At 38.5% G+C, this 576,716-nt stretch overlaps 1 pseudogene; it reads left to right on the top strand.

The window, feature by feature from the left end:
* The first annotated feature begins 576,612 nt into the window (after window positions 1-576,612).
* Window positions 576,613-576,716, top strand: part of LOC128053565 (60S ribosomal protein L29-like) — a 458-nt pseudogene continuing 354 nt past the window's right edge.

Below are 576,716 nucleotides of genomic sequence, written 5' to 3'. Positions count from 1 at the left end.
ATCACAACAGACAACACAGAAATACAAAGGATCATAAGAGACTACTATCAGCAATTATACACCAATAAAATGGACAACGTGGAAGAAATGGACAAATTCTTAGAAAAGTACAAGTTTCCAAAACTGAACCAGGAAGAAATAGAAAATCTTAACAGACCCATCACAAGCACAGAAATTGAAACTGTAATCAAAAATCTTCCAGCAAACAAAAGCCCAGGTCCAGAAGGCTTCACAGCTGAATTCTACCAAAAATTTCGAGAAGAGCTAACACCTATCCTACTCAAAATCTTCCAGAAAATTGCAGAGGAAGGTAAACTTCAAACTCATTCTATGAGGCCACCATCACCCTAATACCAAAACCTGACAAAGATACTACAAAAAAAGGAAACTACAGGCCAATATCACTGATGAATATAGATGCAAAAATCCTCAAAAAAATTCTAGCAGTCAGAATCCAACAACAAATTAAAAAGATCATACACCATGACCAAGTGGGCTTTATCCCAGGGATGCAAGGATTCTTCAATATCCACAAATCAATCAATGTAATACACCACATTAACAAATTGAAAAATAAAAGCCATATGATTATCTCAATAGATGCAGAGAAAGCCTCTGACAAAATTCAACATCCATTTATGAAAAACTCTCCAGGAAGCAGGAATAGAAAGAACATACCTCAACATAATAAAAGCTATATATGACAAACCCACAGCAAACATTATCCTCAATGGTGAAAAATTGAAAGCATTTCCCCATTTCCCCTAAAGTCAGGAACAAGACAAGGGTGCCCACTTTCACTGCTACTATTCAACATAGTTCTGGAAGTTTTGGCCACAGCAATCAGAGCAGAAAAAGAAGTAAAAGGAATCCAAATTGGAAAAGAAGAAGTAAAACTCTTGCTGTTTGCAGATGACATGATTCTCTACATAGAAAACCCTGAAGACACCACCTGAAAATTACTAGAGCTAATCAATGAATATAGTAAAGTTGCAGGATATAAAATCAACACACAGAAATCTCTTGCATTCCTATACACTAATAATGAGAAAGTAGAAAAAGAAATCAAGGAAACAATTCCATTCACCATTGCAACAAAAAGAATAAAATACTTAGGAATATATCTACCTAGAGAAACTAAAGACCTATATATAGAAAACTATAAAACACTGGTGAAAGAAATCAAAGAGGACACTAATAGATGGAGAAATATACCATGTTCATGGATCAGAAGAATCAATATTGTGAAAATGAGTATACTACCCAAAGCAATCTACAGATTCAATGCACTCCCTATCAAGCTACCAGCGGTATTTTTCACAGAGCTAGAACAAAAAATTTCACAATTTCTATAGAAATACAAAAAAAAAAAAAAAAGCCTTGAATAGCCAAAGCAATCTTAAGAAAGAAGAATGGAACTGGGGGAATCAACCTGCCTGACTTCAGTTCAGTTCAGTCGTGTGTGACTCTTTGGGACCCATGAATCGCAGCACGCCAGGCCTCCCTGTCCATCACCATCTCCCGGAGTTCACTCAGACTCACATCCATCCAGTCAGTGATGCCATCCAGCCATCTCATCCTCGTTCGTCCCTTTCTCCTCCTGCCCCCAATCCCTCCCAGCATCAGAGTCTTTTCCAATGAGTCAACTCTTCGCATGAGGTGGCCAAAGTACTGGAGTTTCAGCTTTAGCTACATTTCTTCCAACGAAATCCCAGGGTAGGTCTCCTTCAGAATGGACTGGTTGGATCTCCTTGCAGTCCAAGGGACTCTCAAGAGTCTTCTCCAACACCACAGTTCAAAAGCATCAAATCTTCGGTGCTCAGCCTTCTTCCTAGTCCAACTCTCACATCCATACATGACCACAGGAAAAACCATAGCCTTGACTAGACGGACCTTCATCAGCAAAGTAATGTCTCTGCTTTTGAATATACTATCTAGGTTGGTCATAACTTTTCTTCCAAGGAGTAAGCGTCTTTTAATTTCGTGGCTGCAGTCACCATCTGCAGTGATTTTGGAACCCAAAAAAATCAAGTCTGACACTGTTTCCACTGTTTCCCCATCTATTTCCCATGAAGTGATGGGACCAGATGCCATGATCTTCGTTTTCTGAATGTTGAGCTTTAAGCCAACTGTTTCGCTCTCCTCTTTCACTTTCATCAAGAGGCTTTTTAGCTCCTCTTCACTTTCTGCCGTAAGGGTGGTGTCATCTGCATATCTGAGGTTATGGATATTTCTCCCGGCAATCTTGATTCCAGCTTGTGTTTCTTCCAGCCCAGTGTTTCTCATGATGTACTCTGCATAGAAGTTAAATAAGCAGGGTGACAATATACAGCCTTGATGTACTCCTTTTCCTATTTGAAACCAGTCTGTTGTTCCATGTCCAGTTCTAACTGTTGCTTCCTGACTGGCATATCGATTTCTCAGGAGGCAATTTAGGTGGTCTGGTATTCCCATCTCTTTCAGAATTTTCCACAGTTTATTGTGATCCACACAGTCAAAGGCTTTGGCATAGTCAATAAAGTAGAAATAGATGTTTTTCTGGAACTCTCTTGCTTTTTCCATGATCCAGCAGATGTTGGCCATTTGATCTCTGGTTCCTCTGCCTTTTCTAAAACCAGCTTGAACATCAGGGAGTTCATGGTTCACGTATTGCTGAAGCCTGGCTTGGAGAATTTTGAGCATTACATTACTAGCATGTGAGATGAGTGCAATTGTGCAGTAGTTTGAGCATTCTTTGGCATTGCCTTTCTTTGGGATTGGAATGAAAACTGACCTTTTCCAGTCCTGTGGCCACTGCTGAGTTTTCCAAATTTGCTGGCATATTGAGTGCAGCACTTGAACAGCATCATCTTTGGATTTGAAACAGCTCAACTGGAATTCCATCACCTCCACTAGCTTTGTTCGTAGTGATGCTTTCTAAGGTCCACTTGACTTCACTTTCCAAGATGTCTGGCTCTAGATTAGTGATCACATCATCATGATTATCTGGGTTGTGAAGATCTTTTTTGTACAGTTTTTCCATGTATTCTTGCCACCTCTTCTTAATATCTTTTGCTTCTGTTAGGTCCATACCATTTCTGTCCTTTATGGAGCCCATCCTTGCATGAAATGTTCCCTTGGTATCTCTAATTTTCTTGAAGAGATCTCTAGTGTTTCCCATTCTGTTGTTTTCCTCTATTTCTTTGCACTGATCGCTGAAGAAGGCTTTCTTATCTCTTCTTGCTATTCTTTGGAACTCTGCATTCAGATGCTTATATCTTTCCTTTTCTCCTTTGCTTTTCACCTCTCTTTTTTTCATAGCTATTTGTAAGGCCTCCCCAGACAGCCATTTTACTTTTTTGCATTTCTTTTCCATGGGGATGGTCTTGATCCCTGTCTCCTGTACAACATCACGAACCTCATTCCATACTTCATCAGGCACTCTATCTATCAGATCTAGGCCCTTAAATCTATTTCTCACCTCCACTGTATATCATAAGGGATTTGATTAAGGTCATACCTGAATGGTCTAGCAGTTTTCCCTACTTTCTTCAATTTAAGTCTGAATTTGGTAATAAGGAGTACATGATCTTAGCCACAGTCAGCTCCTGGTCTTGTTTTTGTTGGCTGTGTAGAGCTTCTCCATCTTTGGCTGCATAGAATATAATCAATCTGATTTTGGTGTTGACCATCTGGTGATGTCCATGTGTAGAGTCTTCTCTTGTGTTGTTGGAAGAGGGTGTTTGCTATGACCAGTGCATTTTCTTGGCAAAACTCTATTAGTCTTTGCTCTGCTTCATTCCACATTCCAAGGCCAAATTTGCCTGTTACTCCAGGTGTTTCTTGACTTCCTACCTTTGCATTCTAGTCCCCTATAATGAAGAGGATATCTTTTTTGGGTGTTAGTTCTAAAAGGTCTTGTAGGTCTTCATAAAACCATTCCATTTCAGCTTCTTCAGCGTTACTGGTTGGGGCATAGACTTGGATAACTGTGATGTTGTATGATTTGCCTTGGAGACGAACAGAGATCATTCTGTCGTTTTTGAGATTGCATCCAAGTACTGCATTTCAGACTCTTTTGTTGACCATGATGCAAGAGGGCATCAGAGGGCAGACACATTGAAACCATACTCACAGAAAACTAGTCAATCTAATCACACTAGGACCACAGCCTTGTCTAACTCAATGAAACCAAGCCATGCACACGGGGCAACCCAAGACGGGCGGGTCATGGTGGAGAGGTCTGACAGAATGTGGTCCACTGGAGAAGGGAATGGCAAGCCACTTCAGTATTCTTGCCTTGAAAACACCATGAACAGTATGAAAAGGCAACATGATAGGATACCAAAAGAGGAACTCCCCAGGTCAGTAGGTGCCCAATATGCTACTGGAGATCAGTGGAGAAATAACTCCAGAAAGAATGAAGGGATGGAGCCAAAGCAAATACAATACCCAGTTGTGGATGTGACTGGTAATAGAAGCAAGATCCGATGCTGTAAAGAGCAGTATTGCATAGGAACCTGGAGTGTCAGGTCCATGAATCAAGGCAAATTGGAAGTGGTCAAATAAGAGATGGCAAGGGTGAATGTCGACATTCTAGGAATCAGTGAACTAAAATGGACTGGAATGGGTGAATTTAACTCAGATGACCATCATAACTACTACTGCGGGCAGGAATCCCTCAGAAGAAATATACAGCATAGTATCTATAATTAACAATACTGCACTAATATTTGAAATTTGCTAAGACAGTATATCTCAAAAATTCTCATCACAAGAAAAAAATGCAATTATGTGAGCTGATGGACGTTAACTAAAAATATTGTGGTGATCATTTTTCAATATATAAATATATCAAATCATTTTTGTTGTACACCTCAAATTTATACAGCATTATATGTCAGTAATATGCCAATAAAGTAAAAAAGAGGGAAAAAAAGGAAAGCACAAAATAGGTATTGAGATTGAAATTTTCAAGTCTTTTAAATGTGGATGACCCCAAAATCTACTAAGCTAGCTTAGAGGAAACAGAAATTTATTGGCCCATAAAATCCAAGAAAGAACTAAACATCCAAATACAAAAACAGGAAAATATGCAAGTAGGTCTTATGTGACACTTAAACTTAAAGATGTACCTTAAAAATGGTAAGGCAGAGTTTATTTAGGACCATCACAATAGGTATGGGGACCATTGCAATGGTATTTATCAGTGGAGGAGATACACTGCATTCATGTCTGAATATAGCACAGGCAAGTGGGAATGTCCTCAAGACCTCATATATCCTCAAGACCTTTGAGGATTCTGACAGGCAAACTCGGGTTATCAGACATCACCTGGGGAACTCTGCAGGATGAGGAACCATGCAGGATGAGGAACCTGATCAGACTTTGAGGGTGATTTGATATCAAAAGTGTGGACTGGGGTCGGGGTGAAAGTGAAACCTGCTCAGTTGTGTCTGACTCTTTGCAACCCCATGGGCTGGACAGTCCACAGAATTCTCCAGGCCAGAATACTGGAGTGGGTAACTATTCCCTTCTCCAGTGGATCTTCCCAACACAGGGATCGAAGCCAGGTCTCCCGCATTGCAGGTGGATTCTTTACCAGCTGAACCACCAGGGAAACCCAGGGTTGGGGTAAGATTACACTGACTTTGCAGGGTCTTGCTAAAACTAGATTTATAAGGAAGTGCTCAAATGAGCCTAGGAGGTGTTTTGGGAGCCTGATGAAAGTTTGGTTAAACAAGGACTCTCTTTCACACTATTTAATATTCACCAAAGGGCTCACCTCCCCATCTCTTCCATCACCATCTCTTTATTGTCTGTTTTGTTTCTCTGCAGCCTGGTTTTCTCACATGACATGAACATCTCACATCCTGTTTTCCAGCCACCAGGGAAACACTGATACTTTTCATCAGATTCTGTGTGTGTGTGTGTGTGTGTGTGTGTGTGTATAATCTTATAAAGACATTTGTTTGGCTTAAGATGGATCTGGTTTCTGCCTCTGAACCAATCAAATATGTCCTGAAATGCCCATTTCTATGGTTTTACAGGTGCAAGAACAGTTGAGGAGGTGAAGGGGTAGTATGTGTCTATTGACTAGAGGTGACATAGGTATTCAATGTTCTCTGTTGTGAGTTCTTTCTCATATGAGTAATTTCCCTATAGCCTTCATCTTTATCTTGTGTGCAACTGACCAGAGTATCTTCTGAAATCCCTAATTAATTTACTTGTCGTTTGAACCAGATATTTTTCTGTAGGAGCTATCTGGAAGCAATAACATGGTACAATAAACCAAAACTGATGACCCAGTGCATAACAGAAGGAAGAACCAATTCTAAATACTGATCAGTGCTTACATCTTTATCTTTTATAATAGTCTCACTAAAATATGATTTTAAAAAACACATATCTTTGACTTTTTGAAGTTTAGTCAATTGTCTGATGTTAAAAAAAAAAAAAAGCACACTCAGAATGCAATTATTTTGACACATTCTTCATTTATATTTGAGTCCCAGGCAAAAGTACTACATATCTAGACTTCCAGAAAGTTCTTTAATTCCTGAAATCCTGGGATTGAAAAGTTCAGGAAACAAAGTAAAAATTTGTTGAAAGGTCTTCATTATGTTTAAATTAAACAGAAGAAAGTGTTGGTTAGATGTAAAGAAGACCTAAATGAGCTGAGTCTATGACTGTGAAATAGACTCCCTAAGGGCAGCCTCTCAAAGGAGTCTTCCAAAACTACCTATGTGAAAATTCTTTTAGGCAAAGACTGCATATTTTTTTCATTACCTGACAACGTTGGAAAAGCAGAGCATGTGAATCAGAAATGAATTTTTCAAAACTGTATTGCATTATGATCCTGAGTTTCTATTCTCATCTAAGTAAATTTTCTAGTCCTTGACATAGAAATGTCTTTGCAAACTTGGCTGAGAATCCATAATGCAATACAAAGATGCAATCTAAAAAATGACAGAATGATCTCTGTTCTTTTCCAAGGCAAACCATTCAATATAACAGTAATCCAACTCTATGCCCTAACCAATAATGCTGAGAAAGCTGAAGTTGAACACCTACAAGATCTTCTAGAACTCACATCAAAAAAACATGTCCTTTTCATCATAGGGGACTGAAATGCAAAAGTAGGAAGTCAAGAAACCCCTGGAGTAGCAGGCAATTTTGGCCTTGGAGTACAGAATGAAGCAGGGCAAAAGCTAATAGAGTTTTGCCAAGACGATGCACTGGTCATAGCAAACACCCTCTTCCAACAACACAAGAGAAGACTCTACACATGGACATCACCAGATGGTCAACACCAAAATCAGGTTGATTATATTCTTTGCAGCCAAAGATGGAGAAGCTTTATACAGTCAGCAAAAAACAAGACTGGGAGCTGACTATGGCTCAGATCACGAACTCCTTATTGTCAAATTCAGACCTAAATTGACGAAAGTAGGGAAACGCACAAGAGCATTCAGGTATGGCCTAAATCAAATCCCTTATGATTATACAGTGAAAGTGAGAAATAGATTCAAGGGATTAGTTCTGATAGACAGAGTGCTTGAAGAACTATGGACGGACATTCCTAACTGTACAGGAGATAGGGATCAAGACCATCCCCAAGACAAACAAATGTAAAAAAGCAAAATGGCTGTCTGAGGATGGCTTGCCAAGAGCTGTGACAATAATAGAAGCCAAAAGCAAAGGAGAAAAGGAAAGATATATCCATTTGAATGCAGAGTTCCAATGAATAGCAAAGCCTTCCTTCAATGAATTCCTTCCTGAACGAATTCCTTCAATAAATAAGAAAGTCTTCCTCAGTGATCAGTGCAAAGAAATAGAGGAAAACAACAGAATGGAAAAGACTAGAAATCTTTTTGAGAAAATTAGAGATACCAAGGGAACATGTCATGCAAAGATGGTCTCAATAAAGGATAGAAATGGTATGGACCTAACAGAAGCAGAAGATATTAAGAAGAGGTGGCAAGAATACACAGAAGAACTGTACAAAAAAGATCTTCACGACCCGGATAATCACGATGGTATGATCACTCACCTACAGCCAGACATCCTGGAATGTGAAGTCAAGTGGGCCTTAGAAAGCATCACTACGAACAAAGCTAGTGGAGGTGATGGAATTCCAGTTGAGCTATTTCAAATCCTAAAAGATAATGCTGTGAAAGTGCTATATTCAATATGTCAGAAAATGTGGAACCTCAGCAGTGGCCACAAGACTGGAAAAGGTCAGTTTTCATTCCAATCCCAAAGAAAGGCAATCCCAAAGAATGCCCAAACTATCACACAATTGTACTCATCTCACATGCTAGCAAAGTGATGCTCAAAATTCTCCAACCAGGCTTCAACAGTACATGAACGGTGAACATCCAGGTGTTCAAGGGAGATTTAGAAAAGGCAGAGGAACCAGAGATCAAATTGCCAAAACATCCACTGGATCTTTGAAAAAGCAAGACAGTTCCAGAAAAACATCTACTTCTGCTTTATTGACTATGCCAAAGCCTTTGACTGTGTGATCACAATAAACTATGGCAAATTCTTAAAGAGATGGGAATACCAGACCACTTGACCTGCCTCTTGAGAAGTCTGTATGCAGGTGAGGAAGCAACGGTTAGAACTGGACATGGAATAACAGACTGGTTCCAGATTGGGAAAGGTGTAAGTCAAGCCTGTAATTGTCACCCTGTGTTTTTAACTTATAAGCAGAGTACATCATGAGAAATGCTGGACTGGATGAAGCACAAGCTGGAATCAAGATTGCCGGGAGAAATATCAACAACCTCAGATATAGAGATGACACCACCATTATGGCAGAAAGTGAAGAAGAACTAAAGAGCCTCTTGATGAAAGTGAAAGAGGAGAGTGAAAAAGTTGGCTTAAAGCTCAACATTCTGAAAATTAAGATCATGGCATCCATTCCCATCACTTCATGGCAAATAGATGAGGAAACAATGGAAACAGTGACAGTCTTTATTTTGAGGGGCTCCAAAATCACTCAAATGGTGACTCAGTTCAGTTCAGTTCAGTTCAGTTCAGTCGCTCAGTCATGTCCGACTCTTTGCGACCCCATGAATTGCAGTGCGCCAGGCCTCCCTGTCCATCACAGCCATGAAATTAAAAGACACTTACTCCTTGGAAGAAAAGTTTTGACCAACCTAGTCAGCATATTCAAAAGCAGAGACGTTACTTTGCCAACAAAGGTCCATCTAGACAAAGCTATGATTTTTCCAGTAGTCATGTATGGATGTGAGAGTTGGACTATAAAGAAGGCTGAGTGCTGAAAAATTGATGCTTTTGAACTGTGGTGTTGGATGAGACTCTTGAGAGTCCCTTGGACAGCAAGGAGACCCACCAGTCCATCCTAAATGAAATCAGTCCTGAATATTCATTGGAAGGACTGATGTTGAAGCTGAAACTCCAATACTTTGGCCACCTGATGCAATGAACTGACTCATTTGAAAAGACTCTGATGCTGAGATAGATTGAAGGCGGGAGGAGAAGGGGATGACAGAGGATGAGATTGTTCAATGGTGTTATTGACTCGATGGATCTGAGTTTGAGTAAACTCTGGGAGTTGGTGATGGACATGGAGGCCTGGTCTGGTGCAGTCCATGGGGTCTCAAATAGTCCAACATGACTGAATGACTGAACTGAACTGAACTGAACTGAAACTTGGTCATGCTGCCACTTCTCTACTAGCTCTTGCCAGGCTTAGCAAGCATGTGAAGAACGAAGACTTGGCTGGAAAATGCTCCCTAAGCAAATGTCCAGTGGCTTAAATTTAGGCCACATTCAGCATTCTAGACAAATTGCATTACCTCTTAACAACTGTTTAAAAAGTCTAGCTATTCCCTGCCTTTCTCTAATAGAGAACTATGGACTGTTTGCTCTTTTAGCCACAGTTTGTAGAATTTTTATCCTTAGATTTTCCTATGCCCGTGGTATCTCACAATTTTCTGAACACTCAAAATAGTTTATAGATTCTGGTCACAGATGTCTACTTATTTGTTTTCTGGCTTAACCTATTTAGACTTAAGGCTCCTATGTTTCTCTGAAGTGAAGTGAAAGTCGCTCAGTTGTATCTGACTCTTTGTGACTACAGTGACTGTAGCCTGCCACTCTCCTCTGTCCATGAAATTCTCCAGCTAAGAATACTGGAGTGGGTAGCCTTTCTCTTCTCTAGGGGATCTTCCCAACTCAGGGATAGAACCCTGGTCTCCTGCATTTCAGGCATATTCTTTACCATCTGAGCCACTAGGGAAGTGCCCTATGTTCTTCTCCAACTGGGTAACTGAATACACTTTATTCACTATCTCTCCTGGATCACAAAACTTAGGACTCTTGTTAATTTCTTGATTCATTTACTAGATATACTGTAACATCCCACTTACCTTGATTTCTGGGTTCACATACATGTTTGTGGGTTCCCCCTGTCCACCCCCATGACCTCTGTCTCGTCCTCAGTCTTTGTTTCAGAGTTATTTTAATCACATCTTCATGTAGATTATATAATGGGCCAACTGGAAAAAATGTATAAAGTGGCTAATGGAAGAATTAACAAATATTTACTGATAACCTACATATCTCTGCATTTCGCCACCTAAGAGATACATATTTCAGATCACACAACATGAAGAAACTGTTAAAGGCCCTTGGGCTAAGAATGCTGCAATGATAGAGTTGTTTTGTTGGTGTGAAGGAAATAAGTTGTTAACAGGAAGCTAGTGACCACAGAAAATAAGCAACAATTTCCCTTGGTAGTTTCTGATAAATTTTCTTTTAAAAAAGTACTAATAGAGGACCAAATTACATCATCTGTAAATATTTTAGGCTGTGGCCAGAGGAAGTTTGTTTTAACAGACAATATATTTAAACTGGGCTAAAGGGGAGACCCTTTTTTTTTTTTTTTTTGTATAGTTCTTCTATATATTCTTGCCACCTTTTCTTAATATCTTCTGCTTCTGTGAGGTCCATACCATTTCTGTCCTATAAAGAGCCCATTTTGCATGAAATGTTCCCTTGGCATCTCTAATTTTCTTGAAGAGATCTCTAGTCTTTCCCATTCTGTTGTTTTCCTCTATTTCTTTGCATTGATCGCTGAGGAAGGCATTCTTATCTCTCCTTGCTATTCTTTGGAACTCTGCATGCTTATATCTTTCCTTTTCTCCTTTGCTTTTCACTTCTCTTCTTTTCACAGCTATTTGTAAGGCCTCCCCAGACAGCCATTTTGCTTCCTTGCATTTCTTTTCCGTGGGGATGGTCTTGATCCCTGTCTCCTGTACAATGTCACAAACCTCCATCCATAGTTCATCAGGCACTCTATCAGATCTAGTCCCTTAAATCCATTTCTCATTTTCACTGTATAATCAAAAGGGATTTGATTAAGGTCATACCTGAATGGTCTAGTGCTTTTCCCTACCTTCTTCAATTTAAATCTGAATTTGGCAATAAGGAGTTCATGATCTGAGCCACAGTCAGCTTCCTGTCTTGTTTTTGCTGACTGTATAGAGCGTCTCCATCTTTGGCTGCAAAGACTATAATCAATCTGATTTCGGTGTTGACCATCTGGTGATGTCCATGTGTAGAGTCTTCTCTTGTGTTGTTGGAAGAGGATGTTTGCTATGACCAGTGCGTTCTCTTGGCAAAACTCTATTACCCTTTGCCCTACTTCATTCCGTACTCCAAGGCCAAATTTGCCTGTTACTCCAGGTGTTTCTTGACTTCCTACGTTTGCATTCCAGTCCCCTATGACAAAAAGGACATCTTTTTTGGGTGTTAGTTCTAAAAGGTTTTGTAGGTCTTCATAGAACCGTTCAACTTCAGCTTCTTTGGCATTACTGGTTGGGGCATAGGCTTGGATTACTGTGATATTGAATGGTTTGCCTTGGAAATAAAGATAATTCTGTCATTTTTGAGATTGCATCCAAGTACTGCATTTTGGACTCTTTTGTTGACCATGATGGCTACTCCATTTCTTCTAAGGGATTCCTGACCACAGCGGTAGATATAATGGTCATATGAGTTAAATTCACTCACTCCAGTCCATTTAGTTAGCTGATTACTATAATGTCAATGTTGTTCATTGGAAGGACTGATGCTGAAGCTGAAACTCCAATAGTTTGGCCGCCTCATGCAAAGAGTTGACTCATTGGAAAAGACTCTGATGCTGGGAGAGATTGGGGGCAGGAGGAGAAGGGGACGAGAGAGGATGAGATGGCTGGATGGTCACCGACTCGATGGACATGACTTTGAGTGAACTCCGGGAGTTGGTGACGGACAGGGAGGCCTGGTGTGCTGTGATTCATGGGGTCACAAAGAGTCAGACACGACTGAGCGACTGAACTGAACTGATCTGAAAGGGGAGATCCTAGTAGGGAGTAGAAAATGAGACTATTTCCAAATTTATGCTTGGGAGTATAATTTTGCCCTCCTAGACATAAAAAGAAACTTAGAGAGACCCTTTGGGAGAAACTATTTACATAATGTTTAATTCTAGGAAGCACACTCTTACACCATATTATAGCTAACCTATGGAACATAAGAAACAACTAAAACCAGCTGGGACTATAGTTCCAGTTATAGCCAACAACATAACTACCTTTGTCTCTAGTATAAAATAATGCTAAAAATCAGATCCTAAATATGATGAACTGTTTCTCCCGTCCAGTAAACTTTTATAGATTTCAAGTAATTCTACTTTTAAAATTTTAAATAAGATTTTTCTTATTGTAAAAGCTATATATAGTCACTGTAGAAAATTTTGAAAAACATAACTAAAAATATAAATTTTATTTCTTAAATGTAACTATCACTGTATCATCAAATCAATTTGATGATATAAAAGTACTATTATATCACCCAATTAACTTATATGTAAGTGTTTATCCTTCTGGTTATTTATATACAAATTAATTTGGTGATGTAGTCATCTAAATTTCCTGTTTACATTATATATGAAATAATATTTTCCAACATAATTAATGTTCTCTAAAATACAAGTATGATGATTATAAAATATCTATTCTATAGATATGTAATAATTTATTTTACCTTTCCCCAAATATTGGGCACTGAGGATATTTCCAGTTTCATAGTATAAATACTATGATGATTAGTATTTGGAAAATTAAATATGCATATACATTTGATTTATTCCTCAGGATAATTTTAGAAGTTTAGTTTAATCAAAAGATATAAATATTTCAGCAATTTTGTTTAATTGTCAAGCTTCCTTCCAGAAAAATTGTACTGATATAGTCTCCCAGCAGCTGTGGTTAGGATTGCCTTTTTCCCATTCTGCACACATTTAATGACCAGTTATCATTTTAATGCCTTATTTTGTAAAAAGAATATTGTATTGTTTAAATCTGTATTGTTTTGATTATTAGAGTTCTCTGGAATTTGGCCAGCAAAATTAAAAAAGCATAATAACAATGCTACTGATTTCAACCTGTTACTTAATGCTGTGTCTCATAGTATTATACCATTTTCACCTGCCATTGTATACTTATTAAAACCACATCTTAGTTATAATGCATCTATGGTCATACTCTGGGTATGCAACTATAATAATGAAATAATATTTTCAAAACATCTTAATTTAAAATGCTCAAGTTTAACTGAAATTACATGTTTATGGTACATAAAAATACAAAAAGTTTATATTTCTGGAAATATGGTTTTCCTAAGCATGGAAGATTTATTTTGAATGGACATACTGTACCTAAAACTATAAATGTATATACTAAAATAGCACAATGTACATTAAAACATATTAATACCATATATATAACTATAGAGTAGGTCCTGATATAACATAGTTCATAAAACACATTATATCTGCCTGCTTACATTAATCATTACAAAAGAAAAGTGTGAAAGTGTTAGTCACTCAGTTGTGTCCAACTCTTCATGACCCCATGGACTGTAGCCCACCAGGCTCCTCTGTCCATGGATTTTTCCAGGTAAGAATACTGGAGTGCTTTGCCTTTTCCTTCTCCAGGGGATCTTCCCCACCCCAGGACTGAACCTGAGAGTTCAGTCTCCATTTCATGCAGACATTTAACCAACTGAACCACCAGGAGAGCCCAATTACAAAGGAATTTCACTGCTTTTGTCAGTGACTTGATATATTACTAATAATACAGTCTGATACAACCCAAACCATGGATATTAGACATAATTTCATAGAAAGCATCGAAATAGGCTGTACAATGACACTAGAAAGAAAAACAAAAGCATGATTCTGCCCAACCATTGTACTGCACTACACAGAGCAATTTCTCTCTGGATTGCACACCTGCTCTCTGGCCCATTAAGTCCTGCTGTCCTTACAAGGAACTGAGGTTGTAATGTCTCTGTCAAATGCATATTTTTATGAGACCATGCATAACAATTACACATGAATCTACATGCTGCCAACCTCATTTTTATAGTGTTTAGTCTGACTAGAACAGGAAATGGTCATCTTAGAAGATAAATCTCTTAATTGTTTAAAGCTCCACAGTAATCATTTCCTGATAAGTGTTGCAAGAATTCCCTGTAGCTGTGATTTACTATTCTGTTCACTTATACATTCCTATAAATAGGATCTGATATCATTTTTCATAAAGAAGTGGTATTTGGGAATAATAATGTGCATGTCAGATTTGATTTTATTTTTATGCATGTCAAAATTTCACTGCTTCAAACCCCTGTAGTCACCTATCATTACAGTAATTCCAGTTGGCTACTTCCTCCCCTTTCACTGATGTGTACAGACCACTTCTCTATGATATTTTCATGGTTTGCAGAACATATCAAGAGTTAGCTAAGAAATCATTTCAACAGTAAATTTCCATTGGGAATGTCAATGAGCTGATGGCATCTTGGACATGCTATCTGCATTTCTGAGCTTTATTTTATTTGCAAGATGAAAAATGTTTGAAATAAAAGAAGCATGTGATCTACCTGATGGAACAGTTTTTTTTTTTTGGAACAATAGACTTTCATCAGGATGTATATGTGTTAAAAGACAAAGCAGCTGCTATGAGGAGATTATAAAATGGGGTTCTAGGGTTCTTTGACATGTAATTTGAAACCCAAGTTTGCACATTTCTTCTACCTTAAAGTATTCAATGCAAGGTTTTAGAAAAAGTATCACTACAATAATTCCTTTACTATGAATATATATGTAATTTTCTTTTCACTATCTGAATTTATTGTCAGCTAAAATTAAAGGTTTAAGTTGTCTTGGTGGGTTAATAAAGGTCAGAAGGGTCAACTAATTTTCCCCATGCAAATATGATAATCATTTAAATTTGCAGTTACTAAATGGCAATATTTCTTAAAATAGCATACACAAAGCTATTTTCTCTCAATGTTGAGAAAATATTGAACAGGGATAAAATATACACTATAAGTTTACTCTTCAAAAATCCTAGGAAAGAATAGTATTAAAAGAAATTGAATAAATGATGATTCTAACTTCTGATTCAACTGGAAAGAAGATAACTTTTTAAATATTAGTATTTCAAGTTTCTGTTTAATGATACTCATTTTAAAGAAATAACCAGAGATATCTCAGGAAATATAGATGCCACAATGACCAGATACTAATCTAAACATCATTTTAGTTTTGCTATATATTTTATTGTTTATTCCTTTCTCGTGTTTCCTAATAATATGTTCCTTCCATATTTTATGAACTTAAGATCATTATTACTAACAGGCAAGGAGAAAAGAAGGCAAGCTCTTCTCAAGGACACAGTCAAGGTACCAAAGGGAAAAATCAACGAAAGAAAGCAGCACAATCTGTTCTGTTTCCAACAAAAATGTAAAAACATGTTCTCTCTCTGTAAAGGAGATTTTAAAAATAGTCCTTAGAAAATCTAAATAGCAAATCCAGCTTCAATATTTAGTTACATTATTTTGTTTATTCTTTGTGAATTCAGTCTAGTATTGAATTAATTAAATCTACCAAGTCCTTCACATCTCTGTTACAACCAACACATGTAAAATATAATTGGTGAGAAGTTTCCAGTGAAGAAAAGGAATTACCTGCACTGCTTAACAAAAGTGAAATGAGTAACAAGGATGACTGATGTCTAAAGCCTGTATCACAGTGAGATTTTAAATTACATAATTACTTGGTTAGCACACTGACTCACAGTATTTCCAAACTGTATCAAAATGCTTTGTGATTTAGCTTTGGGGAAATATCTCAGGTATATATCAGGGTATGCGCCTATGTACAAAATCAGGTTTTCTGAAAATTGCTCGATGATACATTTCTGCATGTGTGCTAAGTCACTTCAGATGTGTCTGACTCTTTGCAATGCTATGGACTCGCACCAGGCTTCTCTGTCCATCAGATTCTCCAGGCAAGAATTCTGGAGTGGGTGGTGCCTTCCTCCAGGGGATCATCCTGACCTAAGGACTGAACCTGTGTCTCTTATGTCTCCTGCACTGACAAGTGGGTTCTTTACCACTAGAACCACCTAAGAAGTCCAATACATTTCTAAATGACATCAAACTACCTGAAAATTGAAAACTCTTAACCATGTAATTTATTGATCCAGTTGACATTAAATACTAATTTCTTTCTTTAACTGAATCTATCAAATATACTGTTTTTTCAAACCAATCTTTTCCAACCATTATTTTGTAATGGTTATAACGTGAAAGTGTCAGTCACTCAGTTGTGCCCAACTCTTTGTGACCCCCATGGACTGCAGCCATCAGGCTACTCTGTCCCTGGGTTTCTCCAGGCAAGGATACTGGAGTGGGTATCCATTTGCTTATCCAGAGAATCTTCCCAACCCAGCAATCAAACCCAGGTCTTCTGCACTGCAGGCAGATTCTTTTCTGACTGAGCTACCAATGGTCATAAATACCCATCTAAAATAATCAGAGAATTGTTCCACTGTATAGTATTTAAAATATAACATATGCTACTTTTGCAGGTAATAGCAGGCTAAAATGATCCAAACATTTGCTGGGAGGTAGAAGGGAAGTTGCTAATAGACATAAATGACTACAAAAAAAAAAAAAGCCTGCATATTTATCTTATTTAATCTTCTTGACAATCCTTTGAAATACTGTTGTTAAACTGTGCATTTTCTTAGATGCAGTGCTTAAGATTCAGAGAAGTTAAATAATTTACACACTATTCCACACCTCTGATTTGGAGTCAGATAATTTTGACCTGTATATCTGGCACCGCTGGTGAGCATATGGGCAACATCATGTGGTGAAGAAATGAAAGTGGATCTTAGTCTGAGTTACAAAGAAACCTTTGATAACTTCAGTAACAATTCTGATATCCATGTAGTTTCTACTTTATGTCAATTGTAGTAGTAGTGGTAGTGGTAATGACTCAGTGGTGTCTCACTCTTTGTAACCCCATGGTCTGTAGCTCACCCAGCTTCTCTGTCCATGGAATTTTCCAGACAAGAATACTGGAGTGGGTGGCCATTCTCCAGGGGATTTTTCTGACCCAGGGATCAAGCCTGGTCTCCTGCATTGCAAGCAGAATTTTTTACCATCTGAACCACCAGGGAAGCCCTATGTCAACCACATTAACTGAAAAAACTAAGCAAGTATCTGCTCATCACTTAACCAATAGGCATTCACATTCTCCTTTCCTTCAGAGGAAGACTCAATTTCTCTGGTCCAAGAAGCAGTGTAAGGATGAAAGAAATGAGTCAGCAGGCCTGGATACCAGTCCTGGCCCCTAGCTTACTGGTTGTTTTAAGCTGACTTGCTTTTAAAATATCTTAGTGACAATTCCCTCATTTAAAAGTAAGAGTAATAATCAGAGAGAATGCATGTGGAAATTAGAAGAAATAGATGGATCATGTTTCCAGTTAATAATAAATTCAGTTTTGCATCTCTAAACAAAGCTGCAAAAATTTAAACTCACATTGAAGAGATACCTATATAGTTTCATCTAGTTTTCCATATTAATTTCTAATATGATTATAAAAGAACAAAGCAGCAGTGAGCAAAACAAAGTATCTTCCAGCGTGATATCCATGGTTTATTGTTGTACAGTTTATCAAAAAAAAGGATCACCATTAATTTGGGAGATATTATTAAAAACACAATAGAAACCTCCAGGGAATGTCCGATTTTGTTTTGATTCACAGGGTAGCCCAGATTCCTTACTCATTCACAATACAGGCAACCTGTTTAGCGTTAAAATTGTCTTATGGTGAATGTGGTTAGTATGATTTGCCAAGATAATTCTACATGTATCTGCAATAGTTATGGGAAAACTAGTTTCTGATCATCAGGAGCCCATGATGTACATGCTCAACTACAATGTTAACCACTTTAAGTACCGTAATAACAATGTATTTTTATTGTTACATTAATTATATGGATTTAATAGTTAAAATTTCTCAGAGATGAGTGCTTCATTTCTACCTTATATAATTAAAATTTGAAATAAATGTATTCAAATGTAATATTAAAATAAACTAATCAAAGATTATAGTCTGGAAAAGGCAAAACTATGGACACAGTAAAAATATCATTGGTTGTCAGGGGCTGAAAGCAGGAGGATGAACAGGTGAAGCAGAGAAGGCTTTTTAAGGCAGTAAAACTATTCTGTATGATACTGTGATAGTACAAAAACAAGAATGAACCCTAATGTGCACTGTAGACTTCAGGTGATAATGATGTGTCAGTGTAGGTTTGCTGATTATCATAAATGCTACCACTCTGGTGTATGATGTTGATGGCAGGGGAAGCTGTACATGTATAGGGGCAGTGGGTTTATGGGAATACTATGTTCTGCTCAATTTAGCATTGAACCTCAAACTGCTCTTCTAAAAAAAATTTATTGTGTATAAAATTTAAAAATATAAATGGTCAATGAAAATCCAAACATACTCATTCATTAGTCATCTTGGAAATAAAAATTAATTTACAAAGAAATGTATCTAGAGATTAAAATAAAAGATAAATAGGTAATAAACTTGGGATGGATGTGAATAAACATAGTCATACTGTTTATGAGAGCATTAACTACTCTGGAAAATCATTTCACAGAAGCTACTAAAGTTATGAATATAGAGGTCCCTTGGCCCCCAAAAACATGACTGGATTGTGGCCACAGCAGCATTATTATAGTAGTCAAAATACTGAAGCAACCCAAATGTTCACCAACAGTGTGTATGTATATATATATATATATATATATATATATATATATATATATATACTCACACAGTAGAAATTATACAGCAATACAGTAAACAAATTTCAATGACATACAAGAGTATGAATGAATACCACCTATACAACTTCAAGAAAAAGAGTCCGCACTTTATCATACCATATCTATTATGCACAAAAACTGTATATATACCTTGTTTAAAGTTTGGCTAGCTGTTTCTCTTGGTAGGGGCAGTGAGTACAAAGAGACGAAGGGGAGCCTTGGGAGTTAGGCAATGTTCTATTTCTTGGTCTACATGCTGCTTCATGAAGTGTACAATATGTGAAAATTTCTCAAGTTGAGTATTAATGACACACTTTTCCCCCACATTAACTGAACAAGATAAAGGAGCAGGAGCACAGAAGTTGAGGTGAAGCCCATTTCAAACTAGAAATTATGACATTTTTGCAATAATTCTTGTGTTTCAATAGCTTAGAGTATGAAGTATTGTGAAATAATGGTTGTTATATGACACATTACCTTTGAGTGAATTCCAAAGCTGTCCATTTCTCTAACAATTATAAGAAGCTAATGATGGTCATAATGGAGAGTTTCTTTTGCAGAGATACCAAAACATGTAAGCACAAGATCTTTCTCTGAATGTTGTTCTCCACCAAATATTTTCACACATATAAAAATACACTTAAAGTGTTTCAAGAATTGTTAAGAGGAGTTAAAGGGGGGAAAGATAGCTCTTAAGAAAATTTGACTTCTCAAAAAAAGGACTATACATCAATAAAAATGAGTGTTGTATGATTAAGTGTTGTCCCTGTGTTAAGGTTAACAGTTTTAACTAGTCTTTTTGGAGCTATGTCAATTTTCCATGGTCATTGGTTAATGAGTCAATGTTATTAATTTTATACTTAATATAAATACTTCTAAAACTATTGGTAGATATCTTTTGTTGTCCAGAAGGAAGATGAAGATTTATGAAAACATAGTATATTAGGAAAAATCAGTCAGAGGATGGGTAAGTGGAATCAGGAAGAAATGGAGCCAGATAAGCCTAAGATCCCACAAGCAAAATCCCATGATGCTTAGCTCTGGGTATACTGTAGGGAACCCCTCAGAGTAGCCTTGATCAAAGCCAGAGACTTGGAGTATTTAAGCTCCCAGGTCTAAAATCTTTGGCTAAAGGCTAACTTCAAAGGAATATAACATTTTAAGCATTTTGGGCTCCCTGTGTGCATACACAAAGTCATGGCAGCCTGAGGTGGATTGCTGACAAAGATTCACAGGTTCTGGCTCAGGTGTGCTTAGTAGAGTGATCTGGAGGATTCAGACAGAGCTCCAATGGCATCTTTTACAGTAGGTTCACTTTCATTTAACATAAAAGACAAAATAGAATATTCTCTTATTAAAATGTTCCTTTGCAAAGCTTTTTTTCCATGAGGAATGTTTTTAAATAATGAGGATGAATTTATACATCCATTTGATGAGTATTTTAGGGATGTATTCATCCCCGAACTTCATTGTAAAAAAAAACTTAAAAAGGGATAAAAAGAGTTAATAGAGCACTGCCCCTTATTGGGTAAAAATATACACCAAGTGAGAGAAGAATAAATAAGCTGCAGAAATATAAAAGTACATTACACAGTGCCATAGAAGAAGCAAAGAGCACCTGTCTATCTACATGGTCAGGCTTCACAGAGGAAGCAACTTCTATTGTACTGATCTAGTGATGAGGATTTTCATTCAAGAATACAGAAAAAAAGGTACTTTAATGAGTACCCTGGCAAAAGAGTAGAGGATGTGATTATTCGAATGCATACTTTAATTGGTAGAAGTTAACTGACAGACTGAAATAAGAGACAAGTTTAACATATTAGAAATTTCAATGAGAAATTTTAAAGGATCACCATAAGAACAAAGGCATGAAAGAGTATTAAGACTACCAAAGCATCAAAACTAGAAATGCAACAATGAAGTGGGTAGTCTTAGTTTGTTTATATTGCTAAATACAATACCATAGACTGGGTAATTTATAAACAACAGAAATATGCTTCTCATAATTCTGAAGACTCAGAAGTCTAAGATCAAGGCATCACCAGATTGGATTTGGTGTCTGATGAGAGCCTGTTTCTGGTTCTTAGCCACTTGTTTTCTTGCTGTGTCCTCCAAAGACAAAAGGGGCAAAGGAACTCTCTGGGGTTTCTTTTGTAAGGGCACTAATCTCATTTATGATGGACCCACTTTCATGAAATAATCAACTTCCAAAGTCCCCATCCCCAAATATTATATCATTGGGGATTAGGACTCAACATATAAATTTTTCAGGGACACAAATATTCAATAGCAGAGGTACAAAAGTTCAAAACAATAATGGAAATATATGATTACAGATTGTAAATTGAGCTTGAATTTAGAAAAATCAAAATAAAATCAAGAAACTAAAGGTTTAAAATTTTTGAAAGATTTGAGTCAGGAGTAAAGATTAGAATAAGTTCTTGTAGTCTTAAAAGAAGTAAAAAAAATTACCTGTAGGTTAGAAGAGAAAGGAAAAAAGCTAAAGAGTGGTACAGCTAATCAAAAGAGAAAGAAAAAATACAGTGAGAAAAATGAAAATAGAAGTACAATACATCAGAACTATGGGATGCAGTGAAATCACTTCATAGTGACAAATACCTACATGAAGAAACAAGACAAATCTCAAATAATCTAACTTTATATCTCATGGAGCTAGAAAAAGTAGAACAAATGAAGCCCAAAGTTAGCAGAAGGAAGGAAATAAAGATCAGAGTAGAAATAAATGACATAGAAATGAAAAATACAATAAAAAGATCAATGAGGTTAAGACAAGTTTTGTGAAATAATAAGCAAAATTGACAAACCTTTAGACTCATAAAGTAAAAAAGAGAGAGGACTCAAATAAAATCAGAAATGAAAGAGGAGACATTACAACAGAAACACAAAGGATAGTAAGAGACTGCTACAAACAATCATACACCAACAGTTGGACAACCTAGAAGACATGGGCAAATTCCTGGAGACATAAAATTTCCCAAGACTAAATCAGAAAGAAAAACCTGAACTGATTGATTACCAGTAACGAAATTAAATCAGTAATCAAACAAAAGTTGGTCCCCAGGCAAAGTTGAGGACCAATTGCCTTCCCTGATGAATTCTACCAAATATTCAAAGAATAATACCAATTCCTCTCAAGCTCTTCTGGAAACAGAAAAAGAGGGAACATTTCCATATTCATTTATGAGACCAGTGCCAGGTAAGTAAGAACATCACAAAAAAATAAAACTACAAACCAATACCCTTCATGAATGTAGATGCAAAAATCCTCAGCAAAATATTAACAAACCAAAATAAACAATACCTTAAAAGGATCATACAACATGATCAAGTAGGATTTATCCCACAGATGAAAGGATATTTCAACATCTGCAAAGCAATACTATATATCACCTTTAAAAATGAATGAAAACTATATAATCAACTCAGTAGATGCAGAGAAAGCATTTGACAAAAAATTGTCTTCCATTCATGATAAAAAAAACTCATCAAAAAAGTGTGTATAGAGGGAATATACTTCAACATAATAAACACTGTATATGACAAACCTGCAGCTAACATCATTCTCAAGAATGAAAAGCTGAATTTCCTCTAAGACCAGAAGACAGGAATGTCTACTCTTAGCCACCTTCTTTCAACATAGTATTGGAAGTCCTAACCAGAGCAAATAGGCAACAAAAAGAAAGAAAAAAAGCATCCAAAACAAAAAGGAAGAAGTGAACCTGTCACTATTTGCAGATGTGTGTGTGTGTGTGCTCAGTCATGTCTGAATCTTGGTGACCCCATGGACTGTATAGCCTGCCAGGCTCCTCCTCCCAAATATCAAATGTAAGTCTCCTATGCCTCTTACATCTTGGGTCTCCTGCATTTGCAAGGGGATTCTTTACCACAGCACCACGTGGAAAACCCTATTTGCAGATGACAGGATATTATAGATAGAAAACCCTAAAGACTCCACCAAAAGAACTGTTATCTTCCCAGGTGGTACAGTGATAATGAATCCGCCTACCAAGGCAAGGGGCACAGAAATACGGGTTCAACCTCTGGGTCAGGAAGATCCCCTGGAGTAGGAAATGGCAACCTGCTTCAGTATTCTTGCTGGGAAAATCACCTAGTCAGAGGAGCCTGACGGGCTACAGTCCATGGGGTCTCAAAGAGTAGGACACAACTAAGCGACTGAGCACACAGATAGGCATTTACAGGTATTGGCTCATTCAGTCCAGTCCAGTCCACTAATATATGAATTGCAGGATACTAAATCAATGTACAAAACTCAGTTTCATCTACATACACTAACAGCAAACTATCTGTAAGAAAAATTAAAGAAACAAGCCCATTTTCAAATACATAAAAAAGAATAAATTTAACCAAGGAAGTGAAAGTGCTACAATGAAAACCACAAGACACTGATGAAAGAAATTAAATATGACAAAAATAAATAGAAAGATACTCTATACCTATGGATTGTAAGAGTTAATATTGTTAAAATGTTCTTACTACCCAAAGCAATCTACAGATTCAATGCAATCCCTGTCAAAATATCAATGGCATTTTTAATAGAAATAGAACAAATAATCCTAAAATTTGTATGGAACCACATACAAGACTGATGAACCAAAGCAGTTTTGAGAAAGAGAAAAGCCAGAGACCTCATGCTCCTTGATTTTAAACTATATTATAGAGCTAGAGTAATCAAAGGAGTGTGTTGGCATAAAAAGACACATAGATCAATTCAACAGAAAATGCCCAGAAATAAACCCACATGGTGTGGCAAAAACTGGACAGATGTATGCATAAGAATGAAACTAGACCACTATTTTGTAATATACACAAAAGTTAATGCAAAATAGATTGAGTACTTGAAACCTGAAACCATAAATTTCCTAGAAGAAAATAAAGGCAGCAAGCATTTTTACACTGGTCTTAGGGATGGTTTTTTGGATCTAACTCCAAAAGCAAAGGCAACGAAAGCAAAAATAAACAAGTGGGACTACATGAACTAAAAAGCTTCAGCATACCCAAGGACATTATCAACAAAATGAAAAGACCAATCCACAAAATTAGAGAAAATATTTGCTATTTTCTCATAAGAGGTTAATATCCAAAATATATTTTAAAATTCAACTATGAAAAACAAACAATTAAAAATAGATTTGAATAGATGTTTTCCAAAGAAAAGATACAGATGGCTAACAGACACATGACAAGGTGCTCAACATCACTAATCAGGGAAATGCAAACAAAAACCACAATGAGATATCAATTCACACCTGTCAGAATGGCTATTATCAAAAAAATATCAAACAAGAGTTGGAGAGGCTGTGGGGAAAGGAAACCCTTGCACACTATTGGTAGTAATAAATTAGTGCAGTCACTATAGAAAATAGTATGGAGGTTTCACAAAAAAAATCTAAAAATAGAACAACTATATACTCTAGAAATTCCAATTCTGGGTATTCATCTGAAGAAAATGAAAACACAAATTTGCAAAGATATAGCCATTCCCACGTTCACTACAGCATTTCACTGCAATACCCAAGACATGCAAACAACTTAAATATTCTTTAGAGATGAATGGATAAGTGATATGTGGTTTATATATACAATGAGGTATTATTTGGTCATAAAAAGAAGAGAATCCTGCCATTTGCAACAACACATATAGACACAAAAGGCATATGGTAAGCAAAAAAAGCCAACAAAGATGAAAACCATATGATCTCACTTTTCTGAGGAATTTTAAAAACAACACCCTTAAGCTTATTATAAATAGAACAGATTGGTAGTTGCCTGAGGTAGAGGTTAGAGTGTGAGCTGAATGGGTGAAAGGGGTCAAAAATAATAAACTTCTAGCTATTATAAATACCTCATGAGGATATATGCACAACATGATAACTACAGTTAATACTGCTCTATGTCTTATTGGAAAACTGCTAAGAAAGTGAATCTTAAAACGTCTAATAACAAGGAAAATGTAAGTATGTATGGTGATGAATGTTAACTGAACAAAATGTAATCATTTCAGAACACATACAAATAGCAAATCATGTGGTCATATGAAAATAACATGTCAGTTATACCACAACAGAATTTTTTTTTTGAAGAGTGATACAATCACTTAGCTTGAACTTCTCAGAAAAAAAAAAAAAGGGACTCTGCACAAGGGAATAAAAGCAGTAACTTTAAAGCAGCTGTGAAGATCCAGAAGAACACCAATGTCATCTTCCAGACCTTTGATCAGCCTCTACCGGTGTGACCTACAGGGTAAGGACAGCATCTGAGAAGTATAATCCTTCAGTGTGTGTGTGTGTGTATCTTCAATAAGGGCATGTGTGTGTGTGTGTAATGCTTCACTTCCCTTCAGGGAGTATGTGAACTTGATACTATGCAAAGAGAATTCCTGAGGCACCATGAAAATGTTACTGAGGGAGTAGGGCTAGATAAAAATGAGCCTTGGGGAGAGGACAGAGTCAATGAACAAGAATTTGAGAGAGGTTGGGTGACAAAAGGCTCACATTTGGGATGAAGGGCATGACGGAAATTAATTGTCTTTGGGGTTTTAACTAAAATCTTTATGTAGCAGAATCATTTGTATGTGAGAGTAGTGGTAACCAGGCCATAAGAGGTAGGTTGGGGTTGAGGAGTAAAGAGGAGGCATGGAAAAAAGGAATCATATCACAATATCACTCTCATGTTCAGATCATTGCACAGAAATCAAGGTTGACAGGGCACTTGATTACTATAATAGTTTCCATAAATTCAAATAGTTTTAACACGTTTTTGAGTTTACAAAACTAATCGCACTTACAATTATATGTTTTGTCAAATGTGGAGAGGTTACAATTTTTTTGTACAGCCTGAGAATAGGGGAGTTGTAGGGCTCTGAATTCTGAAACTGAGAAGGACCTAACAACAGCAGGGTAAGAGGTCACACATGGCCATACATTATGGCTTGGATAAAAAGTTGCTGTGATAGTAACTGCAGCCATGAAATTAAAAGACACTTGCTCTTTGGAAGAAAAGCTGTGACAAACCTAGACAGTGTATTAAAAAGCAGAGACATCACTTTGCCGACAAAGGTCCATATAGTCAAAGCTATGGATTTTCCAGTAGTCATGTATGGATGTGAGAGTTGGACCATAAAGAAGGCTGAGCGCTAAAGAACTGATGCTTTCAACCTGTGGTGTTGGAGAAGACTCTTGAGAGTCCCTTGGCTGCAAGGAGATCAAACCAGACAATCCTAAAGGAAATTAACTCTGAATATTCATTGGAAGGACAGATGCTGAAGCTTCAATACTTTGACCACCTGATGCAAAGAGCCAACTCATTAGAAAAGACCCTGATACTGGGAAAGAGTGAAGGCAGGAGAAGAAGGGATGACAGAGGATGGGATGGTTGGATGGCATCACAGACTCAATGGACATCAGTTCAAGCAAGCTCTGGGAGTTGGTGATGGACAGGGAAGCCTGGCGTGCTGCAGTCCATGGGTCACAAAGAGTCGGACATAACTGAGCAACTGAACAGCAACAAATGACACGAAATAGGATTTGGTGAAAGCTGGTTAACGTCAGTGGTGAAGGCTGGAATTTGAAAATTGTTTGGAAAAGGCATCCCTTTCTTTTTGATGCGTCGGAAGTGCTCTTAACAGTAAGGCAGAATATTTAAGGTATGTTTTAAGAGTTTAAAAAGAAATGTATAAAATTAAACTAAAAACAATAATAACAGCACAAAATTGGGTAGTGAAATCAGTTAAAATGCCAAAAAGATCTTAGAATGTATAGCCTGAAGTTTACCCTAATTTATTTACTAACTAGCAATTGCAAATGGTATGTTCAGCTTATTTATAATAATTGATTTTTTTAAGTATTTTTTCTCAGATTTGAGTGGTTTTTCTTATTCAATAATACCAAAAAAAAAAAAAAAAAAAAAAAGTTTACTAAGGCTTACCATGTGCCAGAGCCAATTTTGGTAATAGATCCTCAAAGATAAAGTCCTTACAGTCCCTTCATTCCCATCCCACACAGTGCAACCAGACTACCTCCAGTGACATATGGAAAAATCATTTAATTGGATAAATGAGTGAAAAAGGATCCAAGGGTAACTAAAGTATTAAGCTAAAATGTTTAATTTTGACAGCATTTTCAAATATATATATATATATTATATATAGACTTAAAAGTTCATAATGCATATTTAAAAGCTAAAGAGTTGTCATATTCCATCCCAGTCAAATTGCTAATAATTTTATACTAAACTCACATCAAAGATATTTTTTCTTCATGTCAATGCTAACATAAATTTTCTCTTTATCTCTAGACGGTGCTCACACTTTGCTGTGTAACCATGTTTTATTCCCTTATTTTTTATTTCTATGGTTTCCTCACAGTCATGAATCAATAAAAATCACTGCATAAAAAGTCCTGATTTCCTGACAGATGTGATTTTTATACTGGATAGAGAAGAGATAAACAGTATATTCCAGGGGAATAATTGCCAAAGTCAATTTAAAGGGGATGGGAGCACTGGTCTCCACTCTATCTGTTATTATCACATTCACAATATGGTAGCTAACAAAATGTACACTCATGTCAAACAAGCAAATCACTCCCAGGGCTCCATTCTTTTTTATTTGCAACTGCTATCATTGCATCCTATATGAAATCGGCCCTGCTTATATAAGAGAATTACAGTAATTTTTAAAGACAAATTCTGGCTTTGTGGAAATCGTTATAAAATGCCTAATGTAAAACATACTAACAATTATTTTAGAAGTGACGGGACATGTGCAAGTGTGCGTGCACACCTACCCCAGTCATGTCTGACTCTTTGCGGCTCTATGGACTGTAGCCCATAGGCTTCTCTGTCCTTGGATTCTCCAGGCAAGAGTACTGGAGTGGGATGCTATGCTGTCCTCCAGGGGACCTTCCCATCCTAGGGATGGAAATTCTGGCTCTTGTCTCCTGCATTGCCAGGTGGTTTCTTTACCACTAGCGCCACCCGGGAAGCCCTATGAGATGCATGCTATGCTATGCTAAGACGCTTCAGTCGTGTCCGACTCTGTGCGACCCCAGAGACAGCAGCCCACCAGGCTCCCCTGTCCCTGGGATTCTCCAGGCAAGAACACTGGAGTGGGTTGCCATTTCCTTCTCCAATGCATGAAAGTGAAAACTGAAAGTGAAGTTGTTGAGTCGTGTCCAATTCAGCGATCCCATGGACTGCAGCCTACCAGGCTCTTCCATCCATGGGATTCTCCAGGCAAGAGTACTGAAGTGGGGTGCCATTGGCTTCATCTTACTCTATATTTGCAGATTTTTTAAATCAAGTTTGAAAAACCCAAAGTATATACTAACAACAATGTCAAATTTTAAAGAGAAGAACTCAAAGAACAAAAAATCCTTGCTTGAACCCACAAGACTTTGTTTAGTAAATGTGCTTTGTAGCTACTGTTACTACACCTCATTTTGCATTTTTATCTCTTTAAAAGACAGTTGATGATACAGTAATTAATGAATTTATGTATAATAAATGAGAATTTCAGTATTCAATTTGAAAATGTCACACCTCCACATTTTGAGACTATTTCCCAAAGGTTACACTGGGAAAATATGATAATATTTTCCATTCATAGTACCACCAGTACTTGTAAGATGAACTTATTTACCAGAAGACTGAGTTTTCTGATTAAGAAATTTGTATTGATAAGTAACTGTTACGAATATTCACTTTTCTTAAATCTGTTGTGAGCCATAATCTGAAAAAGTAAATTGCACTTAAATTATGATGTTCAACAAAGGGAATTAAACAAATAAAAGGCAGCTCCCAAGGAATAAAGCACAATTTTCTATTTTATTGGATATCTGTTCAAAATCTATTAACTGATTTATGACTAGACCTGTCTCTGACTAATATCAAAAGTAACTGTCAATCTAGTCATTTTTAAAAAGTCAAACGAGTATAACTACTGGAAAAAAACAGGCTCCCTTTTCTTTATTAAAAATTGCCTTTTTTGAGGCAGATAGGACTCATAGTGTGATATTTCCAGTTTCATGATGGCAAGGAAACTTTAATTCAATTTTTCATTTTTGAGCTGTTTCTACTGGTAATCCATGCCTTATAGAGATTTATACCACATGGTTATTTGATATGCATATTCACACATTTGTGAAATTGTTATTACATAGGAGACTGAATGGATTCAGAGTTCTTATTTCAAACTCAACATGCTGCAGGATCTCTCAGAGCATGCATACATTTTAATCTCCAAACTGGATTTCTACAGAGAAACTGAAGTATGATTAAAAAATAGACTTTATCACTATATAACATAGCCATTATGAGCAAAATATAATTAAATCATAAGAATGGAATTTTTTAAAAAATTCTCGTGTTTTCACATTGGCTTTGAACAACAGTATATTCAAAACTGAATTGATTGCTTCATATATACTTTTATATGAATATTTCTAAATGTTTTAACTGGATCCCTGCTAAAGAATTAATAGAATTGAAAATAGATTGCTGTAGAAACAGCATTTTGTATAAGATCACTCTTCCTTTTATAACAGAACTCTGTCAAGACATGCTGCTCTTGTGTGTACAAATGCTTCACATTCTATAAAGACTACAAAGCAACTGCTAGGTCAGAATTGTGAGTATATTCAGCCATAGCTGTCAAGGTTTCCTGCAAAGTACAACTGGCAGCCACCTATACAACTTGCTCTATGAATGTGGGTATAGTTACTGTTTCAATAACAAGTTCTGTGATGTGAGTGAATGCAGTACACATATCAGTTTCCATTACTGGTGAAGTGGCATTTGATCCTCTAAATGACATCAAAATATAATTTACAAATATACAAAAAAGCATTCACTTATGTATAATAAAACAAGTACACACAGACATGGGGATGAGAACATGGCAATTATTCTGTATCATTTTATTTTCAGAATAGTCCTATGAGATATCCTGTATTATTACAATAATAATTATTTATTGATGCAGCTACTTTATGGTAGCTAACTTCCCAAGAGTTAAAATAATTTTGAGATGATATTGCACATTGAAATATAGAATCCTTTCTACAAAACTGATTTTCCAATTAAAGAAATCTTCCTGAATTTTACAAATTTGCTGTGACTTCATAAAGCAGAAACTATTTTATGGTTTCAAAAGGTTCTTTTGATAGATTTAGATACTGGGTGATGAGGAAGAGACAAGGAAAGGTGAGTTAGGCCAAAAGAGATATCTTCCTGATTATTCAACTTGACTAAAACATACACAGTCATCTAAGATACTTGGAGTGTCTAGCACACGATTTGCACGCCCTGAATGGGGATAGAAAAATAAACAATACAGTTGGGTTAATCAGTATCATTTCAAGTGTTTTCTAGGTTCTAATGAGGCTGCATCAAATTGTCCATATGAGATGTTTATCATCTGCTCACATATCCATCAACATGGTAACAGTTTGAGAGGAATGCGGTATTAGTACTTGAATATAAACTTCAGTTGGTCACTGGTAAAATGAAAAGCTGAGGCTATTAGGAGGCACAATTACAAAGCTAGAAGAATATCTATAGGATATAATTACCAAGCCTAGAGTTAGCAAAGGAATAAAGAATCTGGCAGAAAGCTGACCCTGAGGATCACAGAGATAGCATTTTTTAACTAGAATCAAATAGATTTTAAGAGTTGAAGACACAAGGTTACAGAAAGTGATATTGATGCCAGGGATATTTTGTGCTGAGAAAATCCTTGATTTCAACAAAGGAATTTCAATACACTTCCTATTTGGGGCAAGATAAAATATTCCAAGTATGATAAGATTCACCAGATGAGACAAAGTATATATAACAAGAGGATCAACAGACAATGACTGAACTCTCAGTGTGGAGAAACATGTTCTTTTTTTTTATATAACTAATCTATGTATATTTACATAAAACAAGAAATAATATTTGGCAAATTTATATATGTTCTCATGTCTTCCTTATAAAGAAATAAATCAATAATTCAGATAACATCTCATATTTGGTCTAGATAAAACTGTTTTGCTTTCTGTTCTGGGCTTTGATCTTAATACATATGCTCTTTTCCCTACACAGTTTTAAAGAAATAACTGTTTCTTTCTTGGTACTCTCTGTTTCTGAACTTAGTCAATACATATAGTCATTGCCACCCTGCTTATTTAACTTATATGCAGTGTACATCATGAGAAACGCTGGGCTGGAAGAAGCACAAGCTGGAATCAAGATTGTCGGGAAAAATATCAATAACCTCAGATATGGAGATGACACCACTCTTATGGCAGAAAGTGAAGAGGAACTCAAAAGCCTCTTGATGAAAGTGAAAGAGGAGAATGAAAAAGTTGGCTTAAAGCTCAACATTCAGAAAACGAAGATCATGGCATCCAGTCTCATCACTTCATGGGAAATAGATGGGGAAACAGTGGAAACAGTGTCAGACTTTATTTTGGGGGGCTCCAAAATCACTGCAGATGGTGATTGAAGCCATGAAATTAAAAGATGCTTACTCCTTGGAAGGAAAGTTATGACCAACCTAGATAGCATATTCAAAAGCAGAGACATTACTTTGCCAACAAAGGTCCATCTAATCAAGGCTATGGTTTTTCCAATAGTCATGTATGGATGTGAGAGTTGGGCTGTGAAGAAAGCTGAGCACCGAAGAATTAATGCTTTTGAACTGTGGTGTTGGAGAAGACGCTTGAGAGTCCCATGGCCTGCAAGGAGATCCAACCAGCCCATTCTAAAGGAGATCAGTCCTGGGTGTTCATTGGAAGGAATGATGCTAAAGCTGAAACTCCAGTACTTTGGCCACCTCATGCGAAGAGTTGACTCATTGGAAAGACTCTGATGCTGGGAGGGGTTGGGGGCAGGAGGAGAAGGGGATGACAGAGGACGAGATGGCTGGATGGCATCATTGACTCGATGGACGTGAGTTTGAGTGAACTCCGGGAGTTAGTGATGGACAGGGAGGCCTGGTGTGCTGCAATTCATGGGGTCGCAGAGAGTCGGACACGACTGAGCGGCTAAACTGACTGAAACTGAAGGAGGTTAGTTTTCCCAATATACTTATAGAATGCTGGATGTCTATTTAGCTCTACTTTTAGCCCACTCTTCTTGTTTCTTAACTAGAAAAGTAAGATATTTTCAGTTTCTTTTTGTAGGATAATTTTTTGATGGTTCTGAACTGAAATTGATGTTCTATTTGGAAGAAGAGCACAACTTAGTAATGCTTTTCATTCCCTATTACGACAACTGTTTGTAATCACCACATGCCTGACATCTTATAGGAAACACAAGCCTGAGTAATTAGTTGTTATTTGACAATGTTACTTAAAATTGGACCACAAACTACCTGCATTGACATCACCAGGAAGTCTTATTAAAGTTTTTGGAGACCCACCCAGGTATTTTGAACCTGAATATCTTGGGGCTTTCCAGAGATTCTGCTGTTTAGTATAATTCCAGAGTGACTTGATACAAAATAGCCTTGATAACAATTGTAAGGTGATGTTCTTTACAAATTCTAGATAAACAAGATGCCCTTTTCAAGAGAGATACTTTCCTCTATGCTTGTGATAGTGTGAAGTATCTGACTGGCAGAAGTTACAATGCCTAGAACACTGGCTTAAGCCAAGTACCGATTTGATGTTGAAAGAGGACAAGTATTTCAACTTTTCTAGGCTTTGATGCTTAATTTGAGCTGAACCCATCATGAGAGCAAAATTATGTATATTTAAAACAGAAGCTTAGCACATATGTAAAAACTATGATCAGATCCCAGGTAGCACTAACGGTAAAAAAAAAAACCTGCCTACCAAAGCAGGAGATAAGAGCCAAGGGTTCAATCCCTAGGTCAGTAGGATCCCCTGGAGGAGGGAATGACAACCCACTCCAGTATTCTTGCCTGGAGAATCCTATGGACCGGGGAGCCTAGAGGGCTACAGTCTATGTGGTCACAGAGTTGGACGTGACCGAAGCAACTTAGCACTGGTGCTCACACTCTACTATTGGGCTCCCTGGTGGCTCAGATGGTAAAGAATTCACCTGCAATGCAGGAGACCCAGGTTTGACCCCTGGGTTGGGAAGATCCCCTGGAGAAGGAAATGACAACCTACTTCAGTATTCTTGCCTGGGAAATTCTGTGGACAGCAGAGACTGACAGGCTTCATTCCATGGGGTTACACAGAGTTGGACGCAACTGAACAACATGATCAGATTAACAAAATGTGCTTACTGAGAAATCGGTATATGCGCTTAGTAGGAATACAATATACTGCTGATACTGGTGATTACCTGGAAAATGTAATAAACCTATGATCCTAAAATTGCTATTACCAATTATTTAAATTTAAAAAATCATTGTATGATTATAATTTTCCTTCAAAGTAAGTCATTGCAAATTTGCAAATGAATAAACTATTGTTTTTTAAATTTTTTTATACACTGAGGAAATAAAATGCCAGTATTCATATACTTTAAAATAATATTTTCATCATAAATTATTTCAAATACATGATGATTTATAAAATTCTATGTCACTTTATGATATGAGTACGCAGGAGACATAAGAGACTCGTGTTCTTTCCCTGAGTCACAAAGATTGCCTGGAGGAGGGCATGGCAACCCACTCCAATATTCTTGCCTAGAGAACCCCAAGGACAGAAGGGCTTGCCAGGCTACAGTCCATAGGGTATCAAAGAGTCAGACATGACTGAAGTGACCAAGCACACATGTATCAGGTATATAGCATACATGATTATGTTTAAAATATAAAATATTCTCACCCCAAATCAGACCTTATATTTAAGTTGTGGAGAAGTGAGTAAAATATATGAAATAATTGGAGAGCCATCAACAGCTGAACTGTAAGAAAGTAATAGGTTATTCTGAGGAGGAAATTTCTAACTTTTGCAATAGGTGATGAAGAGCATCAAGGCTAGTGAGACTTACCTGGCTATGAAGAGAAGGGGAATTATAAAGAGCAAAAAGCAAGGGAGAGAGATTCCAGAAGATGAAGAAAGTATGAGCAGAGACAGAAAGGCAGAAATGAGTGGGCACAATGCCAGGATAGAAATGAGTTTGACCTAAGTTAAATTTTAATATAAGAGAAGGGTAGCCAGAAATTCTCAATCATTTCACACTAGGGAAAGCAAGACAGAGATGAACTTCATACGGTAGGAAACAGCCATTGTCAGATCTTAAACATAAATGTGAAAAGATGAAGTCATTTTAATAATTTTAAAATATCAATCAGTTCAGTTCAGTTCAGTTCAGCACTCAGTCGTGTCTGACTCTTTACAATGGACTGCAGCAGGCCAGGCCTCCCTGTCCATCACCAACTCCTGGAGCTTACTCAGACTGATGTTTGAGTAAGCCATCCAAACATCTTATCCTCTGTTGTCCCCTTCTCCTCCCACCTTCAATCTTTCCCGGCATCAGTGTTTTTTCAAATGAGTCAGTTCTTTACATCAGGTGGACAAAGTATTGGAGTTTTGGCTTCAGCATCAGTTCTTCCAATGAATATTCAGGACTGATTTCCTTTGGGATAGACAGGTTGGAACTCCTTGCAGTCCAAGGGATGCTCAAGAGTCTTCTCCAAAACTACACTTCAAAAGCATCAATTCATCACCACTCAGCTTTCTTTATAGTCCAACTCTCACTTGCATACATGAATACTGGAAAAACTATAGCTTTGACTAGATGGATCTTTGTTGGCAATAATGTCTCTGCTTTTTAATATGCTCCCTAGGTTGGTCATAACTTTTCTTCCAAGAAAAAAGCATCCTTTAATTTCATGAATGCAGTCACCATCTGCAGTGATTTTGGAGACCAAAAAAATAAAGTCTGTTACTGTTTCCATTGTTTCTCCATTTATTTGCCATGAAGTGATGGGACCAGATGCCATGATCTTAGTTTTGTGACTGTTGAGTTTTAAGCCAACTTTTTCACTCTCCTCTTTCACTTTCACCAAGAGGCTCTTTAGTTCTTCACTTTCTGCCATAAGGGTGGTGTCATCTGCATATCTGAGGTTATTGATATTTCTCCCAGCAATCTTGATTCAAGCTTGTTCTTCATCCAGCCCAGCGTTTCTCATGATGTACTCTACATATAAGTTAAATAAGCAGGGTGACAATATACAGCCTTGACATACTCCGTTTCCTATTTGGAACCAGTCTGTTGTTCCATGTACAGTTCTAACTGTTGCTTCCTGACCTGCATACAGATTTCTCAGGAGGCAGATCAGGTGGTCTGTTATTCCCATCACTTTAAGAATTTCCCGTTGTTGTGATCCACACAGTCAAAGGCTTTGGCATAGTCAATAAAGCAGAAATAGATGTTTTTCTGGAACTCCCTTGCTTTTTTGATGATCCAGTGGATGTTGGTAATTTGATCTCTGGTTCCTCTGCCTTTTCTAAATCCACCTTGAACATCTGGAAGTTCACAGTTCAGATACTGTTTAAGCCTGGCTTGGAGAATTTTGAGCATTACTTTATAGCATGTGAGATGAGTGTAATTGTGTGGTAGTTTGAGCATTCTTTGGCATTGCCTTTCTTTGGGATTGGAAATGAAAATAGTCCTTTTCCAGTCTTGCGGCCACTGCTGAGTTTTCCAAATTTGCTGGCATACTGAGTGCAGCACTTTAACAGCATCGATAGTGTACAGAATTGGTCAACCATCAGATGACTGAGAAATAGGGACAACAGATATGACATCTTTGAAATACTTAGAAACATGAAGCATTGAAGGAGAACAAATAAATCAGATTGAAGAAATAATAAATATTTTTACACATTTAACCTAGTACATAAGGGAGAATGAAGACGTTAACATAGAAAGTTGCAGTCAACTTATATAATGGCATTACCAAGTGTATTAGTTCCTTACTGCTGCTGTAATAATTATCACAGACTTTATGCTTTAAAACACAAATTTATTTTTCCTTATGTAAGCATTCTTATGATTATATTAGGCCCATTTAAATAATCTAGGATAATGTTTCTATAGCAAGAGCTTTAACTTAATCTCTTTTTAAAAATCGCTTTTGCCATTTACGGTAACATAATAACAGTTACCGAAGATTAGGATATAGGCATCTTTGGATGGCCATTATTCTGGTTACTACACGAAATGAATGAGAATACATTTAATATGATTGAGGTCTTACTATGTGCCAGATATAGTTTCACATACCCAATCTCCTTTCTCTCCAAAACGTACAAAAATGGAAAACAGAAATAGTCCCTATAATCCTATAGCTTATAAAATGCAGAAAAGAGTTTGAACTCAGCTCTATTTGACTTCAGATACCATTTTGTTAATAGAAAAGTTGGGGATTATGTCTGTGGGTTATTTGACAAGAGTGGACTTTGAATTGTTTTAAACATACTCCTTTTGAACTAAGACAGCTGGAAATAAAAGACAAACAGAAGTGAAATATTAGGAATGCAAATTAAAAATTAGAAGTAATCAACTGAGAAATATCAATTAAAATTATTAGAATAGATAATTAAAGATTTTTTTTTTTAATCAATGATCTTGAGTGAGAGGGAGGAGAAGGATGACCAAAGAGGTAGAAAGAAAACCTGGAGAGTAAAGTATTGTGGAAGGCATAAAGGAGAGCATGTTGATGAGACAAAGATCAGGAATAGGAATATGAATGCTACCAAGAGGGTGAGGGGAAGTGAAGGAAGGGCTTAGCTCTTAGGTGACAATAATCTTTTGGATCATTAGAGTCTTTTGATTCAAATTATTTAGATAATAAGTTACTTGAATAAAAGAGTTGCCAATATTTTATGTTGTTACCCTATGATTATTTTATTACTAAAGTATTGTAGAAAAACATGTTTTGGCATGTCTGCTTTCATCTTGAAAAACTAGAACATAATGTTTTGTTTATACAATGGAAAAAGCAAACAATTCAAAACAATCTTAAAAAATAGTTACCGCCTTGTGCTCTACATTCTCTGAGAGCCTTCAGATGTGTGGGTGGACTCTCCCCTCCTGCCTGTTCCCTGTACACTCGCTGGGCTACCATACCCTTTCATTTCTAAGCTGCACAAACTCTCTCACACATAGTTCAGCTCTCCAAGGCAAAATTATCTTCATATTTCTTTCTTCGGAAAGAATTTTGTCTTCTACAACACTGTTTTCTGCTATCACCACAAGGTATTTGTATTTTTTCTAGCAAGAGAGTTACTCATAGATCAAACTGATTCTTTTCTCTTTGTGATGCAATTGTTAATATTTAGGCCCAAAATTTCATCAATGAAATGCTAAGAATCCTTCCAAGGTTTAGAGTCACAAATAACTTTATCCTGTGATGAAACTTGAAATGTTGTTCTCAAATTAAAAATTTTTTAATCATTTAAATTTTAAATGCAAAGTTAGTGTATGTAAGCAAAAATGTACAGTGTTTTTGAGCATGAGTATAAAGAACATACTATTCCTAAAAAGTTTTGCATGTTTCCATATATATATCCACATATAGCTTTTAACTATAAATTATATATATATCTGTATATATATATATATATATATATATATACACACACATTTTATACAAGACAGACTGTGAAGATGCGTGACCAAGAGGAGCTACGCCTCGCCCAAGGTCAGGGGCAGCGACTGAGAATGCCAGGCTGCAACGGCACAGGAGCAACCTAGAGGAGCTACACCACGTCCAAGGTCAGGGGCGGTGGCCAAAAGGAGCTACTTCATGCCTGAGGTCAGGGGAGGCGGGCCAGGGGAGCAACCCCAGGTCCAAGGAGTGGTGGCTGCAGGTGCAACAGGGCCGAGAGGAGCTACTCCACGTTCAAGGTCAGGAGGAGCAGCCATGAGGAGATATCTCTCATCCATGGTAAGGAGCAGCGGCAGCGCTTTGCTGGAGCAGCTGTGAAGAGATACCCCATGTCCAAGGTAAGAGAAACCCAAGTAAGACGGTAGGTGATGTGAAGGGCATCAGAGGGCAGACACACTTAAACCATAATCACAGAAAACTAGACAATACAATAACATGGATCATAGCCTTGTCTAACTCAATGAAACTAAGCCATGCTGTGTGGGGCCACCCAAGACGGGAGGATCCTGGTGGAGAGGTCTGACAGAATGTGGTCCACTGGAGAAGGGAATGGCAAACCACTTCAGTGTTCTAGCCTTGAGAGCCCCATGAACAGTATGAAAAGGCAAAATGATAGGATACTGAAAGAGGAACTCCCAGGGCGGTAGGTGCCCAATATGCTACTGGAGATCAGTGGAGAAATAACTCCAGAAATAATGAAAGGATGGAGCCAAAGCAAAAACAATACCCAGTTGTGGATATGACTGATGATAGAAGCAAGGTCCAATGCTGTAAAGAGCAATATTGCATAGGAACCTGGAATGTCAGGTCCATGAATCTAGGCAAAGTGGAAGAGGTCAAACAAGAGATGGCAAGAGTGAATGTCGATATTCTAGGAATCAGTGAACTAAAATGGACTAGAATGGGTGAATTTAACTCAGATGACCATTCTATCTACTACTACAGCCAGGAATCCCTCAGAAGAAATGGAGTAACCATCATGGTCAACAAAAGAGTCCAAAATGCAGTACTTGGATGTGATCTCAAAAATGACAGAATGATCTCTGTTCATTTCCAAGGCAAACCATTCTATGTCATGGTAATCCAAGTCTATGCCCCACCAGTAACACTGAAGAAAATGAAGTTGAACGGTTCTATGAAGACCTACAAGACCTTTTAGAACTAACACCCAAAAATGATGTCCTTTTCATCACAGGGGACTGGAATGCAAAAGTAGGAAGTCAAGAAACACCTGGAGTAACAGGCAAATTTGGTCTTGGAGTATAGAATGAAGCACAGCAAAAGCTAATAGAGTTTTGCCAAGAGAACTCACTGGCCATAGCAAACACCCTCTTCCAACAACACAAGAGAAGACTCTACACATGGATATCCCCAGATGGTCAACACTGAAATCAGATTGATTATATTCTTTGCAGCCAAAGATGGAGAAGCTCTATACAGTCAGCAAAAACAAGACTGGGAGCTGACTATGGCTCAGATCATGAACTCCTTATTGCCAAATTCAGACTCAAATTGAAGAAAGTAGGGAAAAGCACTAGACCATTCAGGTGTGACCTCGATCAAATCCCTTATGATTCTACAGTGGAAGTGAGAGATAGATTCAAGGGACTAGATCTGATAGACAGAGTACCTGATGAACTATGGATGGAGGTTCGTGACATTGTACGGGAGACAGGAATCAAGACCATGCCCATGGAAAAGAAATGCAAAAAAGAAAAATGGCTGTCTGGGGAGGCCTTACAAATAGCTGTGAAAAGAAGAGAAGCAAAAAGCAAAGGAGAAAAGGAAAGATATAAGCATCTGAATGCAGGGTCCAAAGAATATCAGAGAGAGATAAGAACGCCTTCTTCAGCAATCAGTTCAAAGAAATAGAGGAAAACAACAGAAAGGGAAAGACTACAGATCTCTTCAAGAAAATTAGAGATACCAAGGGAATATTTCATGCAAAGATGGGCTCCACAAAGGACAGAAATGGTATGGACCTAACAGAAGCAGAAGATATTAAGAAGAGGTGGCAAGCATACACAGGAGAACTGTACAAAAAAGAGCTTCAAGACATAGATAATCACAATGGTGTGGTCACTCATCTACAGCCAGACATCCTGGAATGTGAAGTCAAGTGGGCCTTAGAAAGCATCACTACAAACAAAGCTAGTGGAGATGATGGAATTCCAGTTGAGCTATTTCAAATCCTGAAAGATGATGCTGTGAAAGTGTTGCACTCAATATGCCAGCAAATTTTGAAAACTCAGCAGTGGCCACAGGTCTGGAAAAGGTCAGTTTTCATTCCAATCCTAAAGAAAGGCAATGCCAAAGAATGTTCAAACTACCACACAATTGCACTCATCTCACACGCTAGTAAAGTAATGCTCAAAATTCTCCAAGCCAGGCTTCAGCAATACGTGAACCGTGAACTTCCATCAATATATAGACCCTTACTATTTGACTCCCTTAGATAATATCCAGTCTCAAAGCAGTAAATTGTCCAGGTCTCCCTTCCTCTCTGTTCTTATTGATCTCTGAGAGAACTCTTTAATTCTAGATGCTGGCCCACAAAATCAATAACGCCACCAAAGGGTCAGTGCTGTAACCAAAACACACTTCCAATTTCTACTCTGAGAGGTAGAATACCACCTTTGAAATTCAACACAGTTCAATTGAATCTGTCAGTCCAACTTTGTCTCAATTTCCCCCAGCAAAATCCTCGTCATCTCTCTCTACCTCTGTATAATGTTACCACTATGCCTGAGAATGAAGGCTTCTCTATCCACCAACTTTATTGTTTATTTAGAGGTGTAGCCTCAAACAGATATATCTCCCTCTAGCCTTCTAATATCAGGTTTTCCATAATGTAGGTAACTGTCACTGAAACGTATCACATTAGTGAGCTAACACAGCAAGAGCAATTAAAACTTTTCTCACTTAGTATCATTTAAAATGGAATAATACTCTGAAGAAATGAACTAAAAGAAAGTTTTATGGACTAGCAGAAAAGGCGTCAATGGGGGGCACTAGGAATCTTCAGTGAGAAGATTCAGAAATATCCTAACATCATGTTTCAAATATTTTTTAAATATAATTTTAAATAGTATCATCTGAGTAAGATATATAATACATATAATATATATTTATTAAATATATTATATATAAATAAATAATAGAGTAGACTTTGACATAGATTTATAAATACAAATGGTAAAAAATCCAAAGATTGCTTTAATGAGGGGGTTTCAGTCTGAGTACAAATGTTATTTAACAGTGCATTTGGAGGGCAGTAAACTTGGATCTGAAATTTCAGAAAATTTACTAAAGGGAAATAAATCGTATTTTTCACTGTGTTCACATTTTTGTAACCAAAAGTTTATAAAAGACCATAAATATTGTCATTCAATTTAATTTAAACTCTATTCATTTTTCACACAGTTCTATTTTTTATGGTCTCATTGCCAGTCAACTTGTTTACTTGGAAGTTACCAGCAAGATCAGGAAATAATTTAAGGTTACTGATGCCACAAACCGTCAGCCAGTAAATTGCATCAGCAAAACACATCTGATGACAGCTTGCCTGTTCTTTTTTATGATGCAAGATACTTAATGCTCTTTAAATGTTTAGGGTTGAAATTCCTTTGAAAGAAAACAGTTAAATAAGGAAAAGGCTATAATGAATAGGTCCTAAGTCCTTAGAACAGGTAGAAGGACCAGCCTTAGATAAAGAGGTGGCAGAGTCAGGCAAGATGTAGAAATACATAGAGGAAGGTGTTCATATCTGGTTGTGTTCTGTATACAGGATATGAGGTCCCTGAAGAGTCTGTGTGATTTCTCAGATCTGACCACAGGAGATTACAAAGATTTTACTTGACATTCCTTATAGAGGAAGGCTGTCCCACCCACACCAAATTTGGTGATAACCATTGCACTGTGGTCTCTGAAGCGAGCTGCTGCCATGGATGCAAGCACCCCTGGCCAGTCAAGAGTTTCATATCTTTATTTCCTAGCTAGTCCATGTGCCTTCATTCCTAGGTCTTCATATGTAATTATATAATTTCGTATTATAATTATATGTAACATACATAATGGAGAAGGCAATGGCACACCACTCCAGTACTCTTGCCTGGAAAATTCCATGGACTGAGGCTCCTGGGGGGCTGCAGTCCATGGAGTCGCTAAGAGTTAGACACAACTAAGTGACTTCACTTTCACTTTTCACTTTCATGCATTGGAGAAGGAAATGGCAACCCACTCCAGTGTTCTTGCCTTGAGAATCCCACGGACGGGGGAGCCTGGTGGGCTGCCATCTATGGTGTCGCAGAGTCAGACACGACTGAAGTGACTTAGCAGCAGCAGCAACATACATAATACCATATATACACTCATGCATTTATATATATATATATATATATATATATATACATTTCTCAGTGCAAGATATATTTCTATTAGTGCAAGACTTGGAAGACAGCTCTCAAAACATATTAATTAAAGATTCAATTATTTAAGTAAATTTTAATACAGCTAATTTTATGTTCATACATTCTACTATCATAGGAAAACACACACACACACACACACACAGAAGGTTTGCAAGTATTTGCCACAGCAGAAAATGAGATTTTATTTACTTATAGAAAAACAAAACAAAAACCACCTAAGTATTTAAATATATAGAGCTGAATTTTTTAAATACATAAAAGTATAAAAATGGAAACCAACAAAAATTGTATATAATCCATGATTAGTCATTTTATTCAGAAATCCCTAACAATTCCAAACTCTTATTTTATCCATTGCTATCCACCTTTCCTCTCTGGTAACCATAAATTCATTCTCTATGTCTGTGAGTATGATTATATTTTGTAAATAAGTTCATTTGTATCATATTTTTAGATTCCACATATAAGTGATATCATACGATATTTGTCTTTCTCTTTCTGACATATTTCACTTTGATAATTTCTAGGTTCGTTCATGTTGCTGCAAATGGCATTATTGAACATATGCACAATACTATTTATAAAATATATAAGCAACAAAGACCTACTGTATGTGACATGGAACTCTAGTCGTTATTCTGTAGTAACCTATACAGGAAAAATATTTTAAAAAGAATGGATAAATGGATATGTGTAATTGAATCACTTCACTGTACACTTGAAATTAACACAACATTGCAAATCAATTATATCCAAACAAAATAAAAATTGGATGGAAAAAAGGACTTATAAAACATACTAGGTATAGAAGATATATGTGTTCAGGTGTATGTACAGTGAACACAGTTATACAAAACACTATAGTCTTTATACTTTGTCTCCCCTCCTCCCACTCCATTAAGAGATCTCTCTATACCATCCCATCTAAGGTGGTTTTCTGAGCTGCTGTTTGTAGTATCAAATGACTGATATCTGCATAGGTGCCAGTCGATTAGCGTGGATGCAGATGTAGGGCAAAGTGTGGTCTAGCTATGCCAGCCCCTAGTTCTCTAGCTGATAGATCTCAGAGCCACTCCAGGTTCTCAAAGAAGCAACTCTGGGGACCAGAGTGGAGGACTAGGACCATAGGAGCTTGAGTTGTTAGATGTTTACTAATCATCGCAAAAGTATTTTACCGTTTCAATAATCAGTATAGCTGCCAAGGTTAGAGAGGCTGAATTTCAACTCCATGTTTGCCTAGAAGTTTGTACACTGGTTGAGTAAATTATTAGTACTAAGTCCTGAAATTTTTGATTTAAAAAAGAACCAATGGAGGAGCTTAAAGTTACAGAGAAGGCAGAGAAGAAAAAAAATAAAGGCCCGGATACTGCAGTGATTCCCTTGGCAGAAGACCTGACTTTCTTTTTTCAACAAAAAAGCACTAGAACAGTGAAGACAAAAACATAACACCGGAGTAGATGATTGTATCAACAAATATCACTCATAATAATCACAACCAGATGGTGGAAAAGAGGTAAAAAGGTAAGGCATGCTAATTTATGCACATTATTTACACAGAGAAGTGACCACATGTCCTGCTTTGCTTAGTATGGACCCAGTCTACACATGCCACAAATCACAGGGGGTGTGTGTGTGGGGAGGCGGTGAAAAAGAGAGTGAGAGTGCTCAAGAGACAGAAGAGGCAGACACAGAGAGATATGCAGATATCATGAGGCTTTACCCCTAAAAATACTTCAGTTGGTTCTCTTAAACACAAAAAGGTTAACCAATATAATCATAACACAATACCTGCATCAGGAAATTTTACATGGATACAAGTTTTCTAACATACAGTCTATATTCAGATATCCACAGTATCTTTGTGGAATTTTATTTTCTTTAGAGATCTTCTTTTTTTTTTTTTTCTTTTCATCCAGGACACAATGAAGGATCTTGAGAAACATTTTTTCACCACTGTCTTCTTTCCCAGCAAGTCTGGCATTAGAGTACAAAATGAAGCAATGCAGAGGCTAACAGAGCTTTGTCAAGAAAATGTACTGGTCATAGCAAACGCTCTCTTCCAACAACACAAGAGATGACTCTACATATGAGCTTTGCCAAATGGTCAATACCAATTTCAGATTGATTATATTTTTTGCAGCCAAAGATGGAGGAAGCTCTGTACAGTCAGCGAAAACAAGATCGGGAGCAGACTGTGTTTCAGATCATGCCAAATTCAGACTTAAATTGAAAAGTAGGGAAAACCACTAGACCATTCAGGTATGACCTAAATCAAATCTCTTATGATTATACAGTGGAAGTGACAAATAGATTCAAGGGATTAGATCTGATAGATAGAGTGCCTGAAGAAATATGGACAGAGGTTCGGAACATTGTACAGGAGGCGGTGACCAAAACCATCCATAAGAAGAAATGCAAAAAGGCAAAATGGTTGTGTGAGGAGGCCTTACAAATAGCTGAGAAAAGAAGAGAAGCAAAGGGCAAAGGAGAAAAGGAAAGATATATCCATCTGAATTCAGAGTTCCAAAGAATAACAAGGAGAGATAAGAAAGCCTTTCTCAGTGATCAATGCAAACAAATACAGGAAAACAACAGAATGGGAAAGACTAGAGATCTCTTCAAGAAAATTAGAGATACCAAGGGAACATTTTCATGCAAAGATGGGCATAATAAAGGACAGAAATGGTATGGACTTTACAGAGGCAGAAGATAGTAACAAGAGGCGACAAGAATACACAAAAGTGAAAAGAAAGTGAAAGTTAAGTCGCTCAGTCATGTCCGACTCTTTGGGACCCCATGGACTGTAGCCTACCAGGCTTCTCCATCCATGGATTCTCCAGGCAAGAATACTGGAATGGGTTGCCATTTCCTCTCCAGGGGATCTTCCTGACCCAGGGATCAAACCCAGGTCTCCCACATTGCAGGCAGACGTGTTAACCTCTGAGCCACCAGGAAAACAGAGGCAGAAGATAGTAACAAGAGGTGGCAAGAATACACAAAAGAACTGTACAAAAAAAATCATGACCCCAGATAATTACGATGGTGTGATCACTAACCTAGAGCGAGACATCCTGGAATGCAAAGTCAAGTGGACGTTAGGAAGCATCACTACGACCAAAGCTAGTGGAGGTGATGGAATTCCAGCTAAGCTATTTCAAATCCTGAACAATGATGCTGTGAAAGTGCTGCACTCAATATGTCAGCAAATTTGGAAAACTCAGCAGTGGCCACAGGACTGGAAAACGTCAGTTTTCATTTCAATCCCAAAGAAAGGTGATGTCAAAGAATGCTCGAACTACCACACAACTGCACTCACCTCACACACTAGCCAAGTGATGTACAAAATTCTCCAAGCTAGGCTTCAACAGTACATGAACCGAACTTCCTGATTTTCAAACTGGATTTAGAAAAGGCAGAGGAACCAGAGATCAAATTGCCAATATCTGTTAGATCATAGAAAATGCAAGAGAATTCCAGAAAAACATCTGCTTCATTGACTATGCTAAAGCCTTTGACTGCAGGGATCATGACAAACTGTGAAAAATTCTTGGAGTGATGGGAATACCAGACCACTGCCTCCTGAGATATCTGTATGCAGGTCAGGAAGCAACAATTAGAACTTGACATGGAACAACAGACTGGTTCCAAATAGGAAAAGAAGTACGTCAAGACTGTCTATTACTATCCTGCTTATTTAACTTATATGCAGGGTACATCATGAGAAATGCTGGATGAAGCTCAAGCTGGAATAAAGCTTGCAGGGAGAAATATCAATAACCTCAGATATGCAGTTGACACCATCCTTATGGCAGAAAGTGAAGAGGAACTGAAGATCCTCTTTTTTGTTTTTTTCCTTTTACTTCTTTGTGTGGTCTCACTATGGTTACATCAAGTTTTTTGTTGTTGTTATATTTTTCTCCATTCCTTCACTATTTAAATTTCTGTAAACTCAGATTTCAAATGTTTCTTTGTGGCAGAAACTGAAAGTTGTTTCTAATTACTTTTTTTTTCCCTTCCTTAAAACTAAAACCCTTGACTTTTAGTTCAACATATTGTTGCCAAGTATAGAAAAGTAAATATTCCTGTCCCTTACAGTTAAATGTGACTAGATTGTGGCCAATGGGTCAAGTGAAAATGGTATGTAAGCAGAAGTGGCAGGTGAAGTTTCCAGGAAGAATTCTTAATGAGAAAATGTATTACTTTCTTCAAATCTTCCTCTTTGCTGACTGGAATGTAGAGGTAATAGCTGGAGCTTGAGTAACCCTCTTCGACCATGCTGTGGAAAAATAGGATGAACAAGATGGAAGAACCTAGTTCCATGATCATGGTGGAGTCAATATCCCTTCCTGACTGACTGGATTTATTATATTTAAAAATTTTATAAAGAAAAAATAACCCTCTATTTTATTTAATTTGCTTTCATTTTGTTGTTGCTAGTACTCATAACTAAACCACGAGGAATACCATATTATAAACAATCTAACGCTAGATAATTTTCCATCCAACAATATTTCTAGTTACTAAGCAAGTTTGGTTACTCTTTTAAAATAAATTTTTATATTTATTAAAAAAATGTTTCTGAGTAGTAATCCCTTCTATGACTACATACAAAGTTTTAATCTATTTTTTTGATGGATATTTAGGCTACATCTAGGTTTTGACTAATGTATAAACAGTTTTATCATTCTCTTTGGGTCACGTGTTTTCATTTCTTTTGGGTAAAAACCCAGGAGTAGAATTTTTACTATATGTTTTTATAAAAAACTGCATAAACACTCTTCAAAAAGCCTTTAATATTTTATATTCCTATCAATAATATATGGTTGACTCAGTTGCTATAATCTTCTCCATCAACTGATGTCAGTTTTCTAAAATTTTAATCAAATTATTGAAAGTAATATCACATTTCTTTGTGGTTTATTTTCATTTTCTTTATGACTAATTATTAGCACATTATCTTGTGCTAACTAGTGATAAAGAGAGAGGGAGAGAGATTTGTGAAGGGTCTTGTAAAATATTTTGCCTATTTTCAATGTTTAAGCAATTTATCTTTTTTTTTCTTATTTGTAAGTACTCTTTGTACATTCTGGATGCAACTTCTTCATCTGATATGTGCATTACAAATATTTTTCTCCCAGTCTGTGTATTTGATATGCCTTAAAGATGATTTGGAATAAACAAAAATTCTTATTTTTTATAAAATCCAAGTCATCAATTTCTTTTATAATGGTTGGTGATTTTTTAACGTTACGTATAAGGAATTTTTCTCTAAAATTAAGACTGAAGAAATAGTCACCATTTTTTTCCCTAGAAATTGTATTATTAGTATTTACATTTAGGTCTATACGTCTTCTACAATTATGTTATTATCATCATACATTCTTTTCATACACTAGCAATGTAATGCTCAAAATTCTCCAAGCTAGGCTTCAACAGTATGTGAACCAAGAACTTCCAGATGTTCAAGGCGGATTTAGAAAAGGCAGAGGAAACATGGATCAAATTGCCAACCTCCAATGGATCATAGAAAAAGCAAGAGAATAACAGAAAAACATTTACTTCTCCTTCATTGACTAATGCTTTTGACTCTGTGGATCACAACAAACTGGAAAACTCTAAAATATGGGAATATCAGACCATCTTACCTGCCTCCTGTAAAATCTGTATGCAGGTCAAGAAGCAACAGTTAGAACTGGACATGGACCAACAAACTGGTTCCAAATTGGAGAAGAAGTATGTTAAGACTGTCTATTGTTATCCTGCTTATTTATATGCAGAGTACATCATGAGAAATTCCAGGCTGGATGAAGCACAAACCAGAATTAAGATCGCCAGGAGGAATATCAATAACCTCAGATATTCAGATGGCACCACACTTATAGCAGAAAGTGAAGAAAGAGAGGAACAAATGGAAGGAAGGTACTTATTTTAAAATAACACAGAAAATGTATTCTAGCCTGAGGAAATATTTAACTCTGTATATTGAATGGCTTAATGTGGCCTTGTATAAATTAATTTTATAAGCTTGCAAGGCAGAATATTATTTCATTCTATGAAACAGGAAAATCTAAAGGTCCATTCAGAATGACCAGAGTCCCTGTCATAGCTTTCCCTACCCTCAAAGGAAATCCAATTAGCATCAAATTCACCAGCAGTGCTTCAAGCTATAAGCTAGAGTTAGGTGAGAAAGTCTGCCATTCCTGGGTGTTCACTTTATTCTTCCTCTCACATTAATTTATATCCCAGGATATAGCCAGTAGCAAAAATTAAAATAATAACTTCACTTGCCATACCATTGTTTTATATTTTTTCAAAACACTGGTAGGAAATCAGAGTGTTATTTAATAGGCACCCTTGAAAATGAAATAAATTTTAAATATGATTTTATACTTTAATAAATCTCTTAGAATTGTTTTACAGAAAAGCTAGATAGTACAGAGAGCTCTGTTTCTACCTTACACCTATTTTGTTCTGTTATTTTTTTCTTTCCCCCCCCCCTAGATTTATTGAGTTAAAATTGACATATAACATGGTGTAACTTTAAGGTATAGAATTAGAGGATTTCATATATATATATATATATATAGCAAATGGTTATCACATTAAGGTAAGTTAGCATATATTCATCACCTCACATAATTACATCTTTCTGTGGTGAGAAATTTCAAGATTTACTCTCTTAGCAAATTTCAAGTAACGAAAACATTGTTGACTGTAGTCAACATGCTATACATTATGCTGCCAGAACGTCATCTTGTAATTAGAATCTAACACTCGTTCACCACCTCTGCCGATTTACCCCGCCCTACTCTACCCCACACCACAGCTACCACCAGTCTGCTCTGTTTCTATGAGTTTGTGCTTTTTAGACTCTACATAGAAATACAATTACTATTTGTCTGTTTCTGACTTAATTTACTTAGCACAATGCCCTCAAGATACACCCAGGTTGTCTCATACATTATCCTGAAATATACACTTACCTATACATGTTTCTGGGCTTCCCTGGTGGCTCATATGGTAAAGAATCGGCCTGCGTTGTGGGAGACCTAGGTTCGATCCCTGATTCTGGAAGATCCCCTGGAGAAGGGAACGGATATCCACTCCAGTATTCTTATCTGGAGAATCCCATGAACAGAGGAACCTGGTGGGCTACAGTCCATGGGGTCACAAAGAGTCAGACATCACTGAATGGTTTTCACTTTTACTTTCATACCTGTTTCTATAACGTATTGATCTGGGTCTAAAAAAGATGAACATTATGCCATACTGATGTCTCCAACTCTAATTCATACCCCTATGGATCATTCTGGCCGCTGCCTGCTGATCTGCATTCTACCACTCTAACAGTGAGAAAAACTGCTGTCTACCCCTTCATGGCTAAATTCTAGAAGATCTGTCTAGTAGCTTCATAATTGTTCATATATACCCTCAATTTTATCCACTGGGTCTTGTGCTTATTGATAAAACACAGACTGTACTCATTTCTTACGCCAATTCACTTTTCTCACATCCTCTTCAGTGAAGCCAAATGATGGTATTGACTTACAATTTTTCAACTTTACCATGGTGGAAAAGTGATATGCACTCAATAAAAACTGTACTTCAGATTTTAAATATAGAGTTTTTTTTCAGGACTAGCCATATTTGGTAGAAGACTTTCCCATGAGGCTGGGCAGCAATAGCAGCCACAGCTCCTGGGCAAACACATGATCATGAGGGTAAACAACCAACACACTTATAACCATGCTGTACACAAACAACCATTCTGGTTTTCACTTTCAGTACAGTATTCAATAAATTACATGATATTCAACTTATTATAAAATAGGTTTTGTGTTTGATTATTTTTCCCAAGAATAGGCTAATATAAGTGTTCTGAGCTCATTTTAGGTAGACTAGTCTCAGCTAGGAAAAGGCAATGGCAACCCACTCCAGTACTCTTGCCTGGAAAATCCCAGGGGCAGAGGAGCCTGGTGGGCTGCCGTCTATGGGGTCACACAGAGTTGGACACGAAGCTGAAGCTACTTAGCAGCAGCAGCAGTCTAAACTATGATGTTCTGTAGGTTAGGTCTGCTAAATGCGTGTTAGGCATAAAACTTTGGATGGGTTTATTGGGATGTAATCCATCATAAATCAAGGAAGATGTGTAAATTACTCTGTCACAAATGAATTCAAATTCTTCTGCATTCCCCAATTCAGGGTGCCACAATATCCGAGGTGGCTTCTTTCCCCCACACATTAAGCTTCGTTCTTTGTTTTATAAAATTCTGGAGTTTAGACAATTGCAGAGGGCCACATATCCACCATGACAGTAACATACAGAATAATTTCACTCTTCTAAAGTATTGTTTTCCCATCACTGAATCCCTAGCAATCACTGATCTATTATCCCCTTTATCATGTTGTCTTTCTGAAAAGGATGAAATATTCCATAGATGTCAATTAGATCAAGTTGAGTGATACCGCTGTTCAAGTCTAAAATCAGGACTGATTTCCTGTCTGCTTGATTTATCAATTCCTGACAGAGGGGTGTTGAAATCTTGAACTTTAACTGTGGATTTATCTATTTCTCTTTGCAGTTAACAGATTTTGCTTCAAGTATCATTGCTCTGGTGTTAAGTTCATACACATTTAGGATAGTTATGGGTTCTTAGGGAATCAACCTGTTATGCCCCCTTTACCTCTAATAATATTTCTAGGATGTAAGACATGAATTTAAGACCCAAAATTACATGTACTATTGACTTCTAATATAATTGGGAGTGCCTCAAATGGCCTAAACACAAGTTTCCTTCCCCATTCTGCTCCCTCAGATGAGACTCTCCTGACCAAACAACCATTATCTTGGGGACCAGGCACAGTTTACCCTGAATATTAGGTTTCAGTTCTCTGCTAGTAGATGGAATTATACGAAGAAGCTAAACACACCCTCCCACAGGAACCAGGAAACACCCTTTTCTTTTAATGTTGCAAAGCCTGCCTCCCACAGGCCCTGTTCCTTCATTCCGTTCTCAAATGCAGTTCTCATTTGGTCCTGCCTGGTGTGCATGTCCTCCTCCCCTGGGGTGTGGGTATATGTGACTAATAAACCACTGTGACCATAAATTTGTTTTCAGTTTGCGAGTCTATTCTGTATAAACTAGGAGTTTGGGATTAACATATACACACTACTCTATATAAAGCAGATAATCAACAAGGACCCACTGTAAGCACAGGAAACTTGACTCAATACTCTGTAATTATCTAAATGGGAAAGAATCTGAAAAGGAATGGATATATGTACATATATAACTGAATCACTTTGCTGGATATCAACAGTATTATAAATCAACTATATTCCAAGATAAAATAAAAAATAAATTTAAGAAAAAAATAATAATAAACCACTGTGACTTCATCTGTTCAGTGTGGGGTGCTATGTGTTCACCATCTCTATAACTTCAGGGTAAGAATGTCTTCCTCATCAATGGGGTGAATAAAAGGTGACTAAAACACTGGCTTGTTCTGGAGCACGCTTTATCTGAAATTAATAGAGCTGCTCTATCATGGCAGCTGGTCCCATCACTTCATGGGAAATAGATGGGGAAACAGTGGAAACAGTGTCAGACTTCATTTTTGGGGGCTCTAAAATCACTGCAGATGGTGATTGCAGCCATGAAATTAAAAGACGCTTACTCCTTGGAAGAAAAGTTATGACCAACCTAGATAGCATATTCAAAAGCAGAGACATTACTGTGCAACAAAGGTCCGTCTAGTCAAGGCTATGGTTTTTCCTGTAGTCATGTATGGATGTGAGAGTTGGACTGTGAAGAAAGCTGAGGGCCGAAGAATTGATGCTTTTGAACTGTGGTGTTGGAGAAGACTCTTGAGAGTCCCTTGGACTGCAAGGAGATCTAACCTGTCCATTCTGAAGGAGATCAGTCCTGGGTGTTCTCTGGAAGGAATGATGCTAAAGCTGAAACTCCAGTAACTTTGGCCACCTCATGCGAAGAGTTGACTCATTGGAAAAGACTCTGATGCTGGTAGGGATTGGGGGCAGGAGGAGAAGGGGATGACAGAGGATAAGATGGCTGGATGGCATCACTGACTCGATGGACGTGAGTTTGAGCAAACTCCGAGAGTTGGTAATGGACAGGGAGGCCTGGCATGCTGCAATTCATGGGGTCACAAAGAGTCGGACACGACCGAGCGACTGAACTGAACTGAACTTTCTTTGGATTAGTGTTAGCATGATATACCCTTTGCCATCTCTTTTAATCTATCTGGTCTTTAAAGTAAATTCCTTTTAAATAATATATAGTTGGATCTGAAACACTTTATCGATTCTGACAATTTCCATCTTTTAATTGGCATATTTAGATCATTTGTGTTTTATATGATTGTAGATAGTTTAATTAAATATCTACCATATTTATAATTGCTTCCTATTCATTGCATTTCTTCTGTTTTTCTTTTTTTTCTGCCTTTTGATTTTCATTAAGGATTACATACCATTTTTATCCCAACTTAGTGTATATTATGCTTTTTAAAAAGTCATTTTAGTGGTTTCCCTAGCATTTATGATATACATTTTTAGCTAACGTAATTACTTTCAAATAATACTATACCACTGTGATTTCTAATCCTTCCTTCCCATTCCTTATGAAACTGCTGCCATTCATTTCACTTGTCCATATTCTATAATCACCAAATTCTACTGTATTACTACTGTTGCTTAAAAATACTGTAAATAAGTGTGGATAACAGTGCTAACTTCAGACAATATGAATGCAAGACTCAAAGCAATGAATGCAAGTAAGGGTCATTTTATTCCCATAAGAAGTGTATTGTAAACTTAAAATTTAACACAGAATTTTATGTGCAACATAGTGTAAAATATGAATATGTTATATAATAATCATGTCAGGAAGGAATTAAAGTTATTGTAGTCAACATTAACATATTTTTCAGTCTTTAAATGATGAAGGAAACAAAATTAAGCCATAGAATTCCTATTATTATGACAGAATCATTAAATGACCTACAAAGAGAGTATAGATTTAAGTACTTATAAAACATTTATAAAATTAATCATATATTAGACTACAAATATTTGTGGTATTTAGTGCCTTACCTAAATGTTCTCTAATTTGAAATTACTAATAAAATTTAAACAAAATGCCTGAAGACTGAGGTGTTTTAATTTACCTAACTACTGGGTAAAAGGTATAATCGAAGCATAACATATTTAGAATATGATGAAAACTGCCACCCAACTAATCAACAGATTACATGAATAGCCAAAGCAGTGTTGAGATCCAAAATCATTTTAACCACCTTATACGATTTCACTACTTAATAGAATATTTTACTCAGATGTATTTTTTAAAAATGTGAGAAGTACAAGTGTTAATTCATTCAGCTAACAATATACATTGCCACATAGTAGGTGCCAGGTATATTGTAGACACTGGGGATTCAATGCTGCTCCATGGACATTCTCCCTAGTCTCATGAAGCTCATATATACTAAAATTAAAAGTAGAAATTATTCAATAGTAAATAAGAAACAGAATTGATAAATAAATGTAAAAGATAATTGCAAAATACTGACCTGTTACATTATGGCAAGATATAATAGTTTTAAAGCAAATATGCTTTAAAATTATTTTTAAAAATAAAATTTAATTGTAACAATGTAGCATAGATTAAATTAAAAAATAAAATACTATACAAACATATTTGGGAAGTTTTGTGAAATTTTTGGTTTTCTCAGAAAATATAAAGAGTCAAATTTGGCTCGTGAAGTCTGTAAGTTTTTCTTTTTCATTATATGTTACATGAAAAAAGAGAAAAGAAGATGCTATTAGAATAAATCTGATATCCCAAGTCATAGTACCTGATCACACAGCATAGGACTTAAGAAAGCTCTAACATCATATTAAAAACTGTCTACTTTTAAACAATATGTTCAGCAGTAAAAGAATATTCACGTTAAAGTCGGGAACAGGAACAGAAACCCTGCAGCCAGCTTCTAGAGGCCACCTTCAGTCCTGAGCAAATGGCACCATCCATCATCAAATCTGGCAAGGCACAGAATCTTGTTTGTGCTTTCCACCTCTTTGATTTCCTGCTCTGCCAAAGAAAACCCTGTTCTTAAAGAGGGGCATGTGAATAGAATAGGATTGTCTTCCCATCTGAAGGTCAATTGCCATATACAAAACAAAGTCCCGGGCATGACACTTCCTCTCTTCACAGGTTCCAAAAATTGAGGCAGGGAGGCTTGGAGGGCCACTTTTAGCATTCTGCTTGCTACAGTCACATTATTTTTTACAGCAAATAATTAGAAAATGAGTTGGTTAGTAACAACATAATGCTTAAATAACTTATAATCTATCTCTATTTTAGACTATGAGGCAGCCAACAAAATTTATGCCTTCAAATAATAATTATAACCTGGAAAAAATACTTTAAGTATAATGTTAAATTGAAAGGAAGAAAAAACAGTTTCAAAAACATATGAGGCTACTATGCTATAACCAGAGATACACCAGTGCCTTGTTTTGACTTCTTGTTTTTAGAATCTAATAAGAAATATAAGTTTTTCCCAAACAGACAATATATGCATACATGAAATGTTGATTATAATGTAGCTTATCCACAGAGCCCCTGGAGATCCCAGATTAAGAACCCCTAAAAACACTAAGTGAAAGTGAAGTCGCTCAGTCGTGTCCAACTCTTTGCGACCCATGGACTCTAGCCCACCAAGCTCCTCTGTCCATGGGATTCTCCAGGCAAGAATACTGGAGTGGGTTGCCATTTCCTTCTCCAGGGGATCTTCCTGACAGGGATCAAACCCAGATCTCCCACATTGCAGGCAGATGCTTTAACCTCTGCACCACCAGGGAAGTCCAAAAACTCTAAACCCCTTTAGTATTTCTAAAGATAATACCAAAAACACTACACCTCGTTAGTATTTCTAAAGATAATACTAAAGGCAATCTGTTCTCCTCCTATCTTCAATTCAATAATCAACTACTATACAGAGCACCTGTTCTGTTTCTGCAGGCAGTCTTTCACTGTATTCTTATGACTCAGATTTTCTGAGAATCTCTAGGAAAGGCTTACATATTCCACAAATCTAGACTCATTGTCCCATTCCAGCTTCTGTTCTAGAACACTGCTCCTGGCTTCTTGGTGCCTGGCAACAAGTTCTTTGCACTGTTGAAGCCATCTTCAAATCTAATGAGCCAAAAACGTGAACACAGTTTCCTCGAGTTCCTGCAAAGTTCAGTTAACATAGGCCAGAAAGTTTAAGCAAATTTCGTGAAAGGCTAGATATTTCAGTATGCTGCTGCTGTTGTTCAGTCGCTCAGTTGTGTCTGACTCTTTGTGACCCCATGGACTGCAGCATGCCAGGCTTCCCTGTCCTTCACCATTTCCTGGAGCTTGCTCAAACTCCTGTCCATTGTTGGTGATACCATACAACCATCTTGTCCTCTGTTGTCCTCTTCTCCTCCTGACTTCAGTCTTTCCTAGCATCAGGGCCTTTTCTAATCAGTTGGCTCTCTGCATCAATTAGGTGGCCAAAGTACTGGAACTTCAGCTTCGGGATCAGTCCTTCCAAAGAACATTCAGCATTGATTTCCCTTAAGACTGACTGGTTTGATCTCCTTACAGTCCAAGGGACTCTCAAGAGTCTTATCCAATACTACAGTTCAAAGGCATCAGTTTTTTGGCTCTCAGGCTTCCCCAGTGGCTCAGCAGGCAAAGAATCTGCCTGCAATGCAGGAGACACAGAATACACAGGTTCGATCCCTGGGTTGGGAAGATCCCCTGGAGAAGGAAATGACAACCCACTCCAGTATTCTTGCCTGGAAAATCCCATGGACAGAGTCTAGCAGGCTACAGTCCATGGGGTCACAAAGGGTCAGACATGCCTGAGCGACTAACACACAAACAGCCTTCTTTATAGTCCAGCTCGCACATCCACAGATGACTAATGGTAAGCCCATAGTTCTGACCATACAGACTTTTGTTAGCAAATAACGTCTTTTCTTTTTAATATGATATCTAAATTTGTCATAGCTTTCCTTCCAAGGAGCAAACGTCTTTTAATTTCATAGTGGCAATCACCCATCTACAGTGATTTTGGAGCCCCCCAAAATGAACAGAAAACAGAAGCCCAAGACTAGATGTCAGATACCCTCTCCACAAGTCACAGGCCATGGCACCTGTTGAGGACATCCCCAACATGGCATCTCATGGGTCGTCTTGATATTGAGACTCGCCTGCAAATATATCCAAAGAACCCTCTCATTTCTCCGAAAAAAGTCTAGTCATGCCCTCCTTCTTCTAGGATTTGGCATGCTACTTGGCCCTCCTGAAGGCAGCTCCCTTCTCTTTCAATTCAAGACTCATTTCCTTCTATTCTGTTTCAAGTCAACACTTAAAAAAAAAATAAATAAATAACTAGGGTGAAAGCAAATAGCAATAAGCAGTAAATCCTCCACATTCTTGGTTATATACTAGTTTATATGTCCCATTCAGGGGACACTGCTCATCTAGGTGGTGTCATTCTATATACAACCTGGTTGAGTCCTTCCAGGTAGTCTCTAATCCTGACAAGGTAAGAGAAAGATAAGGTTGCTCTGCCTTCCTGGACAGATCAGGCTTATAATACTTTATGGGCACATCCCTCATAAAAACAGTATTTCTCAGAGACAGTCCAATATTAACCACTTTTAGAAAAACATTTATAGGCAAAGTCTCCTAAAAATATTCATTAAAAAAAAAAATAGGATGAAGCAATGTAATTTATGGCACAGTCTCAAATCTCCCATTTGGGTTTTGTAACTCAAGACATCCTCTAGGAATATGGAGGCCCGTCCAAGGAAAATCCGCCTACAATGATACTAAGAGGCTCCCCATAAAAGTTTCCTTTCAGAGCAAAGGCAGGACCTAAGCCAACATGAGCTTCCACTCACAGGTAATGCAACAGTTTTGGAAAATGGCAGGTTGCTAATGATAATGTTCAAGAAATTAAAATTCCATCTCCAGGGCCAGGAAAGACATTCTGACAATGTCTAGCAGCAGCTTATCTTTGATCCACACTGTAAATATACTAAAAGACAAGACACAAGAAATAGATACGATATTTTATAACTTTTAGTTTCTCTGTGTTTCTCTTATTTTATACCCTTTACATAATATGTATCCACTTAATATACTGTTAAAAATAGAAACGGGCACAGTGGATCTAGCTTAATCCTCTGTAGATACTTGTAAAAGGCTCGGTAGCAATTATTCTTTCTAGGTTAAATTATATTCTCACTATAAAGAGAAAAATGCTGATTTTTTAATATGAAAAAGAGCAACGAAAAAAATGAGAAGCTTGAGACCTGAGATTATGTAGTTTTAAATGAAAATATCTAATAATTAGTCAACTACCTATCAGTTTATTTCAGTCAGTCAGTCGTGTCCAACTCTGCAACCCCAGGAACTGCAGCACACAAAGCCTTCCTGTCCATCACCAACTCCCAGAGTCTACTCAAACCCAAATAGAATGGGGAAGACTAGAGAGCTCTTCAAGAAAATGAGAGATACCAAGGGAACATGTCATGCAAAGATGGGCTCAATAAAGGACAGAAATGTTATAGACCTAATAGAAGCAGAAGAAGAGGTGGCAACAATACACAGGAGAAACATACAAAAAAGATTTTCACAACCCAGATAACCACAATGGTGTAATCACTCACCTAGAACCAGACATCCTAGAATGTGAAGTCAAGTGGACCTAAGGAAGCATCACTACGAATAAAGCTAGTGGAGGCGATGGAATTCCAGTTGAGCTATTTCAAATCCTCAGTGATGCTGTGAAAGTGCTGCACTCAATATGTCAGCAAATTTGGAAGACTCAGCAAGGCCACAGGACTGGAAAAGGTCAGTTTTCATTTCAATCCCAAAGAAAGGCAATGCCAAAGAATGTTCAAACTACCGCACAAATGCACTCATCTCACATGCTAGTAAAGTAATGCTCAAAATTTTCCAAGCCAGGCTTCAACAATACGTGAACCGTGAACTTCTAGATGTTCAAGCTGGATTTAGAAAACACAGAGGAACCAGAGATTAAATTGCCAACATCCACTGGATCATCAAAAAAGCAAGACAGTTCCAGAAAAAACATCTGCTTCTGCTTTATTGACTATGCCAAAGCCTTTGACTATGTCGATCATAACAAACTGTGGAAAATTCTTAGAGATGGGAATACTAGACCACTTGACCTGCCTCCTGAGAAATCTGTATGCAGGTCAGGAAGAAACAGTTAGAACTGGACATGGAACAACCGACTGGTCCCAAATTGGGAAAGGAGTACATCAAGGCTCTATATTGTCACCCTGCTTATTTAACTTATATGCAGAGTACATCATGAGAAACGCTGGGCTGGATGAAGCACAACTACCTATAATAAGAAATAAAAGTGCCTCAACAGTTTACACAAACCTAGTGATCATTTATTAACTATATTTTGACATGCTGAATATATCTGCTCTGTGCTTTAACTAATGTGACATCAGGAAGATGTAAATTTTTATCCACTTCAGAAACCTGTTTTGAAGACAGAATTATTTAAATATAGGCTGTAAATAAACTGTTAAAATAACAAGAATATGAATAGGTTCAGCCAGCTGAGCAACAGAAAATGCAATCAGGAATGAGTGACTTACTGTTTACATGCTTACTCTTGATGATGGGCATTCAACAGAGTTAAATTTAACATGTCATGCAGTTTCTTAGCATGCTAGAGATAAGAAGCACTTTATTTTAAATGAGCTAACTACCTCACAGGGGAAACCACTGTAGAATCCATCTAAAACAGTGTCGTTGTTTAAAATTGCGATGTCATTTTGACACAGCAGACAAGAAAGAATATTCAATGTGGTTCAGGAAACTTTATATTTTAGGGAAAATGTAAGAATCCAATTGTAGCTTCTTTGGTAGCTTATCACTTTTTTCAAAATTTACACTCCCAAGGGACCAATTATTAAAGTCTGTTTTTTAAGTGTTCACCTTGGGTAAAGAACAAAGCAGGTAGAATGTTATCATAGCAAGCTCCACCTTCAGCATGCAAATTACGGCAAGTAAACTGAGGATGGTTGAATGGAATGCGGCAGGGGAATAATTGATGAAGGAACATTTAACACCAACTTTTAAGAATAACGAAAGTTGGAAAAAATAAGGCCTTGAATTTAAGTGATCTGTTTAGCTCCAATGAACCTATTTATTTCCATAACTTTATCATATTATAGCAATATTTTACTGTAACAGAACTGTTCATGAAAAAATAATATGGCCTGATTAATCATGGCCATATTATACACAGGGAACCATTCTTCTGGTTTGGGCTCAGTCCCTGACTTAAATAGAAGCCTAGTAACGAATCATTTCAACAACTTCTTGTGAGGTCACATCCCCAAACCGAACTGTGAATTGGCAGGTGGTCTCAGAACTGAGCATCTTAATATATTATTTCATCCTAATATGGCAGAAAGTGAAGAGGAACTAAAAAGCCTCTTGATGAAAGTGAAAGAGGAGAGTGAAAAAGTTAGCTGAAAGCTCAACATTCGGAAAACAAAGATCATGGCATCTGGTCCCATCACTTCATGGGAAATAGATGGGGAAACAGTAGAAACAGTGTCAGACTTTATTTTGGGGGGTTCCAAAATCACTGCAGATGGTGATTGCAGCCATGAAATTGAAAGGTGCTTACTCCTTGGAAGAAAAGTTATGACATATTGAAAAGCATATTGAAAAGCAGAGACATTACTTTGCCAACAAAGGTCCGTCTAGTCAAGGCTACGGTTTTTCCAGTGGTCATGTATGGATGTGAGAGTTGGACTGTGGAGAAAGCTGAGTGCTGAAGAATATATGCTTTTGAACTGTGGTGTTGGAGGACTCTTGAAAGTCCCTTAGACTGCCAGGAGATCCAACCAGTCCATCCTAAAGGAGACCAGTCCTGGGTGTTAATTGGAAGGACTGATGCTGAGGCTGAAACTCCAATACTTTGGCCACCTCATGCGAAAAGTTGACTCAATGGAAAAGACCCTGATGCTGGAAGGGATTGGGGGCAGGGGAGAAGGGGACAACAGAGGATGAGATGGCTGGATAGCATCACCGACCCGATGCACATGAGTTTGGGTGAACTCTGAGAGTTGGTGATGGACAGGGAGGCCTGGCGTGCTGCAATTCATGGGGTCGCAGGGTCGGACATGACTGAGTGACTGAACTGAACTGAACTGAATATATATAATTTTAGGGCTTCTCTGGTAGCTTAGAGTGCAAAGTATCTGCTTGCAAAGCGGGAGACCCGGTTCGATCCCTGGGTCGGGAAGATCCCCTGGAGAAGGAAATGGCAACCCACTCCAGTACTCTTGCCTGGAAAATCCCATGGATAGCGGAGCCTGGTAGCAGTCCGTGGGGTTGCAAAGAGTCGGACACAACTGAGCGACTTCTCTATCACTTTCACTTTCTTTCATATATATTTTATACTTGTTTATATATGTATATATGTGTGTATGCTTAATACATATGTGTGTGTATTTGGCTGTACCATGCAGCTTATGGGATCTTAGTTCCCCAAACAGGGATTGAACCTGGGCCTTCTGCAGTGGAAGCCTGGAGTCCTAACCACTGGACTGTCAGGGATTCCCCATCCTGATATATTTATACCCTAAATATATATCAGGCCAAGGACTGTATTTGAGGACTCTATATATAAAATTAATAGTTTCTAAACACATAACCTGTCAACTTTACAACAATAAAGAGCCCCTCGACAAGTTTGAGTTTGGGGCACTCTTCCTGGGTCAGGAAGATCCCCTGGAGAAGGATAGCCTACCCACTCCAGTACTCATGGGCTTCCCTGGTGGCCTCAGATGATACAGAATCCACCTGCACTGCAGGAGACCTCGGTTCAGTCGCTGGGTTGGGAAGATCCCCTGGAGGAGGGTATGGCAACCCTCTCCAGTATTCTTGCCTGGAGAATCCCAGGGACAAGGGAGCCTGGTGGGCTGCCGTCTATGGGGTCGCACAGAGTCAGATATGACTGAAGCTCTTAGCAGCAGCAGCAGTCAAGGCTATAGTTTTTCCTGTGGTCATGTATGGATGTGAGAGTTGGACTGTGAAGAAGGCTGAGCACTGAAGAATTGATGCTTTTGAACTGTGGTGTTGGAGAAGACTCTTGAGTGTCCCTTAGACTGCAAGGAGATCTAACCTGTCCATTCTGAAGGAGATCAGCCCTGGGATTTCTTTGGAAGTAATGATGTTAAAGCTGAAACTCCAGTACTTTGGCCACCTCATGCGAAGAGTTGACTCTTTGGAAAAGACTTTGATGCTGGGAGGGATTGGGGGCAGGAGGAGAAGGGGACGACAGAGGATGAGATGGCTGGATGGCATCACTAACTCAATGGACGTCAGTTTGAGTGAACTCTGGGAGATGGTGATGGACAGGGAGGCCTGGCATGCTGCAATTCGTGGGGTCACAAAGAGTTGGACACGACTGAGTGACTGAACTGAACTGAATGGCAGGAAGCGATGAGGAACTAAAGATTCTCTTGATGAGGATGGAAGAGGAGAGTGAAAAATCTGGCTTAAAACTCAACATTCAATAAACTAAATCATGGCTCCCATAACTTCATGGCAAATAGAATGGGTAAAGCTGGAAATAGATTTTATTTTCTTGGGCTCCAAAATCACTGCAGACAATGTCTGCAGCCACAAAATTAAAAGACATTCGCTCCTTAGAAGAAAAGCCATGACAAACCTAGACATTATATTCAACAGGAGAGACATCACTTTGTCAATAAAGGTCCATATACTCAAATCTATGGTTTTCCCAGTAATCATGTACAGATGTGAGAGATGGACCATAAAAAAGGTTGAGCACCTAAGAATTGATGCTTTTGAATTGTGGTGGTGGAGAAGACTCTTGAGAGTCCCTTGGACAACAAGATCAAATCAGGAAATCCTGAATGAAATCAAGCCTAAATATTCATTGGAAGGGCTGATGCTGAAGCAGAAGCTCTAATTTTTTGGCCACCTAATGTAAAGAGCTGACTTATTGGAAAAGACCCTGATGCTGGGAAAGATCGAGGGCAAGAGAAGACGGCAGCAGAGGATATGGTTGGATGGCCTCATTTATGGTCTCAGTTTGAGCAAACTTGGGGAACCAGTGAAGGACAAGGAAGCCTGGCATGCTGCAATGTATGGAGTCACAAAAAGTTAAACACAACCTTGCAACTGAACAACAACAACACAGGCTCAATAGTTTAACTCTCTCCTCCAACTGGCTGAGCTCCTGACAGTCCCTTCTGAGAGGGACATAAATACTCCTGAATTCAGAGTCTGGGTTTCTTCTTCCTAGCTGTGTGATCTTAAGCAATTTGCTCAATCTATATAAACCTCAGTCTTCTCTCCTGTAAAAAAAAATAGGGATTACAACGTATTTTTAAAGAGATATTGTGAGGATGACCAAAAATAAGGCATATAGAATACTCAGCACTGGAAAATTTTAAACACCAAGACAGCTGATTTGTACACTGCTAAGCAAATGCAGTTCATTTTATGTCAAATTTGAACAGGTAATAAAAGAACATGGTAAAACAAATTTTACAGAGGAAAAATATGTATATAACCTAAGGTAATCCTGTCTCCTCATTCTACTCCCTGCTAGTAATACATACAAGATATAATCATAAACTTCAGTGTTGTTAATACGTAGATAGAACTTTTAATTTCTCTAAAATGTAGATTTAGAAGTTTTTATCTAAACATGTTCTTTTTTAGTTCCTGATTCTTTCTTCACCAATTTTGTAATTAAATGTAAATGTTCACTATAATTCTGGAGTCTAAATATACTTTTCTATGTATTATACCTTGTTATAAGTTATATTAATCTTCTTGTGAAACAAATACCAGCCTTTCCTTTGATATATATTAATCTCTTTTATTTAACTAGAGCAATCTTTTATGTCCTTAGATAAGAAAGGCTTTTCTATTTAAACACAAAAAATTGTAAAGTTTATCAACTAATATGTTGTAAGAAAACTCCAGTACTTTGGCCACCTCATGCAAAGAGTTGACTCGTTGGAAAAGACCCTGATGCTGGGAGGGATTGGGGACAGGAGAAGAAGGGGACGACAGAGGATGAGATGGCTGGATGGCATCACTGACTCGATGGACATGAGTTTGAGTGAACTCCGGGAGTTGATGATGGACAGGGAGGCCTGGGGTGCTGTGATTCATGGGGTCACAAAGAGTCAGACATGACTGAGCGACGGAACTGAACTGAACTGAACTGAAGAAAAGGCTTTAGTTTCAATTCGTAAGGTCACAGGGATTCTTCATTAGTCATTATTATTGCTGCTGCTGCCAAGTCACTTCAGTTGTGTCCACACTGTGCAACCTATAGACAGCAGCCCACCAGGCTCCCTCATCCCTGGGATCTCCAGGCAAGAACACTGGAGTGGGTTGCCATTTCCTTCTTCAATGCATGAAAGTGAAAAGTGAAAGTGAAGTCACTCAGTCATATCCAACTCTTAGCGACCCCATGGACTGCAGCCTACCAGGCTCCTCCACCCATGGGATTTTCCAGGCAAGAGTACTGGAGTGGAGTTCCATTGCCTTCTCTGAGTCATTATTATTAGGATTTGGTGTTATTATTATCATCATTATTATCTATATGGTGTCTTAAGTACTTCTTGCTTTTGAGTATCCAGCAATATTCTTGTAATCAAAAGAGAAAGCAGTCATAATAAAAATTAAAGAAGTACATTAAGTTAGTCCATCCTCCATTCCTAAGCAGAATTGCTAAAAGAAACAGTAAATGCATTTAACATTCCTGCCTCCGTCTTGAGAAATCATGAAGGAGCTCATAAGCATGAAGTCAGTCTGTCCCAAGTCCAGCCTTCCCTGCTGGAGCCACATGGAAGTTCCAGAGTCTGCATGCTCCTGGCAAGACACCAAGTTGCTCTCTTCATTTTACTTATCTCATTATACCCCTTCCCCCTGTCTGTGTCACTCTTCACAAGAAACTCAAGTTGCCCTCTTCACATCTTATCTCATATTGTTCTGCATATCTCCTCTTCAACCTGCCATCCCTTCCCAACTCCCAAAATTCTTCCACTGGTCTTCTGAAATTCAGAGCTAATTGTTAGCTAAATCCCATAAATCCTCATGTCAAAGCACCTCTAATGTTTCTTTTGTCTCCTTCAGTTCAGTTTAGTCGCTCAGTTGTGTCTGACTCTTTGTGACCCCATGGACTGCAGCATGCCAGGCCCCCATGTCCTTAGTCTAATTGAAATTTCACTGTCCCCTGAGATACTGGAATATCAGTATCTCTTCCATAGCCCTCCTAACAGCAACAATAACAGTAGATAAAAGGAGATGGAAATTAAATGCAACACAAGATTCCAGATTTTATTTTGGGCCATCAAAAACACATGCATCAGATAAAAGTACTCTATCAATATTAATCTTGTTTCACTTTGACAATTATATTATCAAATAATTATATCACACTCATATTATGCCTAATTATACTCTGGTGATATACGATATCATCCTTGTTGTTAGACAGTACATTGGAAGTGTTTTGGAGCAAAGGGACATAGCTTAGTTTATACTATCATGTAAGAATAGAATCGCCAGTCTATGTCCGATGCAGGATACAGCATGCTTGGGGCTGGTGCACAGTGATGACCCAGAGAGATGTTATGGGGAGGGAGGTGGGAGGGGGGTACATGTTTGGGAATGCATGCACACCCGTGGTGGATTCATGTCAATGTATGGCAAAACCAAAGTAAAATAAAGTAAAAATAAAAATTTAAAAAAATTTAAAAAATTAAAAAAATAATAAATTGGCATAAAACTGAAAAAAATAAAAAAATAAAAAAATAATAAAATGTTTCCAGTTAGGTGTATTATCAAGAGAAAAAGAAAAAGAGAGAGAATAATAAAAATAATGAGGCAAAATTTGAAAAAGCCCTGAATCTGGACAACTGGCACAAAGGTGGTACTCTTTGAAGATGTTTTAAGAATTTGAAATTTTATCCAAAGTTACAATCAGTCAATCAGTCAATTATGTCTGACTCCAAAGTTTTAAGACTCAGTTCCTGAAAGATGAGGTATACCACCAAGAATGCCAGGGGAAAACAAGAGTGAAAGGGGAGGATAGGATCGAATTGTGAACAAGTGATTTTGAGGTATGACGCTTTTTGAATACAATTCAAAGGCAGCAGCCTAAACTTTATACCTGGAAAAAAGGACAGTAGCAGAAAGCCAGACGCACTATCATTATTAAGAAAGAGCTAACAAATACATCTCTGCTCTCCATAAAAGCGTTCGGAGTTGTTACATGCAATTTGTTTTAAAAGGCCAGCAAATTAATCAGAATTCCCATTGAATAAGAGAATTCAATGAAATGATATATATTCACAGTTCGAAAAACTACAGAAATTGATTTTAAATGAAAAACTTTGATTTAATTTAGGCTGATCACTGTCCTTTGCTTCTCTGTCTTATGATGACTCACAAATCTGGAAGACTGGACTGATGGTAGGTGTTACATTAATGATGTACAGATAATAAAAGGGACATTTCAAACTTTAGCGTTATTTTTGTTACTCCTAAAAGCACCAGAGAAAACACTCTCAGACATAAATCACAGCAGGATCCTCTATGATCCACCTCCCAGAATTCTGGAAATAAAAGCAAAAATAAACAAATGGGATCTAATTAAAATTAAAAGCTTCTGCACAACAAAGGAAAATATAAGCAAGGTGAAAAGACAGCCTTCTGAATGGGAGAAAATAATAGCAAATGAAGCAACTGACAAACAACTAATCTCAAAAATATGCAAGCAACTTATGCAACTCAATTCCAGAAAAATAAATGACCCAATCAAAAAATGGGCCAAAGAACTAAATAGACATTTCTCCAAAGAAGACATATGGATGGCTAACAAACACATGAAAAGATGCTCAACATCACTCATTATTAGAGAAATGCAAATCAAAACCACAATGAGGTACCACTTCACACCAGTCAGAATGGCTGTGATCCAAAAATCTGCAAGCAATAAATGCTGGAGAGGGTGTGGAGAAAAGGGAACCCTCCTACACTGTTGGTGGGAATGCAAACTAGTACAGCCACTATGGAGAACAGTGTGGAGATTCCTTAAAAAATTGCAAATAGAACTACCTTATGACCCAGCAATCCCACTGCTGGGCATACACACCGAGGAAACCAGAATTGAAACAGACACATGTACCCCAATGTTCATCGCAGCACTGTTTATAATAGCCAGGACATGGAAACAACCTAGATGTCCATCAGCAGATGAATGGATAAGCAAGCTGTGGTACATATACACAATGGAGTATTACTCAGCCATTAAAAAGAATTCATTTGAATCAGTTCTGATGAGATGGATGAAACTGGAGCCGATTATACAGAGTGAAGTAAGCCAGAAAGAAAAACACCAATACAGTATACTAACACATATATATGGAATTTAGAAAGATGACAATGATGACCCTGTATGCAAGACAGCAAAAAGGACACAGATGTGTATAGCGGACTTTTGGACTCAGAGGGAGAGGGAGAGGGTGGGATGATTTGGGAGAATGGCATTGAAACATGTATACTATCATGTAAGAATCGAATCGCCAGTCTATCTCTGACGCAAGATACAGCATGCTTGGGGCTGGTGCATGGGGATGACCCAGAGAGATGTTATGGGGAGGGAGGTGGGAGGGGGGTTCACGTTTGGGAACGCATGTAAGAATTAAAGATTTTAAAATTTAAAAAATAAATAAATAAATAAAAATAAATAAATAAAAGCACCAGAGACTATGTGGTCTTTAAATTATAGTTTAGAAGTAGCTCAAGACTGCAGACAGTGATGCATTTTAATAGACAAGCTTAATTGACTTCTGTTCTTGAATGACTGATGTGTGGTCTCTCTGGTAATGCTGAATGCCACCTGTTCTGTAATCATTTTAATCACTGAATTGCCACATGGCACCAGTTACGGATGCTAGCAGTCTGCAACATGACAGATATTTTAAGGGCCATTTGTTTTTCTATTTATATCATACTGATGAATTAAATTTGAGGAGATATTGATGGACCAGTAGGGGCTCATTTAGGGTAAGAATGCATCCTCCTGTCTTTAAAACAGTGTTTCCCTAACACCCAAGAATCACTGAGTCCCTTCATCCAATCAAGGAAAATGCATTTGTTTCTAGAATTGCACAGATAAATGTCAAATTGGCCTTAAACTTTTTTCTTTTTTTCTCCTAAAAAAATATGTTTTATTATATAACTGAAATGTTACTCACACAAACAACGATTTTAAGAAGTGGTTTCCATAAAGAATGTTGCATACTGGAGGGGATCTTTTCAGAAACTTCAGTCTCCAATGCAAATGCATTTCTTAGATCACACCACACAGCTGTGCAGTAAGTGTATGTGCTCTTGGCTATAGTTATGATACATTCTTTGAAGAAAATGCCCTCATAAGAACGTCATTCAAGAGGTACAGAAAACAGACCATGAATTCTGCTCCATTAGTTTTGTGCTTGCTGCTTTCACGTGCTGTGGTTTCACGCTTGTCTGGGAACTTTCAAAATCATATTTATTTCCAAAGAATTCACTTTATTCTATATCTAAAATGATACCAGAGCACATAAAACAAGTACCTGTGGGAAAAGGAAATTCTATTCTTATCATTTAAGCACTATGATGAAATGTACTCCCATTTTAAAGCAAAAATATTTATGGTAAACTATCTTGCTATTATCCTCCTTTGACGTGGTTGTTTTAGCACTAGTTTTGACCCTAAAGTACAATTCAGCTTATCTACTTTTCTAACAATTTGCTGCTAACTATAGAGGTTTTAGGAGAAGGCTATGGCAACCCACTCTAGTACTCTTGCCTGGAAAATCCCATGGGCAGAGGAGCCTGGTAGGCTGCCGTCCATGAGGTCATGAAGAGTCGGACATGACTGAGTGACTTCACTTTCATTTTTCACTGTCATGCATTGGAGAAGGAAATGGCACCCCACTCCAGTGTTCTTGCCTAGAGAATCCCAGGGACAGGAGAGCCTGGTGGGCTGCCGTCTGTGGGGTCGCACAGAGTAGGACACGACTGAAGTGACTTAGCAGATAGAGGTTTTAAGTAACAAGAGAAAAACTTAATCAAGATCATGTTCCCATTGCTTCGGTGTATATTGTACAATGGTGTTTTTAGTTTCATGGATCTACCCAGGCTGCAAGTAAATTAATTCTTTTAATCATCTTATACAATATTTACTAAAGCAAAACTGTTATATAAAGCATATTTTCTGCTTTGTGAACATAAAACTAGAGTAACTATATGGTGCATTTACTACACAAAAAGTGTGTTTGGTCAATTTAAAAGAAACTATTTATTATCTGTTTCAATGGCACTGTACATCTTTAATGGTCCTGGTTGTAAAATTTTATTTCCAGCTTGTTATACTAGAGTCTGTATGGTATTTTAGAATGGGAAATGACTGACAACCATTCAGACTACGGTGACAACATTACAGGAAGTTAAACTCTGTTTCAATAAGCAAACTGAAGTGTAGATGAAGAGAAAATATAAGAAAAGAGTGGGAAGCCTGCTCATGATGCCAACAGCTGGATGACTGAAATCTGAAAGCTAACAAGATGAGCGTATGTCAGAGGTCATCTAGGAAGAGCAGGGCCACTCCGCAGGGAGCCGCACAGCAGGGACACAGCTGGAAGGAGAGGAGAGGCCTTGGGGGGGGGGGGGGGTGAAGGGGGCCCAGAACTCCAGCTTCCTGCCTAAGTGCGCTAGGTACAACTGCATTGGCATTTTGTCGGGTTTTTTTACAAGTTTATCACATGATTCTTGAGCTAAATTCACAAGGTAAATTAGTATCTCTTCGATTTTAAAACAGGGTTCAATTTCTCAGGATGTCTCAGAAGAGGAGGGAGACGAAGGGAAGGCAGAGAGGGCGAAGGGGGGAAGCTGAGAGGGGAAAGGGGAGGAAGAAGGATGGAGAAGGGGAGCGGGGAAGAGGAGAAAAGCCGTGCCTGTGTTAGAAAATAAGTGAATAATCAACTGTTGGGGGGCCGGTGTTTTGTTTTTACAAATGTAAACAATAAAAAATAAAAAGAGCAGATACTTTACCACCAAGAATAATTGAAACTGAATTTACACGTATTTTACTAAACTGTCAGCCAGTTGTTTAGATATTGTGTAAAAAGAAACATCTTTTAAGAGTAAGGGTTATTTTTTATTCCTAATTGAAAATAATTTATTTATTATGAGGCAATTAAATCATAGTATACAGTCAGTTTCGATAACTAAGTTACATGAAAAGCAATTTTACTACAGAACAATCCTCATTTATCTTTAGTAAGACTTATTGAAGGTATATTAAGTACAAAACATTGGCATAGAAAGAGATTTATGGAAGATATAGTACTTGCCAAAGGGGGCTTAAAAGCTGGTTAAAATCAGCCACTGGAGTATTTATAAAGGTACACATGGTATCTATGATGTAAGCTTGCATATTGTAAGGTGTTAGAGGCAGGAACAGAGTTAGAAAATATTGTAAAGAAACAGAAGAGATGGATTTGGTGACTATGAGGAAAATGACAAAGAGCCATGGAACCAAAATGGAATAACTATGACTGTAAAGTACTGCATTTCGGACTTTTTTGTTGACCATAATGGCTACTCCATTTCTTCTGAGGGATTCCTGGCTGTAGTAGTAGATAGAATGGTCATCTGAGTTAAATTCACCCATTCTAGTCCATTTTAGTTTGCTGATTCCTAGAATGTCGACATTCACCCTTGCCCTCTCTTGTTTGGCCACTTCCAATTTGCCTTGATTCATGGACCTGACATTCCAGGTTCCTATGCAATATTGCTCTTTACAGCATTGGACCTTGCTTCTATCACCAGTCACATCCACAGCTGGCTATTGTTTTTGCTTTGGCTCCATCCTTTCATTCTTTCTGGAGTTATTTCTCCACTGATCTCCAGTTGCGTGTTGGGCACCTGCTGACCTGGGGAGTTCCTCTTTCAGTATCCTATCATTTTGTCTTTTCATACTGTTCATGGGGTTCTCAAGGCAAGAATACTGAAGTGGTTTGCCATTCCCTTCTCCAGTGGACCACATTCTGTCAGACCTCTCCACCATGACCCGCCCATCTTGGGTTGCCCTGAGGGCATGGCTTAGTTTCACTGAGTTAGACAAGGCTGTGGTCCTAGTGTGATTAGACTGACTAGTTTTCTGTGAGTATGGTTTCAGTGTGTCTGCCCTCTGATGCCCTCTTGCAACACCTACCATCTTATTTGGGTTTCTCTTACCTTGGACGTGGGGTATCTCTTCACGGCTACTCCAGCAAAGCGCAGCCGCTGCTCCTTACCTTGGACAAAGGGTATCTCCTCACCACTGCCCTTCCTGACCTTCAACATGGGATAGCACCTCTAGGCCCTCCTGCGCCGGCACAGCCACTGCTCCTTGGACATGGGGTTGCTCCTCCCAGCCACTGCCCCTGGCCTCAGATGCAGGGTAGCTCCTCTCAGCCGTTCCTACGCCATCACAGCCTGGCACTCTCAGCCGCTGCCCCTGACCTCGGACGAAGGGTAACTCCTCTTGGCCACCACCCTTCAGGCATGGGATCCTCCCGGCACCTGCCCCTGACCTCGGACATGGGGTAGCTCCCCTCGGCCGCGCTTAGCGTGCCGGTCACAGCCACCCGCACTTAGTGCCATCATATCTACTACCATGGGCAGGAATCCCTCAGAAGAAATGGAGTAGCCATCATGGTCAACAAAAGAGTCCAAAATGCAGTATTTGGACACAATCTCAAAAACGACAGAATGATCTCTGTTCGTTTCCAAGGCAAACCATTCAATATCATGGTAATCCAAGTCTATGCCCCAACTCGTAATGCTGAAGAAGCTGAAGTTGAACAGTTCTATGAAGACCTACAAGACCTTTTAGAACTAACACCCAAAAATGATGTCCTTTTCATTATAGGGGACTGGAATGCAAAAGTAGGAAGTCAAGAAACACCTGGAATAACAGGCAATTTTGTTCTTGGAATGCGGAATGAAGCAGGGCAAAGACTAATAGAATTTTGACAAGAAAGTGCACTGGTCATAGCAAACACCCTCTTCCAACAACACAAGAGAAGACTCTACACATGGACATCACCAGATGGTCAATACCGAAATCAGATTGATTATATTCTTTGCAGCCAAAGATGGAGAAGCTCTATACAGTCAACAAAAACAAGACCAGGAGCTGACTGTGGCTCAGATCATGAACTCCTTATTACCAAGTTCAGACTTAAATTGAATAAAGCAGGGAAAACTGCTAGATCATTCAGGTATGACCTAAATAAAATCCCTTATGATTATACAGTGGAACTGAGAAATAGATTTAAGGGCCTAGATCTGATAGATAGAGTGCCTGATGAACTATGGAATGAGGTTGATGACATTATACAGGAGACAGGGATCAAGACCATGCCCATAGAAAAGAAATGCAAAAAAGCAAAGCGGCTGTCTGGGGAGACCTTACAAATAGCTGTGAAAAGAAGAGAAGCGAAAAGCAAAGGAGAAAAGGAAAGATACAAGCATCTGAATGCAGAGTTCCAAAGAATATCAAGAAGAGATAAGAAAGTCTTCTTTAGTGATCAATGCAAAGAAATAGAGGAAAAGAACAGAATGGGAAAGACTAGAGATCCCTTCAAGAAAATTAGAGATACCGAGGGAACATTTCATGCAAAGATGGGCTCGATAAAGGACAGAAATGGTATGGACCTAACAGAAGCAGAAGATATTAAGAAGAGGTGTCAAGAATACACAGAACGGCGCAAAAAAGATCTTCATGACCCAGATACTCACGATGGTGTGATCACTCACCTAGAGCCAGACATCCTGGAATGTGAAGGCAAGTGACCTTAGAAAGCATCACTACGAACAAAGCTAGTGGCGGTGATGGAATTCCAGTTGAGCTATTTCAAATCCTGAAAAATGATGCTGTGAAAATGCTGCACTCAATATGCCAGCAAATTTTGAAAACTCAGCAGTGGCCCCAGGACTGGAAAAGGTCAGTTTTCATTTCAATTCCAAAGAAAGGCAATGCCAAAGAATGCTCAAACTATCACACAATTGCACTCATCTAACATGCTAGTAAAGTAATGCTCAAAATTCTCCAAGCCAGGCTTCAGCATTACGTGAACCGTGAACTCCCTGATGTTCAAGCTGGTTTTAGAAAAGGCAGAGGAACCAGAGATCAAATTGCCAACATCCTCTGGATCATGGAAAAAGCAAGAGAGTTTCAGTAAAACATCTATTTCTGCTTTATTGACTATGCCAAAGCCTTTGACTGTGTGGATCACAATACACTGTGGAAAATTCTGAAAAGAGATGGGAATACCAGACCACCTGACCTGCCTCTTGAGAAACCTATATGCAGGTCAGGAAGCAACAGTTAGAACTGGATATGGGACAACAGACTGGAGAGTACATCATGAGAAATGCTGGGCTGGAAGAAGCATAAACTGGAATCAAGATTGCCGGGAGAAATATCAATCACCTCAGATACGCGGATGACACCACCCTTATGGCAGAAAGTGAAGAGGAACTAAAAAGCCTCTTGATGAAAGTGAAAGAGGAGAGTGAAAAAGTTTGCTTAAAGCTCAGCATTCAGAAAATGAAGATCATGGCATCCGGTCCCATCACTTCATGGGAAATAGATGGGGAAACAGTGGAAGCAGTGGCTGACTTTATTTTGGGGGCTCCAAAATCACTGCAGATGGTGACTGCAGCCATGATGACCAACCTTACAGCATATTAAAAAGCAGAGACATTACTTTGCAAAACAAAGGTCCGTCTAGTCAAGGCTATGGTTTTTCCAGTTGTCATGTATGGAAATGAGAGCTCGACTATAAAGAAACCTGCGTGCTGAAGAATTGATGCTTTTGAACTGTGGTGTTGGAAAAGACTCTTTTGAGTCCTTTGGACTGCAATGATCAAACCAGTCAGTCCTAAAGGAAATCAGTCCTGAATATTCATTGGAAGGACTGATGCTGAAATTCCAATTCTTTGGCCCCCTAATGTGAAGAACTGACTCTTTGGAAGACTCTGATGCTGGAAAAGATTGAAGATGGGAGGAGAAGGTGCTGACAGAGGATGAGATGGTTGGGTTACATCACTAACTCAATGGACATGAGTTTGAGCAAGCTCTGGGTGTTTGGTGATGGACAGGGAAACCAGGCACGCTGCAGTCCATGTGGTTGCAAAGAGTAGGACATTACTGAGCAACTGAACTGAACAGAATTTGAAATCATCTATAGAGTGGTAGTAATTAAATTCATAAAAAGAAAAAAGAATCAGGGTTTTAAAAGAAAATACAGGGGCCTCTCTGGTGGCTCAGTGGTAAAGAATCTGCCTGTTAATGCAGAAGACAAAGTTTTGATCCCTGGCCCAGAAAGATCCCACATGCTTTGGGGCAACCAAGGCTGGGTGCCACAACAATTGAGCCTGTGCGCTAGAGCTCAGGAGCCACAGCTCGTGAGCCCCTATCCTGCAACTACTGAAGCCCATGCACTCTAGAGCCTGTGCTCGGCAACAAGAGAAGCTACTGCAGTGAGAAGGCTGCACACCACAACTAGAGAGCAGCCCCTACTCACTGCAGCTAGTGAAAGCCTGCATAGCAGCAAAGGCCCAGAGCAACCAAAAATAAATTTAAAATTATTTTAATAAAGAAAGAAGAAGTGAAAGGGCTTGAGAATGTATATGATAAGCAAAGAAAGGACTAGGAAGAGAAACATAGGCTTGGAAAGAGGAGCATGGCTGTGCAAGTTCACAAAGGTCAAATAGCAGGATTCGTACCATTGGGGGTGCTCTCTGGTAGCGTCTAATGTATAGGGGATACGTGACGCAAAGCTACTGCATTTGACACATAATTGTATAGTTTTAGTATCTGATTGAACAGGTGCCAGTTTTAAAAAAAAAAGAATAAGATATGTTTAATGTTGGGAAAAATCAAAGTATATTTTAAAACAAAAACAAAAGTTTAATGGAGAAGAGATGGAAAAATGTAAAAACTCAGTGAGGCTACAAAGCCAAGAAAGATTGACATGCAGGAGGAATAGCTCGAGTCCTCTGTCAAAGTGAAAAGAAAGTAAGTATAGGTGACTCTTGAACAACACAGAAGTTAGGGGTGCCGATGCCACAGACAGTTGAAAATCCCTGTACTGCTATCTCTACCTCAGAAACAAAGAAATTGAAAAATTTCTCACCCAAGGGAAGGAAGCTGAAACAGTTTAGACAGAATCAGGACTCAACCTCTAATCCTTCTGATTCTACATATTGTGATCTCTAATCAAACACAATCTTTTCCCCACATTTAGTCAATTTAGAAACATAGGAAACAAATTTATGGCTACCAAAAAGCAAAGAGAGGGGTGGGAAAGATAAATTGGAAGTTTGATATTAACATACACACTACTGTATATAAAATAGATAACCAACAAGGACTACTGTATAGCACAGTGAACTATACTCAATATTTTGTAATAACCAATAATGGAAAGGAATCTGAAAAAGAACATACAGAATGAATCAGTGTGCTGTACACATGGAACTAACACAACATTGCAAATCAACTATGTGTGTGTGTGTGCTCAGTCATGTCTGACTCTTTGCGACCCCATGGACTATAGCCTGCCAGGCTCCTCTATCCATGGAATTTTCCAAGCAGGAGTATTGGAACCAGTTGCCGTTTCCTATTCCAGGGACCCTGCTTGACCCTGGGACCAAACCCAAGTCTCTTGCATTTTCTGCATTGGCAGGTGGACTCTTTATTACTGTGCCACCTAGGAAGCCCAAAATCAACTGGTGCACTGGGATGACCCAGAGAGACGATATGCGGAGGGAGGTGGGAGGGGGATTCAAGATTGGGAACTCATGTACACCCGTGGTGGATTCATGTTGATATATGGCAAAACCAATACAGTATTATAAAGTAAAATAATAAAAAATAAAATAAAAAAGAACAAAATCTGTAAAAATTAAAATACAAGTACTATGCTGCTTAGTTGCTAAAGTCATGCCCGACTCTTTTGTGACCCTATGGACTGTAGCCTGCCAGCCTCCTTCCTCTGTCCTTGGAATTTCCCAGGCAAGGATACTGGAGTGGGTTGCCATTTCCTTCTCCAGGGGATCTTCCTGACCCAAGGATCAGACCCACATCTCCTGCATTGCAGGTGGATTCTTTATCATTGAGTCACTAGGAAAGCCCACAAGTACTATATTTATTGGAAAAAGGAAAAAACCTTTATATATAAATGGACTCAGGCAGTTCAAATCCATGTTTTCTAAGGGTCACTTGCAATTTATAAAGAAAGAAAGATACAGAAATATTTTGCTGTGAAGAGGAGGGTGTTCATTGGCTCTAGCTTCTGTGTTAATGCCTAGAGATACAGCAACAAAGGGAGCCAGCACAACCCTTACCCTTCCCAAACCTGTCCACCACGGTTGACTGCAGCACTGAATAGGAGGAGGATCGAGGCACGTTGTTTGAATAGTAGGATAGATATCTGAACTGATACAAGCAACGTGATGACTAGTTAACAAGGAATAAAGAACAGCCAAATGATAGTTCCTGAACAAATGACAAAGCTCAGAATATAATTGTATTAGACAAAATCTGTGGGGTTACATATTTTCTCCAGTTAATTTTTGATACCCTAGACACAGGAAAATTCAAAAATAGCAAAAGCTAATGAGCAGCATTTCTATGTGTTGATTTTTTTTTTTCTTTTACAGTGCATGTATTTTTCAATGATAAGCAGAACAATACTTTTTTTTTCAAGTCTTTCACAAAAGACAAGTACCAAAACTACTGCTTCCTATGAAATAAATAACTGGCTTAAAAAGTTAATCAATGAGCCAGAACATTTGTACTAGTTATAGGCTTCAAAGTCAAGGAGTCATGGTCTTCGAAGAGTTTGAAAAAGATGAAACTAACATCAGAGGAATGGGAAAGAAATATTAAAGGTCAAATCTTGCATTGTCTGAACTGGAAAAGAAAGTCAAATTCTACCATTTAAGGAAAATAGCATCAATACTGAGAAATCTCAAAGCATGAAGGTAAGCTATCAGAAAATTTAAATATCATATCTAGCTTTATTGTTAGGAAAGGGCTGGATTAAATACAGATTTCACTGATCAGTTGATTCTTTTCAAGTAAATAAGCATGAAGCAAAATACCTAGAAGCCTAGTGGATCATAGGTTAGAATAAAATTGAGCTTTTAATAACAAAACATGAAGTCCAAGAGAAGCATGCAGCTGAATGAGAATTAAATTTAAGAGTTATGATCACTTGATAACCTGAACAGTGATTAGCAAGAGCTAAAACCTCATAAGGCCAGATTGATAAAGGCATAGATTTTATGTTGATATTTTTTAATGGGCTGATGTTTATATTTTCTTAAAAGTTAAGTCTATATCAGTAAAGGTTGACTTGTTAGGATTTTCAGACAGCCAGTGAATAACACTTCCGCTTCTTCTACCCAAGACATGAACCAACTGAGACAAAGGAGTCAGGCAAAATGCTCATCAAAAATGTCAGCCATGTCACTGAAAGTTTGTAGAACAAGGCTTAGCTTAGGGAAGATATAGTCTTCCTAATAAGGAAGACTCCTAAATTAGGTTGATTTACAAAACCAGTCACAGCAAACTTGGAAATAGCAGAAATCTCTTGAAAGGTCAGGGATGTGGATATCATATATGCCACATGGCCAAGAGAAGTCAGAGCTATGTTCCCTGCGAGCAGCCAGATACCAAAAGATAGGAGAAATAAGGTGAGCCATGTATGCACATCCATCTCCCTCTCCCCACACAGCAAGGGAACCAGGGCAGGCAGAGGTCAAGAGTGATCAATAGTGGAGACCCCCTTGAGGGGTAAATGGGTAAAGAGGTTCGCCTGTAAAAATACAGAGCTCTATTTCAGAAGGAAAAAGATACTTTACTTTATAAGCTGAGTATTGTCTTTGGAAAGCTGCATATTCAGCCTCAGAAAGACTGACCTCAGAAAGCGAGATATGAAAGTGACAGGAAAGTCTGAGGCGTAAATGGCCTGGATAATTGCCACTTCTCACTGCCTCGCTTTGACACTGGGAGGCAATGAAATGGGTCATACCTGGTTAGACTGTCTTATATTACGAGGGGAAAAAAACAATCACGGCTAGGTTCTGCAAAGATGATTTTATCACATTCATAACATGAAGATGAACTCGGGAGAAATGTATTTTATAATCCAATGTTTAATTCTTTATGTAATATCATCCTCTCTCTGTAAACACAGCCAAGCCTAATCCCCAGAAATGCAGTTTTTAAAAAAGATAACCAAGGATGTCATACCAAATGAGTGCCAGTATTCACAGCATGTGAATCCAAGTTCAAAATTCTTATCTTTCAACAAGTCTGGGAAAATTCTGATGGGTAGCTAGACTATTTTTTAATCTTCTTCAGAATCTTTTTGAGCTTGAGTTCCAAGTATTAAAAAGACACCCAATTAAGTTCCAAAAAAGTCTAAGGCTTTGAAAAACCATCATTGTAATGGACATATTTTCATTCCTGTCAGTGATGAACAGTTTGATTATGGCAGGTTTTCGATCTTTGTTATGGTGTTTCCAGGGCCTGACAGGAGATACCTCATTAAATCTTCCCTCATTTCCTCCTGCTGTCCTCTTTTCCTCACTTTGTTTTCTCAAAATAATACCATGTCACTGGCATTTTCTTTGAGAATAAGGTGCTGCTTCATTCTGTTTTTATTAAGAACATTAGTATCATAAATGTCCCTACACTGTACAAAGAACTGTGAACTGTGTATGAAGAAAAAAATCCTACAATCTGACAACTTCCCTCAGGGTGTTTCTGCCATAAGTGGTATAAAAACAACAGTAAATGTGTAAAATGTGAGGTCTTAATCCATAATGTTAAAATTCATTCACATACATGCAGAACAAGACTCTAACACTACACTGTGTACTTCAAAATATTTGACACTTCTGATAGCCAGCTATTTTAACTAGTTTCAACTTGACATTTCTCAGAGCTTCAGATTTTGCTAAGTGACTTGAAATCTTGTGAGGTAACAAATTAAAATTAAAAACTTATTTTTAATTATCATTCCCTTCAATATAGTATTGTAAAGTAATATAAAGTAAAAAATAAAAATTTAAAAAAAAGATATGCATAACTAAATCATTAAGTAAGCTTCTTTAAATACACTTTAGCAATACTGCTTTTCTATTTGAATCTTCCTCTTCATGACTTAAATTATAAATTGAAGATGAACTCATTTTAAAAGTTAAAGGCTTTCCAGTGTTTCCATTGTGAATGTATTTCTTCTTTGATTTCACAATATGAAACTGACTATTTGAAAATAAGCACTTTTCAACATACACTAACTAGATAATTTCTGATAATGGAAATAGGTATAGAATACAAGAGTAACATTCAGAACTCACACTAGATACTTTTCACAAAATAAGTAGGAAAATCCATGATGTTCTCTTCTTATAAAGAAATAACTTTCTTGTCTAAGAATTGAGATGGCTAATACGAGGAGCATTATTATTCAAACAATAAGTTTAATAGACTAGCAAAGAAAGGTTGACAATTTTTTGGAGTGCAATATGCATGATAAAAATCGAAGAAATTATAGAACTATATTATATATATAATTAAACTGAATATAGTCATTTAGTGTCACAGAATGAGAGGAGAGAAAACAGGAAAGTAAAAAGAGACACATATTAATCTTGACACATATTTTTCACTTTAAACTTGTTGAGGAAATAAAGGATTCCATTAAATTAGAAATGTCTTAAAATAATCATATCACTTGTGGGGAAAGACAAAACACTATGTACCAGTTGTCAGGCTCAGAGAGGTAGAAAACATCCATGCCTTTGATCACTGAACTAGGGTGAGGGCAGTGATGATGGAAATTTGAAAACATAGGAACCCAAAGAGACAGAGGAGAATGAATTATCAAATTTTAGCTTTTTGAAGCCAGTTAGCTGAAATTTTCTACGAGCTTCAATAAACTTATCTACAATTTGATCTTATTCTATAAATATGAGAAAAAAACTCATGTTACCAAAAAAGTGTATTCTATATACATAATTCATGTAGAAAAGCATATATTAGAGGATTAAATGTATAAATATTAAGGTTGATGCAGTTAATGTTTTAGTGACTCGAACTGGTTTCTAAAGTAGTCTGCTTGGAAGGCTGCATAGTAACATAGATCTTTTATTAGATCTTTAAAAAGTGAAAGATTGCAATTTAAATGGTATTTTTTGTTTCTAATGGAAATTTCTACCTACTTTTACAGTAATATAATTAGAAGCTCTGGAGAGAGGTTAATGATATAAACAGTAAGCTTCTACGAAGTGTTTTACTAAAACTCAATCCGTTTTTTGGGACTTCCCTGATAGTTCAGTTGGTAAAGTATCTGCCTGCAATGCAGGAGACTGCGGTTCGATTCCTGGATCGGGAAGATCCACTGGAGAAGGGATAGGCTACCCACTCCGATATACTTGGGCTTCCCTGGTAGCTCAGCTGTTAAGTAAAGAATCTGCCTGTAATGCAGGAGACCTGTGTTCGAGCCCTGGGTTGGGAAGATCCCCCTTCAAGAAGGGAAAGGCTACCCACTCCAGTATTCTGGCCTGGAGAATTCCATGGACTGTATAGTACCTGGGGTAAAGAGTCAGACATGATTGAGTGAATTTCAGTCAGTCTTTTAAAATTTTGATTAGCCAATTACAGAAAAAGACATACCAAAAGAAATCTTGAAAATTAAATTGATCAGATTATCAACACAAATTGCTGATGATTATGAAAATTTAATGCAAGTAAAGCAAAAAGTTTCAAATATCTTAAGACATATTTTTTGAAGAAGAATTTCACATTATTGTTCTAAGCCAAATTTTGCTTTTATATTTTAGTGGACAGAAGTCTACAGTGCCCTCAAGGAAGTGTACTAACTTACCAGTAAATTACTTCTGCAAAAGTAAGCAACTGTAACTTCTGTAAGTTACATCTGCAAAAGGTATTAAATAGTATTTCTTAGCCAATTACTGCTTCTATATTTCATGATTTTAAAGAAAGCTAAGTAAATCTTTTGGTGCTGTTGTTTACAGCCTATCTTGAAATAGAGACAGCCATAATTTCTCATTGGTTTGACCTGGCAATTTAATCTATATTATTATTTGAACATTTCCTCTGAAGTTGGTTCTTTAGAGACACAATTATTTCCGTTATCTCCTTCCAGCTGATCAAAACATTCCCCTCAGATGACCTAAACTTTCTCAGTCAGGGTGACATACCTTCAGGCCCACCCCCTGCAATCATACTGAGAATGACATGTCTGTAACTTTATCACATTCAGTCTGTAGATAAGCATCCCAAAGGATGTCACTTGCTACTATCCAAGATTGAAAGCTTATTTTTAATTTGTTATCCAGCACCAACCATTATTCGTCTAGAAGGCTCTAATCATTACTGCTTTCTAAAATTTTTCCTCTCATTGAATTACTAGGATTTTCATCATAGTTTCCAGGATTCATTTGCATTTTTAAGAAATAAATCTCACTCTATAATGTATTGCCTATGTTTATAATATCAAGGTATTTGTATGGCATCAACTCATATTTGCATTTGTAGATTTTTTAATTCGTTTAAAACACAACTGACAACAAATTTTTATCAGTTGAGTCTCTCATATAAATGTTCAAACTATATAACTTAAAAGTTTAGAAGAATTTGCATTCTTGATGCTTTGCAGTCTCACCTTAAGTTTGATAGACCTTGGAGGTTTCAAAATGCCATGTCAAATTTTTAATTGGAAATACTAGTATGTTTCTCAGATATTGGGGGAGGAACAAAGAAAGGTCTAATTGTAAAGACTGGCGACAAATATTTCAAAATAATACGTAATATCAGCTTTGTCCCCAGGAAAAGATCAGGAAATTCCCTTGCATTACTTTATTCCTCTGCTTCCTTTTCCTCTTTGCAGGGTCCTATAGTTTCTGGACCAAGAGATCAGGCTAGTGCTATGCTATTTAGATCATTATCACAGACTGTTATGGTCTACCTACAAACATAACTTTAGTTGATTTATTCATCAGTTATTAAGCACCAACTGAATGCTATGTTATTGTTGTTGTTTAGTTGCATCCTACTCTTTGCAATACTATAGACTGTAGCCCATCAGGCTCTTCTGTCCCTGGGATTTCCAAAGCAAGAATACTGGAGTAAGTTGCCATTTCCTTCTCCATGGGATCTTCCCAAGCCAGGGATCAAAACCATGGTCTCCCCAAGAGGCAAATTCTGTACCGCTGAGTCACCTGTGAAGCAAATGCTGTGTGCAGCATCCTTAATGAATGAATAAGAACAGTTTTGCTAAGAAGATGTCAGATTCCCTCTGGTTGTCTCCTACCACCCTAGACATACTAACAGAGTTAGCAATACCCTATCCCTCCCTATATTAAAAAATGTGCTCACCAAGAAAAAAATGACATGATTACTGGCCTTCACTGACTCATTTTCCAAGGAAAGTCTGATATTTAAACCAGTGAATTCTAATGTAAAAGAGATATCTGCAAAATACATAGAGGAACTTAGTTCTACCTGATATCAGATCTGAACTTCAAATAGCTGATTTACAATGAATTTTTGGAAGCACAGTAACTCATGAGATAGGTACTTTGCCTATAAATATCTCACAATATCATACATGAACATTATTTTTGCAACCTAACTTGAAGGCTATAGGAATGCCCAAATCATTAAGTGAAGATTAATAAAAATGTCATTAAGTCTGTTTAATATCCTTCTTAGAAGACTGCTGGATAAATATGAAAAGCAATACTTTAATTGTTCACCTTTTTGTTTACCAAATATTAAAACAGTACATTGGGAGAAAAGGTTTTATTCAGAAGGTAAAGAGTTAAAAATCAGTATGTTATTGCTGAGGTAGACTAGTTTTTACTCCTCTGGTTCTCAGTCATCCATTCTGCACCATCCTTAAGGTTGCTTCTTATCTGATATGCATTCCCAGCCCTGACTAAGGATGTGAACTGTCATTATTTTTAAGCACTTTAGTGCAGTCAAAGATTTTTAGTTTCCCTGAGGCATCATGTTGTATCAACAGTTCAATAAACCTGCCAAATGCTTTACTTACTCTGAAGGAAAAACAAGTTTAGAAAATATTAAGCCCTTAATATTTTGTGGACTTATATGAAGTGACTCTCCAGTAGGAATCAATGTCAAAAATAGAATCTTTCGTCACGATGTCAAGCTCAGTCAAATACAGTATTTTAAGCTGCTCGAATGCAGGAATGTTTGTTATTATTAGTTAGATTATATTTTAGCACGAATGACCTTATTCTAATTTGTTGGTAAAACACAACAGGACTGAAATTAGTCTCAAACATGAATATCAGACAAGAGAAGTAATACATGGCAGATACATCTCTATATCCCAACTGAGGCACAATCACTATAAAGTCTTCTACTGATTTATTTAGAACTACCACTTTATTCATTTTGCTACAAAAAAAGTTATGTAAATCAAGATTACTCAAGGCCACTGAATGTAAACTACGTGTGAAGAGCCGGTCTTCGAAGATACACCAAAATATAAATTTAGCAAAAGATGCTTTCTCAAGAATTCTCTCCATTACTTACTTCAGCATGCTAAGGTGATTTAAATTAAGATCTGAGATAAATTCCAAAGTTGGAGTGGGTGTCATTTCTCTAACCTACTTAGGGAAAACATTAACTTATACTAAAAGATTGTCCCTAATACCGACTAAAAGCTCTACAATACACTTAAGGTTACTTAGAAACAATGCACAAACAAAATCAGAAGAAAATTATTAGTGTTCAAGGATAATCTTTCTCCTTCCTAGTCTATTTACACATTTAAAGCTACAGTTTGAAACATAGAATTTATGTCTTATATATTCATGCATTTATGAAAATTATAAAGGAAAATAAATAGCTTACGATTTATATGCTTGCCTATCTAGAATAGCAAATAAAATTCATTTCAAATTACCATACTGCATTTCAATAAACTATACTGATTATATTTCTTATTCCTTTCAGAGCGATAACAAGGCAGTGAAGAACTACAGGGAAAAATATAGAAGAAAAAGGCAGATCAGTGAAGGAAAGGTGGGCACTGCTTCTGTCCTAGAGGGGCCTGATCAGAACACCTGAGCAGGTATCCAGAAGAGGCAGGGAGAGGCTCAGAAGCTCAGTGGAACTTGTGACTGACTCTGAGCAAATTTCCACAGACTCAGAGGGCTAGATAAACAAAATGTCAAAATTCAAGCTGCAGATTTCAAAATGTGCCATGAACACCAAGAAGCAAAAATAAAATGACTCATTCCTAGGTACACCATGGCAAAATAACTGAAAAGCAAAAACCAAAAGATATCTTTAAAGCCAGAGAAGAAAAATTCATTAACTCCAAAGGAGAGTCAGTCAATCAGACTTATAGCTGACTTCAGAGCAGATAAAGTAGAAGCTAGAGCATGATGAATATGAAAAAATGGTAACTTCAAAGCACTAAAAGGAAGTAAATACAAGTTTCATTTTATACCAAAATAAGGCTTTCAAGAATGAAAAGGAAAAAATAAAAGATATTTCAAGCAAATTCCTATGTTTTTTTTTTTAATCAGTAGTCTACCCCAGATACTTCAGGAAAAAAGAAACATAGTATCAATTGAAACAGTTTTTAGTTGCTAAGTTGTGTCTAACTCGGATAGCTCCATGGACTGTAGCCCTTCAGGCTTCTCTGTTCATGAGATTCCCCAGGCAAAATACTGGAATATATTGCCATTTCCTTCTCTGAAAGATTTTCCCAACCCAGCAAATACAGCTATGCAAATGGAATGAAGAAGGAAGGAAAAGGTAAAAAGAATATGTGGTTAAATCTCAGTGTTATTTATGAAATGAAATAATAATGATCATATGTTGTGGTATTTAAACATGTATAGATAATTGCAACACTTGATGCAACACATGAGTTGAACAGGCAGTAAATGATGTTAAAGAATTTTAGAACTTTTGCACTTTCAAGGTAAAAGCACTCTTTATATCAGACTTTGACTAGGTCAAGGAGGTATTTTATAGTGGGACAATAACAATAATCGTCAAAATGCAGCATAAAAATACCAAGCTACTCAGGGAAGAAGAGGGAAATAAAATAACAAAAGATTGTTTACAAGACACATACTTAAAAATAGAATCTTTTATTTTCAATTTTTAAAATGTTTGGACAAATGATAGAGAAGGAATTGTTAAATGGCTTATAATGGACACTAACAATAATGGAAAGAACTGCTAAAATGCAGTACATTAAAATTAAGAACTTCTATTCATTAAAAGACACCATTAGGAGAGAAAAGGCAAACTGCAGAATAGGAAAAGCTATTTGTAAAACCTATCATTCATGAAAGGTTTGTATCTGGAATATTTAAACATTTTATCTACAAGTAAAAAAGATTAGCAAACAAATAAATGGCAAGATAATTCAACAAACACAACACAAAATACAATATCCATATGACCACTAGAAATGAAAATATGCTCATACTGTATTGTCTGTTATCAATTAAGCATCATCCCTATCCACATTTAATTTCTCTGCATCTCAAATGAGAGACCAACAACTACATTTTCTAGAATCTCCTTTTCCCCATGCACCTAGTTTAGCATTTGAGAATAAAAGGCACTTGAATTAGAATTGAAATGTGGATGACAAAGCAAAGCCAGAGACCAGAAGAGTGAGAGGAGATGGTTTGTACAAGACCTGCCTGGGTAGTTCTTACAAACACTTCTAGGCATATACCCAACCAGATTCCATGTATATGTGCACCCAAAACATGAATGCTTATAGCAGCACTGTACCTAATATCAGAATAAAGATGACCCATATGTCCATATATATACGGAAATGTATATGTGTATCTGGTGCACAGGCATGTCCAACTCTTTGCTACTGCATCAACTGTAGCCCTGAAGGCTCCTCTGTCCATGAGGTTTTTTAGGAAAGAAAATGAGTGGGTTGCCAATTCTTCTCCAGGGGATCTTCCTGACCCAGGGATCAAACCTGAGTCTCCTGTGTCTACCACATTGCAGGCCAATTCTTTACCTGCTGAGCCACTGAGAAAGTACCCAAATGCCCATCCACTCTACATACTGATTTATCCATAAAATGGAATTGCAACAGTAAAAATGAATGAACCATAGATGCATGCACCAACAAGTGGTGAATCCCACGATAAATGCATTTAAAACCAAGACCACCTCTTTTAACTTCTTTTTTTCTTCTGTCTGATTTAAGTATTTTTCTGGTATAAAGATGTAATGAAACAGCAACCAAGAGGATCAAATAAGAAACTCAAGGCTCTTTTTTATTCCTTTGTATTTTCATACTCCATGTCCAGTCTCCAAATACTACCCAGTCTAATAAAAATAGGTAAAATATATTAAATATATACTTAAGTGTCCATCTCTATATTAAGAACTCTGTGATAAAATCTCACTTGATCCTGACAATGTTTCTATATGGTTAAGAGCTGTTATTTCCTTTTTCTGATGTGGAAACTGAGGCACAGCAAATTTAAGTAACTTGTCAAATGCAATGGCTAGGAACTCCTGAAGCCAGAATTTAAACTGAACTGTCTGATCTGAGAGACTATGCTGTTAACTACCCCCACTAGGTCTGGAATACTCCTCAAAATCTACATTCCCACTCATCGCCCAATGCAATCTGCCTCCAAAAGCATTTTACCCCTTGTCTCCCTCACATTGTCTTCCTGTGCTTCCTGAGACTTCTCTCAATATTTTTACTAATTGTTATCTGTCCTATGGAGAAGGCAATGGCACCCCACTCCAGTACTCGTACCTGGAAAATCCCACGGATGGAGGAGCCTAGTGGGCTGCAGTCCATGGGGTCACTAAGAGTTGGACACGACTGAGAGACTTCACTTTCACTTTTCACTTTCATGCATTAGAAAAGGAAATGGCAACCCACTCCAGTGTTCTTGCCTGGAGAATCCCAGGGACGGAGGAGCCTGATGGGCTGCCGTGTATGGAGTCGACAGAGTCGGACACGACTGAAGCAACTTAGCAGCAACTGCAGCAGCAGCAGCATCTGTCCTACTGGTCTCTTCTAAACATTTAACGGGGGCAGTATTATTAGGAATTAATAAAAAGTGTGGTGCTTTGTTCAAAAATTATTTTTATTTGAACTATATAATTTCATCCATTCCGTTTAATTGTATTGGATGTAATAGGCGCTTGGGGAAAAAAAATCAGCTTTAGTAAATATATTTACCAGCATATTTGCCTTTTTAAAAATTGCTTTCTTATTTTTTCCTTGAAGGCTAAAAAACATCAACTGTGTGTCCTACTGGATTTTAAAAATTGACCATTATAATTATACTTTCTTCTTTATGTTTTTAACTCATTTACTTCTGAGAAGACTGGAGAGGATTGTCACATTAAAACCAGTTATGCAGTGGGACAGAGACCAGGAGAAAAGACTTTACTCTGCTTCTGCTGCAGCTGGTGCTGAGCATACTCTCAGCAGTGTAGCAGTCTAGACAAATAAAGTGTTGCATCAGTATTCTTTTAGTCCAGGAAGCATGAATGCACCAGGACTTCATGTCACAGACTCCATATTCCAAGGTGGGATTCCTCAGCTTACAGGTATGAATGTGCAGTGAAAACACTGCAGTCAAAAGCCCGTAGCGGCCTAACTTACTGTTCTCTTGGGCCAGGTGATTCTGCGTGCCTGCAGAAGTAGACCAGAGAATAAACCCTATTTGGCAACATTGCTGAAAAGGCCCTTTACCTTCTGGCCCCTAACCTGTCTCTGGGCACTTCCTCTACCCCACTTGCTGCACTGCCACCTCCTCTTCCGCCTGGAAGACAACAATAACATCCTAATTGGTCTCCCTGTTACCCATCTACAGTAGTTCTCCTTGAGATAGGCAGGTTTATCCTTCAAAAGCATAAACCTCATGCAAAAACACTGTTTTTGCATCAGATATTCTTATGACTTTCTCTCTTACTTCTCTCCAGAGAGGCCTCCCTTAGTTTGCACAGCTAATAAAACATCCCTCATTATTCCCCATGCCCTTGCCCCACACTATTTTACCATCTAGCACTTATCTCATCCAAGATTATATTATCTACCTGGAGATGTTTTTATAGCCTTCCTTCCTATTTAGAATCTTAGAAAGAACTCTGTTTCTATTCAGTATTTCTATTTAGTAATTCCAAGCCTCTAGGATGGTGCATGCCACAGAAAAGGTACACAATAAAGTAAATGAATGAACAGTAAATGTATGATGACAAAAATGACCCACTTAAAACTGATGCTATTGTCCTTTAGACAAAGAAATTCTAGGTCTTCATGAAGAAGCTTCACCTACTGTGTAAAGCCTGTACACAGCCTTCTTTCTTACAAGAAAGTAGTGGATTGTACTTGTAGATCTTACTTATAGATCCACAGGTACAGACAGAAATATCACTTAATAATAATACATTTTATTATTATCATACCATTCTACTACAAGGCTACACTAGATCACTTACTATTACTTAAGATACTTCAAAATGTTCTGTTCTTACACCTTTCTTCAGAATAAATTCTCTTCCTACAAACTCCTATACTCTTCACCACATCATGAAATTCTACTCATTCATTAAGATTCACCTCAAGTATTATCTCCTTTGTGAAGGTCCCACCAGAAAAAGTTTATCTTCAGTTAGGGATAAATATAATTTTAATAACTGGATACAAAAAAAAAAAAAAAACACCCTGTTACTTTATTTTCGAGTGATATTTAATTTGCTTCAAGTTCACCCTTGGCCAGGCTTGTATTATATTCATTCTTGAACATTAGCACAATCTTCTCAGGGTTCCAAACTAAAGACTTGGAATCTTATAAATAAAGGGAATTTGTGGAAATGTCCTGTAGTCTTCAGAACATGCTTATCTCTGCCAACATGCCCACTGTCTAAGCTGGATTTTTTCTGGAAGAAGGGCAGTCCTGGGGCTTCTGAGTCAAGCCCAGGCCCAAAATTGCAGTTCTGGTACACTTAGTGTTTGATGTCCCCCACTTGTGTAGAAATCACCCCTCTAAGATCTGGCATGTAAGTAGCCCTAGATATCTACTCTGTATAGATCTCCAACCCCAGGAACCCATCACTTCTGCCATTCCCATCCCTTCTCTTAGTCTCAAAGTTTCTTCAGATATTCTGCTTTCACTCAAGTCTGATCCTAAAATCTAATACTTTCCTCTATCCTTTCTTCTCTCTAGGACATTCTAATATATTCTCATTAATTAGGTAAATCAAAGCCAATAGAAAGAAAAGAACCACAAAAGGTCCAAGATACCATCTTGAGATTTGAGAGAAACAATAAAAAGCGGTATGAACAAAATAAAAATTAACATATCAAGAAATTATCCTTCCTACCCAGCATTAAATAAAAGTGAATTGAAAAATAAATTCAGCTACTTATAGATCCACAAACACAGACAGAAATAGTACTTAATAATAATAAATTTTATTATTGTCATACCATTTTACTTCAGTGCAAATATAAGGCAAGTGGGAAGTGCTCATTCCATGGGTAAAGAGTATAATATAGTTGTTGAAAGCTGTATTTCCCTATGACTTTGATATACATCCACAATCATCATCCTTGATAAAGGAATTAGTAAGAAAATCTACAGAAGAAACAAAAAAGCCTATTGGGAGGGGAGTGCCCGAGAACTCACTTACTCAGGAGAATCACAGCTCAGAAAATGTAGTTGCACAATGTGGTCCTGACTTATTTCTACTGCCAGGAAAATCTCCAGGGAAATAACCATGAGGGAAGAAGGAATCTGGGCTAATGACCAAGGTTCAATATAACAGACAAGCAATTCAGGGCAAAAAGCCAAAGTCAAGAACACACAGAGATGACCCAGTCAGCTGAGAAACAGAAGCTGAACTTGAGAAGAAGAGTGCTGTCATCTTGAGTCCCCAGGACGTTCACATCACTGAAATCCAGGTCAAGGACTCTCTCAATGAGACATCACCAGAACATGAACAAGTATTCATCAAACTCTGAAGGAATAATGATTAGCAATGAGACCGTGCTTTAGCAACCAAAGAAAGGTAACAACATTTCAGAGTTCAGATATATCCGCTTAGCCTACATGAACTTCAGGATACTTGAAATTCAGAAAGAATAAAGGCATGTAGAGAACTGTATAATCAGTTGGAAAAAAAAATTATTGGTGTGTGATCATATTTCTTTCCCCAAATGGTGAAGCAGATGATACTACTTAGACATGTTCAAATATCTCCAAGTAGACTGAATTGCTTATAGCTCTGGATTGCATTTTTTGTTTGTAATTCCAGTATGAAAAAATGTTCAGTAACAATTGAGAGATGGAATACCTGCATCACCTTATTTGGTCATGCTACCATTCGATGTTGAAAGTGTGCCAGTTGCTCCGTTGTGTCCGACTCTTTAAAACCCCATGGAATGCAGTTGGCTGGGTTCTTCTGTCCATGGAAATCTCCAGGCAAGAATACTGTAGTGGGTTGCTGTTCCCTTCTCCAGCGGATCTGCCGGACCCAAGGATCAAACCCAGGTCTCGTGCCTTGCAGGCAGATTCTTTAGTGTCGGAGTCACCAGGGAAGCCAATGTTGAGACTTTTAAAAACCTATTAATTCTAGTAAACAGACTCTAGATGCACTACGAATTTCTCATTCTCCCACCTTTTTAAATTTGACCTTTTTATTTCTAAAATTCTGGTTTGACTGAGCAAAAATATAGTAGTATATCCATTTTAGCTTATTCCCCCATCTATCAGTATATCATCTTTAAAACTTACATTACTAGGGTTTTAGGGGATCCTCCCTACCCAGGGATCACACCCAGGTCTCCCGCATTGTGAGCAGACGCTTTATCCTCTAAGCCACCAAGGAAGCCCCAAGGTATTAATATGTACAACTAATGGGGTTTTCTGCTGACTCTTTAGAAAAAGGTAGAATCTTTGCTTTGCCCAAATTGTGTTGGTAACTAAAGAAAAAACAGGTTGCTTTATCACAGCAGAGTCTTCTGTGTTATTCCCCGGTCCGGCTTTCCTCTGTCATGAGTTAGGGTAGATCCTGAGGCTCCATGTCCCCACAGACAGTGCCCATCCACACACTCCTGGATGCATTCATTCGTGTTCTGCTTTGACTGAGGTATCATTTATGAGCAGCCTTCTCAGAGTAAAGTTTCAGTATCCTCATTGCCTATGACCCACTGATTTTTGCAGAGAGTGACACAATAGTCAACACCAGTAAGCAGGCTCTTAAGGGGAAATACATCACCCCCGTGAAACACACAGAAATACCCAGGCACCATGTGGGAGCTCTACAAATCAAAAAGGAAATTCTTCACAAGTTCTTCTTACCTGTCAATATCTATCATCCAGAGGACCAGAAAAGCCTTAGGCAAGCAACAATTATTCAACACTTTAGACTCAGCAGGCTGGCAGATTCACTGACACCCACCATTGGAAATGATTCCACCCAAATATTTTGTATGTCTTCTTTCCAGGTTACCTGACATAAGTGTTTGTCTCACACCATCTCTCTGCTCAGATAGACACAGAGAGAAAAATGGTCAAAATGTGCACACTACTCTTTGGTAAAACTAAATCTGTTTAAGCACATTTCAAAGGAAGGACTGCCAAAGGCCCAGTAGTTTAGCCTGAGTTAGTTTCAGGAAAATCAAAAAAGTGACCCTGGGTTCACCAAATGATGAAGTGTTAGTTGCTCAGTAGTGTCTGACTCTTTGTGACCCTTGGACTGTAGCCTGCCAGGCTCCTCTGTCCATGGAATTCTCTAGGCAGGAATACTGGAGTGGTTTGTCATTCCCTTCTCCATGGTACCTTCCCAACCCAGGGATCGATCCTGGGTTGCCCACACTGCAGGCAGATTCTTGATGATCTGAGCCACCAGGGAAGCCCTAATTCACTTGCTAAATCCTGAAGTAAAATTTACCAGCATTTTTCCTTTAAGACTTGCAGTTTCCCAATTCCAGTGAATCTGTTGGCCATCATCAAACCCATGTCCACCCAATAATTCAGAAGATATCTGAGCTTATTACATCATCCGTAATGTTCTGTCTTTCAAGGGAATAGATTACAATTTTATTAATGTCACCTAATTTATAAATGAATGCACTTGCTTCATCATCTTTTTTACAGATATACCTCACATATTCTTACCTTGACTTTTATGTGACTTTCCCCTATGTGCAATGCCATTTCTCTTAAAGATGACTTCAGAACAAGACAGCCCATTTTGCTACAACACCAATTCCACATGCAGGCTTTGAGTAGAAGGAATAATTATCTCTTTCTCATATATACTATTTTCATATCAAGGCTTTTTCACTTCCATTAAAAACTATTCCTGATGCTTTCACCTACAAATACCACTTTTTCCTCTTCATCACCATTGTTTACTTGACCGATTATTATCCTGCTTTTACCAAGGACTTGAAGACTGAATCATAGTCATCTTCCCCATACCATAATTTTAGTAATAACCTATGTGCATAATTTTTTCAGTGCTTTAACAGTTCCTTGATCCCCTAAATTCTGATGAGATTTTTTTTATACTTCATCTTGCCAGAGCCTGCAAACCAAGGGCATTTTTCCTTATCCAAACCATTCTTCTGTTAAATCTTAAACTGAAATATTTCCTCTCCAACCATAAATGGGCAAAGGTTAAGACAAAAAGGGACAAGAACACTTCCTTTTCTGGGTGGGATATAGAGATAGGTAGTCAGAAGACATGATATCTAAAATTAGCTTTAAAGAAAAAGTAGGTAAAGTCTGCTCTGGCAGATGTTGAAGGAGATCAAATGAGATGAGAGATGATAGTAAGTGAGGAAGAAGGAATTTTATTCAATGCAGATTCATGAATAAATGGGAGGGAATGAGAAAGAAATTTGTCACAGATTAAATATATGATGATTTCTGGGAATGATAAGAAGCGACGGTCAAAGGAGACAGAGTAGGGATCTAATCATATGTCATGCTAAGGATTAACCTTATTTATGAGCAATGCAGCATTGAATAGCATTAAGCAGAAAACTGAAATGACCAGATATTGTGGGTATTAAATAGATTGAATCACGATATTCATGTCTTTCTGCAGTTCTGGGAAATAATGAGTCTTGATAACTTTGATTATTTTATTTCCCTTGGTCTACCTATTCTCTATTTCCTGGATTCCTACCAAACACATTTTAGAAATTGTTTTCGTTTGTGTCTCTTAATTTTTATTTTATATTTTTCACCTCCACATTCCCAAAGAAAGGCAATGCCAAAGAATGCTCAAACTACCACACAATTACACTCATCTCACAGACTAGTTAAGTAATGCTCAAAATTCTCCAGGCCAGGCTTCAGCATTATGTGAACCGTGAACTTCCAGATGTTCAAGCTGGATTTAGAAAAGGCAGAGGAACAAGAGATCAAATTGGCAACATCTGCTGGATCATCAAAAAAGCAAGAGAGCTCCAGAAAAACATCTATTTCTGCTTTATTGACTATGCCAAAGCCTTTGACTGTGTGGATCACAATAAACTGTGGAACATTCTGAAAGAGATGGAAATACCAAACCACCTGATCTGCCTCTTGAGAAACCTGTATACAGGTCAGGAAGCAACAGTTAGAACTGGACATGGAAAAACAGACTGGTTCCAAATAGGAAAAGGAGTACATCAAGGCTGTATATTGTCATCCTGCTTATTTAACTTTTATGCAGAGTACATCATGAGAAACACTCAGCTGGAAGAAGCACAAGCTGGAAACAAGATTGCCGGGAAAAATATCAATAACTCAGATATGCAAATGACACCACCCTTATGGCAGAAAGTGAAGAAGAACTAAAGAGCCTCTTGATGAAACTGAAAGAGAAGAGTGAAACAGTTGGCTTAAAGCTCAACATTCAGAAATCGAAGATCATGGCATCCAGTCCCATTACTGTATGGCAAATAGATGGGGAAACAGTGGCTGACTTTATTTTTGGGGCTCCAAAATCACAGTAGATGGTGACTTCAGTCATGAAATTAAAAGATGCTTGCTCTTTGGAAAGAAAGTTATGACCAACCTAGATAGCATATTAAAAGCAAAGACATTACTTTGCCAACAAAGGTCCGTCTAGTCAAGATTATGGTTTTTCCAATAGTCATGTATGGATGTGAGAGCTGGATTATAAAGAAAGCTGAGTGCTGAAGAATTGATGCTTTGAACTATGGTGTTGGAGAAGACTCTTGAGAGTCCCTTGGACTGCAAGGAGATCCAACCAGTCCATCCTAAAGGAGATCAGTCCTGGGTGTTCATTGGAAGGACTGATGTTGAAGCTGAAACTCCAATACTTTGGCCACCTGATTCGAAGAGCTGACTCATTGGAAAAGACCCTGATGCTGGGAAAATTGAAGGCAGGAGGAGAAAGGGATGACAGAGGATGAGATGGCTGGATGGCATCACCAACTCAATGGACCTGAGTTTGGGTAAACTCCGGGAGTTGGTGATGGACAGAGAGGCCTGGCATGCTGCAGTTCATGGGGTTGCAAAGAGTCAAACACAACTGAGTGACTGAACTGAGTCCTAACCTCCACATTTCTCTGGGCTGAGTGATTTCCTCAAATATACCTTCGAATTCCTTATTTTTCTCTTTGACTGTATTTAAACTGCTGCGTGATTATTTTTCACTATTACTATTATGTGAATTCTACTACTTCTTTTACTTCCTTAACAATCTAAACAGACTCATTTTGATTTTTCTGCTTTCTTCAGTTTCTAGAGTGTACAATCAGTTCAGTTCAGTTCAGTCACTCAGTAGTGCCCTACTCTTTGTGACCCTATGGACTGCAGCATACCAGGCTTCCCTGTCCTTCACCAACTCCTGGAACCTGCTCAAAGTCATATCCATTGAGTCAGTAATGCCATCCAACTATCTTATCCTCTGTCATCCCCTTCTCTTCCTGCCTTCAATCTTTCCCATCATCAGGGTCTTTTCCAATGAGTCAGTTCTTTGCATCAGATGGGCAAAGTATTGGAGTTTCAGCCTCAGCACCAGTCCTTCCAATGAATATTCAGGACTGATTTCCTTTAGGATTGACTGGTTTTATCTCCACAGTTCAAAAGCATCAGCTTTCTTTATAATCCAACTCTCACATCCATACATGACTATAGGAAAAACCATAGCTTTGACTAGATGGACTTTGTTGGCAAAGTAATGTCTCTGCTTTTTAATATGCTATTTAGATTGGACATAGCTTTTCTTCCAAGGAGCGCCTTTTAATTTCATGGCTGCAGTCACCATCTGCAGTGATTTTGGAGCCCCCCAAAATAAAGTCTCTCACTGTTTCCATTGTTTCCCCGTCTACTTGCCATGAAGTGATGGGACCAGATGCCATGATCTTAGTTTTAGTACAATCAGTAAACCTTCCATATGGGGAGATGAGGAACACACAGATACAGAGGGCCAACTCTTATATACCATTTTATATAAAGTACATTGAGCACACATTGATTTGGATGTGCATGAGGGTCCCAAGATCAATCCCTTGAGGATATAATTTTCTTGTCTTGTTTGTTTGTTTTGCTAATTCTTTCTCATGACATTAAACTTCTTTATGATCTTTGTAATTTTTTTCTCTGATCTCATTTTCAAAATATCTTTTGTGTGCTAAGCATGTGCATAGTCCTTCATGATATAAGTAGTTTAGACTTCACTGAGGGGTGATTTGCCTTGTAACTCTCACTAGAGTCTTTCGGAATTACATTTTTACTCTATTTTTCTGTCTTTGATATCTTCATCCTAAGAGTTATAGAAGAACTTAAGGCTCATAGCCACAAATGATGCTGATTAGAGAAATAAATTATAATTGAATCTCTTACAACCTGTATTAAGGATAGACAACCTTCACTGATGCGTTGACCTTAAGAAAGCTATACTTTTTTGGCTCTTAGAGATCAGTCTTAACTCTATCTCCTGTGTAACCTCTTTCTTCTTTATCTTCTAGTTTTCTATCATAAGTTGCATCAGTATAATTACCCAATTTTAAACATACTTGGAATTATAGTTTAAAAAGTTTAGGATCAATGTACACACATAATGTTTGTTTTATGTGTTAAATTAAAGATTACAGATGCATTTCTAACTGTAATTCTCCTTAAAGTATCATCATTGTTGTTTTAAAAAATTCATCTTCAGATTTGTTTTTGAAAAAACACCAGATAGTCTTAACACTTTCTACATGATTCATGACAATTATTTATTCTTGAATACTCTATAATGAGGCATAAAAATAACTCAGTTATATGTATTTATGTTCATAAAGTAACTTTTATTAGGATATCTTTCAAGGCAGTGACTCAAGGATTAAAAAGAAACTCATTAACTTGTATAGGATTCCATCATATTAAAATTTCAAAAGACATTCTCAGTTGTGCCATATTGTCCAATGTGTTCCCCAAATGAAACAGCTTAGACTTGTACTGGTTTCAATCTGATAGATAGACCTGATAGACTTAATGACAGTCATGTTGATATATTTCTTTTGATATATTTCACTAGAATTTCAACAAACCCTCAATATAAATATTCTACAACTATTCTGCATATGTTAACTTCTATCCATCTCAAAGAAAGTCTTTAGATATCTAGGTATCAATCAAGAAAGAATACAATAGCCCTATAGTATGTCTCTCTAGGGCTGTTATGACGGATAGATTTTAAAATATTCAAAGAAAACCATAGCTCAGACTCTCATTGGAATTTTATACAATAATATTTTAGCATTCAAAACTGTCCAATAAATCTTTCTCTAAAGCTTAGTCTTCATGTGAATACTCATCTACCTAGGCATCACTTTAGAAATGTATTTTTGCTCCCTTCATAAATCTCACACCTAGTCTATGTGATACTGTACATGAGAGGTAAGCAGATTAGAGAGACAATTGAACAACTGACCACTGTTCCTTGCTGTTACGCAAATTTCTAACATTAACAAAAGAAATTTTTATTGTGATTATAAATCTCTCAAAAGGGGAAACTTATTTAAAAAGCAGAATACAAACTAATAAATATTGAAGAAAGGATACAATTCGAAAATCACTATTTGTGACACCCAGTGAAATGATCTAACTAAGCAAGAGTCATCAACGGTTGCTAAAAACATTAGACAAAAGCTGTACAGGATATTCACAGGGTGCAAAAGTATCACGTTGCCAGTAATCTGCTAATTACGAAGAGAAGAACCTACCTAGAGAGGGAAGTGACCTGGTGGTCACTATCTTCCAGTGGTTAAATGTAGCATCACTAACAGTTAGGGAGCAGATGACATCAGCTCTCTTCTGATGTGATACAGAAGAAAAACATGCTCTGTCTTGGAAGCATTTCTACATGAAACATTTAAACTGAATTGAATTAGGCCATAGACTTGATTTTCAATATATAATAAACACAGTGAATAGAAGAACCCCATGGGGAAAAATAGGCAAATTCAGGAGGCAAAATGCAGCTGAACTTATTTCTTCAAAAAGCCAGTGTCTTTGGGGAAAGAAAAATTTAGAGGACTGTTCTAGAGTAAAAGAGACTAAGGAGGCATAAGCAAACACCTATGTGACCCTTGATTAGAAATTTGGTTTGTTAGAGGAAAGAGGTCTGTGCACGTGCAGAAGCTAAGGGAGTCTCTCTGTGCACCCTGACTCAGCATCTATTGCTGAGCCTGAAGTCACTACATGTCAGACAGTTTGGAAGGCAAGCTGGGTGTGGACAAGAACAAGGAGAATATATAAACTATGAGAATAAACTAGAATCGTATCTTCCTTGCAGTATCTCCCACCTCATGGAAAGCAGAAACTCGCAGTATTTAACCACAGAGCTGCATATGAATTTGCCCAGAGATGAGTAAGCTGAAGTAAGAGCTCCAGTAGGAGCTGGGAAAGGGGCTGGTCTAGATGCTGCCCCACTCTCTCAGTGCAAGCCCCATCAGCAGCAGCATGCCTGCCTCTTTGAATAAGGCTCAGAACATAAAAATTAAAGCTGGTGCTTCACATCTGCTTTCCAAAAATCTCCCACAAAATGCCTTTTTTTTTTTTTTTTTTTTTTCCTGGAGAAGGAAATAGCAACCCAGTCCAGTATTCTTGCCTGGAGAATCCAATGGACAAAAGAGTCTGGTGGGCTAGAGTCCATGGGGTCACACAGAGTCAGACATGACTTAACGACTAAACAACTATCAGAAACCAAAGTGATGAGAATTCTGGGAAATTAAAATAATACAATACAAAGACATCACAATTCATTTATGTTTGGTACTTACAGAAATTTTCATATCATGCCCCCCCAAATTTTTATATCAAATTTTAAATAAATATCTTATTATCATTTTATCATGCAGAAGAAATCCTTAAACACTGTTTACAATCTAAATACAACAATTATGTTTTCAAAATTTGCATCGACATGCTGTGGTTCATGGGGTTGCAAAGAGTCGGACACAACTGAGCAACTGCACTGAACTGAACTGAATCTTGATAAAAGGATAAAAACAGTCCTCTGACAAATGAAATTCCAACTTCATTACTGTAAGCTACGATTGTATCTTTCCTATCATAAATAAAAGCTTCAATATAAATATACTGACACAAAAATTACTTGGAAAAGATTTATACCTACCTGTCAAAGCTAATATTAATAACTAAATAATAACCTTTCTTCTCCCTGATGATATAAACTAGAAACTGCTAATAGTGAATATGGATCTTCATTTTAGAAAGACAGACTTAACATCACTTATCCAAAACAGTGAATTTGACCAATCTTCCTTATATGGTCAGTTACAAATCATCTCCTACAAACAAATTAAAATACTCAAATAAGTGGCTAAATTAACACAGGCAGTGGCTGAAAATCAGAGGCTCTACCAGGATGCTCAATCTTACATGCAGGTTCAAATTACCTGGGCGCTACCTCACGTGACCACCTGAACCAAAATATCGGGAGGCTGAGCCCTGGCATCTCGTACCAGGTTTGGAGAAGCACACTGGCTTCTGTAATGCCCCGGAAGGGTTAAGAATCATTAAAACCTTGGGTGGGGAGGTGACTAGATAAGACTCAAAAAGATAAAAACTATAATTAAATGTAGAAATAAATGGAGTTAGAGATGGAAGAAATTAATTGTAAATAGGTGACTCAGAGAATAATTTTTAGACAAGAGATAATTTAACTTAGACCTTGAAAAACAGATATACATTCATCAGAGGATTTTGATAGGGAAGGATATTTCTGGAAATAATAGGAGCCTAAGCAAAATATTGTGGGTAGGAAAGTGGAGGCAAGGTTGGAGAAAAGGCAAGGGAATCCTGTCTCTAGGAGAATTGGGGAGTGAGATGACAACACAAACAATCTAGGAGTTTCAAACTTGAGTGGGTACTGTGTTTACTTTTGAAAAAATAAAGTGAAAGTGTTGAGTCACTCAGTCATGTCCAACTCTTTGCAACCCCATGGACTGTAGCCTGCCAGGCTCCTCTGTCCATGGAATTCTCCAGGCAAGAATACTGGAGTGGATAGCCATTCCCTTCTCCAGGAGATCTTCCTGAACTAAGGCTCAAACCCGGGTCTCCATTGCAGATGGATTCTTTCCCATTTGAGCCACCAGGGAAGCCTCTACCAGAAAGCAATCTTTAAAGTGAGAAGAATATTAAGATAAAAGCAGAGGGCTTCCCTAGTTCTCAGTGGTAAAGAATCCACCTGACAATGCAGGGGACACAGGTTCAATTCCTGGCCTAGGAAGATTCCACTTGCTGTGGGACAGCTAAGCCCAGGTGTCACTACTATTAAGCCAGTGCTCTAGAGCCCATGAGCCATAACTACTGAGCCCATGTACTCCAGGTACTGAAACCCACACACCTGGAGCCCATGCTCCCCAACAAGAGAAACTATCGCAATGAGAAGCCGGCACATCACAGAGTAGTCTCCACTCACCACAACTAGGGAAAGCCCACGTGCAACAGCAAAGACCCAGCACAGCAGTAAATAAATAAATGTCTTTAACAAAAATTAAAGCAGAGATTATTTAATGTGTGAAGATAAGCAGAGCCTCTTTAAAGAATACAGCCTGTTGAATTCAAAGCTAGGGGGATATGGCTAGGCCCACAGGCTGGTTGCTTTATATGTGTATATCCCAGTATAAGTAGAGATAGTGTCACTCTGTAAGTGTGCCAGGACATGAGAAAGTTTTAGAAATACTGATCTACCCTACAACCATTTTGATTGATGTACAGACTGCCTGCCCTTGGATTTCTCATTCTACTAAACCTAAAAATTATATTTGTTTTTGTTGTTTAGTCGCCCGGTCATATCTGACTCTTTGTGACCCTATGGACAGCAAAAAAATATATATATATGGAGAGATAGAGGTAAACATTAAAATGTTAGTGAAAAAAACAAATATATTAAGAGAAAATAAAGAAAAAAAAAGTCATTCTAACAAAATATACCTCAACTCAGTGAGTTTTTTTAACCTTCCCTTTTTTCCAAGTATGTAACATATTCCCTGGTGATAAAAGTAAAAAGAATAGAAAAGGGTAAATGTTGAAGGGAGCAAATTTAATCAAATATCCTCTTGTCCTTTAGCCAGTCAACTATTCTTCCTGAAGAAGCCAAAATCACTGACTAAGTTTTATTATTTCAGAGAGAGTCTGCATAGAAGCTGTGCAGAAAATAGTTGACATAGCAGGCCTGTGACTTCTCTCCTAAGAGAGACTCCTTAGAAGGCTGGCCACTGGCTGGTGCTTGGAAATGACCAGTTCCCAATAAAAACCAGGGGCACTGAATCTCCACTGAGCTTCCCTGGAAGATTACACTCCACACCTGTTACCACAATTTGGAACTGGAGAAAGTAATGTCTCCTCCATGACTTCCTGGTGACAGGGCTCTTGAAAGTTTGCACTAACTTTCCTCCAGAGTTTACATCGTGTGCCTTTTTCCCTTTGCTGAATTTGCTTTATATCTTTTGCTGTAATAAATCATGTCCATGAATATGACTATACACTGAGCACTATGAGTCTTCCTCATAAGACACAGAACCTGGCAAGGCCTTGCATAGCCCCACACCTGATACACAAGCATATATGACAGTTTTACACAGTATATACATTGTGCTAAACCTTATCATTTGAATATACTGTATGTTAGCATTTTTCTGTTCAGGGTATTTAAGCCCTAAATCTCTAAAGGAGATCAGCCATGGGTGTTCTTTGGAAGGAATGATGCTAAAGCTGAAACTCCAGTACTTTGGCCACCTCATGCGAAGAGTTGACTCATTGGAAAAGACTCTGATGCTGGGAGGGATTGGGGGCAGGAGGAAAAGGGGACGACAGAGGATGAGATGGCCGGATGGCATCACCAACTCGATGGACATGAGTTTGAGTGAACTCCGGGAGCTGGTGATGGACAGGGAGGCCTGGCGTGCTGTGATTCATGGCGTTGCAATGAGTCGGACACAACTGAGTGACCGAACTGAACTGAACTGATACTTCTTAATGGCTAATAGTATTAACGTACATGAATGTAGCATAATTTAATTCAGCAGTCCTTTATTAGGGACATTTGGGTTATGTCCAGTTCAGTTCTTTGTATCAATTCTTTGGCACTCAGCTTTCTTTATAGTCCAACTCTCACATTCATACATGACTACTGGAAAAATCATAGCCTTGACTAGATGGACCTTTGTTGGCTAAGTAATATCTCTGCTTTTTAATATGCTTTATAGGTTGGTCATAACTTTTCTTCCAAGGAGTAAGCGTCTTTTAATTTCATGACTGCAGTCACCATCTGCAGTGATTTTGGAGCCCAAGAAAATAAAGTCTGCCACTGTTTCCACTATTTTCCCATCTATTTGCCATGAAGTGATGGGACTGGATGCCATGATCTTCATTTTCTGAATGTTGAGCTTTAAGCCAACTTTTTCACTCTCCTCTTTCACTTTCATCGAGAGATGCTTTAGTTCTTATTTGCTTTCTTCCATAAAGGTGGTGTCATCTGCATATCTGAGATTATTGGTATTTCTCCCAGCAAACTTGATTCCATCTTGTGCTTCATCCAGCCCAGCGTTTCTCATGATGTACTCTGTATATAATTTAAATAAGCAGGGTGACAATATACAGCCTTGACATACTCCTTTTCCTATTTGGAACCAGTCTGTTGTTCCATGTCCAGTTCTAACTGTTGCTTCCTGACCTGCATACAGATTTCTCAAGAGGCAGGTCAGGTGGTCTGGTGTCACCATCTTTTGGAGAATTTTCCACAGTTTATTATGATCCACACAGTCAAAGGCTTTGGCATAGTCAATAAAGCAGAAATAGATGTTTTTCTGGAACTCTCTTGCTTTTTCCATGATCCAGTGGATGTTGGCAATTTGATCTCTGATTCCTCTGCCTTTTCTAAAATCAGCTTGAATATCTGGAAGTTCATGGTTCATGTACTGCTGAAGCCTGGCTTGGAGAACTTTGAGCATTACTTTACTAACGCGTGAGATGAGTGCAATTGTGTGGTAGTTTGGGCATTCTTTGGCATTGCCTTTCTTTGGGATTGGAATGAAAACTGACCTTTTCCAGTCCTGTGGCCACTGCTGAGTTTTCCAAATTTGCTGGCATATTAAGCGTAGCACTTTTACAGTATCTACTATTAGGATTTGAAATAGCACAACTGGAATTCCATCACTTCCACTAGCTTTGTTCATAGTGATGCTTCCTAAGGCCCCTTGACTTCACATTCCAGGATGTCTGGCTCTAGGTGAGTTTTCACACTATCATGATTATCTGGGTCATGAAGATCTTTTTTGTATAGTTCTGTATATTCTTGCCACCTCTTCTTAATGTCATATGCTTCAGTTAGGTCCATACCATTTCTGTCCTTTATTAAGCCCATCTTTGCATGAAACGTTCTCTTGGTAACTCTGATTTTCTTAAAGAGATCTCTAGTCTTTCCCATTCTATTGTTTTCCTCTATTTCTTTGCACTGATCACTGAAGAAGGCTTTCTTATCCCTCCTTGTTATTCTTTGGAACTCTGCATTCAAATGGGTATATCTTTCCTTTTCTCCTTTGCTTTTGGCTTGCTTTCTTTTCACAGCTATCTGTAAGGCCTCCTCGGACAGCCATTTTGCCTTTTTGCATTTCTTTTTCTTGGGGATGGTTTGATCCCTGTCTCCTGTACAATGTCATGAACCTCCATCAATAGTTTATCAGTCACTCTGCCTATCAGATCTAGTCCCTTAAATCTATTTCTCACTTCCACTGTATAATCATAAGGGATTTGATTTAGGTCATACCTGAATACTCTTGTGGTTTTTCCCTACTTTCTTCAATTTAAGTCTGAATTTGGCAATAAAGAGTTCATGATCTGAGCCACAGTCGGCTCCAAGTCTTGTTTTTGCTAAATGTATAGAACTTTTCCATCTTTGGCTACAAAGAATATAATCTATCTGATTTCAGTGTTGATCATCTGGTGATGTCCATGTGTAGAGTCTTCTCTTGTGTTGTTAGAAGAGGGTATTTGCTATGACCAGTGTGCTCTCTTGGCAAAACTCTATTAGCCTTTGCTGAGCTTCTTTCTGTACTCCAAGGCCAAATTTGCCTGCTACTCCAGGTGTTTCTTGACTTCCTACTTTAGCATTCCAGTCCCCTATAATGAAAAGGACATCTTTTTTAGGTGTTAGTTTTAAAAGGTTTTGCAGTTCTTCATAGAGCCATTCAACTTAAGCTTCTTCAGCGTTGCTAGTCAGGTCATAGACTTGGATTTCCATGATATTGAATGTCCAGTCCTTTTCTATTACCAAAACTCTGCAGTGAGAATTGTTGTAAGTGGATCACTTGCTCTTTATGTCAGTAGATGTATTTCTTGGGGGGGAAAAAAGAAAAAACTAAGAGAAGCATGGCCAGGTCAAAGGTGATATATATGATTTCATTCTAAATGCTATTGACAGTTGTATTTCTTATAAACCAGCTTAATTTTGCTTTCATTTTACATTGTACGACAATATATGCTTTCCTTAGAATTTCCCAATACTGTAATTTATTATAAAGATTAATCCTTTGCTAATCTGGAAAGTAGGAAATGAAGCTGATAAATATCAGCTTCAACTGATATTACTCATATAAATGAAGCTACACATTTTAAAAATAAAAACCTTTTATATATTTTTTTGCTTACTAGCTTATGCTTGGTTCTTTTTATCTATTATAGTCCAAGAATTTTTCTCACTGATTTGCAGTTCTTTAAACATTGAGAAAATTAATATCCTTTTGTGATGTGAGCTGCAAATATTTCATCTCAAATTGCTGTTTACTTATTGCTTTGTTTATGGTAAACTTCAGTGGAGAAATATTTTGTGGTTATATAAATTTCTTGACTTGGATTTGTGTCAAACAGGTTTTCCTAAAACCCATAGTCCTTCAGTTCAGTCGCTCAGTCGTGTCCGACTCTTTGTGACCTCATGAATCACAGCATGCCAGGCCTCCCTGTCCGTCACCAACTCCCGGAGTTCACTCAGACTCATGTCCATCAAGTCTGTGATGCCATCCAGCCATCTCATCCTCTGTCGTCCGCTTTTCCTCCTGCCCCCAATCCCTCCCAGCATCAGAGTCTTTTCCAATGAGTCAACTCTTTGCATGAGGTGGCCAAAGTAACGACGTATATAAAACAATTCTAGATTTTCTGAATGAAATATAAAATATAAAAGCAAAAACGAAAAATACAAAAGCATATTTAAAAAGGAAAACTATAATTTTTCAAATTCTATTTCAAATAAAATGAGTTGGCAAGTTCACATTACATCTGCTTCACCCATTTCTGATCTAGCATTAATAACATTAACATCCCAAATGACACTTTCTAAGGACATTGTATTTCAACAGGTTTGGCACTAGTGCATAAATAAATCTTAATTTCAGTTTCTAGTTGACATCTCAACTGGCTAATATAAATTACTTGAATTCTTTTACAAGTGAATTTAATTTAAAAGCCTGTAAAAGAAGCTGATGGACAGGATACAACAGTGGCCAACCTCTATATTCACTAAATTTTAGACGTGCATATCTGAAATCTCTCAATATTTATTTGACTGTTGCCTTGCAAGAATTATATTTAAGAAAAGAATACTCAGTTCATATACCATCTACTTATTCAATGTATAACTTATCTCCAGAATATCAAAATTAGAAAACAAATTAAAATATAATAATTTTGCTCTAATAAATTATTTCCTCTCCTTCCCTAATTTATTTCCTTTTTTTCTTCCATCTTTTCCTCCCCTTATCTCCCCCTCCTTTCCTTCTTCTATTACCCATATATCCACCCATTTCTCTATCCATCTTATACCCTTTCTTTCCTTCCTTATATTTAATCAGTTATAATTAATGATGATCAGAGCTAATCTACATGCTGAGTTTATGTTGAGATCTGTGCCAAGTGGCTACACACATTCCAAGTGAGATGTGTTACTGATGAGGAAATTGAAGCTTGAAACTGTGAAATAATTTGACCAATATCACAAAAGTGAAAGGTTAGGGGCTGAAATTCAGCTGTTTCTAACTCCAGCCCAGCCTCAACCTATGCTTCCTGGCATATATAAGTATAAATATTTAGACCGTATTTCACCTTTCTATTTGTTTTGGTCACATACTTATATAATTCCCCATTCATTACTATATACAAGCAGAAACAAAATAACCTATAGAGTCATAAAAGGGAATATTATCACCATCACCCCAAAATACAATTCCTCATGGGAAATGAGCCCTTAACTTATACTATATTCTTCACACAACAGTCATAAATTAGTGAAATAATTTGGTCACAGGCAAATAATTTGCTGTCTCCCACACCATTATAATAAACAGCCTGGCTGCCTTAGGATTAGATCCTCATTAAAGGTTTTCAAAGTTGGGCTCGCTGGCAACAATTTCCAGGCATGACCACTTGAGCTTATAAAACCAACTCCATTATGTTGAATTTTTTTCTTAAGGACTTACAGTTTAGCACAGAGAACTATGCTCAATATTTCATAACTGATAAGGGAAAAGAATCTGAAATTATATATATATATATAAAGAATCAGACACAACTGAGTGACTAACACATAGAATTATGTGTGTGTATGTATATATATATGAATCACTTTGTTATACACCTAAAACTAACACAACACTCTAAATCAACTCCACTTCAATTGACTACACTAAAGCCTTTGACTTATGTATCACAGCAAAATGAGGAAAATTGTTACAGAGATGGGAATAGCAGACCACCTTACCTGCCTCCTGTGAAACCTGTAGACAGGGCAAGAAGCAACAGTTAGAACCAGACATGAAACAACAGACTGGTTCAAAATTGGGAAAGGAGTACATCAGGGCTGTATATTGTCACCCTGCTTATTTCACTTATATGCGGAGAACATCATGTTAAATGACAGGCTGGATGATTCACAAACTGGAGTTAAGATTGCTGGGAGAAATATCAACAGCCTCAGATATACAGATGAAACCACCCTAATGGCAGAGCATGAACAGGAACTAAGGAGCCTCTTTATGAGGTTCAAAGAGGAGAGGGAAAAAGCTGGGTTTAAAACTCAGTATTCAAAAAAACAGATCATGGCATCTGGTCCCATCACTTTGTGCCAAATAGATGGGGGAAAAGTGGAAACAGTGACAGATTTATTTCCTTGGGTTCCAAAATCACTGTGGATGGTGACTGCAGCCAAGAAATTAAAAGATACTTGCTCCTTGGAAGAAAAGCTATGACAAACCTAGACAGTGTATTCACTGTCTAGGAGGGACATTACTTTGCCAATAAAGGTTAGTATAATTGAAGCTATGATTTTTCCAGTAGTCATATATGGACCATAAAGAAGGCTGGACCATAAAGAAGGCTGAAGACCAAAGAACTGATGCTTTTAAATTGTGGCACTGGAAAGACACTTGAGAGTCCCTTGGACAGCAAGGAGATCAAACCAGTCAATCCTAAAGGAAATCAACCCTGAATATTCATTGGAAGAACTGATGCTGAAGCTGAGGTGCCAATACTTTGGCCACCTGATGCAAAGAGCCAACTCATTGAAAAAGACCCTGATGCTGGGAAAGATTGAGGGTGAGAGGAGAAGGGGGCAGCAGAGGATGATATGGTTAGATAGCATCACTGACTCAACGGAACATGAATTTGAGCAAACTCTCGGAGACAGTGAAGGACAGTGAACCCCTTGTGTGCTGGGGTTACAAAGAGTCAGGCACCACTGAGTGACTGAACAACAACAAATACTTCAATTAGAAAAATAAAATTAAAATATTTTTTCTCTTATGTTCGCTTCTTCACTTAGGAAAAATCCCTCCTTCCTGATCCTATCTCTTCTAACCTTCAGCCCTTATTACTCTAAATTGCTTTTTCTTTTGTCTCTAACCCTGATAAATTAACCAATTTCTTAGCCTGGTGGCTTAGGTGGTAAATAATGTGCTTGCATGGGGGAGACCAGGGTTCAAACCTTGGTCAGGAAGATCCCCTGCAGAAGGAAATAGCTACCTAATCTAGTATTCTTGCCTGGAGAATTCCATGGACCAGAGGAGCCCACAGTAGATGGGGTCACAAAGTGTCAAACAAGGCTGAGCAACTAACACTGGCTATAACTAAATGGTTTCCACAGCAGTCCTTGCCTCTTTCCCATCAGTCTCTTAATGTCAACCATTTTGCATAACGTTTTTGCAAAAATGTGATGCTTCATTGAATTTTTATTTACCTTATAGAGTGTGAATCCCAAGTTTCTTAAAACAAAGTGTGCCAGGTAATAACTCTCACATTCAGAGCTTATGGAGAAAGGAGATAACATAAAATGATACCCATTATGTGATGGTGGTTTAGTCACTAAGATGTGTCCAACTCTTGCAACCCCATGGACTGTAGCCCACCAGGCTCCTCTGACTATGGGATTTCCCATGCAAGAATACTGGAGTGGGTTGCCATTTCCTTCTCCAGGGGATCTTCCTGACCTAGGAACCAAATCCAGGTCTTCTGCATTGCAGGCAGATTTTTTTTTTTAACCAACCGAGTTATGATTATCTGTTAGACATTTTATATATATCACTACAACCTCCCTTATGATAAAGACCTAAAGCTGAAGTTTAGACATTTTAAGTAATGTATCTATCAATATTATTATACAGTTAAAACATGGCTGAACCAGGTTCTGAACCTGTACGTTGCTTCAAGTTATTTTCTTTTTATTACACCACCCAGATACACTGCTCCTTTTGTGAAATTCCAAATACTTTAATTTTTTTATAATCCGCAACTATACAAGCCCTTTGGTCACTTATTTGTATTGAGTCTTAGACTCCGAGAAACACAAAAATGCTTTCTTTTTACTGTTCTTTTTTTTTTCTTACTTGGATTTCCTGGTGGCTCAGGCCATAAAGAGTCTGCCTGCAATGCAGGAGACCGGGGTTCAATCCCTGGGTTGGGAAGATTCCCCTGGAGAAGGAAATGGCAACCCACTCCAGTATTCTTGCCTGGAAAATCCCAGGGATGGAGGAGCCTGGTAGGCTATAGTCTATGGGGTCACAAAGAGTCAGACACAAGTGAGTGACTTCATTTTCTTTCTTTTTACTTTTTCTTGCTTATCTTTGAAAATAGTATAGGATTTTAAAAATTGATATATTTATTAAACATTATCTTTCTAACTGATACAGGGTTTTCTTACATATTTCAGATTTATTAGAGGAATTTTTAGCTCCTTACGTTTGTAAAAACATGTATACACATACTAGACTTCCCATGTCCTAACTCTGTTTATCAAATGTACCCTCACTTAAGTTTCACTCTGAGTTTTATTAATGAAATGTCTCACTCATTTCCAGTTTTGCTATGTTATTAAACAACTTCACATTCTATAATTGATCCAAATAGGTTCAACAAGCAATGAGCTATGTTGAAATGTCATACTAAAGCAAATTTTGAATATGAAATTATTCCTATTCAAAAATTTGAATATAAATAATCACTGAAATTCTAGTGATCATAATTATTGTGATACTGTTAATTTGAAAAACAAATATACATTCATTTTAAAATGTTATGATTATTTTAAAATTGATCGTAAGATTAGAATCTTGGTGTTCATAAAATTAAAAATCTTTAATTTACAGGTAGATGGACTCATTATCCATATCTTCAAATTTCTTTAAGGTCATCATATAGATCCTGGTTAGTACAATTCAGATGCTTAATGCTAGTAACCATAGCATAGACCACAACTTAAGTTGTTAGAAATCAGTATGACTGGTGACTTAACCTGAATGGAAATCTTTTTGTTTGTTTGAGAAGTTGTTCCAGCCTCCTCCATAATACTTGGCATATGTCTATGCCATTACAATAAACTTGACCGTGGATAACATGATTTTTCTTTAAGTGACTGCAGCCTTCATTATATTTTTCCCCTTTTAATCCAAAGTACTATCACTGTATGAGTATTTTCTTTTCAGCTTGGTCTTATCCTCTAATAGCTACAGTAATATGAAACAACAAATTGAATCTTCTAACAAGTACCCTTGATTCATCTTCACACTTTTCATAATTTTTATTTTGACTCACTCATCTATAAAATGAATCTTGGACCAAATGATTTCCAAAATCCTTCCAGCTTGAACTTTCTATGTGCCTCAAATTGATGGAAAAGCAGTGTACTGCCCAAGCATAGAAAATAATTTTCAGGCTCAGATACATATTTCAAAAATTGCAAGTCCAACAGTTACTGCCATAGAATTTTGTCCCTTTTTTTACATTTTACTATCTGAGTAAAAGCACTTCCATATCAAAATGCTACAAATTATAATGCAAATGCCCATTTTACATGTATACAAGTAGGTACAGAGAAGTAAGCTATCAATGTCTTGTGCTATGCTATAGTACAGTCAAGAGTTAAAGTTAAGACAGTGTAAAAAGAGTTGAAGTTTGCCTCATATTCATCACACATCTGCCTTTCAATCTTCCTTGACAGCTTCCTTTCCTTCCCCTTACCTCACATCTTCCACTGAAGTAATGTGTCATTTATCACAAGGGAAAATTCCTATGGATGTTTCACGGAATTTCAGGGTTTACAGCTCACTCTTTTGTTTACTATATTCTTTAATGTATTCTTTGGCAGATGGTAAAAGCAAAGTAATTAAGGAATATAGCTTTATTACTGGTTAAGGATTTGATACTTATCACCAGAAGGTAATTTATAATCTTTGATTCTAAATACCACTGTCTAAAGCCAATCTCTTATTTGTACATTCACAAGATTTTAAGGTGTAATGAATGAAAACAAAAACACAGACTCGTAAAATTTTGACATATGTTCTTAAAACTATTTCTAATTTCTTAAATTGAAAAATTCAACATGAGACTTCTTTGTTTCAAGGCACTTTCAAGACAATTTTAAAAGAAGGAAAGCAGATGAATAACGGAGCTTCTGCATGACAAGGCAGTATGAGGGCAAGATCTAGGAAAGAAGTAAGAGTGAGATACAAACTTAGCTAGGAAAGCTCTCATGAGAATGACAAAGAGTCATGGTATTTTAAGACCAATGATTCAGATGGGAAAAAAAGAGAGGCAGGAAAACATAATTCACAGAAATATCAGCTAGTAAGTCAATTTTTCAAGAAGGAACCAGGCAAACTCAAGGTAATGAGGACTTGACTTTCTTTATAGGAAGGCTCTTAGTGGGCTATTATAAGGTAAAGGCAAGATACTAGTATGGTTAATGGGAATAACCCAGAAAATGTCCATGATTACTACAGTGATATCAAAACTATAGGGAACATTTAATGGCATTTTACATTATGTGGGTGCAAGTCTTTTCTCTATAATTTGTCATGTTATTTTTTTAAATGAACTTAAAAAAAATAAAATAAAATGGACTTTTTATAGTAGTTTTAGATCCATAGAAAAATTGAGAGGAAGATACAAAGATTTTCCACGTATACCCTGCTCACATGTACATATGCATAACTTCCTTCCTTATTAATATCCTTCACCATAGTACAATTGTGTTGACTGAAAGAAAAGTGAGTTTAGCTTTATTCAGGAAACCTACTGAAGGCTATAGCCTGGGAAATAGTTTCTCACAAGCTTTGAGGGGACTCTGAATAGGTAGGGGAAGAGCCAGTAGGTCTATAAATTTTGATACTGGGAAATACATGAAATCTAGCATACACCTTGGTAGAACATTCCTGCTAATCACAAAAACAGATATCTCAAGTTAATGATTTTATTACTTTCTAAGTATGGGAAGATGCAAGAATCTGGTGTCATTGAAATTCTTTCTTACATATGCATCTTAACTATCTAGGGGCTGTATATCCAAAAAACACAGAATGCTTCATCCTATTTTTTACCATCCTGAATTCCCCCCAGGTCACACTGCTGGTAGGCAACTGCAATGGGTTGTTACCTTACCCTTTGTCTACCTGGGTGATGAGCAAGACTCTGTCCTTTTTGTTTACAGCTTCAATTGATGGACCAACATTAACACATCATTATTACCCAGAAGTCATAGTTTATATTAGGTTTACTCTTGTTTTTGCACCCTCTGTAGGTGTGGACAAATGTATAATGACATGTATCCACCATTATAATACCATACAGAGTAATTTTACTGCCCTATAAATCTTCTGTTCTCCACTTTCCTCCCTCCCTAACTCACGAACAACTGATCATTATGCTGTCTCTATAGTTCTGCCTTTTCCAAAATGCCATATAATTGGAACTGTTTATGCAGAATGAAACTCTAGTACTTTGGCCACCTCATGAGAAGAGTTGACTCATTGGAAAAAACTCTGATGCTGGGAGGGATTGGGGGCAGGAGGAGAAGGGGACGACCGAGGACGAGATGGCTGGATGGCATCACGGACTCGATGGACGTGAGTCTGAGTGAACTCCGGGAGATGGTGATGGACAGGGAGGCCTGGCCTGCTGCAATTCATGGGGTCGCAAAGAGTCGGACATGACTGAGAGACTGAACTGAACTGAACTAATGCAGAATTTTCACCTTGACTTCTTTCACTTGAGATTATGGTGTTTAAGTTTCTTTCATGAATTTTCATGAAGGGTCAAAAACACAAGGATACCACTCAGAGGATCACAATAAAAACACAATGAGAAACATTAGGAAACTGAAGCTGCCTGAAGGAATAGTGGATTTCTCTCTCCCTTCAGGGTGAGTCCTACTGAGTAGAATGGCAGGTAAAATGATTCACATTCTTATTTTCCCTGAAAAGATTAACTCTGTTTACCTTTAAATATCTTGTTTTATTTTTGCTAAAACCTTTCATTTAAATTTTTTGTCAGTTTCATACAAAATAATATGAGTGCACTTTATGATTATGGATGGTTATTGTCTGAATAGAACTGTATGAAATGGCATCAGGAACAAAAAAAATAGGAGGGATTTGTGCAGGAATATTCTTCCTTTTGCATACTGTGCAGAAAAGAACATGCTGAGGTGAAGTCACCTTGAAAGATATCACCATTTTCTCCCTCCACTGGACAAGGCAAGCATGTCCAGTACCACATGGTAAAAGTTACAGCGGGTGTAAAAAATGGGTTTCCACGGGTGCTCATGCATACTTGTAATCTACAGCACCAGGATTTTTCATTTACCATGGTACAAGAGATAATTTCTTTTTCGTTCAAGCTTGATGATAAATCACAGGTGGTAAAGGGCCTCAGGATCACAGAGACATTGGGGAATGACTGGGTGTGTGACAGCTGGAGCGGGCAGTTGCACTGGTAGATTTTTGTTATGGGGATGATGCAGTTGGTGTTGTCAGATATGCAAAATAGCTGGGAAGTCATACTTTTAAGATTTCTGTAAATTTCACCAATCAATTTTTGCTGAAAAATTAGTCTGACCAAGATTACTCCAACCAAACAGAGCACATTTTTAGGCCAGAGACTGCCTAATTCAGTGGGGGATGGTGTAAGGTTGTGAGGCTAATCTAAGTGAAATAATTGAAGAGGAAACCCCAACTCAGAAGACACATCTGATCAAAGGTAGGTTTTCCTGAAGAAACACTACCATGGACAGGATCCCTCTGGAAAAAGCCATGCCCATAATCCCCTGGGGCTTCCTTGGTAGCTCAATTGCTAAAAAACCTGCCTGCAATCCAGGAGACCCCAGCTCAATTCCTGGGTCAGGAAAATCCTGTGGAGAAGGGCTAGGTTACCCACTCCAGTATTCTTGGGCTTCCCTGATGGCTTAGATGGTAAAGAATCCACCTGCAAAGTGGGATACCTGGGTTCAACCCCCGGGTTGGGAAGATCTGCTGCAGGAGGGCATGGCAATCCACTTCAGTACTCTTGCCTGGATAATCCCATGGGCAGAGGAGCCTGTCAAGCTATGGTCCATGGGGTTGCAAAGAGTTGGACATGACCAAGCACCTAAGCACAACAAATAATCCCCTGCACACTGAGCTGTACACATACAAATTGATAGTCTTCCTTTCCCTATCCAAGCCAAATATACAGAGTGACTCCCACATGCTGAACAATGGCATCTTCTGTTCCCCTGTCACTCTGTCCTACTAATATGTATGTCAGTCCAGACAGCAAAAGATAGAGGGAAAAGTAGCTTAGGAGGCAATGATATATACAGAGAATAAATCTAACAATTGCCTGGAAGGATGAAATCTTCTGACATGGTGAAATTAAGCACAAACAAGTTGAGGAAACTTAGTGGTTTTAAAAACAAGACACGAATATTTATTTAAAAAACTAGAGAAACTACTTAAAATTTCTTTTTGGTTGGTTAATTTAGTTTTGAGTAAGTTGTAAATTCTCCCTTTTTCTACTTGTTCCAGGAGATAGTGAAGGACAGAGAAGACTGGCGCTGCAGTCCATGGAGTCACAAAGAGTCAAACATGAACAAGTGACTGAACAACAACTCGCTCTATAGTGCTTCATGGTTTTAACTAATGACTCGCACAATACATTGCACATGGCAGATGTGCCAAGTTGCTGAATTGATTTGTCACTGCAAATACAGAAGAAATATATACTAAAAAACCTTTTATCTATCTCAGTGCAAATTTTCCTATATGAAGACTTACAATTCCCACAGAGATCTTGAAACATAATCAAAAATCTAAAGGGAAAAATATATGAATGGAAAATAGCAGTAAAAAAAAAAAAAAGATTTAGTCTAGATTTTTTTTATTTTTAAGTGAAGTTTTGAGTTCAAAAGTAGTTTAAAATTACAGGAGAATCAGTCCTACTTTGCCTCAAGACAGTGGGGGAGAACAGTGGGAAAGAGACAAGGATGAGCAAGGTCTAATCTTTAAATATGTATGTTTTCTCATGTATATAGAAGAGCTCCCAAAATATTACAGAGATTTATCTATATCCTTCATCTAGCATCCCCTAGTGTTAGCAGTTTGCATAAACATTGTACAGTTATGGAAACCAAGAAATTATTAGAGCCACAATTCTGTTAACTATAGAACATACTTGAATTTTGCCTTTTTTTGTAATATTCTTTTCCTGTTTCAGAAACAGGCCAGTGTCTCACACCGCATTTATGTCATACAATCTCATATCTGCAATCTTTAACATTTCCTCCCATCTTCCCTTGTCACTGACTGAGTTGTACTGCAAACGTATTTTGCACAATCTCCTTTGAATTATCTTATTTTTATGGTTAAATTGACTTTATGTATCATGCCAGGGGGTGGCTCATCTTTTTTAACAACTGCCATTATTATATTATTTGCAAGTCTATAGATAGGTACCTTCAATTGTCTATCCTTTCTATAAATATTAAGAATATTGGGCTCAGGTTGAGGGTCATGTGTATACCGATGGCCAGTTCATGTTGATGTATAGCAAACACCATCACAATATTTAAAGTAATTATCTTCCAACTAAAATAAATGAATTAATTTAAAATAAAGAATACTACTACATATATTTCTTGGAAAAATATATCTGTAAGACAAATTCCTAAAAGTGGGATTTCTGAATCAGGAAGAATTACTGGATATTTTGATAGGCATTGCTAAATTGCTCCCAAGTTGGTACTAATTTACACTGTCATCAGCAGTGCTCTCCCTACCAATTTTTCAGTAATCTATTTTTTCCCTATAATTTGAAATCATGGCTGTTTTTATTTTACATTTTTATTACAGTAATTTGTGTACAGTTCTTGTCTTCCCTAATATATAGTCAACCTATTGGGGACAGAATTTGTGCCTTTCACTGTTTCTGAAATGATGTATTACACATCGGAAGAATTTAGCAAATATTTATTAAATGATTGAATAAATAATGTCAGCATTTGTCAGGGGACGTTCAACTTTAAAGGATCCAATATGTTGTTTTCTTCCTTTGTGTGCCATTTCTCAAGGACTCTCTGTTCCTTATCAGTTCCTGGAAAACAGGAACACGCAGAGCTGCACGCAGTTCTCAGGACTGAGATCATGGGATGGAGCACCTGCTTGGATTCCCTTCAGTGACTCCCTTCAGTGACCTTTTAGGACTGTCCATTTTGTTGCAACTGGTGGAATTTCATTCTTTTTAATGGCCAAGGAATCATTTTATTGAAGATATATAAGCATGCATTTCTACAAATAAATGCAGTGAAACAAGTCTCTTGTTTCACTCGAGACTTGGATCCCCTGGGTCCTTCTTCTCTTCGACTCCAGTACCCAGGTCCCAGTCTCCAAAGACTGTGAGAAGGATTAGACTTTAATTCCAGGTTACTTGCCTCTAGGCTGCTGAAGCTAAGTCACTTCAGTCGTGTCCGACTCTGTGCGACCCCATAGATGGCAGCCCAACAGGCTCTGCCACCCTGGGGATTCTCCAGGCAAGAACACTGGAGTGGGTTGCCATTTCCTTCTCCAGTGCAGGAAAGTGAAAAGTGAAAGTGAAGTCACTCAGTCATGTCCAAATCTTAGCAACCCCATGGACTGCAGTCTACCAGGCTCCTCTGTCCATGGGATTTTCCAGGCAAGAGTACTGGAGTGGGGTGCCATTGCCTATAGGCACCAGGTCACAACTGGTGAACTACTATTTCTAAACAATGGTCCAAATATGCAATAAGGAGATATGTACCAGGTAGTCACCAAGCAATCATCAATATCAAGTAATTTTGGCATCAAGGTCTCTGGACTATAGAAATTAAACATAGCTTGCCTTACAGAATTGCTATATTCCAATAGTTAAGAGGCTCAAAATGGAGTCACTTTGCTAAAGCCACATCATGAAACCAAGACTTAACTACAGTTGCAGCTTCTCCTAGGAGTGAAGATTTAGTCTAGTTAGTCTGGAATTACCTGGTCAACCTTAGTGAGGAAATCGTCCCAGTAAATGCCTGACATCCCTTAAAGGAAGATGACTTTACCACAGCCCACTTTTTCCTCATTACTTCCTCATCCTACCCTCTCTAGAAAAGTCTTTCATTTTGTACAGATCCTCAGAGCTCCCTTCTGTCTGCTAGATGTGATGCTGCCTGATTCATGAGTCATTGAATAAAGCTAATAAGATCTTTAAAATTTACTTAGCTGAATTTTAGTTTTTAACATTATATAGGCAAGACTTTTATTTGGAGGAGGGAGTGGTTAGTCCCAGCAGCAAGAAATGCATTCTATGTATTTAGCTTGTCAATGAATACAGAAAGAAGATCTAATAAACTTCAGTGAAATTTCATATTAATAGAAAAGAAAAATGTGTAACTGATGACATTTCTAAATGATTTCGCTCTTACCAATAGTTAAGCGAATTATTCAAGCAGGTGAATTACTGTCTCTCAGAATTCTCTCTTGAGTGACCTACTCTTAGTAAAGAACTGTTTGAGTAAGATTTAATGTTCAGAACCACCTGCTATAGCAGAATTCTTTTTCAGCACAGTCTGTTCACTGCAAAGCTACTACACTGTAAAGGTTGTTTGAAAGGGCAGCAGTTTTCTCTTGGGTGTGTTCTTGGCCCCTTACATCAACTCAATAGTCCCTGAGAGGTGTTGGGCCAAACTTTTTCCTTCGGGCATGGATCAGAATTGTTATGGATGCCTAAGATCTTAAAAATCTCAGAGAAAAGGACTGGAAGAAACTTAATCAAAGGTTACATATTAAATACAGAACTACACATCAGAATTTTAATTTTCCTAGAAAGATTAAGTTTTAGTCCATGACTACAATGATAATATGAGTATCTATAAAAAAGTTATGACAAGAACTGTCAGCTCAAAAAAGAAAGGTATAGATTATTAATAATTTTCCCATGTATTCTGGAAGCTTATCTTAGAATCTTCAAAATTATAACTTTAAATGTCTTCAAATGAGTGTCTACTTTGCAATTAATGTTATCTTTTGTTATAGAAAAAAAAGAAAACTTTCTCAAATTATTCTTTCTCCTAATTATCTTTAAAAAAACAACCGGGAATGGCTCTTAGCAGTAGTTTTGACTTGATAAGGAACTTTTATAATATTTTGCTTTAGCTCTCAAAGGCTTTAATTTAGTTCAATTAAAACAATTTTTGCAAGTCTATCACTTCTATATTATTTTACCCCCTCTTAACAAAGGTTATCTGAGAAAATATGAATAGTGAGAGCAATTAAGCTGTTGTGATTAATACATATTTTCCCTTGAATACAGATACCTGAAAAGGAAAGAAGCCTCAGGTATTTAATTTTGATAATTCCACATTTCTGGCACTACATAGTCACAGACACAGAGATGTCCCTTCAGGGTAAAACCCAAAGTCTCACATTATTTCCCTCAAAAGTTATTTTAGCCTGAATGGTTCAGACTGAGGCTTCCACATTTTAACTCCACATTGACACTCTAGCCACTGACATTATAATTTAGGCAATGTCTCCTCTACTCCATGCCTGAAATTCATTCAATGATAGAAACTTACATATGAAAAGTATTTTCTTCCTGTCTAAACAAAATCATGAACCTGGAATAAACTAACGGTTTAGTTATTTAGGTTTTAAATATTTGAAAGCTTATAACCACCTCTCGAAGCAGTAAAGCTATTTAAACCTCTAAATATAGTAATGAGCAATAAACACACACAGTTTGATACTTAATAAGCCATATATATTCGCAATTAAAGTGATTGCATCATAATGAGTTTTGCCTCACAGTGGGGGAAACTTGTCTAAATACATGTCACTGGCATTTCAGGTTAAAGTCAATTTTGCATGAGAGTGCCACTGTAGACTGGAAACTCTATGGGTACACTTTGCTGTGGAAAATACTGTCATTATTAAATAATCTTCACTCAATTTGAGTTGTAGAGAGTAGGTCAAGAGGCTCCATTGCTTTTGTCCATTTTTTGCGTGTTTGAAGGCTGCCCAGTCAATGTGCCTGGAGCTCAGAAGCTGGAGAGTTCAAGCTAATTTTGAAAAATCTAACAAAGGCTGCAGACTCTCAATCTACAAAAGTGTAGAATACAGATTTCAGCAGACAATTCTATACCTTGGTTTTATGCAATTTTACACTCACAGAAATAAGCTCTTTCTCAAGCTAAGTTCCCTTAGAGGGGCAAGTATTCATTCCGTCTGAAGCATACCTGATAAAACAGCTTCACGGAGAAAGAGGTCACCCCTTGACCAAACCTGCTGCTGCTGCTGCTGCTAAGTCGCTTCAGTTATATCTGACTCTGCAACCGCATAGACAGCAGCCCACTAGGCTCCTCTGTCCCTGGGATTCTCCAGGCAAGAATACTGGAGTAGGTTGCCATTTCCTTCTCCAATGCATGAAAGTGAAACGTGAAAGTGAAGTCGCTCAGTGGTGCCCGACTCTTTAGCAACCCCATGGACTGCAGCCCACCAGGCTCCTTTGTCCATGGGATTTTCCAGGCAATGACCAAACCTAGACAGCATATTAAAAAGCAGAGACGTTACTTTGCTGACAAAGGTCTGTATAGTCAAAGCTATGGCTTTTTCAGTAGTCATGTATGGATGTGAGAACTGGACAATAAAAACATCTGTGCACCGAAGAGTTGATGACTTTGAACTGTGGTGCTGGAGAAGACTCTCGAGAGTCCCTTCGACTGCAAGGAGATCCAACCAGTCAATCCTAAGGGAAATCAACCCTGAATATTCATTGAAAGGGCTGATGCTGAAGATGAAGCTCCAATACTTTGGCCACCTGATGTGAAGAGCTAACTCTTTGGAAAAGACCCTGATGCTGGAAAAGATTGAAGGTGGGAGGAGGCGACGGCAGAGGGTGAGATGGCTGAATGGCATCACCAACTCAATGGACATGAGTTTGAACAAACTCTGGGAGATGGTGAGGGACAGGGAAGCCTGACTCCTACAGTCCATGGCGTGGTAAAGAATCAGACAAGACTGAGCAACTGAACAACAACAATCCCTTAACCACCAGTTAACATACGAACTCTCAGGGTGAAGAACAGCAAACCCACACACTGTAAAGGAAGCTCCTCTAAGGACAGAGACTGTCTGCTGAAAGTAGACCAATTCCATGTGCTCCCACTTGCTGCCTCACCTACAGCCTGATACAGAAACACACTATCATATCCCTGGTCATATGATACAGAGACACATTATCATGTCCCTCGTCATGTGTGCTGCCAACGGTCTTCTCTACTCAACTCCTAGCAGAACAACACAAGAGGTCCAAGTGCTGCCCGTGTAACAGAGGGCTTGGGGTGAATGAATGGGAAAACTCTGAGATATTTCAGCGATGGAAGACACTTGATGATTTTACAAAAGAAGGAGCAAAGCCTCTATGTTTCTCCCTACAGAGAAACTATTGTCAACTCCAGACCTTCTAGAAAATTCTTGAGAAAGAAACACTTAGGAATTCTGACAGAGCATCCTTTTTTGGAATAGACATTCTATAAACACCTCTAAAAGACACAAAGAGAGATAACACATGGTTTTGCTTTCAAGATCATAACCTAAAACACAATTTCACAAATATCCATAGAGAAATGGACAGAGGAGAATATTAAGCCAGCTTTTCACTAAAGTCTATAGACTATTTGAACTTTGCCCAAAAAAGACTTTTCATCTTCTGATCCTGAAACTTCCCAGCAGGAATATTAAAATATGATTTAAAATTAAACAGTATTATAAATAAGTTACCCTATACTTGTCTTATATACATGTACATGTATATAAAACAAGTTTGAAGCTGTATACTTCTCAAGTATATGTCCTTATTAGAGAGCTCAGTCTTCATAAAAGCTGTCAGTGTTCTCCACTACTTCACTGACTCTTCAAGCTCACTTCTGGGCACTGACTCACTGACACTGAACAGCTGCTTTCCAGACACTTGTCATGGAAGATAACCCTGGCCCACTGCAGCAAAACTAAGCCAAACTTGTTCAAGAGAAATAAAAATAAATGTCTGGGAGAATTTGCAATAGTTTTAACTCATTTAAGTTACAGAACCCTCCTTTTCATTCCTTAAAAGAAACAGAGATATCTCACAGAAGCCAACATCAGGGATGAAATCAGGCCTCAGAGGTGGATTCATATCTGTATCTTACATGTGTTTTCCTCTGAATACCTGATCTATGGCTCCCTCTATCTACTGGCCAACTTTTGCTACTTGAGTTCATAAGTCTGGCTGAAGATGTCTGCGTGCTAAGTCACTTCAGTCATGTCCAAGTCTTTGCGACCCCAGGCTCCTTTGTCCATGGGATTTCCCAGGCAAGAGTACTAGAGTGGGTTGTCATGCCCTCCTCCAGGGGATCCTCCTGAAAATCTTGGCTATACATGAGTTTATTTTATAATTTCAGCCTCAAGAAAAGAAACTATCACTATCACCTCCCTCTCCCTCTACCGTGCTCACTCCCCCTATCCCAATTACAATTAACAAGGGAAAGAACTATGATTACTCAAGTGGTAGCGTGACTTGTGCTGAACTAATAAATCACGGGCAAAGAATAGGGTCTAGAGTAAATACCAGCTTGGTCCATCTTGGAGCAGATTCTTATGCTTGATTCAGCTGAAAGGTTAGAACTATGCTTTATAAAATTGCTACTCAGTTCAGTTCAGTCACTCAGGCATGTCCAACTTTTCTGACCCCATGGACTGCAGCATGCCAGGCTTCCCTGTCCATCACCAACCCCCAGAGCTTACTCAAACTAACGACCATGGAGTCAGTGATACCATCCAACCATCTCATCCTCTGTCGTCCCCTTCTCCTCCCACCTTCAATCTATCCCAGCATCAGGGTCTTTTCAAATGAGTCAGTTCTTTGCATCAGGTGACCAACTCAGATAATGGAGTTTCAACTTCAGCATGAGTCCTTCCAATGAATATTAAGGGTTGATTTCCTTTAGGATTGACTGGTTGGATCTCCTTGCAGTCCAAGGGACTCTCAAGAGTCTTCTCCAACACCATAGTTCAAAAGCAGCAGTTCTTCAGTGTTCAGCTTTCTTTATAGTCCAGCTGTCACATCCATACATGACTACTGGAAAAATCACAACTTTGACTAGATAGACTTTGTTGGGAAAGCAATGTCTCTGCCTTTTAATATGCTTTCTAGGTTTGTCATAGCTTTTATTCCAAAGAGCAAGCATCTTTTAATTTCATGGCTGCAGTCACCATCTGCAGTGATTTTGGAACCCCAAATAATGAAGTCTCTCACTGTTTCCATTATTTCCCCATCTATTTGCCATGAAGTGATGGGACTGGATGCCATGATCTTAGTTTTTTGAATGTTGAGCTTTAAGCCAACTGTTTCACTCTCCTCTTTCACTTTCACCAAGAGGCTCTTTAGTTCTTCTTCACTTTCTGCCATAAAGGTGGTGTCATCTGCCTATCAGAGGTTAATGATATTTCTCCTGGCAGTCTTGATTCCAGCTTGTACTTCATCCAGCCCAGTATTGCACATGATGTACTCTGCATATAAGTTAAATATGCAGGGTGACAATATACAGCCTTGACGTACTCCTTTCCCAATTTGGAACCAGTCTGTTTTTCCACGTCCAGTTCTAATTGTTGCTTCCTGACCTGCATTTCTCAGGAGGCAGGTCACGTTGTCTGGTATTCCCATCTCTTTAAGAATTTATAGCACACATCATTGCTGCTATAAGCATAGTCTCTTTAAAGCACACGTTACTGCTGCTATAAACTTACTCTTTATGTAAATTACAGAGGGAAAAAAAGGGTGTGGGTGGGTGAAAACTGGGAAGGCAACACATTGGACCCCATAGTAGACATTTAGGGATTCCATTTCTATAGAAACTCTAAAATGTAATGTTTAATACTTGATAACATCAGCAGTAACTGCCCTGAGAGGCAGCTTGGTTGAGGCCTTTAGCAGATCAGAAGTGTCTATACAAAGACACCCTCAAGGCGTTCACTATGAGGATGTTGTTTAGGATCTTATTCATTATTTCATGGAGATATATAAGAAACTCATTACAGATCTCCATATTGAGACAAATATATTTTTGTTTTATGGATCCCAGGGTGTGTAACAAAACATGTTCTCTTCACATTTGCTTCTGGATATTCAGAAGTACTAAGTATATTTTTAGATGTCTTTTATATTTTATCCCCCTATCTTGATTCATCTTTTTTTTAAAAAAGAAACATTGTTTTTGCCTGTGATCCCTCAATTATTTTAAATCTTTTTCTTTGTGATTTTATGTACCCCTTCTATCTTACTGAATTGATTCTGGAATTTAAAAAAATCTCGAGTTTAGAAAAAATTATTTTCATATTCAGGTTTGTATCTCAGAAAAAATAATTTTTAAATGGAAATTTTTTTTTAATTTTTAATGGCAAAACTGAATGTTTTTTGATACTGTAAAATGCAGAAAATTTCCCAGGGCTTGCTCAGCAAGTTTCAAGTTATTTTTTCTGTTTTGGCACTCCTAGTTAGAAATCGTCCTCTTCCTTCTATTTACTCATGCTCTGTTGTAATTACTGCTTCTTGGTCCCATAAGTCTTCAAGTTTCATTCCAAAAGTAAAGATAACATTTTAAAAAATTCTCATATGGTTAGAAATTTCAAAACATATACCCAAAAGGTACAAAATGAAGAGTAATGCTGTGTTTCAAGCAGCTTTTCATGTGTCAAGAAAAGAATATCTGCCTGTGTTTCACTCCACAGGGAGACAGGCATATACGTGACCCTCCTCTGAAGTACTGACTCTATACAAACTCAGAATCTCTTTCACTCCACTTGCTATTGAAACACAAGTCATTCAGGTAAGTTTTCAGCATAGCCTGGATAGCCAGATTAGAAAGTCATCTATCTAGAAGTGCTGCCTTTATCAGAAGCACTGCAGTTAACTTGTCCGTCTCAGCTCTTAAAAGAGCTCTTTCTGTCTTTAACCCAGGAAAGGTGCTAGAGGCCCAGCCCTTCGGCATCTCTAACTCAGTTATGGCCTCACATCTAAGCATTCTGGCGTCTCATGGTCAAGTGCCTCGTAACTAGAAAACATCCTATCACAACTGGATAAATCATTTGCTTTCTAGCCAATATCTACATATGTTTGACCTGTTAGAACCCACAAAAAATGCTAAAATAGTGATGTATTCACAATTAAACTAATTAAATAAGCATGTTCTTTTGAACATTCTTTCAACTATACCTGTGTCTCTTGACTTCTTCCCCCTCAACCTTTATTTCCCAGAAACATACTAATTCTTGCAACTCCACTCTGTGGAGGATGATGTCATCTGTAGGTGGGGTGACTCCAAGGAAGGAGGCTGGAGTTGGGATGCCAACCACCAGGAGTCTCGTAACTCAGAAAACTTTCAAAGCTCTTACATCCCAGACGTTCCAGCATCCTTTGGGTTCAGTAGGTTTGGCTTGGCTGCAGGAGGACCTCCCCACACCCCCAGAGCTGGAGATTCTCCCAGTCCTTCAGTAGATGGCTCATTGCCAGGCACATCTTCCTAGCACCCTCAAATCCAAGACACTCCGGCCCTGGGATTAAAGTCTGCTCAGGTTCCAGGGATGTGACACCAGCCTAGGTCACCATGTCTGAGTGGACTTGAGTCAGCATTTTCTTTTCTTTTTTTCCTATTGTATCATTTGAATTGGGGCATATATGTGATTTACAATGTTGTGGATCTTTTTCCCCAATAAACAGCAGTTTTATTCACTTATTAGAGAAGGAAATGGCAACCCACTCCAGTATTCTTGCCTGGAGAATTCCATGGACAGAGGAGCCTGGCAGGCTGCAGTCCACGGGGTCGCAAAGAGTTGAACACAAATAAGCAACTTTCACTTCAACTACACTTAAATCCTCTCTTTTCAGAAATCTTCAGTGATGATACTTCAGATTGCTAGCAGGGGGGTACCAAGAGTTATCATTTACTGAAGTAAAAATGACTGACCTTTGACGGCACCTCACTGCTAGCCTTTAAAATACCAATCACATATTTTTACTCCATTCTCTCTCTAAACATGTTAAGCACCAAGCATTGCATTTGTAAAAGTTAACAAGACACATTTTCCTGATCCTTGAGCAGCCTGGAGCCCGGTACAGGAGACAGAAATGTAAAGAATTAAGTTCTGACTTAATGTGTATGAGGGAAAAAGCTGAAGCGATGATGAAATGCTCTTAGAGAATGTTAATAGGACAAAGGAACCAATTTGGGATAAATTTTAAAGATAATACTGTCCTTTGAGCTGAATTTTAAGATGGGTGATTAGAGGTTTGGAAAGAAAGGATGTCACAGCAGGTGCCTAAGACGCAATCTGGTTAAAGATCCACAGCAGGGCTTCTCAACTTGAGCACTCCTGGCACTTAGGGCTGGATAATTCTTTGTCGTGGAAGGTTTCCCTGTGCATTTTGGCATGTACCTGGCCTCTACTCACTACACATCTGTAGCAACTCCCACAAATGAAGTTATGACAAATAGAAATGCCTCCAAACATCACTAAATATTCCCTGAGATTGAAAGCAAAACTGACCCTAGTTGAGAACAACTGACCTACAGGAATTAAATCATCAAATATGGGCAGGGGCTGGTTAATGGTGACTGAGAGGGAGACTGGTGCCAGACTGAAGGGTCTTATGTTATTGCTGTTTAGTCACTATGCCATGTCTGACTCTTTTGCAGCCCCATGGACTGTAGCCTGCCAGGTTTCTCTGTCTGTGGGATTTCTCCGGCAAGAATACTAGAATGGGTTGCCATTTCCTTTCCTAGGGGATCTTCCCAATCCAGGGATCAATCTCAAATCTTCTGCATTGGCAGGCAGATTCTTTACCACTGAGACCCCAGGGAAGCCCAAAAGGTCTTAGACACCATGCTAAAATTATGTTGAATGATTTGGGACATTTAAACAGAGTCCTACATTTCATTCATACTAATTTGTACTGTCTCTCCAAATAAACCCTGAATACTTAGACTTTATAAGCAGTTTATGCTGCATATATCAGAGATATTAATCAATTCCTAAGTGTACCCTGAAAAAGGCTACTTCTTGTTTCCAGTACATATTTGACTGTGCAATTTCTCCTCCAAATGCTGTTTAATCCTATTTTTAGGAATTTCTTAGGTGTCACCATTGACATCACTCCATTCTGTTGCCTCAAAGCAAGAATGGCACTCAATAGCAGTTTTTAAAATAAGTCACTGAATGGATACATGCACAGGTGTATTATATATTTAAGTGAAGGAAGGGGAGAAATTAAGTAAAAGAGGGAAAAGAAGGATGCTAATGGCAGAAGGAGGAAATCTTTCAACACAATATTAAGCACACAGCTCTTGTGTAGTGAGAAAACTGGCTCTAAACAAAACTAAGCAAAGACATCCTTTTTGGAAAAGAAATAAAAGATATTTTCCAAAGGAGACTATTAAAGTTATTAATACTTGCTAGGCCATAAAAGGGCTGATATACTGCTGAAAAGTCAGTCTCACTGTTGTATAGTTAAATCTTGTATTCAATTCTCAAAAATAACTAACAAAAAAGCAACACTAAATTGAGAACAGCTAGCTATGATTTTAAGGCAAAGGGCAACTTGTGCATAAGTTTGAAAGACCTAAAATCATGCATCTGGGATGGGATCACACTTATGTGCTTTTAAGGCCATCGTTCAAGCCAGAGCTTTGAGAGTCTGGCACCGTGAAGTAGCTGCCCGATAAGGATCAGGGCATAGAAAGTACAGTGCAAACTAGTTTCCTGAATTTTAAAGGCAGGTTCGCCACGCACATCAGGGTGTAAAGGGAAGACACTGGTGCCACAGAGACACAGCTCAAGCGAGACTTTCTTTTTGTAAGTACGGTTTGCAACAATTTGATGCTGAATGCCTCTGCTCACCTCAGGAGATTTTGCAAGAAAAAAGAGAGAAACGAGAAGAGACATCTCTGGAGATAATTTTTCAAAAAGTTATCTTGTGGCCTTCAGTAACTCAGCATGTTGTGCTGAAAAAAGACTTTTTGAATCCTTTGATTCTAGTGAAAGGATGCTCTCACTTCCTATTTTCTCAGAGAGGTACGTAAGGAAATTATGAAGTTGAGAACTGTATATAGTACAATGTGTTATATATATATGTATATATACATATATAGTTATATTTAGTTTCACAAATAACTATATGTTATATATAGTTTCACAGAGGTTTTGTGCAGTTACTGTGCTTCTTGATTAATCTCTTTGCCCAATTTTTTTATTGTGGTAAAATATATTTACCATCTTAACCACTGGTTCAATGATGTTAAATAATTAAATAATGATATTAAATGATAACCAATGGTTCAATGATATTAAATACAGCCACAGTGATGTGAAACTATCACCACTATCCATCTCTAGAACTCTTTGTCTTGTAAAACTGAAACTCTATACCCATTAAACAATAACTCTCTATGCCCTTCTCTCCCCAGATCCTAAGAATCACAATCTAATTTCAGTCTCTATGTATTTGACTAATCGAAGCAACTCTTACAAGTGAAATTATACAGTTTTTGTCTTTTTGTGACTAGATTTTTTTTCACTTAGCATCATGTCTCCAAAGTTTATCCATACTGTAGTATATCTCAGAATTCTCTTCCTTTTAAAGGCTGAGTAATATTCCATTGTACAAATATACCCCACTTTCCCCAGCATCATTTGTTGAAAATACTGTCCTCTCCCCCTTGAACAGCCTGTATATCTCTGTCACAAACCATTTGACCATATATGTAAGGATTTATTTCTGGCATGCTATGTTATTCAATTTTCTATTTCTATCTTTATTGCCAGTACATATTGTTTCAGTTACTGCAGTTTTGTAGTAAGTTTTAAAATTAGAAAGTGTGAGTCCTCTAGCTTTGTTCATTTTCAAGATTATTTTGGCTATTTGAGGGATTCTATATGAATTTTATGATGGGTTTTTCTATTTCTGAAAAAAAAAGTCATTGGGATTTTGATAGCAATTGCACTGAAACTGTAAACCTGCTTGTATACCTGCCTTCAGTCACTACTACTGAAGGCAGTACTGACAGCTTAAAAATATTCTCTCATTCCGTCAACATGAGATGTGCTCCCATTTATTTACATCTTTAATTTCTTTTAACAATGCTTGGTAGTTTTCATTTCACCTCATTGGTAATCCTAATGCCAAAGTATTTTACCCTGTTTTAATGCTGCTGCTACTGCTAAGTTGCTTCAATCGTGTCTGACTCTTTGTGATCCCATGGACCGCAGCCTACCAGGCTCCTCCATCCATGGGATTCTCCAGGCAAGAGTACTGAAATGGGTTGCCATTTCCTGCTCCAAATTTAATGCTAGGATAAATAAATAGAATTTTTTAAATTTCCGTTTTCATATTGTTCTGTTGATCTATATAAGGGCAACTGATTTGCATGTTGACTTTATATACTATATCTTTCTGTGAGTTTAACGGAGAAGGAAATGGCAATCCACTCTAGTATTCTTGCCTAGAGAATCCTTCTCTGATGGGAAATTTGCTTATACTTTTACTGAGGATCCCTTATATGTGACAAGTCACTTCTCTCCTGCTACTTTCAAGATCCTCTCATTATTTTGTCTTTCGAAAGTCTGATTATAATGTGTCTTGTATGAGTCTCTGGGTTCATCTTACTTGCGGTTCACTGACCTTCTTGGATGCTTACATTCATCTCTTTCAACAAATTTGGGAAGTCCTCAGTTATTGTTCCAATATTTCCTCGGTCCCTCCCCCTGTATCTTCTTCTTCTAGGACTCCCACAATGTGTATTATTGTTCCATTTGATGGTATTCCGAAGGTCCCTTGCTCAGTTGCTAAATTGTTTTTGACTCTTTGCCTCCCCATGGACTGTAGCAAACCAGACTCCTCTGTCCTCCACTACCTCCAGGGGTTTTCTCAACTTCATGTTCCACTGAATCACTGGAACTAACCATCTCATCCTCTGTCACCCCCTTCTCCTGCCTTCAGTCTTTCCCAGCATCAGGGTCTTTTCCAGCGAGTCAGCTCTTGCCATCAGGTAGCCAAAGTATTGGAACTTCAGCTTCAGCATCAATTCTTCCAGTGAATATTCAGGGTAGATTTCCTTTAGGATTGACTTTTTGGATCTCCTTGCTGTCCAAGGGACTCTCAAGAGTCTTCTCCAGCACCACAATTTGAAAGCATGAATTCTTCAACACTCAGCCTTCTTTATGGTTCAACTTTCACATCCGTACATGACTACTGGAAAAACCAAAATTTTGACTGCATGGACCTTTGTTAGTAAAGTAAGATATCTATGCTTTTTAATATGCTGTCTAGGTTTCTCATAACTTTACCTCTAAGGAGCAAAAATCTTTTAATTTCATGGCTGAAGTTACCATCCACAGTGATTTTGGAGTCCAAGAAAACAAAGTCTGTCACTATTTCCACTTTTCCCTCATCTGTTTGCCATGAAGTGAAGGGACCAGATGCCATGATCTTAGCTTTTTGAATGTTGAGTTTCAAGCCAGCCTTTTCACTCTTTTCTTTCACCATCAATGGGTTCTTTAGTTCCTCTTCACTTTCTACCATTAGAGTGGTATAATCTGCTTATGAGGTTGTTGATATTTCTCCTGGCAATCTTGATTCCAGCTTACGTACATTCAGTTCAGTTCAGTTCAGTTGCTCAGTCGTGTCCAACTCTTTACAACCCCATGAATCGCAGCACACCAGGCCTCCCTGTCCATCACCAACTCCCGGAGTTGACTCAGACTCACGTCCATCGAGTCAGTGATGCCATCCAGCCATCTCATCCTCTGTCGTCCCCTTCTCCTCCTGCCCCCAATCCCTCCCAGCATCAGAGTCTTTTCCAATGAGTCAACTCTTCGCATGAGGTGGTCAAAGTATTGGAGTTTCAGCTTTAGCATCATTCCTTCCAAAGAAATCCCAGGACTGATCTCCTTCAGAATGGACTGGTTGGATCTCCTTGCAGTCCAAGGGACTCTCAAGAGTCTTCTCCAACACCACAGTTCAAAAGCATCAATTCTTCAGTGCTCAGCCTTCTTCACAGTCCAACTCTCACATCCATACATGACCACAGGAAAAACCATAGCCTTGACTGGATGGACCTTAGTCAGCAAAGTAATATCTCTGCTTCTGAATATGCTGTCTAGGTTGGTCATAACTTTTCTGCCAAGGAGTAAGTATCTTTTAATTTCATGGCTGCAGTCACCATCTGCAGTGATATATACATTAGGCTTTCTTCAATACTATTTTTTCTGCTCCTCAATCATTTTTATTTTCCTATTTTCAAGTTTGAAGATTTTTTTTCGTTCCGTCTACTCAAACCTGGCTTTGAAATCTCTAGTGATCTTTTTACTTCATCTCAGTTATTGTAACTTCAGCTCCAGAATTTTATTCTTTTTTTTAGGTTTTCTATCTCTCTACTGTTATTTCCATTTTATTCCCATATAGTTCTCTTCACTTTTTTCATATCTTCCTTTAGTTATTTGAATATCTTTAAAACAATTGTTTTTAAAACTTCATAGATCTACCATTAGGTCTTTTCAGCAATAGTTTGTTGATTTTGTTTCCTTTGAATAGATTTGACTTTCTTGTTTCTGTGAATGCCTTTTGATATATATTTTTACTGAAAACTAGACATCTGAACCTAACAATATGGTGAAGACCAGATTCACCCTATTCCCCAGGATTTGCTGTTTTTGTCATAGTTTCTTTGTTTGTTTGGGTTTTTTTGATTGTTATAGAAGATTGTCTCTGTGTCAAAGATAAGCCTAAAGTATAAATTTAAGGTTTTCTTAGGTCTTTTTTTTGAGCTGGCAACTTCCCCTTGGTATGTGCTGTCACTTAATTTTACTTATAATTGCTTTGGCATGGTTGCCTTTGAATGTCTGATTTTTTAATGTTTGCCTCTCCAATGGGGAAAAAGGGGAAAATAAGTGGAGAAAAGAGTCTCAGGCCTTGAAATCCCTCTGGAAGTCACTTCAGCCAGATAAGGAGGGGCTTGCAACATTGTGAGGAGCTACAAAACAAATGGCTGCTTGCCTCTTTGTCTGCATGTCTGTGGTCAAAGCATCAACTGGCGATACACACAGATTCCTGATATTTGAAGGACAACATCCATTTTTTCCCCAACTTGACTCCCTCAAACTCCTAGAACACACATGCACAGCTGCCTATCATGGGGCTAGGGTGGGAAAATGGGCTGCGTGAAGAGGTGATTGATCAAAATTAACAGCAATTTACTGTCCAACACTATACCTGAAGGTTGTAAACCTTAAGCAGACCCTACTGTCCCACAGTAGTTACATAAGACAGATGCTGGCAGCGCCACTGTCATCTAGCAGAGGACAGATTCCTGATACCTCCTTCTCTACCATCATAGAATCACTCTTGATTCTATACATATTAAATATTTCGTACATATTAAAATATTTTATTATTATTTCATGTAAGTGTGAATCATATTACACTTGGTTAAATATAGTGTCCATGAACTTGCAACAAAGTTTGTCAGTTCACTTCTTTGCTGGAAGCATGACTCCAGAGGGCTTTCTTTTTTTTTTTTTTTAAAGTATTATTTGTTGTTCAGTCACTCAGTTGTGTCTGACTCTTTGTGACCCCATGGACTGCAGCACACCAGGCTTTCCTGTCCTTCACTATCTCCCAGAGTTTGCTCAAACTCAAGTCCATTGACTCAATGATGCCATCTAACAATCTTATTCTGTTACCAACTTCTCCTCCTTCTTTCAGTCTTTCCAACCATCAGTCTTTTCCAAAGAGTCAGTTCTTTGCATCAAGTAGTCAAAGAACTGGAGCTTCTGTTTCATCATCAATCCTTCCAATGAATATTCAGGGATGATTAGCTTTAGGATTGATTGGTTGGATCTCCCTGCTGTTCAAGAGACACACAAGAGTCTTCTCCAGCACAACAGTTTGAAGGCATCAATTCTTCAGTGCTCAATATTTTATATGGTTCAACTCTCACATGCATATACGACTACTGGAGAAACCATAGCTTTGACTATATAGACCTTTGTTGGCAAAGTGATGTCTCTGCTTTTTAATATGCTGTCTAGGTTTGTCTTAGCTTTTTTCCAAGGAGCTAGTGTCTTTTAATTTCATGGCTGCAGTCACCATCCACAGTGATTTTGGAGCCCAAGAAAATAAAAATCTGTCATTGTACACATTGTTTCACCATCTATTGGCCATAAAGTGATGGGACTGGATGTCGTGATCTTAGTATTTTGAAAGTCATCAAGAGGCTCTTTAGTTCCTCTTCCCTTTTTTGCCATTAGGGTGGTGTCATCTGCATATCTCAGGTTATTATATTTCTCCCAGCAATCTTGATTCCAGCTTGTGCTTCATCCAGCCCAGCATTTCACATGATGTACTCTGAATATAAGTTAAATAAGCAGGGTGACAATTTTCAGCCTTGATGTACTCCTTTCCCAATTTTGAATCAGTCCATTTTTCCATGTCCAGTTCTAACTGTTGCTTCTTGACTTGCATACAGGTTTCTCAGGAGACAGGTAAGGTGTTCTGATATTCCTATCTCATTAAGAATTTCCCTCTGTTGTTTAGCCAATGAAGCAGAAATAGATGCTTTTTTTCTGGAATTCCCTTGCTTTTTCTATGATCCAGCAGATGTTGGCAATTTGATCTCTTGTTCCTTTGCCTTTTCTAAATCCAGATTGTACATCTGGAAGTTCTTGACTCACATACAAGTGATGCCCAGCTTGAAGGATTTTGAGCATTCCTTGCTAGCATATGAAATGAGCACAATTGTGTGGTATTTTGAACATTCTTTGACATTGCCCTTCTTTGGGATTGGAATGAAAACTGATCTTTTCATGTCCTGTGGCCACTGTTGAGTTTTCCAAATTTAGCACTTTAACAGCATCATCTTTCAGGATTTGAAATAGTTCAGCTGAAATTCCATCACCTCCACTAGCTTTGTTAGTAGTAATGGTTCTTAAGTCCCACTTGGCTTCACACTCCAGGACGTCTGGCTCTAAGTTACATCATTGTGGCTACCTGGGTCATTAAGTCCCTTTTTGTACAGTTCTGTGTATTCTTGCCACCTCTTTATAATATCTTATGCTTCTGTTAGGTCCATACCTTTTCTTTCCTTTATTGTGCCCATCTTTGCTTGAAATGTTCCCTTGGTATCTCTAATTATCTTGAAGCCATCTCTAGTCTTTCCAATTCTATTGCTTTCCTCTATTTTATTTTATTTTTGCATTGTTCATTTAAGAGACTTTTTAAATATTATATCAACAGGAAAATCATTCATGCAAACATGAAATAACTTAGTCAGAAAAATACCTATGATAATAACAAGATACTCCACCAGCTGTTACTTCATTTTACCAGTTTTTAAATAATAAAGTTTATATTTTAGAACCTAAAAGAAGCAATGCTTGATCTGTGAATACTTTAGAATGATGTAGATAGGAATTTATATGTATATATTTACTGTACAGTTGCACATCAAGTTGATGCACATAGTATAATATGTGGTCCTTTTGTGAAGCCTAGAACTCAGAGGATTGTTTTTTTTGTTTGTTTGTTTGTTTTCCTTTTGGACTATTCTGAGTAATTGCAAGTGCTTTCATATGGAAAAAACAGGGCAAAGCTATTTTTCTGTTGGCTTTTGGCTGTATTTGTGCACTAAATCTTTATTCTAAAAAATTAAATGAAATTTTAATTTTTAAAGTGAGAATTTTCATTTATACTACATTAAAACCTTAATGAGAAAAATTTTTTTAAAAGAGCAATGGATCCATCAGTCCAGATTTGACTTCCTGCTTCTTATCAAAGATCCTTGCCCCTTAGAAATTAAAGTCTGAAAGAGTTTAAAATCAAATGTATATAACAGGTTGAATGTAAGTCGTTTATTTGATAATAAATTATTTATTTTACCTTATGTTTCTGGATTTTCAAAGAAAAACCTGATCATCACAGAAAATTTGATAACAAAAAACTATTAAAGTTACAGAAAATTCTCTTCAGTACCACCACTCTTAACGTCTTGACACAGAAAACAGTCACCTTTGGTCATAGTACTAACATTTAAATGTAGTTTCTTTGCCCTTATTCTATTGCATTTTTTCTTTTTGCATTGTGGAGATGTTGCTTTATTTTACTCTGCTTTAAGGTTTGTTTGATACTGTATCATTATAACTTCAAGATCTTTTAAACTCCTCTGGAAAGTCCTCATTAATGGCTAAGTAGCACTCCTTATATGAGTATACAAGGTTTAAAATAAATAAAAAAGAATCTAACTTTTTAACATTTTAATAGTAATAAAATAGCAAGCATCTGTTAAAATTATTAACTTGGATCTAAATGTACTAATGAGAAAAATTCTGTAAGATTCTCAAATGAATAATATGTAAGATGATGCATTTGTGATTAAAGAATACATACAAGTGCATATGGAATGTGCATGCTAATATAAAGGCAAAGGAAAGGAAGGATCCACTGCAAATGCTAAGAGGATTTCCCTCATGAATAGAAGAGAAAATTTACTAGCAAAATGTATTATTATATTCAATTGAAAAAAAATTTAAGTATTTTAAAATAAAAGTACGTGTTCATGTTAAAAAATACTTAGGAAATATAAAAGGTTATGAAAATAACTCATTCCCAGAACTCAAAGAATCACTGCTATTTTTTAATTTATTTTTTAATTGAAAGATAAATGCTTTATAGAATTATGTTGGTCTCTGTCCAACATTAACGTGAATCAGCCATAGGTATCCATATGTCCTCTCCCTCTTGAACCTTCCTCCCACCTCCTTCCCCATCCTACCCTTCTAGGTTATTACAGAGCCCAGGTTTGAGTCTCTTGAGTCATACAGAAAATTCCCACTGGCAATCTATTTTACATATAGTAAAGTAAGTTTTCATGTTACTCTCTCCATACATCCCACCCTCTCCTTTCTCCTCCCACCCCATTGTCCATAAGTATGCTTAGGTTGCTCAGTCAGTAAACCATGTTAGACTCTGCAACTCCGTGGACTATAGCCCACCAGGCTCCTCTGTGCATAGGATTTTCCAGGCAAGAATACTGAGTGGGAGCTATTTCCTCCTGCAGGGGATCTTTCCAACTCAGAGACTGAACCTGCATCTCCTGCATTGGTAGGTGGATTCTCTACCATTGAGCCACCTGGGAAACCCAACTATTCTTATATGTAAACTTTTAAATATAAGGTTTTATATACATATTGCATGTCATTTCTTATAAAAATTATATCATAAACCCTACATTTATCACTTCCATCTATGTATATTTCTATATTAATCAATTTTATAGCTGAATGAAATCTACTTAAATTTTCCCTCTTTATGGTTACTTTGTTTTTTTGCCTTCTAAACAGTGATGTAGCACCATATACTTATACCAACAACTTTGCATTTGTGTACAGTCATTACCTATTATGAAAGTAATCTGTCTACCAGAATTTCTCTTAAAATGGTTTACATTACTTAGCTCCCATAAGGATAACTTCCTTTTACCTGCTGTTTTTCTCTGGAGATCCAGCTTAATTTGATTTCAGTCAGTAAAGTGTTTATTAGTTTTTTGTTTAGTTTTTTTGTCTTTTAACATATGTATTGCAAATAAAAATTCTTATTCAAAGTGGCTGGAATAGAGCTAATTTCCAAGGACTTCATTTTTAAGGCATCGTGTTTCATACTTTGCATAGGCTTTTTGAGTTTCCCTTTCTAATTATCATAAAATAATCTTAACTATAGGAAAATAATTTATTTCAGAATTCAGATTCATATGTTAGCTAACTGAAGGCCTGAAAATATTTTAGCATGATAAACACATAGATTAAAAGATAGCTCTTCTAAATAAAGAATGAGAAATACAGGTGGAGATTTAAAGTATAAAAATATGTCCTCTATCATATATTGTGAGCTTTGTCCTTTTGAGCAGATACAACAAGGATTAGAAAAACTTTAAAGTTCTTTCTAACATTCTATCATTTTATGATCAATATGCTTGTCTTTCAGTGTTTTTAAAACACACCCCCTGGGATATGCTTGTCTATTTATGTTAGAGATGGTATGATCTTGATATATTTATCTGTGTACAGGCATAATGTTTCATTTATCAGGAATGACAGGAAATAAACTTTGTGAACTAAATCATTAAAGCAACATTTTCAGGTCAGTACTTTTAATCCCTTTATGCACAGATATGTTTCTTCAGTTTTGTTACAAATTTTCTGTTGAAATTTTTCCATGTATATTAATTACCATGCATTGATGAAAGAACTTAATCTCATTAGGAACAATTTTTGCACTGTGGTAAATTATGGAAACTTAGTTTGGGGGGTTTCAGAGCTATTTGTCTCTTTAATATCTGACCCCACATTAATATAATAAAATATATTAATTAAATCATATGTAAGCTACATTTATTTATAAGAACTCATCCAATTTTCCAACATTTGTTTTATCCAGTTCCTCTGTTGATTTCTGTCACTTTTCCCTGGTGATTTATTGCTGGTAAATCTGCTTCTCAAGTTTATGTAAAATAATCTGGGTAATGGCACTAAGGTCCTCTGCTGTTTGTTTGCTGCTCAGGTATTATTTTCATTTATCTTTTGCTTTATTCTATATTTTAAAGTTTGATGTTACTGGGCAAAAGGAGATTTTAAAGTGTTCTTGAGGTTCCTCTGAAAAAAATGTCTCCCCAACGTTTTCAATTATGAATCTTTTTATGATGGTATTCTAAAAGCAAAGCTGTATTATCGACACAATTATAAGAAATTCCACCATATACTATGGTGGATGTACAAGAGAAAGGAGACAATTACAAGATCCCTTGTCATCTTGTGGCTTCCCTGGTAGCTCAGCTGGTAAAGAATATTCCTGCAAAGCAGGAGGCCCAAGTTTGATTCCTGAGTCAGGAAGATCCCCTGGAGAAGGAAATGGCAACCCATTCCAGTATTCTTTCCTAGACAATTCCATGCACAGAGCCTAGTGGGCTACAGTCCATGGGGTCGCAAAGAGTCAGACCCGACTGAGTGGCTAACACACTGGTAACTCAGTTGGTAAAGAATCCACCTGCAATGCGGGAGACCTGGGTTCAATCCCTGGGTTGAAAAGATCCCCTGGAGAAGGGAAAGGCTACCCACTCCAGTAGTCAGGCCTGGAGAGTTCCATGGGCTGTATAGTCCATGGGGTCGCAAAGGATCAGACACAACTGAGACTTTCACTTCACTTCACTTTGCCATCTTATCAATTCAAAAACATACTCGCAAATTCCACCCCCCCATCTCCAATTACAATGATCATTTTCTTTCTACTTAATCATTCCCTTGCACATATAAGAATTTTGTCATTCTACCATCTAAAAAAATTTTAATCCATATTTCTCCATCACCACTTTCCTATTTCTTAGTCTGTCTTCAAGCAAAAAGCATCAAAATTCTCTGTACTCAATGTTTCCCATTTTTTGTCTTATTCTTCGCTCATTTGGTCTGGCTTTTGGCCTCTACCTCTCCACTAAAACTATAACTTGTTAAGTTGTTCAATGATTTCCACATTGCAAATTCCTATGGTCAGTCTCAATCTTCATTCTACTCTGCATAGCATCAGCATTTGACACATTTAACCTCTCCTTCCCTCCATATACACTTTCTGAATTTGGATTCAAAAACATTTCCCTCATTGTTCCTTGCCAGTCTCTTTGCTTGTACTTTTATCACAAATCTCTTAGTTTTGGAATGCTGCAGGACTAAGATTATCATCCACACTTATACCACTATAAGTGGAATAGTATGCCATTTGTTAGCTATGCCATTTATTCTCCTGGTCTTAGATACTATTTCTATGAGGATGACTCCTCAATTCACAAATATAGTCCAGATATGGCTCCTAATTCTAGAATTGCAAATTCAACTGTCTATTCAACAAATCCTTTTAAAAGTCTAATTAACATGTCAAACCTCATCTATTCAAAACTAAACTTTTGCTTGTCCTTAAAACCTACCTCCTCCAGCCCTCCCAACCTGAGTTGACTGCGATGCCAACCATCAAATTCCAAAGGCCGGAAACTGTAGAGTCATCATTGACTCCTACACTCCACAGCCAATCTGTCATGGAACTATATTTGTTTTTGTGTTATTCTTCTTTCAAAAGACACAGAAAGAAAGTTTGTAATAAGAAGAAAAGTTAAAGATTAAAACTAATTTTTTAAAAATGATAAAGGTGTAAAGTCTTAGACTGGTTAAAAAAAGAAAGAGAAAGAAAGTGAGAGAAAACCCAAATTACCAACACAGAAATGGATTGGTACATATTCTATAGATGTTTAAATAAGAAAGACATTAGGCATGATTCTATGCCAAAATATTAGAAACTTTTTAAAAGGACAGATTATTTAGAAAAACATATCTTACTAAAACTAACAAGAAAAAACTAAAAAAAAAAAGCAAACAAACAACCTATCAAGAACCTTTCCACAAAGAAATCTTCAAGCACAGTTGACTCTGCCAGTGAATGCTTCTAAACAGTTGTTAGAAAATCTATTTTACACATATTACAATAAAAAGGAAAGAAATAATATCTACCAACTCTTTGTTTTCTTTCTGAGGCTAGCATTTTGAAGCCCAAATCTTTACAGATATCACAAAAAAAGGAAGTAAGCTAATCTCTCTCATAATCATTTCAAAAAAATTTTATAAGCTAAATCTAGTGATATCACTGGTTTATTTGAATTTCATATTGATGTTCTAGCTACTGCTATTAGTCAAGAAAAACACCTAGCTATAAGGATAGGAAAGGAAGAGAGAAATATACCATTCTTCACAGAAAACACAATCATGTCTATGAACAAACCAGTAGAAATAATTTTACAAAGACACTTGATTATAATGTCAATATAAAAAGTGTTTCTACATATCAATAAAAATAACACATTTTATAAAGATTCTATGTATAAAGGTCTCAAAAAATCAGATATCTAGGGAAAATTTTAATAAAGAGATGCAAGATCTGAAATTAAAAATTACAAAATTGGGAGAAATTAAAGAGGACCTAAATAGATAGGCACAAATCATAATAACTCAATACTCTAAAGATACCTTTCAAATCAGTTTTTAGGTTCAATGCAATTTACCAAAAATGCAAGCAATTTTCCTATGGAAACTTAGAGGCTAATTATAAAACTTATATAGAGATACGCAAAGGGCAAAGTTCAGGAGATCTTCAAAAAGAGGAAAAAAAAAAAAAAAGCTGAATGGCAAAATACCAGAAAAACATCAAGTATAATTATAAGTTAAAACTTAAGCTGCTGCTGCTAAGTCTCTTCAGTCATGTTTGACTCTGTGTGACCCCATAGATGGCAGCCCACCAGACTTCCCTGTCCCTGGGATTCTCCAGGCAAGAACACTGGAGTGGGTTGCCATTTCCTTCTCCAATGCGTAAAAGTGAAAAGTGAAAGAGAAGTCTTGTGTCCAACTCTTAGCGACCCCCTGGACTGCAGCCTATCAGGCTCCTCCATCCATGGGATTTTCCAGGCAAGAGTACTGGCGTGGGTTGCCGTTGCCCTCTCCTAAATCTTAAGACAGTGAGGTATTTGTGTTCATATAAACAAATGGACCAATGAACCAGAACAGAGAACCAAGAAATAGACTCACAAATATTATCTGATTCATGACAAAGATGCCAAAGAATAATATTCTCAAACAAATGGTATTGTATCAGTTAGATCAGTTTGAAAAAATAAACTTGATCTTTACTTCAGTCCAGAAGCAGAAATAAATTCCAAGTAGAGCATTAAGCAAATGTGGCTGTTAAAATAACACATATGTTAGAAGACAACATAGTATAATATTTTTGTGATCTTGAAGTAAGCAGAGATGTCTTAAGTAGAGTATAAGAAGGCACTAACTATAATCAAACATCTTAAAAACTAAGAACTTCTCCATTACAGCGTTACTTACAATGTCGAAAACATGGGAACAATTTAAGTATCTGTCAGTAGATGAATGGATAAAGAAAATGCAGTATATACACACAATGGAATACTATTCAGGCTTAAAAAGAAGGAAATTCTGCCATCTGTGATATCATGGTAAGCCTGGAGGGCATTATGCTAAGTGAAATTAAGTCAGACAAAGACAAATACCTTATGATTTCACTTTTATACGGAATCCAAGAGATAAACCTCATTGAAACAGAATGGACTGGTGGTTGCCAGAGGCAGAGACTAGAGTCAGGAGGGAAGGGGAATGGATGTAGGTAAGAAGGGGAATATATTTTACTTATGAGATGAATAACTTCTAGAGATCTAACGTACAGCATGGTGACTAGAGTTAACAATACTGCATTATATACTTAAAAGTTGCTTTAAAGTTCCCACCATACACACACACAAAAATGGTTACTGAAGTGATGGAGGTGTCAATTAAACTTATTGTGGTAATCATTTTATAATATATATGGATACCCAACTTGTTAAATACCTCCAACTTACGCATGTTATACATCAATTTTATCTCAGTGAAGCTGGTGGGGAAAAAAGAAACTAACACAGATTCTGACACTCAGGAAGTACATAATAAAACATATTAAGAACTTCCCTTAAAATTATAGCATTTAAACAGTGTAAAGGCAAGCCACAGAATAGGAGATGTTTACAATAAATATAACACAGTGGACTCTGCATTAGTTTTCTGTTATACTTTACCATAGTACTTTACCAAAAAGCTAACAGTTTAAACAACACAACTACTATCTTACAGTTCTATAAATCAGGATTAGGATATGGCTTTCACTGGGCTAAAATCAAGGTATTAGTGACTTGATACCTTGGCTGTTTTTCTTTCTAGACAGTCCAAGGGAGGATCTATTTTCTTGCTCATTGGAGTGGCGGTCATAGAATTAAGGTCCCTGTTTCCTTGCCTGGCTGTCAGATATAGAGCTGGGCCCAGTTTTGTAAACTTGACACATTCCTTGACTCAAGGCCCCCTTCTTCCAACTTCAATGCCAGCATTGATGGGTCAGGTCCTTCTATCATGTCCCTCTGATCCTCTCTTCTGCTTTCCTCTTGTACTTTGAACGACCCATGATTAGACTGGCCTCACCCAGATCACCCAGGTTCAGTTCAGTTCAGTCACTCAGACATGTCTGACTTTTTGCACCCCCATGGACTGCAGCACATCAGGCTTCCCTGTCTATCACCAACTCCTGGAGCTTGTTCAAACTCAAGTCATTTGAGTCGGTGATGCCATCCCACCATCTCAGCTTCTGTTGTCCACTTCTCCTCCTGCCTTCAATCTTTCCCAACCAAATTCAGGGTATTTTTCAAGGAGTCAGTTCTTGGTATCAGGTGGCCAAAGTAATGGAGTTTCAGCTTCAGCATTAGTCCTTCCAGTGAATATTCAGGATTGATTTCCTTTAGGATTGACTGGTTGGATCTCCTTGCAGTCCAAGGGACTCTCAAGAGTCTTCTCCAACACCACAGTTCAAAAGAGTCAGTTCTTCAGCACTCAACTTTATAGTCTAACTCCCACATCCATACATGACCACTGGAAAAACCATAGCTCTGACTAGATAGACTTTTGTCAACAAAGTAATGTCTCTGCTTTTTAGCATGCTGTCTAGGTTGGTCATAGCTTTCCTTCCAAGGAGCAAGTGTCTTTTAATTTCATGGCTGCAATCACCATCTGCACGGATTTTGGAGCTCAAAATAATAAAGTCTGTCACTGTTTCCACCATTTCCCCATCTATTTGCTGTGAAGTGATGGGACCAGATGTCATGATCTTAGTTTTCTGAATGTTCAGTTTTAAGCCAGCTTTTTCACTCTCCTCTTTCACTTTCATCAAGAGACTCTTCAGCTCTTCTTCACTTTGTGCCATAAGGGCAGTGTCATCTGCATATCTGAGGTTATTAATATTTCTCCCAGCAATCTTGATTCCAGCTTGTGCTTCATCCAGCCTGGCATTTTTCATGATATATTTCGCATATAAGTTAAATAAGCAGGGTGACAATACACAGCCTTGACATACTACTTTCCCTATTTGGAACCAGTCTGTTGTTCCATGTCCAGTTGTTACTGTTGCTTCTTGACCTGTATACAGATTTCTCAGGAGGCAGGTCAGGTGGTCTGGTATTCCCATCTTTTGAAGAATTTTCCACAGGTTGTTGTGATCCACATAGTCAAAGGCTTTGGCATAGTCAATAAAGCAGAAGTAAATTTTTTTTTTCTGGAACTCTCTTGCTTTTTTGATGATCCAACAGATGCTGGCAATTTGATCTCTGGTTTCTCTGCATTTTCTAAATCCAGCTTGAATATCTGGAAGTCCATGGTTCACGTACTGTTGAAGCCTCGCTTGGAGAACTTTGAGAATTACGTTGCTAGCATGTGAGTTGAATACAATTGTGCATAGTTTGAACATTCTTTGCCATTGCCTTTCTTTGGGATTGGAATGAAAACTGACCTTTTCCAGTCCTCTGGCCAATGGTGTGTTTTCCAAATTTGCTCTCATACTGAGTGCAGCACTTTCACAGCATCATCTTTTAGGATTTGAAATAGCTCAACTGGAATTCCATCACCTCCACTAGCTTTGTTCATAGTGATACTTCCAAAGGCCCACTTGACTTCACATTCCAGAATGTCTGGCTCCAGGTGAGTGATCATCCCATCGTAGTTATCTGGGTCATGAAGATCTTTTTTTGTATAGTTCTTTTGTGAATTCTTTCTACCTCTTTTAATATCTTCTGCTTCAGTTAGGTGCATACCATTTCTGTCCTTTATTGCACCCACCTTTGCATGAAATGTTCCCCTGGTATCTCTAATTTTCTTGAAAAGATCTCTAGTCTTTCCCATTCTATTATTCAGAACAGAATCTATTATTCAGAATTCTCCAGGTCAGAGTACTGGTGTGAGTAGCCTTTCCCTTCTCCTGGGGAATTTCCCAACCCAGGGATTGAACCCAGGTCTCCCGCATTGCAGGAGGATTCTTTACCACCTGAGCCACAAAGGAAGTCCCATCATCCAGGCTCCTCTTTTCAAACTCATTAACCAAATTTGAAGGTCCCTTTTGCCAGGAGAGGTAACATATTCACAGGCACCATGGATCTGAATGTGGGCACTCCTGAAGACCATTAATCGGCCTCCCACATATACAAATACAATATAAAGTAACTTTCATAAATCAATATGGAGAAAGACAAGCCAGTAGGAAAAAATGGACAAAAAAGATCTAAATGGTACTTTACAAAAGAAGATATCTAAGTAAATATTAAGCTTATGAAACATCTTCAAATTTCTAGCCAACAAGGAAATGACAATCACAATGGAATTCTTCTCCTCATGCTCCAGAATGTTCTATAATGTGAAGTAAATACAGTTCTAGTATTGTTGAGGATATGCAACAATTAGAAATCAATTCTTACTAATAGACATGGAAATTGGTAAAATCACTTTGGCAAACTCCTTGGCAGTATCCACTAAATTTGAACAAAAGCACATTCTATGACCCAGTAATTTCAGTATTAAGTGTGTGTGAAATTTTAAAATGCCTATATGCACTCATTGGAAGAAATAGAAAAATTTTCATAAGAAGCATGATTCATAATAGTCAGAAGTGGGAACAAATTGAATGTTTATCAAGTGGAGAATGTATAATAAACTATAGCATCATAGAATAGTAATCAGTAATGAGAATGTAGGAATTGCAAATACAATTCACAAATGTAATATTAAAGTATACCAGGTATAGAGTACAAAACTTTTTTTTTTTTTTTTTAACCACAAAGTTAATCAGGTTTTAGAAGTCAGGGCAGACATTTCCTTGGTAGGAAGCAGTGACTGGGAGATGGCAGATGGGAAGGGTTAGGTATTAATAATATGTTTCCTGATCTGAATGATGATTAAATTGGTGAACCAGGTTTGTGAAAATTCAGGAATTTATGCTCTTACAATTTGTGCATTTTCTGTACTTATTATACATCAAAAACCTTATCACTTCTTTGCCTAAAATTCTTCAATAGCTCCACATATTTTAATAGTAAAATCCTAAAGCCCTATAATGGATTAATGCCCTATATACTCGCCCTCTATTATCTTTTTTTTTTATTAATTGAGGTATAATTGATTTACAATATTAGTTTCAAGTGTACAGTACAGTGACACAATATTTTTATAGAATACCCTCCATTTAAAATTATTATAAATATTGGCAACCCTGTGTTATACAATATATCTTTGTAATTTATTTTATACATAGTAGTTTGTATCTCTTAATCCTCTTCCCCATTTTGCTCCTACTCTCCGCACTGGTAACCACTAGTTTGGTCTCTATATTTTTGAGTCTGTTTCTGTTTTGCAATACGCATTCATTTTATTTTTTAGATTCCACATACATGATAACATATGGTATTTGTCTTTCTGAGTTATTTCACTAAGCATAGTACCACATTTTTATAAATGACAGAATTTCCTTTTTTATGGTTGACTAATATCTTACTGTGTAAATATACCTAATCCTCTTTATCCATTCATCTGTTAATGGACACTCAGCAGCATTATTTATAATATTTAAAATATGGAGGCAGCCTATGAACATTTGGTCTTTTCAAATTCATGTTTTAATTTTCTTCAGCTGTATACCCAGCAGTGGAATTGTTAGATCATATGGTAGCTCTATTTTTAGTTTTTTGAGGAGCCTCCATATTGCTTTCCACTTTCCTCCATATTGTGGCTGTACTAATTCATATTCCAACCCTACAATGTACAAGGATTCCCTTTCCTCAACATACTCTCCAACATCTATTTTTGTGGTCTTTTTGATGATAGCCATTCTGACAGGTGTGAAGTAATATCTCATTATGGTTTTTGAATTGCATTTCTTTGATGATTAGCATATTGAGCATCTCTTCATTTGCCTATTTGCCTATATGTCTTCTTTGCAAAAATGTCTATTCAGATATTCTGTCCATTATTTTAATAGGGTTGAATTTTTTTTTTTTTTTATGTTGAGTTGTATGAGCTGTTTATATATTTTGGACATTAGTTTCTTAGTTATATCATTTGAAAATATTTCCTCTGGGTCTAGTGCCAGCACGTTGGTATGTGGAGTCAGGTCCTGAGCCCTCAAGTTGGCAACGCTGTGTCCAGGGGCAGGTCCAAGGCCTCTTTAGGTGGCCTGCCAGCTAGTAGGTGAAACTGTGTCTCCCCACTCTACCTCAACTATTTGCTTTGCCTGAGGAGGTCCAGTACTGGTGCCAACAGGCTGGTGGGTGGGGCTGGGTTCCAAGGCTAACAGTCTAGAGAGAGGATTCTAAAATAGTGCTTGAAAGCACCAGTGCTCATCAGAAAGAATGAGTTCCCAAAAGTTGCTGATGCTGGTGTCCACATCCTAAAGGTGAGTTCCAGCTTCCTCCTTGCCTCTCCAGGAGACTCTCTGAGATCAGAAAATTACTGCTCTCCTTTCAAATTACTTGTAGCTCAGTCAGTAAAGAATCTGCCTGCAATGAAGCAGACCTGGGTTCGAGCTCTGGGTTGGGAAGATCCCCTGGATAAGGGAATGGCAATCTACTTCAGTATTCTTGCCTGGAGAATCCCATGGACAGAGGAGCCTGGCAGCCCCCCAGTCCATGGGGTCACAAAGAGTAGGACAAGACTGAGCAATTAACACTTTCAAATTACTGCTTCTGCCCTGAGTCCCAAAGCACATGAAATTCTGTGTGCACTCTGTGAGAGTGGAGTCTCTACTTTCAAGAGCCATCTAGGCCTCCCAAAAGAAAGCCCTGTTGGTCTTCATAGCCAAATACTGTGGGATTCATCTTCCTGGTGCAAGATCCCTGGGCTAAGAAGCTTGATGTGGGGCTTAAAGCCCTTATTCCTTGGTAAGAGCATTTGCATTTGTGATTATTCTCCTATTTGTGGGTTACTCACCACTACAGTGACCCACAAATAGGACAATAATTACAAATGCAAGTGTTCTTACACTCACCACTACAGTGGAGAAGGCAATGGCACCCCACTCCAGTGCTCTTGCCTGGAGAATCTCATGGACAGAGGAACCTGGTGGGCTGCAGTCCATGGGGTCGCAAAGAGTTGGACACGACTGAGAGACTTCATTTTCACTTTTCACTTTCATGCATTGGAGAAGGAAATGGCAACCCACTCCAGTATTCTTGCCTGGAGAATCCCAGGGATGGGGGAGCCTGGGTGGGCTGCCGTCTATGGGGTCACACAGAGTCGGACACGACTGAAGCGACTTAGCAGCAGCAGCACCACCACTACAGTATGGGTCTTTACTATACCTTGACTCCACCCCTCTTACCTATCACTCTTGTAAAAGTTCATTTCTGATATCTGCCAGTCTTTCTAATGGGGGCTCTGTAAACAGTTGTGATTTGGTGTGGCTGGTGAGCGCAGGTGAGCTCAGGGTCTTCCTAATCTACCATCTTGCAGTCTGGCTTCCTTCTCATTACCTTTCTGGTCTCATTTCTTACTATTTCCCTAGCTTAACCTGTTCCAGCTGTGCTGGCCTTCTTGCTCTTTCATGTCATTTCCTCTCCCACCTGAGAGTTTCATTTATATCTTTTCAGTCTTCATGGAATTCTCTGCTTATATATCTAGCTCCCTATCTTGCTGAAGTCCTTCAAATCTTTGCTCAAATCTCATTCTCTCCAGAAGGCCTACCATTACCACTTGCACCCTCAACACAAGCATAAAAACTGACTGTCCTGATGTTTTTTACACTGTCCTATTTCCATGGCCTTATCTTCATATATATATATATATATATATATATATATATATATATATATATATAAATATATATAACTTATTAAGTCTTTTGTTTAATGTCTCTCTACTCACTTTAGAGTTAAGTGCCATTTCCACAAAAACAGAGATCTTGTATCCCAAGGACATTGTGCCCAATATAAGTTGGATGAATAAGTGAATGCATTAATCAAATAGCTCAGTCTGAGATGTAGTCCTCTGTTTAGTGCTTGGTGGATCTCTCAGAGACAAACAATAAAGTTTACCTCTAAATATTGTCCACAGCTAACTGTCTACTAAAGGACACATACTAGAATTCCTAACTGGATCATTTCTACCATTTAGTAAGGAACAAGTTGCCCAACAGTTTGGTATATGCTTGTAAGCAAAGAATAATCTAGGTGTCTCATTGCACAAAAGGATTAATATAGAAGCCCTGCGGGCTATCTTTAGAAGGGCCTGCCTTCAAGGTTGTTCCTTGACTGACATCTGGGAACTTGAACTTCAGGAGTATTTCCACGATTCTCTAGCTGATTGGTTTATGTATCTAGATTCTGCAAACAATGTAGATTTTGTTAATTGCTTGCTTTCCTGCTTGGAGTCCTTAATGTGGGTACACGCTAAGCAGAGGGTACTACAATCTCCCAAAATCCTGGGTGCCAAGTCTCTAATGAGCTTTCCTATACATAACATTCTATATGTGCTATCACAGTCCAATGCTGGAGGAATTAAGCAGGTCTGGTGTGACACAACAGAGAGAGGAGTCTTCAAGACTTGAGACCAGTTTCCTCCGATTTGTCTTATGTTCATTTTCCCTTTGCTAACTTTTCCCTTATCCTTTTTTGTAATAAATCTAAGCCATGTACATGACTATATGCTGAGTCCTCTGCATCTTTCCTGTATATCACCAAACCTGAGGAGGTTCTTGGAGACCCTTGACACACTCATCATACACAAATAAGATAGTAGAAAATGTATAGCACAATCTTCTCACTTTACACAGTAGCTCAGAAAACAAATGGAAAGGAATGCAGATACTGTGACTTATTCATTAAGAAGATGGTACAGTAACTAGGGCAGAACCTGTCTATTGCAGATATAAAGAATGTATACATGGTGTGAAGGTCCCAGTCCCAACACCTTTAAAAATAAAAAATAAGGAATGATTTTTATGAAGCTGAACAGATAATATCTGAGCTGCTTCTGATAATCTATAGCAAGTGCCCTCAGAGACCAGGAATATGCCATGCATAGTGAAGTCAGTCTGGAAGGAACTGAGGCAATGTGGAGTACCACTGTCCAGACCACATAAGACAGCAGCTGTCCAGGGGTGACTGATTGTAACCATGCAGAATTTGAAGGCTGATACTGCTACAAATTTGAATTCAAGTCAGAAAATCATATTTTAAGTAAAGGCCTCCAAAATTTAGTATGGCAACTAAATATTTCTAAAAGGCCAAAGCATACCCTATGTAGTCTACCTGTTCAGAATCCTGTCTGGCATATATGAATTTATAAAGCTATGTTGGTTTCTACCAAACATCAAGATGAATCAGCCATAGGTCTACCCATGGCCAATCCACTTGAAGAAGCCAACACAATACTATAAAGCAATTATCCTTCAATTAAAAATAAATAAATTAAAAGAATTATAAATATATATATTTAATTTATATCTTAAGCTTCAAACAAAAAGAGAAATATAAATCAAACTGCAATAAACCTGGAATCATTAGACAAAATAATCTTAGCTCTTGCTTGGTGGCAATTTGCTTTCAGGGAACAGAATTAGAGAAGTTCATGAACAACAGCAAATGACATCAAAGATGGATATCATTAGAGTTATTTGAATAAATTAACAGAGCCAAAGTGTCTATTATTTCATCCTCTAGAATGGAAAACTTTATTTTTCACAGATACCAAAATGATAATGTCTTTTTTTTTTAAGTCCAAAATACAAACATAAAAGTGACCACACCCTCCACAGAAGAGCTGATCTGTTATTAATCCAACTCACTTCATCCCCAGGATGAACAGTTCCAAAATTACCACTTGGCTCAAAATCCAGTCTCACCAGGACTGTGAAAATGAACACAACCAGTTTGAAGTCCTCAGGCACTTACACAATAGATTTAAGACAATCACTTCGACCTCTTGTCTTACTATTTGCCTTTTCTCTGAGTTATTGATTTGCTCTCCAGATCAATCCAAGAGAAATATGCCTTTGTAGAAATGTTTATTATCTTTTCAGTGGGTTCCTAGGAGAAGTTTGAATTCTCTAAGCTGGACTGCTGGTCCAAGCATGATTCAATCTTATCCATATTGAATGTGATGTGACTTTAAATGGACCATTTATCTGCTTGCCCAGAAATATCTGAGTTGGAGGTAGAAAAGTAACATATTCAGAAGTAAAAATGTTCATGTTATTATCCCAAATACAAATGTTGATGATAACTATTCTGGGCAGCTTATTTTGCTCTCCCTATTTTCAAGGTTGTAGCTCAATGACAGATCTCTCCTTACTAAAAATAAACCATTTGTCTTTCATAAAATTGACTAAATATGTCCCAGATATGTGTGAGACTATATTGCTCAAAGAATAAAATCTCTAAGAGTTGATTTATTCAGTTCTAGAGAAAACTAAAAATGCTCAAATGATTTATCTTATGTGTATGTCTGTGTATATATATATATTCAATATATTCTTCTTAATATATATTCTAATTTGAGAATAGGAGACATTTGTTTCATTACAAATAGCAATGTAAAGTATAATTTTTTTTTTAGTATTAAGTTTTTTATTTTTTTAATTTTAAAATCTTTAATTCTTACATGTGTTCCCAAACATGAACCCCCCTCCCACCTCCCTCCCCATAACATCTCTGTGGGTCATCCCCATGCACCAGCCCCAAGCATGCTGTATCCTGCGTCAGAGATAGACTGGCGATTCGATTCTTACATGATAGTATACATGATAGAATGCCATTCTCCCATATCATCCCACCCTCTCCCTCTCCCTCTGAGTCCAAAAGTCCGTTATACACAGCTACGTCTTTTTTCCTGTCTTGCATACAGGGTCGTCATTGCCATCTTTCTAAATTCCATATATATGTGTTAGTATACTGTATTGGTGTTTTTCTTTCTGGCTTACTTCACTCTGTATAATCGGCTCCAGTTTCATCCATCTCATCAGAACTGATTCAAATGAATTCTTTTTAACGGCTGAGTAATACTCCATTGTGTATATGTACCACAGCTTTCCTATCCATTCATCTGCTGATGGACATCTAGGTTGTTTCCATGTCCTGGCTATTATAAACAGTGCTGCGAGGAACATTGGGGTACATGTGTCTCTTTCAATTCTGGTTTCCTTGGTGTGTATGCCCAGCAGTGGGATTGCTGGGTCATAAGGGAGTTCTATTTGCAATTTTTTAAGGAATCTCCACACTGTTCTCCATAGTGGCTGTACTAGTTTGCATTCCCACCAACAGTGTAGGAGGGTTCCCTTTTCTCCACACCCTCTCCAGCATTTATTGCTTGCAGATTTTTGGATCACAGCCATTCTGACTGGTGTGAAGTGGTACCTCATTGTGGTTTTGATTTGCATTTCTCTGATAATGAGTGATGTTGAGCATCTTTTCATGTGTTTGTTAGCCATCTGTATGTCTTCTTTGGAGAAATGTCTATTTAGTTCTTTGGCCCATTTTTTGATTGGGTCGTTTATTTTTCTGGAATTGAGCTGCATAAGTTGCTTGTATATTTTTGAGATTAGTTGTTTGTCAGTTGCTTCATTTGCTATTATTTTCTCCCATTCAGAAGGCTGTCTTTTCACCTTGCTTATATTTTCCTTTGTTGTGCAGAAGCTTTTAATTTTAATTAGATCCCATTTGTTTATTTTTGCTTTTATTTCCAGAATTCTGGGAGGTGGATCATAGAGGATCCTGCTGGGATTTATGTCGGAGAGTGTTTTGCCTATGTTCTCCTCTAGGAGTTTTATAGTTTCTGGTCTTACATTTAGATCTTTAATCCATTTTGAGTTTATTTTTGTGTGCGGTGTTAGAAAGTGATCTAGTTTCATTCTTTTACAAGTGGTTGACCAGTTTTCCCAGCACCACTTGTTAAAGAGATTGTCTTTACTCCATTGTATATTCTTGCCTCCTTTGTCAAAGATAAGGTGTCCATATGTGTGTGGATTTATGTGTCCCTATTTTAAAACACAAATATCTCAGAAAGGTCATAAATTAAGTGCCTCACATCATTATATGAGGCTTCCCATGTGGTTCAGCAGTAAAGAATCTGCCTGCAGTGCAGAAGACCTGGGTTCAATCCCTGGGTCAGAAAGATCCCCTGGAGAAGTGCATGGCAACCCACTCCAGTATTCTTGCCTGGAGAATCCCACAGACAGAGAAACCTGGCAGGCTACAGTCTATGGGGTCACAAAGAGTTGGACGCGACTGAAGTGACTTTGCACACATGCACACCTCTATATAAACAGTGTGATCATTTTGCTTTTCTCTTCAAAAGAGGCCCTAAAAGCATTCTCTGATCTTTAGCCGCTCCTAGGAGGGTGATGGGGGCATGGGGAGGAGTTTGAAAAAACAGCTGAAAACAAACTTTACCTATTTCTTATATTCACCATCCTCACAACAGTGAAAACTCTGCCCTAAATTTAAATTATTGTTTATCAAATTTTCATTTGGATTATCTTAATGATAATGAAATTTTACTAATATTATATTTTTACTAACATAAATATAGCACCATTAAATTTTAAATATGATATTTGTTTTGTGCTATAAATAACTTCTATTTTTTGACTAAAGTAGTGCTGAAGGATTTTGTATAGGTCTCAGATGGAATAAGAATTGTGATGTTGCTGATCTCAGCACTTGCCTGGACTTAAACAGCACTGGCGAATCAGAGATGAAACTCAAGCTGTCCACTGCTTAGTGACTAGTGACCATATGGTACTAGATCTTCTCATTATCTACTTCAATTCCCTGCTTTTATAGTTTAATATTAGAACCTAAGTAGGGTTATAGAAGGAAACCAACAAAGTTCATTCTAAAAATTCCAACACCTGACATTAACATGACATTGTAAATCAATTATGCTTCAATTTAAAAGGAAAGTAGTAAATAATAGAAAATGCTTTAAAAGATTTTTCCAACTTTAGAATAGTTACTGGGCTATTTGCACCTATTCATAAATTATAACTTTGCCCGTGTAGCAAATAGTCTTTCAATCCAAGCCACACCCATGCAAGTTACTTGCCTGGAACACTAGTCATGTACATACTCTTCAGCCTACCCTGGAACTAATGGGGAATACCATATTGGGCTATGTCTCAGAAAGATGCTTGGCAGGTCCAGACACTAAACATGCATTGCCAAGCACTTCAGAGACATGAAGAAATAGTGGAGCCCCTTATCACCCACATGAAAAGATCAGACTATATGGCTCGCCTCTCAGTCTTTTAGCACAAAGACAGTATTCAAACTACTGACAACTTGCCCTGTATTCTAGTCTACTGATTAGCGCCTATTTCCCTTTTCATTCCCACTACCTTGCTACACAGAGGCTAGACTTTTTTTTCCATGCTCTGCCTCATTTTCCCCAGGATGCCTCAATGGGCTTGATGCTTCCATTATTACTTTGTATACCCCTTACTTTACCCAACACCCCTCCTCCCAGATATAACAGACACCTTTAGATGTCTATTTCAGTCTAATTTGAGTTTTCCATGCTCCCATCCAAACCTGATATATAATTTTTACTTCATTAATTCCAGTTCCCATCACTGACCTCTTTCCTGTGCAAATCTGCTTACCCCTCAACTAAGCACTTTTTCTCCCAGCATGTTACCCAGCTGCCAATGTTTCAAACCCTTCTGTAAGTTTATGTCACACTTCCCACTCAATCCCCCTTCTACTTAAAAATTCCTGACTTCCACTGCTAATTCCCCGCCTGCTCCTGCTTCTGCTACACCATGAGAAGCAGTTATTTCAAAGTGCTTTTCATAGCAGCCTTTATGGTCTATCTTTTTAAGGAAAAAAAAAAAAAAAAACACTGCACTGCCCTTCCTTTTACCTTTCATTGAACTCTACCAGGCCCAGTGAAAAGTTTAGTAAAGTTTGTGCTCGGAAGGTATTATGTTCTGCCAGAACTAGCCATCATTTTTCTGACAAACTGGTTTTTAGAGCTCATCAAGGCAACTAAATTGGTCTGTGCATTTCAGATTCATGCCTCCCCACCCCCTCACCATATTTCATGATCAGTGTGGTTCTGTTTGATTGTTCCTCACCCATCTCTGGCCCTCCTTCACTTTGGTCATCTCCATTTACACCTGTACTGGTAACTTACCCCATTTGATATTTCACCTTCTGCAAATATTTCCACGTCTGTGAGAAGTTTGGAGCAAGCAGCACAGGAGAAACGGGCGGGGAAAGGGTCAGCTGCCAATGAAACAGACCATGTAGAAAGGCAGATAAAAAGAGAGAAGCTAATGGCAAATCACCAACTTGTTATTCATGAGTATATCTGAACGTATCACTTAGATCATGTAAATAGTGTCCTTCTGCATAAATGAGAGTTCTCATGTAAATTATCTATAGACCTATAACCTCAAACTTCTGAGCGAAACACTTCAGGGTCACTTAGACATACTGCTAATGCTTAAAAATAAAAAGAACCATCAAACAAAATAACTCTGAAAAAAAATACTGTATGACTTGGGGAACTGTACGCACATATGTGAGCTTCCCTTGTGGCTCAACAGTAAAGAATCCACCTGCTAATACAGGAGTTGTGGGTTTGATCCCTGGGTTGGGAAGATCCCCTGGAGAAGGAAATGGCAACCCACTCCAGTATTCTTGCCTGGGGAATCCCATGGACAGAGGAGCCTGGTGGGCAACAGTCCATGGGCTTACAGAAGAGTCAGACAAGACTTAGTGGCTAAGCAACAGCAACACAACATGCACATAGGAAGAGGAAGTTTAGGTCAATAATATCACCACAAACAAAGAGCAATACCTCTTAGGTCAAGGGAAGTAAGGTTTACTGCTTTAGTAGAATGTTCTTTCCAATGTGTATGACAAAACAAATCATCACTAACAAATCATCAGGAAAAGTGTTGACTAGCTTATTATTCCTTCTTATTTAAAAATTTCCATTCCATCGTGTAAAAATCACTAACAAATCTGGGGTAGCAGAGTAGTCTAACTGCATTAATCATTCCCAAGAATAGGATAAAAAGCCTCAGTAACTACTTCAAAGACAGAGTTTGATCCACAGGTGAAGTTCAATTTAGAGATGTGACTTCAGTTTGAAGATCGTCTAAGGAAAGTAAAAAGCTTACTCTTGCAGTTTACCACTTTACCAAGAATGAAATGATGTTCACAGAGCCACACAAAGAATCAAATTACAATCACTTCAGTTCTTAACAGAAACTTCTGCAAATATAAGCTTTTTCTATACTCTTCTAAACAGATACTTGCAGGTATCAGTTCAGTTCAGCTGCTCAGTTGTTTCCAACTCTGCGACCCCATGAATTGCAGCATGCCAGGCCTCCCTGTCCACCACCAACTTCCGGAGTTCACTCAAACTCACGTCCGTCAAGTCGGTGATGCCATCCAGCCATCTCATCCTCTATCATCCCCTTCTCCTCCTGCCCCCAATCCCTCCCAGCATCAGAGTCTTTTCCAATGAGTCAACTCTTTGCATGAGGTGGCCAAAGAGAAACCCAAGTAAGATGGTAGGTGCTGCGAGAGGGCATTAGAGGGCAGATACACTGAAACCATAATCACAGAAAACTAGTCAATCTAATCACATGGACCACAGCCTTGTCTAACTCAGTGAAACTAAGCCATGCCCTGTGGGGCCAACCAAGATGGGTGGGTCATGGTGGAGAGGTCTGACAGAATGTGGTCCACTGGAGAAGGGAATGGCAAACCACTTCAGTATTCTTGCCTTGAGAATCCCATGAACTTGCAGGTATAATGCAAAGCTATTTTCCTGATCTAGTTGGACAACTGTGAAAAACTATTCACTGTAATGAAATCATTTCTCTTTACAAAATGTGCTTTCAGTGCCTCCTTCCCTGTTACTTAATGAAGTAGTTTGGTTAATAATAGGCAAAACACTTGGCTTACAGTCTTAAAATCATTCTTCTGACAAGAATTTATTCATCTGGAACTGTGTTTATTTTTATGCATGCATACATTATCCCAAAATGGATATGTAAAATGTAGTAATTACTGTTCTTGATAAACATGAATTAGAGAGCATTCATCCACTTGTCTTTTTGATTCATGAATACTTCTCAGGTAGTATCTTCCAGAAAGATGCTCCAGAAAAGACTTAACTGTTGTCATTACTACTGAGGTACTTGAGCCTTCCTGACCAGAAGAAATAACAGAACTCAAGGTGACCAAAATGCAAAAAATGTCTTGAACTCATAATTATGGCCACATCTCTTATTCTCTGCCCGTGTATATCAGAAATGAGTTGTATTTGATAAAAAATATGTAGTCACAAGGCTGGTACACTTGCCTGCTGGAGCATAAATGTAGCTCTGATAATATAAGCTCTCATGGAGAGGACAATACTTTTCTCAGTCTTTATTAACCTTTTCACAAAACGTGTGACCATGTCATTCTGTACAATTAATACCCTCTACACCATCATGTGAAACATTGTTTCCACAAATCACATCTCTTTATAGTAAGCAAAATAACTCTAACCCTGAATTAATTCAGAGAGAAGGTACCATCTGAAAGCAAAGGAGAAAATAACATTTAGGTCTATTGAGTTAAAAGGGTCTTATACCACTCTCTGTGACACCTTTAAAATTTTGACCCAAAGAATATTTTTGTATTATTGTTATTGGAGCTGAATTCTAGAATGCAAACTTGTTTTCAATGAGAGAACACTTCCAGTCCTACAAAACTTTGATCATAATTCAGAGCAAATCCCTATAATAACATTTAAGTTTAGCCACTAAAATGTGTACTTTCAAAACAGGAAAGGAAATAGGCAGCTCAGCCCATATTTACAAAAAAAAAAAAAGAATTTCCACAGTTTCCTGTGACTGTTAGCTGAATACACAAGTAAACCATTCCCCTGTCAAAAATAAAAACATATACTTTAAAATTAAAAAAAGCTTATTTGTAGTTATTTATAATAGATACAAGTTGGCTGTTAGATTTTAAATATTCCAGAGGTCTTAAGTTCTAACCTGACATCATGAAGGTTCTTACCTCTCTATAATCAATAGAGCAGATTGAATTAAAGTATATGACCTCTACTATGAAAAATGATTCCACAAGCAAATGGAAATGAAGAGACAATAGAAAGACATCAGAACCAAAACAGCAAATCATCTTGTCAGGGAATTATCTTGCAATCTCAGCAACCAGATGCATTAGCATCACTCTGTACATGTCTGCTACTCCACAAATATCTTGGGTAGCTTTAGCATCCACTCAAAATGTAGTCACCTGGGAGCTTGTTACAAGCACAACCTCAGACACATTCCAGCCCTACTGAATCAGACTCTGCATTTTAACAAGAGCTCTAGGTGATTTGGATGCATGATAAAACTTGAGAACCACTATTTCAGAAATTTTGAAACCCTATTTTTTTCTTAATTCAGGGCAATGATGCATCACAGTGATTAACTCACACAAGCCATCTTTTCAACGAAGACAGGGAATAGAGAAACCCTAGGGAGGTACAAGGAATTTTCTTCAAGGTATGGGGTAAAGAATCATGTCTGTATAGAAGGAGGGATTAAAGAGTTTCTCTAGAAGCATATATTTTTCATAAGGTTGAGAAAACAACCAATATCCATACAAAGAATGAGGAAGTAGACAGATGAGGACATTTGGAATATTCTTCTGCCCCGCCCCCCCCCCCCAAAATACCAGCAACTATTTTCACCACTGGGGCTTCCCAGGTGGCTCAGTGGTTTAAAATAAAAAAAAAAAAACCTGCCTGCCTAGCAGGAGATGCGGGTTCAATCTATGGGACGGGGAGATCCCCTCAGGAAGGAAATGGTAACCCACTGCAGTATTCTTGCCTGGGAAATCCTATGACAAAGGATCTTAGTGGGCTACAGTCCATGGGGTTGCAAAGAGTCAGACACAGCTGAGTGACTAAACAATAATCTTGTCACTTTTAGAAATTTTATTTTTATTGCTGAATTGTATCCTCAAGTATTCTCAAGAAAGGTAAACCAGTATCAGTAATTTTAGTCAGACATTATATTGAAGAAAAATTCTCTCTGCAAATCTGAATAGCAGTTGAGGAGAGCCCTAACTGCTCTTGATCTATTCCAGGTATTTTCAATTGTTGTTCTGAATTTGCATTTTTCTAATTGTGGCAAAGGGTATAGTTAAGTAAAAGGACTTGAAATGCATCTCAGCTATTCATTCATTCATTTATTCAAACACTTCTGGGACCATCTGGGACAGTCCCCAGATTGTGTATAGGTGCTAAGTGCTAGAAATACAATGAAAAAGACATAGCTTCTGCTCCCTCAAAGCACAGCCAGCCGAGACAGCATACAAAACAGTAATTACACTGAGATGTTTTTACTGCACAGAAGAAAACAGAAGTTGCTCAAATATAATAATAGAACCTTCTTGAAAGCATTCAGAGAAAGAAACACCTGGTCTGTGACTTTGACTTCACCACTGTATGTATGTCATTAAATTCCATTAGCCTCTGTATGTCATAATTATTTAAATGTGGCTTACAACTGCCTCAAGGCATGTTTTTAAAAGCATCCCATTATTGAGGGTGCTAAAAAGCAGCCACACATATTACTATCAATTACTACTGGGAACACCTAGAGCAGAACGTTTTGTAAACAGACCGAAGCATACAACTCCAAATAAATGCCATTCTTGCAAAATATGTCACCTTCAGTGGCTTACAGTTATTTAATCTGTGAGTTCTGAAGTACTGATTGATTTTTAAATTTATAACAACAAATTTAACAGCGATTGGATGTTATTTACAAATAAAATATCATAAATGTAAATATTTTATGGCAAAACTAACATTTGATAATGACAACTCTATAACAAAAGGTACTTAAATCATTTTTAATGACTCAGGGGAAAAAATCCTGAAAGAAATTATGTATAACCTTTTAAAAGCTGGTTTTATTAGGTTGGTGCAAAAGTATTTGCAGTTTTACACTGCTGAATTTTGCTCCTTGATATTTGGATCAGTTCAGTTCAGTCACTCAGTCGTCTCTGACTCTTTGTGATCCCATGGACCGCAGCAGACCAGGCTTCCCTGTCCATCACCAGCTTCTGGAGCTTGCTCAAACTCATGTCCATCGAATCAGTGATGCCATCCAACCATCTCATCTTCTGTCATCCCCTTCTCCTCCTACCTTCAATCTTATACATTCTTAAATAAATCTGGTTCTGTTGAACAGCATTCTAATATGCATATCTCACTTTATTATTTTTTGCTAATGACTTACTACTTACTGTTTATTTTATATTTATTTTACACTAACGAAATGATGTTAGGCAAAAAGCAAATTCGAGCAATTTTCTTATTCCAGTTCAAATTGGGTTGTAAATTAGTGGAGACAATTTGCAACATCAATGAAACATTTGGCCCAGGAACTGCAATGAACATACAATGCAGCAGTGGTTCAAGAAGTTATGCAAAGGCAGCAAGAGCCTTGAAGAAGAGGAGCACAGTGGCCAGCTATCAGAAGTTGACAACGACCAATTAAGAGCAATCATTGAAGCTGATCCCCTTACAACTTCATGAGAAGCTGATCCTCTTACAACTTCATGAGAAGCTGGTGATGATCTCAACATCAAGCATTCTATGGTCATTTGGCATTTGCAGCAAATTGCAAAGGTGAAAAAGATCGATAAATGAGTGCCTCATGAGCTGACAACAAATCAAAAAAAAAAAAATCATTGCTTTGAAGTGTTGTCTTCTCTTATTTTACACAACAATGAATCACTTCTCAATCAGACTGTGGGACGTGCGACACAAAGAGGACTGTATACCACAACCACTGACAAACAACTCAGTTGGACTGAGAGAAGCTCCAAAGCACTCCCCAAAGTCAAGTGAAAGCGAAAGTCGCTCAGTCATGTCTGACTCTTTGCAACGCCATGGATTATATGGTCCATGGAATTCTCAAGGCCAGAATATTGGAGTAGGTAGCCTTTCCCTTCTCCAGGGGATCTTCCCAAACTAGGGATCTAACCCAGGTCTCCTGCATCGCAGGCAGATTCTTTACCCCCTGAGCCACAAGGGAAGACAAATTTACACCTAAAAATGTCATGGTCATCGTTTGGTAGTCCACTGCCTGTCTGATCCACCATAGCTTTCTGAATCTGGCAAAACCATTACGTCTGTGAAGTAGGCTCAGCAAATCAATGAGATGCACCAACCACTGCAATGCCTGCAGCTGGCATTGGTCAGCAGAAAGGACCCAATTCTTCTCCATGACAGTGCCTGACTGCATGTTGCACAATCAATGCTTTCAAAGTTGAATTAATTGGGCTATGAAGTTTTGCCTCATCCTCCATATTCACCTGACCTCTCGCCATTTGACTACCACTTCTTCAAGCATCTCGACAACTTTTTACAGGGAAAATGCTTCCACAACCATTTGGCAGAAAATGCTTTCCAATAGTTCATCAACTCCCAAAGCACGGATTTTTACTCTACAGGAACAAACAAACTTATTTCTCATTGGCAAAAATATGTTGATTGTAATGGTTCCTGTTTTGATTAATAAAGATGTGCTTGAGCCTACTTATAATGATTTAAAATTCATGGTCCAAACCACAATTACATTTGCACCAACCTTATACATTAAATGCAGAATGAATGAACCTTATGATCACTAGGCTAAGACAGTTCTCAGCTCCCAATCTCTTCTGAGGTCAAAAATAATTTTATATCAATTGACAAAATGTATCAAAATCCTCCCAAGTTAAAACATACTCCAGCAGAATCATATGTGGGCTTTATAGAACAGATAATATTTAGGTAGACAAGTAGAGACTAGAGTATGCTCCTTGGTCTTTCTAAAATAATTGTGAAACTGAAACTTCCTTTGTAATGATATTCCTTTTAAAGTACACCTGAAGGTACCTCTAGCTTTAGGATGTTCAGATTTGGCCATTCTGTTGGGTTTCAAATGATGGTAGACTACTCTTTCAGAAAATGTGAGAGCAACATGTATGCATGTGTGCATATAGGTATTGGAGACTTTTCTCTTAGACTGCATTTTTAGAAATGGTATTGAGGTATGTCACATTGCCTAAAATATTTTGGAAGATTCTTTTCTAAGTTACCTCTTTATCACTTTAAATGAAGCAAATCATTTCTCCCTCTCTGGGTAAATTTGATTTTTAAAATAGCTAAGAGTCATTCAGATCCAAATCTGATGAATTACATATATAATCATGAGACTGTTTTTCTAAACATCAGGCTATGGGGGAAAAAGTCATGATTACAAAGATACTGATTTTCTTACAATGCTTATGAACCAATTACAAAAACTACTCTTAATTTCAAAAAATATAGTAATATTGGCATAAACGTAGGATACAAAGTTCACTAATAATTTTGTTCTAAAAAAAACTGATGAGTTATTTATGCATAACTAGACACAGTTTATCTGGGCTTCCCTGGTGGCTCAGACGGTGAAGAATTCACCTGCAAGGCAGAAGACCTGGGTTGGATCCCTAGGTCAGGAAGATCCCCTGAAGAAGGGAATGGCTACCCACTCCAGATTTCTTGCCTTTAGAATTCCATGAATAAAGGAGCCTGGAGGGCTACAGTTCATGGGGTCGCAAAGAGTCGGACATGACTAAGCAACTAAGCACACACACAAACATGGTTTATCTCTACCTTATTTTATATAAATAGGGTGATACAATGTAGGAAATGACTTATATGATGATACATTTCTCTAGATCAAGTTTTTTAACTGTGGGCATTATGACTTCAATTTTTATTTCCAGTTCCTAGGAAAGTCCCTTACACAGAACTGGCACTCAGTATGGAATAAATAAATAAATGAGAGTAATTATTGAGTACTTTGGCAGAATTCATATAATACTGTGAGCTATATCATGCATGAATATAACCATACTTCTATACTAGTCTAACTTAAAGAAATTCTAGATCAGCCCCAAAACACCTGAGGAGGCAATGAATAATAAGACCTTCTTATCTAGAAATCATCCAGGCAAAATATTTTTAAAGAGATGAAAATTTTAGAACAACACACTCAAATATTTATCAGCTTCCTCATACAGATAAACTATGACGTCAAACTAAGAATTCATACTCTGGCTAGAGTCCTCAATCTTTATACAATTATGAGAACAAATACACTTCACTCTCACCGTTCACTCCCACCAAACACCCACAAGCCCATTCTGGGTTCTTGACAATGTTGTTTTTCACAGAGTATACATGAATCTTCAAGGATTACAGCTAATAAATTTTCAAAAATTAACTATTAATTTAAATTTTTCTATAACTTTGTAGGTATATAGTGGAAATGTCATTCATATACAGAAATACATATTGAATAATATGTATATAATTCATATGCTTAGAGCAGATGTGTGTGTATGGTATAAACAAAGCTTTCCTTGTGGCTCAGATGAATCCACCTGCAATGCAAGGAGACACAGTTTCAATCCCTGGTTCAAGAAGAGCCCCTGGAGAAGGGCATGGCAATCTACTCCAGTATTCTTGCCTGGAGAATCCCATGGGCAGAGAAGCCTGGTGCCCACAGTACATAGGGTCACAGAGAGTTGGATACAACTGAGCGACTAACACACACACGGTATAAGCAAGCAAATTATGTCAAGACAGTTAAGAAAATATTGATAAGTGGAAAGAAAATGTCCCCAAAACAAATTGAGATTTAAATTCCTAAGAATGAATTACCCAGAAAACTCAGTAGATTTTGCTACTACATTGAGAAAAAAAAATGCATCATAGATCTTATAAAAATTTTTAAGTATGCAAAAACTTAGGGCCCAAAAATCTCTAGTCAAAGCTCCATGTCTCATCCTAAGCTTTATTTCCACATGTCAGAAAATGCTGTCATATATGAGTAGTTTTAACTATATATATATACATATATATAACCAATGTCAGTAAAAGTCTCATCCCAAAGGAAAAAAATTAAATTTGATTCATTTCACCCTGACTACTTCTAGCAAACAAAAGCATAAAAACAATCTATTTTATATGTAGTAAAATAGACTTTACAAGGAATAATGATCCAAGAAATATGAATACCATTTGATCATTTATTTTTTAAATGCTCTAAGAGCAGCAATAAAAGAAAATCTGCTCCAAGAGTTTGTGTTCACCCAAAGCAAAAGGCCTGGCAGAAATAATAAATATAAATATTAAAGGAAATTAAGCAATGGTAATAATTCATGATTCCAAACTCCAAAGACTTCTTTTAAAATAGTACAAGACTCTTCAATCCTGAAGCAAGAGAATAGACACATGGACACATTGAAACTTGATGCTCCTTCAAAGGAAGTGGAAAAGATAAAGGCATTCCACATAAGGGCAGTGGAAAAGATCTAAGAAACCAGTTACCCCAAGATAGGTAAGACTTTCACCTTCTAGAGATATCTTTCTTCCAAGACTGCAAATTCCACAGGGGGATATAAGAGCAACAGAAATCAGGAGAAATGAATTGCTCTTTTCTTTCCTCAGAACTTCCATGAGAAGTAGCTCAGACTTACAAGCACTCATCCTGAAAAAACTGGTTGAAGACCTGACTTCAAATCATTAAAACAGCCATCTATCTGTAGTAAGCCAAAAAGTGAAAAGGATAGAGAACTATCTTGTGTGTATGTCACCTCCAGTTTATTGTGGTAGGGTTTGAGTGTTTAAAATACATACAGTACACAGGCTCAGCATCAAACTATAATTTAGAAACAATTCCAATTACAATGGAGACAATCCTAAAGATATTAGGAAAATGGTCACAACTGTTGATTGAAGTCTGGACAAACCATTACAGACACTTGCTATCTTGCCTCCAACACAATCAGATGTTCAGTGGTATTAAAAATTAATAATTTGGGGAGGTCTCCTAAGGGTAAAAGCACAGCATGAGATTCTATCCTCTTAAGTAATCTTCATAATATACTGTGAGCTGCTAGCATGATATGTTCCTAACGAGAACCCAAAAAATCCCTTCACTAGCAATACTTTCAAGGTTAAAGAAAAAACATTTTTAATCTTTTTGTCTTAAAAAATTTGAGACCCAGAGAAGGACTATGGGATTAACAGATAAAAACCGCTGTACATAAAAAGAGATAAGCAACAAGGATTTACTATATAGCACAGGAAACCATATTCAATACCCTGTAATAACTTATATTGGAAAATAATCTGAAATATATATTATCTATATATACATTATGTCTACAACTAAATCAACTTGCTGTACACCTGAAACAAAATACTATAATTATACTTTAATAAAATATATTTTTATACATACATAGACTTCAAATTTAAGTTGAACAAAGTAGGGAAAACCAAGAGGCCATTAGAGTATGACCTAAGTCAAATTCGTTACAATTATACAGTGGAAGTGACAAATAGAGTCAAAGGATTGGATCTGATAGACAAAGTGCCTGAAGAACTATGGATGAAGGTTGGTGACACTGTATAGGAGACAGTGATCAAGACCATCCCCAAGAAAAAAAAATTCAAAAAGGCAAAATGGTTGCCTGAGGAGGCCTTACAAATAGCTGTGAAAAGAGGAGAAGAGAAAGCCAAAAGAGAAAAGGAAAGATATACCAATTTGAATGCAGAGTTCCAAAGAATAACAATCAGAGATAAGAAAGCCTTCCTCAGTGATCAATGCAAAGAAATAGAGGAAAACAATAGAATGGGAAAGACTAGAGATCTCTTCAAGAAAATTAGAGATACCAAGGGAACATTCCATGCAAAGATGGACACAATAAAGGACAGAAATGGTATGGACCTAACAGAAGCAGAAGATATTAAGAAGAGGAGGCAAGAATACACAGAACTGTACAAAAAAGGTCTTCATGAACCAGATAATCACGATGGTGTGATAACTCATCTAGAACCAGACATCCTGGAATGTGAAGTCAGGTGGGCCTTAGAAAGCATCACTACGAACAAAGCTAGTGGAGATGATGGAATTCCAGTTGAGCTATCTCAAATCCTAAAAGCTGATGCTGTGAAAGTGCTGCACTCAGTACAAGAGCAAATTTGGAAATTCAGCAGTGGCCACAAGACTGGAAAAGGTCAGTTTTCATTCCAATCCCTAAAAATCGCAATGCCAAAGAATGTTCAAACTACCACACAATTGCACTCATCTCACATGCTAGTAAAGTAATGCTCAAAATTCTCCAAGCCAGACTTCATCAGTATGTAAACCATGAACTTCCAGATGTTCAAGCTGGATTTAGAAAAGGCAGAGGAACCAGACATCAAATTGCCAACATCTGTTGGATCACCAAAAAAGCAACAGAGTTTCAGAAAAACATCTATTTCTGCTTTATTGACTATGCCAAAGCCTTTGACTGTGTGGATCACAACAAACTGTGGAAAATTCTTCAGGAGATAAGAATACCAGATCACCTTACCTGCCTCCTAAGAAATATGACGCAGGTCAAGAAGCAACAGTTAGAACTGGACGTGGAAAAACAGACTGGTTCCAAATCGGGAAAGGAGTATGTCAAGTCCATATATTGTCACCCTGCTTATTTAACTTGTATGAAGAGTATATCTTGAAGAATACTGGACTAGATGAAGCACAAGCTGGAATCAAGATTGCCAGGGGAAATATCAATAACCTCAGATATGTAGATGACACCACCTTTATGGCAGAAAGCAAAGAAGAAAACTAAAGAGCCTCTTGATGAAAGTGAAAGAGAAGAATGAAAAAGTTGGCTTAAAACTCAACATTCACAAAGCTAAGATCATGGCATTTGGTCCCACCACTTCATGGCAAATAGATGGGAAACTGGAAACAGTGATGGACTTTATTTTGTGGGGGCGGGGTGGGGGGGCTTCAAACTTATGCAGATGGTGACTGCAGCCATGAAATTAAAAGACACTAGCTCCTTGGAGAAAAGCTAAGACAAACCTAGACAGCATATTAAAAAGCAGAGACATCACTTTGCCAACAAAGGTCTATATAGACAAAGCTATGGTTTTTCCAGTGGTCATGTATGGATGTTGAGAGTTGGACCTTAAAGAAAGCTGAGTGCTGAAGAATTGATCCTTTTGAACTGTGTTGTTGGAGAACACTCTTTAGAGTCCCTTGGATGGCAAGGAGTTCAAAGCAGTCAATCCTAAAGGAAATTGGCCCTGAATATTCATTGGAAGGACTGATGCTGAAGTTGAAACTCCAATACTTTGGCCACCTGATGCAAAGACTAACTCATTTGAAAAGACCCTGATGCTGGGAAAGATTGGAGGCAGGAGGAGAAGGGGATGACAGAAGATGAGATGGTTGGATGGCATCACCAACTCAATGGATATGAGTTTGAATAAACCCCGGGAGTTGGTGATGGACAGGAGGCCTGGCATGCTACAATCCACGGGGTTTCAAAGAGTCCAACATGACTCAGCAACTGAACTGAACTGAGAATTCTACTGTGTTGTAAAATCTGGCTCAAATTACCTTCATCTCTTAGCAGTATTATTGAAATAGCCTAGTGGTCTTCAAAAGAAGTAGACAACAGAGGATGACATGGTTGGATGGCATCACTGACTCAATGGACATGAACTTGAGCAAACTCCCGGTGATATCGGAGGACAGAGAAGCTTTAGGGTACTGCAGTCTTTGGGGTTGCAAACAGCTGGACACAACTTGGGCATTGAACAAAAACAATAGTCTTCAAACACATTTGCTTACACACTCCTCTAAACATTTCTAAGTCAACAACTGAAAATTTCATTATGCATTTAAATTGCTGTAAAGGATGAACTCTTTTATTTTACATATACCTCATGGAATCATAAAGTCATATCAATTTAACCCCATCTGCCAATTAAAATTATGAATAAGCACTTTTTTAAAACAGGTTGAAATAGTCAACTCTTTTCTTTACTAATTAAACCTGTGTTTCCATTCTGTAACCACCCAGAAGTTTATATTACATATAATACTATATTATATATATTATATAAATATATTTTATATGGGTTTATATTGTTGTTTAGTCACTAAGTTGTATCCAACTCTTCTGTGACCCCATGGAATGGGCCTGCCAAGCTCGTCTATCTGTGGGATTTCACAGGCAAGATTACTAGAGTGGGTTGTCATTTCCTACTCCAGGGGATCTTCCTAAGCCTGGGATGGAACCCATGTCTCTTGCATCGTAGGCAAATTTTTTTGGCTGCTGAGCCGCCAAGGAAATTTAAAACTTAGAGGAGTGCTGTACAGCATGTTGTGATCACAAAAGAGTCAGACATGACTGAGCAGCTGAACAGCAACGTACAACATGTCGCCCAATAATCACTAGCCACTAGCAATGTATGTCTGCTGAGCACCTGAGATACAGCTAGTCCAGACTGAGAAGTGCTGTGGGGTAAAATGCACACCACTGACTTTCAAAAAATCAGTATAAAAACTGAGTATAAATTCTTTCAATAGTTTTTCTATTGATTACATGATGTTGAAATAACATTTTGATATATCGGACTAAAAGAAAGAAATTTAAATGAACACACTTATTTTAAATTTTTAAGTTACATTTAAAAATACATGGTTCACATTTGTAATTCTGTTAGAATTACATTTTTGCTTGTAGTGCTGGTTTAGAATGTTCTATTGATCACCTAACAATTTTCTGAAATAAAAATATAACTTTAATTTCTTTTCATTTCCTGGGCCTATAACATCCTCAATTCTTTTAAAAGAGATTTTTAATTATGTTATCTTTCCAGTTATCAGTGGAATATAGTTCATGGAGGCAATAAACTTTAAAGTAGTTCATAATTAACCAAACATAAAATTTTACTGGAATTGTACATCTTAATGAGATAGATGGGGCTTTTTTCCCCAAATTAGTTGGTATATCCATAGATGAAAATTTATTGTATAATAACATCTAACAGCAATTCACTTAATATTTTTTATTTTCATATTGAGACTCTCTAATCATACAAATGGGTAGGGATAGAAATTTAGGGTTTTTTTAATGTTACTAAACTATCTGAACTTCATCCAAGTTTCATTATAAAAATCCATCTAGCAATAAAGTTTTAATAATCAACTAATAATTTAAATATTTAATCTTGATGAACACAAGAAACTCAAACTCCAACCTGTTTTTCATTTGTTTGTTTGTTTTGTTTAATCATTGGAGTCACTTTGTTTCTAATTTATGGTGAGTATACTGCCAAAAAAAAAAAGAATTATTAATTACAGTATCTTGAAAAAAAAAAAAGAATCACCAAAAAACTACTCTGTGCATCTATTACTCTTTCAGTTAAAGGCTCTTTATTATACCAGATACAATTAAAAAGGGTAAAGACAAAATCAAAATTATATTCCTAATGATTTTGGTGAATTAATTTTTAGATAAAATATTTCATATCACAGGCTTTAAATATATTTTTGTCAAAGCCATAGAATTACAGATTTTGTTAATTCAAGGAAAATATGGAGTTAGGAAATCAATTCTCATTATCAAACCAGTTTGCCCACAATTAAATTTTTTTCTATCAGAAAAGTCTGATTTGATTTTTCAATTTAAATAATTGTTTTAATAAAGATCCATGTGGAAACAATCTTCTGAATCTAAATTCAGATAATCTGGGCTTGTATGATAATCTAAATTTCTATGATATAGCGATAAATAGACAAATGGATAAAGCAGAAGACAGAAATCTATAAATGATAAAATCAGGTATTTTTCTCAATCTTTTTTTTTTTTTTTTTTTTGCTCTCAAAGTGATCTCCCACAGGAGTGGTGGTTTTTCAGGCAATAGAAGGGGTGTGGAAGAGGTGAAGATGTCAAGTCCAAGTATTTGAGATTGTCCCTTCATTTGTCACTCTAGAAGTTTTTACACCCTGGGGAAATGCACCATGGTACAATCTGGAATGAATGGGAAAAAAAGCCTTTCTTTTGAAGCGAAAGGAGATGTCATATGGGAGATGGGAAGGATGAGCAAGCACAATGCCTTGACCTCAGATTCATTACCAGGGAGCTAAGTTTCAGGCAGTGAGCTGATCTGGAAATTCACTCCTTTAAAGACTATGTCCCTATAAAATTTTCAGGCAGCCTTGGCGGTTGTATATCTAGTTTGAACACTATCCATTAACCAATTCACTGTAGCCCTGCTTCCATCTCTGGCTTCTACAGCCTGAGGAGCACAGTGCCAGAATGATTCTTTCAGTTCCAAAATAGAAAATCAGTCCTCTGCTCAAAACTTTCCAGGAGTTTCCCAATCTCACACTCAGCAAAATCCAGCTATCTTGACAGCAGCCTACAGTGCTCTTAACAATTTCCCTTAAACCCCATCACTCCTCTGGCACAATGTCTTACTAAATTCCCTTGGCTCATTTTGCCGTGCCACACTGGGGTCTCTGATGGCCCTCAAATTCTCAAAAGGCTATCATTTCCTCCTCTAAAATGCTCTCTCCTTGACCCCCGTGACTTACAACCTCATTTTCACTAGATTGTTACTCAGATACCTTCCCAGTGAGGTTTTTCCTGGCCACCCTATTACTTCTTGCTCCTATTCCCCTTTTCCTGCTCTATTTTTTCCCCCAAAGTACCTGTTACCGTTCGACTCTATATTTTCCTGTTTATGATTTGCTTTTTAATCCTGTATAGAATGTAAGCTCATAAAAATAGGATTGTTTTAGTTCTATATTCCACTAAAATAGGAGACTTTCTAGGTGGTTCAGTGGTAAAGAATCTGCCTGCAATGCAAGAGACCCACATTCAATTCCTGGGTCAGGAAGATTTCTTGGAGAAGGAAATGGCAACCACTCCAGTATTCTTGCCTGGAAAATCCCATGGACAGAGGAGCCTGGTGGGCTACAGTCCAGGAGTTTACAAAGAATCAGACACAACTTAGCAATTAAACAGCAGCAGCAGCATCCAACAAATATTTCTCAAGTGAAAAAACATGTGACCCCTTTAATAAATGAGGCAAATTTCTATGTACACTGGAGAACAGTCTTACTTGTTTAAGCTTGTTTTTTTGTTTTTGTATATTGTGAAATTTGAAGAGTTATTAAGGCTTGAAAGAAAGTTCTAATATATAGCATCAGGTGGATCTCTAGAATGGACATCAACATTTATGCTGAATTCACCTGATTCTGTACATGTGATCCACATGTATGCATATTCCTTGGAAAGCAACATACTATTTGTATATATTCATCCACTATTTAGCCCAATAACATACACATTATTTTCAAATGGTTTCCTCCTTTTTTAATAAAATTGGTATATTTTTTGACTCCAAAGCAGTTTCCTTAGATTTATAAGCTATGATTAATGAAAATCTTAACTTTACCAATAGCAACATATTAATTGATTCTGTTTTCATATATTTTAATCTCATGTCTGAAAAAAATTAGGGGTGCTGCCCCTAAAATTAAATAACTTCTCTACATCAAAATGTCCAAAAAGAATGTAGCTAGAGTGTTAATCAATAGTAAATATATACGGTTGACAGCACATTGGAATTGGGTACCCTGAACTGTAGCCAGTTGTGGATGTTATCAATTTTGTCCCTAAAAGCATTTAAGGCAAGCTTGCCAGCTGTCACTATCAGACTATAACTTTCCCTCTTGTCTTTTCAGTCATTTAAAAATCCCATTGGATTTCATTTTATTAACAGGTTAATTGATCTATTACATTTCACTGGAGTACTATTGACTATGCTTAAAAAATTATCCACTTTGCCTTATGTCACTTGTATAGTACTTCTTTTCCAGATATTAAAGTATCAGAACCAGAAATGCAATCAGTCTTGAAGATTGTTTAATATAATTTGATGGACATTGAACATACTTCACAAAAACCATGAGCCATATGTGTGTGTTAGTCACTCAGTCGTGCCCGACTCTTTGCGACCCCATGGACTGCAATCCACCAGATTCCTCTGTCCATGAGATTTTCCAGGCAAGGATACTGGAGTGGGTTGCCATTTCCTTCTCCAGGGGCTCTTTCCCACCTAGGGATTGAACCTGGGTCTCCTGCACTGCAGGCAGATTCTTTACCAACTGAGTTACAAGGGAAGCCCGAGCCATATATATATATTATATAGAGAATCATAAATATACATTCATTCAAAAATATTTATAAAGAACTTACTATATGCTAGTTGTTATGAAGAGATACATACACAACACACACTTGATGATCAAAGATCTAAGCTAAAAGAACACTAATACCACAGAAAATGTATGAATTATGTAAGGTGACCCAAATGGAACTCGCAGAGGAAATTTAAAGAAGTCAAACCAAAAACAAAAGAATATTAATGATCTCAAAGATATTTATCCTATAAGCAAACAGTGATATAATCTTAGTTTAAAAGTCACTTCAATCGACACCTTTAGAAAAAAAATCATAAAATACTTAAATTATTCCTGTGTTCATGCTCTAGAGATGGTATCCAGAGGTCCACAGGGAACCACCTCAACAAAGTTAAGGCCAATAATGACCCTTAACATTCCTTTTTCCACAGAGAAATGTTCCACCTAACAGAAGATTTATACGTTTCAAAGAAATGTTAAGTCCTGATGCTGGGAAGGATTGAGGGCAGGAGAACAGGCCATCAGAAGATGAGATGGCTGGATGGCATCACCGATGCAAAGGACATGAACTTGGGCAAACTTCACGAGATAGTGAGGAACAGGGAGGCCTGGCAGGCTGCAGCCCATGGGCTCCCAGTCAGACATGACTGAGTGAGTGAACAACAACAAGCCTGATAAGTGATTCATTAAAATAAGTATTTTTAAGTATATTTTAAAAGTACCAAAAATGACCAGTATTTTCTTTCAAGAAAAATAGTGATAGTAGTCCCCTTTATCTTAGAAACTAAAAAATCTTTTCACAAATATTCCCATAAGGGGGAGGATTCACTCTTAATAGAGAATTTTCAGTGGATATACAAATGAACTATGATTTAGAATTAAAGTTCTAATGAGGTCCTTATGAAATAGTAGAGTAATAATATGATTTATTTTCTGGCCATCACCTGGACTTAAACTATGAAAGACATTCAGTAAAAATTGCTGAGTCTTTTATTCCTCACAAAAGGTAGCATAAAGAATAAATATACTTTCTAAATACTGCCAGCTTTTAAAACTCAGATTTCAAAAATATAGTTAATGCCCCCAAAGAGTAGCCTTTGTAGTCTGAAAATTCTGAGCACTTTTTCAAATAAACATTTTATGATTTTTATTTTGAAAAAGCCTCTGAAGTTTTAGCTTTCTTTGAAGCAATGTTTCATAGCATGCCACATTACATATCAGTTTGTACTTAGATATTTTAGAGCATTAGCTCTCCACCGTACAATTTAATAGTGTTTCACAGTAGAAATGAAATATAGTATGTGCATATTTTATATACATAGAGTATTCTCTGAAATAATTTGAGATATTTATCAACTTTTTTATAGCAAAAGTATACATTTTGGAAGATATATTATCACCAGTATTTTCCTCTGATTATAATATTTGAAGAAGAATAATCAATTTACACTTAATATAGATATAATACATAGATAAGGCATATAAAATAGTAAGAAAAATTACATTTTAAATGTGGTTGAATTAACCTGAGTTTTGTAAGGTTTGAAACTAAATATTAAATCATGTACAATTACACTAATTTTGCAGGATAAATCTATTACTTTAATTTTTAGATAATAGATCTTTAATTATAACGTCGAGTGAAATATATAATAAAATTCATACTATGTAAGCATCAGTTTGAAAAATGTATATTCAGCAAAAGTATGGAAAACTGAAGATAATATAAAACACCATAGCTTTATTCACAAAGTGAGTAATTTTTAGGCAAGTAATAAATGTTGGATTTAAAAGTGCCCCATTTTTGTCATTGCAAAGATAGCTGGCCCTGGATTATGATTATGTGTTCATAATGTCAAGCATGTTGATGGGACTAAGCATGTTAATTACCATTTTACCTGCAGGATAGCAAACATTTAATTATTTGCAAACTTCTCAATGATTAGTTGAATTGTATACAGCTTATCTGCAGTGTTCAGTGGCTCTAGAATAGAGAGATAGCTGTAATTAAAAACAGTCAACTCTTCTTGGCAGTCACCTCAATGAGATAAACAGGAAAGTCTCTTAATCAGTGCTTTCTTCTCATCTCTCTCTCCCAGGAATTCTTCAGCAAGCAACTATAATCAGTGTTAGTCAATTCCCCAAATATGACTGATCTACAAGGCATGACAACAAACAGTGGACCGCACTTTGAACAATTCTACTTGCCACTCTACCCTCTGTGTGCCATGTGGGAAGTAGATACACAAAAGCAAACTTGTTTGGTGGATGTCCCAAGTCAAACATATTTACTTAGGGCTGAAAGGAAACGTGGAAAGCTTACCACATTACAGCCACCTTTTGAAGACGACTGAATAAATGTATTTTCTGAAGCTAAAAATATACCCAGAATGTAAAAGGTTTATCAAACAATCCAAGTATCAGATAAAATAATCTATTAAAAACAAAATTCAGAGAATGAGAAAATGAAAGCAGACTAAAGGATCTGTTTTCCTTCTCTAGAAGACTGCTTTACATGAAACCTCTTACCTACTGCGGAGAACAAACAGCAACATAGCGGGGAACAGAATCAGCCACCAAGGACAGCTGGTTTCTTAGCCAAGTATATTCTCTAACCTTGATGCCTAGAGGAATAAATGGTTATGACTTTCCTGGAACATTTTAGGAAGGAAGTATATTCTACAGCATAAAAAGTTATTTTGTTAAAGCTCTTCAAATGCTCTGTAGAAAAAAAAAAAAATGCTCTATAGAATTTCTGTTTATTCCCTGTGGTCATCCTTTGCTTTACAGAGCTCATTCTCCTATGGGAAAACTCTTTTCATGGATAATATCCTAACACATAGTCCTTTTAAAGCTACAGCATCAAAACACTTTTCTTACTTACTGCTGAATTCTAGCATCCTAAAGGCACAGATGGAGCAATACGGCATAACTGAGCAGAGGTACTGTTGGTCACAGCATGCGAAACAACCTTAAATCAGAGCTCCTTTAACAGAGTTTGATGGCCAGACAACTTATATGTATTTATAATCTGAATTCAAATTAAGTTGATTGATTCCAAGGTAGCTTTTTTTTTTTTTCACTCTAAGAGTCAAAAAAACACTTTCATAACTTGTAGTAGTCCTGCTACTAAAGGGAAGTTCCTCATTTTCTGTTTTCAGTTGTAATTCTCTCAGTGTGCTTTATTTTGCAGACATGGGTTTATCTAGATAATGGGCTTATCCTCTATTGGAAAGAAAGTGTGTTTATTTCATTCTTTCACTAGATATGCTCACACATAGAATATTTGAGATTTTCACACACATAACTTTAGTGAAAAAGAAATACAGATTGCAATGTCTTTACTCTGTATTCTCAACTGGTGACCCTGGTCAGTTTCACTTCACCTAAACACCCACAACTTTCACTTCACCTCAGTTTCTCTGTATCTTCAGTGCTGAGTACAAGTCTCTGATGAAACATCCTTTTATCAATGAAGCCTTCCCTGCCACACCCTGTATAACAAAACTCATAGCCTTCCCCAGACACCTCTTCTGCTCTCCATTCTTACATGTACTTTTGCTGTCTTCAAAGCATTTAGATCTGCCTGACCTACTACATATTCATCAATATATTAGTGTCTTGATCTAAAAAATGGTTTGCTGTTCCCTTCTGTATATCCAAATCTTTAAGAGATCACTTGATTTACAGTACATATTCATTAAATAATTTGCTGAGAGGATGAATCAAAAGTTTAAATTCCATTTTGAAAATGAGCTCCATTCATTAGTTTATTTAAATGTCCTTAAATATTTAAACATCATTTGTTAATATGCATTTTCACTTTTTGTTACATATTTAAACACAAAAGATATTTTGTACATAGCACACATATAAAGAGCTGAGTTCTTTTAAATGTCTTTTAAAACTTCCAAATCAACATCAGTTGTTTAAAAGCAATTGAAAATCTCAAATTGAAAAATTAAGGTTTTACCCCCTCAATTGTTCCAATGAGAGTGAAATTTACTCCTAAATTTAGTGTAAAAGTAGGAATAGCAGAGACTTGATTTACTTTTTAAAATTTTATCTAAAATCTCTGGGTTTGAAAGACCCTTACTAAGGAAAGACACTTATTCCAGATGAAACAAGGTTAAAGTCATTCAAGGATACTGAATGAGAAATTTGCCCACCATACCCAATGTTGTGGGCCAGAGATTCATAACCATGAAGGTACTTTGAAGCTCTGTGTGCAGTGCAAATCCTCTTCAGTGGCACATGAGCATATGAGTCCTTCAGAGTCTCTGAGAATAAGAATCTGCCTGCCAATGCAGGGGTTCGATCCTGGTCTAGGAAGATTCCCCATGCCATGGAGCAACTAGGCCTGTGAGCCATAACTGCTGAGCCCACATTCTAGAAACTGCCAGCCACAACTGCTGAGCCTGCATGCCTAGAGTCCATGCTCTGGGAAAAGCCACAACACTGAGAAGCTCACACACCACTAGGAAGAGTAGCCCCTACCTCAGCAACTAGAGAAAGCTAGCACAATACAACAGAGACTCAGCGCAGTCAAAAAATTTAAAAAAATAAAATCACAGATTATGCCTTAAACTGCTTTTACCAAGTAAGTTTGTGGTTGTTATTAAGTAATTAAAGATAAGAAATATGTGCTTTGTGCATGTATGCCAAGTTGCTTCAACAGCAACTCAAAGACAAAGCCATTCAGATGGGGATGATATTGCCATTTAAACTCTAAAGAATAGCAGCTTTTTCTGGCTTACTACCTAATTTTGATAGTTGTATTTTTGTGACCTACTCCCCTTGGTTTCTTCACAACCTGAGTGTGTTCAACCCATCTGTTAACCAACTGAATTTGATCGTTAGCCAGAGCTTTAAGGTCATTATAATGGCAGAATTCATTTTCCTTGTAGTTATCTCCAGATATCGCTCCTTTCATTTTTAATCTTATTTTAAATAACTGAGGCATTCTTATGTAAGAGGTTCATAGATAATGTCAAGTACTTAAAACTCCAGCTGAATCAGTAGCCCCTAATTCTTTTCTTTCTACCCTCACCATTCATCCCAAATTTCCCAGCTCTTCTGAGGGCTATGATGTAAATTTCCCACTACTGCAACTATACAAAGCCAGTAAGGGAAGATTGCTTGCTTTATTAGTCTAAAAGAAAGCAAAGTCGCTCAGTCACGTCTGAGCATTTTCTTCCCTTACTGGCTTTGTATAGTTCCAGTAGTGAGAAATTTACATTATAGCCCTGAGAAGAGCTGGGAAATTTGGGATGAATGGTGAGAGTAGAAAGAAGAGAATTTAGTGCCTATTATATGTTATTCGGCTTCCCTGGTGGCTCAGATGGTAAAGCGTCTGCCCGCAGTGTGGGAGACCCAGGTTCAATCCCTAGATTGGGAAGATCCCCTGGAGAAAGAAATGGCAACCCACTCCAGTACTCTTGCCTGGAAAATTCCATGGACTGAGAGGGCTACAGTAGGCTACAGGTAGCTACAGTAGCTACAGGGCTCCTGGTGGGCTACAGTCCATGGGGTCGCAAAGAGTCGGAAATGACTGAGCGACTTCACTATGTGTTATTCATTTTATATGTGATGTTCCATTAATATTCACAGTGAAGTGAGTTATATTTTATGGATACAAAACTGAATTAGAGAAGGAAATTTCTCAAACACACACTGGCAGACCCTCAACACAAACTTGAGTATTCGTAACTCTTCCTTCAATATAGGGTGAGGTTACACATGTAAAATCCTAGAAATGTCCCAAAAGTTAGGTTTACAGAGCACAGAGGGGCTTCCCAGGTGGCACTAGTGGTAAAGAACCGACCTGCCAACGCAGGAGACGTAAGAGACATGGATTCAGTCACTGGGTTGGAAAGATTACCTGAAGGAGGAAATGGCAGCCCACTCCAGTAACTGTTCCTGGAGAATCTCAGGGACAAAAGAGCCTGGGCAGGCTGCAGTCCATAGGGTCACACAGAGTTGGACATGACTGAAGCGACTTAGTGTGCACACACAAAAACATATTTCTTATCTTTAATTACTTAGTTAAAACCACAAACTGACTTGGTAAAAGCAGTTTAAAGTAAAATCTGTGATTTTCTTTTTTTAAATTTTTTTTTGGCTGCGCTGAGTCTCTGTTGTATTGCACTAGCTTTCCTCTAATTGCTGAGAGTAGGGGCTACTCTTCCTTGTGGTGTGTGGGCTTCTCAGTGTTGTGGCTTCTCCCAGAGCATGGACTCTAGGCATGCAGGCTCAGTAGTTGGAGCTGGCAGTTTCGAGTGTGTGGACTCAGCAGTTATGGCTCACAGGCCTAGCTGCTCCATGGCATATGAAATGTTCCCAGATCAGGATCGAACCCCTGCATTGGCAGGCAGATTCTTATTCTCAGATTCTTATTCACTGTGCCCCCAGGGAACTCCCTGTGCTGGTTTCTGTTTGATGGGTAATTTTTACTCCATCAGTTCTGTTCAGTCAGTTCAGTCGCTCAGTTGTGTCCGACTCTTTGCAACCCCATGAACTGCAGCACGCCAGGCCTCCCTGTCCATCACCAACTCATGGAGTTCACTCAGACTCACGTCCATCGAGTCAGTGATGCCATCCAGCCATCTCATCCTCTGCCATCCCCTTCTCCTCCTGCCCCCAATCCCTCCCAGCATCAGAGTCCTTTCCAATGAGTCGACACTTTGCATGAGGTGGCCAAAGTACTGGAGCTTCAGCTTTAGCATCATTCCTTCCAAACAACACCCAGGACTTATCTCCTTTAGAATGGGCTGGTTGAATCTCCTTGCAGTCCAAGGGACTCTCAAGAGTCTTCTCCAACACCACGGCTCAAAAGCATCAATTCTTCGACTCTCAGCTTTCTTCACAATCCAACTCTCACATCCATACATGACTACTGGAAAAATCATAGCCTTGACTAGACAGACCTTTGTTGGCGAGGTAATGTCTCTGCTTTTCAATATGCTATCTAGGTTGGTCATAACTTTTCTTCCAAGGAGTAAGCGTCTTTTAATTTCATGGCTGCAATCACCATCTGCATGGATTTTGGAGCCCAAAAAAATAAAGTCTAACACTCTTTCCACTGTTTCCCCATCTATTTCCCATGAAGTGATGGGACCAGATGCCATGATCTTAGTTTTCTGAATATTGAGCTTCAAGCCAACTCTTTCACTCTCCTCTTTCACTTTCATTAAGAGGCTCTTTAGTTCCTCTTCACTATAAGAGTAGTGTCATAAGAGTGGTGTCATCTCCATATCTGAGGTTATTGATATTTCTCCTGGCAATCTTGATTCCAGCTTGTGCTTCTTCCAGCCCAGCATTTCTCACGATGTACTTTGCATATAAGTAAGCAGGGTGACAATATACAGCCTTGACGTACTCCTTTTCCTATTTGGAACCAGTCTGTTGTTCCATGTCCAGTTCTAATTGTTGCTTCCTGACCTGCATTGAAGGGAATGATGCTGAAGCTGAAACTCCAGTACTTTGGACACTGCATGCGAAGAGTTGACTCATTGGAAAAGACTCTGATGCTGGGAGGGATTGTGGGGGCAGGAGGAGAAGGGAACGACAGAGGATGAGATGGCTGGATGGCATCACTGACTCGATGGATGTGAGTCTGAGTGAACTCCGGGAGTTGGTGATAAACACGGAGGCCTGGCATGCTGCGATTCATGGGGTCGCAAAGAGTCAGACACAACTGAGCGACTGAACTGAACTGAACTGACCCGCCTATAGGTTCTCAAGAGGCAGGTCAGGTGGTCTGGTATTCCCATCTTTGCCAGAATTTTCCACAGTTTGTTGTGATCCACACAATCAAAGGCTTTGGCATAGTCAATAAAGCAAAAGTAGATGTTCTGGAACTCTCTTGCTTTTTCCATGATCCAGCAGATGTTGGGAATTTGATCTCTGGTTCCTCTGCCTTTTCTAAAACCAGCTTGAATGGATCCTGTCAAATGGGAGACTGGTCGAAACCACTCAAGCTGCTCATCCAAGAAAAATTTTGGCCCACAATATTTCAGCGCTTTCACTGAATGCAGACTTCGAGTCTTCCCCTCTGCATCTGCCGCCCTAAGGAATGGCCTAGGGAGTCAGATTCACTCACAACTCACGTGGCTTTGACAATAAGGTCAATAAGGGCCATCTTTCCCAAAAGACTCACAGCAATTTATCAGCTTTAATAGACAAAAATCATCATCAACGAGGCTTGGATATTTATGCTAAAGAACTATTGTCACAGAACTAGGCACTGTCATCTGAGAAAGTCCCTCTACTGGGGATAGAAGAAATTAAGAAAGTTAATGACTAAGAAAACTGACCTCAGGCCAATCAGCTAAAACTCAAGGAAAGCAGGCTGATTTTAAGGCAGTCTGACAGCAGGTGGCATGGAGCAATCACCAGGATGAATAGAGGGGATATATTAAAGTTTTAAGAAAGATTAATATGAGCAAGGAAAAAACAGCATGGTCAGGCATGGGGGTGCATAAAGGGATGACAGCAGGTCCCCTGATAAGGTCTCCAGTCCACTGTAGTAAAACCAGAATCTCAGGTACACAAACTGAAGTCAAAAGATAGAGACTTGGTCACAAAAACCAAGGCAGGCTGGAGCCCTTCTACCACAATAATGGTAGAAGATTTGTAACATCAACAGCAAGGTTAATTTCTTGCTGAGTTATAGCTCTTTAAATTCTTCCTGACAAAGACAAGAACCATCTCCAACACCTGGGGAATTCTAAATAGGCAGATTAAAGCAAAGCAAAGCCCTAACCTCCTAGACTATTTCAAAGACTGTGTATTCCTTTAACTAGGCATCAACAAACTTTGTCCATGAAGTATCAAATAGTAAACATTTTAGAGTTTGAGGGCCATACAATTCATTTCTTGTGGTGCAACTACTCATCTCTGCCACTGTACTGCTAATCAGCCACAGATAGTGTATAAAGAAATGACCATCACCATGATTCAGTAAAAATTTATTTTGGATGTTGAAATTTGAATTTCATACAATTTTCGTGAGTCATGGAATATTACTCTTTTATGAGTTTATTTTTTCCCTTGAATGATTTAAAAAGATAAAATCCATCCTAGTTTACAGGCCATGTCAAAATAGGTTACAGTTCAGATTTGGCCTGCAGCCCATAGGTCACCAACCTCTGCCTCAGATGACATAATGTCTGATAGCTTCCTATGCAAAGGGACTCTCTAGCTCTCCCATCATTTGTAAAATAGGGAGCCATGACAATTCCTCAGCTAAATGAATCACCACACCCTTGACACCTAAAGTGCTTCCAAATGTACATATTTATCTCTCATTATTAATGGGAGGTGCAGTATGAGTAATGTCCACACCACTTTTGCATGGTTCTTAAACCTTCATTCAAAATGCTGTACAATGGTGTGCAGTATCAAGAATGGCAGTATCGACATTTGGCAAACACATAAGTATACAGTCAATTCCAGGTTACCAGTACGTTCAAAACTCTCAAGTTTTTTATGATTTATTAAGTTATCCCTTCTTCTTCTTCTCCCTTAGAATGATCTTTGATAGCACAATATAAATCTACACTATCTCAACCACAGTCATATTTTCCAGGAAATAAAGAATAATTGTCCCTTTACACATGCTCATTTGTTGGTCCTTTCATAAAACAAGTCCAGTGTTTGAAGAAAACCACCTTAGTCTGAAATCAGATGATGAGTTGGTAAAGCCAGTGATCAAGCCACTAGGGTGGGGTGGGGGGACAAAGTTTAGCAACTGAAACTTTGAAATTGTCCCTGTGTTTTTCTGTAAATGAAAAATTGTAAGTTTTCTTTGCATGGTGTGTTTTTTTTTTCTTTTTTCATTCTAAAATCTTGCTTCCTGAGTATCAAAGTAATACTTGCTTATTTGTGTGTACAGTAATTTCAAGCCTCTCCCCTCCATTCTCATATCCTTTTGGATTCTTCCAAAATAATGTCTTTAAAAGGATTTGGGATTCTGCTTCATGTAGTTATTCTTTGCTACTGTCACACCTCTCACTGCCATAAAGTATGAAAAGGTTAGAGCACTCATTTCATCAACACTACCTAGAAATATACTTTTTCCAACCCAAGAGAATTAAAATCTAAATTTGGAAAGTGAGGGGTAGGAGAAAAAATAAAAGTAACTCTCTGCAAAAGATATGTAATATAAAAGGAAGTAGGTTTGAAATAAGAAGTGCCCCAAGATAAAAGAATTTTCTTGTTTGAAAATTTTGTATGGTTCATGCTTAATTTTTTATACTAATGAAGGACAAGAAATATACAAAAGTGAATAAACCAAAACCATTTATTATTCTATTGAAGGTCCAATAAGAGTTTTTTTCAAAGTCTGAGGTTTTGATCTTCTTTAAAATAATTTAACCATCTTATAACAACAAAACGCATGACTATACATTCAATCTATTTGTAAAGTGTTGGCAAAAAAAAAAAAATCTTCCCTAAAACACTGTAAAGATACCACTTGATTGCATTCCAAGCACAACAGTAGCTAAAACAAAACTAGAAATTAAATGAACATTATGCACAGATTATACACAATGAATAACAATAGCTACCATTTGTTGGTACTAAACATATGTCATGCACTACACTATGTGATTTAAAGATAATCTTCATTTAGTCCACTCAAAACCCTATCAAGGAAGCAATATTTTGGTTTCTATTTTACAGATGGTAACATGCTTAAATTGCAATGGCCCTTAAGCATGTTGAAGTCCAACTCTATACTTCTATACAAAGGGAGAAATTGGATTTCAGAAGGCTGTCATGCACCATGGGTCATCATCAACAAAGCTGTGGTTAGCAGAGCCTAGGCCTTCAGAGTCCACTTTCTTCCTGGCACAATTCTGTCTCCCAAAGATTTGCAAAATAGACTTTGTACAGATCCACAGTTGAGATCTGCATTGTGGTCATTTGTTTTAGACATCAGAGCCAAGTAAACTAAATATTCTTGCTTCATTCATTTAATATTTATTGTGCATATAACTGTGCATGGCTCTAAGAACCATGGAGTGAGCAATGAGCAAAATCTTGGCCTCCTTCTCATATGTTTCCTTGGTTTGTATTTTCCAGGTAGAACTTTTTACATACAAACTTCATGGAAGATATCTTATAATAAAATATATAGGAAAATTTTTTTCTAAAACTCAAATATAAGTTTTTCACAAAATGTGCATGAAGACTTTCAAATTATATCTACAAAAGCAACTGCAAAACATCCAAGTCACATGTTGACATTTTGACAATCAATGTCAACCCAGGGGATGTGTGTCCAAAACAGTGAGGTGTTCCCACATACAAAGCAACTGATTGTTAAAAATTAGATTATCTGACTGGAGTACAGAAAATGACTTTTTTCATGTGTTTTACATTCTTATATGGTGTGTTTTTTTTTTTTTTACTGTTATATAAATGTTTTAGTTACACATCAGGAAATTGGTTATGGGTCTTGGGTTGACATATAGTGATCACTTGAAGTAATGGGAAATAGGTAAATAGGTTTCCAGTTAACATTTTCACATGTTTTTCTGGAATGGATTATGAATATTAAGAGGGAGATGCCTAGCAGACAGAAATCTCTATTGTGGTGGAGTTTACTTTCTAAAGGGAAGAAAAAGACAGTTAATACAATAAATGAGTATACTACACGGTATGTTAGATTGTGATAAGTATTACAAAAGAACAATTAAACCAGGAGTGGGATGAGGGTATGCGTATGTGAGGCAGGGATGAATGTGATTTTGGTTAGGGGTTTATAAGAAAGACCTCACTCAGAAAGTGACAACTGAATAAAAAACCTGGGTGGGGTGAAAAAGCCCACTACAGATGTTAGTGAAGAACATTCCAGACAGAGACAAGCATAAAAAAATGTTTCTGGTGAATTTCAAGAATATCAGATTGGAACCTGGCTAGAAGAAATAACAAGGGACACAGTGAAAGATAATGACTTCAGAGAAGCAGTGGTGTGGGGTAAGGGGAGAGAGGAAGATATACAGAAATAATGATGGTGATAACAATGGAAAGCGACAGTTCTTTTTCTGGTATTGAACCACTGTCAGTCCACCAGGGTATTTTCATTTTCTTTTCATTTTACCTAAGATAGCAGCCTCGCACATAAATCTTCACCCATTTGCTTTCTTTGGAACTGTATGATAATAAGAAAGTTAATTACGGGAAAGGTCTGTTTCATGGTCACAGTTACTACAGAAACCAAACAAATTGCATGGTACACAGTCCCACTTGTGTGCCTTTTTATTCCTCATTTCCTAAACTTACATCGAGTACAAAATGGCACAGGAATGTGCCCTCCTTTGCTGAAGACCAACTTAACACAATACACTGAAGCATGTTGACAAGAAGCATTCTGGAAACTTCCTCCCCTAGAATTGTTTCAAAATGGACTCTCTCTCCAAGGACAGGAGTCCCACCAAAAGTCAGAAGGCAGGTGAACTTTGACGAGCCCTCTTAACACAGTGATTCCATTATCCATCTCTGAGGGTCATTTGTAGGGGTAAATGATTTAATGATTATAAAGAGATTTTATTTTCATCACAGGGAAATATGTGCTACATAAATCATATATGGATTTCTGTCAAGTTGAAATGTTGCTCAAAACTATATTCCTCCTAACCAGGTACTTTTTTTCTTTAAATACCAGAGGGCTGCTGTCATGAAATTTAATTTGATCATGAAATGCTTAACAAAGACCAAGACATGAGGGAAGCAGAGGTCAGACCCAGACACACGGGCTGGGAAAAAGAATGATGACACAGATTCTGGTGACAGCTCTGTGCTGACACAGAAGCAGATGAGGAGAAAGACACAAACTTTGAAGGTGAAAAGGAGGCTAAATCAAAGAGGGTAGGCTGAAAAAATGAAAAGCTTTTAAAATAGCATTTCCCAGGCAAGTGGTAGGTTGAATCATCTTTTGTGATGATATCAGGATGTTTCTTTCTACATAAGAGCACCTTGGGGTTAAAGAAAGATCACCATTCAAAGAGTTTAAACAAAGAGGGGCAGGAAAAGCAGAAAGCCAGTTGAAAACACAACTTGGAACAGAATTAAACACCACTGACTGTCTGATGACTTAGTAAAACAATAAAACAGCAGTGATAATAGTGCCATTGGGAAAATAAATTTCATTGTACCTTATCATTATACATATTTTATTCTTAACTTGGAGAGTCAAGATTCTTTAAACACTGCAAGTCAAAAATAACAAGTTATATAACCTCATCATTTTTTCAAGAGGAAAAATGGAAAACTTCAATATATGAAAAGGATGTAATTCTAATGTATACAGAAAAAATTTTAAACAGAAACATGTTTTCCAAGTGTGAATGGTGCAAGATGGGAAACAAAATTTTGGGGTGGGGAAGGGAGGAGAGTCAGTTCCAATTTGAAATTATGCCAAATTACTAATCACCACCCATTGCTTGGCTGATTCTAGAGTCTTAGCAGTTTTCAATGGATTCTGATGCTAAGGAAGTTGTGACTGAGTCTGGAATGCATCTTGTAACTACACTTTTTCTCTGGTGACTGGGAGTAAGAAGAAGAAAATTTCATTTATCAGGTTGCTCTCTATGAGGAGCGTTCCTTAAAAATAACTCAAGGATATTATTAAAGTGTTTCAGAATTTTGTAGAACTAGCAACTGTTTAAGTTAGAACATCCAGAGAGTTCTTAATCATGAGGTTACATAATGCAGAAAGAGATGAAAAATTATACTTTCCATATGGGAAGTTATTTTCTTGTTGACAAAAAGATTTGAATAAGAAACTGTACTTTGTGAAAAAAAAAAAAAAAAAGAAATGCCCAAGAGTGGAACAGACAAGCCAAAGGGCATCACTTCACTGCTCTGGTGAAGGGGTCTAAGAAATGGAGAAGGAATGAAAGGCAGAAATTGAGATCTAGAAGATGCTTACTCAGGCCAGATGGCACTTGTGCCTTTTACTCCAGCAAATAATACCGTAATGTTTGCTGCAGGAAATGGACAATTTTGTTACAATGGAAAATTCCGTTTTCACAGTAATTCTGACTACATCCCATCCAGTGTCCCCTTTCCTGAACTGTGACGGCTTTAGTCACTGAGCCCTAAGGCTGCCCACTTATGTCTTAGCACTGGGACTAGCCTTCAGCTCAAGAGACTGGCATAGCAGGCAATTCTCTGGGCTGTCTTATAAAAGAGGTGACAGTCTATTAAAATATATGAAGACAAGAAGAAAACATATTAATATATGCTAAAGTATGATGCAGATGTTCATAAAATCATGAACTCTTACTTCTGAAAACTACTTCAGAGGTGGTGGTAGTGGTTTACTTGCTGAATCATCTCCAACTCTTGCAACCCCATGGACTGTAGGCTATTACCAGGCCCCTCTGTCCATGAGATTTCCCAGGCAAAGACACTAGAGTGGCTTGCCATTTCTCTTTCCAGGCGACCTTCCTGACCCAGGGATCAAACCTGGGTCTCCTGCACTGAAGGTGGATTATGTATTGACCGAGCCAGCAGGGAAGAGGTAATGATTTCAGAAGTAATAACTTCAGAGATAATGAAGTTTAATCCTTTTATTTTCCTCTACATTCATAAAAAGAAACTGAAGCACTGAAAAATTCAAACACATTGCAAAATAAAGACTTGCCTACATTTTGATTAGTTCATGTTATGGGTTATGGTTAGAATATACAACCAAGATCTCTTCCTTTGTATGTGCTTTCTATCACATACAACACCTATGCCCTTCCCCCAAAATCCAAAGTGTCGTGAATAGGATTCCATCCTCAGGTATACCATTAATTGAAACTATAATTTAGGCAAGGATAATTTTCCTCCTATTTCAGAAGTATGTGTTAAACACCTCTTAAAATTAAGACGTGTATCCCCAACTTTAAAGCACCATCTTTCTGTTATTACAGCTAACTGGCAGGCAATACTAAACCATGAGTAATGAGTGCATGTTAGTGTTGCTTAAAAATAGTTAATTAGCAACAGATTATTTTCTCTTATAAATCCAAAAATTGCCAGATGATAGATCAGAATCCATTCTTTGAAGCTTCTGAGAAAAAGTAAGTTACTGTCTTTACCATTTTCTGAAATAGATGCAGAAAATTGAGCGCATGTGATGTGTACTTAGTCCACCAGCAGGCAGTTGCAGTCATTCCTTACATAGCCCAGCAGAGGAGCAGCCTCTGGGTAACTGATGGGGCAGGCCCACAACTGGTTTCACAACTAAAACTCTTCTATGCCAATTAGTATAGAAAATTTACCTCTGGGTATACTTCTGGGGTTTTCCTCTCATCTCAAAGGAAAGTAGGTTGACTAAGAAACAAGGGAATTTTTTTATCAATGACTTATTGATATTATCATCACAATCTTACCAAGCGATAAGCCATTAAAATTAAATTGTTGGAAACTACACACAGGTACGGAGAAGGCAATGGCACCCCACTCCAGTACTCTTGCCTGGAAAAATCCCATGGACGGAGGAGTCTGGTAGGCTGCAGTCCATGGGGTCGCTGATGGTTGGACATGACTGATTGACTTCACTTTCACTTTTCACTTTCATTCATTGGAGAAGGAAATGGCAACCCATTCCAGTGTTCTTGCCTGGAGAATCCCAGGGATGGGGAAGCCTGGTGGGCTACCATCTATGGGATTGCACAGAGTCGGACACAACTGAAGTGACTTAGCAGCACACACAGGTTTGCGCTCCTTGGGGGTTTCCCAGGTAGCTCAGTGGGTAAAGAATCCACCTGCAATGCAGGAGAGCAGGAATACAGGTTTGATCCCTGGGTTGGAAAGATCTCCTGGAGGATGGCATAGCAACCCACTCCAGTATTCTTGCCTAGAGAATCCCACGGAAAGAGGAGCCTGGCGGGCTCACAGTCCATAGGGTCACAAAGGGTGGGACATGACTGAAGAAACTCACCATGAACACATGCTTGTGCTTCGCCACACTGAACTTTAAGGTAAACAACGGAGAGTCTACTATTTGTATTATGCTTCGATTAACTCTGAAGCCACATATAATTCTTAAATTAAGGACTACTTATTTTAAATAAATAATATCCTTTACTTTTCCCCTTGATAAAAACACGGTTGTCTCCCTTCCCATTGCATATTTTAGTCTCTATTATCCTTAAGTTTGATGGCTTTTCCCGCTAGCTTAAAGCATTAATTTTGTGTGTGTGTGTTATATTTTCATTAAGTATTATGGAAAATCAGTTTTTCCAATGTTTAATCTAAATTAACCATGACATTCATATTGATCTTTCTCTTTAAATTCATAAGACAGCAGACAAAACCATTGCTATATATAGCTATATATTTAGTATTAAAACTTGAAGTAAACTAAGTCACTTTAAAGAAACTTTATTCAGTCATATTTGAGGGTATCTAATGTGCTGGCTCGTTTTCCTCTAATTAGAAACACTGGGAAAATCCTTAGGGGGGAATTACTATGGACTACAAGAAGTGATTTTGCTTTCGTTATCCAGGCCTTGTCCTCTCAATTAATTATAACCATGCTGGGGAAAGAATGACTCCTGAAGCGATTAACATACTCTTTGGACAAGAAGAGTCAAGAAATCTGCAAAATTATGAGGACTTGGTGACCTAACACAGAGCGGAACTACTTATTAGTCATTGTTCTGAAAACAAAATGTAATAAGTTGAGAGGAAATAACTCTGATTTATAGACAGTTACAGAATAAATCGCTATACCAATGTAAAAGTTTTATACATTTTATCAGAAAAATAATTTTTAATAAGAGAAGAATGTTGAGGAAAGGACAATAAGGGTTTACAGATTGTGTCTATATCCAAAGGAAGACATAATTCCTGCCCCTTAGATCACTTGCAATACAAGTAAGGTCAAAACATCGCGTATTCTAGGTCCTAATCCTGACTCCATCACTCACTAGCTATGTATATTTGAGAAAATCATTTAACCATTGTTCCTCCATTTCCTCATCTGTAAGATGAGAATAATATTAATTCTTGCCTTTAAGGACTGTTATGAGAATTAAATGAAATATCCTATATAAAGCATTTGTAACAATGTCTGGCCTACAGTCACTGCTATAGAAAAGTATTCACTACATTGACTGATTATAATTTCTGCAAAATTTTTCCATAATCCAACTCATGTCTTGCTCCTTCCTCCTTCTCACCTACTCTGTTTCCTTCACCTGGGTCTCCTCTCTGCCCCTGGATGTACTTTACTCTTCTATCTTTAAGTGTACTCATTTCCTAGGCCTACCATGATAAAGGACCACAAAATGGGTAGCTTAACAGAACAGAAGTTTATTGGCTCAGAGTTCTAGAGACCAGAAGCCTGAAGTGAAGGGATCAGCAGGGTTAGTCCCTTTTGAGGACATGAGGGAGAGTCTGCTCCATGCCTCTCTCCCAGCTTCTGACAGTTCCTATAATCCTTGGCTTGTAGGTATAGCACTGCAATCTCTGCCCTGGAAATCAAGTCATCACAGGGTATTCTGTGTCTAAATTCCCTTCTTCTTACAGGGACATTAGTCATTAGATTAAGACCTGCCCTAATCCATTATTAACCTTATTTTAGCTTGATTATATTTGCAAAGATGTTTTTTCCAAATAAGTTCACATTCACAGATATCAGTGGTTAGGACTCAAACATATAAAGATATGGGAAGACAAAATTCAACACTCAACACTAAGTGTTTTCTCAAAAGATTCCCATTCTTGAAATTCTCTCCTTCTCATCTGCACTTTGTATTTCTGTTCTTCCCACCCATTCTTCATAGCTAACTTCGTTTTAAAAGCATCCCCAACTACTATTACGATCTCTTCACGTGGCCATGCAGTTGAGAAGTTAATATTTCTTATCTCCGAGTTCTCCCTGCCCAGATGGACTCTGAGATATTTAACAGCAAGTGAATCTTAGGACACTTCCCGTTCCCCACAGTACCATCACACTTCTGGGCAGAGAGAGGACCTTATATAAATATTATTGACAGATTTATTACTTTGTTAGCTTAATAAATGTACTGACTTGTGGTGTGTTCCTCTATTTATGAAATAATTTGAGAGATGAAGCAACAACATATTCAAGCTGTATCTTACTTATATTTATTAGACCAAAGAAATTAACTTGAAAACACTTTTCTAAGCCATGTTAAAGAAAGCATATCATCTTTGGTCCTTATTCAAAAGCAGCTTAAAATCTAGTTGGGTAGAATAGAAAGAACAATTAGAGGGAAAGTTTTATGTGTGTTGCAACTATGTAACAATAGACTAAATTTATGCATTCTGACAAATTACTAGAAAATAAGGCAACATATGATAAGGAGCTAATGATGTTGGACAAACTACAAGGGTGAAATGTTAATAGAAAAGAATTTAAGGTTTTAACATAAAACTGTTTTTAGATATCTTGTGCATTTGAGTGGAGGTTAATTTCCTTTTCTCTCAGTTAACACACAAAACAATGTCTGATGTCATTTGGTTACTTGACAATTAGAATAATGCTTTACCATTTAAGGTGTTTGAAGTCTGGGTCTAATCCATTCACAGAGCAAGCAACAGAAAGCTGTTTACTAACCTAAGTCCTTGTGGGAAAGTAGTTCCTCTTCTCTCTGGCTATAGAACTTGAAATCTCAGGACCAAAAGAAATCTCCCAACTGTTACCTCATAGGAGTGCTCTGACTGAAGAATTTCAGCTCATATATTATAGCTGAAAGCTGTCTGTCCTCTGTTTACACTCATTGGTCCTCATTCTGTTGGATCAAACAAGACCAAATTTAATCCCTCTCCCACATGACAGCCCTTCAAAGAGCTGAAAGCAGTGATCAGCCTCACTGCATTTTTCCTCTCTTTCTATCTTAAGCTGTATGGTTTGTTATCAAGACTCTTTCCCCTCTGATCATGCTCGCCTGTGTGTGCCCCTCTTTGCCTATCACCCTGTTGCAGTGTGATGCCCAGAACTGAATAAACTGCAGGTGTCCACTGGCAGCCACAGCATATTTATAGCAATGAAGCCCCACAAACATCTTTGTATCTTATCTATCCCTCTCCAATGTGAGCCCAGTTCTTTACTGAAGTTATCTTAACAGCCTCCTTACTGAAACACTTACCACTATAATCCTCATGCTTTTCAATGTCCTTCATAATAAGATTGTGATATAGGATAGCAGCACCTCCAGTAAAGATTTCTGGGGGAACTCTATCTTATGTGTAAGCATTAATAAAATTCAATTCCTTAGGAAGACATGCAAGTCACAATAAGAATCAATTTGGCATCATTTTTGGCTCATCTTCATCCCCACTTGTTATGGAGTGAACTTTGCCTCCCCAATTCATATGCTGAAGTCCTAACCTCAGAATGTGACCTTATTTGGAAGGAAGGTTGTTGCACCTGTAACTAGTTAAGATGAGGTCACTAGAGTGGGCTCAAATCCAGTGTGCTTGGTGTTCTTACAAAGAAAGGAAATATAGACACAAATAGGCATACAGGGAGAATGCCATGTGAAGATGAAGGTAATTACCCAAAAGCCAAAGGTGACACCTGTAACAGATTCCTTCCTCACAGTTCTCAGAAGGAACCAACCCTGATGACACCTTGATTTTGGACATGCAGCCTCAAAACTTGTGAAACAATAAATTTCTTTGGTTTAAGCCATCTAGTTTATGTTACTTCATTATGGCAGTCCTGGCAAATTAATGCACCACTTCTTATCCACTCCACAAAAAAGTCTCAAGCTCCAATGAATGGAAGACGTGAAAAAACATTCACTTATTAGCTTTTGATATTTAAGATGCAATCATCCAAGTTAGTTTAAAACAGCACACATTCCTTTCACTCATGATTCTGTAGATTGGCAAATTGAGCTGGATCCAGTTACGCATCAAAGATCAGTTGGTGGTCATCTGGGGCTGGCTGGTCTCTAATGATTTTAGCTGGGACATTTGAAAATGATGGGATATCTCTCCATATGGTCTCCCATCCTCCAGCAGGCTGGCCTCAAGAGTTCCAAGAAATAAAAGAGTAGGTCCCAGTGTGAGGGAACATCTTGGACTCTTTCTGCATCCCATTTGCCACCATCCTATTAGTCAAAACAAATCATGAGACCAAGCCAAATTCACAGGGTGGGGAAATAGACCACCTCTTTATGGGAGGAATGCTAGGTCTCACTGTAAGGCTGTGGATACAGGGAAGGAAAGAACATGCAACTATTTTTGCAATTACCTTATTCGTTCACTCATTACCAGTTCTTATTGTAACCCCCATAGCAGGTATGAGGCACCGTGAGGACAGCAGTTAAAGCTGCATAAATTTTTTAAAAAGGAAAAAAGAAAGCAGCACACTTTTTGCCTTCATAACCCACATTATCTCAGATGACATTTAACACGAGAAATTTGTTAAATATTTAAGGTGAAGGTGTACATTGAGTGTATCCTATTGCAAGTAAATAGAATCAATATGCAGAAAGTAAAAGGCAGAGCCTAGAGGGGGGTTACATCTAGTTGAGTGGTTCTCAAACGAGTAATTTTGTCCCTCAGAAGACATTTGGCAACATCTGGAGATATTCTTTGTCACAACCCACTACTGGCAACTAGTAGGTAGAAGTCATGGATACTGCTAAACATCCTATAATGCCCAGGACAGGCCCACAGCAAAGAAATTCTCAAGTGCCAAATATCAACATTTCTGTGGTTTAAAAATCCTGCTTCAGTCTGCAGATTCTAACTAATGCCAGCAAGCCTGGGAATGGCAGCTTCTCCTCTCATTATCGCCACCCCCCTTTCAGTAGTCCCCTTTATTTTAAAGTATTAGAAGAAATAAAATAATTTCTTCAGCCCCTCTGGGCAGGCAGCCCCTCTCTGTCCTGATGTCCCTCTAAGGCACTAGGGACACAAACATAAAAATGACTCTGTGCTGCCTTCCAGGAGCCCAGAATCAGGGGGAACAGGTGCTCATCTGAACCTCTGGTTTATATCATGGCTGCTCAGTGATGTGTGTGCCTCTCATTAGGGTACATGCTTCTGCAAGAGAGACCTCTTCTTAGTCATCTCTGGATCTCCAGGTCTATAAATACTGTTAAAACATGTGAGGGGCAAATCATGATAAGGGCTTCACTGGAGTCACCAGGCTGTTAAATCAGTAAGGTATGTTTATGTTTGAACCCTCAGGGAAGCATGGAGGAGCACAGAGATGGGTTGCCAGCACCTACACTCATGCATCTCTGATCTGGAACCACCATATATTCCTAATAAAAAGGAAAAGCTGACATTTTTTCACATAGAATTAAAACTCAAGGAGGTATCTGTATGAATTACCAAATCTGTTTCTCCAGAAAAGCCTGGTCTTTGATGTGACTGCCCAGTGCCATTAAAGGAAATCATAATTTTTAGGTCACTAAATATGTATATAAAATATTAGATTTATGACTTTTATTGTTTGAAGTCTTTCTCTATTTTTCAATGGTTAATGTGCTTAAATATTTTTTAACTACTTGTTTGAATAAACAATCTTCTAACATTTTACTTCCACACAGTTTAATAGTCATCAAAAAGCTGTCATTTAAAAATACTTCCTCTCCTGTACAAGCATCTGGCCTACCCACTAAGCATCTGAAATAAGTAGTAATTATGTAGGTTATTTTGGTATAATATTGGGTGACAACTTAAAACCTCAGACTCTATTCCCAAACCTGGTTACTGAGCAAAATTTACTCTGGGAACACAAGAGTTTAATTTAGTCCTGGAACTTCTCACCTCCCAAAATTCATAATTAAGTGCTTGGCACTGCTTAGCCACATATTAAGTCAAATTAGAAAAACCAAAAATGGTTCTGGGTATTGGACATGGGAGAGGCAAGAAAGTGTTGTGATTTAGATTCTGAGACTGTGACATCCTAAAATTAAAAACTGTTTTAAAATGTGTCCATAAAGTGAGGAGAAGAACACTAAAGCTTTGCTGAAGACACTTTCATGAAGAATTTGTGCAGGTTCCCCAATGAGGTCATGTTTGGCATCACTTCCATTATCTCTTTGGGATGGAATCACATTGGAATAACACTTAGACAACACAGGCAAGCATTAATCTAGTAAGTTTCATAAATGAGATGTGCCCATTTATGACAGAGACTGGCTGTTTACCAAACCTTTTTCCTCTTCCTCTGGGACCCACAGAATGTCTGCGTTTCTCAGCTTCCCTGTTGGGGAAAGTTAAACCAGGTCCCAGCCAAAAACATATCACCTATGATGAAACAGCCCATGTGCCAAGATTCATGGTCTTTCCTCTCTGCTGTCTTGATGCAGGTATGCAGGCACCTCAGAAGCCCATGGTAAAGAAAGTGAAAGTGAAAATCACTTAGTTCTGTCAGACTGTTTGTGATCCCATGGACTATAGTCCATCAGGCTCCTCTGTCCATGGAATTCTCCAGGCAAGAATACTGGAGTGGGTTGCCATATCCTTCTCCAGGGGAACTTCTCAACCCAGGGATTGAACCCAGGTCTTCCTCATTGCAGGCAGACACTTTATTGACTGAGCCACCAGGGAAACCGTTGGTCAAGAGGGCAGAGCCAAACGACACAGACACAGCCTAGATTTCCAAATTACTGCTTGGAGCAGAGCTTCCAGATGACATGAACCCTCATTTTAGATGTCTTATGGAAGTTTTATAGAAATAAATTACTGTCCCAAGTTACTGAGATTAAGCAGTTTACCTGATACAGCAGCTACCACTAATCTTAATACATCATCTCTCTCATAATCTCTCAATAAAGAACCTAAGAGAAAAGGGCAATTTACAAAGGGGAAAAGAAACAGAATAAGCCTGATGGGATAGAGCAGTTGATAGGACTGTGACTAACTGATGAAGCCACGCCTAGTCTAGAGTCCACGTGACATGTAGCGCACTGCCTTACACATGGGAAAAAGCAGGGTGAAGATGACCCTCATGGTGGAGGACAGGCAGGGGTGGTTGTGAGCTCAGGCATGCCATGGGTGCACTGCAAGGTTAGCGGTGTGGCTGAACCAACCAGAGCTCCCAGGATCTACCTTTCCATTGGTCTTGTCTGAGAATACAGTGTTCTACAAGGATGTTTATATACTTAATAAGAAGGGGTGGGGGAGGAATGCATGCTTATATGGAGACCATATTTGCAAGCAGGAAAAGTGAAAAGAAGCTGAGAGAATTAAGTCTCCCTGAAATGTTTACCCACGAGTTTTTGCCCATCCACATGAAAGAGAGCTAAAAACTATATAGAACTGGAGGGTAAAATTTTTCAAAAGAAAATATAATTAGAATTCAGAACTACATTAAAAATAATAATACAGTTACAGTGACACATTTGTCACAGTTTCTACTGATTATAAGAGAAGAACTAAAGTCAGAAGCAAAAGAAGGAAATGATATTTAATATTCATCTACACCTTGCTTTAGGAAAACCAGATACATAAAACCCCAATCCAACAGATAACTTAGGGATTGATTTTAATGTCAAAAATAAAAGGACTTATTGCTCTAGAAGAGTTACTTTATGATTGACTTAAATACAGAATTAATTTTCAGTGGGTATCTATCCCAAATATATCAAAACTTGCCAAGCCAAGAACGTTTCTTAAAAAAATGGAATCCTTCTTAGTAAGAGGCATTTAACATAAGCATTTGAACAGAAACATGTTCCAGAACCATCCACACACATTTGTCTCACATAAAGATATTATACTTAGAAATATATTTTCTCAATTTTGCAGGTTGTGGATATTGTAAATATTCACAGAATATGGTGAGAGCTTTCCAGGTGGCACAGTGGTAAAGAATCCACCTGTCAATTCAGAAGATGCAGGAGAAATGGGTCAACCGCTGAGCTGGGAAGATTCCCTGGAGGAAGAAACGGCAACCCGCCCCCATACTCTTGGAGAGTCCCACGGAGAGAGGAGCCTGGCCAGCTAGGGTCTCAAAGAGTCAGACATAACTGAGCAGCAGAGCATGCATGCACACAAGCACATGGTGATGTGAATGTACTCAAACGATTTTAATAAACATGTACCACTTAAAATATGCACAACATTTCTCAACCATAAGAACAGTTACTGGAAACTACACTCGGGAAGAGCCATTATCATCCAATACTCCAACCAATAGGAACAAAGTCAAGTTAACTAAAGAATTGAGTGATGCCATGATTATAAATCAACTTGACACACTACAGAATAGAAATTTGTACCAGCTGTGAAGCCTACAGCTATGAATTGTAGTCGAAGATGAGGTAGGAAGAGAAATAAACTAAAAATTAAATTGTCAGTAGTTAATGATTAAAAAAAATACTAAAGCAATACCAATTGAAAATGTACACAAAGAGAAACACACAACTTCTGGAGCTTCACTTGGGGCCTGCCGTAATGCTAAAAGGAATGAGAGGAAGGGAGAAACCAGGCAGACCCCAACTCATGGCTGAACCCCTTCAACTACAGAATCTATATTAAGCCTATCATTGAAATTAGAATTCTGAATAAGTTTGAAAAATGGGTTTTCTGCTAAATTTGTTTTATGAATGCTTTTTTAAATTGTATAAAATAGTTATAATTTTATAATGAGTATGATTTGACTTTATTCATTTTCAGTTCAGTTCTGTTGCTCAGTTGTGTCTGACTCTTTATGACCACATGAATCGCAGCACACCAGGCCTCCCTGTCCATCACCAACTGCCAGAGTTCACTCAAACTCATGTCCATCGAGTTGGTGATGCCATCCAGCCAGCATATCCTCTCTTATCGCCTTCTCCTCCTGCCTCTAATCCCTCCCAGCTTCAGAGTCTTTTCCAATGAGTCAACTCTTCGCATGAGGTGGCCAAAGTAATGGAGTTTCAGCTTTAGCACCATTCCTTCCAAAGAAATCCCAGGGTTGATCTCCTTTAGAATGGACTGGTTGGATCTCCTTGCAGTCCAAGGGACCCTCAAGAGTCTTCTCCAACACCACAGTTCAAAAGCATCAATTCTTTAGCGCTCAGCTTTCTTCACAGTCCAACTCTCACATCCATACATGACTACTGGAAAAACCATAGCCTTGACTAGTCAGACCTTTGTTGGCAAAGTAGTGTCTCTGCTTTTGAATATGCTATCTCGGTTGGTCATAACTTTCCTTCCAAGGAGTAAGCATCTTTTAATTCATGGCTGCAATCACCATCGGCACGGATTTTGGAGCCCAAAAACATAAAGTCTGACACTGTTTTCACTGTTTCCCCATCTATTTCCCATGAAGTGATGGGACCAGACGCCATGATCTTCGTTTTCTGAAAGTTGAGCTTTAAGCCAACTTTTTCACTCTCCTCTTTCACTTTCATCAAGAGGCTTTTTATTTCCTCTTCACTTTCTGCCATAAGGGTGGTGTCATCTGCATATCTGAGGTTATTGATATTTCTCCCGGCAATCTTGATTCTAGCTTGTGCTTCTTCCAGCCAAGCGTTTCTCATGATGTACTCTGCATATAAGTTAAATAAGCAGGGTGACTATATATAGCCTTGATGTACTCCTTTTCCTATTTGGAACCAGTCTGTTTTTCCATGTCCAGTTCTAACTGTTGCTTCCTGACCTGCATATAGGTTTCTCAAGAGGCAGGTCGGGTGGTCTGGTATTTCCATCTCTTTCAGAATTTTCCACAGTTTATTGTGATCCACACAGTCAAAGGCTTTGGCATAGTCAATAAAGCAGAAATAGATGTTTTTCTGGAACTCTCTTACTTTTTCCTTGATCCAGCGGATATTGGCAATTTGATTTCTGGTTCCTCTGCCTTTTCTAAAACCAGCTTGAACAATGGGAAGTTCACGGTTCAGGTATTGTTGAGGGCTGGCCTAGAGAATTTTGAGCATTACTTTACTAGCATGTGAGATGGGTGCAGTTGTGTGGTAGTTTGAGCATTCTTTGGCATTGCCTTTCTTTGGGATTGGAATGAAAACTGACCTTTTCCAGTCCTGTGGCCACTGCTGAGTTTTCCAAATTTGCTGGCATATTGAGTGCAGCACTTTGACAGCATTATCTTTCAGGATTTGAAATAGTTCAACTGGAATTCCATCACCTCCACTAGCTTTGTTCATGTTACAGGAGAAAAAAATAATTCCAGAAAAATAAAGTGATTGTCCCAGGATTTCCCAGCTAATTAATGCTAAACCAAGTCTCCAGATTGCTAAATTTGCTACATTTCCAATTGACAGTGGTGCTCTCAGTCATAAATATTTTAAAATCTATGGAATATATTAGGAAAATATTACAAAAAATTACTATCATAGGAAAAAAATGAAAAATCATAGGATGCTTCTTGGCATTTACCCAAAGAGATGAAAATTTGTGTCCACATAAAAATTTGTACACAGAGGTTAATGGCAAGTTTATTCACAGCTTTCAAAATGTGGAAGCAACCCAAAATATCCTTCAATAGTTGAATGAATAAATAAATTATGGTACATCTAGACAATGAAATATTATTAAGTATTAAAAAATGAGCTATTGAGCCATGAAAAATATGAAGGAAACTTAAATGCATATTACTCAGTGAAATAAACCAATCTGATAAGGCCAGATACTGTATGATTCTAACTATGTTACCTAAAAAAGGCAAAACTATGGAAACAGTAAAAAAAATTCAGTGGTTGCCAGAGCTGTTGGAGTGTATGAGGGAGAAATGGACAGGCAGAGCAAAGAGGATTTACAGGACAGTAAAACTAGTCTGTATGATACTTTAATGATGGATATATGACATTATACATTTGTCCAAATCCACAGGGTATGCAAAACCAAGAGTGAACCGTAATATAAACTAGGGATTTTAGTGATTATGATGTGTCAATACAGATTCATCAGTTGTAACAGATGTTTCTCTCTGGGGGAAGATATTGATAGTGGAGAAAGCTATAAATTTGTGGAGTCAGGGAATATGTGGAAATCTCTATACCTTTCCCCTTGATTTTTCTATGAACTTAAAACTGCTCTAAAACATAAAATCTTGGTTTAAAAATTTCTCTCTCTAGGTAACTGCATATATATATGTGTGTTTGGGGGGGTGTATATATAAACACATACACGTATCTGTAGAGAGCGCTACATGTATAACTGTATTGTCTTTTTCCTACGTTCCAGACACAATTCCAAACATTGTACAATTATTATCTCATTTAACATTGGAAATAGGCACTATTAGTAGCCTGTTCTATATATTGGAAAATAAAACTCAGAAATTTAACTTGTTTTCCCAAGGTCACACAAAGGAGCCAACATATCTTAAATACAATGATTAACACCCCAGGCTCATAACCATCCCAAAATGATGCATCATGTAAAGATAATAACAGAGGTCAAACAAAATTGAAGTTTAGAAAGGACACCAATACAACTGTAATAAGACTGAAGTAAAAGTTCAGAAAGATCAAATACTGAAAATATCAAGGTTTTCAAGGACAGGCTTGTATTTGGTATCTGTTCATTTACTCCACAAATATTTATTCAATATTTACCATATGTCAGCACCATTCTAGTCAATGAGGAGTCAGAGGTAAGGATCATCTCTCTGCTTCCCATAGAGCTTATGTTTTAATGGGATGTGTAATAAACAAAAGAGATGTTCAATAAACAAAAAATGTATACATGCAAAAGAAAAACATCTGAGTTAGTAATTTAGATAATTCAAGTCTGGTGATATGACAGTGAGTGAGCCAATTTAAAAAAGAGATACAGATTAATGAGAACCTGGAGAGAGCTCTCTAAACTGATGACCTTTGAACTGGTATCTGAAGGACAAATATTAGCTACAAGAAGGTCAGTGGGAAATGTATGCCAGTCAGAGCAAACCAGTCAGTCCAGAGCCGGAAGACTGCGGCTAGCTGCAGTCATCATGATCAACTCCACAGAGAATAGCGTGAGATGATGCTAAACAGAAGAGAGCGAAGTCCTGAGCAGAAAATTCCTAAGTGCAGTGAGAAGACATTGGAGGATTTTACACCAGCCTAAACATGAAAAGCATCCCACAGCAGGGTGCTTATGTGGAGAAGTGTTTGTAGGTAGCAGGATGGAAGCAGGAAGAACAAAAAGAAAGTGATTACAAGCATGAAGTCCAGTTCAAAGATGACACTGGTATCCACAAAAGTGTTGGAGATGGAGGCAGAGAAGAGCAAATCTGGGAGAGATGTTTGAGAGAGAGACACAGCAGAGTTTGCTGACATGAGGAGTGATAAAGAATTTGAGGTAAGCCCTTGACATTGCACAGAGTTCAGATAGAATGAGAGATGAGAAAACATTCTTTGGGGAGAAACTCAAACCTGAAGCATTCCCAAATTATACAGAAAAAGAAATAATCATGGGAAAGACATATGTGGATATATTTCAAAGACAACATAATAACAGTCTGCAAAAAGCCATTATATGACTGCCACATTTGTCATTCAAATGATGTCTGGAGCCCGTTCAGGGAATTCAGATGAAAATGTTACAGGCAACACGAGAGATCCTTGATAAAATTTAGAGATGCAGAAATTAGATAACAGCATATTCACCTCAGTTCAGTTCAGTTCAGTCGCTCAGTTGTGTCCAACTCTTTGCGACCCCATGAATCGCAGCACACCAGGCCTCCCTGTCCATCACCAACTCCCAGAGTTCACTCAGACTCACATCCGTCGAGTCAGTGATGCCATCCAGCCATCTCATCCTGGGTCGTCCCCTTCTCCTCCTGCCCCCAATCCCTCCCAGCATCAGAGTCTTTTCCAATGAGTCAACTCTTCGCATGAGGTGGCCAAAGCACTGAAGCCTCAGCTTCAGCATCATTCCTTCCAAAGAAATCCCAGGGTTGATCTCCTTCAGAATGGACTGGTTGGATCTCCTTACAGTCCAAGGGACCCTCAAGAGTCTTCTCCAACACCACAGTTCAAAAGCATCAATTCTTCAGCGCTCAGCTTTCTTCACAGTCCAACTCTCACATCCATACATGACCACAGGAAAAACCATAGCCTTGACTAGACAGACCTTAGTCAGCAAAGTAATGTCTCTGCTTTTGAATATACTATCTACGTTGGTCATAACTTTCCTTCCAAGGAGTAAGCGTCTTTTAATTTCATGGCTGCAGTCACCATCTGCAGTGATTTTGGAGCCCCCAAAAATAAAGTCTGACACTGTTTTCATTGTTTCCCCATCTATTTCCCATGAAGTGATGGGACCAGATGCCATGATCTTCGTTTTCTGAATGTTGAGCTTTAAGCCAACTTTTTCACTCTCCTCTTTCACGTTCATCAAGAGGCTTTTTAGGTCCTCTTCACTTTTTGCCATAAGGGTGGTGTCATCTGCATATCTGAGGTTATGGGTATTTCTCCCCGCAATCTTGATTCCAGCTTGTGCTTTTTCCAGTCCAGCGTTTCTCATGATGTACTCTGCATATAAGTTAAATAAGCAGGGTGACAACATACAGCCTTGACGTACTCCTTTTCCTATTTGGAACCAGTCTGTTGTTCCATGTCCAGTTCTAACTATTCCTTCCTGACCGGCATACAGATTTCTCAAGAGGCAGGTTAGGTGGTCTGGTATTTCCATCTCTTTCAGAATTTTCCACAGTGTATTGTGATCCACACAGTCAAAGGCTTTGGCATAGTCAATAAAGCAGAAATAGATGTTTTTCTGGAACTCTCTTGCTTTTTCCATGATCCAGTGGATGTTGGCAATTTGATCTCTGGTTCCTCTGCCTTTTCTAAAAACAGCTTGAACATCTGGAAGTTCACAGTTCACGTATTGCTGAAGCCTAGCTTAGAGAATTTTGAGCGTTACTTTACTAGCATGTGAGATGAGTGCAATTGTGCGGTAGTTTGAGCATTCTTTGGCGTTGCCTTTCTTTGGGATTGGAATGAAAACTGACCTTTTCCAGTCCTGTGGTCACTGCTGAGTTTTCCAAATTTGCTGGTATATTGAGTGCAGAACTTTCACAGCATCATCTTTCAGGATTTGAAACAGCTCAACTGGAATTCCATCATCGCCACTAGCTTTGTTCGTAGTGATGCTTTCTAAGGCCCACTTGACTTCACTTTCCAAGATGTCTGGCTCTAGATTAGTGATCACATCAACATAATTATCTGGGTCGTGAAGATCTTTTTTGTACAGTTCTTCCGTGTATTCTTGCCACCTCTTCTTAATATCTTCTGCTTCTGTTAGGTCCCTACCATTTCTGTCCTTTATCGAGCCCATCTTTGCATGAAATATTGCCTTGGTATATCTGATTTTCTTGAAGAGATCTCTAGTCTTTCCCATTCTGTTGTTTTCCTCTATTTCTTTGCAGTGATCGCTGAAGAAGGCTTTCTTATCTCTTCTTGCTATTCTTTGGAACTCTGCCTGGTATACTCATTTTTATGAGGGTCTTTGAGTAAGACCTGAGGGTTTTCTTTCAGGAAACCCATCAGACACTATCCCCTTAAATGAGTATTGGCCCTTTCAAAATAACCTCTCTGGAAGAACATGAGCTTATTCTAATAATACTTAAATTACTCAATAAATTTTTAGAACCCCATGATGAGGTTTACTTTCAGAGCCCGCCATTCATTCTCAGCTAAAAATCTATGTCCTTTGAGGTTGGGCTTATTCAGAGAGCAGAGCAGCTGATAGAGTTGAGCTCTGTCATTGTCCTATGGTGTCTTCAGCAAAGACACAGCAGTGAACCTAAGCTCCATGTATGTAAGGCCGTCACATGCACAGAAGCACTTAGACACAACAGAATTCCTGTGTGATGTCTGAAGGACAGTTTAACCCTGTGAATTGAATTTTTCATGAGCAAAGCCATGGGTTGTCAAAGCAACAAACCCACTTTGTATCCAGAGGCAATATTTTGGTGTAGTCTTTTTTTACAGGTTGGGGCTGGTGGTGTGTTCTGCACCAATTTTGAGCTTCTCTTACATACAACTAGATATGACACATTTTAGCACTGATTTCTAGGTTTTAATATGTTATGTTCCCACCTCTTGACTGAGGGCAGGGGAATACAGGAGGGTCAAGCCTACTGCTTAATGTGTGGGATACTTTGTGCCTACTGTTCAGTGCAAGTATATGAACTTTTCTGAACTTGCCTTATTTCCGAGTTTTTTTTTTTTTTAAGAATACTTACATATCTTTTTCTAAAATATGTTCTTTAGCTTCCCTTCTAACAGTAAGTTTTTATTTGAATGCACGAAACATCTGACCTTCTCTGAGTCTGTGGACTGCAATGTAAATGGATGAGTGATCCCAATATTTTCAGGCACCTTTTTCCCCTCTCAGAATGGAAAAACTGATTGACATTGTTGTTGTTGTTTATAAACTCCTTTTGACATGTCTAATATCTCACTTGCATATTTGCTACACCACACATGGAGAAAAAGATCTGAACCATTTGCTCTCAAAAATTGCCACTAGTTTATATGTTGTCAAAAAGCAACATGCAATTTTGTGCACTGCCTTTGCTGACACAAGAATGACTGGTCAGATGTGACAGTATTGCTACTGTAGGTGGGATAGGAATTTTTATTACTGTTCCAACAGGACAGTCCCTGTATGGGTCTACTACCACAGTGACTCAAATTCTAGGGATAAATAGACTTAGAGATACAAGCAATGCACACTCGCTATAGATGCATGCAGGTTTTCACTACTGTGAAGAAAATTTTCCAAAAAAATAAAATGGCTTGATAACTCAGATTCCGTCATAGCAAAAGAGTTATCCATATGGATGAGACAAATAAGAATATTGATTTTAGCTCAGATCTATATACTTCTAGGTTGGAAGTCAACCAATACAGCTTTAGCAAATCACATAAAGACTAAATTTGCAGGGTTGTAAGTCCATTCCTGCAGAAGAATAATCACTTCCTCAGATCCAAGCCCCTCCTCCTGAATCACTAGTTCTCTACCCTACAGAACAGAACTTTTTAGGAGAAGTGACATTTGCAGATTTTTTCTTTGTGTTTTGTTCTACTGTTCCTTTTCATTACATCCCTATTGTTTAACATCTTTCTAACTCTCTCATTCTGGTTCACAATCATTTTATCATTGCTTTGTGTTGTTTTTTGATTGCTATCGTTCATCTGTTCCTAACTCTATTTTTCTATTGACTACCAGAAGATGCTGGGTAAAATGATTTAGTCCACTTTACCTAGGTTTTTAAATGAGATTTTGTTCTTTCTCGGTTGTCTCTCCTTTATTACACTCCTATTTCCTGGAGATACTCCTCTCAAAGTAGCTACCTGCACACAAGACCTTATTTCAGCCTCTACTTTCAAAAGAACTCAAATTAAGGCAGTTGGTCCTTGGAATGTCCTAGGAGGACAAGCCCTCGGGATGGAATTCTAGATCTAAATCATTCCCCAGACAAATAAGAAAATCTACTAACTACTAGTGGTAATAACCAGGTATGGGCTGTAGCATCGCAGTAATTAAGACTGTGATCACAGTGGAGGAAGAATCATGTGGTAGGAGAGTAGTGCTATACCTGAATGGTATGGGGCAACTGTATACTCTTAAGGATTGTAGAGCAGACTGGCTTTTGTTTCCTTAGAAGTCTTAAAGAAAGAGACCTATAGGAATGCAAAGACTTAAAATACTCATTCTCTCTTTCTTCTATTCACATGAATGACACAGAAAAGTCAAAACAGATTAGAGTGAATGTAAAAACTAGGAGCTGATTTCAGACTTTTTGGCACTTACAATATGGCCATTTATCTAACTGCATGGACTTCCTTGTGACTCACTGTGAGGCTGCAGAGGATGCACCAACCAAAGTAATGGACATAAAACCAACCATTCCAAAGTGATCAAGGAGAGTCTGCAAACGCAAGGAAGACTGTGTAGGGAGTGAAAATATCTCAACCAATGGTATGGCAGTGGCAGGGAAATTCCCAGACTTCCATTTTTTCACACAAACACCTTTTGCAAGTGTTCACTGCTTCACCAAGGTTCTGGTGAAATAAAAGTCTACCTTGCCTAAAACAGTGATATCCAGTTCCAGTTCAGTTGCTCAGTCATGTCTGACTCTTTGCAACCCCATGGACTGCAGCACATCAGGCTTCCCTGTCTATCACCAATTCCCAGAGCTTGCTCAAACTCATATCCATCAGGTCAGTGATGCCATCCAACTATTTCATCTTCTGTCATCCCCTTCTCCTTCTGTCTTCTATCTTTCAATGCACCAATTTTTCTTGTTATGCTCTACCCATTCTCTCCTTGCTACTTGTTGTCATCTCCCCCAAAAAGTCTATGTAACCAAGTCCTGGTTTCAGGCTTTGATTTCAAAGAAAACAAAACCAAGATAGAGTGGACCAGTGCCAGGTTCTGGTATTGTGAAAGCCTAATTGATCAGACAACCCTGGGGATACCCAAGCCTAAGAAACGGTGCCCAGGGAACATCAGACAAGCCCAGAGTTCTCTGTCAATACCTGCATTACTACGTACGATACTGACAGATAATGCCCAGCATGGAAAATGCTTTTGGATTTGCATGGTATGTCTGCCATCCTTCCTCAGCTCTAATGCTTTCACATGATTCTAGGTTTCTGAATCTCAAATTTAGCTACATAACCTAGTTAGTGGTTGATAAACTACTGTGAGAGCAAAATCAAAATAGTGCTCAATTGCTGGGGAAAAAAAAAAGATAGGGCTGATTGACCTAGAGATCTAAGCAAAGGGAATGATTACAGGGCTCCGAGTATTAGAACAGATACTAGATAGACATGTGGAAAAGGGAGCAGTCTGGAAACTTTATTAGAATCAGACCTCAACTTAGGAACCATGTTTACAGTAGTGTCACTCTGAGGCCTCATCCATGACAGTATCCATTCCAAACCCTGAAATGTGGTTGAACCCAGCCACAAAATCACTGGGAAGGGGGTACAGAATTGATGTGGTCCCATCAGCACCTGAGCTGACTTCACAACTTCAAAACTGTTGTGACATTCCTTAGAAGATTCTGCCCTCAAAGTGAGAATGAACCAGAGTATAACAACCCTGCACTATTTCTAGACACATTAAACATTTTCTATGAATTGTTTCAGAAATGTCTCCTTCTCTTCTCTCATTTGCAGGTTAGTGAATCCCTCGTTATCTAGAACTGATTTATCTTTATATGTTATCAAAAGATCTTAAGAATAGAATAAATATGTATTTTATAGATATTTATGACAACATTTATACCCATTGTTTTATCAATGTACTCTTCCATGTCTTGATCACAGTCAGTATTAGCCTAATTTTTTAAATGAGAAAAACTGTCTACTAAGTCAAGAAATCTACAAGCAATAAATGCTGGAGAGGGTGTGGAGGAAAGGGAACCCTCCTACACTGTTGTTGGGAATGTCACTTAGTACAACATCTACGGAGAATATTATGGAGATTCCTTAGAAGTTTAAAAAACGAGCTACCATATGATGTTGGAATCCCACTCCTGACCATATATCCTGAGAAAACCATAATTTGAAAGGGACAGTCATTACTTCTGACCTTCTACTTTGTCTTTCAGTCAGTTCAGTCGCTCAGTCATGAACGACTCTTTGCGATCCCACGAATTGCAGCACGCCAGGCCTCCCTGTCCATCACCATCTCCCGGAGTTCACTCAGACTCACGTCCATGGAGTCCGTGATGCCATCCAGCCATCTCATCCTGGGCCGTCCCCTTCTCCTCCTGCCCCCAATCTCTCCCAGCATCAGAGTCTTTTCCAATGAGTCAACTCTTCGCATGAGGTGGCCAAAGTACTGGAGCTTCAGCTTTAGCATCATTCCTTCCAAAGAAATCCCAGGGTTGATCTCCTTCAGAATGGACTGGTTGGATCTCCTTGCAGTCCAAGACACCCTCAAGAATCTTCTCCAATACCACAGTTCAAAAGCATCAATTTTTCGGCACTCAGCCTTCTTCACAGTCCAACTCTCACATCCATACATGATCACTGGAAAAACCATAGCCTTGACCAGGCGGACCTTAGTCGGCAAAGTAATGTCTCTGCTCTTGAATGTACTGTCTAGGTTGGTCATAACTTTCCTTCCAAGGAGTAAGCGTCTTTTAATTTCATGGCTGCAGTCACCATCTGCAGTGATTTTGGAGCCCCCAAAAATAAAGTCTGACACTGTTTTCATTGTTTCCCCATCTATTTCCCATGAAGTGATGGGACCAGATGCCATGATCTTCGTTTTCTGAATGTTGAGCTTTAAGCCAACTTTTTCACTCTCCTCTTTCACGTTCATCAAGAGGCTTTTTAGGTCCTCTTCACTTTTTGCCATAAGGGTGGTGTCATCTGCATATCTGAGGTTATGGGTATTTCTCCCCGCAATCTTGATTCCAGCTTGTGCTTTTTCCAGTCCAGCGTTTCTCATGATGTACTCTGCATATAAGTTAAATAAGCAGGGTGACAATATACAGCCTTGACGTACTCCTTTTCCTATTTGGAACCAGTCTGTTGTTCCATGTCCAGTTCTAACTATTCCTTCCTGACCGGCATACAGATTTCTCAAGAGGCAGGTTAGGTGGTCTGGTATTTCCATCTCTTTCAGAATTTTCCACAGTGTATTGTGATCCACACAGTCAAAGGCTTTGGCATAGTCAATAAAGCAGAAATAGATGTTTTTCTGGAACTCTCTTGCTTTTTCCATGATCCAGTGGATGTTGGCAATTTGATCTCTGGTTCCTCTGCCTTTTCTAAAACCAGCTTGAACATCAGGGAGTTCACAGTTCACGTATTGCTGAAGTCTGGCTTGGAGAATTTTGAGCATTACTTTACTAGCATGTGAGATGAGTGCAATTGTGCGATAGTTTGAGCATTCTTTTGCATTGCCTTTCTTTGGGATTGGAATGAAAACTGACCTTTTCCAGTCCTGTGGCCACTGCTGAGTTTTCCAAATTTGCTGGTATATTGAGTGCAGCACTTTCACAGCATCATCTTTCAGGATTTGAAACAGCTCAACTGGAATTCCATCACTGCCAGTAGCTTTGTTCATAGTGATACTTTCTAAGGCCTACTTGACTTCACTTTCCAAGATGTCTGGCTCTAGATTAGTGATCACATCATCATGATTATCTGGGTCGTGAAGATCTTTTTTGTACAGTTCTTCCATGTATTCTTGCCAGCTCTTCTTAATATCTTCTGCTTCTGTTAGGTCCCTACCATTTCTGTCCTTTATCGAGCCCATCTTTGCATGAAATATTCCCTTGGTATCTCTAATTTTCTTGAAGAGATCTCTAGTCTTTCCCATTCTGTTGTTTTCCTCTATTTCTTTGCATTGATCACTGAAGAAGGCTTTCTTATCTCTTCTTGCTATTCTTTGGAACTCTGCATTCAGATGCTTATATCTTTCCTTTTCTCCTTTGTTTTTCACCTCTCTTCTTTTCACAGCTATTTGTAAGGCCTCCCCAGACAGCCATTTTGCTTTTTTGCATTTCTTTTCCATGGGCATGGTCTTGATCCCTGTCTCCTGTTCAATGTCACGAACCTCAGTCCATAGTTCATCAGGTACTCTATCTATCAGATCTAGGCCCTTAAATCTATTTCTCACTTCCACTGTATAATCATAAGGGATTTGATTTAGGTCATACCTGAATGGTCTAGCAGTTTTCCCTACTTTCTTCAATTTAAATCTGAATTTGGTAATAAGGAGTTCATGATCTGAGCCACAGTCACCTCCCAGTCTTTAGCATATCCAAAGTTTCTTTCATAACTTCATCTGAACATCAGTATGCTAAATATTATTTCTGCTTTTATAATTTTAATTACACCATGATGAAACCCAGTTTTAAACACCTTTTCATATACATTGATTTTTTCATTTATATTCTTAAAAAAACTTAATAGTACTGCCTCACCCACATCTGGTTTCATTGCTCAGATTATAGCCCTACTACCCTTGTTCATTTAGTCACAACTTAATATCCTATGTCATACTCTCACTCACATTCTAATCATATGTCAAAACAATGGCATCAATGCTATGACCCCTTTCCTGGCAGATAAGTTTGTGGGTTCAATCACCTTTGAAATGTACCCATAAAAATAACTTCAAATATTAAAAAATGTATATTCACAAATGCACATAAATTATCCTTTGGTGATCCTGACACCTGTATGCAATGATTTAATGTAACATCTTTGGGAAACTGTCTCAATTATTCAGACACTGACCTGGCTATAATAATGCTAATGTTAATGCTGTCCTTGTAAACAATTCCAATATAGACAAGTCTCTTACAGAGATGGAGATAGAGCTTCACAGTAGTCATGATCATCTTTATTCAAACACATGTATAATGTTACTTTCTGATATTGTGTTGGAAACCAGATGAAGCCAGTTTTAGGCTTGCTAATACACCTGGAACAGGCTATTTTAGGAAATAATCATCTTTTGGAGCCAGGGAATAATAGGTAAAGTTGAGAAAAAAGACAAAAGTAAGGCTAAAGGAGGCTTATTCAAGAAAATGACAGATAAAGTATAAAGTTAGGTATTAAGGCCAAATGTGAGTTAATATGAGTCAAGAGCCATGGAAAAGATCATTATTATAGGGCCCTACAGAGGCGCCCATGTCATTAATAAAATGTGAGATGCACAAACTCAGAAAGCTGGCAAATTGGCTTTTAAGAGGACGGCAAACATATTTGAAAATAAAACAATTCAGGGACTGGAAGTAGAGTTAATACAGGAACTAGCAGAATACTCATATAAGAGAAAAAAATAGATCCCCAGCCACGGAGTGTGACTGAAGCAGCTGAAAGAAAACACATTCATACGCACTTAACTAGATTTTAAAACTAGGAGTAATATTCTCCAACCTTTTTTATTTTAAAATCTTGCTGATTATACTTAAACTACCATTTGGCTTGTTAAAATTCCTAGGTCACACATTCCCTCTCCTCCAACATTCTGCAGACAATTTATCTCCAATGTTCAGTTTTTCAGCAGGAAGTCTGAGGCCAGACTGATATATTTCCCTTATTAGGCAACTTGCTCTTTTGGCCAGCTCATACGCATCTTTCCGTTATTCAGCTAGTATCACTTTTTAAAAACAAATTTCTCATTTATATTTGTAACTTTAGAATGACTCTCCAGTTCTGCATGTTTAATTTTAAACTCCTGAAGATCTCCTGGAGAAGGAAATGGCAACCCACTCCAGTACTCTTGCCTGGAGAATCCCACAGACAGAGGAGCCTGGTAGGCTACAGTCCATAGGGTCGCAAAGAGTCGGACACGACTGAGCGACTTCACTTCACTTCAAAGATGCTCTACAATTATGTTTGAACAGGAGTTTGTTCCATTATCTTAGTTCTCTTGTTAGAGTCATCATTGTGGGTTATATTCACTCCTTTGGCCTATAATCCACATCCAAAATTCTCTCTAGCACTTGCTCTTCATAATAGTATCCTCCATGAAAATCAATATGTTTTTAGCTGTGAATTTTCTTCATTGTTATAATTTTAATTTCTGTAATTTATTTTTCTTTCATTTGTTTCCTAAAAGCTCCATACTCCATCTTCCATTGTTCACCATGTCTTCCCTGCGCTCTTATTTTTTCTTCATATTTTACATTGAAAACTGTCTCAAAATTGTTCCTTAAAATTCATCACAATGTTTGTTCAGAATTATCAACAATCATTATTTATAAATAGATAAGTCACTCAGTCATGTCCAACTGTTTGTAACCACATGGACTGTAGCCCTCCAGGCTCCTCTGTCCATAGAATTCTCCAAATAAGAATACTGGAGCGGGTAGCCATTCCCTTCTCTAGGGGATCTTCTCAACCCAGGAATCAAACCAGGGTGTCCTGCACTGCAGGCAGATTCTTTACCATCTGAGCCCCCAGGGATGCTTGTCATCATTTAGTTTATGGCAAAAATATTATTATGATGCTTTGCTATTTGTGTTTTTCCATTACTTTGCTCCTTTGCTTTATGTCATCATTATTTAGACATAGTATCAATTTCCCTTGTTCTTTGGGTATTATTCATGTTTTAAAGCAATTTTTTTCTGGACTAGATTTTTTTAGGAGGTTTATTTACTTAGGAAGGAGCTTCTGGTCTCTCTAGACTCTTGCTGTAAAGAGATGATGGTTTTGTACTTGAGGCAGACCCCTTAGCTCTGAGCTCTCCACTGCAGGCCTCCTCTCTCTGGATCTTCCCTCTACCTCATTTATACCCCAACTTTAAGCCACTCTTCTTCTGAGTTTAGAGTCTAAGTCCCATCTATTTCTTGTTCTCAGGAGAAAGAGATTACATGGTCATTTCTGGTTTTCCTATATACGTTTGGGTGATTCCCAAAATGAAAAGAAACACTGTCCTCACATTCCCAATTTGAAATCATAAATGTCCTCTTTGCCTACTTTTGTTGGGAAGGTTAAAGGACTTTTCTCTACCAGTATCACAATTGGCTAGAATCAGTTTAGTCTTGCTCCATTAACTATTTTCATGGCCTCTTGTGTTCTATTTTGTACCATCTTCATCCTCAAGAAACTTGAGATGTACACTTTGCTTTGAATCAAAGAAAAATCTAAGTGTTACTGTGACTTCTGGAAAGAATTTTTCATCAAACAGGGTTTTCCTACACCTGAGTTGAAAGACACTCTCATTTCTTTGAAATGTCAACTTTAGCAGGTTCTCTAAGAGGTTGGGAACAGCCTTCAACTCCTTCTAAGGAGGAATTCATTTGCTGTTGGTTGGATACCCAAATACTTGTTCCCTTTCCCCTGTATTCTCTTAAAGTGCACTTTGAGGAAACTTTTTTCCTCCGTTCCATTTAATTTATATAAAGTGATATTCCAGCAGAAAGTGACAAGAATATCCTTCCAAGAAGAAATAAGCCATTTGAAGTTTCCTGGCAATAACATCTTACAGGGACCCTGCCATCTGGTGTCAGTGGTTACTGTTGATCAATAGCATGTGATGTGTTTGTCAAGTGCAGCTGACATTTATTGTCTTCTATCCTTGTTTACTATATTAGCAGACAGCTGGCTACAAAAAAAGTCCAACAAGAGGAGATTCTCTCTGACATACCTGCAACTCCTCTCTCCAGGAGATGTCATCTTTTCATCATTTTTAGATCAAAATAAAGGCAAGCAGACACAAATAAAAGTTATCATATTTGGATTTCAAAACCTGCTAGTCAAGATTCAAACAAGTTAATTAACAAACTTTGTGCCAAAATCTTTTCCCAATATTTTCGTACATGTCCAGTGATCTAGTCAATCTGTATGATTACTGAATTTCCACATTCAACAGCTTTTCTTTCCCACATACTTTTTCATGCAGCTCCTTCTATCTAGAATGTTTACTATCTTTCAATTCTTGCTTTTATTTTTTGTTAATTTTCATCTAAACCTTCTTTCATGGTTCTGTTCAAACGGCACAACATCCATGAAGCCTTTTGACTGATATAAAATAGGTATGACTCTTTTTCCTCTACTAAACCACAGTAACATATTTTTCCCTATAGTTCTTGCCATTGCATCTATTTGTTTAGTTATCCATAAGCTTATTTCAAACCAGTCCTTGAAGGAAATATCCACAGCTTCCTATGTTTTAGACCCAGAGACCCTTGAAGATTACAAGTATACTACATGCTTAATAGGTTAAATTAAAAACTATAGGAAGAATGTCATAATGACTATTGGTTTCATTCTTGTCTCTTAAGTAACATGCATTTCCAAGATGAAGGAAATTATTGGAAAGAAAAGGCTTATTATTTCTATGTGCTAGTCACTATCCTAAGTGTAGAATTGGGGAAGAAATATCTCCAGGCATATAGTCACATCAAATCACAGAGGGTCAGTAACTTCTTTTTTTTTAATTTTACTTTACCCTGTATCTTAGCCATAGCTGACTGGCCAGAGGTAACAGAGAGCTAAGTTGGACTAATTGTATCGTGTCATGGGAACAACAGCTGGGACAGAGATGTTCCCCAATTCTGAACACAAAGAGTCAGAAAAGACCTGTCTGTGGTGAAGAAACATATACTTAAACTTCACTGGGCATCCCACCATCCACCTGTCCCTGCTGATTTACGGTTCTGCCATTTTTTCCAGTGCTCCCTACCCCTACCTTCTTCCCTTTAATTCTTCTTGCCAGCAACTAGAGGATTATTGAATTATTATGCTCAACAGTTTATCATCTCTTATTTCCCTGACTCCTTCCAAATTTGCCCTTGATTTTCCCTGTTAGGCAGAAATATTAGTATGTAATATACCTTCTTTGGTTTGTCTGAACAACCAGAAAGTTATTTTAAATAGATTTTTCTGACCTCTGAATAAAGTCCAGCCAGTAAAATGATACAGACTCCTGACATTCAGCTACAAGATTCATAGAACCACAGCTTCCTTGGTCTTATCTGTGTTCTTATTAGCTGCAGAGGGATGGCAGCAGATCTTAAAGACATTTTCAAAACCTTGAGAGTCAAAGTAAAGTGCTTCCTTTGACCAAAGCTACCAGGGTCTTCTAGGAAAGAAGAGGGTCCTGGGTCCTGGGAATGAAAAGGCCCTTGGTCTTAAAACACTAAAGTAAACTTAGTTTTATGACAGCAGGTGAATTGATCAGAACTAATGTAGAAATAGGAAGAACTGTTTTCTTGTTTTATTATAGCAACTGTGCGTGTGTGTGTGCTAACTCTCTTCAGCAGGCTTAGCACACATGCAGGAGGGTTTTCTACTACTAGCACCACATGGGAAGCCCATGTCTACTGTATGCTGTGGAAATATTTCTAGGTATATTATCTTGAGTATATCCTGCTCCTGCTGCTGCTGTTGCTGCTGCTAAGTCACTTTAGTCGTGTCCGTCTCTGTGAGACCCCATAGATGGCAGCCCACCAGGCTCCCCAGTCCCTGGGATTCTCCAGGCAAGAACACTGGAGTGGGTTGCCATTTCCTTCTCCAATGCATGAAAGTGAAAAGTGAAAGTGAAGTCACTCAGTCGTATCTGACTCTTTGCGACCCCATGGATGGCAGCCTACCAGGTTCCTCTGCCCATGGGATTTTCCAGGCAAGAGTACTGGAATGAGTTGCCACTGCCTTCTCCAAGTATATCCTAGATGGTATTTATATGTTATTCTAAGCCCTGTACATAAATTCTCACTCACTTAAAATGACTGTTAATTAGATATTATTCATCCCAGAAACATGTGAAAGAAGGCAACAAACATAACATGGTTACTGCTTTCTACTAGCTGTGCTATGGACTATGTGTTTCAGGACAGAGAAATGTCCCATAAAGAAACATTTCTAGCATTAGGATTTCAGTAGCAACTCCAGTGAGTGATACATGGATGGAACACAAAATTAAAATTAGGTTAGCCAGGTAAGAGGGGATGTGTTATAAGGGACATTCCAATTCAGTGGTAGTTCAGTTCAGTTCAGTCACTCAGTCGTGAACGACTCTTTGCGACCCCATGAATCGCAGCACGCCAGGCCTCCCTGTCCATCACCAACTCCCGGAGTTCACTCAGACTCACGTCCATCGAGTCAGTGATGCCATCCAGCCATCTCATCCTCTGTCGTCCCCTTCTCCTCCTGCCCCCAATCCCTCCCAGCATCAGAGTCTTTTCCAATGAGTCAACTCTTCACATGAGGTGGCCAAAGTACTGGAGTTTCAGCTTCAGCATCTTTCCCTCCAAAGAAATACCAGGGCTGATCTCCTTCAGAATGGACTGGTTGGATCTCCTTGCAGTCCAAGGGACTCTCAAGAGTCTTCTCCAACACCACAGTTCAAAAGCATCAATTCATTGGCGCTCAGCCTTCTTCACAGTCCAACTCTCACATCCATACATGACCACAGGAAAAACCACAGCCTTGACTAGATGGACCTTAGTCGGCAAAGTAATGTCTCTGCTTTTGAATATACTATCTAGGTTGGTCATAACTTTTCTTCCAAGGAGTAAGCATCTTAATTTCATGGCTGCAGTCACCATCTGCAGTGATTTTGGAGCCCAAAAAAATAAAGTCTGACACTGCTATTTGGGATTACTTTGTATGTTTAAGCAATTTAGGGTGGGGAAAGAAAATAGGTTTCATCATTAACCCACATTTATTTTGCAGAAAATGTGTTATTTGTTGCAGGCCTCTGTGTTCCTAGCTTTTTGCGTTATTGATCTTCAATATAGCTAAATCTACGTGCTATTATTGTTACTATTATTTAAACTGCAAACAGCAGTAATATTAAATAATTCCAGTCTGAACAACTTAAGTGACTTAATAGTCCTCACAAGGGGGTGGTTTCATGCTGGGAAAGTGTTAACAGATAAAAACTGTGCAATTTGCAGAAATTGGTATGATATCTTTATTATACCTTCTGAGCTCATTGGGCCAAATTTGACACTCTAAATTGCTATAATTTGGAGCTCTCTGGTTTTACTATTAAACAGAAGCCTAAATTTTTATATATTTGCAAAGATAAGTTTCCTAGTATTTTTAGTAATTAGTCATACTTATATATGGCACTGTAGTATCATTACATTATTTGGAGACTAGATACAGGTCGAATTTTCAGAAGTAGACAAAGCAGAAGGCACAGACAGATAAGGTGATAATAGCTAAGAAATGGAGAGGTCAGATTGTGCTCAGAGGAGTGGCAAAAATCACTTTACAGCAAGAACTTTAGACATGGGAGAAGCCAGACATAAAACTGGAAAGCCACGTTGGGTTCAAGTTGTGGACTTGGATGTCAGTCTAAAGAAATAATATTTTATTCTGTAATTGATGAAGAGATATTAAAAAATTAAACCAGATAGTTCTCAAATTCTGGAGAAAATTTGAGAAATCAGGAAGACAGAGGGACTAAGGTTGTAGAAATCACTTAGGAAGTATTTGCTGCTGCTGCTGCTGCTAAGTCACTTCAGTCGCGTCCGACTCTGTGTAACCCCATAGACAGAAGCCCACCACGCTCCCCTGTCCCTGGGATTCTCCAGGCAAGAACACTGGAGTGGGTTGCCATTTCCTTCTCCAATGCATGAAAGTGAAAAGCGAAAGTGAAGTCGCTCAGTCGTATCCAACTCTTAGCGACCCCATGGACTGCAGCCTACCAGGCTTCTCTATCCATGAGATTTTCCAGGCAAGAGTACTGGAGTGGGGTGCCATCACCTTCTCCATAGGAAGTATTTACATATCAGTAAATGTTATATAAATAGGATGCTCTAGAAATAAATACCTACAACCTTCATAGTGTTCTGAGGCCCCTGGTCACCCATGATTTAGGATATGGCACAATGCTGCTAAAGCTCCACTCAAGATACTCATGGGAACTAAAATATGTTTACGAGGCACCACTCTCTCCACTCCCATCTCCTTACAGATGGTGTCTAAGTTTATGGAATTATTTTAAAAAACCTAAACTTGAAGTCAGCTAATTGACAAAGATAGGCTCATTTTATTTATGATTGTCTACAGTTGTCTTCACACACACACAAAAAATGATAAAGCAGAATAGTTACAACAGAGGCTCTAAGGCCAAAAAGCCTAAAGTTTTTACTATCTGGCCCTTTACAGAAATAGTCCGCTAACCCCTGTGCTAGATTACTCTCTGCTCCTGGTCAATGCCTTCTTTGCTAACCTCTGAACAATCACTCCAGAACTGCTTCACAGTTTCTTCTGTTTCTGTCCTGCCCCTTTATGTCGCTGCTGCCTTTTTTTCATTTTTTTTATTTTCAGGGCAGTAGCTGAAAATAGACTGTTCCAGAGAAGACCTGCCATCGTGTCAGCCAAAATTGGCCAATGGATACTACAACTTCCATGATTACTTTGGTTACCTGGGAACATAAATCAAAATGTACAGATATGTCTGTCTAAGTGGAACAATGGCACACGCAGGGCAATGTGAAGGAATTAGAAGTAGATTGTCTCTGTGCTATTTCCACACAGCTCTCTTCCACTGCCCACTTCACACTGCTCCAGAAGAAACTTACTGCATAAAAACATACAATGGTATCAAGTCTTTGATGAAATTCCTAGAGGTGAATAGTGCTCGAAAATCATAATAATTAATCTTTCCAAATTTCTCATCTAATTGCAAAAAGAAAGCAGAAATGTGGTCAAATGACTTCCAATATTATTACTGGTAGTTAATAAATATCTTGATGAAATCAACAATTTATTATGGAGCCCTAGCAGCTACAGCTGCTCTTCTTCCCAGCAGAATGAAGAAACAAGCAGAATGTGCTTATCAAGGCTAAGCTGACAGGCAGGCTGTTCTTTATTGCCATAAAATAGGCAGGTTTTCCTGACAGCACACATTGATGAACTCATCATCTATTTCATAATTTTGTGCTAAAAAGGTCACCTTTATTCATTTCCCTGCACAATCAAAAAAGAAAGATATATGCAATGAAAATTCAACAATGTCAGATAGCTAGAGGGGAAAATATTTCTTTTAATGTCTACACACCATCAGTGTGGCACACTTCAGTTTGAAACTATAAACTGAATGAACAGCAATATACATAACATGGAGCAAACAGAATGACAGCTAAAATGTGGCAAAAATGTGGCACAACATTTTCAGCGTGCTCAGAATGCAGTGAAAATATGGAAAAGATTTGAATGACTATTTTAGTATATCTTTGAAAGTTCTTAGTGTCTTCTTTGTGATACAACAAAAGCAAAAGTTAAGCCAATGCATTTCACTGAACTCTTAAAGCAAACAGTCGACAGCTAGATTACCTTGATTTGCAGACAACTGTCACCTCTCACTTTTTATTGCATACTTCACTCTTTGTTCACAGTGCTATGGATCTGTGTGCAGGCTCAAGAGCAAATAGACTCCTGCTCCCACCAGGGTCTATAGCTAAAGATCCAAAAGAAAGGCTGCATAGCCAATGACAATGATATGAACATAGATTGTTAAAAAATAAAATGTTTTCACTCAAAAGGAAATAGCTCAGAAGGTTGTTGATTATGTCAGCTGTTTAGAGAGAACAATTAATCTGTTGGTTTTCTCTGGCATGTGACAGCCTTAATTCAAAGGAGGATGATAACAACTCCTACTCTGCTCCAGAATTTGTATAGCACATAACACTATTTTTTCCCCAGACACACATTGGTGAATCATCTTTTCACATTCAAAGGCATCCAGGTAGAAGGACGGAGCATAAGCACTAAAGGCAAGCCAGCAGGTTGGAAGTCTAGACGTTCCATACCCACCATTATTCCACATATGACCTTGGGGAAGTCATGTGGCCTTTCTCAGCCTGAGTTCTCTCATCTGAAATTACCAGTAACTTACAGAATCAATTTTAAAACTTGAATAGCATATTTAAATCAAGCAGGTGACTAATATTAAACTATTCAACTATTATCTGACCTTCTTAACAACTCAGTGAGGTGGGAAGGCAGGTATTCTCATTCTTTTCTTTCTTTCCTTCTGGGTATGTCATGCATCAGTTCAGCCAGCCATATATCAGAGCCAGAAAACCAACACAAGTCTTCCCCTGGCTTGCTCTAGATGCTCCCTGTTCTGACATTATGACAGCCATTAGAATGGCTGCCAAATGGATTGTATGTTAAGGATTCCCAATAGGCAAGTCTTCCCTGAGTGAGTCACAGGGTCACAAAGTGGTACTTTGGTGGTACAAAACTTATGATCCATAGATAAGCTGGAAAGCTTTCAGCCAAATATGAGCACCATCACTGAGAATATTAAAGGTGTAAGAAGACTATAGTTAAAGACCAGAAAGGCCAGAGTCAGATCACCAAGGTCTCAGGTGGCTAAAACAAATATAGGGGCAGTGGCAGTAGAACACACAATTAGGAAGTAGTATTTCAGAAAAGATAAGTAAAAGTAACATAGTCCAAGTGCATTTTGAGCAGAGGGCAGCAAGCGTTGATAAAGATGCAATAAAAAAGATAAGGAAGATTATTTTAAAAGTATGAAGATAAAATTTCTCAAAACACTCTGACAAACGTAAAACCTCCCCAGAAAGTTCATTCTTTCAAACCTAGACTATTGTCCATACTCATCAGAAAGGCAAACTAGTACAGCCACTATGGAGAACAGTGTGGAGATTCCTTAAAAAAACTGGAAATAGAACTGCCTTATGACCCAGCAATCCCATCGCTGGAAACCAGGAAACCACACCGAGGAAACCAGAATTGAAAGAGACACGTGTACCCCAATGTTCATCACAGCACTGTTTATAATAGCCAGGACATGGAAGCAACCTAGATGTCCATCAGCAGATGAATGGATAAGAAAGCTGTGGTACATATACACAATGGAGTATTACTCAGCCATTAAAAAGAATAGATTTGAATCAGTTCTAACGAGGTGGATGAAACTGGAGCCTATTATACAGAGTGAAGTAAGCCACAAAGAAAAACACCAATACAGTATATTAACACATATATATGGAATTTAGAAAGATGTTAATGATAACCCTGTATGCGAGACAGCAAAAGAGACACAGATGTATAGAACAGTCTTTTGGACTCTATGGGAGAGGCAGAGGTGGGGATGATTTGGGAGAATGGCATTGAAACATGTATAATATCATATAAGACATGAATCACCAGTCCAGGTTCAATGCAGGATACAGGATGCTTGGGGCTGGTGCACTGGGATGACCCAGAGGGATGGTACAGGGAGGGAGGTGGGAGAGGGATTCAGGATGGGGAGCACGTGTACACCCGTGGCAGATTCATGTTGATGTATGGCAAAACCAATACAGTATTGTAAAGTAATTAGCCTCCAATTAAAATAAATAAATTTTTTAAAAAATAAAAAAGCATTTGATAATACTAGTCACTACTCTAGGCATTTCAACAGAGGACATTTACTGAGAAATGAGTTAAGAAGTCAAACAGGAGATGGAGAGGCAACCCAAAGAAGAGCAATAGCAAAAAGACGATCATCCCCTCCAGCTGGAGACACAACAGGGGAGGTGGCATCACCAGAACACCCAGAGAAAACCACCGGCAAGGACTGGAGCCACACTGCATTTCACGTGGAAGCTGAGACCACAGTAGGGGCTGACGTGTAGCAGCCGGAGCCACAGAAGAGATCTAGCTGCTGCTAGAGACATCATCTAAGGCACAGTGTGGGCAAAGAAATAACCCCAGAATTCTCCCGCACCCCTTCCCCTGCCATTTCTGCCTGGTATCTCTCATTGCCCAAAGTCAACCAGAAACCCGAAGACCCAGGAGACCAGGAAACACAGCCTGCCCGAGTCCTCCTACTGAGTCAATATCTGTTAAGGAGTTAAGTATTCCCTATTCTATGCCTCTAAAATAACATTCTGTTGAAGTCCATTATCCCATTACACTAATTATTTGACTTGCTTTCCTTGGTAATGTGTGTATATGCTCAGTCATTGGGTTGCATCCAATTCTTTGTGGCCCCATGGACTGTAGCCTGCCAGTCTCCTGTGTCCATGGAATTTTCCAGGCAAGAATACTGGAGTGTGTTGCCATTTCCTATGCTAGGGGATCTTCCCAACCTATGGATCAAACCCACATCTCTTGTGTCCCCTTCATTGGTAGGCAGATCCTTTACCTCTAGTACCACTGGGGAAGCCCTTTCTTGGTGAATCAAAAGAACTGGAAAAACTCATCTTTGTCTAACTTACCTTTGAACACAGTATCTAGCACAGTGCCTGGGATTTAGCATGTTTGATGAGGGAACTTAAAGAGGTAAACTACGGTGTGTATGTGTATGTGGGCTTAGTTAGGTCTGCCTCTTTGCAACACTTCAGACTATAGCCTGCAAGGCTGCTCTGTCCATGGGATTTTTCAGGCAAGAATACTGGAGTGGATTGCCATTTGCTTCCTCCAGGGGATCTTCCCAATCCAGGGATTGAACACAAGCTTCCTGTGTCTCCTGCAATGCAGATGGATTCTTCATCCACTGGGCCATCGGGGAAGCCCTACACTACTGTACCTTTTGTTAAAGTTCCTGTGAGTAAATCCAACAAGTTTGCTCATAGTATGTCTAAGGATATTTAAAGTAGAAATTATGAACAAGGTGATATCATTCAAAAATGAAAGATTCAGAAAAAAAATCTCAACATCCAAATTAAAATTCAAAGTATATTTTATAATAGAGACAGAAGGTGATAAGAAAAAAACAAATTCATCTCTGGTCACACTAGACTTCTTACAGTTCCCCAAAAGTACCAAGCCATCTGAAACTTTGTTTCCACTCTGTCTTTTTTTTTTTTTTAGCTATCTTTTCTTTTCATTTCTGCTTCTTCAAATATTTCAGCACTGAGGTAGGAGTGGGGGTGCAGAGTGAGAAGGAAAAATGATTAGCTCTGTTGGAAGGACTATGAATAGCCTTCTAGCACACAGGTCAGCCCTGAAAAGAACCACTTTCTACTAGTTCCTATTCTCCTCTGGGCAGTGCGATCACCAGCCATCCTTTAAAAATCCCAAAAGGAGGAGACTAGAGAGTGCCTGACAAACATTCCAGATCATACAGTCTTCTCCAAGACGTGCCTCCTACAACTTCCTTGAGGTGTCTGTGGAAGGAGTAGGGGGGTGTATAAGAAGGTTTTACAACATTGGAAAATTAGTTCAACGGGGTAATAGAGGCTTTTTCTTCTCTCTTCCAGATTCCTGTGTGCCCAGTTATAGTCTCTAGTCCATAGCCATTCTATACATACTAGCTAGCTTTCTCTCTCAAAATTCTTATCACATGTGATATATTTGATATTCATCTTCTCCTACAAGAATGTCAACTCCCTAAGAACAAGGGCATGGTCTGTTTTGTTGACCTTGCAAAGATGTGCTCAGTGACTATTGTTAAACAAATACATTACAGAATACTATAGTATGGCTTCTAGGATAAACTTTCGTTTTTGGAAATTGCAAAAATATCTATTCATTCTGATCTGTCAACTGCCTGCTGATCTAGTCTCGATTTCTTACATAAGATTCAACACCCTACGTATTCTTACCCACTGCTCTTTTCTATAATATTGCTTTGTCCATTCAGAGCCCTTATCACTTTTTGTACAAAGCCATTAATTTCTGTATGTGTAGATGGTTACACTTAAAGATAGAAATAAGTTTAGTTCTATGAACACATCAATATGCTTTGAAATATTCTGGCTGCCTGCTTTCCTGGCTGACCATGAGCAGCTTATATCCCTGGCTAAATCCTACTGCACTCTCATTGTTCAGAGTTCTCATTGTCCAAGTTTGTGCTTTCTGCTAAAGACACCATTTGCTGCCTGGTACTTTCTCTCTGAGCTTCTTGGTAAAAGAGGATTATGTAGAGTTTCTCTATTAACCTCTTCTGCCCACCCCCAGACATGGCAAAACTTGGAGCTATGACATTTCCTTATAACAGAACATCCCTCCAAATACACTAACAAAGACAGGAGTCTAGCTTGAATATTTCACACAATTTCACCAAATCTTTTACAGATTATGATAGCATGTCATATAAAATTAGTTTTAATATTTTGATATAAACAAACCTATATAGAACTGACACTGATTTAATAGCAAAATGTGTGACTCTATAAAACAGGTCTTCATTGTGTTCAAAATTGTCTACAAACATTTACAAAATAGGGCATTTTTAAGCCACAAGTTTAATTTAACTCACTTTTATAATACAAAAAAATGACTTTCAAAAAATTATGTATATATAAATGAAATTGAATCCTTATATTATGTGAGGGACTGTCTCACACTACTGAATACTAAAAAAGGTTATCAGAGTCAAACACTAAAAACAGAAAAGAAAAAATTCAATGTATTGAAAGAGTTAAATAGTTCAAGCAGTGTTAAGTGAACATTCCATTAAGAACATCCACCTCTAAAAGTGAATTCATTTTTGGCCCTTTAATTGCACCTAATTCACTCTATGCATGAACAACCTTTGTTGTTCAGTCAATAAGTCATGTCTGACTCTGCAACCCCATGGACAGCAGCACGCCAAGCTCCACTAATCTCCTATTCAGTTCAGATGCTCAGTCATGTCCGACTCCGCGACCCCATGAATCGCAGCACGCCAGGCCTCCCTGTCCATCACCAACTCCCAGAGTTCACTCAGACTCACGTCCATCGAGTCCGTGATGCCATCCAGCCACCTCATCCTCTATCGTCCCCTTCTCCTCCTGCCCCCAATCCCTCCCAGCATCAGAGTCTTTTCCAATGAGTCAACCCTTCGCATGAGGTGGCCAAAGTACTGGAGCTTCAGCTTTAGCATCATTCCTTCCAAAGTAATCCCAGGGCTGATCTCCTTCAGAATGGACTGGTTGGATCTCCTCATAGCTGGCTCAAATTCACATCCACTGAGTTGCTAATGCTATCTAACCATCTCATCTTCTGCTACCCTCTTCACCTTTTGCCTTCAATCTAAACAACTAAGCACTTTTCCCCTGTGGCCTGTCCTTGTGAAAAAAAAATCCTCCCCAAAAGTCTTCCTCACACAGTCTAGAAAACACATGTCATCCAGCTAAAGCACTGGCTGCTGAAATGTACAAGTGACCTTTGCTATGAGTTCTGTCTTCTCTCAAAACACTAGCCTTGAGGAAGAAATGTCTGTTCCTCTGGCAAAGGCCTGTGTAGGGATCATGCTGCCCGTGTGACTGGGAGAGGACTGTGCAGCTGTGACTAGAGCCGAGGAGCCGCTCACATGTGGTGTCACCCCCAGGCCTCTGTTAGGCATGGTCTTTGTCACCTCCAAGTTAACCAGTTTTATTTTAATTTGGGAGACGGCAGACAGGAAGCAGGACCCCTAAATGTTTCGTTTTTGTTGTGGTTGATGGCAGAAGCATCTGGCTGTCAGGGGCATCAGAGAAAGTTTGGCTCAGTTGCCCAGTCATGTCCTACTCTTTGTGACACCATGGACTGCAGCATGCCAGGCTTCCCTGTCCATCACTAACACCTGGAGCTTGCTCAAACTCATGTCTATGGAATTGGTGATGCCATCCAACCATCTCATCCTCTCTTTTCTCCTTCTCTGCCTGCCTTCAATCTTTCCCAGCATCAGGGTCTTAACTAAGAAGTCAGTTCTTCACATCAGGTGGCCAGAGTATTGGAGCTTCAGCTTCAGCACCAGTCCTTCTAATGAATATTCAGGACTGATTTCCTTTCTAATTGAAACCCCATACCCACCAGAGACGCCCAGAGGGCTCAAACAAAACCTTGTACACACTAGGACCCAGAGACCCCACAGAGACTGAGCCAGACCTGACTTTGAGCATTTGAGTGTCTCCTGTGGAGACACAGGTCAGTAGTGGCCTGCCACGGAGACAGGGGCTCTGGCTGCAGCAGGCCTGGGAGGCTCGCCTTGTGACACACGTCCTCCTGGAGGAGATCACCATTAGCCCCACCATAGAGCCAGCAAGCAGGTGACTCGCAGACTGGAAAACATTTATCCCAAATAATTTCTTGCATTGTTATGAAAGTTTTAGAACCCACAACAGATTTCCCAACCTGGGGATCCCACAAAGGGACTGAGAACCCCCAGGGAATTTGACTTTGGATGCCAGTGGGATTTGATTACAAACCTTCCACAGGACTGGGGAAACAGACTCTTGGAGAGCACAAACAAAATGTTGTGCACACCAGGACCCAGGAGAAAAGAGCAGTGACCCCACAACAGACTGAACCAGACTTGCCTGTGAGTGTCCAGGAGTCTCTGGTGGAGGTGTGAGTTGACAGTGGACTGCTGCAGGGTCAGGGGCACTGAATACAACAGTGCTAGTATAAGTCATTTGAAGGAGGTCACCATTACAGCTATTACCCCTACCATAGTTTGGCCATAGGCAAAACAACAGGAAGGGAACATAGCCCCATCCATCAACAGAAAATTGGATTAAAGATTTATTGAGCATGGTCCCATCCATCAGAATGAGACCCCAGTTTCCCCACAGCCAGTCCCTCCCATCAGGGATCTTCCACAAGCCTCTTGTCCTTATCCATCAGAGGGCAGACAGAATGAAAACCACAGGCACAGGAAACTAACCAAACTGATCACACGGGTCACATCCTTGTCTAACTCAAGGAAACTATGAGCCATGCAATGTAGGGCCACCCAAGACAGACGGGTCATGGTGGAGAGCTCTGAGAATGTGGTCCACTGGAGAAGGGAATGGCAAACCATGCCAGCATTCTTGCCTTGAGAACCCCATGAACAGTATGAAAAGGCAAAAAGATATCAGAGACAGTTAACTCTGTCCTTTCATACCCAGCTTGAGTGTGTGTGCCCAGGCCCTAACACAGGAAGCATGGGGCTTCATTACTAAACTCCTCAGTGTGCCTGGAATATCTTTCCTTAGAGAGACAGTCTCCAAATCTGACTATCTCTCCTGGGGGTTCTGGGAGGTACTTAGCACCCAGTAAGAAAGTTCTTCTCTGCCTGATCCAACAGGAACGGGCTCTATTGAAACAGAGGCTCCCTCATGGTATACTCAGCTTCTCAACTTTCTTTTTCTTAGTATCCCCCTCTTTCCCACTTTATAAGCTACTACCTTCCCATTATAAGCTACTAGGACTTCCCTGGTGGCTCAGACAGTAAAGCGTCTGTCTACAATGAGGGAGACCCGGGTTTGAGCCCTGGGTTGGAAAGATCCCCTGGAGAAGGAAATGGCAGTCCACTCCAGTACTATTGCCTGGAAAATCCCATGGTCAGAGGAGCCTGGTAGGCTACAGTCTATGGGGTCGCAAAGAGTCAGACACAACTGAGTGACTTCACCTTCCAATTCAACTAGTTTCAAAAGCATACAAATTTGCTATAACACTCTCTGTTCCACAAAAACAATAAAGGAAAAGAAATCTTTCTCTTGACTTCAAGCCTATCCCAGCTAACATGCCTTTTGTTCCCTCCTTTGAGTATAATTCTTAAAAGAACCACCCTCACTTCTGAATGTATTTTCAGCCCACTCTCACCTGGCTGCCAACTCTGCACATCACTGGCACTGCTCTGTGTGAGGCTGCTTATGGTTTGGTGTTGAACTCAGTGAAAGGCCCTGACATTCAACTTCTCAAAACTGGATCCAGTTAGATCTTTTTTTTTTTTCCCCTTGAAATTCTCTGCTCTCTGGGCTTCTGTGACCACATTCTCCTGATTTCACACATCTTGTCTTCTCCTTGTCCCCTCGTCCTAAATGGCCTCCATCCATTCACATGGCATTAAATCCCACTTTTACATTGACAGTGCCCAGATTCCCATATTCTGATCTCAAATACAGTAGCCTAGGCAAGCCAAAACTTGTATCTAAAATAGATACTTGACTTTTCTCAGGTTATCAGTTACCTATCAAAACATACTTCGGCCAAGTCATTCCTCTGCTTAAAATCACTCATTTAACACAGGGTAAAGTTCAAACTTCCTGTGTGAGCCAGCACCTGCCTCTCTTTGGGGTTCACCTGTGTTCCTCCGTATCAGCATTCGCCAACCACGCAAGTTCCTTTCAGCTTTCTGGGCATGTCAGGATTTTTCATATTGAGGGTTGGTGAAAAAGTTCATTCAGGTTTTTCCATAACATCCTATGAAAAATCCAAACCAACTTTCTGGCCAGCCCAATACTTGCAACATTTACACAGGCTGTGGGTGGGCCAACAGGCTGTGGGTGGGCCTCCTGCTCTTTGAAGCACTTCTTTCTTGGCCAAATGGAAACATCAATTCTTCAAAGAGGTCATCCCTGATCGCATAAGATATTGTCTCATTGGAAGCACACCAAATAACTCACTTCCACTGCTTTGGTGAAATTGAAAAGTGAAAGTTACTCAGTCATATCCAACTCTTTGCAACCCCATGGACTATACAGTCCATGGAATTCTCCAGGCCAGAATACTGGAGTGGGTAGCCTTTCCCTTTTCCATGGGATCTTCCCAACCCAGGGATCAAACCCAAGTCTCCCACATTGCAGGAGGCTTCTTTACCAGCTGAGCTACCAGGGAAGCCGTACAGCTTTGGTACACAGCCTCTTTGGGAATTGAGAACTATTCCTTACTAAATATAGTCCCAAAGTTAATAAACATCTTTTTTTGTACCTGGCATTTCTTTCTCTCTCTTTCCTGGTATTTCTCTCTCCTCTCTACCTAGACTGCCTTGCTTACCAAAATCTGTTCTCAGAGCAAACACATATACTCAGTGTTATGGTCTTTCCTTTAAAAAAATGCTTAGAGCTTTTTCTCCAATTGTGTTATCAAACATGCCCTCCCATATAAGAGGAGCAGTAGGGAGGAGTACTGTTTAACCCCTAGGCCTTTCCTACCACCAAGGAAAGCACACTATTAGGATTTCTCTTACTTCCCTTCCCATTGTGCCACATAAAATGTCTAGATTTCTGTAAAGTAAGTCATATCATTTTCACCACGTTACCACAGTTTTCTGGAGCATTCAATGGAAATAAGTCTCGGGCATACTTTCTAAATCCATCCATGGGTCAAGAAGTTAGTGAATGTGCAAAAACATTATCTGCTCACAAGTATGAGAACGAACCCTGCCCACACTCACCTCCGGAGTACAGTGTAACATGTGAGCGGCATCTCACATAAGAAGCAGAAAAGCAGTTTGCACAAACCAAGCTAGGCACTAGGCAAGAGCAATATATCACTGGTGACCCAGAGAGTTTTCATTCATCTGACATAATGAGTTTTTTCCTTTTTGTCAGACAAGGAACCATCAAAAAGTAGTAGGCAACAATGAATGTAAAGTTTGATTATAATTTCATTAAATTAGAAAACCAATAATATTATTTTAAGTCTGAGTATCCAAGCAATAACCCAAGATCATAAATCAGTATGGAAAAGATTTAATTTATATAAACTGAAGCAACAGCCAACTTTTCAAACACATGAATACCAGTTGCCTGTTTTTAGTATAACGATACCTGAATGATTCCCATTGTCCTTAAAATGTGAATTTTATACATTGCCAACAAAATAGCAAACAATATTTATTTAAATCTATAAAAAGTCACTGTGAATGAATTCTTTCATATTATACCTTATTCCTGCCCCTGACAAGTGATTTGCACTACCAGTTAGCACAAAGCAACAATTCTCCGAAGACAGCAGTGCACTGGAATTGCATTCTGCAATAGCTTTAATTAAGCCATCAGAATCTACTTCAGGGCTACTTATATGCTATTTCTTGAGACCAGCTTTGCAGAGAAAATCCCATTTACTAGTAAAATGATTCTTTTGCTTAAAGAATGAGAAATTTTGTTTCAAAAGAGGCACACTGGACAATCAGAGTCCAGTAATGGGCTTAGCCACATGCCTACCCAGTTGTTGTGAAGAAATTTCTTCCCTGCTTGCTCTCTGCTGCTCCCCAAATCCCCCCACCCCACCTACCTCCTGAAGGAGCCCACTTAAGGCCAGCTTCCTACACCGTGCAGCCACACAGCTATGATGGCAGCAGCCTGCCACAGGGGACTGCACACAGTAGACACCAAGTCTTATGGCTTCTGCTACCAAATTATAGTAAACACTAGGAGTCACACAGTGAGCAGCAGAGAGACAATTTTAGAGATGTCATTCCAACCAGAGCCATGTCAAAGCTGTTGGATTCCAGGAGGCTTGCAGTGAAATTGGTTGTCCTCTAAGTGGTTTCTTCTAAAAACGTAATTGCTTTGTTCTGGGTTCAGAAAGGCACGGGAGAGAGAACACGATTTCCATCCCCTACTGCTGCCACAGACTCCAGTACAAGGCCAGTAAAACAATAGAGTCATCGTCTTTTATCTCAGTGCCAGATAGATTTTCTCTCCTTGGCTTCCAGACAGAATTCACTTATTATAATTATCTTCTGAGCTGGCAGTGGCCACTATCTAAAACTTTACACAAGTTCCAGTGAAAACCTATGGAGCTGCCGCCCACGTCAGGCTGGAGCGGGGCTGGCCCTCCCCTCCCTGCTGCCAAGCCATTTCACTCACACAGAGGCAAGTACACATGCGATGCATAAGCACAGTGGGAAAGGAATCGCTTTGGAAATGAGTATACTGCAAAGCACATGTGAAATTTCCCTTTGGCATGAAACCTAAGTTGACATATTAAACCTGAAGAAAGAATTGTATAGTAAGTCAATACTGTGTAACAAACCTGGGTCGTTACCCACAAATGTTATTGGCAACATATGGTTTAATTATTGTAGATTATTAACTATATGAAATTCATGGAAACTTAAATATTTATATTGAGAACCCTCTCACCATCTATAGTACCATCTGTAACAATTTGTTGCTTCCAGTAACATTTTTCCCTCCTTCTGCCTAAAGAGATTCATATTTCCTTCTTCCTTACTCTTTGATTAAAATCTTGAAGTAGTATTTAATTGTATTCTCAGATGTATTTAAAACAATATTGTTTTGAACGTAAGTTTTATAACAATAATTTTACAAGAAAAATAAAATGGGAGAGCCTTGAATTCACATATATACAGTTTTTGTGTTCAGGACATTAAAATTGAGCAAGTTTCACATATTTCTTTCAAAATGTGGAATTTCTCTGTGTATAAAGTACCTTCAGGAACTATGGAAACCCAGACTTTAAATGGTTTTGTCTTCATTTAACTTTTACCCACACACATTGTTTTAAACTAAACAGGAAAATGTCTTCTAAGGTCATGCATACTCCTCACAAAGTGATAATTTTATTAAACTACATCTTTTAATTGGCAAAGGTCATGCAACTAATAACTGGAGGATCCTGAACCCAAAGTATCTCTTAACCATAATCAATAATTCTTTCTTTCCCCAAAGTGTCCTGAATTAACAGTGGTTCATCATTTTTCACATACATTAAGAAAGGCAAACATGAATTTAAACCTCTCCCCTGACACACACCATCTTCTGGATTTTCTAACTGATGACCCAGTAGCTGAAATGGATGTCAAGATGTCTATGCTACGCAACAAAGGATAGAGAAATGGAGGTAGCAGAGAAATCATCACAGAGGCGTGTGGAGGGAAGAACACTCCAGTCCTGACGTGGTTACAAAGCCAGGACTTCAATACCTGTCACCTGCAACACTCTGCAACCCACCTGTGTTGGCCAGGAAGTAGCAGAAGAGCCACTGAAGGGAGCTGTGGTCAAACAGGGCAGCCAGTGCCCCACAGGAGTCATCCAAGGAGGCGGGAAGAGAATCTGGATTTCCTCTGCCAGTGAAGGACTGTGGAAGTTAGCTGAGAGAAAGAGGCTTACTAATAAGCAGGAAGACCCGATGGATCTTGTAGTTGCCACAAAGGTATGCCAAGGAAGAGGCAGCTAATGGTCCCTGTGAATAGGGAATGGGAGGGAACCCTGACTTCCCTGTGGATGCCAGCTATGGAGGACTGGCTATACTCCAGGCCCAAATATATCAATGTTCACATTAAAGATAAAACATGCACAAAATCCAGGGACCAGATAGTTTTGTAATATAAAGGTGGCATCAGGGAGGCTAATTTCAGGAAGGAGGACAGAGAAAACTCTGAACTGATAGAATATACCAGTAACATACTTTTTAATTTTTGTGGCCGTCAGGCAAAATAGAGAATAAAGTTGTGATAGATGAATAAATTTGCAAGAAGTACCCCTCAGTACATGAAATTTTGTAACAGCTACACAAGGGGGAAAGCAGTTAATTTCCTTTAAAAAAAATGAAAGAACATTTTCTCCTTTGAATTTTAAGTTGGAAGCATTTCATCTTGAATGTGAAGGATGACAATACTTATTCTTAAAGGAACCATAACTCAGAATTTTGTAAAACATACTATTTCCACATGCCTTCACTTAAATCATAATTTTTCACTCTGAGGAAATAGCCAGGTTTCTAACTTTCTTCTATAGAACAATTTTTAAGCAGTGCCTCATTTCAGTGCTCAGACCTCTAAGTCACGTGAAAACGTTCTTGTTCGTCAAGCTTCCCATGAAGATCAATGTTCTCCTGTTGGCATGTGAAAGCAGGAAGGAATATGCCACCCAATACTGCAACATGCCTCCCTCAGCCTTCAGTTCAGTTCAGTAGCTCAGTCATGTCCAACTCTTTGTGACCCTGTGGACTGCAGCACACCAGGCTTCCCTGTCCATCACCAACTCCCAGCTTACTCTTGTCCATCAAGTCCATGATGCCATCCAACCATCTCATCCTCTATCGTCCCCTTCTCCTCCTGCCTTCAATCTTTCCAAGCGTCAGGGAATTTTCCAATGAGTCAGTTGTTTGCATCAGGTAGCCAAAGTATCAGCCTTACAAACTAATATTTTAAAATAAATAAATATACATTTTTTTAAGTGAAGATGGAAGTTTGGGGAAATAGAACTCATCCATAGATAATAAAGTACAAAATATGACAGTGACGCATAAGTCATGGTTCTTTATTTTTTCCTGCCAAAGTGTAAACTCTATAGATATTTTCAAGAGAAAACAAAAATTGGCATCAACCCATGATTGCCATCTTGTGGAGAGTTCCAGCACTACTAATGTGTTAGGATTTCTTTCCCTCAGGTATTTTAATAAAAATGCCTCTGGAGATTCCTCAGGCACTCCTTCCATTATTTAATAATCTTTTCTGCAAATAAGCTCTGCCTCCTAGCTGACCTAAATCCCCAGGGTTATCTCCTGTAGATGCACTGGAGAGCTGCTGCCGTTGATTGAGCTGTAATGTTTTACATACTCGGTGAGGCTATTAAATCATGCCTGTGACTTGACTTTTCCAGGTTAAAAAGTTCCACATTAGTTGACATTTCCACCAAATTCCTATGTTCCATCTCTTACTAGGTTTTCGAAGTTATGAAAACTTGGTCTATGTGTTGTGGGTTTGGGTCACTTCTGTATTTCTTCACTCACTCTACATGCAGGTTTTAAAGAAGTTTAAAGCGGGGGCAGGACTGGGGCTCAGGGTTTACAGATGTCATCATTTCTGAAGGAACACTCAGAATCCCAGGGGAGCCATTAAACTCCAGCTTCAGATCGTCTACCAGGAACCACATCACAATGCCAATGCTTCAGAAGGGTGTGCATGCACACAGCACACAAAATTCACCAAATCACTCCACTCTACATGCATCACAAAAACTGACAATTTCCCCTTTCACTTGAACTGATCAGTTCAGTCGTGTCTAACTCTTTGCGACCCCATGGGCTGCAGCACACCAGGCTTCCCTGTCCATCACCAGCTCCTGGAGCTTACTGAAACTCATGTCCATTGAGTCAGTGTTGCCATCCAACCATCTCATCCTCTGTCGTCCGCTTCTCCTACTGCCTTCAATCTTTCCCAGCATCCAACAAGTCAGTTCTTTGCATCAGGTGGCCAAAGTATTGGAATTTCAGCTTCAACATCAGCCCTTCCAATGAATATTCAGGACTGATCTCCTTTAGGATGGACTGGTTGGATCTCTTTGCAGTCCAAGGGACTCCCAAGAGTTTACTCCACCACCACAGTTTAAAAGCATCAATTCTTCAGTGCTCAGCTTTCTTTATAATCCAACTCTCACATTCATACATGACTACTGGAAAAACCATAGCTTTGACTAGATGGACCTTTGTCCAACACATTCTATAATCTTGAGTTTGTCTTATGACCAGAGTTGTTAAAGAGTTTAATACATTAAAGAGTTTATTAAATCAGCGAACTCCAACCTCCAGGCCTCAGACCTGTAGCTCCTGTCAGATCTGCAGTGACATTAGATTAAAGTGCTCAATAAATGAAATGAGCTTGAATCATCCCAAAACCACCCCCACCTCAGTCCACAGAAAAATTGTCTTCCATAAAACTGGTCCCTGCTGCCAAAAAGGTTGGAGACCACGGTAATATTAATACATCCTTCACAGTCAGTCAGAGAAACCTATCAGCTGCAATTTAAAATTAAATATGACTATTTTTCACCAGTCCTTACTACCCAGAACTAAGTCCAAACCAACATCATCTCTTACTCAGTTACAGTAGCCTTCTAGCTGATACCCCTGGTTCTACCCCTACCTTCCTGCAGGGTGCACTCAACACAGAAGCCAGAGTAATTCTGCTAACACACAGGTCAAATCACAGCACCCTGTCCCTTCCTCAAAATGCTCTCATGATTCCTGCCACTTAGAATAAATGCCAGAGTCTTTGCTATGACCAGCATGGCACTCAGAAAGCAGCTGCCACACTGTCTACCTCATCCCCTCCACTCTTTCCTGAATTCACTCTGGCCAAACTATACCAGCCTCCCTGTGACTCCTCACACTCTCAAACCTGCTCCCAGCTCAGGGCTTCTCCTCCTACTGTTCCCGCTCCAGGAGATACTCTTTGCCCCCAGTAGCAGCTGCATGGCTCACTCCCTCAAGACCTTCAAGTCTTTCCTCAAAAAGCTACCTTCTCAGGAAAGCCTTCCCTTCCATTCAATATCTTCCTTTCTTGTTTTGTTTTACTCCTTAGCATTTCAGAATTTAGTAGCAAATATTTTGCTTGTTTTTCTTGTTTATTGTCTGCACTAGTTTTGAATTGTTAGCATAACAAATTACCACAAACTTAATAACTTAAAAACAACAGAAATTTACCTTACAGTTCTGTAGTCCAATAGGCCTCTTTGCTCCAGGTCTTGTGAGGCTGAAATCAAAGTGTTAGCTGACTGGGCTCTTAGCAAGAGACTCCAGAATTTGCTTCCAAATTCATTAAAGTTACTTGCAAAATTCAGTTCAATGTGGTTGTGAGACTGAAGCCCCCATTTCTATTTTTGACTGTCAGCCTCAGCTTCCAAAAGCTGTCTGCATTCTTAATCCTCTTCCTCACACCGAAAGGCTCAGGCAGAAGATCTAGTCCTTATCCTGCTTTAAATCTCTTTACCCTTCGGCCTCATCCCTCCTTAGGCCTTCTTCTTCCAAGCCTCTTCTCACTCCAGCTGAAGGAAATTCTCTGATTCTCAAGGCTCTAGTGATTAGATAAGGCTCAACTGGGTTATCTTGGAAAATAATCGGGAAACTCTCCCTATTTTAAGGGCTTTAGCCTTAATTAAGGGGCTTCCCTTAATTAGTGATAAAGAATCCATCTGCCAAGGCAGGAGAAGTAGGTTCAATCCTTGGTTTGGAAAGATCCCCTGGAGAAGGAAATGAAAATCCACTCCTGTATTTTTACCTGGGAAATCCCATGGACAGAGGACCCTGGTGGGCTACAGTCCATTGGGTCGTGAAAAGGTCAGGCACAACTGAGCAATTAAAACAACAACAACAACCCTTAATTACAATAGCAGAGTCCCTCCACAGCAGTATCTAAATTAGAGTTTGATTGCATTAGGTGATGGGAATCTTGGGGAACCATCTTTAAAATTCTTCCTACCACATAGTCAGACTACCCCCGTGTAATATAAATCATATGAAAGCAGGAACGTTTGAGTTTTGTGCAGTGCTGTATCTCCAGCATTTAAAAACAGTGCCTGGGACAAAGGAGACCCACAATAAAAATAATAAATGTTGGACAAATGTATCTGGTCCCAGGGATCTTAAAATGAAGAAGCGAATTCCATAAAGTGATCCATGTGAAACATGCAGTGTTCATGCATGAGCACTTTTTTTTTTTCTAACAAGTGGGCCCATCATTTTTATCAAATTCTTAAAATGGCTATACCTCCCAGTGTGGCTGGGATAATTCTCATTTATGCTGCCTCTTTGCTCAGAATAATTATTCATTATTCTCTGAAAGTGTTCAAGTTTATATGATAAATTATACGATTATCCTAGATTCTCAAAGGTGTTCATGGTCCAACCAAAGTTCAAGCTTTTATGCAGTGTACTGTTTAAACTGACAAACAGAAATCTTTTATTTTTTCTCATAAAATACACATTCGCTCCTTTGAAAACACATGTGAACAAGGACTTTTACAACTAAGACTGTCTCACCAAAAGACCATGCTGCCTCAGATTATAGATTTGAGATAAAGGCAGTGGGTATGAAAACAAATAAGTGACACTGAGAATTTGGCTGCACCGCCTTAGATGGGATCCTGTGTTCCATCCATTCAGTGACATAACATTCAGTGAGATAGAGCATTCTGTGCACCTAATGTTACTGAGAAATACTACACCAGAGAATTCTTGGTTTAGGAGAGATTTATACTATTAAGACTTCAATCATTTTAACTGTGTTTATGCCTTGGAGATAACAATCCTGATAAAAGTGCAGAATATTTAGTAACTATAATTGAAAGCTGAATACATGGAAAATATTTCAGTTGTCTCAAAGCCTTTCCTATATTTCTAAAACAGTTGTGTATTGGGGAATATTAACTTCATTGGAAAATCTGGTACGTATTCCTTTTTTACTCATTTTTCTTTATTTTCTACTTTTATAAAAAACTTGGAGTTTTATTTACTTACTCTTGGAGAAATTTGATCATGGCCTTACTGCCTGATCAACAACCCCATCTGTAAATTTAAGGGCAAAAGATGGCTTCTGTTGAGAAAATTGGTGATCTGACTAAATGATTAAGGAGTTAAGGGACTTTGAATGATTTTATAAATTTGCCTTCCCTCCACCACCACCACCACCACCATCCATCTCCTTCACACCCACCCCTGCCCGGGCATCCCAGGTGGCTCATCCACCTGTAATGCAGGAGACCCATGTTTGATCCATGGGTCTGGAAAATGCCCTGGAGAAGCGAATGGCTACCAGCCCCAGAGTTCTTGCCTGGAGAATTCCATGGACAGAGGAGCCTGGCAGGCTATAGTCCATGCGGTCGCAAAGAATCAGATACAACTAAGCAATTAACACTTCCACTTCATCTCACTTTCAAGCTCATCACCTGAACCTGGTCTAACCGGATCTTCTCTCCTTCTCTCTCACCTACACGTACCTGTTTTTTAAAATTGTGGTAAAATACACATAACACAGAAATCTACCATCATAAGCATCATTAAATATACAGTTCTGTGGCATTACGTACGTATGTACGTTATGTTGAGCTACCATCACCAACACTCAGCCACAGAATTATTTTCATCTTGTAGAAATAAAGCTCTGTGCCCATTTAACAACTGTTCCCCATTCCACCCCACCCACCCACACCTATCTTCTTAAATTTACTTACTTATTAAAAACCTCTGTTTCTAAAACTCGGAGAAGATTGGTGGATACTTCCCGGATATAGATCTTTTCCTTCTGAAATGGTCTTTTAAAATAAGCTTAATCTACCATAATCTATTACCATATCAATCAGGACTATTTTTTGTTTCCCAATGTTATAAGCTCAGCTCAAATTTTTAGGAGGGAAGAATGAAAAAAAAAAAAAAAACCTATGCCAACTGTTTAATGTAATAATGAAATACAGGAGGTCAGGAATACATCTGAGGCTTAAAGATAAGAAAAATAATTCAAAGTTCTCCAGACAATGTCTGTAAGAAACTCTCTGCCACCCGCAGTTTCTGTTTCTCCCCACGCGTTGCCTTTGTTTTCTACTCTAATGATTGTCCTTGGAGGCATAGGGTCATGTTGTTCCCCTTGGGTCATCAGGCATTTTTGGTTGTTAAAACTGTGGAATGCTACAGGAATCTAATGGGTAGATGTCAAGGAAGCTGTTAAATGTCCTATAATGCCCAGGATAGTCCCCACAAAAAATAATTTTCTGGCTCCAAGTATCAGCATCTCCCACAGTTGAGAAACCCTTAGCTACTCCATCCTACTCCTTCCATATATTCAGTAACAGAAAATCTTTCAAGCCACTTGTCTAGTGGTCTCACCATCAAGGAAAAAAATTTCTTCCTACTTTCAATTTTTATAGCTCTCAAGGATGGATTCTAAACAGACTTATTTGAGTCAGCTGCCAATCAACTGCAGCCAGGAAGGGAGAGGTTTCAGGGAGGGAGAGGCTGGGATGGCCTCTGGAGGCCCCCTTCTTTGTACGGATGCCGTTCTTGGAGTGGGAAAATGGCAATGATCTGGGTAGACATTCCAAATAGTGTGCACTACAAAGTTGAACTTTCTTAAAATAACTATACATTTTTAAAAACTTTGTTCTTTCTTTAGCACATAATCTAAAGTGGAAAAAAATCTGTAACTCGAGTAGTTACCATACTTAGGTGTTTTTCTATAACCAGCTAAAGTAGTTAATCATCTAGTTTTAATTAGAAATCATTTGCCTAAAACATAAATTAATTCAAGTCATGAGATATGCAAAACAGAGGGGAGAAGCATAGATATTTATAAGGTTCACTTTTGAAATTGGCAAAAATAATGAATCTTTATGTCTGCAGTGATAAAGTTGGACTGCTCTCCTCTTAGTACCTCCATCTTCTGTTAGATTGCTTGCAGATCCACTGAAATTAGATGTCAGTGTAAATTATGGTGCAGGCTGACTTACTAGCCAAGGCTATGAAGGGTAGACACATAAAAACAAGGTGCTATTGAATGTAATTGCTTCTGATCTTAAAATTCTTAACTGACAAAATTGATGCTGATGTGGTATTTGCATCAAGGAGTCCCTTTAATTGACACTGACTCACTTGGGGACATTTTTTTTTTTCTGAGTGGTTTTATTTTCTTCTTTCTAATTCTAAAATTCTAGAACAGAGAAGTCAGCAACTTACAACTTGGATAGACTAGAGAGGTGAACAATAGTATTCCATTGTAACCAGAGGAAGTGGAGGGCTTCAAACTTCTTCCATGGCCTGTAGCCTTGTAAAGTCTGAACAGAGAAAATGAATCTGTTCAAAGGGCATTTAGAGATAATACTTGGAAAGAAGTTAGCACTTTCTTGAACCTGGCTAAATTAGGAAGAAAGCCCCATTTGCAAACATTTCCTTCCTTGTCTATTTCAATAAGGAGAAAGATGAAAAAGCGTGACCCACGGGGCTCTTGAAGGAAGGAGATGCATGGTTCTGTCTGCTCATTTAAATACTTAACAAGCCACAGGGAAAAAAGAAGACATCCCATTCCACTGCCCATAACATATGTCAGTAAGTCATAAAAATAAATCATACTGTGGAAGACTTGTGAACACTGCTCAGCCTCCTGTGAGATATCATCGCTTGTTCTTGAGCCAAAAAAGCAAACAGTCCAACTGCCTGTCTAATATTTGTTCTTCCCCTGCCATGAGAAACTGTTTCCAGAAAACAGAGAGGATAATTGCTAATTCTTACACGGCCTTTATGGCAAAGTTATAATTGGTTCTCAAAGTAACAATTTTGTTATCTTATAGAACTTCTTTAAATGAAAGGGGAATATTTCAATATTATGTTTAGGTTTAGCAAAACTATAACTTCTGAAGGACAGGATAAGAAAGCTACCTTTATGCTTTATATGAATCAAATTAACAAGTTTTTCCTGGAGATGAAGGTCTCTAAGGAGTTTAATATTGAGTATTAGGACATTAACTGGATGAAAAAATAGTGAATGAGATTTTCTTCAGTCCTATTCTACTTACATTTGATTAAAAGAGCAGAGCAATGTGTTTTCAAATATTTTGAAAAATATATCTAACTGGTTATTTGGGGAAATAGTTATTTAGTCTGGAGTGTAGTTATCAAAGGCAGAAAATGATTTTATGTAAGAAATTTGAAATTTCAAAGCAGTTGTTTTACTTCTGGGTCTTTCGAATTCTGTAGCTAGGGATTTTGTACATGTTCCCACTCAAAATATAAGTAGTGCCAGGTGATAAATGTTTACATGATATGTTTCACTGGGTCTCTCCAGTCTGATGAAGGGTAGCGGTGAGAAGAGCAACAAAGAGGCAGGCAGGATAAAATCAAGTTACACTACAAAAAATACAATATTGTTTGGCTCTAGGACTTATCCATTATTGCCTGACGCTTATCACCCTAACTGCTGCCCCACTTCACTCCTACTTCCAATTATCCCAGCAAACCCAAGGAAAGATCCCATATGTTTAGAAACAAGCCCTCCAGACTATCAAGGGGCATCTGGTTTTCCCTCCTCCCCTGCTCTCACTCTGTTAATATGTTTAAGTTCTATGTTAGCCCAGTCTGGCGCCTGACATTTCTGACACAGAAGGCACTCCGCAGCATCCTAGCTCCGCAAGGTACTAAGCCAACAGTTAGATGGAATCTCCAGGCTGTTTCTTGGTCCGTCTTGTCACAACTGCTGCTGCACCATAACCCTCTAATGACGATGAGGGCCCTGACTTCTGTGCAAAGGTCATGCTTTCTGCAGCTTCAAAAGGTACCAGCGATATTCCTCACAGATGGAGGCAACTCCAGTGCTTGTTCTACTGGACCCAGGTACGGGTCTTGTCAGTCTGGGGACTGAATCAGTTTGGAAGTCTGGACCACCGATGTGCCATAGCTGCACTATGTTCTCCAGAACACATGCACACAGAACCACGCTGGGTTCTGCCCACAGGTGGAGTGATATCCCCGTGACTCCTGTGTGGTGCTATGTTATGTCTACACCAAAACAGAGATGTTTTGTGTTCCCAATATTCTACTTGCCAGTAAGGAAAGGAATGTAGCAGACTGACATCTCTTTACCCCTCACCACGGAGCCCTGAGCATTAACATTAGAACAAATTTTGAAGCACTGGCTCTCCACTGAGAAGTGGGTTTTTCCCATGAAGATCCTTTGTCCCCAGTGCAAGTTGACTTCTAGTGGTTTCTGTGCCAGAACATCAGGTTGAAACTCCATGGCAAATGTAACTTATGTTTCATCCATAAGACCTGAAGCAAATGCTCTCTGGTCCACCTTAAATTCCACATTTAAATTTTAAAAAATTATCCTCATTATTATAAGGGTGCAGAAAAACACTAACAGTGAAGGGCTCATAAGAAATGAACTGAAAAAAAAAGAAAAAAAAAAACTAAACAGAAAGGAAATCTGAAGAACTACATCTTAATACAGGATGAATGGAATTCTGCAATTCTTGAAACCAATTGTGTTTAAACCAATCTCATAAGCTCTATCTCTCTTTTACACACATACACACACATACAAGCAAACATGTACACACACATGCATTTGACTACACTTTTTCTAAGCATGCCTGGTATTTACTTCCTTATTTTTCTTTTTCATTCAAACCATGCTTTTTGTACCTCCAATGATAAGAAAAAAAAAAAGAAAAAAACAGCTATGGCTTTTTCCTATTTCTGCTAAGTCACTTCAGTCATGTCCGACTCTGTGCGACCCCAGAGACGGCAGCCCACCTGGCTCTACCGTCCCTGGGATTCTCCAGGCAAGAACACTGGAGTGGGTTGCCATTTCCTTCTCCAGTGCATGAAAGTGAAACATGAAAGTCAAGTCGCTCAGTTGTGTCCAACTCTTAGCAACCCCATGGACTGCAGCCTACCAGGCTCTTCTGTCCATGAGATTTTGCAGGCAAGAGTACTACCCCTTTTCCCATTCAAATTACACATTTCATTAGTCTGCTTGTAAGGTACAGATACCCTATTAATCTATTAGGGAATAAGATATAAAATTCAAAGTAACCTTCCAAGCCATAGAATAATCACAAGAAAAAATTAAAATGTTAAGCATCAGAAATTCCACAAACTGAATCACTAAAATTAAGGGAAAGGGGCTGACATCTATTCTGGAAGGGTAGGGGACCAAACAATGTGAAAATTCTCCTGCTTCAAGAATAACTGAAGATAAGCAATTATGTTTTAAAGAGCACGATGTAAATAGAATGATGTTTGTTTTTCTGGGAAGCTATTGTTTCCCGTGATATAGATGCAGGATTAAAGCCTGAAGAGCTGTGCACAGCTCCACATTCTTTCTCTAAAAACGCCTGCCTCTGTTTGAGTTGCTTAAATCAGGCATGCATTTTGCTACAGAGGATAGTTCAAGCAGGACTGGAAGAGCATTCAGTGACCTCAGATGGGTGCCCTCTTTCTGCAAGGTATAATACAGGTTCTTCAAACTGATAATTGTCACCAGAAGGAATTCATATTAAAACCTTAATCTTGCTCCAAAATCCTCTCAGTAAAAGCCTATAATTTGTGCAGTCTGATGTATCTGACAGTCAGGAACAGATATATTAGACTTGCCTGCTCCTGACACAGAGGACACTTGCCTGTTCCACAGTTTTTGTCTCTTACTTTAATGATTAGGACTATTTCCATCATCTCCTTCCACTCTTGCCTCAGCATCCTACTGCTGTCGTTTATCTAAAAGCTGAATACTAACAAGGAAACATGGTTCATGCTGAATTTTAGTTTCTTTGGGGATTTTCACCAACCACAAATGAATCTTTCTCCTTTCTCTCTTTCTCTTTTCCCATTTTTTTAATCTCACCACCTGAGTTACATTCAATTTTCCAACACAGCTTAGTGATTCAGTTATAAAAATGATACAGAAAGATAAATAGACAAAGCAATCCCAGGAAGTCCCAATGGCAGCAGATACCCAAGCTAAATACCAACTGAATTCCAATTGGAATAGTGGCCCCACTATGGAAATTTGAAACAAATCTATAGGGTAAAATCCACTCCCAATTACCAAACAGTCACTAAACTATCTTTTTTTTTTTCCATAGAGCAATTTGCTGTCTGTCATGGACCTTTGCCAAAGGCCAGACTAAACAAGACTAAACACAAAACTGAAAACATCCCCAATGGGCTTTATATTCAGGTTAGCCATAAGTAACAGAGGGTTACTCTGTGTTGTTACAGAGGAACCAAGGAATAAGGCTTCAGGGAGGAGGTAAGAAAGGAGAATGGCAGATGATAAAGAAAGAAAAATTGCCCATTTAACAAACACATGGCCACTGCCTGAAGAAAGTCAGACAGCTCTTTATTAAAAAGAAAGAAAAATTAAAGAAAAAACAGAAAAGATCCCGAGACAAGATTGAAAATAAAATTAAAGCATAAAAATTAAATCAATATTTAAAAAGAATCAACCTGAGATACTTAATTCTTCTAAAAACACTTCATTCACTATAAAAACTACAATTCCATTTCCATGAACATGTTCTTATACATATATATATACATGTATATATATATATTTGTTTGTTTACAGCTGTAAAAATTTTAAATCACTTTCTCACTATCACATTCAATCCTTTCATAATTCTAGGAAGCAAGTAAGATTAATTTCTAATATAAGTGACAATCAAAACTATAAAATATATTTGTTAATTATCAGTCACAAAGCAGGACACAAAGGTAGCTCAAAAAATACATTATTATATTGAAGCTTTCTGAAAAACTTTCTATATTTAAGATTTTAAACAGTACTGAAGAATTTGCTCTTTCAGGCAGCAAGTATAACTGGAGATATTTGGACAGAACCAGAAGTGGAGAGGACTGACTCCTCTCCTGGAAGAGATTAATTCTGTTCACATGGAAATAACTATAGTACCTAAATGTCACTCAACAGTATATAAGCTTCACTGGCCCATAAAAATATCACTTTCCTGTGAATGAAAAACAGGATTAAGATCAAAGAATAAAGGCTATATTTATAGAAGTTAGAGATAAATTATTTAAAAATATGTGAGTCAAATAAGATGAATCCAAAAGAATTCATCTATTATTTTCTTAGAATATGCATGTTTTATTATGTGCTCTATTTTTGCCATTACATTTAAAAATATTTATTTCTTTACTTTTAGCTATTTTGAATTTACTGAGGATTAGATACTTTTGATGTAATCTAATTTTTTGCTGATTCTCTGGGCTAGTTACCATATTTCTAGTAAATAAGAGTAGGACTTTAATAAATAGTCAAGGGGCTTCTGGTAAATGAATGAAATAAGATTCTATTGTAAAACATTCATTGATAATGTTATCATAAATCATGAAGAAGAGTAGCAACAGCTGATGAAGGCAAAGCTTTTGAAGTCAGCCCTGCTTTTAGCTCTCTGTACACCTCACTCACTAAGTGCATGGCATGACCAAGTCAGGTCTCCTTCCTGAGACCAGTTTTCCTCATCTGTGAAACTGAAATCATAACTCCTACCTTGCAGGATGTTTTAAGGATCAGGGATAATGTGTTAAGGGAACAGTCCTGGCACTGAGGTAGATTCTTGTGTGTGTGTGTGTGTGTGTGTGTTAGTCACTCCATCATGCCCATCTCTTTGCAACCCCATGGACCTTAGCTCTCCAGGCTCTTCTGTCCATGGAATTCTCCATGGAATTCTCCAGGGAAGAATACTGTACTGGATTGCCATTCCCTTCTGCAGAGTATGTTCCCAATCCAGGAATCGAATCCAGGTCTCCCGCATTGCAGGCAGATTCTTTACTGTCTAAACCACCAGGGACCCTAGGTAGATTCTTAAAGGATAATAAAGAATAGTTCTCCTAAGATTAGGAGTGTGTTCTACAAAAATAAAGTCAAATTCTGGTTGCTTAACTTGGTTGGTTAAACGCAAAATTAGAAAGATGTTGCCCTCATTAACTCTAAGAAAAATAAAGCAGGATTTGAAACCTTGTCATCACCAGATGATCTATTAGAACCATTAAAAATCAGCATTTATCAGCACTTCAGACACAAAGATTCCACTCTGCAAATCTGTTTAATACAGAAAGCCTCAAATAAATCATAGGATTAGTAAATCTCAAGGGGTTCACCAGTTTCCCCTGATCATTTAGGAGTTAAAACATTTAATTAAATCATTCATTTGGCGTAGACACATACATAGTAATGGGTTTCCCTGTTAGATAACATGTTAAAAGAATCCGCCTAAAGCGGGAGACCGGGGTTCGATAACCGGATTGGCAAGATCCCCTGGAGGAGGACATGGAAACCCACTCCAGTATTCCTGCCTGGAGAATAGCCATGGATAGAGGAGGCTGGCCGGCTACAATCCATGGAATCGCAATGATTTGGACATGACTGAAAGACTAAAAACAGCATAGCACATATATAGTAATTCTAAAGAATATCTATAATAATTCAGTTAAATTTTTGCTGTTGTTGAGTTGCTAAGCCCTGTCCAACTCTTTGGGACCCCATGAACTGCAGCACACCAGGCTTCCCTGTCCTTCACTATCTCCCAGAGTTTGCTTAAACTCATGTCCATTGAGTCGGTGATGCCACCCAACCATCTCATTCTCTGTCATCCCCTTCTCCTCTTGCCCTGAATCTTTGCCAGAATCAGGGTCTTTTCTAAATGAGTCAGTTCTTCGCATCAGATGACCAAAGTATTGGAGCTTCAGCTTCAGCATCGGCCCTTCCAAAACATATTTTGGGTTGATTTCCTTTGGGATTGACTTGTTTGATCCCCTTGCCGTCCAAGGGGCTGTCAAGAGGCTTCTACAGCACCCTAGTTCAAAAAGCATCAATTTTTCAGCACTCAGCTTTCTTTATGGTTCAATTCTCACATCCACACATGACTACTGAAAAAAATCATAGCTTTGACTATTTGGACCCTTGTTGGCAAGTTGATACCTCTGCTTTTTAATATGCTGTCGGAGAAGGAAATGGCAACTCACTCCAGTACTCTTGCCTTGAAAATCCCATGGACAGAAGAGCTTGGTAGGCGGCAGTCCATGGGGTCGCTAAGAGTTGGACACGACTGAGCATCTTTGCTTTCACTTCTCACTTTCATGCATTGGAGAAGGAAATTGCAACCCACTCCACTGTTCTTGCCTGGAGAATCTGAGGGACAGGGGAGCCTGGTGGGCTGCCGTCTATGGGGTCGCACAGAGTTGGACACGACTGAAGTGACTTAGCAGCAGCAGCAGCAGGTTCATCATATTAGCTTTTCTTCCAAGGAGCAAGAATCTTAATTTCATGGCTACAGTCACCATCCAGAGTGATGTTCAAGCCCAGGAAAATAAAATTTGTCACTGTTTCCACTTTTTATCCATCTATTTGCCATGGGAGTGGATGCCATGATCATAATTTTTTTTAATGTTGAGTTTTAAGCCAGCTTTTTCACTCTCTTTGATATTCATCAAGAGGCTCTTGAGTTCCTCTTTTGCTTCTGCTATTAAAGTGGTATCATCTGCATATCTGAGGTTGTTGATCTTTCTCCCAACAATCTTAATTCCAACTTTGGAGTCTGGCATTTCACATGAATCTACCTTGAATATAAGTTAAATAAGCAGGGTGATGATATACAGTCTTGATGTACTCTTTCCCCAATTTGAACCACTGTGTTGTTAAATGTCCAGTTCTAGTTGTTACTTCTTGTCCATTATACAGGCTTCTCAGGAGGCAGGTAAGGTGGTCTGGTATTCCCGTCTCTTTAACAATTTTCCACAGTTTGTTGTGATCCACACAGTCAAAGGCTTTAGCATAGACAATAAAGCAGAAGTAGACGCTTTTCTGGAATCCCCTTGGTTCTCCATGATCCAACAAATGTTGGCAATTTGATCTCTGATTCCTCTAGTTCCTCTTCACTTTTTGTCATAAGGCTGATGTCATCTGCATATTGACATTATTGATATTTCTCCCTGCAATCTTGATTCTAGCCAATGCTTCATCCTGTCCGGCATTTCACATCATGTACTCTGCATATAAGTTAAATAAGCAGGATGACTGTACACAGCCTTGACATACTCTTTACTTTATTTGGAACCAGTTCCCTTGTTTCATGTCAAGTCCTCACTGTTGCTTCTTGACCTGCATACAGATTTCTGAGGAGGGAGGTAAGGTGGTCTGGTATTCCCATCTCATGAAGAATTTTCCACGGTTTGTTGTGATCAACACAAAGGCTTTAGCATAGTCAATGAAGCAGAAGTAGATGTTTTTCTGGAACTCTTGCTTCTTTGATGATGCAACAGATGTTGACAATTTGATCCCTGGTTCCTCTGACTTTTCTAAATCCAGCTTGAACAACTGGAAGTTCACAGTTCACATACTGTTGAAATCTAGCTTGAAGAATTTTGAGAATTACTTTGCTAACATATGAGAAGAGTTCAATTGTGCAGTAGTTTGAACAGTCTTTGGCATTTCCTTTCTTGGGGAATGAAATGAAAATAGACATTTTCAAGTCCTGTGGTCACTGCTGAGCTTTCCAAATTTGCTGGCATTAGTCAATATGGCACTTGAATAGCATCATCTTTTAGGATTTGAAAGGGCTCAACTGGAAAACCACCTCGACTAGCTTTGCAGTGATGTTTCCTAAGGCCCACTTGACTTCGCACTCCAGGATGTCTGGCTCTAAGTGAGTGATCACACCTTTGTGGTAATCTGGGTCATGAAGACTTTTTTTTTTGTTCTTCTGTGTATTGTTGCCACCTCTTCTTAATACAGTCTGCTTCTGTTAGGTTCATACCATTTCTGTCCTTTATTGTGACCACCTTTGCATGAAATGTTCCCTTGGTATCTCTAATTTCCTTGAAGAGATCTCTAGTCTTTCCCATTCTATTGTTTCCCCCTATTTCTTTGCATTGATCATGAGGAAGGCTTTCTTATCTCTCCTTGGTATTCTTTGGAACCCTAAATTCAAATGAGTATATCTTTCCTTTTCTCCTTTAACTTTTGCATCTCTTCTTTTCACAGATATTTGTCCTAAGACAACCGTTTTACCTTTTGCATTTCTTCTTCTTGTGGATGGTTTTGATCACTGCCTCCTGTACAGTGTTACAAATATCCATCCATAGTTCTTCAGTCACTACATCTATCAGATCTAATCCCTTGAATCTATTTGTCACTTCTACTGTATAACTGTAAGGGATTTGATTTAGGTCATACCTGAATGGCCTAGTGGTTTTCCCTACTTTCTTCAATTTAAGTCTGAATTTGGCAATAATGAGTTTATGATCTGAGCCACACTCAGCTTCTGGTCTTGTTTTTGCTGACTGTATCAATCTTCCCCATCTTTCGCTGCAAACAATATAATCAACCTGATTTCAGTATTGACCATCTGGTGATGTCCATCTGTAGAGCTCTCTTGTGTTGCTGGAAGAGGGTATTTGCTATGACTAGTGCATTCTCTTGGCAAAACTCTGTTAGCCTTTGCCCTGTCCTGGAGTCCAGAGGCTCTGTAGTAGTGTGATTGATGACCTCCAAGAGAACTCACACCAAGGACCACTTCCCAGGACTGCTGCTGCCAGTGTCCTTATTCCCACAGCAAGCCACTGCTAACCCATGCCTCCACAGGGGACCCTCTAACACTAGCAGATTGGGACTATTTAGTGGACAGCTTTGGTGACCAACACAATAGGACCTAGAGCAGATTTCTTTCCTCCACCTGAACTCTATGAGAAACCAGAGCCATGGTACCAGCTGAGGCCGCCTGCACCCTTCTGCTTCCTGGGCAGTTTGGGCTGGAGTTGAGCCAGTTCACAAGATGGCAGGTAGAAGAACATGAGTTCATCTTGTCCTGCGAAAACTCCAAAATTGCAACTAGCCACTGGATAACCATCAACTGGAGATAGTTGGATCTGATAAAAAAAAAAAAATACCCCAAGTCCAAGGGCAAAGGAGAACTAGGTGCCAACTAGGTGGCAGCAGGAGCAAAATCACATTTAGAATCAAGCCCCACATGTGCCAGAGATGCTCGGGGGACTCAAACAAAACCTTGTGCACACCAGGACCCAGGGACCACACAAGAGAGCTAGACTTGTCTTTGGTTTTGAAGGCCAGTGGGATTTGATTACAGAAGTTTCACAGGACTGGGAAACAGACTCTTAGAGAACACAAACAAAACCTTGTTCACACCAGGACTCAGGAGAAGGGGAAGGTGACCTCACAGGAGACTGAGCAAGACTGTCCTGGGAGTGTCCATGGGTCTCTGGCAGAGGCGTGGGTTGACAGTGGCCTGCCGTAGTATAAGGGGTACTGAATACAACATTCCTAGCATAAGCCCTTTTGAAGGAGTTCACTATTACAGCTATTAGACCAACCATAGTTTGGCTACAGGCAAAAATATAGACAGGGAACACAGTCCCACTCATCAGCATAAATTGGATTAAAGATTTACTGAGCATGACCCTCATAAAACTTAAACTTCAGCTTTGAATGACTCTATGAAGACCTAAAGACCTTCTAGAACTAACATGCAAAAAAGATGTCCTTTTCATTATAGGGGACTGGAATTCAAAGAAGGAAGTCAAGAAATACCTGGAGTAACAGGTAAATTTGGCCTTGGAGCACAAAATGAAGCAAGGTAAAGGCTAACAGAGTTTTTCCAAGAGAACGCACTGGTCATAGCACATAACCTCTTCCAACAACACAAGAGAAGATTCTACAAATGGACATAATCAGATGGTCAATACCAAAATCAGATTTATTATATTCTTTGCAGCCAAAGATGGAGAAGCTCTATACAGTCAGCAAAAACAAGACTAGGAGCTGACTTTGGCTCAAATCATAAACTCATTATTGCCAAATTCAGACTTAAATTGAAGAAAGTAGGGAAAACCACTAGGCCATTTGGGTATGACCTAAATCCGATTATACGGTGGAAAGGAGATATAGATTCAGGGATTAGATCTGATAGACAGAGTGACTGAAGAACTATGGATAGAGGCTCATGACATTGCACAGGAGGCAGTGGTCAAGACTATTTCCAAGAAAAGGAAATGCAAAAAGGCAAAATGGTTGTCTGAGGAGGCCTTACAAATAGCTGTGAAAAGAAGAGAAGCAAAAGGCAAAGGAGCAAAGGAAAGATATACCCATTTGAATGCAGAGTTCCAAAGAAAACCAAGGAGAAATAAGAAAGTCTTTCTCCATGATCAGTGCAAAGAAATAGAGGAAAACAATAGAATGGAAAAGACTAGAGATCTCTTCAAGAAAATTAGAGATACCAATGGAACATTCCATGCAAAGATGGTCACAATAAAGGACAGAAATGGTATGGACCTAACAGAAGCAGAATATATTAAGAAGAGGTGGCAACAATACACAGAAAAACTATACAAAAAAGATCATCAAAACCCAGATAACCACAATGGTGTGATCACTCACCTAGAGCCAGACATCCTGGAATGTGAAGTCAAGTGGGCCTTAGGAAGCATCACTAAGAACAAAGCTACTGGAATTTTAGTAGAGCTATTTCAAATCCTAAAAGATGATGCTGTGAAAGTGCTGCACTCAGTATGAGAGCAAATTTGGAAAACTCAGCAGTGACCACAGGACTGGAAAATGTCAGTTTTCATTCCAATCATCAAGAAAGGCAATGCCAAAGGGTGTTCAAACTACTGCACTATTGTACTCATCCACATGCTACCAAAGTAATGCTCAAAATTCTCCAAGCCAGGCTTCAATGGTACATGAACCAAGAACTTCCAGATGTTCAAGTTGGATGTAGAAAAGGCAGAGGAACCAGAGGTCAAATTGCCAACATCTGTTGGATCATCAAAAAAGCAAGAGAAATCCAGAAAAACATCTACATCTGCTTTATTGACTAGGCCAAAGCTTTTGAGTGTGGTGTTGGAGAAGACTCATGACAGTCCCTTGGACAAAAAGGAGATCAAACCAGTCAATCCTAAAGCCCTTGACTGTGCAGTTCACAACAAACTGCAGAAAATTCTTCATGAAATGGGAATACCAGACCACTTTACCTGCCTCCTGAGAAATCTGTATGCAGATCAAGAAGCGACAATGAAAACCAGACATGAAACAACAGACTGATTCAGAATTGGGAAAGGAATCCATCAAGGCTGTATATTATTACCCTGCTTATTTAATTTATATGCAGAGTACATCATGCGAAATGCCAGGCTGGATGAAGCACAAGCTGGAATCAAGATTGCCAGGAGAAATATCAGTTACCTCAGATATTCAGATGACACCACCCTTATGGCAGAAAGCAAGGAGGAACTGAAGTGCCTTTTGATGAAAGTGAAAGAGAAGAATGGGAAAAGCTGACTTAAAGCTCAACAGTCAAAAAATTAAGATCATGGCATCTGGTCCCATGACTTCACGGCTAATAGATGGGGAAACAATGGAAACAGTGACAGACTTTATTTTCTTGGGCTCCAAAATCACTGCAGATAGTGACTGCTGCCATGAAATTAAAAGATGCTTGCTCCTTGGAAGAAAAGCTATGACCAACCTAGACAGCATATTAAAAAGCAGAGACATTACTTTGCCAACAAAGGTCCATCTAGTCAAAGCTATGGTTTTTCCACTAGTCATGTATGGATGTGAGATTTGGACCATAAAGAAAGCTGAGTGATGAAGAATTGATGCTTTTGAACTGTGGGATTGGAGAAGACTCTTTAGAGTCCCTTGGACAGCAAGGAGATCCAACCAGTCAATCCTAAAGGTAATCAGTCCTAAATATTCATTAGAAGGACTGATGCTAAAGCTGAAACTCCAATACTTTGGCCACCTTATAGGAAGAGCCAGTCCATTGGAAAAGACCCTGATGCTGGGAAAGATTGAAGTCAGGAGGAGAAGGGAATGACAGAGGACAAGATGGTTGGATGGCATCACTGACTCAATGGACATGAGTTTAAGCAAGATCTGGGATTTGGTGATAGACAGGGATATATATATATATATATATATATATATATATATATATATGTATGTATGTATATATATGTTTTGTTCACTAGTCATATATGAATGTGAGATTTGGACCATAAAGAAAGCTGAGTGCCAAAGAATGGATGCCTTTGAACTGTGGGGTGGAAGAAGACTCTTGAGAGTCACTTGGAAAGCAAGGAAATCAAACCAGTCAATCCTAAAGGAAATCAACCCTGAATATTCATTAGAAGGACTGATGAAACTCTGATACTTTGGCCACCTGATGCAAAGAAGTGACTCACTTGAAAAGACCTTGATGCTGGGAAAGACTGAAGGTGGGAGGAGAAGGGGACGACAGAGGATGAAATGTTTGGATGACATCACCAACTCAATGGACACAAGTTTAAGCAAGCTCTGGGATTTGGTGATGGACAGGGAAGCCTGGCGTGCTGGTGTCCATGGGGTCGCAAAGAGTTGGACATGACTGAGTGACTCAACTGAACTGATATATATTTGGGTTTTTTTAAGTTTTTATTTATTTATTTATCTCTTATTTGTATGAACTTGTGGCTCAGTGCAGGAGACCTGGATTTAATTCCTGGTTCAGGAAGATCACCTGGAGAGGAAGTGGCAACCCACTCAAGTATTCTTGCCTGAAGAATCCCATGGACAAAGAAGCCTAGGAGGTTACAGTCCATGGGGTCACAAGAGTCGGACACGACTTAGCAAGTAAACCACTACCACATATATATATATAATGGCACACATAAACACACCTAAAAACACACCTAAAAATCTTTAACATCTGACTCTACTACCCAGAAATCCACACACAAAAATCAAACTTTTGTCAAAGTATTTTTCACTTCATTTATTTTTTCTTCAAGCTGTGGGCTACTCATAAAAGAGCCTTTCAAATTAATGAAAACGTAGTTGCCGCCATCAAAGACCCTCCAACAGTAGTCAAACATCCTGTAAATTGGCAGCATTCTGCTCAAGCTGTTTAGTTCCCACAGAAGCAAGTCTTTGAAGTTGACAAGGTGTTCATAGACAAAGCAGTAGTTTGCTAAAAATCCATTACTTTTGTTTTACTCGAGACCTATTTAAGCCTGATTTGGAAAGAACAAAGCCTGAGTTTCCTAAACCACTGCTGGGCCACTGCAAAACAGACTCTTCCTACTGAGTGAGGGCCAAAGGCTCCCTGTGGAGCTGCTGAAGTCTGTCGATGCACGTTGCACATCTCTGCCCCTCATTGTCCTGCGTTAGGTGATTGAGTATAAGACAAAGCTACTCTATTGAATGATCACCAGCTAAACAGTGAAAACACACTCCCCTCCCATGAGAAGGCCTTGGAAAGCAATACAGGCTTAAGTGTGTGAGCTCAGGAGTCAGGGAAACCTGACTCCAAGACTGAACATCAGCTTCTATATTGATAATAATATTAATAGCCACCTTTTATTGTGTGCTTCCAAGTACCAGACACTGTACTAAGTGCTTTGTATTAATTATCTTACTGATATACTAGAAAGGATGCTAGTTTATTCCAATGGGTGGAAGATCTGCTTCATCACATAGCGGTTGGAGAAGACATTAGCTCTGCATTCTTGTTCTTTCCTTCCACCTGGAGGCATCTTTGTCCTCTGGATCTCATTATTGCCTTAGTTAACCCTGGAAAGGGATGGCTACCTGTTTGGAAAAGTGAGTTGGTAGAAGTGAGACTTGCATTTTTTTTTCTCTTTCCAGAATAGACCTACCAATGGAGAGCACAGCTTCTCTGCTCCATAATGCCCCACATCTTACAGACCACCACCCCATTTTTGAGAGGCCTACCTAGGTTAGCAGGGCTTTGCCTCAGCTTTGCTCTTAGCAAATTAGTTGTCCACAGAAATAAGCCACATTCTAATGTCAGTCATAAATGTGGTATTTTGATTTTCCACTATCTGACATTTTGGCTTCCTTTTCAACAGGTTCAGAATTTGGGGGGAAGCTGATACTTTAAAAGACAAAGTTTTCTAATTTTCCAGAGTGTTAATTTTATTTTCTGTAAAATGAGAACAATAGCAGCGATCTCGTAGACTAATTGTGACCATAAATAGGATAATACCTGTACAGTAAGTGAAAGGCATATAGTAAGCACATAATAAACATTAGCAATTACAATGACTGATCTTTTTGTCATTATTATTTTTATCATTTGACTAAATGGTCTGCCAGATCTAGTCCTCTCCTAATATTCTATAGACATCTGTATTATTAAAGTTACTTTATCTTTGAGCAAGTCACTTTTTGAGATTCAAAGGATATGATAATAATAATAGTATCTGGATGACAGGGTTTACCTGAGAATTATATTTGGAAAAAATACATGTTTAGTGTTTAGCACAGTATCTGACATATTGGTGCTCAATAAATGATTATTATTATTTTATTTTTATTATGAATCATCCCATTCTTCTCACTCTAATCTCAGCCAGGCCTACTATGTACCAGTAATTAATTTAATCTAGTTCCAAGTGACACATGCATTTTTTATTACACTCCTGGAATTTTACCTTTATCTATATCTCCTAAAGCTACTCTCCACTTGTCTAATTTTAATAAAGTACACTGCTGCTGCTAAGTCGCTTTAGTCATGTCCAACTCTGTGCAACCCCATGGACAGCAGCCCACAAGGCTCCTCTGTCCACAGGATTCTCCAGGCAAAAATACTGGAGTGGGTTGCCATTTCCTTATCCAATAAAGTACAGCATTGCCCTTTTTTCCAATAAAGAAATGTAGAAAGTTTGCTTCAAAACATAAAGATAATAATTATATACACATTAGTTTTAGAAACTTTAGCAGGGCAGGTCGCATACCAACCAGATGCATTTTACTAGATTATGGTCACCAACACCCCAAAAAATAATGAACAAAGAAAGAAAAATACATGTGAACCTCAGGTAGGAAAAAAAAGCAATGTAACCAGAAAGCTTTTTTCTCTCATTTCAGCAGAATAACTTCTCTGAGGTAATGACATTTTAAGCATTTCCTAAAATGAATTTTAACCCAGTGCTAAAGGCAGCCCAGATTTGTATTTCCTAGTGATAAGTAAAAAGGATGATGAAGTTTCGTTATGGTCGTTATGAGTTATGGAACAGACACAAACACATAGAGAAGGAAGCATCTTCTCCCTGAATTGAATTGAACTAAAAGATGTGTATTTTTAGCAGTTCTGTAGAAAATACTCTAAATCTTCAAAACACAGAGAGGGAAATAAATATCCTATTAAACCTGACTCTGAAAAAGTTTTGAATTTAACCTGAGGTTTTATTAAGATTTCAACACTATAGAATCTCATGCTGGTATTCAATGACACATGTTCAAATAGAGATGACTATCATCCAAGTTGACATCTTCACTTAAAAGTACAAAACTTTTAAGTAAATTGGAAGAGCTTCATCACCATGTAAACACATTCCCATGGCGACAATCACATTTTTTATCATTATGAATATTTTATGAGGGTTTGCTTCAAAGACTTGCTTTAAATATATACCTATTAACATATTTGATAAACTAAAACTCTGTGACAGTATATATTTCAGGAATTCTCTCACCACTGCCTGGTAAATTGTGCCAGACTCTAATCACATAGGTTCATTCTATTCTAATGACAAGAAAGTCTTTTGCTATAAAGTGAAAAATAACATGATACACAACTTAACACAACCATGGGCAGATATTTTGAAATAGACTGGTAAATCACCTTCATTTATTTACTCTTTCCCAGTCCTTGCTGTACTGTCAAAGAAAAGAGTAAACATATCTCTAACAGTCTATATAGAAATAACTTTGTGTAAGAGACCGTCTCTAAACTAGAGGAAGTAAGACCCTAGTTCCTCTCTAAACTCTAGAAGTAAAACAGGAATATTTTCTTTTTCCTCAAATTAATTCTGTCCATGAAGAGATATAACAAGAACAGTTTCCTTGTTATTTTAAACATGAAACAATATTATCTAAATGTCTGGGTTGAATTCTTTAATGTTATAAAATAGTTCTAAACCAAGAGAATGGCAGAAAGTGAAGAGGAACTAAAGAGCCTCTTGATGAGGGTGAAAGAGAAGAGTGAAAAAACTGGCTCAAAACTCAATATTAAACATTCAAAAAACCAAGCTCATGGCATCCAATACCATCATTTCATGGCAAGAAGGGGGAAAAGCAGAAGCAGCACTAGATTTTATTTTCTTGGGCTCCAAAATCACTGAGTGTGGTGACTGCAGTCATAAAATTAAAAGACGCTTGCTCCTTGGAAGGAAAGCTATGACAAATCTAGATGACATATTAAAAAGCAGACATCACTTTGCCAACAAGGTCCATATATAGTCAAAACTACGGTTTTTACAGTAGTCATGTACAGATGTGAGAGTTGGACCATAAAGAAGGCTGAGCACCTAAAAACGTTGATGCTTTTTAATTGTGGTGCATGAGAAGACGCAAGAAGACAGTCTTGGCAGGCAAGGAGATTAAATCAGTCAATCCTAAAGGAAATCAATGCTGAATATTTTTTGGAAGGACTGATGCTTAAGCTGATGCTCCAATACTTTGGCCACCTGACATCAATAGCCAAACATTGGAAAAGACCCTAATGCTGGGAAAGATGGAAGGCAAAAGGAGAAGGAGGTGGCAGATGATGACATAGTTAGATAGCATCATTGACTCAATGGACATGATAGTGGAGGACAGAGGAGCCTGGTGTGCTGCAGTCCATTGTGTCCCAAAAAGTCAGACATGATTAGTGACTGAACAACAACAAAATATTACTGAGATTTTACTTGTTGAATAATAATAGATTAACAGACATTAAATCTCTTATAAAGCAACAATAAATAAAACCATTAGATACCAGAGTAAAAGGAATCAAGATAATATGGCATATTATATATCTTCAGAACATAATATATAAAAAGTTAAATATACCACAAGTTAAACAACAAAAATCAGTAAGTATATTGACAGATTTTGTTCCATAAATTAAGGAAGAAATGTTCAGATTTTTACCTCACAACAGTGACCAAAAAAAAAAATTGCACTTGACTTAAATTTTTAAACATATAAAATAGGGCCAGAAGAAAATTAATGTAATATTTTCTAACCAAACTGCCTCCTGGCTATGCTGGAGTTATCAGTCTCAGACACACTTTCCTCCCGTAAATAGCTTATAACTTGGCAAAGTATATGAGGTAACTGTTTTTAGGCATTGGACATAATAAATACAAACCTATGATTCTGGAATGAAGGTAACATATGGTCTGAGCCTCAGACTGGCCTCAGCTTTCTGCCTGGGGGCAAATGACGGAGGTGGGGGCAAATGACGGAGGTGGGGCCAAGGCAGATGATTTGAGTTAAAGAAGCAGAGATGAGAGTGTGGATTCTGAAGAAGCTATAATTTGCAGGGCACGTTGCCAGAAAAATAGGAGCTAAGATAAGCTAGAATTTCTCCAGAATTCTGTGTAGGTTCTTTAGAGATCCTTAACTAAAGCTGGATCATGGCCCAGGGAGGGATTCTGAAAAGTCTAGAGATTGTGTGGGGCTGAGAGCTTAGTGGATATACCAGGGTTACACAATTCTAGTAGTTATGGGAGGTCTAACCCAGCCAGATTAGAGGGATCTTACTGAGACATCACTAATTCCTTGAGACCCCAGAAAGATGATTGCTTAGTAATAAGAATCAATTTTAAAGAAAAGAAAATGCCATAGGATTGAGGATAAAATGAAATAGCCAACTCTAACAAAAACTAAACCCTCACAGTATAGAAGGTATTCAACAATGATGTCACTCGAAGCCAGCAGGGGAGAAAAAAAAAAAAAAGGGTACTCTTTAAGGGAAGGTGACATAATGCCACTTGTCTACATTTTGGTTCAGTTGCTCAATTGTGTCTGAATCTTTGTGACCCTATGGACTGCAGCTCGCCAGGCTTCCCTGTCCATCACCAACTCCCAGAGCTTACTCAGACTCATGTTCATCGACTCAGTGATGCCATCCCAGCATCTCATCCTCTGTCGTCCCCTTCTCCTCCTGCCCCCAATCCCTCCCAGCATCAGGGTCTTTTCCAATGAGTCAGTTGTTCCCATCAGGTGGCCATAATATTGGAGTTTCAGCTTCAGCATCAGTCCTTCCAATGAATATTCAGGACTGATTTGCATCCTAATTTATATACCCAATTCTGAAAGGTATATGGTGATATTCATGGTTTTCATTTGCAATTTTCTAATGGCTAATGATGTTGAAATCTTTTCATGTGCTTATTTGTCATCTATATTCATCTTTCATCAAATGTCTCATCATGTCTCTCACATATTTTCTAATTAGACAGCTTGGTGTTTTATGTTGACTATTGAGAGTTCTTGATATATTCTAGATACTTTGTCAGATATGTGATTTGCAAACACTTTCTCCTTGTATGCAGTTTGTCTTTTATACTCTTACTAGAATACTTTGCAGAACAAAATATTTTTCGTTGTGATAAAGTCCAATTTATCATGTATTTCCTTTTATAAACCATACTTGTCAAGTCTAAGAAAACTTTGCTTCTCCCTAAATTCTGAAGATTTTCTACTCTATAAAGTTTCACATCTTGACATTTTACATATAAGTCCACACCCACTGAAGTTAGTATTTGTACAAACATACATCATTTTATTGTGCTATATTGCAGTGTGCTTTACAGATCCTACATTTTACAAACAGAAGGTTTGTGGCAACTCTGCCATTTTTCCAGGAGAATCTGCTGCCAAGCCATGAATCAGGTGTGAGGGTAGGAAAAAAGAATATTTTCAATCACGTAGATCTCTGGGTTGGGAAGATCCCCTGGAGAAGGAAATGGCAACCCACTCTAGTATTCTTGCCTGGAGAATCCCACAGACAGAGGAGCCTGGTGGGCTACAGTCCATGAGGTCACAAAGAGTCAGACAATAACAACAACAACAACAACAAAGTATTCAAAAACTTTACCTCCAATGGATCCTTTTTTGGGGAAAAATTACTTCTAGAAAATATGTTCCACCAAAAAGATGAACAAGGAATAAGAAGATAGTGGATCCAGAAAATGGAAGATCCAAAGGAGGAGGCATGTGAAAAGAATCCTCAGGATCACAGTAAAGGTGATACTAACATAATAGCTGAGACAGTTGTATGTGTGGTACAGTTGGGGATGAATTAAGGACATATATTGAGAAAGCAAATAAAGAAGCCAACTGAATATGAAAAACAAAAAGGTGTATAAGAATAACAATGTAATCAGAGAATGAATAATAAGTGATAACCATAATAATGTAAATACCAAACATTGACCTAGAAATATTTTTTATTTAGGATGATGGAAATTATATATGTGTTTGTTGGAATGGCTGTAAAAGAAAGCCAGGCTTTATCACTACAGATAGTGACAAAAAAATAAAAATCAATAAGTAGCATTATAATCATATTATTTAGAGTCTGAGAAGTAAAAGCTAAAAGAAATAGCTATAATAATTGCAATTTTTTTCTCGCTAGGAAAAATGAAGGGACAGGGAGGCATAAATTATTGTGATTAACCCTATAATCTGAAGAAAATATAAACTTTTATTTTCAAAGATTAAAAAATAAATTATCAATTATATTAAAAACAAGTAAAAAAAAAATAAAGCCAACAAATGAACAAAATAAATAAAAACAAACTCATATACATAGGGAACCAGTCAGTAGTTATCAGAGGGGAAAAGTGTTGGGGATTAGGTGAAATGGGTCAGTCAGATCAACTGTACGGTGAGGGGTGGTGGTGGTAATCAATCTGTAGTGTATACAGATGTTAAACTACAATGCTGCACACCTGAAAATTACATACTGTAAGTTTTTAATAAAGAACGATAGGGATATTAACAAACACAACTGAACATAAAAATGTTACTTCTATTCCTCGAGTTCCTATTAGAGAAGCAAATATGAGGCCTGAGGACTGACTCTTCCCCTTCTCATTCTCAGATTAGACATAATTGACCAATCACCAATCCCTTTCCAGAAGAACTTGGACATTTCATCAGAAACCTTCCTAACAGCACATGCCAATAATCACCACTAATCAGAGTCAACACGCCTTAGTCCATTAAAGTTCCAATACTCAAATGAAACTTTTGCATACTTAACCTTTACAAAATCTTGCAATATAAATGGTGTTCATTTGCAAATGATGAAACTGATGTTTAGTGTAGTAAGTACAGAAGCAAGACATAATCTCAGTTCTCAGACTGAATAGTTTACAGATACATACCCCTCCCCTCAAAATCCACTTTGCACAGTCTCATACCTGTTCTTGAAATGAAGCAGATAGCAGACTACACAACAAAGCCTTCTAAATACCTAGGAAGCTCTGAGACACTTCATGAAGATTTCTAGCAGGCAGTTTGACACATAGGTCTGTAGTTCAGGAACACTTCAGGAGCTCCAAAAGTGGACTTGGGAGTCATGAGCATGCAGGCGGGGGCTGAAGTTAGGCATAGATGAGACCGCCAAGGGATAGCTACAGAGTGAGCAGAGAGGGCAGGAGAGCAGAAGAGAGCAGAGTGAGAAGTAGCATGTGCACATGACATTTAAGTAGAGGGAACTCAAACTCTTATCTGAGAGCTGCTGGGAAAGATGTTCTCTTTCACTGAGCTATTACCAGGTGGAGTCTGGCAGGAGCCCAATCCCCTGTAAAGCACACCCAAAATGTGAAGAAATCAGTGCTCCAATCAGGCCTACCCCTGGATTTTGCAAGTATGTGAGATAACTTGTTTTGTGATATTGGGGTTTCATGTTTCTAATACTTACACCCAAAGATGCTGACCTTTTGTTACCAAGATGTTGAAAGTATCAGAAGACAAAACTTATGAAATAGAAGCTATACAAATTTCTGTCATATAGATTTTCCATCATCATTAAATAACTCCTCTTCACTGATCATTCAGTTGTGATTTCCAGACTTTCCACCCACTGTAACTCTATCTTAAACCATCTATGCAAGTGCTGCTTGGGGATGATTTGTCTTCCCTGTACAGATCATGCCCCATCTAGTTGGAAGATGCTTAAGATTACCCTGTTATCAGCCTTTGAACAGTCTGAAGAAAGAGCCCACCGTTTAAGCATTTTATTCACATTATTACTGAGTCTGTTACTACCGTATCCAGTACATCATTGAAGCACCATATATGTTTGTAGAGTGAATATAACATTAGAAGTTGCTCCTTATGTGCTTCACACATTATTCGTTTAAGATGAGATTTCTAGGCTGCGAAGAAAAGTCCTCTACTATTGCGGACTGACTTCCTGTGCTTCACATGGATGTGACTGATGCCATTTCATACATTATACTTAGGTTGTTTGACATAACTGCATACATAAGTCATTATCGAAGCTATAACTGAGGATTTGAAATACCCCAAGGATCTCAGTGTCTAAGATAAAACAGTGATGTATCTTGCCAGACCTGGTGATTTCCTTTTGCTCTTTTATATTGCTGCCAGTATGTGTGCTAAAGTCTTTTACAATATACAGCTTGCCAGGTGTAGCTGAATTAATTTTGTTCAAATCTCACAACTCACAATTGTGCTTTTCTCTCATTGGTATTCACTCTTAACAAAGTCCTACACTCTGTGTTAATTTTCAGTCCCCCAGGTAGAGGTTTTCACTGTTATGAGGTGAACCTAACTCCATGGTTGGCCATTAAAGACCTGTGCTTAAATCATGGGCTTCTTGCCTCTTCCCTTTGAAATAATTTCTGGATTAGCATACATTCTGAAAATTCTGAATTTTATGTAATATCTAACCTCATGATCTCAACCTTTACTAACCAAATAGGCAGACCTTGGCATTAAGATTGAAAAAAGCTGATAAGTAACAATGTCAACAGGTTTTATTCTTTTTGGTGACACAAAACTAAATTCACCTGTGCTCGCTAAGACACATTGTTTGATCAGGAAGAAAGCAAAATCACTCTTTCACCACAGTGCCCTTCAGAAACATCAGCGTGTGTGTGTGTACATATGCTGTTATCTTTTGAAACTAATAAAAATCAGTCACTGAGGAAATGTAGTAACACCCATTAAAGGCAGAGCTGTTGGCAGTCTGTGGAGCTCACCACAAGTAGAGGTGCAAAGTGAGGAAAAACTTGCCAAGCAGAACCCATGGGCTATATAATCTTCTTCATGAAAGCTGGAACAGCCAGTTTTTGCGCAGTGTGACATTTCACAGGACACATTCAGGTTAGTACTCTCATGAGGGGAAAAGCCCATAAACCAAAAGTTTCAAGCAGAGCATGATTTTGGAAAGGACAGAGAATAGTAAACTACATTCTATTGGATGCAGTAACGTTCCTACCAATGTGAAATTATAGGCCATTTCACTGAATGAACAATAATTCAAGTGAGATAACGCTTATTTGATTAAGACAATGGAAATGATTTTGTATCTTTCCCAATAAAATATGAATTATTCAAAACTCCATGAAGTTATTCATGTCTCATCTAAATGTCAAATGCTAAAAAAATCAGAGGCAATATTTTAAAAATAAATTTTACTCTTCTTGAAGTTTCACTTGGTGCAAATCAAATTTGGGTCTGTATCTTGCTTGTGATTCTTATACCGATGACCACACAATATGCTTCAGGTAAACATGGCACCTTTAAACAGATGTAATGATAATTGACCAATTAAAAGATGAAGTTCGGATGTAACCTCTGCCATGAAGTCCTCCCGCATTCCACTCTCCTCACTTTAAAGATTCTATTCTATGCTTCTCCCCTTGATCATTTTCTAGAACTGTGTCTTGGACAAGGACTCTACATTCAACCTCTTTGCATTACCACAATATTTTACACACCATAGGTGCAGACTCAGTACATGTAGGCAGAATGAAGCTATTGAAAAAATAACCATAACTCTCATCTGTTGGCTTTTTTTGAATGTCAACTTTCACTTTTCCATGAGTTGATACCCCAATGCTTCTGAAAGATATCTCTGGAAAAGGGAAACAACGTCAAGAGAAAAACAGTCTAAAGAGAACACTAGAGCAAGAATCCACTACAAGAATCATCATAACCTGCTACTCAGCAACTTTATTTTACAGAGAAACTGAAGACCTGATAAACTAAGTAGCTTGTTTCAAGCAGCTCAATGGGCAGAATTGGAACCCAATGCTCTGACTGTGCTATTGGGGCACTTTTGACCCTACTCTGCTGATGCTGAAACATGTAAATCTTATTAGGACTTGGAGTGTGTATTTTCTTTCATTTATTTTGTATCATTTGCATGCCATCCACATTTCATTCTTTGTATGGGCTTAATGTGTCTTTTCCCAAAACTCCCTACATAATAACCCTCTACGCGAGACAGCAAAAGAGACACAGATGTATAGAACAGACTTTTAGACTCTGTGGGAGAGGGAGAGGGTGGGAGGATTTGGAAGAATGGCATTGAAACATGTATACTATCAGGTAAGAAACAAATCGCCAGTCTATGTTTGATGCAGGATACAGGATGCTTGGGGCTGGTGCACTGGGATGACCCAGAGAGATGGTATGGGGTGGGAGGTGGGAGGGGGGTTCAGGATTGGGAACTCCTGTACACCCGTGGCTGATTCATGTCAATGTATGGCAAAACCAATACAGTATTGTAAAGCAAAATAAAGTAAAAATAAATTTTTTTAAATAGTACCAAAAAAATACAGAAACAGAAAATAAAAATAATAATGAACAGATGAGTGAAATGGAAACAGACGCTATTCAATAAGTAAGCTTTTCTTGGCATTCCCTTAAAATGTTCTTTTATTTTTAAGCTTTCCATCAAATGTGCATGCCCTGATACAGGGCACTCAAAGCCGCTGCACTGGGGTAACCCTGAGGGAGGGGGTTTCAGGATGGGGGACACATATACACCCATGGCTGATTCGTGTCAACGTATGGCAAAAACCACTACAATATGGTAAAGTAATTAGCCTCCAGTGAAAATAAATAAATTAATTGGTTTTAAAAATGTGCATGTCCCGTCTCTCGAGTTATTTGAAGGCAGTGGCAATGTCATAGACCTATTTCTATCACCGTGTCAGCTGGCACTGAAGTATGGCTCCAGGGCTGCAATAGGCACGGAGAGTCATAGACAAATTTCATAGCAGGCAAGTTAAGCACATATTGAATACATCAGTTGGGGGAGGGGGCAGGTTAAAATGAACTTTAACTAATTTGACTTACCATTATTTGATCCAAATAATATGTTAAAAAGGGACTTAATTTCAGTATTTTTGAAACTTTTTGCCTTTGAATTCGTTTACTTTTCTTTAAAAAATAAGAATTACATATATCAAAACATAGGAGATGAGACAGTGTAATCTTTCTCAGTGCTGAGGGTCTCTAAAACTTTTACTCTAGTTACGTTGAGGGAGAAAGGAGCAATGGTCAAGATGACCAAACAGGATATCACATGAATGAGCCATGAAACACAACTGGCACAAAGCAATTTCTCAGTAAGTGTTCACCATTATGATGAGAGACTGATGGAGAACAAGACGTACATGCATGCTCAGTTGTTTAGTCGTGTCCGATGCTTGCAACTCATGCACAGCAGGCTCTTCTGTCCATGGAATTTTCCAGGCAAGAAGACTGTAGTGGGTTGCCATTTCCTACTCCAGGGTATCTTTGCAACCCAGGGATGAACCCACATCTCTTGTGTCCCCTGCATTGGCAGGCAAATTCTTCTACCACTGCAGGGAACAAGGCAGGCACAGCTTTATGCCTCACAGAGTTTAAATGCTTCTGCCTGTTTTCCTAATTCTACCTTGGAAATTCAAGGTTAAACCAAATGTAGTAGTATTATTTACTTTATATTTAAAAACTAAAATGAGTTAAGAGGAAATAAAAACAGAGCAGGTGGATTATAATTTGTTTTTAAAAGAAAAGAAAAATGAGTTAACTTCCAATTTCTAATATTTAGATCCAAACATTTAACTACCTTTGAATTTCATCTGGGGGAAGAATCAATCTTGCAACCAATGAAAAAACAAATATTCCTAGTCTTACAGACTCTTTAGAAAAAAGCTTAAAACAAATCCTTGCAATTATATCTACTTAAAATTTTACCCACACAGACAAACACCTACAGAGGAATCTATAGATGACTTTAACTAAGACTGTTTCTATTAGATGTTGAAATTATTAGTTATTTCAGTATATTCATTGGCAAAATATATTCTGGAAAATAGTTAATCACAATATAACATTTAGTTATAGAAATTATTTAAACTATAGAAAGTATATAAATTCCTTGTAAACAATTGCTATCATAATTGGTTCTTTTCAAAATTGTATTCAGTTGTCTTTTTAACTTGCTATGGACTAACTAAGGCAGCAAGAAATATAGAAAAAATTGTATAGGTTTAGTGGTAGTTCATGTGTTTTTTTTTTTCTTTTCTTTAATTTCCTTTATAAGGCAGCTTTCCAACAAAGAAAAGTGAGCAAATAAAAATGCCCCACATGTTTTAACTTCAATTTGAAAATTTACTTTTTAAAAATTCAGAAATTGTAGCCAACTTTTTCTAAATCAAAGCACTCATCTTTCAAAGTAAACCAATTCTCTAGACAATCTAAAACCTAGTTGCCACTTTCCCTGTGAGCAAATGCTTCTACAGAAATGCTGTGAACATTTGTTAGAGCTATTTTTTTAAGCTATGAACTTGCTTAAGTGAAAGAGCATTTCAGTTTTGGGGTGAGTGTTCTCTAGGATTTAGTGGGTACAAACCATAGCCAAGATATCACTGTTTAGTACTCTAAATTGCAAACTTCCCCTTCCAGCACAAAAGACACATTTTTCTCACACATTAATGAATTTTTTAGAGTACCAATATGGCACCCCAGGTGGTGTGGTTATCTGTAAATATTCACTCCCCAGAGGATGCCTCCCCATCTCAGAGGTGATGATCGCCAGACCATCATGCCTTCCTACTTATGTGCATACTGATGGTAGCAACCAGAAACATTTGTAAGACCTGAGCTGCGTACAAAATTGATATATTTTGCCCATTTGTTAATTATAAGAGCCACTGACACTGCTGGCAAGGCTGTGCATACTTTTACACGGTCATCATAATTACCACGTTTTAGTATATGTTTTTGTGTTGTGACATCAATCAAAGTTCAGTTTCTGACATGTGTAGCAGAAGCAATATGTTCCACATAGGTTATTTTTGGAATTGCATGACTTACTGTAATAGAGTTCTGTCATGTAGCTCTATTGCACCAACTTTACCTGCCCTGCTGTGGCTGTCTGGGTTGTGTTACTTTTATGCCCTGTCCAGCATGCACAAAATAAGGTGATGGCATGGAGAAGAGAATATTTTTTTAGGAATTTATTTTAATGACTAATATTAACAAATTTAAATTTCTTTTCTGGAGATAAATACTAATGCTATGGTCTTCTAAACCTCTTGGTTTATTTCAAACATATACCTTATATAACTAGCCTTATAAAACCAAAACACTTTGTATATTTCCTTTTGCTATTTATTCAATAATTAAAATAGATGGACAATATCAAAATGTTTACTTTTTAAGAGAGAAGATTATCAACGTCCTATTGCTCACTGCTCTACAAAACATGCTTTGGGCAAGAGATCTTAATGAAAGGATAAAATTTTTTCTAAAAAAATAAAGGACAGAACATTGAAATAGTTTTTTCCTACATTTAATTCCACATTGAATTTGCACAAGTATTTCAAGGACAGAATTGGGATTGAAAACAGAAACCGACAAAATGATGTCAAAATTTGACAGAAAAATTAGAGTACCCTTGAAAGTGAGAGTGAAAGTCACTCAGTCGTGTTCGACTCTTTGCAACCCCATGGACTATACAGTCCATGGAATTCTCTAGGCAAGAATATGGGAGTGGATAGCCATTCTCTACTCCAGGGGATCTTCCCAACCCAGGGGTCAAACCCAGGTCTTCCATGTTGCAGGTGGATTCTTTATGATCTGAGCCACCAAGGAAGCCCAAGAGATGCTAATAGAAAGCAATGCACAAGGAGAGCCTTCTTTAATTGTTAGGAGAAGAAATTGGAACTATAAACAAATTTAATTTCTTTCCCAGAATTTAACTAACTTCCTAAGATTTGACATGCTACATCAGTGTATTATGAAAATCAGTCACAATTTCTATCAAATGTACAATGTTCTGTTCTAAAAAGTTTTTGAATTAGATCTATTTCAAAAAATAGCAAAGAAACTGACCTAGCACATGTTTATATCAAGGGACATATTGTTTGAAATAAATCTTTTTATTCTTAATACTTGGTGTGGGAAAATGAATGTGTAAATTCATTCATTTATTTAATCATCTTTAACACAATTGAAATCCCCAAATTAGCAAAAAAGGGCAAGAACAACTGGAATAACTAATACATGTAATTTTTATTTGATAAGATGGTTGAAATTATAATAATTCAGGGCAAAGGCTAGTAGAGTTTTGTCAAGAGAATGTACTGGTCATAGCAAACACCCTCTTCCAACAACACAAGAGGAGACTCTACACAAGGACGTCATCAGATGGTCAATACTGAAATCAGATTGATTATATTCTTTGCAGACAAAGATGAAGAAGCTCTATAGAGTCAGCAAAAACAAGACCTGGAGCTGACTGTGGCTCAGATCATGAACTTCTTATTGCAAAATTCAGACTTAAATTGACGAAAGTAGAGAAAACCACTAAACCATTCAGGTATGACCTAAATCAAATCCCTTACGATTATACAGTAGAACCGACACATAGATTCAAGGGATTACATCTGACAGACAGAGTGCCTGAAGAGCTATGGACAAAGTTTGTGACATTGTACAGGAGGCAGGGATCAAGACGATTCCCCAGAAAAGGAAATAAAAAAAGAATAAATAGTTGTCTGAGGAGGCCTTACAAATAGCTGTGAAAAGAAGAAAGTTAAGTTCAGTTCAGTCACTCAGACATGTCCGACTCTTTGTGACCCCATGAACTACAGCACGTCAGGCCTCCCTGTCCATCACCAACTCCCTGAGTCCACCCAAACCCATGTCCATTAAGTCGGTGATGCCGCCCAATCATCTCATTCTCTGTTTTCCCCGTCTCCTCCTGCCCTCGATCTTTCCCAGCATCAGGGTCTTTTCAAATGAGTCAGCTCTTTGCATCAGGTGGCCAAAGTATTGGAGTTTCAGCTTCAGCATCAGTCCTTCCAATGAATATTTAGGACTGATTTCCTTTTCAATGGACTGGTTGTATCTCCTTGCAGTCCTAGGGACTCTCAAGAGTCTTCTCCAACACCACAGTTCAAATGCATCAATTCTTCAGCACTCAGCTTTCTTTATAGTCCAACTTTCACATCCCTACATGACTACTGGAAAAACCATAGCTTTGAATACATGGACCTTTGTTGACAAAGTAATGTCTCTGCTTTTTAATATGCTGTCTATGTTGGTCATAACTTTCCTTCCAAGGACCAAATGTCTTTTAATTTCATGGCTGAAATCACCATCTGTAGTGATTTGGGAGCCCAGAAAAATAAAGTCAGCCACTGTTTCCACTGTTTCCCCATCTATTTGCCATGAAGTGATGGGAGTGGAGGATATGATCTTAGTTTTCTGAATTTTGAGTTTTAAGCCAACTTTTTCACTCTCCTCTTTCACTTTAATCAAGAGACTCTTTAGTTCTTCTTTACTTTCTGCCATAAGGGCTGTGTCATCTGCATATCTGAGGTTATTGATCTTTCTCCCTGCAATCTTGACTCAAGCTTGTGCTTCATACAGACCAGCGTTTTGCATGATGAACACTGCATATAAGTTAAATAGGCAGGGTGACAATATACAGCCTTGACGTACTCCTTTTCCTATTTGAAACCAGTCTGTTGTTCCATGTCCAGTTCTAACTGTTGTTTCCTGACCTTCATACAGGTTTCTCAAGAGGCAAATCAGGTGGTCCAGTATTCCCATCTCTTTCAGAATTTTCCACAGTTTATTGTGATCCACACAGTCAAAGGCTTTGGCATAGTCAATAAAGAAGAAATAGATGTTTTTCTGGAACTCTCTTGCTTTTTTGATGATCCAGCATATGTTGGCAATTTTCTCTGGTTCCTCTGCCTTTTCTAAAACCAGCTTGAACATCAGGAAGTTCACTGTTCATATATTGTAGAAACCTGGCTTGGAGAATTTTGAGCATTACTTTACTAGCATGTGAGATGAGTGCAATTGTGTAATAGTTTGAGCATTCTTTGGCATTGATTTCTTTGGGATTGGAATGAAAACTGACCTTTTCCAGTCCTGTGGCCACTGCTGAGTTTTCAAATTTGCTGACATATTGAGTGCAGCACTTTCACAGCATCATCATTCATGATTTGAAATAGCTTAACTGGAATTCCATCACCTCCACTAGCTTTGGTCGTAGTGATACGTCCTAAGGCCCACTTGACTTCACATTCCAGGATCTCTCGTTCTAGGTGAGTGATCACACCATTGTGATTATCTGGGTACTAAAGATTTTTTTTGTACAGTTCTTCTGTGTATTCTTGCCATCTCTTCTTAATATCTTCTGTTTCTGTTAGGTCCATACCATTTCTGTCTTTTATTGAGCCCATCTTTGCATGAATTGTTCCCTTGGTATCTCTAACTTTCTTGAAGAGATCTCTAGTCTTTCCAATTCTATTGTTTTCCTCTATTTCTTTGCACTGATTACTGAGGAAGGCTTTCTTATCTCTCCATGCTATTCTTTGGAACTCTGCATTCAAATGGGAATATCTTTCCTTTTCTCCTTTGCTTTTCACTTTTCTTTTCACAGCTATTTGTAAGGCCTTCCCAGACAGCCATTTTGCTTTTTTGCACTTCTTTTCCATGAGGATGGTCTTGATCCCTGTCTTCTGTACAGTGTCATGAACCTCCAACCATAGTTCATCAGGCCCTCTATCAGATCTAGTCCCTTAAATCTAGTTCTCATTTCCACTATATTGTCATAAGGGATTTGATTTAGGTCATACCTGAATGGTCTAGTGATTTTCCCCATTTTCTTCAATTTCAGTCTGAATTTGGCAATAAGGAGTTCATGATCTGAGCCACAGTCAGCTCCTGGTCTTGTTTTTGCTGACTGTATAGAGCTTCTCCATCTTTGGCTGCAAAGAATATAATCAGTCTGATTTCAGTGTTGACCATCTGGTGATGTCAATATGTAGAGTCTTCTCTTGTGTTATTGGAAGAAGGTGTTTGCTATGACCAGTGTGTTCTCTTGGCAGAACTCTATTAGCCTTTACCCTGCTTCATTCTGTACTCCAGGGCCAAATTTGCCTGTTACTCCAGGGGTTTCTTGACTTCCTACTTTTGCATTCCAATCCCCTATAATGAAAAGGACATCTTTTGGGGGTGTTATTTCTAGAAGGTCTTGTAGGTCTTCATAGAACCATTCAACTTCAGCTTGTTCAGCGTTATTGGTCAGGGCATAGACTTGGATACCATGATATTGAATGGTTTGTTTGCCTTGGAAATGAACAGAGATCATTCTGTCGTTTTTGAGATTGCATCCAAGAACTGCATTTCGGACTCTTTTGTTGACTATGATAGCTACTCCATTCCTTCTAAGGGATTTCTGCCCACGGTAGTAGATATAATGGTCATCTGAGTTAAATTCACCCATTCCAGTCCATCTTACTTCGCTGATTCCTAAAATGTCAGGGTTCACTCTTTCCATCTCCTGTTTGACCACTTCCAATTTGCCTTGATTCATGAACCTAACATTACAGGTCCTATGCAATATTGTTCTTTATAGCATCATATCTTGCTTCTAGCACCAGTCCTGTCCACAGCTGTTTTTGCTTTGGCTCCATCCCTTCATTCTTTCTGGAATTATTTCTCCACTGATCTCCAGTAGCATATTGGGCACCTACCAACCTGGGGAGTTCGTCTTTCATTGTTCTAGCAAGGTGGCTGTGACAGTGCAAGTGTGGCCGAGAGGAGCTACCCCTCGTCCAAGGTAAGGAGCAGTGGCTGCACTTTGCTGAAGCAGCTATGAAGAGATACCCCATGTCCAAGGTAAGATAAACCCCAGTAAGATGGGAGACACTGAGAGAGGGCATCAGAGGGCAGACATACTGAAACCACAATCTCAGACAATTAGCCAGTCTGATCACATGGACCACAGCCTTGTCTAACTCAATGAAACTAAGCGATGCCGTGTGGGGCCACCCAAGACAGATGGGTCATGGTGAAGAGGTCTGACAGAATGTGCTCCACTGGAGAAGGGAATGGCAAACCACTTCAGTATTCTTGCCTTAAGAACCCCATGAACAGTATGAAAAGAAGAGACGGACAAGGCAAAGGAGAGAAGGAAAGATATACCCAATTGAATGCAGAGTTCCAAAGAATAGCATGGAGAGATAAGAAAGCTTTTCTCCAAGATCAATGGAAAGAAATAGAAGAAAACAATAGAATGAGAAGGACTAGAGATCTCTTCAAGAAAATTAGAGATACCAAGGGAATATTTCATGCAAAGAAGGACACAATAAAAGACAGAAATGGTATAGACCTAACAGAAACAGAAGATATTAAGAAGAGGTGGCAACAATACACAGAAGAACTATACAAAAAATGTCTTCATTACCCAGATAATCATGATGGCGTGATCACTCACCTAGAGCCAGACATCCTGGAATGTGAAGTCAAGTGGACCTTAGGAAGCTTCACTACAAACAAAGCTAGTGGAGGTGATGGAATTCCAGTTGAGCTATTTCAAATCCTGAAAGATGATGCTGTGAAAGTGCTGTACTCAATATGTCAGCAAATTTGAAAACTCAGCAGTGGCCACAGGACTGGAAAAGGTCAGCTTTCATTCCAGTCCCAAAGAAAGGCGATGCCAACAAATGCCCAAACTACCACACAATTGCACTCATCTCACATGTTAACAAAGTAATGCTCAAAATTCTGCATACTTGGCTTCAGCAGTATGTGAACCATGAACTTTCAGATGTTCAAGTTGGATTCATGTTTCTCATGACTGAGAAACCAGAGATCAAATTGCTAACATCCGTTGGATCATCAAAAAAGCAAGAGAGTTCCATGAAAAACATTTACTTCTGCTTTTGGCTACACCAAACCATTTGACTGTGTGGACCACAACAAACTGTGGAAAATTCTTCAAGAGATGAGAATACCAGACCACCCGACCTGCCCCCTGAGAAATCTGTATGCAGGCCTGGAAGCTACAGTTAAAACTGGACATGGAACAACAGACTGGTCCCAAACTGGGGAAGGAGCACATCATGGCTATATTCCACCACCCTGCTTATTTAACATATATGCAGAGTATATCATCAGAAACGCTGGTCTGTATGAAGCACAAGCTGGAATCAAGATTGCCGGGAGAAATATCAATAACCTCAGATATGCAGATGACACCACCCTTATGGCAGAAAGTGAAGAAGAACTAAAGAGCCTCTTGATGAAAGTGAAAGAGGAGAGAGAAAGAGTTGGCTTATAACTCAACATTCAGAAAACTAAGATCATGGCTTCCAGCCCCCTCACTTCATGGGAAAAAGATGGAGAAACAATGGAAGCAGTGACAGACTTTATTTCTGGGTGTTCCAAAATCACTGCAGATGGTGATTGCAGCCATGAATCATGGTCCTTGGAAGAAAAGTTATGACCCACCTAGACAGCATACTAAAAGGCAAAGACATTACTTTGCCAACAAAGGTCCATGTATTCAAAGCTATGGTTTTTCCAATAGTCATGTACGGATGTGAGAGTTGGATTATAATGAAAGCTGAGCCCCAAAGAATTGATGCATTTGAACTGTGGTGCTGGAGAAGACTCTTGAGAGTCCCTTGGACTGCAAGGAGATCCAACCAGTTCATCCTAAAGGAAATCAGTCCCGAATATTCATTGGAAGGACTGATGCTGAAGCTGAAACTCCAATACTTTGTCCACCAGATGCGAGGAACTGACTCATTTGAAAAGACTGATGCTGGGAAAGATTGAAGGCAAGAGGAGAAGAGGATGACAGAGGATGAGATGGTTGGATGGCATCACTGACTCCATGGACTTGAGTTTGAGTAAACTCCAGGAATTCATGATGGACAGGAAAGCCTGGCATACTGCACCGTTGGGGTCGCAAAGAGTTGCACATGAGTGAATGACAAAACTGAACTGAACTAAAGTGATATGCAATGAATATTTTTTTTAAGCATGTTCAATAGTAACTATAACACTAGAAAATGGTACCTATGTATACATATTCAAAATTATCTATAATATATAGCATAAACAGATAGATGAGATAGAACATAGATAATTGATATAGCTATTGATAGATGCATAGTTAGATACATGATATTCCAATGGATATAGATAAACAGACTATGTTTCTCAAGGCAAAAAGGCCCAAAACTTAATTACAAATAGTGAAATGTAGATCAGGTCAGCAAGTCAAATATTTATATAGACGCATAAACTGTAGATAACTTTACACAGCATCTTTTTCTAAAATAAAATCATGTCCTCAATGACTTATGTTCTTTTCCTCAAGTCTAATTGAAACTATGTGATTTTATTACATATATTCTCACTCTGTTATCCCAAACTTTCTGTCTGTAATTAAAAGTTTCTAAAGTACTTGTTACTTCCTTGGGGAATGGGCCAGAGGTCCATTTTTTAACTAGAATGTTTCATCTGCCAAGAAGAGAAATGTGGAAAGTTCCAATCACTAAAAACATTATATCTAGAAATTAGAATACCTGTTATTCAAATTAATAGAATCACCAGCTCATACATGACTTTCAAGTCCACTATCATAGCATCTGAAGAGTTCACAATTCCAGGGAGGAAGCCAAATCTTAGAAATATACCTCCTGGAGAGTGCTTGACAATACAACCTTTGTGAAATAATAGAAGAAAGAATTACAATTTTTTCCAGAATGTCATGGTTCAAAAGAAAGATGTGACAGTGGGATAGATTGCTCCTGGGACTTGGAAGGTGACATTAACTCTCACATACATATCAGTTCATCAGAGAGCAAAAGGTATTCTTATCTGAAATTAGCTGCAGAGACCTTTTGCAATGAATTATTGGCTTTAGCCCATTCAGTGGTTTCCATCACATCATAAAATTTTACACTAATTAAAATATTCATTTTTAGACTGATCTGTGGACCTAAGGAATAAACACACATACATACAAACAAACACACACTGAACTATTTACCTTCTGTAGACACACTCTGAGCGAAGTGTTTACTACTGTAAACATGTCTGCTCTTATGTTGTCTTACATTCTATTTAAATCAGTATGTTTGTTACTTTATGTGGTCTCAGAGGACCAGGATCCTTTCTACATAGGCCTCTATAAAACATCAACAATATGTCACAAATGTTAGCTATTTAGAATATGAATTTTAATAGCAATGGGGGCTCTTTTAAGACAATCTTCCCTAACCCACTCAGCTTGGTTAAGGTGTTCCTTCTCTGTACTCCGACAATGGCTGGAGAATATATTAGTCACTCCTTTTAGAAAAGTCTTGTATGTTGAGATGCCTGCCTTTCTTTCTGGAATCTAACTACTTTGAAAACACAAATTATGTCTTATTCATTTCTAGCTTCCCAACATCTAGTGTACAGGCCTTCATTTGTGCTTAATACTTGTTGGTTTAATTAGCTATTTATTCCATCTGCCCCTCTTACAATGTTGCCTCCCCTAAAACCTCTCTAACTTCCTTTACAAAAATAAGTTAAAATGAATTCACATAGACACTTGAGTTTTGTGGATCTTCCTTTCTATTAGAAATAAACTTCAAATATGGCTCTCTTGCAAGGTCAGGAGCAGTTGAAAAAAGCAACGGAAGGAGAAAGTCTTTGGATCACCATCAATGCAGTGACTGTGGAGCTATAACCAAGAAGTTAGCGTGTGATTCCAAAAAAAGCCACACTTCCCATATAAACTCAGTAGCCAGCCACTAATGACACCCACAGAGTTACAGAAGGTCAGGCACCCTACTCTTCTGCCTTCTATTTTCCTTATCTTGAATTTTGGTTGATCTTCTGATCCTTCTACATTGATGGGCTAGTGGAACTGATGGTTACATCTGTTCTTCAAAATCATTACCGTTTTCTCCAGAGTTCAGAGATGAGGACTGCTGGCAAAGGCAAAAGGAACATCCACATATAATTCTGACATAGTCACTGACAATATTGTTGCTTCTTTTCATTAGGCATCCTAGGAGAAAGGATTGTTAAGTGGATATGAGTTTTATTTATAATAAGGTAAGCAGCTGTACCCTACATACATGGCTGAGGTCCTTCATTCTCTACCTCATTAGGATATAAAATTATAGCCTCAGAAAGTAAGAATGATTGGGGGGAGCAGTCTTTATAATTTTCCCTATCCCTAATATAGTACCCTACATGCCATGTACCCTGAGTCCAATAAATTCTTTCCAGATGTATTTATTATTACCTCACATTCCATTGGGGCAGACACAGAAGTATTTTTTATTTGGAAACCTTGCAACAGAAATGTGAAGGGACCCCTCCCAGCTTGATTGACCCCCATCCTTATGCTGCTGCCTAACTACAGACCATAAAACACATGAATGGATGGAACTGAAAGTTTCTTAACCTGAATTGGCTTCAGGGGATCCAGGAATGCACTGAAGTCATACAAAATCTTGCCCCTATGTGTATGTAGTTCTCTATTTTCTGACAAAAATTCTCAGTATTATCAGATTCTAAAAAGGCACTATGCCCGAAACACTAAGAACTAAGAAAATGGATACATTATAAAAGAGATTCTTCATTCAGTCCTACAGTCAAATATTTTCTAACAGTTTCTTCCATAAAAATATCTCCTTTATACCAAGGGGAATACATGGTGAATGTGACAGCTACAACGTCCCCAGAGGTTTACAGCCTCGTAGGAAAAAATGGAACACATAAAAATGACCAGAAACAAAGCAATAATAGGCTTTATGCGAGTGGCACAAATGTCCCATGAAATTTCAGAAAAGGGACATCCTTTTTGTTTGGGTGCTTAGTGTGCAAAATGGCATTCAAGCCAAGCCCTTGCACTCTATAAGATTTCTATAGACAGAGACAGGAATGAGGAAGAGGGAGATGACTGGCATTCACATTCAGAGACTCAAATAACCAAAGTCAGGAGGTTGGAAAGAAATAACTATGAAAATTCAAAAGATGTTGGAAGACATTAGTTTGATGACAGCTTTTGTGCAAAAGACAGTAGAAAATAAGTGTGGAAATACAGGTGGTGAATATGAGGGGGAAAATTTGGACTGCAACATGTAAAACAAAAGAAGTCATGAAAGGTCTTGGGGCCAGAAAGTGGCACTATCAAAGCAATACTTTAGGAATAATAATCCTTGGCAAGAAGGCAGAAGGCACTGCTGAGGAGAAGGTCAAGAGGATAAAAGATCAGTGAAAAATTGGAGCTATACCAGCATAAACTATTGCTGCTAATACCATTGACAGAAAGGTGGATAAGGGAGAATTTGTGATCGAATTAATAGGAAAGTATGATTGACTGGGTCTCTGTCCATAAAGTGAGGAATAACAATGAGTAGCTACTTCAAACTTAAATGAGATAATTCATGCAAAACTTAGAGCACTATCTGGTATATAGTAATAGTACTGTTACTGATGTCATTCATTTTAAGAAAAATAGGGAGAAATAAAATCCTACTAAAATTGAATCCTAGTTATATGATGTAAGAGTATTTAAAATATGGGGGGTGGTCAAAAGGAGAAGGGTTAGGGCAAATAGGAGAGAAGTACATGTGGAGATGAAAGATGGGTTACAGAAATACAGAGTTGAGGTGGAAAAACTAGTCAGAGGACAAATAAAAGCAAGACACTGTATAACAGGTCCTGGGAGAAAGTCCGAATTTCAGAATTATCCACCTAACAAAATTAACAAACTATGGAAGTGGATGAGATTTCTAAAGATACAATGTTGATGTGGAGAGATAGTGAAAAGATACAATGAAAGATACTCAGAACATTCAGAGTGCCCAAGTTTCGAGGAAAAAGGAAGGAGGGAACGTAGAGAGGACAAGAAAGAACCAGATTAATGCTGTTTTCAGAAAGCCACAGGAGGGGAACTCATGAACTGATGGTTACGGAGATACTTTCAAGACTTAAAAAAGAAGCATATGCCTGTGATCATACATAGGTAATTTAATATAGTCATTCTTCAGAATGCTGGCAGAGAGGGTGTCCCCAGCAGGCAGTAGAGGTCACACTGTATCTGGAGGAAGTAGGGTGGTTTAGGGATTAGGAAATGTGAAGCTAAGCTTGACATGAGACATGGCTCAGGTGCAAAACGGAAAGTCACGAAGACAGACCAGCCAAGGTAGCCAGCCCAAGAGGTTAGTCTAAGGCAGAATTCACAGAGATAATGCAGAGAAAAACTGAAGCAGCATAGAAACAGTACAGTTTAGTGGCTTGATTATTCTAAACTCCAGAGTCAGACTGACTGCCTTATATGTGAGCTTTGCAACCTCAGGGAAGTTCCATCCTTCTGGGTATTTAACTCTCATCATGAGGAAAATAAAACCTGCAGCATGGTGTTGTCATGATATGAGTTAAATGAGCTAAAAGAGATGAAGGAACTGATGCATTCAGTGGATTGATTGGCACTTAAAAATGTTAGCACTTACTATTAATGATGGGCAAGAAGTTCTCCGATAGGCTAGACACCACAATCGTTTTTTAGTAGAAACCCAAAGGTAAGACCAGGAGAGTCTACCTGGGGGATTAGATTCATCAGCCTGTTTGAGAAAGACCTTGCATAGCAATGTGCCACACAGTCATTGTCCTTTAGGAAACAGAGGGTCATTTAAACTGTTTTTACAAAATAGTGACGCAAAATACATTTAAGAGTTAATGTTGAAGTACTATTCAGAATGGTTTCGACAAAAGAATGTCTTCTTAAATTCATTTCCCATTGCTTTTTTTAACAGAGAGCAGTGTGGTTGTTTTAGTTGTCTCAGCATTTGGTTCTGAGTGTTCTCTCTCCATAGACTGTCCCTCTCCTGTAACATGTGTTGAGACCCCTTCCACTGGGTATATATTTAAGGGTTTTCTCCTATTCTGATGATTTCCAGCCTGAATGTGGAATAGGAAAGTATACTCTTCAATGCGACAGTGACAGGTATTTAAAATGGCTACGTTTTTGAATCATTGAAAAATGATTGAATGTTTGTAGAATTTTCAATTGTCACAGACATGTCCACTTAACTTCATTACATTTAAAACTGGTTTATTGTGCATAAATGGTTGGAACAAAACACACGTAAAACAATATTGCTTCCCAGAAATGACAAGAATATTCTACAAGTGAAAACCAGCCTGTGACCTCTCCCCCCATTTTCCTTTCCTGTGTGTGTTCTAGAGGCTTGGTGCATGCCAGCAATGCTGCAAACCAGTCTCACATTTGCTAAAAATAATTGCTTTTCTTCTGTGTCTGCTCAGGCATGATGCTCCAAAATAAAGTACAAAGCACAGCAGCTTCAATTAACAAATACAACTACAATATTCTTCAATTCTATGTAGATTCATTTTACCCCAAGGATATTAGAACACGTCAGAAAGTTGAATATTATTCCTCTAACATCTGTCATCAAAACCAAAATCTTACAGTGAAATTCACACAAATCACAGCAAACCTGCCATCCCACTGCAAGAGTCAAACATCCACCCTATGCTACAGCCTTCAAAATATTGAGATAATTGATGGATAGTCTTCTTTTCTTGTCTCATCACCAAGGTTTCACTTCAAAACAATACCACATGATGAGTCCACTTTTTTTTATGCTAACGTGTGAATACTGCTGTCATAATTTAGTATGCAGTGTGCTGGTCTGAATCGACATGTTTGTAAGGGATTCCATCATGTCAAACGGAGGAGAAGGGAAAATCTGACAGCAGGCATTTGTTGGATATGGCCAAATCTCTGCTGGATCCTGCTTTCACTGCACAGTCCCTGAAGCACTGAAAACTTATCCCACTTTTTAAAGCCATGCATGCATGAAACTGAGGGCAGAATTTCAAGCAGGAATTGATGACTTAGTAAAAATGTGCGTAATTTCCTCATATAAAAGAGAAATGGAAAGGCACACCAAGAAAACATTGTTCCTGAGTAAGGTGATTAAAAATTCAAGAGCCCCTTTTGAAGTCAAAACCTCATAAAGCTCATCAGATCTGTTTAAAGATAGACATCTGCAATAAAGAAAATTGCACAGAGAATTAAGGAGCAGTATTTTGCAGGTGCTGTTGTGCTCTATTTATCTACATTTAACACAGAAAAACTTCTAAAAAGCCAAGTGGAAATAGTAGATTTACTTGGTAGATTAGCAAATACATGTATTTTCAAAGAAGGGCAATAGTTTCTACCATTTTTATGGAAATGCTATCTTTAAAGAGAAGTTTTCAGTTTATTTTATACCCATAATTCAATGACTGGATAGCCAGACCTTCTTTTTTTGTAGTTAAAGTCCTATTTCTGAATAAGCTATGGCTGGACCCTATAAAAATACTGACATGTTTAAAACTGAAGCTAAGGCAGAAAAGTTTCAAACAAAAGAAATAAGATCAAGTTACAATGGGATGACCCGGAGGAGGGCATGACAATCCACTGCAGTATTCTTGCCTGGAGAATCCCATGGACAGAGGAGCCTGGTGGGTTATAGTCCATAGCTATGGTCGCAAAGATCAGACATGACTGAAGTGACTTAGCACACACGCACGATGGGACGAAGAAATTTTTCACAGATATCAGAAAGTAGCTTAATTAAAATATGACTTTAGCTATTTCAATAACTGGATAGCTTTCCAGGTCACACAATTTACATATTTACCAACAGTGTACAAGGGTTCCCTTTCTCCACACCCTTACAAGCATTTCGTATCTCTTTTTTGCTTCGTTCATGGTAGCTATTCTAACAAGTATAAGGTAATACCGTATTTTGGCTGTGATTTGCATTTCCTTGGTGATTAGTGATGTTGAGTATCTTTTTATGTTGACGTCTGTATGTCTACTTTAGAAAAATGTGTATTCAAATCTTCTGCCCATTTTTAAATCATATTGTTCTTTTGTTGTTGTTGTTGTTGATAGAGACTTGTATGAGGTCTTTATATCTATTTTCTTTTAAAAACCAGATGGTTGAAAAATTCAATAGTTTGATGATCACTTGATCATCTCAACTTTTCTTCATAGTAGAAGTTTCTATCAAGGCTATTAAAAACATTTAAGAAAGACGACCATAAACTGAGGGACTTTTGAAAGAAAAGGGAAGAGTCATTAGTAATTACTCCAGTGCAACAGACATAAACCCAAACTATGAGGCATTTGAGGCATGGGGTCACTTATACCAATGGCTAAGGTCATGTACACGCTGCTATATTTAAAATGGATAACCAACAATAACCCATTGTAGAGCACATGGAACTCTGCTCAATATTATGTGCCAACCTGGATGGGAGGGGCATTTGGGGGAGAATGGATACATGTACATGTATGGCTGAGTCCTTTCACTGTCCACCTGAAACTACCATAACATTGTTAAGCAGCTATACCCCAGTACAAAATGTCTTTGGTGTTAAAAAAAAAAAAAAATTAAACTAAAAAACAATGTAAAATTTAAAAAAAAAAATTTTTTTTTGAGGAGTACAAGTAGAAGGATGGTAGTAAAGAGTCCAGAAAAATGTGACATAAAACTCCAGGATAAATTCAGCTTCTTCACAATTTGTTTACCTCCAATTCTATGAGTAATTGTGTCTCACAGCAATAATTTTTAGCAAGTTAATATCTCTTGTGAGTTAAAATATTTCACTGTTATATGAAAATTAAGTTTCTTAATTAGCCATATTCTATACCTTATTTAAGCAAAAAATAGGTTGAACCAATTCAGACAAAAGAAACAGACTCCAATTATTCTCAGAAAATTCTAAAATGGAAAGAGACTATTTCTCTTGCTTTAAGGAAGGAAGTCGTGCAACATTAGAGGCTGCTGTGGCAGGAATTCATGGAAATGTTACCATCAGGTGACTTTGTTTCCACCATTTCTATCCTTCTTTGCCTTTCTCCAGCTCAGTTCCTCTATGAAGGAGATTCTGACCATCTCAGTTTGAGTCAGGCTTCTCCTGCTGTGGTCAAGGAAGCAGAGTCACTCACTGAAAGTTTACCAGAGCAATTGCTTAACAAATGAACCCATGAGAGTCACTGCATATGATTTAAATGATCCTTATTAAATAAGTAAATCCTGTAAATGGAATGCTGATTTTCACTTCCATCCTACAACCAATGAACAATACTGTCTCTGATTCAACATCTGGTCTACACTTCAGTCAGGATCTCTTTAATAGATAAGAACTGCATCAGTTCAGTTCACTTCAGTTCAGTCACTCAGTCATGTCCGACTCTTTGTGACCCCAGGAATTGCAGCATGCCAGGCCTCCCTGTCCATCACCAACTCCCAGAGTTCACTCAGACTCACATCTATCGAGTCGGTGATATCATCCAGCCATCTCATCCTCGGTTGTCCCCTTCTCCTCCTGCCCTCAATCCCTCCCAGCATCAGTCTTTTCCAATGAGTCAACTCTTCACATGAGGTGGCCAAAGTATTGGAGTTTCACCTTTAGCATCAGTCCTTCAAAAGAACACCCAGGACTGATCTCCTTTAGAATGGACTGGTTGGATCTCCTTGCAGTCCAAGGGACTCTCGAGAGTCTTCTCCAACACCACAGTTCAAAAGCATCAATTCTTCAGCTCTCAGCTTTCTTCACAGTCCAACTCTCACATCCATACATGACCACTGGAAAAACCATAGCCTTGACTAGATGGACCTTTGTTGGCAAAGTAATGTCTCTGCTTTTCAATATGCTATCTAGGTTGGTCATAACTTTCCTTCCAAGGAGTAAGCATCTTAATTTCATGGCTGCAGTCATCATCTGCAGTGATTTTGGAGCCCACCAAAATAAAGTCTGACACTGTTTCCACTATTTCCCCATCTATTTCCCATGAAGTGGTGGGACCAGATGCCATGATCTTCGTTTTCTGAATGTTAAGCTTTAAGCCAACATTTTCACTCTCCTCTTTCACTTTCATCAAGAGGCTCTTTAGTTCTTCTTTACTTTCTGCCATAAGGGCTGTGTCATCTGCATATCTGAGGTTATTGATTTTTCTCCTGGCAATTTTGATTCCAGCCTGTGCTTCTTCCAGCCCAGCGTTTCTCATGATGTACTCTGCATTTAAGTTAAATAAGCAGGGTGACAATATACAGCCTTGACGCACTCCTTTTCCTATTTGGAGCCAGTCTGTTGTTCCATGTCCAGTTCTAACTGTTGCTTCCTGACCTGCATCTAGGTTTCTCAAGAGGCAGGTCAGGTGGTCTGGTATTTCCATCTCTTTCAGAATTTTCCACAGTTGATTGTGATCCACACAGTCAAAGGCTTTGGCATAGTCAATAAAGCAGAAATAGATGTTTTTCTGGAACTCTCTTCCTTTTTCCATGATCCAGCGGATGTTGGCAATTTGACCTAAGAACTGCATCAAAATATGACTAATACATTTGGAGATTTCTGACCTTAGCCACTATAGACACCAGGATCCGATAGGTGCTCTGGAAACATATCTCCAAATGATCTTTCAGACTGATATACTCTTCTTTGGAAAAAAAAGATCCAATTCCTTTCAATCTTAATTTTCAAAAAAAACATAACTGCTAGATAAGCACAACAAAGAAACACTGCTGGGAGGAGCCAATGAGAAGGCTTGATTCACCAAAACATGAGTTAAACTCATCAGCTATACATTATTACAGCTGATCCATAAATACCTACTCTATTTCTGCTGTTAGCTGTAGACAACAATCAAACATACCTTTTTGTGTGATGGAGAACAACCAAAGCTGTTTCTATTTTATAAGGATTTCAATAAATCTATTTTTACTCCAAAATGATGATGATTTGCCAGTAATTAAAAGCAAAAAACTTCAAAATAAGAAACTGCACCTCCACTTTAGTTATTAAATACATTTGAAATTCAATTATCCATAGCATCCATTTGTAATCAGCCATTGATTTTTAACAAACTAAGATAAGGTCTCCACACCATTTATTTCAATGTATGTGCACACACCTAATTCCTATTGACTTATTGCTCATTTCTTGTACTATATTTTCTTTTACACGAGAAAAGAACTTCATGCTCACAACATAAGTCAGTTGGAGATCTGTTCAAGAAAGTGAAATAGTTTTAAAATGTACAATGCCCAGAAGCAAGGTTAAATAAGATTGGGCTGTGTGCTGGGAGATGTTAGTGTTATGACCTGAGGATTTCAGACTCCAGAGAAATACCCAGGTCCAATTTCTAGCTGGCTAAAGAGCAACATTAGCATTGATTGTAGCACTGGCCGCAAGCCTTCTGCCCTGCCTTGTGGCTAGAAATTGGGTCCTTGGTGGCAACACTAACTATAAAGAAAAAGATATGCAGAAATAATACAGAATGTTTGCTTAACCTTTTAAACAACTAAAAATACATCAAAGGCTTGAATATTTGTTTAGATGTGAAGCTTGAATAATTTTTACAGCCTTCAAAATCTATCCTAAAAACAGTCTCATAAAAATAGGACTTCTTATGTAATTTCTGGTACTCAATTTATTATTGTTCTAAAATATCACCAGAAGCTGTCTTCAAGTAACAGGTTATTTGTTCTATCTAAAACAGTAAGAAGCTTGAGAAAACCAAATGGGAAGCAAATGCTAAGGATATTTTAGAGCTCTGACAAGTTTTTGTACAGGGGACAATTTTGTGTCTGATATTCAAATTGAACACATGCATCCCTTAATATCAAAAAAAAATTCCCTTTTATACATGGTCCTTTTTTCTCTTATGTTTTCTCTTCTTTCTCCTCCCATAATCCTTCAAATGAAAACATCACTATAAAACTATTCTCAGTTTCCCTCTGCTCTTAAACTCTAAGGCAATAGAGGGTTTTCCTCTGAAATTTTCTCTCTGAATAACTTGGGAATATATGAAGTAAAATGATGTTTTTCAAACATTGTAAATAAAGTGCTTAGAGCCAAAGAGAGACGCTTGCTTGATACTAACAAAGACCCAGAAGAACTGGTTTCAAATTCCCAATTTGTGACTTCCACTTGTGTGACCTTGGACAAGTCAGTTTTCCTCTCTATTTCTCAGTATTTTCATTTGTAGGAATGTAATCACAATAATCTCATTAATTTTCTTTATTTGAGGGAAGTTGAATTTTAAAATGTATCTCTACATATTACATAAAATTTAAGTGCTATTAAAATAGCAACTATGATTTAATCATATTAATTATGATCAAAGCCAGGGAAGCACTATAGTGGGGCAAAGCCAGTGAGGCAAGTCAGAGGTGAACTGATGCTCTCTCATGCCATTATCATCAAATATGTTGAATGACAGTGCACATAGGAAAAGATGCTATTCTGAAGACCTCTCATTCAATTCTTTGTGCAATCACCATTCATGTGCCAGACAGCCTTTTAAATACAAAATCAGCAAAATATATGAACATAGCCCAGTCCACAAGCATCTTACAGTCCAATGGAAGAGTTCAACAGGTACTCTGATACCAACTATGAAATTCAGTGATGCTATTATGAGTGTTTGGAGAGACACAACAAGAGTACCAAAGAACAGACTCAAACCCAGTCTAGGGGAAAAAATGCTCCTTGAAAGTGATAGATCCTAGCTTACAAGAAGGAGAAGTAGACAGAGCAGTCAAGCAAATTCCAAAACGGGGTGAGAGTTCACGACATAAGCAGACACCTGCAGGTTTCAACACAGCTGGAAAGGAGAAAGGGTGGGAAGAGTAGCAGGAGCCAAATCAGAAAGGGTACTTTATGTCATATTAAGACCTTGATATTTTATTTCAGGAAGCAATAGGGAGCTATTAAAGAATTCTAAGAGGGATCAAGACATAATAAGTTTTGGTTTTTAGAAAGATGTGCAACACTGTGGAACACTTGAAGAACATATATCCTAGATGGAGACTTGATCCAGCCATGAAAGAAAGAGACATGAGAAGCTGATGCAGGGAATGTGGCATTTAGGAAAGAAAAAAGAAAGAAAGACTGAGGGGAGATTTATGAACAAGAACATCCATGCAGCATCTTTCTGTACCTCGAAAGAATATGTAGCTATTAACTGATTTAGTTCAAGGATGACAGACAGAAGGGTTCCCTGAAGCGACCTTTAACCTTCTGAAAAAGGTAACAATGTGGTTGATAAATGGTAAAGAAAGCCCTGTTGAAGGAGAGGGGAAAGAGAGATGTATGCAATGTTTCAATAATAATTCTATTTGTAAAAATTTAGAGGACATAAAAATGATGAACATAAAATTTCAAGTTTTCAACTATACATCATACTATATTCAGAATGACTTGTTATCCAAGGATTTCAGATTTGCAACTGTATCTAGATTTAGTGTAAAAGACCTCAAATAAAAACCAAACATTCAAAAAACAAGACCATCCATATTTGACAATGGTTCAAAATGGATGAAAAGCAAGAGAAAAGATTCAAGGGTGATTCCTCCAAAGCTTCTTTACCAATTTAATCAGTGCTTTGCTGACTTAATCATGCTGCCAGCCATGGTCCAAAAGATACAAGGAGAAGAATGGGCTTGTTAGAGGGAGATGCTGGGGTCAAGAACCTGGTAAAAGAACCTGGTTAAAAGAGGCGGGAGATGATAAGGTTAAGTTTGAAACATCTTCAGTTTGTATTGGACATCTGAGCACAAGTTCCTAAAAGGTAAGTCTAGAGTGCAAAAGGAAAATGCAGATTTAAGATACAGGTCCAGTAGTTAGCACAATAAAAATGGTAGACTAAATTATGGTCACAGATATATTACTATATGTTAGCACACAGAGTGAGAAAAGCAAAGGGCTAGGGACATTCAGTTCAGTTCAGTTCAGTCGCTCAGTCATGTCGGACTCTTTGCGACCCCATGAATCGCAGCACGCCAGGCCTCCCTGTCCATCACCACCTCCCAGAGTTCTTTCAGACTCACATCCATCGAGTCCGTGATGCCATCCAGCCATCTCATCCTCTGTCGTCCCCTTCTCCTCCTGTCCCCAATCCCTCCCAGCATCAGAGTCTTTTCCAATGAGTCAACTCTTCGCATGAGGTGGCCAAAGTACTGAAGCAAATAAAAAAAAAAAAAAAAAAAAAGGAAAGAAGAAAAAATGATGGGTATTTCAGCAAGACAAAGTCTGAGACAATCTAAACATCATATACATATTTATTGTACATTTCATTCTCAGCTCAATAAAAATTTATATGAATAGATTTTAACTGAAGTATAGAGACCTCAATAAAATTAAACTATCAGCAGCCAAAGCTCAGCATGATACATTAAAAAAAAACAATAGAATGAGGGTCTCAGGTACCAACAAATTAACAGAACTGTTTCTGACTCTAGCTCTTTAATGTAGAACCAGTTTCCTCAACTTCTTGAGTTTTAAGTTCTCAATATTCAATGTAAGGAAATTCAATTGGATCATTCAATTCCCTTTCAACTGCAAAAATTGGTGATTTTACAATGCCATGCTCTGCCTTCTCAGTATGTTCAGTCCCTCGACACATCAACTGTACAATCATTCAACACTTTCTTCACTCGTTACCTCCTTAAACAAATATTTATTGAGCATCTACTGGGGACTAGGCACTTTTCAAAGTACACAGAACAAAGCAGTGAACAAGACAGCCAAAGTTCTTGCTTTCAAGAACTAGTGGGGAGGAGAGATAATAAAGAAAAATAATATATGCAGGTGAGGAAAGGTGCTTTGAAGAAAAATAAAGCATGGGAAGTAAATGGACCAGATTTTATAGAGAGCTGACAGGAAGAGCTTTCTGATAATAACATATTTGAACAAAGATTTGAAGTAAAGGAAAAGTAAGCCATGCTTTTATGGAAGAAGACCAATTCTAGGCAAAAAAAAGAAAGTCCCTACTGCTGAAGCTGCTTGGCTTCCTCAAAGAGTCAAAAGAGATCTGATGTGGCTTGGGTGGGTGGAGAACATAGGCGTTTAAGGATACATAATAGGAGGCCAGGAACACACTTGGAGATGTCAAATGGCAGTTAAATATATGATTATGGACTAACCATATATATATATATATGTGTGTGTGTGTGTGTGTGTGTGTGTGTGTGTGTGTGTGTTATGGATTGAACGTTTGTGTACTACCAAAATTCACATATTAAAGCCCAAACTCCCAGTGTGAAAATATTAGAAGTCAAGGACTTGGGAGGGAATTAAGTTTAGATGAGGTCATAAAGGTGGAGTCACCAGGATAATATTAGTGTCTTTTCAAGACAAGGAAGACAGACCTCCTGCTCATCCATGTGGTGGTGGTGGTAGTTTAGTCACTCAATCATGTCCAACTCTTGTGACCCCATGGATTATAGACCTCCAGCCTCCTCTGTCTGTGGGACTTTTCAGGAAAGAATACTGGAGTGGGTTGCCATTTCCTTCTCCACTGATACATGTGAGATCCAGGAAGAGGGCTCCCACCAGAAACCAAATCTGCTGGCACCTTGATCTTGGACTTCCCAGCCTCCAGAACTGTGAGACATAAATATATATCGTTTAAGCCACTCAGTCTTGGGTATTTTGTTATAGCACTCCACTCAGACTCAGACAGGAGCCATGACTCTGAATAAGGCATTTGGGGGGTGAATGTTGCTAGAAGAGACAAGCGGACACATGACACAGCCTGAAGCGCTCTCACTAACTATGGCTGGGGAGAGAAGGACCCATAAGAGAGCTAGTCAAGGAAACAGAAAGTGAGAAAGAGCAAAACCTAGAAACCTAGTGCTGCTGCTGCTGCTGCTAAGTCTCTTCAGTCGTGTCCGACTCTGCACGACCCCATAGACGGCAGCCCACGAGGCTCCCCCGTCCCTGGGAGTCTCCAGGCAAGAACACTGGAGTGGGTTGCCATTTCCTTCTCCAATGCCTGAAAGTGAAAAGTGAAAGCGAAGTCGCTCAGTCATGTCTGACCCTCAGCGACCCCATGGACTGCAGCCTACCAGGCTCCTCCGTCCATGGGATTTTCCAGGCAAGAGTACTGGAGCGGGATGCCATTGCATTCTCCAACCTAGTGCTAAGAGTGCCTTAAGGAAAAAAGGATGATCAATTATGGAAAGTGTAACTGGTAAATCACACATGATGAGGACACTATTTAGTAGTTAGGGGTCACCTTGATAAGAGCTCTCTCAGTGGTGTGGTATTGACAGAAAGTTATGATATCTAAATGATATCTCATGATATCTAAATGTGAAAGTAATGAAATGCAGGCAGTGAGAAGACACAATATTTTCTATTAGGAAGAGCTTTGCTATCATGGGAACAGAAAAATGATGCAGTGGCTTGAGAAGAACGTGAAGAAAAGGAAGGTTTTTCTTCATGGAAGATGAAACATATTTGCATGCTAATGATAAAGTTTCAGTGCAGAGGGGAATACTGATGATATAGAGAAATAAATCACTTTCAGACCAAAACCCTTGACAGGAGAGGGTGAGATCCAGTGTTCAAGTTAGTATGGAGCTTCAAATAGCCCATCGATTGTGAAAGAAGCGAATGCATAGTAAACGGATACAGGTAATTTGGCATATTGTAAAAGGGCATATGCGGAAGTTCTCTTCTATGACTTCTATTTCCTCAGGGAAATAACAAGCAAGATTATAGTAGGATTCTTGAGCAGCACTAAAAGCCCCTCTGTGGTTTGTGGTCATAAAGTAGAGCCAATCATTATGGTTGTGTGATTTTCTCCAGTTTCATTAGCTGCTTGAATGCAGCCATGGAGTGTGGTGAGATTAGTCCCCATGTTGAGCACCCACTATTTTAAAAACTTCTAGGGATAAAAAATGATTAGAGCCTCATGATATCCACTATCTTCTGGAAATTAAGGAGAAATTATGTAAGCAAAAAAAATCAATACAAAACACAGAATAATAACTAGTCAGAGAATATACAGAGCAAGAAGATAACTGCATTCATGGCTGGGCAGGATCAAAGAGGGCTGCCTGGACAAGACGCAAATAACCTCCCTCTGACTCATGTACCAGGTGATTCACACCTTCTTGGGCCTCATAAGTAACTGAGAAGATGGTTTGGTCATGGTAATGACTTGTCACGGTGGCTATGATCCCAATTCAATCTACAAAGATTGCTGACTGAATGAATTCCTCCTTCAATGATATCTGAAGAGAAAAGGAAGTGAAGCAGGATAAATCTGTAAATGTCTGCTCATGTACACTGTCAGCCAGATGAGAGGATGAAACATGAGGTCTGTCATTTCCCAGATGTGGTAGATCCTGTTCAGGTAGGTAGGTAGCTAGGTATGCAGGTGTTTAGACAGTTAATTAGGTATGAGTAAATACATACATACCATTTTCTTTGTTCCCTCCTTCAATTCTACTCAGGTTTCCTCTAAGATGGTCACCTAATGTATTCTCAGTGGGCAGGTACATCCCCCTTTGTGGTTTGCCACGTCATTATAGTATGAGGAGTGTTTTGGTGTCCTGTATAAACCTAACTTTGAGTCTTTGAATTCCTCTGACCAAAAATCTTGATGCTACTTGTTTCTGTCCATGTAAGTGCAAATACTGTGTTTTGGTGACCTAGATTCTTCAAGGAACCAGAGTATTTGCTTCCCATTATATCTTATTGGCACTATTTGATGTTCAAAGACTTGTTTTTCCACTGCTCTCATATTCTCAAATTTGTTTTTACTGCAAGCATGTTTTTTCTTCAGATAGTAAAGATAATTTCTAAAATACCATGTATATTTCAGTGTACCAACTTATGTGGTTATATTCTTCATCATCATAGTTCCTTCAAAAGTAACATGCAACATGTGTTTTTAAAGAGGACTATTTTCCTGACGGATAATTGAGAGTGGAATTTCCAAGTGAACGAGCAGCATGCAGAGATGCAGCAGAGTGAGAGAGGACGTTAATCCCATGTGAAAACACAAGATGTCCCTCAAGACACATGTAGCAAGAAAGAGGGGCTCTAGCCTCAGCTCCAGAGGGGAGCGGTGTTTTCTGACTAGTCCAATCCATTTGTGATAATTCCATTTTCCTTGCCACTAATGAATTAGGCATAAATATGTAAAGCAATGACACACAAAAAGTCTGGAAAGAGACACAGTGGGGTTGGTTTTGTTTCATATGCAAAGAAGCATGCTGAAATAGCGCTCTCCCTTCTTCTACTGGACATTGTCATGTTTTCATATTTCCATGAGACTGTCACAGTTATCTTGTAAAACAGAAGGGATGCCAGCCAAAAACAAGTCAACGTGTTGAGGAATGAAGAGTAAAACCTTGACAAGAATTCAAGTTCCCAATGCTGTCATCACTGAGTGGCTGAATCAACCAACCCAGAAGCTGCTCTCTTTGGGGACTTTTTTCCCTGTGATTTATCAAATCTAATGTTTAGAAAAGAAGGAAAAAAAAGAGAGGAAAAGAGAAAGGCCAGGGATGAGATAGGGAAAGAAGGATGGGAATATATATAAAATAACTACAGAATTTTAAAACTTTTAATAACATTTTTAAGTGACAGTTTGGGGACCAAGTGGTACAATTTCTCATTAGTAAAGTTTTATTTGTCAGATTGTAGACATAAGACTGCCATGAAAAACACAATTTTAAATCTCTTATCTGATAGACAGGAATGCAGAGGTCCAGACATGGCAAGGGCTCAGGCAGATTCATAGTGCTTCTTGCAACAGAGTCAAGACTCCCAACTTGAAGCTCTCCATTTCAAGTCCAGTATTTAAAAGTGCCAATTTTACTGTTTGTTGTTGTCATTCAGTCACTCGGTTGTGTCCAACTCTTTGCAACCCCATGAATTAGAAGGTCTTGTAGGTCTTCATAGAGCCATTCAACTTCAGCTTCTTTGACATTAGTGGATGGAGCATAGACCTTGAATGGTTTGACTTGGAAACGAACCAAGATCAGTCTGCTGTTTTGAGATTGCACCAAGTACTGTATTTCAGACTCTTCTATTGACTATATGGACTACTTTACTTTTTCTCTAAGGGATTTTTGCCCACAGAAGTAGATATAATGGTCATCTGAATTAAATTTGCCCATTCCCATCCACTTTAGTTCACTGATTCTTAAAATGTCGAAGTTCACTCTTGCCACTGCCTATTTGACCACTTCCAATTTACCTTGATTCACGAGCCACACATTCCAATTTCAAGTCTGGTACTTAAAAGTGCTATTTTTATGTTTGAAGATCTGTGAATAAAAATAATGCCATTTGCCCCAAATACCTTCAAGATTTGTTGCAAGAAGCCAATGATATTACATTTGTGACTCACTTTGAACTGCAAGCAATGTTATTTTATGATAAATAAAAAATACTAACGCTAAAAAATGCAGCATAATTCTTCAGATTCCAAACATGTATCTTATATAGGAATAAACTACTCAATTTCTAATTTAGTTGTTAAAAACCACACAACCACATGAAAATTCATACTTTGTCTCTCTACACTATTCTTTAATAGAAACAACTAATATTGGGATATGAGTAACATTGAGTTTCTTGAAATAGATAATAATCTGTTTTTAACCAATTCCTATAAAGATAATAAAGTCAATATCTACTGGATTTTTCCTATCTTCTAAGATCATGTCAATCATCCTTTTAAAAAGCAATGCCAGGCATATTTTTACAAACCTTGAATGTAATATTGATCAATATTTTTCTTTTGAAAGAATCAATGAATAAATGATCACACATTTAGAATCATTTTATTTAACTTCTATGCTGTTGTTGTTCAGTCAAAAGCCATGTCCAACTCTTTGAGACCTTGTGAACATCAGGCTTCCCTCTCCTTAACTATCTCCCTGAGTTTGCTCAAACTCATGTGCCCTGAGTCAGTGATGCCATTCAACCACCTCATCCTCTGTCACTTCCTTCTCCTGCCCTCAATCTTTCCCAGCATCAGGATCTTTTCCAAAGAGTTGGCTCTTTGCACCAGGTGGCCAAAGTATTGGAGCTTCAGCTTCAGCATCAGTCCATCCAATGAATATGCAGGGTTCATCTTCTTTAGGATTAACTGGTTTGATCTCCTTGCTGTCCAAGGGCCTCTCAAAAGTCTTCTCCAACACCACAGTTCAAAAGCATCAATTCTTCGGCATTCAACCTTTTGTATGGCCAAACTCTTACATCTGAATGAATACTGGAAAAGCCATAGCTTTGACTATATGAACCACTGATGGCAAAGTGACGTTCTGCTTTTCAATATGCTGTCTAGGTTTAGCAAGCATCTTTATTTCATGTCTGCAGTCACTGTCTACAGTGATTTTGGAGCCAAAGAAAAGAAAATCTGTCACTGTTTGCACTTTTTCCTCATCTATTTGCATAAAGTGATGGGACCAGATGCCATGATCTTCATTTTCTGAATGTTGAATTTTAAGCCAGCATTTTCACTCTCCTCTTTCACCTTCATCAAGAGGCTCTTTATTTTCTACCATTAGAATGTTATCGTCTGCATGTCTGAGATTATTGATATTTCTCCCAGCAATCTTGATTCCAGCTTGTGCTTCATCCAGCCTAGCATTTCACATGATGTACTCTGCATGTAAGTTAAATAAGCAGGGTGACAATATACAGCCTTGACATACGCCTTTCCCATCTTTGAACCAGTCCATTGTTCCGTGTCTGGTTCTAACTATTGCTTCACAACCTGCATACAGGTTTATCAGGAGACAGATAAGGTGGTCTGGTATTCCCATCTCTTTAAGAATTTTTCCCTCAGTTTGTTGTGATCCACACAGTCAAAGGTTTAGCATAATCAATGAAGCAGAAAATTTTCTGGAATTCCCTTATTTTTCCTATGATCAAATGGATTTTGGCAATTTGAGCTCTGGTTGCTCTGCCCTTTCTGAATACAGCTTATACATCTAGAAGTTCTCAATTCATGTACTACTGAAGCCTAGCTTGCAGGATTTTGAGCATAATCTTGCTAGTATGTGAAATGAGTGCAATTGTACAGTAATTTTAACATTCTTTGGCATTTCCCTTCTTTGGGAATGGAATGAGAATGGATCTTTTTCAGTCTTGTGGCCACCACTGAGTTTTCCAAATTTGCTGGCATATTGGTTGCAGCACTTTAACAGCATCATCTTTTAGGATTTGAAATAGTTCAGCTGAACTTCCATCAGTTCTACTAGCTTTGTTTATAGTCATGCTTCCTAAGGCCCACTTGACCCACATTCCAGGATGTCTGGCTCCAGATGAGTGACCACACCACTGTGATTATCTAGGTCATTAAGACCTTTTTTGTACAATTATTCTGTGTATTGTTGCTACTTCTTAATCTCTTCTGCTTCTTTCTTCTGCCCATACCTGTACATGAAATGTTTCCTTGGTATCTCTAATTCTTAAAGAGATCTCTAGTCTTTCCCATTCTATTGTTTTCCTCTATCATTTTGCACTGTTCACTCTCCTTGCTATTTTCTGGAACTCTACATTTAGTTGTGCATATCTTTCCTTTTCTCCTCTGTCTTTCACTTCTCTTCTTTTCTCAGCTATTTATAAGGCCTTCTCAGACAACCACATGGCCTTTTTGCATTTCTTTTTCTTGGGGATGGTTTTGGTCACCACCTCCTGTACAATGTTACAAACCTCTGTCCATAGTTCTTTAAGCACTCTGTCTACCAGACCTAATCCCTGGAATTTATTGGTCACCTCCACTGTAAAATCATAAGGGAATTTATTTAGTTCATACCTGAATGGCCTAGTTACTATGCCAAAGACTTTGACTGTGTGGATCTCAATAAACTGTGGAAAATTTTGAAAGAGATGGGAATACCAGACCACCTGACCTGCCTCTTGAGAAATCTGTATGCAGGTCAGGAAGCAACAGTTAGAACTAGACATGGAACAACAGACTGGTTCCAAATAGGAAAAGGAGTACGTCAAGGCTGTATATTGTCACCCTGCTTATTTAACTTATATGCAGAGTACATCATGAGAAACTGGGCTGAATGAAGCACAAGCTGGAATCAAGATTGCCAGGAGATATATCAATAACTTCAGATATGCAGATGACACCACCCTTATGGCAGAAAGCAAAGAACTAAAGAACCTCTTGATGAAAGCAAAAGAGGAGAGTGAAAAAGTTGGCTTAAAACTCAACATTTAGAACACTAAGATCATGGCATCTGATCCCATCACTTCATGGGAAATAGATGGGGAACCAGTTAAAACAGTGGTGGACTTTATTTTGGGGGGGCTCCAAAATCACTGCATGACTGCAGCCATGAAATTAAAAGATGCTTACTTCTTGGAAGGAAAGTTATGACCAACCTAGATAGCATATTGAAAAGCAGAGACATTACTTTGTCAACAAAGGTCCATCTAGTCAAGGCTACAGTTTTTCCAGTGGTCATGTATGGATGTGAGAGTTGGACTATAAAGAAATCTGAGCACAGAAGAATTGATGTTCTTGAACTGTGGTGTTGGAGAAGACTCTTGAGAGTCCCTTGGACTGAAAGGAGATCCAACCAGTCCATCCTAAAGAAGATTAGCCCTGAGTGTTCATTGGAAGGACTGATGTTGAAGCTGAAACTCCCAAACTTTGGCCACTTGATGCAAAGAACTGACTCATTTGAAAAGACCCTGATGCTGGGAAAGATTGAAGGCAGGAGGAGAAGGGGACAACAGAGGATGAGATGGTTGGATGGCATCACCAACTCAATGGACATGAGTTGGGGAAAACTCCAGGAGTTGGTGATGGACAGGGAGGCCTGGCGTGTTGTGGTCCATGGCGTCGCAAAGAGTTGGACATGACTGAGCGACTGAACTGAACTGAATGGCCTAGTGGTTTGCCCTACTTTCTTCACTTTAAGCCTGAATTTTGCAATTAGGAGCTGATATTCTGAGCCACAGTCAGCTCCATGTCATGTTTTTGTTGACTGTAAAGAGCTTCTCCATCCTTGGTTGCAAAGAATATAATCCATCTTAGTTCGATATTGACCATCTAGTGATGTCCATGTGTAGAGTCATCTCTTGTGTTGTTGGAAGAGGGTGTTTGCTATGACCAGTGTGTTCTGTTGGCAAGACTCTTGATAACCTTTGCCTTGCTTCATTTTGTACTCCAAGGCCAAACTTGCCTGTTACTGCAGGTATCTCGACTGCCTACTTTTGCATTCCAATCCCCTATGATGAAAACGACATCTTTTTTGGTGTTAATTCCAGGAAGTCTTGCAGATCTTCATAGAGCCATTCTACTTTAGCTTCTTTGTCAGTAGTGGTTGGGGCATAGACTTGGATTACTGTGATACTGAATGGTTTGCCTTGGAAACAAACCAAGATCATACTGTATTTTATCATAAATAAGAATATCTAACTTGCAGACTTCTTGCTCCAACCTTTTCCATCTTAGTCTGTTCTTAGATAAAAATTCAGTTAGGTAGTAGTGTATGACATACAGTAAGTGTATAATACACCTGCATACACAGGTATACATGCAAATACATATACAAAACCACCAGTCTCCAAATCAATGATTCTTCCCATCTTTCTCTTGGAGGGATATAAGCCAGCTGACTGCATTCTTTGAGCAAAAAGGAGAAAGAGAGACAGAGACGGTCCCATGTAATCTTTGTCTATGCAGTCTCTTCAGTCGTGTCTGATTCTTTGCAACCCTATGGACTGTAGCCCACCAGGCTTCATGGTCCATGGGTTTCTCCGGGCAAGAATACTGAAGCAGGTTGTCATGCCCTCCTCAAGGAGATCTTTCTGACTTGGGGCTCAAATCCATGACTACTGTGACTCCTGCATAACAGGGAGATCCTTTACCACTGAGCCACCAGGGAAGCCCCCTGTTTGCATAACTGTCCCTAGTCTGACAGCCAGGCCTTGCACCCAAGAGTGGAGAATACCTGTGGTCCAGTCACTGCACAAGCAAACTTCCCATCCTCTGCTGTGGCAGGGGAGGAATAGGTGTGTCACTGCCTAGGACAGATTAGGTGACTTGTGGTTTTGCTTCTTAAATATTGATGCTGAAACAATATTCCTGACTTCACAGGTCCTCCTAACTTACAGGAATTTTTTTAAGGTTTTTATTCTTGAATTGCCTTGCTCCTTGGATTTCCTCATTGCAGGCTTAGAGGAATTTCTGCTTTTCCAAATGTGCTGTCAGTAAACACTCATTCATTTGCTTTTGTGTTTCCAAAATTTCACTAACGTCTCTTACCCGGTGTTGTCTGCTCTCTCATTTACTTTCCACTTTTCTTTTTTTTCCTTCTAGTGTATGTTTTTGACAGGAGCAGAGATAAATGTTTGCATCCAGTTCACTATTTACGGTTAAATGTCTTTAATGGGTTTTCAAATGTTGAACCATTCTTGCATCCCCCAATAAAGCCTATAATATAATAACATAATTTTTAGCATATTACTTTAATTTTGTTACTGATTTTTATTTGTGGTCTTTTTTTCTATTTCATAAACTTTTGCTTTCATCTCTTTAATTTCCTTTCTTCTAAATTACTTGGTTTTCTCAATCATTCCTTCTATTTTGATTTTGACAATGATTTTATATTTTCAACTATAAAAATATAGAATACAAATTACTCCCTAAGATCCACTTTAACTACATCTTGTTTTGATACATAGTGCTTTAATATTTATTCCGTTCTAAATGTTTTCTAATTTCTAAATAATTTTCTTATTAACATATGAATTGTTTGTTAAGTATACTCTCCCCCTTAAATCATCATGCAGGACAGGAAGCAAGAAAATTTTTTTTAGTCTTTATGATTTCTAGAATATTATTACATGTAGTTGACAATGTTGCCTGTATGATGTTGACATTTTTGAAATCTGTTGAGATTTCCATTGTAGCCTTACTCAAGTAAATTTTTGTGTACTTTGAAACATATTTATTTCCTGTTGGACACAGTCTTTATATATATTTTTTAATCATGCTTTCAATGGGTTATTTAAATCTCCAATTCTTTGCCTTTTCAGCTCTAGCTATTTGTTCTGTTTCAGGGAGAAGTATATTAAACCTCTCTCCGTGTTTGTAGGTTTGTCAGTTTCTCTTTGTTGATTTTTATTATGTCTTTCAATTCTTTGTGGTTAGGGGCTTTGAACTGGAGTGATTAAAAAATGAATTAAGAGTTTACAGGCCAGTGGGAGAGACTGTTAGATACACTTCTAACAAGAAAACCCAAGGCCTAACACAACTGACACGTGAGAAAGAAACAAAGTGCTATTGAGTCGGACAAGAAACAAACCCATTTCTTTTTCTGGATTGTCTCTATCTAATTTTTAAGTACCTCTGAGGGATGTAAACTCTCCTCTTTTACATCTGTAGAATATTTTCCAGGCAGTCTGGAGAGAGAGGCTCTTTGCCTCCCTTTATGTGTGCTTTATTTCCTTCCTCCCTTCATTGGCCTGGTCTCTTCCTGATCCAAGCTTTCTGTTATCTGTTAGTCCCCTTCTTACTAACTTCTCTTTTTCTTTATTAGCCATTCTATCTTTTACCTTCAATATTTACATTTTTCTTTTCCTCTTTCTGTCTCCTAAATGACTCATAAAGTGAAACCCTAGGATTCTTATTTGTTTTGTTTAGTGAATAATATATATGTTTATGCTATTAAAAATCATATTCATTCAGTTTAAACATACATAATTGGGAAAAAGTCAGACTCTTCTCTTTAGCTTTTAAAATAATCATTACATTCTTTTTTTTAATTTCTATGTCAACAATTCCATGACCCCCAATTTGGTTCAGCAAATAATTTTTTAAATTCCTTTTTACAACCCCATATTTCTATTCCACCAAATTTTAATAGGCAGGGGAATTAATAATAGTATTTTACTAAAAGATAAAACGTCTTCTTTGGAGAAGGCAATGGCCCCCCACTCCAGTACTCTTGCCTGGAAAATCCCATGGACGGAGGAGCCTGGTAGGCTGCAGTCCATGGGGTGGTGAAGAGTCAGACACGACTGAGCGACTTCACTTTCACTTTTCACTTTCATGCATTGGAGAAGGAAATGGCAACCCACTCCAGTATTCTTGCCTAGAGAATCCCAGGGATGGGGGAGCCTGGTGGGCTGCCATCTATGGGGGAGCCTGGTGGGCTGCCGTCAGAGTCAGACATGACTGAAGCGACTTAGCAGCCAAAGATTGTGTGAAATAAATATGATTTCTTTGAGCTTATGCTGTAATTGTAGAATAGTTCAAGGAGAGCATGTGTGGCTAAGTTTTTTCAAAGATTAAAAAAATGATGCTTTTTTTCAATGGCGATGAAACATTGTATATGGAAAGAAGACTAGTTTAACTGCTACAAGACCAGGCTGCTAAAATGCAATACTTAAATATCACAGAGCCAAGATATAAAAGAATATTATCATGAAAATGCAAAATAACATATTAAATTCAAATAGTATGAGCATCTCCTAGGTTGCCTTGTCTCTGTAGTAGCCTGGCTATGATGGATGCCTTATTAAAGCTATGAATAATTTTGTACTTATAGCTTTATCAAAGAGTGATTATGATATAAAGAAAAATGAATAGAATTTCCATATATTCTTACAATTTTCACGTTACAGTGTGCATACATGCACATTCACACACATACACACTATCATTTTTCTGCACTATCAAGAGATTACATGAAAAGACTGTTGTTGGACATCACAGTAACCCCTGCAAGGCTGCTTGAGGGATAGTTTGTGTTGCAATTTGTGCAGTTTTCTGTCAAGGTAATTTCTACAGTAACCCCTATTTGCATTCTTTCAAATGGTGGTAAAATCTGACATATCCCATTAAATATGATAGCAGCACAGTGTTTCATCCACTCTTAAGCCCACTTGGGAATTCTTCATTTTATCTACTGACTGAGACCATCCTTCTCTGATATCAAGCATCAAACTTTTTACTGTTAAAATGTTAATTAGACTTTTATAACCATTTTAGTAGTTCTGCTCTTCATCTCAATTGCTCCAAACATAATTATTTACAATTGCATAATGTTCTCATTAATATGCTATGGAAATCTGCCATAGTGCATAGACTTATCTTAATAACAAGCTGCAGAAATATATCCTCAAAGACATCTGTGAAACATCTGTAGAATTTTAATGATGCAAAATAACTTTTCAGTAAATGAAACAATAAGCAGACGATACTTAAGGTCAGTATTTTTTATAACTATAGCCTGTCTGCTAGTATGACTACTGCATGCCACTGTTTAATACACCAATAGCACAACCTGGAAGCCACCCTAAACCCCGCTTCTGGAGGTTCTTTGATTTTGTGTGGTCTTTGTTGGTAGTTTCTGGGTTTTGCCAACTCTACAGATGGAGAGACAGCATGCCTGAAGGGCGGCAGCCAAGAGGAGTTACCCCACGTCTGAGGTCAGGGGCGGTGGCCAGGAGGAGCCACTCCATGCCCGAGGCCAGGGGCAGCAGTTGGGAGGAGATACCCCTTGTCCTAGGCCAGGGTCAGTGGCCCGGAGGAGCCACCCTGCATCTGAGGCCAGGGGTGGCAGCCGGGAGGAGTCACCCCACGTTCAAGGAGCAGCAGCTGCATGGGCACAGGAGGGCCTAAAGGAGCCATCCCACGTTGAAGGTCAGGAGGGGGGCAGTGAGGAGATACCCCTCATCCAAGGTAAGGGGCAGTGGCTGAGCTTTGCTGGAGCAGCCATGAAGAGATACCCCACGCCCAAGGTAAGAGAAACACAAGTAAGACGGTAGGTGTTGCAAGAGGGCAGACACACTGAAACCATACTCATGGAAAAACTAGTCAATCTAATCACACTAGGACCACAGCCTGGCCTAACTCAATGAAACTAAGCCATGCCCACAGGGCATCCCAAGATGGGCGGGTCATGGTGGAGAGGTCTGACAGAATGTGGTCCACTGGAGAAGGGAATGGCAAATCACTTCAGTATTCTTGCCTTGAGAACCCCATAAACAGTATGAAAAGACAAAATGATAGGATAATTAAAGAGGAACTCCCCAGGTCAGTAGGTGCCCAACACGCTACTGGAGATCAGTGGAGAAATAACTCCAGAAAGAATGAAGGGATGGAACCAAAGCAAAAAGAATACCCAGCTGTGGATGTGACTAGTGATAGAAGCAAGATCCAATGCTGTAAAGAGCAGTATTGCATAGGAACCAGGAATGTCAGGTCCATGAATCAAGGCAAATAGGAAGTGGTCAAACAAGAGATGGCAAGAGTGAATGGCAACATTCTAGGAATCAGCAAACTACAATGGACTGGAATGGGTGAATTTAACTCAGATGACCATTATATCTACTACTGTGGGCAGGAATCCCTTACAAGAAATGGAGTAGCCATCATGGTCAACAAAAGAGTCCGAAATGCAGTACTTGGATGCAATCTCAAAAACAACAGAATGATCTCTGTTTGTCTCCAAGGCAAACCATTCAATAGCACAGTAATCCAAGTCTATCGCCCAACCAGTAACGCTGAAGTAGCTGAAGTTTTACGATTCTGTGAAGACCTACAAGACCTTTTAGAACTAACACCCAGAAAAGATGTCCTTTTCATTATAGAGGACTGGAATGCAAAAGTAGGAAGTCAAGAAACACCTGGAGTAACAAGCAAATTTGGCCTTGGAATACGGAATGAAGCAGAGCAAAGACTAATAGAGTTTTGCCAAGAAAATGCACTGGTCATAGCAAACACCCTCTTCCAACAACACAAGAGAAGACTCTACACATGGACATCACCAGATGGTCAACACCAAAATCACATTGATTATATTCTTTGCAGCCAAAGATGGAGAAGCTCTATACAGTCAACAAAAACAAGACCAGGAGCTGACTGTGGCTCAGATCATGAACTCCTTATTACCAAATTCAGACTTAAATTGAAGAAAGTAGGGAAAACCGCTAGACCATTCACGTATGAGCTAAATCAAATCCCTTATGATTATACAGTGGAAGTGAGAAATAGATTTAAGGGCCTAGATCTGATAGATAGAGTGCCTATGAACTATAGAATGAGGTTTGTGACATTATACAGGAGACAGGGATCAAGACCATCCCCATGGAAAAGAAATGCAAAAAAGCAAAATGGCTGTCTGGGGAGGCCTTACAAATAGCTGTGAAAAGAAGAGAGGTGAAAAGCAAAGGAGAAAAGGAAAGATATAAGCATCTGAATGTAGAGTTCCAAAGAACAGCAAGAACAGATAAGAAAGCCTTCTTCAGCAATCAATGCAAAGAAATAGAGGAAAACAACAGAATGGGAAAGACTAGAGATCTCTTCAAGAAAATTAGAGATACCAAGAGAACATTTCATGCAAAGATGGGCTCGATAAAGGACAGAAATGGTATGGACCTAATGGAAGCAGAAGATATCAAGAAGAGGTGGCAAGAATACACAGAAGAACTGTACAAAAAAGATCTTCACAATCCAGATAATCACGATGGTGTGATCACTCATCTAGAGCCAGATCCTGGAATGTGAATTCAAGTGGGCCTTGGAAAGTATCACTACGAACAAAGCTAGTGGAGGTGATGGAATTCCAGTTGAGCTATTTCAAATCCTGAAAGATGATGCTCTGAAAGTACTACACTCAATATGCCAGGAAATTTGGAAAACTCAGCACCTGGCCACAGGACTGGAAAAGTTCAGTTTTCATGCCAGTCCCAAAGAAATCAATGCCAAAGAATGCTCAAACGACCCCACAATTGCACTCATCTCACATGCTAGTAAAGTAATGCTCAAAATTCTCCAAGCCAGGCTTCAGCAATACGTGAACCGGGAACTTCCTGATGGTCAAGCTGGTTTTAGAAAAGGCAGAGGAACCAGAGATCAAATGGCCAACATCTGCTGGATCATCGAAAAAGGAAGAGAGCTCCAGAAAAACATCTATTTCTGCTTTATTGACTACGCCAAAGCCTTTGACTGTATGGATCACAATAAACTGTGGAAAATTCTCAAAGAGATGTGAATACCAGACCACCCGACCTACCTCTTGAGAAACCTATATGCAGGTCAGGAAGCAACAGTTAGAACTGGATATGGAACAACAGACTGGTTTCAAATAGGAAAAGGAGTACGTCAAGGCTGTATATTGTCACCCTGCTTATTTAACTTCTATGCAGAGACAATCATGAGAAACACTGGACTGGAAGAAACACAAGCTGGAATCAAGATTGCTGGGAGAAATATCAATAACCTCAGATATGCAGATGACACCACCCTTATGGCAGAAAGTGAAGAGGAACTAAAAAGTCTCTTGATAAAAGTGAAAGAGGAGAGTGAAAAAGTTGGCTTAAAGCTCAACATTCTGAAAATGAAGATCATGGCATCCAGTCCCATCACTTCATAGGAAATAGATGGGAAAACAGTTAAAACACTGTCAGACTTTATTTTTGGGGGCTCCAAAATCACTGCAGATGGTGATTGCAGCCATGAAATTAAAAGACTCTTACTCCTTGGAAGAAAAGTCATGACCAACCTAGATAGCATATTCAAAAGCAGAGACATTACTTTGCCGACTAAGGTCCGTCTAGTCAAGGCTATGGTTTTTCCAGTGGTCATGTATGGATGTGAGAGTTGGACTGTGAAGAAGGCTGAGCACCAAAGAATTAATGCTTTTGGGGGGCAGGAGGAGAAGGGGACGACAGAGGATGAGATGGCTGGATGGCATCACTGACTCGATGGATGTGAGTCTGAGTGAACTCCAGGAGTTGGTGATGGAGGGAGGCCTGGCGTGCTGCAATTCATGGGGTCGCAAAGAGTCGGACATGACTGAGCAACTGAACTTAACTGAGCACAACCTACTAATCATTATTTGCTAAATCCCATGTTCTTTAAAAGTTATACATGTAGTTATACATGGATTGTTCATTTAAATATTAATTTCTCTTTTCACAGAAAAATAGATGTTCATAGGATAAATAGCTTGCTTCACTTTATATTCCTATAACAGATAGGAAATGACAACAGAATTTCAATTTATTTCAGAAACAGATATCCAGTTAAATGTAATCTGCTATTTTTCTAAGGTTTCTAGTGGGAATAGTCCTGAGATTGTATTGATAGGGCTATTTGTGTTACCTTGGGCAAGTCACGTAATTTAACAGAATCTCAATAATTTTCATTTAGAAAGGGAAACAAAAGTAACCACCTCAAAGTATCCAAATAGAATAATTACTATTTCATTCACTTAATTTCCCTAAAAGCCTAGAAGATCGTCATAGGGAAGACTAAAATTCAGCTGGCTGAATAAATGACAGGTGGATGGATACATATTGTGCTTTGCAAACTCTAAAGTCCAATATATTAAGATCTCTGCTTTATGTGAGTCCTATTTGCAGAAAAACTCCCAATATGGAGATAGGCATAATATATTAGTCTTCTATTGCTGATGTAAACAAACTACCCCAAACTTGGAGGCTTAAAACAACACATTATTATTATCATACAGCTCAGTAAGTTAGAAGCTGAACATGGGTCTCACTAGGCTGAGCCTTGAGAAAAGCTCCGACTGTGCAAACAGTGGGCAGAAGTTACATTTCAGAGATGGAGGAGGCAGTAAGAAACCTCCAACTGCCTGGGTCTCAGATCAATCAATGGTCATATCCTTTCAATATCCTCCTCGAACACCATCTATATCATATCAGGCTCCACACTCTTTATCTGTGTCACTCCTTCACAGATTTCTATCACTTGCTCACAAGTGATAAACATAGCCACAGTTACGATTAAGGCTTCAACATATGAATCTGGAGGGGTGGGGCATACAGACATCTATAGTCTATAACATCTAAAGTAATCTTTAGATTACTTTACATCTATAACATCTAAAGTCTATAACATCTAAAGTAATCAAAGCAGTCCACACTGCAGAAAGATAGATATATAGACCAATGGAAAAGAACAGAGAACTCAAAATAAACCCTCATACTTATAGTCAAATGATCTTCTATAAGAATGCCAAGGCTATACAATGGAGAAAGAACAGTTTCTTCAGTGAATGTTGGAGAACTGTATAACCACATGCAAACAGTATGACATTGTACCCTTTCCTTACACCATATGTGAAAATTAGCTCAAGTATATTAAAGACATAAACATAAGACCTAAAATTTTAAAAATCTAAAAGAAAATATACGAGAAAATCTTCATTACATAGGATTTAGCACTATTCTCTTGAATATGATCCCAAAGCATAGGCAACAAAAGCAAAAATCGACAAGCTGGACTATATAAGACTTGAAAACATACATTTAGCAAAAGAAATAGTCCAAAGAGTGAAACGCAACCAGTGGAATGGGACAAAATATTTGCAAACAATGTATCTGAAAATGAGTTAATATCTAGAATACATAAAGGGCAACTCCAACTCAACAACAAGAGAAAAACAAAAACAGCCAATTAAAAAATGCACAGAGGACTTAGACTGTTTTTCTGTTTTCCTGTTTTTTATATATCACATTTTTCATGTTTAAATAACATGATAAATATTTGTTCAACTGATTTCAGGACTGCTTAATATACCTATGACCCTGAATAGTAACAGGGATTAAGTCACACTGTTGAGGTGGGGCAAATCAATTCACAGCATTTCTTTTGCATCCTTAAAAACTGAAAGGTAATAGTATCTGCTGCTGCTGCTGCTGCTGCTGCTGCTGCTAAGTCATTTCAGTCGTGTCCGACTCTGTGTGACCCCATAGGTGGCAGCCCACCAGGCTCCCTCGTCCCTGGGATTCTCTAGGCAAGAACACTGGAGTGGGTTGCGATTTCCTTCTCCAATGCATGAAAATGAAAAGTGAAAGTGAAGTCGCTCAGTCGTGTCCGACTCTTAGCGACCCCATGGACTATAGTCTACCAGGCTCCTCTGTCCATGGGATTTTCCAGGCAAGAGTACTAGAGTGGGGTACCATTGCCTTCTCCCAATAGTATCTAGACACAGTCATAATAGAAAATGAGAATATTTTCTCATTTAGTTGAAATATGAGTTTAGTTCTCATTTAGTTCTCATTTAGCTTGGGAAGTTTTCAACCCTTTCTTCTCCCTTCACAAGAATTTTAAGATAGGCAACATTACTACATCACTACCCAGGCTTTGAGAGACAATCTGACATCATAAAAGAGTGAGAAAGTCTTGACCGTCCACATGTTGCTGAAAGGACACGACAGAAACCAAGTATCTTGGACCTGGCAGTCAAAATTGAGGTTGCTACAACTAGGTTGGGAACTCACATATCTTTTTAGCAGCTCCAGATAGTACTGTGAATAAAACAATAAAACACAGCCTTATATATTTTTTTTCAACTCGAAGAGTCATACGTCAACAAGACCTCAATGAACCCATCAGAATTATGTGATGGGGCTACAAGGTAGCATTTCCTATTCATGCACTGTTTTGAATTTCTTCATTCTTTCATCTTAATGGGAGACTAAATTTCCAATTATATGATACAGTATTGGGTTTTCTGAATTGATGACTAGAATAATATTGGGATATTTAAAGATATACTCCACGCTCTCCCCCTGCAACTCATACTGATGCATTTTCAGTTCCTTTCTACTACAAAGGCTTTTGTATATTCTCTGAGGGGCTTCTCGGGCATCACTGGAAAGAAGTGAAGGGATGGTGATTATGCAAAGAGGAGTAAAATAGCATTACTTAAATAATTCACCTTTATGTCATGTAACCACACTAGCACAAAGGAAGACACAGAGAACAAAGCCCTGGATGACACTTCCACCAGTTCGGGAGAATTTAATCTCAGATTTCTACCAAAGCCTTTTATCTTTTCCCTCCCCCACCCTTTTCCCCCAAGTGACCCAATTTAATGCTACACAATCAGGTTAACTCAGCAGGAGATACAAAAGGGGAAAAAACAGATTACTGCCTTCAGATAGAGAAAGCCAGGAACCTAAGAGTTAAAGTTGAAAACTTGAGGGAAATTACCTTAAAGTGAGGGAAAAATTAAGGAATGTTAGAAATAAATGAAAGTCAGAACATCTACTTTTCTTTTTGGATCAAGGAAGAACACATATTTGTTACATTTTTTGTGGTATCTACATATACAACATTTGAATTAATTACTAGTTACCCATGCTGCACTAATAACTTTGAACACAAATTGAGAGCTTAGTATTTGTCCCACCATACTTAGCATTTTAAATGGATTAAGGAACTAAATCCTCACACACCAAAAAAAAAAACAAAAAAACAAAAAAAAACCCTTATCCCACCTTCCATTGCAGAAATTAGAAAAGTGAATTTAAGCAAGGTGCCCACAGCTAGAGGAGCCCACAGTATTCAACTTCTGAGCTTTGGCCTTTAAAATCTTTACCATTCTTTTCCCCATTTCTACAAACCACTGTTTTCAAAGAATGATCCATGGACCTTGCCCATCAGAATTACTTAGAACTATTGCTAAAAATAACTTTCTGATACCCATCCTATGCCAACCAAATCAGAAACCATGGGAAAGTGAACCCAGAAATCTGCATTTTTTAAAACTCCCCAGGTATTTCCAAAAGACTTTAAAATATATAAAAGTCTGCAGTACTATGGAGACAGTATTTAGTAGACCTCAGAAGCACAGGCACTGAAACCAGGAAACTGGTTCAAATCTGCACTCTGCCACTCACTAATTCTGTGACTTGAACAAGTACCTCAGTTTCTCTGTGGTTCATTTTCAATGTATGTATTATTTAATTAATTTAATGGGCATCTGCCTATTCATGGCTACAGTCCTGCACAGTGAATTCCTTTTACACACTTATAGAATTCATCAAAGGGTGAATGATCTAAATGACAGATAATACTAAAATAATTAATGTTCGATTTTGGATGTGCTATATTTGAATATTAATTTGATATTCTATTAATGGAGACAATACAATAAGCAAAACAAAAACAAGTGGTGCCACATTGTGAAAACTTAATTTTGAAAATACAAGGAAATGATCTGGTTTATTCTCCTTGATTCTCTCTGAAATATATTTCTTCCTCTGCCTTACCCCTCATAGCATGCAAGCCATAATACGCTAGTATAGTCTCATTTCTCTTATACTGACATTCCTTTATGCTATCTCATTTCTGCTACAGAACTTCTGGTGAGATCGAGATTAAAGGTAGAGAAACAGGATGGAAAGAAGAGACAGATAAGAATTCAAAAGAAATATTTGGGTAGCAAATTACTTCAATGTATACAATGAACATCGAGTTTAAAGAGTCTATTAAAGCAACGCTTATCTAAAATAAGCTTAGCTATAATAATATGGAAGGTAAGATTTGCCACAAAATACAGATAATCAGTAAGGAGATAACATGTAGTACTGATTGTCAAATAACTCCGAATCAGATCCTTTTCAGTACTGGAAAAGTCAGCCAGCCTGTCTGAGGTTGAATTTTGAAGGCTGTAAAGGGGAAAAAGCAATGAAGATATTTAACTATTCAATGCTTGAAAAAATAATATTTACTGGATAGTGCTAGAAGAATGTTTTCCCCAAATAACATTTTTCCTTAAAAAGAAAAGTCAAGCGTGGGCTCAAATTCAGCAGATTCACAAAGAACACACTTTGACAATTTTAAGGATCCTCAGATTGTCTAACAGTACTGCATAGCTCTTCAACAAAGCTGCTCATTTCACAATAATTAAAACAGAAAAGTCTTGAGAGGACAGGAACTGAAGCAAAGAGCTTTGCTTCTGCATCTATTGAATGAATTACCACAGACAAGAACTTTGCAGAGCCTGACACAGATATCTGCTTTCATCAGAATGACGTGTGGTCACCAAAATGTTAAGTTCCACAAGAACAGGAATGACTTCTATTTACTCTTATGCAGTTACCTTTGAGACCAGTGGTTAGTGCAGAAAAGGAATTCAATAACTGTTAAATTCTTGTTAAATTGCTGAATTAATACCATAGGTCATGGACACTTGCAGTTGTCCTTAAACAAAGTTGAAAACATGAACTCTTTAGGTGTCAGTATAGATAACATTTCCCCCCTTTAACAAACTTCACACCTGAAAGGTTGTAAGGGAAATTAGAAATTATTATAATCGGGTTTGATCCCTGGGCTGCGAAGATCCCCTGGAGGAGGGTATGGCAACACATTTCAGTATTCTTGCCTGGAGAATCCCATGGACAGGGGCACCTGGCGGGCTACAGTCCATAGGGTTGCAGAGTCAGACACAACTGAAGTGACTTAGCACACACTTGATTTAGTTCAGTCACTTTCTCCAGAAAAGGCATACAAATGGCCATCAGTATACAAAAAACTAATGGACATCAAGGAAATAAAAACCAAAACCACAATGAGGTATCAACTCACACCTGTTAGGTGGTCACTATCGAAACAAAACAAGAGGAAAAATGATAAGCATTGGCAAGAATAAGGAGAAGAGGGAACACTGGCATAGAACTGTTGAAGGGAATGTAAGTTGAAACAGCCCCAAGAAGTTCCTCAAAAAATTAAACAGCACTACCATTTGACCCAGGAATCTCACTTCTAGGTATTTATACAAAGGAACTATAATGAAGACCTCATTATATTTTTCAGGGGGATATTTTCACTCCCATGTTCATTTCAGTATTTTTCACAATAGCCAATATATGGGAAAGACCTAAATGTCCATCAATAGTTGAATAGATGAAGAAAATATTGTACATATACATGATGGAATATTATTCAGCCTTAAAAAAGAAGGAAATTCTGCAATTTGTGATAACATGGACAGACCTGGAAGACCGTAGATTAAGAGAAAATATGCCAGACATAGAAAGACAAATACTGTATGAATTCTAAAATAGTCAAGCTTACAGAAGCAAAGAATAGACTGCTGGTTGCAAGGGGCTGTTGGGAAGGGGAACTACAGAGGTGAAAGCCAAAGGGTACAAAGTTTTAGTCATACAGGTAAATAAGTTCTTGAGATCTACCATACAACATAGTACCTATAGCTAACAATACTACATCATACTCTTAAAATGTGCTAATAGTGTAGATATTTAGTGTTCTTAACACACACATACACACACACAGAGACATAATAACAAAAAAGGGGGCAGGAGGAAACGTTGGAAGATGATGAAAATGTCTATAACCTTGATGGTGGTGATGGTTTCATGGATGTGAACCCATTCCCAAACTCACTGAGTTATAACATTAAATATGTATAGCTTTTTGTGTCAGGTATACTTCAATATGGACTTCCCTGGTGGCTCAGATGGTAAAGCGTCTGCTTCCAATGCGGGAGACCCGGGTTCAATCCCTGGGTTGGGAAGATCCCCTGGAGAAGGAAACGGCAACCCACTCCAGTATTCTTGCCTGGAAAATCCCTTGGATGGCTTCCCCCATAATTCCACAGTAAAGAATCCACCTACAATGCAGGAGATGCAAGAGACGTGGGTTTTATCCCTGGGTTCGGAAAATCCACCAGAGGAGGGCATGGCAATCCACTCTAGTATTCTTGCCTAGAGAATCCCACAGACAGAGGAGCCTGGCAGGCTACGGTCCACAGGGTCGCAAAGAGTCAGACACAACTGAGCAACTAACACTAATACACACCCAACTAATACAATCATCTATATGGTACTGTACAGTAAAAAGTTTATAATACTTTTCACCCAAATAATATGTAAAAAGCAAATAAACACCAAAAAATGAAGAAAACATTTTTAATCTTCAGTATAATACAGTACGTTGAAAAGTACAGTAGTACCAGCTATATCACCACTGCTTTTAGGATTGCTTCCAGACATCCTAGGCTTGAAATAAAAGTACTGTTCAACTGTACTCTATTCAGTACTATAAAGTACATAAAAGACAACCACTTGTAGAGGATTCACACACATGACAATGTACACTAGACACATGAGCTAGCTTAAATGATTGGACGTGCAAACGCACATTCACATCTTTGAAAATTCACAACCTGAAGGTTTGCATGTATGGGACATACTGTAGTTCAGTCACAAGTGAACATCTAAACCTGCAGTTGAATGTGTGTAATTGAAATTTCTCCAATTAAAAAAAAAATGTGCATAGGGGTTTGGATAGTTTTGGACCTCACTGCCTTTGAGAATAATTAATTGCAGTGATCTTGTTGGCCGTGAGAAAACACCCCAAGTTTCCCAGTAAGCTATGTGACTGAAACAAAATAGACATGACATTGTGACTAAGGACCCTATGGTTTTTAAATTTTTTTTCTAATTTTGCCCACTCTGACCTCTTCTCATCCCTTAGCTAATTTTTGGCCCACTCTGAAGAGGAAGGTAATTAAACAAGTAAAGAAGCTTGTGGAATAATCCCCCTGCCACCAGAGGTCCCTAAGAAGAAGTAAGTGAGTCTCCCAATAAAATAACCTGAAATTGCAGGTACAGCTGGAAACCATTCTGCCACAGGACAGGATGAACCACTAACCTGAGCACCCATTTCCCCATGCAGAAGCACCTTCCTCTCCATTTACTCAGTGCTCCATTTAAGCGTAATTATAAAACCGGACCTTACGGACCATCAGGAAGCCTCCATTTTTCCAGTGTAACATAAAGATCTCGGGGAGTGCATCTTTAACAAAGCACCATTGTTATTTGCCTAAAATGCAAGACAATAAAGCACTTTGCATCTGTGCTGAAAGATTTGCTTTAAGGTTTATTTACTTGTGGATGGATAGAAGGGTTTTGTAGCATCCTTATTCAGAACAGCCTTGGAATACAAATGAGAGGAAGTGGGAGAAAGGGGAGTCAGCCTGAGCAGTGCTTCCCTGGAGCTGCTAACTTCACCTCCTGCTGCTGAACAAGGGCACAGGCTAAACTAATCAAGCAAGGGCCAAGAGGTGTGGTTTGGAGCTAAAACTCATATTCTGATTTAATCCTAACCCTGTAATGCCAAAACAAAGCTGAAACTGCAGAACTAGGGGAGCATACAGTATACATGAGACTGAATGCTGCATTAGTCTTTTGAAAATTCCCTCCTGAAAAAGAACAAAGAAGATGAAAGAGGACTCAGGTTTAGAACCGCGGCAGGTGCCTGGACGTGCCAAACAAAGCCCTCCTCCTTGAGTGTTAGTTTCGAAATGACATTGTAGCTAAACTGACTCCTGGGTCTCCCTGATGGAAATGTGAATGTGAAGAGGATGCAATGTTTGTAGTTTTTTTAAGAATGAAAAACCACAGCAATCTAGGCTTTGTCCAAAACCACAAGCTGTTCTGTTTGGCCATCAGAGCACCTCCTGCTCCAGGTTTATCATGGTTGCTGAACAAATGTACAGACTGCGGCTGAATGAAGAGGCATCTGAGCCTCAACCGCTTACAACTGGGCTAGAAAGCTTTGAGATAGGCCCCGGGCTAGGAGCTGTTATCTTTATTGTGCAGAATGACTGAGATTAGACTTCTGGATCACTGGGCTGGGGTAATACTTTTGCAGAGAAGCAAATGGTGCTGTCGGCAGGCATGGAGGAAAAGAAGTCTCAGGAGCTTAAATGTTGGATATGAGACAATGGAGGAGCAGGGAAAGGGGATGCTTGTCAAGTGATGCAGATAATAGAGAAAGATAAGCCTTAGATCATAAATCAGCTCGCAGCTACCACCTATGGCTTTGAAAGGGCTCCTGCATTTCTTACTGTATAGCTCATTAATGAGTCGGCAGTCATTACAGGTGGTATAGAGAGAACATAATTTACATATTAAGTAGTTAAACAAGGATTCCTCAGCATTCTGATTCTGAAATGCATGGCTTTCAAGCTCCTGTCAACACACTCAAGTTTTCTTCTGTCTATAAAAAGGGTGCTTGTTAAAAGTCATGATTTCAGTACAATTGCACAGGCTGTTTCTCAGGGTCAACCCAGTGACTCCTCGTCTGAAATGGAGGTGGGAAATTTTCCAACATGAATGATTATTTGCACTGACATTCTGATGAAGTTAATGGACACAATTTACATGAAGGACCATATTTAAGAGCTCTCTGTAGGGGTGGGTATGAATAATATCAACTTTTTAAATGCAAAACCATAAAAAATCAATTAATTTTATTATCAACATAAATAAAATTTTATTATTAGAATTCTTCTATTTTGAGCATGTTTATGGCTATGAGGACAGCTGGATGACTTTTCAAGCTCCACATCTTTCTGCTGTGGGTTGTCATGAACAACAACTGTGGGCCTCCAGCAGAGTGCAAAGAAGCCAGGTGGTGGGGGAAGAGTTTATTAATAACCCTCATTGGGCCTATGGTTGCACAGTTAAGGTAGTAGGTAGGTCTGGTCTGTAAAGAAATGCTTTCCTAAAACAGCAAGTTCTAATAAAAAACTTCTGGGCACATGGCAGAACAGAGTGGTATAAAATAACTAGTGGTTCTCTGTGGGAGGAACCAGTTCAACAAGTCCTCCCCTCTTTCAAAAGCAGATTTATGCCACCATCTGGGAGCTCAGTGGACTTCCTGAGGAGTAGAAAAGTGCAAAAAACTATGCCATGAGAGTGATATCCAGGAGCCCTGTTTAGGACCATATTGGAGGGTTTTTAAATACATTTACTTTTCTAATTATTAAAACAAGATATTACATTAAAGCAATACTTATTCAGATTGTGACAATAGAGGGCAAAATTACATGTGATTCTAACTCACAACCACTGTTAGTTTCTTGGTACATGCATGCTATGCATGCTAAGTAGCTTCAGTCATTTCCAACTCTTTGAGACCCTAAGGACTGCAGCCCGCCAGGCTCCTCTGTCCATGGGATTCTCCAGGTAAGAATACTGGAGTGGGTTGCCATGCCCTCCTCCAGGGGATCTTCCTGACCCAGGGATCAAACCCACATCTCTTAAGTCTCCTGCATTGGCAGGCAGGTTTTTTACCACCAGCACCACCTAGGAAGCCCAGTCTCTTGGTGCTTACTTGCAAGTATTTTTATTCCTTCTTTACTTAGAATGATCTCTCATCATTATTTATTCTTCCAGGACCACTGAGGAAATGATAGACACTATTCTATTTCCAATGGAAAGTGTAGAGGGTATAATAACAGATTTGGTTAAATAAACAAGATCAAAAGAACTTTTGGGTGTTTGGGGAATTTTCCACATGTGTAACCATTATGTATTCATCATTATGATCATGAGATTAGTTAATACTAGATGATTGTTTAGAGGTCATTAACTGTAAGCTACACATGAGGCAGAACTCAGCAAATATTTTCACCTATTAGTTGGAATCTCACCAGAGTCTATTCTATTCCCTGAACACATGTGATTGGTTATTAGCCAACATTAATCTCTCAGTTCCTGTATCCATTTGCAGGGGGGGGGAATGCCTTTTCCACTTCTGTGCTCTAATGTTGGTATTACCTACCCACACTCTGCCTCCACATTCATTTAAACCACTGTATACTGAAAGCTCAGTCAAGCCCTGTCCTAGGCACCAAGTCTATCAACACAAATAAGAATCATCATCTCCTTCCCTTTCTCTGCATTTTAGAAACACTATAAATTTGAATATGATTGAAGAAACAGGATCTTAGGCTGGTTTTAAGGATTGATGAATTTCTTCTTTTGATTTCAGGAATTTAACTATCTAAATTGTAACTGACGATACATTGCTGTGGAGATATGAAAGCAAGTAAGCTCACACTATGGTTATTGCATCCTTAGGATCTGAAAGAGTAATTTGACCTCTGACTCACTTGTGTGACCTGTGGTACACCCAGAAAGTAATTTGTCCTATTGAAGCTTTGTTGTGTCATGAAGGTACCTGCCTATTTAACTCTGATGGAGTCAAAGCTGGTGGCATTATCATTTGGGTCGACCTGGATCAAATACCTATGTCAGTACCTAAAGGAATTCTTCTATTTAGGACATCACAAAGGAAACAGAGGGATTGATTTAGATTAGTTGGATCCAAATGTACTGAAAGTTCTACCTGATTGACCATAAAATTAACTTCAGCATTAAAATAAATACATGACTATAAAATCTAGCATCAGTTCTTAAGGGGGTCAAGTTCTTCCTAGCCACTTGGATGCTTCTGATGAGAAAAGTGGTGGGGCAAGATTTACTTGTATTCTTAGCTCGGCATAAGAACCAGCAAGAAATTTAAAACCATGCCATGGGACTTCTCATAGTCCCATGCCCAAATATAAACAGTTTACCCAATAAAAACTCCTTGCCAGGACTTACCTGAACTTCACTAGTTAAGACTCTGTACTCCCAGTACAGGGTACATGGTTCTTTCCTGGTCAGGGAACCAGGATCCTGCATGCTGAATGGCGTGGAAAACAAAACAAAACAAAACAAAACACCTCCTTGCCAGAACAGTTTTTCTAACAGAACATTCTATTTTTTTGTTTCAGAAATTAGCAAATCTCTAAGTTGTGAGAAACAGAATAATATTGTAATATTGTAAGAGAAACACTATATAGTAGGCATAGTTAATATGAACCTTACAAAGCTTAGAGTTTAAAGAATTTTTCTGAAGTCACACAGCTGGGAATGGGTCCAACTGTATTTCAAAACCAGGTCTATGTGACACTGATATCCTTTTTCTAACATTTTTAAGAAGAAACAACAGGCCACAAATAGTGTCACTTAGGTTAAGTCCATGTCACCAAACTAAGAAAATACCTAACCTAACTGCAGTTTCAGCATCTCCAAGGGATGTGATCTTAAACACTCAGTCTGGAATCTCCTGGTCAGCTCTAGACAAGTAATCTACCTGATAGACCCCTGTAATCTCCCAAGGAAGGTGCCCTTGCTGAAACAATTCATTCTGTGCTAGTAACCTCCTTGTTCCTTCTCCTTCTGCTTATAAAATCTCCCACATTGTACAGTTTAAGAGCTTTTAACAGTTTTGTAAATGGATGCTGCCTAATTCATGAATCATTGAGTGAAGCCAATAAAATCTTCAAAAAGTATTCAACTGAATTTTGTTCTTAACAATATCAAATTGCCTGAGAGAAAGCAGCTTCCTTTCCTTAATCCTATATCATTCCATGTTGTGAAAGTCTTGTTTCTTTATTCATGCTACAATTTTTTTTAGCACCTCTCTGCCAAATGTTGTGATTAGTATTAAAATCGTTGCTTAACAATATTTGTAGGTAAATATCTTCATGGCTGCCATTAGCCAAACTAATATTTTAATAAATTTATTTGTGAAATATTCTGGCATAATACATTAGTTAATATAATAGACAAATTTATCTAGATTTAACATAGGCTAATATCACTGTGGTGTTGGAGAAGACTCTTGAAAGTCCCTTGGGCTGCAAGGAGATCCAACCAGTCCATTCTAAAGGAGATCAGCCCTGGGATTTCTTTGGTAGGAATGATGCTAAAGCTGAAGCTCCAGGACTTTGGCCACCTCATGCGAAGAGCTGACTCATTGGAAAAGACTCTGATGCTGGGAGGGATTGGGGGCAGGAGGAGAAGGGGACGACAGAGGATGAGATGGCTAGATGTCATCACTGACTCGATGGACGCGAGTCTGAGTGAACTCTGGGAGTTGGTGATGGACAGGGAGGCCTGGCGTGCTGCAATTCATGGGGTCGCAAAGAGTCAGACATGACTGAACGACTGAACTGAACTGAACTGAATACCACACCATAACAATTTTCTCATTTGTTAAGAAACAGAATCTTGTGGCTCCTCAACCTCCACCCTCAGAATTCGCCACTACCTACAAGTCGGTGTGTATGACATGTATACATCATGTTTTTATACTTTCATTCATGTTTTTATACTTTCATTACATAGCTATATGTATTTAAAGGTCTAGTTTTTCCTGTTCTTCATGGTATGAACCTTAGGGAGCTCTAATCCATTCTAACTCTCTGACCCTTTCTGCAAATACTGTTCATCAGTTCCACCTCTGTGAAGAAATAATGAGTGACTATTTGCTGAATTCTACAAACATTATTGTCTCTCTATAGTGGGCACAACGAAATCAGAGATGGCTATGAGATTGGATTTATAGAATGGGTGTTGGCAATAGAAAGAGTGAGTAAGAAAGAAGGTTATAGAAGACTAACAGCTCCTTGGTTTGGCTTTTGTTTTATGATGCCACTGACTGAGACAGGAGAATTGCTGAAATAGCACAGATTTTCAGGGTTTGGTAGATCTTGAATGTGAGATGACAGTGAGGCTTTCAGCTAAAAATAGTTGAACTCTGTGTGTGTGTGTATGTGTGTGTGTGTGCGTGTGCATGTGTGTGTGTGTGCGTGTGCATGTGTGTGTGTGTGTGGTATGGTGTGGTGTGTAGGGATCATAAATTTAATTCATATTACAACTTGAATGAACATATAAAACGCACTATTCTTCTTTGGTCTGTATTTCAACTGGACTTAATCACAAGTCTCATTTACTAAAGGAAGTTATAGGAGTAATTAAATGGCCGGTCTGATTTCATGTGTTTTCCAACAACTAACTTAATTAGTCCTTGAAATTAACTGTCTAGATTTTGTTATTGCCAGTTGCCCCTCCCAAGACCCATTTACTATGACATCATGGATGTAGGAGTGGAATGTTCATGTGACTTCATGGCAGGAAAATGAACAGTCTTCAAATCCACCTGGCGTTTTCTGGATCTTCATGGTATGGACAATAAAAAGTCAGTCAAACTGTCCTGGGAGGTATGGTTGACCAATTCTTGTATATTTATACTTCCTGTTGACATCTGTAATTTTTGCAATCCATTTCTTGTCTGGTCCATCTATTGGTTTAGTCACAGTCTGATGGCCCCTCTCTGCTAACATAATCTCCTTGTTACTTCACGGTTGCATATGCCTCTAGGTCATGTCCTTGTTCTCCATCAGGCCATTCACACCCAGAGTGATCCACTCCCAGCCTCTGCTGTGGACCCTCAAGAGCAGCCCCAGGGGCAGACCCTGACTCTCAACTTGGTGCTTATACCAAGAGAGGCTTAGCAGGAAAAAAAAAGACTCTACCCTGCTCCATCATGAGGCTCTGCCTGCCTGTGTTGAGACCATGAAACTGCTGTTGGACCTCTACCTTACATGGTAGTTTTCTCCCAGAGTTCCTAACAGCTATAGGGTAAGTCTATCTGCCCTGGTTGATTTCTCTTTTATTTAAAGCCTGGGGTTAGGAGACCAAAACACACATCCGACAACCTTTTTTACTTCCTCCCTTTTGCTCTTCTTTGCTTAACAAATTTATTACGCCAAGGGAAAACTCAGTGATTTGACTCCTTTACATTTAATGTTTAAATGGGAGACTAAAGAAATTAGCAAAACTACTCTTTCTACATATTACTGGACTTTCAAGCCCATTTTCATACCAGCATTTTTTTTTTTTTTCTCAACAGGCCACAAGAAAGTAGACTCTCTCCCCATTCACAAATGGAAATAATATGGAGAAGATCAGTATATAAGAATGATTCCCATTATCAAAGAATGGCTTCAGCATGATAAAAATGGCAGAGTAAAGTTCATGCCTTAATGGTAAAAATCGAAATGTCTTAGTTTAGTATTGTACAATATCATCTTTATTGCATGTAGGTTTGGAATCAAGACTGATAAGCAGTAATTGATGGAGCCTATGAGAGTTGGACATGACTTAGTGACTGAACAACAATTAGAGAGATTAAAGAGTGTAAGAGGGGGAGAGCCAAAGGCTGAGGCGCACAAACATCTGAGCAGTAAATGGCAGGAGAGAGGCCAAATAAAAGCAAAAAGTTGAAGGAAAAGAATGAGAAGTGAAAAGTTTCTCAAGGTCAACAGTGCTACATGCCGCACAAGGTCAAGTAAGGTCATAAGATCAGTCCACTACATCCAAAAATTAAGAGATCATTTGAAGGTTTAGCAAGAATAGTTCTAGTAAAGTGATGCAGTCAGAAAATATTTAATAGAGGAAAGGAATCAAAGAGAAGGGGAAAAGTTAGTAGAGTCAATGCTTTTAAGAAAATTAGTTGTTCAGGGGGAGAATAAATGTAGTATATAAGAGAACGTAAGCAGAGTTTCAGGAATGTTGTTAACAAGGAAAACTGTCAAGATAGATGAAGGTATAGTGCAGTAATAAACAAACTCAAAACTCTGAAGTTATATATTTTCCTGTATATGACATGCCCAGTGCTTATATTTTTATTACAGTCACTTGAGGGCTAAGAAAAGTGGAGGCTTTATCACCTTGGCCTTAGGAGCTTCCAGCCATCAGTGAAACTCATCACCTGTTATTAGCCAAAGCTTATTATATGGCTAGTGGTGGTTATGGAATTCCAGTTGAGCTATTTCAAATCCTGAAAGATGATGCTGTCAAAGTGCTGCACTCAATATGCCAGCAAATTTGGAAAACTCAGCAGTGGTCACAGGGCTGGAAAAGGTCAGTTTTCATTCCAATTCCAAAGAAAGGCACTGCAAAAGAATGCTCAAACTACCAAACAATTGCACTCATCTCACATGTTAGTAAAGTAATGCTCAAAATTCTCCAAGCCAGGCTTCAACAATATGTGAACTGTGAACTCCCTGATGTTCAAGCTGGTTTTAGAAAAGGCAGAGGAACCAGAGATCAAATTGCCAACATCTACTGGATCATGGAAAAAGCAAGAGAGTTCCAGAAAAACATCTATTTCTGCTTATTGACTATGCCAAAGCCTTTGACTGTGTGGATCACAATAAACTACGGAACATTCTGAAAGAAATGGGAATACCAGACCACCTGACCTGCCTCTTGAGAAATCTGTATGCAGGTCAGGAAGCAACAGTTAGAACTGGACATGGAACAACAGACTGGTTCCAAATAGGAAAAGGAGTACGTCAAGACTGTATATTGTCACCCTGCTTATTTAACTTCTATGCAGAGTACATCATGAGAAATGCTGGACTGGAAGAAACACAAGCTGGAATCAAGATTGCTGGGAGAAATATCAATAACCTCAGATATGCAGATGACACCACCCTTATGGCAGAATGTGAAGAGGAACTAAAAAGCCTCTTGATGAAAGTGAAAGAGGAGAGTGAAAAAGTTGGCTTAAAGTTCAGCATTCAGAAAACGAAGATCATGGCATCTGGTCCCATCACTTCATGGGAGATAGATGGGGAAACAGCGGAAACAGTGTCAGACTTTATTTTTGGGGGCTCCAAAATCACTGCAGATGGTGACTGCAGCCATGAAATTAAAAGACGCTTACTCCTTGGAAGAAAAGTTATGACCAACCTAGATAGCATATTCCAAAGCAGAGACATTACTTTGCTGACTAAGGTCCGTCTAGTCAAGGCTATGGTTTTTCCAGTGGTCATGTATGGATGTGAGAGGTGGACTATGAAGAAGGCTGAGCGCTGAAGAATTGATGCTTTTGAACTGTGGTGTTGGAGAAGACTCTTGAGAGTCCCTTGGACTGTAAGGATCCAACCAGTCCATTCTGAAGGAGATCAACCCTGGGATTTCTTTGGAAGGAATGATTCTAAAGCTGAAACTCCAGTACTTTGGCCACCTCATGCGAAGAGTTGACTCACTGGAAAAGACTCTGATGCTGGGAGGGATTGGGGGCAGGAGGAGAAGGAGACAACCGAGGATGAGATGGCTGGATGGCATCATGGACTCAATGTGCACGAGTCTGAGTGAACTCCGGGAGTTGGTGATGAACAGGGAGGCCTGGCGTGCAGCGATTCATGGGGTTGCAAAGAGTCGGACACGACTGAGAGACTGAACTGAACTGAACTGAATCATATGGCCATATATAACTTCAAAGGGAACAAGGAAATGCAACCATATAGAATGTAAATGAACAAGAATATCACTGTTTGTGAATACGTTTATTGACTACCATGGGCAAGAGCCACTTACTCATACCACAACAAGTCAATCACTAGGGAGGGAGAAGGCGAGGTTGCAGACAGACCAGAAAAAGGAATTAATTGAAAGAATATGGTCTTAGAGAGAGGAGAATGTAGAGCATGAGCTGATAGAAGAGTTTTTGTGGAAAGACTACCTGTCCTTAGAGACGGGCAGGAAGGAAGTGAGGTTGGCTGTGGATGACACTGCTCAAAGATTGCAGAAATAATTTCTGGCTCACAGCATAAGTCAAGATGTTTTCAGTAGGAATGTTTAAATTTTCACTAACCTGAGTGATTGTCATATTTTCTCCAGCAGTGAGAGTGAAGGAGGGATGATTCAAGATGGCTGGATCATTCAGCGTTTGGAGTTTTGCAGGCCAGGTACAACAGTCAGTTGAGAGGATGACAGTGTTAAGGGTATTGGCAGGAAAAAAGGCTGAAGGGGTAAACCAGGAAAGTAGCTCATCAACTGGGAGAAAATAAAGCACTGACCAAGTTCTTTCTCCTAATGAAAATTATGACTTCTTAGACTCCCTGATAAAGCAAGTCTCTTGAAAATATAATGACAGCTGTTTATAGGAGTCCAATTAAATCAAGTAAGATTTGTGTGCTCTCTTTGGTAAACCTCCCAGAAGAGACTTCCAACAGAACTACTCTGTCACTGGAAGTTACTACTAGGGAGGTGGCTAATAAATCTAGCCCTTTTGATGAACATATCAATGTGTTATGGGAGCCTAATATATTTTATCCAGAAAGAAAAGATGGATTCTAGCAAATTTGGTTTGCAATTCTGAAGACATAAATCACTTCAAGAATGATCATTAGGACTAAGGACACCAACATAATAGAAAGTCTAGGAATTATTTAAGAGAAACCTTAAATTCTTGATTCTAATTTTTTACTAGAACCAAGGAATAAATATAAATTTGGATTTTTTTTTAGAATTCTCCCTTTTGAGATAAATTTTGGATCAGAGGACACTACATGTATAAATATTTACTTCCCTGGTTTAAAATTTTCAGATAGAGCCGGCTATTGAAAAGCTATCAAATCTAGCTAGCATACTGACATCCAACCACTTTACATTTACATAGCCAAGAATGTAAGGATGATTTCTGTAGAGAAAGTTGGAGAGTTGAAAAGATTTTATGCTCTTACTCCACCATTTTTTTTTCCTTCAGTCACAGATTATTTCCTTTGCTGCTTCAATTCCGAATTCAACTTGAATTGGATACACATTTTACTATCTTGTATCTCTTAAATTAGAAGAAGTATTATATCTGGTGATGAAAAAAAAATAGATCAGAAAAAGCACTGTATAAAAAGGGCAACTTGGTCTGATGCTGAAAACTTCAACCAAAAATGTAATCTGTGCTTTAGTTATTGCCAATAAGAACTGGACCAAGTCCAGAAGGAGGTAGTTTTAATCAATTGTTTTTAGGAGGAGAGTCTATAACCTACTGGCTTGAAAATCTTCTAACAGTAAGTTTTGTAGAGATATAGCACACTTGCCAAAACTGCATTACCGCTTCAAACCATCACAAATTACACTGCACTTTAGGTTTTATTACCAAGTAAGACAGCACACAAATTCATTTCCATGTCTGTTGCCAATTTAAATGAATGGCTGGCTCCTGCCAGCTCAGGAAGACACCGGAGGAAATGTTGCACAGATCATTGGCACGTGGAATAAATGATAGCAGGCCCTTTGGTCATTTAATCTCAGAGCAAAATTTATATTTTATGTAGGCTTTAAAAATGTAATGTAAATTATGCTGTATAAGGGTAATAATTCAGAAAAGCAGCCATATTAAATGTTCAAAAAAGCCTACTATGTACTCGGAACCATTCTGGATGCTGTAGATAATATAGAATTAAATGATATATACTCCATTCTCAGAGCTTCCTCTACAATTGGTCAAAGTAAAAAGTACACACCAGAAAATAAGTAAGATACTATGTGATTAAATTACTTGGTATATCAAATGCTATAGGAATTCAAAGAAAAGGAAGATCAGTAAAAAGCTAGAATAGTCATGTGAGGCAATGTCTTAAATCTCTGAGAGAAGAAAAATGAGTATTCCAAGCAAATAAACAACATGAGAAACAGCAAGAATTTGGGATTTGGGATTCATAGGATTCATTTGACTAAAGGAAGTTTGATTTCTGGAGGACCACTGGAAATACTGAACATGGCCAAAGCACGGAAGAACTTAACAGCATAGCGGAGGTGTTGCATGTTGAGTTACGATGTGTTGTCTTTTATTATGTTGTTTCTTCCCCCATGTCTGATCTTGAACAGCCCTATTATCAGGGAGAGGTCCTAATTCACTTGTGATCTACCTGGGCTAGGCGTACTATTGTACCAGGTTGAGCTGAGCTAGAAATAAAATCAGTTTGGAGACTAAAAAGCAGCTTAGAGGAGAATGAGTGGGAAATAGTCAAGAGCATTGGAAAATGAAGACTCCCAAGTCCCTTGAGAAAGTGGGGAGAAAGGCCAAGACAGAGGCTAAAATGAGGAGGAGAGAAAAGGAAAGAAGGAATTGATTTTTTTAAGAAAAAGAAAATTAAAGGTCAGAGGATAAAGACCAGAAGGATCAGGAAGCTTGAGAAATAACATGTGAAGTATACAAACAGATAACAGCAAAAGATAAATAAATAAAACTCAGAGAAAGTGGGAAAGAAAAATAAAATAAACTTTAGGGAGATGGCACAGCAATCAGGTATCGAAATAGTAAGAGAAGGAAAAACAGGAAGAGCCTCAGGAAAATATCATGACGTGACAGTGAGAAATAATACAAGGTGAAAAGGAGGAGGCTGTAAGGAACAGGGAAAGGATGAAAACTGGATAAATGAGCGGAGGGAATATCAAGACATCATAGGTTAATACATTCAAGAAAAGAAGGTGGGGGAGAAAAATAAATAACTGCAGGGAAACAGAAAACATTCAGCACTGCTTCTGCTCCCTTATCCTTCCCTTGAATGATCATCATTAATCTCACACCACAGGTGAGCCCCACCAGGTCCCACTCCTGCCACTCCAAGTCAGACTCCTGCCCAGGTCCCACTCCCCAAAAGACATCTTAGGGGTGTTAGATAATTCTAAGGCTTTACAGTCAGACTCCAAAACTTCAATTATAGCATGTTGCCATTCAGCAATTTTTCCACTCATTTTCATTTAACTTGCTATTGTCTTCCCCATAAGTACAAGTTTCTAAACTTTCTCTCCCAACAAGCCCTCAAAACCACTCTCCAAAACCATTCTGCCTTTTTACTGCATTTCCTCCACTTTTCTTTTTCTTGACTGAGATTTCTCTTCATCTTCAACCAATTTCTTCTCTCACCCACGCTTCTTCTGAAAAACAAAAAAGAAAGAAAAGGCAGAAGGGAGAGAGAGAGGGATGGAAAGAGAGGGAGGGGAAGAGAAAAGAAAAGAAAGAAAAAAATTCCATTCTCTCTGATGTTGCTCCTTGCAAGACCTGGACCTCCCCCACAGTCTTTGTTGGATCTAATAGCCCTGCCTCCTTAAATGCACAACCTTTCTTTAACGTCTTTCTTCCAGAAACTTCTGCCTTAGTTGAAACTTCTTCATTTGCTCTTCAAGACTTGGCTGTCTGGCCTCTTCTTCCATAAGAGCATTAACACTTTTAACCATCATTTAAAGGACTGCACCTCCTTCCTGAAACTCTTGCCTTTTTCCTTTACATCAGAATTCCTAGGTGCAGAATTCCTAATTTGGAAGTTAACTGGTAAATAAGATAGAAAAGGAGTTTATTAAATAGGTTAGCGAGTGGCTGGCAGAATTGTTAGAAAGGATGGAGAATCAGGTTTCAGGCCAGAGATGCCAGAAACAGACCCCAAATCAAACTTTAACAGCCTCAGGCTAGCGTTGCTCTGGTCATGGCCTCTACTGAGGCCATGCACTACAGTTTGGATTCCAGTCAGAATGTAACCGCACCAATCCTATTACAAGAACTATCTCCAGGATCAATGCCACTGCCAACCAGGGACTAAGTCTTCCAGCCACTGCTGCTGCTGCTGCTGCTAAGTCGCTTCAGTCGTGTTCAATTCTGTGCGACCCCTAGACGGCAGCCCACCAGGCTCCGCCATCCCTGGGATTCTCTAGGCAAGAATACTGGAGTGGGTTGCTATTTCCTTCTACAATTCATGAAAGTGAAAAGTGAAAGTGAAGTCATTCAGTCGTGTCCAACTCTTAGCAACCCCATGTACTGTAGCCTACCAGGCTCCTCGGTCCATGGGATTCTCCGGGCAAGAGTACTGGAGTAGATTGCCATTTCCTCCTCCATTCCAGCCACTAGTCTCTGCAAAACTCTAATGCCTTTGCTTCCCTCTTTGCCAGAAAAATGAATGCATACAAACTTTTTCTTCCACATTGTTTCTTTCAGAACTGAAATCTCACATAAATAGTTAATTAGTGAAGCCCAATAACTACTCAGTGCATATTTGTTGAGTGAAAGAAGGAAAAATATAAATAATATGAACCATAAATTAGAATCATAATCATTAACTCCTTATACACAGAGCAGTTTCTTTCTTCTTGGCCTCCATTTGAATTGCAGTCACACCCAGAACCCAACATGTCTATGCTTCCATTACTGCTGTGTACTTCCAAGATAAGTAAAGAAAATTCTACCAGCTACCAACTGGCACACATAGATTGGAATTTGTTTTTTAAACTGACGCCCAAGTCAGCTTCCTCCTTGCTGCACCCATATGTTACCCCATATGCTATGCTTGTTTCATTTTAGAGGCTATTGTGCCTGCCTCATCTTTGCTTCCAGAACATCTATACCTACACAGTAGTAATTCCTGCAGTCACAGACATTTGAAAAGTCCTATAATAGTGAAATGATGGTTTTTAAAATTTGCATAAGTCATATCCCATCATGGCTTATGTTTTCCTTAATATATATTCTATGTTAGCATCAAACCAATGCACTAAAAACTCATTAATTCAAGTCCCATTCATTTTAAACTCACCTACTAATGATTTCTTGTTTCTGCTTATGTTGTTTTCCTCTCACCTAGAATTCCCTTTTCATTCAGCTGAAATTCATGTTTATCAGCTTCCTCCAAACTGAATTGAAGATTACATATTACAAAAACCTTATTCAGTTAAACCCATCTGATTCTGATCACTTTAGGTTTCTATGAAAAACCTGAAGAACTATCAGAACTCATGGCTTCTGTTCTTGACATGTCCAATTTTGAGCATGATGCTTTTATTGGCTTTATGTCATTTCCTATATGTATGTATCCTCCCCAGCTAGGGGGCAGCTTTGAGTAAGAAAGGACTGTAACTTTTACTTATATATCCCCTACCCCAGAGCTTACCTCTGAACTATGTATGGGTGATGTAGGTGCCCAGAACATGCTTCCAGAGGGAAGGAATAAACTCAGGGTAAAGGAAAAAAATGCAAAATGCAATTCATTCGCTTGATAATCATTTCAAACCTTAATCTTACCACTGCTAGAAGTATGCCATGAGGAACTAACAACATCTTACAACGTCATCTTCAGAGATGACGAGAAATGATGAAGCCACCTATGCAGCAGGCAACAGCTAAATTATTTAACAGAAAAACTATGTGGAGGGATCAGCACTGAATTCCTGTATAACAGGAAACTTACTGCATATCTTGATGAACTGTCATACCCAAGTTACTAAGAGAATGAGATACAGACTATTTCATTTCATAAATACAAGTAAACAATGTATTCACTTTGGAAGACAAATATTTAAAAAGCTAAAGTTTTTATAAATAATCTAATTGGTAGTTTTTCTTTATATGTAATTGGTAACTTTTCTTTAAAACAAACTCTAAAAATGACAAATGCATGAGATAATATGAAATTTTAACTCTGAGAAGACATTTGATGATTTAAAGAATTTTTTTATCAATTTGGGGGACTGTGATAAGAGTATTAACATTTTATGTAGGCAAGAGTACTTATCTTTGAGAAATACATACTGAAATATTCATGGATGAAATAATAACTGTGATTTACTTCAAAATCATTAAAAATTGTTTTACATAAATTTGTTTATTATAAAGCTTATAAAGTAGCTGCTGTTTTGCTGATTTTACAGATGAGGAAATAGGTTTAGAAAGGTTAAGTTTCTTGCCTAAAGTCGTACACTGACAAAGCAAAAATCCAAACAGAATTATTTGATAGCAAAGCCCATGTTTATAACCACTATACCACACTGCCTGTTTTAATGCAAACCCCAAATAAGATATTCCTTTGTTGCAGAAGAAAACTTTTATTGTGGAATCCACAATTTGATACCATTACCTTTCTATTAAAAGATACTCGTGGGAATGCAATTTATTTTAGAAGACAAAATATCCAACAAATATATGTCATTCATGACTGATATCACAAAGGAAAGAAGTCAAATACATTATTATTCACACAATAAATTGAATAAAAATTATTCAAATATAAATAATTTGAATATTTGTATATAAATATATAAAATCTTATTTGAAAGATTTCTGACTTCGGTCTATCATTTCACTGTTTCCCATATCCATTCAGCTAGTGAACACATATTGCTTAGAAAATGATTAAAGAATCAATTCAATTAAGCAAATATTTAGTAACTTTTTATATTTCAAGGCATGTGTGTGAACCTAAAAGTCTACTGTATGGGTTACATATTGCCTTTCCCTCCTCTCATACCTCCCAAAGAGCTTAGAATCTAGTTACTGAGAAAGGCTATAAAAATGACCATAAAACAAAGTATAATAAATGCAGTGAGAAAACAGCAAAGTGCTACTGGAGGTCAAAAGACTACTTTGAGTAAAAGTAATTATGAAAGCTTCATGGATGAGAAAACATTTGAGATTAGTAAGATTTCAACATTGTATTAGTGAAGGTGTAGACTGAGCTTCTCTAATATAGACACCTCAAAATATAGGGGCTTAAAATAAAATTGTTATTTCTCTCTCTTAAGAGTCCAAATAATGGTCCAAGGTTAACAGGGCAACTGCACCATCTTAGTTCTTGAAATCCATGGTTACTCCAGTCTTTGCCAGTTTCAGCCAATGAGAAGGAGAAAAAGAGAAGTCCGCAGCAAACAACTTTTTTTAAGTGGTAAGTTCAAAGTCCCAAAAAGGGAAATGCCAAAGTATGTTAAAACTACCAGACAGTTGCACGCATTTCACATGTTAGCAAGGTAATGCTCAAAATCCTTCAAGCTAGGCTTCAATATTACGTGAACCATGAACTTCCAGATGTACAAGCTGGATTTTAAAAAGGCAGAGGAACCAGAGATCAAACTGTCAACATCCATTGGATCATAGAAAAAGCAAGAGAATTCCAGAATAAAACATCTGCTTCATAGACTACTTTAAAGCCTTTGACTGTGTGGCTGACAACAAACTGTGGAAAGTTCTTAAAGAGATGGGAATACCAGAACACCTTACCTGCCTCCTGAGAAACCTATATGCAGGTCAAGAAGCAACAATTAGAATCAGACATGGAATAATGGACTGGTTCCAAATTGGAAAGGAGTACATCAAGGCTGTATATTGTTGCCCTGCTTATTTAACCTATATGCACAGTACATCATGTGAGATGCCAGGCTGGATGAAACACAAGCTGGAATCAAGATTTCTGGGAGAAATATCAATAGCCTCTGATATGCAGACGACACCACCTTTATGGCAGAAATTGAAGAGGAACTAAAGAGTCTCTCGATGGAAGTGAAAGAAGGGAGTGAAAAACTCAACATTCAAAATACAAAGATCAAAAGATCATGGCATCTGGTCCCATCACTTCATGGCAAATAGATGGGGAAACAATGGGTACAGTGACAGGTTTTATTTTCTTGGGCTCCAAAATCATGGCGGACAGTGACTGCAGCCATGAAATTAAAAAATGCTTGCTCCTTGGAAGGAAAGCTACGACAAACCTAGACAGCACTTTAAAAAGCAAAGAAATCAGTTTTCTGACAAAGGTCTATATAGTCAAAGGTATGGTTTTTCCAGTAGGTATGTACAGATGTGTGAGCTGGATCATAAAGATGGCTAAGAGACAAAGAATTTATGTTTTCAAATTGCAATGCTGGAGAAGGCACTTGAGAGTCCCTTGGACAACAAGGAGATCAAACCATTCAATCCTAAAGGAAATCAACCCTGAATATTCACTGGAAGGACTGATGCTAAAGCTGAAGCTCCAGTCCTTTAGCCACATGATGCAAAGAGCTGACTCATTTGAAAAGACCTTGATGCTGGAAAAGATCAAAGGCAGTAGGAGAAGGGGACAACAGAGGATGAGATGGTTGGATGGCATCACTGACTCGATGGACATGAGTTTGAGTAAACTCTGGGCGTTGGTTATAGACAGGGAGGCCTGGCGAGCTGCAGTCCGTGGTGTCGCAAAGAGTCAGACACAACTGAGAGACTGAACTGAACTGAACTGATGGTCTTTAGCCCTCCATGGGATTCTCCAGGCAAGAATACTGGTGTGGTGCAGTAGGTTGCCATTTCCTTCTCTAGGGGATCTTCCCAACCCAGGGATCAAACCCTGGGTCTCCTGCAGCTCCTACATCGGCAGGCAGATTCTTTACCACTGAGTTATCAGGGAAGCTCATGTGTGTGTTTACACACATACAATTCAGTCTTTACAAAGAAGTTAAATCTTATCATTTTTGACAACATGGATAAATCTGGAGTGCATTATGCTAAGTGAAATAAACCAGACATAGAAAGACAAATACTGTATTGTATCACTTATATGTGGAATCTTAAAAAAGTAAAAGTCACAGAAACAGAGTAAAATGGTGGTTGAAAGAGACTGGGAAATAAGGAGATGTTGGTCAAATGTATAAACTTTCCGTTATAAGATGAATAAGTTCTGAGGATCTAATATACAGCATGGTGACTATCAGGAGTATGGGATTAACAGATACACACTACTATATATAAAACAGATGAACAACAAGAATGTACTGTATAGCACAGGGAACTATATATCCAAAATCTTCTAATAACCTATAATGGAAAAAAATCTGAAAAATATTATATATATATATATATATATATATATATATATATATATACACATACTATACACCCAAAACACTTTGTTGTATACCTGAAACCAACATATAATTATAAATCAAATATGCTTCAATAAAAAATTCTGTATTGTATACTTGAAGCCTGTTAAGAGCAAAGATCTTAAGCATTCTCACCAAAAAGAAAAAAATGACTATGTGAGGTAATAGATGTTTTAATTAACTTAATGGTGGTATTCATTTTACAATGTATATGTACATGCTGTACATTTTAAGTATGTTACAATGTTATTAATTATACCTCAATAAGTCTGGAAAAATTAAAATTTTTAAATAATACTAAAAAGAAGATAGCAGTACATGTGAAAAAGTAATATCCCATTAAATACAATTTACTTGTTTACTAAAATAAAGAATTTTAAAAGCAAGAATGTAAAAATAGGTCACAGACACAGCTTAGCCTGAAAGCCGTAGCTGGCCCACTTCTGCTCTAGAGACGTTTTTGTTCATTTTCATCTATGGGCCCATCTGAATTGGTTATTAGAGCATATGCTCTGCTTGGGAGCTGCACAGGCCTTAGTGCGTTGCCTGTTGGTGCAGCTTGGGAAAGCCATGAGTTGTGTTAGGTGTTGAAACATCACAGAATGTCTAGGCTTATCACTGGCTGCTTTGGCAACACAATTTCCCTCAAACATATGAGCTTTCTATCAGTTCCATGTAAAAGTAACCACAACCAGAGATCTCATCTTGTCGCGAGATTTAAGGCTACCACTCCCTTCTGTTAGTTGGTGGCTTCTGCGTAACCTTCTTCACTTTCATGGCAGCTGCCTCACAACCGTTTGAGACAACATGCCTGGCAATGCTTTTTCACCTGATCTTCACTGCTAGACATTCCTGGTTTGCTTCCTTGCTTCTTGGCTTGTTCAAAATCTCACAAGGACCACAATGTCTAAGCTGCCAGTGATTTTAGATTATGGGCCACAGGCAAAGAGAGCCTCCCTCAGAAAACATCTATCACCTCCCATCTCTACTTATAAACCGGCTGATCCTTGCCTGAACCAGCTTTATCACTCAGCAGTTTCTAAAAGGACCAAGAAACAGTCAAAACTCACCAACACTCTACACATTTCTAATGACTTCCCCTAAAATCATGGGCTCCAGAGATAGGTGGTCTGTCTTTCAGGTTATCAAAGGAATTTTTTCTTTCAAAAGAAAATAATTAAATGGTTCAAATAGCAGTTAATGACACTATTTAGCTAACAGCTGACATGCATGAGGGTGTACCTGAGGACCAGGTAACTGCCCAGTCGAAGCAGAGTTGGACTTTTTCATACAGTAAAGAAAAAAGAGGCCATGGTATCATTCACATAGAAGTGTTTGTCTTTTTATTGCTGAAAACTCAGGATTAATGGTGCAATTTTATCCCAATCACTGTCAGAACAGTACTTTTCTAATTTTGCAAGCCTTGCAGTTTATTGGTGAGTTGAGGTTCATGAGGCAGGGGAGACAACAATCTAAAGAACAGCAGAGGAGAAAAAAAGAGTCAAAACCAAGAGGGAAAGTGAGGACCATCCACCATGTCTGCTTTAGTCTTTTGACTTACCGAATGTGTTGCTACAGCCCCAACAAGAGTTGTAGCCACACCTTATAAATGCAATGTGTCTAACATGAAGTTACTTAGTCATTGGTATTATTAGTAGGACTTATTCCAGGAGCAAAAAGAATAGGAAGGAGCCGGAAGTTCTTGTGTAGGGATAAAAAATCATGAGATCTGTGCCTTAGTAAAATAAAGATAACTTCTGGGAAGAGAATGGTTAGAAATATACAGAAAGAAGTCAAAAAGACCTGAAATCAGATGATAGCAGGAAGAATGGAAAAGAAAGAGATGGATGCAAGGCTAAAAAACATAGCATGGAGAGCTTAAAAAACTAAACTCAATTCAATGCAGCAGGCAAAAAGAATGTATTCCCCATGGATAACAATAAGGATAAAATACCATTAAGAGAAATAGAGATAGAAGTCTATTTTGGAAATTATAAGGTTGGTTGCTATTAAGCAACCAAAAAACAGATATCAAGAACAGAGCTTCAAATAAAATTCTAAAATCAGCGTTATAGGCCAAAGTTATCACTGGAGACTCAGAAGTCATACAAAAGGAGATATTTACTACCATAAAAGTGAATACAATTTCTGGGGGAAAAAAAAGGGACTTGAAAGAAGCTCCTGAAAAACACTTACAATTGAATTTTAAAAACAAATATTTTGTTATATGCATAGAATAGTTTCACTCAGTCATACAAAGGAAGGAACTACTGATACACATAGTAACCTGGATGAATCACAAAGTATGCTGACTGAAAGAATCCAGATCAAAAATGAATGTATATGTATGGTACTATTTATATAAAATTATTGAAATAGAAAATCAATGTATAATGACAGAAGGTGGATCAGTGGTTGCCTGAGGTGTGGAAGAGGGACTGCAAAGGACATGAGAGAACTTATTGGAGTGACAGAAAGGTTCTTTAACTTGATTCAGTTCAGTTCAGTTCAGTCAGTCAATCGTGTCCAACTCTTTGTGACCCCATGGACTGAAGAACACCAGGCTTCCCTGTCCATCACCAACTCCTGGAGCTTACTCAAACTCATGTCCATCAAGTTGGTGATGCCATCCAACCATCTCATCCTCTGTCGTCCCCTTCTCCTACCGACTTCTATCTTTCCCAACATCAGGGTCTTTTCCAGTGAGTCAGTTCTTTACATCAGATGGCCAAAGTATTGGAGTTTCAGCTTCAACAGCAGTCCTTCCAATGAATATTCAGGACTGATTTCCTTTAGGATGGACTGGTTGGATCTCCCTGTAGTCCAAGGGACTCTCAAGAGTCTTCTCCAACACCACAGTTCAAAAGCATCAATTATTTGGTACTCAGCTTTCATTATTGTCCAACTCTCACATCTGTACATAACTACTGAAAAAACCGTAGCTTTGACTAGATGGACCTTTGTTGGCAAAGTAGTGTCTCTGCTTTTTAATATGCTGTCTAGGTTGGTCATAGTTTTTCTTCCAAGGAGCATCTTTTAATTTCATGGCTATTTAGGGTTTATTAATTCACTTTTCTATACAGTAGAAACTAACACAACATTGTAAAGCAACTATACTCATAAAAATTAATTTTAAAAATTATAATTAAAAGCAGGATGAGGGGAAATGAAAGAGAAACACTTAGAAGACTATATCTTGCAATCAGAAAGAACTACATTTTTGTGTATAAGACCTTGACAACAAACTTTCAACTGAAAGCACTCTTATGACCTGGTTGAAAGATAGCATATCATGAACTGATGAGATTGAGAAGTTTTTAAATAAGCTTACTTATTTCACCATGAAAAAGTATACAAAGGTTCAGCAAAGCAGCCAGCTTCTTTAGTAACTAAATTCTCAGTCACAAATAATAACTATTCCCACTCAGCATAATTACAATGCCGAAAACAGAACAGAAAAAACCTATACCACCAGTATATGTATTGAGTTGACTTAACTTGGGTAATATATTCCTAGATTTCACCAAAAATGATGTATGCTTATGTGATAAGGACATGTATAGAAAAAAAATCTAGTAATATTTCATGTCATCTTGAGGCAAATTTATATAGCTCCATTAAAAATCTCCAAGGTTAAAATCAGAATGCATAATGAAAATGCTAAAATGAAGAATGGCTTATTGGCAAGAGCATTATGACAGCATGTTCTGTAAGAAAGGTATATGTGGAGCAAATACTCAAAATAGAATTTTCAAAATAATTAGTGATGACTCCCCAAAATCATTTTGCATCCCAAAATGGACTAAAAGCAGTTGATAACAATTTATTTTTTCAATAAGTTAATGTTGAACTATTCTTCTAAATGTTATTAAAAGGATTCAGGGTAAAAATAATTTCTATAAAAAAAGAGTATACAGAAAAGTGCTCCTTCTCTCCAAGATATAGAGATTGTTTTTACTCTGAATCCTTTTAATAATGTTTAAGTGTATATATATATATATATATATATTATTATATACATTAATATAATATACATATATATACACATATGCACACACACAGACATACACACGTGTGTGTATGTCTCTGTGTGTGTGTGTCTGTGTGTAGGAGGAACAAGATGGAAATGTCCACTGTGTGCTGGTAACTCCAATGTTTCACCTCTGTTCTCTCAAATAATTCCTATATTTCATTTCCATAATTTAAATTGGTAGGAGTTATTATCCTCATTTGAATACATGGAAATTGGTGCTCAGAGAAGTGGCTTCCCAGGTCATATGCAGCCAGTCTGTCTCAACCTTTCAAGGTGCTTTCTGCTCTGCCACACAGTATCCCTGTGCGGTTATAATTATTCTCACCCATTCCATAAATATGCATCAATTTATGCAGCCTCTAGGCAATGGAAATAAAAATGCTGGCATTTGAATAACACACCATCCACTAATAACACATGGTTCAGGCCCAAGGTCTTGTATGCAAATACCCATGGCACTGTGTGGAGTGGGCAGGTGGGAGCCCATGGGGGCAGTTCCAGAAGGAAGGTTCTGTAAGCTTCAAGACAAATATCAGGTGTTTCAGCAGACTCATAAAAGATGAGTTCACCTCATGGGCAACAGAGGAAAGGACTGAGGGGGCTGGGCCCATATTCTGGAACATGCACAGGTAAGATACTTCAGGAAAGACAGTCAGAAGACAATGTGTCTATTGTGAACACAAGTCCATTAACAACATCTACCATCTCTGAGCCTGAAATGTTCCAGGTACCTCTATTTCCCTGGATATGCTGACTATGAATTTGTTTCTCTGAGGGAATGCGTTATAGGCCAATATACATCATTCCAATGCTTCATTTTCAGAATTCACAGGACTTAGCCCCCAGAACTCTGATTTCACAAGGCTTCTTGGTAGCTGGCATGTTACCACTTTCTGTTAAACAGTATCTGAGCCCAGTAACTCCGGAGAAATGGGCCCTCTATCCCTCAGCTTTCAGGTTTCTGAATAATTAAAGGGAGCTCACAACTGTAATAAAATATAAAATAAAATTTATAGCTTACAAGAATTTAAGACTCAGATATATCAAACTAAGAAGTACAATTGGATACCAAATTTTGAGAAATGACAACTGATCTCAGAGTTTACTTTTAATTAGACTCCAAAGTACCTATTACACTGTTTCCAAAAGAATATTTCTCTAAATTGTTTATGTCTATTGAAGCTGAGTTGACTTACAGTATTGTGTTAGTTTTAGGTGTACAGCAAAGTGATTCAGTTATTTTTTCCCAGATTACATTTTTTTTATATGGGAGGTATAAAATATTCTTTTTAATAATAATAAAATCAATTGTCTCTCCTAGTTTAGACAAAATCATCCTGCTCTAATGTGAACTCCTTTAATTTTTAACGAGCTAAAACATCCTTTTCATTTGTTTTTCAATCACTGAATTCCCTCTTTTCAGAGATTTCATTTCCTGTCCTTTTCCTATTTCAATTTTGGAGTATTATATATATCTAATTAGTTTTTATTACCTATTTGAACTTAAATTGTATAAGGTCTTCGTCATATTACCTGGGAATAATCTCTGATATGCCTTTTCATTTTGCTATTAAACCTTTTTGTAGGGTTGGGGGTTGCAGTGACAGAGAGAAACTAAGCAAGAACAGACAAAGCTGATTATTTGCCTACTTAAGGCCAACAATTTCACATCATTTTAAATGTTATATCCCTAGAGACATCTTTCTCCTCCTCTCCTTTGTGTCGGCTGAGGGATTATATATATATATATACACATATACATATATATATATATATATATATATATACAGTAAAGTATACAAACATATACAAACATCAGGTACATTTTAGATAAGCTCACATTATGTAGTCACCACATGGATCAAGACATAGAACATTTCTAGCATCTAGAAAGTTCACTTGTGTCTCTTCCCAGTCCATACTCTCCCACAGAGGGAGGTACTATTCTGACATCATTACCATAGTTTAGTTTTGCCATTATAAGGAATACTTTAAGATTATCTCATTTCAAAGATTAATAAAAACTTTTATCATTCTAAAATTAATTGGAGTATATTAATAGATATAATAAAGTTGCTATAACAACCTAAAAAACATATATCCTGCTAACAAGTGGAAATTATGGAATGGCAAAGTTTTCATGTGATATATTAAGATGAATGTTTCCAAATCCAAAAGATCTAAAACACTTAACTGTGAAAAATACACGATGTCAGAATCATGAGCTACGCACAAAACTAACCTTAAAAGAATAATTTCTATTATTATTCCTATGCCTCTTTTTCTAATTGAATTCAAATTTTCCTTTCCAAATTACATTGTTCTGTTATAGATGAGATGTGATTTTTCTTTTATAGACAGAAAAAAAGCCAATAAAGCAAATAACTGACTAAATCAAAGTTAACACCAGTTTTTCCCCAGATAAAATTACTATAAAATATTAAAGAAAGCACTGGTTTCCCAACACAAATATATTGCTTCCAGAAGACCAGAAGTGGGTAAGAAGAAAGGTTTCCCTACAATTACTAGGAATCTTGCTTATATAGATAGCTAAATCACCATTTAGAAAATGTGCTTGTTGTTTCTTTCTTTCTCACCACTATGAGGCCGGTTTCCATTGATAATGTGTCTGGGGAAGAAGACACACATGTTGTAAGGAAACATTAGGTCCTAATTTCAGTTTGTAGTTTTCCACTTTAAAAATAGGACTTTGTGCTATTTGCCTCTTTTTCTCTTTTTAGAATAAGCTAGCAAGCAAGCGGCCCAGAAGGCCAAGTCCAATGCATAGAGACAGAGAAAGCAAAAGCAAGCAAATGAGCCAATGCATTAACCAAAGGCCAAAAACTGGCAAGAAACTGACAGTCCTGGAAGAGTTCATACTTGCCTGATCCTAAGAACACAAACCAAATGCAGAATAAAGGTATCTGAGCATAAAAAGGACACCTGAGCCCAAGGACTTCAGTTGTAAAATGTACCCATTGCTCTTTTATTGTACTGTTTATTTCTGAAAAGTGTTATTTCTCTAAACTCTTAAAAATGTTTAGAATATGAAGAATATTGTCTTTTTAACAACATTAAAACATAGACAATCCTTGCACCATGAGATTTTCGATCAGAAATTGAAGGTTGCAGCTGTGAAACTGCTTCCCAATCCAGGTCAGACTTGGCCCAGGGCACTTCACTCTTCCTCTCCATTGCAAGCATGGGTAGACCCAGAGGGTGGAAGGGCCTCAGCCTGGGGATGTCGGCAATCCAATGACAGTCACTTGAGCAGAAAGACAATTGCTATAAGACACTAACACTCTTGAAGCTCTCCCTTAAGACATATATCTACTGATTTTCACCATATTTAAGCTAGGATGTCAAGTGAGCAGAGGACACAATAAAAATAGTCTACAGATCTGAGTAACTTGTAAATGTTAGAGTTGGGTGGAAAATCATGAAAAAGAAACTGCCTTGGGCATAAGGAAACATAACATCCTCAACAAGGTAATGATTTCCTTTATGATAGCTATGGGGTCTTTGCCTTTTTATTGTCTTCGCAAATATTGTTTCCATACATTTGAAATTTTAGTCAATCTACAGGAGCTTCATTTTTACCGTTGTTACCCTCTGGACACTGTAGACATTGTGGAAAATATCTATAAAGATCCACAAGCATTCTGGAAGATCTGGTTTTTCTTCCTCCCCTGCAGGAAGACAAAGTTCTTTCCTCCTACACTGCCTGAAGCAGTGTACAGTACAGATGTGGGAGTTTGGAGGACAGCAATACTGATGCCAGGAGGAAGGGATTCTGAGTTCTCTGAGAGCAGCTGTGGGAACTGACGGTAACATAATCTAAGTGAAGAGAATTCATTTTTGGAACAAGAAGAATAAATATACAAAATAATTTTTAATAGACAGTTTTACTGCTTCGTGGAATGAATGCATTTCAATAACTTTGACTCAAAAGAGGCTGCAGTACATAGTGGGAAATGCTTGGAATTTAGAGTTTCTTGTTTCTCCACTTCAGGGGTAAATAAATTAACCTCTTTAAGGCTTCTCTGCTTCATCTCTTCACTTGTAGAATGGAAATTCATATTTCTAACATAAAGGAATATTATCAGAATAATGCAATGCAGTGTTATCTTTAATGGCGATGTATAAGTTGAAAAGCATTAAATAGCACTTATTATGCAAGGAGATCCAACCAGTCCATTCTGAAGGAGATCAGCCCTGGGATTTCTTTGGAAGGAATGATGCTAAAGCTGAAACTCCAGTACTTTGGACACCTCATGCGAAGAGTTGACTCATTGGAAAAGACTCTGATGCTGGGAGGGATTGGGGGCAGGAGGAGAAGGGGACGACAGAGGATGAGATGGCTGGATGGCATCATGGACTCAATGGGCGTGAGTCTGAGTGAACTCCAGGAGTTGGTGATGGACAGGGAGGCCTGGCGTGCTGCGATTCATGGGGTCGCAAAGAGTCGGACACGACTGAGCGACTGAACTGAACTGATTATTATTTGTGGGCTTCCCCAGTGGCTCAGAGGTAAAGAATCTGCCTGCAGTGCAAGAGACACAGGAGACTTGGGCTCAATTCCTGGGTTGGGAAGATCCCCTGGAGAAGGGTCTGGCAACCACTTCAGGGTTCCTACCTGGAGAATCCCATGGACAGAGGAGCCTGGTGGTCCCTAAGGTCACAAAGAGCCAGACACTACTGAAGTGGCTTAGGAGCAGCAACAGTATTATTATTTGTAAAAAGCACACCCTTCTATCTTTCCCGCTGTGTTACAGGCACCTGAGCTGTTCACTTGTCTCCTGGAGCACTTGTCTGGCTCCTGGGTCTCCTCAGTCATGGCAAAATTTCACTTCTACACTTTACCCATGGAGTTCAGGAATTTATTCTGCTCATGGTTTTCCCCTGACTCCATAAGAGCAGAGCATATAACTCTGCTCCTGCTTCTTCTCCTGGGCTCTGAGATTTGTAATATCTACTAAAACTAGGTTGCATGTCACATTTCCCTAAAACAGCCAGCAATCTTATATACTGAGTACTGACCAGTAATCCCCTTAAATCCCAGCCTGCAAAGTATATCTTATTTTATCATCTCTGTAAGTCCTTTCCTACTTTTGAATGTACTTAGAATGAAAACCACTTGCAGCCTCTAAGAAGAGAAATTTCTTTACTAGAATCTGAGGGAAGTTATTCACAAAGAAACAGAGGCAAAGTGCCAAAATCATCATCCTCATGATCATCCGTATCCTGCAATGACAGCTAACCAACTGGGAGATATAAACTGAAAGTGAAAATCAAAAACTCAGCTGCTAGAATCAGGGACATAGAGAATAGACTTGTGGTTGCCAAGGGGAAGGGGGCAGAAACGGGTTGAATTAGGAGTTTGGAATGAGCAGATGCAAACTAGTAAATATGCAATTGATAAACAACAAGGTCCTACTGTACAGCACAGGAAGCTATATTCAGTATCCTTTAATACTGGAAAAGAATATGAAAAAGAATGCGTGTATAACTGAGTTATTAATACTTTGCTGTACAGCAGTGATTAACACATTATAATTCTACTATACTTCAATAAGAATAAAATTTTTAAAAAGACAAATGTAAACATACATATGTACATACATTCAAAAACTCAGCTGTTCGGTTAGATCTGGGAAGGTATTTAGAGATCATCTATCTGCTCCACCCTCTTCAAATGGAAGAGAAGGAAAGAGACCCAGGGCTGGCCAGGAAACTACTGACTGCCTTGAATTATACATGTTTTAACTCCGTGCTGTGACCTTGCAGCCAACTTCCTATTTCCTTGAAACTTCTCCTAACTGCAAGTATCAAACGAGACCAAGCCAAATATTTAATTTTTTAAGACATCATACCTGTTCTTAACATACAAGTGGATAAGAAATATTTGGAAAGAAGAGAAAACTACCTGTGTGTGTTGTCTTGCAATTTACAAAACATGTCACATCATGAGCTGATTTGATCTTCACTCCTTCAAAGTGGAGAGAAAAGCAGAGCAGGTTTCATCTCCACTTTCAAATAGAGAAAATGGAACTGCAAGATTTTTCTCAGGGTCAAACAGGCAGTAAATGGAAGACTTGGACTCAAATCCACATTTGACTGTAATGTTCATGCCCTCCATCTTTAGATTGCATTACACAATCATTTTAACTACCATCCAGTATTTAATAATAGATCAGTTAGTAACAACACAGGTTTTAGAGGCCAACAACCAAAGTCTGAATACAGCCTCTAAGGTTAGATGTGTGGCTCCAGGGTGTTATATAAAGATTGCTTTACACCTTGGTTTGTGTGAGCATAGTCATTAAGTCATGTCCAACGCTTTGCGACCTCATGGACTGTAGCCTACCAAGCTCCTCTTGTCTCCAGGCAAGAATACTGGAGTGGGCTGCCACTTCCTCTGCCAGGGGATCTTCCCAACCCAGGGATTGAACCTGCAGCTCCTACATTGGCAGGTGGATTCTTTACTACTGAGTCATGTTGATTTATCCATCTACAAATGTAAATGATGATTTAGATCTCTCATCCAGGATGTGAGAACTGAATAACACATGTAAAATTCTTAGCACAGTACCTAGCATGAACTAGGTCATGATTGGTAGGTGTTACCATCCATTTTGCCTTCCTTATATATAAATACTTAGTCTAAGTCTTTCATAAAAAAATAAATAACCTAAAAGTTTCTTTTTATATATGTATAGTAAGTGTAAACATGGGAAATGTTTTCCATATAAAGTCCTTAAAAGATTATATTTTCAGGGATCAAACTTCAACAGTCTTGCTACTCAAAATACAGACCTAAGGGCTGACACTATCAGCATTACCTGAAAGTTCTCTGAAACACACAATCGCAACCCCACCCCAGGCTAAATGAATTGTATCTCCAGTCAAGCAAGACTCCCAGGTGATCTGAATGCACATAAAAATTTGAGCAGCCCTGGTCTCTAGCAAGGTGCTAGAGAGCTGAGTGCAGGCATAGTGTACAGCCACTTACATTGGCAACTTCGGAACAAATGGCATGCATTTCCATCAGCAACAGCCTCTGAAATAGTTTGTTTTAATCATGGGAAGTCCTCCTTTTCTGGAAACTCTTCATAGGGTTTGGTTTTATTAACTTATCATTGATTTACTATTCTCCCTCAACCCTATATTCCACCCTCTATAAAGGAGAATATGTTTATGTATACTTGATGGATCAAATTATCCTGGAAGTTAATGCCAGTAAAAGTCAAAGAAAAGATAATCTCTAAAAGCTTTTGTAGCTAGCTTTCTTTTCTCCTTCCCTAACCCAACTCAACCCTTAAAGGCAGCAGTGGCTGAGGGTAAATATGGAAGCTTCTAAAATTAAATCAGAAAAAGTATATTTATTACTGAGGTTGGAAGTGAAGGTGACATTTTTAAAGGTTAAATTAGGTAAATTAATTGCCCAAAGAAAGGCAATGCCAAACAAGTTCAAATTACCACACAATTACACTCATCTCACGCACTAGCAAAGTAATGTTCAAAATTCTCCAAGCCAGGCTTCAATAGAACATGAACCTCGAACTTCCAGATGTTCAAGCTAGATTTAGAAAAGGTAGAGGAACAAGAGATCAAATTGCCAACATCAACTGGATCATTGAAAAAGCAAGGGAGTTCCAGAAAAACATCTACTTCTGCTTTATTTGCTTCCCTGGTGGCCTAGATGGTAAAGCATCTGCCTGCAATGTGGGAGACCCAGGTTCGATCTCTGAGTTGGGAAGATCCCCTGGAGAAGGAAATGGCAACCCACTCCAGTACCCCTGCCTGAAACTGCCATGGATGGAGGAGCCTGGTAGGCTACAGTCCACGGGGTCGCAAAGAGTTGGACACGACTGAGCGAGTTCACTTTTCTTTTTCCTTTTTCTGCTTTATTGACTATGCCAAAGCCTTTGACTGTGTGGATCACAATCAACTGTGGAAAATTCTTAAAGAGATGGGAGTAACAGACCACCTGACCTGCCTACTGAGAAATCTGTGTGCAGGTCAAGAAGCACCAGTTAGAACTGGACATGGAACAACAGACTGCTTCCAAATAGGAAAAGGAGTACATCAAGGTTGTACATTGTCACCCTGCTTATTTAACTTATATGTAGAATACATCATGAGGCACACTGGGCTGAATGAAGCACAAGCTGGAATCAAGATTGCCAGGAGAAATATCAATAACCTCAGATATGCAGATGGCACTGCCCTTATAGCAGTAAGTGAAGAAGAACTAAAGAGCCTCTTGATGAAAGTGAAAGAGGAGAGTGAAAAAGTTGGCTTCAAACTCAACATTCAGAAAACTAAGATCATGGCCTCCGGTCCCATCACTTCATGGCAAATAGATGGGGAAACAGTGGAAACAGTGACAGATTTTATTTTCTTGGGCTCCAAAATCACTGCAGATGGTGACTGCAGCCATGAAAGTAAAAGACGTTTGCTCCTTGGTAGAAAAGCTATGACCAACCTAGACATCATATTAAAAAGCAGAGACATTAGTTTGTCAACAAAGGTCCATCTAGTCAAAGCTATGGTTTTTCCAATAGTCATGTATGGATGTGAGAGTTGGACGATAAAGAAAGCTGAAAGGGAAAGGGAAAGTGAACTTCGCTCAGTTGTGTTCGACTCTTTGCAACCCCATAGATTATACAGTCCATGAAATTCTCCAGACCAGAATACTGGAGTGTGTAGCCTTTTCCTTCTCCGGGGGATCTTCCCAACCTAGGGATCGAACCCAGATCTCCTGCACTGCAGGCGGATTCTTTACCAGCTGAGCCACAGGGGAAGCTGAGTGCCGAAGAACTGATGCTTTTGAACTATGGTGTTGGAGAAGACTCTTGAGAGTCCCTTGGGCTGCACGATCAAACCAGTCCTGAATATCCATTGGAAGGACTGATACTGAAGCTGAAACTCCAATACTTTGGCCACCTGATGCGAATAACTGACTCATTGGAAAAGACCTTGATGCTGGGAAAGATTGAAGGTAGGAAGAGAAGGGAATGACAGAGGATAAGATGGTTGGATGGCATCACGGACTCGATGGAGATGAGTTTGAGTAAGCTCCAGGAGTTGGTGACGGACAGGGGAGCCTGGCATGCTGCAGTCCATGGGGTCACAAAGAGTCGGACACGACTGAGTGACTGAACTCAACTAAAAAGTCCTCCTCGCTGAGTATAAATGGGCACCAGTTTTTAGTTGTTTGATTTTGTCTGTCCCTTTGTAGCACTCTCTAAGGTAGAAGATCCCTCTGTGTCTGATTGTTGTAGCCATGAGTTCTGGGAAACAAACTCATTCAGAAGGACAATGTAGATAGTGGAGTGCAGTTTATTACACTGGTGGGCCCAAGGCAGGGTCTCTTCTTAGTGAAGGACTCCAACCGACTTTGTGAAAACCTTATATACCTTAAGTGCACTGTTCAAGCCCACATCCCCTTAAACCTAGCCTAGAAAGTGTTAAAGGGAGATACAATCAGTTACAGCCATGATTCACAATCAGAAGGGTCACCTGGTTATACACTGTAGCCTACACCAATGGGTGCCATAAAGATTACAAAGATGATTGACTACATAGGGGATTATTACATTTTTTTTGGTGATGGGAAATCTTGGTGTGGAATCTGATGTTTATCAGTCCAGGAGGCCAGTTTGGCTGTGGGTATGTTGTACCCATGGCTACCAAGCATATAGTCCAAAGCTCACTGAAAGCACAAGATGAAGTTTCCTTATTTTTCAAGATGGAGTCAGCTTGGCCTCCTTCCTCCCTTATGATAGAGACAGAGAGTTCATTATTTTTCTTTAATTCCTTCATTGCCAAGGCTATTAGGCTCCATGGCCTAGCACAGCTCTAATGGTTAGAACAGACTAGAACAGGACAAAGAAGAGTTCACCTTCACCCAGGCCAACCAGAACACTGCAGCCAAAGGACTTCAATCCTGGGGACTCTGGACTAAGCAACAAGCTTTCTAAAGCAAGAAAAGATCATTTCTCAGCAACAATGAGAATGCTGTTAAGAACAAGGGACTTCAAGATTTACGGGGTCAGATTATTGGATTTCACTGCAGACTTTGAAGGCATAATTATTTTGTTTGATACCTGGCTCCTTTGTTTTTTCCATGTGTGATTGTGAACAAGCTCTTCATTCTCTTAAGTTTCAGTTTCCTCTACTATGGAAATGGGATACTCATACCCACCAGACTGATGTGAAGCTAAATTGAATTAGGAAACATGTAAAACACTAGGTTCTGTGCTACAATCCAACAGAACCCTAGTAACTTAACTCTTCTTCACTATGTGACACTGTGTCTAGACACAAAGAATTATCACTAAACACATTAGAATGAAAGGTTTTGCCTGTGGATGCAAGCTTAGGGGAATTGATAAAACCTGATTTATGTGCAGTGTGATTCTAAACCATAGGTAGAATCCAGCAGTCAGTCCACAGAGCTTCCTTATTCTAATGCCCTGTCAGGGAAAAAAGAACTCTGCATCCCTGATCCCTTCACCTGACAGCCTCATGTGATCAATATGCAGAAAAAAACCTTTTTTTCATAGAAATTTTGCTAAAATAATTAACTATTCTAAAATCACACAATCTACTATACAAAACAGAAAATTATGCTACTTCAATATAAAATTTCCTTCTGTTGCTTCCCCCCAGCAAGAGCCAGGGCATCAGAGACATATGCCATTACACTATTGTAACAGGGGAATTTATGGCCCATGTGTTTGAGCTGCTAAACTTCCAGCGTGAGGTGGATAAAACATACAGGTTCTGTTTTTTAACTCCTAGCCAAAAAGAATCAAATTCCATTTGGCTAATAGAAGCAAGTATGTTCTTCTTTTATTCTCAAACACATACACATGCATGCAAGCACACATACACAAACACATGTAATCCTGGAACAATTAGGTGCATAGCTACATATAAAAAATACATTTGAGTCTATATTTTTACATTTAGTATGAAATATTAACTGAAAATATATCATAAATATAAAGTGTAAATCAATAAAGCATTTAGAAGAAAATAGGAGAAAATCTTTGTGACACTGAGTTAGGCAAAAATTTCTTAGATTTTACTCCAAAAGCAAGAAACGAAAGAGAAAATATTAGTAATGTAAACTTTATGAAACTTTTAAATGTTTTGCTCTGCAAACACACTGTTAAGGAAAGAAAGCCTTGAACTGGAAGAAAATATTTGCAAAATCCAGAACATGTTAAACTTTCAAAAGTCAAGAATGTGGAAATAAATTTAAAAACTTAGAATACTAAGTGCTAACAAAGGTGAAACATAACTGGAACTCTGGGGAGAATGCTTGACTGTTTCCTGTACCTTCCTATAAAGGTAAACATATACTCACTGATCTTCTTCTAAGAGAAACATAACTTCTATTCACATACAATGAGATCCCATTTGTGCAACATTCTTGAAAAGGCAAAATTTAGGTATAAAGAATAGACCAGTGGTTTCCAGAGTTTGTGAAAAAGAGGAAAAATGATTACAGAATCATGGCGCAGAGAAACTTAGGGAGCTGATGAAACTGTTCTTAATTTTGATTGTAGTGGTAGATAGGTGACTTCATGCATTAGCCAAAAGACACAGAACTGTGTACCGGAAAGAATAAATTCTATCATATGTAATTTAAAAATTGATTTTAAAAAACATGAGCACTGAATAGGAAGAATAGCTATAAAACTGCTATTCTCACAAGTCATATAATCATACACATAAAATACCCAAAAAGATCTCCCCAAAATTACTATAAATAATAAAAGAATTTAACAAGTTAGATAAATAGAAGACCCATATAGAAAAATCAATTGCATTTCTCTACACCAAGAGATGTTACTGTTAGATCATGTAAATTTTGAAAAAGACTTGTACAAAGACTTCCCTGGTGGTCCAGTGGTTAAACGTACACCTACTAATTCAGGGGACATAGCTTTGATCCCTGGTTCAGGAAGATCCCATATGCCACAGAACAACAAAGCCTGTGTGCCATAAGCACTGAAGTCCATGCACCTAGAGCTCATGCTCTGAAACAAGAGAAGCCACCACTCACCACTACTAAAGAAAGCCTGTGCACAGCAACCAAGACCCAAGGCAGCCAAAAATACATCAGTAAATAAGAAAATGCAATCATTAAAAATAACAAATACTTAAAAATTTAAAAACCTCTTGAAAAGAGAAATTTAGTTTAGAAAGGGGCATTAAATATGGAAAAATAAATATAAATAAATGGAGAAATTCACCATGTTTGTGACAAGTGTGATAGTCAGTTTTATGTATCAAAATGACTAGTCTGCAATCCTCAGTTACTCAATCAAACACTAATCTAGATGCTGCTGTGAAGGTATTTTCCAAGGTCTCTAATTGATTGACTTTAAGTAAGGGAGATTAACCAAAATAATCTGGATGAGTCTGATTGCATCAGTAGAAAGGACTTAGAACAAAGCTGAGAGTTCCCTGAAGAAGAAGAAATTCCCTCAATGGACAGCAGCTTTGGTGCATCCAAGAATCCCTGCCTGCCCTTCGTCACTGACTGCCTTAGAGATTTGGACTTGCCCAGCCAGCCCTAGAATGGTGTAAGTCTATTCCTTGCAATAAATCTCTCAATAAATATTTCCTGCTTGTTCCATTTTTTTGATTGAATGACGACTGGTACAAAGAAGACTGAATTCTATAAAGCATCAGTTTTTACCCAAGTTATTTTTGGAGTGATTACAGTTTTAATCAAGTTCCAACATTTTCCAAGTTACTTGAAAAACTGATTCTAAAAATTTTACAGATGAAAGCTCAAGAATTGCCAAGATACTCCTGAGAATAAAGCACAAAATGGGAACTTTCTCTTATTAGATAGCAGTACTATTGTAAAGGACAAATACAACAATGTGGTATTGGTACAGGAAATTTCAAAAGAAAATCTGACCCAATGGAACAGACAAGACAGCCCAAAAACAGACTCCTAGATACATGCAGATATGATTTATGAAGTGGCATTGCAAAGCACAATGGAAGAGAATGAGCTACTTCACAGATTCATTGAGTGCATCTAGAAATAGGGCACAGTGAAAATAAGCCAAACATAAATGCATATAGTGTTACACAATATTTATAAAATTCAGAACAAGAAAACTGAATAATATCTTATTTAGGGAAATATATATATATATACATATATATATATATATGTAGAAAAACTTTTTAAATAGGAAAGACATGATATACACACAATTCAGGAGAGCAGTTACCTCTGAGAGGGAAGTAAGGAAGTTGGATTAGTAACAAAAAGATATATTCAATGGCATTGATAATGCTCTTGTTCAAAAGTTGAGTAGTGATAAGGAAGATATCCAAAATGTTTATTAAACAGTAGGGTATAATCCCAAATCCCATCTCCAAGATGTTATTTCATTTTCACTGGTGTCCTATATTTAAGATTCACTGAGATGGTTCTGTGAAGTAGTTAGTACTAAAAATAGAACTACCACATTATCCAGCAATTCCTCTACTAGGTATACATCTCAAGGATATGAAAACAGGATCTTGAAGAGATGTTTGCACTCCCATGTTCACTGCAGCATTATTCACAATATCCAAAGTATGGAAATCACCTAAGTGTCCATCAATGGCTGAAAGAATGAAGAAAATGTGGGGTATAGGTACATATATAATGAAATCCTTCTCAACCATGAGAAAGAAAGAAATCCTGCCATTCGAGACAACATGAATAGACCTTGAGGGCATTATGTTACATGAAATAAGTCAGAGAGAGAAAAATAAGTACTGTAAAGTATCAGTTGTATGTGGAATAAAAGAGCTGAACTGTAGAAACAAAGCTGAGTGGTAGTTGCTAGGTGCTGGGGGGTGAGTGAGTGAGTGAGTGAAGTCGCTCAGTCGTGTCCGACTCTTCACGACCCCATGGACCGTAGCCCACCAGGCTCCTCCATCCATGGGATTCTCCAGGCAAGAATACTGGAGTGGGCTGCCATTTCCTTCTCCAGGGGATCTTCCCAACCCAGGGATCAAACCCAGGTCTCCCGCATTGCAGGCAGATGCTTTACCCTCTGAGTGGGGCAAGGTAAAGGAAATGGGGAGATGTTGGCCAAAGAGTACAAACTTCCAGTTAGAAAACGAAAAGTTCTGGGGATCTAATGCACAATATTGTGATTATAGTCAATAATATTGTATTATATACTTGAAAGTTGCTAAAAGAGTAGGTCTTAAATGTTTTCACATTAAAAAGAAATGGTAATCATGTGATGATGGCAGTGTTAGCTAACCTTGCAGTGGTAATCATATTGCAATACATTTGTAACAAACTCACATGCCGTATACCTTAAACTTCCACAATTTCATATGTAAGATAGTTCTCAATAAAGCTGGAAAAATTACAAATAGATAAATGAATTATTAAAGTTTTTGAGGGAAACAGCGGTCCTAAGATGGCAGAGGAATAGGACGGGGAGACCACTTTCTCCCCAACAACTTCTGAACGCTGGCAGAGGACACCAGGCACCGTTGTCTTAGAAAGGAGATAGGACAAAATATAGAAGATAAAAAAGAGAGACAAAAGAGTTAGGGATGGAGATCCGTCCGAGGGGGAGTCGTAAAAGAGGAGAAGTTTCCCAACACCAGGAAACCCTCTCACCGGCAGATCTGTGGGGAGTTTTGGAATCTCAGAAGGCAACATAACTGGGAGGAAAAATAAATAAATAAACCCCACAGAGTACATGCCTAATGGGAATTCCCAGCAGAGAAGTAGCCCAGGCGCTCACATCTGCCACCAGCAAGCGGGGGCTGAACAGGGAGGCATGGGCCATATAGCCTAGGGTAAGGACCAGGACTAAATGCCCTGAGGGCTATCTGAGGGAACTAATGTGAGATAGCAATCCGAACTGTGGGATAGCCAGAGAGAGAGGAAAAAAAGAGAGAGAGAGAACTTCCCCGTGAAAAGCCCTAACCTAAGGCACTGCCGGCCTGCTCACAGAACAAAGGACTGAGCAAATACCAGAGGAGAGCTAGCTGGCAGCGAACTGGCCCATCCCCCACCAGAGGCAGGGAGACAGGCGGGCGCCAGCCAGAGCCGGAAAGGGGCAAACTCCGCCCCAGAGACAGCATCCTCCACCGAACTGCAAGCAGGCTCCCAGTTGCCAACCAAGCCTTCCTGGGATCCTGGATGTATGACATCCTCTGGGAGGGTTGCAGTCAGAGATCAGCTCCAGAGAAATTCCTAGATATATTTTTACTATTATCATTTTCTAAATTTTTTTTCTTTTTTTATTTTTAAGTCCTCTATTACTCCTTTAATTTTCATTTTTATAACCTACTATTACCTTGCAAAAAAACAAAAGACCCTATGCTTAAAGCAAACTTCATATATATTTTTTATAATCTTTGTGATTTTTTTTTTAGTATTGTATTTTTGAGAGTCTAAACTCTTCTCTAGATTTTTAATCTTTGCTTTTTTGTATTTGTTATCAATTTCCTACTTTTAAGAATCCAGTCTTCAGTACCCATTTTTATTTAGGAGTGTGATTACTGGCTTGATTGCCCTCTCCCACTTTTGACACTCCTTTTTCTCCCCTAGGTCCTCTATCTCCTTCCTCCCTCTTCTCTTCTCTATGTAACTCTGTAAACCTCTCTGGGTGTTCCAGGCTGTGGAGAGCACATAAGGATTTGATTACTGGCTAGACTGCTCTCTAGGTAAAGCATCTGTCTGCAATGCAGGAGACCTGGGTTAGATCTCTGGGTCGGGAAGATCCCCTAGAGAAGGAAATGGCAAACCACTCCAGTATTCTTGAGTGGAGAATTCCATGGACAGAGGAGCCTGGTAGGCTACAGTCCATGGGATCGCAAAGAGTCGGACACGAGTGAGCGACTTCACTTTAGACTGCTCTCTCCCCTTTTGATACCCTCTCTTCTCCTCCTGGTCACCTCTATCTTCCTCTTCCCTCTTCTCTTCTCCATGTAACTCAGCAAACCTTTCTGGGTGTCCCTCATTGTGGAGAATCTTTTCTCCATTAACCTAGATGTTTTATCATTGGTGCTGTATGGATGGAGAAGTCTTGAGGCTACTGTAAGAATAAGACTGAAAACCAGAGGCAGGAGGCTTAAGTCCAAAACCTTAGAACACCAGAGAATTCCTGACTCCAGAGAACATTAATTGATAAGAGCTCATCCAAAAGCCTCCATACCTACACTGAAACCAAGCTCCACCCAAGATCCAACAAGTTCCAGAGCAAGACATACCGCACAAATTCTCCAGTTACCCAGGAACATAGCCCTGAGCTTTAATATACAGGCTGCCTAAAGTCACACCAAACCCACAGACATCTCAACTCACAGACACACTACCAGACACTTCATTGCACTACAGAGAGAAGAAATCTGGCTCTACCCACCAGAACACTGATGCAAGCTTCCCTAACCAGGCAACCTTGACAAGCTACTCATCCAACCCCACCAACAGGGAGAAACCTCCACAATAAAGAGGAATCACAAACTGCCAGAATACAGAAAGGCCACCCCAAACACAGCAATCTAAACAAGGTGAAAAGGCAGGGAAATACTCAGCAGGTAAAGGAACATGATAAATGCCCACCAAACCAAACAAAAGAGGAGGAGATAGGGAGTCTACCTGAAAAAGAAATCAGAATAATGATTGTAAAAATGATCCAAAATCTTGAAAACAAAATGGAGTTACAGACAAATAGCCTGGAGACAAGGATTGAGAAGATGCAAGAAAGGTTTAACAAAGACTAGAAGAAATTTAAAAAGAGTCAATCAATAGTGAATAATGCAATAAATGAGATCAAAAACACTCTGGAGGGAACCAACAGTAGAATAACTGAGGCTGAAAATAGGATAAGTGAGGTAGAAGATAGAATGATGGAAATAAAGGAAGCAGAGAGGAAAAAAGAATTAAAAGAAATAAGGATAACCTCAGAGATCTCTGGGACAATGTCAAATGACCCAACATTCGAATCATAGGAGTCCCAGAAGAACAAGACAAAAAGAAAGGCCATGAGAAAATACTTGAGGAGATAATAGTTGAAAACTTCCCTAAAATGGGGAAGGAAATATTCACCCAAGTCCAAGAAACCCAGAGAGTCCCAAACAGCAAAAACCCAAGGTGAAACACCCCAAGACACATATTAATCAAATTAACAAAGATCAAACACAAAGAACAAATATTAAAAGCAGCAAGCAAAAATCAACAAATAACACAAAAGGGAATTCCCATAAGTATAACAGCTGATCTTTCAATAGAAACTCTACAGACTGGAAGGGATTGGCAGGACATACTTAAAGTGATGAAATACAATCTACAACCCAGATTACTGTACCCAGCAAGGATCTCATTCAAATATGAAGGAGAAATCAAAAGCTTTACACACAAGCAAAAGCTGAGAGAACTCAGCACTACCAAACAAGCTCTTCAACAAATGCTAAAGGATCTTCTCTAGACAGGAAACACAAAAAAGGTGTATAAACTTGAACCCAAAACAACAAAGTAAATGGCAACGGGTTCATACTTATCAATAATTACCTTAAATGTAAATGGGCTGAATGCCCCAACCAAAAGACAAAGACTGGCTGAATGGATTCAAAAACAAGACCCCTATATATGCTGTACACAAGAGACCCACCTCAAAACAAGGGATATATATAGACTGAAAATGAAGGGCTGGAAAAAGATATTTCACCCAAATGGAGACCAAAAGAAGGCAGGAGTAGCAATACTCCTATCAGATAAAATAGACTTTGAAATAAAGGCTGTGAAAAGAGACAAAGAAGGACATTACATAATGATCAAAGGATCAATCCAAGAAGAAGATATAACAATTATAAATATATATGCATCCAACATAGGAACACCGCAATATGTAAGGCAAATGCTAACAAGTATGAAAGGGGAAATTAACAAAAACACAATAATAGTGGGAGACTTTAATACCCCACTCACACCTATGGATAGATAAACTAAACAGAAAATTAGCAAGGAAACACAAACTTTAAGTGATACAACGGACCAGTTAGATCTAATTGATATCTATAGGACATTTCACCCCAAAACAATGAATTTCACCTTTTTCTCAAGTGCACAGGGAAACTTCTCCAGAATAGATCACATCCTGGGCCATAAATCTAGTCTTGGTAAATTCAAAAAAATTGAAATCATTCCAAGGATCTTTTCTGATCACAATGCAGTAAGATTAGATATCAATTACAGGAAAATATATATATATATATTAAAAATTCCGACATATGGAGGCTAAACAACATGCTTCTGAATAACCAAAAAATCACAGAAAAAATAAAAAAAGAAATCAAAATATGCATTAAAATGAATGAAAATGAAAACACAACAACCCAAAACCTATGGGACACTGTAAAAGCAGTGCTAAGGGGAAGGTTCATAGCAATACAGGCTTACCTCAAGAAATAAGAAAAATGTCAAATAAATAACCTAACTCTACACCTAAAGCAACTAGAAAAGGAAGAAATTAAGAACCCCAGGACCAGTAGAAGGAAAGAAATTCTAAAAATTAGGGCAAAAATAAATGCAAAAAACAAACAAACAAACAAACAAAAAAGAGACCATAGTAAAAATCAACACAGCTAAAAGCTGGTTCTTTGAGAGGATAAATGAAATTGACAAACCATTAGCCAGACTCATCAAGAAACAAAGGGAGAAAATCAAATCAACAAAATTAGAAATGAAAATGGATAGATCACAACAGACAACACAGAAATACAAAGGATCATAAAAGACTACTATCAGCAACTATATGCCAATAAATGGACAACGTGGAAGAAATGAACAAATTCTTAGAAAAGTATAACTTTCCAAAACTGGACCAGGAAGAAACAAAAACTCTTAACAGACCCATCACAAGCACAGAAATTGAAACTGTAATCAGAAATCTTCCAGCAAACAAAAGCCCAAGACCAGAAAGCTTCACAGCTGAATTCTATGAAAAATTTAGAGAAGAGCTAACATCTATCCTACTCAAATTCTTCCAGAAAAATGCAGAGGAAGGTAAACTTCCAAACTCATTCTATGAGGCCACCATCACCCCAATACTAAAACCAGACAAAGATGCCACAGACAGAGAAAACTACAGGCCAATATCACTGATGAACATAGAAGCAAAAATCCTCAACAAAATTCTAGCAAACAGAATCTAACAACATATTAAAAAGATCATACATCATGACCAAGTGGGCTTTATCCCAGGGATGCAAGGATTCTTTAATATCCACAGATCAATCAATGTAATACACCACATTAACAAATTAAAAGATAAAAGCCATATGATTATATCAATAGATGCAGAGAAAGCCTTTGACAAAATTCAACATCCATTTATGATGAAAACCCTCCAGAAAGCAGGAATAGAAGGAACATACCTCAACATAATAACAGCTATATATGACAAACCCACAGCAAACATTATCCTCAATGGTGAAAAATTGAGAGCATTTCCCCTAAAGTCTCAAACAAGACAAGGGTGCCCACTCTCACCACTACTATTCAACATAGTTTTGGAAGTTTTAGCCACAGCAATCAGAGAAGAAAAAGGAAAAAAAAGGAATCCAGATTGGAAAAGAAGTAAAACTCTCACTGTTTGCAGATGACATGATCCTCTGCATAGAAAACCCTAAAAACTTCACCAGAAAATTACTAGAGCTAATGAATGTCTATACCTCATCCAAGGTAAGGAACAGTGGCTGCACTTTGCTGGAGCAGCCATGAAGAGATGCCCCACGTCCAAAGTAAGAGAAACCCAAGTAAGACAGTAGGTGTCGCAAGAGGGTATCAGAGGGCAGAAACACTGAAACCATAATCACAGGAAACTAACCAATCTGATCACACAGACCACAACCTTGTCTAACTCAATGAAACTAAGCCATGCCATGTGGGGCCTCCCAAGATGGGAGGGTCATGGTGGAGAGGACTGACAGAATGTGGTCCACTGGAGAAGGGAATGGCAAACCACTTCAGTACTCTTGCCTTGAGAATGCCATGAGCAGTATGAAAAGGCAAAATGATAGGATACTGAAAGGTGAACTCCCTGAGTCGGTAGGTGCCCAATATGCTACTGGAGATCAGTGGAGAAATAACTCCAGAAAGATTGAAGGGATGGAGCCAAAGCAAAAACAATACCCAGCTGTGGATGTGACTGGTGATAGAAGCAAGGTCCAATGCTGTAAAGAGCAATATTGCATAGGAACCAGGAATGTCAGGTCCATGAATCAAGGCAAATTGGAAGTGGTCAAACAGGAGATGGCGAGAGTGAATGTCAACATTCTAGGAATCAGCAAACTAAAGTGGACTGGAATAGGTGAATTTAACTCAGATGACCATTATATCTACTACTGTAGGTAAGAATCCCTTAGACAAAATACAGTAGCCATCATGGTCAACAAGAGAGTCCAGATTGCAGTGCTTGAATGCAATCTCAAAAATGACAGAATGCTCTCTGTTCATTTCCAAGGCAAGCCATTCAATATCATGGTAATCCAAGTCTATACCCCAACCAGTAACGCTGAAGAAGCTGAAGTTGAATGGTTCTATGAAGACCTACAAGACGTTTTAGAACTAACACCCAAAACAGATGTCCTGTTCATTATAGGGGACTGGAATTCAAAAATGGGAAGTCAAGAAACACCTGGAGTAACAGGCAAATTTGGACTTGGAGTACAGAATGAAGCAAGGCAAATGCTAATAGAGTTCTGCCAAGAGAACGCACTGGTCATAGCAAACACCTGCTTCCAACAACACATGAGAAGACTCAATACATGGACATCACCAGATGGTCAACACCAAAATCAGATTGATTATATTCTTTGCAGCCAAAGATGGAGAAGCTCTATAGAGTCAGCAGAAACAAGACCGGGAGCTGACTGTGGCTCAGATCGTGAGCTCCTTATTGACAAATCCAGACTTAAATTGAACAAAGTGGGGAAAACCACTTGACCATTCAGGTATGACCTAAATCAAATCCCTTATGATTATACAGTGGAAGTGAGAAATAGATTTAAGGGACTAGATCTGATACACAGAGTGCAAGATGAACTATGGATGGAGGTTCGTGACATTGTACAAGAGACAGGGATCAAGATCATCCCCATGGAAAAGAAATGCAAAAATGAAAATGGCTGTCTGAGGAGGCCTTACAAATAGCTATGAAAAGAAGAGAAGCAAAAAGCAAAGGAGAAAAAGAAAGATATAAGCATCTGAATACAGAGTTCCAAAGAGTAGCAAGAAGAGATAAAGCCTTCCTCAACAATCAATGAAGAGAAACAGAGGGAAAAAATAGAATGGGAAAGACTAGAGATCTCTTCAAGAAAATTAGAGATACCAAGGGAACATTTCATGCAAAGATGGGCTCAATAAAGGACAGAAATGGTATGGACCTAATAGAAGCAGAAGATATTAAGAAGAGGCGGCAAGAATACACAGAAGAACTGTACAAAAAAGAGCTTCATGGCCCAGAAAATCACAATGGTGTGATCACTCACGTAGAGCCAGACATCCTGGAATGTGAAGTCAAGTGGGCCTTAGAAAGCATCACTACGAACAAAGCTAGTGGAGGTGATGGAATTCCAGTTGAGCTATTTCAAATCCTGAAAGATGATGCTGTGAAAGTGCTGCACTCAATATGCCAGCAAATTTGGAAAACTCAGCAGTGGCCACAGGACTGGAAAAGGTCAGTTTTCATTCCAATCCCAAAGACAGGCAATGCAAAAGAATGCTCAAACTACCACACAATTGCACTCATCTCGCATGCTAGTAAAGTAATGCTCAGAATTCTCCAAGTCAGGCTTCTACAATATGTGAACCATGAACTTCCTGATGTTCAAGCTGGTTTTAGAAAAGGCAGAGGAACCAGAGATCAAACTGCCAACAGCTGATTGATCATCTAAAAAGCAAGAGAGTTCCAAAAAAACATCTATTCCTGCTTTATTGACTATGCCAAAGCCTTTGACTGTGTGAATCACAATAAACTGTGGAAAATTCTGAAAGAGATGGGAATACCAGACCGCCTGACCTGCCTCTTGAGAAACCTATATGCAGGTCAGGAAGCAACAGTTAGAACTGGATATGGAACAACAGACTGGTTCCAAATAGCAAAAGGCGTACGTCAAGGCTAAATATTGTCACCCTGCTTATTTAACTTATATGTAGAGTACATCATGAGAAACGCTGGACTGGAAGAAGCACAAGCTGGAATCAAGATTGCAGGAGAAATATCAATAACCTCAGATATGCAGATGACACCACCCTTATGGCAGTAAGTGAAGAGGAGCTGAAAAGCCTCTTAATGAAAGTGAAAGAGGAGAATTAAAAAGTTGGTTTAAAACTCAACATTCAGAAAACTAAGATCATGGTATCTGGTCCCATCACTTCATGAGAAATAGATGGGGAAACAGTGGAAACAGTGTCAGACTTTAGTTTTTGGGGGGCTCCAAAATCACTGCAGATGGTGATTGTAGCCATGAAATTAAAAGATGCTTACTCCTTGGAAGAAAAGTTATGACCAACCTAGACAGCATATTAAAAAGCAGAGACATTACTTAAGCAACAAAGGTCCATCTAGTCAAGGCTATGGTTTAGACCTATATATAGAAAACTATAAAACACTGATGAAAGAAATCAAAGATGACACAAATAGATGGAGAAATATACCATGTTCATGGACTGGAAGAATCAATATAGTGAAAATGAGTATACTACCTAAAGCAATCTATAGATTCAATGCAATCCCTATCAAGCTACCAACAGTATTTTTTGCAGAACTAGAACAAATAATTTCACAATTTGTATGGAAATACAAAAAAAACCTCAAATAACCAAAACAATCTTGAGAAAGAAGAATAGACCTGGAGGAATCAACCTGCCCGACTTCAGGCTTTACTACAAAGCCACAGTCATCAAGACAGTATGGTAATAGCACAAAGACAGAAATATAGGTCAATGGAACAAAATAGAAAGCCCAGAGATAAATCCACACACCTATGGACACCTTATCTTTGACAAAGGAGGCAAGAATATACAATGGAAAAAAGGCATTCTCTTTAACAAGTGTTGCTGGGAAAACTGGTCAACTACTTGTAAAAGAATGAAACTAGAACACTTTCTAACATCATACACAAAAATAAACTCAAAATGGCTTAAGGATCTAAACATAAGACCAGAAACTACAAAACTCCTAAAGGAAAACATAGGCAAAACACTATCTGACATAAATCACAGCAGGATCCTCTATGACCCATCTCCCAGAATATTGGAAATAAAAGCAAAAATAAACAAATGGGACCTAATTAAACTTAAAAGCTTTTGCACAACAAAGGAAACTATAAGCAAGGTGAAAAGACAGCCTTCAGAACGGGAGAAAATAATAGCAAATGAAGCAATGGACAAAGAATTAATCTCAAAAATATACAAGCAACTCCTGCAGCTCAATTCCAGAAAAATAAATGACCCAATCAAAAAATGGGCCAAAGAACTAAACAGACATTTCTCCAAAGAAGACATACAGATGGCTAAAAAACACATGAAAAGATGCTCAACATCACTCATTATCAGAGAAATGCAAATCAAAACCACAATGAGGTACCATCTCACGCCAGTCAGAATGGCTGCTATCCAAAACTCTACAAACAACAAATGCTGGAGAGGGTGTGGAGAAAAGGGAACCCTCTCACACTGTTGGTGGGAATGCAAACTAGTACAGCCATTATGGAGAACGGTGTGGAGATTCCTTAAAAAAACTGGAAATAGAACTGCCATATGACCCAGCAATCCCACTGCTGGGCATACACACCGAGGAAACCAGAATTGAAAGAGACACGTGTACCCCAATGTTCATCACAGCACTGTTTATAACAGCCAGGACATGGAAGCAACCTAGATGTCCATAAGCAGACAAATGGATAAGGAAGTTGTGGTACATATACACAATGGAATATTACTCAGCTATTAAAAAGAATGCATTTGAATCAGTTCTATGAGGTGGATGAAACTGGAGCCGATTACAGAGTGAAGTAAGTCAAAATGAAAAACACCAATGCAGTATACTAACACATATATATGGAAATTAGAAGGATGGTAATGATGATCCTATATGTGAGACAGTAAAAGAGGTACAGAGGTATAAAACAGTCTTTTGGACTCTATGGGAGAAGGCAAGGGTGGGGTGATTTGAGAGAATAGCATTGAAACATGTATATTATCATATGCGAACCAGATCGCCAGTTTGGGTTCAATGCATGAGACAAGGTGCTCAGGGCTGGTGCACTGGAATGACCCTGAGGGATTGGATGGGTAGGGAGGTTGGAGGGGGGTTCAGGATGGGGAACACATGTACACCCATGACTGATTCATGTCAATGTATGGCAAAATCCACTACACTATTGTAAAGTAATTAGCCTCCAATTAAAATAAATAATTATTTAAAAAACAATATTAAAAAAATAGTTTTTGAGGGAAACTAAAAATCATTAAAATGCAACCTTATAGTGGATTCTAAATGCATCAACATATTCAAGTAATTCTTTCTATATACTTCAAGAACACTTTAGTCATCACTGTTTGTAAATTTTCCAGCAATGAAAAATAATTTCTTCTCTATAAACTAAATATAATAGAAATAATCTCATATGTGATTTCATATAATATATTAAAATTTCAAACTGTAGCACATTTATATTTGAAGTTCCAGGAATCTGTGGTTGACAATGTAGCCAGACAAGAAAAAAGTAAATTTAACACAGTAATTACTAAAATTGTGAAATAAATCAAACATACTACATGGGTGGTTCCATAGAATTTGTCACAATTTTGGATAAAAATGACCCCCTGTAATAATTAATCCTCCTCATCTCCCTAGCCCTCATGACCTAAACCCAAAGGAGCAAGAATAAGGATAGTCCTGTCAGATTACAACCATGTCCCCCTTTTCCTTACTGTATTCCTAGCACCTTGAACAGTGATTTACTTATAGTAAGTCCACAATAAATTTATTGTATACTTACAGTAAGTCCCCAATAAATATTTTACATTAATAAACAACTAGAAGAATGCATGAAAGAATGTCATATAACAGCGCTTCACAAATAAAAATACTCAATTTAGTAGGACAGTCACAAGGTTAGCAAAGAGCTGACATGAAAATCAATGTCTATTTAATATCCTTTGTTGTTCTGTACTAACTCTCCTACATGAGTCAGACAGCACACTCATCTTTAATTTCACTACAAGTTAGATCAAAGTTCAAGCCTAAATAAGGGAGATAGACAATAAGAACTGAGTTTGTATCATACACAAGATCACTGTGACTACTATCTATGGGTTAACAAAAGAATCAGAACTTCTAGAATTGCCTCTGATATCTAGACCTTCCAGTTCAGTTCAGTTCAGTCGCTCAGTTGTGTCTGACACTTTGTGACCCCTTGCACTGCAGCATGCCAGGCCTCCCTGTCCATCACCAACTCCCAGAGTTTACTCAAACTCATGTCCATTGAGTTGGTGATGCCATCCAACTATCTCATCCTCTGTTGTCCCCTTCTCATCCTGCCTTCAATCTTTCCCAGCATCAGGGTCTTTTCAAATGAGTCAACTCTTCGCAAAGTATTGGAGTTTCAGCTTCAACATCAGTCCTTCCAAAGAAAATTCAGGGCTGAATTCCTGGATGGACTGGTTGGATTAACTTGCTAAAAATCCAAGGGACCCTCAAGGGTCTTCTCCAACACCACAGTTCAAAAGCATCAATTTTTTGGTGCTCAGCTTTCCTTAGTCCTACTCTAACATCCATAGATGACTACTGGAAAAACCATAGACTTAACGAGATGGACCTTTGTTGGCAAAGTATTGTCTCTGCTTTTTAATATGCTGTCTAGGTTGGTTATTACTTTTCTTCCAAGAAGTAAGCGTCTTTTAATTTCATGGCTGCAGTCACCATCTGCAGTGATTTTGGAGCCCTCCCCCCTGCCAAAAAAAATGTCTGTCACTGTTTCCATTGTTTCTCCATCTATCTGCCATGAAGTGATGGGACCAGATGCCATGATCTTCCTTTTCTGAATGGTGAGCTTTAAGCCAACTTTTTCACTCTCCTCTTTCACTTTCCTCAAGAGGCTCTTTACTTCTTCAATTTCTGCCATAAGGGTGGTGTCATCTGCATATCTGAGATTATTGATATTTCTCGCAGCAATGTTGATTCCAGCTTGTGCTTCTTCCAGCCCAGCATTTCTCATGATGTACTCTGCATATAAGTTAAAAAAGCAGGGTGACAATATACAGCCCTGATGTATTCCTTTGCCTATTTGGAACCAGTCTGTTGTTCCATGTCCAGTTCTAACTGTTGCTTCCTGACCTGCATACAGATTTCTCAAGAGGCAGGTCAGGTGGTCTGGCACTCCCAGCTCTTAAAGAATTTTCCACAGTTTATTGTGATCTACACAACCAAAAGCTTTGGAATAGTCAATAAAGCAGAAATAGATGTTTTTCTGGAACTCTCTTGCTTTTTCCATGATCCAGCGGATGTTGGTCATTTGATCTCTGGTTCCTCAGCCTTTTCTAAAACCAGCTTGAACATCTGGAAGTTCACGGTTCACATATTGTAGAAGCCCCCTTGGAGAATTTTGAGCATTACTTCACTAGTGTGTGAGATGAGTGCAACTGTGAGGTAGTTTGAGCATTCTTTGGCATTGCCAGACCTCCCAGGATGTCCTAATTTCACCGCTTTACTAAAAATCAGTTCTATTCTTCAAGCTCTAAAATGTATTTTGTTAAACATATAATGTCTAATATAATTTTCAAGGTGTTCAAATTCACCAAAACGTACTCCTCTTCTCTACATGTACCTATCACTTTAGTGAAATTCAATAGACTTTCACAAATGAAATCAAAATGCCTATTAAAAAATGATATCTTAAAGACAAAATTTTATATTAAAACATGCCAAACTTACTCAAAGAGATTAAAATCATCCTTTAGGATACTGGTGGTGATACTTAGTTGGGTAAGAGGGTAAAGACCCCATAAGCAGTAGAACAATTCACAGAGAACAAACACTTATAGCTTTAAAAGGTAAAAATAATGCAAAAGACAGGAAGAAAAGCAGATGAAAGGAAGAAGGAGGAACATATGATCATTGCAAAGAAGAATTATTACAAGGTGCTCTTAAAACATCAGGGGAAAAGTATTAGAAAAATATCCTGAAACTGAATCTAACATATATATATATATATAATACCAATAAGTTAAATGTACACATTAAATTGCAAAAGCTTTTTCATGTATGCTATTTTATCTTTAATCTGTAACTTTTACATGACACCATCTCATCTATTTAACAGGTTTTCGCTTTTTACTTTAAATAATTATGGCTATTATCACACTTACTGAGAATATAAAGCAGACAAGTATTTAGTCAATTGAAATGAATTTTAAAAAATAGCAATTCTTACATTCTTACATCATTCAGTATTAAGATTTCAAACTACTTAATCTTATTAAAAAGGAAACGATATCTTGTAGACAATTTAAAAATATGGCTACTCTGATCTTTAAAAATTTTTAAATATTTTGAAAATCATTCCTGCATCCATTCACTCTGTCTTTTCACAATGATGACCTTTCATTTTCATCCCTTTTAATACAACATATACAATGCCCTGGGTAGACTAAACTGTCAAATAATGTATGGTATGTGTTGTGAGGAAAACCATTCTCTACCTATGTGTATGAAACTGAAGTTCTTCCTTAGTCACTTTAAATGAAAGAAGGCAGAAGGCTGCTTTATTCTTTTTTTTTTTTTTAATTCAACCAAGGGAAAAATTCTACAAGTGAAGAAGAAACAAGGAAGGTCATTCTGACAGTATAACAGATGGACAGGCTCAAGAGGGAATGAGTCCTAGTATAATGTTTGACATTATTAACACAAATAGAATCTGAATTATAAAAAATAACATTAAAATTATAAGTGCAGACAATAATAAGTGACATGAAAATTTGCAATTTCTTTTATACCTGCAAGGTTTCCACAATCATGAGAACAACTCAGTCTACATTTTAGCTGGGGGTAGGTGCCCATGGGGCTACCCCCCATGGACCAAAGCAGGCATTTCATCCTTGTGCATTTATGAATGATTTGGACCACCTCCTTTTTTTCAGGGAGGGGTGGGGGAGCTTATTAATCACTTTCTGAAGCATTAATGGGCAGACAAGCATATTGTCGGCTGGCGAAAAGTGGCAGTTTTAGCAGAATGTTAGAACCCCCTTGACAGAATTGTGGAACACAGCCAGGGCCGGGAGCCATAGAGGAAAGAATGTACATTTTGGTGGCTTTGTCAATCAGTAGGGTTAAAAGGTCAATGTGTATCAATAAAGAAAATCTAAAACTCATTTCTCTTTGCTCTGATGACAGCTCTCAGACTGATTAAGATTATCACTAACCACACAGGAACTTTCACCCCTCAGCAATCTCAATGAATCAAATGCATGAACACCCGTGATAGGCAATTGCTTGCATATTTCATCAGAAACCTTTTCTAAGGCTTGGAATCATAAAAATCTCACTTTTGTTTAAATATTATCAAAGAAGCCTTAAAAACAAGACCAAAGTTTTCTTTTCATTTTATACAAGAAAGCCCAGCCGGGTTTAGCAGAAAGAACACTAACCTAGATCAGGATATCAGGCTGTTAGTCCTCATCCTAGAACTAACAAGGTGGGTGATCATCACCATTGCCAACAAACAATTCTCTAAGATTAATATATAAAATAAGAAGCTAACTCACGGTATTTAAGGTTATTTCCAATTCTGAAATACTAAAACCAGGATTTGCCTCCTTTAAACTTCAACATCGTTAACATTTATATTAACAGCACACTGCTTTGATTTCCAGTGAAACAAATATGAAGTGTTCAGAATTAAGAACTCTATCTACATCAGGCTGAAACCAACACAAACATTTTGCACTCCTGCCATCCCACTCCTCCTTTGCCTTTCTCATTCTCACCCTGCCTGTTTCTCTCAAGAAAACATTCTTGCCTTGTTGCCCTTTCTAAATCTTGCTCATTTTACAAATTCAAGCAAATCTTCATAAATCCAAGAAGCCCCTCCTGCAAATGACACTGATATCCCTTCTTAAATTCAACTGCCCTTAACATCAATAATGCACAGCTATATTTTGCCTTGTTAACTATCTATGCCTATTATATTGGACTTCCATGAGGTAAAGTATGAAAGTGAAAGCGTTAGTTGCTCAGTTGTGTCTGACTCTTTGCTACCCCATGGACTGTTGCCTGCCAGGCTCCTCTGTCCATGGAATTCTCCAAGCAAGACTACTGGAATGGGTTGTCATCTCTTTTCCAGGGGATCTTCCCGACCCAGGGATTGAACCCAGGTTTCCAGCATTGCAGGCATATTCTTTACCATCTGAGCCACCTGGGAAGCCCATGACTATATTGCAAATTCCTTCTACAGCAGGAACTGCTAAGACTTTTCTGGATCCTATACAATAGTTGGCAAAGTACCAGTGTTTCAGGCTTCCATAAATGTGCTATTGACTAATGAATAGTTCAGTGTATGAATGTCAGAAACAATTACCATACATATACCTCATAAAAACTGAACATCATTTAACATTCCAATTCACTTGACCCTTTTCTAACCTTAAACAATGGAATGCTTTTAAAAACTTAATCTTCTTTGTCTGAATTAACTTTTAAAGCACAGAAAACAAGATGTAGAATAATATCCCAATAACTGTCTGACTAATATTGAGAAAGATTATTTCCATTCTGTTTTTTCCCATCTATTCTTAACATAACTTAGGAATATGCTGGCAATTTTTTTGTCTGACAATAGCTCCACAATAATGAGTATAATTTGTACTTCTATTCAGAAATCTATTTAATTGTTTTATTTAATAATCAGGTCAATCCAAAAGGAGTCAAATATATTTATACATCTGAAAATACTTCTTGTCAACTCTGACACCCAATTTTTGTCTATAAGACTCATTCCTATTCAGGCGACCTGGATTTTTATTTTATTTTTATTTCCTTGAGTCTATTAACTTTTACTTTTACTAAGCAAATATCATTTAATTTTTGTATGGACATTTTTTCAATTCAACATTGTTTGAAATGTTATTTCTTTCTTTCTTTAACAAATCTTAGCTTAAAAATAATTTATTAGCATATTATCATTCACTTCATAAAAGATGACTGAAATTGTGGTTAATATCTCTGCAACTGGTGTCAAGGAAATTTCCATATGAATATATCAAAATCTCAACTTTACTTGAATAGAGTTTCAAGTTAAATTTCTTCTCCATGTAAGAATCTCACTCTCATCATTTTTTAATTTTGGAACATTTTTTCCAAAAGGAGGAAAAACATACTCTCTTTATGTTTGTGATATATTTTCAAAATATTGCCAAGTACTTTGTGTAATAACTTATCTGTATTTCTCATTTAAATAGAATTTATTGTCTGAACAATGAAAAAATAACAGTTTAGTGAATTCAAAACTATCCCTCTAGGAGGGGACATATGTATACCTATGGCTGATTATGTTGATATGTGGAAGAAACCAACACAATATTGTAATTATTCTCCAATTAAAAATAAATAACTTAAAAAATAAAAAACTATCCCTCTAACTAGGCTTCCCAGATGGTGCTAGTGGTCAAGAATCCACCTATCAGTGCAGAAGACATTAGAGACCCAGGTTCCATCTTGGGTCCTGAAGATCCCATGGAGGAGGGCATGGCAACACACTCCAGTATTCTTGCCTGGAGACCCCCAAGGACAGAGGAGTCTGGTGGACTATAGTCCACTGGGTCACAAAGAGTCTGACATGACTGAAGTAACTAAGTAGGCATGCACGCAACCCTCTAACTAGTAATTTATTTATCACAATCTAGGCCAAGAAGTATGTTTGTTTTCTATTGACATAGATGGTCAAAATCTAAACTGCCTTTTTCACCTTTCTTATTTTATTTTTCCATTTTAATAATTGCATAAAGAATAGAAGCTTATTTTTCTAAAAGGAATGGACTTAGTGAAATTACTTGCTATACCACAACTCAGTTCAGTTCAGTCGTGTCCGACTCCTTGCGACCCCATGAATCGCAGCACGCCAGGCCTCCCTGTCCATCACCATATCCCAGAGTTCACTCAGACTCACGTCCATCGAGTCGGTGATGCCATCCAGCCATCTCATCCTCTGTTGTCCCCTTCTCCTCCTGCCCCCAATCCCTCCCAGCATCAGAGTCTTTTCCAATGAGTCAGTTCTTTGCATGAGGTGGCCAAAGTACCGGAGTTTCAGCTTCAGCATCATCCCCTCCAAAGAAATCCCAGGGCTGATCTCCTTCAGAATGGACTGGTGGGATCTCCTTGCAGTCCAAGGGACTCAAGATTCTTCTCCTACACCACAGTTCAAAAGCATAAATTCTTCGGTGCTCAGCTTTCTTCAGAGTCCAACTCTCACATCCATACACGACCACTGGAAAAACCATAGCCTTGACTAGACGGACCTTTGTTGGCAAAGTAATGTCTCTGCTTTTTAATATGTTATCTAGGTTGGTCATAACATTCCTTCCAAGGAGTAAGTGTCTTTTAATTTCATGGCTGCAATCAAATTCAGTTCAATTCAGTTCAGTGGCTCCCCATTCAAGACTGTGCCCACTTTTACTATGTTTGTACATTCATTTATCCTCTTCTATCCTGTCTTAGTTGTTATGATTTTATTTTTTAAATCAAATTAAAGTAATGCAAGTAGTATTCATAGTTTACATTCAGAAGAAGATTCCACTTATATATCCTATAATGTATATCCATTCACACTTTTCTTGTGAGAAAATTAGTTATCTACATACAATTCCTCTGCTTCCAGCTGAGAACATTTTTCCACCTAATTAAAATAGAAATTCATCTTACTGCATTTCATTTTGAAATTCATTCCAAAAATCCACTAAAAGCAATGTATAAGGCTGGACACAGAAATAATTCTGGGAAAACAAATCACTTGCCAAAAAAAAAAAAAAAACAGCTTACAAAGAATCAGGGATATTTTTTCCATTCAATAGTTGTTCATCTATTTCTGCTTTATTGACTATGCCAAAGCCTTTGACTGTGTGGATCACAATAAACTGTGGAAAATTCTGAGAGAGATGGGAATACCAGACCACCTAACCTGCCTCTTGAGAAATCTGTATGCAGGTCAGGAAGCAACAGTTAGAACTGGACATGGAACAACAGACTGGTTTCAAATAGAAAAAGGAGTACGTCAAGGCTGTATATTGTCACCCTGCTTATTTAACTTATATGCAGAGTACATCATAAGAAATCCTGGGCTGGAAGAAACACAAGCTGGAATCAAGATTGCCAGGAGAAATATCAATAACCTCAGATATGCAGATGACACCACCCTTATGGCAGAAAGTGAAGAGGAGCTAAAAAGCCTCTTGAGGAAAGTGAAAGAGGAGAGCGAAAAAGTTGGCTTAAAGCTCAACATTCAGAAAACGAAGATCATGGCATCCGGTCCCATCACTTCATGGGAAATAGATGGGGAAACAGTGGAAACAGTGGCCGACTTTATTTTTTTGGGCTCCAAAATCACTACAGATGGTGGTGACTGCAGCCATGAAATTAAAAGACGCTTACTCCTTGGAAGAAAAGTTATGACCAACCTAGATAGTATATTCAAAAGCAGAGACATTACTTTGCCAACCAAGGTCCGTCTAGTCAAGGCTATGGTTTTTCCTGTGGTCGTGTATGGATGTGAGAGTTGGACTGTGAAGAAGGCTGAGCGCCGAAGAATTGATACTTTTGAACTGTGGTGTTGGAGAAGACTCTTGAGAGTCTCTTGGACTGCAAGGAGATCCAACCAGTCCATTCTGAAGGAGATCAGCCCTGGGATTTCTTTGGAAGGAATGATGCTAAAGCTGAAACTCCAGTACTTTGGCCACCTCATGCGAAGAGTTGACTCATTGGAAAAGACTCTGATGCTGGGAGGGATTGGGGGCAGGAGGAGAAGGGGACGACCAAGGATGAGATGGCTGGATGGCATCACGGACTTGATGGACGTGAGTCTGAGTGATCTCCGGGAGATGGTGATGGACAGGGAGGCCTGGCGTGCTGCAATTCATGGGGTCGCAAAGAGTCGGACATGACTGAGCGGCTGAACTGAACTGATGAAATGTAAGCTATCTGATTATTCCAAAGACTTTTCCTAACACTTTGAAGGATTTTAAAATATTGTACATATTATTTAAATATAGTTATCTTTCCACTGTGCTGTGCTGTGCTTAGTCACTCAGTTGTGTCTGACTCTCTGCAACCCCATGGACTGTAGCCTGCCAGGTTCTTCTGTCCATGGGGATTCTACAGGCAAGAATACTGGAGCAGGTTGCCATGCCCTCCTTCAGGAGATTTTCCCAATCCAGGGATCAAACCCAGGTCTCCCACATTGTAGGCAGATTTTTTACAGTCTGAGCCAACAGAGAAGCTCCTAATTCCTCTATTCTAGGTTTCACAGAATGAGGTACTCACTAAAAATTTCTTCAAGAAAGTAAATTAAATTATCATACTAAGTGAAGTAATTCAGAAACAGAAAGACAAATACCATATGACATCACTTATATATAGGTTTGTGCAAAAGTAATTGCAGTTTTGTATTGTTGAAATTTGCTGTTTGATATTGGAATACACTCTTAAATAAATGTGGTTATGTTATACATCATTTTAATGTGCACATTTCACTTTATGTATTTTTGCCAATGACATTTTTCGCTGTTATTTTATATTTATTTTAGACTAGAAAAATGATGCTAGACAAAAAGCAAATTTGAGTAATTTTCTTATTCGAGTTCAAAATGGGTCATTAAGCAGCAGCAATAACTCGTGCTATCAACAACACTTTGGCTCAGGAACTGCTAATAAACATACAGTACAGTGGTGGTTCAAGAAGTTTTACAAAGGAGATGAGAGAGTCTTGAAGTTAGGAGTAAAGTGGCTGGCCATTGGAAGTTGACAACAACTAATTGAGAAGATCACTGAAGCTAATACTCTCAAAACTACAGGAGATGTTGCCCAAGAACTTGAAATTGATCATTCTATGGTGGTCATTTGGTATTTAAAGCAAATTGGAAAGGTGAAAGGGCTCAATAAGTGGGTGCCTCATGAGCTGACCACAAATCAAAAAAATAAATAAATAAATCATCGTTTTTCTGTATCATCTTCTCTTATTGCAGGCAACAACAATGAACCCTTTCTTGATAGGATTGTGATATATGATGAAGGGTGGATTTTATATGACAACTGGCAACAACTAGCTCAGTGACTGGACCACGAAGCTCCAAAGCACTTCCCAAAGTCAAACTTGCACCAAATAAAGGTCATGGTCACTGTTTGGTGGTCTGCTCCTTTTTGATCCACTACAGCTTTCTGAATCCCAATGAAACCATCACATCTGAGAAGTACGTTCAGCAAATCGACAAGATGCACCAAAATCCGCAACACCTGCAACCGGTATTGGTCAACTGAAAGCCAGCCCGATCCTTTTCCATGACAACGTCTGATCCTACATTGCCCAGCCAATGCTTCAAAAGTTGAATGAATTGCACTACGGAATTTTGCCTCATCCATATTCACCTTACCTCTCGCCAACTACTAACACGTCTTCAAGCATCTTGACAACATTTTTTGTAGGGAAAATGCAACCAGCAGGAGGCAGAAATGTTTTCCAAGAGTTCATCAAATCGGGAAGCATGGATTTTTACGCTACAGGAAGAAAGACTTATTTCTTATTGGCAAAATGTGTTGATTGCAATGGTTCCTATTTTGATTAATAAAGATGTGTTTGAGTCTATTTATAAAGAATTAAAATTCATAGTCTGAAACAGCAATTACTTTTTCACCAGCCTAAATATATGGAATCTAAAATATGGCATAAATGAATCTATCTAGAAAACAGAAACAGACTCACAGACATAAGAGATCAGACTTGTGGTTGCCAAGGAGGGTGAGGAGGGAGAGGAATGGCCTGGGCATGTGGGGTTGGTAGTCTATTATATATAGGATGGATAAACACCAAGGCCCTTCTGTATAGCACAAGGAATTATATCCAATCTCCTGGGATAAACCATAATGGAAAAGACTATTTTAAAAAGAATGCATGTATATGTAAAACCAAGTCACTTTGCTACACAGCAGAGATTGGCACAACCTTGTAGATCAACTATACTTCAATTTAATTTTTTTTAAAGAGGGTAAATTTAGTCAGTCCACAGAAACAAGCATTTAGAAAATGCTTATAGTGCAAGTTGCAACTTTCTGTCTAATGTTCTTATTATAGGCTTAAATATGAACCAAACTCAGCATTTACCTAAAAGAGACTACAAAAATACAATAAGTTACTGTATATACATTGCTTGAGTAACTGGCATAGGGCAGTCCTCATGTCTGTTTCTTCAGAATAATTGACAGCTTTCATGTATTCTACCTACATTAAAATTAGAACAATATCATATTTGACTAAGTATGCAAAAAATACATTTTAAAGAGGAAGAAATACATATATATAGGAAAAATAAGGAGAAACATAACTTCTTCCCCTGTGTGCCTTTTGAAGAACCTTGAACTAGACCATCTGTGTGTACTTCACAATGAAACGCTACAGGCAGCCACTGAGTCTTTTCTCCATAGGTATAAAATGAGAAACTCAGAGAGCTATTGAACATTGCATTTTCTCAGTGGAACGGCTCACATGCATTTACCACAAGGGGTTCTTCCACTGAGACACACTGGGGAAATTCAGAGTGCTCGATGGCTTCAACTTCGCACCCCATGGCACAGAGTTATGCAGGCTGCTGCACTCAGCTTGGTGTGTTCCTTAAAACAGCAGAAAGCACTTTTAAAAACCAGCAACATGATGATGATTGGAACTGAGCTGCTTTATTCTCGGACAGGCAAAAAGAAACACAAACCATCCTTTTGAGATGCTTCTCTACCTTCTGTCTATTCTTTGCTCTGTGTCTCCAAAACTAGAAAGGAGAAACACAGGGACTTTCCAAATAATGTTAGTGGTAAACATGTTTGTGTTATAGTTTTGAATATTTCTGAATGCAGTTATATCAAACATTCCCTTTATTCCAGGTTACCATTTATTTTATCTGTTTATTTTAGCAAGAACAAGTTCAGGTGTTAGACAATAGCATGCCCAGTGTTTTGGCTGTACATTATTATTGAACAAACATGCAAACTTGCTGGTTTACAGCTTGACATTCTGAATACCAGTAACTGTGGCTCTTCATAGCTACCATATTTCTTATATGATCTTATACTTACCCTAGTCTCAGATTTTAAACACCAGGAGGGAAAAACCCAAGTAGCAGAAAAGAGAAAAACAATATAAGACAACTTGAAAGTCATCTGTTCCATCTTCACCATGGGAGTTAATGGTAAAGAAACATTTTTCTAAAGAGTGCCATCAGTAGGTCTGTAACTACACCAAGGAATTACACAGCAGAGTATTTTGCAAGAGTTGTTTAGAAATAACTGTTCAGCATAGCAGCCGTAATCACTAGCACATCATCTGACACTTATAAGAATGTATTGCTGCAACATTTCTCTAGGTAGCAAATGTTCTCAAAAATGTTCCACATGGAAACTCAGCTATTCCACTACCAAAAAAAAGAAAATGATTCTAAATGAAAGAAAAAAGTCAGAAGTCACTGTAGCCTCAGGTTCAATCAATATATGTGGTTAATATGCTGTTGCCGCTAAGTCACTTCAGTCGTGTCCGACTCTGTGCGACCCCATAGACGGCAGCCCACTTGGCTCCATCGTCCCTGGGATTCTCCAGGCAAGATCACTGGAGTGGGTTGCCATTTCCTTCTCCAGTGTGTGAAAGTGAAAAGGGAAAGTGAAGTCTCTCAGTCGTGTTCGACTCAGCAACCCCGTGGACTGCAGCCCACCAGGCTCCTCTATACATGGGATTTCCAGGCAAGAGTACTGGAGTGGGGTGCCATTGCCTTCTCCAGTGGTGAATACATCCCTGCCTTATTTGGCACAGCTCTGTATTCTGTGGTGCCTGGACTTTTTGCTCTGATAGTTCCATTTTTTCTCATTATATAGAGTGTGTTTATGTTTGTACATATTACAATAGAGAAACCTGAAATTATATGCTCCATATGATTTCTATAGTCCATTTTCTAGCACCATTTGAATAACAGTCCAAATGAAGAGAGCCGTGTGTGCATGTTTGTGTTTCTGTAAATGAGGGTCTGCAAACATACAAACTGATCTCAGTAGTTGAAGAAGTATATGTTCTATTAATGCCGTGTTAAAATGGCAAAATAGTAAAAAAAAAAAAAAACAGTAAAAATTATGTTTGCTAAACTAATTGCATAGTATCTGCAATTTTATGTTTTGTAGCACTAAAAACGAAACATAAATTAGTAAGATAACCATCATAGGAAACATTCAAGTCTTGGCCTAAATAACTGCTGTTAAGGCTCTTTTTGCTTAGGTAGTGAGTAAAACTAGGTTACCACTATAGTGCTGTCACATGCTTAGAGTCTAAAGTTCCAGTCATTTCATATTACATATACGTATTTAATATTAAACAAATATTCATTTTAACAGAGCATCAATGTGATCAAGTATACTATGTGTTGCAAATCATTTACTGTACTTCAAGGATATTTCATTTTAGTTCAGTTCAGTTCAGTCACTCAGTCACGTCTGACTCTTTGCAACCCCATGAATCGCAGCACGCCGGGCCTCCCTGTCCATCACCAACTCCTGGAGTTCACCCAAACCCAGGTCCATCGAGTCGGTGATGCCATCCAGCCATCTCATCCTCTGTCATCCCCTTCTCCTCCTGCCCCCAATCCCTCCCAGGATCAGGGTGTTTTCCAATGAGTCAACTCTTCACATGTGGTGGCCAAAATATTGGAGCTTCAGCTTCAGCATCAGTCCTTCCAATGAACACCCAGGACTGATCTCCTTTAGGATGGACTGGTTGGATCTCCTTGCAGTCCACGGGACTCTCAAGTCTTCTCCAACACCCCAGTTCAAAAGCATCAATTCTTCAGTGCTCAGCTTTCTTCACAGTCCAACTCTAACATCCATACACGACTACTGGAAAAACCATAGCCTTGACTAGACGGACCTTTGTTGGCAAAGTATTGTCTCTGCTTTTTAATATGCTATCTAGGTTGGTCAAATATCAAGGATATTTGGGGGGAATGAAAGAAAGAATATTTAAAAGGGCTAGAGAACAAATCATTTTTCATTTAGCTTTATTTACTTTTCAAAATCAGACTCATATACATTCCTGCTATCTCAGAGTTTTTCATTCCAATCTGTTTGGTCTCACTTTTCTTTTTTGTATCTTGGGAGTCAGAACTGCAAGCTTCAGAAGTCAGTTCAGACGGTTATCTGCAATTTCTCTTTGTAGTGCCCTTCGAGGTCAAATCCATTACAGCATATGTTCAGACTTTGCACACTTAACTCCACTGGGCTTTCAGTGACATACTCAGCACTTCACCTAAGAACCTGTTATCCATGGATTCAGGAGATGTTAAAAAATGATATATACAAAAAAATAAAGGGGGGGGCGGGGAATGTGGTTTATGCCTACACAGTACATTTATGGTCAGCTAATCTACGACTCCTAAAATCACCTAAGATCAAGCCACATTTTGTAAAGATAATTTTTTTTTTTTTTTACCACTAAACAATGTCATTCCATTCCCAAATCACCTGCGCTCCACTCAGAGAAGCATGAAGTGTTGCCTCCATGGACTTCCTGTGAAGCACAGCAATATAATCTTGTTATCACATAATTTGCCACTCAATAAGGGAATGTGCAACAGATGATAAAGTTAGGCAAACATTGGCAACTGATTTAGAAAGAGAAAACTAAGTGATTTTCTTCTCATATAAGGAATATAAAACACTGAGCATTGCAAGTATGCCTCACTAGTTCCAATGACTTGGCTTCTTCTTGGAGGATTTCTCTTTTTGTTTCTCTTTTTTTTAATTTAAATTTATTTATTTTTAATTGGAAGATAATTGCTTTACAATATTATATTGGTTTCTGCTATATAACAACATGAATCAGCCATAGGTATTAATATGTATATGTCCCCTCTCTCTTGAACGTCCCTCTCACCTCTCCTCTAGGATGTCACAGAGCATCAGCTCTGTATCATACAGCAAATTTCCACTGGCTATCTAATTTTACGTATGGTAATATATGTTTCAATGCTATGCTCTCCTTATTTTAAAAATATAATTTGATAAGATTTCCTGAACTGACTCTTGATCAAGGCAGAAGGGCCCAGGATATGATGAATACAAATTGATGGATTTTATACACCATTCCTTTCATTTATCTTTAAATGCTTCTTATGAAACCCACAAATTATTATAAAGAAAATAAAGGGAAAATATTTTAAATTGGGCCACTGTAAGTGACATTTAAAATGGAACAACAGACTGGTTCAAATTGGGAAAGGAGTATGTTAAGGCTGTATATTGTCACCCTGCTTATTTAACGTATATGCAGAGTACATCATCCAAAATGCCAGACTGGATGAAGCACAAGCTGAAATCAAGACTACAGGGACAAATATCAATAATTTCAGATATGCAGATGACAACAACCTTATGTCAGAAAGTGAAGAGGAACTAAAGAGCCTCTTGATGGAGGTGAAAGAGGAGGGTGAAAAAGTTGGCTGAAAACTCAACAATCAGAAAACTAAGATCATGGCATCCAGTCCCATCACTTCATGGCAAATAGATGGAAAAACAATGGAAACAGTGACAGACTTTATTTTCCTGGGCTCCAAAATCACGGAGATGGTGACTGCAGCCACGAAATTAAAAGACACTTGCTCCTTCGAAGAGAAGTTATGACAAACCTAGACAGCATATTAAAAAGCAGAGACATTACTTTGCTGACAAAGTTCCATATAGTTAAAACTATAGTCTTTCCAGTAGTCATGTATGGACACGAGAGTTGGACCATAAAGAAAGCTGAATGCCAAAGAATTGATGCTTTTGAACTGGGGTGTTGGAGAAGACTCTTCAGAGTCCCTTGGATTGCAAGGAGATCAAACCAGCCAATCCTAAAGGAAATCAACCCTGAATATTCATTGGAAGGGCTGATGATAAAGCTGAAGCTGCAATACTTTGGCCACCTTATGTGAAGAGCCAGCCCATTAGAAAAGCCCCTAATGCTGGGAAAGATTGAAGTCAGGAGGAGAAGGGAATGACAGAGGACAAGATGGTTAGATGGCATCACTGACTCAATGGACATGAGTTTGAGAAAGCTCCGGGAGATGGTGAAGGAAGGACAGGGAAGCCTGGCGTGCTGCAGGCCATGAAGTCACACAGAGTCGGACACGACTGAGCAAATCAACAATAGAAACAAGTGATATTGCAGAAGCAGTAGATGACATTTTGTGCTTTCAATATTAAAAATACAAGAAAAGAGAAAGAGGCAAAGCATTCACCCAGCATAACTTCAATCGTGATTTGCAAAACAGCAGTGCTTAGGAGCCAGGATTTCCTTTTCCTTCCTTTTCTTTTTTATGAAAGTATAATTGACTTACAATATTATATAAATTTTGGCCATACAACACAGTGATTCAATATTTTTTATACTAAAAAATGATCACTACAAGTCTAGTTATCCTGTTACTATACAAAGTTTTCACATTATTATTGGCTATATTCTCTATGCTGTATATTATATACTCATGTAGTATTTTTTATTTTATACTGGAAGATTCACATATATTGCCTTTGAACATATATTGCCCATCTCCCAAACCACCTCCAGCAATCACAGTTTGCTCTCTGTATCTATGAGTCTGTTTTGTTTCATTTGTTCGTTTGTTTTGTTTTTAGATTCCACATCTCAGTGAAATCATACAGTATTTGTCTTTCTCTCTCAGTTATTACACTTAGCATCATACCCTCTGGTGGTGGTGATAGTTTAGTTGATAAGTCATATCCATCTCTTGCAACCCGATGGAATGTAGCCTGCCAGGCTTCTCTGTCCATGGGATTTCCTAGGCAAGAATATTGGAGTGGGTTGCCATTTCCTTTCCAGGGGATCCTCCTGACCCAGGGATCAAATACACATCTCCTACACTGAAAGGCATATTCTTTACCACTGAGCCACCAGGAAAGACCTTAATACCCACTAGGTCTGTCCATTCAACATCACAGTAATCCAAGTCTATGCCCTGACCAGTAACACTGAAGAAGCTAAGTGGAATGGTTCTATGAAGAGCTATAAGACCTTCTAGAACTAACACTCAAAAAAGATGTCCTTTTCATTATGGGGGACTGGAATGCAAAAATAGGAAGTCAAGAGATACTTGGAGTAACAGGCAAATTTAGCCTTGGAGTACAGAATGAAGCACTGCCACCATGGCCACTAAGTTGCTTCAGTCGTGTCTGACTCTGTGCAACCCAATAGACGGCAGCCCACCAGGCTCCCCCATCCCTGGGATTCTCCAGGCAAGAACACTGGAGTGGGTTGCCATTTCCTTTTCCAGTGCATGAAAGTGAAAAGGGAAAGTGAAGTCGCTCAGCCGTGTCCGACTCTTAGGGACCCCATGGACTACAGCCTACCAGGCTCCTTTGTCCATGGGATTTTCCAGGCAACAGTACTGGAGTGGGTTGTCATTGCCTTCTCTGGAATGAAGCACTACAAAGGCTAATAGAGTTTTTCCAAGAGAATGCTCTGGTCTTAGCAAACACCCTTTTCCAACATAAGAGAAGACTCTACACGAGGACATCATTAGATGGTCAATACTGAAATCAGGCTGTTTATATTCTTTGCAGCCAAAGATGGAGAAGTTCTATACAGTCAGCAAAAACAAGACCAGGAACTGGTCAGATTGTGGCTCAGATCATGAACTCCTTATTGCCAAATTCAGACTTAAATTGAATAAAGTAGGGAAAACTACTAGATCATTCAGGTATGAACTAAATCAAATCCCTTACGATTATACAGTGGAAGTGAGAAATAGATTCAAGGGATTAGATCTGACAGAGTGTCTGAAGAACTATGGACTGAAATTCATGACATCATACAGGAGGCAGGGATACAGAAAAAGAAATGAAAAAAGGCAACATGGTTGTCTGAGGAGGCCTTACAAATAGCTGTGAAAAGAAAAGAAGTGAAAGGCAAAGGAGAAAAGGAAATATATACCCATTAGAATGCAGACTTTCAAACAATAGCAAGGAGAGATAAGAAAGCCTTTCTCAGTGACCAGTGCAAAGAAACAGAGGAAAACAATAGAATGGGAATGACTAGAGATCTCTTCAAGAAAATTAGAGATACCAAGGGAATATTTCATGTAAAGATGGCACAATAAAGGACAGAAATGTTATGGACCTAACAGAAGCAGAAGATATTAAGAAGAGATGGCAAAAGACTGTTCTATACATCTGTGCCTCTTTTGCTGTCTCGCATACAGGGTTATCGTTACCATCTTTCTAAATTCCATATATATGCGTTAGTATACTGTATTGGTGTTTTTCTTTCTGGCTTGCTTCACTCTGTATAATAGGCTCCAGTTTCATCCATCTCATTAGAACTGATTCAAATGTATTCTTTTTAATGGCTGAGTAATTCTGCATTGTGTATATATACCACAGCTTCCTTATCCATTCATTTCCTGATGGACATCTAGGTTGCTTCCATGTCCTGGCTATTATAAACAGTGTTGTGATGAACATTGGAGTATACATGTCTCTTTCGATTCTGGTTTCTTCGGTGTGTATGCCCAGCAGTGGGATTGCTGGGTCATAAGGCAGTTCTATTCCCAGTTTTTTGAGGAATCTCCACACTGTTCTCCATAGTGGCTGTACTAGTTTGCATTCCCACCAACAGTGTAAGAGGGTTCCCTTTTCTCCACACCCTCTCCAGCATTTATTGCTTGTAGACTTTTGGATCGCAGCCATTCTGACTGGCGTGAAATGATACCTCATTGTGGTTTTGATTTGCATTTCTCTGATAATGAGTGATGTTGAGCATCTTTTCATGTGTTTGTTAGCCATCTGTTGGACTCTGTGGGAGAGGGCGAGGGTGGAATGATTTGGGAGAATGGCACTGAAACACGTATAATATCATATATGAAACGAATAGCCAGTTCAGGTTCGATGCATGATACTGGATGCTTGGGGCTGGTGCACTGAGAAGACCCAGAGGGATGGTACACGGAGGGAGGAGGGAGGGGGGTTCAGGATGGGGAACACGTGTATACCTGTGGCAGATTCATGTTGATGTATGGCAAAACCAATACAATATTGTAAAGTAATTAACCTCCAATTAAAAAAATAAATTTATATTAAAAAATAAAGAAGAGATGGCAAGAATACACAGAAGAACTATACAGAAAAGGTCTTCATGACCCAGATAATCACAATGGTGTAATCACTCACCTAGAGCCAGATATTGTGAAATGCAAAGTCAAGTGGGCCTTAGAAAGCATCACTATGAACAAAGCTAGTGGAAGTGATGGAATTCCAGTTGAGCTCTTTCAAATCCTAAAAGATGATGCTATGAAAGTGCTGCACCCAATATGCCAGCAAATCTGAAAAACTCAGCAGTGGCCACAGGACTGGAAAAGGTCAGTTTTCATTCCAATCCCAAAGAAAGGCAATGTCAAAGACTGTTCAAACTACTGCACAATTGCACTCATCTCACACATTAGCAAAGTAATTTTCAAAATTCTCCAAGCCAGGCTTCAGCAGTATGTGAGCCATGAATTTCCAGATGTACAAGCTGGATTTAGAAAAGGCAGAGGAAACAGAGATCAAACTGCCAATATCCGCTGGATCATCTAAAAAGCAAGAGAGTTCCAGAAAAGCATCTTCTTCTGCTTTATTGACTATGCCAAAGCCTTTGACTGTGTGGATCATAACAGACTGTGGGAAATTCTTAAAGAGATAGGAATACCAGACCCAGACCACCTGATCTACCTCCTGAGAAATCTGTATGCAGGTCAAGAAGCAATAGTTAGAACCAGACATGAAAAAACAGACTGGTTCCAAATAGCAAAAGGAGTATATTAAGGCTGTATATTGTCATCCTGCTCATTTAACTTATAGGAAGAGTACATCATGTGAAATGCCAGACTAGATGAAGTGCAAGCTGGAATTATGACTACAAGGACAAATATCAATAACCTCAGATATGCAGATGATAGCACCCTCATGGCAGAAAGCAAAGAAGAACTAAAGAGCCTCTTGATGAAAGTGAAAGAGGAGAGTAAAAAAGTTGACTTCAAACTCAACATTCAGAAAACTAAGATCATGGCATCTGGTCCCATCACTGCATGGCAAATAGAGGGGGAAACAATGGAAACAGTGACAGACTTTATTTTCTTGGGCTCCAAAATCACTGCAGATGGTGACTGCAGCCATGAAGGCCAAAGATGTTTGCTCCTTGGAAGAAAAGCTATGACCAACCTAGACTGTATTTAAAAAGCAGAGACATTAGTTTGCCAACAAAGGTCCATCTAGTCAAAGCTATGGTTTTTCCAGTAGTCATGTATGGATGTGAGGGTTAGACTATAAAGAAAGCTGAGTGCCAAAGAATTGATGCTTTTGAACTAGGGTGTTGGAGAAGACTCTTGAGAGTTCCTTGGACTGCAGGGAGATCAAAAGTGAAGTAAAGTAAGGTGAAATTGCTCAGTCATGTCTGACTCTTTGCGACCCCATGGACTGCAGCCTGCCAAGCTCTTCCATTCATGGAATTTTCCAGGCAAGAGTACCGGAGTGGGTTGCCATTTCCTTCTCCAGAGGATCTTCCCTACTCAGGGATCGAACCCAGGTCTCCCTCATTGTAGGCAGACGCTTCACCATTTGAGCCACCAAGGAAGTCTTGCAGGGAGATCAAACCAGTCCTGAATATCCACTGGAAGGACTGATACTGAAGGTGAAACTCCAATACTTTGTCCACCTGATGCAAAGAACTGACTCATTTGAAAAGAACCTGATGCTGGAAAGATTAAAGGCAGGAGGAGAAGGGGATGACAGAGGATGAGATGGTTGGATGGCATCACCGACTTGATGGACATGAGTTTGAGTAACCTCCAAGAGTTGGTGATGGACGGGGAAACCTGGCATGCTGCAGTCCATGAGGTCACAATAAGTCAGACACGACTGAGTGACTGAACTGAACTCAACTGAACTGAAAGTCTGTCCATATTGTCACAAATGGTAAGATTTCATTAGTTTTATGGCTGAATAATATTCCAGTGTGTGTGTGTGTGTGTACCACCTCTTCATCTATTCACCTATTCATGGATATTTTGGTTGTTCCCATTTCTTGGCTATTTAAATCATGCTGCAATGAACATGGGAGTGAATACACCTTTTCAAATTGGTGTTCTCATTTTCTTTGGATAAATACCTAGAAGTGCAATTGTTGAATCCCACTGTAGTTTTTGTTTTTTTTTTTTTTTTTTTTTGAGGAACCTCCATACTGTTTTCTATAGTGGTTGTACCAATTAAATTACAGTCCCACCAAAAGTATACAAGGGTTTCCTTTTTGCTGCATCCTCTTCGATACTTTTTACTGCTTTTTGACAGATGCCATTCTGACAGGTGTGAGATGATATCTCATTGTTATTTGGACTTGCATTTCCCTGATGGTTAGTGATGCTGAGCATCTTTTCAAATGTCTGTTGGTCTTCTGTATGTCTCCTTCAAAAAAATATCTATCCAGGTCCTCTGCTCTTTTTTTAATTGGATTATTTCCTTTTCTTAAAATAGAGTTTGATGAGTTCTTTATATGTTTTGAATATTAACCCCTTCTTGGACATGTCATTAGCAAATATCTTATCTCTTTCAGTAGGTTGCTTGTTCATTTTGTTGATGGTTTTCTTCTCTGACCAAAGGCTTCTTAGTTTACTGTACAGGCATATTTCATTTTATTGTGCTTCATTTTATTGCATTTCATAGATATTGTATTCTTTACAAATTGAAGGTTTGTGGCTTCCTTTCTTTTTTCTGTATCTATTATACGTTTTTGGTTTGAAGTTACCATAATGCTCACATATTTCGGCAGTTTATTTTAAACTGATAGTCACTTAAATTTGAACACATTGTAAAAGCACTACATTTTACTCTCCTATCTCATTTTTTGGTTTTTATATCATACTTTAATCTTTTATCTTGTGTATCCCTTAACTACTTACTGTATTTATAGTTGATTTATGACTTTCACCTTTTTACTTTCATACTAGCTTTCTAAATAGCTGATCCTTTGACATTACTTTATGTTGCCTTTACCAATGAGTTTTTCTTTCAGATACTCTCTTATTTATAGTTGTGGTCTTTTCTTTTACACTTAAAGAAGACCCTTTAAAATTTCTTGTAAGTCCAGTTTAATGGTAATATGCTCCTTTGTTTTTGCTTCTCTGGAAAAACTTATCTTTCCTTCATTTCTGAATGATAAATTTGTTAGAAAAGTATTCTTAATTTCTTAGTTTCTCCCTCAGCACTTTAAATTTATCTTGCTATTCCCTTCTGGCCTGCAAAGTTTCTGCTGAAAACTCATCTCATAGTTTTATAGAGGCTCTTTGGCGCGTGACTCTTTGTTTTTTTCTGGATGCCTTTAAAAATCTCTCTTTAACTCTTGCCATTTTAATTATGACATCTGTCAGTGTGGATCTCTTTAGGTTCATCTTGTTTGGGACTTTCTGCCTCTTAGACCTGGATTTGTTTTCCTTGCTCAAATTGGTGGTGGGCGGGGTGGGGGGGGCGAGGGGGGGTTTCACCCATTATTTCTGCAAGTATGCTTTATGCCCCCTTCTCCCTCTCTCTCCTCCTTCTGGAACCCCTACAATGAAATAATTTGTATGACTGATGTTGTCCCAGAAATCCTTTAAACTATCCTATCTTTAAATTCCCGTTTTTTTCTTTTTTTTTTTTTTTTTTTTAATTTTCACTTTATTTTACTTTACAATGCTGTATTGGTTTTGCCATACATTGACATGAATCCACCACGGGTGTACATGTGTGGGCAGTGATTTGGAAGATCACTGCCCAGTTCTTCTGTAACATCTAATCTGCTTATGATTCCCTCTAGCATATTTTTTTTTTCATTTCAATTATTATATTCTCCAGCTCTGCCTTTTTCTGTTATATTTCCTAACTCTTGAAGTTCTTGCTGTGTTCCTCCATCTTCTCCCAAGTTCAGTGAGCATTTTTATACTCATTACTTTGAACTCTAAATGAAGTAAATTACTTCTACTTCACAAAGGTTTTTTCTGGGATTTATTTTCTTGTTTTTCCTCTGGGGACACATTCCTCTGTCTCCTTGTTTTGTTTGATGGTGTTTATTTCTATGAATCAGGTGAAACCATTGCATCTCCCAAGTCTTGAGTGTGGCCTTGTACTGAGGCATTCCCTCTGTAGACTGCATGTGCCAAGTGGCTATAGTAGGCTAGCTGGAACTAGAGTGGGTGCTAGCAGGTGGGGGTTCCAAGACACACTGTGCTGGGGCCACTCTAGCAAAATGGCACCAAGCTTTTCCTTAGAAGAAAGACACAACCTGCAGCCAGCCAGAGAATGTCTGAAATGGCCTCAAAAGCAGTGGGGCCCTCACTCCAGCCAGTTGCTCTTCTTCCCCCACTACCGCACACACAGAAAGATGCCAAAAGTAAGCAGGTACCTCCCCATTCCTCTCAGCAGCTTGCATGCATGCATGCTAAGTTGGTTCAGTCAAGTCCAATTCTTTGCAACCCTATGGTCCATCGACTGCCAGGCTTCTCTGTCCACGGGATTTCCCAGGGAAAAATACTGGAGTGGGTTGCCATGCCCTCCTCCAGGGGATCTTCCCAACCCAAGGATCGAACTGCATCTCTTGCATATCCTGCATTGGTGGGGGGTTCTTCACCACTAGTACCACCTCAGCAGCTTAGCCTAATCAAATTTTAGAGGAGGTGAGGAGAAGGGAGATCCAGTTGATATGTTTTATTTTTGCTTCCTCTTCTAGATCCTATGCAGTTTTTAAATACCAGCTCTTAACTTCAGAGAAGTAAAACTCTGAAAGCAGAAAAGAAGCTGCTTCTGTTCCTCCAAGAATAAAGTTCCTCCTCTCTTTATTAATTTCACATTATAAGTTCAGAATATCTCTTTTGATCTTTTAATATCTCTTTTGACCTTTTATATGTTCTGACCACCCTTCGCAGCACACTCCCAAAATATTCTTTCTTAACCTTGTTTCTTTATTTCTAGCATCTATTTCTTCCTTTCAAAATACTCTAGCACAGGACTTTTTCACCTAATATTTGAATTCCAAAGCCCTCTAAGATTGTTCCACTACTTCCACTACAGATGTTTAGGTCCTTGCAAGCTGACAAGTTAGTCTGTCACAGTTTCATACATGTTGAAAGAAAACCCAAAACTTCTGGGTCAAAGACAAGTAAATTAAATAAATAATTTTTAAATAATTAAAACTAAATAAGTGTACTTAATTAAAAACAAATATATGACTCAGAGCAATTAGCACTAAGTAGCCTGGTGGGCTGCCGTCTGTGGGGTCACACAGAGTCAGACACGACTGAAGTGACTTAGCAGCAGCAGCAGCAGCCAAGTACTATTAACACTCCACTTCCCCAAGCCTCCGTTCCCACATGGCAATCTGAAGGGATCAATTCCCTCCTACACACACACTCCAGGAGAGACACTCTGAGCCTAGGGAACCCAAATCTTTTAGTAGTAAACCTGCTCAACCTTTGCCCCAGAGGAAGACATTTATTTTTATTGCACCAGACAATAAGTAAACCTGCCCTTTGTTCCAGGAGACCCTAGTTCTATCTTTCAAAGCTGTTAGCTATGAAAACATCCAGGAAAGGTTAATCCAGAACAGAGGCATCCAGGGGCTCTGCAATATAGACGTACAGAGGTTCAGGAGACCTATGGAAAACTGTCTCCCAATACTTTGTGAAAGTGTGAAAGTGTGAAAGTGTTTGTCGCTCAGTTGTGTCTGACTCTTTATGACCCCAAGAACTGTAGTCACCTACCTCCTCTGTCCATGGAAGTCTCCAGGCAAAAATACTGGAGTGGGTTGTCATTTCCTTCTCTAGAGGATCTTCCCAACCTAGGGATTGAACCCAAGTCTCCTGCATTGCTGGCAGACTCTTTACTGACTGAGCCTCCAGGGAAGCACCAAGTACAAGGAGCTGGGCATGCCGGGCCTTCGGCAAACTACTTTTGCTCTCTAAATTTACCCTGCTTCATCTGTAAAATGTCACCAGCACTACCTTCCTTATTGGTCTTTTGTGAAAATTAAAATTTTAAATGTACATTTAAAATATTTTAGCTCATTGCCTGACTTGATATGTAGTTAAAAACACACACACAAACCTTAATTATGCCTATATTATTCAAGGTCTGTCCCTTTCTACCCAGTCTGGGCTGAACAATATCAAAACTTACTTCTCATTTATTTCCATATGTGGTCACTTTCCACTACCAAAAAAAAAAAAAAGTGCTTTTCCCACTTTACAACTTTGCACATCCTCCCTCTGTCTGAAATCCCTCCCCATTTCTCACCATAATCCCAACCATCTTTCATGCCCAGCTGAATCTCTGCCAATTCTTCAGAATTCTCGATATCACTGCAGGCCCCAGAGAACTTCCCTTCTAGCAACTCACTACATTTGCATATACTCCTCAATAAATGCCAAACTCCTTTCACCTTATTGTATTTACACACAGATGGATTTAATTTCTCCCAGCTGGTCTCTCACTTGACTTCTTTTTAACATTTCTGCATGGGCTTTCTTGCTTCCCAAGTAAAAGTCAATTATGTGTACAAAATAAATTATGTGACAATAAAGTACCATGATGCAATTGTCATTAAGAATTGTTTCTTCCCAAGTTGATTAAGGAAAGCTTTATTTTTTTTTAATTTACCAACCAAGTTTTATACATTTCATTCTCTCAATATTCTTTCTAAATTTTTTTAATCCTGAAAATAACCATTCCATGTAGAAAATATATGTGTGCTTTGTAACTTTAACTCTCTAAGTGAAACCAGAGTTCAGTAGAAACTGGAAGTTAATACACTCTTTCTGGGAAAGCAGCCTAAGTTGAAGTGAATTGAGAGTTCAGTGCAGGTGTCTACCTGTCACTGGAAATGCCCATCATCCCTGATGTTCTATGTTACCAAATCTTGCTAAAGGGAACAGGATGAATTAAGCTGTTATTTGAAATGGCATGAGTCAGTCCAATAGGCAATCCCATAGAGAATACAGTTTGGATCCTAGGGTAAGTCCCCAGGGGAACATGTACCTCAGGTACAGTTTGCTTGTCACTCTGGCCATTTCCAAGAGAACTGAGTATAATTCCAAGCCTAAGGGCAGGGAAGGCAGCCAGGCTGCAAAAGAGGGGCCAGCAGCTGCATGTCAGCACAGGCGAGCTCTCAATTAACATCTGAGGGGAACTTAATCTTGATCTGAACCCATTTCCAAACTTTACTTCAAAGAAAAACTACTTTTTATAATACAATATAACCTGTACTATCAACACATTAACTAAAACAGTTAGGAGCCTGGTGCTTCTAGGAAGGCAAGGAGAACTTCCACAGAGTAGCACTGCCCAACAGAACGCTCTGTGATGATGGAAATGTTCCACACCAGTGCTTTCCAATGCGACAGCCACTAGCCACATGTGGCTATTGTGCACCTCAAAACAAATTCTTTTATTTACTTTTAACTAAAGCAACCACATGTGACTAGTGGCTTGTGTATTGAATGGCATAGCTCTAGAACCTACCACACAGCTGCCCTTACTTTCATGAACATTGTTTCATTTAGCCCTCAAACAAACACTGTGAGACATGTTCTATCATATCTATTTTTATAGATGAGGAAATAGAGACTGAACTATTTCCAATAATTAGCACAATACTATATAACTAATAAGTAGCTGAGCCAGAATTTAATCATATTTTTCTGACTACAAAGTTTAGTTTTCTCTTTTTTTCATTTGTACCACCTTGATTTTTCAGAATCAAGTGCAAATTCCCTGAAAGTGAAAGTGAAATTGCTCAGTCATGTCCGACTCTTTGCAACCCCATGGACTACAGCCTACCAGGTTCCTCCGTCCACTGGATTTTCCAGACAAGAATACTGGAGTGGGTTGTCATTTCCTCCTCCAGGAGATCTTCCCAACCCAGGATTGAACCCGGGTCTCCTGCACTGTAGGCAGATGCTTTACGGTCTGAGCCACCAGGGAAGTAACTTTGCATAAGCACTTCGCAATCTGAGACCAATCGATGCCTTCAGCCTCAACTTCACCACCATCCTTTCTACTCCCTCTATCTTAGGAATAATTTTGCTCTCCAAATCTTAATGCAGTCTCCCAACTCCTTGCCTTTCAATTCACAGCACCCATAATCTGAAAGAGTCCCATCAACTCCTATCTCCTGTATTATGTTCTCACTTTCTGTTTATATGTTCATCTCCTTTCTAGAATGTGAGTTGATGGAAGGGTGCCATAACCACTTTGCACTCCCATGATGTAACATAGTACCTAGTAAATTCTCCAGAAGTATTTAGTGACACAAAAATAAAAGGGGAAATGAAAATATAAATAAATTAAATTCTTCACAAATTCATCAGTTCAGTTGCTCAGTCATGTCTCACACATTCATAAAGCCTGGTAATACATGGTCCTACTCTGGCAATGAGAATTCTCTGAACATTGAGTATATTAAGAAGACAAGATTTCATACCAACTATGTTGAAAGGAAGGCCTACTTTAGCATTTTGTGAGGAGGAAAATGTATACATGACCATGGTTGGTCATGTACACCACCAGGCCTCACACTGGGTTAAAAAGCAGGCTGCTACGGACCAGCTACCCCTGAGTGGCTGCCACTTGACACCCAAGCTCAGGGTGATTGGGTACTGCACAGACTGTCTAAGCTGAAGGCCACAGGCATGCTTTCCCAATCCTTAGATTAGTATTTGTTAAACCACTGAGGAAGAATACTCAACTGTGGGCTTTCCTGGTGCCTCTGATGGTAAAGAATCTGCCTGCAATGCAGGAGACCCAGGTTTGACCCCAGGGTCAGGAAGATTCCCTGGTAGAGGGCATGGCAACCCATTCTAGTATTCACGCCTGGAGAATCCCATGGACAGAAGCCTGGAGGGCTACAGTCCATGGGGTCCCAAAGAATTGGGCACAAATGAAGCGACTTAGCACATGTGCATTCAACCAGTGGCAGATGCCAACTTGGGGTGCTAACTGGTCAGTACCACTGCTTCCCAGGATGGAAGTTCACCTTGACAAGACCAGGCATATGTTCTTCTGAGAGAAGACCCAGGAATGAGCTCCAGATTTATCTTCTGTAAGTATCAATTGTGGGTTGATTTACAAACAGGTCCATTATCATAGAGAAAGGAAATCTTCAAAGCCCTCCTCTCTCACCACCACACTTGCACCCATACAAACATGCAGACCTAACAAGACCCCCTTGAGCTGCTACCTTGATGCAAAGCCATGCTACTGCCAGGAATTGACGGTATTGGGAAATTGACCAAATTTATATTTAGGCATTACTTGTTTTATTGAACTTCACAGGTACTGTATTTTTTACAAATTGAAGGTTTGTGGCAGCCTTGCATGAAGCAAGTCTATTGACATCATTTTCCAACAACGTGTGCTCATTTCACATCTCTGTATCACATTTTGGTAATTCTCATAATATTTCAAACATTTCATTATATATTTACTATGGTGATCTGTGATCAGTGACCTTTGATGTTACTACTGAAAAAGAACATGACTTGCTAAAGGCTCAGATGATAGCATTTTTAGCGATAAAAGTATTTTTAATTAAAGTTTGTAGTTTTTAAAAAACATAATATCATTGCACTCTTAATAGACTACAATATAGTATAAACATAACTTTTATATGCACTGGGAAACCAAAATGGTCATGTGACTTTACTAACTGTGATATTCACTTTATTGCATTGTTCTAGAACCAAACCAGGAGAAGGCAACGGCAACCCACTCCAGTACTCTTGCCTGGAAAATCCCATGGACGGAGGAGCCTGGTAGGCTGCAGTCCGTGGGGTCGCTAAGAGTCAGACATGACTGTGAGACTTCACTTTCACTTTTCACTTTCATGCCTTGGAGAAATGGCAACCCACTCCAGTATTCTTGCCTGGAGAATCCCAGAGACAGAGGAGCCTAGTGGGGCTGCCGTCTACGGGGTTGCACAGAGTCAGACACAACTGAAGCGACTTAGCAGCAGCAGAACCAAAGCTACAGTATCTCTGAGTGATTCCCCTTCTTGGAGCTCAAATGTTCATTGGGAATGTGGGCCACCTCTGAGAGTCTTGAAAGAGCTCCAGATCTGTGGCTCTCTACCCTGGCTGAACATTAGCATCATCTGGGAGCGTTTAAAATATACCTATGCCTGAACCCAACCCTCAGAACTTCTGGTGCAATTGCTTTGTGAGGAAGTCAAGGCCTAATAGTTTATAAAAGTTCCCCAAGGATTCCAGCATTCATCTATGGTTGAGATATAGAGCCCTAGCTCATGAAACCGGCAGCATATCCACCAGAGGTTCCCTGGAGAGGAGGGTGGTGTCAGATTTAGCACCGCAGCTGACTTTTGGGTAGCAAGCATTAGAGGGTGGTGAGAAAACTGCACAGAAAGGAAAGAACAGTGGACTTCAGCAGAAAAACACCAACCTAGAGCTCAAGTGTATGATGCATTCTTCAACCAACTCCTCTGCCCCAGAAACTATGATCCAAGTTCCTTTTATAGTATTAAGGAAATCCTGCTCCTATGATTTGTTTGTTGTCATAATTCAATTCAACAAACAATAATCAAGCATTTACCTTGTGCATTCATTCTTCTGGTCCAGATACAGAGAAGAATGAGATTTTAAAATAGCATTTAGAACCTAAGAGTCTAGCAGGGAAGAAAATGCAAACAGTTAATGTGAAGTGTTACTGGCTGAAATAGATACAAGTGTGAAACTCTAGTTCCAAGCATGAAGAAGGGAGTGTGTTAGATTAACGCTGTCACTCAGGAGTAAAAGCCAAAGGCCTCACAGTGGCTACGAGCCCTGGATCAGGCACTCTGTTTTCTCTTGGGCTCAGGTCCTACGACGCTTGTGTCATTTATCCCAATCCTGCCTCAGAGTGCTCCTCATGGGACTCCCGGGCACACTCCCAACCTAGGGGTGTTGGCTCAGGCAGCTCCTAGCCTCTGACTGCTCCTCTTCTAGCAGCCACACTGTGACTCCTACACTAACTTCAAGTCTTTTCATTGCAGTGAGGCCTTATTTAAAACGGAGACCCAGCCAGGCCTCATCCCCACCCTGAGCACTCCAATCTTGTTCACCCTGCCTCACTGTTTTCACTGCATGTATCACATTTTACCATAATACATGGCTTACTTACTATGCTTATTAACTGTCTGACTTCCTGCACCAGAATACAGACTCCACACGTGCACAGATTGTTTTGCTCACCAATAAATCATAAGCACCTAAAACAGAGCCTGGCATAGGCAAAGCACTCGACACTTTATGTGGAATGAATAAATAAGGAGCTTAGGAAAACCTGCACCTCACAGTAGTGCAAGTAGTTCCTCTTTCTTTTAATATAATCTGATTTGCTCCTTGGTAGCCAGTTTGCTCCTGGGCTGGCGCAGTTAGTAACAGCCCCCTGATCCACCATGGAGATGTTCCCCCTACTTCTGTGTGAGGACTGTCAATCATCCATCACTCAGTTCATCCATCAACAAATATTCATTCAGCAACAATCATATGCTTCCTGCCAAGGACTGTGAGCATTCAAAATACTGGCTTCAAAGGGCATAAGGCTCAGCAGAAGAGATGAAGTCAACACACAGATGAGTGCAGTAGGAGGCAGGCTTGTGCTGAGGCCAGAGAAGACTGCAGAGAGCAATGCAACTTTGGAGTCTTAAGAAGATACTTGAAGCATGGCACCCAGGAAGGAAGCTCTAGCCCCTCTAACTGTGGGCAGCTTGGACACAGATGACACTCATCAGCTCATTTACCAAAGACAAGGTTTCTAATTTTGGCCTCTAGTAACCTTTCCCCTCATGTGATGCTTTAAGAGATGTATTAAGCTTTCTAAGCACACTTGAGCTGACTTTTCTGATAACCTTTACTTACCAAATCAGGCATGAAAACCCCTGAACAATAGTTAAGACACTTATTATTTTCCTTTTTTCCCCCAAGTTTAAGACATTTGGTTATTCGTTCTAAGCCATATGCAGTACAGTATGTTTCAGGAGAGGCATGCAAAGCCCACCCAGTAACAGTTTAGCAGTCGGCCCAGTCTTTTCAAACTCACACATGTCTTCACTGCAAATGTAAAATAGATTGGATCAAAATGCATCATGTGTTCTATACGGAGGTAAGTGAATGATTTTTTCCTAGGAATAGAAGCCCTCAGACAAACAGCACTAATCGCTCTCACCACAGAGCAGTTGGTGACAATAACAGAGTTAATTTTAAAAAAGGGGAAATTAAATAGTGGTTGCAATAGTCCTAGCCACTGTTAATTATTGTGATGGCAAATTATGAACAATTTCCTGTCACTTTCCCTTCTAAAGCAATTATTGATGTTTGCCTTATGGCTGAACTGCGCTAAAAACTCTCTAAGCAGGAGGCTGTCTGATTTGATGCTTTGTGGGCTCATATTCAGAAAGCCATTTGGCCTGCAAAGTCTCTGGATTATCTGTAAACACAGTGAAAGGAGACAGTGATTGCATGAAGCAGAGGGAATGCTCCTGAATGCCAATAAGGCAAATGTCATGACAGGAACACAAAGCCAGCATTCCCTGTGACCTTTTAGATAGAAACCAATTTACTTTGGTACCATCTCAAACAGAAAATTATGGTGTAATTCTTCATGTCAATACATAATTTATTTTGTAATAAATAACCACCCGCATATTTATGGAGCGCCTCTCCCCTCGTTTTTATGATGGTCTCAGGCAGTCTCTCCCAGCACATGCCACCACCGCAGAATCATTGAAAGCTTTCTGTTTTTAAGACTATACTCTTCACTAAGCTTGGTGATGACAGAGGAAAACATTATAGGATTAAAAGCCACTTTATATCCCTGCAAAGAAACCTAAGTTATTTATTTTCTTATTTTCAAATCACCTCACATCAGGTTGAAGGATTCATGAGACCAAGTTCAAAAAAATTAAAAAAAAAACAAGCGATGCAGCATTAAGCCCTAGTCTACAGCACATTTCCTAATAGAGGAAAGCCTCTGCATTTAAAGCAGCATTAAAATCAGGCAGTGAATCAACAACGAAGGAGAATTCCATCTTGCCCCGTGCTTTCATCCCTTTAAATGCATCTGCTTGTTTGCAGGAGGTCTGGGGACAAGGGCTGCCTCCCAAAGTCACCTCATTCTCTGTCTTTATAATGCAAATAGGACAAGTTTCGAGAAGCTGTGCCCTTTCCCCTCCAGGTCAGCCCTTTGATTCTCCCACAGGCTGGCAGTGACAGGAGGCTCTCCCCAGCTGACAGCTGGTCACTGACCTAGCAGAAAGCAGTTGGTGGTCTTCCCTGAGCCTTGAGCCACAGGTCACCTCAGCGCCAGCCGAGCTATCACAGCACACGGTTAGCACACTTGGTACGTGGCCCCTGTCAAGGACAAGTGAGGCAGACAGAGTGGGGAACAGCCCCAGGGCAGTGGCAGCGCGCACGCGCGCGCGCGCACACACACACACCCCTCACTGCCACTCATTAGTCTGAATTACATTCTTGGATAACTGAAGAGATTTGGAACCTTAGTGGCTAAGGCCCAGCATCCTTAACATATTTCAAAAAATATGGACAAAGAAGGCAACTCGCAAGACAGGAAAGAAAGAACAATTTACATGCTGCTTAGAAACAAACTGCTTTTGTACTGGAGCCTTCTAAATATCTGTTTTTAGACCATTCCAGTAATAATGATTATAAATCTTTGTTGACAATGTGGGTTCCACCCCTAACTAACTTCTGTAGCTTAAGAACCCCAAGAGGTGGAAAAGTTAATATGAGACTTTACAGTCATTCCTTTGGAAGCCAGCCACCACGCCACATAATCCATACACACACACACTGAATCAAACCAAACACACACATTTCTTTGGCTTCACAGGAGAGGCAATAGCCTATGATATGAAGAAAATAAGGGCTCTGATTCAAATACAACATATTGAGAAGCAGGCATCAATACCCAGAGAAGGTTTTACATAGCTCTCATATTATTTTTAATGAGTTGCTGTATAGAACTACCACAACTGAATTCGGAGTTCAGGATTCTCTGAGGGCTAATTGGCTTCTGTCCTCCAGCATGCCAACAGAGTAGTTTCTGTTCTGTTTGGAAAACAGATGCTGGGACCTAGATCAATGAATCAATAAGAACATATTGGACATCTAACTGATACCCAGCAAAGACCTTTGCTACATATTTCGAGGGAATATTTTCTGATTACATAATCATCCCTGTGACAGATGTACCTTGTTCAAATAAGTATAGAAGACACATTTCTGATACAAAGTCTGGTGTTCTCAATTTACCCAGAGTAGTCAGTTTTGTAATTGTTTTATCAAATAAGAACCAATCATGACATTTACTTCTTTGAAATTAAAGCATTACAAAATTATACGTACAACATGCTTTCATGCATCTTTTCTTGCAGGACTTTGTAAAGAATAAGATTTAGGTGATAATAGTGTAGAACTATTGTTTAAAGTGATAAGTAAAGTTAGCATTGGAAAGTAATAAGATAAAACCAAATCCTTAAACATCAAAGGTTTTATTTTATTTTCACATGTTGGACTGGAAGGTAATTAACAAGCTGCCTTACAGCCATAATACTTGATGGTTTATTTTTAGAAGAAAACTAGATGAGTATTCTTCATCACTACTGAAGACAGAATTAGAATAAACTTATGGTAATATATGAGGAATTCAGATACCTAACAGAATCTGTATAATATGTGGCCTCAAAGGTCACTTGGTTCAATTGCTGAACATATACAAGTGAAGAAATCAAGACCCAGAAAGGCTAGGACTAGCACAAAAGTATGCTACCTAAACAAACAACAGACATTTATTTATCTCATAGTTTTGGTGAGTCAGGAAGAGGGTTGCAACTTGTCTGGGTACCTCTGGCTTCAGGTGTGTCATGAGGAGGCAGGCTAGCTCAACTCCTGGCCAGGATTGCAATCTCATTTGAGGACTCAGATAGGCAAGAGGTGTGGGGGATGCAGAAGAGAGGTCCAATTCACTTCCAAAATTCACTCATGTGGCTGCTGGCTGGCCTTGATTCCTTGCTGCATGGGTTTCTGTAGCACACAATGGCTTGCCCCTGAGGAAATGATCTGAGAGAGCAAAGAGTTCCCAAGATGAAAGCCAGTCTTCTCATAACCTTATATTGGAAGTGATATTCTTTCACTTTTGCTGGAAGTGATATTCTCCCACTTAACGCTGTTCACTAGAACAGAAGCAAGTCACTAGGTCAAGCCCACACACAAGCAGAAAGGATTACAAAAAGGCATAAATATGAGGAAGTGGGGACCATCAGAAACCATCTAAAAGGCTGTCTACCATAGCTACAACCACAACACAAGCCTCATTTCAAACCCAGTGTTCTTTCTACTACCCGTGCTGGATTATAACAGATGATTTCCTGTTGTAAAGGTTACTGAATATTGGATGAGGTACTTTAGAAGATGGTAGAATCTCCATCTCTGGATGTCTTTTACAGTAGCACACTCTTTCACCTATTTGAGAAGGTTTCATTTTAATTTCCCAGGTAAGTAGGTAAACCATATGGTAGGGTATAGATTGGGGTTTGAGTAGCCACCGGCTAAGTAATTAAGCAGATAAGGTAACTAATTTTGTTTTCTAGATCTCATTTCCTTACCACCAAAAGTTGAAAATGGTACTAAGTTTCTTAGTTCACTTCAAGCTACAGCAAGTAACAGGTCTCCATTTCTGTTACAGCTTTAAAACAATGACTCATATCTAGACTGACCCTACATATAAGTAAATTAAGTGATTATCCCCAGGATTTGTCATATAGATAAATTAAATTATTATCCCCAAGATTTGACATAGAGGCAAAAAAATGTTCTATACCAAATTTGGCTTGAATTTCTACTTTAGGTGCTCTTTTCTATTTGTTCTTAAAAGCTTCTGCTAAAATGCAAATGTGTTATCTAGGATAACAAATTAAACTATCATCCTCAATTAATATTTAACTGAATTTGTCTCTCTTATTAACTAGCACGTCAGCTGGTAAAAAACCAGAGAATGGGATAGAAAAACAAGTACATTTAAATGAAGATGGATCTTTTCTCCCAAAAAGTTTTAGGGTTTGAAAAGACAGACTCTGATGAAGCTATGTATTAGGGAGTGAGACGTGGTCAGTATCCTCAATAGCAAAATATGCAGATGGACACATGGAATGACAAAGACAAATCTAGAGAAAATGCTGCTGCTGAGTCGCTTCAGTCGTGTCCGACTCTGTGCAGCCCCATAGACGGCAGCCCACCAGGCTCCTCTGTCCCTGGGATTCTCCAGGCAAGAATACTGGAGTGGGTTGCCATTGCCTTCTCCAGAGAAAATGAAGCTACCAATATAAGCAGACTTCTAAGGACGTCCACCACATCCCTCTAAACCCTCTGAGTGGAAGGTCCTTAACACACACTCAGATACTCATATTTACAGTTGCCCCCTGGATACTGTCTCTGGCTACAGACCACGAACGCCTTTCCTGTGCTGCTTACTTTCCACCTGTATGATCCCACCTGCATATACTTCCATTTGTCCTCCTGTGAGATCCTAAGGTTGATTCGTAAATGTACTGTCTTGAAATATTTTGTACTCCCCAGGACTCTTCAGCATCATGCTCACAAGCAAACAGAAAACAACTGAATGAACGCAGTTGTCTAACTTGTCCACACCTACACCTATGCAACCAAATGACGCTAGAGAAGAACAAACAACTGGATATGTTGTCTTCAATATAAATTCATGATGACTGAAAGGAACAATCCACCCCAACAAGCCAGCCGACTGCAATGTCTCTCAATACTCCAAACCACTTCTAGGAGTTTGGGATATGCAGGTCTCTCTGCCTAGAATTCGCCCAGCCACTTCTTTCTAACCTTTAAGTTTCAGTTGGAACTTCTCTTTCTGAAAGAGGGTTTCTCTAACCCTATGTATACATCACTTCCATATCCTCATTCAGTTAAAACATTTTACAGCATCTGTTTATTTCCCTCATCATACTTAAACACAACTAGTAAACATTTATTTACTTGTTTATCATCCTCTTATCATTTATCTTCCACTCTAGACTGTAACCCCCAGGGGACCTGAGACGTGTTTCACTGGCCATTTCTATCATGCACACCAGCTAGAACATAGTAGGTGTTCAGTAAATACTTGCTGAATGAAAGAACAAATTAATGTAGAGTCTTTCTTATTTCAGATAGGACTAATCCTATCTACATATCTTCAGAATTCGTGAAGCTTCTCTCTTTCTATTTATTTCTTTAATCAGTATTGTTTTAAACACAGAGATTTCTAATGGAAACACTGACACTGACTGCTTCAGCAGTATAAATGGCATCTGTAGCTGACATGGACCCTGCTGTTGCCACTGGCAACAATTAAGTTAGCTATATACAACCAACACAAGAGCTGCAGCATCCATTCAGTAAAATAATCATTCAGTCTTTCAGCAAACATAATACTGACCTCTGTGACTGTGCTTTTAGTACATGAGCAAGTGCTAAGCATTGTCTGCCCAAGACAAGCCAGTTACATAGCTTCTGACTCCTGTTTCCATTGTTGCTTAAAAGAATTGCCTAATTAATTGATTTTATTTAACCTCTACCAAGGCATATTAGTTCCTTAGGAAGCTACTGAAAAAAGCAGAGGAGCTACTTTTGTAAAATCTAAGAAAGAGGTCTTGTGACCTCCAAAAAAGGAAGTCCTTTTTTATGCTATGCATCATTGTAAATAAAAGTATATTGACATGCTTATGGACTGCTGAATGCCAAAAGGTAGATATGAGCACATTTGTAGATCTCTGTGCTCAGGGAAAGGCATTTTATCTAAAACAGCAGAATATTCTCACCCCCTTACATCCAAATATGCTATAGTTCTCTCCTGACCCCACTGGCAGCATGCACTTTGTACAGAGCAAGTATGGTAATTGCACTTCTAGAAAGGCAGAAGACTTTAGGGAATGAAGCAACTAGCTTCGGTATAATCCTCCACAGCGAACAAAAGCTGCCTGATACTTTGCCTCAGCCTATGCATGCCAAAAAAATTTCCCATGTACACATTATTAGGCCTAATTTGCAGATGAGGAAATTAAATTGCAAAGAGTGATGACCCACTTGATTTTACATATTTGGAAACCTAAATCAACATTCTCTGAGGCCCACATGTGTGAAAGAAAGTGAAAGTGAAGTCGCTTAGTCGTGTCTGACTCTTTGCGACTCCATGGACTGTGGCCTACCAGGCTCCTCCATCCATGGGATTTTCCAGGCAAGAGTACTGGAGTGCACTGCCATTTTACATATGTAGTATAGTTAACTAACACAAGCAAGAAAGTACACAGGCTTAAACCAAAGAAATAGACATAGAAATGGAAATAAAGATAAAACGACAGATTGAGATAAATTTACAGAATTGTAGGAATTGTGACTGATTTAAGATAGAGTAAGGCAGATTCGCATACTGTTGAAGACTGGCTTGGAGAATTTTGAGCATTACTTTACTAGCTTGTGAGATGAATGCAATTGTGTGGTAGTTTGAACACCCTTTGACTTTGCCTTTCTTTGGGATTGAAATGAAAATTGACTTTTTCCAGTCCTGTGGCCGCTGCTGGATTCTCCAAATTTGATGGCATATTGAGTGTGGCACTTGAACAGCATCATCTTTTAGGATTTGAAAGCGCTCAACTGGAATAACATCACGTCCACTAGCTTTGTTCGTAGTGATGTTTCCTAAGGCCCACTTGACTTCACATCCCAGGATGTCTGGCTCTAGGTGAGTGATCACCCCATCATTATTATCTGAGGCATGAAGACTTTTTGTGTATAGTTCTGATGTGTATTCTTGCCACCTCTTCTTAATATCTTCTGCTTCTGTTAGGTCCATACCATTTCTGTCCTTTATTGAGCCCATTTTTTTGCATGAAATATTCCCTTGGAATCTCTAATTTTCTTGAGGGGATCTCTACTCTTTCCCATTCCATTGTTTTCCTCTGTTTCTTTACACTGATCACTGAGGAAGGCTTTCTTATCTCTCCATGCTGTTCTTTGGAACTCTGCATTCAAATGGGTATATCTTTCTTTCTATCCTTTTCTTTTTTGCTTCTCTTCTTTTCACAGCTATTTGTAAGGCCTTCTCAGACAATCATTTTGCCTTTTAGCATTTCTTTTTCTTGGGGATGATCTTGATCCCTGCCTCCTGTATGATGTCACGAATTTCCATCCATAGTTCTTCAGGCACTCCGTCTGTCAGACCTAACCCTTGAATCTATTTCTCACTTCCACTGTATAATCATAAGGGATTTGATTTAGGTCATACCTGAATGGTCTCAAGAGGCACGTTAGGTGGTCTGGTATTCCCATCTCTTTCAGAATTTTCCGCAGTTGATTGTGAGCCACACAGTCAAAGGCTTTGGCATAGTCAATAAAGCAGAAATAGATGTTTTTCTGGAACTCTCTTGCATTTTCGATGATCCAGCAGATGTTGGCAATTTGATCTCTGGTTCCTCTGCCTTTTCTAAAACCAGCTTGAACATCTGGAAGCTCACGGTTCACGTATTGCTGAAGCCTGACTTGGAGAATTTTGAGCATTACTTTACTAGCGTGTGAGATGAGAGCAATTATGTGGTAGTTAGAGCATTCTTTGGCATTGCCTTTTGAGAAACCTATTTGCAGGTCAAGAAACAACAGTTAGAACTGGATATGAAACAACATCTGGTTCCAAATAGGAAAAGGAGTACGTCAAGGCTGTATATTGTCACCCTGCTTATTTAACTTATATGCAGAGTACATCATGAGAAATGCTGAGCTGCAAGAAGCACAAGCTGGAATCAAGATTGCAGGAGAAATATCAATAACCTCAGATATGCAGATGACACATGGCAGAAAGTGAAGAGGAACTAAAAAGCCTCTTGATGAAAGTCAAAGAGGAGAGTGAAAAAGTTGGCCTAAAGCTCAACATTCAGAAAACGAAGATCATGGCATCTGGTCCCATCACTTCATGGGAAATAGATGGGGAAACAGTGGAAACAGTGTTAGACTTTATTTTGGGGGGCTCCAAAATCACTGCAGATGGTGACTGCAGCCATGAAATTAAAAGACGCTTACTCCTTGGAAGAAAAGTTATGACCAATTTAGATAACATATTGAAAAGCAGAGACATTACTTTGCCAACAAAGGTCTGTCTAGTCAAAGCTACAGTTTTTCCAGTAGTCATGTATGGATGTGAGAGTTGGACTGTGAAGAAGGCTGAGCGCCGAAGAATTGATGCTTTTGAACTGAGGTGTTGGAAAAGCCTCTTGAGAGTCCCTTGGACTACAAGGAGATCCAACCAGTCCATTCTGAAGGAGATCAGCCCTGGGATTTCTTTGGAAGGAATGATGCTAAAGCTGAAACTCCAGACTTTGGCCACCTCATGCAAAGAGTTGACTCATTGGAAAAGACTCTGATGCTGGGAGGGGTTGGGGGCAGGAGGAGAAGGGGATGACCAAGGATGAGATGGCTGGATAGCATGACGGACTCGATGGACGTGAGTCTGAGTGATCTCCGGGAGTTGGTGATGGACAGGGAGGCCTGGCATGCTGCGATTCATGGGGTCGCAAAGAGTCGGACACGACTGAGTGACTGAACTGAACTGAACGGAACTGAACTGAATGGTCTAGTGGTTTTCCCTACTTTCCTCAATTCAAGTCTGAATTTGGCAATAAGGAGTTCATGATCTGAGCCACAGTCAGCTCCCAGTCTTGTTTTTGCTGACTGTATAGAGCTTCTCCATCTTTGGCTGCAAAGAATGTAATCAATCTGATTTCAGTGTTGACCGTCTGGTTATATGCATGTGTAGAGTCTTCTCTTCTGTTGTTGGAAGAGGGTGTTTGCTATGACCAGTGCATTCTATGGCAAAGCTCTGTTAGTCTTTGCACTGGCTTATTCTGTACTCCAAGGCCAAATTTGCCTGTTACTGCAGGTATCTCTTGACTGCCTACTTTTGCATTCCAGTCCCTTACAACAAAAAGAACATCTTTTTTGGGTGTAAGTTCTAGAAGGTCTTGTAGCTCTTCATAGAACCGTTCAACTTCAGCTTCTTCAGCATTACTGGTCAGGGCACAGGGTTGGATTTCTGTTAATATGTTTGCCTTAGAAACAAACAGAGATCATTCTGTCGTTTTTGAGATTGCATCCAAGTACTGCATTTCAGACTCTTTTGTTGACTATGATGGCTACTCCATTTTTTCTAAGGGAATCTTGCCCATAGTAGTAGATATAATAGGCATCTGAGTTAAATTCACCCATTCCAGTCCATTTTAGTTCACTGATTCCTAAAATGTCAACATTCACTCTTGCCATCTCCTGTTTAACCACTTCCAATTTGCCTTGATTCATGGACCTAACATTCCAGGTTCCTATGCAATATTGCTCTTTACAGCATCGGACCTTGCTTCTATCACCCATCACATCCACAACTGGATGTTATTTTTGCTTTGACTCTGTTTCTTCAATCTTTCTGGAGTTATTTCTCCACTGATCTCCAGTAGTATTTTGGGCACCTACCGACCTGGGGAGTTCATCTTTCATTGTCCTATCTTTTTTCCTTTTCATACTGTTCATGCTGTTCTCAAGGCAAAAATACTAAAGTGGTTTGCCATTCCCTTCTCCAGTGGACCACGTTTTGTCAGACCTCTCCACCATGACCCATTTGTCCTGGGTGGCCCTACATAGCATGGCTTATAGTTTCACTGATTTAGACAAGGCTGTAGTCCATGTGATCAGATTGATTGATTTTCTGTGCTTGTGGTTTTCAGTCTGTCTGCCCTCTGATGGAGAAGGATAAGAGGCTTATGAAAGCTTCTTGATGGGAGAGACAGACTGAGGGGGAAACTGGGTCTTATTCTCATGGGCAGAGCCATGCTCAGTAAAACTTTAATCCAGTTTTCTGTTGATGGGTGAGGCTGTGTTCCCTCCCTGTTATGTTAAACTATGGTGGAAGTAATGAAGATTACCTCCATTAAAAGGTCCCATGCATACACTGCTACACTCAGTGCCCTCAACTCTGCAGCAGACCACCACCAACCCACACCTCTGCTGGACAATCCTGGACATTCATGGCAAGTCTGGGTCAGTCTCTTGTGGGGTCACTGCTCCTTTCTCCTGGGTCCTGGTATGCACAAGGTTCTCTTTGTGCCCTCCAAGAGTCTGTTTCCCCAGTCCTGTGTAACTTCTGGTGGCTCTATGGTGGGATTAACGGCAACCTCCTCTAAGAGAGCTTATGCCATACCTAGGTCTACTGTGCCCAGAGCCCCTGCCCCTGCAGCAGTCCACTGCTAACCTGTACCTCCTCAGAAGACACTCAAACACAGTTCTGTCTCAGTCCCTGTGGGGTTTCTGGGTTCTGGTACACACAGGGTATGTTTGAGCCCTCTGAGCTTCCCTGGCTGGTATGGGGTTTGATTCTAAACACAATTTCGCCCCTCCCACCATTTGCCTGGGCTTTTCCTTACATGAACCATGAACCATGAACTTCCAGATGTTCAAGTTGGATTTAGAAAAGGCAGAGGAGCCAGAGACCAAATTGCCAACATCCGTTGGATCATTGAAAAACCAAGAGTTCCAGAAAAACATCTATTTCTACTTTATTGACTATGCCAAAGCCTTTGGCTGTGTGGATCTCAACAAACTATAGAGATGGGAATACCAAACCACTTGACCTGCCTCCTGAAAAATCTGTATGCAGGTCAAGAAGCAAGAGTTAGAACTGTATATGGAACAACAGAATGGTTCCAAATTGGGAAAGGAGTACATCAAGGCTGTATGTTGTCACCCTGCTTAAATGCTGGTCTGTAGGAAGCACAAGCTGGAGTCAAGATTTCTGGGAGAAATAGCAATAACCTCAGATATGCATATTACACCACACTTACGGCAGAAAATGAAGAAGAACTAAAGAGCCTCTTGATGAAAGTGACAGACAAGAGTGAAAAAGTTGGCTTCAAACTCAGCATTGAAGCAAACTAAGATCATGGCCTCTGCTCCCATCACTTCATGGCAAATAGATGGAGAAAGAGTGGAAACAGTGACAGAATTTTTTTTTTTTTGGGGGGGGACTCCAAAATTACTGAAGATGGTGACTGCAGCTATGAAATTAAAAGATGCTTGCTCCTTGGAGAAAAGTTATGGCCAACCTAGAAAGCATATTAAAAAGCAGAGACATTACTGTGCCAACAGTTCAGTTCAGTTCAATTCAGTTCAGTCACTCAGTCATGTCTGACTCTTTGCGACCCCATGAATCACAGCACGCCAGGCCTCCCTGTCCATCACCATCTCCCGGAGATCACTCAGACTCACGTCCATCGAGTCCGTGATGCCATCCAGCCATCTCATCCTCGGTCATCCCCTTCTCCTCCTGCCCCCAATCCCTCCCAGCATCAGAGTCTTTTCCAATGAGTCAACTCTTTGCATGAGGTGGCCAAAGCACTGGAGCTTCAGCTTTAGCATCATTCCTTCCAAAGAAATCCCAGGGCTGATCTCCTTCAGAATGGACTGGTTGGACCTCCTTGCAGTCCAAGGGACTCTCAAGGGTCTTCTCCAGCACCACAGTTCAAAAGCATCAATTCTTCGGCACTCAGCCTTCTTCACAGTCCAACTCTCACATCCATACATGACCACAGGAAAAACCATAGCCTTGACTAGACGGACCTTAGTCGGCAAAGTAATGTCTCTGCTTTTGAATATGCTATCTAGGTTGGTCATAACTTTTCTTCCAAGGAGTAAGGTTTTTCCAGTAGTCATGTATGGATGTGAGAGTTGGACTATAAAGAAAGCTGAGTGCTGAATGCTTTTGAACTGTGTTGTTTTTTAACTGTGTTGTTGGAGAAGACTCTTAAGAGTCCCTTGGACAACAAGGAGATCCACCAGCCCATCCTAAAGGAAATCTATCCTGAATACCCATTGGAAGGACCGATGTGAAGCTGAAACTCCAATACTTTGGCCACCTGATGTGAAGAACTGACTCACTGGAAAAGACCCTGATGATGGGAAAGATTGAAGGCAGGAGGAGAAGGGGACAACAAAGGATGAGATGGTTGGATGGCATCACCGACTCAATGGACATGAGTTTAAGTAAACTCTGGGAATTGGTGATGGACAGGAAGGCCTGGCGTGCTGCAGTCCATGGGGTCACAAAGAGTAGGACATGACTGAGTGACTGAACTGAACTGAAGGCAGATTGGTTTCTGATCCAAGTAGGTATGCTACAGTGTCATTCCCCAAAACAGAGGTCAAGAAGGGCACATTTAAGGCAAGTAAAGAGGAACATTTAGATCGGAACATTTGAATGTGGGAGGGCTTTGGTAAGAGGTTAAGAGTTAGATATAGGAGTGTAGCTCACAAAAAAAAAAAAAGGTATCAAGAAGAAGGTTAATGATGTAAATACTGTTAAGGGTAAAGTAATATTTGCATTGAGAAGCTGCACTGGAATTTGCAGCTGGGAGACTACTGGTCACCTTGAAGAAAGGAATTTCACTTGCTGAGAGGTACAATCCAGGCTGTAGAAAAATAAAGAGGTAGATACAAGAAGTGAAGGCTAATTTCTCAGCAATTTTTGGCTATAAAGAAAAAACATACTGAATGTGTAATACCTAGAAAGAAATGTAGAATTAAAACATTGTGATCCCTTTTTTAATTGTCCATTCTAAAATTAAATCATCCAAAAGAGCTGTAGAAATAGTGCAAAGTATCCCCATATATTCTTGACCCAGATTCTCCAAACGTTAACAACTTATTGTATTTGCTTTATTGTGGGTGTATATTTAAGTTTTCTGAATCATAAGTTAAGAGTATGTTGCCCCTTTAACCCCAATATTCTAAATATTTTAGTATTTTACTAAAAAGCAATAACATTTTACTCTAAACAGCACAATTATCAAAATCAGTACATCAACAGTAAAACAACTCAGATGAGAGGGGCATCAGCAAGATGGTGGTATTGGAATTTCTAGCAGGTTCCTCCAGAAACACCACTTTAACAACTGTCTATGCACAAAAATACCTTCAAAATTACCAAGATTTCCAGGTGAGGGATTAAGCACTTAGGTGAATCACAGAAATAAGATAAGATGCATTGAAAAGGGTAGGAAACATAGATTTGCCCTATCCAGTTACCCAGATACCCCATACACATATATAAGACAGATATTCTCCCTATAGAAAGAGAAGGAAGGAAGTGCCCAACTTTACCATGAGCATCAGAGCTGATCCACCCCAGCACCCACCAGACTCCTTCAGAAACCTTGGAGATCAAGAGAGAGTCAGGTCACTCAAAGTGCTAAAAGAAAAAACTTCCAAACCATTACCTAGTAAAGTTGTCTCTCAGGAATGAAACAGAGGCAAAGACAGTCCCAAACAAACAAAAGTCGCATTGTATTTTACCACCACTAGATCTGCTTTATTCTTTAAATTGAAATGAAAGGATGCTAATTAGTAACAAGAAAATAGTGTTTCATTATCATACTGATACAGGTAAGTATATAGTCAAATTCAGGATACTCTAATACTATAACAGAGTAGTGGTGTGTTAATAACAACTCTACTACAAAAGTTTAAAGGACAAAAGTATTAAAAATAACTACAACTTCAATAATTTGTTAATGCACATGCATGCAATTAAAAAGAAGTAAATTTAAATATCAAAAACATAAAATGTGCGGAGGGTAGATAGTAAGAGAGTAGAATTTGTGCAAGCAGTTGAAGTTAAGCTGTTACCACATTTAATAATTTAAATATTTAAATAAGTTAATATTTAAATATACTATAATACCTATAAGATGTTTTATGTAAGCCTCATGGTAACCAAAAAGCAAAACCTACAGTGAATACACTAAAGATAAAGAGAAGGGAATCAAAACATACTGTTACATAAAACCATCAATTCACAGAGAAAGACAGCAAAAGAAGAAGAAAAGAATAAGAGAATTACAGACTAGCCAGAAAACAATAAGAGGTCATTAGTAAGTCCTTACTGTACTGTTCAGCTCAGTCGCTAAGTTGTGTCTGACTCTGCCACCCAATGGACTGCAGCACACCAGGCTCGCCTGTCCTTCATTACCTCCCAGAGTTTGCTCAGATTCAAGTACATTGAGTTGGTGATGCTGTCCTAACCATCTCATCCTCTGCAGTCCCGTTTTCCTTTTGCCTTCAATCTTTCCCTGCATCAGGGTTTTTTCTAATGACTTTGCTCTTTGCATCAGATGGCCAGAGTATTGGAGCTTCAGCTTTAGCATCAGTAATTCCAGTGAATATTCAGGATTGATTTCTTTTAGGATTGATTGGTTTTATCAGTTTGGTGCTCAGCCTTCTTTATGGTCCAGCTCTCACATCTGTACATGACTACTGGAAAAACCATAGCTTTGAATATACAGATCTTTGTCAGCAAAATGATGTCTCTGCTTTTTAACATGCTATCTAGGTTTGTCATTTTTCCTTCCAAGGAGCAAGCATCTTTTAATTTCATGACCACAGTCACAGTCCACAGTTATTTTGCAGCCCCAAAATATAAAATCTATCACAGCTTCCACTTTCCTCACCGCCCTCTATTTGCCATGAAGTGATGGGAAGGGATGCCTTACCCATAAATAGTTACTTTAAATATAAGTGGATTAAATTATCCAATCAAAAGGCAGAGAATGCCAATGAATTTGACAACTTAAATTCCTAAAAACATATCATGTTAAGTATGATACACCACATTGATACAATGAAGGATCAAATTCTTTTAATCACCTAACTATGTGGGAAAAGAAACAATTGACAAAATTCACCATCCATTCATGATTTAAAAAAAAAATCTCAGCAAATTTGATATAGAAAGAATGTACTTCAACATAATAAAAGCTATATATGACAAACTCACAGCTAGTATTATACTCAACAGTGAAATGCTCAAAGCTTTTGCTTTTCTGCTGAGATCAGAAGCAAAAAACACGGTGCCCATTCTGACCACTGTTTTCAACATATACTGGAAATCCTAGCCAGAGAAATTAGGCAGGAAAAGAAATAAAAGCCACCCAAATCAGAAAGAAGTACAATTGTTTATTGATGATATGATCTTAAACACTGAAAATCCTTTAAAAAATAAAAAAATAAAACCTCTTAGAACTAACAAAGGAATTCAGTAAAGTTGGAAGGTACAAAATCAACACACAAAAATCATGTGCATTTTATACACTAACAGTAAGCTATCTGAAACAAGAAATTTTAAAAAAAAAACCTACTTATAATAGCATTAAAAATAATACTTAGGAATAGATTTAACCAAGCAGTGAAAGATCTATACACTGAAAATATAAGATGAATGAAATTGAAGAAATATAAATAAATTAAAAATAAATTAAAAGGTCTCCTTTATTCATAGGTCAGAGGAATTAGTATTGTTAAAATGTCTGTACTATTCAAAACCATGTATAGATTCAATGCAATCGCTAACAAAATTCCAGTAGTATTTTTCATAGTAAAAGGAAAAAGCAATTATAAAATTTGTATTTAATGACAAGAATCCACATAGCCAAATCAACCTTCAGAAAAGAAGAATGAATCCTAAGGAATCACACTCCCTCCTTTCAAACTATAGTACAAAGCCATAGTAATCAAAACAGTATGATAACAGCATAAAAATAGACATATAGAACAATGGAACAGAATCAAGAGCCCAGACAAACCCACATATACATAGTTAACTGGTAAGTGAGAAAGAAGTCAAGAATACTCAAAGAGAAAAGGATAGTTTATTCAATAAATGCTGCTAGGAAAAGTGGATATTCATATACAAATAAATGAAACTGGACTCCTATCTTAACATGACTCACAAAAATTAATTCAATAAAGATTTAAATGTAAGATCCAACATTATGAAACTACTAAAAGAAAACTTACAGAAAAAGCTCTTTTAATGTTCTTGGCGATAATTTTTTTGATATGACCCCTAAAATACAGTACCAAGAATAAAAATTAGCAAGTGGGATTATTGCAAACTAAAAAGCTTATGCACAGCAAAGGAAACCATCAACAAAGTGAAAATGCAACCTATAAAATGGGATAAAATATTTGTAAACTATATAAATATATTATAAGGGGTTAATATCCTAACTATACAGAGAACTTATAAAACTCAATGGAAAAATAAATAAATAATCCAACTTTTCATGTGGCAAAAGGCCTGAATAGATATTTCTCCAAAAAAAACAGAAATTGACAACACATATATGAAAAGATACTCAATGTCACTAATCATTGGGGAAATGCAAATGAAGACCACAATGAGATATCATTTCACAGCTGCTGGAATGGCCATCATCAAAAACAAGAGATAACAAGTGATGGTCAGGACATGCACTGTTGGTAAGAATCTAAACTGGTATAGCCATTACGGAAAACAGCATGGAAAAACAGAACTACTATACAACACAGCAATCTCACTTCTTGACCTATATTCAAAGAAAATAAAATTGCAACCTTGAAGAGATATCTGTAACCCGTGTGACATGTTCCATGCCACAACATGTAAGACATAGAAACAATCCAAGTATTCACTGACAGATGAAAGAATTTTTAAAATGTGAATTAAACATTATTCACTCATCAAAAAGAAATTCTGCCTTTTGTGACAACATGGATAAACTTAAGAGCTTCATGCTAAGTGAAGTAGGTCAGACAAAGACACATACTGTATGTTTCCACTTATACGCAGAATCTTAAGAAGCCAAACTCATGGAAATAGAGTATGGAATGGTGGTTGCCAGAGACTGGTGAGTGGAAAAAGGGGGATATTGGTCAAAAGGTGCAAACTTCCAGGTATAATACGAATAAATTCTGAAGATATAATGTATAGAATCATGACTATCACTAATAATACTATATCATACATTTGAAAGTTCTTAAGAGAGTAAATCTTAAACGTTATTACCAAAAGAAGATAATTATGTGAAGGAATGGAAGAGTTAACTAATCTTACTGTGGTAATCATTTCACAATATATACATGTATCAAATCGTCACATTTTACACCTTTAATAACATCTCATTAAAGCTTGGAAAAATACTAATATAATATTACTATCTAATCAACAGACCTCATGCAAGTTTTTTCCAGTTGTTCACTGAAGACCTTCTAGCAAAAGAAAAAAAACTTTTTATTCAAGGCTCTAATCTAGAATCACATATTGTCATGTCTCTTTATTCCTTTAATCTAGAAGCTCCACAGTCTTTCTTGTTAATGATCTTGATATTTTTGAAAGCCAATTTATTTTTGCAGATAGTTCCTTAATTTTGGTTTGGCCAAGGTTGTCTCACGATTAGATTCATGTTATGCACCTTTTTTTTTTTAGAGAAAAACCACAAAGATAAGGTTGTTGTCTTCTCATCACTTCCTGTTAGGAAGTGCAGTTATCTCTACGTCTCATTGCTGAGACGTTAACTGTGATCACTAATTCAGGTGGTGTTGCCAGTTTTCTCCTCTGTAAAGTTACTAATCATATCTTTGTATTAATAAGTGTTTTGTAAGAAAAGTTTTTAAGACTATGTAAATGTCCTGTTAGTCCTAAAAATATTCACCCACTAATTTTTACCTTCATAAATGATCCTTATCTGAAACATTAATAGGCAGCTGCCAAATTGTAACTTTCTAATTCAATTTTGTCTTCAATTTGTTTCCATGTGAGAAAGACGTTTTTCCCATTACTTTTTCATTTTTCATGTATTTATTTAAATCCATTTGGACTCATGGGTCTTATTTTAATCTACAGGTTACTCGGTTACTCTCGTTATTTATTTTGATGCTGAGGTTTATACAGATTTGGCCAGTGGGAGCCAAAAGAAAGAAATGTTTCCTTAGGGATTCAGCCGGGAAGAAGGTTTGATGAGAGAAGTAAGAGAGTACACCATTGATGGGCTAAGGTGAGCAGAAGGAAATAGTAGGAAGAGCACAGGAAGAAGGATGCTTTCAGGCAGAGAAGAGATCATTCATCCACTGAACTCACGGAAAAGAAAGAAAGATGATAGATGGGTAATGGCAGTGTTCAAGAAGTTGAGAAGTCTGTAGTAACTTCTATTCTGGCAAGGACCGTGGAGTAGAAAACAGTAATCTACTTCAGTATGCCTGCCTAGAAAATTCCATGGACAAAGAAGCCTTGTGGGCTACAGTCCATGGGGTTGCAAAGAGTGGGACGTGTTTGAGCCCCTGAGCACACACACGCTGGGAAGGAAAAAGTGAAATGGTTTGCTAAGAGGCTGTGGAAGGATATGAAATCAAATGAAAATAGTGACAGCGTTACAGGGAACAGACAGGCAGATGACTAGCAACCTAAAAGGAAATCAATGGTCCTTGCAGAGGTCTTATCATTCTGACTACCCCCAATCTGTAGAGTTGTCTAAATCTGTTATATGTTTCCTGTAACCCTGCCCCCCATCTCCACATTGTCACAGCCAAGCTGTAAAACAATTGCAATGATACACAGTTGAAATGTTTTAGGTGAGTTAAATAAAAGTATGGAGGGAATAAGTAAGAGAGCCAAGTTTTAAAAATAATGAATTAATAATTATAAGCAATGTGATCATGTCATCTGCTCTAGCTAGAGAAGGTAGTGAAAACAAAAGAAAAATTGAAAAGGTTAAAGCCCTCGAAGTTCAAAAGTATTTGAGAAGAGGCAGATAGGATGAAGGGAAGTGTGATAGTTGAATGATGGGGGTTACATATGAAGGATGGGACACTGGAGTTTAAGATAGAGATGCCACATTTCTAGGTAATAGCAATGTCTTTTCATTTAGTACAGGGCATGTCAAGTCTCACTTGGTTCAGCAAGAAAAGAAGTAACACATTATTGACTCAGAAGTAGCACCTATTAAACCTTCATCATCCAGAACTCAGCCAACATCCAGAAGGTGAGCAAAAAATGCCGATAAGCAGCAGTGGTATAGATGAGAATTTATGCACCCATCTCATCCCTTTCACCACATCCCAGCTCCTGCCTCCCAAACAGAGAAACTGTTTTCCAAGGCTATATTATGTGCTATATGCATTGTCTCACTTCTCTTCTGTCTCTGACTTCCAATTATAAACCACAGAAAAGATAGAAAAATATTGCAAAGTAAATATAGGAACCCCAAAAGTAAACCAACATGATATCACCTGGCGAAAAGTTAAAGATCCCTCACAGAGCAGTAATGCCTTAAAGATAATCTTACAAAAGCAAAAATATTATAACTCGTCTCCATTCTTTAGGTCCTGAGCCATCTAGAAATGGTTAAACCATGCTGACTATAGTCAGGTCAGCAAATATTGAAAATATGCACTATATTTCAAAAGATTTCCATATGAAAGAATAAAACAGAAAAGGCATTCAGTGCTTTAAAGGGGATACATTTCAGCAATTTGCGATAGTCACTTACGGAGAACACTGTGAATCTCCTTGAGATCAAATACAAACACAGAAGGACAGAGTTCAGTGTAATGTTTATTGGACATTTTCTGTCATGCAGGAACTATGGTAAGCCAGGTCCTTAACATGTTTTATTTCTTGTAATTCTTAGAACAACACCCTGAGTACCATGTACATGCTATCACTTCAGTCGTGTCTGACTCTGTGTGACCCCATGGACCGTAGCCCACCAGGCTCCTCTGTCCATGGGATTCTCCAGGCAAGAATACTGGAGTGGATCGCCATGCCCTGCTCCAGGGGATCTTCCCGACCGAGGGATCAAATCCAGGTCTCCCACATTGCCGCAGACTGCACCAACTGAGCCACCAGGGAAGTTTTCCCAGTTTAATGGCTGAGAAACTGAAACTTTTTAGGGGTTAATCTGCTTGAACATGACTAAGTCAGGATTCAAACTCAAGCTCCCTGGTTCCAAAAAGCTGTTTCCTTAATGAATGTGTTACTGTGACAAACATTCTGGTCTTCAAAAAGTATCCAACATAGGCAAATTCCAAGATAATGGTACATTTGGCACAAATATATTAGTAAAGTTGGTATATATGAATGCAGTCTAAATATTTTACCTAAGGATAACTGTATACACAAGATGACAAAAAATATATGACATTGTTTAGAGCTCTGATATTTTTGAGGCTGCAAACTTTCTATAATTTTCCAGGAAAACTATATCAATAGGTGATCTGTCATAATCATTGATGATATATAAGGTATTAGATCAAGACCTATTTCCTTGGCAAAATCTAGTTTGAGTCCTTGATGCATTGATTTTAGTTGATTTTAGCCAGTGCAGAATCAAAAATAGCATCAAGAGGATTTTTTTATATCTTTTGGAAATATCCTACCAAAAATGCTTTTATAAAAAATGGAATGAAAGCAAAATGATAATTCACTATAGTTTAATATTTTATATCTCTTCATATAAATTAAAAGATAAGAAACCATGAATGATTTGGTTTCAAAGAGACCCTTCCTGGTCATTTCTTATGCTTTATCCATGTTCTGTTTACCAAAGCATTTTTGTCCTTTTCTCCTTCACAAAACTATAGAGCCCTGTAAAATAGAGAGCCACAAAAACACTTATGCAGAAACCAGGTATTATTCAGTATTTTCCCTGAAGTTCTAGTTCACTCCATTTTCATATTATAACATTTCTAATATTCTCATCCAGGTTTTTGTAATGATCAGTCTAAATATGCCAAGCCAGGGCATAGAGTAGTTTTCAACTACGGGAGAAACATCAATGAGCTAAGAAAACTCATTTCCTGTGTGTGCCAAATGTCACAGAATACCTGATGGGTTACTGGATTATAAACTGAGAGGGAATATGGGAGAGAGGGAAAAAGAATGGGTATCATACTACCCAGATCCAAAAGTCCTTTTGAGGGAGCTGCTTGATAAGGTAAGAAACCTAAACTAAAAGGTTCCATTCCCCTAACACTAAACAATTCCTCAGTTCAGAAATGTCAACCAAATCAACTGTTGGGGACTGCTTAAGTAAACAGAAAAGGTAGTTGTGTTTGCCACACTTAAACTGATTATTTTGGTGTTAAATGAATACAACCATCAGTATTATACGTGTGTGTGTGTGTGTGTGTGTGTGTATCTGATTTTCATTTACAAGGCATATGGGAGGTATGTGTGCATGCATTATACATTTAATAGATGATCACAGTACTATTTAAAGCTGATTTTCTAAGACAGATTTAAACTTGGCATTTTTATGAAAATTACAATGACCAATGAAACCTTGAGACCATGAAGCAATTTGCTGGTTTGTCTATAGGAAGTTGTCTTAGAGCAACACCTAGTGGTTCTTTGGACTCTTCAAATAAACGCTAGGATCAAGAAGGAGTAACTTAAATTGTTCCTTTCCTTTCAAGAAATTTTAAAATGTAGATAAACTTAGGATAATGTACACTCACTGCTTTTTCATGCTTTTGAAAGTTGTATTTAATATCCTCTTGGTACAAATTAAACCCAAAATGCTGATTTCTATTAATCTGGTGTTCTATCACATGGTTAAAAAGAATCTGTTTTTTGCAATAACCAACAAAGGTATGGATATTTTGTAAAAAGGCATTATTCTATAACCAAAAATAACTTCACAAAAAGCCATTGGTAAGAAGGGGCTAAGTAAAAATTTGAAATAATTTATGTAGCTGCTACAGAAAGATTTAGTGAAATATTTTTAAATCATCAAAACCATGAGGTTAATTTGGATCTAAATGTTATCATATGAACCTCTAGAAATTGTTAGCTTTGTTTTATATACTTTGCAGGAAATTTCAGAAGCGTATCTTGTAATTCTGGGAAAATCTATTACTTCTCAGAATTTGGTGGTGAGTTTTAAAAAAAAAAATCCTTTTTTGGTCATGCATGATATAGAAACTCCTTCACCTTTTCCAGTATTGTAATCATAAGTGGCGAAATGTAATCATTTGCAGTGTCTGCGGAAGACTGCCAGACCACCATCTTCAAACTGATTCAAGAAATGTTGACATTTATACCATTCCCTGGTCGTGTTATAATCATTGTCAGCAAAATGAATTTGTGAGGCTTTTGTTTTATGTTCTTGTCAAAATCTCTGTCGCAAAAACGGGGCCAAAAACGTTTAATGCTTTATGTGCTCGCTGAGAGATGATAATAACCCCAGCTTCTCTGACCTCCTCAGTGTTTCGAAATTTAGTGGCTGGTTCATTTTCCTCACTCCTTTTGCAGCCTCAGCAGCCTGAGAAGCCAAATCATCAACCAATCAAAATGCAGAGTACAAAAATGTTTCCATGCATTCTCTCCTGCTATCAGTCAGCTTGTAGTGCGTCTCTGATCTCTCCACAGTCAGGCACATAACTTAAACCTTTCCCAATCACACTGCAAATATAATGGAGAGCAAACACTAGCATTTCCGCCAAAAACATTAAAATGTTTGATGGCCTTCACAACCAAGGTACCTCATGTTAAAACCAGAGGTTTTAAAAACCAAGTCCAGTTACAAATTATGTATTCCTAAATTCACTGTCCTGTCCCCAGTGTGTAGCCCAGTCAAAGGTGTTTTCCATCTTTCTCTGCTTATCTCGTAGTTATTCCATTCAACTATTGTTTACTTGAAATATCAATGCCAAAATCACAGATTTAGTATTTGGACAAATAGAGCAACTAGGTAGGGACTGACCCTTATTTTAGCATGCGCTGGTGGAAAGCACTGATCACCTCAGTAAGGAATTCTTATTGGAATATTTCATATTTCCCAACAACATAATATAATGTTACCTGTTACCTGTAAATATAGAAAAAGGAATTTTCTTCACCAAGGCCATCCTTCAATCCAGCACTGCAGGTCAACAGCCTTTGCTCCCTACCCAAGTCTATCTCCTTAATATTGATAGAGAGGCATCCTTTTCACAGCATCATACCTCAATTTCCATTTTCTGCACCTGTCCACAAAAAAAGTCAATTAAAAACAATTTCAGGGAGTATAACAAAAAATTCAAAAATCTCCACAAATTCTTTTGTTAAGTAGGATGAGTGTTTTAGCTACATAAACTTAATCCTGGTTGATTACACTGCAGGTGTCATTTGTCCAGCTGGTGACTATTTATTGCTTTCTACTTTCTGTCTAAGATCCATTTGCTCTTATGCCAATCTATTTTGGGGTATAATTAGTTACACTCAAGTATGAAAGCTCTTTGATTGTAAGTCTAAATAATGTGAGTTTCCATCTTTCTTGCAATAGTCTAGAAGTAGTACATTTTACCCCAGCATTTTCATTTATGCATACCTCAGCATGTGATTTGTAAGGTTTTTTCCCAAAAAAATGCATCAATAAAACCATGATGTTAATTTCCTTATTTTAGACAACTACTTGAAATCAGTGCCAATACTTAGTTAAACGACAAGATGATGTTCTGAGATTAATTCCTTCTACTCTGGAACAATAAGTATATATTGAGAGAACTAAGCCTGTTTAAAAGATCCAAATGGGTTTAGTATTCTGCATTTAGAAAAGCCCAAGTACAACAGTCGAAAGAAACGCCAAATGGTCCTCAAAAACATCTATTGAATTCATAGTCTCCAGGCAATGCTTTCTAAAATGTAGAATTTCATCAGGCTGAATTGAAAAGATTGATCTGCTTGTCATGTTGAATAGACTCTAAAAGTAGTTTAAGCAACAATTGACCCCGAGCACAGTACCAGCGAGTCTTCTGGGCATCAGGCTGAAGGCTGCTCCAGATTTCTAAGATAACTGAAATTGTCTCTGTTGTGAAAAACAGCAAAGCAGCTCACAACAGACTGCAATGCTCAAGAGGATTTTCATAATTACAGCTAACAGGAATGAGATTTACTGGAAGCTGCATTTATATCAGTATGGCTGTGTCTTTCCTCACAATTCCTTATGCTTATAAAATCAATTCCATCCACTTTTCATAATTCCATTTGCTTCCTTTTTTTCTCTCTGAATACTAGCCACTAAATTTAAGTCATATTACAAAAGGTAACTGTGAAATTTTTTATTAGTAGTTAATCCATTTCCACTGAAAGTGAAAGTGAAGTTGCTCAGTCGTGTCTGACTCTTTGCGACCCACTGTAGCCCACCAAGCTCCTCCGTCCATGGGATTCTCCAGGCAAGAATACTGGAGTGGGTTGCCATTTCCTTCTCCATTTCCACTACTGAGTTGTAATTTTTGTCAGCTATTTCACACTCCACTCCATCCAAAGGACGTAGGAATGTACTAAAATTTACATGCTTTAGCCACTGATGAAATGTTGAGGGGAGATTCAAAGGAGAACAAGGGGTATAACAATAATGAACAAAAATGCATTCTCTAAATGAAGGGGAAGGCTGCATGTGAGCTATGCAAGATATATGAGCTGAATCTAAACATACCATCGTGATATGTCAGAAAATGTTATGTTAAGAACATAAGCCACATGCTGCTGCATTCCTTTATATTAAGAACCTCATATTCCTCCTTATTTGGTCTAGGACCAGTTTCTTCATTCTGTTCTTTCAGCTCCTTATGAAGGGACTTGTTCTCCAGTTGAGCTCCTTGGATGAACGAAGGAAGAGCAGGAACGATGCAGCCATTTTGCAGCTGACACATGTTGTCGCTGATCTGCTGACTCATCTGGCTGATGTGCAGAAACATCTAGGCTCAAAATAAATTACCTACCTGGATCTCCTTCAGCGGCTTTAACTCCTGGGCCAGGGACCTGGGATTAACTCTCTGACAAAGGGCCCCAGCTTCCGCAGGACAGACTCATCAGTTAAGCCAGAAGCAACAGGAGCCAACAGGGTTTGAGTTCATCCTGTGGGCTCCAGCCTGCTCCTGATCTCACCTTCCTAACTGCCTTGCCTGTGGATGTCAAGCCCCAGCAGCAGATGTGAAGACAACAGCCTTACAGAGACTGTCGAACTAGACCCACAAATTCATAAGCCAGTCGTCTGTAACAAAAACAAATTTTTAAATATGTATCCATACAGTGTTTGTATACATAATACAGATAGACATAAATTCTACTTCTGTGGTTAAAACCTGACTGATACAGAATTTGGTTTGAAAAATGTAAGTGTTTGAAAAACCTCATCCATATAATAAGTTTTTGTTGTTGAATATTTTAGTGACATTTAACTCTTGAAATAATTTTGTGTTCAGGCTGAATAGGATTCCTAAGGTCTTCAAGACTGGCTCTTCTCACATTAACTGAGATCCCAGGAGTTGTATTACACCCATGATCCAAAGGCTAGAGCAATAATATTTGAAAACAAGTAACTGTTTTAAAGGAAAAAGAGGCTTTAGCAAGTGATATTGTTGTTGTTTAGTTGCTAAGTCATGTCCAACTCTTTGCGACCCCATGGACTATAGCCCTCTAGGCTTCTCTGTCCAGGAGATTTCCCAGGCAAGAATACAGAATGTGTTGCCATTTCCTTCTCCAGAGGATCTTCCTGACCCAGAGATTGAACCCACATATCCTGCATTGGCAGGTGGATTCTTTACCACTGAGACACCAGGGAAGCCCCTTTGGAGAATGCAAAAACAAAAGGCAAATTTCAACTACCAGGACAGTAACTGATCAGGAACGAATGGTGGGCCCATTTGCATGGTATTGGAGATCAGTGTCAACAAGAAAACTACAGTTGACTGAATCTTCTATTCTGAGCTCTTTGGGTGCCTTATACTGTAATTAGGTTGCAAAAATTAGAAGATGAGGCAAATGCAGCCATTTAGCAAAAAGTTACAGAAAGCATAAAAAGAAATAAAGTTGTATTTTCAACATACTGCTTTGAATATTTACAACTTTTATTTTTCCTTCAGAGCACATTGGTTCATTGTTGAAGGTATCAGTTAGGGGCATCAGCCTGATTTCTATCAAGAGGAATAACTTTCCACTAAACTACAATGATGTTTCAGATCTTACCAGCAGCAAAACATAGTTCCAACATAGTTCTTTCTATAATTGTCCTTTTTCTGGGAGTTTATAATTTGATGGCAATATTTATGGCATTCTTTTTCTTAAACTCAATAACAATTGTTCTCCAACTGTTCTGTAATTTATTTTAAAAAATTTAATTTCCTAAGGACATCAAACCAGTCAATCCTAAAGGAAATCAACCCTGGATATTCATTGGAAGAACTGAAGCTGAAGCTCCAATACTTTGGCCATCTGATGCAAACAGCTGACTCATTGGAAAAGACCTTGATGCTGGAAAAGATTGAAGGCAGGAGAAGGGGACGACAGAGGATAAAATGGTTGCATGGCATCACCAACTCAATGGATATGAAAATGAGCAAACTCCAGGAGATAGTGAAGGACAAGGAAACCTGACATCCATGGGGTCTCAGAAAGTTGGACATGACTAGTGACTGAACAACAACAATTTTTAATTGAGATACAAGTTGAACAGAAAACAATTTTATTCAATATGGCTCCAGCCCAGATAAATTCTTTGTAAACAATATTTTGAGAATTTTACTATTCTGATTATAGCATACCATAAACTAAACTGAGTCCAACATATTTCAGGAAAAAAAATGCTCTCCTCAAATTTAATTTTCCTATTTTTGTTTGGAACACATCTTATTGCATCATAGATAAAATTCATTTTTTAATGCATCTAATTCTTAGGCATGAAGTTAGATGTCTTTTCAAAGATTCTTACATCCTATTCCTTATTAGATTACATACTATCACAAACTCTTTTGGTCATACCACTACAAAATGACTTTTCTCCAATCCATAATGATGCTGCTATCCTGATTAAAAAGAAAATATGAGAAATTAAAGTTTATTTCTGACTCTAATGCTATAACCATGAATCAAGGTTGTCACCTGTTTGATCATTTTCATTAGAATTTTATACCAATTTGCTACACTGAAGCTGTCTGTTTTATATTCTACTTTCTCCATTAGTCAATTGTACTGTAAACATATCTTCCTGACATTTCTATAATAAAGAATGCTCTACCTGCAGATGCAGTTTATCCACATTCAAACTAGATCATTGTTCAGTCTTACATTACTTGCCACTGCCTCTGCTTTATTAAATTACAGCATTTTTTTCCCTAACATACTTAGCACTGGCAAAAGTTCAGATTGTTCTTTTTTGAAAGAGAAACTATTCTTCAATGTCAACCAATAACAAAAGCAAAAATACAGCAATTTATTAAAAGGAAAAAAGAAAGAAGTAGTGATATTATTAAAGATAAAGTGTGAGTCATTATCTAGTCATTTTGATGTAAGGGCACTGGTGTCCAAATATCATAAAATTAAAAACAAAACAAGCATTAGTCTTCAACATTCTCAAGACTCTTTCCTCCTACTTTATTTTTAATAATAGTTAAGAAAAAAATGTGATATTTCAGAAATATAAGTTAGAAGAACTCAACTTTTCTATTCATGTTATAATACCTCTCTCCAGTTATGGGGGAGAAATATGGATCTTCTGTAATTAAAAAATGAAATCTTTTTAGTGAAGATGAGAAGTGCTAAATTACATTGTTTCCTAGCCATGTAGGTTTTAAGTAAAATCCACCCAGAAATCTGGTCAGGAGACGAAATTCTGGCAATGTACCCAGCCTGCATCATAGAGGTGATCTAAGCAAACTTTCCAAGCTGAGATGCAGCGCCCTCGCTGATTCTGAACACCATAGCCTTAGAGTCGTTGCAGACTCTTAAGATGTCCAACGTGCTTGACTAAATTAGCACATTTATTCTCAAAATATTAAATCCCAACTCTGAGAAACAAAGTCAAAATAATATCAAATACTAATATCTTGCGCAACAGACACTTTGAAGACTACAGTAATGTAGAAATACACATTTGTTGCCTTCACGCTAAATTTGAGGAAACAGGACATATACATTTTCCAGCTTGGGCTATACAAGCAATAGATACATAGTAAACTTTATTTCTATAATTGTTGTAAGAAGAAAGAAAAAGATAATTACTATAGAAGAACCAACTAGCAATGTGGAAAACAAGCAATGAAGAAATTCAGAGACTGGAAAAAACAAATTGATTTGGCATCGTTAAGAAAGGCTTAACAGCAGTGAAGCTTGAATTTAACCTATAAATGTGGTAAAACTGAGACTAGTAGAGAAAGGATAAACAAGGTTTTCTAGGAAGATGGAAAGACAGAGGCAAAGGTATGGTGGAAGGGAGCCCGAAATTTTCAGTGGTATAAAACCATCACATTTATTTCCTCCTCGTGTAATGGTTCAGTTTGATTTTCCTATTTGGTGTCTTTCCTCCATACGCAATTCAAGTTACTAGAGTCATTCTGTCTTGGAGTCCCACTGTTCCCCAAGGCCTCAGAGTCTTCTCATCCAGGCAACAGACGGAGAGTCCAGAGAAGATTTACTCACTTCTCAAGCACCTTGCCTAGAACAAACACACCAATTTTGCTCACACTGCTTTGATAAGTATTAGAGAATGACCAGACCTGGATTTAAGCAGCCATTGGAAAAATGTAGCTCCCACCTCAGCTGTCATTTCTCAGTGAAAATTCTAGGCTTCAAAGGAGGAACACACTCTTTGTTGGACTGTTTTCTATCTCTGTCACACCAAGACTGCCAAGAAGGTACAGAAGGTAAGATGCCCGTCTTTTCCATCACCTAAGTGAGAGAGTTTCTTCAAGGTGCTAAAACACGCTAGAATATATAGACCTAGAGAAGATCCTAAGCCAGAGAATGAAATAATCAGAGCAGCATTTAAAGAGGGAAAACAGGCAGTGGTATCCAGCAGGACTGCAAGTAAAACAAATATTTTCCAAAACAAACAAGAAGGTTGGCATAGGCTATAGAAAAGCCTGGGAAGAATTTGAGATATGGTCCTAAGAAAGAAATGAAATTGGTCCATGATTCAAATGGGAATAGGAGTGGAGAATGTAAAGAAGACAGACAAAGGAAAGAGGAAAGTAAAAGAATATGTCAAATATTCAAACTTACATGATAGTACCCCTAAGTGTTATCAAATTCTGGTTTGGCTGCTTGGAGCTCAAAAGCCAATACTCAAGAGATGAGTGCTAGTAGGAACAGAAAGATTGCTTTATTCAAGAGATCAGCAACCTGGGGAGAAGGTGGACTTGTGTCCCAGAACTAACTCAGAAGATTCTACTTGACTATGAAAGCTTTTAAAGGGCAAAAGGGGAAGTAATCCCAGTTAATTATTGAGGTAGGGGGTCAGATTTTGTCACCATCTCCCATTGCATGCAGATTTGTTGTCTCCCCATGATCTTTCTTTAGATGCTATCTTGTTCACACAGTTTGTCCATGAGATTGCTGCAGGAGAAGCTGGAGAAATGACTTAGTCATCTTTTAGTCACTTATTCTTCATTTCTACTTCTTTAATTTAAGGAAAGAATCGACAGGTTAGATGAGGCATTGTATATGATCAAAAGATTTGAAAGATATACTTGCACCAGAGGCTACTTAGAACATAGCTTTGCTAAAGTGGCAAGACTGAAGACCTCCTGCAGACAAAGAGTCACTTACAAATCCCCACAGTCAGACATCACACCATTTCTATGGGATTAGAGGCAAAGGTCTGTCTTCTGTAACTTCTTCATACAGACATAGGGCACGGTATTCTTCAAGCGGAAGATGCTGACACGGCTCTGTAGCCTTTCTTTGCTGATAGTTTTAGTTGCCTGATTACATATATCAACAGAACAAGCTGCAATTACATTGATGCCTACAAGGATATAGATTAATATGAGCAATAGCGCTAATCCCATTCTCTTGAGGCCAGTTCTTGGAATCGTGCTCACCATAGCTTCATTATTGCTCAAGTCGGACCAGTTAATGTCATGGCTACAGTCTGGTCGTCATGTAGTTAGCTTTGTCCCTCTGGTGGCAGGTACAGTATCTGTAAAACAACTCAGGAAAGTGCTTTGGACACTGAAAGAGTCTGTGACTCTAGTGTCCTGATCATTAACTGCTTGAGTCTGCTCTTTTGTGGCTCAGGGTAGCCTGGGAGATTTCAGTTTTTCTACAAACAAGAAGCAGGTGATACGGAGGGGGCTTTGTACTTGGGAGCAAGAGGGAAACAGGGTTCTGCTTGGCTTCATAAGGGCGAGTAGAAAGTACTTTTAGAGAGAGAAAAATGAGTCCAAGAATATGTTGAACTGCTCCATGAGAGCCTCTGGTGGTCACACAGGGCAAGATGAAGATAAGAAAGGACCAGGAGAAGAGGCCGTGTGTCCTGATCCTCACCGCTGTGCCGTTCTTCCTAAACTACTACAGTATCTGCAGGAGGCAAATGAACTGTTCTGTGACATACCAAACCCATTCTTTTTTGCCCATCTACACAATCGATACCAATCGCTACAGCCAAATTGATCTGGCTGCAACTCACATCAATTCTTAGAAGACTAAAAGGAATGGATTGGCTGTGCCATAGGCTAGCCATTTCACATGCTCTATGTGAAATTTCACATTCCTTAGACATGCTCTATGCTGTCTCAAGAGTTATTAAGCCAATGGAAGAGGAATTCAAGGTCCCCACCCTGTTCATTTTTTTCAGGCTCTAATATCACATTAATTTTTTTTTAAGATCCATAGCTGCCTAAGTACTTATGTGTGAAAATTAAGAAAATTTGTTTCAATTTTCTAACCAAACTGATAATATTTGAGCATCTTCTACATGCATGGCTCAGTCTTGGCTAAAGTAAAGTTTTTATTGGCGAATACTCCAAGAGGAAGAGAAGTATATCAACACAAATCCTTTGCAACTCCATTGAAGACCCAGTGAGTCCTACTAGAGAGAAGAAAGCAATCTAATGAGTATGTCCTCTATGCTACATACAGCTCAAGCACATTTATGTCACTTGCATCTCAGATTAGCCCAGCATAAGCATTCTAACTCCATTTTAAAGGAGCTTAATAAATTATCCAAAGTGATAGATACCCAGTAAGTGACAGTGATGGCAATTAAAGCTTTGGTGTGACCCCAAGCTGAGGGTGTTTTGACACTACAAAGTCTTTCCTGTGGACCTAATGAGGCCTATCAAGGCAGCCATGTAAAAAGCCAGTTCCTGCTGCCATACAATCAAAAACTCAGACCAGCATCATCCTGAACTCCTTTAATTCTGACACTGATAATCAATTCAAGTTAAGATCAGCAAACATCTCCCTGGAACGTAATTATACTAATGTAAAACAATCATTATTTTGAGCTTCGAGTATAAAGAAGGACAAGAAAGCAAACTCTAGTTTATTACTCCCGATTCATCACTTTGGTCTGTGAAGCAGACTTTAATCCGCCACATGTAGTAAGATGTATCCATGACAAAACAGAAAAAATATACAGCCACCTGCTTGGAAAAGCAAATCTGCCATGGGGTCCAGGTCAGTCCATGGCCCCAAAGGACATTTCTCTATCCTCCTCCATGGATAAGCAGGACTCAGAGAACCCAGGAGACTCCAGTAAGGCAGGATCCCAAAGGCTTGGACAGGACATTGCAATATCCCCAAGATCATCTCCAGCAGTACATGTCTTCCAAATGCAATCATTTGAGGCAAGTACCATGTCAGAACTAGCTAGTAGGTTTGGAATCTGACTTGCCATTCAAAGAGGGTTAGGCAAAGAGGTTTCAGATCTCAAGTCAATATAGACAGAGCTTAAGGAAAAGTTGCAGAGAGAGGAGATGTGACGCAGACCCAAAGGGCAACAGAGGCTCTGTTGTTTTTATCTGGTGTCATAGCCGAGCTAGAGAGGATTTTAAAAGCTGGCCACAGAGCAAGAACATATTTTACCTTGCAACCTGAAATATCCACAGGCTGTGAAAGATCAAGGAAAATAAAAAGAATATTGTTATTGAAAGTGCATCACAGAGAGAAGCATCATTTCAGAGTCACCTCTGAAACAAATGATAGAATAAGCTCCATCAGCTTCTCTCTAAGCCTTTGTAATTCTTCCTCCCCCAGAACATACTCTGGGTCAAGTAACAGATCATTTCTTTTCTAAAATTCACTAGAATGTGTGCCCTTTCTTTGTATTACATTTCCTCAACACAATAAAATAAACTGTACTATGGAGTGTGTTAATTTCCTATCGTCTTTGGAAAATCATGCTAGTAAGACATTTAGTGAAAAGAGTAGTCGCCCAGTAAGTGGCAGTAATATTTTATGAGTGCCATTGTGAAAACTATGAATGAATATGTTGACCTTGAAAGTTCCAGCCTTACCGTGAGCACAAGAACAATGACACAAATATTGATTTAGATGAACGCTTACCATGCTTGGCCTTATCATTTTGAGCTTCCTACATTTCAATTTTCCTAGTTATGCTCAGAAACTATGGTTTGTGATGGAAAGCAAGAGAAGGATATTGTTGCCATGGTAGCAAAACATTTTTTTTCTCTCTCAAAAATAGTATGTCAGAGACCAGTGGGGAGAAAAACAATGCTAACTGCAGTTGCAGAGAAAATTAAATTTAAATACAAGTTCTTGTAATTTTATTGAGTGCTATTTATATATCTTTTCATCTTAATGTACAAGAATGCCTTACAAGGGGCTCACTAGTTAAAGTACAGGTTACTTTCCTCTGCTTTGAGCAAGCTGTTAGTCATGCAGAACACATTGTTCAAAATCCATGAAAGAATGAAGGCGTCCAGACTTACAATTGCATAAAATGATATTCAAAGTAAGTTTTTAAAAACTGCCTTTGCTTAAGATGGTTATTTAAAAAATGACAAGCAAGCAACTACAACAATAACAACAAAAACAATAACTGTTATCCTTTTGAATTCCTTTGCCTGTCACTCAAACGGGATATTACCCTTTCCAGGACTGGCTGAATTACTGAGACTAATGTACCAACCTGTGCTCTCACATTCCCTAATGCATTTCATTTTGGCGATATTACTTTTGCAGCTACTACCTTGGCTTCCTGCAAAATAAAATCCCCAAAATTTCCCTCCATTCATAGAGCTGTTGACATTTTAAAATAAGAAAACCCAACAGTAGTGCTGCTGTCTTAATTCTGCAAATTACTTTCCCGCCAAATTCTCACACAAGCCATCCGTTAGAACCAGCGTCACCTCTCCAGCTATTGTTATAGCTCCTGCATTCCCATCCTCAGCGTATCTTCTCTTTTAGGCACCAAGATGAATGTCAGTGCCAGGTCTTTACAGGAGCAGGTGATCTTTTTACTGTATATTTGAAAACATGTGCTTGTTTCTACTCCATGACAGAAATTCTAATTCACGAGTGTTTGTTTTTCATATAGATGCTCTTGAGAAAATCAGTCCAAGGTGTGTTCTAATGTAATTATCATCTGTATATTATCAAATGTAAATGTACTTAAGATATTCTTAAATGTGTTATTTCTCTTACTGTGTTCATTTTATTGATGCATTTATTAAGATTTATTTAGAAATTAATCCATTCCCAGTCTTTATCCCAAAGCCAGTTTATTCTGTGAGACTTGTTTCTCAAATAAATCTTTTCCTGAGCAAAGAATGGACAGACTGATTATTGTATTACAGGGACCAATTATATTACTCTTCCCTGAGAGAAATAAAAAGTACAGTCATTATAGCTCAGTTTGACTGTGGAGAAGACTTTCTGTCTGTTCAGTGTTTTTCTTCAGCACCAACACAGGGCATCATCAGTGTGTTTCCCTTTGTGATTATAATCAAATGGGTTTAGAAGTACAAGAAACCAGAATGACCTTTGGAAAATAGATCTACTTCTAACACCTACAGCGCCCTCAACCATCTGACGAAAAAGAACAATAAAGCAATATTTTGATTCTTTGAGGAATCATCATAGAAAAAGGGGGTCTGTTTATGTGAGCTAAGTTGGAACTAGAGGCAATGAGGTGAAATCGAGCGGCAGCTTCCTGAAGAAGGAAGGCTTCCTAGGAGTAATAGATTTCTCTGAAGAGTGTCTTTGAAGAGTGCTCTGTCTTTTGAAAGTAATTTTCTGCTTTCCTACATCTTTATGATGTATAAATTCATTTGGTAATTGTACTTTGGAGTGTGATTTAAAGACTGTGCTTCAATCAGGACCTAAAAGCAATGTAGGCTCCAAGCCTACTCCATCTTTGGCCTCATCTGTGACTGCTGTCAATAGACACGCCAAAAATGATGCAAATGGTTAGAAACAATGGGCTGCTATAGCCTTCTCCTATTTGCCTCTACCCACGTCTCACATTGATTATTTTTGATGTCTCATAGAGACTACATTAAACTGAACTGGGTAACTAGTCGCTGTCGGTGATGGTGGTTTAGTCACTAAGTCATGTCTGACATTTGCAACCCTATGGACTGTAGCCCACCAGGCTCTTCTGTCCATGGGATTTCTCAGGCAAGAAAACTGGAGTAGGTTGCCAGTAGCTTGCCTCCTTCTCCAAGAGGTCTTCCTGATCCAGGAATCAAACCTGCATCCCCTATATTGCAGGCAGATTCGTTAATGACTGAGCCAAAAGGGAAGCCCACCAGCTGCTGTTAAGATACATTAAATAGGAAGAATTATTTCTGCATCTCATTTTTAGGTTCAGCAAAAATATGAAGATGATAGGACACAAACTAATCAGCTGACAGCCATACAGAGAAGATCCAGCAAATCAACAGAAGAGGATGTCACCATACATAAAGTAACAGAGGGAACTGGCACCAACGTCATCTTGGCAAGGTTGACCTGGGCCCCGTGGTTCTTATCCTCCCTTCTTGCCATGTGAACTACCTGATGCTGCTCCTTCTCTTGTCTTATCATCTAGTTGTTTTTCCTTTGTATAACTTTGCCTCTCTTCATGAAAAAATATTTTTTTACCTTCATTATATAAAAACATTTTTTACTCAACTTTCTTAAAAAGTGGCTTTTTTTTTTAACCCCAACCACATTTATTCACCTCCCATTTACTCCTCAAATTTCTGTAATTGGTTTCTTCCTTTCCCCAATACTTGTCAGAAACTGCTATCTGTGTAGCACTATCTAAATCCAGTGACCTCTTTTCGAATGTCTCACTGGACCTTTATGTAGAATCTTGCATTTCTCTTTTGGAAATGCTTTTCTTTAACTTCTGTAATATTCCAGACTTTGTCTTCCTGCTTCTCTGAATGTCTCTTCTTCATTTCAATTTCTTAAATATCAGCATTCCTTGGATACCACCTTTAATCTTCTGCTGCCCTCAATTTACACTGTTTCCTAATGAAGCATCATGTAGTATCCCATGGCTTCAACCATTCCTGATGATTTGGGGATCTGTATTTCTATCTATAGCCTGATTTCTAACACATATGCAAAACTACTGAATCTTTGATAATAGCCACATGAAAAGTGTTAGTCACTCAGTTGTGTCCAACTCTTTGTGACCCCTTGGACTGTAGCCAGTAGGTTTCTCTGTCCATGGAATTCTCCAAACAAGAATACCGGAGTGGATTGCCATTTATCTCTCCAAGGGTTCTTCTGGACCCAGGGATCAAATCTGGGTCTCCTACATTACAAGAGGATTCTTTACTTTCTGAGCCATCAAAATATTTTGGGAAGCCCCGAAATAGCCACATGAATGTCATGCAAATACTTTGAAGTTCATATGTCCCAACAAAACTCATTATAGCAAAATAATTTTTTTTTCTTTCACACACTATATCTTATGATCATCATCTAATCAGCTGCCAAGCTAGAACTCTCAGAGTAATCCTTAACTCTTTCTCCCCTCAATTTATATACCAGATTAGTCTCCAGTTTCAGAAACTGGGAGTACACATTTAGAAACTTACATAGTAATCTGGCACTGCTGCAGTATCCACCATTTTATTTTCTACTCATTCACATAAGTGGAATAGAATACTTAACTAGTGAATAATAGAAAAGTGATAACATACCCTTACTATTTCTTATGTGGATTATAAAGTGTTGAGACTCAGATCTACAGTTCAGAGGAGAAGAGCTACCACAAGAAATAATGAATGAGTCTATAACACTAGAAAAACAACTTTCACAACCAGGAAGTAGTACGCCAGGGTCTATTCCATTCTGTGGCATATAAAACAGATTGTTTGCCTATATATATCTGCCCTCACTCCAAATGAGGTTGTCATGTACCTCATTGAACGTGTTTTTTAAATAAGTATTTTGTTTAAACCAGAAAGAATGGAAAATAAAGTTGAAAAGAACATGTGCTCTATAAAGGCAGGGGCCACACCTACCCTGTAAACCAGCACATATCATGTTGCAAATGGCAGACACTCAAGATAAAGGCAAGGATGGCATCAGTACTCAGATGGTATATATGAATAATGGAAGGCTGCAGCTCCTTGACTTTCTCTGCCAGCAAAGCAAAGAGATAATAGTATCTAAGATTTACTTTGTCCATAGGTAAGAACAGGTAGTCAGGGGAGTCACTGCTTTTAGAAGAATAGAAGATCACCCTAAAGGAAGCATTGCATCCTGTGACAACTATGCTCCCTGTGATCAAGAAACATCATATCCAGTCCAGACAACTGCCTCTTACCATGCCCCTTAGGACAAGTTGAGTATACAAGATCAAAGCACAGCTCAGTAAACCTGATTCCAGAAGGAACAAAGAAATACTCCTTGATGGTCTGACATAATCCAGATATAAAATTTGGACGTCTAGCACAGGTGTTTACAAACAAAGGCTCATCATCTACTTTTAGAAAGAAAATTCTTGGAGCACAGGACACCCATTTGTCTACGTATTGTCTATTGCTGCTTTCAAGAATTGTGTAGTTGCAACAGAGACCATTTGCCCCACAGAACCTAAAATATTTACTCTCTGGCTGTTTCCAGAAAAAGCTGGCACATCTTCTGTCTAGAGGAATCTATCAACTGCTATCTTTAGTTCTTTGAAACTGAGTTTAAGAAGCACCGAGTTCAAAGTCACATGTTGAGAAAGTATCTGCAAAACAGATACATTGTCAGTTTAGGACAGATCTATGCAATTTGATAATAGCTGTGTAAAAAGACAGTGTTTTGACAGCATCTGCTTCAGTCAAGCCCCTGGAAGTTTCTTCTTTCACTCTGAGCATAGCTCCTGAAAAAAAATTCACAATTAAAAAGCATTATGCAGGTGGTTAACTTGACCGATTAACTGTCTAGCCCATATTTCTCTCTTATATTTCAGACTTAGACCCAAGCAAACAATAGACCTGGAGATGTAAAATAAAAGACTTTGCAGCAAAATGGAGTCTAACAGTCAGAGAAAAATGTAAACAGTTCTGACAAGAACTTGAGAGATTAATTAGATTTGTCACTAGAGCTTGGTGATTTACTAAACACAGGTTAAACTTCACAGAGTCAAGGTAAATACAAACAAAGCCTTAAACTGCTGATACTTTTATAACAGGTTGCATTAGTCAGAGTAACATATAAACCCAAACATCTCAGCAGCTCAATGCAAGAGAAGTTTATGTCTCATCTACAGTCTAATAGAGATATTCTTGGTCAGTAACCAAGGCTTCTCCCTGCATAATTTCGGGAGAAGGCTCCTTCCTCAAGCACAGAGGTGCATGGGTAAGAGAGTCTCTGGGTCAGGACTTATAAATGGCCCATATCACTTATACACATAGCCACATCTAACTACAAAGAAGTCTGGGAAAGGAAGCCTAGCTCTGGACCCAAACTATAATCAGCCAAGCTCCTCCATACCCATTGTCAAAATGTGAAACCTAATTCAAATTCGCTCTGCTGATCTGAAAGATGCAAGCAATTTTCCAGGGATTAAATCAAGACACATCTCTGGAAAGCATACAAATATCATCAGAATATGCAAGGAGGAAGCTTTACACTACTGACTCTAGACGTTTCACCCAGCAATGTCGCCGTGCGTATGCTGACCCCATCTCCCAGTAGGGACAACTCAAAATATGCTCTTAGCCATCCTCATCCATGTTTTCTACCTGACATTATATTTAGCTGCAGAATGTATTGCTTTAGCAAATTCAAGCAACACTGTTAGAAATGCCACTAGTAAATCAAAGTGAAAAACTATGATCCTTAACAATTAAACCCTAAGGTCACTGCAACTATCTCTTTTCTGCTGTCCAATACTCACAGAACCTGACAGCTTAATAGAGATGCTCTTTGCTCTGGTTCTTGTGCTCTTTGTAATTAATGGATGTTTAATGCCTCAACAAGGTTCAAAGCTGATTACTGCAGCCTTATCTTCTAGTGTCAGGATATCTGTTTACTTCAGCTAAACAAAATGCTTAGACTTTTCAGATGGACCAGGGCCAGGCCTGCTCTAGGCCCAAAGATGCAGTAGGAAGTAGGACACAAAAGTATATCACTGTAGCACAGCCAGAATGGCTCTATACGGTGGTGGGTAGACCACAGCACACTAACATGAGCGCGCCACCAGCCTAACAGCATAAAAAAGAAGTATACTGCTCTGGCCTTTTCTGACTTGGAAGATTTCTCTTTCCATAATGAGTCTATTGGCCACTGAATTGTGGACTCACCTCCAAAAGGAAGTGAGAAAGCATCTAGGACATGGGTCCACTGATTCACCTGCACCCTGACATCATACATCCTTTGCTTATTTGCTATTTCAGTAAAAACCCAAGGTGAAGATCATTTAAACTAAGTATACTTCATTATTCTCATCAACATTCTAACCCAGTATAAACTTTCTGAGTCTGGTCTAGCTCAGGTTCCTCATATACTTAACTCTAACTCCTCTTACAATCTTTTGACAGAGCTTGACAACTTGCTAGATATTTCCCACAACAATCACACTCAACTTGACAACTTCTGCTCCATGTTACTCCCTATTAGAACTTAATTACACTAATCATTTTTGTAGTTACCTGGCTTTGGAACAAGGGTCATGTTTCACCCTTCCCTGTCCTTACTGGTCCTCTTACATTCCAGCAGCCAATAAAGTTACACTGTACCCTTTTCTCAATCAAGGTGCTACACGGCAAAAGGTTGAATTAACTCCGACTAGTTAAGTAGAATCAGAGTTCATTTAACCACGATGGGGAATTCATAGAATGCCCAGAATGGACAGAGAATGAAACCAGGGAAGTAGGAATAGTGCCCTAAACTGTGCTAAGTACCTATCCTAACAGGATGCACTTGCCACCATCCAGGGTAACAATCACAACAGCTCACATGAAGACATCAAGAATGCTGGGCCTGGGTGTTGCCTGCAAGAACCAGTGCTTCTGTCTGATGTCTCCAGGAAGTGGGTACAAATCACCTGCATTTCTGCTATGACTGTCATCACCACTCTTACCAGAATGGCTTCTGCACTGTCCTCATCTCATATCACTAATGTTCAATTCAGTGTCTTGGTTGGGTGGTTCTGATTTGAGAGAGCTCTGATTCCACAAGGAACCACAAGAAAATTGGAAACAGAAAGAGGTTCAGATGCTTGATGTTTGAGGCAGATACTCGGTTTTCAATGCCCATTCTAACCCATTTGTGTCTTCTAAATCCCACTTTCTTAGAAACTCTTACAAAAAGTCCATTCTGACTGATAAAATAGAAGCAGCGCTGTCTCTTCTGCTTTACTTTCTTTATTTGAGTATGAGACTAGTTCTTTATAGGGTATTGGTCACATGGATGTCATTCACAGCCATCTTAGTTCCAAACAACACAGAATCTGGTAACTGGAAGTGAGAATTATGAAATTAGCTTACTGAGGGCTGGGAACCTGCTAGCCTTTAAAATGCAGTGGCGAGACATTTGGTCACACTAGTCACCGCTGAATGCAGAGGCGGCACCCAAGATAGTGATAGAAGAGACCCACGAAGTTGGCACCTGCTGATCATATCCTAAGAGAGAGAGAAACCAAGGTAGAGGCAGCAGTATGCAAACGGAAACTGAGGGAAATATCATTTTGCTAAAGGAGGGGCCTTCTGTCTGAAGCCTGCTGTCTAGCTCCACTAAGGGCCTCGCAGTGCTGAGGCTAAAGCTGAAACTCCAGTACTTTGACCACCTCATGTGAAGAGTTGACTCACTGGAAAAGACTCTGATGCTGGGAGGGATTGGGGGCAGGAGGAGAAGGGGACAACAGAGGATGAGATGGCTGGGTGGCATCACTGACTCGATGGACGTGAGTCTGGGTGAACTCCGGGAGTTGGTGATGGACAGGGAGGCCTGGCGTGCTGCGATTCATGGAGTCGCGAAGAGTCGGACACGACTGAGCGACTGAATGAAATGAATGAAAGGAGGGGCCTTCTGCCTGAAGCCTGCTGTCCAGCTTCACTAAGGGCCTCGCAGTGCTGAGGCCCGCATGTATGAAAAAGCCCAGTCTGCTGTACCTTGACCTGTGATCGTTATAAGCAATGGCTGGAAGATGTGTATCTAAGCAGTAGATAGGTCCATGTCCTCAAAACATTTTCAAACATTGGAAAAGATGGTTGAACTGGAAGTGAGAAGGACTCTGCTTCATTGACTATATACTACTGAAGTCTGCTCTCCGGACTTCAGACATCTCACTCTATCTGGCTGAGGTTGCTCTTTTATAGTTGATAATTCTACTGACACAGGGCCAATCAGAATGGCAGATGGACTACATCATCTTGTGAACGAATCCTCCCATACTATATTCCACTCTACTCCAGGTGCTTTGCCCTGACCTCCTACAGTAAGGATGGCACTAACCCACCATCTCTCCTACTATTTCCTTTGGGCTCATAAACAACACCATGTTTGAAGCTGAAGCGGATCTTCACTCCTCTAAATGCCTGATAAACAAAGGTTGATCCATACACATTTATTAGAACATGAGTAAGTGGAAATCACACTGGCCAAAGAATTGGAAAATTATGGATCAGCCCCCATCTGGCAGGTTCAACAGGACAAACAACCAACTCTGGCAGTATTTCTGGACTTTAGGGTTTTTATTCTGGAAGAAAAATCTATTTATTGGCTACTAATAAAGGCTATTGTGAAAGTCCTTCCAAAAATTATGAAACATTACAAAAAGTATTATTTTAGTTGTCATTATTTTTAAAAACCCATAGAAAACCAAATTAGGTTGATACATAAAATAACAGTAACATGGAAAACATTACTACCTATACAACTTCACTGTTAGGTAGAATACTCAGAAAGAGTACTGAAAGATACTAGAAACATAATCACCATTTAATTTTCAGTGTTAGGACGGGACCAGAAGATAGCAGTTCAGGAGGCAGAAATAACTATCTGCTGCTTATGGTGTCATAACGTAATATTTACTCTGTAATTACCTGGTCAATATTTACTTGGTGATTACACAGCTTTTCACATGGTTGCTTGAATCCAATAAAATAAAGGAAAGGCAGTTATCTTGATTTTCCTAGGAGATAGATTAGTCAAAGATAAACTTTTTTAGAAAAGTGAAAAAGTCAAAGTGAAGTCGCTCGGTCATGTCCAGCTCTTTGCGAACCCATGGACTATAGCCCACCAAGCCCACCCTCCATCCATGGAATTTTCTAGGCAAGAGTACTGGAGTGGGTTGCCATTTCCTTCTCCAGGGGATCTTCCAGACCCAGGGATTGGACCCGGGTCTCCCACATTGCAGGTAGAGGCTTTACCGTCTGAGCCACCAGGGAATCCCCAAAACTTTTGGGGAAGGTCTTCCTTCTTGGCTTATATAGCCCTGAAAAATGCTAATATTTTAAAGCCATAAGGAGCTCTTGTGGCATAAGCTTGCATTGGTGAACTTCAAATTTCAAAATCAATCCCCAGCAGAAAAAGATGACCCCTTTGTCTGAAGTCCTGTCCTATCTGCCTGCACTCCCAAATCGCAGGACAGTATTTTTCAAGACAAATACTATTGCTTGCATTTTTAAACTTGTCACTTAACGTGATTAAAGATAAAGACCAAAGTATTTGAAGCTGCTCCCAAATCCCAAATCCCCAAATTCTGAAAAGACTACTAATATGGATTTGTGGTTCTTTAAAATTGTCTTATAGATTGCAGGTAAAGATGCTCTAAACTCTTCTGTGTTTTTATTTTTCAGCTTTGCATTGTAAAATCTCTCTTGTAAATTCACTGGAGGTTTACTGAGGTATGCTGGGACCATAATTTACTTTCAGAATATGAAAGGGTCTACTTAGTGAGAAAACTGAGTTACTTTTCATAACAGCACCTCAGGATCCAAACTATCTTCAATCTGAAATGTGACACCATTCCCAACTATGGCAGATTTATTGTTCTGCAGGTATAGTGAAATCTCCTTGTCTTATATTTAGGAAGCCATCTGCTCAGTGTAAGGCACTTTAAGAATTCTAGAACTAAGGCATCTAAATTTGGATAAATAAAACTGAAAGAAATCTATTTGAGAGAGATTTCAGACAAGAAGGAAACATAATACTATAAAGCTTCAAAGTACATCAAAAACCCAACTTCTCTGTTCAGTAGACTTGAGTATGAGGAGGGCAAAAAAGATCTAACTGACTGAATTTAATTTGGAATCCTTTTGAAAATTGCTATACTTAATGGATCTATATATTTCATGATCACCCTAATTGTTTCTATTTCTAAGATGGACAAAGTGAAACAATTAAATATTGCTTGAAAAAAATATAACCTAATGGCATGTATGATACCACTGTCGCTGAAATAAGAGCAAATAATGCATACACCACTCATGGCCACTAACAGCATTTCCTTCATATTTAAAAACAGCATAAGCATGGTATTGGTTTCAGAGATATTTACATGTTTCAACAACACACAGTGAAAATATGACCCTTAAAGGTTTAAAAAGTTGCTCTTAAACCAATCCCTTATCACAATAAGCAGAGAAGAATAAAAGATACATGGCAGCAATGTATAATCAGAATCTCTCCAGTCCCTTATCACTTCTACTCTAAATATTTCCAAAAAGGAAATAAGGCCAAGTAAGAAAAGCTGTAGAGAGATGTGTGTGTGTGTGTGTGTGTGTGTGTGTGTGTGTGTGTGTGTGTGCGTGCATACAGATGCATATGGAAGGGGGAGAGAGCAGAGTGTTGGAAGAAGGTATAAGCTGTGCCTATGAACTCAGCATAAGAAAGGAATTACATTTTTTGCAGAAAGGTAAAAAAGGAAGCATAATGATTTCCAGAGCTTTTATTTTATTAATAGATTTTGTAACATACAAGTGTGTTACCAGAGGAATCAATAAGATAATGTGTCAAGCACCTAGCACAGACTCTGGCACATAGAATACTCAGGATTTATTAATTTACTCACTCATTTACAAGAGACCAAGTATCCTGCTAAGTGGGAATCTGAAATCTGAATAAATTTCTCACGTAGAATTTTTAAAGGAATAAAAAAAAGAAAATGTTAATGGTTAGACCTCAAATGCAGTTTTACAAAGACCCAGAAGCTTCTGGGTGTTTTTCAAGCCCTCTTTGATAAAAAAAAGTCACAGACTTAATATTAAAATTTGGATTCTGTGAAGGCATTTCTACACAGAAGTAAAGTATTACAGGTTATACATGAAGGTTTCTAAAGCCTGGACTTGATCCAGTACTAGAACTGAAAGAGTCTATTCTGGAGGAATAGAAGTTTACGATGAAGCCACTGAAAAGAGTTTTCAAGATTGATATCCACGGCCTTTTTCTGAAGTTCAGGTACTTTAGATTGTTGATTAAAGTATCAATTTGCTTTTGGTAACAAAAACGGACATGTGATTTGAAGCCCTCCTTACCAGAGTTATCTTTCCTTCCTAGTTATAAGGTACCTGAAACCTGAAATTCTACTGTTAGAGATTTATTGCACTGAAACAGAAATGTTCTTCAGGCATCCTTTGTGATGCTTCTATTATCATGCTCCTTACACATGGTTTATTTGTCTTTCTTTAATAGATGTGAACATATTTTGCTTCCTTTTCCCTAATCCCAGAAGTCAGCACAGGGCCAAGCATATAAAAAAAGGACTCAAATGCTTACATAGCAAATGGATAAATGTGCAATTTCCAAAGGTGCGACTCTCTACTAAATGGTAAAGAACTACCCATAGATAATATGAATATTATTTAGACTGACACATCCTTGTGTTCGTGGATAACCATGAACATACCTGCCAGCAGCACCACACTGCCTTCAGGAAGGAGCATTAGATATGTTCAGCCACTCAAACAAATTTGTCATTAAAGCTGTAGAGTCTGACAATACAAAGCATGAAAAATACTACCTTTTCCTGGGGAAGCTGAGGGCAGGTATTATCAATCAACTACTTTTACTATAAAACAATCATCCCACAACTCACCATACACTTTCACAGGCCCCAGGAAGTTTAGCTACCAAATGCACCCCTGACCACAAAATCAATTCACCTGTGAAATGAAATAGTTTGCTCAGATGGCCTTCGTCTTAGACAAGGTTAAGAAAGGGCCAAAGAGTCTAAAACATATCATCCATCTCCTTGTTTAGTGAAAATCAGGACATCTAATTACAAGCGACTTTTTTTTTTTTTACCTTATATCATAAAACAACTTAAATCATCAATCAATGAAATTCAACAAAAAAATAAACTTTGAGTGCCCACTAAATGCCATAGAAATGAAACAACTAACAGTTCCATTTTAACTGACCTAATAACACAAAAGAGTTATTTTCCACTGTTGTGAGTAACAATTCAGGAAAACCAAAGCTTGAGAACTTCTGGTCTCATAAAGAAAGACAAATAGATAAAAAAGAATTATATGAGGTAAAAATATAATAAGTGTCACAAGAGAACTGTCAGCCAAATATTGTATCAATAATTTCTCTTTAGGATACTTCCTGATATTTTAAAGACATTTAAGAGAAGAATTAAGAACTAATCTTTTCATTACAAATAAAATACACATGTAGATAGTAAAGGCTTAAAATATAGCCCTGGTGGCCCCACTCCCTGAGTCTCACACCACAGAGCAGCAACTTCCAATTCTTCAGGCTACATTATAATATGGATCTCCCTGTTTTTAAATAATAATGTCAAACTGTGTCCTGGTTTACTAATTTATCTATTAACTCTTTTTGTGGTAAATAAAGATTGAGCTCTTTATCCCACTACCTCATTTTCCTTTTCAAATTTTCCCAGCATAGTTATTTCACAGTATTTTAGGTTGATCATCAGTGTTCACTGCTAAGCAGTATTAAACAGGTGTATTATGATTATATTTAATTTCTGTTCAACTTTGTGCTTTACTTAACCTCAAAATTGTCTTGTTTTCCATTTAGCTCAATGTCTCCATCTCTAATCCTTTCCAATTATTCCAGTTTATCTGTGAAAATGCCTGAATTTTGTTTTCCATTTAGTTCTTTTCTTTGTGTAGTTCATTTGGTCTTTCATACTAGATTCTGGATCCATTCTATTCTTCTCTACCATCCCCTACCTAAACAGTACCTTTCTGTCTCCTCAACTCTATTCCCCTGCTCCAATCAGCTGTGGTTACTCTCAAAAACTGCTGTATAAGTGTCCTAGGACTTTCTCTTGTATATTTCTATGGTCTTTCCACTGTCCCCTGGATCTCAGGTCTTCTTTTTTGGTCTATGACTTCATTTCAGTGAAGAATATCCTTGGTGGTTGAGACAGGGTGCCTCCAAGGCACAGTCACAGCCCTGGCATATCTGCAAATATCTTCATCCTGCCTTTATACATAACTGATGGTTTGCTTTCACACAGAACTCAAGGTTGGAAATTATTTTCCCCCGGAATTTTGGGGGCATTTTCCTCATTGTTGTCTAGCTCCCAGTGAGTAGTTAAGATGCCAAGTGCCACTCTAATCTGAAGCACTCCTTTTCACTGTAAAACCTCACGTGACACTTGTTTAAAACCACCATTTATATTTCTTCACCCTCTCTCCTAAACTCACGTCAGTTGGGCTTCCTTTGTCATCACTCCACTAAACCAGGTCTCACAATTATCAGAAAGGCGTTTCTCCAGCCATTTGCATTAATCAATTCTCTGTCCTCAACTTAGTTGAAATCTCAGTGGAATCTGACATGGCTGAATGCCCCTGCCTCCTTAGAACACTTTCTTCCCTGAGCTTCTTTAGAAAAAACTTATCCTTACCAGCCCCTTTATCTGACTTCTAATTATTGAATTACAGTGAGGTTTGCTCCTCAGCCTCCTTTTCTGTAGTCTTTCTCAGATGGTCAGTTCCGTGGCTGAAAAGAGCTCCTATGTGTTGATGTTTCTGACTTCGTCTTGAGCTTCAACTGCCTGCTCAGCACCTTCATTGACAAGTCTAAAGAGAATCTCAAATTTAACATGTCTAAAGTAGAACTCTTGATTTTCTGCCCCACATCTGCTCCTTCTGCCAGGCTTCCCCATCTCAGTGAATGGCAACTCCATCTGAAGCCAAAATTGATGCCCAAACCTAGGCATCAATTCAGATTCTACTCTTTCCCTTGCACTCCACATCTAGTAAATTAGGAAATCCTGATTGGACTAGTCACAAACTATATCCTAAATCTCAAGTCAAAGCTACCATCCCTCAACTGACTATTCCCACAACCCCCTCTATTTCTTGGGCTCTCACACCCTCTAGCTTCAGGGTTGATTGATGGCAAGCGCTGGCAGGGACTGAAGGGCAGCCCCCTCCAGGGCTTCAGCTTCCAGCAGGGAACACTCTGAATCTTCACATTGTCCTTCTGGGCCTTGGGGTAGTAACAGTTTCTTACCATTGCTAATCTCTGGGTTTCCTTGACATCCTATTTGACTTACCAGCTCTTCCAGTAACAATACAACAATCATCCCATATTAAATTCCCTATATTTGAAAGTCCTAGACTTCTTTGCATTTTCCAACTGGATTTCAACTAAAACCAATTCTATTTACTTATTATTAGCTTTGCCAAGTTGAAATCTAAATGAAATCATGTAACCTACACGAAAGCAGGACACTGAGTGCCTGGAACACAGCCTCGCCTGTTTTGCATACCCAATAAATACATTTTAAATGAAGAAAGTGTCCAAGCACTGATGTACAGCAACAAGTTCTCTGGATTATATACAGTTGAAATATAATAACTATGATAAAACTTGGAATTTTACTAGGCTCATCAGAAATGTTTAGTTTTATAGAGCAACCAGAGCAACTAAAGTCATCAAAACCAAAAATTTTTTTTAAATCAAATTAAAAGTAAATAAAAACAGGCAAAGGGCTCAAATGACCTGAATATAAAGAAATTATTTTCTGAAGGTCATTTCATTCCATTAATTTGGGTACCAACTTCAAGTTACTTTTTAAAGTTTATTTTATCTATAAAATACATGCTTTCATTAAATGCATCATTACTTTTATGACCCTTGTAATAAATCTTTTTCTCCTTCTAAACATGAGAAACAAATAAGACAGACACAAACACTTATATTGATGAGCTTTAAAAAATACGTGGGAGATGGCTTAAGGGAAAAGGAATTAAAGATAGCTTTATGATAAAATCTACATTCAGGGCAGAACTTAAATGACTAAGGATTCTGAGAGTATTTCACAGCTCAGAAAACACTCAATCCAAAGTAAAATGGACCCTGAGCAGAGCTTGTATAAAAAAAGAAGAGATGAGTAATTAAGGCCTACTTTAAGACACTAAACTCTTTTCAAAAAGAAAATTATGATCAGGGAGCTTTTCTTTCTCTTTAAGTATAGGGATTTTTTAAAGTGGTAAAACAGAGATTGCAATGTGAAGGCCAGCTGATTGCACCTGCCTCACAGGCTGGTTTTATTTGTCAACACAATGAGTTTTTTTAATTTCACTTTGTTCGGTTTTTAAATTTGAATTTGACGCCAACATTAACAAATGAGGCAATTTCACATAAACATCTGGAATTCTTACTTCTCTCCAAAATTAGCCCAGTGGCACGATGGGCTTACCTGAGTGACAGATGACCCTTAGCCAGACCAGGCTCTCTGAACAGCCCATCACTTCCCCCCTGGGCCTGATATTCACCCACCTTAACTAATTTAAGTTTCCTGCTTGGTCCACTAATGGTTGGTATTCACACATGCTGCAAGAAAAGATCTCATTTCACTTTCTGCTAATTCAAAATGTCTTACATTTTCAAATTAGGATTACTTCCATTTTTACTTTATACAAAGGCAGTTCGTAAGATGGAATCCTAGGGTCAGGGACTTAATAGTTGATGTTTGCAAACTCAGATTGAGAAGTCAGGTAAATAAAGGACTTTTTATTGTCACCGTGGTATTTAACTTGTATGCGGAGTACATCATGTGAATGCAGGGCTGGATGAAGCACAAGCTGAAATCAAGATTGCCCAAAAAAATATCAATAACCTCAGATATGCAGATGACACCACCCTTCTGGCAGAAAGCAAAGAGAAACTGAAGAGCCTTTTGATGAGGGTGAAAGAGGAGAGTGGAAAAGCTGGCTTAAAACTCAACGTTCAAAAAACTAAGATCGTGGCATCCATTCCAATGACTTCATGGCAAATAGAGGGGAAAACAATGCAAACAGTGAGAGACTATTTTCTTGGGCTCCAAAATCACTGCAGATGGTGACTGCAGCCATAAAATTAAAAGACGCTTACTCCTTGGAAGAAAAGCTATGACCAACCTAGACAGCAAAATTAAAAAGCAGAGTCATCACTTTGCCAACAAAGGTCCATCTAGTCAAAGCTTTGGTTTTCCCAGTAGTCAGGTATGGATGTGAGAGCTGGACCACAATGGAAGGTGAGTACCAAAGAATGGATGCTTTTGAACTGCAGTGTTGGAGAAGACTCTTGAGAGTCCCTTGGACTGCAAGGACATCAAACCATTCAATTCTACAGGAAATCAGTCCTGAATATTCATTGGAAGGACTGATGCTGCAGCTGAAATTCCAATACTTTGGCCATCAGATGTGAAGAACTGACTCATTTGAAAAGACCCTGATGCTGGGAAAGATTGAAAGCAGGAGGAGAAGGGGATGACAGAGGATGAGATGGTTGGATGGCATCACCAACACGATGGCCATGAGTTTGAGTAAACTCTGGAAGTTGGTGATGGACAAGGAAGCCTGGCGTGCTGCAGTCCATGGGGTCTCAAACAGTCAGACATGACTGAGTGACTGAACTAACTGAACTTCCCCCAAACACGAGGCCTTTTCTGGCTACCTTAGTATGTGTGTAGGGGACCATGGCTGCAGCTGTATGCCTCGGGAAGCAGTGAAACCCTTACTCTATACCACCAAGATATATTCCCTGGATTCTTGGGGTCTTAACTTTCTGTTTACTGTAAGGAAGCACCTTACTCTCGGCAGGGCACTACTCAATTAGCTTCCACACAGAGATTGTTTTATCCGTGGTATGGATTTTATCCAATTTTCAAAGCAAATATTGAAGATATTAAATACTTCTAACTCTTTATCACACACCAACTGCCTTTAAAAAAAGATCATGTGACTTTTCTCATATTCAGAAATTTCCTTTTCTGCTGGGAAATATTCACTGATTCCAGTATTCATTAGGACAAATCCTTGACATTTGAAACAAACCTTCTTAAAAGCTGAAAACTAATTCTCATAACAGCCCCATTTATTTTGCATTAATTGGTAGGTAGTTGACTTTAAAAATTGGCTTTAAAACTACATAGAAATTGAAATTGTTAATGGCTTAATGACATTAAAGCATAAAATTTACACCCTCACAAAGGCTTTTGTCTCTCGTGGTCCCATTTTTGCCTCCCTTGATTCTACAGTTTTATAATGATAAGCATTATAAACATGCCCAGACAGTTAAAGAGATACTTCCTGAATCCATATTTGGGGATAGGAAGGAAAAGGAGCTGCCAATTAAAAATGCAATAGAGCCCACTATTATTAATTTATGGCTGTGAAACCCACAAGTTTTTCTCATTTTGGTTATTCAGTTTGGGTAACAACCCAGTTGCTATGTGAAATAACTTGGTTTTCCCCGTTGATGTGCAATTCTTCTAATGCCATCATTTGGCATCCTGACTGATGATTGGATAAATTCACTAGACTTTTACCATGAATCATTTAAATGACTCTTTTGCATAAAGGTTTAAATTGGCTTTGGAGCAGCCATTAGAGAATTTTTTAAACACACTGTTTTGTTTTGCTTTTCATGAATATGTGTTTGATAATACATTATTAAAATCCCTTTACCAATTTCTTTTTACTCCTTTAGTGTGAATTTTTAACACAAAAACTTTTTAATTACATAATGCAGCACATTTCTATTAGATGGTGCTACAATAAAATATGAGTGAACTTTTGCCTTATTGTGATGGTTGATTTTATGTGTCAATTTGACTGGGCTAAGGGAGGCCCAGAGGACTGGTAAAACACAGTTTTACTGGATGTGTCTATGGGGGCACTTCGGAAGAGATTAGCATTGAATGCAGTAGACTAAATTAAGGAGACTTGCCCTCACCAAGGTAGGTGAGCAGCATCCAATCCATTGGGGGCCCAAACAGCAAAACAGGTGAAGGAAGCATGAATTTCTTCTTCTTGAGCTGGAACATCCATCTTTTCCTGCCCTTTTACATCACAGCTCCTGGTTTTCAGGCTTTCAGCTTTGAACTACATCACACCACTGGCTTTCCTGGTTCTTCAGCTTGCAGATGGCAGACTGTGGTATGTCTCAGCTTCCATAACCTCATGAGCCAGTTCTTATAGTACATTTCCTTTATATCTATCATGTTGGTTCTGTTTCTCTGGAGAACTCTGACTAATACTTATACTATGTGGAATCTGAGCTTCCCTGGTGGCTCAGACGATAATCTGCCTGCAATGCAGGAGACCCAGGTTCGATCCCTGGGTCGGGAAAATCCCCCGGAGAAGGGAATGGCAACCTGCTCCAATATTCTTGACTAGAGAAATCCATGAACAAAGGAGACAGGCAGGCTACAGTCGATGGGGTCGCAAGGAGCCGGACACAACTGAGCAACTAACACACACACACACATGTGAAATGTGAACCTGAGGGGGAAAAGTACATAAGAGGGGAACCGTGAGGAGAGGAGTTTGGTATGGCATCCTGGGAGCAAGAAAAGGTGATGTCCAGGGGCCAAGGAGCCTAGATGTGCCCCCCAGTGGTAGAGGCCTCTGTGCAAGCAGAGCACAGAGGTAGGGGAAGGAAGATTTCGGAAACCAAATCATTTTCCTGGCTTCACCATTTTGCCTAAGACTGGGCCTTAGGACGTAGAGTGGGCACCACCTTGATATTCCAATGTGGTAAAATTACAATCTATGTGGTCATTAAAAGCTCTACTGAAATGGCTTTATTTCTGCTTAAATGGAGCTAAATACCTGCTGTTTCTATAATGTTTATATCTTAACTTAGGCCATTATAGTTTCAGTCAGGATGAACTGTGAACACAAACTACTCTAAAATCTCAGAGGTTTAAAATAGCAAAAGTTTATTTCTTTTTCATGTCCACCTGTCTGTCATGGCAATGTGCCTCCCTGCTCCATCATGCTTTTACTCCTCCTTCCTGGGACTTTGCCAATCAAGCATCATGGCAAGGGGAGGAGAGACATGAGGGACCACAGGCTGGCTCTTAAATCTTCTGCTCAAAAGCGCTACACAGCACCTCTACTAACATTTCATTGGCCAAAGTAAATCGAATGACCCTAGCTGAGTTCACTAGGGCAGGAACGTGTAATATAATCCTCCTGTAGAAAGAGTTCTGAGGGATAGAAATGGAGTTACGCAACCAATAGTAATGCCACAGTACCCAAGCGGTGGGGTCTCGTGGAAAGATTGCTGTCCCAAAATGCTTGACTATGCCTCTACATGGTACATATTTTGTTGCCTTCCTAGCATGGCACATTATCTAAGAAGTGCATCCTCCCTGACAGTCATAGCCTCCACTTCCCTTTCAGTTGACTGGACCAGGGATGAGCTCAGAATTCTTGAATTCCAGTGTAGGGTTCAGTCAGAACTGAACTCAATTTTTGTCCATATGTGTCACAGAGGAAAAGCTGGCAGATAGAGCAGATGCAGAAAGAGAGGCAGATATGAGACTATGAGAGACACAGAGGAACAAATGATGTGTGGCCACCCTGGTTCCTGAGGGTATCCACTTACCAGCTTTAGCGCCAGAGACATAATGCCTCTCTACGCTTCATGACTGATAGATGCCCCCTCACCATACTTTCTATGGCCTCTTTATTTGAGTTACTTTCTCTTTGGGCTGGTTACAGCAATATAGCATGGTGGTTCCATCTAGACTTCAGAGGCAAACTGACTGAGTTAAAAGCATGGCTGCACAATTATGTGCAACTTTGGGTAAAACGTTTTTTCTTGAGCCTCCTCTATAAAGTTAGAGATAAAATTCATATGTAATCTGAGTGTCATACGGATTGAATGACAGCATATATCAAAGCAGTGATATAAAAATGTCAGCCCTTATTACCATATTATTATTACAGCCCAAAACTTGGAAGTCCTTTTTCTGAGATGCAGTTTTGTGACTCCCAGCAGCTATTGCACACAATATCTCTTTTAAGAAAGTTAATGTTGATAGAATTATTGGAGATCTACAAATGATTATGTTATGAGGTGCCCCCATTTCTCCTAATTGACTGTCTTTACATGATCCAAATACATCAAATACTTAATCACCCCAAATGGTCTTAGCAATGATACTCTGGACAAAGGAATAAGGCAAATAACACACCAATAAAACTTGCCCAAAGTGTCCGCAGGTTCAGCTGGCAACAAAATAAGGATTTAGATAAGCAATCCAAACACACAGAAGCATCCTTATTTATCAGCATTCTTCTAAATTAGCACTCCTGAGATTTGTCAATCATACATAAGAATTCTTTGTTTTTTTCTGGCTTTTAGTATGTCCTCCAGGTTAAATTTATTCCAGGCATCCGTATGCTCAAAACATATGGAAAAGAAAAAAAGAACATTTTTCCAAAGCATTCTTTTTTATTTTATTTCTAAAAGAAATATTTTCTTGTTATAAGATATTTTTCAATGTTTTCTCCTCTTGACTGAAGTTTAAGAATTAATTATGAAATTTGTTTAACCTAATGATATTGGTGGTGGAAGAAGTAGATTTTTACTATTGGTTATGAGGAGTAAAAACCTAATAATCACATCTTGTATAGATAAACTTCAAATATTAAGTTTCTGTCCTTGAAAAATCTCAATTCCAAGTGAACAAAATAGGAAAAGTTAAGAAATATTTGGGGTTTTTTTAGAGTTTTTTTTTTTTTTTAATGTGGACCACTTTTAAAGATTTTATTGAATCTGTTACAATACTGCTTCTGTTTTATGTTCTTTGGTTTTCTTGGCCACAACATGTGGGACCTTAGCTCCCCAACCAGAGATTGAACCCACACGTCCTACACTGGAAGATGAAGTCTTAACCACTAGGCCTCCAGAGAAGTCCTGAAATGTTGCTTTAAATATGAATAACTAACCATCAGTAATGCTATAAACTTCCCCCCAAGACCTTTAACCCTTCAATTTGCCTTCTCCACCTCCCAAATAATGCCTTCAGAAATTCTTCTCCTCTTTCTTCATTTCCAGAAATTCTTCTCCTCTTTCCTCATTTCCTCTCAGAGATCTTTTACTGGCCCAACCTTGTATGTGTTATAGAAATGAAATCTGCTAAACTTTCTCCAAGGGAAGATCTAGGCCCTATATCCAAGAGAAACATTTTGGAAAAGATGCATCAAGTAGTTACGTGGATACAACAAGACCCTTCTGGATACCTGCCCATCTCTCCAAACCTGTAAACATCCACTCTGTCTCCAGCTGATGCCAACTCTATAAACAAAAATATTCTGATAGGCAGTCAGAGGTCCACGGGGTCATATTCATAAGGTGTTTGATTACGAACAAAATCACATTGTTAGAAGATAACAAGACAAATTTGGATTGAATATGGTTTTAAAATCAAAGACATAAGCAACATAATCAAAGAGTTGCTATATATAATTATCTCAAGAAACATTGTAATTTAAGCTTGTTTAAAGGAAGTGAGAAGAATTCTATCTCTACTAAAAATTTTATCTAGGCAAGATATAAAGCACCTGATTTCTGCTTTCACCTAAGCCCCAAGAAATACATACAATGCCCATGATGGGAGATTATTTTTTGCCCTCAGGTAAATTGGGATTTAAATTTGAGCATTATTGCTGCCCAACTGTTTCCTTCAAATGCATTCATTTATTTACTTGCTCAATAATTTATTTCTTCAACATTCAAATGTCTTGAAGTAAAAGGAAGAAATGAAGGTAGAATTTGAGGAGCTTTCACAAGTTTAAATTTAGACTAAAAAAATACATGTATATAAAAACAGTCCACTGAATTTTTATATAGCTTCAGTTCAGTTCAGTCACTCAGTCTTGTCTGACTCTTTGCGACCCCCTGAATCACAGCACGCCAGGCCTCCCTGTCCATCACCAACTCCCGGAGTTCACTCAGACTCACGTCCATCGAGTCAGTGATGCCATCCAGCCATCTCATCCTCTGTCGTCCCCTTCTCCTCCTGCTCCCAATCCCTCCCAGCATCAGAGTTCTTTTCCAATGAGTCAACTCTTCGCATGAGGTGGCCAAAGTACTGGAGTTTCAGCTTTAGCATCATTCCTTCCAAAAAAATCCCAGGGTTGATCTCCTTCAGAATGGACTGGTTGGATCTTCTTGCAGTCCAGGGACTCTCAAGAGTCGTCTCCAACACCACAGTTCAAAAGCATCAATTCTTCGGTGCTCAGCCTTCTTCACAGTCCAACTCTCACATCCATACATGACCACATATTACAGGTTACCTATGGAGAGAACAAGTCTCAAATAATGGACATCTTTGGTGAGTATTCTTTTTCTTTTTACAGATGGAACCAAATAGTCTCAAATCCTCTAAGGGGCCAAATATCCTGGTAATATATGGTTAAAATATGAATCCAGATCTCTCTGAATATAAGTCTATGTTATTGGTGTCATTAAGACCTGACAAAATATGGTCCACTAGAGAAGGGAATGGCAAACCACTTCAGTATTCTTGCCTTGAGAACAGCATGAACAGTATGAAAAGGCAAAAAGACAAGACAAAGAAAGATGAACTCCCCAGGGCGGGAGGTGCCCAAAATACTATGGGGATCAGTGGAGAAATAACTCCAGAAAGACTGAAGAGATGGAGCCAAAGCAAAAACAACATGCAGTTGTGGATGTGACTGGTGATAGAAGCAAGGTCCAATGCTGTAAAGAGCAATATTGCATAGGAACTTGGAATGTTAGGTCCATGAATCAAGGCAAATTGGAAGTGGTCAAACAGGAGATGGCAAGAGTGAACGTTGACAACGAACTAAAATGGATAAGAATGGGTGATTTCAACTCAGATGCCCATTATATCTACTACTGTGGGCAAGAATCCCTTAGAAGAAATGGAGTAGCCATCACAGTCAACAAAAGAGTCCAAAATGCAGTACTTGGATGAAACCTCAAAAACAACAGAATAATCTGTTTGTTTCCAAGGCGAATCATTCAGTATAACAGTAATCCAACTCTATGCCCCACCCAGTAATGCTGAAGAAGCTAAAGTTGAATGGTTATAAGAAGACCTACAAGATCTTCTAGAACACCCCAAAAATATGTCCTTTTCACTATAGGGGACTGGAATACAAAAGTAGAAAGTCAAGAAACACCTGGAGTAACAGGCAAATTTGGCCTTGGAGTACAGAATGAAGCACAGCAAAGGCTGGCAGTGTTTTGCCCAAAGAACGCACTGGCCATAGCAAACACCCTCTTCCAACAACACAAGAGAAGACTCTACACGCGGACCTCACCAGATGGTCAACACTGAAATCAGATTGATTATCTTCTTTGCACCCAAAGATGGAGAAGCTCTATACAGTCAGCAAAAACAAGACTGGGAGCTGACTGTCGCTCAGATCATGCACTCCTTATTGCCAAATTCAGACTTAAATTGAAGAAAGTAGGGAACCATTAGACTATTCAGGTATGACCTAAATAAAATCCCTTATGATTATACAGTGGAAGTGAGAAACAGATTCAAGGGATTAGATCTGATAGAGTGCCTGAAGAGCTATGAACGGAAGTTCGTGACATCGTATAGGAGGCAGGGATCAAGACCATGCCCAAGAAAAAGAAGTGAAAAAAGTAAAATGGCTATCTGAGGAGGCCTTACAGGTAGCTGTGAAACGAAAAGAAAGGAAAAAGCAGAGGAGAAAAGGAAAGATATACCCATTTGAATGCAGAGTTCCAAAGAATAGCAAGGAGAGATAAGAAAGCCTTCGGTGATCAGTGCAAAGAAATAGAGGAAAAGAATACAATGGGAAAGACTAGAGATCTCTTCAAGAAAATTAGAGGTACCAAGGGAAAGTTTCATGCAAAGATGGGCTCGATAAAAGACAGGAATAGTATGGACCTAACAGGAGCAGAAGATATTAAGAAGAGGGGACAACAATACACAGAAGAACTATACAAAAAAAGATCTTCACAACCCAGATAATCACGGTGGTGTGATCACTCCCCTAGAGCCAGACGTCCTGGAGTGCAAAGTGAAGTGGGCCTTAAGAAGCATCACTATGAACAAAGCTAGTGGAGGTAATGGAATTCCAGTTGAGCTATTTCAAATCCTAAAAGATGATGCTGTGAAAGTGCTCCACACAATATGCCAACATTTTGGAAAACTCTGCAGTGGCCACAGGACTGGAAAAGGTCAGTTTTCATCCCAATCACAAAGAAAGACATTGCCAAAGAATGCTCAGACTACCACACAATTGCACTCATCTCACACGCTAGCAAAGTAATGCTCAAAATTCTCCAAGCCAGGCTTAAACAGTATGTGAACCATGAACTTCCAGATATTCAAGCTGGATTTAGAAAAGGCAGAGGAATCAGAGATCAAATTGCCAACATCCATTGGATCATGGAAAAAGCAAGAGAGTTCCAGAAAAACATCTTCTTCTGCTTTATTGACTATGCCAAAGCCTTTGACATTGTGGATCACAATCAACTGTGGAAAATTCTTCAAGTGATGGGAATACAAGACCACTTGACCTGCCTCTTGAAAAATCTGTATGCAGGCCAGGAAGCAACAGTTAGAACTGGACATGAAACAGACTGGTTCCAAATAGAGAAAGGAGTACGTCAAGACTATATATTTTCACCCTGCTTGTTTAACTTATATGCAGAGCACATCATGAGAAATGCTGGGCTGGAGGAAGCACAAGCTGGAATCAAGATTGCCCAGAAAAATATCAATAACCTCAAATATGCAGATTAGATAACCTTCTGGCAGAAAGCAAAGAGGAACTGAAGATCCTCTTGATGAGGGTGAAAGAGGAGAGTGAAAAAGCTGGCTTGAACTCAACATTCAAAAAACTAAAATCATGGCATCCATTCCCATCACTTCATGGCAAATAGAGGGGGAAACAGTGGAAACAGCAACAGACTTTATATTTGGGGCTCCAAAATCACTGCAGATAGTGACTGCAGCCATGAAATTAAAAGACGCTTACTCCTTGGAAGGAAAGTTATGACCAACCTAGACAGCATATTAAAAAACAGAGACTTTACTTGGCCAACAAAAATCCGTCTAGTCAAAGCTATGGTTTTTCCTGTAGTCAGGTATGAATGTGATAGTTGGACTATAAAGAAAGCTGAGCACGGAAGAATTGATGGTTTTGAACTGCGGTGTTGGAGAAGACTCTTGAGAGTCCCTTGGACAGCAAGGAGATCCAACCTAAGGGAAATCAGTCCTAGATATTCATTGGAAGGACTGATGCTGAAGCTGAAACTCCAATACTCTGGCCACCTGATGCGAAGAACTGACTCATTTGAAAAGACTCTGATGCTGGGAAAGATTAAAGGAGGGAGGAGAAGGGAATGACAGAGGATGAGATGGTTGGATAGCATCACCAACTCGATGGCCACGAGTCTGAGTAAACTCCAGGAGTTGGTGATCGATAGGGAGGCTTGGCGTGCTGCAGTCCATGGGGTTGGAAAGAGTCAGACACGCCTGAGTGACTGTACTAAACTGAAGACCTGAATGATCCTAGAGTGGATTTCACGATTCTTTCCCTTACCAAAAACATCTTAAATATAAGGAAATCAATCAAGGAGGATACTCTAAGCAAAAACTTTGGGTGCTACATAATCAACAAAAAAGAACAGTGAATCCCAAAGAACAAATATAGAAGAAACAACAATATAGCCTGGTAAGTCAATGGATATGCTGAATTATATTATTTAGAAATTCATCACATTCTAATTTGATTTCCAAGAATAGCAGGAGAACTAGTACTGGTCTGAAACCCTAACACAATCTCGGATCATTAAGGCTCACTGAAGACCTCTCTCTAATACACACACACACGCACACACACACACATCCAAGTTCCACAGAGGAAACAGATAAACATACACATACATAATATGTCTATCAGGAAAGAAATCATGTTCTCTCTTTTCTTTTTTCATTGTATTGTTGTGTCTTGGTGTCTTGTTGCACACCCTTAATAGTATCACTTGTTTAGCTCTTAAGAAACCTTTCATAGGTTTTGTAAACGGAGGTCATATAACAGAAAGAGAGGGATAATAACTCTGGAGTCTGAAAAGGGCAGAATTCTAGGCTGTTTTCCCACAGGATTGCTGTTTCTTAGGCAGTGCTTCTTGGTTATTTAATTAAACTAGAAGGCAGAAAAGCACCCCACGCAGCACTTAGTCTTGCCCTCCTCCTGCATCTAAGTAAGACTGGATATGCCAAGTTTCTGAAAATTGATTCAGAACCAATTTGTGGCAAACAAATGCTCTCCTGCTACTTAGAGTGGAAAGATCTCTCCATGCACTTTTGTCTAGACAGTCTCAACTACAGAAATATAATGTGTTTGCTAGCCCTCCAGTGATTTATTAAATGCCAAATCCATACAGCACAGCCACTAGAGCTTAAGAAATGGAAAAATAGCTTACCCAGTGGACTTGTAATGACTTATTAAGATTATGTTGGCAGCAAGACTTATACAGTATCAATAAATAATAGCAATCTATCAAATAACTTTGGTTGAAATAGTAATGTTTAGAAATATCTCATTTAAGGTGGATGAAATGCACCCACTGGGGATTAGTGACATGGAAAATATTCCCGTGCAGTGATGTAAAAGAATCTCAGGCCCACTACAGCAATTCTGCTTGGAATGTCAGTTGCCTTTAAAAAATAAAAAGTAAAGCTAAACCTTAAACTAAAACTCAGTTTCAAAAATGAAAGGCCCAGACCAAAATCGGTCCAAGAGAAGACAACAGCTTTTTTATATGAAAAATCCAGCATATTTTCTTCATAAATGCTCTCAAATAAAAAATCAGAATATTATTATTATTCCTATTTTAATTTTTGCTTTGATAATTCTATTATAATAGACTCTCCTGAATTCTCCAACCAAATGTTAAATTCCAGTAGATATTTCAACAAAGGAAGATGAAAAAAATTGTTTTATGTTAAAAATTCTTATTTGATAATAAAAATATCTTGTGATAGATGTTTGCAAAATAAAATTTATCCATAACATCAGAGTCAAGATATTGTGTTGCCAGGCATCTACCAGTTATGCTCCTCTATACAACAATGAGTAAATTTTTAATGTTTCTTTGCTAAACATGATATATTCTTGAAAGGCAGCATATTATATGTGAAACTGATCATTATAAGACTTTTGGTAATATGTTAATAGATTATTCATGAAGATATTAACTATTGTTAATCTCTAATTTATAACACAATGAAAAGCACTCTTGCTAAAAAAATAGATGTTTATTCACTTTCTTTGGGAGACATTATTCAGAAATCATCTAAAGAGTCATTAATCTTGAGAAAAAAAGATATGTTCTTTTTAATCAACTTGGTGCAGCTAAAGTAATTTTCTCAAAAATAATGAATGATTGATTTTCCCAAATTGTTCTTTTTAATATTTAGACATTCATTTACCCCCAATTTGTAATTAGACATTTGACAGCTATAAGATGTATATCATTTCTCTGAGGTTCTTCAGATTTTTTCTCACAGAAGAAAAAGCACCCTACTGGAGAGCTCTTTCCTACTGTCATTTCCTGATGTCTCCTCCCTGGCCACACTGGGAGCACACATCCAGAAGAGCTATTAATGAGTACGGAGGAGGTGGCAGGCACAAAACACTTTGGGAATTATTATTTTTCATTTGCTATGAAAATAAACCGCTTAAGAGGTGACTATCAATGAGTTTAAGTTCATTTTCTAAGTTTGCATTATTGATTATTTCCACAAAACTAAATTTGACCAAATTTATAGCTTTTAAAACAAGAAAATTTTGTGCCTCAGGTATTTAACATATATTTGGTCATAGTTAATGTTTCTTTTATACCAAATATCTGTTTAACAAAAGCTAATATAAGGCAAAACCATTTTAGCTTTATACTCTTAGATTTTATTTTTAAATTCGGTTTAAATTTAAAATGAGGGGTCATGTAGGCAAATGGTAAGCAAAAATGTAACTTGTGTTCCAAATAGTTTGGACTTTTATTAGGAATGATTTCAGTACTTTTTTTCTTTTTTGGCCGCACAGTGCAGCATGCAGTATCTTAGTTCAATGGCCAGGGATCGAACCTGTGCCCGTTGTTGTGGAAGTAGTGGAGATTTAACCACTGAGCCACCAGGGAAGTCTCCAGTACTATGCGTATTAAGTGAAGTCTTCTGCATGGTGTTAAATAGTAAGAAAAAATACATAATTTGATCATTTTAAGCTAACAGCAGAAAAGTTGACATTCCACGTGGAAATTGGTCCTGAATGTTATTTACTGGTTGACTAAGTTTGAATTTTTTTCCTAAATTTGTTTGGAGGCTAAGATATCCACCAAGAATCCAAAATAAATGAACACAGATCTATGCTAGAGCACATGCCATTGTAAGATTTCACAACACTTAGGAGAGAAGCTGATTTCAAGATAGCATTTAGCTATCAACAACAACATGCTAGAAAGTACTATCACAATGCCTTCAAAATAATCAAAATAGTCTTCACAACATGTGATTCTGTTCTTCCAAAAGGATAATAAGGTGTGAATGTAGAATAAACTCATTTCCTCATGTGCAAAATCTCAATCCATTTACCTTTCAAATACACTATCTCATGGAGACCCCATTAAAATGAAGTAGTATACAGAAATAAAGACAAAGGCCCCTCAAACCAGAAGATCCCTCACAAGAAAGCAGTGGCAGGGGTCCCTAGGACAAAGGTTCCCCCAATATCCCAAACATGCACCAGGTCCAGAGAACAATCTTCTGAGATTAGAATAGAAGTCTTCATGAGAAATTTCTTCAAGAAGTAAACTTGAACCATATTTGGACAATAATTACATGGCTAGGGAAGTTTGAGGGTAAATTAGTGGTAGATACAAAGGAAATTAAACAAATGTAAAACCAAGTTTCAGGCCAAGGAAACCAAAAAAAAAAACAAAAACTAGGAAAGAAAATGAATGATATTTTACATACTCTCTAGCTCAGCTTTGATTAGCATTTGCATACTCCTCAGAATGTAAACAGTCTACCAAAAATTGAGATGTATTAATAATTAAACACTTGGGGTAGAAGGTGTTATTATGTGTGCTTATGGGGTCAAGATTGCAAGGTCTGGTGAATAAAAATACAGCATATCTAGTTAAATTTGAATTTCAGATAAATAGCTAAAAATTTTTATGTATGTCCCAAATACTGCATGCATAGAGGTAGAGGGATGAAAAATAGCTATATCTTTATATTTTCTATAATGGGGAGTTAAAACTAAAAAATCAGTAAGTAGCATTACAAGCCAAATAAGTAAATAGTAAAATTTTTGAAAATGGTTGCCCCTCAAGCAAAAAATTATGAGAAGGAAAGTGGCACTGTTTTTTATATCAAATATTTCTTTCAACAATTTTACTCTTTCTTTACACATAGAATTTGATTAAAATTTAAACTGAATTGTTTAAAAAGATTTTGAAGCAAACATAATAAAATGATATGATTTGAAAAAGCAAAGTACATACATCTTTATTAAATTATTCTTAATCTTTTTTTTCTTGGGAACCATAACTATTAAGGAAATTTCAACAAATATTTAAACATTTGCTTTGTAAAGGTTTGCATATTGTTGGACTATTTGGGATTACGATGGTGAAAATTCTGGAGGAGCCTGGCGTCATGTCTTTTGTATTGGGATTCAACAAATATCTATTGTTAACCTATTATGTTACAATATGCTAACCTATTATGTTCTTAACTACCCCCAATGCTGGCTCTTCTACATTTCTGTTTCTCTTAGTGAGCCTTCCTGTTTCCAGGCTCCCAGGCAAAGTGGCTTCTGAAGCACATTTTTTATTCTTCAGCCCTACTTTCCCCTATTTGTATAGATCACAAATACAGAAGGAAAATCACAAATTTAGAAAGACCATCTCAAAAACCAGTTATCAAAATTTCAGTCCATCAAAGCCAATTCACCACAGAGTAAATCAGTCCTCCCTGTCCTCAGAGATCTTACAGGCTTATCCCTTTTTGAGCACAGAATTGGCATAAGGTACCCACCCACATTCACAGATCTTTGAGGAATCCTCCTTAGTCTAATACCTGCGTGCTCAGTTGCCTCAGCTGTGTTCAGACTCTTTGCAACCCTATGGACTGTAGCCTGCCAGGTTTCTCTGTCCACGGAATTCTCCAGGCAAGAATATTGGTGTGGGTTGCCATGCCCTTCTCCAGAGGATCTTCCCCACCTAGGGACCAAATCCACATCTCCTGCACTGCAGACAGATTCTTTCCCACTGAGCCACCTGGGAAGCCCTGTTAGCCTAGAACAGCAACATAGGAAAAGTTCAAGACATATTTGTTGAAGTAAATAAAATTAATCAATGAATAAATGATGACTGATTAAACTACATTTTACAAGTTTAACAGTAACCTAAGGCTTCACTGAATAGAGCTGGAGAAGAGGCTATTGAATTTTACCCTTCAAATTATATGGAGGTGATGGCTGTGAAAATTAAAGGGGCACACAGAAGACATAGAAGATAGTTCAAGGAAACAGCAGGACTTGAGGACGGAATAGGGGAAAGGAGGGCTGAAGAATCAAAAATGTACTTCAGAAACCACTTCGCCTGGGAGCCTGGAAACAGGAAGGCCCCGTTTCCAGAAGAGGCATTTCTGTTTGTAACAGAAATGTAGAAGAGCCAGTGTTGGGGATAGTTAGAATTCAGGTCTGTGCCTATTAATTTGCCTCCCTGTCCTGTGGCTCAGAGACAGTCATGCCTCAGGCAACTCACATTTTTAAAAATGTAAATGTGAAAAGCAGACAAGCAGTTCCTGCTTTTTGTCACCTCAGACATCATCGATTTGATTTCCTGGAAGTCTTATACACAACTCTATTTGACTTTCTCGGAGAAGGCAATGGCAACCCACTCCAGCGTTGCCTGGAGACTCCCAGAGACAGAGGAGCCTTCTGGGCTGCCGTCTATGGGGTCGCACAGAGTCGGACACGACTAAAGCGACTTAGCAGCAGCAGCAGCATTTGACTTTCTGCCTCCTCCAACAGCGCGTTTACCAAGCGCGGCCATCACTTCCAAAAGATGGGGAGAGATTAACTGAGCCCCGTCCCGCCCTTGGTAAATCGGGGTGTGACTCTCCTGTGCAGGAGTGCCATCTAGTGGTCAGAGAATGTCACTTCAGGCTAGGTTTACAGGAATAAAGAAGATGGGAGTGTGCAGGAAGGGGGAACATTCTGCTTTTGGTTCCAAGTTCCAGGCACACTGTGACAAAAACTCCGCACTTCTCAATCTAAATATGACTTTATGAGAGGATTCCAAGTCACAGTGCTAAGAAATGAAGTACAGTGTCTGCGTTTTAATGTATTCTTATCAAATGAGGCAGATACGGTCTAATGGAAGGAGCAGTGAAATCTTGTTCTGTTTTTTCATACAGTTTTTCATATTTGATGAAGAAATGGTATTTGTAGCCATAAATATAATTTGGCTATCTTCATATCAGTAATAAAAAGGCTTACAAACACCTAACTTGCAAACATCTCACATAGACGTGGGTCTCTTAACTCCCTCCCTTAAAGTCACTGGTTTGTTTACTCTCTGTACAACCCTGATTCACCATGAAAAAACATTAAGCTGTTTTGATGCCCAGAGTCATCTCTTTTTCTCAGAATGTCCAGAAACAATTTGTCAAACCTTTACAGCTATTTATATGCATATCTTATCAACCTTGCTAGGCTGTAAGCTTCTTGAGGCAGAATCCATTTCTGATTTACGCATTAAAAGCTCCAAACAGTTGATTACCAAAGAGGGTTTTAACATCAGAGAGTCAAAGCCTCCTTTCAGAATTCCTTGCAAAGTATGGACTTTCTGGCCAGAAACTATGTGATCTGCACATACATGCAAAAATTTGCTCAGACTCCGAGGGACACCAGTGACCCCTGGAAACCCATTAACATGCTGGTCCAGTTGAGAAGTCCTGATTAAATGAACTTCTGGAACACAGCCTATTCATAAGTTAGAGTACCCTGTATGTGCAAAGCGGGCACATGCAGAGATACAGAGTCAAAGCTTGTCAAAACTGACTCCCTTTTCATCGTCAAATGTCCACCAGAAAAAAAGAAAATCTGTTCCTGCACACTGAGATCAATAAAAACGCACAGCTGAAATTCCTCAAATTTGGCGGGAATGAATGAAATGTGGAAACAGTCATCTAAGGGTCCAGATATAACCAAGATCATTCTTTTGCCAGGATCCCAGCAAGGGCCTCCACCATATCTAGCCCTAGTCTTTGGGACCCTGTGATATCCTAGTTTGTTGTTGTTGTTTTTAACCTAGATGTAAAAAGAAAATCTTTCCCTATGTACTTAGCATTATTAGAATTTTTCCATAATTAGCACTTTCTCTCTCCCTCCCTCTCTCTCTCTCTCTCTCTCTCTCTGACACACATTCTAAGTAGGGGAGATGTCCAAAATACAAAACTAGATTTCTTGCCCTAAATCTGCCTGTGGGTTTTGGTTTGGATGGCAAACCTGGGATCTTTTATTTCATACCGTAACTTTCCCCCAAGTCCCCTTCTCAGCCTAAGAGCCCTGAGGATCTTTTCTCAGCTTCGGACCCGCTCCCCAAGAGAAAAACCAAACCAAAAAATTCAGGGATTCTTGATTGCATACACAGGAGATCATTATGGATTGCCCAGCCCCTCCCTGGTGAGATGAGGACAGCTGGCCTGGCCCTTTCCAAAGTTCACATTGGCAAATCAATAGCTACAGACCCTTGGCTCCCCAGTCTGCATGACACTTCCTCCCTTACTCATGGAAACAGAAGTGTCTTCCCTCTCCAGGAAGCTTTGATCTTCCACAGTGCTTTTCAATAAGGCTTTTAGGATATATATATATATATATATATATATATATATTTTTTTTTTTTTTTTTTTTTTTTTTTCACAGAGTGGTCCAAATACCAACATTTCATCAGAAGGTGGGCAAATAGAGTTTTGAGAGTTTACAGCAAGACAAAATGAGCTACAAACCTTACTAAGCAGTTCTTGCATGTGGAGGAGAGGGGAGGTCCTGAGGAAATGTCATATTTGGAGCTCTGTTCCTTAGTACAGCTCTGAAGCATGCCACAGGAGAAATGAGCCAAACCTGGGCAAGCGAACCATAGAGGGATCTCAATTCCCACCTCTGGGAGCAGGGCCAGATCAGTGTCAGCAATGAAGCTGTCAGGGAGATGGTCATCTCAGAAACAGGTAAAGCAAAGCTCTGAGGGTTATTTAGGTGGCCAGGAGGAAAGCCAGTGGCCAGCTGATGAAGGCTGAACAAATCTGACATAAACAGATAATCCAGAGAGTAAACTTAGGTACTCCCAATGTGAACTCTCTGGCCTGCATGACACTAACCTCCATCCATGTCAGTGGAACAATGCCCAACCCATCTTTGCAGTCACAGGCCCACGTGAGGAATTGAGCCCATCAGTGAGGTTCAGTTTAGAAAAGAATAATCAGCAAGAGGCCTCAAAGATGACGTTCAAGAAATACAAATTCTTCCCCCTTAACCTAACTACAGGACTGCATACTGAGTCCTTAAGACAGGGAGTCTTGTCTCAGGGCTACGGACACCGATTTGAGCTGGAAAATTCTTGGTTGTAGGAGGCTGCTCAGGGCATTGAAGGATTTTAGCAGTAAAATCCAGGCCTCTACCCATTACATGCCAATTGAAGTCTCCCTACCTTCAGTTATGACAACCAAAGATATCTCCCAATATTGCCAAGTGTCCTTGGGGGCAACAGTGCCAATGATGAGAACCATTGCTTTAAGAACACTTTTCATGGCCACTGGATCAACTGAAACCACACTGATTTTTCATGACATCTTTCCCTGGGCTCCCTCCTAAACTTGACTGCTTGGTCATTTCCCTGTTCTCTTAACCTTGCTTTCAGTTTGCTTTCTTCCTGCTTCTTGGCCTTGGCATTTCAAACATCCTTTGCCTCTAGCTTCACATTTATCTAGGATGCAATGCACCGCAGGCAAGCTCTAGACCAAAGCCTCCTCTGAGCCTTAAACCTTTCCTTTCCTTCCCGCAAAGCTCCAAAGCTCCATTCCTCCTCCACACTGTCTCCTGAGATCCCAGCAGCCTTGTGCCCAGAGCCCCTCCCCAGGATTGGGGATCTGACAAGAACCAGTTGAAAGGATAAAGCTGTTCTCTTCTCATTTCTGGGAATCCCAGAGGCTGACAAAATAGTTCTTCCCTTTCCCAAAAGATCTGCTAGTGAGATCGGGCAACAGACAGCCCCTCCCCTCTCACCTGCATAAGACGCTAGAGCAGGACTCCTTGGAAGAGAACTCAAGCATTCCCATCCTCTCCCAAACACCCAGAGGCCCAACCCACTTCATCCTCTCTATTCAGCGGAACTTCATCAAGCTCTAAATATATAGCTTTCCTGTTTATGGGTTGACTTTGCCAATCACTCCCTCAGAAACTTCTTTGGGCCACAGGACAAGGTCCCTACCTTCAAAAGAGTCCAACTACATGACACCCTGTTCTTTTTTTAAAATTCCTGCTGGTGAAGCAAATTTATTTAAAGAGACTTTCTTACCAGACACTTATTCTAGTGTTTCAAGTAAACATATTCCACATTATCAAAATGTAGCCACATTGTGACTTACTTAACCAGATGCTCAAAGACAAACTTTCTTAATCTCACTTCTTCACCCCCACTCTACTGCAAATGTTCTCTCCTTCTCCAGCTGTGCCATCAGTTGTGTGATACTGAGAAAGTTAACTTCTTTGCTTTAGTTTCTACATCAATTGAAAAGATACTGATAATTTCTGCTTCGTTTTCAGATAGATCTTTAGGTGTTAATAATATACAATATTGAAAATGCAATGAACTCCACCAAATGCCCAATAAAATCCAAAAAATATATTTTCCATCTCTGGCTGGATAACAAACAGGACCTTCAATTCAATAACGCATTATATTTCATTCCATACAGAAAATACACAGGGTATGAAACTGGTAGTGGACCTTTAGTAGAACAACGATCTTCTTAGTGATCAGAGATGTCAACAATGAAAAAGACTGGCCTATGCATGAGGAGTTCTCCACGGGTGAAGCTATTCAAGGAGTAGATAACAAATGCCAAGTATGGTACAGCCAGGATTCTGGTGTAAGGTAGCATGTGGAAGTGATCTATGAAACCTCTTGTGAGTCTACAGTTCTAATATGACTTCTCTCTGGCCACCAGTGATAGTCAACATATTCTAGGATTGGCAACTCATTTACAATGAAGGCTGTTCTCCTAAATCCGAAGTTTTTATTATTATGTTAAGACATCCTCTTCATCAGTGGAAGTAAGAGCTCTTCTTAAAATCGATTTTTTGCCCTACAATTAGAAGGCTAAGGAAAAACCTAATACTCATAAAGGGAATAAGTTTCTCTACTTTCAAATCTTTTCCAAGAACAAGTGTTAGATTCTTTTGGTTCCATGACCATCACTGCTATTCTGGGGGCCAAGGAACTCACTCTCAGAATTCTCACTCTCAGAGTTCTCTTGAGACCCCAGGGATATTAATAAAGACGTGTCTACAAGGACAGCTCACATAGAGCTCAGTGAATCTTAGGGTGCTAGAGAACATCAATTCTGTTCTAGAATTTTTAATTTTAAATATCCCTTTCCTTTCTCAACAAAATCTCTAGCAAATCAAGTCTTGATTTTCAAAAGTATTATCCAAAAATGTTCCCTCTGGCTCTCTGCAGTTTCTTTTCAGGGCATGGGAATACCCACAACAGAATAGGAAAAGGGTCATGTTCTAAAGTTACAAAGATTAACTTTGCAAGGTATCTTGCTACATGTAACTACATTATATAAGACAGTTTTAATGGCAAAGGATTGTCATTCATAGAGCAGTTTGGCACTCTGGGGGTGGTACAGACATGTCTTTAAATAACTTTGTGAAAAGATTCAGCATAGACAAAGAGTGAACTGAGGTGCCATCCACCGTTAGTAAGAGTGACTTCACTTAATAATGTAGGTCAGGTCTGAAACCACCATAAAGGCTGAAAGTGGCTGTCTTTCAAGTATTAGAAATTATTAGTGTGTTTTTAAAAGTTTGAATTACTTTTTGAAAATAAAAATGCTACTTCCATAATTAATAAGATGTTTATTCAGTTATGTGCAGTCTTTCACCAGACCTTCAAGCACTACATTTTTTTTTTTTTTCATCTTCTTATCAGAGAATACTGGTAAACTGATAAAACGCTTGTGGAGCTTAGTGTTCTTTTATCTGTCCTTCCCTGGCCTTCAGTTCATGCAATTTTTTTTTGTCTCTCAATAGTTTAATTACATGTGAAAAGACTCCCAATAACATACTTGTGTTATAGTATATTAGAATTAAATGAGGGGAGAAACCTTTCATTATATGGTTCTATTGTTATTCATCTGTACCTTCATTTGACAATACTGACTCAAGCTGCTGGCGTTCTCTTAAGCTCCAAATATTTCAAATTCCAGCCACATAATTAAATGAAAAGGATACCTTGTTTTCTAAAACTATTTAGAGATAGCAGAATTTCAACAGGTTATGAAGCTGTCTTATATAAAAGTTACACTTTTCTTTGTGAATAAACCAATTCTTGCCAATCCAGTTACCCAATCTGACATATGTATTAACAAAAATTGAAATTAAATGAACATTGTTGGTCAGATAAATCCATTATATATGAAGCTAATCATTATAAATGAAAACAAAATCCAACCTAGCCCATGGTTTAAGAAATTATTCTCACTTTATTAAAGCACACACATAACAGCTAAATTAATGGAAGAGTTTAGCTAAAAATATAATACATTTCAAACATTTGCCATAAACTAAAACCTTATTTTGAATAAGATTATGAGAGGAAATAAGTCTTAAAGAAAATATCAGAGAGTTCCTTTGATACTAGAAATAGTACATTCCTGTTCAGAAATAGTTTTGCCCTTATGACTCTGCTCCCAAGGTAGGCTTTTCTGGCATAAGTAAATTTAGCTTTATTTCTGGTACAAGTAGTCTTTCTTCATAAGTGTCACACTGAGCTGGGCTGATTTAGCTTTCTGTCTTCTTTATACCAGCCTTAGCAAGTTTCAAAATATATGGCCATTCAAAGCAAGTTGTATTGCAAGCTTTTCTCATTTGTTTTCACTTATCAAAAAGTTAGAAGAACTAAGTGAAACCAGAGTCCTTCAGCAAGACTAAGTCAAGGTTAGAATTCACTGGTTAACTGGGGTGTTTTTTTTTTCTTTACAAAGAGCATGTGCAAATTCCTAGGCTGGAACACACAGATTGAGAAATGTTCTCTAACACTGAAAATGAATGAACCCCAGAGCTCTCTGAGCAAAGAATTAAGGGAATATGAACCTCATAGACACAAATTCTCCAAATCACTGCAATTCCTTGAAGATTTTAAATATACTTTTTTTGTAAGGAGATTTCAATTTAAGCTGGAAATATCTACCCATAAAGAAAAGAGAATAATATTAAGGTCACCACAAGGCAAATGCTTTTATTTCATAAGTATTTTAAGTTTTTCCTTCTTGACATGATTGTTATATATGGTTGCGTCTAGGCTTCATGTCTGCTTTTGTATATCTGTGTGATGCTAAGTTCTTTTTCACAAAGGCTCTGGCTGATGTCACTCATGACATTCTGAGGTGGAGATTTATTCCCTGACCTTAGGCTTTGGAAAGGACAGCCTGAAACACTCAAGAAATTGTGGGCCTTAGTAGATTAGACTATGAGTTATTTCTCTTCCCCAGAGGAGGTATTACCCACTGAAAGCAGAGGCCAAAAGAGGGTTCCTTCTGAGTGCCAATATCCTTGCAGAAGAGCCATTTGAGCAGGATACTGGTTTAGAATTCAATTTGAGGCTAAGACAGTAGTGGCAATACAGAGATAGTGCTTTGGCGACTTTTCTCTCATTTTTGAAAGCTTGTGATAGAACAGACAACACTAAATCTAAAAAGGCATCAGCACGTAACATTGACACCCCCACGCCAAATATCACAGCATACTTTGTTTGAGTTTTTAAAATATGACAAAGATAATTTTTTAAATTCCAAACTGCATTCCAACTGAATGTTTAAGACCTTTCATTTAAAATGTTTTGATATTCTGATTACATATTTATTTATATACAACATAGAGTATAGAACCCACACTTAGCACTGTCCCATTGACTACAGCTAATAGGAATTGTATTTATATTAAATTATTTACTATCTGTTGCTTTGTAATGATTTTTTAACATCAACATAAAAATGATGCCATATAACTTTTGTGATTCTGTGTCTCCTTTAGCATTTATCCAGCAACTAGTAATTAAGCCCCTACTATCAAGCCGCATACTGGCGAATACTCCAGGTAATAGAGTTACTGAGCTCAGCAAAGTAAGGATAGTCAAACTCGCTGGCAAGCACAATCGGTGCCTAGAGTTCAAAGGGATAATTCAAACTGCCAATTCAACCCTAAATCGGTATGATTTTGTATTGTTCTATTCCTACGGCTTCACTTCACACAAGCATCTGCACTCTCATGCTCTGAAGAGGATGATCACAAGGGAGAATCACCAACCACCTCTTTGTAACTTGGGTCTGTTAGTACTCCTCACACTACTCTGGTGTCCTCATCCACCTCCACCAAAATGCAGCTTTAATGCCCAGACCAGCTGAAAATATCCAAATCTCTCTCTGCCCCAACTCCTCTCCTGAGCTTCAGGCCTCAGCATCCAGATCCCCACTGCTGTCCTGCAGAAAGCTCACCCAACATGGTCCACAACTGCGCCAACCATGTGCCCACACACTTGTTGCCCCTCTTCCCAAGCATCCCCCTGAATGGTGACACCAGCAGCACAGAGTGGTCAGAAAAGTGTCATTCTGCACACCATCTCTCTCTCTCTCTCTCTCTCTCTCTCTCTCTCTCTCTCTCTCTCTCACGCACACACACACACACACACAGAGTCAGTTACCATGCCATCACTTCTGGTGAGGGAACCTTTAATTTTAAATAGAGGAGCTATTATTCTGGATTCATCAGTTAAGTAGTGGGAGTCTGGAGTCAAAGTCATTGGGGTGAATGTGTTTCTTTAATTTTGTAATACAGTCAAATTTAAGATCATGTCCAGTGTCCATTTCAGAAGCATTAAACTTTGTGTGCTACTTAGAGTCAAGGACATACCATATTTCTTCTCTTTTGTTCTTCAAGGATGCCCTGTTTCACGATTATATCTCTTGGCCTTCTAGGTGTATTAATTATGAGATGAGTAGAGATCCCTTTTGTTTCAGAATATTATGCTTTCCAATTTTTACTAGTTGAATGTAGGATTTAGATGATTGGTCTAATGATAGTAGACATGCATGAGGACCCACAAAATATCACTATAGTCAAGATGTGCAGTGAAGCCTGCCTATATTTGGGAAAATATGCAAGATTACATGCTGAGAGCTCACAAGAAAATGAGATGCCCAAGGATGAATTTAGAACACAGATCCTCCCTGCTTTCTTTACAATAAAGATTTGACTGCTTATTACAGATACAGGATACTCTAATGAAGAGAAAGTGAAACAAACCGAATAAGAGAAGTCACATCCAGAGCAATAAAACTTAGATGATATTTTTAAAATTATAATAGGAGACATAGTTAAGCCTTGATTAAAATATAATCCATTTGAGCTCGGTTAGATATAAAACATTTCTCCTGCTCCACAGCTGATATCATAGTTGAATAAAAATATGAACCAGGCAAGGTTCTGTCTTGCCCCCTAGGGTTTCAGAGGACCACAAAGGAAGATCGTAAAGACATTTACAGATTTTATTTCTACTCAGATGGTAAAGAATATGCTTGCAAGGCAGGAGACCTGGATTCAGTCCTTGGGTTGGGAAGATCCCCTGGAGAAGGCAATGGCAACCCAATCAAGTATTCTTGCCTGGAGAATTCCATGGACAGAGTTACTTGTCGGGTTACAATCTGTGCAATCGCAAAGAGTTGGACACAACTGAGCAAGTAACATTAACACTAAATCCTTAAAAAACCTTTGCTTGACCATGCCTTTGTTATGAGATTCTGCTCTAGTCTAAATTCTCATCATTTGTCTATCACCTGTATTTCTTCCACAATCTTCTAACTTGCCTCCCTGCTTCTAGTCACTCTTCTTTGAAATCAGTTCTCCACATTTTGCTTTCATCTCCACAAATTAAAATGAACATATGCACCTGTTTTTCTACTATCTCTACTTCCAGTGTTTGTTCTTAAATTCCATGAGAGCTATCTGTAACTTGGCAGTGTTACAGAACTTGAGATAATATGCTCTGAACGAACGAACAAACAAATGGCAGCATTAGCTGGCCTTTCTTAGATTCAAACCTGGTTCTTGGCCAGGGCTCTGGAGGAGGCTCTGTGGCTCAGTTTCAACATCCATATAACAGGATCACAATACTGTTTGCCTTAAAGAGGTCTAAAGAAGCCACTTTAATCATCATCCATACTGTTGGGTGTGTTGTAAGGAACAGCTAAAATAGGTCACTTTTACTTTTTATCTTTTGGCTTATAGGACATATTCTGTGGGAACTTTCTCAATTTTTTTCTGCAAGTTTATATGCTGTTGTCTTTGCAATAATGAAAGAGCTTAATATTGGCAAAATGTGAGTATTCTAATAAAAATTAACAAAGCACAGTTTTCCATTTTCTTTACACTATGCTAAATATCCATCTACTCATTTTCAAATTAAAAATATGAAGCAAGTACTAATATCATTGACCCATTTAACAGATGAGGAAAGGGCTTTCAAAGGAGATATTTGCCCAAGATCAACCATTTAGTGTGCAGAGTCATGACTCTGAGCTTAGGTCTGTCTGTCTAGGCTCTTAACCACTGCATTTTACAGCCTGTTCTTTGTACTAGCATCCAAAGAAAGTTAAATAGTTTTGAAGCAAAGAGTTTATTTCCTCTTCACAATACTTAATCTTGAAAAATATGTAAACTAATTCTATGTATTTTTGGTAGTTTGAAACATTACTTTTTAACTTCATCTAGTAATAAAAATGACATCTAATGTAAAATTTCTTTGAATTCAATAGATCTAATGTTTAAACATTTATAAAGTGTTTTGAATATTTGCTAAGCTAAGTATATCATACACACTAGGAAATGCAAACTTTGTGGAAGTAAATAATGTATACTAATCATCCTTTTCTGTGTTTCCCACAGATGGTATCACATTACATGTCAAATTAACCTCATGACCATGTTTTTATTTTTAATTATGTACATAAACTATATCTTAAGAAAAAAACATACTATTTACCTTAACAGTTATTAGGAGGATTCAGAAATCAAAAATTAATACATGTATACCAGCTAAAACAGTGTCTGCCACTTTGGAAGAACTCAATAAAGTACAGCTATTATAGTTTTTGGTAATCATCACTATAATGTTGCTGTTATCATTATGTTTATCATTCAACTCCCCTTAAAATAGGTCCCTCTTACTTAAAGTTTAAAATTTCTGGCAAGTATATCAAATCCAACATGATTGGTGCTATGAACAGAATTGTGTCCTCCCCAAAATTTATGTTGAAGCCCTCACGCCCAATGTGATAAGGTTTGGGAACAGGCCTTCTAGGAAGTAATTAAGGGTAAATGAGGTCATAAGAATGAGATTCTAATCTGGCAACATCGGGGCCTTGTAAGAAGAGAAAGTGATCTCTCCCTCTCTCTCTCCATGTGCATGAGGAAAGGCCACAAGAGGACATAGCCAGCAGCCTGAGCTGACTAATGGAACTGGGTCATGAATGATTCAGTACACCCCACCCTCCTGAGTTACAGAACCACCTAGAATTCTTTCTCTCAGCTCCATGTCTGGGTGAGAACACCCTTTCCGTTTTTCACTGGCTAATTCAAACTCATTCTTCAAGAACACCTTCAAGCGTTCCCTATTCCGGCAAGACTACCTGAGGGGCCCCATGCTCTGTGTGGCAAGCATGCTCTATGCTACAGTTCATCAGGGCACCACTGACCACTAGCACCAGGAGGCACACTGTAGATGCTCCTTAAATATAGACTTATTAAATATGTCATTCAGATGTCCACTTGTCAAGATGACATATTCTTGATCTTCTGCTGATACACTGACATCACAGCAATGCAAAAAGTTTAAATAGAATCTTAGATATACCTATTAGTGAAGTCAATCTGGCCATCCTTTCACATTGCTTGGCTGTTGGTTCCTTTGCATCTGTCTCCACCTTTTACTTGCCCTTCCCCACCATCCATAGCTGCAGCATTCCCACCACCAAATTTCTTTCACTTCTAAGACAAAGCATCTTAGCTATCTCTTTCTTTCTCTGGGTTTCCAATTCATGCCTTTATGATTTTATGTTCCACTCAAGTGGAATTTTCCCACTCAAATGGAATTTGCTCACTCAAATGGAATTTTCCCAGAGACAGATCTCTCACTATTATGAATTGTTATACATTCTGCCTAGAAAAATAATGATGTGAACCTCACTATAAAGGAATGATGGAGACTTGCAGCTAAATGCAACTTAGCAGGGCCAGCTAAAAGATACTGGCTTTGGTGAAGGCAGAGCCTAGAGAGATTCAATCCTACTGGGTGTTGGAAAACAGAACAGGAACTTTCAGGACACTGGCAAATGTATTCTTCTAAAAGGGGAGTTAATGTGAAACAAACCGGAGAAGAAAGCATGTGAGCAAGAGAGGTGCAAGAGAATCCAACTCTACTGTTAGGGCAGCTGCAAAGACCATTTACCTCTTTCTCAATCAGCACCTCCACTTGACCCAAAATGTGAAATGCATTGGACAATTTAATGTTACAAACACAGCTATAAAATATTGTTATAGATACAGCTGAAGTATGCTTTTAAGTAAGATGAAATAGAGAACTTAACAAGCAATTGGGAGGGAAAGAGGAAGATACAGTTGAAGTCTTTCCATTACAAACCATATTTCTATACAGTCAGATCAAGAACAGCTGTGATGTCCATGCCTCCTTTCAGTTTTGTATTTTGTGAGCTCCTTTGAAGCATTCTTGTGTTTTTTATTCTTTTTATGGTCTCATTCACAATATAAGAATAAGAAGGACTTAGTATAGTTATAAGAATAATGGAATGTTTCCAACATTTTAACATCATACACAATGGTAATCCAATGCATTGTCTATTGTCCTATTTGGAATCAAACTTTCAAATACAGATATAGATACCATTGTACAACCCATCTTTTGTTTCCCACTCGTTGTTTTCATAATAAACTGAGTATAATATTTTCCTTTTTTTAATTTTAAAATAAGTATTTTTCCATGGATAATCTTTTAAACATGTGAGTCAACATATTCTTACAGAAGGAATAACAGCTATGACTCAGGGCTATGGAAGAAGCTTCCCATAATAAATTACAATGATTACAGCTACCAGACGAGGAGCTTCAGCTTCTGTAGCAAATTCTTCCCAGCTCCTTTCATTAATCAGGCTGCTTACTTGGCTTTATCATTAGAGCCAGGCCTTTCAACTTGGTGCCTGAACCAATTAATACACAATTTAAATCAGAGGCATGTTTAAAATTCTCTCAGAGTACCATGTAGTGACTGGAGTATATCATCCTGCATTAATTCCATAAGTTCATTGTGAAGGTAATTGATTATTACTGACAATAAGTTTTCTGAAGCAAAAGCTACTTTTTTTTCTTATTCAACACTCTTTTCTGCATGCAAGAGATAGTATTATCTACCAAGTTTAATGACAGGTATCTGTGGGATGAAAAATATCTTACTAAATTCACATCCACATTGCCTAAATGATTCTTCCTGAGTTTTTCAGTCTGTCACATCAACTTCTCAATATTGGAGGTAACAGAGAATAAAGCTTGCAACAATTCCAAGACTTACAAAATAGTAAATTAAACTAGGTGGAACTATTACTAATCCCCATTCCCTGACTTCATGAACAGGTAAAATCTCCTCAACTCATCATTTTTCCCCATGACCTGCAGGTGGATGTGTTCAAAAGATCATCTACATAGCCTCCAATGACAAATTACTTGCCAGGAATGAAAGTGAAAACCAAGACTTTGTTCAAAATGTGTCAGGCACTGTCAACTCCTGAAAACAAGATCTTTGATCATTCTTATTCTGGTTCTCGTTGTAACCAAACTGCCACTAACAGCTACTTAGAACCCTACAGTCATAATAACATGGTTGCCTCTAACTGGGTATTAGACTTCAGAACAGCATACGTAAACATCACAATACAAAGGTGAAGCCGCCAAGAAGATGGAATAACAAGCAATAGCAGGGACCTTTGATTTTAAAATTCAAGGAATATATTCACCCTGGACACAATCTAAGCTTGTGCTTCATTGCCCATGAGAAAGCAGTGACTTGCTAACATGCATCACAAACATTTCAAACTATACTCTACCACTGAATATTTCCATAGATCTGGCCCCAACAGTCCTTTGCAAAGTAGTTGAAAACATATAAAAATATGTATATATTTATATATATGCATATAGACATGCACACATGTAAATTTATTCATAAGCCTGTCCAATCTTCAGGAATTTCCTATTTGTAGATAAATTCAATAATAACACTTAGCTATATTTATTTACCTTGAGACTCTGCTTATAAATATCCAAGCTTATAATTTCTTAGACTTTTTAAAGAAAATAACCAATGTACTGACTTTCTCTTATATGTGAAACAGATACAAATGCCTGCACTTTTGCAAACATTTCCAAGCATGTTTTAATTGTGAGAGCACTCAACATGATGAATAGGGGCCAAGAGCACTCCATGTTTTTCTTGGAGGGAATAGCTCTATCAAGAAGCCTCAACAGCAGCCACTATGGAAAACAGTATGGAGGTTTCTCAAAAAATTAAAAATACAGCTACCATACGACCCAGTAGTTCCACTCCTCAGTATTTATCCAGAAATAAACTATTAATTTGAAAAGATTAATATACCCCAATGTTCATAGCAGTATTATTTACAGTAGAAAAGATATGAAAGCAACCTAAGTGTCCATCAACAGATGAATGGATAAAGAAGATGTAGCGTATATATACGTGTGTGTGTGTGTGTTATGTTAGTCACTCAGTCATGTCCGACTCTTTACGACCCCATGGACTGTAGCTTGCTAGGCTCTTCTTTCCATAGAATTCTCCAGGCTAGAATCCTGGAGTGGGTTGCCATTCCCTTCTCCAGGGGATCTTCCCAACCAAGGGATCAAACCCAGGTCTCCCACATTGCAGGCAGGTTCTTTACTGTCTGAGCCACGAGGGAAGCCATATATATATATATATATATATATACATATATATGTATATATATATATGTGTGTTATATATACTGGTGGGCTGCCATCTATGGGGTCACACTGAGTCAGACATGACAGAAGCAACTTAGCAGCATATATATATATATATATATATACATATATATATATATATATAATGGAATATTACTCAACCGTTTGGTGGCTCAGTGGTAAAGAATCTGCCTGTCAATGCAGGAACCACAGGAGATGCGGGTTTGATCCCTGGGTCAGAGAGCGCCACTGGGGGAGGAAATGGCAATCCAATGCAATATTCTTGCAGGGAGAATCCCATGGACAGAGGAGCCTGGTGGGCTGCAGTCCATGAGGTCACAAAGAATTGGAGACAACTGACCAACTAAGCACACACGCATGCACTCAACTATTTTAAAAAGAAATTTTGCCAATTTTCAACAACATGGATGGACTTGGAGGGCATTATGTTAAGTGAAATAAGTCAGAGAAAGCTAAATACTGTATGATATCACTTGTATGTTGAAACCAAAAAATAAGGCTAACTGGTGAATACAACAAAAAAAGACTCACAGATGCAGGGAACAAACTTGTGATTACCAGTGGGGAGAGGGAAAGGAGGAGAAGCAAAACAGACATAGAGGATTAATATGTACAAACTACTATGTGTAACGTACTATATATGTATATATAGTAGTAGATAGCAAACTACTATGTATAACATAAATAAGCTATAAGGATTTATTATATAGCACAAGGAATATAGCCAATATTTTATAAACACCATAAATGAAATGAAAGTAAAGTGTTAGTTGCTCAGTCATGTCCAACTCTTTGCAACCTCATGAACTGTAGCCTGCCAGGCCCCTCTGTCCATGGGATTTTCCAGGCAACAATATATTAGTAGGTAGCCATTCCCTTCTCCAGGTGGCAGCACGGGCGCAGGAGGGCCTAGAGGAGCCACTCCACGTTCAAGGTCAGGAGGGGCAGCGGCACTTTGCGGGAGCAGCCGTGAAGAGATACCCCACGTCCAAGTAAGAGAAACCCAAGTAAGACAATCAGTGTTGCGAGAGGGCATCAGAGGGCAGACAAACTGAAACCATAATCACAGAAAACTAGTCAATCTAATCACACGGACCACACCCTGGTCTAACTCAATGAAACTAAGCCATGCCCTGTGGGGCCACCCAAGACAGGCGGGCATGGTGGAGAGGTCTGGCAGAGTGTGGTCCACTGGAGGAGGGAATGGCAAACCACTTCAGTACTCTTGCCTTGAGAACCCCATGAACAGTAGGAAAAGGCAAAATGATAGGATACTGAAAGAGGAATTCCCCAGGTCAGTAGGTGCCCAATATGCTACTGGAGATCAGTGGAGAAATAACTCCAGAAAGAATGAAGGGATGGAGCCAAAGCAAAACCAATACCCAGTTGTGGATGTGACTGGTGATAGAAGCAAGATCCAATGCTGTAAAGAGCAATATCGCATAGGAACCTGGAATGTCAGGTCCATGAATCAAGGCAAATTGGAAGTGGTCAAACAAGAGATGGCAAGAGTGAACATCAACATTCTAGGAATCAGCGAACTAAAATGGACTGGAATGGGTGAATTTAACTCAGATGACCATTATATCTACTACTGCAGGCAGGAATCCCTTAAAAGAAATGGAGTAACCATCATGGTCAACAAAAGAGTCTGAAATACAGTACTTGGATGCAATCTCAAAAACGACAGAATGATCTCTGTTCATTTCCAAGGCAAACCATTCAATATCACAGTAATCCAAGTCTATGCCCCAACCAATAACACTGAAGAAGCTGAAGTTGAAAGGTTCTCTGAAGACCTACAAGACCTTTTAGAACTAACACCCAAAAAAGATGTCCTTTTCATTATAGGGGACTGGAATGCAAAAGTAGGAAGTCAAGAAACATCTGGAGTAACAGGCAGATTTGGCCTTGGAATGCGGAATGAAGCAGGGCAAAGACTAATAGAGTTTTACCAAAAGAACTCACTGGTCATAGCAAACACGCTCTTCCAACAACACAAGAGAAGATTCTACACATGGACATCACCAGATGGTAAACACCCAAATCAGATTGATTATATTCTTTGCAGCCAAAGATGGAGAAGCTGTATATAGTCAGCAAAAAAAAAGACCGGGAGCTGACTGTGGATCAAATCATGAACTCCTTATTACCAAATTCAGAGTTAAATAAAAGAAAGTAGAGAAAACCACTAGACCATTCAGGTATGACCTAAATCAAATCCCTTATGATTATACAGTGGAAGTGAGAAATAGATTTAAGGGACTAGATCTGATAGACAGAGTGCCTGATGAACTATGGACAGAGGTTCATGACATTGCACAGGAGACAGGGATCAAGACCATCCCCTTGGAAAAGAAATGCAAAAAAAGCAAAATGGCTGTCTGGGGATTCCTTAGAAATAGCTGTGAAAAGAAGAGAAGCAAAAAGCAATCCAAAGAATATCAAGAAGAGATAAGAAAGCCTTCTTCAGCGATCAATGCAGAGAAACAGAGGAAAACAACAGAATGGGAAAGACTACAGACCCCTTCAAGAAAATTAGAGACACCAAGGGAACATTTCATGCAAAGATGGGCTCGATAAAGAACAGAAATGGTATGGACCTAACAGAAGCAGAAGATATTAAGAAGAGGTAGCAAGAATACACAGAAGAACTGTACCAAAAAGATCTTCATGACCAAGATATTCCCGATGGTGTGATCACTCACCTAGAGCCAGACATCCTGGAATGTGAAGTTAAGTGGGCCTTAGAAAGCATCACTATGAACAAAGCTAGTGGAGGTGATGGAATTCCAGTTGAGCTATTCCAAATCCTGAAAGATGATGCTGTGAAAGTGCTGCATTCAATATGCCAGCAAATTTAGAAAACTCAGCAGTGGCCACAGGACTGGAAAAGGTCAGTTTTCATTCCAATCCCAAAGAAAGGCACTGTCAAAGACCGTTCAATCTACCGCACAATAGCACTCATCTCACATGCTAGTAAAGTGATGTTTAAAATTCTCCAAGCCAGGCTTCAGCAATACATGAACCGTGAACTTCCTGATGTTAAAGCCGGTTTTAGAAAAGGCAGAGGAACCAGAGATCAAATTGCCAACATCCGCTGGATCATCGAAAAAGCAAGAGAGTTCCAGAAAAACATCTTCTTCTGCTTTATTGACTATGCCAAAGCCTTTGACTGTGTGGATCACAATCAACTGTGGAAAATTCTGAGAGAGATGGGAATACCAGACCACCTGACCTGCCTCTTGAGAAACCTGTATACAGGTCAGGAAGCAACAGTTAGAACTGGACATGGAACAACAGACTGGTTCCAAATAGGAAAAGGAGTATGTCAAGGCTGTATATTGTCACCCTGCTTATTTAACTTATATGCAGAGTACATCATGAGAAACACTGGGCTGGAAGAAGCACAAGCTGGAATCAAGATTGCTGGGAGAAATATCAATAACCTCAGATATGCAGATGACACCACCCTTATGGCAGAAAGTGAAGAGGAACTCAAAAGCCTCTTGATGAAAGTGAAAGAGGAGAGTGAAAAAGCTGGCTTAAAGCTCAACATTCAGAAAACAAAGATCATGGCATCTGGTCCCATCACTTCATGGGAAATAGATGTGGAAACAGTGGAAACAGTGTCAGACTTTATTTTGGGGGGCTCCAAAATAACTGCAGATGGTGACTGCAGCCATGAAGTTAAAAGATGCTTACTCCTTGGAAGAAAAGTTATGACCAACCTAGATAGCATATTCAAAAGCAGAGACATTACTTTGCCAACAAAGGTCCATCTAGTCAAGGCTATGGTTTTTCCAGTAGTCATGTATGGATGTGAAAGTTGGACTGTGAAGAAAGCTGAGCACCGAAGAATTGATGCTTTTGAACTGTGGTGTTGGAGAAGACTCTTGAGAGTCCCTCGGACTACAAGGAGATCCAATCAGTCCATTCTGAAGGAGATCAGCCCTGGGATTTCTTTGGAAAGAATGATGCTAAAGATGAAACTCCAGTACTTTGGCCACCTCATGCAAAGAGTTGACTCATTGGAAAAGACTCTGATGCTGGGAGGGATTGGGGGTAGGAGGAGAAGGGGATGACCGAGGATGAGATGGTTGGATGGCATCACCAACTCGACGGACGTGAGTTTGAGTGAACTCCGGGAGATGGTGAGGGACAGGGAGGCCTGGCATGCTGCAATTCATGATGTCACAAAGAGTCGGACACGACTGAGTGACTGAACTGAATTGACTGATTCCCTTCTCCGGGTGATTTGCCCAACCCAGGAGTCAAACCCAGGCCTCCTGCATTGCAGGCAAAGTCTTTACTGCCTGAGCCACCAGGTAAAACCTTTAAAAATCGTGAATCACTATTCTGTATACTTGAATCTTATATAATATTGTACATCAACTATACTTCAATTTTAGAAGAGCCACCAAAAATAAAAAAGATTTAAAACAAAATAAAATACTCATATGATACAATAGGGAAAGTAATACGAAGGGGATAAGCTGGGAGATTCCCAGGAAATAATTTTCATACTGTAAAACAAAATATAGCTGGAGAAAACGATCCTTTCTGCCTTTGGAGTTTGTAATTATGCTAGGAGCTGCTGCCTCCCTCTTGAAATAATGTAATCTGAGGACAAGTGCCAACACACAGGGTGACAGAACAGAAAGATGGAAAAACGTGGATTCCTGATGACGTTACTGAGCTTCTCGGTCACCCAACATGGAATCACTTTACCTCGAAGCTTCCAATTATGTGTGATAATAAATATCTTTATTATTTAAGCCATCTAGTTTTAACAAATGTATTTGTAGTTGAAAGTATCGCATCTGACACAACAGCCAATATTCTTTGCTCAGTATCTTTCAAAGACACCACATTTCCAGAGGGGGCGAGGAGGGAAACAACTATACAATTTTATAAATGAATAAATAAATAATCAACTCAAAGTACAAAATGAATCAGTTAGAACAATTTCATACTGTACTTTAGAGCTAAGTATCATAATCTAATTGTCTGTGTAATGTCATGGCAATACATTAGAATTCTCTCCTATACTTGCATAGTAACTATCAGAATTAATTCACAGCACACAGTATTCAGGTTCATGGTGTGTGTGTGTGTGTGTGTGTGTGTGTGTGTGTGTGTGTGTGAGCTCAGTCATGTCTGACTCTGCAACCCTATGGACTGTAGCCTGCCAGGCTCCTCTGTTCCTGGAATTCTCAAGACAAGAATACTGGAGTGGGTCACCATTTCCTCCTCCAGGGTATCTTTCTGACCGAGGGATCAAGTCAGCATGTCCTGCATTGCAGGCGGATTCTTTACCACTGAGCTACCAGAGAAGCCAGGTTGACAGGGATTTGGTCCTAGATCCGCATCCCCTAGCTATGTAAATTGGACAAGCAACATAATCCCACTAAGCTTCAGTTCCTGCACTAGTAGAGTGGGAATAATGATAGCACATATTTCTCTACATTAATGTTGGCATTATGAGCTAATTCATGGACCTGCCTCAGCACTTGGCACATAATAATGACTTAATAAATGTTGGCTACAAAAAAACTGTAATAAGTGTGTAAAAAAGCAATATTACAAAGAAAGATGAGTTTAGATTATTAGCATATTAGAAATATCGACCTGCAAAAGAAAGTGAAAGTGAAAGGCCATCAGCTGTGTCTGACTCTTTGTGACCCCATGAACTACACAGTCCAAGGAACTGTCCCCTCCGGAATACTGGAGTGGGTAGCCTTTCTCTTCTCCAGGGGGTCTTCCCAACTCAGGGATCAAACCCAGGTCTCCCGCATTGCAGGCAGATTTTTTACTAGCTGAGCCACAAGGGAAGCCCAAGAATACTGGTATCCCTTCTCCAGCGGATCTTCCTGACCCAGTGGATCTTCCTGACCCAGTGGATAGGAGAAGCCTATCCCTTCTCCAGTAGATCTTCCCGACCCAGGAATCGAACCAGGGTCTCCTGCAATGCAGGCAGATTCTTTACCAACTGAGCTATGAGGGAAGCCCAGAACACCTGTATAATTTTATACTGCTGATGCTATTTAGAAGTAAGAAAAGTCAAAGAAACTCCAGCAGGATTTTGTGAAAGAAACTTAAATCCAGTTTTCTTCTCAAAAGAGCAAGATCTGACTTAGTTAAATGAGTATTATTCAGATAACCAGTATGCCAGCTTTATTTACAGGTAACATGTTCCATCATTTTAAAAAACATATTATATCTAAAACCTATTGTATAAGAAAATTTAGCACATGAGAAAAAGGCAAACTCTGCAGCTTTATTTGCATATGTGAATCAAAAAGTTTGCATATTAAAAATACTCAGACATTCAAAAGAGGTCTTTCTAGCTCTAGAGGTAGCCTTTCACTGCTTATTAGAAACAAAGGTGAAAATCATAGGGACATAAAATTAATTTTAAAAACAAACAGAAGGAAAAAGAAATACATTTCTAATAATGCAGTATACTTGTCCAAATCTACTAAACTGTAGTGTTAGGGAAGGGAGGGGACTGTGGAATAGTCCTTTTAATTGTTAAAAACTTTGCACAATGATTATAGGCTGTTGACAGTAAATATGTATGTGTCAGCTAATATCTGGGGCTTCCCTGGTGGCTCAGCTGGTAAAGAATCTACCTGCCATGCAGGAGACCTGGATTTCATCCCTGGGTTGGGAAAATACCCCGGAAGAGGGATAGGCTATCCACTCCAGTATTCATGAGTTTCCCTGTTGGCTCAGATGTAAAGAATCTGCCTGCAATGTGGGAGACCTGGGTTTGATCACTGGGGTGGGAAGATCCCCTGGAGGATGGCATGGCAACCCACTCCAGTATTCTTGCCTGAAGAATCCCCAGGAGACGCCTGGTGGGCTACAGTCCATGGGGTCACAAAGAGTCAGACATGACTGAGCAACTAAGCACAGCATAGCACAGCTAATATCTAAGCAGAAAAAAGCAGTTAACAAGCTTTTAATTTGGAATTTGATTCAGATTCATTTAAGACTATTTATTTGTTTATTTTTTAAAGGGTGTGCACCAACAATACCTTAAATTATTCAAAAAAAAAAGTTATTGAACAGCTAACAGATATCAGGCTATGGACTAGATGTCTAGGCACAATGGATGAATGAAACATGACCCCCCCCTCCCCAAGTACATCATAACCCACTCAGGAAGACATCTATGTTCTGTGCATGGATAAGCTCACAGTGCTATGAAACATATGCAATGAAACTCAAAGATTTAAGATAATTCCAATTTCATCAATCAAGGCCAGAATAATTGCTCTACCTAATAGTTTATCAACAAACAGAAATGAGCACTAATGCATGAACTAAGCAATCAGTTTCCGGGCCATTAAATAGCATCTAGGTCTGCGTATACGTCTTCCTTACCAAAACCCTGGGGCCAATTCCACACATCCATTTAATTTTCCTAGCACCCTTCTTTTGCCTGGAGAATCCCATGGACGGAGGAGCCTGGTAGGCTGCAGTCCATGGGGTCACGAAGAGTCAGACACGACTGAGTGACTTCCCTTTCACTTTTCACTTTCATGCATTGGAGAAAGAAACGGCAACCCACTCTAGTGTTCTTGCCTGGAGAATCCCAGGGACGGGGGAGCCTGGTGGGCTGCCGTCTATGGGGTCGCACAGAGTCGGACACAACTGAAGTGACTTAGCAGCAGCAGCAGCAGCAGCACCCTTTTTCTAGTTTGCTGCCCTTCTTACAAGAGGCACTCTCTGTTCCTTGAATGAACTCAGCATAACATTCTAAAAACTCATTTGCTTCTTTATAGAGGCAGTAAACAATAGCCCTGTCATCTTGGTATCCCTCTGCTTAAGTAGCAACCCTGTTATATAAGCTCCTTGATTCTGAGTTTCTTCATTTTTAAAATAGGGTGATTTCACCAATCTCCTAGGGTGCTCATGAAGATGAAATAAGATAACATATATAAATTTTTCTAACAAATAGGCACTAAATAAATGTTATTTCCATTTGTTTTCCTTCACTCCTCTCCCCTCCTCATTTTGTATAAACAAACATGACAAGGATTTTTCCATTAATATATACAAAGGACAATTAACAAAAATGAAGTAACAGGTTGTCATAGTTGTCAGCACAAGAATGGATATATTTGCAAAGCATTTTGAAGATAAGTTTGTGGTATTTAAGTTACATATTTGAATTTTTTCCCAAAAGAAAGAAAATCAAGGCATAATCTTGTTATTTGCCATGCTTGAGATGAAGTTATTGAAAGAAAATAGAGTATAATTTAGAAATGAAATGTATATATTCATACATGATCCATACAAAATTAATCTTCCCCAAGAAATTCCTAGAACATTCCAGGTGATCATACCCAGCATTCCCAGCCACATCAGAGATACTGAACAAGGTCTCCTGTACATTATCACATGGAGATATCTAATTAATAAAAAATATCATGCAGCCTGGAATGTTCTAGAACATTCCAGGTGATCATACCCAGCATTCCCAGCCACATCAGAGATACTGAACAAGGTCTCCTGTACATTATCACATGGTGATATCTAATTAATAAAAAATATCATGCAGCACATGCCTATCTATGTAACAGCATAGATCATAAAGAAAGGTCCAGAAATAATGAAAAAATATAACCTGAAAATTCATTCAAATCACCCACAAACACTCATGCTTTTACTCCTTCTTTCAAAAGGCTCACAGGATACAATTACCCTTGGCTTCAAAACCACCTCTCTACCTTTTCCAATAATACCATTTTTTCCTACTCTCTGCCCCCCAAACACTTTCTGTTGCTTCAGGATGGATTCATTTCTGCTTTCCAGGAAGCACTGACCTCCCCACAACTGTTGATACTTGAGTCTCTTCTCCTGAGACAAACGATCCATTAAAGGATTGGCAAGGTCCTAATCCAGGGCTTCCCTGATGGCTCAGACCGTAAAAAGAAAGGCAATGCCAAAGAATGCTCAAACTACCACACAACTGCACTCATCTCACATGCTAGTAAAGTAATGCTCAAAATTCTCCAAGCCAGGCTTCAACAATACGTGAACCATGAACTTCCAGATGTTCAAGCTAGTTTTAGAAAAGGCAGAGGAACAAGAGATCAAATGCCAACATCCACTGGATCATACAAAAAGCAAGAGAGTTCCAGAAAAACATCTTCTGCTTTATTGACTATGCCAAAGCCTTTGACTGTGTGGATCACAATCAACTGTGGAAAATTCTGAAAGAGATGGGAATACCAGACCACCTGACCTGCCTCTTGAGAAACTTATATACAGGTCAGGAAGCAACAGTTAGAATTGGACATGGAGCAACAGACTTGTTCCAAATAGGAAAAGGAGTACGTCAAGGCTGAATGTTGTCACCCTGCTTATTTAACTTAGATGCAGAGTACATCATGAGAAACGCTGGGCTGGAAGAAGCACAAGCTGGAATCAAGATTGCTGGGAGAAATATCAATAACCTCAGATATGCAGATGACACCACCCTTATGGCAGAAAGTGAAGAGGAACTAAAAAGCCTCTTGATGAAAGTAAAAGTGGAGAGTAAAAAGTTGGCTTAAAGCTCAACATTCAGAAAACAAAGATCATGGCATCTGGTCCCATCACTTCATGGGAAATAGATGCGGAAACAGTGGAAACAGTGTTAGACTTTATTTTGGGGGGCTCCAAGATCACTGCAGATGGTGACTGCAGCCATGAAATTAAAAGATGCTTACTCCTGGGAAGAAAAAGTTATGATCAACCTAGATAGCATATTCAAAAGCAGAGACATTACTTTGCCAACAAGGTCCATCTAGTCAAGGCTATGGTTTTTCCAGTAGTCATGTATGGATGTGAGAGTTGGACTGTGAAGAAAGCTGAGCGCCAAAGAATTGATGCTTTTGAACTGTGGTGTTGGAGAAGACTCTTGAGAGTCCCTTGGACTGCAAAGAGATCCAACCAGTCCATTCTGAAGGAGATCAGCCCTGGGATTTCTTTGGAGGGAATGATGCTGAAGCTGAAACTCCAGTACTTTGGCCACCTCATATGAACAGCTGACTCATTAGAAAAGACTCTGATGCTGGGAGGGATTCGGGGCAGGAGGAGAAAGGGATGACAGAGGATGAGATGGCTGGATGGCATCACGGACTCAATGGACGTGAGTCTGAGTGAACTCCGGGAGTTGGTGATGGACAGGGAGGCCTGGCATGCTGCGTTTCATGGGGTCGCAAAGAGTCAGATATGAGTGAGAGATTGAACTGAACTGAACAATGAAGGAGAGCTGGGTTTGAACGCTGGGGCAGAAAGATACCCTGGAGAAAGGAATGTCAACCCACTCTGGTATTCTTGCCTAGAGAATTCCATGGACAGGGGAACTTGGTGAGCTAAAGTCCACGGGGTCACAAAGGTCATACACCACTAAACAACTAACAGACACACACACAAAGTCCTAGCTCACATGGTTAAGGAAAAAGGACCTTAACCTTTTCCACAGTCAACTGCTGTCTTTGTTTTTTCTTTGCTGTCCAAGTCCATTTTCTGTCTTCTTCTGAATAGCCTCTGTTCTCCTCCACCTTTCAATATCTATACAGTCTATGCTGTATATCCCTCTTTCATAATTTATTGCAAAAAAAGAGACCATTTCAAGTGATAATAAACATTTCTGTTAATAAATAAAGATGTCAAAACATTTTTGACAATCAAAATACCTCTTTCACTATTAATTGAAAAAAATCAAATCCTCTCAAATAATGCTGAAATCAAAGACAGCTTGCATGCCCCACTAAAGTCTCAGAACATTGATTTGAACATACACAGTTAACTTCAGTTATACTAACCTGTGACTTTCTTGAAAAAAAAAAAAAATCACTAATCCCAAATCTCTATTAGGACCACCAGCTTCATGCTTTCTTCAGTTTCTTGTGCATAGGAGGAAAACACTTCTAATGATTTGACAGAGGTGTTGTAAGTCATGCATGTCACTGCAGATGGGGTAATGACAATGAGAAGACAATGGCCAGTGAAAGAAGAATCCAATCACAGTAAGAAATGGATGTTGTGATTCATCTGGAATGCTTCTCAATAAAACAGCTCCCTATTCATACACAACTCCGTACTTTTCTATGAGAAGGAATAATAAAATATAAATCACATTATTCACTTACTCGTTCTAATAAAGCTAAAAGGGACCTAATACATTTTTAGAACACTTTGGAGCACTTTTTCTGTTGTGCCTTTCCTTCTAAAACATATTGGCAATTGCTATGCTAGCAATCTTGTCACTCAAATTAATAATTATGAGGAAGAAAATAACTTAAAACATAAATTGTCACTGCATTAGCCATCACATTTATATGTCTGTTCAATCCAGTAATTGCCATAAAAGCCAATCTTATTTTTAAAGGCCAAAATGTAAAATAATTAAATTGTTATTGTTAACTCTTTTGAATGAGTAGCTTTATTTTATTGCAAATTTTTTAAACAGTCTTCAACATTCATTCTTGAATGACATCCTGTTGACATGGTAGCGAAGGAACAGGTGAGTGTTCAGTTGAAAGATTTCTGTAACTGAAATGAGCATCTTTCCAGCCAGATTGGGCAACCATAAGGAATAGCATCTGAAAAAACAATCCAGAGTTGCCCGGGTGTGATACAACTGCCCTGGCTTATTTTGGTGAGGAAAAACTTCTGCTTTATTTCTCCTTAATTCAAAAATGAATTCCTTCCTTTAAAAAGTTTTTTGATTTATAAAGTAGGACAGACTAGTTTTACTGCAACAATAACTCTTCAAACTCGCCACAAATTCAAAGTGTATTTTGTTCACCTTAAATTCCATGGATTCCATAACTTTCTTTCTGACTGTCTTCAAAATAAAAAGAAAATAAACATCATAAAACTCATTCCCTTATAAATTCTAAAATTCAATTCCTAGCTTGAGACTGAATACTGGTTTGCAGAATTATGCACTGGCCCAGCCAGCACATGAGGATGCTACGTGGATAGGCAAACACTTCCTCAAAGTGACGTGGAGTTACACAGACGCCCTAAGGAGTTACACAGAGGGGTGAGAATGTGTTTTGAAATTCCTTCACCAGTGTTCCTTTCCACCACTGGGTCCATATTCAAAACATGTAAGAGGACCACATAAACAAGTTGAGACTCACATTGATGTCAAAGAGAATAGGCAAATGAATATCATATCAAGACTATGATAAAACAAGCCTGGGAGAAAATATTTGCAAAAGACACATCTGATAAAGGACTGTTACCCAAAACATACAAAGAACTCTTAACAATAAGAAAACAATACAAGTAAAAATTGTTCAATGACTGTAATATACACCTCATCAAAGAAAATATACTGACCATAAATATGCATAGAAAAAGATGCTCCATATAATATGTCATCCGAGAAACAATGAAATACTACACAGCTATTAGAATAGCCAAAATCCAGAACAGTGACAACACCAAATGCCAATTAGTATGTGGAACGACAGAAATTTTCATTCACTGCTGGTGAGAATTCATAATGATCCAGCCACTTTGGAAGACAGTTTGGCAGTTTTTAACAAAACCAAACATATTCTTGCCATATGATCCAAAAATCACGTTCCTTAGTATTTACTCAAATGAGTTGAAAACTCACATCCACACAAGAAACCTCCATATAGATGTTTATAGTAGCCTTATTTATAATTGCCAAAACTTGGAAACAACCCAAAATGTGCTTTGGTGGGTACATAAACAAACTATGGTACATCCAGACAATGAAATGTTTTTCAGTGTTAAAAAAGAAATAAACTATCAAGCCATGAAAAGACATGGAGGAAACTTAAAAGCATGTTACTAAGCAAAGAAGCAAATCTGAAAATTGCTACACACTATATCATTCAAACAATATGACATTCTGGAAAAGACAAAACTATGATAGTCAAAAGAACACTGGTTGCCAGGGTTTGCAAGGGGGTAGGGGGAAGAAGGTATGAATAGAAGAAACAGAATTTTTAAGGTGACAAAAATACTCTAGTATTCTCTAATGATGCATACGTCATTATACATTTGTCCAAACCCATGAAATGCTCAACACCAAAAGTGAATCCTAACATAAACTGTGGACTTTGATTATGATGTATTGATTTAGGTTCATCAAGTATGATAAATATACCACTCTGATGGGGGATGTTGATAATGGGAGAGGCTATGTATCTGTAGGGGGGAAGGGGATACATGAGAAATCTTTGTACTTCTTCTCAATTTAGCTGGGCATCTAAAATTCTTCCTAAAACATGAAGTCTTTTAAAAATCACACAGGAGTTAAGAAAATCTGAAAATCTATTTTTGAGGTTATTATTGTTGTGAGTAATTATAGCATAGGAAACATGTATCTAGCCCTCTATCTTGATCATTTTCCTCTCTGCATTAAATTATTTAAATGAACATTTTTTCTAGCATAATTTTTTAAACTTTGACTCAAAAGTCAATGTATTTGACAGCTCTTAAACTTCATATGCCATCAGCACACTGAAACCTCAGATGGCTAAGACATCTCCTACTTACTTATTTTACTTACTGTGATCATAGTCTGTTCTGTAGAAAATTGTCACCCTCTATTGTATTAGCACAGTAACAACCTTTTCTTGCATTCCAAGGGCAGGTAAGTCACAATAAATAATGTCAACCTTGATTTTCTGGCATTTTACACTAAATTATAGGGAAACCAAGTGCTTTGCTTCACTTTCTTCTATTTTCATTAATAGGCACAGAGGTTCTTGAGAGCTAGAGAAAATTCTACACACCATCTACAGTCCACCCCTTTAGTTTACAGAAACAGAAACTGAGGCACAAAGAGAACAAATGACTTGTCCTAGGTTACTCTTGTCATTGTGGCAAAAGCAAGCACAGACTCTAACTCCAAGCTACTAAGGTAGAATGTTTTATTTCCTATCACCCTTATCAATTTGGCTTATGACATAATGGGATGAAGGTGATCTTATGTATGAGGAAAGCCTGGATTTCAATTAGCAATTTTAGGGTCTTAGAACCTTCCCTGTTGAAAGAGATACTGTTAAAAAAACAAAAAAAATCCATGTGCAAGGAAGCCAAAGTGTAGTTCATTCCAAAGACTGACACCTATTCTAATGCAAGAAGACTCTAGCCATGTGTCTGTGTCACTCCAAGGGAACTTGGTGGTAACTAACAGAAAAGCTATTCAGGATGGCGTGACAAATGAAAGGAGAGTTTATGGCTTTTATAACTGGAAAGCCCAACCTTACTTTCAGGCACGGGTGAGTCTAGTGGTTAAAACAATGTAATCAGGCACTTTTCTTTATTCCTCCCACTGCAGTTCAGGTGAAAAAAAAAAATGTTTATTTTGTATGAAACAAAACTAAGAAGTCTCTAAAAGAAAGGAAGGAGAAGGTCGATTGGGACCCAGTGACACAGCGGGGAGTCTCCTGTGGTTTTCCTTTTGCCCTGTATATGCTAGACTAGGAGTTGAAGAAGCTAGAATATCAGAAACACCAATGGTCCCCAACAAAACTGTTCTCAGCCAAGAATAAAAAATAAAAAATAAAGGAGGCTTAGTAAGACAGGGAACAACCCTACTTCAGCCGTAGAGTATGGAAAAAATGGGAAAAAATGTCAACTCCACTCACAGCCCTATTAGCAAGACTGAGTGGGAGCTTTGCTTCCAACCTTACCAGGCTTAACAATGTGTTCAACACCCCTATCAATGTGGTTTTAGAATGGATAGGGAGCTGGGACTTTTGTCTCCACTGGGCAATAACAAGGTCCCTCCTCCATGGTGTCATAGGAAGCCACATGGGGAGCCTGGACTTCCATTGCCACCTGATGGTAAGAAGGTAACTCTCCAGCAGTACTGAGTCTCCACCTCCCAATTTCCATAGAAGCCAAATGGAGAGAGCTATTGAGGCACACCTCATCCTCCCAGCTAAGGTGATGCCAATGTTGGCCTCTGTAGAATCTGAACTTCTACACCAACCAGACGGTCATGAAGAATCCTAATTCCTCATCCTCTCCCAAGGTGTCAAAAAACACCAAGTGGAGAGCCTACACTTTCACCTCACCTGGCAGTAATGAGGCAGTGACTCCTTTCCCCACTGGCATGTTGTCAGAGGAGGCCTTCTAAAATACAAGATTTAAATAGAGTCTCTAGAGTCCCAAAATATAATATTCAAAATGTCTAAGATACAATAAAAAAAGAAAATCACTTATCACACCATGAATCAGGAAAACCTCAATTTGAATGAGAGAAAGCAATCAATCAATCTCAACCCTTGATGGAATTTAAGGATTATAAAGTAGTCATCATAAAAATGTTTCAATGAGCAATTACACACACACTTGAAACAAATGATAAGATAGAAACTTTCAGCAAAGAAGTAAAAATTATCAACAAAGAAAGAGGATATATAAAGAAGAACCTAAAAGAAATTTTAGAACTGAAAAATACAGCAACCAAAATTTCAAAATTCAATGGATAAGGTCCACAGCAGAATGGAGATTCTAAACAACAGAGAGAAAAGAAACTGACAAAGATGAGCAGAGCCCAGAAAACTATGAGACTATAACAAAGTCAAGAAAAAAATGGAGTACCAGGAAGAGAGGAGAATGATACTTCCAAGTGAATAGTTCAGTTGCAAAGCACTGAGGATCTTCTGAACTTAATATACAATGATGTCATTAAAACAGAACACGAGGTTATGAACACATTTTTATGAAGAAATGGGCTCTTCATTAAACGTCTCACTTAAAGCACAATAACAAAGTTCCATGCATATTCTGGGCCAGATTCCCTGGTAGTTCAGGTGTTAAAGAGTCTGCCTACAGTGCTGGAGACCCAGGTTCGATCCCTGGGTTGGGAAGATCCTCTGGAGAAGGAAATGGCAAAAACTCCACTATTCTTGCCTGGAAAACCCCATGGATGGAGGAACCTGACAGGCTACAGTCCATGGGGTCACAAAGAGTTGGACACGACTGAGCAACTTCATTTCATTTCACTTCACTTCACTTCTGGATTTTTGGAGGCACATTAGAAAATCTATGAAGTAATTTCATGTTTATGCATGCAGAAAACTATAATTCAAAGATATATATTATTTATTATATTTACTTTTTTAATTTGCTTTATTAACCACCTAGATCAAAGAACACTAAAAATTCCAGAATAGAAACTAGGTTCAATGTGACCTGTTTTGAGGGAAAATAAGAAGGAAGATCTACCAAGCTGATCTTCATTCCATGTTGGAAGGGGTCTACATTAAGGTTTAAGTGTACCTATGAAAAGACCTGATGACCAGTCTCCTGAGAGGTCATAAGCTTTAGAAAATTTACTATGATTCTACTTCAGCTTTATCAGCTCTACAAGAGGTGACGAGATTCATCCAAATGACTCATGCTTCTCAAACTTTTAAGTAAATTATGCCACCTACTTTCAGGCATACTGTGCAGACATTTCTTTCCACTGGCCAGAGTGCTTATGGCCCCTGTCCATAGTATTTCATTCCTGCTATCAGCAAATCTGGGGTGGGCGGGGTGAAGAGAACTGTTTTAAAAACTGACATGTGTGCACAGAATCATAACACTGTGACTCTGTTAAATACTTTTTATTTGCCCCTTTGCCCTCCTGATATAGAGTGACCTCTAAGAATTATCTCAATAGATGATGGGACTTCTGACTTCTAGTTGGGGAGCCCAAGGAGGAAATCAGAAGGAGGGAGGAGACTGAGGTTAGAGCATTTATTCCCTGTTCCCTCTCCTGAGGTGGCCTCTCTCTAGCTAGGGCCCTCAACTGAAAGTCACTGCATTTCTCAAGCAACTTGATACATAGAACTTTCTCCTTCCAGGTTCTGACTACCTCTTACCCAGGTGAGGTAAGGTGAAGTCACTCAGTCGTGTCTGACTCTTTGCGACCCTGTGGACTGTAACCTACTAGGCTTCTCCATCCATGGGATTCTCCAGGCAAGAATACTGGAGTGGATTGCCATTTTCTTCTCCAGGGGATCTTTCCAACCCAGGGATCGAACCTGGGTCTCCTGCATTGGAGGCAGACACTTTAACCTCCGAGCCACCAGGGAGTGGTGAAAATTTCACTGCGAACTCTGGGCATTTGTACCATCTCCTGAAATTCCTGACATCCTACTCACACCTTTATAATAGTCTCTTAGAAAATGTACCCTTGAATCATTCTTTTCCACTGGGACTCTGACTGACATATCACAAGGAGATGGCTAATCTTCAAAGACATATGGCCCCTGTAAGACCACAACCCTTTAACAGAACACCTCTCTTGTATGCATGCTCCCCTTGTTCTCTGTCCTTCTATCCCTGCCTATCCTTAGGATACTGTTGAGCAGACATGCCAACTTCTGGGTCTTCAGTTCAGTTCAGTCACTCCATCCTATCCAACTCTTTGAGACTCCATGGACTGCAGCACACCAGGCTTCCCTGTTTCTCACCAACTCCCAGAGTTTCCTCAAACTTATGTCCATTGAGTCGGTGATGCCATCCAACCATCTCATCCTCTGTTGTTCCCTTCTCCTCCTGCCTTCAATATTTCCCAGCATCAGGGTCTACATCAAGTTTTTGCAATGAGTCAGTTCTTCACATCAGGCAGCCAGAGTATTGGAGTTTCAAATTCAGCATCAGTCCTTCCAAAGAATATTCAGGACTGATTTCCTTTAGGATGGACTGGTTGAATCTGCTTGCAGTCCAAGGAACTCTCAAGAGTCTTCTCCAACAACCCAGTTCAAAAACATCAATTCTTTGGTGATCAGCTTTCTTTACAGTCCAACTCTCACATCCATACATGACTACAGGAAAAAACATAGCTTTGATTAGATGGACATTTGTTGGCAAAATAATGTCTCTGCTTTTTAATACACTGTCTAGGTTGGTCATAACTTTTTTTCTGGGTCTTGGGACCTCCCTTTTCTACGAGCTTTGCTGACCTAGCTCTCCCAAACTGGATGTGTTCCCAGGGTCTTCCTCCAGACAGGGTGCAATGATTACTCTTCTTGCGATGCAAGTAGAGGACTTTTTTTTTACCTTGCCCTGTGACATGCAGGATCTTAGTTCCCCAACAGGGGGTTGAACCCATGCCCCCATGCATTAGGAACACAGAGTCTTAAACACAGAACACTAGGAAAGTCCCAACAATTACCCTTCTAATAATGAATCATAGCCATTTTCTTTCAGGCTTCCCTCTCTGATATTTACCATTTCACTATGTGTGAGGTGCTTCTAAACTCTTCAGTCAAATAACTAAACCTCTTAGTTTACTATCATAGACAAAAAACTATTTTCATATTTTGTGTGGACTTTACCACTTCAACACTAAAATACTAATCTTAATTTTCTTATTTTAAAATTTAAAGGAAGGATACTGACTTTCTTGGTGGCTCAGATGGTAGAGAGTCCAGCTGCAATACAGGAGACCTGGGTTCAATCCCTGGGTCGGGCAGATCCCCTGAAGAAGGAAATGGCAACGCATTCCAATATTCTTGCCTGGAGAATCCCACAGACAGAGGAGCCTGGCAGGCTACAGTCCAAGGAGTCGCCAAGAGTCGGACATGACTGAGCAAGTTTCACTTACTGTTTCCTTATATACTACAAACAAGAACTTAAAACCTGAAAAATCATATTCTAATTAAAATTAAATGTAATAAAATTTTCCCTACTGAGGAAAAAACTGAAGCCAAAAAAATATTGACAATTGAGATAGCTAAAGATTAGAAATATCTCTCATTTACAAGTATGAATTTTCACAAAGCTGTAAGGTCTAAGGTCTCCTATGTTACCAAAAGAATTCCACCTAAGCCTGTAATTTCAGTTGTCACTCAGTAAGTTACAATGTTCTTTTCAGAAAAGCTTAGACCCAACGCACAGAGCTGCTCCAGGCATGTACACAGAGTATAAGGGGAAATTTTAGAATGCATATAGTTGAGTTTTTCCTACAAGGACATAATTCTGTATTTTTTAAAAGTACACACATTTCTATGTGAAATATCAAATTCTAATCACAAGTCAAGAACCCAGCCCTTGAATAAAGTCTGCTTATTCAACATTTGCTTTTCTTTATACAGTGAGCAGGACCAGTTTTTCTCGCCCCTAAGACATTTCTGAGTTATAACTCTTCTTGCAGAGCTTCAGAGGAAGCAGACCCTTAATATCTTTCAGTAAACCATGACCTCAGGATGCTCCTCATTTTTCTCCAACTTTAACTTTCTTTCAGGAACATTCAGCCTTTTTCTCGTCTATGCCTTGCAACTGCTTGGTTCCAAATGTCCTCTTCATCATGTAGAAATGTAACAGCGAAACATTAGTTAGCAGTCTAGCAATTCAGTGACCTAAATGTGTAGAACTGGTCTTACACATAAAGCCCAACTTGTTTATACACCATAATTGCAAAATAATTTACTACAAAAGCAAAAATAGGAAAGCTTCCATCCACTTTTCAGTACTAGAAATATTTACCACTTCAACCACTTTTTCTTTTCTTTTTCTCATTTTTTTTTTAAGCCACAGAAAGATATTAGTGACATTTAGGGAAAAAAAAAAAAAGATCCCTTTTGAACAAGGCAGTTATGTTACCATACAGTTTACAACATTAAGATTTATTTTTGCTTGAGGCGAAGTTAAGATTAAAGAGATGAAGTTGCTAACACCATGCAGGCTCATAAAACTCTAAGCCATTACTATGACCTTAATATGGAACTTAGGATTCAAGACATCAATATTGCTTTATAATAGTCTCATATTCATTTAAGATTCAGTTGTAGTTTGTCATAGTTCAATTTCCCATTTTCATCTAAACTACCTTGAACTTTGGTTGCACAAAATAATTTATTTCTTTACTAACTGTGTACTTTAAAAATTCACAGAATTGAAAGGTGAAAGACAATGAACTGTTTAAAATATCAAAAAAACAAAAGAAGTCCACCTCATTCCTAGTTTGTAATCTTGTTCGGTACCTTTGCAGTGAGTAAAGAGACTGCTGTGTGTACTTATATCAGACAATATGATAACAGAAGGATATCATGAAAAATGACTTGGTAACATTTTTAAACTATATCATTTTTTTCTCAAAGGTGTTTACTTCAGATGTTCACCTGCTGCTGCTAAGTCGCTTCAGTCGTGTCTGACTCTGTGCGACCCCAGAGACGGCAGCCCACCAGGCTCCCCCGTCCCTGGGATTCTCCAGGTAAGAACACTGGAGTGGGTTGCCATTTCCTTCTCCAATGCATGAAAGTGAAAAGTGAAAGTGAAGTCGCTCAGTCATGTCCAACTCCTAGCGACCCCATGGACTGCCGCCCACCAGGCTCCTCTGTCCATGGGATTTGCCAGGCAAGAGTACTGGAGTGGGTTGCCATTGCCTTCTATTTATTCAAAAATCACAGCTCTGCCATATAGCATGCAAAGTAAGGATAATTTCTTAACCGCTTAAAGGTTCAGTTTCTTATCTGTAAAATGGGTCTTTGTGATGACTAAATAAATGAAATAGTATACATAAAATGTTTAATATAGAGACTTCCCTGGTGGTCCAGTGGCTAAGGCTCCACACTCCCAATGCTGGGTGCCCTGGTCAAGAAATTAGAGCCCACATGTCACAACTAAAGATCTCACATGCCCCAATTAAGACCCAGCACAGCCAAATAAGTAAATTTTTTTTAAATAATAATAATAACTATTTAATGATTGCTTAATTCAGAAGCAAGCGTTAAAGCCTCACTGGGGAGCAGTCCAGGATTTAAAACACCACAGAACTATAGGCCCTTGGGGCTTCCCAGGTGGCGCTAGTGGTAAAAAAAAAACCTGCTTGCCAATAGAGGAGACATAGAGACACAGATTTGATCCCTAGGTGCGCAAGATCCCCTAGAGGAGACCATGGCAACCCACTCCAGTATTCTTGCCTGGAGAATCCCATTGACAGAGGAGCCTGGTAGGCTACAGTCTATATGGTCACAAAGAGTCAGACATGACTGAAGCAACTTGGCACATTTGTATATAACCCTTTACCATATCATTAAAATTCAGTTAAAATATTGCACATATTTTCTGATTTTGAAGATTTCCTTGCACTTTCTGCCCTCTAGAGGCTGCTGCAGAGACCCTGCCTCAAAGCCTCTGGTTGTGTATTAAATCTCTGCCTCTGTGATTGGAATGTAGAATTGAGTCATACTGACCTCTTATCAGTTCAGTTCAGTCGCTCAGTCGTGTCCGACTCTTTGCGACCCCATGAATCGCAGCACGCCAGGCCTCCCTGTCCATCACCAACTCCTGGAGTTCACTCAGACTCATGTCCATCGAGTCAGTGATGCCATCCGGCCATCTCATCCTCTGTCGTCCCCTTCTTCTCCTGCCCCTAATCCCTCCCAGCATCAAAGTCTTTTCCAATGAGTCAACTCTTCATACGAGGTGGCCAAAGTATTGGAGCTTCAGCTTTAGCATCATTCCCTCCAAAGAAATCCCAGGGCTGATCTCCTTCAGAATGGACTGGTTGGATCTCCTTGCAGTCCAAGGGACTCTCAAGAGTCTTCTCCAACACCACAGTTCAAAAGCATCAATTCTTCAGCGCTCAGCCTTCTTCACAGTCCAACTCTCACGTCCATACATGACCACTGGAAAAACAATAGCCTTGACTAGATGGACCTTTGTTGGCAAAGTAATGTTTCTGCTTTGGAATATGCTATCTAGGTTGGTCATAACTTTTCTTCCCAGGAGTAAGCGTCTTTTAATTTCATGGCTACAATCACCATCTGCAGTTATTTTGGAGCCCCCCAAAATAAAGTCTGACACTGTTTCCCCATCTATTTCCCATGAAGTGATGGGACCGGATGCCATGATCTTTGTTTTCTGAATGTTGAGCTTTAAGCCAGCTTTTTCACTCTCCTCTTTCACTTTCATCAAGAGGCTTTTGAGTTCCTCTTCACTTTCTGCCATAAGGGTGGTGTCATCTGCATATCTGAGGTTATTGATATTTCTCCCAGCAATCTTGATTCCAGCTTGTGCTTCTTCCAGCTCAGTGTTTCTCATGATGTACTCTGCATATAAGTTAAATAAGCAGGGTGACAATATACAGCCTTGACATACTCCTTTTCCTATTTGGAACCAGTCTGTTGCTCCATGTCCAGTTCCAACTGTTGCTTCCTGGCCTGCATACAGATTTCTCAAGAGGCAGGTCAGATGGTCTGGTATTCCCATCTCTCTCAGAATTTTCCACAGTTGATTGTGATCCACACAGTCAAAGGCTTTGGCATAGTCAATAAAGCAGAAATAGATGTTTTTCTGGAACTCTCTTGCTTTTTCCATGATACAGCAGATGTTGGCAATTTGATTTCTGGTTCCTCTGCCTTTTCTAAAACCAGCTTGAACATCAGGAAGTTCACGGTTCACGTGACCTCCTTTAACAGTCTTCAAATAATGCTGGTTGCTAGTAAGTTTTACACTGATTTATTTTTTTGAGAAAAAAAATGAGAATCTTAAGCGTTGCAAGCATTTTGCATCATTCCCAACCAAAAAGCAACAGTAAAACAGTGTAGAGACAGAAGGAATTAGGACAGGAAGTGAGGAAACCTCAGTTTCACACAGAGAGCTGTTTCCAGGTGACATCTGGCCAGTCATTTAACCTCTCAAGACTGCTAGTTTTTCATCTATTACTTGAAGGACTCAGACTAGATGACTACTCACCTATCATTATATGATACCAGACAGAAAGAACCTTTAGAAAACAAATCAAGTGGAACAACAGCTATGATGGAAGGCAATCTATCCTAGTACTGAAAGAATGAATCTGAAGTTGGAGAGGCTTCAGGACTCAGCTGGATGAACTTAAGAGAATCACTTGTCTTCATCTCACAGGTTAGTAAGGCGGATTCAATAGATCATTTATATAAGCACTTAGCAGGATGCATGGTCCATGTAACTAAATCAATAACAGTTATTAATAGTTTGCATTTATAACATTCAGTTTAGAATCTGCACAGTATGCCAGATTCTTATATTTTAAGTGTTATAATAATTTAAGAGGTGACCTGATCCACAATTTATCCAAATCCTAGGGGAGGGAAGAAGAGAGTAAAGATCCAAAGACTGTGGCCTGAGATACTGCCTTAGGCAGCAGCTGAGATTAGAAGTGATGTATACAAAGCCCTCATCTACAGACACTCATTAAATGCTGGCTCTTATTGCATTGATGGATACTGGAAAACGTTGAGTAATCAAAAGCCTATTATTGTCTTGGTTCAATGTAAATATCTATATTTATAATATATACACTATCACAGTCGAAGATTTTCTTTCTGGGTTTAGATTTTATACTCAATTACTTGGATGAAATGGAAATTCAACGTAAAACACAGATAACACAAAACTATTAGAGGGCAAAATAGCGCACTGCCAAAAAAAGAAAAGTTATATATTTGATTTTTAAATCATCCCCCTGAGTAACTTAATTCAAATATTTTTGGACTTATACATGAATTGAAAACTTGCACAGGAAAGTATATGTGAAAAAAAAATACTATAAAGAGAAGTTAGAGTAAAGATTTATTAAGCCTGAAGAAATAGCAAAGAAACAGTTACATTTTTCATTAGAAATATTGAAAGATAGCCAATTTCTGTCTTGGATTTAATACTTGTGGTTTCCCCAACACAGCTATTTCACATTTGTTGTGGAAGCAATTTTTTCAGCTTTTGGTAGTATACCAGGATTGAAATAATAAGCTAACTTTGCAATGCAGGTTAAGGTGCTCACATATAAGAAACATACTTTCTATGATGATAATCAAACTCTCTGCTCTCACTTTTAAAAATCAGCTCCAAATATTACCTACAAAGTAATCCCCTGCTGTAACATTTTTATGCTCCTTTGACTTTGTACTACCTTCAAAATCAAAATTGAATTTCATGTCTAGATGGTCAACATGATGTTTCTAGAAATTGCTTTTCCATTGTTTCCCACATGTAAGGTCCCACTAACATTCATCCTTTCCCTACCCGCTTCCCTCTTTATCTTCCCCTCCCTAGAAATTTTTTCCTCTTTACATTCTTGCCTTTTGTCTATTCATCTCAAAAACTGTTTCCTTCCGAATCTTCTCACCTTTCATCTGCTATAAAAATTTCCAGGCTCTAAACTTTCCTTTTCCAAATATAATTCATGAAAAATAATATTTTCTATAAACTTTATGGAATGTACTCCCATAGTTCACCATGATTTAAAAGAACAAAAATGAGGGAAGTAGATGGTTTTAAGTTAACCCTCTATTTGTATCTGTGTTATGGGTAATGGCCACCTCACTGTAGCATTACGTCAACATATGCAATTATGTGATTACCCCTAGTCGCAGCTGGTCAATAAATATTCACTGAGCCAGGCCCTGTTTTAGGCACTGGTGATCCAGCGCTAGATGAGTCTCCACTCTCAGAATTCATATTCCCGTGAAGAGAAAGAGACAAACACAACGTCATCAGAAAGAGCTAAAAGGATTGTTTCAGGCAGCACTGTACATGCTTCAAAACACTGGTGAAAATTGTTCTGACAATCACCATTTCTCTAGGGTCCTTGATATATTCTAAAAGAAAAACATCCGAAATGTGCAGATCATAGATACTTTATTTACACATAGTACATTCAGACTTCTCACCAAAGATCTTAACCAGCTGTAACATCATAGTCAATTATAGAATTTTGTAGCAGCATAAACCCTGTGAAGGATACGCTGTGTGATTTTTCCTTTTTTTTTCCTTTGCCCTTCACTCAACCCAAGATGCACTTTTCTCTTGCCTTAAACCTAAAAGTTAATGGGTGAGACCTTGACCACTGTCACCAACTTTGAGTTGCAAACAAGGCAAGAGTAGCTACACATGCAGTCGAGATGACTTGGTAGGTTCTTTTAGGGGAACCTACCACCAAGTCCTCAGAACTTTCTATAATTACCTTTGTTCCTTGGCTTTGATCTCTGTCAAATGATTAAAAAAAAAAAAAAAAAAACCTAAGAGAAGGGTGCCACTTATGCATTTAAGTTTATTTTCTCAAAGTATCATATTTCAGTGGAAAAAATTTGAGAACTATTTCAGGAATACTAACTATAGTACAAATAAAACAGGCATATTTTTTAAAAAATTAAATGCAAACAAGCTGTATAGATCTTATGTAAAAAATTTTGTGTGAAGAGGTTTTTACAACAGTCAACTTTATATTTCCATAGGCTCTGCATCTGCCAACTCAACCAACCATGGACCAGGTACAACATTTATCATCCCTGGTTGGTTGAATCTGTGGATGCAGAACTGATGGATTTGGGGGGTCAACTATGGAACTTAAGCATCAGCAGATTCTGGAATCTGCAGTGATCTAATCCCCCAGAGGGGGACAACTGTTTATATATTAAAAACCTCAGTATTTAAAAGTAAACAGTTTTATATTTTCTCCAGCATGAAATGAAATAAAGGATATGATAGATATTCTTAAAAGGAAATTCAGTAGCTAAAAATTGCCAATTGTATAACTGAATAAAATTTTGCCTTATATAATATGCAAACAGATAAACTAAATTCAGTAAAAATAATCACTTTCTTCAAATTTATACAATCCTAATGAAAACAAAAAGCATAAAAATTTTTGATTAAATATTTAGAGCTTCTAGCTCCTCTTACACCTATCTTTATTTTTCCTAAAATTTCAGGAAGAAATTCATTTCTAAGAGACCTAAATTCCACCAGGGCCCTCTGGCAAAATCCAATTTTAATTATGGTTCATAATTTTTAAGAACATTATTTTTTAAGAGAACAGGTAGAGTCTTCTGATCTGAGCAAAACCATTTGTACCTCAGAGATGTATAATTTATTTGCACTCAGCAGGATAATTAACCTCTAAGGGTGCCCTTATTTTCCTTAAAACTACAGGAAATTATCATTTTTTTTCAAATAGTAAATGGACCTTCCAGGTAAGGATTTTATACAGCATGTTTTGATGCGAGATTCCATCTTACCCCTTTTTGGCTTTTATACCTGGTGTGTCATAATGCCCTACAGCAATCATATGAAGTAGTTATTAAACCCAAGATAAGAAAACTGAAGACAGAGACCAGGTAAAGAACCCCAGATCACAGAGTTTTCAGATAGGGTCAGAACCTCAAGTTCTTGTCTTAATCCCAAGTCTTTTCCACTCTGTCTCTGAGAAACCCTTAGGTGGTACCATGGGATGATCTGAAGACTGGGGCCATGGAAATGATGTAAAGCAAATGACAGAAGTACACAAGAAGGAAGATGAATGAGGACTCCATGCAGAATCCTCCCATAGGAATCCCTATTGGAGACCAGAGTCACAATTCATACCTAAAATCCACATACAAGATTGTGGTCACAAGATAATAGCAGAGGTATTCATGGTCTGTTTTCAGTTCAGAGGGCATGCTGTCCAAGTTTGGCACTCATAAAGACTAAAATAATGAAAGATAATTACTTGTGCACCAATGTCTTTTTTAATGAGCTGCTTCCCTCCAAAATAAAATGTATTGTTTTTAAAAAGAAAGTTTTAAAGTACCTGTCTTAAGTCACACTGTACTAAAAATGAAATTAAGTACCTATCTTAAGTCATACTGTCAGGCTTATTACCATGGTGTAAAACAAAAAATGTATTTTGATTTATATTTCAGAAACTAAAAAAATTAAATGTTGAGACCAAAAAAAAGAAGAAGAAGAAGGGAGGTGGAAGCACTTGATCAAAGGCATTTACATCTGCCTCCTTGGGTAGAACACGGGAAACCTAACTAGGGCAACGTCTCCCCGACAGCAGATTTACGTTCTTCTGCCTCTTAAAGTACAACTTACCAGGGTTTTTTGTTTCCTTTACTTATGTTATATTTAAGATAAGAAGTGAGTTTAAGGTTCCAATGGTTTCCTTTTTTGATGACCTTGAAGACATCAAAATAAGAAATATATAATTTTGTAAGCTCAATTTGAAAAAAATATGTACAAGAATTATATCAAACATAGTGTCACTTTAGTAAAAAAAAATTAATATTTGAAATGATGTTATTTTCCAGAAATATGATAGTCATAAGATTTTATCAAAAGTGTTGTTGAGAGTCCTTAGGAATAATTACCGCTAAATGGAAAGACCACTGAATTCTTTTAAATAGATCTTTTTGCTTGTTTGTTTTATTTCTCACTTATTATTTATATGTTTACTTTTATTATGGGAAGTTTATGGAAAGCATACACCAAAGAAGAAAGAATGTAGGCATCAACTATTCTGTTGCACCAAATTATTAACTCCTGCTGCTGCTGCTGCTGCTGCTGAGTCGTGTCAGCCATGTCCGACTCTGCGACCCCATAGATGGCAGCTCACCAGGCTCCCCCGTCCCTGGGATTCTCCAGGCAAGAACACTGGAGTGGGTTGCCATGTATCTATATCACACTCAGTGCTTCAGACTCCAGATTATTATAAGAAATCTCAGACATAATATCATATTATCTAAAAATGTTGCAGTCTGTACTTCTAAAATCTTTTACCCAACGTCGTTACAACTTAAAATTCATAGTAACTATTTAATATCCTAAAACATTTGGTTACTTTTCAAATTTCTCCAACTGACCCATATTTTTTAAATGTGTTTTAATTAAGAGCCCAGTAAATTCTATACAGCGCTTCCCTGGTGACTCAGTGGTAAAGAATCTTCCTGCGAAAGCAGGAGATGCTAGAGATGTGGGTTCGACCCCTGGGTTGGGAAGATCCCCTAGAGCAGGAACTGGCAGCTCAGTCCAATATTCTTGCCTGGGAAATTCCACAGATAGAGGGGCCTGGTGGTCTACAGTTCATGGGGTTGCAAAGAGTTGGACACCATTGAGCACACGTGCATGCCGAATGCTATACATGGAGATAAGTCAACAGGTCTCTTACACCTTTTAATCTAGGTTTCCGCTCTTTTTCCTTCTCAAAATTTGTTTGTTAAACAAACCACAGAATTCTCTGTAGTTTAGACCTTGCTGATTGCTTTTCCACAATATTGTTTCTTATGTTCCTCGACCCCTATATTTCTTGCAAATGGTAATTGAAAAGGACTTTGTTGTTGTTTCATATACTCCGTATTTACTGCTAAGAAATTCTACCCTTTGTGTTTGCTTTCCCACTTGTCCACAGAAATGGATCATCTTTCTCACTGGACTTGTTCATTCATTTCTGCAGCAACATTTAGTATCTGCTGCACACACTTCAGAGACAAATGTTCAGTTGCAAAGATGACTATGCCACCGAAAGGAGGTGCTTGTGATCTAGAACTACGCTTACAAAGAACACTGCATGTTGACCAAAACCTCCTTGGACAAATACCAGGTAAAATAATTTAACTTTCTAGAAGTGGTTGAGTTGTCACAACAAGTACTTTCTCTTAATAGGTCCTTACTTCAACCCTACGAGAGAGAAATATATTCTATCCTTATCATCCTTCCACAGGTAAGGAAACTGAGATTTAGAGAGGTTCCAAAATTTTGCCCAGTTATATCACAAGTCAGTAGTGGGACAGACAACTGAACGTTGACTGCCTAGATTCTGTGTCCTTGAATACAACCAGGAGGTGATACTGCCCTGCAGGTCCACGCTAATTGCCCCAGACTCTCGATAGAAAAACTGAGCAATCCTCTGGCTAACTAGTAAGGCTTCATAGGCACTTTCTTCTCATGCAATCATCATCCTCAGTTTAACTGTGATGAGTGGTGACCAACAATGTGTTTATACCTAGACCCTGAATAAAGTTTGCATCCATGTTGTGAGATGTAAAGAGCACAGACTTTGTAACCATCCCAGGAGAGTTTGAACCTTGTAATTTGACAATATGATACATTTCACTGTAAGATTTTTGACTCCCAGTATTTCTTTTCATAATTCTATCTCCTCCTCTTCAGAAACTATATGCATTTAATTTGCATAAGCCAAGTATATGGAATTCAAATGTTAAGACCAAAGGAAGCCATGAATACTAGATTCTATCAAGAATGTGTGGACATATGTATGGAATTTAGAAAGATGGTAACAATAACCCTGTATGCGAGACAGCAAAAGAGACACAGATGTATAGAACAGACTTTTGGACTCTGTGGGAGAGGGAGAGGGTGGGATGATTTGGGAGAATGGCATTGAAACGTGTATACTATCACATAAGAAATGAATCGCCAGTCTAGGTTCAATAGAGGATACAGGATGCTTGGGGCTGGTGCACTGGGATGACCCAGAGAGATGATATGGGGAGCGAGGTGAACTTTCCTGTGAACTTTCCTGCTAGTAGCTATATGTCTCCTTCAAGCTAAGATAGAGAAGGGGTCTGATGAAATCAGCCATTCCCTAACTAGCAGGGAACGTTCCACACAAGTTATCTTTAACCCAATCAGCTATCATTGTGTCAGTGGCTGATGCCTCCTCCAAATCAGGAGTTTGTCCTAGAGTGTGCAAGATCTTTTTAGAAGGGAGTGGTCTAATCTGGCAGGCACCATGAATGGACCATCCAGTACTTTACAGCATAAGCAATTAAGCACCTGATTTGTGTTTGCATTGGACCAAGCACTTTGGTATCCTTTGGAAAACGTCCTCTTGACTCCATTTCTGATGGCTTGCCCAATTTAACACTGATCAATGTCACTCCAGAGGTGGAGGTACAGTGGTGAACTGCCAACAACTCTGAATGGGAGATCCGAGACCTAGGTCCAGTCAATAATTAGTTGGTGTTCTTCTGTGACCTTGGACAATCCCATTTAAACATTCTGACTCTAAATGTCCTCATTTGTAAATGAGAAAACTGTTCCTACCATGGCAAATCCTAGAGGATGTTTTACTGGACTGAAGAGGAGAAGAATTTTTCCTCTTGTGTCAACTTGGAACCAAAAAAAAGTGTTTCCACACAAAAATTTGGTAATTCTTGAAACAAACAAACAAGAAAAAGTATCTTTGGTAAATTATACAGTAATAAAAATTAATTAAGAATTATTTTAAGAAGTGTTGAAGCTCCTGGAATCGTATTTGTTTAATCTGCTACTGGGAGCTAAGTCATGAATGGCTTTTACTACTATAAAAGATACAGAAAAATATGTGGCATCATTGCTGCTGAAGAGAAGAATAGAGAAATAATTTCATCCTAACCTGCTATCCTATTTCTCCTCCTATATTTTTATTTACTGTAACTCACACATATATGATCTGATTTAGAATGAGCAGGAAAAGGTCATATGAAGAAGTGATTGTATTATTAGCACTATTATTAATTATATTACATATAATTAAATTCTATTAATTAATATATTATTAAATATTATTAAAATTTAAATATATTAGTTATATAATATTATTAAATATTTAATTAAATATTAAGTGTATTGTTAAATATTGTATATTATAATATATGATTGTTGTATATTATATTATATTTTATATTATTATACTATTATTAAATATATTAGATGTTATATTATTATTATATTAACCTCCAAAACTATTTTCTTATCCTTATGAATGTTTTGGACATAACTGAGTAGATAATAAAGGAGTCTTTAAATATTTAAAGGTATGTGAGATGTTGGTTTTCAGTACAAAAAGTGTCAATTTCAAATCTTTCTATTCCTATTGAAGGTATAAATCTAATCTAAATGAGGGCTGGGTAGGGAGACAGGAGACAAATACAACAATGTTATAGAATTTAATCAAACTTAAAAACTTTTGTGAGGCAAAGGAAACCATAAACAAAATGAAAGACAACCTGTGGATTAGATAAAATATTTGCAAATGATGCCGCCAATAAGGATAATCTCCAAAATATACAAACAGTTTATACAACTCCTTAATATAAAAAATAACAACTCAATCCAAAAGTGGATAGAAGACCTAGACATTTCTCCAAAGAAGGCATATAGGTGGCCAATATGTACATGAAAAATGCTCAACATCACTAAATATTAGAGAAAAAATCAAAACCACAATGAGGTATCACCTCAAACCAGTCAAAATGAGCATCATCAAAAAGTCTACAAATAATAATGCTGCAGAGGGTAGAGAGAAAAAGGGAACCCCTCCTACACTGTTGGTGGGAATGTAAATTGGCACAGCAACAATGGAGGACAGAATGAAGGTTCCTTGAAAAAGCAAAAGTAGAGCTACCACTTGATCTAGCAATCCCATCCATGGGTATATATCTGGAAAAGACAAAACCACTAATTCAAAAAGATACATGCACCTCAGTGTCCACAGCAGTATTATCTATGAGAGCCAAGACATGGAAACAACCCAGGGAGTCATTAACAGATGTTGCACTTAGGAAGATGTGGTATATGTATGCAATGGAGTATTACTCGGCTATAAAAAAGAAGGAAATATTGCCATTTGCAGCTACAGATGGACCTAGAAAATATCATGCTTAGCAAAATAAGTCAGACAGAGAAAGATAAATACTGTATGATATCGCTTATACAGGAATATAACACAATACAAGTGAATCTATATACAGAACAGGCTCACAGACATAGAAAATAAACTTATGGTTCTCTGGTGGCTCAGAGGGTAAAGAATTCACCTGCAATGCAGGAGACCTGGGTTCGATCCCTGGGTTGGGAAGATCCCCTGGAGAAGGGAACAGCTACCCACTCTAGTTATTCTGACCTGGAGAATTCAGTGGACTGACTAGTCCATGGGGTTACAAAGATTCGGACACAACTGAGTGACTTTCACTTTCACTTTTCAAAAGAGAAACAGAGTCGGGGAAGGACAAATCAGGAGTATGAGATTAACAGATACAAACTACTGTACATAAAATAGATATGCAACAAGGATTTACTGTTTGGTACAGGGAGTTATATTCACTATCTTCTAATAACCTGTAATGAAATACAATCTGCAAAAATAAACGAAGCACAAAATATTATAAATCAACTATACTTCAGTTAAAAAGAAGAATAAGAGAGAGACCACATCTCTTTAAAAGAAGTTTAGCTGCTATTTGTCATTGTTGTTGTAGAATTAGAAGCAAGTTTGACCGGAGACTTCAGAAAAGGCATGCAGATGAGAAAGAAGGAAAGCTGTGATGTTGAGGAAGAAAAAGCACTCTGGAGTCAGAGGATTCTGCTTCCCACCAGACATGTGATTGTGGAAAATCTATTTCAGCTTTCTGTAACTCCATTTTCTGATCTGTAGCATAGGGATTAAAATATAGGGAGTAAATCATGCAATGAGCACAAGTGCCATGACTGCACGGCCTAGTTTATAGTATGAACTTAGCCAATGTCAATTTTCTTCCATTCTGCCCCTCTTATCAAAGAAGAGAAAAGCTTTCTCACCTACAAAGTAAAACAAAGGTCAACATATATAATTAGAAGTCTAAAGGATCCCACCACCAGTTTTTATAAATAAATTTTGTTGGAACACAAATATATATATATTTATGTACAAATATATATATATTTATGATACACACACACATATATATCTTGTTGTTGTTCAGTCACTAGGTCACATCCAACTCTTTGTGACCCCACAGACTGCAGCATACCAATCTCCTCTTTCCTCCACTATGTCCTGGACTTTGCTCAAATTCATGTCCATTGAAGCAGTGATGCTATCTAATCATCTCATCCTCTGCCATATCTTTTTGCTTTTGCCCTCAACCGCTCCCAGCATCAGGGTCTTTTCCTATATATACACACAAATATATATATATATAAAACTGTTAATAATAAAAGTGCTTTCATGTTATAATTACTTATAGTCACTAAGTTAGATGAGAGTAAATCAACAATGTTCTGATACCAACAAAATCTATAGTCAAAGGTGGAAGTCATAGTTAACTTGATCATATAACAGTCTGTGTCAGATGGCCACTGGCTGAGTCAGGGACCCAACAGGAAATGGAATGTTTGAAAAAAAAACTGGAAGATTATAAAAATATTAGTAATAAAATTTGTATAGTGGGTAGGATATGAGATAACACAGAAACCCAGAACAGCAGAAGAGTTGTCACTATACCTGGGCCTGAAGAGATTAGGAGAAAATGAGATTGCAAGCGCCCAGGAAGAGGAAGAATTGCCCAGGACAGTGCTGTTAACAGAAAGAGAATTAGTTGTTGTTGTTGTTTTTGTTGGAGTATAGCTGCATTACAATGTTGTGTTCATTTCTGATGTACAACAAAGTGAATCAGTTCATTTCAGTTCAGTCGCTCAGTCGTGTCCGACTCTCTGCGACCCCATGGACTGCAGCACACCAGGCCTCCCTGCCCATCACCAACTCCAGGATGTTGCCCAGACTCATGTCCATCAAGTTGGTGATGCCATCCAACCATCTCATCCACTTTCATCTCCTTCTCCTCCTGCCTTCAATCTTTTCCAGCATCAGGGTCTTTTCCAGTGAGTCAGTTCTTCGCATCAGTTGGCCAAAGGATTGGAGTTTCAGCTTCAGCATCAGTCCTTCCAATGAACACCCAGGACTGATCTCCTTTAGGATGGACTGGTTGGATCTCCTTGCAGTCCAAGGGACTATCAAGAGTCTTCTCCAATGCCACGGTTCAAAAGCATTAATTCTTCAGTGCCCAGCTTTCTTTATGGTCCAACTCTCACATCCATACATGACCACTGGAAAGACCATAGCTTTGACTAGACAGACATTTGTCAGGAAAATAATGTCTCTGCTTTTTAATATGATATCTAGGTTGGTCATAGCTTTTCTTCCAAGGAGCAAGCATCTTTTAATTTCATGGCTATAGTCACCATCTGCAGTAATATTGGAGCCCAAGAAAATAAATTCTGTCACTGTTTCCATTGTTTCCCCATCTATTTGCCATGAACTGATTGAACTGGATGCCAGGATTTTTGTTTTTCAAGTGTTCAGTTTTAAGCCAGCTTTTTCACTCTGTCCATCTGGTAATGTCCATGTGTAGAATTATTCTTGTGTTGAATCAACTATATATACATACATATATCTCCTCTGTTGTGGACATTTTTCCCATTTAGGTCACCATGGAGCATTGAGTAGTTTCCTATGCTATGTAGTCCATTCTCATTAGTTAGCTATTTTATACATGAAAAAAGCCAAAGTGAAAAGGGGCTTCCCTGGTGTCTCAGACAGTAAATAATCTGCCTGCAATGTGGGAGACCTTGGTTTGACCCCTGGGTCAGGAAGATCCCTTGGAGAAAGAAATCATAACCCACTTCAGTATTCTTGCCTGGAGAATTCCACGGAGAGAAGAGCTTGGCGGGCTACGGTCCGTGGGGTCGCAAAGAGTAGGAAATGACTAAGCAAGTAATACTTTCTTTTCTTTCATAGTTATGTATATGCTGCTGCTGCTACTGCTAAGTCGCTTCAGTCGTGTCCGACTCTGTGCGACTCCAGAGACGGCAGCCCACCAGGCTCCCCCGTCCCTGGGGTTCTCCAGGCAAGAACACTGGAGTGGGTTGCCATTTCCTTCTCCAATGCATGAAAGTGAAAAGTGAAAGTGAAGTCACTCAGTCGTGTCCAACCCTCAGTGACCCCATGGACTGCAGCCTACCATGCTCCTCTGTCCATGGGATTTTCCAGGCAAGAGTACTGGAGTGGGGTGCCATTGTATATAGGTACATAGTTAGTCACTCAGTCATCTCCAGCTCCTTGCAACTCTTTGTGGACTGTAGCCTGCCAGGCTCTTCTGTCCATGGGATTTCCCAGGCAAGAATACTGGAGTGGTTTCTTTCTCCAAGGGATCTTACTGACCCAAGGATTGAAACCACATCTCTGTGTCTCCTGCAATGAAGGCTAATTCTTCATCCATCATGGATTCCGTGTAGTGTATATATGTCAATCCCAATCTCTCAATCAATTCTACCCCTCTGTTTCCCCCTTGGTATCTGAACACTTGTTCTGTAAGTCTGTGCCTCTACATGAAGAGGCAAAGAAATGTATTTGGAAATCAGACAACGTATGGCAACACCACTACAATATTGTAAAATAATTAGCCTCCAATTAAAATAAATAAATTTATATTAAAAAGAGAAAATCAAGACAAAAAAATAAATAATGGAGGCAAATTTGCAGATAATCTAACTATTGGCTTCAGCAGACAAGGATGTGGAAGTGACTAAACAGGTTAATCTTTTTAGGGTTTGTCGAGGCTTTTTGCATCTCTTAATCTTGCTGGAATTTTTTTCAGCCATCATCATTTTGAATAGTACCTCTGCTCCATTGTTGCCTGTGGATCTCTGTTAAGATAGATCATGATACTATTGTTCTACCCAATCTATCTAGCATAATCTGAATTTGATTTCTTAATTTTGTTTTTATTTGTTTCTATTCCATTAGAATGCATACTTCTTTTAGGACATGGAAAAAAAGAAAGAGAAAAGACACACAAATATAATTCAATTTTTTTCCTAATAGCCACATTCTTAAAAATTAGACAAGTGAAATAAATTTCAATAATCTTATTATTTATTTAATTTTATTTAATCCCATATGTCATTTCAACATAATCAATAAAGATATTATTAATGTGGTATTTTACATTCTTACATTCAGAAGTCTTCAAAGTCCTGTGTGTATTTCACATCTGCCACATGCGGACTTCCATATTTCAAGTTCTCAATAACCATAGGTGGTTAGTGGCTTTTGTACTGAACAGCACAGGGCTGGAGCATAAACTGCCCTGACTGCTCGGGGAGGGGTGGAAGTAGCAGGGACATTGGCTAAACCTACCCAGAAGCAGGCAAGCACAAGTCCATGCAGCTCAGGAAGCCTGAATGGAATCACTTTTGTTATCTTTAGCCATCATGTTGACTGACAGATCAGAAATGCAGAGGCATGGATGTAGTAAAGTTTGTTAATTGAATATATCAGCTATTAATGATATGTTATCCTAACTGTACCTATCTGTGTGACAAGCATTCCTGGAAATGCCAGGAATGAGGAGATAGGGTAAGAATATGCCAAGGAGGCAATATTCCATGAAACCAATTACTTGGGATGATCTGAGCAAGAATATGTGATACCAGTATTCACTCAACATATTAAGTATCCTCCATGGATACACCAGGCACCATATCTAGTTAGTGACAATCATCAACATTAAATGAAAAGGAAAATACTTTAGCCTATGTTGTCAAAATAGGATGTAAAAGAAAAGGATAAAGCCCAAGAAGGTTGTTCCCTAAGCAAATTTCTTATTTTGTTTTAAGTCAGATCAGTGCTGTGATTATATGAAATATTTATTAACCTCTGTAATTTACAAATAAGCTATCATGTTAGCATCAAAGGTAATACATAGATATATGGAAAGGATGGACTTAGATTCAAAATATCTGAATCTCCTCTAATAATAGTAGACTATGTAAAGTTGAACACAGTCTATCAAAGTCTCAGTCTCCACATCTACAAATTGAAAATATCAGACTATATAGCTTCATATATAGTATGTATCCAATAATTTAACAATTTAATAAGCATCTATTATATACAAGATACTGTACTAGGTGCTGTGTGTACTCAAATGAGCAAGACATGGTTCTTTTCCTGAGTGTAGCAGGATATACAGACATATTAACCTGAGTCTGCTCACATGGGTCACTTGCTATACATTCTTATTAATTTCATTTGTCTGTCTATAGAGTACATTAAATTTCTTCTCTTTAATCTATTTTTCTTTTTAATCTTTATACCTTTGACTGTTTTATCTTGTCTTACTTCATTGTCTAAGATCTCCAGTATAAGCTAAATAGAAGTAACAATAGTAGAATTCTTTGTCTTGACCTCAACCTAAACAGAACTCATTATAAAATCTCACCATTAAGTAAACGTACTGTAGCTATTTGATATATAAGCTTTAGCAGGTTAAGGTAGTTCCTTCTGATTCCTAGTTAGCCAAAAATTTTTTCCATAGATGAATTTTAAATTTTGCCAACTGCTATTTCTGCAGCTATTGTCAGGAACTGTGAAGAGTGTGAGATTTCACTTTCTTGTGTTCAGTCGCTCAGTCATTTCCAACTTTTTGCGACTCTATGGACTGCAGCCCACCAGGCTCCTCTGTCCATGGAATTTTCTAGGCAAGAATACAGGATCAGGTTGCCATTTCCTTCTATAGGGGATTCTTCCCAACCCAGGGATTAAACCCACATGTCTTGCATCTCCTGGATTGGCAGGAGGATTCTTTATCATTGTGCCACCTGAGAGCCTTTTGTAGATTAACAAGTTAGCCTGCCACAATTTCACAGATGCTGGCAGAAGACATGAGACTCAGGTCAGGGTCAAAAGACCGTTTTACCCATGGTACAGCAAGCAGCATGAATATCAGCATATTTGTGTCAGGTTCTCTTGGCTCCAGATCTCCAGATCTGTTGTTGGGAAAACCACAAATGGGTCCAGGTAGATACCTGTACAGGCAGTAGGTTGCATTCCAAGGAAGGAACCCTGAGCTCAGGGAACCCAAATCTTAAGAGGCTTGCTCTCTGCTCTGAAGGTAGACATTATCGCCATCATACTGGAAAATAAGTATGCCTGCTTTTTGCTCCAGAAAGAAACATTGTCTCTATTCTCCAAGGTTGTTCACTTTACAAACATGTTTAAAAGTCCCAAACAAAAGTCAGTCATTGTCTGTTTGCAAGATGCACAGAAACAGGTGGATTGTGTTCTAACAGTTTTTAAAATATGGAGCATAATTATATCAATTCATTTTTTAGAGTTGAAAAACCTCACCTTCCTTGGATAAAGCCTACTTTATCATGGTACAATTATGATACACTTCTGGATTGTGATTTTTTAAATTTTGTGTGTGTTTTCCATCTATGATTTAAAAACAATTGTATCTATAATTCACGTTTCTTTTATTGTCTGTTCAGTTTTGGCTTCAAAGATATGTTGTTGTTTAGTCACTAAGTCATGTCCAACTCTTTTGTGAACCCATGGACTTCAGCCTGACAGGCTCTTTTGTCCATGGAATTTCTCAGGCAAGAATACTAGAGTGGGTTGCTATTTTCTTCTCCAGAGAATCTTCCAAACCCAGGGATCCAATCTCATCTTCTGTGTTGGCAGGTGGATTCTTTACCACTGGGCCACCAGGGAGCTCCATCAAAGACATACTAGTCTTATAAACATGAGTTAGATAAATTTTTCTCTTCCTATAGTCACTGAATAAGTATATACAAAAAAGTTTCTATTACTTGAAGATTAGAATTAAAATTAGCTCAGAAAACCATCTGGACTTTGTGTCTTTAGGGGAAAAGAAATTGGATTATTAATTACACTTCTTTGGTAGTTATCCATTTAATTCTCCTTATGTTGATTTTGGTAATTTTCTTCTCAAAAATGAACTATTTCCTTTAATTCTTCAAACATATATTCATAAAGCTATTCATAGTATTCATTTATGATTTTTAAATCCACACTATTTGTACATACATAGTCTCTTTACTATATCCATTTATCATCTATTGATATATGTTTCTTCTATATTCTATCTAAAAATTCCCAAATGTTTCTTTGCATCTTTTTTCTTTATTATTGATCAGTCTTTCTAGGAGTTTGTTATAGAATTATTTCAAATTACTAGTTTTGAATTATGTCAATCTTCTCTGTGTTTGGAGTTTTTTTACTTCACTAATTTTTCTCTCAATCTTTATTATTTGTTTGTATAGTTTTTATGTTCATTTATTGTATCTTTATTTTTCTAATTTTTGGGATGGAACATGAATCATACATTTTCAGAATTTCTTCTTTTTAATAAAGTTATCTGTAAAGACTGCTTTTTAGCTGCATCCCACACATTTTTATATATTGCAGTTTTATTCTTGTGCAACTTTTATATTATTTTCTTCTTTTTTACCCTAAGTTATTATTTTTTACCCTAAGTTAAGTTATTTAAGTTCATTACTGGAAATGATGGATATATAGATACACAGAGGTATATATAATACATATAGAGAGTTAGAGATATATAGTGAGATTATTAATTTTACTTTTCTTTGCTTCCATAACCTTGTTTTTATATGTTTATATTCTTGTTCTATCAGGTTCCCTACGATTGAGGATTTATTGGTTATTTCCTTTAGTTCTTGTTTTATAATTTGAGAGTGCTTTCTCATATGATTTTTGTAATGGTAAATTATTTCTTTTTAAGATTTAGTAGTATTTCTCTTTACATATATACATATATTTTTTTCTTACTTTAAACTGTGTCTCATTTGAGGACCTCAGCTTTTTTTAATTTATATTTGCACATTAGATCTTTTTGACATCCCTGCAATTTCACATTTTCAGTTTTATTTTGATTTTGCTATTTCTCTTGCAGGGTAAAGCTGATTGCATTTTATAACCAACCTGATAATCCAACTTCTAAACAGATGAGTTTAATCAATGAACATGTTTTGTCATTATGGCATTACTGGTGTATTTGGATTTACTTCCATGATCTGATTTTCTTTTCTTTTTTATCTTCCTTTCATCATATTGTTTCATGGTCATTTCTTCACTGACTTGCTTCCTGTTAAATTATTTTTATACCTGTGTTTTTTCCTTCTGTTCAGTTAAAAGCTGTAGATTGCATTGCTATTATTTTGGTGATTCACTTTAGAATACTGAGATTCAAACAACTAAAAATTTTCTAATAAGATCTTGAATTATGTAGCATTTCTCTGCAACTCATAGTTAAAACAATGAGTACAGAACTCTAGGAACACTTGAACAACTCCACATCTTATTATTTTTATATAGAGCTTCACTTTTATCTTTTTTAAGCAAAGTCAGATTTTCTTGTAATTAATAATTAATTAAATTTGCCAACATTTTTTATTAATTTCAATGTTCATTCTCATTTTCCATGCTCCACATCTTTCCTCCATGTTCACTTTTTCTTGCCAAAGAAAACAATCATTCACTGCATGTGAATGAGAAATTCTCTTACTCTCTGTGTCTCAAATGCTCTTTATTTTCCATCACGTCTGCATGATTTTTGTGTATACAATCCTAAATTTACTTAGATCTCTCAGCATTTCGAAGGCAAAACCCGTTCTCTCTGGCATCAGTGGTTGCAGAGCAAAATGTTGCTGTCTGTCGTTGTTAATCTGAAGTTAATTTATTTGCCCTAATAACTTTAAAGATTTTCCTTTATTCTTAATGACTTAGTTCCATTATATGTCTAAAAATGAATTTATCTTGATTCATACATTTTATACTTGGAGTGTGTGAGTGACAATCTTACATTCTAGAAATTTTATTAACAATTATCTTTCACATATTTATTCTTTAATATTTCCTTCATTCTCTCTTTTTTTTTCTTGTAACTCAGATAAATATTGGAGCTTCTCAATTAATCATTCACATTTCTTAACTGCTCTTCCATATTCGTTCTGTGTACTGAATGATGGATCAGCATTGCAGTTCTACCTTTAAATTTACTATTCTCTCTCTGATTGTGTCCCTTCTGGACTCTGTCCAATATATTGCATTTTTATTTCATGAACTCAGGAACTTCCAGATGTTCAAGCTGGTTTTAGAAAAGGCAGAGGAACCAGAGATCAAATGCCAACGTCCGCTGGATCATACAAAAAGCAAGAGAGTTCCAGAAAAACATCTATTTCTGCTTTATTGACTATGCCAAAGCCTTTGACTGTGTGGATCACAAGAAACTGTGGAAAATTCTGAAAGAGATGGGAATACCAGACCACCTGACCTCCCTCTTGAGAAACCTATATGCAGGTCAGGAAGCACCAATTAGAACTGGACATGGAACAACAGACTGGTTCCAGATAGGAAAAGGAGTACGTCAAGGCTGTATATTATCACCCTGCTTATTTAACTTATATGCAGAGTACATCATGAGATACACTGGGCTGGAAGAAGCACAAGCTGGAATCAAGATTGCCAGGAGAAAGATCAATCACCTCAGATATGCAGATGACACCACCCTTATGGCAGAAAGTGAAGAGGAACTAAAAAGCCTCTTGATGAAAGTGAAAGAGGAGAGTGAAAAAGCTGGCTTAAAGCTCAACATTCAGAAAACAAAGATCATGGCATCTGGTCCCATCACTTCATGGGAAATAGATGGGGAAACAGTGGAAACAGTGGCTGACTTTATTTTTGGGGGCTCCAAAATCACTGCAGATGGTGACTGCAGCCATGAAATTAAAAGACGCTTACTCCTGGAAAGGAAAGTTATGACCAACCTAGATAGCATATTCAAAAGCAGAGACATTACTTTGCCAACAAAGGTCTGTCTAGTCAAGGCTATTGTTTTTCCAGTGGTCATGTATGCATGTGAGATTTGGACTATAAATAAAGCTGAGCGCCGAAGAATTGATGCTTTTGAACTGTGGCATTGGAGAAGACTCTTGAGAGTCCCTTGGACTGCAAGGAGATCCAATCAGTCCATTCTAAACGAGATCAGTCCTGGGTGTTCTTTGGAAGGAATGATGCTAAAGCTGAAACTCCAGTACTTTGGCCACCTCATGTGAAGAGTTGACTCCTTGGAAAAGACTCTGATGCTGGGAGGGATTGGGGGCAGGAGGAGAAGGGGACGACCAAGAATGAGATGGCTGGATGGTATCACCGACTCGATGGATGTGGGTTTGGGTGAACTCCGGGAGTTGGAGATGTACAGGGAGGCCTGGTGTGTTGCAACTCATGAGGTTGTAAAGAGTCGGACACGACTGAGCAACTGAACTGAACTAACTGGCACTTTTATTTCCAAGACATTGGACTGGGTCTACCAGGACAGTATTTTATTGCACTCTAGTTTTGTCTCACACTGTTCTGTTCTTTTAATAATCATTTCAAAGTCTTTTTCATGCTTTTCTAAAATTAATCAGAACATGAGTTTATATTCTGTTCATTTGTTTCCTGCTCATTTTTATTTAGGCTCTCTTCTTACATTTTTTTTTTTTCATGATTTTGGGTATTTTGGTTCATTGTCTAATTTCTAGTAGAAGATCATTTTTATTTTACTTCCCTTTCTTCCTTCCATGTTCCTGAATGCCTTACAGATTGAACTGCAATAGCGTCCTCCCAGCCATATAGAGCTAGTCCTTCCAATGACAGTGATGTGATGCTAATACATAGTTTACTTTCTTCAGAACACCTTTTGTGAGATCCAAAGCTAGATTAGGTGCCACTTCAATGCTCTTCCTCTTGGATACTATAATACAATTGCTATTTATTCTTTTTTTAATATAAATTTATTTATTTTAATTGGAGGTTAATTACTTTTCAATATCGTATTGGTTTTGCCATACATCAACATGAATCTGCCCCAGGTGTACACGTGTTCCCCATCCTGAACCCCCCTCCCACCTCCCTCCTCGTACCATCCCTCTGGGTCATCCCAGTGCACCAGCCCCAAGCATCCTGTATCCTGCATGGACTCTTTTTTTAACTCTATTTTATATCAGGGTATAGTTGATCAACATTGTGATAGTTTCAGATTAATAACAAAATAATTCAGTTACACACACACACACACACACACACACACACACACACACACATCTACTCTATTTCCAATTCTTTTCCCATTTAGGTTGCTACATAATATTGAGCAAAGTTCCCTGTGCTATGCGGTAGATCCTTGTTGGCCATCCATTTTAAATATAGCAATGTGTATATGTCAATGATATTCACTCTTGATTTCTCCCCCAGCAAACTTCATACTCTGTAAGGACAAGGACCCTGGTCATAAGGATCACTGTTATATAACTCAACATCAAAAACAATGTCGGAAAGTAACACTTGTTAAATAACTGCTGAATTAAATGTTTGAATCACTGAGTAACATGTCTGATGGTATTACCATTGTACCATTTTCTCAAGACCCATGGGTTAATTTTGGAACTCAATGCTATTAGGACTTTCCTAGATGGTAGATGCTTGCCTCTGAATAGTAATTTAGTAAGCACTTGGCTTCCAGTTTAATCATTACTTTTTCTTTCTGAGTTATTTTCACATTGAATGGACCTGATGGGCCAAGAGCTATGAAACCTGGCAGGAGAAGAGGATAATACCTTCTACTCTGCATGTTGTTTGTTGATGTAATTACTATGAAGATTATAGATTAAACCTGATCCTAGTCATTACAATTCCCTCTTTGGAACCCAAAGACGAGGAGTTTCATTCTACAAAGATCTTTTCATTTATTTCTGAACAGAAACTAACTAAAATTAGCTCCAAGTCATTACTGGGCTGTCAAAATGGAAGTGCCTCCAGCATACCTCCTGTCAATACTACCTGACAATCCTATTAATAGAATCATTTAAGCCTGCTGCAAGTAGCTGTTAGGAAGCATATTATTTTATTGTATCTCTCTGGCTTATTGAGGATCTCATTGAAATCCTTTGTTAAAACATGGGACACCGTCTCTTGATGTTTACAAAATAATCTAATTTTATTTGCGTCTATTGTTTTGTTTATAAGACCTCTGGTATTTATGACAAATAAACATATAGATGTTTCCTTTTTACTCATTTGTTGTTGTTCAGTCATTCAGTCATGTCTGACTCTTCACAACCCTGTGGACTGCAGCACGCCAGTCTTCCCTGTTCTTCACTTATCTTCGAGTTTGCTCACACTCATGTCCATTGAGTCAATGATGCCATCCAACCATCTCATCCTCTGTTGACCCCTTCTCCTCACAGATACGTTGTTTTTGGTCTGTTTTTGCTTTCTGTCAGTTTTAGTATTATTTTTATCCAATATTTATGCTAACGTTTTTTTTTAAAAAAAAGCTTAATTTTTATCAAATGTGTTTCTTTAGTTTAGTAAAGACAAGTCATAATTTAAATTTTTAAAAAATCCTTTAGAATACTCACTGAAACACAATTAGCAAGCCCCAAAGTCTATATGCTTCTAAGATAACACTGGAAAAAAAATCAACCTGTTTCTGCTTTTCTTTATACAATGGGGAAAATATAATTTTTTGTCTCTGAGGTATTTAATTATTTTCCTAATCTATCATATTTCTGCAGAGAGAGTTCACAGAAATTATTTCTTCCAAATATTACTGTCATCTTTACTGTACATATTTCCTTCCATGTAGAAACTAGATTAGTATATAATTTATGTTCTTGTACTTTAATATAGGTATATATATTCTGTGGTTCCAATTTCTCACTGATGGTTTTTTCTAGTTACATATTTTCATAATAAAATCTAGTCATAGTCCTTACTGATTAGCTACAGATTAGATTGATGGAGAAAAATATAATCAGAGAAAGAAGGTAAATATATTTATTAATTTCTCTTAAAAGATGCTCCTTTATTCAGTTGCACTCAGGGAGTTTTTGAGATGGTAAAGAATATGCCTTTAATGCAGGAGACCCAGGTTTCATTCCTGGGTTGGGAAGATCCCCTGGAGAAGGGAATGGCTACCTACTTCAGTATTCTTGCCTAGAGAATCCCCATGGACAGAGGAGCCTGGCGGGCTATAGTCCTTTGGGTTGTAAAGAGTCGGACACCACTGAGTGACCAACACTTTCACTTTTTCACTTTATGCCACTCAGGGAGTCAGTAAAGTTCATATTTTTAATAAAATCATGTTAAAAACTTATAATTACAACATGAATGTTTGTTACATCCATGAAGCATTCAAAATTCTCAGAAGTTATAAATTTAGATCTGAAGACTGTAAGAAATAATGTATATTGAACTAAAGTATATCATTAATTAAAGTATAGCTAATGTTTAAATGTTGAAGGATATAAAAAAGGAAGAGTCAGATATGAAAAAAGCATGAATTTGTATCTCATTTTATTACCCAACTACCTAGGTAATAACAGATTGACTAGAAACCAAGGAAATAATTTGAATAATTTGAATATCAATTTCTAAGTGTGATTCTGTGATGATAAACACATTATTATTATCACTTAGTAATTTGTTTCTACACAAATAATGAATGCCTACTATGTGTATAGTGAAAAAGGCACTATTTTTTGCCTCAAAGAATTCATAGAGTAATGGGAAACAAAAATAAATTCCAATGATAGATACATTTTTATGAATAAATTCTTAATTCTGCACACTAATAACAGTTGTGAGTGCTTCCATAATTTATAAGTACAAACAAGTGAGCATTTATGTCAATAAACAAAAACCTCCAATCCAATTAGACATTAATGTAAAACCTGCCATCCCATTTACCAATGTGTACTGCTGCTGCTGCTGCTGCTGCTGCTGCTGCTGCTGCTGCTGCTAACTCACCGCAGTCGTGTCCGACTCTGTGCGACCCCATAGACGGCAGCCCACCAGGCTCCACCGTCACTGGGATTCTCCAGGCAAGAACACTGGAGTGGGGTGCCATTTCCTTCTACAATGCATGAAAGTGGAAAGTGAAAGTGAAGTCGCTCAGTTGTGTCTGACTCTGTGACCGCATGGACTGCAGCCTACCAGGCTCCTCTGTCCATGGGATTTTCCAGGCAAGAGTACTGAAGTAGGGTGCCATTGCCTTCTCCACCAATGTGTACTAGAAGAGTACAACTAACTGTTGAGTGCCACAACATAGATACTCTGTTTTGTAAAATAAGTGTTATGAAATGCTTATAAAAATTTAGTGAGAAGAAATGAACAAATTATGAGTCTTTGTTTATTCCACATTAATATAATTTACTGGCTTCATAACTAATAAATTCTAGAAAATCTTCTGGGTCTTATATGTCCCCATTCCAAGCAGGTCTCCTAAATTATGTCTCCCATATTTCAAAATTTTAAATACTGAATCATCACCCACTCCAAAGAAGTTCAAGTAGGATAGTAATATTAATGACTACCATGATCCTCTTATGCAGGCAAAACATTAGCTGACAACTTCATAAGGAGAACAGATGTGTACCATGGTCTTCCCTCAAAAGAGGTCTATACCAATGACAAGAATGGAAAATGGAATAGGCAGGATCATCAGATGCCCACTTCCATGCAAGCAAAAGATGGGACAAAACTTGCAGCATGGCTCTTTCTGCCCTCATTATAGCCGTGGACTCTCTAGTTCATTGGAAACGGCTTGATTTTCTTTGTGTTGCATACAAAAACTGCCTGGCACAAGGAACCTTCATCTTACATCTAAAGTTTATGAGTCCTCTCTAGTATAATCCAACCTCCAGATGCATAATCTCAAATATTTCTCAACAAGAGACCCACCTAATGTCAAGTTTAGCAACTACATCCTAAGATATATTTACTAGGTCACTTAAAAGCCACCCACCAATCGTAGAAACCTCAGTCTCTAGGTGCTAGCCCTTACCCTCTAGCTCTCTTGTGGAATAATCCCCACCTCGTTGCTATCATTCTGTAAATTACAGACTAAACGATCACCTAACCACCATCACAAGGTGGTACAAGGCTGTCTATTGTCATTCTGTTTATTTACCTTATACGCTGAGCACATCATGCAAAATGCCAGGCTAATGAGTTACAAACTGGAATCAAGATGGCTAGAAAAAATATCAACAACCTCCGATATGCAGAGGATACCACTCCAATGGCAGAAAAGCGGAACTAAAGAGCCTCCAAATGAGGGTGAAGGACAAGACTGAAAAAGCCAGCTTTTTCAATTTAAAACTAAATATTAAAAAAAACTAAGATCATGCCATCCAGTCCCATCACTTCATGGCAAGTAGAAGGGGGAAAGGTGGAAAAAGTGACAGATTTCCTCTTCCTGGGCTCTAAAATCACTGCGGACAGTGACTGCAGCCATGAAATAATTGCTTCTTGGCAGGAAAGCTATGATAAACCTAGACAGGGTGTTAAAAATCAAAGGCATCACTTATAGTCAAGGCTATGGTCTTTCCAATCATCATGTACAGATGTGAGAACTGGACCATAAAGAAGAGTGCTGAAAACTTGATGCTTTCAAATTGTGGTACTGGAGAAGACTATTGAGAGTCCCATGGACAGCAAGGAGATCAAATCAGTCAATCTTAAAGGAAATCAACCTGAATATTCTTTGGAAGGACTGATGCTGAAGCTGAAGCTCCAATACTTTGGCCACCTGATGCAAAGAGCCGACTCATTAGAAAAGACCCTGATGCTGGGAAAGATTTAAGGCAGAAGGAGAAGGGGGCAACAGAGGATAAGGAGAATGGATGGCATCACCAATTCAATGGACATGATCTTGGACAAACTCTGGGAGATGGTGAGGGACAGGGAAGCCTAGCATGCTGCAGTCCATGGGGTTGCGAAGAGTTGGACATGACTTGGAGGCTGAACAACAACAAAACCACCATCACCACAATGAATACACAACTGTGAAAGAATACTAATGAGCTGGCCACAGCATCTTTTATTAAAAAAGGGAAAAGGAAAGGAAAGAAAGAGGGAGAATGGGCAGGAGTCGGGTGTGATAATTGTTTAATTTCCAAATACCCATGCAATGAAAAAGGAAAAGAAACCAAGGGTAAAGGAAGCTATCTCTTTCATCACTCCAACTGAACATGAGGTTGGGGCGAGAACTTAAGATTTTCCTCTTCTGCAATCAGCTCTATGTTCCTCCTGCCTTCTGCCAGTGTCTCACCAGACCTGAGTTTGTGGGATAAGCCAGCTTTCCCTCTCAATGGAACTGAGCCCTCAGTGGCTCACTTAGGACTGCAATATTTTTTGTTTGTTTTTGGCAAAAAACAGAAAGCATTGTTTCTCCTTGGCAAGATTAAATAAACTGGCCAACAACACAGTCCTTGTCTCCATGCAGTTCCATAATAGCATAAGAAGCCCACAAATGCCCAGGTAACTACCTCTGGTTCAAGTTTAATGGGATTATTATAAAATTTTGCCACAGTTGACAATGTGCACCATGAGTTGGCTGGTCCTGGATGCGCAAGAGGAGAAGTTTCCCATCCTGTGGTCTAGATTCATACAACTTATTAATCACTTGTCTGCATACAAGTCCTGCCAAAGTTACCTCATCATTCTCATTCAAACATATGCCCTCTGGCCCCTCCAATGCTATAGCTCTAGTTCAGCTCTTCACCACTTCTCCCCAGGGTTATTCATGACAGCCCTGACCACGCCCTTATCACACAGCCCTGTGAGTGACATTTTATGAAAACGAAGACCATGGCATCTGGTCCCATCACTTCATAGGAAATAGATGGGGAAACAGTGGAAACAGTGGCCGACTTTATTTTTTTGGGCTCCAAAATCACTGCAGATGGTGACTGCAGCCATGAAATTAAAAGATGGCTTACTCCTGGGAAGGAAAGTTATGACCAACCTAGATAGCATGTTCAAAAGCAGAGACATTACTTTGCCAACAAAGGTCCATCTAGTCAAGGCTATGGTTTTTCCAGTGGTCATGTATGCATGTGAGAGTTGGACTGTGAAGAAAGCTGAGCGCTGAAGAGTTGATGCTTTTGAACTGTGGTGTTGGAGAAGACTCTTGAGAGTCCCTTAGACTGCAAGGAGATCCACCCAGTCCATTCTAAACAAGATCAGTCCTGGGTGTTCATTGGAAGGACTGATGTTAAAGCTGAAACTACAATACTTTGGCCACCTCATGCGAAGAGTTGACTCATTGGAAAAGACTCTGATGCTGGGAGGGATTGGGGGCAGGAGGAGAAGGGGACGACAGAGGATGAGATGGCTGGATGGCATCATGGACTCGATGGACACGAGTCTGAGTAAACTCCGGGAGTTGGAGATGGACAGGGAGGCCTGGCATGCTGCAGTTCATGGGGTTGCAGAGTCGGACACGACTGAGTGACTGAACTGAACTGAAGAGTATTTCATAAGTTCCCTGGAGGTAGGCATTGAGTCTTACATGACTTTTTCTAGCTGCACATTATAAACTGTTAGACACATAGTAATCAAAAATGCTTGTAGAATGAATGCATCTCTCAGCTTTTCTCCCTCTTACCAGTCTCATCTTTCTACTCTAGCTTGTCCAATGCTACCACAACAATCTTCCTAAAACATAAACCTCACTCATACATCTGATGAAAACCCCTTTATGATACCTAAAAGCATTCAGAATAACAATCAGGTGTTCATATCTACCACTAGTCCTGTCTCTGTCTTCTTGCCCTGGGGGAAATCTCATTATGCTCCATCCCTACCAAAGCATCTCCCCACATACCACGCTCTCTCAGACCTACCTCCAAGCTTTCACTCATTCAGACATTCTCTTCTGCCTTAGATGGCCTTGCTATCTTGATTCCCTGAACAAGTAGTGTCTTTACCCTTCAGCATTCAGGTCAAGTGTCAGTCTCTCCAGGAAGCATGCCCTAACTCTTCAATCTGGATTAGATGCTTCTCTAGGCTTTCAAAACATTCCAGGCATACTTTTAGACAAACATTTATCACGCTAAATGGTAACCTTCTCTTGATTTATGCATCACCCCACTTAGACTGAAAACTCCTTAAAGGTCTGTCCTATTCATGTTTGAATGCCACTGCCTAGCACAGTATTTGGGTATATCAGTTGTTTCATAAATTGACAAATGAATACAAGAATGAATATAAGCATGATCTGTCATTTCCAAACCCACTGTTACATTTGATTAACACTTTAGTCCCATGAAATTAAATATACAGATTTCAAAACCCCTGTTATACAGATAAGAAAATAGAAAGGGCATCTTCCACATGGATTATACCATTAGTAAATCAAGGATCTGTATTTCAAATCTAGGTCCCTCTGGCTTCAAATGCAATCCTCATAATGTCAGTATTCAAGGATGCCTTAGCACCCCATTGCCACAGACATTCAGCAACCTCATGGACCAAATTGCCTGCAACTCATTCCACACTCTATGAAGTACTTGGCTATTAACCTTGATATACCTGAATCATTCTGAACTTTTTATGCACTCATCCCTGGTCAGCACTGCACTGGCTCTTGTCTGTGTAAGTGGTTAACTCAGAGGGTTACAGCACAGTGCCAAGGAGAGCAGGAGCAAAAGGTTAGGACATGTCCATGGAGCTAGGCTGGATTAATTCATCCAACACTTCACACACTTTCTTAACTGCCACCAACTTCCTAGCAGACAATGTATCCTTGGCCAACAGAGACTGGTTGAGATAATGTGAATTGATCCTGACAGATCCAGAAATTCGTTCACTGAGTCATGCACTCTAAAGCAAATAAGAACCTAAAACAATTCTAGAAGCCAATTACTCTGCTTTTCTAAGAGTGCCTTACCAAGCAAAAAAGAGAAAGAGAGAATTTCCTCCAGATTTTGAAAATATTTACCTATTGGACTTCTTACATCAGTGCATTACTGCTGCAAAGATGGTTAACATCATCACACTTTTAAGTCCACAATATTGCCTGTTCACACCATTTTTTTTCTCTTTGCTTAAGTTTTTAGTAAATTGGAGAGAGTCTATACACTGCCTTTACTTACTGATTCAAAGAAAATTTCAGAACATTTTCCAAAAGAAACTATAGTAACAATAGCTCCTATTCATAAAGTATGTACTCAGTATCCAGCACTGTGATGGGAGCTAAATATGTGTTGACATTTACAAACTCAAACTACACAAAGAAGTATTATTTATCTACTTTTACAGACAGGACAACCGACATGATGAGAGGATATAAAGCTTTCCAAATATCTCAAGTGTGCTAAATAAAAGATCTTAGACTTTGAGTAGGTATATCTAATTCCAAAGACCATGCTTTATGCCACTGTACCATGATGACACATAGTAGATACTCAATAAATATTTTTGTGTAAATGAACCAGCTGTGGCTGAACCTGTTATTACCTTAAGATGTTGACACTATTCCTAAAAATGAAGGTACTGATACTGTACCAGACATGACTGTCCAAAATACTTTGTTAAGGAACATACGTCAGGCTTTTATCATATTACTTTCACCTCAGTGGCTAGTATAACCCTGAATGTTCAGTTATGCCACTAGTTTTATACCTAATCAATCTTTTTTATTAAAATCCAGTGAAGCAGACAACTGAGATAATTACTGCAGAATCATCTTAATTAAAAAATTTAGCTTCTAATTAAGAGTCATTGTTTATCTCATCAGGAAACAGGATTCATGACAGGGTTACTCTTTCATTAATGTTTTAGCCTTTTTTGAGGCTGGACATAGCACAAGATACTACCATCCATGTAAGCATTTGTGTTTACACGTGCACTTATGCTGAGTGTTAATTATATTAGAGGAAAAAATTAATAAAAAGCATGAAACCCAACAGAAACTCTTAGTAGAATCCTTTCCCAGTATTTATGTCTCAGCTAATTACAAACTGTTCAAAAGTGAATTATTTATACCTCAGTTACTAGTCAGATACATAATTATAATCACAACTGAACAAAAGCTGCCTTAAAACTTTTTCTCACAAGTTATGCATTTAAACTAAGATTGCTGAAGAATATCCATTCAAGTCTAGGCAGCATGAAGAAATAATTATTATTTCCCTAGACTCCCATTTCTAGAAAATTTCTTTTCACCACAAGAATCATGCATATATGGCTTCAGAAGTATGTCAGAGTCTCCTTGGAACACAGAAAACTCCATCCATTCGGATGTTAAATACAACCATGATACATGGTCTCTTGGGGATCCCAGTTTCATCACTCACTGCAGCTGCACTGCAGCCTCCCAGTCTACGGGTGTTGCTGTGTAATTCATAACAAAACACAGGCAAGTGCTTTAACCCACGACTGAGCGACTGAACTGAACTGAACTGAACTGAAGAGGGAAGATGTAGGAATCTGGGGAAGTGACAATGTGCCCCCACCACCAACAAAACGTTTCCTTTTTCACTCTACAGTTTCCACTGCCCTTCCACCCCAAGAACAGCAGGCACTACAGCTTTCTAACAAACTTAAAACAAATGCTTGCTTTGCACTTACTCTTGGACAGTGGGCAAAGGATGATCTTTAACTGTTCAGTATCTTCCTAAAGGACTTCAAACATCATTTTAAATTGGAAACAGGACCAAGGTCAAGGGATAAAAATTAAGCCTTTCCTGCAGAGAGTCTTAAAAGCAATCATTGCTCTCAGTATGAAAACAAGGTGGAAGTAGAAGAGACATAATCTAGGATGGAACTTTTTTTCCTCCATAACTAGTAAACACACCTGATTATACATACCAGGCTTCCTTTCTATGAAGCATCATTCCTAAGACACAAACAATACAAAAGCATAGGTTTAAATATGCCGATGAGCCAGACTTTCAAATGAAAATTCAGATCTCTATACAAATTCAGAAATGTACTTTCTTCTAGAAACAACTTGTACATAGTTCCAGATGTTTCCTCTTCCAGAAAATAGTAAACTCTGCTTAGTACCCATTTTGCCAGTGTAAGCAATGGCTATATAAATCCAGTCTGCAGCACCACAGCCCACTGTTATTACAGCCATTGCCTCACCTGAACTTTCATTGTACATTGATGCTGAAAGAATCTGTTTAGATAAATTACTGACTGGCAGCAGATGAGCTGATAAGGAGAGCACCATTATTTTGCAAAATGGTCAATGCAGGGTGCTGTAAAATAAAAATATAACCAAGGGATGCTTCACAGACATAGCACATTTATGGCAAAGTTGCTGACGAATAATATGCCTCTGGAGGCCATGCACTCCTCTTTCCTGCACTGACAGTGACATGCAAGACAATGTTATGTTGCTGGAAGTGTCCAGCCACCTGGGTTAACTGGCTTATAAATTCTTTTGACAACAAAATACTGATGGCTTGATAGATAGATTATTAAAGTAAAGGAAGATAAAGAGGATAAATGAGAAAGATTCTCAGATAAGTGTTGAGGCTTCTCCTGTCTAACTCCACTGTTAGGACAGATGAGGATAACTATCATCACATCCACAATTTCTTGACTACTTACTACGTTCCAAGCACTGGGTGTACACACTACAATGGATAATTATATGTGTCAACTTGAGAAGACCACTGGGTGCCCAGATATTTCACTAAACATTATTTCTGGATATGTCTGTGAGTGTGTTTCAAGGTAAAAGTAGCATTTGAATAACTGGGTTCAGTAAAGCGGACAGGCCTCACCAGTGTGGGTGGGCATCATTCAAACCATTGAGGTCCTGAACAGAAAACAAAGGCAGGAGAAGGAAGAATTTAGCTGAGCTGGAATTTAGCCGATTGGTTGAGCTGGAACATGATCTCCTGCCGTGGAGAATCCTGATTCTCAGGTCTTTGCACTTGGACTAAATAACGCCACTGGTTTCTGGGGTCTCCAGCTTGCAGGTGGCAGATGGTGGGAACTTTCAGGCCTCTGTGATTACATGAGCCAATTCATTATAATAAATCCCTTCCTAGATATTTCCTGCTTGTTCTGGTTTTCCATAAAACCTTGATTAATACATCTATATTTCTTTACTTAATCTATAATGAATAATCCTATAAGGAAGCTATTATTATTCTCATTTTATAGACAAGGAAACTGAGTCTTAGAGAAGAGCAGTAACTTGCCCAAATTAGTACATGGCCAAAATAAAGAGTCAGAATTAGTACTGCTTGATTCCAAAACCTATACTCTTACCTACTTTGGTCTACTAAGTCTGATATTCGAAATGTCTTAGAATATAAAATTTACAATTTCCTTAGAAGGCAAGGAACTGCAATTGCCAATACAGAGGCATAAGAGACATATATACATATAAAAGAAAAACAGGAGGCACTTAATTCCATGGCTTAAAATCACCCAGTAGCAAAGAAGCAAAAAAATCAATTCATAGACTAAGCTTAGCTTACTAGTTTAAGCTGAAATGCAAAACAAAATAATTTTTGTGAATTTTACTTTATAATTTTAACTTAATGTTGGCACGCATGAGTTGATCAGATATCTATCAAAGCAGTTCCCCACACATATACAGATAGTATAACAATGCCACACAGCCTATCTAATGGAAACATAAAATAAACCACTGGAATTTCTCCCTGTTTGTAAATATATTTATCTACCTGCATCCCAATTGTGGAATGAAATAATTTGTTTAAAAGTGAGTGAAGATCTTCAACCAACACGGTATAAGTTTCATGTTCAGAATGTGGTAAGATTACCTTAGAGAAGTGGACAATTTTTAACAACTATACAGCCTATTTTTATTTACCAGATAGAAAATGGATGGATGGATGGATAGATAGATAGACAGGCAGACAGATAGATAGGTAGAAGAACAATTGAAGGTAATTTTCACTTATAAGAAAATATAAGTATTTTAGATCCTTAAAAGTTTTACTGCTGTAACAAATTACCACAACCGCATAAATTTATTATCTTACGTTTCTGGAGATCAGTCGTCCCAAATGGGTTTTTATGGATAAATTTGAGTTGTTGGCAGAACTGCATTCCTTCTGGAAACTCTCGGGGAAAACCTGTTTCCTTGCCTTTGCAGCTGAGAGAGGCTGCCTGCATCCCTGGTCTGTGGCCCCTTCCGCCATCTTCAGAGAGCATCACCTTAACCTCTGCTTCCATGATCACATCTCTTTCTCTGACTCTGACTGCCTTGCCTTCTTTTTATAAGAACTCTTATGATTACATTTGGGCCCACCTAGATAATCTGGGGTAATCTTCCGATCTCAAGATCTTTACTTAATCACATGCACACAGCTCCTTTTGCCATATTCACGGAGTCTAGGGATTAGGATGTAGACTTCATTGGGGAGCCATTATTCTGTTTCCCACAGACTCTCAGTGAAACAACCATTACTGGTTGCTGGGGGAGGAGGAGAGCCCAGGATCTTCTTTTTCCAAGGCGACTAACTTATACTAACCACAAAGATGGCCAAAAAGAGTTAGACCTCAGGGGTCAGCCTCAGCACGTCCCTTATATATGCACTGCATTTGCTGATCTCATCCAGTTTCACAGTATTAAATACCATGCACAAGCAGAGGACTCCAAAAATACCTCTCCTGATTAAACTTTGTATCCAACTGCCTCCTCAGCACACCCACTTGGCTGTCTAGTAGGCACCTCTGACTCAACACATCTAAAATTGAGCTCCTGACTCCCCCTTACCCATGACGCTTCTCTCACAATTTTCCCCACCACCCCCCTTTATTAGCAAATCTCTCCTTCCAGTTGTTCAAACCAGAAACCTTGGACTTATCCTTGACTCCTTTCTTACTTTCACAGCCTACGTCCAATCCATCTGCCAATCCTGTCAGCAGTCCATTAAAACTGTATCCAGGAGCCTGTATCTTCTCATCTCCTCCACTGCTCTCATCCTGATCTAAGCCACCAGCATCCCTCTCTTGGGTTTTTGCAATAGTCTACTAACTGGTCATCCTCCTTTCACCCATTCTCCCTATGGCATGTGCTGCACAGGGCAGCCACCAGGGACTTGATGAAACCTAAGTGCAGCGAGGGCTGCAGGGCACAACCCAGATTCCACCTTCAGGGCTGAGGAACTCGCTATCCCAGCAGCCAGGAACATCAGATGCCAACTGTCTTCCCTCTTGGAACTGCCCTCATCTAATAGGAGTTGCCTCAGTGAAGTTTATGCCTTTCCTTAAGGTAAAAACAAGGACTAACTAACGTGGGACTAAAAAAGCCCCAGTCCTTATCCTTAACTGTGGATGACACTAGGGGGCGATGCCAGCTCTAAGACTCCCTGTGGATCATCTAAGGCCTGCATCTCAATTACACTGTATTTCAGCTTCTTCCTCTGCCCAGTCCTGCTCCACAGCTTCCTCAGAGATTTCATTTCTAAGAACATTTCCAAAATAAATCTACTGCTTACAATCATACAACTCAGAGACTGTTGCCAGAAGAATTCACCTTATGATACTAAATCAGATTACATCACTCCTCTGATCAAAACCCTTCAATTATTCTCCCTTTTTATATAAAAGCAATGTCCTCACAGGGCTTCCCAGGTTGGACTAGGGGTAAAGAACTCACCTGCCAATGCAGGAGATGTAAGAACCACAGGTTCAATCCCTGTGTTGGGAAGATCCCCTGAAGGAGGGCATGGCAACCCACTCCAGTATTCTTGCCTAGAGAATCTCCTGGATAGAAGAGCCTAGCAGGCTACAGTCCATAGGGTCAAGAAGAGTTGGACACAACTGAAGTGACTTAACACACACGTATGTACAATGGCCTCACAATGACCTACAAGTACTAAGGGAAATGGACCCTCTTACCTCATCCCCTGCTACTCCTGACTCCAATACACTGGCCAAGCACTCCTTCCACTTCTCTTTCTGGACAGCTTCCCCCGAACATATTCACATGAATTACTTACTCACCTATTCCAAGTCCTGGCTCAAATGCCATTTTCCCAGAGAAGACTTTCCTGACCATCCTACAGTACTAGACTTGCCCGGCAATGCTATACTCCATACCTTACTTTGTTTTTCTCCATAGCATTTAACTTTGTCTAACATCCACTATAATACACTATTTACTGTGTGTGTTATCCTTCTTGAAGTGAAGTGAAGTGAAGTGAAGTCGCTCAGTCGTGTCCGACTCTTTGCAACCCCATGGATTGCAGCCCACCAGGCTCCTCTGTCCATGGGATTCTCCAGGCAAGAATACTGGAGTGGGTTGCCATTTCCTTCTCCAGGGGATCTTCCCAACCCAGAGAGCGAACCCAGATCTCCCACATTGCGGGCAGACACTTTAACCTCTGAGCCATTTGGTAAGCTTGTTATCCTTCTTATCTCACTATAAACATTTTGTGTGTCTCTCTGTTTCATTTACTACTGAATCTTCCACACTTCAAACAGTGCCTGGTACATAAACACATTCTCAGAATACTCGTTGAATGAATGAATGAGTGAGTGCTGGCTGTATGCCAGCTACCTCTCTGGGCATACTTACATATATTATCTCATTTAACATTAGAACAATTCTGAGAGAGAAGCATTATTATATCCACTTTTCAACTAAGCAAACAGAGGCTCAGATAATCACATTATCATATATCATATATCCAAGAAGTAATAGAATCCAGATGTGACTCCGTGTTGGTCCAAATTCAAAGTCACATTCCTTCAACTGGACCGGAATCAGGAACAGGCATTGAGCACACAGAGTAACTAACTGACCTGCTCAGAGAGCCTGTCCTATTGCACCTGCATTACTCTCCCCCAAACAAATCTAATCTCAACTGAAAAGACAATTCTAAAAAAGGAGTGGAGAGCTTGAATGAGACAGAAATCACGATTATCCATTTTATAAAATGCCATGTGTTTACTGTTACTGTAGATAATCTATACAATGTTTATATTTCTAGCTTTATAGTAAGGCCGGATATATATGACCAGGAGGGACTAATTAACATGCAGGCAATTAGCTATTTTACAAACACCAATCTTATCAAAAGCTGCTTACACTGCTAGCTATAGTTGAACCAGTAGGGGGCGGGCAAGGGGTGCATGTGTAGAAAGAAAAAAAAAAAAAAAAAGTCTGGGTTTTATATCTGAGTTAATGGAAAAAAATAACTCACTGTCTCCCACTTAGCAAAAGAAAGCTTTATAAAGGAAGTGGGATTACAAGAGCTTTCTGAACTCCAGAGAGGAGGAAGTTTGGCAAGTTGACACCATGGTCTTATTCAGAGCTCAACACCCATTAACTTCAGAGAAAGCTTCTAGCCTGCATCAGCAGGGCAGGATGCAATGCAAATGGGAAATGAGTCTGACCCCACCACAAAACCTTTACTTCCACACACATGTGGGTCTGATGGAATCCACTGACATAAAAGGAAGGTGAGAAAGCTCTAAATTGGCTTTTACCATCTAAGGATGTTCACACACAAAGCATGCATTGTACCCACTAATGAAAGACATGTGCTAGAGTGGTTACACATTGCAACTGAATGAAAACTAATGACATGAAACTGCCATGGTGCCTCTAGACTGACCCCTGTAAAACCTCAGGCCTGACTTGTAACAGGCAGAGCTAAACCAATTTATCACTGAATTATGCATCATTTAATAAAGAGTGGTGTGACTCAACCTGCCACGAATGCTAAAAGCTTGAGGACATGGCCTCCAAACTCCCGTCATTTTCCCAAGCTCATCTTTAACCCTTCAGTGTCAGATCGACCAAGTGAAGTAAAAGTCTAAAGTTTATGGACTATACTAAATAACCTAAGGGTGGTCAGACTTTGTGATTTCTGGAGTGGTTTACTTGAGAATTACCGCTATGGCAGAGCTAACTCCTGTTTCTGAAAATCAATGAAGTGTGAATCAAGGGAAAAGGGAGCTGTTCTCTTTTTTGAACCACCACTGGCATCTTGAAACTGTACTTCAAATTATGTTTCCATATGACAACAACAAGTGTTGGTTTTACAGAGTGTCATTTACAGAGTCATTATCAAAATATATTTAATTTAAATAAAAATGGATCCTATAGACTTTGATGTTCTGCCTGTCATTTTACATATTTGGGGTTAAAAAAAAAAAACCTCCAAACTCCATCATTGTCACAGAAATGGAAAAATCAACGCATTACAGGAAGATGTTTCAATAGGAATGAATCATGCAGAGCTGAGAATAGGGACATCCATATCAATTTATAGACCATTGGAGATAAATGATTTAGGAAAAATTCAGCTGAAGTCAAGGAAATCATAGCAATTTCCACCATCAGTCTCATACAAAAGCTTTTTAGAGGTAGCCAAACAACATAGTTAGATATGCTCTAGAAAGTTAAACTTCCCCAAATCTTTCTTTATTTATCTTTTCAGGATACAATATTTTTTATGAGAAATTTGTACCACTGTGGAAATGTTCAGGTTCCTTGAAATTTAATAAAGCTTTTTTTTCCTTGACAGTGCACTAAGGATCATGTTTCTCTTTAACTGAGCCAAAAAGCTGGATAAAGCCAAAACACATTTATTATTAAGTTCAGCAACCATCGATTATGTTGAAGACTGAAGCACTTGTAATGCTCCTTCATCTGGGAAGACATGCTATTAAAATGTGCTCATTGTGCTTTGCATTTCATTTCTTCTTTTCCTTCCAACCAGGTAATGAAAGCATCAAGAGTGTGCAATATTGGATAAAGAAAATCAAAACCAGTATTCACAGCTGGAAAACTGTTACTAATCATTAAGGGCTTTCCAACCATCTTTTTCTTGACCTTTATTTTTCTTGAATTTCTTCAATATATTTTAGATGAGGAAAAAATATCTGGGATGAGATATAGAGGCTATTCTAAGCATTTTACATGTACTAACTCAATTTGTACTCACAACTACTTTATGAGAAAGGTCCTATTATTATCATTATCCTACAGAAACCAAGGCACAGAGAGGTGAAGTAATTCACCTAAGATCAACAGGGATAAGTGGTAGAGACCAGATGCAAATCAAGGCAGTCCTACTTCAGAACCAATGCACTTATTCATGCCACACTGTCTCCAGAAAGGCAGTAAGGAAAACCCGAGACTTTCATTTTAATACTTAAACCAAAAATAAAATTTTCAGTCTCTGCACATTCTATCAAGGTCCTAAGGTGATATTACACATTTCAGCACATTTCTGTCAAGTAAAATAATGTGGATCCTAAGTTCATTACAGAATTTTGTACAAAATACAAAGATTCTTTTTATAGGGTAAAGGTGGCTTATTTCTGTTAAGAAAACAAAAACATCTTAACAAAGACCCAAGATGAGCTCTTCAGTCTTTCAGCTTCATTATTTTCAGGGCTTAGTATCATGTTTCAAAATTACCACATCAGAAAGTCTCTAAGCAGATGGCCCCAAAGCAGGTTTTGAGCATCTCCATACCAATCATATTCAGGAGGAAGTAAGATACAAATCAGAAAGCAACCAAAAAGGAAAACAAGGCATGTACTTATGCAAAAATTGAGTGAATCCCAAGCTGATCGTTTTAAAATTCAAATGTCTACCTTCAAAAAACAGCAAAAAGGAAACAGAAAATAAAATTTGGTAACAATAAGAATCCTTTCTCACCATTTCACTCTCCTCTGTCTGATTTATCCCAACCTTCTTCCTCCCATTTCTATATGCTTAACCACCTAGCAGCTTTGATTTCCATATGCCATATTTGAAAGAACTTTGCACATCTTTTAAGCATTTTGATTGTTTAAATGGAAAGCTCCAAATCAGGTATCTCCAGGGACTCTTGAGAAATCTGAAGGGGAACAAAAGGTCTAGAATAGACTTCTAAAAATGAATGTTTATAGGAAATTCTAGAGTTGAAAAAGTAACTTTTTTCATCAAACAGATAGAGACTCGATTATCTTCTGTAGTAGATATTATTTTCTTTGAACATTTTGCTTTATATTATTACAAAGAATGAAAACATGTTTGCACACTTTCTCCCTTTGTAAGAACTGGCAATTGGCAGAAAAGAACAAGAATCCTAATGAAGGCTTGGATCCTAGAGAAAGTAGGCAGGTGACCACTTTCGACTTCTGTTTGGTGCCTCCAGTTAACCCAGGAATGACACTGAGAGAATACTCTCTCTCCAAGGTGCTGGAGGCCTGCAGCAGTCTGTTCTTTATTTTACCTTCTTCTGATCAAGTATGTGCTTTGCCCTTTGCAGGAGATTGATTACTGTTGACTGGTTTATACTGTCTGTCAGAGGTAGAGGGAAGTTTGAAAGTTAATGAACAATTTAATTCTCCAGAGGATGTCTAAATCATCTGGAGAATTGTGGTAGTGTAGACATAACACCCTTTGAATACAACTGTGATAAAAGTAATTTCAAATAGCATTAGGGGTAGCTTAGAGCCATTTCTTATCACCCAAATCACTTTAGAATGAATCTTGACAATGATCAGCAATGATACATTATGGGTGGCATGCCAACAGAAGCCCAGATGTGACCCATCAACCATGAGCTAATGTTTCTCTGATAGGTAGGATTTCAAGGTAGACTATTATGGCCTTCAACTACCCATAAAGGCCCATTTTATAAAGGATTATTATTATTTAATTATGAGGGTGGCAGTAGGCTCCAGGCTTTTATACATGTCCAGAAGCTATCACTAAAATATTTCAGATAATGTAAAATCATGTACCTGTGTAAACGCTAATACTAATAATACCACGGCAGAGCAGAAAGTTAAAAAACAATAGATAAAGCTGAACTGTGCATGGGGGCTCTAGTAATTGGAAGAGTCAATGGCTATATGATTCAAGAAAATAGTCTCCCTCGAGAAGGAGACTGATTGTCCCGCATTTACACAGCAGCTAACCAACACTAAGCAGACTTTCCTTTGCATATTATTGGTGCCAGCCCGATGAGGCAGAAAATTGCATCGTGTCATTTAATTTCCCAATCTTTGTTTTCATTGTATTAATCTTTTGGCTTTGCTTCACTTTATAATTTGAAGGCTCAGCAAGAAGCAAACCAAATGGAAATTCAGCTTACTTTCATGTCTAGCTGAATGTGTTTGGTGCAGTTTCCAAAAGTTTAATTCTATGTAATACTGTCCATGAATAATAATAGACTGCTTCTGCATGCAGACTTATTAGTGTTTATTAAGGGTTACCTTAAAGTTTCTGGGAAATGTGCCCAAAAGTCAGTCACCAAAACAGGATTAACAAATTGGTTACAGAAGGAGAACAGATAATTTTTTAAAACAGAAGTATACCATATAGTTGAGAAATAAGAACTAAAATCCTCAAAAACTGATTTAACCCAGGTGAGGTTGTCTTTCTTTCTCTTTCACTCTCCTTTTCTTCTTTCTTTCTTCCTTCTTTCCTTTATTTCCCTTCTGTTATTCCAATAAAGAAAAAAAAAGTAAATTAATATGAAAGAAGCAGAAGATTCAGATTCCAGTGAATCATACCAGAAGTTAGTATCTTGGAGCATAAATGAAAGATATTCACAATGTCGGGGTGGGGGGTGGTGTGTTGAAAGTGCAGTCTAGAGATCTGAATTGTTTGGACTCTGTAGTCAGATCCACCAGGCTTCATATCCTGCCATCTCTACTTGCCAGCCATGTGTCTTTTGGTGAGTTATTTAACCTCTTTAAGCTCACTCCATCATCTGTAAAATGGGGGATCTGTCAAGAGTATGTGACAGGGCTATTAGGAGGAGAAAATGTGAAACGCATGTAAACATCCAGTGTCCTGCCTGTTGCCTAAGACACCTTCAACAAAGAGCATATGGCATTGCTGCAAGGGCTGTTGGCTATTGCTACTGCTCCCATCAATACATGCTCAGCAATAAGTAAAGGAAGAGTGGAACAATCAGCTGAGTCCCTTACCTCTATCGTAATAAGTCTGGTGTCACAAAGATTGCATTTGAGAATGTTGGGATTTGGGTTTTCTTTTCCTTGACTTGTGTTGTTGGTAATAACTACAAGCTTGTAATACATAACTGGCCTCAAAAATAGAGTATATCTACTATATAACTTTTTCATTGCCTCAAGAGTTCTATCAATTTATCCATTTCACCAAAGATACTGAACTATGGATTCTTCTAGGTTTGCAGATCCACCCAAAACATGGTTTATAATGAGATATAAAGAACCATGCAGGAATGCATGAAATCACATCTAGAATACACCTAGAATAACAAGGTCACTTAGCTTCTCAGGTATCATGATCCCTAAGTCCTCTCCATGGCAGCATTTTAAGTTTAGTGGGTCTTACCAATGTGGTTAAGAAGAAAAGAAATATAGAGAGAAATTCACTGCACTTCTTCAAATAAAAATAAAGTTCAGCTGGAACTCCCTCTCTGGTTAAAACTGTCTAGTTCTTTACTGATCACCAATTTCTTTGATAGATCCTGAGGCAGCTGCCCTAAGGGATAAGTAGTGAAAGTGAAAGTCACTCAGTCACATCCAACTGTTTGCGATCCTATGAACTATACAGTCTATGGAGTTCTCCAGGTAAGAATACTAGAGTGGGTAGCCTTTCCCTTCTCCAGGGGATCTTACCGACCCAGGGATTGAACCCAGGTCTTCCTCATTGCAGGCAGATTCTTTACCAACTGACCCATCAGGGAAGCCCTATGGGATAAGTAAGACAGGTATTATTGACTCCATTTTAAAAACAAGAAAAATTAAGGATAATGAAGGTTATGTGACATGTGACATGTCCAAAGATATATAACTACTAAATAGAAGATTTAAGGCCTGAATCAAGGTCCTCTAATTCCAAATCAGTGTCCCTCACACTTTCATGTCAGTGCTGGACACTTAAAACTCCAGCCATCTCTACTTAAAGAAAAATACCCTATTTAAAGTGGTTCAAGAAACAGTCTCAGTAGCCACAGATATGGACCAGTAGAGACTACTTTTTAAAGAACATTAACCTTAACTTAATTGAGTTTAAAGAATAAATCCTTCTGAGAAGAGATATGGGTGGTATTTTGCTATTTACTTTTGTTAACTTTCCTTAAAGAAAAAAAAAAACTGCAGCATCATACCTTTTAGTTCAAAGAATGGGAAACTTTTTTCTCATTTTCCTCAGATTCCTATCATGCTGTTTGTGCCAACCAACCCATTACAAATTGTAGAAATGACATTCCTGCCTCATCTGAGCTCCCCAGGCATCCATAAACTGTGACTAAAAGTCCCTAGGCTTCCTGTGACTTAGCCTTCACTTTTCCAAGAGTCCCTGGAAACAATGTAAAATTACAAGAATCTGCACTCCAAGTCAGCTCAAAATACCTGCTATGCATACTTCTCAATGTGAGTCATCACTGTTATAAAATGAATTGGTCTTATATAAATGTCAATTCTGGGTTATATTTGTCAAGAAACTCAACCTGTTTCTAATACCGTGTTTGAAATCAGAGGATGGATGAGCTTCTGTCATGTGGTATGACATGGTATAAATTTATAGAGTCTATTTTTTGCCCAACAGTAGAGGTATCTTCGGAAGTTAATTACCAGCACTTTGTGCTAACTGACAAATAACTTCTTAACTCCACGAATGCTATCCCAAATAGTTAATCATGAAGCTAAAACAGATAAGATGGAAGTGTGCATACATCATCAGGACAAGCAAATTATAAAAAGAAAAAACAGGTCATTATGAGTTCTGTAGCTAATGTTTAAGGTTGCTCTTTAAAGCTATTGCCAATTGCCTTTTCAAAAATTTCCCCCAAGATTTTTTAACTGTTAAGGTATCTTTTTATTAGCTCAATTCATTTCCTATTAGCCTTGGAATTTAACAAGGCTTCACAGCAAAATAGGTCTGGAAGAGATCTTATTAACTTTCCCTATGGATAATAAGTCCCATATGGGATAAAGAAAGAAATCCAACTCCCCAAAGACACAAGTCATTAGAGTCAATAGAGGGTTAATGTGATTTTTAATAGGAGGCCCATTACAATTCTCAGGACCATAAAGTTGGTACCACACTGGACATCTATTCAGATATAATCAGACTGGTTCCTTTATTATCTTCCTCCAAAGAAAAAGTAACATTTTTCTCCCTACAGTCTTGAGCTTTTTAAGAAATTATTAAGACAGTCATCCTTTCTCTTGTTACTAAACAAGACAATCATGCTTGTTTTTCCTGAAAATTTTTAACTAATTAAAAAAAAAACTTTCTTTCAGTTGCTCATTAGAAAATGAATTTGAATTTGGAACTAAGATAAGTGGCTCCAGTGTGGAAGGTAGTTAACATAAAATTTATATTGTATATAATTTTATATTAGAGATATATACATTAATATCTAAAGTATATTTTCTACCATATATATTGCTGAATACCCATACTTCATCTATAGCCTCCTCTGAAAAGCATCAAAGCTAGGAATAAAAAAAATGATGACACAATTCAAAGAATTAATTCAGAGCACTAAGAATATTTCCAATCTCCTACACTGAAATTGGATGAGGAAATAAAGATTGCCATTTGGAAGGGGCTCTGGAGGTAAGGGCAAGAAAGTTGTATGCAGGCTGATGAAACAAATGCTAGCACTAGATTCAGAAGACCTAGGCTTGAACCCCTGCTCTGAGCCTAACCAGATGAGTGACTTTGGCCAAATCATTTCACTTCTAAGAGCTTTCATTTCCTTGCCTGTAAAATGAAATGCCAGACATGATTAGGGACAGCAAATAGATTTCACCTGAAGCCCCATAAATAGTCAACAAATAGTAGCAGCCTGGAAGACAGACTGAATCCAGGCTCAGCAGGACTGTTGTGTCCAGTCAGTAACGTCTGCCATGCAAGGGTAAGGTGAGGGTAGGTGGAGCACGAAATTACCATTACCAGATCAAATGGTTCCTAAAATTTTCTTTCAAGTCTAACAGTCTGTGATTCTGTAAAAGAGAATATTTTTTTTCTTGTCCAGAATTTCTGCTTGTCACAAACAATTAAATGTACATCTCAGTTCACAGCAGAAGAATCCAGGCCACTAAATTTGGAAATATTAAACAGAATGACACCCAGCTTGACAAGAAAGAGACTCAAAGAGAATACATAAGGAAATGAGGGCACAGTACATCTGAGGACTCCCTGAAAGTCTGAGAAGTTTCTAGATGGAAAAGATCCCTGTTTACCCTACTTGCTCTCCCTCACAGACTAACAGGCAAACACATAATTGACTCCATAGAACAGGAAAATTGTTTAAACTGGTGAAGATTTCTCTGAAAATGATTCATGTTTCCCCAGTCCAATGATACAGCAACATTCATAGCTTATAATGAAGTACAAAGACTGGATAAGACAGATTAAATCATCACCAACTTCAAGGTTTACCAATAAGCTGATTTGCAAGACAATAATATTTCATACCATGTGCTGGAATATTATTTATCAATGTTTAATAAGCACTTCATAAGTTTTGGCAAGCAAATGAGAAATGGATTACCAAAGAGAGGTGATGAAATATTTATAATGCACAATAGCTACTATTAAACTGTAGCTGTTCAAGAAATCTTACCAGTAAATTGAATGGAAATATAGTACTGTAATGGATGTGGAAGTGTTCAATCGGCCATTTGTAATGAAATATGGAAGTGTTTGAAGACAGTAAATACATTTGTAATGGTTTTTGATTAGCTATAACTATATATGATTCAACCATCCATTATGAACAATGGGCAGATATTGTGATGGCTTGTAATATTTATAATAATGTGCATCTTTGGAGAAGTTTTTTAGGAATCCTTACATGTATTATTAACTTTCAATAATAAAATCTGTGTCATTAATTTGGAAAAACTTCTTTTACTTATACTTTACTAATGATTTAAAATTATTTCTTTAACAAATTTAATAATAAATACATTTCATACTTATTTGTGATTAGCAGTACTGTTTTTCATTTCTTATAAATTTGATCTCTATTTTTGCTCACCTAAGACTTTCTATTTATAGTAAATGGGCAAAAAACAACAAATAATTATACAATACATATGAGTATATGTGTGTGTATATATATATATATTCTACCAGGAAATAAATAAGCCTCTCAAATTTAGACAGTTGTATAGAATCATCAAAAACTCCAGTCTCCCTGTATCATATCCGTAACGCAAATGACCCTGCATTCCTTCAACAAGCACATCCCACCTTTGCTTACACCCTGCAGTGGCTTTCCAGTTGCCATAGGAAACAGACACAGTCTCCACTGGGCCCACAGAGCATGACAAAGATCGTGCCCACCCCTCAGCCTCATCCCTCACCCTCCATTTGACTCTTAAACCTCTAGCTTCACCTGCCTTTTCACGGGTCCTCAAAATAAGTCCAGCTTATTGCTGCCCCGAGCGCTTCACATGTATTCCCTCTTCCTGAAGCATCCCTCCTGCTCCCCCAGCCCCTGGGCTTTAGAGCTCAGCTCACCATTACTTCCCAGGTGGTGGGGAGGGGGTCAGGCTCCCTCACAGCACCCTCTCCTTCTCTCAGCAACTATCACAACCACAACTCAGCACTTAAGGTTCTGGTCTGTTTCTTCCACCTTTGACTCTATTAATAACCAGAATTTCACTCTCTAAAAGGAAGGCCTTCTAGTGCATGTGTGCATGCTAAGTTGCTTCAGCCGTGTCCGATTCTTTGGGACCCTACAGACTATAGCCCGCCAGGCTTCTCTGCCCATGGGGATTCTCCAGGCAAATACTGGAGTGGGTTGCCATGCCCTCCTCCAGGGGATCTTCCCGACCCAGAGATCCAATCTGTTGCTCCTGCACCTCAGGCGGATTCTTTACTACTGAGCCACCGGGGAAGCCCAAGGCCTCCTAGTACAAGAAATATATTCTTGTACACTTCACTTCTGCTTTACACCAGGCAAAGTAACAAACAGCAACAGTGAAAAACAGCACAATAATGACAGCAGAACTGTGTCAGTCAGGGATCGTCAGAGAAATACCAGCAGTAGATACAGCTTCCTTTCCCTTTATACATATATTATATCTATATATGGAAAACATGTTTCATTTTGTCATTTGGCTGTGAAACAATCAGGATTTAGACACTGGAGAGTACAATCATCTTGCAAACATCTAGTGACCACTCCCATGTCACAGCATGTGGGTGGACAGACTAGCTCATTCTGGCTTCTTCAAGAAAAAGACTGGATTGGTAGGAGGGGCCTGACATGCAGTTTCTCCCCTCCTTCAACAGTGGAACATCTCCTGATTTATTTCCTGGGGGATTCCAGGCTGGGGTCCTGAAGCTTTCAGATGACGTGTTCTGTGACTTCAGGCTTACCAGAGCCTGACATACCTATTTACATATACATACACACATACATAGATGCACAGATAGACATCTTTAAAGGAATTGGCTCACTTGTTTTATGAGGTCAGTTGAGCCCTCAGTTGTGGGGTCTGGCAAGTCCAAAATTCATAGGGCTGACTGCCAGGTTGGAAGCTTAGGCAGGATTTCTACATTACAGTCCTGAGACAAAATTCCCTCTCTCTGAGAAAACTTCAATTTTTGTTCTTAAGGCCTTCAACTGATTGGATGCTTGAATGCAGCCCTCTCATATTATGGAGGGGACAAGAGGACTCTCCTTTACTTAAAGTTAACAGAGTCACTTTGCTGTACACCTGAAACTAACATGCGTGTGTACTCAGTCGTGTCTGACGCTATTTGACCCTCTGGACCGTAGCCTACCAAGCTCCTCTGTGCCATTTCTTCCTCCAGGGGATTTTCCTGACCCAGATATTGACCCTGTGTCTTCTGTGGCTCCTGCATTGGCAGGCAGATTCTTTACCACTGAGCCACCAGGGAAGCCCACACCCAAAACTAACACAATGTTGTAAATCAGCTATACTCCAATACAAAATAAAAATTTAACTTTCTAAAAAATATAGTTAACTGATTGTAAACATAAACCACACCTACAAGTACCATCACAGAAACATCTAGATCAGTGTTTGACCAAACACACAAGTAGCATTGCCTGCCAAGTTGGCATATCAAATTAACCATCACAAGGACTCTGACAGGTCGTATTCTTTGTTACAAACATTAATTCTTTCCCATCCTAGCGACATCCTAGCAAATGTACTTTTCTACTCTATGAATTGACTACATGACTTGCTTTGGCAAACAGCACATTCTGCGATGCATATTTCAGTGTGATTTTGTGGTTTGATTCAGCTCAGTCTGGCTGTTCCCCATCGTCATGAGAATGGGTTTGTTCCATAGAAGAGTTTCTCTTTTATTTTTGATCCCAGAGTTAAGACAGTCTGTAGAGCAAACCAAAATTTAAACCCCAGCCTGGATCAGAGCTGAAGCATGAAGCAAAGCCATCATCATTAACTCACAGCCACTGACCTGTAAAATAAGGAAAAATAAAACCTTATTTCTTTCATAAACTACTGAGATTTGAGAACTGTTACATAGAAAAAAATCACTAGTAACCTGACATACAAGATATGTTTGCAAAACTTGCCACATTTTGATGGCCTATGGCATTGTATCCAGTCCATTTATGTTACCAATGACAAATATACATTTGCTGATTCTTACCTGGATACACAGTCTGGACTCTGATGTAGAAACTTTATCATTTACAAAACAAAGATAGAGCTACTTAAAATTTATTCAGGACTTACTATGTTTCAGGCAATCTTCTGTGCCCAGCACACGCAAATGTGAATGTGATGCAATTTCTCTACTTGGAAGCCAATAGGCTAGTATGGAAAACTGTTCACCCTAATGTGCAGAATAAGGGGAGCGTGACATTAAATTCTACCTTGTGAATTACAGCAATGTCTCTCAGCTAACCAAAGACTTCCTCCCATGCCTCAGCACTTAACTTGTGACAACTTTCTTCCAGCAGCTCCTGAGAAAGAGCCTATCCCCTTAAAACCAACATTCATCTAGCCACCTCTTCACCTAACAGAAGAATGGCTTTGTTAAGAGAACACAAGTGAATGACTAGAATGAATCATGATTCAGAATCCTGTCTTTCCTCCTAGTCTGTAAGTATCTCATGAAATTCAAATCTGAATATCGCTTCTCAACATTCGGGGCTGTCCATCACCAGTCCCTGTCAATCCCTCAGCCTTATCTCCTCCCACACCCAACCAGAGCATCTCCCTCCGTCAAGTTTCTTGCTGCTGCCCCGTGGTGCTGCATATGCTGTTTATGCAGAAGCATTCATCTCGCAGCCTCTCACTCATCCTTCTCAACTTGGTGCTGGAACTGGAACAGAATTCTGTCTTCCTAGCGGGGCTCTGCCAGTAACAGACAGGCATTAGGGGAAAGGACTGGGAATGGAAAAGAATCTTGTTCTTTCCTATTTCTCTCTACTTCTGTCAACATCTTGAAGACTTCTTTAACCTGGAAGGAGCAACTTGTTGGTTTCAGTCGCAATAGCAGTTCCAGTTTGCTTTTTTTTTTTCAGACTCCCAGAGCCAACTTATCATTCTCCCTCAGAGATACAAGCAGCAGTTGCTCTTCTGAGGTTTGAGTCCTGCCTTCCTGGGGCCACTCGTCTAAACTTCTAAACTCTAATAATACCAACTTCTGTTTGCTCCGCAACCCCGGAGGCAATTGCTGCTTCCTGTGTTTACTGCCTCTAGGATACCTCTTTATCCTCTTATGCCCTTTCAGTTCTCTAGGAGAAGGCAATGGCAACCCACTCCAGTACTCTTGCCTGGAAAATCCCATGGACGGAGGAGCCTGGTAGGCTGCAGTCCATGGGGGCGCAAAGAGTCAAACATGACTGAGCGACTTCACTTTCACTTTTCACTTTCATGCATTGGAGAAGGAAATAGCAACCCACTCTAGTGTTCTTGCCTGGAGAACCCCAGGGACGGGAACCTGGTGGGCTGCCGTCTATGGGGTCTCACAGAGTTGGACACGACTGAAGCGACTTAGCAGCAATACCTGGCCAGTAACCCTTTATAGTACATTCTCCCTGCCAAACAGTGGTATGGTTCCTGTTACCTGACTGATTCCAGCTGATACACCTTAATACAGCATATTTACCCTTCACTCTTGATTTGGTATTACTTTTGCTTTTATTCCTTGTTTTCCCCTTAAGCCGCTCATCCTCGAGTACTCTACCCATATGTCCTTGATGAAGATCTCAGTCCCAAACCCCTCTCTCCCTCTGAACTCCCAACAGCATCACTATCACCAGAAAACACACCATCTATGGAATATACCCTTGGGGAGGGCTCAGAAAGACTGGTTCGAGAACCAACTCTGCTACTCACTAGGTCTTTCTTAAGTATATAAGGAAAGCCCTTCTTTCAGAACTCTGTATTCTAAGTTTCCCATTGGTAAATCTTGTCTTTCCAAGGAGGTTATACCTCCCTCGAGGCAAACAGCTTTGTCTGAAACATCTTCAGTACACCTCTTTATCTTTTTTTTTTTTTTTGGTTGAGGAAAGTCTGCTGACAGCTTTATTTCTTTGGGGAAGAAAATAAAAATTCACTCAGGAGCTCTTGTGGTGGTTCAAGGCCAGGGGTGGGGGGTGGGGGGGTGCGGGGGAGCGGTGTCCGGTATCCACTTATTCACCATTACAGGCTTCTAGTTGCACTGGACAGCGCTGACTCTGCAGATGGCGGCCCTGCACCAATCTGTGCGGTACTTGTTCTTATGCCAGATGCTGCTAAGGGTGGCCCTGGCATTCTTGTTGATGGTGGTCCGCCTCAAGAAGTGGCCAGTTTGCTCTGGCTGGATCTCCGCTACACCACCATGACCGCTTTGCTGTCACCGGCTCCACTCCCACCTTCTTGCAGTGAAGGAGCCCATCGTAGCCGAAAGGGTTGCGGGCCCTCAGATTATTGGGTGTCCGTGCGGTAGGCCTGCTTGTTTGTCTCGATCAAGAAGCTGTAGCAGTTGTGCATGACCGTCCATTGCAGACGCACAGACATGGCTGCGGCAGTGGGAGATGTGTAGGGCCACCCCTTTATCTATGCCAAGTCTGGCGCCATTTTGCAGGCTAAGCACTCAGAGGGCTCTCTAAACCCTTTCTAACTAAAATTTCGGAATTTGTGTGAACCATATTTTCAAATCAGTGGTCTGGGAACGAAATTCTGTCCACAAATATGACTTGTTTGGCCTACAGTGTATTTTTGTTAACTAGCTGCTATGATCTGCCAATTGAGAAATTTTGTATACAAATCTAAAATGTATCCTTTGGTTTTTCACAGATGAGAAAATGTGTGATGAGGAGTTAAAGCAAAGTGTCCAATGTCAAGGACTCTATCACGAGTAAAATGGTCACTCAAATATGAATGCCTCTTTTGATTTGGGGGGAGTCCTGAACCTCCTTACTTCTGTAAAATGATACCATGAAGAAGGAGTTGGAAGAGAATTCTACACCAAAGGAAAATATAAATCCTAAGCTATACTTGCCTTTGTCCTTTGCCAAATCCTCTTCTTGATTAATACATGTACAGCAAGTTTTAATACTCTGCATAATGAGACTGCCTTAACACTTTTTCAATGCAGTGTTATTTTCAAATAATTATAAATGATCGATGTTTCATTTGTATTGGCATTCATAATTCACGGAATTCACTGTGATTGATTTTGAAGAAAACTGATACCAAGGTATTTGTTCTCTGTAATGTAAAATTAATAGCAGATGCATAACTGAGGGACATTTTTTCCTGCTGTTTTCGTAGTTACCAAAACTCTTGAATTCTGCTCTCTGTGTTTCTGTCCCACAAGTTAAGCTATCTCCCTTACTAATGTGATTGCCTGCAGCATTTAAAAGCAATGGCTACTCTTTCTTAAAACTCTTCCATTGCTTAAATTTTTTTCATGGTAATAGCAGTAACTGCCATTTACTGAGCACTTACTATGTGCCACACGATGAAGAAGGAAATAGCAACTCACTCCAGTACTCTTGCCTGGAGAATCCCATGGACAGAGGAGCCTGGCAGGCTATAGTCCATGGGGTCACAAGAGTTGGACATGACTTAGCGAAGAAACCACCACCATTTACTGAGCACTTACTATGTGCCACACAGTAGATCAAATGCTTGATAAATGCATCTTGATGAATACACAAGAGAAGCGTTCATAGTAACATTATCTCCATTTCACAGAGGAAATCAGCAAAGGCTCGGAGATAATGTATAGACTGCCTACAATGACATTGCCAGAGTCTGGTGGTACCAGTGTTCCTGATATAATACTCTCTCTCCATGTTCTTCCTTCCCCTGTTTCCTCTGCTTTTTGCATCCTTAACAAGCCACTCTTCTTCTGCTGTACTCCAATATATTGGTATTTCCTAGGCTTCCATCTTCAGCCATGTCATTGTGAATATAACATGCCAGCTGTACATGTTCATCTCAACCTCTCTCATAAGCTCCAATCAGAACATAATTGTAGTTAAAAGTGGGATTTGGAATTCAGCCCTTTCCCAGCTCTATGATATTAAACAAGGTACCTAATCTTTCCAGGCTTCGTTTTCTTATCTAGAAATAGAATAGAGCTGATCCCAAGGGTTAGATGAGGTAATGCAGTTAAAACAACTGGCGCTTTACTTAAATATTCAGTAAGTATTGGCTATTATTTCAAACAGTCTGGATCATCCCAACGTAAGCATCCTAATAGCCCTTCAGACTCAATCTGTTGACAACAGAGACTTCATTTTCTCTTACAAGCTGCCTCTACCCTGCATTCTCTTTCACAGTGAATGGCATTGCCACTCTTCACCAGTTCATTCACATCAGAAGTCTAGGTAATTCCTACATGCTTCTAGGGGTGAAATGAAAAACTGCCCTGATTTTTTTATCTAACCTCTAGAATCTATCAACCATGCTAATATAAGAGAGCCCTCTTTCTAAATTTCAAATCTGTTCACTTTTGCTCACATCATTTAAACTCCCTCAGTGGATCACTGTGATCTGTGGAATGAGGTCCAAATGTCTCACCAGAGCACACACAACCCTTCAACATGCAGTCTCTGGGGACCCTCCTGTCTCACTTTTCACCCACTCCATAACCCAAAGAGATAAAAATACTACTGCTCCCCTGAACAGGCACTAGTCTTTCACGTCTTAGTACATTGGCAAATGCAGTTTCCAGGCATTAAAAGTGCCCTCCTGACTAACTCCTTCCTGCTCTTCTAAGTGCCACTCACATGCCCTTCTTTCCACCTCTTCAACTGCTCCCGAAGTTTGTCTGGCATCTTCCTCTGGGTGGCCCTAACAGCCTGCCTTTGCCCCTCCCTTAGCCCTTTCACAGAGGACCATCACGGCTGGTGTGCTGCTCAGTCTCACTCCTTAAGGGGCTTCCCAGGCGGCTCAGTGGTAAAGAATCTGCTGCTAATGCAGGAGACACAGAAGACTCAGGTTCAATCCTGGGGTGGGGAAGATCCCCTGGAGGAGGGCATGGCAACTTGCTCCAGTATCTTGCCTGGAAATTTTCACGGACAGAGGAGCCCGGCAGGCTACAGTTCATGGGGTCCCAAAGAGTTGGACACGACTGAGTTACTGAGCATGTACATACATGCATGTGACTTATTCAAGTTCCCACAGCTATTCGTATTGTTCAGGCTCATCTCAGGACACCAGTTTGGGAGAGTTAAGTGATCCAAACCCATGCCTCGAACAGCCCCCCAACCTCATATAAATAATTTATTTACTTCTAATTTGTCATGTTATGGGAAAGATCTTGGGTAGTTTGGAAAAATACATAAAAGGAATAAGACTTCAGTTTTCTTACAGCTAATGAAGGAATTCTAGACGGTGGATGACAGTGATTATGAGGCTATTGTATGAAAGCCGAGAAGAGACAGGCTAAAGTCCCTAGTGACAGTAGTATTTAAAGGTCTGCAGTAACATCTGGTGCATTTTCTGGAAATGAAATACAAATGTGTCTGCAAGTTACTTGGCAGACAACACAGAAAGGTGGGTAGAAGATATTCTCCAATCACAATGTATGATTAAAAACAAATCAGTGGTTCAGGAGAATTATTCCTGATCCTGAAATCTGAAAGTAATTTCTCCCATGGGCCTTTGTAAAGGAAAAATAAATAGAGTAAATAATGGCTTTTTAAAGTAATTCTGAGTTTTAGAATGTCATCTCATATTAATTATTGAATGAAGGCCCAAATGCTAAAAAAACTGAAGTTCAGGAAAATTGTTGAGATTGAGTAGAGGGCAAAATGGTATGGACAACGTAGACATCTCTGCTCAAAACAGCCTGCGCGCTTCATGAGGGCAGGCAGCCCCTGCCTGGTCATGTGTTGCTCCTCAGAGCTCCATCTACCGGAGTGGAGAAACTCGATGGTTCAAATGTCCAACAAAACACCATATGAACAAATGTACATTAACAGGTCATACCTCAGTCCGTCAAGCAAGAAAAATAAAAAGTAAGAAGTTAATTTTTTTCTTTTCTTTTTTTTTTTTAGAAGTTAATTTTTTTCAAAGCAGAACCAGGTTACTGACTGGGATCCCAGCAGACATCAATTTCAGGCCCTACACTGGTATGCAAAGAATTTGAACAACAGTTTCAGAAGAAACATTTCAAGTTTGCAGTTAATACTAAATTGGAAGAGACAGCAAATAATGAGAAACAAAGCAGGCAGATAAAAGGGTTTTAGACATTTCAAGTACCTACCCAGCTAATAAATGCAAATGAAGTTCAGTGCAGATAAGCACAGAATTATGAGTCTGGAAGCAAAGAAGAAAAAGGAGGACTATCTGCTTAATGGAAATGAGCTGCACGGTGCTGACCAGGAATGAGATCTGGGGAATTATTGCAGGAGAAATCCTTCAAGCTTTCAACTCACTTTGCTGCAATGGAAAAGAAACACGGTGATGAGCTATATTAAAACACAATACAGGACTATCAAGTCACGCTCCATATTGGGTGAAGACGAAACCAAAGCAAGGAAAGCATAAGATTTTTTTTTTATTTAAAATGCTCTATTCAGGGCAGGACCATTCTCGACAGGTTTTTTTAAACCTCAACCTGAAGCAATTTTCCTCTACAGATTTATTGGAATGTGGTTCGCTGCGGTTTGCTTGTACATGCATACTGAGTCGCTTCAGTCATGGCCAACTCTTTGCAATCCTATGGACTGTAGCCTGCCAGGCTCCTCTCTGTCCATGGGGATTTTCCAGGCAAGAATACTAGAGTGGGTTGCCATGCCCTCCTCCATGGGATCTTCCCAACCCAGGGATTGAACCCATGTTTCTTATGTGTCCTGCACTGGCCAGCGGGTTCTTTACTACTAGCACCACCTGGGAAGCCTGAGCTTTGCTTATATTCTCTGTCATTTTTTATACTGTTCCGCAATAATTCAAAGGTCTCCAGAATATGGTCATCATACCTAATAGCAGGAACCATCACTGTAAAAATCAAAAGATACTTGGATTACAAAGTTGAGTGGCTCCTTCTGCCAAAGCTTTACATTTTCTTTCTTTTTTTTTTTTAGTTATTTGATCTAAACAAGAATCATAGATTCATAGCTTTTAAGGCTAGAAGGCATTTTAAGTACACCTTTATGAGCCTCCTAACCATAACAGCTATTATTAACACCACATTACAGCTAAACTTCTCAGACTCATAGGTCCAGTCCTGTCAACTGAACACATTACAGCCCACTCTAGAACTATTTGAGTCAAATAAACTCAACACAAGGTTGAAGGCTATAGTTGTGATGGAAGGAATACCTAAAGGCTTGCCTGGGTAAAAACAGTTCTCCCTGTTCCTGCTTTGGTTCCTAAAATCCCACATTCATTCATTCAGCAAATATTTCTTGAGTTCCTCCTATGAGATAAGAACTAAGTATTGATGATATACAGCTTCCCTGGTGGCTCAGTGGTAAAGAATCTGCCTGCAATGCAAGAGCCGTAGAAGATGCAGTTTCAATCCCAAAGTCAGGAAGATCCCCTGGAGGAGGGCATGGCAACCCATTTCAGTATTCTTGCCTGGAGAATCCCTAGACAGAGGAGCTGGTGGGCTATAGTCTATAGGGTCTATAGAGTCTGACAAAGAGTCAGACACAACTGAAGTGACTTAGCACACACATTGATGATATAACAGTAAACAAAGAGGCAATGTTAAAAATAAACTCAAAATGGACTAAAGATCTAAATGTAAGATCAGAAACTATAAAACTCTTAGAGGAAAATATAGGCAGAACACTCTCTGACATAAATCACAGCAAGTTCCTCCATGATCCACCTCCCAGAGTAATGGAAATAAAAAACAAAAATAAACAAATGGGACCTAACTAAACTTAAAAGCTTTTGCACAATGAAGAAAACAATAAGCAAGATGAAAAGGCAGCCTTCAGAATGGGAGAAAATAATAGCAAATGAAACAACTGACAAAGAATTAATCTCCAAAATATACAAGCAGCTCATGCAGTTCAATACCAGAAAAATGAACAACCCAATCAAAAAGTGGGCAAAAGAACTAAACAGACATTTCTCCAAAAAGACAAACAGACAGCTAATAAACACATGAAAAGATGCTAGACACCACTCATTATTAGAGAAATGCAAATCAAAACCACAATGAGGTATCATGTCACACCAGTCAGAATGGCTGCCATCAAAAAGTCTACAAACAATAAATGCTGGAGAGGATGTGGAGAAAAGGGAACCCTATTACACTGTTGGTGGGAATGCAAACTGGTATAGCCACTATGGAGAACAGTGTGAAGATTCCTTAAAAAACTGGGAATAGAACTGCCATAAGAATTGCCATAAGCAATCCCACTGCTGGGCATACACACCAAGGAAACCAGAACTGAAAGAGACACATGTACCCCAATATTCACTGCAGCACTGTTTACAATAGCGAGGACTTAGAAGCAAACCTAGATGTCCATCCACAGACGAATGGATAGGGAAGTTGTGGTACAGATATACAATGGAATAATACTCAGATATGAAAAGGAGCATAAATTTGAGTCAGTTCTAATGAGGTGGATGAAACTGGAGCCTTTTATACAAAGTGAAGTAAGTCACAAAGAGAAATACCAATACTGTATATTAACACATATATATGGAATTTAGAAAGACAGTAACAATGATCTTAAATGCAAGGCAGCAAAAGAGACACAGATGTAAAGAACAGACTTTTGGACTCTGTGGGAGAAGGCGAGGGTGGGATTTTTTGAAAGAATAGCACTGAAATGTGTATATTACCATATGTAAAGCAGATAACCAGTGCAAGTTTGATGCATGAAGCAGGGCACTGGAAAGCTGGTGCTCTAGGACAACTCAGAGGGAGGGGTAGGGAGGGAGATGGAAGGGGGTTCAGGATGGGGGGACACGTGTGCACCCATGGCTGACTCATGTTGATGTATGGCAAAAACCATCACAATATTATAAAGTAATTATCCTCCAATTAAAATAAATAAATTAATTTTTTTTAAAAAGACAATGTCTTCATTGAGCTTAAATTCTAGTGAGAGGAGAGAGACAATAATCAAACATGGAAATGAGGTGGGTACTCTTAAGTAATGGGAAGTGTTGGGAAGTTATAAACTGGATGATGTGAGGGGAAGAAAACACAGAGGTGGTGTGGGGACTATTTAAGGAGGATGGTCAAGAAAGACCATTTTGAGAATGTGACATCTAAGGACTTGAGAACTTGAAGAACGAGGAGCCTATAGGGAAATTCCATGACAAAATACAGTTACGACTCGAAGAGGTAAAGGCATTAAAAAGTTATTATTTGCCAAAACTTCACTCTGAATTAATTTGTCAGAATTTTTAATTTTTATCCATATTCTTAATTTGTCATCTTTTAAAACTGTGCTTTCATAAAAAACAAGAATAGATTATATTTAATACAGGAAAATGATGCAAAGGGTTAGGGACACAGGATTCAGGCTAACAAGCAGGTTGTCAACCTTGGGAAAGGATAAAACAAGGGATAATATTTACTGAAAGGGATAGAAAACTGAAAAGATAGAAAGATTTCAAGCAATTATCAGAGCATGCTCCAACAGATTTAGCCACACAATAATCTTAGTTCAGAAATGGCATTTTCTTCAACTAACCAGTAACTTCTATCAATACACAGATAACTTATATAAACTAACAGTGGTTCAATTTTCCTTTGAAATGGGAAAAACTATAGTAAACTGTGGGGCACAGCCTTTAAAATGACCCTCATTGACCCCAACCTTCTGATATTCATGACTTTATGCATTCCTTTCTCCTGAGTAGAGGCTGAAACTACACACTCACTTCTGTAAATAGGATGCAGAAGAAATGCTAAGATGTCACTTCCAAGATTAAGTTGCAAAGAGACCCTGGCTTGCATCGTACGTGCCCCCTCTTACTGGCTCTGCCTGAAATCAGATACCATGCTGTGAGAAGCCTTATGAAGAGGCCTATGGGGTAAGAAACTGGGGGAGGACTGAGTCCTGCCAACAACCACAGAAACCTAGACAGCGTATTAAAAGCAGAGACATTACTTTTCTGACAAAAGTCTGTCTAGTCAAAGCTATGGTCTTTCCAGTAGTCATGTATGGATGTGAGAGTTGGATTATAAAGAAGGCTGAACACTGAAGAATTGATGCTTTTGAACTGTGGTGTTGGAGAAAACTCTTGAGAGTCCCTTGGACAGCAAGGAGATCCAACCAGTCCATCCTAAAGGAAATCAACCCTGAATATTCATTGGAAGGACTGATGTTGAAGGGGAAGCTCCAGTACTAGGCACATATTGGAGATGCAAAGAGCCTGATGCAAGGAGCCAACTCATTAGAAAAGGCCCTGATGCTGGGAAAGATTGAAGGCAGGAGGAGAAGGGGACAGCAGAGTACAAGATGGTTGGATGGCATCACCGAATAAATGGACATGAGTTTGAGCAAACTGGGAGATGGTGAAGGACAGGGAGGCCTGGTGTGCTGCAGTCCATGTGGTTGCAAAGAGTCAGACATGACTGATCAACGGAACAACAACTCCCTGTTGAGTCTTCAGACAAGACTGCATTCCCAGCCCACACTTTAATTGCAGTCTTGTAAGAGAAGCTGTGGTGGAGGCTTGCAGCTAAGCCATATAAAGATTCCTGTACACAGAAACCGAGGCATAATAGATGTTGATTGCATTATGCTGCTAAGTTTTGTAATGTGTTACACAGCAGTAGATAACTAATATGTACACCATGAAAGCATTCTCAGATTGTGTTCTGTCTCCCTTTGACATTTTCTACTTTCACCCAACCCTACTTATACAGTAAAATTCCATCTTCCCCATGCCTTCTTGAGCATCAGTTGAAAGTTAGGACTGTGGTGAAGCTGCATGTAAAGATAGCAAGTTAAAGGACAAGTTGGCCATTAAACTCCATGTCATTCTTCATATAATCCTGTAACATCACATGGGATATTAACAAACCCTAGCAAAGATCTGTTGTCTATAATTTTAATTATTTGTTCAACTAGTTGGAACTTGATGATTTTCTTTCCAGGGGTTAGTTTGGGGCATCCTTAAGCTCAAGTAACCAAGAGATATGACATTCTCTCCATTTAAATAGAAACACATCCACAGCTCTCTCTCCTCCCCCACTGCTTGGGGGTATTACAGCCAATCTCCTTTAGCAGCTCTTTCCTGTTAGCCCCCCCACCCAACCCCCGTGAAGTTCCCAGCTTGACTCTGCCACCATGTATAGAGACAAATAAAAAGGGATAAACTCCCAACTAACACCAAGAAAGAAAATTAAATCAATAAAGATTATTAAGAGTTTGTAATTTGACTTGAATTACTTTTGGATTAAATACCATCATTTCTCTAATATATACCCAACTTTATTTGGGTGAACCAAAGAGGAGCTCTTATTTTATCTAAATAAATAACACTCTCTTTGCTTATCTTTGAGAAACTAAGGAATTTCTCTACCACTGCACAGGTTATTCCTACAATCCCCAAGTAAATACAATACTGATGAAAAGAGACAGCCCTTATATGGCACTGCCACCGACCATTAGCTTACAAGGTGCTACATAGTAGGTCTTCTTGACCGCAGCAAGCACACTGATATCAGACATCACAAATTCAAAGAGACAGTTCTGGACTACGGAGAATTTTCAACATAAAGATCAAAACAAAAACATTTAAAAGACCTTGGAAAGATTTCTCCCTTGCCCCATGGCCTTCCCATGGAGGGAAGCAGTTCAACAGGGGAAATTCAAAGGAGGAAAGCCTAAGAGAACTCCCCTACTTCCACAACATTGGCTTTAATCTTTCCACAACATTGGCCTGCATAAAAATAAATACATGTGCCAACCTTTCAACTCGAACCGTTCTCTTTAATAGGCTTCCATCCTGGTAATAGTCATAGATCTAAGTCCAGCTCTGCCGCAGCACCACTAAGTGCCAAGTAGGAACGCCTAAATTAGAATTGGCCCTAACAACACTGATCCTTCTCCATTCCATTTAAAGTTTACCTTTATAAATGGAACCTAGCGCGAAAGGAGGAGGAAATGGCAACCCACTCCAGTGTTCTTGCCTGGAGAATCCCAGAGACGGGGGAGCCTGGTGGGCTGCTGTCTATGGGGTCGCACAGAGTCGGACACAACTGAAGCCGCTTAGCAGCAGCAGCAGCAATGCAAAGCAATGGGAAAATGCTTTTGTTGTAAACCTCTCCTTGATATATCTCATTTATGGTTGAAGAAATCTAATTTCAATTTTAAGATTTCCTTTACCAGATTCAAAGGAAGTTCAGGCAAATACTTTTTAATCTACGCCCCTTACATTTATACTGATAACCCTCACTCTCAACTGCTGAGAATTCTTTCCAACACTTATATTTTAAATCCATTATTTATTGCTAATCACAACATATCTCCTGGGTTAAAGTTTGGGAAGCACATACACACACACACACTTATATTTCATTTTAATATCAGCTCTGATAGATATTATTTGCTTTGTTGAAAAAAAGATAAGAGCAAAACCTTAACTCTCTAGTATATTGAGTCATAAGTGTTTTTTTAAGTTAGAATTCATTTCTCCTTTTTTGTATGAATGCTGCATATAGTTGCTTTGTGTTCTACTAAGCCTGTAAATAAGAAAGTGTTAGTTACTCAGTCGTGTCTGACTCTTTGCTACCCCATGGACTTTAGCCTGCCAGGCTCCTCCATTCATGGAATTCTCCAGGCAAAAATACTGGAATGAGTAGCCATTCCCTTCTCCAGGGAATCTTCCTGACCCAGGGATCGAATCCAGGTCTCCTGCACTGCAGGTGGATTCTTGTCCATCTGAGCCCCCCGGGAAGCTCTCTAGTGAGCCTAGTCCCCAGGTATTTATGAAAAGAAAATGTTTGAAAAGTCAGAGATCCGAGGTACCATGCCTTTACCAAGCACAAGAAGAACAGAAGGGCAAAGTGAAGCAAAGACACAATAGTCTTCTCAAATGTATTAAAGTTGCTAAGCTAAAATTCTGTCTTCTACGTATTTAGCTTAATATTTGCTAAGCTATCAAATAAAATGAAAAATAGGAGAGTAGATGGAACGATACTATTTGCCTACACAACTTTGTAGTATTTATCTTTTTATTCATCAGAACATTGGTTTCTTTTTATACACTCCTTGAAAATAAAAATTATTCCTGCTTTCATCAAAACTGGCAGTATTCTCCATAATGTGCAAAATTCTTTATGTTTACAAAGAAAAGCTTGTGAGAAAATCACTGAATTCAAAGATTACAGAATGAAAAGAGAGACTGTTTTAGAAATTTACTTATATCCACATTATTGACTTTTAAGTAAAGCAAAATTACATTCATTTGAAAGAAATATCCATATAAATAATACTGTATTCATGTTATACAGAATAATGAATATATTGATCAAAATAATCAATTGTGATTTTGGTGTATCAAAATTAAGATGCTGAATGCTTTAATGTTTTCATCTTATAAAATTATTTAACATTCTTCACTAACTTTTCCTGAGAAGCTCCCAAAAATATATCTATTATACATCAGATAGTCCAATCCCTTAAAGATATAATTTTATCAGCTTTTACAAAATAATCCTATACTCTATGAATAAAAATGATTTTAAAATCTGTCCTCCATAGAACAAAGAACTTGTGAAATCCAAAAAAATTCTGTAGTTTAATAGTACTGTACTGATGCTAATTTCTTGGTTTGACAAATGTACCATGATGACGTAAGATGTTACCACAAGGGGAAGCAGGGTGAAGGGTATACAGAAATTCTCTGTATTATCTTTTCAAGTATTCTGCAGATTTAAAATTACTTAAAAATAAAAGTCTTTTAAGAAACTCATGCTTTGTATTTCAATGTAAGATTGGCAATTGGAGAAGAAAAACTTCTAAGATTTTATTTGGAACCTAATCACAAACATGCAATTAACAAAGAACATGTGTTCTCAATTGACTTCTGACATTAGGCCTGTTTTATAGTTCTAGAGACCACACTAAGGCAAAGGGGTTACGACTCCAACATGAGCACAGCATATTTGTATTCTCATTCAGACCACAACCTTTCAAAGTCTCTGTAAATCAACATCTATTTTCAATCACAGGAAAGTAAGATAACCACTTATTTCCAGAATGAAATTATCCAAACCAGTAAAGCACTTTTTAATGCACATATTATGAAAATTATTCATGGAACAGAGCAGAATATTGAACTTACCTGTCTATGTCCATTATTTACATGAAAATTTTACATTCAAAACTAATATATATCTTGACTGATGAGAATTTGAAGACTGTGACCGGCAGACATGTTATGCAATCCCATACTAATAGTGAAATCTCATTAGACCAAAGTGTAAGGGAGTCTATGTGTCTGCCCAGTGAAGAAATCCACTGTCAGCTCAAACCCAATGTGGAAATCACGCTTCCTAGCAATAAAGAACAAAGGAACCATAACCCTCCTCTCCATGTTAGTACAGAGGTAAACAAGAAAATGACCCTGCCCTGATGGAAATGGAAAAATGCATAAATGAGAAAATGGCAAAAAAAAACTATATTCAGATAATAACAAATACAAACATTTTGCAGCAACTCACAAAAAAAGCAACCCACAATACAGATGCAATACAGATGATGGAGGCACAAGAGATGAAATCTTCACTTTGAGTAACTGCAAATACAATGAAAATTCTCTGCAATTAGTAAAAAGAGTTCTGATAACAGGAGGGTTCTGATCCCAGCACAAATGGATAATGGGACAAGACAGAAGAGCTCAGAGAGAAGATGGCATGCAGAAACTGAACAACTAACAAACAGGAAAAATGGGAACCGACCAGAACAGAAACAGTTCCCATGGTGGTGAGAGATACGAATTAAGTGTCAACTAAGAGTCATCAATTCCTAGCATGAGGGGCCAGAAATGAATCACTGAGTGCCCCAGTATATCGTGCCCTAGTATAGCATTTGATATTTTTGTTTAATACCCTTGCACTTAAATCCATACTAGGTAAGTGAATGCAACTCACATTCCACAGTAAGTGTTCTATCAGTTTCAGTACCTTTATTGTCTTAAACCTGAGTTAAGGAAACTCTCCAGGCTTTCATAATCCTGCCTGATCACTGGACAAAGGGACCACACTGCCAGTGTGTCCACTCTGTGCCTGGAGGCACTAGGTGGGCAGGCAAGTAAATCAGATGACCTGCCACTCACCCTTAGATATAGAAAGCTACTCTACCAAGCCTTGTTTCTGGGTGCTACAAACCAAATGTTACTCATTTCACCATATTTTACTTTTAACGTGAAGTAGCGATCATCACCATGCTTACAGGAGTTCACAGGAGCATAAGAGTTCTCATTTTTAAAGAACTTCTTGAGTTTGATTCATATTGAGGATTGCTTATCCAATATTATACTTAGTAACATCAGATATATATTAAAGATGTTCAGTTCAGTTCAGTTCAGTCGCTCAGTTGTGTCCGACTCTGCGACCCCATGAATCGCAGCACACCAGGCCTCCCTGTCCATCACCATCTCCAGGAGTTCACTCAGACTCATGTCCATCGAGTCCATGATGCCATCCAGCCATCTCATCCTGGGTCGTCCCCTTCTCCTCCTGCCCCCAATCTCTCCCAGCATCAGGGTCTTTTCCAATGAGTCAACTCTTCGCATGAGGTGGCCAAAGTACTGGAGTTTCAGATTTAGCATCAGTCCTTCCAAAGAAATCCCAGGACTGATCTCCTTCAGAATGGACTGGTTGGATCTCCTGGCAGTCCAAGGGACCCTCAAGAGTCTTTTCCAACACCACAGTTCAAACACATCAATTCTTCGGCACTCAGCCTTCTTCACAGTCCAGCTCTCACATCCATACATGACCACTGGAAAAACCATAGCCTTGATTAGGCGGACCTTAGTCGGCAAAGTAATGTCTCTGCTTTTGAATATACTATCTAGGTTGGTCATAACTTTTCTTCCCAGGAGTAAGCGTCTTTTAATTTCATGGCTGCAGTCACCATCTGCAGTGATTTTGGAGCCCAAAAAAATTAAGTCTGACACTGTTTCCACTGTTTCCCCATCTATTTCCCATGAAGTGATGGGACCGGATGCCATGATCTTCGTTTTCTGAATTGAGCTTTAAGCCAACTTTTTCACTCTTCTCTTTCACTTTCATCAAGAGGCTTTTTAGCTCCTCTTCACTTTCTACCATAAGGGTGGTGTCATCTGCATATCTGAGGTTATTGATATTTCTCCCAGCAATCTTGATTCCAGCTTGTGTTTCTTCCAGTCCAGCGTTTCTCATGATGTACTCTGCATATAAGTTAAAGATGTTATTTTATATAAATATTCCATAATTTAAAAGAGAAAGGACTCTATTGAAAGTTCTGGAATGTCATTTATATACATATTTACATTTGTATGTATATTTTTATGTATGGGCTTCCCAGGTGGTGCAATGGTAAAGAACATACTGCTTATGCAGAAAAAGCAGGAGACGGGGATTCAAGAAGATCCCCTGGCTGAAGAAAGGGCAACCCACTCCAGTAATCTTACCTGGAAAATTCCATGGACAGAAGAGTCTGGCAGGCTATAGTCCATGGGATCACAAAGAGTCAGACACAACTGAGCAACTGAGCACACACACACATATGTATAAATATATGCACACACAAAACATATATATTAGCTTTCATATTTGCTCTTCCAAGTCATTTTTCTGAAAATATTTTATTTTGGCACTGCAGTCCTTCAAAGAGGCAACTAAAGTGTACTGCATCTTATGTTAGTTTAATTACTTGATATAAAAATCACAAAGCTCTCTGCAGTATCACACTGAATCAGTGAAAGAGAATAAAGAACAACTTTCAAAACATTTCAGTAATTCCACAGTTCATAAAAGTTGTATACTTTATTAAGATTTCAACATAAAATAATATTATTAAAGATTATTTTTTAAATATATTAAATCATAAATGTACTATATTATAGACTATAGTCCATTTCACAGGTCCCTAGAAATTCTGAGAATGCAATGAAATAAAATGAACACTCATATCACTTTCTTCTTGCTTTAATGACTTGAGTTTAATTGTAAGCGTCTAAAAACAATCTTGGTTTCACTTGAACTAAATTCAAATGAGAGGCCAGCAATGAAACAAGCAAGCATTTTTTAGCTAGAGGTCTGGTTTCAATGAACAAGTATAAAAACACTCATTCTTTAATTTCTTGAAGCATTTTTTTAAAAACCTAATGATTTAGTAAGGGCATTTGGCCTACTTTCTTAAAAGAAGTGTAGGTGCTCACAAAATCAAACGATAACAAAACTGGGGGATATTTTAGTGAGAAGTAAAATCATTAGACTCTTCCAGATTAAAACTCACACTTGCCCAAAATATTTCCATATATTCATAGTCCCCAAGAGGGAAAAGCCTACCAGAAGGCGGAAGCAGAAGAACAAAAGAGGTCCAAACAGTAGATTCATGAACTTTCTGAGCACTTGTCATTAGACTACAAGGAAACAGAAATGAACCAAACAATATATTATTGAAATACTTTCCTCCTAGCATTGACACCTAGTATGAAACTTGAAAAACCTATATGCTGGTCAGGAAGCAACAGTTAGAACTGGACATGGAACAACAGACTGGTTCCAAATAGGAAAAGGAGTATGTCAAGGCTGTATATTGTCACCCTGCTTATTTAACTTATATGCAGAGTACCTCATGAGAAACGCTGGGCTGGAAGAAGCACAAGCTGGAATCAAGATTGCCAGGAGAAATATCAATAACCTCAGATATGCAGATGACACCACCCTTATGGCAGAAAGTGAAGAGGAACTAAAAGGCCTCTTGATGAAAGTGAAAGAGGAGAGTGAAAAAGTTGGCTTAAAGCTCAACATTCAGAAAACTAAGATCATGGCATCTGGTCCCATCACTTCATGGGAAATAGATGGACAAACAGTGGAAACAGTGTCAGACTTTATTTTTGGGGGCTCCAAAATCACTGCAGATGGTGACTGCAGCCATGAAATTAACAGACGCTAACTCCTTGGAAGGAAAGTTATGACCAACCTAGATAGTATACTCAAAAGCAGAGACATTACTTTGCCGACTAAGGTCCATCTAGTCAAGGCTATGGTTTTTCCAGTGGTCATGTATGGATGTGAGAGATGGACTGTGAAGAAAGCTGAGCGCTGAAGAATTGACGCTTTTGAACTGTGGTGTTGGAGAAGACTCTTGAGAGTCCCCTGGACTGCAAGGAGATCCAACCAGTCCATCCTAAAGGAGATCAGTCCTGGGATTTCTTTGGAAGGACTGATGCTGAAGCTGAAACTCCAGTACTTTGGCTACCTCATGCTAAGAGTTGACTCATTGGAAAAGTCCCTGATGCTGGGAGGGATTGGGGGCAGGAGGAGAAGGGGACGACAGAGGATAAGATGGCTGGATGGCATCACCGACTCAACGGACATGAGTTTGGGTAAACTCTGGGAGTTGATGATGGACAAGGAGGCCTGGTGTGCTGCAATTCATGGGGTCGCAAAGAGTCGGACACGGCTGAGCAACTAAACTGAACTGAACTGAATGAAAGGCAGACAGCAAACCAGATATTTTATTTACCGTTCTGATAGTGGCTAGGAAGAAGAATTTGAGAAGTAATTTTTCAAGCCTAGACAGAAGGTTCAAATACAGTTAGAGAGATTGGGACAAGTAAGGACAGGAACATCCATCTCCTTAACAACAATGATGTGAAACTGAAAACAGGTTCTATTTGATGAGTTCATTCTGTGCTAGAAAGTATCTCACATCCAAGACCCCATTTAATTTTCTCAGCCCTGTAGGGGAAGGGAAAGGTAAGTTCTATTGTCTCAATTATTCAGAGGAAACTGAGGCTCAGAGTGTAAAAGGACTTCCTTAAGGTGCTACCACCTAGGTGATTAACCCTTTGTGGATGGTCTCCACTGCATTGAACCCAGTGGGGATCATACACCCTCACAACACAGTGAGAGGAATTTCCTGGGCCACTTGGACAACAGGGATACACCAAGGCCATTTCCAGGAAACATCCCCAGAACCAGGACATCCTTTGATAACCTGGAAGGTGTAAAAGTAGGCATCTCTTGCTTCTGGGGTCCAGACAGGAAAATACCCCACCCCATGGTCCTAGAAACCCGAGCAAAACAGAAGCATCTCTTACAAATACACTTTGTCAAAAAGAGATCAAGTCAAATTATTTCAAAATACACTATAATTTCATGATGAGGTAAAAAGCTTAGAGAGCAGAGCAGTGAGCACCTTCTATCTCTTTTATTAAATATTTTCTTCATGAAAAATTAATCTGGCCAAGTCAGCTTCGTGTGTCTACCATCACACATTGAAATAAGAACTTTTCTTTCTCCTACCATCTCCTCCAAAACTGGAGCACTGGATAAGCCCAGTAGGTAACTGAATAACCTTTGGGGTTTTCTTTCTTCTTATAAAGCCATCATGCTGCACACATCTCAGCAATGTGGCGGTCTCTGTCTATCAAAAGCAGCTCTATAAAATTGAAATACAATGTAAAAGATGACCTCAAGCAAGGTTCTGTGGTTTGGCTCTAAAAGAGGCGGCTGTGCTGGGCACGTATTTTCACCCCCAGCCCATGGTTCCGGCTCCCTGAGAGCTTTTGCAGGACTGCAGTGAAGTAAGGAGTTACAGTAAATGAAAGGAGATAGGAGAGGGGGAGCGGGAGAGAGCGAGATTGCAATTTCCTTGTGTGCACTGAGCCTGAGCGTTTTCCATTTCAACTAAATATGAAGAATCATGGCCTTGTTTTAAGGATTTAAGAAAAAGAAGACAGTTTAAAACCAAATGCCTGCTCTCTGCTATGGCAGTTCCATTGGCAGGCTGTAATTTGTCAGTGAGAGGTAATGGAAATGCAGTTATGTTTGTGAAATCCATGGGCTGTTTATCAGCTAGGTAAAGCCCAGAGATACAGAGAGCAGCAAATCTTTATGTCTGAGAAAAGTCTTTCAACTCAGTAAAAGAAAAATCCCCACCATTTTAATATAAAATATAGTTGCATTTCATTTTTCTGTAGATTATTCTGAAGCCAAAGGAAGAGGTTAGTGGAAGAAAAGAAAGGATCTGTAGGACGACAGGCATGTCTCACAGCACATACGGAAGGAACATGAATGAACATTTCTCAAAAAGAGACACTTCTATTCATGCCCTGACGTATCTTTAGCCCATAATTTGGAGCCAAATACCACAAACGACAGTTCTGAGCAAATCACTCCTGTGATACTAGGATTGCATCAACCAAAAACCTTCTTTGGGAGGAAAACGGCATTGTAATCAATGCAGGCAATAATTTGTTATACTTGGGGTTTTTTTCTTGTCATTGTTGGCTTTTCTGGAAGAATCAAGCTCTCAGTAAAACCTCACTCTTATCTGAAAGTATTAAATGAGCATTCACCAGTTTTGTAGTGAGAAATAATGTACATAGATGTTCATGTGATAGGCTCCTTAAGAGCCATGTAAAGCAAATTCTGAAAATTGCTTCTTTATTCACAGATATTGGTATTTACTCCTGATTTCCAGTTTCTAGGCTGTATGTTTTACTCTGCGATACAATCTTACATCATCTTTTCAATGTCAGGATGTCAGTCTTCGATTAAATCAACAACGATGAAACCAGAGCTTATTTAGTAATAAACAGAAGGAACATGCACAGACTACAAAAACACCATGTAAATACGTCTCAGAATACAGCAGCACTAAATTTCCATTTTGGCATGTCTTGCAACCACACTGCATAGCACTAAAGAAACTGGAGTGAAATGGCATTTCAGACCAGGGTTTCCCTGTGAGGATTCCATCCTGATCAGTGTCTGCACTGTTTAAATGAAAAGAGGAAAACACATAAATCATGAGCATTTCTCCAGCCTAAACATCCCTTACTGGTATTTCATTCTCTGTAATCTCAAGTGAGCTTCAAAAGCGAATCCAGCCATCAGCATCCGGCCACACGAATAGCAGACCGTTGCAGCTTTCTACCTTCTGATTTGGAGGGGAAGGAATACTTGCTCCCTAGACTTTCACAATTTTACCAAGCTCTTAAAAGTACCGGGGTATTTCTCCTTCACAGGATCCTTGTCAGGATTCAAGGCAGGAATCCCCCTAAAGAACATCACAGAGCACATAGCAAGTGCTCATTAAATCATGTGTCATTCTTGGTATTATCATAATTAGTGACTTTTCTAGTTATTTTCTTTAAGCCATAATTCCTCATTCAATATGTTGTAGCACACCCAGAGAAAGACTGCAGCAAAGAAAATTGCAATGATTTTTAGGGGACTTGCATTCAGATCTTGGCTTCATCATTTAATAGGAACATGATCTTGGTTAAGTTACCATAACTCACTGAGATTCAGTTTACTTATCCACCCAATAGAGAAGATAATACTTATTTCATAGGCTTGGTGTCAGGATTAGATAATAGATCTCCTCACCCAAGACGCAGTATAGCAGACAGATATAAAGAATGGAAACAGTACAAATGCTAAGGCTGCCAACCACTGTGTAACCTGAGAATTCTTTATCTCTCCATGACTTAGTTTCCTTAACTGTAAAATGGGCATAATAAAAGTGAATGTGCCTAATACAGGTGTGGTGATGACTGGATGATTTATAAATAACTTCCAGAAATGTGTCTGGAAGGCAGCAAGTGTGAGTTATGATAGCTGCCTTTTTTTTTGTAGTAATGAGATATTTATGGAGCAACTACTGTGTATATGTCACTATGTTAGTCACTGAGGACACAAAACACAGACATGATCCCTGCACCCATGAAATTTAGAGTCTAAAAAGGAGATAAACACTAATCCAATAATCACATAGATCCATGTCTACTTACGAACTGAGATATGTGCTTAGAAGCATGGGCAGTTTTATAAAAGCATAATTAAACAGGGGAATCCTCACTGGAGAAGAGGCATTTGAGCTGAAAGCTGAAGGATGAGGCATTAATCAGGCAAAGAGGACTGGGGAGATGGATGAGGGAAAAGGAGCTGTATATACAGAGGTCTTGTTGGCAGAAGGCATGCTACACTAGAGAAAAGGACTAGAGACTGCAGGAAGACAGAGCAGAGCAGGAGCTGAGGCCTGGTGCCACACCATGCAGGGCTTGGGGACCAGGCTGAGGATTTAGGATTTTATCCTAAGAGATAAGGAAACTTCAGGAATTTAAGCATTGGAAGGCAAGGGGTGGTGACATGATCAGCTTTGCACCTTAGGTTTGCAAGATTTGCATCTTGATGACTGATGTGATTTGGATATAAGCATAAGCATATTTTGGAGAAGGCAATGGCAACCCATTCCAGTACTCTTGCCTGGAAAATCCCATGGATGGATGAGCCTGGTAGGCTGCAGTCCATGGGGTCACAAAGAGTCAAACACGACTGAACATCTTCACTTTCACTTTTCACTTTCCTGCATTGGAGAAGGAAATGGCAACCCACTCCAATGTTCTTGCCTGGAGAATCCCAGGGATGGGGGAGCCTGATGGGCTGCCATCTATGGGGTCACACAGAGTCGGACACGACTGAAGTGACTTAGCAGTAGCAGATAAGTATATTTGGGAGGGGGTAGTTTCCCAGATTCTCAGGTAAAGAATCCACCTGCCAATGCAAGAGACAAAAGAGACTTGGGTTTGATCCCTGAGTCAGGAAGAGATCCCCTGGAGGAGAGCATGGCAACCCACTCCAATATTCTTGCCTGGAGAATCCCATGGACACAGGAGCCCGGCGGGCTACAGTCCATAGGGTCACAAAGAGCTGGACATGACTGAAGCAACTTAGCACACATGCACGTATTTGGGAGACCAGTTAGGAATGTGGCAAATGACTCTAGAGATGGTGATGGAGATGGAATACATGGGAACATTTACTGAATTTAGTCTGGGGTCTGCGAGTATGCATGGTGGCAGTCAGCACCCTTTCTTTTGCCTGTCATTGCTTGGCATGGTTTTCCTGTACCTAAAACAAGGACACAGATACAGACAGACATGTATGATCAGCTGTGGCGTGGGATGTGACCTAAGGATGGTCTGGGTCAGAAAAAAAGAGTAGATGACCAGAGTAAGCTGCAGCAAGCGCTTCTGAGGGTGAGTCTTCACATGAACTCCCCAGACCAACCCCAGCCCAGGTAGAGCAGAGAGCTACCCTGTCACTCAGGAATCCTGCAGACACAGGGGACTCTAGAATGCTGAAGCTGTTCAGCTCCCGACTGCTGCCTCTTTGCAAAGTCACTTCAGTCATGCCCAACTCTTTGCGACCCTATGGACTGTAACCCACATGTCCATGGGAATCTCCAGGCAAGAATACTGGAGTAGATTGCCATTTCCTCCTCCAGGGGATCTTCCCAGGGATCGAACTCACGTCTCTTATGTCTCTTGTATTGGCAGGTGGGTTCTTTACCACTAGCACCACCTGGGAAGCCCTTTGCTACCTGACAACTTTATTTTCTTGGACAACAAAATCAGTGCAGATGGCAACTTCAGCCATGAAATTAAAAGAAGCTTGCTCCTTGGAAGAAAAGATACGACAAATCTAGACAGCATATTAAAAAGCAGAGACAACACTTTGCCAACAAAGGTCCATCTAGTCAAAGATATGGTTTTTCCAGTAGTCATGTGTGCATGTGAGAGCTGGACCATGAAGAAGGCTGAGCACCAAAGAACTGATGCTTTCGAACTGTGGTGTTGGAGAAGACTCTTGAGAGTCCCTTGGACTGCAAGGAGATCAAACCAGTCAATTCTAAAAGAAATCAACCCTGAATATTCACTGGAGAACAGATGCTGAAGCTGAAGCTCCAATACTTTGGCCATCTGACACAAAAAGCCTGATTCAGTGGAAAAGACCATGATGCTCGGAAAGACTGAAGGCAGGAGGAGAAGGGGATGACAGAGGATGAGACGGTTGGATGGCATCACCAACTTGATGGACATGAGTTTGAGCAAGCTCTGGGAGATGGTGAGGAGACAGGGAAGCTTGGCATGCTGCATTCCCTGGGTTCACAAAAAGTCAGACATGACTAAGCGACTGAACAAGAGCAACAAAAAGAAATCAGCCCTGATCTACCTAAGAGCCACTCCGATGGTTAAGTCACAGATGAACTGAAAAGTCATCTATCAATGTTTGATGTTAATTATATCTACTTCTTGCCAAAAAAAAAGCTTCATATCATAACTCATGAACAGTATCTGGTAGATCTTCTACTCGGTTACAGAGAATAGATCAAGTGTCTCTTTTAGTTTCTATAGATGCTGACTTGTAGCCATAGAATACCATTTCTAAGCCTGACTCTGTAATGAGGTTTGTTTTCTTTTAATCTGCTGTTGACTGGTGGCAATTGTCTATTACTTAACCTTGACTTTTATAAACACAGATTCTCCCTCAATGAAGATCAAACATTTATTGAGCATGTACTATATACCGTGCCTATGTCAGCTGCAGGGAACCAGTGAATAAGTAGCCCAGCCCCAGTATCAAGGATCAGCAGATAAATGGAAATGATAGATATAAACCAGTTAATTACAACAGGATATGAAAGTGTTAGTCACTCAATCGTGTCTGACACTTTGTGACCCCATGGACTGTAGACTGCCAGGCTCCTCTGTCCATGGGATTTCCCAAACAAGAATACTGGAATAGGTAGCCATTCCTTTCTCCAAGGGATATTCCTTATCCAGGGATTGAACCCAGACCTCCTGTATTGCAGGCAGATTCTTTATCATCTGAGCCACCACGGAAGCCTACAACAGGATATGTAAGTGCTAAAATAAGGGCATGCATAAGCTGTGGAAATCTAAAGCTAAGTATAATTAATTGCAATCTGGGGTGGTACATAAAATCTCCATAGAATTTGTTACAAAACACAATAAAAATTAGCCTTTCAATTAACAGCTTCCTTCTGGCATTTTGTTCTTATCCTTTAACCTCACTGCAATTGCCTCATAGTTCCTGCACTATATTATTAATAGAAATGTTTCCCCTCATTATCCAGTGACTTTGTTACCTAGACAATTGTGTTCTGGAAGATGCTTGAGAACTTCTTTAATTGATAAAAGAATTAACCTTTTAGACTAAGACAGCCATTTACTTCTGGGTAAAACACTCAGGAATTTTGATTACTTAGGAAATTCAGAACATTGATTTTGTATGAGTGTGTATATAGCCTAGCAAATAACTACTCATAAGAGTGAGATTTTATTATAGATAAGGAATTAAAGAACAATAATCCTCCTAATCATGCTTATAAAATATTTGAATCTTAATTTTTCTAGTTCCCAAAGAATAGAAATGTCACACAAAATCTTTGGGGTCCAGGGCCAGATCTACAGGAATGGAAGCAGAAGCCATGTGAATATGATGACTTGAGGACTATGGAAAAACTATCAACCCAAAAAATATCTTCCTCAGTGATTACAGTACTTGGTTATTTTGTTGTTGTTCAGCTGCTAAGTCATATCAAATTCTTTATGACCCCATGTACTGCAGCACACTAGGCTTCCCTGTCCTTCACTATCTCTCTGAGTTTGCTCAAACTCATGTCCATTGAGTCAATGATACCACCCAAACATCTCATCCTCTGTCATTCCCTTCTCTTCCTCCCTCAATCTTTCCCAGCATCAGGGTCTTTTCCAATGAGTCAGCTTTTTGCATCAAGTGGGTTATTGGTGGGAATGCAAAAGTGCTGTCCCCTGACATTCTATAGCTAAGAAATGAATTAAATTTAAGAACACATGAATTGGGGGATTTATGGTACAAATGGATGGGAGATTCATATTCTGGGTTCTTGGGAAAGATTGTCCTTCTTTCAATCTATCCCTCCCCATGGCATACAGAATAGAATCCAAGCATTCTAAGTGCCAACCTACATTCAGTGAGTTGTATTCCACCTTCCCCATAACAAAGCCTTCACTCCAACCAGATGAGCACAGTCACTGTTCTCAGTTCGTGCTTTCCTCTTTCCCTCCCAGTGGAGATTGGAGCAGGCAGAAATTCTGCTAGAAGTAGCTGTAGAATCGGCTCCATTATGTGAGGGACGTTTCCAGCACCAGACAGTGAGTTCCACAGTCCCAAATCATATTATCAATAATCAAATTAGCAACTGAAGAAAGATTAATCTCAGAAATAAACATCTAGGAATAGACACCTGATGTGAGGTAATGAGCTAAAACAACAGGTAGCCTTCCTGAGGGATCTAGATGCTGTGCCTTCAAAGGCATTTGAGAATGGATCAGGCTTTCTTTTTAATTAATTTTTATTGGAGTGTAGTTGCTTTACTGTGTTGTGTTAGTTTCTACTGTATAGCAAATATATCAGCTTCCCAGGTGGTGCTGGTGGTTAAGAACCCACCTGCCAATGCAGGAGACCTAAGGGATGCAGGTTCAATCCCTGGGTCAGAAGATCCCCCAGCAGAGGGCATAGCAACCCACCCCCATATTCTTGTCTGAAGAATCCCATGGATAGAGGAGCCTGGTGGGCTACAGTCCATCAGGTCACAAGGAATCAGACATGACTGAAGTGACTTAGCATGCATATATATGTATCCCCTTTTTCGGATTTCCTTCTCACTTAGGTCACCACTAGCACTGGGTAGAGTTCCCTGAGCTATATAGTAGGTTCTCATTAGTAGTGTATATATGTCAATCCCACTCTCCCAATTCATCCCACCTCCAAGCTTTACTGTGAAAATGGCTTGCTAACCAAATATCTAGTTAACCTAATCCTTGTTACCAAATGAGAGATGAAAGCATAATAATAACAATAATTGTTGTTGTCGTTCAGTCGCCCAGTTGTGTCCAACTCTTTGTGACCCCATGGACTGCAACACGCCAGGCCTCCCTGTCCAATAGCTAACATTTATTTACTACTTGCAGTGCACCAGGCACAATTTTAAGTGCTTTACATGTATTGATCCACTTAATCCTCAAGGAGCCTTCTGAAGTAGGTAATGCTTATTATGTTCACATTATAGATGATAAAAATGAGGTCAGAGGTTGAGCAACTTGCTCCAAACCACACAACTCCTAAGTAGTAGACTCGGAATTTGACTTCAGGCTATATAATTTAAGAATCTATGCTCTTAACTCAGTAGCCAGGAAACATCAGACTATAGGTAGGACTATGTACATGAAGTAAATCTTGATGCTTCAGGTTTTCTGGGATAAAAATATTTGCGGATTAAAAATCAAGAAGAGGTATAGGCTTATTTTTTATACTCACTGAAATATTCACTTTATCCAACCAAAATACAAAGGACAAAAAGCCTTCCTACCAAATACATCTTCAGACACAGGAAAGATGAGCAAATGCCTTGGCCCAAATTACCATAAAATTTAAAGAACTGATCAAAATTTTCTCCAAAAGTCTAGACAAAAGATGTATACCCTGACCTATAAAGTTTATCGTGAATTTATCCCATTTGGCAAATATCTTCATCCGAAGGAAACTAATTGGTTTTTAGAAGACTTTTCACAGAAAGAAAATATGAAATTTTACTGCACCTTACATTTCCCTCAGTAGTCCTAAACATGAATCATAATAATCCATTTGTAACATGAATCCTTCACTTGCTTGTTTCTAAGTTATACAATGGAATAATATGCATCTATTAAAATCAGCTTTACAGTTTTTATTAAGAGATTAGAGAGTCTTATACTATAGTTTTAAGTGAAAAATGACACAAAATTTTATATTTAGTATGAATCCATGGCTGGCAATACACTTTCACAGGAAATAAGCTAGCAGGAAACAGTACTGTTAATAAAACAGTTGTCTTTGGTGGCATGTTGGGATTTTTTTTCTTTATGCTCTTATGTATTTCTGTCTCTTAAGACTGCACATCTCTATATTTGTAAGAAAAGAAAGTAAAACTTTAAAGTAAATATGAACAAGAAAGTCATTAGCAATCCAAGTTCTGTTTCTACACTCAGCCCTTTTAAGGAACATTTTACCATCTAGTTAAGAAAATCTCTTTGAACCAGTCACCAGATGTGAAGTTTACCTTTATGAGACCTCTCAGCATTTTATAGACAACCACTAATCCGGAATAATAAACATTCTTTCTCTTAGGGGAAAAAACATTTTTTCTTTAATTGAGAAGAAATAAAATGGGCTTTGGACTACGTTTGAATCCTGGTTCAAATACTTCAGCAAATTAGTTAAGCTCTCTGAGCCTCAGCTTTCCCACATGTAAAAAAGTTGCTGTTAGAATTAATTCAACAGCAACAGTCAAGGGGCTAGCTCAGGTGACTGCAGCCCCAGCTCACGTCTGCCTAAAACTGCACTGCTAGTTTCTTTCCTCTCTCAGCCCTTAAACCTAGTACAGCATCCAATACTGGAAGGAAACACAAGTGAATTTCACATGAGAACTTCATTTTAGATTCACCTAAAATACCAGGGACTCCAAAAGTAAGGTATAGAAAAAAGTCAAGACTATTTTCCCATCAACATGCTTATCATTCTTGTCAATATAGAATGATTCCAATTCTTAAATGAGTATTTAACTCTCTGAAGAAGAATGAAAAATTAATTTACTTAATTTTAAACATATTTTTAATAAGATAATGTGTTAAATTTACCCATCTTGCTTATCTTGGGGCTTCCCTGGTGGCTCAGGTAGTAAAGAATCCGCCTGCAATGCAGGAGACCTGGGTTCGATCCCTGGATTAGGAATATTCCCTAGAAAAGGAAATGGCAATCCATCCCAGTATTCTTCCCTGGAGAATCCCATGGACAGAGGAGCCTGGAAGGCTACAGCCCATGGGGTCACAAAGAGTTGGACACAATTGAGCGACTAACACTTTCACTTTCTTGCTTATCTTATCTTCTGTCTGTCTGCTTTTTCTTCTATTTTTCCTTATATTATTTTTGACAAATGGGGAATGCATTAGTTATTTTATTAAACACCCAAAATACTAAGTATTTTCTTTTAACTGGATAGTCAATCAGGCACAATTTTATCTAGAAGGTTAAAATATATTATAATTCATATATATCAAGAAACATATCAAAGAAAAGTCTTCTGCTTAGTATGAATGTTTAGTAGAATGGGTTAGAACTCTCATGTGATACTTCAAACAGGCATTTTCTCTTCAAAAACATTTACAATCTTTTTCATCTCCTGACCTTCAAAGTTTCCTTAATAGCATTCTATTCCTCATAATATAGTTATTTAACTGGTTTTACAGATCATAAGTCCTTCTTACCTAGTATCACTGACAGGACAAATATGAAAAAGGATTAGATGTGTATAACAGATTTTATCATAAGAATGTCATTTGTATAAGCATTCATTATTTTTATATTTGCGGAGTTGGTAACTTTTCTCTCTGCCTTGGTAATTCCCACTTTTTTAAGATTTTATATACAAGTAGCACCCATTTTCTGAACTCCCACTCCTCCTCTCACCACCTCAGATGAGGTTGGGAGCTCTAATTATGTCTTTTCATTATACACTAGGTTTTTACTTTTTACTTTATACCACTATCCCTACAATAACTAAACCATCACTAGTTAGTTCAGTTCAGTTCAGCCGCTCAGTCGTGTCCGACTCTTTGTGACCCCGTGAATCGCAGCACGCCGGGCCTCCCTGTCCATCACCAGCTCCCAGAGTTAACTCAGACTCACGTCCATCAAGTCGGTGATGCCATCCAGCCTCCACTTAGTGTCTGTCCATCTGAATAAACTATGACTTCAGTGGAATAAGGTACACTTGTCTTGCTCATCTTTGTACCCCAGGTCTCCTGCGGTATCTGGCCTGTAACATGCTCACCAAACAGTTACTGAAGGAATGAATGAAGGAAGCCTTCACTTGGTGGCAGTAGAAACAGTTTTCTGCGTTCAGAATCTGCCCGTTTAGAATCAACTGTACTCAACTCACTGTATAGTTTAGTAAAAATATGTCAAGGAACCATTCTTCAGCTTCCAGTAAATATCTATGCCAAAATAAGCAAAGTCTAGCGGCCATTCACACAAGTTTTTGTATTACCAAAGATTATTTTTACAACTGCAGAGTTGGTAGCAAAAGATGCTTTCTAAATCCAGATGTGGACAGGCAACTGCTTTAACAGGTGTTTTTTTTCTTTTTCTCTTGAAAATTTACTATGAGAATTAATGGAATGTCTACTTTCAGACATGACAAGGCCTATTTCTGATAGCTATCAGAAAGATCATATGCAATGAAGATGAAGCATATTATGAAACATGAACACAATTAAAATCAGAAATATGGAAGTTCTCTAGTGAAGTAGGGTCAGAGGCTCAAAGTTGCCCTAAACCCCACAACAATAAACAAGTTCAGACAGCCAACATGATCACTTTTATGGAGCAGAGTGAGCATTTTGAGCTGATAGAATGTTCACCACGGAGGAACCTCTAGGTTTATACATCACAAACAGTGTAATTCAGGTTACTCTACTTGCCTTCTGAAGTCATGAAAAACAGCTTCATTCTGGGACAGGCATGGTGTCAAGTGGACAGCTTAAACTCCCGCTGTGTGCTAAAAAGGAAATAATGAGAACACAGGAGTGAAAAGCAAAGCTCCAAACCCTCATTACAGCAGGCACCACACAGTTATCAAAAAGTTATACCAAACAATTTGAGACAATAACATAGGATTTTTCCTAACTTTGTTCAACACATAATTATAGACTTTAATGTGCCAGGCATTGAGCATGGCTTTAGTGATAAAGACAGGCTTACATCTTCACTGAATTTACAAAATGTCTTCTGAAATACAAGCAAGCAGCACTAATTTCTAAAGAGTGTTGGTGAATGCTATTTACTTGCTTGTCATTAATGAATTACAAAAATGGCATGCCATGTGTCCCACTCACTTAGAAAACTTTTCAAGAGTTGACAAATGAGTGATCCAAATGATAAAGACTTTTAAGAGTCCAAAACAGAGGCCACTCAGGACAGCAAGGTGGGGACGTTGTCATGTTAGAGGTGGGGCTTGAGCCAGGCTTTGAAAGAATAGAGAAGAAGGGAAAAGGGAGGAGGAAATATGACCTTGAGTAGAAGAGTGAATTGGACCATGAGGCTGTGAGGAAAAAGAAGTGTAAGCAGGAGTGCTGATGGCATCAAGGAAAAAGAAGGTGACTTTGACTGACTCCTCAAATACCTTATACTTTACACTGTAAAGTTCTGAGCTTTCAGAGGAAAAGGTTGAAGAAGTCTCTGCATTAGAAAGACTAATCTGGTAGTAGTTTCTAAAATCTGGCTTGAAAAGTGGTGCCAGCAGGTTTAATTAGAATCTTCTGGGGCACTTTATGAATACCACAGATCCCAGGTCCTGCATGCCCTCATTCCTAGAAATATAGACTATAACTGATAATGGATTTTTTTTTTGTTTGTTTAACTAGTATCTTAAGTGATTTCCTATGTGATTCTGAAGCACAGCCAGCTTTGGGAAGAGCTGCTACCACAAAATGAAATGAAAGTTCTGACTGCACTGGCTTAGGAAAAGTGACCAGGGCCAGGGCTAGAGAGAGTTTAGCTTCCCTGAAAGACAGGCAGACTGCTCAATTTCAGTCAAACCTATGAGGTCTAATTGACATCTGGAAATATTTGTAGGAACTTTTGACCCCAAAAAGTACATTACTCTCACATTGCTGAGCTCATTGTTTAGAATAAAAGGTTTACTATGCAAGGACTCTAAATGAATCAAAAAAACTACATCTGCACATCTTGACTCCATCTGTTTTCTCCACTCCCCTTCCCATAAAGAGAAGACAAGTTCCTGGAAGGCAGAGAACCCACTCTCTGCTCAGTCTCAGCCCCTACAATGGTGTTAGCACAGACTAGGCAAGCAATCCTTTTTTTTTTTTAAACAAATGAAGAAAAACCAGTCTTGTTGATCACTGAAAAAAGTAGCTGACATTCACAGATCTTTGGGAACCCTGTCTAAAATACTCATTTCCAGGTAAAGACTGAAAAAATTCAATTATGTCCATCATGAATACTGAATGCTTTTGTATACGCTTGAGGGTTTCAAGATAGGAAAGAAGCCTGGAAGAAACATCAAAGAAAACAATGAGACAAGGCAACAAGGCAGCAAGAGTAGCAAAATCCTCATTGTGGGCTAATTTCAACCTGATTGTGACGTGTCTACCATCTCTAGACATTATGCATTTCTGGTTTTTTTTCACCTTCTAATATCTGCAACAGAATTTCTGGATCATAAAGGAATTTCTTTTCTTCCCCTTTAAGAGGTCTAGAAGTTTGAGAGACTATCTTTAAACGTCCAGCATTACTATTTGAGAGTTAGTAGACCTCGCATCGGAGAAGGCAATGGCAACCCACACCAGTACTCTTGCCTGGAAAATCCCATGGGGAGAGGAGCCTGGTAGGCTGCTGTCTATGGGGTCGCTGAGTCGGACACAACTGAGCGACTTCACTTTCACTTTTCACTTTCATGCACTGAAGAAGGAAATGGCAACCCACTCCAGTGTTCTTGCCTGGAGACTCCCAGGGACGGGGGAGCCTGGTGGGCTGCCATCTATGGGGTCGCACAAAGTCGGACACGACTGAAGTGACTTAGCAGCAGCAGCAGCAGCAGACCTCACATATTTATTTTTCTAAAAATGAGCAAAGCTAACATAGTTATATAATCAATTATTATTTCTTTAGTACAGATTTTTGAAAATTATCCTAATTTAGCATAGTTAGTTAAAATGACCATGTTGTTGAATTACCTGACTAGTTCCTTCATTCATGACTTTCAGGAACATCAGCCTGACTTTAAAAAAAGAGGCCTGGAGACCTGGAGAGTTGACTCTGTGGCCAAAGTTTCAGTGGTTACACAGTTTCAAAGTCACCATGACAACCAAGGGCTTTGCATCAAGAGTAAAAGCAGCTATACAGAGTGAAGTCAGAAAGAGAAAGACAAATACTGTGTATTAATGCATATATATGGAATCTAGAAAGATGGTACCAACAATTCTACATGCCAAGAAGCAAAGCAGACATAGATGTTAAGAACAGACATTTGGACATGGTGGGAGAAGGAGAGGGTGGGATGATTTGAGAGAATAGCATTGGAACATGCACATTACCATATGTAAAATAACCAGTGCAAGTTTGACGTATGATTCAGGGCACCCAAAGCTGGTGCTCTGTGACAGCCTGGAGGGATGGAGTGGGAAGGGAGGTGGCAGGGGGTTCAGAATGGAGGGGACACATGTATAACTATGGCCAATTCATATTGATGTATGGCAAAAACCATCACAATATTGTAATTATTCTCCAATTAAAATAAATAAATAATTTTTTAAAAAACAGTAAAGCCAACAATACAATGCTCCCTCTCTTAAAACAAACAAACAAAAAGCCTAGGATTTAATGTGTTTTAAACCTAGCACTTTTTCTTGTATAGGCATTTTTCTTTCAGTAATCAAAAAGAAGCAACTAATAAGAAACTGATTTTAAATTTCTGTGGATAAGATTGCTAATTTTAAATAATTCCATTCTACCAATTAAGAGAGATTAAATTGTCTTTATGACAGATTAGGAGGGGAAAGCATAACATATAAACATAAAGTATGTTTAGTTTCTCCGACACGTTTTTACTAGCATTGGTCAGGGGTGGCACCTGCCCCTGCAGGTAGGAGTATTTTTATTACATTGCACTGTTTAAAATCACTGGAGCATGATAACAATACAAAGCAGACCGACCTAGTTTTATTATTGTTTTTAAACTCTCTACTGATAATGTTCCTTCCCCCCACTGACTGCACCTGAGGCAGCTGGCTCCCACCACCACCCTTTGCAGCCCAAGATGGCTTCCCAGGTGGCACTAGTGGTAAAGAACCCCCTGCCAATGCAGGTAGACGTAAGAGACACAGGTGTGATCCTTGGTTTGGGAAGATCCCATGGAGGAGGGCGTGGAAACCCACTCCAGTATTCTTGCCTGGAGAATCCCATGGACAGTGGAGCCTGGCAGGCTGCAGTCCATCGGACACAACTGAAGTGACTTAGCAGGCACACACACAGAGTAAGGAGGTACGCTTTGAGATAACCCAATGACACAAATCTGAGATCTTAGTAAAGGGTATACAAATGGGTAACACTGAACGAAAAGCAGTTCAAAGCGTATTGAGTGATGTGTTTAATGTGAGAGCTCTGAGTATACTGCACATGAAAGTTACACAAACTAAATGAAAGACTATTCTAAGGGCAGCTATTCAGCCTTCTCAGACCACAGGAACTGGCCTTCAATTTCCCTGTTAGGATCAGGCCCAGGTTTGCCTCACCACCCATTTACTAATGTATAAATCACTCATTGATAGATTAATATTTTAAAAGCATAGTGAAAGTAGATATATAGAATAAGTTCTATGATGCTGAAAGAACAGCTCAATGTGGCGTGGAGGAAGGGTCCCCCTGCAGCTCACCCAGCCTCTTTGATTCCTGACTTTGTGCTGTTCAGGATGCCTGTCTTGGTAACCCATTCCTTCCAAACCATCCTGTGTGGTAGGGAAAACACTTTGGTTTCCTGGGTAGGAATCCCAGGACCTATTTACTAGGCAGGTGTCACTTTCTTCAGTCCCAGGTCAGGTGTAACCCTTCTCTGAGGTGTAAAATGACCATCACAAACAGAGAAATTGACTTTGGCAACACATTCTTCCATCCTATGGTCAAGGATCCTTCTGTCCAGGTTTTCATGGTCAAAAAGTGAAGGTCAATGCTAAGTACTATATCCTCTTCTCAGAAAGTCACAATACAGTTTAGTCATATCACAGGCTCTAGGAATGTGAAGAAACATGTTTAACTTTGTTTTGTCAGGTATTTCTGCAAAATCAGTAGAGCACAGAAACCTTCTTTCTGTGGATCAGTATTCTGCACTCAGAACCAAGTGGAATTCAGATATTCAACCTTCCTTCTAAACATATTTTTTGAAACAGAACACACTTTATAGAAAAGCTAGTACTCACAATTGGTTGTATAAATAAAAGGATGACTTGAATTATAGAATCCCAGGAGAAAAAGGCCAGGCTAAATGAGGCCAGACTTGAAAGCAGAAACCCGTTATTGTATTTCTGGTGTTCATATATGTGTTAAATTTAATAATGGTAGAACAATGTTGAATATTTAATTGTATGTACTCCACAGACAGGCTTTCCCAGTGGCTCAGCAGTAAAGACTTTGCCTGCAATGCAGGAGACCCAACTTCAATTCCTGGGTTAGGAAGATCCCCTTGGAGAGGGCATGGCAACCCACTCCAGTATTCTTGCCTGGTGAATCCCATGAACAGAGGAACCTGGGAGGCTGCAGTTCATAGGATCACAAAGAGTCTGAAGTGGCTGAAGTGACTGAGCACACAAGCACACACTCCATATACACATGGATATACAAAGCCCACGAGCATTTAACTGTTCATCTCAACGTTTACCCCCAACGAAGTCTCTGGTTATAAATTCTTTTTTGAGTTGTAAATTACCGAAAGACTAAAAAATGAGTTTTTTATTCTCAATTTAAGTCAATGACAGTTTTTTAATGTATTTGAATTTAATCTCCAGTTTACAAAACAGCCACACATTTCTTCAAATGTATGTGATCATTTAATAGGAAGTTTTAAAGTTTTGAGAATTCATGGGTATCAGTTTAATTAAGGTGCTTTTTAAACACATTTCTAACCACCTGTTATTCTGACACTACATTTTTTAGCAGATGTTGTCTCTGAGGCCAATTAGTTTTTTTCATCCAAGAAGGGTGTGGGAGGTGACAGATTATTGTTGCCATGCAAGAGCAAAACTTCACATTCATTACTCTCAATTTAAAGCCTATTTTTTCTGGCACCTTTAATTTTTTCTGTCATATTCTTTCCTTTACCCTTTATAACAACTTCCATTAGTGGACTTTCTCTCCTTGGGAGCTGTTAGTTACAAGATGCCCTGAATCAGATGTCATTAGCTAATACGACATTCATCTTCTTGCAGGATTAGAAAAGCCACCAAATAATAATTAGAGACAGAGTGTTTTTAGATATCCTAACCATATATCTCAATTCAATATTGATTTAAGTGATTAATTTTTCTGTGATGATACAGCACCCTGACCAATCAAATATAATGCTTACAAGGAACATTAATCATAGTTTACAGTTTTCTTATATGTATGATGGATGGTGAACATTTTATGAATCAATAAATCGACAAAAAATATTCAGGACTAGAAATATGGGAGCCCACACATGACTTGCTCAATTTTTATATGTTTTTAAAATTCCGGCAATCTCTCAATTATATACTGCATTTCAGTTTATATTTAAGGTTTTCTTTTATCAGCTTGTTTTCAACAATATGGAGCCACAGAAAACAAGTTCAAAACTTTAATACAATGTCCAACTAAAAGTAATAGCTAGTAGGATGATTTATCCAGAGAAAACAATATTTTAAGTACAACTGCATAAAAATGATCTGTATATGTTTCATTTCCTTGGAGAACAGTCAAGATTTAAAGATTAAACCTAAAGTATAGTGGGCAGAAATAGATCAAGATTTTGCTAAGAAAACAGATATTGAGGCAATAGAGGTTTCTTCTCACAATTCTGCATGATCATATTTCTTTTTATTGTTTTATTCTTTATACTAATTCACTCCATTTTCTTATAAATAATTGATTGATTTTTAAATTTATTTTGATATAATTTTAATTGTTGCCAATTTCATCTTGTGTATTTTAGTTCCATATTTTATCCTTCCTGTTGGTGTCCAAGAATTACATGTATTAAGTTACAGAGGGTTTCTACACTTTCAGCTTAGCCTGTTTCTAACATCAGGAAATTGCCTACATTTTTCCAATGGCTGCTCCTTCCCTGGAGCAAATTTTCCAAAGGCAGAATTCTGAGCAGCAGCTCCTTCATCTTGACATGTACTGGAATGGAGCTTCTAAATACATAGAACCAGAAAGGGGATCTCAAGGTGAGAACAGGGTCATATCATTTGTTTCCTGCACCTCTAGCTAGTGCTATTACAATAGAGCATAATTATGTGAGGATGAATATCATGACCAGTCGCATATTCGTGACACATGTAGCTCTTGAGTTCCCAAAACCCCAGGCTGATCTGCCCAGTGAGCAAGGAGGAAAATGGTGTCTACTGCCTATCAGCAGACAGTAATCAAGGACTGACCCCCAGACAGCATGCTTGATCTTAGGAAAAGACTCTTGGAAATTTATCTGAATTAAAAAATATTACTTCTCTGAGTTTTGCATTTAATTGGTCTCTTCTAAGAGTTTTCAAAAAGCAGCCCAGTACTTGAGAAAAAAGAAACTGAAAATTCTCTTATGCTCCCAATGATACCCCAAACACAGGATTCATTTATCCTTTGGGGATACCAGTTTAATATTAGAGAAGGCAGCTTGAAAATATTATTTTATGACATCAGGTTTTCATTGTGTTTTATTCACCACTTATCCAAGACATACTATGTAACAGGCATTTGCTTTACACTGAACACTGAAAAAAAGGACAAGACAGTCCCTGCTCCCAAGGAGTGCAGAGTCTAGGAAGAGAAGTAGACAAGAATACAGATGCTTTGGAATAGAAGTGATGGTGCTGTGACTCAAAAACAAATAACTGTAAATGTTTAAGGTGTGAGAAACTATTCAGCCAGACGAAGTCAGAGAAGACTCCACAGAGGAAGTGAATTTGAACTGAGTGTTAAGGAATTAGTAAAAGTTTTCCAGAAGAGGAAACATGTTTCAAGAAGAAGAAGAAGAATGTGTGCAAAAGCAAAGTCATGCCAGAACCTGGGATATCTTAGGAATGACAAAAAGGTCCCTGAGGCCACAGCGTGGGGTGTTTAAGGATTAAAACAGGGGCAGGAGACGAAAGTGAAGCAGACAGATGTAGAGCAACAGTTAACATCTGTTGTTTGCCTATTGCTGCATCTTTTGAGGAGATCCAACTCCCCTACACTGCTAGCTGAGAAAGCTGACAATACCTTGTTTTTTGCTCCATTTGTGGACAGGTGAGCTAGGCCTGGCCAGAGTGCTCCATACACTGGACTAAAGGATATGTCCAGGGATCCATGCCTGACCCAGCCTGGGCCAATCAGAATCCTCATCAGGGCTATGAGCAGATACCTCTTCAGGTGTGTAACCTATTCAGTCACAAAGGCCCTGTACTCAACAGATTTAAACAGGTTTGGTTTAACGTTCTGCACTTGCCGTTTTGAAATTGTTAATAATTTTATCTTTGAGCTTGTATTTTGTAAGAGAAGCCCAATGGGACAATGACCATACACATAAGCAGAAGAAATACAAACTTCATTTTCTGTATAGCATTTATGATGCCCATCAGCATAGCATTCCAGTGGACCTAAAATGTGTGATAATTCTATGAGATTCAAAGTGAGTACAAAGTAAGTATATTTAAAACAGAATAAATGACAACCCCAAGAGGCCATGTTTTCCATATTAGCCAGAGCTTACTTTCAGTGCAAAAGGAAAGCAGCAGCATTTTACAAAACAAGATTGAAGAACTTCATCATATTCTTTCATACATGAGTTACTTCCCTCTATTAGACAAACTCACAGAAAATAATGACACAGAAGGAAAAAAACCCATCATTCCCTTACCTTTCAGTTCTTCCTTACTCATCAGTAAGCTAAAGAGCATTGGTAGAATGTAACAGTATCAAGAAGTGAAATGAAAACAATTGAGTTCATTTTATACAACATTTCCACTGATCTACTAAAAACAAAATACATATACACATATGAAATAAAATTATGCTATTTTGGAGCTTCCATTTTGAGTTAAATGCATTGAAAACTGGCATTGCACAATATAAATGGTAAGATTCATATTCATAATTTAAATTAGTTTTATAACTTCAAATGATGAAATATTTATAAAAAGGTATAAATAATACTGGTGAAAAGTAGAAAAATATCAATAAAAATGAATGAGCTTACACATAACACCCAATTTAAAAATTTCTACCAGTGCCTTTGAGGCACCATAAGACCTCCTCAATCTCCACCCCTGACCACTCCCACACCCAACCCAAGGTATCCATCTGAACTTTGTAATTAGCCTTCTCTTGCTTTTCCATATAATTTACTAGCTTTCCCTGGTGAAGTGTAGAAGAGGAACTGAAGGAGGCTAATCTGGAAGCCAGGCTTCCCTGGTGGCACAGAGGTAAAGAATCCACCTGCCAATGCAGCTTTTAATTCCTGGGTTGAGACAATCCCCTGGAGAAGGAAATGGCAACCCACTCTAGCACCCTTGCCTGTGAATCCCACGGACAGAGAAGCCGAGCGAGCTACAGTCCATGGGGTCACCAAGAGTCAGAGATGACTTAGCGACTAAACAACAACAACAATCTGGAGCCAGGAGATCAGACAGGAGAAAAGCCTGAGTTCAACTGAGCACCATTTGTGAGTGCTTGATGTAGTCACCAGATCATGTTTTGTCAACAAAAATTTGGGCAACAAATTCATAAAGTGACATTTTTTCACAAGTTAAAAAACAAAGCATCTTTGTCCTTTTTTATGGGCAACTATTACCCCGTGGCCCAGTTACTCAAGTCTAGAGATGAACTTTGGGCTTAGGCACAAGGCACAGAGGTTCATGGATTTGCTACCTGCCTCATCAGTGGCAGTGAGAAGGGGAAGTAGAAAAGAAGAGGAGGAAAGAAGCGGGAAAGACATAAAGCAGTGTCTTGTCTCACGCTACATTATCCTCTCTCAACATGTTAAAAGCTAGCTGATACATAATACTGTGCTTCTCATGACTTTATGGATAACTGTCCTTCTCTTTCTATCAAATCCATTTTCAATAAATCAGAGGACTAAAAGAAGAAATAACCCAGATAAATGATTCCTAACTGTAAAACTTAGTGCAGTGTGGCACTTAGAAGTAAGTATGTAGGAACTGAGTTCCCTAGTGTAAGTGGAACCTTCCTTTTATGTCCTCACATTCTTGCAGGCTCACAAAATAAGAACTTCTGCTCTAGCGGTAGAAACTGTAGCTATATGGATCCTACCCACTGGCTTCCAGGAGAAGGAGCAAATTTTCTGTGATTTGTGCTGAGAGCCTGATGTCCTTTGCCCACTCTTTACCACTGGATAGGTCAGCAATGCAAGGCTGCAAGTGGCCTCTCACTCAGTGTGCACTGGGCCACTGTCTTTCAAAAAGACAGCAGGAAAACAGCACTCTGTAGGCACAATCTATCCAGCACAAAGGTCTTACCAGCTACACTTGGAAGAGAGGGGAATAGGAAGCCCATTTTGGCCCCACATCTAAGTCTAGTCCTGTTTTGCTTTGTTTTTTCTCAGTGTCCATTTCCTATGTCTGTTTCCCAGCTGTAATGAACTGATTGACTCCTTCAAACCCCAACACTCAGCATCCCTCACATTATATAATTCAGTTAACCGATTTATAAGACTGTCTTTTAAGCACAGAAAATTTTCCCTTCTTGTGAAGAAAATTAAATGGTATAAAAAGTCATGTAACATAATTCTAAGGAGTATATAAAACACATATATGTACATTCTTAATATGAAAATTTATTTTCTGCCTAACTTATAAAGTCTTCAATTAAACAATACTATTCTTTACCTTCCCACTTTTCTATAAGCCATGATCTCCTAAAATACAAGTTCAGGATTTGTAATGCTCTCCAGACTTCATGAAACAATCTCCAAATACTTAAGTCAGCAAAACAAATTTACCAGTGAGCAACCTAGAAGCTGCCAGCATCAATTAAAAATAAGTGGTATAAAACAAACTGATGAAGGATAATTTTGATGCAATACCATTTCAGCTTATATAATGCCTTCCGTCTCTGAAAATAAAAAAAGAAAACAACAACAAAAAAAGAAAAAATTTTCCCTAAGAAACAAACATTTGTTCCATTCAATAAATATAAATGGCTCTTATATTATCTGAAAGGGTTCAGTCAAACAGAAATATTGGCTTGAATTACAACATTTGAATATTTTGGCAGAACTGCTTTTAAACCACTTCTTTACATGATTTAATCAAATGGTGCTACCATTGGAAAAATAATGGAACAGAAAACTTTGCAGCATATAATTGAGTTACCATAAAATGTAAATAAGCTTTATTATGCTAATGGTTTATATGGAACTTATCCCTAATGCCCCTGAAATTTTATATTTTAAAATGATGAGTTTTAAAATAACATGACTCCAAAAGCTACAAAAGATAATTTTCTATTTTAAAACTATTGCCTCAGTTCAATAAGGAAAAGCTGTTTCTAAATAAGTCATCAGAAATCCTTATGTACTGGGTACTTTTGAGGGCCAGTTTCCCACTCCCATCCTGAGCTTAAATTTCTTTCCTTTATTCCTATTATGATTGCTCCAAATCTTCTCCATATTGCTCAGACACACTGCTGTGTCCTCTGCCTAACTAGTGGTGATGAACTTGTGATACTGAGACTAACAGGCTCTCATATTCTTTCCTCTCCTTCCCAAACTTTCTGTCTTCAAACATCCTCTTTTTCCTTCCCACTTCTGTGTTCTTATTCCAGACTAACCCCCAGAAGCTCTTCCTTCATTCCACCTTCCCCTCTGCCTGTTCCAGTTCCCTGCTATCCACCCCCGACAACAGCCTCAACATGGACTTCTCCCCCTTCACCTCTGCTAAAAAAAATTCAACTAAGTAAATTTGAAGATCTAATTGGCTTTATTCAGCCATTCATGAATTAGGAAGCATCCCGTCTAGTAAACAGAAGGGCACTCTGAAAGGCTATGAAATGAGTGCAGTTATGCAGTAGTCTGAACATTCTTTGGCACTGCCTTTCTTTGGGATTGGCTTGAAAACCAACCTTTTCCAGTCCTGTGGACACTGCTGAGTTTTCCAAATTTGCAGGCAGCACTTTCATAGCATCATCATTTAGGATTTGAAATAGATCAGCTGGGAATTCCATCACCTCCACTAGCTTTGTTCATAGTGATGCTTCTTAAGGCCCACTTCACTTTGCACTCCAGGACGTCTGGCTCTAGGTGAATGATCACACCCTCATGGTTATCTGAGCCATTAAGGTCTTTTTGTATAGTTCTTCTGTATATTCTTGCCACATCTTCTTAATATCTTCTGCTTCTGTTAGATACATACGGTTTCTGTCCTTTATTGTACCCATCTTTGCACGAAACGGTCCCTTGGTATGTCCAGTTTTCTTAAAGAGATCTCTATTATTTCCCATTATATTATTTTCCTCTGTTTCTTCGCATTGTTCACATAAGAAGGCTTTCTCATCTCTCATTGCTATTCTCTGGAACTCTGCATTCAGTTGGGTATATCTTTCCCTTTCTCCCTTGTCTTTTGCTTCTCTTCTTTTATTAGCTATTTGTAAGGCCTCCTCAGACAACCACTTTGCCTTTTTGAATTTCTTTTTCTTGAGGATGGTTTTGGTCATCTGTACAGTGTTACAAATCTCCATCCATAGTTCTTCAGGCACTCTGTCTATTATATCTAATCTCTTGAATCTATTTGTCACTGCCACTGGATAACCATAAGGGATTTGATTTAGGTCATACCTGAATGGCCTAGTGATTTTCCCTACCTACTGCAATTTAAGTCTGAATTTTGCAATAAGGAGTTCATGATCTGAGCCACATTCAGCTCCCCATCTTGTTTTTGCTGACTTTATAGAGCTTCTCCATCTTTGGCTGCAAAGAATATAATCAATCTAATTTCAGTATTGACCATCTAATGATGTCCATGGGTAGAGTCATATCTTGTGTTGTTGGAAGAGGGTGTTTGTTATGACCAGTGCATTCTCTTGGCAAAACTGTTAGCCTTTTCCCTGTTTCATTTTGTACTCCAAGGTCAAACTTGCCTGTTACTCCAGGTATCTCTTGACTTCCTACTTTTGCATTCCAGTTCCCTATGATGAAAAGGACATCCCTTTTTGATATTAGTTCTAGAAGGTCTTGTAGGTCCTCATAGAACCATTCAATTTCAGCTTCTTTAGCATTAGTGCACCTTGGAAGAAAAGCTATGACAAACCTAAACAACATATTAAAAACAGAGACATCACTTTGTCAACAAAGATATGTATAGTCAAAGCTATGGTTTTTCCAGGAGTCATGTATGGATGTGAGAGTTGGACCATAAAGAAGGCTGAGTGCCAAAGAATTGATGCTTTTGAACTGTGGTGTTGGATAAGGCTCTTGAGAGTCCCTTGGACTGCAAGGAGATCCAACCGGTCCATCCTAAAGGAAAATCAACCCTGAATATTCACTGGAAGGACTGATGCTGAAGCTAAAGTTCCAACACTTTGGCCACCTGATGTAAAGAACCAACTCATTAGAAAAGACCATGATACTGGAAGACTGAAGGCAGGAGGAGAAGGGATGACAGAAGACAAGATGGTTGGATGGCATCACCAACTCAAGGGACATGAGTTTGAGCAATCTCCAGAATTCGGTGCAGGACAGGGAAGCCTGGCGTGCAGCAGTCCATAGGATCGCAAAGATCTGGACAAGACTGAGCAACTGAACAACAAGTGAAGTGAAGTGAAGTGGCTCAGTCGTGTCCGGCTCTTTGGAACCCCATGGACTGTAGCCTACCAGGCTCCTCCCTCCATGGGATTCTCCAGGCAAGAGTACTGGAGTAGGTTGCCATTTCCTTCTCCAGGGGATCTTCCCAACCCAGGGATCAAACCCTCATCTCCTGCATTCCAGGCAGACACTTTAACCTCTGAGCCACCAGGGAAGTAGGAACAACAAGTGAAAGGCTATACAAAAACCAGAGGTTCTTACAGGCAGGAGGGTGGGGCAAGAAGCTATTAGCAAAAGAAAAGAAAGGACTGTTTCAAGCCAGGTCATCTTTTTTGAGGGAAGAGTGGAGGTCTATAATGCAGATTATATCTTCTTCCTTTGTGGGGCAGGAATGAGCAATAGAGAGGGCCCACAGGACAGATTGCCTCCTTGACGCTGATCAGAATATTCCAGGTGGGCTGACTAAGGTTCTGCTCCTGGGGAAGGTTGAAACTAAAAGTGAAAGTGAAAAGTGAAGTGGCTCAGTCATGTCCGACTCTTAGTGACCATGGACTGTAGCCTACCACGCTCCTCCATCCATGGGATTCTTCAGGCAAGAGTACTGGAGTGGGTTGCAATTTTCTTCTCCAGAGGATCTTCCTGACTCAGGGATCGAACCCAATTCTTCCACCTTGTAGGCAGACACTTAACCGTCTGAGCCACCAGAGAAATCCTAACTGCCACTAAGTCAGGTGCTAAATCTAAGTTTGGTATGGGCTTTAACACAAGGAATGCCATTCAGGCCTTTTGGTTTTCTCTTTAACATCTATGAATGGATCCCAGGGCTCCTCCTCTCCCTTTCAAACCACCTAACAGATATTTGCATCAAGTCCAAGTCTCAAATTCTCTTCTCTACAGAGTCCAGGGAAGTCATGCACATGAGAGAAATAAGCTGAGTGGAAAGGATAACCACAGGGTCAGGACTGTGTGGTGAACCAAGAAAGCACTTATTCCTAAGGTAGATGACCAGTTATTGCCAACAGGAAGCACACAGTGTCAGATCTCCCAGTTTTTTCAAGAGAAATAAAAAATTACATTTTATATGAAACTTCCCAATTTATAAACATTGAAAACTATTTTTGTAACATTTGAATGCTTTGAAGGACAATTATGTGAAGGTCGTTCAAAGTACATTTGTGAGGCACATGTACCACCAGTTTATTACCTCTGTCTATACTCACTGCTTCCATGTTTTCAGGCTCTTACTCCTTAGCTGTTTCATACACTGTCTTCCAAACACCATATGCCGAAACTCAACACCACCCTCTGGCTTCTAGCTCCTCACCATGCCTAAATCACCACGGCATCTAACAGTGACAGATACTGATGACCAACTCACACTTCTGAAGGCCCCTCTATTGGTGACCTTGCCATGGTGTTTCCCTGGTTCCTCTTCACTCTTTGACTTCTTCCCCAGTCCCCCAACCTCCTCCACACCTCCTACATCTTTCTATACTGCCTTGTAGAACAGCATGGGCAGGTCCATACAGAAAGAATGCCTGCACCACCAACTCCACAAGGGCAGTTCAAGAGGACAATATTGTTTGAGCAGCAACAATACTTTTCACTCAGAGGGGATATTTGTTGTGTTTCTGATCCTTGAATGCACATTAAAATCCCCCGAGCAGGGGAATGTATTTGGTCTGTATAGTACCCTGGCCTAAGGATTTTTTTAAAGTTCCTCAAGTGATTCTTACGCACAGCAAAGTTGAACACCACTGGTATACATGGTGTCTAAGTAAGTGGGTGATGGCTCAAAATTGGTGGGTCTCACCTTGTACATAGTGCTGCTTTCAGGGTCCGCCAGATACCGCAGCTCCACATAGTCATTCAACCAAGATTTCTGAGTGCCAAGATTTCTGCACCACAGACCTAAAGGAAGGCAACAGAAGGTGGAGCCAGCATGGGTGCTGAGCATCCTCTCTCAAATTAGATCTTGTATGATCTGAATCAAACTCTTCTGTGAAAGCAAATTGTTTCATTGGAATACAGTTTGTAGAACCTTCTATTATACCAAGTTTTTTCCCTTTGGCTTATAAATGAAACCTTCCAAATTTATTCTCTGCCTCTCTAATTCTGAATGGTCTTTTAACTTTTGCCTTTCTGCTGTCAGTGAATTTAAGATCCTTTCTTGCTCGCAAAAGAATTCAGAGATGCAATGATCACTAAGAAATGTATTTATTTATACAGAAACATACTCCACAGAGTGTAGGCCATCTCAGAAGATGAAAGAGAGCACACAATTGAAATGAGTGGGCCTTGAAACATAGCATGGTTAGTTTTTATGGGCTGGGTAATTTCACAGCCCAGTGAGTGGGAAGACTATCCCAATTATTTTGGGGAAGAGGGTGGGGATTTCCAGGAATTGGGCCACTGCCCACTTTTTAACCTTTTATGGTTGGCCTCAGAATGGTCATGATGCTGGTGGGTGTGTTATTTAGCATGCTAATGTATTACAATGAGTGTATAATGAGGCTCAAGTTCTACTGGAAATCACATCTTCCACCATCTTGGACCTAGTTATTGGTTCTAATCAGTTTTTGTCATGTCCTATGGCCATGTCATTCTTTTAAAGGTTGTGCCCTGCTCTATCACCTCCTGTTTCATTTCCAGCCTCCTGGTAGACACTGTCACGTCTCTTCTCCCCATTATTCACACCTTCTCCTCCTCCTCTTCCCTCCCACCTGAGTATGAAGCCTTGATACAATCCTGGTCTCCTATCTCTAGCTTCTCCTCTCTAATACTCATTCTTCTAACTCCTCTCATATTGATTCTTCTCTCACACTGTCTCTGCCATCTCCCTTCTCACGACACCTTCCAACTTAAGCCATGGCTACTTCGTTCCTCACCTACGACAATGGTCCTCAGTGCTCTCCCTGCTCTCAGCCTCTTCCTTAACCAATCCATTGTGCTCTGCAACTGTTTTTCCCGCTTCTTACAAGCCCTTGTTGCACCCTGCAGGAATAAACTAAGACAGGCCTACAGCCTAGATCTGCTCAGCTGTGTCAATTCCACCACCCAGTCTCTTGAGTAAAGACTCAGAGATAGGCTGAGCTTCTTCTGGAACAGTTTCTTGCACCTGGCAAGTAAGCAGATCCAATTCAGTGTCTACAACACAGTCTGTCTGTGTGTAGGAGGCTATAAAACCCGACAAGAATGTAAAGGCGAACCTCTCACTCCTGGCCAAGTCGCCACCAACAGAAATAGAGTCAGCAGGGCATCTGCGGGACCCGGTACAGACATGGCCAAGTCCAGGAACCACATCATGCACAACCAGTGCTGAAAATGGCATAGAAATGGCATCAAGAAACCCCAATCACAACAATATGAATCTCTTATGGGGTA

This window comes from Budorcas taxicolor, chromosome 9, assembly GCF_023091745.1.
Source record: "Budorcas taxicolor isolate Tak-1 chromosome 9, Takin1.1, whole genome shotgun sequence".
Lineage (NCBI taxonomy): Eukaryota > Metazoa > Chordata > Mammalia > Artiodactyla > Bovidae > Budorcas > Budorcas taxicolor.
This window is presented reverse-complemented; position numbering and strand designations above follow the sequence as displayed.